At 33.1% G+C, this 434,650-nt stretch overlaps 19 protein-coding genes across 24 annotated transcripts; 10 read left to right on the plus strand and 9 right to left on the minus strand.

The window, feature by feature from the left end:
- Window positions 1-2,476: 2,476 nt before the first annotated feature.
- LOC135125233 (protein tolkin) lies at window positions 2,477-49,504 on the plus strand. Of its 2 annotated transcripts, XM_064050664.1 has the most exons (9): window positions 2,477-2,566; window positions 13,090-13,413; window positions 42,997-43,669; window positions 43,722-43,900; window positions 43,952-44,182; window positions 46,870-47,679; window positions 47,728-48,093; window positions 48,146-48,864; window positions 48,911-49,504. In XM_064050664.1, exons 2-9 carry the CDS (start codon window positions 13,245-13,247, stop codon window positions 49,043-49,045), a joined length of 3,282 nt encoding a protein of 1,093 aa, XP_063906734.1. In that variant the 5' UTR covers window positions 2,477-2,566; window positions 13,090-13,244; the 3' UTR covers window positions 49,046-49,504. The 2 variants fall into 2 exon arrangements, with proteins under 2 accessions (XP_063906734.1, XP_063906735.1); XM_064050665.1 differs by lacking the exon at window positions 2,477-2,566 and having other exon boundaries at window positions 13,035-13,413.
- A 15,142-nt stretch (window positions 49,505-64,646) lies between these two features.
- LOC135124820 (sterol O-acyltransferase 1-like) lies at window positions 64,647-65,483 on the plus strand. The gene has a single exon (XM_064050043.1). It carries the CDS (start codon window positions 64,647-64,649, stop codon window positions 65,481-65,483), a length of 837 nt encoding a protein of 278 aa, XP_063906113.1.
- Window positions 65,484-68,939: 3,456 nt separating this feature from the next.
- LOC135124822 (sterol O-acyltransferase 1-like) lies at window positions 68,940-70,438 on the plus strand. The gene is made up of 4 exons (XM_064050044.1): window positions 68,940-68,968; window positions 69,015-69,164; window positions 69,327-69,540; window positions 69,590-70,438. The coding sequence occupies exons 1-4, from the start codon at window positions 68,940-68,942 to the stop codon at window positions 70,436-70,438; spliced, it is 1,242 nt and encodes a 413-aa protein (XP_063906114.1).
- A 5,929-nt stretch (window positions 70,439-76,367) lies between these two features.
- On the plus strand, window positions 76,368-77,928 carry LOC135124795 (sterol O-acyltransferase 1-like). The gene is made up of 5 exons (XM_064050011.1): window positions 76,368-76,441; window positions 76,489-76,638; window positions 76,690-76,832; window positions 76,878-77,014; window positions 77,064-77,928. The coding sequence occupies exons 1-5, from the start codon at window positions 76,401-76,403 to the stop codon at window positions 77,910-77,912; spliced, it is 1,320 nt and encodes a 439-aa protein (XP_063906081.1). The 5' UTR covers window positions 76,368-76,400; the 3' UTR covers window positions 77,913-77,928.
- A 6,392-nt stretch (window positions 77,929-84,320) lies between these two features.
- LOC135124823 (sterol O-acyltransferase 1-like) lies at window positions 84,321-85,874 on the plus strand. The gene is made up of 6 exons (XM_064050045.1): window positions 84,321-84,401; window positions 84,450-84,599; window positions 84,649-84,791; window positions 84,837-84,973; window positions 85,023-85,637; window positions 85,698-85,874. The coding sequence occupies exons 1-6, from the start codon at window positions 84,361-84,363 to the stop codon at window positions 85,872-85,874; spliced, it is 1,263 nt and encodes a 420-aa protein (XP_063906115.1). The 5' UTR covers window positions 84,321-84,360.
- Window positions 85,875-102,774: 16,900 nt separating this feature from the next.
- On the plus strand, window positions 102,775-376,619 carry LOC135125237 (tachykinin-like peptides receptor 99D). Of its 2 annotated transcripts, XM_064050671.1 has the most exons (11): window positions 102,775-102,972; window positions 155,326-155,358; window positions 273,029-273,251; window positions 273,307-273,459; window positions 281,310-281,484; window positions 284,685-284,900; window positions 285,111-285,261; window positions 348,316-348,512; window positions 357,340-357,482; window positions 357,545-357,607; window positions 375,560-375,646. In XM_064050671.1, coding segments are annotated over exons 3-11 (1,209 nt in total). In that variant the 5' UTR covers window positions 102,775-102,972; window positions 155,326-155,358; window positions 273,029-273,142; the 3' UTR covers window positions 375,562-375,646. The 2 variants fall into 2 exon arrangements, with proteins under 2 accessions (XP_063906741.1, XP_063906740.1); XM_064050670.1 differs by lacking the exon at window positions 357,545-357,607 and having other exon boundaries at window positions 375,560-376,619.
- Window positions 292,379-308,787, minus strand: LOC135125242 (alpha-tocopherol transfer protein-like). 4 transcript variants are annotated; one of them, XM_064050680.1, is made up of 3 exons: window positions 308,576-308,787; window positions 308,359-308,518; window positions 292,379-293,069 (listed from the first exon to the last, which is right to left on the minus strand). In XM_064050680.1, the coding sequence occupies exons 1-3, from the start codon at window positions 308,715-308,717 to the stop codon at window positions 292,448-292,450; spliced, it is 924 nt and encodes a 307-aa protein (XP_063906750.1). In that variant the 5' UTR covers window positions 308,718-308,787; the 3' UTR covers window positions 292,379-292,447. The 4 variants fall into 4 exon arrangements, with proteins under 4 accessions (XP_063906750.1, XP_063906752.1, XP_063906751.1 ...); XM_064050682.1 differs by lacking the exon at window positions 308,359-308,518 and adding an exon at window positions 298,743-298,902 and having other exon boundaries at window positions 308,576-308,772; XM_064050681.1 differs by lacking the exons at window positions 308,359-308,518; window positions 308,576-308,787 and adding exons at window positions 298,743-298,902; window positions 298,963-299,140.
- Window positions 302,789-306,501, minus strand: LOC135125240 (alpha-tocopherol transfer protein-like). The gene is made up of 3 exons (XM_064050676.1): window positions 306,295-306,501; window positions 306,077-306,236; window positions 302,789-303,438 (listed from the first exon to the last, which is right to left on the minus strand). The coding sequence occupies exons 1-3, from the start codon at window positions 306,434-306,436 to the stop codon at window positions 302,817-302,819; spliced, it is 924 nt and encodes a 307-aa protein (XP_063906746.1). The 5' UTR covers window positions 306,437-306,501; the 3' UTR covers window positions 302,789-302,816.
- Window positions 308,836-309,590, minus strand: LOC135125255 (uncharacterized). Its single transcript, XM_064050696.1, has 2 exons — window positions 309,533-309,590; window positions 308,836-309,396 (listed from the first exon to the last, which is right to left on the minus strand). The coding sequence occupies exons 1-2, from the start codon at window positions 309,574-309,576 to the stop codon at window positions 309,102-309,104; spliced, it is 339 nt and encodes a 112-aa protein (XP_063906766.1). The 5' UTR covers window positions 309,577-309,590; the 3' UTR covers window positions 308,836-309,101.
- LOC135125239 (alpha-tocopherol transfer protein-like) lies at window positions 314,126-317,272 on the minus strand. The gene is made up of 3 exons (XM_064050675.1): window positions 316,996-317,272; window positions 316,778-316,937; window positions 314,126-314,866 (listed from the first exon to the last, which is right to left on the minus strand). The coding sequence occupies exons 1-3, from the start codon at window positions 317,255-317,257 to the stop codon at window positions 314,245-314,247; spliced, it is 1,044 nt and encodes a 347-aa protein (XP_063906745.1). The 5' UTR covers window positions 317,258-317,272; the 3' UTR covers window positions 314,126-314,244.
- LOC135125252 (alpha-tocopherol transfer protein-like) lies at window positions 317,454-318,142 on the minus strand. The gene has a single exon (XM_064050693.1). The coding sequence runs from the start codon at window positions 318,097-318,099 to the stop codon at window positions 317,491-317,493; it is 609 nt and encodes a 202-aa protein (XP_063906763.1). The 5' UTR covers window positions 318,100-318,142; the 3' UTR covers window positions 317,454-317,490.
- On the minus strand, window positions 322,966-327,747 carry LOC135125244 (alpha-tocopherol transfer protein-like). Its single transcript, XM_064050683.1, has 3 exons — window positions 327,556-327,747; window positions 327,339-327,498; window positions 322,966-323,615 (listed from the first exon to the last, which is right to left on the minus strand). Exons 1-3 carry the CDS (start codon window positions 327,695-327,697, stop codon window positions 322,994-322,996), a joined length of 924 nt encoding a protein of 307 aa, XP_063906753.1. The 5' UTR covers window positions 327,698-327,747; the 3' UTR covers window positions 322,966-322,993.
- LOC135125245 (alpha-tocopherol transfer protein-like) lies at window positions 327,850-329,162 on the plus strand. Its single transcript, XM_064050684.1, has 3 exons — window positions 327,850-328,498; window positions 328,552-328,912; window positions 328,965-329,162. The coding sequence occupies exons 1-3, from the start codon at window positions 328,227-328,229 to the stop codon at window positions 329,160-329,162; spliced, it is 831 nt and encodes a 276-aa protein (XP_063906754.1). The 5' UTR covers window positions 327,850-328,226.
- On the minus strand, window positions 376,612-377,688 carry LOC135125253 (frataxin homolog, mitochondrial-like). Its single transcript, XM_064050694.1, has 2 exons — window positions 377,088-377,688; window positions 376,612-376,894 (listed from the first exon to the last, which is right to left on the minus strand). Exons 1-2 carry the CDS (start codon window positions 377,394-377,396, stop codon window positions 376,646-376,648), a joined length of 558 nt encoding a protein of 185 aa, XP_063906764.1. The 5' UTR covers window positions 377,397-377,688; the 3' UTR covers window positions 376,612-376,645.
- A 3,701-nt stretch (window positions 377,689-381,389) lies between these two features.
- LOC135125256 (double-stranded RNA-specific editase 1) lies at window positions 381,390-398,259 on the minus strand. Its single transcript, XM_064050697.1, has 6 exons — window positions 398,033-398,259; window positions 391,886-392,392; window positions 391,696-391,840; window positions 382,428-383,105; window positions 382,051-382,381; window positions 381,390-381,996 (listed from the first exon to the last, which is right to left on the minus strand). Exons 1-6 carry the CDS (start codon window positions 398,094-398,096, stop codon window positions 381,889-381,891), a joined length of 1,833 nt encoding a protein of 610 aa, XP_063906767.1. The 5' UTR covers window positions 398,097-398,259; the 3' UTR covers window positions 381,390-381,888.
- A 250-nt stretch (window positions 398,260-398,509) lies between these two features.
- On the plus strand, window positions 398,510-399,428 carry LOC135125257 (transmembrane emp24 domain-containing protein 3). Its single transcript, XM_064050698.1, has 3 exons — window positions 398,510-398,824; window positions 398,874-399,119; window positions 399,166-399,428. Exons 1-3 carry the CDS (start codon window positions 398,681-398,683, stop codon window positions 399,391-399,393), a joined length of 618 nt encoding a protein of 205 aa, XP_063906768.1. The 5' UTR covers window positions 398,510-398,680; the 3' UTR covers window positions 399,394-399,428.
- A 7,663-nt stretch (window positions 399,429-407,091) lies between these two features.
- On the plus strand, window positions 407,092-409,112 carry LOC135125258 (nicotinate phosphoribosyltransferase-like). Its single transcript, XM_064050699.1, has one exon. The coding sequence runs from the start codon at window positions 407,348-407,350 to the stop codon at window positions 408,998-409,000; it is 1,653 nt and encodes a 550-aa protein (XP_063906769.1). The 5' UTR covers window positions 407,092-407,347; the 3' UTR covers window positions 409,001-409,112.
- An 8,113-nt stretch (window positions 409,113-417,225) lies between these two features.
- On the plus strand, window positions 417,226-419,094 carry LOC135125260 (protein ST7 homolog). Its single transcript, XM_064050700.1, has one exon. It carries the CDS (start codon window positions 417,419-417,421, stop codon window positions 418,940-418,942), a length of 1,524 nt encoding a protein of 507 aa, XP_063906770.1. The 5' UTR covers window positions 417,226-417,418; the 3' UTR covers window positions 418,943-419,094.
- Window positions 419,095-424,389: 5,295 nt separating this feature from the next.
- Window positions 424,390-426,544, minus strand: LOC135124796 (pre-mRNA-processing factor 17). The gene is made up of 7 exons (XM_064050012.1): window positions 426,313-426,544; window positions 425,720-426,266; window positions 425,460-425,674; window positions 425,294-425,402; window positions 425,089-425,243; window positions 424,678-425,033; window positions 424,390-424,626 (listed from the first exon to the last, which is right to left on the minus strand). Exons 1-7 carry the CDS (start codon window positions 426,439-426,441, stop codon window positions 424,449-424,451), a joined length of 1,689 nt encoding a protein of 562 aa, XP_063906082.1. The 5' UTR covers window positions 426,442-426,544; the 3' UTR covers window positions 424,390-424,448.
- Window positions 426,545-434,650: the final 8,106 nt, after the last annotated feature.

Below are 434,650 nucleotides of genomic sequence, written 5' to 3' on the forward strand. Positions count from 1 at the left end.
TCCCACCGGTTTTTTTTTGATAATGTGAAACCTTCTCTGGATCCCCAATTGTTTTTTTTAATAATGTGAAACCTTCTCAGCGTTCCCAAATTTGTCTTTTTTTTTTTAAGTTGAAACCTTCTCGGGGATCCCACCAGTTTTTTTTTTTAATAATGTGAAACCTTCTCGGGGGTTCCAACTGTTTTTTCTAATAATGTGAAACCTTCTCAGGGTTGTCAAATTTGTCTTTTTTTTAAGTTGAAACCTTCTCGGGGATCCCACCGGTTTTTTTTGATAATGTGAAACCTCGAGATCCCCAATTGGTTTTTTTTAATAATGTGAAACCTTCTCAGGGTTAACAAATTTGTCTTTTTTTTTTAAGTTGAAACCTTCTCGGGGATCCCACCGGTTTTTTTTTGATAATGTGAAACCTTCTCTGGATCCCCAATTGGTTTTTTTAATAACGTGAAACCTTCTCAGCGTTCCCAAATTTGTCTTTTTTTTTAAGTTGAAACCTTCTCGGGGATCCCACCGGTTTTTTTTGAGAATGTGAAACCTCGGGATCCCCAATTGGTTTTTTTTAATAATGTGAAATCTTCTCAGGGTTACCAAATTTGTCTTTTTTTTTAAGTTGAAACCTTCTCGGGGATCCCACCGGTTTTTTTTTTGATAATGTGAAACCTTCTCCGGGGGTTCCAATTGGTTTCTTTTTTAAACGTGAAACATTCTCAGGATTGCCAAATTTGTCTTTTTTTTAAGTTGAAACCTTCTCGGGGATCCCACAGGTTTTTTTTTTGATAATGTGAAACCTTCTCGGGATCGACAATTGGTTTTTTTTAATAATGAGAAACCTTCTCAGGGTTCCCAAATTTGTCTTTTTTTTTAAGTTGCAACCTTCTGGAGGATCCCACCGGTTTTTTTTTTGATAATGTGAAACCTTCTCGGGGGTTCCAACTGTTTTTTCTAATAATGTGAAACCTTCTCAGGGTTGCCAAGTTTGTCTTTTTTCTTTAAGTTGAAACCTTCTCGGGGATCTCACCGGTTTCTTTTTTATAATGTGAAACCTTCTCGGGATCCCCAATTGGTTTTTTTTAAAATGCGAAACCTTCTCAGGATTCCCAAATTTGTCATTTCTTTTTTAAATTGCAACCTTCTGGAGGATCCCACCGGTTTTTTTTTGAGAATGTGAAACCTTCTCGAGGGTTCCAACTGTTTTTTCTAATAATGTGCAACCTTCTCAGGGTTCCCAAATTTGTCTTTTTTTTTAAGTTGAAACCTTCTCGGGGATCTCACCGGTTTTTTTTTTTGATAATGTGAAACCTTCTCGGGCGCTCCAAGTGTATTTTTTTGAAAGAATGTGAAACCTTCTCGGGGGTCCCAACTGTTTTTTCTAATAATGTGAAACCTTCTCAGGGTTACCAAATTTGTTTATTTTTTTTTTAATAATGTGAAACCTTCTCAGGGTTCCCAAATTTGTCTTTTTTTTAAGTTGAAACCTGCTCGGGGATCTCAGCGGGTTTTTTTTTTGATAATGTAAAACCTTCTCGGGGGTTCCAACAGTTTTTTTAATAATTAATGTGAAACTTTCTCAGGGTTCCCAAGTCTGTCCTTTTTTTTTTTTAAAGGTGAAACATTCTCTGTGTCCATTTTTTAAAAACTTGTAACCTTCTCGGGCGCCCTAACTGTATTTTTTAAAAAAAGTTGAAACCCTCTCCGGGGCCCTAAGTGTATTTTTTGAAAAAAAAAGTGAAACCTTCTCGGGGATCCCAAGTGTCTTTTAAAGAATGTGAAACCTAACTCTCTTTTTTTAAGAAGACGAAACCTTTTTTTTCTTTTACACTGTGACTAGTACTTTCTGTATTATTTTTACTCCTTAGAGGTTATCACGCAAAAGTAAAATTTCTGAAAAACAAATTTCATAATTTAAAAAAAAAGTAGAATTTATTGGACCGCAGTTCAAGGGCGAGGGAAGTCGAAATAACGTTCGACCAATTATTATTATTATGTTGATTGAGTGGGAGTAAAACAGTGGTCAATGACCACGTTGCTCCGAAGATCAACGAATTGCGTTCGGCAATCACAATAATTTTTACAACGAAACTACACATTTAATTTCATTTTCATAATTAATTCCACAATACAATTCGTGGTGCATTTGACTTGACATTAAACTTCGAAAATAATTCAGCCTCTCTAAATTGGTTTAAAATTATGATTTTGTGCGCCGTAAAATATTCAAGCACCCGAATACCTAATTTTAAGTTCCAGCACGCACAAATACATTTCTGAATAGAATTTTAAAAGCGACCCCTTTCAGGCGTCCTCCTGCAGGTAGCCGTACCTAGCCAGTCCACACATTCATTTATCTACCTGAGCTTTATGTCCAGAAACACCCAACAATGGCTGAAACGTTCAGCACTCACCCCCTCTGACAGAGGCATCAGGAGCCCTCCATTCTGTATTGCTATTACAGCTACTATTAGTTCTGTGCTGACTCGCGTTGTCGACACAACGTGCTCATCTCTGGTTTGTGCGTAACAACACGCGGTTTTCGTTCATCTCAGTTTTTCGCTCAAGGGATTTTCAGGTGAGTGCTTGCCGAGACGTATTGTGTTGATTTTTTCTTTCGCCACGGGCGACAAAGAAAAACGGATTAGAGTTAATAATAACGAATATTTATTTTTGGAAGCTTTCTCGGAACTGATAATAATGTTTTCGTTAATCTTTTGATTCTGAGCGCTGTGGTTATCGCTGGCTTGTGTTGTTTTCGTGGAGAAATTTGTGCAGCTGGTTGATGCTGAATTTCCGGAAAAGAATTTTGGAAAGGTTCTAATTTTACAAAAATTTTGGTGAAAGTGATGGTCGGAATGCGAGTTATGCACAAAAGGGAGATAAAGTGGTGCAGTTATCAACAATATAATGCACCTCAAGTTCGTTCTAGAAACCGCTTTTAGACAAAGCTGTTTTAGATAACATTTGCTTACTACGTTCACGCGTTATGATCAGTTTGAGTGGGAAAACTCTGCTTTAAATGAAAATGTAGAGAATACGTTACCAACGAGATTTTTTTCTAAATATTTTAATTTTTGTAGACTAATTAAATTTACCGATTTCTTAGACAAATTATAGGACTTGCGCATTTTTTGAAGAATTTGTAAGAAAATTTTGGGTGCTCATCTCTTTTTTATGAAAGAAGCAAGCGGTGTTTTATTTTTTAATAATTTGAAAGAATTTAGAATTTCCAGGTGTTTCGCTTTTGGAAAAATTTAAAAGAATTTTCCAGTGTATTTTTGTATTCAGTTTCTGAGAAAAAAAATAAAAAAATCTTGAGACTCCTTGCTGTTTTTTTTTGCTAAAGTTTAAAACAATTTTGGTACCCCTGCTGTTTTGAAAGAATTTTGGAATCTCTGGTGTTCTATTATTTTAAAAAGTTAAATAATCTTGGGTTGTTCGTATACAGTATTTAAGAAAAGAAAAATATCTTGGGACTCTTAGTGTTTTGTTTCTGAAAGAATTTAAAAAAATCGCTGAGTCTCTGGTATTCTATTTTGGAAATAATTTGAAAGAATCTTGGTGCTTCTAGGTGTTTTGTTTTTGGAAAAATTTGGACGATTTTTAGGCTCCCTAGTGTTCATTTTTTCGAAGAAATTTGAAAAAAAGAGTTTAGAAGAATGATATTCCTGGAGTTTTTTGAAGAGTTAAAAAAAATGTTGGAGTTCTGGTGTTCCATTTTTGGAAGAATTTGAAAGAATGTTGAAGATTTCAAGGGTTTAGTATTTGAAGAACTGTTGGATGTCTCTGGTGGTTTTTATAGAATTTAAAAGGGTCTTGGGGATCCTGGTGTTTTATTTTTGAAAGAATCTTAGAGGCCTCTGGTGTTTAGTGTCTAAAAAAATTGAATCTTGGGGCTCTCGGGGTTTTATTATTGAAAGAATCTTGGAAGTCTTGTTTTAAGAGGTTAAAAGACTTGGGCTTCCGGTGTTCTATTTTAAAAAGAATTTGAAAGAATCTTGGAGGTTCCAGATGTTTCGTTTTTGGAAAAAATATAAAGATTCTTAGGGTCTCTCCTATGAGAAGGATCTTGAGACCCTTGGTGTTTTATTTTTGGAAGAATTTGAAAGTATCTTTTAGTGCCTTTTAGAAGAGTTGAAAAAGTATTGGAAGTCTGGCATTATCTTTATCAAAGAATTTTGGAGATCCTGTGTGTAACTTAAAAAAAAATGCAAAATCTTGGGTATCCCTGGTGTTTTTTTGAAAAGTTTGAAAGAATCTTGGGAGTTCTGAGTTCTATTTCGAAAGATCTTGAAAGCATTTTTTAGATTCTTTTACAAGAGTTTAAAAAGATATTAGAAAACACTAAAAAAAGTTAACACTATCAAATTTCAAAGAATTTTTGAAAAATAAATTGCAAAATCTTGGAGATTCTTGGTGTAGGGTGGCGAGTTCTATTTTTGAAAGATTTTGAAGAAATCTTCGAGCCCTTGGTATTTTATTAAAAAAAAAAATTGAATAAATCTTAGCGCCGCTTAATTTTTGAAAGAATCTTGAGAGATCCGGGTGAGTTGTTTTTGGAAAAATTTTAAAGATGCGTAGTATCTCTATTATATTTTTTTTTCCAAAATTTGACAAAGTATTGGGGACGCCTAATGTTTTTTTAATAGTTTAAAAAGATATTGAAAGCTTTGTTGTTTTATTTTTGAAAGAATTTGGAAGCATTTTTGAGTGCCTTTTCCAATAGTAAAAAAAAATCTTGGAAGTCCCTGGTGTTATCTTTTTAAAAGAATCTTGGACATCCTTCGTATTTAGTTTCTGAAAAAAAAAGAATAAAATCTTGGGTATCCTTACTGCTTTTTTTTGAAGACTTTCAAAAATCTCGGGATCTCGGTGTTCTATTTTTTAAAATTTTGAAGGAATTTCCGAGACTTTAGTGTTTTTTTTAAAGATTGCTAGCGTTATAGTGGCTGTTTGGTTTCTAGAAAAATTTGACAAAATCTTGTGTACCCCAGGTGTCTTTGTTAAGAGTTTAAAAGAATCTTGAAACCCGTGGTGTTTTATTTTTGAAAGAATTTGAAAGCGTCTTTGTGTATCTGTTTCCAAGTGTTGAAAAAATATTGAAAGTCCGTGCGTGGTATTATCTTTATGAAGGAATCTTAGGTATCTCTCTTGTTTTTTGAAAAGTTTAAAAGAATCTTCGCCGCCCTTGGTGTTTTATTTTTGAAAAAATTGGAAAGAATCTTGAGGCCCGTGATGGTTAATTTTTGAAAGAATTTAAAGGAATCTTGGAAGTTCAAATGTTTCGTTCTTGGATAGCTGTAAAGATTCTTAGGGTTCTTAGTATTTGGTTTTTCGTAAAAATTTGATAAAATCTTGGGTGCTCCTGGTGTTTTTTTGAAGAGTTTAAAAGAATATTTGGACCCCTATGTTGTATTGTAGAAAGGTTTTGAAAGATTGTCGGAGCCTTGGTGTTTTATTTTTCAAAGAATCTTAGAGGCCTCTGATGTTTAGTGTTTAAAAAAAATTGAAACTTGGGGCTCTCGGTGTTTTACTATTGAAAGAATCTTGGAAGTCTTGTTTTAAGAGTTTAAAAGACTTGGGCTTTCGGTGTTCTATTTTAAAAAGAATTTGAAAGAATTTCGGGCTCTCTGATACACTTATTTTTGGAAAAATTTTAAAGATTCTTATGGCTCCTAGCATTTGGTTCCTCGGAAAAATTTGGCAAAATCTTGGGTGCTCCTGGTGTTTTTTTGAAGAGTTTAAAATAATCTTTGGACCTCTATGTTGTATTGTAGAAAGGTTTGAAAGATTGTCGGAGCCTTGGTGCTTTATTTTTGAGAGAACTGGAAAGAATCTTGAGGCCCATGATAGTTAATTTTTGAAGGAATTTGAAAAAATCTTAGAGGTTCTAAATGTTTCGTTTTTGGAAAAATTATAAAGTATTAGGATCTCTCTATTTGTTTTTTCTGGAAAATTTAACAAATTCTTAAAACCTCTGAGTTCTATTTTTGAAAGATTTTAAAGGAATTTTCGAGCTCTTATTTTTGAGGGAATTTGTAAGAATCTTGGGGGCCCTGATGCTTATTTTTGGAAAAATTTGGAAGATTCTTATGGCCCTTAGTATTTGGCTTTTCGGAAAAATTTGACAAAATTTTGGAAACCCCTGCTGTTTTTTAAAAGCTTAAAAGGATCTTGAGACCCTTGGTGTTTTATTTTTGAAAGAATTTGAACAAGAGTTGAAAAAATATTTGAAGACCCTGGTATTATCTTTAACAAAAAAATAATTTAAAAAAATGCAAAATCTTGGGTACCCCTGGTGTTTTATTGAAAAATTTAAACGAATCTTGGAACCTGTGAGTTCTATTTTGGAAATAGAAATATTTTGAAGGAATCTTTGAGCCCTTGGTGTTTTATTTTTGAGAGAATTTGAAAGAATCTTGAGGCCCGTGATGGTTAATTTTTTAAAGAATTTGAAAGATTCTTGGAGGTTCCAAATGTTTCGTTTCTGGAAAAATTATAAAGATTATTAGGGTCTCTCTATTTGTTTTTTCTGGAAAATTTAACAAATTCTTGAAACCTCTGAGTTCTATTTTTGAAAGATTTTGAAGGAATTTTCGAGCTCTGATTTTTTAGGGAATTTGTAAGAATCTTAGGGGTCCTGATGCTTATTTTTGGAAAAATTTGGAAGATTCTTATGGCCCTTAGTATTTGGTTTTTTGGAAAAATTTGACAAAATTTTGGAAACCCCTGCTGTTTTTTAAAAGCTTAAAAGGATCTTGAGACCCTTGGTGTTTTATTTTTGAAAGAACTTGAACAAGAATTGAAAAAATATTCGAAGACCCTGGTATTATCTTTAACAAAAAATTAATTAAAAAAAAAAAATGCAAAATCTTGGGTACCCCTGGTGTTTTATTGAAAAATTTAAACGAATCTTGGAACCTGTGAGTTCTATTTTTGAAATATTTTGAAGGAATCTTTGAGCCCTTGATGTTTTATTTTTGAGAGAATTTGAAAGAATCTTGAGGCCCGTGATGGTTAATTTTTGAAAGAATTTGAAAGAATCTTGGAGGTTCCAAATGTTGCGTTTTTGGAAAAATTATAAAGATTATTAGGGTCTCTCTGTTTGTTTTTTCTGAAAAATTTAACAAATTCTTGAAACCTCTGAGTTCTATTTTTGAAAGATTTGGAAGGAATTTTCGAGCTCTTATTTTTGAGGGAATTTGTAAGAATCTTGGGGGCCCTGATACTTATTTTTGGAAAAATTTGGAAGATTCTTATGGCCCTTGGTATTTGGCTTTTCGGAAAAATTTGACAAAATTTTGGAAACCCCTGCTGCTTTTTAAAAGCTTAAAAGGATCTTGAGACCCTTGGTGTTTTATTTTTGAAAGAATTTGAACAAGAGTTGAAAAAATATTCGAAGACCCTGGTATTATCTTAGGGGTCCTGATGCTTATTTTTGGAAAAATTTGGAAGATTCTTATGGCCCTTAGTATTTGGTTTTTTGGAAAAATTTGACAAAATTTTGGAAACCCCTGCTGTTTTTTAAAAGCTTAAAAGGATCTTGAGACCCTTGGTGTTTTATTTTTGAAAGAATTTGAACAAGAGTTGAAAAAATATTTGAAGACCCTGGTATTATCTTTAACAAAAAAATAATTAAAAAAAAAGCAAAATCTTGGGTATCCCTGGTGTTTTATTGAAAAATTTAAACGAATCTTGGAACCTGTGAGTTCTATTTTTGAAGTATTTTGAAGGAATCTTTGAGCCCTTGTTGTTTTATTTTTGAGAGAATTTTAAAGAATCTTGAGGCACGTGATGGTTAATTTTTGAAAGAATTTGAAAGAATCTTGGAGGTTCCAAATGTTTCGTTTTTGGAAAAATTATAAAGATTATTAGGGTCTCTCTATTTGTTTTTTCTGAAAAATTTAACAAATTCTTGAAACTTTTGAGTTCTATTTTTGAAAGATTTTGAAGAAATTTTCGAGCTCTTATTTTTGAGGGAATTTCTAAGAATCTTAGGGGTCCTGATGCTTATTTTTGGAAAAATTTGGAAGATTCTTATGGCCCTTAGTATTTGGTTTTTCGAAAAAATTTGACAAAATTTTGGAAACCCCTGCTGTTTTTTAAAAGCTTAAAAGGTTCTTGAGACCCTTGGTGTTTTATTTTTGAAAGAATTTGAACAAGAGTTGAAAAAATATTTGAAGACCCTGGTATTATCTTTAACAAAAAATTAATTAAAAAAAATGCAAAATCTTGGGTATCCCCGGGTGTTTTATTGAAAAATTTAAACGAATCTTGGAACCTGTGAGTTCTATTTTTGAAATATTTTGAAGGAATCTTTGAGCCCTTGATGTTTTATTTTTCAGAGAATTTGAAAAAATCTTGAGGCCTGTGATGGTTAATTTTTGAAATAATTTGAAAGAATCTTGAATGTTCCAAATGTTTTGTTTTTGGAAAAATTATAAAGATTCTTAGGGTTCCTCGTATTTGCTTTTTCGGAAAAATTTGGTCCCTGACGTTTATTTTTGGAAGAATTTGAAAGATTCTTGGGAGTTCCAGATGTCTTTGAAAAAATTAAAAAATTCTTATGGCCCCTAGTATAATAAAATCTTGGTTGCCTCTGGTGTTTTTTCGAAGAGTTTAAAAAAATCTTGGCATCCTTGTGTTTTATTTTAGAAAGAAGTTGAAGAAATGTCGAAGCCTTTGGTGTTAAATTTTTCAGAGAATTTGAAAGAACTTGGCGGTACCAAAGAATCTGGGGGTTCCAGGTGTTTTTTGTTTGGAAAAATTATAAAGATTCTTAGGGTCTCTCCTATGTGGTTTTTCGGAAGAATCTGACAAAATCTTGGATGCCCTTGGTGTTATTTTTGAAAGAATTTGAAAGCATCTTTTCGTGTTTTTTACAAGAGTTTAAAAAATATTGGCTGACCCTAGTATTATATTTATCAAAGGGTTTTATAGATTTTGTGTTTAATTTTTGAAAAAAAAGCAAAATCTTGGAACCTGTGTTGTATTTTTGAAAAATTTTGAAGGAATCTTCGAGCCCTTGGTGTTTTATTTTTGAGAGAATTTGAATGAATCTTGGGGTTCCGGATGGGTTGTTTTTGGAAAAATGTTAAAAATGCTTACTATATGGTTTTTGCAAAAACTTGACAAAATTTTGGGTGCCCCTTGTATTTTTTTAAGAATTTGAAAAGATCTTGAAACCAAGAGTAGAAAAAATATTGGGAGTCTCTGGTGTTGTCTCTATGAAAGAATCTTGGATATCCTTCGTGTTTAGTCTTTAAAAAAAAATCTTGGGTATTCTCGTTTTTTTTAAGACTTTAAAAATCATGTGTGTTTTATTTTTGAAAGATTTTGAATAAATCTTGGGGTTCCGGGTAGGTTGTTTTTGGAAAAATTTAGGATTACTATTGTATGGTTTTTCCAAAAATTTGTCAAAATCTTGGGCGCCACTAGTGTTTTTTTTAAGAGTTTAAAACAGCGGTTCTCAACCTTTTAGTCTTCACGACCCATTTACCAATAACAGTTTTTATCGCGCCCCCCCTCAAAAATTTGCTCAAAAATTTTGGGAGCAGAAAGCATGAAACCTAATAAACTTAAACGCCATTTGGAAACGCCTCATAGTGAATTTGTTGTTAAACCTCGGCAAATTTTCGAATTAAAATTGAAATCATTTGAAAAGCAAAAAAAAATCTTTGGAAATGAAAAAGCTTTACTTGGATCGTACAAAGTTTCATATAGCGATATGTAAAAAGCTGTATACCATTGGCGAAGAACTTATTCTACCAGCTGCAATTGAAATTGTAGAAACTATGTTTGGAGATAATTTTACCAAACAATTAAAGTTTGTACCTCTATCAAATGAGACTGTTGCGCGTCGAATTGGTGATATAGCTAACGATGTACAGCATCAGCTTTTTGAGAAATTGGATGATAAATTCTTTTCAATTCAGCTTGATTAGGCAACAGATAGCATTAAAGATGCGTATGTTCGATTTTGTCTGGTGTTCAGCAGTAGAAGAACTGCTTTTCTGCAAACCAACAGAACTCAAAGCAACAGCAGTTACATTATTTGCTACTTTAAATGATTTTCTAAACGAAGGAAACATAGAATGGAACAATTACGTCGGAATATGCACCGATGGTGCTCGTGCAATGTCTGGAAAATTCCAAAGTACCTATGCAAACACTTGTGAAACAAAAATCTCCACAGTGGGTGTGGACGCATTGCAGATCCATAGAGAAGCTTTGGCTTCCAAGGAAATGAGTCCTGGTTTGAATATTGTACTAACGACGGTTCTGACAGCAATAAATTATATAAAAATGAGATCCTTAAAAATCAGAATATTTTCTGAACTTTACAAAGACATGGGTGCAGTACATTCATCGTTATTTTTTTATTGCGGGACAAGATGGTTATCACGTGGAAGATTTTCGCAACGTGTTTATGAGTTAAGAGATGAAATTATCATTGATTTAGTAGACGAACACAGACCGGAAGTCGAGAAGTTTCGAGATTATTAATTTGTTATGAAATTGAGCTACTTGGTCGACATTTTCGAGAAATTAAATATTTTGAATCTTCAACTCCAAAGAGCAAACACACATATGTTGGATACTAGTGATAAAGTAGAGAATTGGAATTGTGGAACAGAAATGTAAAGCAAAAAACCTAGAAATGTTTCCAAACGTGGATGAATGTGTTAAAACTTACAAGGTTGAGGAACAACTCATATGAAAGTTGTTCTTGTAACCATTGAAAATCATCTAGCCATGCTGGCAAAGAATTCTACAAAGTATTTTTTGCTGATGAGAATTTGCTAGCAGGTTACGAGTTGGTTAGGGATCCATTTCAAAACACTCCTGACGGCCTTTCAACTGCTGTAGAAGAAATGTTCATACACTTCCCGGCAAGCGGCGAAATCAAAAGACAATTTAGTAACAAACCACTCTTTGAATTTTGGGCAAGCTTACATAATAAGTTCTCTGCGCTGAAAACAAGAGCGCTACGTATACTATTACCATTTTCAACATCCTACCTTTGTGAAACCGGATTTTCTACGATGGCTGCATTGAAGACAAAATATAGGTCTCGGTTGAATGTAGAGAAAGAACTTAGAGTGTCAATTTCTCAAATTAAACCGCGTTTCGAAAAGCTTTGTGTGGTTAAACAGGCTCAAAGGAGTCACTAATGATTATCACTATTGCTGCATTTTTATTTAATTATTCAGAATGAATTTTATTTACTTTTTTAACAATATATTTAATTTTTTGTAGTAATATATTCATTATTATTTTAAATATACTTTATTTTTTCTAAAAAATATATTTCCTTATTTGCTCGCGCCCCCCCTCTAATGTTGTCGCGCCCCCCTAGGGGGGCGCGCCCCACAGGTTGAGAATCGCTGGTTTAAAAAGATCTTGAAACCAAGAGTAGAAAAAATATCTCTACGAAAGAATCTTGGATATCAATCGTATTTAGTTTTTCAAAAAAAATTGAAAAAATCTTGGGTGCCCCTGGGGTTTTTTCAAGACTTTAAAAATTTTGGGACACCGGTGTTTTGCCTTTGAAAAATTTTGAAAGAATTTTTAGGATTTCTAATAGATATGTGGTTCTTAGAAACAATTTGAAAGGATATTGAAACCCTTGGTGTTTTATTTTTTAAAGAATTGGAAAGCATTTTAGGGCATCTTTTTTTCCAAATGTTGAAAAGATATTTAAAGTCCATGGTGTTATCTTTATGAAAGATTCTTAGCGACCCTTCGTATTTAGTTCTTGAAAAAATCTTAGGTATCCCTGGTGTTTTTTTTTGGGGGGGTTTAAAAGAAGCTTGGGACCCCTGTATTTTATTTTTGAAAGATTTTCAAAGACTCTTGGGATCCTTGGTGTTCTATTTTTGAGAAAATTGAAAAAATCTTAGGGTTACCTTAGTCTGTGGTATTGGGAAAAACCTTGGTTGCCCCCGGTGTTTTTTTTTTAATTTGAAAGAATCTTTGGGTTGTTACTGTCTTTTTTGCAAGAGTTTAAAAGAATCTCGGAGATCTTTCATGATTCGTGTTCAAAAAAAAACAGAAGAAACTTTGAATGTCTCTGGTGTTTTTTAAAAGGATCTTAGGAACGCCAGTGTTGTATTTTTGAAAGATTTTGAAAGAATCTCGTAGACTCTGCTGATTTATTTTTGAAATTATTTGGAAGAATTGTCAGTGTTCCAGATATTCAGTTGTCAAAGTATTGAAAACATTATAGGTGCCCTCTGTGATTTTTAAAGAGTTTAAAAGGATCTTCAGACCTTTGGTGGTTTATTTTTGAAATAATTTGAAGGAATCTTGATGAATACATTGTTAGTTTTTGGATCTTTTTTAATCTGGTCTACGCCTGCTAGCTTTTGTTTAAGAGTATAACATACTCTTTGGATCTACAATATTTTGTTTATAAAACAACTTGGAAAAATCTAGAGGCCCATGTCGCCTCGTTTTTTAAAACATTTGAAAATATCTTCGTGTTTTTATGATAAAATATATTTTTCTTAAATCTGCTGTTGAAATAGACGCAAATTTCAAAGTAGCTCACGGACTGCCGAGGATCTTTGTTAGGGAGGTTGTTCAAGCATATAAAATATGTATATATCATTAGTATAAAATAAACTTTCTGTAGAAAATAATTTTCGTTTCGTCTAAACGACTATAAAGGATTTTTAGTTTAGTTTTTAGTTTTACTAATTATACTAGAGAAATTTGTGTACGCGTATGTTACGTATTTCCGTTCGATAGTGCAGAGTTTCCCCTCGAACTATTTCATTCGAAAACCCAACTGTAACTCGTTTTTCCCCTGTACGGGTTTTCCAGAAAAAGTAGCTTTGTAGAACTGAGATAAGTTATCTTTCGAAAAAATTTTCTCAACCTGCATCAAAGAAAACGCCACCAACCATATCAACCACAAACACATCTCCTATCGAACAACTCTTCCTTATCTCAACGGCCCCGATGTCGTAATCCTGCGCGTCCACATCACGAAACGAATTAACCAAAAATAAATTCATGCACACATGCTCTAACTCAACCACAGCGATCAGTTTCATAGCTTGCACATCATCTCAGCCATCGAAATTGTTCCAGTTGTAGGGAACCGCAAGGCAATGCAGCCACGAGCCAAACAAGTGATCTTTGCCCAAGCCAACAAACATCGCTGATAATCCCATAAGCACAACATTCTTGGTCGAAAAACGATGTGAAGTGCTCCCGTCTCAGTGCTGTGCTCCGAAGACGAGAACATGCAGTGTGTGGCGGCCCTTATTTCGCTGTTTTGTGTCTTAGGTGCCGCGAACGTGGTCGATGATAGTGACAACAGGACTAGAAACCACTTCACCATCGAGCAGCTGTTGAGCACCACTTTCCCGAAGAAGACCTCCGACGATTTGGATCTCGACCCTTGCAAGGCTGGTGAGTAGCGGTGTTATCTGAAGCGAACTGGATTCGGGCGGTTCGGGACGAGATAAAGGGGTGAAAGGAAGAAGGTTTTGCGGAGAGGAGGGGTTGATATTAAAGGTAGAGTTTGAGGGCGGTTCTTCGTCAACAAAGTGGAAGGAAAACAACACAATTGGATTGTAGTTGCACAATAATGCGGATAAACCATAACAGATTATTATTAATTGTTGAAAAAAAAAAAAACGTGATACTAAAGTAGAAACAATTTACTATACAGTGCCGGCGTAAAGTAGGACCCCATTGTGTTTAGAGAAAGTTCCGAATAACAAATTTAGTAGCTTTGTTTGCGACCTAAAAAAATTTACAATTAATATGTAGTGCGGTGGAGTTAAACTTTGTAGAAATACAAAGTGTTCACTCAGTATTTATAAAAAATTTCTCAGACAACACTAAGCCCAATTTTCTTAAGGCTGTTGCTACAATAAAAAAAATACTGCCTAGCTAAGTTTATTATTATTGCAACTATACAAACATTGTTTGGCTCCTCAGTCAAAAACATGAAAAATTATACAGACAAAATGTATAACAAAAAACAATTCGTGTTTTCCTTAAGGACTGCAAGCCGCTATTTTACCACCCATTTTTATGGAGAACCATTGGACGCCATTCTTTGCAAATTCAAAGTAAGAACAGCCTTAAGTTGTTCATTGACAGACACTTTTGACTTTTCTAATCTTAAGTTTCTTTAACTCGCTTCTAGTAGGAATTTGATTTCTACAATATTTTTCTAAAAAATAAATAAATTCCAATGAAATCAACTACAAATTTTGTTTGAGTTAAATTTACCATTTTAAACATGTTTTAAGATTTTGTTGTAAAAAGATGACTAGGTATATTAAGCAAAGAACAAGGCAAAATATAAGCCCCGCCCACCCACCCCGTCTCAGTTGTGATGACTTTTTTTATTCGTCGTGAGCCAAGAGGGTGGAGCTTATTTGCAAAACCCGTACTTTTCCATTTGAAATTACCACGTAAGATATACATATTTTTGAGTATCGTGTTGTTCAAAGAATACTACCTACTTATTAAGGAAAAATTAAAGCCAGAGTGAGATCGAGACGAATGACAAGGAGTTATGTTTTGGTTTTCTCTTGTACTTATTACATATAGTTTGCTTATAGAAAAATGAGGATTTTGCAATTAAGCTCCGCCTCTTGAGTCACGACGAATAAAAAAAATCATCACAATTGAGACAGGGCGGGTGAGAGGGGTTTATATTTTGCCTTTTTTTCTTAAGATACGTAGTCATCTTTTCACAAAAAAAAGTTAAAACATGTTTAAAATGATAAATTTTTGTAGGGAAATATGGGTTTTGCAATTAAAATGTAAGCCCCGCCCACCCACCCTATCTCAGTTGTGATGATTTTTTTTTATTCGTCGTGAGCCAAGAGGGTGGAGCTTAATTGCAAAACCCTTATTTTTCTACAAGAAATTACCACGTAAGATATATTTTTGAGTGGTCGTGTTGTTCAAAGATTACTAACTATATCACGTAGAAATTAAAGCCAGATTGATATCGAGACCAATGACCAGGATTTATGTTTTGGTTTTCTCTTGTACTTATTACATATAGTGTGCTTGTACAAAAATAAGGATTTTGCAATTAAGCTCCGCCTCACGGCTTACGATGAGTAGAAAAAATCATCACGATTAAGATAGGGTGGGTGGGCGGGGCTGCTATTTTGGCTGTTTTTATAATATACGTAGTCATCTTTTCACAACAAAAACTTAAAACATGTTTAAAATGGTAAATTTTTGTAGAGAAAAATGGGTTTTGCAATGACGCTCCGCCTCTCGGTTTGACAACGAATGAAAACTTCATCGCTATTGAAGTCGGAGCAGGTATGGGTGGGGCTTAATCTCGTGATGATTCGTTGCCAGACCTAGGGCGAAACGTGACTGTAAAATTCGTATTTCTCTACAAATATTTACTAGGTATATTAAGAAAAAACAAGGCAAAATATAAGCCCCGCCCACCCACCCTATCTCAGTTGTGATGATTATTTTTTATTCGTCGTTAGTCAAGAGGGTGGAGATTAATTGCAAAACTCTTACTTTTCCACAAGAAATTACCACGTAAGATATATTTTTGAGTATGTGTTGTTCAAAGAATACTAACTATATTACGTAAAAATTAAAGTCAGATTGACATCGAGACGAATGACCGGGATTTACGTTTTGGTTTTCTTTTGTACTTACTACTTATAATTTGCTTGTAGAAAAATGAGGATTTTGCAATTAAGCTCCGCCCTCTTGAGTCACGATGAATTAAAAGATCATTACAATTGTGACACGGCGGGTGGGCGGGGCTTATATTTTGCCTTTTTTTCTTAAGATACGTAGTCATCTTTTGACAAAAAAAAAGTTAAAACATGTTTAAAATGGTAATTTTTGTAGGGAAATATGGCTTTTGCAATTACGCTCCGCCTCTTGGTTTGACAACGAATGAAAACTTCATCGCTATTGAAGTCGGGGCAGGTATGGGTGGGGCTTAATCTCGTGATGATTCGTTGCCAGACCTAGGGCGAAACGTAAATATAAAATCTATATTTCCCTACAAATATTATTTACCATTTTAAACACGTTTTAAGATTTTGTTGTCAAAAGATGACTAGGTATATTAAGAAAAAACAAGGCAAAATATAAGCCCCGCCCACCCACCCCGTCTCAGTTGTGATGATTTTTTTTATTCGTCGTGAGCCAAGAGGGTGGAGTTTAATTGCAAAACCCGTACTTTTCCACAAGAAATTACCTCGTAAGATATATTTTTGAGTATCGTGTTGTTCAAAGAATACTAACTACTTATTAAGGAAAAATTAAAGGCAGATTGAGATCGAGACGAATGACTAGGATTTATGTTTTGGTTTTTTTTTGTACTTATTACATATAATTTTCTTGCAGAAAAATAAGGATTTTGCAGTTAAGCTCCGCCCCATAGCTTACGACGAATAAAAAAAAACATCACGGTTGAGATAGGGTGGGTGGGCGGGGCTAATATTTTGCCTTCTTTAATAATATACGTACTCATCTTTTCACGACAAAAACTTAAAACATGTTTAAAATGGTAAATTTTTGTAAGGAAATATGGGCTTTGCAGTTACGCTCCGCCTCCTCGGTTTGACAACGAATGAAAACTTCACCACTATTGGAGGTGGGAGCAGGTATGGGTGGGGCTTAACCTTGTGATGATTCGTTGCCTGACCGAGGGGCGAAACGTAACTGTAAAATCTGTATTTCCCTACAAATATTTACCATTTTAAACATGTTTTTAAGTGTTTGTTGTAAAAAGATGACTAGGTATATTAAGAAAAAACAAGACAAAATATAAGCCCCACCCACCCACCCTATCTCAGTTGTGATGATTTTTTTTATTCGTCGTCAGCCAAGAGGGTGGAGCTTATTTGCAAAACCCGTACTTTTCTACAAGAAACTACAACGTAAGATATATTTTTGAGTATCGTGTTGTTCAAAGAATACTAACCATTTTACGTAAAAATTAAAGCCAGGTTGACATCGAGACGAATGACCAGGATTTATGTTTTGGTTTTCTCTTGTACTTATTACATATAGTTTGCTTGTAGAAAAATACGGATTTTGCAAGTAAGCTCCGCCCCACGGCTTACGACGAGTAGAAAAAATCATCACGATTGAGTTAGGGTGGGTGGGCGGGGCTGATATTTTGGCTGTTTTTATAATATACGTAGTCATCTTTTCACAACAAAAACTTATAACATGTTTAAAATGGTAATTTTTTGTAAGGAAATATGGCTTTTGCAATTACGCTCCGCCTCTCGGTTTGAAAGCGAATGAAAACTTCATTGCTATTGAAGTGGGGGCAGGTATGGGTGGGGCTTAATCTCGTGATGATTCGTTGCCAGACCGAGGGGCAAAATGTAACTGTAAAATCTGTATTTCCCTACAAATATTTACCATTTTAAACATGTTTTAAGTTTTTGTTGTGAAAAGATGACTACGTATCTTAAGAAAAAAAGCAAAATATAAGCCCCGCCCACCCGCCCTGTCTCAGTTGTGGTGATTTTTTTTATTCGTCGTGAGCCAAGAGGGCGGAGCTTAATTGCAAAACTCATATTTTTCTACAAGAAATTACCAAGTAAGATATATTTTTGAGTATCGTGTTCGAGGAATACTAAATAAGTATATTAAGTAAAGATTAAAGCCAGATTTAGATGGAGACGGATGGGTGGAGCTTATCTTTTGCCTTTCCTTTTTTACTTAATACATATAGTTTGCCTTCAACAACACGATTACGCAAGAAAATGTTTCACACAGCAATTTCTTGTATAAAAATAAGAATTTTGCAATTAAGATCCGCCCCACGGCTTACGACGGGCAGAAAAAAAATCGTCACAATCGCGATAGGGTGGGTGGGCGGGGCAGATATTTTTTTCTTTTTTGTTAATATACGTAGTCATCTTTTTACTACAAGAAACCTAAAACATATTTAAAATGGTAAAGTTTTCTAGGGATACGTGGATTTTACAATTACATTCCGTCTCTCGGCTAATGAAAAGTTTATCACTGTCTTGGTGGGGGTAGGTATGGGTGGCGCTTAATATCGTGATGAATTTGTCATTCGTTGCCAGACCTAGGGCCAAACGTGACTGCAAAATCCGTATTTCCCTACAAAAATTTACCATCTTCAACATGTTTTAAGTTTTTTTGTGGAAGGATGACTACGTATCTTAAGAAAAAAAGTCAAAATATAAACCCCGCCCACCCGCCCTGTCTTAATTGTGATGATTTTTTTTATTCGTCGTGAGCCAAGAGGGCGGAACTTAATTGAAAAATCCTCATTTTTCAACAAGAAAATACCATGTAAGCAGGGCCGGCTCTAAGAGACCAGGCGCCCCGATGCAAACTTACTGTTCAACGCCCTTAAAAAAAAATTTTTAAACAAAAAACAAATAAAATTTTGTAATCACATATTTTTGTAGAAAGATACTTTTTATTAACAAACATGCATACAATTATGATGATTCAATCTTAATATATAAAAATGTTTGTCTTAACTGACAGACTGACTGATTCATCAACGCAAAGCCTAAACTACTGAAGCTACAAACATGAAATTTGGACAGTAGGTTACTTTTGTGTCATAAGCACCCATTAAGAAAAGATTTCTGGAAATTCCGCCCCTACGGGGACAAAATAGGGGATGAAGCTTTGTGCAGAAATGCAGTGAGTTTTTAAGTCAGACGGGTTCACTGGGGAGGGAGGAGTGAACGAGATGAAAAATGATAATTTCGGAGGCTCTCACGGTCGGAATCAATACATGATCGTTTTCCGGGTTGGAACCGTGTAATTTCTCAAAAGAGTATCGCCTCTGGTATGGTTGACATACTGAGTTATCGTGCTCTTTTGCCTTATTCTTAACCCTGCTCCTGAAGATGCCACTTACGAAAGTGTGCGAAACGTTGAGCCCAAAAACCCAATTTACACGGTTCCAACCCGGAAAACGATCATGTATGAAAAATGATGAGTCCTAATTGCGAATTCCACGCAAACGGAGCTGCGGGCAACAACTTTTCTATAGTTTAGGAAATATCGTTGTACCCTATAAAATTTTCTTGCCAATAACGAGACGGACAGTAGTACAATAGCAAGAGATATTTACAACTTAAAGTTGTCGCATGGCGGTAATCCGCAGACCTTAAATTTCTAAAGTCCGATCCTATGCGTACAATTACCTGCTAAATGTTCTCCTACAAATTCGGGGGGACTGGTGTGAGCCATAAATGTTTCTTACGACTGTACTACTGTCCGCCTCGATATTGTCAATAAAATTTTATAGGGTACACCGAAATTTCCTAAACTATATAGAGTATAAATATAAAAATATTTATATTGCAAACGTTTTTCAATTTTAAATATTGTAAAATTGATACGATTTCAAAGTTATTTTTAATTTAGACTTACCTCAATGTTAATCGAAATTTAAATTTAAAATTAATGATGACAAAAAGCCACGAAATGATACACACAACCAAATTCGGCTACAAACAGGAACAGTGAAAAATATAACAAAACTGTTGAACAACCACCACAACCAAAACCAACCGACTAGACTTGGAAAATAAAAATAAAATTTTTAAGTATGCCGACATGGACTTTTATGGTAAAAACAAACGTGACAAATGTTAGGAAAAACATCTGGGTGTGGTCATACCACTGTCTCGTCAAATTGTTACCCAGATAATGCATCATAAATCTGGTTATTTTTTGTCGGTATTGATCTAAAGGTCCCATCACCCAACCCAAAGGCGCACTTTTTTTCAATTATTACAGTTTGAAAGTGCCAGGAATTGACTTCTTGGGATCTGTTTTGGTGGTCATAGTGGAATGTTAAAATGTAGCTTTTTCTGAAAAGTTTTCGATGGGCGCCTTGGTCTGTTACTGCTAGGTATAATATTTTATTGGTAGTGATTCAATGCAAAACTAATATTAATTTTTTTTTATAGAGTTAATATAATAGCATAGGCGGCACCCGCCGCCCGGCGCCCTTTGTCACGGGCGCCCCGATGCGGTGCATCTTTCGCTTACCGTGTTAAGCCGGCCCTGCATGTAAGACATGTTTGTGAGTATCATTACTGATTGAGTAGTATTACTGATATTTTGCCTGTTTTTATAATATACGTAGGCATCTTTTTATAACAAAACATATTTTAAGTGTTTTTGTTATAAAAAGATTACTAGATATATTAAGAAAAAAACAAGGCAAAATATAAGCCCCCCCCACCCACCCTGTCTCGATTGTGATGATTTTTTTTATTCGTCGTGAGCCAAGAGGGTGAAGCTTATTTGCAAAACCCGTATTTTTCCACAAGAAATTACCACGTAAGATATATTTTTGAGTATCGTTTTGTTCAAAGAATACTAATTATATTAAGGAAAAATTACAGCCAGATTGAGATCGAGACGAATGACCAGGATTTATGTGTTGGTTTTCTCTTGTACTTATTACATATAGTTTGCTTGTAGAAAAATGAGGATTTTGCAATTAAGCTCCGCCCTCTTGAGTCACGACGAATAAAAAAAATCATCACAATTGAGACAGGGCGGGTGGGCGGGGCTTATATTTTTTCGTTTTTTGTTAATATACGTAGTCAGTTTAGAACCTCTTTCTAAGAGAACAATTTTATTATAAATAATTTTTTTATTAAAGCTTCCAAAAGACCACTTAAGGTGGATAAATCCCATTTTTCTTAAGGCTGTCGCTACGATAAAAAAATTGCCTGCTTATTCGTAAGAGTCAACCCATCCTTTACTTTCTTAGAGAATATGTTATTTGCCAAAATCAGTCTTATCTTACCAAGTGCTAGCCCCCCCCCCCACCCGCCCGCTATTTTCTCAGATGATATGTGATTTGCCAAAATCAGTCTTATCTTATCACTAGCCAGTACTTGCTAAGATAAATCTTATTTTGGCAGATGACATATACCCTGAGCAAATAGGGGTGGGTGGGCGGGGTTAGTACTTGCTCTGATAAGACTGATTTTGATAAACTTCTTAACCTCTGACAAAATAGAGGTTTTAGACAACTACTTAAGGTAGGAAAACCCCAATTTTCTTAAGGCTGTTGCTGCGATAAAAAAATTGCCCACCGTAAGCAATAAGCTCCGTAAGAGTGAATCATTAAATGATGCTTTGTAGTAACTGCATAAGAAACTGATTATTATCGTATTTTACAATATTTTCTAAGTGTGTTCCGGAATGTTGACTAAGAACTTGTCCAACAAAGGAGAAAAAAAAAATTAAATTTTAGGCAAAAGTTGTGACCAATGTGTACCTATTAATTGTCATTACAAAAAATTAAGCTAAACACACATTGTTTGATGTCTCGTGTTTTAAAACATGAAAAATTATACAGAAAAAATGTGTAACAAAAAACCAATTCGTGTTTTCCTCAAGGACTGCAAGCCGCTATTTTACCACACATTTTTATGGATCACCATTGGATGCCATTATTTGCAGATTCAAAGTAAGAACAGTCTTAAGTTGTTTTTGACTTTTCTAATCTAAAGTTTCCTTAACTCGCTTCTAGTGGGAATTAGATTTCTACAATATTTTTCTAAAAAATAAATAAATTCCAGTGGAATCAACTACAAATTTTGATGACCACACAAAACTTAAAATTTTGTTTGATTTAAATTTACCATTTTAAACATGTTTTAAGATTTTGTTGTAAAAAACCACTAGGTATTAAGAAAAAAACAATGCAAAATATAAGACCCGCCCACCCACCCTCTCTCAGTTGTGATGATTTTTTTTAATCGTCGAATGAAAAAAAAAACAAAAATTCCTTTTATTCTTAAGGGAAATGGAATATTCTTTGAACAACATGATGCTCAAAAATATATCTTACGTGATAATTTTTTTTTCGAGAAATAAGGGTTTTACAATTAAGCTCTACCCTCTTGGCTAAACACGAATAAAAAAAATCATCACAACTGAGATAGGGTGGGTGGGCGTTACTGATATTTTGCCTCTTTTACGTAGTCATCTTTTCACAACAAAACCTTAAAACATGTTTAAAATGAAAAATTTTTGTAGAGAACAACGAATGAAAAATTCAAAACGAGAAAATAAGGCCTACCCATACATGCCCCGATTTCAATAGTGATAAAATTTTCATTCGTTGTCAGACCGAGGGGCGGAGCGGAATTGCAAAATCCAATTTCCCTACAAAAATTTACCATTTTTAACCTGTTTTAAGTTTCTTATTGTGAAAACATCACTACGTAAATTAAGGAAAAATTTAAGTTTAATCCATTGAAATAATCGTAGTGGAAACTTCTCCTTAGTTTTCAGATTGCAGGCTATTTTTGTAAAATTAGATGCACCTGAAGAAATATACAGAAGCTAAACCAGAAATTCGTAAATAATAAGGAAAATAAATTGAATGTAAAAATAAGAATGCATGAAAACATGATCTAAAATGGCAAAAACATAGATGATATGAAAAAATTGAAAAATAAGGGTTAGGGATTGAGGAAAATCAAATTAGCATAAAAACTCATGTATTGTATTAATAATAATCTAATAAAGGGATTGGTGTTTTGAAATTGTTTACAGGAAATTGAAGAAAATTTATTGGGTTGGTTAGTTAAACATCCTATAACAAATTTGATATATAAAATCCGCAGAAATCTGTGGTTTCATCACTTCGAAGTGCTGAAATACATATATACAATTAACACCATGTTTGTTTAAAGTACTTCCGCCGGAATATTTAGTCTACGATATAAAAGAATTAGAGTTATCGTAATGGATAATGCAGAAAATACAGAAAACTAAATTAATTAATTAATTAAATGAATGTAGTACACGTAGTAGTTAACAAAGCTTTCGTTTGCACAGTCATTTCAATCACCCGCTTATGGAAAAATATCAAGCTTTCAGCGGATAATAATAATCAGCGATGACAAAACACCGAAACACATGTTTGATTTATCCGCTGGATTGTTGATGTAGGTATTAATTTGCACGCGAATGTAAAAGCTTTTCACTAAAATGTTTTGTGTGCCACTAATTATCGTGGAAATTGTTTCCATGGAAATAAACTGTTGTTACAGACGGGTTACTGCAACGGGGATATTTTACCAAATAACGAATTTTTTTTCACAAAAAAGCGACGTCCAGAGTATGACCTGAAACATTTGTTACCAGGCAGACTACCGTGGCTGCATATTAAACGTGATATTACGTGTAAGCTAAGATAACCAGAATTAATTGAGTCTCTTAATCAAAATGATTCGAGGAAAAAAGCGATCTTAAAAGTCGGTCATTACGAAGATGAACACGCAGAGTTTTATTCGTTTATTTGGATGTTGTGGTCTGGGGTTTCAGAACTTTGGTTTTAATTGTTTGGTTGTAGTTGAATAAATATTAACTTAGTGGTATTTGCTTACGTAATTTTAGGTCTAAACGATCCTGTGATTCTCATCAAACTCGTGCAGGTGCATTTTTAGCCAGGTAGAATTTTTCATAAGGGTCGTAGGGGTGAAGATTCAAAGGATAAAAATACCTTCTAGAATTTCAAGAATTTTTTAAGCTCTGTTTGAGCACCAGGTTTAGCACTCGACGAATTGTTGACTGAAGACCCGAGAGGCGCTGTCCTAATGTACGAAAACAATTTTTTTCTGTTTCTCTCAACCAACCAGTAATGACTAGGTTTCGGCTTTCAGCTGTTGCGTTAAGCCGAATCTCGCGAGCGCACAATTAGATCCCGAAGCAGCGAAGACAAAAAGTCCAATTTGCAGCATGCACAGTAGAGTTTTACGACTAATGAAGAGTTAATTGAAAGTGGCAACAATTTGTAGAGCTCGGCGTTAATGCCACAAGTTTAATGACATGGGTGCGAGCTTAATCCCCGACGTGCTGCTGTTTAAACCCCCGAACTGCTCCATAAGTCAAGGGCTGAAAGGATTACTGGCCCTCGTTAAAAAATAACGCGCAGAGTGTTGCCAGACAAGCGGTATGTAGAGGGTGCATTATTCACGCGACGCCGGACTGGACCCATTTGTACTTGCCGTGGCCGATCGTGGAATTTCGCACGCACTAAAAACTGGTAGATGCGAAAAGATCGCAAAAAACGGGATAGGAGTCTGGACGATTGATAATATTGCGACCGAAGGACGATTTTATCTTTTTTTTTTTTGGTGATTCATGGCCAGGATAATAGGTTTTTATTGCTAGAGTGGTGAGATTGGCTCCAGTGTTGCCACTGTGCTTTCAGAACTAACGTTTAATCAAGCTGGCGCGCCAAAATTCGAAAATGGTGACGTCACGGGCCTAGATTTTCCCATTGGCTATGAGCCACGCCCACTTTCATCGTTGGCGGGAGATTTAAAAATCGTAACGTCAGTGTGAGCACACTTTATGTGCTAATTCAGCAATATTATTATTATAAAAGCTCACTTGTCAGCAATAAATTTTTGACAAAGAACTTTGTAAACAGTGTGATTTATCACCCGTCAGTGTTAGTGGAAGTTGCGCCATTTCTTATTTAGTTTACACATTTATACAACCATAAATTGATTTTCGCTATTTGGGAAGTGTTCAAAAATGAATGTGTGTTTTTGTTGTTGTTTTACCCTTGACTCAGTTCTTCGCGATTATCTCTCTTATTTCCACCGTTCACAATTCCCGCAACTGTTTGTTTTATATCGTTTGTTTCAAAGCCCAGATTATGTCGAATTATTATCGTTAACATTAACTACCGCTATTATTTTGTAGACCACACTCGAAAACAATAATTATCACTCAGCGCTTCGTTTTATGAGTGCAGATACGTCCGCTGAAAAACCAAATTGCGCTTTATCTAATCTCTCTTTGTTTAATTCGCATATCCTTCAACGTTGACTCTCAACGAAACTTTGCTATTGACCTTTTTGCAATATCGCGAAATATATGATAATCACGATAACCAAAGCCCGAAATTCGCTCATTTCATCGGTCGCTGCTTCTGACAGCTTGCATCCACTCGAATCGAGTGCCCCCTTTCCATCAGGCCTCACTCGACAAATCTTAATGTTGTGAATGGCATAATAAATTGCAAAATCAATTTCAATCAAGTTCAATAACCCATATTAAAAATAATTCATCCGTTACACAACAGCGATAAATTCTGACCTGTGAATCAAAATTAACTAGGTGTCAAGCCCTGTCGGAGCGCATGCATGGACGATCAAAGGACCAATTATCGCAAACATTTCGTAAAACAGCGGCAATGCTAATGAGCAACTAATTGCCTCTGTTAACGGAGAAGCATGCACGTGTGCTGCATCAATAGGTGGCTGGGATTAAAGGGCTGACGTCACGCCAAAACACCTACAACCACCGTTATGGGTCGAGGAAATGAGGTCTCGCAATGGGGACATTTTTACACGTCTCCCAATTTCGTAACGTGTATCCCTAGGATTACTAGTAAACTGCCGCATATTGACTTCAATATCCACTAATTATATTACTAATTAAACTTATATTTTGTCGAATGATAACTTTAACACTATTGCGGCCGGGACAAAAAAAGATAACTACATATTTTAAGAAAAAAAGGCAAAATATAAGCCCCGCCCACCCACCCGATCTCAGTTGTGATGATTTTTTTATTCGTGTTTAGCCAAGAGGGCGGAGCTTAATTGCAAAACCCTCATTTCTCTACAAGAAATTAGTACGTAAGATATATTTTTCAGCAACATGTTATTCAAATATACTAAGTGTACTAAGTACAAATTAAAACCAGATCGAGATCGAGACGAATGGGTAGGGCTTAAGTTTTGGATTACTTTTGTACTTAATACACAGAGTTCCCTTACAGAAAAATAAGGATTCTGCAATTAAGCTCCGCCCCACGGCTAACGACGTGTAAAAAAAATTCATCACGATTGAGATAGGGCGGGTGGGCGGGGCTTATATTTTGCCTTTTTTGTCTTAATATACCTAGTCATCTGTTTACAACAAAAACTTAAAACATGTTTAAAATGTTAAATTTTTGTACGGATGTTGCAATTACGCTCCGCCCTTCGGTGTGACAACGAATGAAAACTTTATCACTATCGAGGTCGGGGCAGGTATGGGTGGGGCTTAATCTCCTGATGAATTTTTCATAAGGGAGCCGAGAGAGCCCAAGGAATTCTGAAGAAGTTAAAAAGAATCCGACAGAATGTGAGAGAATAGAGAATAATCATAAAAAGAATCTAAGAAAGTCTGGGAAAATCCGAGAGAATCCGCCGAAATTTCAAGGGATTTGGAAAGAATCCTGAAGAATCTGGCTAAATTCTGGAAGGATAAGAAAGAATCCGAAATAAACTGAAAGAATAAGAGAAATCGAGGGGATCATGAAGAATCCAAAAAGGATCGAGATCATTCGAAAGAATCCTATTGAATTTGAAAAAATCCGCGAAAATCCGAATGAATCGGAAAATTTAATCACCATATAATTTCAGGATCGTCGAAAAATCGAAAATATTTCGAAAAAATCCAACAGAATCTGAACGAATACGAGATAATCTCAAAGAAACTGAAGAATCCGACAGAACCCGAAGGAATCCATAAGAATTCAAAAGGATGCAATTTTAAAGAATCTGTTGAATGCGAAAAAATCCGGAAAAATCCGGTATAATTTGAAATAATTCGAAAGAATATGAGAGAATTTGGCCAAATTCCGAAAGAATAGGAGACAATTCTGAAGAATCTGAGAAAACCGAAAAGAATACGAGATAATCTGAAAAAACTCGGGATTCGAGAGTATCCGGAAGAATACGAAAGGAATCCGAAAAATACGAGCGGACAGGAGAGAATCCGAATAAATTCCGGTAGATTCGGAGAGAATCCGGAAGAATATATGAGAATTCAGGAGAATGCGAGAGAATCCTGAAAAAACTGAAAGAATCAGAGAAAATACAAGACAATCTGGCCAAATTCCCAGAGGATACTGAATGGAATATAAGAGAATCCGGGAAAATCCGACAGAACCCGAAGGAATACGAGTGAATATGAGAGAACCGAGAGAAATGGTGAGAATACTGAAGAATCCGATAGAATGTGAGAGAAACCAAGGAATCCAAAGAAGAAAAAAAACACAAAAATCCAAAGAAATGAAAGATTTTCGAAAGAATCTGAAAATTTAATTACCATATTTCAGCATCTTGGAAAATTCGAAAATGATTCGAGAGAATCCGAAAGAATACGAGATAACGGAAAAAATCAATATCCGAGAATACTGCCAAATTCCGACAGGATAGGAGAGAATCGGGAGGAATTCGAAAGAAACTGATAGAAACTGAGAGATCCCGGAGGAATCCATAATAATCCAAAAGAACCCTAGAGAATCCAGAAAAATATGAAGAATCCGAGGGCACACGAGAAAACCCAAGAGAATCCGAGAGAATCCGTTGATTTCGAAAAAATGCAAGAAAATCCGATGGAATCCGAATGCCCAGCTACCATATTTCCAATAGAATGCTTAAGAATAAGCACTGAATCGAGTTCCGAGAGTTTCCGAAAGAAATGATAGAATCCGGAAGAATATATAAGAATCCAGGAGAATGTGAGAAAATCTGGAAAAATCTGAAAGAATCAGAGGGAAAAGAGATTATCTGGCCAAATTCCGAGAGGATACGAAATAATCTTAAAGGATCTAAGAGAATACGAGAAAATCAGACAGAATCTGAAGGAATACGAGAGAATATGAGAAAATTCTACAAAATTCTAAGAGGATTGGAAAGAATCCGGAAGAATCGAAAATATTTCAAGAGGATACAAGGAAATCCGGCTAAATTCCGAGAGGATAAGGAAAAATCCGAAAGAACCCGAGAGAATCCTGAAAAGTCAATAAAAATCCATAAGATTCAATGAGAATCCAAGCCAATGTTAGACAATCCGAAAAAAATCCGACAGAATGTGAGAAAATCGAGAATAATCATAAAAAGAATCTAAGAAAGTCTGGGAAAATCCGACAGAATCCGACGAAATTCCAAGGGAATTGGAAAGAATCCTGAAGAATCCAAGAACGAAACGAGAGAATCTGGCTAAATTCTGGAAGGATAAGAAAAAATTCGGAAGAGTCCGAAATAAATCGAATCCATAAGAATTCAAAAGGATGTGCGGAAATCTATAAAAATTTTAAAGAACCTGTTGAATGCGAAAAAATCCATGAAAATCCGGTAGAATTTAAAATAATCCAAAAGAATATGAGAGAATTTGGCCAAATTCCGAGAGATATAGGAGAGAATTCTGAAGAATCTGAGCAAACCCAAAAGAATACGAGAGAATTCTGAGATAAATCGAGAGAATTCAACAAAATCCGAAAGAATAAGCAAAGAACCCGAAAGAATACGGTATAATCTCAAAAAATCGGGATTCGAGAGTATCCGAAAGAATACCAAAGGAATCCTAAAAATACGGGCGAACATGAGAGAATCCGATAGAATGTGAGGGAATAGAGAATAATCATAAAAAGAATCTAAGAAAGTCCGGGAAAATCCGAGAGAATCCGACGAAATTCCAAGGGAATTGGAAAGAATCCTGAAAAATCCAAGAACGAAACTAGAGAATCTGGCTAAATTCTGGAAGGATAAGAAAAAATCCGAAAGAATCCGAAATAAACCGAAAGAGTCCTATTGAATTTGAAAAAATCCGCGAAAATCCGAATAAATCCGAAAATGTAATCACCATATTTCAGGATCGTCGAAAAATCGAAAATATTTCGAAAAAATCCAACAGAATCCGAACGAATACGAGATAATTTGGAAATCTGGACAATTCCTGGCAGATTTGGAGAGATTCCGGAAGAATCTCAAAGAAACCGAAAGAATCCGACAGAACCCGAAGGAATCCATAAGAATCCAAAAGGATGTACGGAAATCTATAACAATTTTAAAGAATCTGTTGAATGCGAAAAAATCCGTGAAAATCCGGTAGAATTCGAAATAATACGGAAGAATATGAGAGAATTTGGCCAAATTCCGAGAGATTAGGAGAGAATTCTGAAGAATCTGAGCAAACCCAAAAGAGTACGAGAGAATTCTGAGATAAATCGAGAGAATTCAACAAAATCCGAAAGAATAAGGAAAGAACCCGAAAGAATACGAGACAATCTGAAAAAATCGGGATTCGAGAGTATCCGAAAGAATACGAAAGGAATCCGGAAAATACGAGTGAACAGGAGAGAATCCGAATAAATTCCGGTAGATTCGGAGAGAATCCGAAAGAATATATAAGAATCCAGGAGAATGCGAGAGAAAAATCTGAAACAATCGGAGGAAATACGAGAGAATCTGGCCAAATTCCCAGAGGATACGGAATGGAATATAAGAGAATCCGGGAAAATCCGACACAATCCGAAGGAATAAGAGAGAATATGAGAGAATTCAACGAAATTTCCAAGAGGATTGGAAAGAATCTGGAAGAATCCGAAATAATTCAAGAGGATACAAGAAAATCCATCTAAATTCCGAGAGGATAAGAAAAAATCTGGAAGAATCCGAAATAAACTGAAAGAATAAGAGAAATCGAGGGGATCATGACGAATCCAAAAAGGATCGAGATCATTCGAAAGAATCCTATTGAATTTGAAAAAATCCGCGAAAATCCGAATGAATCCGAAAATTTAATCACCATATTTCAGGATTGTCGAAAAATCGAAAATATTTCGAACAAATCCAACAGAATCCGAACCAATACGAGATAATTTGGAAATCTGGACAATTCCTGACAGGTTTTGAGAGATTCCGGAAGAATCCGAGAGAACCCGAAGGAATCCATAAGAATCCAAAAGGATGTGCGGAAATCTATAACAATTTTAAAGAATCTGTTGAATGCGAAAAAATGCGTGAAAATCCGGTAGAATTCGAAATAATCCGAAAGAATATGAGAGAATTTGGCCAAATTCCGAAAGAATAGGAGAGAATTCTGAAGAATCTGAGAAAATCGAAAAGAATACGATCGAATTCTAAGATAAATCGAGAGAATTCAACAAAATCCGAAAGAATAAGCAAAGAACCCCAAAGATTACGAGATAATCTGAAAAACATCGGGATTCGAGAGTATCCGGAAGAATACGAAAGGAATCAGAAAAATACGAGCGAACATGAGAGAATCCGAATAAATTCCGATAGATTCGGAGAGAATCCGGAAGAATATATAATAATCCAGGAGAATGCGAGAGAAAAATCTGAAACAATCAGAGGAAATACGAGAGAATCTGGCCAAATTCCCAGAGGATACGGAATGGAATATAAGAGAATCCGGGAAAATCCGACAAAACCCGAAGAAATGCGAGAGAATATGAGAGAATTCAACGAAATTTCCAAGAGGATTGGAAAGAATCTGGAAGAATCCGAAATAAATCAAGAGGATGTAAAAAATCCATCTAAATTCCGAGAGGATAAGAAAAAATCCGGAAGAATCCGAAATAAACCGAAAGAATAAGAGAAATCGAGGGGATCATGAAGAATCCAAAAAGGATCGAGATCATTCGAAAGAATCCTATTGAATTTGAAAAAATCCGCGAAAAGCCGAATAAATCCGAAAATTTAATCACCATATTTCTGGATCATCGAAAAATCGAAAATATTTCGAAAAAATCCAACAGAATCCGAACCAATACGAGATAATTTGGAAATCTGGACAATTCCTGACAGGTTTGGAGAGATTCCGGAAGAATCCGACAGAACCCGAAGGAATCCATAAGAATCCAAAAGGATGTGCGGAAATCTATAATAATTTTAAAGAATCTGTTGAATGCGAAAAAATCAGTGAAAATCCGGTAGAATTCGAAATAATCCGAAAGAATATGAGAGAATTTGGCCAAATTCCGAGAGATTAGGAGAGATTTATGAAGAATCTGAGAAAACCCAAAAGAATACGAGAGAATTCTAAGATAAATCGAGAGAATTCAACAAAATCCGAAAGAATAAGCAAAGAACGCGAAAGAATACGAAATAATCTGAAAAAATTGGGATTCGAGAATATCCGAAAGAATACGAAGGGAATCCGAAAAATACAAGCGAACATGGGAGAATCCGAATAAATTCCGGTAGATTCGGAGAGAATCCAGAAGAATATGTAAGAATCCAGGAAAATGCGAGAGAATCCTGAAAAATATGAAAGAATCAGAGGAAATACGAGAGAATCTGGCCAAATTCCCAGAGGATACGGAATAGAATATAAGAGAATCCGGGAAAATCCGAAGGAATACGAGAGAATATGAGAGAATTTAACGAAATTTCCAAGAGGATTGAAAAGAATTTGGAAGAATCCGAAATAATTCAAGAGGATATAAGAAAATCCATCTAAATTCCGAGAAGATAAGAAAAAATCCGGGAGAATCCTAAAGAAACGAGAAAATCCTGAAAAGTCTATAAAAAGCCATAAGATTCCATAAAAATCTATAAGAATTCGAAAAATTCGAGAGAATTGGGCCAAATTCCCAGAGGAAATGAGAGAATCCGAAGAATCCGAGAGAATACGACAGAACCGAGAGAGCATTTTGAAAGAATCTAAAAATTTAATTACCATATTTCAGCATCCTGGAGCAATCGAAAATGATTCTAGAGAACCCTTCAGAATCTGAAATAATACGAGATAACGGAAAAAATCAATATCCGAGAATCCCGCCAAATTCCGACAGGATAGGAGAGAATCGGGAGGAATTCGAAAGAAACCGATAAAAACTGAGAGATCCCGGAGGAATCGGAAGAGGATTGATAAGAATCTGGAAGAATCGGAAATAATTCAGGAGGATATAAGAAAATCCATCTAAATTCCGAGAGGATAAGAAAAAATCCGGGAGAATCCTAAAGAAACCTACAGAATCCTGAAAAGTCTATAAAAAGCCATAAGAATCCATAAGAATTCGAAAAAATACGAGAGAATCGGGCCAAATTCCTACAGGAACTCAGAGAATCCGAAAGAATACGAGAGAACCGAGAGAAATAGGGAGAATACTGAAAAATTCGATAGAATGTGGGAGAATATGGAATAAATTGAAACAATCCGAGAGATTGTAAGACAATTTGGGAGAAACCAAGGAACCCAAAGAAGAAAAAAAAAAACACAAAAATCCAAAGAAATGAAAGAATTTCGAAAGGATCCGAAAATTTAATTACCATGTTTCAGAATCCTGAAGAATTCGAAAATGATTCGAGAGAATCCATCAGAATCCGAAAGAATACGAGATAACGAAAAAAATCAATATCCGAGAATCCTGCCAAATTCCTACAAGATAGGAGAGAATCGGGAGGAATTCGAAAGAAACCGATAAAAACTGAGAGATCCCGGAGGAATCTATAATAATTCAAAAGAACCCTAGAGAACCCAGAAAAATATAACGAATCCGAGGGCACACGAGAAAACCCAAGAGAAACCGAGAGAATCCGTTGATTTCGAGAAAATCCGATGGAATCCGAATGCCCAGCTACCATATTTCCAAAAGAATCCGAAAGAATAAGCACTGAATCCGAAAATTTCCGAAAGAAAACGAAAAGAATCCGAAAAATATGAGCGAACGTGAGAGAATCCGAATAAAATCCGAGAGAGAGAATCGGGAAGAACATACGTATAAGAATCCAGGAGAATGTGAGAGAATCCGGAGAAATCTGAAAGAATCAGAGGGAAAAGAGATAATTTGACCAAATTCTGAGAGGATACGGAATAATCTTAAAGGATCTAAGAGAATCCGGGAAAATTAGACAGAATCTGAAGGAATGAGAGAATTCAACGAAATTCCAAGAGGATTGGCAATAATCCGGAAGAATCAGAAATATTTCAAGAGGATACAAGAAAATCCGGCTAAATTCCGAGAGGATAAGAAAAAATCCGAAAGAAGCCGAGAGAATCCTGAAAAATCTATAAAAATCCATAAGATTCTATAAGAATCCAAGCCAATGTTAGACAATCCGAAAAAAATTCGAGAGAATCCGAGAAAATCCGACAGAATGTGAGAGAATACGAGAGAATCGGGCTAAATTCCTATAGGAATGGAGAAAATCCGGAAAAAGCGAATGAAACCCAGAATATACGAGAGAAGTGAGAGAAATCGGGAGACTACTGAAGAATCCAGAAAGAATCCGATAGAATGTGAGAAAATCCCGAATAAATTGAAACAAAACAATTTAAAAGAAACCAAGGAGCCCAAAGAAGAGAAAAAAAATCCAAAGCAAGATAATCCGATGAAACCCTAATGCTCAACTACTTTATTTCCAACAGAAAGAGTTTACGAAAGAAAACGAAAAGAATCTGAAAGAGTACGGGAGAATAGGAGAGAATTTGGCCAAAGTCCGAGAAAATCCGGAAGAAGCGAATGAATCCGAGAGAATACGATAGAATTTTTAAGAAAGGACAGCAGAATCAGGTGACAAAATATAGAGGAATTTCGATTCTTTGCAACTTTGCTAAGGTTTTCGAATCAATTTTGTATTCTCACATTTGCGCATCAACGAAGCTGTTGATTTCATCTAGTCAGCGTGGTTTGGTGCAGAAAAAATTGACCATTACAAATTTAACCGTATTTTTCCAATATATATCTGAAGTTATCGATGGAAATTTTAACTCTAAACCATTTACTCTATCTTCTGGGGTCCCACAAGGATCGAACTTAGGCTCCTTGTTATTTTTGCTCTTTATTATAATTACTATCTGCAGATTAATGTTGAATATTATTAATACACATTTACATACAACTCGACTTGAAATTAACATTGGACGCCATTTGTTCTTTGTTTTTTCCCCTAAAACATTTATTTATTTACTAGTCAACTTGTTAAAGCAAGCTTTAACCGGAGTCAGTAAAAACCTATATTATGTATTTGAAATCTTTATTGTTTAAACGCCTCCTGTCGGCTTTGTTTAGTTCAAGTACGCCCACGCTATAATCCACCATTGTAGCTACTGTTTTCCTAACTAATACATTGTTGTTGCTATTATATTAAGTCCCTATTGATTAAATTTAACGGAACAGAGTTCTCACAACATCGCAGAAATTTATTGTTAGTGACTGGTCATCAAACCCTTGTTAAGGTGGTTCAGACGAGCCCTTGTAATCCCATCAGATGATAACGCAAGGCTTCATTAACTGCGGCTTTTTGCAATCAATAACCTTAAAACTACTTATTTGTAGAGCGGGGCCGGACCGACATGCGGCCGTTATAAATCACTGGAAAGTGTAGATATCTTATACACTAAAGCTTTTATCACGCGCAAAATTCTAGACAGAACTACACAGGCCACACGTTTAGGAGGACCTCGGCTCGATATAGGTATCAGAAAAAATCACACTAGTCGTCGCTGCGCCAACTTGATTGTCGGCCCGTCGCGTTGATCACATTTTCTCCACAGCAGAGACAATCAACGGCGATTCTCCTGTTTATTAATTCAGTAATTATCGTTCTCTTTCATTTCAAGTCTGTCCGCCTGTAATTTTTTAACCGACGCTCCGTCTGCTTCCCATCCCCAAGACACGATTCGTCTAAATACGTTACACGTTTCCACTACAATGGTAACCCGATCTCATACATGCTCACAATGTAAGATCCAGTTTTACAACACAAAGCCAAAATCTGAATAGGCCACTGAGAGGATGGTTAGTTATTCGCCGACAAGCGCTGCATACTTCTGGGAAGTGCGATAATGTCTCATCCTCGTATTACGCGAAAGGAGCGCTCCCGTGTGTGTCGATATAATGATTCACTTTGTTTTATGTCGACGGCGAAACGTCTTGATATGGCGTTCCGACGACAGTGCGTTTATTACTGGAATAAGGAAGTTTTTATGGCCGTTTTACTGCACTTTACACAATACTAATAGGTTTATGCAGAATTCCCTCGGCGAATCTGGCTTTATTACGGGGGTTGGACGTGGTGGTTGTTGGGGCTTAGGGGTGAGGGCGGGGGAAATGGACAAAATTGACTAACTTACAAGCCAATAGCTACACTTCTTTGGGAAACTAGCAATTGAAAAGTAGAATTTTTTAAATTTTGGCAAGATGTTGTAAAAGGGTATGGTTCGCTTTCTGTCTTCGTCCGACACACGTTATTTAGGCAGGTATAAGTTTTCGTCCATAAAAGTTAAGAAGAGAGGGGATGTTTTTACCTGCGTAGTACAGTGTCATAATTGGATCAGTTTTACAACACCTTGCCAAAAATTAAAAGAAATCTATTTTAAATTATTTCAATATTTTCATTTATTCTTCGTCCCACTTGTCATTTTTTTTCTTTAATTTCCATGAGTTCATGGTTTTCTTGATGAATATTTCTTTGAGTATCATGAATTTCAGAAAAACGCCCTGTGATTTGATTTTCCTCAATCCTCAGCCATTATGTCTAAGGTTTCTGTTGTTCTAGATCACGAATTTATTGTTTCTTGATGAATATTCCTGCCTACATAATAAATTTGAGAAAAACGGTCTGTAATTTGATATTTTTAGTATTTCAGATTTTCTACGTTTTTTGTTGTTTTAAGTCATATTTTCATTCATTCTTCGTTACACATTTTATTTATATTCTTTATTTTTTCAGGAATTTAGGGTTTATTTTCTGTATATTGCGTCATATATCTTTAATTTTACAACAATGGCCTGTAATCTGATTCTGCTTAGTCTTCACCCTAATTATTTCAATATTTTCACATCTTTCATGTTTTTTGTTGTTTTAGATCACGTTTTCGTTCATTCTTCGTTCCACATGTCATTTATTTTTTCTTTGATCTTCACGAATTCACGGTTTTCTTGATGAATATTTCTTCCTTTACATTTCAATATTTTCATATCTTCCACGTTTTTTGTCATTTTAGATTACGTTTTCATTTATTCGTCGTTCCACATGTTTTTTTTCTTGAGTTTTCATGAATTTATAGTTTTCTTGATGAATATTTATGGGAGTATCATTAATTTCAGAACAACGGCCTGTAATTTGATTTTCCTCAATCCCTAACCTTATTTTTCAATTATTTCATATCATCTATGATTTTTGCTATTTTAGATCATGTTTTCATTCACTCTTGTTTTTGAATTTCTGGTTTAGTTTCTGCATATTTCTTCATGTGCATTTAATTTTACAAAAACAGTCTGTAATCTCAAAACTAAGCAAAGTTTCCACCACGATTATTTCAATAGATTAAACTTAAATTTTTCCTTTTTTTCTTAATTTACGTAGTGATCTTTTCACAACAAGAAACTTAAAACATGTTAAAAATGGTAAATTTTTGTAGGGAAATTGGATTTTGCAATTCCGCTCCGCCCCTCGGTCTGACAACGAATGAAAACTTTATCACTATTGAGGTCGGGCAGGTGTGGGTGGGGCTTAATCTCGTGTTGAATTTTTTATTCGTTGCCAGACTAAGGCGCGGAACGTATTTCTGTAAAAATTTATTATTTTAAACATGTGTTAAGTTTTTGTTGTAAAAACATGACTATACATTTTAAGAAAACAAGGCAAAATATTAGCCCCGCCCACCCGCCCTATCTCAATTGTGACGAATTTTTTATTCGTCGTGAGCCAAGAGGGCGGAGCTTAATTGCAAAACCCTTATTTCTCGACAAAAAAATTAGCACGTAAGATACATATATTAAGCCAGATTGGGATCGAGACGAATGGGCAAGATTAATGTTTTGGTTTTCTTTTGTACTTAATACATATAGTTTGCTTGTAGAAAAATAAGGGTTTTGCAGCTAAGCTACGCCCCACGGCTTACGACGAGTAAAAAAAATCATCACGATTGAGATAGGGTGGGTGGGCGGGGCAGATATTTTATCTTTATTTATAATATACATGTTTTAAGTTTTTGTTATGAAAAGATGACTACGTATATTAAGAACAAAAAGGCAAAATATAAGCCCCGCCCACCCACCCTGTCTCAATTGTGACGAATTTTTGTATTCGTCTGGAGCCAAGAGGGCGGAGCTCAATTACAAAACCCTTATTTCTCGACAAAAAAATTATCACGTTAGATATATTTTTGAGCATCATGTTGTTCAAAGAATTCTGATTATATTAAGTAAAAATTAAAGCCAGATTGAGATCGAGACGAATGGGCAGGATTTGTTTTGGTTTTCTTTTGTACTTACTATACATATATAGTTTGCTGGTAGAAAAATAAGAATTTTGCAATTAAGCTCCGCCCCACGGCTTACGACGAGTAAAAAAAATCATCACGATTGAGATAGGGTGGGGGGGCGGGGCTGATATTTTGTCTTTTTTTATAATAGACATGTTTTAAGTTTTTGTTATGAAAAGACGACTACGTATACTAAGAAAAAAAGACAAAATATAAGCCCCGCCCACCCACCCTATCTCAGTTGTAACGAATTTTTTTATTCGTCGTGAGCCAAGAGGGTAGAGCTTAATAATAATAATAATAATAATAATTTATAATTGGAAAACCCTTATTTCTCGACAAAAAAATTATCACGTTAGATATATTTTTGAGCATCATGTTGTTCAAAGAATACTAACTATATTAAGTAAAAATTAAAGCCAGATTGAGATCGAGACGAATGGGCAGGATTTATGTATTTTTTTTCTTCTGTACTTACTATATATAGTCTGCTGGTAGAAAAATAAGGATTTTGCAATTAAGCTCCGCCCCACGGCTTACAGCGATTAAAAAAAATCATCACGATTGAGATAGGGTGGGTGGGCGGGGCAGATATTTTTTCTTTTTTTATAATATACATGTTTTAAGTTTTTCATGTGAAAAGGTGACTACATATATTAAGAACAAAAAAGTAAAATATAAGCCCCGCCCACCCGCCCTGTCTCAATTGTGACGAATTTTTTATTCGTCGTGAGCCAAGAGGGCGGAGCTTAATTGCAAAACACTTATTTCTCGACAAAAAAATTATCACGTAAGATATATTTTTGAGCATCATCTTGTTCAAAGAATAGTAACTATATTAATTAAAAATTAGCGCCAGATTGAGATTGAGACGAATGGTCAGGATTTATGTCTTGGTTTTCTTTTGCACTTACTATATATAATTTGCTGGTAGAAAAGTAAGGATTTTGCAATTAAGCTCCGCCACATGGCTTACGACGAGTAAAAAAAGATCATCACGATTGAGATAGGGTGGGTGGGCGGGGCTGATATTTTGTCTTTTTTTATAATATACATGTTTTAAGTTTTTGTTGTGAAAAAATGACAACGTATACTAAGAAAAACAGGCAAAATATAAGCCCCGCCCACCCACCCTGTCTCAATTGTGACGAATTTTTTTATTCGTCGTGAGCCAAGAGGGCGGAGCTTAATTGCAAAACCCTTATTTCTCGACAAAAAAAAATATCACGTAATATATATTTTTGAGCATCATGTTGTTCAAAGAATACTAACTATATTAAGTAAAAATTAAAGCCAGATTGAGATCGAGACGAATGGGCAGGATTTATGTATTTTTTTTCTCTGTACTTACTATATATAGTCTGCTGGTAGAAAAATAAGGATATTGCAATTAAGCTCCGCCCCACGGCTTACGACGACTAAAAAAAATCATCACGATTGAGATAGGGTGGGTGGGCGGGGCTGATATTTTTTCTTTTTTTTATAATATATATGTTTTAAGTTTTTGTTGTGAAAAGATGACTACGTATTATTAAGAAAAAAAGGCAAAATATAAACACCGCCCACCCACCCTATCGCAATCGTGACGAATTTTTTATTCGTCGTGAGCCAAGAGGGTGGAGCTTAATTGCAAAAACCCTTATTTCTCGACAAAAAAATGATTGCGTAAGATATATTTTTGAGCATCATGTTGTTCAAAGAATACTAACTATATTAAGTAAAAATTAAAGCCAGATTGAGATCGAAACGAATGGGCAGGATTTATGTTTTGGTTTTCTTTTGCACTTACTATATAATAATAATAATAATAATTTATTACAGCCCAACGAGCAAGCTCATATAGGGCAAAATAGTACATAATAACATTTGAATAATTTCACAATACACAAAAAAAAAAAACATACAAGTTATTAGTAAGTAGACGTTCATGCTAATTGTGGTGTATAATTGTAACATAGATTTTTACACGTACAACAAAAAAAAACGAAAGTTTTCAACAAATACGTCCAAGTGCGCAGCATTAACGTTATATAACCTAGTCATATTTAGTATAGGGGAATGCAAGTGTTGATTGGTACGTGATACCTGATTAGAAAATACAAGTGGTTGACGATTATTAAGTCTAGGTACACAAAAGTTAATCTGAGAAAGAAGGTTACTGTCCTGAATAATGCCATGTAATAATTTATATAAAAAGGTTAAAGAGAAGTACTTCCGTCGATCTACAAGGGGTATTAAATCGAATTCAGGACTAGCAGTAGTTTCTGTGGGTAATTACGGACTGGATATATCCCATGTTTCCTAAAGTATACGTACTTACAAAATCTTCTTTGGATATTTTCTAATGCGGAAATATGTATATTATAATATGGATCCCATACTAACGTACAGTACTCCAAAATAGAGCGAACATAAGCGAAGTACAATAAAAACATGCAATCCGTATTTTTGAAATCTTTTGTAGTGCGTATGACAAAACCTAACATCTTCAGAGCTTTACAGTTAATATTATTAATGTGAGGTACGAACGACAGTCTAGAGTCCATAATGATACCTAAATCTCTAAATTCAGTACATCTCTTAATCTCTACTCCTCCAATATTATAATTATATTCTATAACATTAGTTTTCCTGTTATATGACACAATACAGCACTTGTTAATATTTATGTCTAACTTGTGTATTTGACACCAACGAATTATTGCATCAAGAACTTTCTGCAACTTTTCACAATCCTGGAGATTATGAATTATTTTTGCTAATTTAATGTCATCTGCATACAAAAAAATACGACAATCAAAGTTTAGACATTTTACCACATCATTAATATAAATAATGAATAATAAAGGTCCTAAATTGGATCCTTGACAAACACCAGAATGGCATTCATACACTGGTGACCTATAACCTGAATATTCAACATATTGCTTTTGGCCACTTAATATCGATTTAAAAAGATTAGCTAAACTATCGCATAATCCGAAATTATGTAACTTTTTCAATAGAATTGGGTGGTTTACAACATCAAAAGCTTTGGATAGGTCCATGTATACTGTATCTACCTGTTGTGTGCAGTTTAAAGAATCTGAGACAAATTGTGTAAAATTGCATAAATTCGTACATGTTGATTTACCTCGTACAAAACCGTGTTGGTGATCGGTTAACTGCTGTAATATATGACTATAAACGTTATCAAACAATATGATTTGAAATAACTTTGCAAAGTTTGGAATAATTGCAACAGGTCTGTAGTTTGTTATCTCAAATTTAGAGCCGGATTTGAAGATAGGACATACCCTTGCAATCTTCCAACTTTCTGGGAAGACCTCCGTTTTTAAAATTAAGTTATAAAGATGTTGGAGGGGCGTGATAAGACAAGATATACAATCACGAATAAAAAAAGCCGGAATAGAATCAGCACCCATTGTAAAATTTGCTTTGATTTTCCGCACACATTTAGAAATATCCTTTTCATTTATAACAAAATTGTGTAAAACAGGTACATTTAAATTATTATCACAGATGTTATCACAGTCACATTTCGTATCACATTTCTTATTATCAAACTATATATAGTTTGATGGTAGAAAAATAAGGATTTTGCAATTAAGCTCCGCCCCACGGCTTACGACGAGTAAAAAAAATCATCACAATTGAGATAGGGTGGGTGGGCGGGGCTGATATTTTGTCTGTTTTTATAATATACATGTTTTAAGTTTTTGTTGTGAAAAGATGACTACGTATACTAAGAAAAAAAGACAAAATATAAGCCCCGCCCACCCACCCTATCTCAGTTGTAACGAATTTTTTTATTCGTCGTGAGCCAAGAGGGTAGAGCTCAATTACAAAACCCTTATTTTTCGACAAAAAAATTATCACGTTAGGTATATTTTTGAGCATCATGTTGTTCAAAGAATACTAACTATATTAAGTAAAAATTAAAGCCAAATTGAGATCGAAACGTTACTATGTATAGTTTGCTTGTAGAAAAATAAGGATGTTGCAATTAAGCTCCGCCCCACTGTTTACGACGAGCATAAAAAAATCATCACGATTGAGATAGGGTGGGTGGGCGGGGCAGATATTTTGTCTTTCTTTTGTAATATACATGTTTTAAGTTTTTGTTATGAAAATATGACTACATATATTAAGAACAAATAGGCAAAATATAAGCCCCGCCCACCCGCCCTGTCTCAGTTGTGACGAATTTTTTTATTCGTCTTGAGCCAAGAGGGCGGAGCTTAATTGCAAAACCCTTATTTCTCTACAAGAAATTACCAAGGAAGATATATTTTTGAGTAACGTGTTCGAGGAATACCAAGTATATTAAGTAAAGATTAAAGCCAGATTTTAATGGAGGCGAATGTGTAGAGCTTATCTTTTTTTTATTTAATATATATAGTTTGCTTTCAACAACACGATTACTCAAAAAAATGTTTCATACAGCAATTTTTTGTATAAAAATAAGAATTTTGCAATTAAGATCCACCCCACGGCTTACGACGAGCAGAAAAAAAGCCATCACAATTACGATAGGGTGGGTGGGCGGGGCGGATATTTTTTCTTTTTTTGTTAATATACGTAGTCATCTTTTTACTACAAGAAACTTAAAACATATATAAAATGGTAAAGTTTTCTAGCGAAACGTGGATTTTACAATTACACTCCGTCTCTCGGCTAATGAAAAGTTTATCACTATTAAGGTGGGGGCAGGTATGGGTGGAGCTTAATCTCGTGATGAATTTGTTATTCGTTGCCAAACCGAGGGGACAAACGTAACTGCAAAATCCGTATTTCCCCATAAAAATTTACCATCTTAAACATGTTTTAAGTTTTTTTGTGAAAAGATGAATACGTATCTTAAGAAAAAAAAGCAAACTATAAGCCCCGCCCACCCACCCTGTCTCAATTCTGATGATTTTTTTATTCGTCGTGAGCCAAGAAGGAGGAGCTAAATTGCAAAATTCGTATTTTTCAACAAGAAATTACCATTTAAGACATGTTTTTAATTATCATGTTGTTCCAAGAATGCTATGTGTGTATATGTATATTAACTAAAAATTATTTATTTTCCTTATTTTTCACGAATAAGGTTTACATTTTGTATATTTCTTTATGTGTCTTTAATGTTATATAAAATAGCCTGTAATCTGATTATGCTTAATTTTCACGACAATTATGTCTGAAATTTAAGTAATTTAGAGGTGGACCTACCTTGTGCTTTGAAAACAAGATAATATAATGCGTTTGTAGAAACAAGGGATGAGGCAATAAAGCGCGCCTATATTTCCTTTGTAAATAATAATAATAATAATTTTAAATAAAGAAGTACTTATTCTAAGACATTAAGCACCCAATGATTTATTGCCCAACTAAACCCCAGCCTTAACTCCTTCAACCGCGAGCTGATAACACCACATGCGTCGATCCTCGTTGACCGCTTTCCGCGTACAGACAACTTGTCTCAATTCAACAACAGATGTTATCTATTGACATGTCATCTTTCCAACCATTCGGAATGACGTTGACACAAACATCAGCTCTTACGGGTCACCAACCACGAGATAAACGCACAGATCAAGGGCGGCCACGCTGATTCTCACCTCGGCCGGCCAGACAAGAAATTGATTAAAACCGAAAAAAGCCCGACGCAAATTACCGCTTTCGACCCTAAGAGCCGAGCCGGCCCTCAACCCTCGTCACTCTTGATGCGTCCTATTAAAATAACGGCATAATTTCGTTAATTTCCGTTATTATAACGACATTATCAGCGAGGTATAATCGGATTGCATGCTTAGTCAACCCCATCAAAAGATCAGACCGTTTCGACCCCGAGCGTCACCCTTCAGGGCAGCGATTTGTTGTCGCCGAAATTGGGGTCATTCACTTGGAAGGTTCGCTTTATCGCGAAGTGTTAGACGCACGTGGCAAGATTAAACTAATTAAAAAATGGGTTGTTTCCAGGTGGTTTCATGGGCGACATCGCCATCCCCATCAAGGGTAAATCCAAAGACGCGTTTCTGCAAGAGGAAGTCGAAAAGTACAAACAAGAGGTGTTGGAAGGTCTCCAGATTGAAGAAGAGGGATTGACTGACTTAATCCGGAAAAAAACCAAGCAGCCAGCAGTGCTGCCAACCCCGCGTAGCTACAATGACCCTTTCGACGACATACCAGGAGTCGGGAGCTCGATCCACAAGAACGGCCAAATCCTGAAAACGAACAGCGATCTGCACGCGAACAAAACAACGAATGACACACAAACCGGGAACACGAAGGTGAGGCACAACAAACGCCACGTGACTGGGAAACGAAGAACCGTGAAGAAGAGGAACAGGAGACGAGAGAGTGAAGAACGCCCAGTTCACGACTTCGAGCCGAATTTTGACATGAAGAGGAAACGTCCTGTGTTGAATGAAGAATACCACAGGAGAGTGACAAGGGCTGCTACCGCAAGAAAAGAACGCGTTTGGGACTACGGGGTGATCCCTTACGAGATCGATGGTAATTTTAGCGGGGGCCACAAAGCCCTATTCAAACAGGCCATGCGCCACTGGGAGAACTTCACCTGTGTCAAGTTCGTGGAAAGGAACCGGGATGAACATCCCAACTATATAGTCTTCACGGAACGACCCTGCGGGTAGTGAAGTCCCGACCCGACTCCGCAATCTGTCTATTTTTACTCATTCCAGGTGCTGTTCCTTCGTCGGGAAGCGCGGAAACGGAGGTCAGGCCATCAGTATTGGGAAAAACTGCGACAAATTCGGGATCGTGGTCCACGAACTAGGTCACGTGGTCGGGTTCTGGCACGAGCACACCCGGCCCGATCGGGACAAACACGTCAACATCATCAGGGAGAACATCATGAGTGGTAAGCATCGCAACTGCTCTGCTCTGGGTTCGTATTGCTACCTGTTTCTAGGTCAGGAGTACAACTTCAACAAGCTGAACGACGAAGAAGTTAACTCGTTGGGACTTATCTACGATTACGACTCCATAATGCACTACGCCAGGAACACGTTCTCGAAGGGAACGTATTTGGATACTATTCAGCCAATTGACGTCCCAAATAGGAAGCGGCCTGAGATCGGACAAAGAGTTCGACTGAGCGAAGGCGATATAGCACAAACGAATCTTCTTTATAAGTGTATTAGTAAGTAGAACAGAGGGGACAATCAATTCAGTTTTATTAGATTATAAGCGTTACGTATGCATAAATGCAATGTCGTTTTGATTGTAGTATGGGCTAAATAAAAACTACAACGGGATCAGTGGAACAAATGCCAGGTGCTGTAGTAAGCGATAAATGCACTGATAAAACTATTGCGTCGCGCTTTTACGACGTAATTTCGCCATTTTGTGTATTATAGCGTGGGAAATTACTTCCATTTTGGTAATTTTATTTTTGTCATGTTTGTCACTAAAATGAACACCATATTTAATAAAAAGCATGTTTTGGACACTCACTTCGGGTTTTGTTGAAAAGCGGACTTCCGCCGCTAACTTGATTTATCGTACAGTTAGAATCTGATGACATTTTTTTTCATTCTCTGGTGTCCTGCTCTATTTTTTTTACTTCTATCATTTAAAAAATTGTTCTTTCTTTGTCCAAATAACCAAACTATAAAAAAATGAAAGAAATTTGTATTATGGGACTGCAGGTTGTAGAAAATATTTAAAACGTGCCAAAGAAACACAAAAAGAAACAACAATGAAGAAATAGAAAAGAGACGTAAGAAGAAATATAGAAGAATCACCGAAAACACTATCAAATGAGATTTTTGATAATATCTTGAAAAACATGGAGACGATTGCTAGAGATCTACTTGACAACAGAAGTGTGAATATATAATAAATATAAGTAAAAGGATACGAAGAAAAAGAAAGAAGAAGAAATTTAAATAAGCAGACTGAAGCTTGGTTTAAAAGAGTAGGAAATAGACAAAACTGGATTTAAAAATAATGAAAAACATGTTGAAGAATTTCTGTAAAAATTGTGTCCACATAGATGAAGATCGAAAGTGAAAAGAACGTGAAATAACAATTAGAAATATTGAAAGTATTCGTAGAACAAAGGAAAAAGCGAAACAATAACTGGAAAAATTAAAGGACTAAGAAATAAAAATAGGATGAAAGGGGAAGGTGAAATTGTAGAAAATATTTAAAATTTGGTAAAGAAACACAAAAATAAACAACAATGAAGAAATAGAAAAGAGACGTAAGAAGAAATATGAAGAAGGGCCCAAAATACTATCAAATGAGGTTTTTGATAAAATGTTAAAGAACTCGAAGACAATTGCCAGAGATCTGGTTGAAAGCAGAAGTGTGGATAATAAATGTACAAATCAAAATAAAAACAATAAGTAAAAGAAAACGATGAAAAAGAAAGCAAAAGAAATTGAGATGAGCAGACTGAACCTTGATTTAAAAGAGTAATAAAAACAGAAAACTGAAGTAAAAAAATAACGAAAAAGATGTTGAGGAACTGTGTCCACATCGATGAAGATCAAAAATGAAAAAAAGGTGAAATGACAAGGAGAAATTTCTAAGGTATCAGCAAAACAAAAAAAGAAGCAAAGCATTAAATGGAATAATTAAAGGATTTTTTTCTTCAGAGCAAAGAGAGGCAAAAATAAAATTGGGATGAGAAAAAGTTGTAAAACAGAAAGGAAAGTGAGAAAGAGAAAGGTGAAGTTGTAGAAAATATTTAAAAGAGGTCAAAGAATCGAGAGTAAAACAACAATGAAGAAATAGAAAAGAAACATAAGAAGAAATGTGAAGAGAACGTGAAATAACAAGGAAAAATATAGAGGTATCAGTAGAACAAAGCAAGAAGCAAAATAATAACTATAACAATGGAACGAATTTTTTTCTTCAGAGCGGGGAGAAAAGGGAAGAAACAGGATGATTGGGAAGAGAAAAACCTATAAAAGAAAAAGAATCAATAGAAAAGAGACTTAAGACGAAATGTAAGAATCACCGAAAATACTCTGAAAGGGCACAAGAAAGTTAAAAAAAACGTAAAGTGGGAAAAAAGTAAGAACGGAAGATAGGAATACTGTAGAGAGGGAAGAAAAACTTAACATAGAGGAAGAGTCGAAAAGAAGAAAGTATGAGGAAGCAAAAACAAGAGGTAGTAACGTACAAGAAAAAGTCAAGAACGTTTAAAAATAAAATGGTGAAAAAGTGAAGAAAATTTAGGCTGGTTAGATATGAATATGAATTTTAAACAAACCGATAAGCGAATAAAATAATTTTGCAGGGAAAAGAGGACTAGTAAGAGAAGCAAACGAAGTGAAAAATCAATAGAAGAACTTAGAAGAATTCCAAATAATTACAAAAGAAAACGGAAATAAATTTTGCCTGTAAACTAAGAACACAATACGCTGAAACAATGCGCCGTGTAAGACAGGAATACAGGAAGCTGAAAGATAATATTTAACTTAACTTCACTATTCTTGCCTTATTTCCCTCAATGTTATTGTTATTCCCGTACTTTATTTACGTTTACTACAAAAAATGCCCTGAATAACTTTCCCGCTGACGTAACCTCTATTTAGTAATTAAAAACGGAAAAATTAAAGAGGATATACCAGATAAATGGAACATGCTGTATCAATCAATACTAATGTATGATTACGAATCATGGGTGTTGCCAGCAAGCATAAAAGCAAAATTCAATCAACTGAAATGACATTGCGAATTAAAATAATGCGGATATTTAGGGCAACATAGATAAGATCTAAAAGTTGAATCGGTCAAGGTAAATGACAAAACACGAAAAATAAATTCACGCAATTTTTACTTTTTTACAATTTCAAACTTCGTTTCTTTTTCTAGAGTGCGGCCGCACGTACCAAGCCAACTCCGCCACCTTCTCCTCCCCCTCCTACCTCAACCACAACGCCCCCGAAGACGGCGAAAAGTGCGAATGGCGCATCACAGCAACCCACGGCGAAAAAATAGTCTTGAACATCACCGACCTCGACATCGAAAAGTCCCCAGATTGTAGTACCGACTACATCGAGATCCGCGACGGCTACTGGTACAAATCGCCCCTCCTCGGCAAGTTCTGCGGCACCGGCAAACTCGACTCCATCACCTCCACCGGAAGCCGGATGCTCATTTCTTACGTCGCCAAGAACCCCAACGGCCACCGAGGCTTCACCGCCAACTACGAAGCCATCTGTGGCGGCGAGCTCTTCATAGACAGCGAAGGACACCTAGAGTCCCCGAATTACCCCGAAGAGTACCAACCCAACAAAGAGTGCGTCTGGAAGATTACAGTACCCGACAACTACCAAGTAGCGCTGAGGTTTCAGTCGTTCGAAGTGGAGAACCACGATGGGTGCGTGTACGACTACGTGGAGATTCGGGATGGGTTCGCGTCGGATAGTACCATCCTAGGGGTACATTGTGGGTACAAAGTACCCACTGATGTCATCTCCAGTTCGAACCATCTTCTAGTGAAGTTCGTGTCAGATGGGTCCGTACAAAAAGGGGGTTTTTCAGCTACTATTATGAAAGAGTACGACGAGTGTGCCATGTCGGACCATGGGTGTGCACAAGATTGTATAAACACGCTGGGTAATTACGAATGTACTTGTAAGATTGGGTTTGAGTTGCACTCGGATGGGAAAAATTGTGAAGGTACCACGACTGGGGGGTGCGAATTTGGTGATTAAGTTTGTGTTGTAGATGCTTGTGGAGGGTTATTGGATGCTCCGAATGGTACCATCACGTCACCGTCCTTTCCAGATTTGTACCCTTTGAATAAGAATTGTGTCTGGGAGATAGTGTCGTTGCCGCAGTACCGGATCACGTTGAATTTCACCCACTTTGACTTGGAAGGGAACAATATGCATCTGTCGCAGCAACAACAGTGCGACTACGATAGGTTGGAAATTTATAGTAAGCTCAGCGACGACAAAATGAAAAAGCATGGGGTCTTTTGTGGCTCCAAGCCTCCCGCACCTATCATCTCCGAAGGCAACGTCATGAGGATCATTTTTAGCTCCGATATTAGTGTGCAGAAGACTGGGTTTGCTGCTGTCTTCTTTACAGGTGACTACAATACTAATATTAATAGTAATAATAGTTAACACTATTTTGTCAGATATGGACGAATGTGCTATTAACAACGGCGATTGCCAACACGAGTGTGTGAACACCGTGGGTTCGTACAAGTGCACGTGTCACAATGGGTTCACCCTCCACGAAAACGGGCGCGATTGCAAAGAGGGTGACTGCAAGTACGAAATCTCGTCACCTTTTGGTAGCATCGGCAGCCCCAACTACCCCGATTATTACCCCAGTCGCAAAGACTGTGTGTGGCAATTCACGACCACCCCCGGCCACCGCATCCGCATTTCGTTCCTCTTCTTCGAAGTGGAACCCCACCAGGAGTGTTACTACGACCACGTGGACTTTTACGATGGTCCGTCGCCTGAAGCTCACACCCTGGGTAAATTCTGCGGTTCGAAACTACCACACCCCATTGTGTCCTCAGGGAACGAACTTTACATGACTTTCAAGTCCGACGCGTCGGTCCAAAGGAAGGGCTTCTGGGCCACCTATGCCGCTGTGTGTGGAGGCATCCTACAAGCTACGCCAAAAAAGAAACACATTTATTCGCATGCTCGGTTCGGGACTGAAAAGTATGATAATAAAGCGGACTGCGACTGGACGATTAAAGCGATTTCTGGGTACAACGTGAGGTTGTCGTTTTTGACTTTTGATTTGGAGGACGAGAAGGATTGTGGCTACGATTACGTGGAAATTTTCAGCGGGATGGACTCTAGCGGACCGTCGTATGGGAGATTCTGTGGTTCGACTGTAAGTATGGAGAGTGTGTTGGTTTGTGGTGACCCTGTGGTTTCAGAAACCCTTTGATATCTTCTCTCCTTTCGACGCCCTTTTGGTTCGGTTTCGGTCGGACGACACGTTCGTCAGTCAAGGTTTCAGTATAGTGTATGAAGCTGTGGAGGATACCTACAGCGAGGAGGACGAAGTGTAAGGATTCTGATGCAAGAAATTAAAGGATGATCTTGTTTCCACTACTCTCGGCAAGAGGGCGGTGGTGTTTCTGTCACAGTCGAATTGTGATGCAGCGAAACTCAACTCATATGGTTTGCTCAATAATTTAATTTCTTGGTACTAGACCGTTTCTAGTATTTATTAAACTGTTCGTACTTATACTAGTGAAATGTCTTCGTATACCTGATAGCGAGAATTTGTTCGTACGATTTTGCTGTATAACACTTATAATAAACAGATAGACTGCCGATTTAGATTTATGTCTCGATTATAGATATCATCTTTTTATCGATAGAGTTAAGGATAGGGTTGTAAGTTGTTAAAGAAATTCGACGTGCCATTTTAAGTTAGGTGATTCGATTTTCGATTAATTGCTGGAATTTGTACAGTTTTGTGGAATGACTAAGTGTTATGGACAAATATTAAAACATAGAATATGCATTGTGTGTCTTATTTCGAAACTTAGAGGAGTGCTCGCTTAGCCCGCATAACAATAATTTTTCAATAAATAAATATACAACTAGAATAAAATCACCCATTGTTCAATTCATTCAGTTGAAACTAAAATTCGAGCGTGTTTAGTTTCACAAAGCCGGGATATTTGGAAAAAAGGATGAAACCTGGAAAGTTTAACAGCGTCCTGTTACAATATCGCAGTGGGGTTTCGCTTTGTTTCCTTTTTGTCCGACTTTTACGCTATTGTTGCAAAAACTGTTTAACGTATTGTTTGAGTTTTTAGTTGAATTATTCCATAAGCTGATTATTCAATTACAGAAATCTCGTCAATAAAAATTAGCAAGTAAAATGCAACTTAAAATTCGTCATACAAAAAATGTTTACAAACTGATAGTTGAATACTTATTTGACTCTTTCTGTGCGAACCAAGTTTAAACCCCTTTCTCCCAAGAATAATCCCAGAGATTCGGATTATGACGTGGGTCAAAGCGATAAAGACGAAAGGATTAATGACGGGCCCTTTTATTGAATTCCGCAAATAAGTATGAGAACCTCGCTCATTAATAACCCACCGGTTTTATCTTTTATTCTTAAAATTTACGAGCGCCCTGGCAAACACACCATTCCTTCTAAATTACTTAATTTCAATAGCAGATAACGCAGGAATTCGGTCTGAGGAGATATAGAAACGGAACGAGGGAAAGTCGATGCCTTTGACAATGCGAAAGAAGCATAGAATGATTTATAATTAAAATAAACTGGAAAGTAAAATTCAAGTGAGTTTGAGAAATGTACTTAATGAGTGCTCTTTAACAGTCGTTACGCCGTCGTTTTAATAATGCACCCCTTTGTGACAGTATCTGTTATTATACCTATTTCTAAAGCAAGTTTAAACGCAATAAAGCTTCTGTTTGAACATTATCTAATAACGAAATTTCATAACTTGTCATCAAAGAGAGGGTTGAATAGATAACACGTGGTTTCCTCAAGCTATTTTAACCTCTAAGTAGTTTTATACGTAAATGTATAGACGGATAAATTACTTGTGAATTCAAAAGGGGCGATTTTACGTTTGTTTTAAATTAGATTGATAATTTCGTACCGTGATGTTTTAATTATGTAACGCACATCGCATTGTTGGCGTAGACGTTTTGTGGAAACTCGCTGGAGCATGTAAAGTGTTGTTAATATTGTTTAATACAGGTTTCTTGAATTCGAGCAATTATGTAGCTTATCATGAAACGAATTAATTCTGCAGGTTGTGTCACATTTTACCAATGGGAACCAACCCTTATTACATAATTTGCACACTCTTTTTGTTCATTTTGTTTGCTTCTTTCTTCTTGTTATCTATGCTCAGGTTTCTTATTAGCTTTTTACAACTTTCTGTTCTCTCTTTTTTTTATCTTTCTCAAACAGTCTGATCATATTGAGGAGCTTCGCACTAGAAGGATCACATCAGAGTGTGACGAAAATGGAGAAAATGGAACAAGATTAAAGAATAAAAAATTGGTCGAAAGCTATTTTGACAGAATTTCCCTCGCACCTAACGTACAGTGAAACATGTACAGCATTTTTGTAATACTAAAAATATCAGTATTGTATTTCCAAAATTTTCTGGGAAAATGGAGTGGGCCGCTCCTGATTTAATCAATAAAATAAATTGACACGTTCATTACTTTTTTGAACCACCTGTATAAGCAAATCTAAAAAATATGAATGCAATGATAATTCACAAGTAAAAAGTCAACATATTTTGCACATTTCGGGGAGATTTACTCGTTACTATGAAAATTTGCAATTCAACACAGTTTTTACAAGATTAATCGGGGCAAAACCAGTTTTATATTAACAAGTATTAATATACAATACCAATTTTCTCATAGAATGTCATTTGCCGAAATAAGACTTATGTAAGCCAGTACTAGCCCCGCCCACCCACCCTTTATTTTCTCAAAGGGTAATACCTGCTAGTACTTGCTGAGATAAGTCTTATTTTGACAAATGCCATATATCCTGAGAAATAGGGGCGGGTGGGCGGGGTTAGCAAGATTTTGGCAAACTTCTTAACCTCTGAGAAAATAGAGGACGAGATTTTTAATCGTTACTAGGGAGATTTGCAATTTAGTACCTTTAAATTTTACAAGTTTTTACAAGAATAATAGTGGCAAAATTAGTTTTATCTTAATAAGTACTAGGCCTGCCCACCCGCCCCGTATTTTCTCAAAGGATCTCATTTGCCAAAATAAGACTTATGTGAGCAAGTACTAGCCCCGCCCACCCACCCTATGTTTTCTTAGAGGATATGTCATCTGCCAAAATCAGTCATGTCTTACCAAGTACTAGCCCCACCCACCCGCTCTTTATTTTCTCAGAGGCTAAGACTTGCCAATACTTGCTAAGATAAATCTTATTTTGGCAGATGACATGTACTCTGAGCAAATAGGGGTGGGTGGGCGGGGCTAGTACTTACTCTGATAAGGTTAATTTTGGCAAAATCCTTACCCTCTGAGAAAATAGAGGACGAGATTTTTAATCGTTACTAGGGAAATTTGCAATTTAATACCTTTAAATTTTACAAGTTTTTACAAAATTAACAGGGACAAAATTAGTTTAATCTTAACAAGTAGTAGGCCTGCCCACCCGCCCCGTATTTTCTCAAAGGATCTCATTTGCCGAAATAAGACTTAAGTGATCAAGTACTAGCCCCGCCCACCCACCCTATGTTTTCTCATCTGCCAAAATCAGTCATATCTTACCAAGTACTAACCCCACCCACCCGCCCTTTATTTTCTCAGAGGGTAAGACTTGCTAGTACTTGCTAAGATAAATCTTATTTTGGCAGAAGTCATGTGCCCCGAGAAAATAGGGGTGGGTGGGCGGGGCTAGTACTTACTCTGATAAGATTAATTTTGGCAAAATCCTTACCCTCTGAGAAAATAGAGGACGAGATTTTTAATCGTTACTATGGAAATTTGCAATTTAATACCTTTAAATTTTACAAGTTTTTACAAGATTAATAGGGGCAAAATTAGTTTTATCTTAACAAGTACTAGGGGTACCCGCACCATATTTTTTCAAAGGATATGTCATTTGCCGAAATAGGACTTATGTGAGCAAGTACTAGCCCCGCCCACCCACCGTATGTTTTCTCAGAGGATATGCCATCTGCCAAAATCAGTCATATCTTACCAAGTACTAGCCCCACCCATCTGCCCTTTATTTTCTCAGCGGGTAAGACTTGCCAGTACTTGCTAAGATAAATCTTATTTTACCAGATGACATATACCCTGAGCAAATAGGGGTGGGTGGGCGGGGCTAGTACTTGTTCTGATGACACTAATTTTGGCAAACTTCTTACCCTCTGAGAAAATAGAAGACGGGATTTTTAATCGTTACTAAGGAAATTTTCAATGTAATACCTTTAAATTTCACCACTTCTTACAAGATTAGTAGGGGCAAAATTAGTTTTAACTTAACAAGTACTAGGGGTACCCACCCTATGTTTTCTTAGAAGATATGACATCTGCCAAAATCAGTCATATTTTACCAAGCACTAGCGTCACCCACCCGCTCTTTATTTTCTCAGAGGGTAAGACTTGCTAGTACTTGCTAAGATAAATCTTATTTTGGCAAATGACATATCCTCTGAGAAAATAGGGGCGGGTGGGCGGTGCTAGTTCTTGCTCTGATAAGACTGATTTTTTCATACTTCTTACCCTCTGAGAAAATAGAGAACGGGATTTTTAATCTTTACTAGGGAAATTTGCAATTTAATACCTTTAAATTTCTCAACTTTTTACAAAATTAATAGGGACAAAATTAGTTTTATCTTAACAAGTACTAGGTCTGCTCACACGCCCCGTATTTTCTCAAAGGATCTCATTTGCCGAAATAAGACTTATGTGAGCAAGTACTAGCCCCGCCCACCCACCCTATGTTTTCTCAGAGGATATGTCATCTGCCAAAATCAGTCATATCTTACCAAGTACTAGCCCCACCCACCCACTTTTTATTTTCTCAGAGGGTAAGACTTGCTAGAACTTGCTAAAATAAATCTTATTTTGGCAGATGACATGTGCCCTGAGAAAATAGGGGTGGGTGGGCGGGGCTAGTACTTACTTTGATAAGATTAATTTTGGAAAAATCCTTACCCTCTGAGAAAATAGAGAACGAGATTTTTAATCGTTACTAGGAAAATTTGCAATTTAATACCTTTAAATTTTACAAGTTTTTACAAGGTTAATAGGGGCAAAATCAGTTTTATCTTAACAAGTACTAGGGGTACCCGCACCATATTTTTTTAGAGGATATGTCATTTGGCGAAATAAGACTTATGTGAGCAAATACTAGCCCCACCCACCCACCCTATGTTTTCTCAGAGGATATGTCATCTGCCAAAATCAGTCATATCTTACTAAGTACTAGCCCCACCCATCCGCCCTTTATTTTCTCAGAAGGTAAGACTTGCTAGTACTTGCTAAGATAAATCTTATGTTGGCAGATGACATATACCCTGAGCAAATAGGGGTGGGTGGGCGTAGCTAGTACGTGTTCTGATGAGACTAATTTTGGCGAACTTCTTAACCTCTGAGAAAATAGAAGACGGGATTTTTAATCGTTACTAGGGAAATTTTCAATTTAATATCTTTAAATTTCACAACTTTTTACAAGATTAATAGGGGCAAAATTAGTTTTAACTTAACAAGTACTAGGGGTACCCGCCCCTTATTTTCTCAAAAGATCTCATTTGCCAAAATAAGACTTACGTGAGCAAGTACTAGCCCCGCCCACCCACCCTATGTTTTCTTAGGAGATATGTCATCTGCCAAAATCAGTCATATCTTACCAAGTACTAGCCCCACCCACCCGCCCTTTATTTTCTCAGAGGATACGACTTGCTAGTAGTACTTGCTGAGATAAATCTTATTTTGGCAGGTGACATATAACCCGAGCAAAGAGGAGTGGGTGGGCGGGGCTAATACTTGCTCTGATAAGACTGATTTTGGCAAACTTCTCACCCTCTGAGAAAATAGAGGACGAGATTTTTAATCGTTAATATGGAGATTTGCAATTTAGTACCTTTAAATTTTACAAGTTTTTACAAGAATAATAGTGGCAAAATTAGTTTTATCTTAATAAGTACTAGGCCTGTCCACCTGCTCCGTATTTTCTTAAAGGATCTCATGTGCCGAAATAAGACTTATGTGAGCAAGTACTAGCCCCGCCCACCCACCCTATGTTTTCTTAGAGGATATGTCATCTGCCAAAATCAATCATGTCTTACCAAGTACTAGCCCCACCCACCCACCCTTTATTTTCTCAGAGGGTAAGACTTGCCAGTACTTGCTAAGATAAATCTTATTTTGGCAGATGACATATACCCTGAGCAAATAGGGGTGGGTGGGCGGGGCTAATACTTACTCTGATAAGATTAATTTTGGCAAAATCCTTACCCTCTGAGAAAATAGAGGACGAGATTTTTAATCATTACTAGGGAAATTTGCAATTTAATACCTTTAAATTTTACAAGTTTTTACAAGATTAACAGAGGCAAAATTAGTTTTATCTTAACAAGTATTAGGCCTGCCCACCCGCCCCGTATTTTCTCAAAGGATCTCATTTGCCGAAATAAGACTTAAGTGATCAAGTACTAGCCTCGTTTTCTCAGAGTATATGTCATCTGCCAAAATCAGTCATATCTTACCAAGTACTAGCCCCACCCACCCGCTCTTTATTTTCTCAGAGGGTAAGACTTGCTAGTACTTGCTAAGATAAATCTTATTTTGGCAAATGACATATCCTCTGAGAAAACAGAGGGAGGGTGGGTGGGGCTAGTACTTGCTAAGATAAGACTGATTTTGGCAAATATTATGCCCTCTGAGAAAATAGGGGCGGGTGGGCGGGGCTAGTATTTGCCAACATAAGTCTTACTTTGGCAAATCACATATCCTATGAGAAAGTAGGGGGCGGGTGGGCGGGGCTAGTGCTTGGTAAGGTAAAAGTTATTTCGGCAAATGACATGTCCTCTGAGAAAATAGTATTATTTTGTATTTTTAGAATTTATTCATCAAGATTTTAAGGTGACGTTATTAAATTTTAGGGGATGATGAGCAAATACATTTTGATCAAAAATTTACCACACTTATGATAAGTTTAAAACAAGTCCAAGATTTCAAAGCATTCGGTTTTGCTGATTCAAATTTAAATTGCAAAGTGTTGTTTCATAATTTTGTTTTTTTTTTTCAAAAATGTGGACGTCTCGGGTAAAAACTCAATACGGAATCATAAACAACATGTGTAGGATTATGCATTCCATACAATTTAAATCCCGTTTACAGTTTTGGAAATTTCATTCTACCCTATAAAATTTTATTGGCAGTAACGAGACGGACAGTAGTATAATAGCAAGAGATATTTACAACTTAAAGTTGTCGTGTGCCGGTAATCTCTTATAAATTGAGGTAAATTGATGTGAGCCATAAATATTTGTTAACATGGTTCTACTGTTGGTCTCGTTGTTGTCAATACAATTTTGTAGAGTAGAATGAAATTTCCAAAACTATACTATGTACAATTTTTAAGTGACGTTATTATTGGTGAAAATTTGACAATAATCGACCCAGTACTTTCGGAGATTATCTGCCTAATAAAAATCGGGACGGCAGACGGACTGACAGACGGACAGTTAGATGGAAACGGGAGATTTCTTCGTACTCTAGGGGTCATAAAAGGTTGAGAAAACGTAAAAGTATAGGGTCGCCCGACAGACTCGATTACAATATTTCCTTCGTTTACGCTCGGGAAGTAATAACAAATGCGTCGATTTAACCTAGATGAACTTCAACCTAATATCTCATGGAGATATATACATAATTCGGTTAGTCCGGTCAAAACCGACATTTCAATTTTTTTTTTTTATCACAATTTTTATGACTATTTTGAGCGGAGTATATGGCTCTAAAATATCTGTCGTTTGTGTTGTTGTTGTCAAATTTTGTTTTGTTTTTGTTTCTTTATTTTCTCTTCGTAAAAATTCTTCTATGACTGTATTATCAAAATTCAGAAAATGGTCCAAGATTAGAGAATAACAAAAAACAAATTATTGGTTCTAGACTGACGAGCGTTATTTCAATTTATCACCATCAGTCCAAGTCGGAAGTGCGTGGAATTAACCTAAATGAACTTCAGCCTAATATTTCATGGAGATATATGCATAATTCTGTATTGTGCTACGCAACATCTGTTTTCCAAATATGTTTGGTTCCACTCACAAACATTTACAGATTCTGTTGTATATTAAGTTTGGTGTACATTTGAATCACATTTTTGGGTTCATCGACGAATTAACATGAATAAACCAGATAGAAAATTACAAGCGTAAATTTGCATATAACATATTACCAATTTTCGTTGTATGGATTTTTAGGGCACTTGGTCGCAAATTCGTGGTTAGAAATTCGTACCTTACAGACGTCTTTGAGAAAAAAGAGGCACGTGTTGTCTACAACTTATTCGCAGTATTCGCCATTTCTGCATTTGTTAAAAAAGGGTACACTGAATATGTAACCGAAGGAAGGTAGTCAACAACGAATTAATTAACATTTCCAAAAATAAAACCCAATTTTAGGGTACGCTTTGGGTTTGATTTTCTGACATTCATGTTTGTTGACTTTGACAAGCCGCTTTTAGTTTGGTCAAGTTGTCTAGGGGCGTCCTGTGCGTGCTTCTTCAGTTTTAAAATCTGGGTTTCCTTCAGGAATTTCAACGAAAGTAAGTTAGCTCTTTGTTCGAAACAAATCGGTTCTAGTATTTTAGGTTTTAGTTTTTGCTACGATTTTTTTTTTTCAAAAATTTTCAGTTTTTCAATTTATTAACTTTACGATGGTTCAGTTTTGCTCGATTTCTCAATCTTTCGACATATTACTGTTGGGATTTTTCAATTTATCGATTCTTAGATTTCTAGAATTTATTCATTTTTCAATTTCTCAATTTTCCGATGTTTCAGTTTTACGATTTTGAAATTATTTTATTTTTCAATTTTTAATTTTTGACGTTTCTAAATTTTTCGATTTCTCAATTTTTCGATTAACTGATTTTTTGATTTTCCCATTTCTCTATTTCTCGATTTTCCAATTTTTTCTTCAATTGTGATTTTTCAATTTTTCGATTTCTGAATTTTTCAATGTTTCAGTTTTGGATTTTTCAGTTTTTCAGTATTTCAGTTCTGGGATTTTACAATGTTTCGGTTCTTCAATTTTTCCATTTTTGATATTTCGATTTCTCGGTTTTTCAATTTTTCGATAGGTATTTTATAGGGATGTACCGACTAGTGGCCGACTATTCGGCCGTTTTTCATCGTCGGCTGCAGTCGGCGACTAGTCGGCTAAACAGCCGATCGGTCGGCTTTTTTAATTAAAATTAAAATAGTATATAAAACAATTAAACCCGGTTTACAGAACCTCAATTAAATATTTAATTGCGATTTAATGTTTAACCCCGTGTTAAAGTATCATGTGACCGACTCTACGCCAATCAGACGTCGCTAATGGCCTTGTTAAATGCGCGATCAACTTAAACTCAGTTAAAATATTGTATAAACTGGCCCTAAATTGTGTTATTCTTTATTTTTGTACTGAGTTACTAAAAAAAATTAAATGTTAAAATTATTATCCAAACAAATTTAACACATTTTTTGGAAAACAAAGGAACTTTAGTTATTCCTTTTATTAAAATAGAACAAACCTTTAAGGTAGCCATAGAAATAGAAAAAAAAACACACTGTTTGTCGCATTTATTAACCGGTTTTAGCAAAGCCGACCAGTCGGCCGACTAGTCGGTTTTTACTGGCCGAACAATCGGCTAGTCGGTTAGTCGGCCAGACCTACAGTCGGTACATCTCTAGTATTTTAATTTTTCAATTTTTAAGTTCTAGATTTTCCGTTAATTTTTCTGTTTTCCTTGATGTTTTGATTTGTCGATTATTCGATTTTTCAAGTTCTCGGTTTAGATTTTTTGGTTTTCCAATTCTTCGATTTTTAATTTGTTTAATTTTTAAATTGTTCAATTTCTCGATTTTTAGAATTTTCAATTTTTCGGTTTACCGATTTTTTTTTCATTTAAAATGTTTCAATTTTTCAATTATTAACTTTTCGATTTTTCTATTTTGGTCTAATTTGTTTTCTTAATTTTTTGATTTTTTGTCTCCACTACTGTTGATGTTATTTTTTCTCGATGTTTCAGTTTTTGAACATTTCGATGTTTCGATTTTTCGACTTTTTGGCTTTTCGAGTGTTCAATTTTTCGATTTCTGAATTTTTCAATGTTTCAGTTTTGGATTTTTTAACTTATCCGATTCTTCAATTTTCCTTCCATTTTTCAGTTTTTCAGTATTTCAGTTCTGGGATTTTGCAATGTTTCGGTTCTTTAATTTTTCCATTTTTTGATATTTCGATTTCTCGGTTTTTCAATTTTTTGATAGGTATCTTAATTTTTCAATTTTTAAGTTCTAGATTTTCCGTTAATTTTTTTGTTTTCCTTGATGTTTTGATTTGTCGATTATTCGATTTTTCAAGTTCTCAGTTTAGATTTTTTGTTTTCCATTTCTTCGATTTTTCAATTGTTTAATTTCTAGATCGTTCAATTTTTCGATTTTTAAATTTTTCAATTTTTCGGTTTACCGATTTTTTTTCATTTAAAATGTTTCAATTTTTCAATTATTAACTCTTCGATTTTTCAATTTTGGTCTAATTTGATTTCTTAATTTTTTGATTTTTTGTCTCCACTAATGTTGATGTTTTGATTTCTCGATGTTTCAGTTTTTAAACATTCCGATGTTTCGATTTTTCGACTTTTCGGCTGTTCAATTTTTCGATTTCTGAATTTTTCAATACATATTTCAGTTTTGGATTTTTTCACTTTTCCGATTCTTCAATTTTCCTTCCATTTTTCAGTTTTTCAGTATTTCAGTTCTGGGATTTTGCAATGTTTCGGTTCTTCAATTTTTCTATTTTTTGATATTTCGATTTCTCGATTTCAATTTTTCGACAGGTATTTGAATTTTTCAATTTTTAAGTTCTAGATTTTCAGTTAATTTTTTTGTTTTCCTTGATGTTTTGATTTGTCGATTATTCGATTTTTCAAGTTCTCGGTTTAGATTTTTTGGTTTTACAATTCTTCGATTTTTAAATTGTTTAATTTTTAGATCGTTCAATTTCTCGATTTTTAGATTTTTCAATTTTTCAGTTTACCGATTTTTTTTCATTTAAAATGTTTCAATTTTTCAATTATTAACTTTTCGATTTTTCAATTTTCGTCTAATTTGATTTCTTAATTTTTTGATTTTTTGTCTCCACTACTGTTGATGTTATGATTTCTCGATGTTTCAGTTTTTGAACATTCCGATGTTTCAATTTTTGGACTTTTCGACTTTTCGAGTGTTCAATTTTTCGATTTCTGAATTTTTCAATGTTTCAGTTTTGGATTTTTTCACTTTTCCGATTCTTCAATTTTCCTTCCATTTTTCAGTTTTTCAGTATTTCGGTTCTGGGATTTTGCAATGTTTCGGTTCTTCAATTTTTCCATTTTTTGATATTTCGGTTTCTCGGTTTTTCAATTTTTCTATAGGTATTTTAATTTTTCAATTTTTAATTTCTAGATTTTCCGTTAATTTTTTTGTTTTCCTTGATGTTTTGAGATGTCGATTATTCGATTTTTCCAGTTCTCGGTTTAGATTTTTTGGTTTTCCAATTCTTCGATTTTTGAATTTTTTAATTTTTAGATCGTTCAATTTCTCGATTTTTAGATTTTTCAATTTTTCGGTTTACCGATTTTTTTTCATTTAAAATGTTTCAATTTTTCAATTATTAACTTTTCGATTTTTCAATTTTGGTCTAATTTGATTTTTTAATTTTTTGATTTTTTGTCTCCACTACTGTTGATGTTTTGATTTCTCGATGTTTCAGTTTTTGAACATTCCGATGTTTCGATTTTTCGAGTTTTTGGCTTTTCGAGTGTTCAATTTCTCGATTTCTGAATTTTTCAATGTTTCAGTTTTGGATTTTTTCACTTTTCCGATTCTTCAATTTTCCTTCCATTTTTCAGTGTTTCAGTATTTCAGTTCTGGGATTTTGCAATGTTTCGGTTTTTCAATTTTCCCATTTTTTGATGTTTCGATTTCTCGGTTTTTCAATTTTTCGATAGGTATTTTAATTTTTCAATTTTTAAGTTCTAGATTTTCCGTTTATTTTTGTGTTTTCCTTGATGTTTTGATTTGTCGATTATTAGATTTTTCGAGTTCTCGGTTTAGATTTTTTGGTTTTCCAATTCTTCGATTTTTAAATTGTTTAATTTTTAGATCGTTCAATTTCTCGATTTTTAGATTTTTCAATTTTTCGGTTTACCGATTTTTTTTCATTTAAAATGTTTCAATTTTTCAATTATTAACTTTTCGATTTTTCAATTTTGGTCTAATTTGATTTCTTAATTTTTTGATTTTTTGTCTCCACTACTGTTGATGTTATGATTTCTTGATGTTTCAGTTTTTGAACATTCCGATGTTTCGATTTTTCGACTTTTTGGCTTTTCGAGTGTTCAATTTTATGATTTCTGAATTTTTCAATGTTTCAGTTTTGGATTTTTTCACTTTTCCGATTCTTCAATTTTCCTTCCATTTTTCAGTTTTTCAGTATTTCAGTTCTGGGATTTTGCAATGTTTCGGTTCTTCAATTTTTCCATTTATTGATATTTCGATTTCTCGGTTTTTCAATTTTTCGATAGGTATTTTAATTTTTCAATTTTTAAGTTCTAGATCTTCCGTTAATTTTTTTGTTTTCCTTGATGTTTTGATTTGTCGATTATTCGATTTTTCAAGTTCTCGGTTTAGATTTTTTGGTTTTCCAATTCTTCGATTTTTAAATTGTTTAAATTTTAGATTGTTCAAATTCTCGATTTTTAGATTTTTCAATTTTTCGGTTTACCGATTTTTTTTTTCATTTAAAATGTTTCAATTTTTCAATTATTAACTTTTCGATTTTTCAATTTTGGTCTAATTTTATTTCTTAATTTTTTGATTTTTTGTCTCCACCACTATTGATGTTATGATTTCTCGATGTTTCAGTTTTTGAACATGCCGAAGTTTCGATTTTTCGACTTTTTGGCTTTTCGAGTGTTCAATTTTTCGATTTCTGAATTTTTCAATGTTTCAGTTTTGGATTTTTTCACTTTTCCGATTCTTCAAATTTCCTTCCATTTTTCAGTCTTTCAGTATTTCAGTTCTGGGATTTTGCAATGTTTCGGTTCTTCAATTTTTCTATTTTTTGATATTTCGATTTCTCGATTTCAATTTTTCGACAGGTATTTGAATTTTTCAATTTTTAAGTTCTAGATTTTCAGTTAATTTTTTTGTTTTCCTTGATGTTTTGATTTGTCGATTATTCGATTTTTCAAGTTCTCGGTTTAGATTTTTTGGTTTTCCAATTCTTCGATTTTTAAATTGTTTAAATTTTAGATTGTTCAAATTCTCGATTTTTAGATTTTTCAATTTTTCGGTTTACCGATTTTTTTTTTCATTTAAAATGTTTCAATTTTTCAATTATTAACTTTTCGATTTTTCAATTTTGGTCTAATTTTATTTCTTAATTTTTTGATTTTTTGTCTCCACCACTATTGATGTTATGATTTCTCGATGTTTCAGTTTTTGAACATGCCGAAGTTTCGATTTTTCGACTTTTTGGCTTTTCGAGTGTTCAATTTTTCGATTTCTGAATTTTTCAATGTTTCAGTTTTGGATTTTTTCACTTTTCCGATTCTTCAAATTTCCTTCCATTTTTCAGTCTTTCAGTATTTCAGTTCTGGGATTTTGCAATGTTTCGGTTCTTCAATTTTTCCATTTTTTGATATTTCGATTTCTCGGTTTCAATTTTTCGACAGGTATTTGAATTTTTTAATTTTTAAGTTCTAGGTTTTCCGTTAATTTTTTTGTTTTCCTTTTTCAATTATTCGATTTTTCGAGTTCTCGGTTTAGAATTTTTGGTTTTCCAATTCTTCGATTTTTAAATTGTTTAATTTTTAGATTGTTCAATTTCTCGATTTTTAGATTTTTCAATTTTTCGGTTTACCGATTTTTTTTCATTTAAAATGTTTCAATTTTTCAATTCTTAACTCTTCGATTTTTCAATTTTGGTCTAATTTGATTTCTTAATTTTTTGATTTTTTGTCTCCACCACTGTTGATGTTTTGATTTCTCGATGTTTCAGTTTTTACACATTCCGATGTTTCGATTTTTCGACTTTTCGGCTTTTCGAGTGTTCAATTTTTCGATTTATGAATTTTTCAATGTTTCAGTTTTGGATTTTTTCACTTTTCCGATTCTTCAATTGTCCTTCCATTTTTCAGTTTTTCAGTATTTCACTTCTGGGATTTTGCAATGTTTCGGTTCTTCAATTTTTCCATTTTTTGATATTTCGATTTCTCGGTTTTTCAATTTTTCGATAGGTATTTTAATTTTTCAATTTTTAAGTTCCAGATTTTCCGTTAATTTTTTTGTTTTCCTTGATGTTTTGATTTGTCGATTATTCGATTTTTCGAGTTCTCGGTTTAGATTTTTTGGTTTTCCAATTCTTCGATTTTTAAATTGTTTAATTTTTAGATTGTTCAATTTCTCGATTTTTAGATTTTTCAATTTTTCGGTTTACCGATTTTTTTCATTTAAAATGTTTCAATTTTTAATTATTAACTTTTCGATTTTTCAATCTTGGTGTAATTTGATTTCTTAATTTTTTGATTTTTTGTCTCCACTACTGTTGATGTTTTGATTTCTCGATGTTTCACTTTTTGAACATTCCGATGTTTCGATTTTTCGACTTTTTGGCTTTTCGAGTGTTCAGTTTTTTGATTTTTGAATTTTAGAATTTTGTTTATTGGATTTTTTTGGTGTTTCGATTTCCCAATTCTTCAATTTTTCGATATTTTAATTTTTCAATTTTTCGAATTTTTAAATTTTTTGATTTTTTAAATTTTTTGATTTTTTAATGTTTCGATTCTTATTAGTTGTTTACACTTTTCTGTACTCTTGGTTTTTATTTGTTATCCCTCCTTTTAGAGGAATCCATGGATATCCAACGGCCATGAAGAAAACAAAATTTTTCTCTGGTCAGTTTGTTGTAAGTTTCTCGAATAGTCTAATCATATTGAGCAGCTTAGCACCAGGAGTATCACATCAAAGTACCGTAGCGAAAATTGAAAAATGGAGCAAGATTAGAGAATAACAAAAGACAAATTGGTGGTTCTAGAACGACGACAGTTATTTCAATTCAGTTGACCTCCATGAACTTCAGACTATCAATTGTCCAAATATCTTTGGTTGTATTCACAAACATCAACATTAATAAATTCCACTGTATATTAAGTTTGGCACAAACATCATTTTTTGGTTCATAGACTAATTGACATGGATTCGAGGAACAATAAACCAGACACAAAATTACAAGCGTAAGTTTGAAATAAAATAGTAACAATTTTTGTTATATGGATTTTTAGGGCACTAGGTCGCAAATTCGTGGTTAGAAATTCGTACCTCACAGACGTCTTTGAGAAAAGCGAGGCACGAGTTGTCTACAACTTATTCGCAGTATTCGCCATTTCTGCTTTTGTTAGAAAAGGGTACACGGAATATGTGACCGAGGGAAGGTAGTGAACAACGAATTAATTAACAGTTCCAAAAATAAAACCCAATTTTAGGGTACGCTTTGGGTTTGATTTTCTAACACTCATGTTTGTTGACTTTGACAAGACGCTTTTAGTTTGGTCAAGTTGTCTAGGGGCGTCTTGTGCGTGCTTCTTGTGTTTTAGAATCTGGGCCTCCTTCAGGAATTTCAACGAAAGTAAGTTAGCTCATTGTTCGAAACCAATAGGTTCTAGTATTTTAGGTTTTACAAAATTTTGGGACTTGGGTTGGACTACGTTGCTGCTCTTTTATTATTTCTATAGTTTCAAACTAACTGGTGAAGCGCTCCTATTTTACAAACTTCCCCTCGTAGCTCGTTTGTTTTGTGCCCTGGAATCGGTAAGTGAATATTCAGGTGGTCAAAATTTTTCGTAATGTTTAGTTTTAGGTGCGACTGATAATGAAATCGCACTCTTTTGTAAGAAATACGCTTCCAGGGGTAATTCATTACAGTGACCGGCTACACCTTCCAAGCTTTTCCAGTTACGCACGATTTCTCTTCTTACCCACTCTTATTTACCAGAAAAACTACCCTCTAAGAAAAAAAATCAACTGGAAGTTTTTCTTCAAAACTCTAGTCGAATTTGTGGTTGGAATATTTATACTGAGTTTTCGTTTTGAGAAAGGTTCGAGCTTCATACAGGAAACAGGTCTGCGAAAATTCACAGTGACCGAAATTATGCAGGACTTTGTAGAGAACTCTACTGAAGTTGCGTTTTTGATTATGATTGTGCACTATGTTTGTTTGCATTGTATTCAAAACTTATTCGGAGAACTTTTTCGCTTTGGAGATAGGTTGTTCTACACAAACTGGTGGGATTTACTTGATTTGAATACTAGTTTAGTAAAGTGGAATTTAATTGTTGCGCAGTGGATATACTATTATGTTTATTTAGACTTTAAGAATTACGTCTGTGATAACATGTTTGCAATAAGATTGGTATCTTTTGTGCTTTCGTTTGCTGTTCATGAGTGGTTAGGGTACCACTTGTGGAAAACCACCTGTCCACTGTTGTTTATATTTTTTATTTTTATTGTATTTCCCACGTTTTACTTCGAGGTTCCTGACCGCAATGTTTTCGTTATTTTAAATACGTATTTAATTGCTTCGGGTCCAGCTCTTGCAGTACTTTATGGCGTCGAATATTACATTTCCATTAACGTACCATTCGACAATCGATCACGTCTGGAGCAGATGTTTTTGCCCAGGTTTATAAATTACATAACGTGGGAATGATTGGTTTTGTTTTTATGTACAGCATCGACGTACCATTTTGTAACATTTTGTCAAATGTGAGTACCATTTAGGGTAAGCGAAGAAAAATGTTGCTTCTCCGGTGGGAATCGAACTGCACGTTTACCGCTTGCCGGGCGGTGTCCTTACCACTAGACTACGGAGGAGCTTATCTTTATTCGCTTACCATTTCTTATTATTGTGTCGCCACAACCACTTTCTCGGTAAAATATTTGTTATATGTATCTTTAAGTTGTTTTTTTGTTGTACCAAGTGTCCCTAAAAAGTATGTCGTCTGTGTCAATTTTTATTAAATAAATAAATAGTTATTTTTATCTTGGTAGGTAGATATTCGTTTTTCCCATAATTGAACAGTGAACTTCAAAACACCACACAGAGGCAGGCTCGAATATTGTATATAATGTATCCATAACCACTAGATATGGAAAAAAAAACAAAATTTAGGCTAGCCTGAATTTCCGTGCTTGCAGCAGTGACAGATAATAATACTTCAGCACGATGTGACAATGTCTTAAAAGACACAAACTGAATGATAAACAACAGAAAATAAGGAAATTTTTTCCTGAAATTCTTAATTTATTGTTAATCAAAAATAAAATACTCGTAGATTTTCTGGCATAAAAAATTACATATCTTTGCCTTGCTTAATGTTCCCAAAAATCCATTTTTGTCAAAAAATTTCTATGTGAACCCTTAAAAACGCAAGCACGACAGTAATTTTTTTACATTTAGATATGGGGGCATTTTGTGCCTTGCCTCATCAAGTCGTCAGTTCATGTTTTATATATTTTTATTTTCCAACAATTGTTTTTCTCATTGATTATTATTATTTCTCTGGTCCAACATTCTGTACATTGCTCCTTTTGTTTGTTATTTTTGCAGTTCCACAGCTCTTTCTTGCTGCATCCAGCAAGCTATTTATTCGTTCCATTCTTCTTTTAATTCAAACGTTCTGATTCCTATAATTTTGCAATTATTTAGTATCTCTCTCTACCCACCCGCCCCGTATTTTCTCAAAGGAAGTCATTTACCGAAATAAGACTTATGTGAGCAAGTATTAGCCCCGCCCACCCACCCTATGTTTTCTCAGAGGATATGTCATCTGCTAAAATCACACATATCTTACCAAGTACTAGCCCCACCCACCCGCCCTTTATTTTCTTAGAGGTAAGACTTGCTAGTACTTGCTAAGATAAATCTTATTTTGGCAGACGACATATATCCTGAGCAAATAGGGGTGGGTGGGCGGGGCTAGTACTTGCTCTGACAAGACTGATTTTGGCAAACTTCTCACCCTCCGAGAAAATAGAGGACGGGATTTTTAATCGTTACTAGGGAAATTTGCAATTTAAAACTTTTAAATTTCACGGGTTTTTACAAGATTAATAGGGGCAAAATTAGTTTTATCTTAACATGTACTAGGCCTACCCACCCGCCCCGTATTTTCTCAAAGGATGTCATTTGCCGAAATAAGACTTATGTGAGCAAGTACTAGCCCCGCCCACCCACCCCATGTTTTCTTAGAGGATATGTCATCTGCCAAAATCAGTCATATATTACCAAATACTAGCCCCACCCACCCGCCCTTTATTTTCTCAGAGGGTACTGCTTGCTGGTACTTGCTAAGATAAATCTTATGTTGGCAGATGACATATACCCTGAGAAAATAGGGGGGGGGGGCGGGGCTAGTACTTGCTCTGATAAGACTGATTTTGGCAAACTTCTTACCCTCTGAGAAAACAGAGGGAGGGTGGGCGGGGCTAGTACTTGCTAAGATAAGACAGATTTTGGCAAATCCTATACCCTCTGAGAAAATAGGGGCGGGTGGGCGGGGCTAGTATTTGGTAAGATATGACTGATTTTGGCAGATGACATATCCTCTGAGAAAATAGGGGGCGGGTGGGCGGGGCTAGTACTTGGTAAGTTAAGACTTATTTCGGCAAATGACATATCCTCTGAAGAAATAGTCTTCTTTTGGCTTTTTAGATTTTATTCAGTAAGATTTTGTAGTTTCTGATTAAATCAATAAAATAAATTGGCACATTCATGATTTTTTTTGAGTGACCCTGTATAGGCAAATCCAAAAAATATGAATGGAATAATAAATTACAAGGACAGTTTCATCTCATTTTATATAAATTGGATAGGCAAAAGCTTTCGGTTTTGCTAATTCAAATTCAAATTGCAAAATGTTGTTTCATAATGTTGATCTTTCTTTTCAAAAATCTGTACGTTTCGAGTAAAGACTCAATACGGAATCATAAACTACATGTGTAGGATTATGTTGTTCCATTTAATTTAAAACCCATTTATAGTTTTGGAAATTTCATTCTACCCTATAAAATTTTATTGGCAATAACGAGATGGACATTAGTACAAAAGCAAGACATATTTATAACTTAAAGTTGTCGCGTGCCGGCAATCGCCAGATGTTAGAAAGCAGAATAATCCAGGTCCGGACAGGAACCATCGTTACTCACGAACGAAAATGACCATTATTTTATTAGTACAATTATCTGCTTAATGTTCTCTTACAAATTGAGGTAAACTAGTGTGGTCTGGTTGTTGTCAATAAAATTTTGTAGGGTAGAATGAAATTTCCAAAACTATACTATGCACAATTTTGAAGAGACGTCATTATTGGTGGGGATGATTAGGGACGGCAGACGAACTGACAGACGGACAGTTAGATGGAAACGGGAGATTTCTTCGTACTCTAGGGGTCATCAAAGGTGGAGCAAACGTAAAAGTAGAGGGTCGCTCGCTTACGCTCGGGAAGTAATAAAAAATGCATCGATTTAACCTAGATGAACTTCAACCTAATATCTCATCGAGATATATACATAATTCTGTTAGTCCGGTCAAAATAGACATTTCAAATTTTATTTGATCACAATTTTGATGTCTATTTTGACCGGACTATATGTCTTACTCCATATGCTCTTTCGTTAAATTAGTACTAACGACGATTTGTGACCTGACATGTCACGTTATTTGTTACTGTATTTTTTTAATAAACGTTGTGTAACACATATTTTTTATCAAGTTTCTCTAAAATATTTGTCGTTTGTGTTGTTGTTGTCAAATTTTGTTTTGTTTATGTTTCTTCTCTTCGTAAAAAATCTTCTATGACTGTATTATCAAAATTTCAGAAAATGGACCAAGATTAGAAAATAACAAAAGACAAATTATTGATTCTAGACTGACGAGCGTTATTTCAATTTATCACCACCAGTCCAAATCGGAAGTGCGTGGAATTAACCTAAATGAACTTCAGCCTAATATTTCATGGAGATATATGCATAATTCTGTATTGTGCTACGCAACATCTGTTTTCCAAATATGTTTGGTTCCACTCACAAACATTTATAAATTCTGTAGTATATTAAGTTTGGTACAACATTTGAATCACATTTTTGGGTTCGTAGACGAATTAACATGAATAAACCAGATAAAAAATTACAAGCGTAAGTTTGCAATAACATAGTAACAATTTTTGTTATGGATTTTTAGGGCACTTGGTCGCAAATTCGTGATTAGAAATTCGTACCTTACAGACGTTTTTGAGAAAAAAGAGGCACGTGTTGTCTACAACTTATTCGCAGTATTCGCCATTTCTGCTTTTGTTAGAAAAGGGTACACGGAATATGTGACCGAGGGAAGGTAGTGAACAACGAATTAATTAACAGTTCCAAAAATAAAACCCAATTTTAGGGTACGCTTTGGGTTTGATTTTCTGACATTCATGTTTATTGACTTTGACAAGACGTTGTTAATTTGGTCAAGTTGTCTAGGGGCGTCCTGTGCGTGCTTCTTGTGTTTTAGAATCTGGGCCTCTTTCAGGAAATTCAACGAAAGTAAGTTAGCTCATTGTTCGAAACCAATAGGTTCTAGTATTTTAGGATTTACAAAATTTTGGGACTTGGGTTGGACCACGTTGCTGCTCTTTTATTATTTCCACAGTTTCAAACTAACTGGTGAAGCGATCCGATTTTACAAACTTCCCTTCGTAGCTCGTTTGTTTTGTGCTCTGGAATCTGTAAGTGAATATTCAGGTGGTCAAAATTTTGGGTAATGTTTAGTTTTAGGTACGACTGATAATGAAATCGCACTCTTTCGTAAGAAATACGCTTCCAGGGGTAATTCGTTCGAGCGACCGGCCAAACCTTCCAAGCTTTTCTAGCTACGCACGATTTCTTTTCTTACCCACTCTTATTTACCAGGAAAACTATCCTCTAAGAAAAAAAATCAACTGGAAGTTTTTCTTCAAAACTTTAGTCGAATTTGTGGTTGGAATATTTATACTGAGTTTTCGTTTTGAGAAAGGTTGGAGCTTCATACAGGAAACAGTTCTGAGAAAATTCACAGTGAGCGAAATTATGCAGGACGTTGTAGAGAACTCTACTGAAGTTGCGTTTTTGATTATGATTTTACACTATGTTTGTTTGCATTGTATTCAAAATTTATTTGGAGAACTTTTTCGCTTTGGAGATAGGTTGTTCTACACAAACTGGTGGGATTTACTTGATTTGAATACTAGTTTAGTAAAGTGGAATTTAATTGTTGCGCAGTGGATATACTATTATGTTTATTTGGACTTTAAGAATTATGTCCGTGATAACGTGTTTGCAATAAGATTGGTATCTTTTGTGCTTTCGTTTGTTGTTCATGAGTGGTTAGGGTACCACTTGTGGAATACCACCTGTCCACTGTTGTTTATATTTTTTATTTTTATTGTATTTCCCACGTTTTACTTCGAGGTTCCTGACCGCAATGTTTTCGTTATTTTAAATACGTATTTAATTACTTCGATTCCAACTCTTGTAGTACTTTATGGCGCCGAATATTACATTTCCATTAATGTACCATTCGACAATCGATCACGTCTGGAGCAGCTGTTTTTGCCGAGGTTTATAAATTACATAACGTGGGAATGATTGGTTTTGTTTTTATGTACAGCATCGAAGTACCATTTTGTAACATTTTGTCAAATGTGAGTACCATGTAGGGTAAGCGAAGAAAAATGTTGCTTCTCCGGTGGGAATCGAACTGCACGTTTACCGCTTGCCGGGCGGTGTCCTTACCGCTAGACTACGGAGGAGCTTATCTTTATTCGCTTACCATTACTTATTATTGTGTCGCCACAACCACTTTCTCGGTAAAAAATTTGTTATATATATCTTTAAGTTGGTTTTTTGTTGTACCAAGTGTCCCTAAAAAGTATGTCGTCTGTGTCAATTTTTATTAAACAAATAAATAGTTGTTTTTATCTTGGTAGGTAGATATTCGTTTTTCCCATAATTGAACAGTGAACTTCAAAACACCACACAGAGGCACGCTCGAATCTCGTATATAATGTATCCATAACCACTAGATATGGAAAAAAAAACAAAATTTAGGCTAGCCTTAATTTCCGTGCTTGCAGCAGTGACAGATAATAATACTTCAGCACGATGTGACAATGTCTTAAAAGACACGAACTGAATGATAAACAACAGAAAATAAGGAAATTTTTTCCCGAAATTCTTAATTTATTGTTAATCAAAAATAAAATAGATTTTCTGGCATAAAAAAATTACATATCTTTGCCTTGCTTAATGTTTCCAAAAATCCATTTTTTGTCAAAAAATTTCTATGTGAACCCTTAAAAACGCAAGCACGACAGTAATTTTTTTTATATTTAGATATGGGGGCATTTTGTGCCTTGCCTCATCACTCGTCAGTTCATGTTTTATATATTTTTTCCAACAATTGTTTTTCTCATTGATTATTATTATTTCTCTGGTCCAATATTCTGTACATTGTTCCTTTTGTTTGTTATTTTTGCACTTCCACAGCTCTTTCTTGCTGCATCTAGCAAGCTGTTTATTCGTTCCATTCTTCTTTTAATTCAAACGTTCTGATTCCTATAATTTTGCAATTATTTAGTATCTCTCTCTATCCACCCGTCCCGTATTTTCTCAAAGGATGTCATTTGCCGAAATAAGACTTATGTGAGCAAGTATTAGCCCCGCCCACCCACCCTATGTTTTCTTAGAGGATATGTCATCTGCCAAAATCAGTCATATATTACCAAATACTAGCCCCACCCACCCGCCCTTTATTTTCTCAGAGGGTACTACTTGCTGGTACTTGCTAAAATAAATCTTATGTTGGCAGATGACATATACCCTGAGAAAATAGGGGGGAGGGCGGGGCTAGTACTTGCTCTGATAAGACTGATTTTGGCAAACTTCTTACTCTCTGAGAAAACAGAGGGAGGGTGGGCGGGGCTAGTACTTGCTAAGATAAGACTGATTTTGGCAAATCCCATACCCTCTGAGAAAATAGGGCCGGGTGGGCGGGGCTAGTATTTGGTAAGATATGACTGATTTTGGCAGATGACATATCCTCTGAGAAAATAGGGGGCGGGTGGGAGGGGCTAGTACTTGGTAAGGTAAAACTTATTTCGGCAAATGACAAATCCTCTGAAGAAATAGTCTTCTTTTGGCTTTTTAGATTTTATTCAGTAAGATTTTGTAGTTTCTGATTAAATCAATAAAATAAATTGGCACATTCATGATTTTCTTTGAGCGACCCTGTATAGGCAAATCCAAAAAATATGAATGGAATAATAAATTAGAAGGACAGTTTCATCACATTTTATATAATTTGGATAGACAAAAGCTTTCGGTTTTGCTAATTCAAATTCAAATTGCAAAATGTTGTTTCATAATGTTGATCTTTCTTTTCAAAAATCTGGACGTTTCGAGTAAAGACTCAATACGGAATCATAAACTACATGTGTAGGATTATGTTGTTCCATTTAATTTAAAACCCATTTATAGTTTTGGGAATTTTATTCTACCCTATAGAATTTTATTGGCAATAACGAGACGGACATTAGTACAATAGCAAGACATATTTATAACTTAAAGTTGTCGCGTGCCGGTAATCGCCAGATGTTAGAAAGCATAATAATCCAGGTCCGGACAGGAACCATTGTTACTCACGAACGAAAATGACCATTATTTTATGAGTACAATTAGCTGCTAAATGTTCTCTTACAAATTGAGGTAAACTGGTGTGAGCCATAAATATTTGTTATCATTGTTCTACTGTCCGTCTCGTTGTTGTCAATAAAATTTTGTAGGGTAGAATGAAATTTCCAAAACTATACTATGCACAATTTTGAAGAGACGTCATATTGGTGGGGATGATTAGGGACGGCAGACGGACCGACAGACGGACAGTTAGATGGAAACGGGAGATTTCTTCGTACTCTAGGGGTCATCATAGGTTGAGAAAACGTAAAAGTAGAGGATCGCTCGCTCGGGAAGTAATAAAAAATGCGTCGATTTAACCTAGATGAACTTCAACCTAATATCTCATGGAGATATATACATAATTTGATGATCACATTTTTTTTTGTCTTACTCCATCTGCTCTTTCGTTAAATGAGTACTAATGACGAATTTTGACCTGACATTGTCACGTTATTTGTATCTGTATTTTTTTAATAAACGTTGTGTAACACATATTTTTTATCGAGTGTCAATAAAATATCTGTCGTTTGTGTTGTTGTTGTTGTCAAATTTTGTTTTGTTTTTGTTTCCTCTCTTTCTCTTCGTAAAAATTCTTCTATGATTGTATTATCAAAATTCAGAAAATTATTTCAATTTATCACCAGCAGTCCAAGTGGGAAGTGCGTCGAATTAACCTAAATGAACTTCAGCCTAATGTTTCATGGAATAGTATATCTTTAAGAATTATGTCTGTGATAACGTGTTTACAATAAGATTGGTGTCTTTTGTGCTTTCGTTTGTTTTTCATGAGTGGTTAGGGTACCACTTGTGGAATTCCACCTGTCCGCTGTTGTTTATATATTTTTTTTTTATTGTATTTCCCACGTTTTACTTCGAGGTTCCTGACCGCAATGTTTTCGTTATTTTAAATACGTATTTAATTACTTCGATTCCAACTCTTGTAGTACTTTATGGCGCCGAATATTACATTTCCATTAATGTACCATTCGACAAACGATCACGTCTGGAGCAGCTGTTTTTGCCGAGGTTTATAAATTACATAACGTGGGAATGATAGGTTTTGATTTTATGTACAGCATCGAAGTACCATTTTGTAACATTTTGTCAAATGTGAGTACCAGGTAGGGTAAGCGAAGAAAAATGTTGCTTCTCCGGTGGGAATCGAACTGCACGTTTATCGCTTGCCGGGTGGTGTCCTTACCACTAGACTACGGAGGAGCTTACCTTTATTCGCTTACCATTACTTATTGTTGTGTCGCCACAACCACTTTCTCGGTAAAAAATTTGTTATATATATCTTTAAGTTGTTTTTTTGTTGTACCAAGTGTCCCTAAAAAGTATGTCGTCTGTGTCAATATTTATTAAATAAATAAATAGTTATTTTTATCTTGGTAGGTAGATATTCGTTTTTCCCATAATTGAACAGTGAACTTCAAAACACCACACAGAGGCAGGCTCGAATCTTGTATATAATGTATCCATAACCACTAGATATGGAAAAAAAAAATTTAGGCTAGCCTAAATTTCCATGCTTGCAGCACTGACAGATAATAATACTTCAGCACGATGTGACAATGTCTTAAAAGACACGAACTGAATGATAAACAACAGAAAATAAGGAATTTTTTTCCCGAAATTCTTAATTTATTGTTAATCAAAAATAAAATAGATTTTCTGGCATAAAAAATTACATATCTTTGCCTTGCTTAATGTTTCCAAAAATCCATTTTTGTCAAAAAATTTCTATGTGAACCCTTAAAAACGCAAGCACGACAGTAATTTTTTTTATATTTAGATATGGGGGCATTTTGTGCCTTGCCTCATCAAGTCGTCAGTTCATGTTTTATATATTTTTTCCAACAATTGTTTTTCTCATTGATTATTATTATTTCTCTGGTCCAACATTCTGTACATTGTTCCTTTTGTTTGTTACTTTTGCAGTTCCACAGCTCTTTCATGCTGCATCCAGCAAGCTATTTATTCGTTCCATTCTTCTCAGAGGATATATCATCTGCTAAAATCACTCATATCTTACCAAGTACTAGCCCCACCCACCCGCCCTTTATTTTCTTAGAGGGTAAGACTTGCTAGTACTTGCTAAGATAAATCTTATTTTGGCAGATGACATATACCCTGAGCAAATAGGGGTGGGTGGGCGGGGCTAGTACTTGCTCTGACAAGACTGATTTTGGCAAACTTCTCACCCTCTGAGAAAACAGAGGGAGGGTGGGCGGGTCTAGTACTTGCTAAGATAAGACTGATTTTGGCAAATCCCACACCCTCTGAGAAAATAGGGGCGGGTGGGCGGGGCTAGTATTTGGTAAGATATGACTGATTTTGGCAGATGACATATCCTCTGAGAAAATAGGGGGCGGGTGGGCGGGGTTAGTACTTGGTAAGGTAAGACTTATTTCGGCAAATGACATATCCTCTGAAGAAATAGTCTTCTTTTGGCTTTTTAGATTTTATTCAGTAAGATTTTGTAGTTTCTGATTAAATCAATAAAATAAATTGGCACATTCATGATTTTTTATGAGTGACCCTGTACAGGCAAATCCAAAAAATATCAATGGAATAATAAATTACAAGGGCAGTTTCATCACATTTGATATAATTTGGATAGGCAAAAGCTTTCGGTTTTGCTAATTCAAATTCAAATTACAAAATGTTTCATAATTTTGATCTTTTTTTTTCAAAATTCTGAACGTTTCGAGTAAAGACTCAATACGGAATCATAAACTAAATGTGTAGGATTATGTAATTCCATACAATTTAAAACCCATTTATAGTTTTGGAAATTTCATTCTACCCTATAAAATTTTATTGGTAATAACGAGACGGACACTAGTGCAATAGCAAGACATATCTACAACTTAATCATTTTGTACATAATCGCTGTGTGAATTTGAGTTTCTAAGAAACAAATTATTGAATTTTACCCACGCCGATTTTAAATACCCGTTCAACATAATCAAGGGAAATCTAACGTCCATGATGAAAACTTCTCCCGGTCATATTGTTGTGAGTTTCTCAAATAGCTAGATCATATTGAGCAGCCTAGCTCAAGGAGGACATTAGAGAAGGGTAATGAGTTCCAGTCATGGAGATATACATAATTCTGCAATGCATAGTGTCACCTCTATTGTCCAAATATGCGACGTCGTTTTAACATTCATAAGTTATGTATTCAGTTCACATATTCTCGGTTCATAGACGAATTAGCATGGATTCTAGAGACAGTAAACCAGATAAAAAATTACAAGCGTAAGTTTGCAATATAAGAGTAACATTTTTACTATATGCATTCTTAGGACACTAGGTTACGAATTCGTGATTAGAAATTCTTATTTCACCGTTGTTTTTGAAAAAAGAGTGGCACGTGTTGTCTACAACTTATTCGCAGTATTCTGAACTATATTCCAACATTTTTTGATGATTCTGAGCGACGAAACACACTTAGAGCATGCAGAATCGTCTCAGATTAGGAAAAGGAGACGTTTGGGTCAATTTTATGCATTCTGGCGTTCGTAGATACAAGAAGATTGTTAAAATTCTTCAGAAACGTCACTTTTGAAGTGTTTTCTTGTGGTTTTAACCCAATCAGAAACCCTACGAGCTCGGAAAGAGCAACGAAACCATCAAATTTTAGCTAGAAACACTATTTTTGTCGATTTTTATTAAATCCGAACTATACACTAGGAGGACATCAGAGAAGTGTAATGAGTTCCAGTCTAAAGTTTCATGGAGATATACATAATTCTGCAATGCATAGCGTCACCTCTATTGTCCAAATATGCGACGTCGCATTCACAAGTTTTAACATTCATAAGTTATGTATTCAGTTCACATATTCTCGGTTCATAGACGAATTAACATGGATTCTAGAGACAGTAAACCAGATAAAAAATTACAAGCGTAAGTTTGCAATAAAAGAATAACATTTTTTATTATATGCATTTTAGGACACTAGGTTACAAATTCGTGGTTAGAAATTCTTATTTCACCGACGTTTTTGAAAAAGGAGAGGCACGTGTTATCTACAACTTATTCGCACTATTCGCCATTTCTGCTTTTGTTAGAAAAGGTTACACCGAATATGTGACCGAAGGAAGGTAGTCAACAACGAATTAATTAACATTTCCAAAAATAAAACCCAATTTTAGGGTACGCTTTGGGTTTGATTTTCTGACATTCATGTTTGTCGACTTTGACAAGACGCTTTTAGTTTGGTCAAGTTGTCTAGGGGCCTCCTGTGCGTGCTTCTTCTGTTTTAGAATCTGGGCTTCCTTCAGGAATTTCAACGAAAGTAAGTTAGCTCTTTGTTCGAAACAAATACGTTTTAGTGTTTTAGGTTTTAAAAAATTTTGGGACTTGGGTTGGACTACGCTGCTGCTCTTTTATTATTTCTACAGTTTCAAACTAACTGGTGAAGCTATCCGATTTTACAAACTTCCCCTCGTAGCTCGCATGTTTTGTGCGCTGGAATCTGTAAGTGAATATTCAGGTGGTCAAAATTTTGGGTGACGTTGAGTTTTAGGTACGAGTGGTGATGAAATCGCACTCTTTTGTGAGAAATACGCTTCCAGGTGTAATTCATTCGGGCGACTGGCTACACCTTCCAAGCTTTTCCAGCTACGCACGTTTCCTCTTCTTACCCACTCTTATTTACCACGAAAATTACCCTCTAAGAAAAGAAATCAACTGGAAGTTTTTCTTCAAAACTTTAGTCGAACTTGTAGTCGCACTATTTATAATTAATTTTCGTCTTGAGAAAGGATGGAGATTCATACACGAAATAGGTTTGCGGAAATTCACAGTGACCGAAATTGTGTATGACGCCCTAGAAAACTCAATCGAAGACGTCTTTTCGGTTATATTCGTGCACTACATTTTGCTTCATTGTATTCAAAATTTGTTTGGGGAGCTGTTACGCTTTGGAGACAGGTTGTTCTACACAAACTGGTGGGATTTAGTTGATTTAACAACTAGTTTAGTAAAGTGGAATTTCCTTGTTGCGGTTTGGATATACTATTATGTTTATGTAGACTTTAAGAACTATGTCTGTGATAATGTGTTTTTAACAAGACTGGTATCTTTTGTGCTTTCGTTTGTTGTTCATGAGTGGTGCGCGTACCACTTGGGCAATACCATCTGTACATTGGTGTTCATATTTTTTATTTTTATCGTATTTCCTACATTTTACTTCGAGCTACCTGACCGCAATATTGTCGTTATTTTAAATGCGTGTTTATTTACTTTGTTTCTAAATGTTGTCAGACTTTATGCTGCCGAATATTACATTTCAATTAACGTACCTATCGACAATCGATCACGTCTGGAGCAGATGTTTTTGCCCAGGTTTATAAATTACATAGGGTGGGAATGATTGGTTTTGTTTTTATGTTCAGTGTGTTGCTCTATGTATCATTTTATAGCTTTGTATCAAATGTGAGTACCACTTTTTCGGTAAAATATAAAATTTGCAAAATAGAACTATTGGGTGTGCCCATAAATGAAGTTTTGGAAAAACCCGTTGACATTACTAGAAAACGTTGTTATTTCTTATTTCCCCATTTTCATTCTTTTCCATCTGTGACAATTTTTGGTACGTAATTTTGACTTGTCTTGATTTCCTCTTTTCCTGTGTAGCCACTTGTCGCATTATTTGTTGTAATTCTAATTCCTTCATTGTTAATTCGTTATTTTTATATACTTTTTCTTCCATTGTCTTTAGTTTATTTTATTTACTATAATCTCGCATGTATTCTGCATACACGTTTTACCCTCTGGGAGTTACACTTTTATTCAAATTTCTTATGTTTATTCAGAGTTCTTATTAAAATATGTACTTTTTCTTTTTATCTGTTATCCTTTTTAGATGAATCGATGGATATCCAATGGCACTCCCAACTGTCTTTTTTAAAAATGTGAAACCTTCTAGGAAGTCCCAATTGTCTTTTTTAAAAATTGTAAAACCTTCTCGGGGCTCCCACCTGTCTTTTTTAAAAAAGTAAAACCTTCTCGGGGACCCCGAATGTACTATGTATGTAAAAATGTAAAACCTTCTCGGAGGTCCCAGTTGTCTTTTTTAAAAATGTGAAACCTTCTCGGGACTCCCACCTGTCTTTTGTATAAATGTAAAACCTTCTAGAGGACCCCAAATGTACTATGTATTTAAAAATTTAAAACCTTTTCGGAGGCCCCAAATGTAGCTCCCACTTGTCTTTTTTATAAATGTAACACCTTCTCGGAGGTCCCAACTGTCTTTTTTAAAAATGTGAAACCTTTTTTGGGCGCCACAAATGTATTGTTTTAAACCTTCTCGAGGCTCCCAATTTACTTTTTTAAAAATGTAAAACCTTCTCGGGGGCCCCAAATGTATTATATTATTTACAAATGTAAAACCTTTTTGAGGGTCCTAATTGTCTTTTTTAAAAATTGTAAAACCTTCTCGGGGCTCCCACCTGTCTTTTTTATAAATGTAAAACCTTCTCGGGGGTCCCAAATGTATCCAAAATTCAATTTCAACCATAATTACAGCACAAGACGTCAAGATATTTTATTTAAAAATTTACGACTAACAAAATCTAGAGATGGCACTAATTATGTTTGCATTAAACTTTTAAATGCTTTACCAAAAACAATACATAGAAATAATTATACATCAAAAATTTTCTTGAAATATTTAAAAGCATATTTAATCGAGACGGCCTTTTATTCATTAGAGGAGTTTTGATGACTTATTAGTAGTGCAGTTTAACAATTCCTAGCTTAACGTAAGGTATATTGCATTATTAGATTATATTATATTGTATTAATTAGGAAATTGTATTTTAGAGTTGATGTTAATTACCATCAATCCATAATGTTTTCTTTTCTGTGACGTGTGTAAACTTAAGTTTTTAGCACAAATAAAATTCTATTCTATTCTATTCTATTCTATTCTATACACGTTTTCCCCTCTTTGACTTACACTTTTATTCCAATTTCCTATGTTTGTTCAGAGTTCTTATTAGATTATGTACTTTTTCTTTTTATCTGTTATCCATGCATAACCAACGGCACTCCCAACCGTCTTTTTTTTAATGTAAAACCGTCTCGGGGCTCACAAATTGTCTTTTTTAAAAATGTGAAACCATTTCGGCGTCCCAAATGTATCGTTTAAAAATGTGAAATCTTCTCGGGAGACCCAACTGTCTTTTTTAAAAATGTAAAACCTTCTCGGCGGCCTCAAATGTACTCTCTAAGAATGTGAAACTTTCTAAGGGATCCCAACTGTCTTTTTTAAAAATGTAAAAACTTCTCGGAGGTCCCAACTGTCTTTTTAAAAATGTGAAACCTTCTCGGGGGCCACAAATGTATTGTTTTAAACCTTCTCGGGGCTCCCAATTTACTTTTTTAAAAATGTAAAACCTTCTCGAGAGCCTCAAATGTGAAACTTTCTAGGGGAATTCAACTGTCTTTTAAAAATGTAAAACCTTCTCGTAGGCCCCAAATGTATTATTTAAAAATGTAAAACCTTCTCGGGGGTTTTAATTGTCTTTTTTAAATATTGTAAATCATTCTTGTGGCTCCCACCAGTCTTATTTAAAAATGTAAAACCTTCTCGGATGTCCCAAATGTTTTTTTTTTAAATGTGAAACCTTCTCGGGGGACCTAGTTGTCTTTTTTAAAAATGTAAAACCTTCTCGAGGGCCCCAAATGCCTTGTTTAAAACTGTGAAACCTTCTCGGGGATCCCAATTGTCTTTTTTAAAAATGTAAAATCTTCTCGGGGGTTCCATCTGTCTTTTTTAAAAATGTAAAACCTTCTCGGGGGTCCCAAATGTATTATGTATTTAAAAATGTAAAACCTTCTCGGGGACACCAAATGCATTACATATTTAAAAATGTGAAACCTTCTAGTGGGTCTCAGTTGTCTTTTTTAAAAATGTAAAACCTTCTCAAGAACCCCTAATTTATTGTTTAAAACTGTGAAACCTGCTCGGGTCCCAACTGTCTTTTTTAGAATTGTAAAACCTTCTCGGTGGCCCCAAATGCATTATGTATTTAGAAATTTGAAACCTACTCGGGGACACCAAATGTATTATGTATTTAAAAATGTCAACCTTCTCGGAGGTCCCAATTTCCTTTTTTGAAAATTGTAAAACCTTCTGGGGGCTCCCACCTGCCGTTTTAAAATTTTAAACCTTCTCGCGGGCCCCAAATGTATTATTTAAAAATGTAAAACCTTCTCGGGTGTCCCAATTGTGTTTTTTAAAAATTGTAAAACCTTCTCGGGGGCCCCAAATGTATTATGAATTTAAAAATTTAAAACCTTCTCGGGGACACCAAATGTATTATTTAAAAATGTAAAACCTTCTCGGGTGTTCCAATTGTGTTTATTAAAAATTGTAAAACCTTCTCGGGGCTCTCACCTGTAACAAATAAAACCTTCTCGGATGTCCCAACTGTCTTTTGTATAAGTGTGAAACCTTCTCGGGGGTCTCAGTTGTCTTTTTTAAAAATATAAAACCTTCTCGGGGACACCAAATGTATTATGTATTAAAAAATGTAAAACCTTCTTGGAGGTCTCAATTGTCTTTTTTAAAAATTGTAAAACCTTTTCGGGGTTTCCAACTATCTATTTTAATAATGTAAATCCTTCTCGGGAGCCCCAAATGTATTATGTATTTAAAAATGTAAAACCTTCTCCGAAGTCCCACCTGTCATTTTAAAAATATAAAACCTTCTCGGATGTCCCAACTGTCTTTCTCATAAATGTGAAACCTTCTCGGGGGTCCCAGTTGTCTTTTTTAAAAATGTAAAACTTTCTCGAGGGCCCTAAATGTATTGTTTAAAACTGTGAAACCTTCTCGGGGGTCCCAATTGTCTTTTTTAAAAATGTAAAATCTTCTCGGGAGACCCAACTGTCTTTTTTAAAAATGTAAAACCTTCTCGGCGGCCTCAAATGTACTTTCTAAGAATGTGAAACTTTCTAAGGGATCCCAACTGTCTTTTTTAAAAATGTAAAAACTTCTCGGAGGTCCCAACTGTCTTTTTTAAAAATGTGAAACCTTCTCGGGGGCCACAAATGTATTGTTTTAAACCTTCTCGGGGCTCCCAATTTACTTTTTTTAAAATGTAAAACCTTCTCGAGAGCCTCAAATGTGAAACTTTCTAGGGGAATTCAACTGTCTTTTAAAAATGTAAAACCTTCTCGTAGGCCCCAAATGTATTATTTAAAAATGTAAAACCTTCTCGGGGGTTTTGATTGTCTTTTTTAAATATTGTAAATCATTCTTGTGGCTCCCACCTGTCTTATTTAAAAATGTAAAACCTTCTCGGATGTCCCAACTGTTTTTTTTTAAATGTGAAACCTTCTCGGGGGTCCCAGTTGTCTTTTTTAAAAATGTAAAACCTTCTCGAGGGCCCCAAATGTCTTGCTTAAAACTGTGAAACCTTCTCGGGGGTCCCAGTTGTCTTTTTTAAAAATGTAAAACCTTCTCGAGGGCCCCAAATGTCTTGCTTAAAACTGTGAAACCTTCTCGGGGGCCCCAAATGTATTATGTATTTAAAAATGTAAAACCTTTTCGGGGACACCAAATGCATTATATATTTAAAAATGTGAAACCTTCTCGGGGGTCCTAGTTGTCTTTTTTAAAATTGTAAAACCTTCTCAAGGGCCCTAAATTTATTGTTTAAAACTGTGAAACCGGCTCGTGGTCCCAACTGTCTTTTTTAAAAATGTAAACCCTTTTCGGGGGCCCCAAATGTGTTATGTATTTAAAAGTTTAAAACCCTCTCGGGGGCACCAAATGTATTATTTAAAAATGTAAAACCTTCTCGGGTGTCCCAATTGTGTTTTTTAAAAATTGTAAAACCTTCTCGGGGGACTCACCTGTCATTTTAAAAATATAAAACCTTCTCGGATGTCCCAACTGTCTTTTTTATAAATGTGAAACCTTCTCAGGGGTCCCAGTTGTCTTTTTTAAAAATATAAAACCTTCTCGGGGACACCAAATGTATTATGTATTAAAAAATGTAAAACCTTCTTGGAGGTCTCAATTGTCTTTTTAAAAAATTCTAAAACCTTCTCGGGGTTTCCAACTGTCTATTTTAAAAATGTAAATCCTTTTCGGGGGCCCCAAATGTATTATGTATTTAAAAATGTAAAACCTGCTCGGAAGTCCCACCTGTCATTTTAAAAATATAAAACCTTCTCGGATGTCCCAACTGTCTTTTTTATAAATGTGAAACCTTCTCGGGGGTCCCAGTTATCTTTTTTAAAAATGTAAAACTTTCTCGAGGGCCCCAAATGTCTTGCTTAAAACTGTGAAACCTTCTCGGGGGTGCCAATTGTCTTTTTTAAAAATGTAAAATCTTCTCGGGGGATCCATCTGTCTTTTTTAAAAATGTAAAACCATCTCGGGGGCCCCAAATGAATTATGTATTTAAAAATACAAAACCTTCTCGGAGGTCCCAATTGTCTTTTTTAAAAATTGTAAAACCTTCTCGGGGCTTCCAACTGTCTTTTGTAAAAATGTAAAACCTTCTCGCGTACACCAAATGTATTATGTATTTAAAAATGTAAAACCTTCTCGGAGGTCCCACCTGTCATTTTAAAAATATATAACCTTCTCGGTTGTCCCAACTGTCTTTTAAAACTGTGAAACCTTCTCGGATGTCCCAACTGTCTTTTTTAAAACTGTGAAACCTTCTCGGGGCTTCCAATTGTCTTTATTAAAAATCTAAAACCTTCTCGGGGGCCCCAAATGTATTATGTATTTAAAAATGCAAAACCTTCTCGGGGACACCAAATGTATTATGTATTTATAAATGTAAAACCTTCTCGGAGGTCCCAATTGTCTCTTTTAAAAATGTAAAAACCTTCTCGGGGGTCCCAGTTGTCTTTTTTAAAAATGTGAAACCTTCTCGGGGGTCCCAGCTGTCTTTTTTAAAACTGTGAAACCTTCTCGGGGGTCCCAGTTGTCTTCTTTAAAAATGTGAAACCTTCTCGGGGGCCCCAAATATATTATGTATATAAAAATGCAAAACCTTCTCGGGGACACCAAATATATTATGTATTTAAAAATGTAAAACCTTCTCGGAGGTCCCAATTGTCTTTTTTAAAAATTGTAAAACCTTCTCGGGGCTCCCACCTGTCTTTTTTAAAAATGTAAAACCTTCTCGGATGTCCCAACTGTCTTTTTTAAAAATGTGAAACCTTCTCGGGGGACCCAACTGTCTTTTTTAAAAATGTGAAACCTTCTCGGGGGTCCAACTGTCTTTTTTAAAAATCGAAAACCTTCTCGCGGGCCCCAAATGTATTGTTTAAAAATGTGAAACCTTCTCGGGGGTCCCAACTGTCTTTTTTAAAAATGTTAAACCTTCTCGGGGGCCTTGAATGTATTTTTTAAGAATGTGAAACCTTCTCTTGGTCCCAACTGTAAGTAAAACTGTTCTGTAAAACTGCATTTTTTATGTGTAAAGGAGGGGCGCCTAACGCAAGGTTCGCCTATACCTAAATATTCTCTAGTTTCGGCACTGCCAACAGCCATGACATTAGAGCAAAATTAGAGAATAAGAAAAGGCAAATTAATGGTTCTAGAATGACGAATTTTTATTTCAATTTGTCGGCGTCAATCCAAGTCGGAACTGCGTCGAATTGACCTAAATGAACCTCAGCCTAATATTTCATGGAGATATATACAATATACATAATTCTGTATTGTGTAACGTCACATCTATTGTCCAAATATGTTTGGTTGCGCTCAACCTTAAGATTTATAAATTCGGTTGTATATTAAGTTTTGTACAAACATCTCACATTTTTTGGTTCATAGACAAATTGACATGGATTCGAAGAAGAATAAACCAGACAGAAAATTACAAGCGTAAGTTTGGCTATAAAGTAGTACAAATTTTGCAGCATGGATTTTTAGGGTGCTAAGTCGCAAATTCGTGGTTAGAAATTCGTACTTCACCGACTTGTTTGAAAAAAAAGAGACACGCGTTATCTACAACTTGTTCGCAGTATTTGCCATTTCTGCATTTGTTAAAAAAGGGTACACCGAATATGTAACCGAGGGAAGGTAGCGAACCGAATTAATTAATAGTTCCAAAAATAAAAGCCGATTTTAGGGTACGTTTTGGAATTGATTTTCTGGCACTCATGTTTGTTGACTTTGACAAGACGCTTTTAATTTGGTCAAGTTGTCTAGGGGCGTCCTGTGCGTGTTTCTTTTGTTTTAAAATCTGGGCCTCCTTCAGGAATTTCAGCAAAAGTAAGTTAGCTCTTTGTTCGAAACAAATAAGTTGTAGAATTTTAGTTTCTACAAAATTTTGGGACTTGAGTTGGACTTCGTTGCTGCTCTTTTATTATTGGTACAGTTTCAAACTAACTGGTGACGCTGTCCGATTTTACAACCTTCCGATCGTAGCTCGCTTGTTTTGTGCGATGGAATGTGTAAGTGGATATTCAGGTGGCCAAAATTTTGGGTAACGTTGAGTTTTAGGTACGACTGGTGATGAAATCGCACTCTTTTGTAAGAAATACGCTTCCAGGGGTAATTCGTTCGAGCCACCGGCTACACCTTCCAAGTTTTTCCAGCTACGTACGATTCCTCTTCTTACCCACTCTTATTTACCACGAAAATTACCCCCTAAGAAAGGAAATCAACTGGAATTTTTTCCTGAAAACATTAGTCGAACTTGTGGTCGCAATATTTTTGGTCAGCTTTGGGATAGAAAAAATTTACATTTTCATACACGAAATAGGTCTGCGAAAATTCACAGTGACCGAAATTTTGCAGGCCGCCCTAGAGAACCACATTGAATATGGAGTATTTTTGCTTATGTTCGTGCACTATACTTGGTTTCATTGTGTTCAAAATTTATTCGGGGAACTTTTTCGCTTTGGAGATAGGTTGTTCCATACAAACTGGTGGGATTTAAGTGATATGAGAATGAGTTTAGTAAATTGGAATTTACTTGTTGTGGACTGGATATATTATTATGTTTATTTAGACTTTAAGAACTACGTCTATGATAACATTTTTGTAACAAGACTGGTATCTTTTTTGCTTTCGGTTGCTGTTCATGAGTGGTTCGGGTACCAGTTTTCGAGTAACGTGAGTCCAGTGATGTTTATATTATTTTTTTTTGTCGGGTTTCCTGCATTTTACTTCCAGCTTCCTGACCGAAATCTTTTTGTTCTTTTAAATTTGTATTTTATTACTTTGTCTATAACTCTTGGCATTCTTTACGCTGCCGAATATACCATTTCCATTAACGTACCTTGCGATAATCGATCTCGTCTGGAGCAGCTATTTTTGCCAAGGTTTATAGATTACATAACGTGGGAATGATTCGTTTTGTTTTGAAGTTTTATGTACTAATTAATTTATAGAGACTAATAATAACATTTGAGTCTTTGTCGTGCGTCTCTGAGCATTTAGAAAAATACATACAAAATGATAGGCGGCACGCTTCCATCACGCAATCATCAGCACAGATTAGAAAATAACCTTGTAAGAAACATCGCAGCTATTAGTCAGACATAGTTAAAGTGATTATCCCGAAGACTTCAACATTCTTGCTTTATTCAGTTTCCACTGTTTCTCTGTACGTTTGACACAATTACACTGAAGACTTGTAAGTCGGTTAGAATCCCCCGGCACATACTTTAAATAATGCAGGATGCACTTCAATCGCTGGGCATTTCATTGCTGAATTCCTTCAATACGAACTTCATGAATATTACCTTCAATAATGCGTTCGTTTCGCAGTGACGTGCCTCGCTTTCAAACACTTCTCTCTCTCTCAGCCTTCGGATATAATAGTAGAACCTGGTCGAGTTTCCGACATTCATATACTTTTTCGCCATCGCCGTATCAAAGGGAATATTAACGGGCATTCTCTTGACTGACGTCCGTTTAAGCGAATAACGATGCAAATTTGTTTGTGTTAAGAAACGGGGAAAAAGCAAAAATAACAAAAAAATTTGTTACATTTACATTCGAAAATTGTCTTCGTCTGTGTATGAATTTATTAGCATCTCGTTAATCTGCATAACCGTTTAGGCGCCGATACAGGCCTAAAGCTTTGTAACGAAATTAACAAAAAAGAAGAGATGCTTCAATTAAATCTCCCCATCAACAAATTAAATGAAGCGGAACTGGCAGCAGGCGCGACAAAGAAATTTCGTGCTGGATTGATCGACACTAGCGACTAGGCGTTATTGTCGAATTTAAGTTTTGCAAACTTACAGCTGCCATTAACTCATCAAAAACAGCTCCCAACTAAATTAGTCTCACCGGCTCTAGGAAATGCTTTTGTGTAATTTCGCGGAAACGTCAATTTTACTGGTGTAATAAAAGGCTGAATTCAACTACTTTCTTTAAACTATCGCAGGCACTTTTAGTTTTACAGTCACATGCTATGTTCTGGTGTTTTAACTACTTTGGGGAGCGAGGTGTTTGGTTTAGAAAAACGAACTGAGTGGAGTAGATGTGAATATTCTATGGTAAGTATAGGATGCTATTTACCGCTTTATTGTAAGGAACCGAGACGAAGTTCGCCTGAGGTCCTTTAGAAATATAGGTTCGCATTAAAGCACATCTTGTCGTTAATTACGGCACAACACTCTTGGCGCATTTATCTAATTCCCTTTGAATGGAGTTACTTCACACGTACGCATTATATTATTGAATAGGGAGTTGGATACATTCTAATTCCCATTTTCTAAATCCAGGGTTTATAAAGTGATGCGTGCATTTAAAATTATCACAATTGCACAAAAAAGCACAAGAAAAGTCTGCTGCATTTAAATCCGTCTCTTGAATGTCAGGTTAAATCAGGTCAAGTCAGATCAGGTCAGACGTATTCTCTGCCGTCTCATATTTTGTTTTCCGTTCTTTGATCATTATGGTCTTGATCTGATCTGATCTGATCTAACTTAAACACTAAATATTTCAGGAATTTCGCTTCCTTTATTTCTGACTTGACTTGATCAACAAAATTCTGCTTAAGTATTTCAGGATTTTTGCCATCCACACCATCTGCCTTGATCTGACCAGACCTGACTTTACTTTTTTCAGGATTTTCGCTGTCATTAATTTCGTTGTCCCATTGACCTGACTTGATTAACTAAAGTATCGTTTTTCAGAATTTCCTCGGTCTGATCTGATTTGTCCAGACCTATACTGACATGATCAAATATGTTCAAGTATTTAAAAATTTTCGTTATTCCAACTGATCTGCCTTGATCTTGCCTGAATGGCCTGAGCTGACTTGATCAAGCAGGCTCCGAATTTTTCAGACTTTTTCGTGTTTTTAGTTTCGTTGTGTCCATTGACCTGTTTTTTGAACTAAATTCTTAGTTTTTCAGAATTTTGCTGTCTGACCTGTTATAATTTGACCTGATTTGACTTGATCAAATAAACCTTAAATATTTGAGGATTTGTGCCGTTTTTAGATTTGTCTACCGACCTAAATCTAAAGTATTTCAGGATTTTTGCTATCTCACCTGTTCTGTGGTGATCTGATCAGTCATGACTTGATCTGACCTGATTTGATCAACCAGATATTAAATACCTATTTCGGGATTTCGCTGCCTTTAATTCTGTTATGTTCACTACCTTGATCTGATCTGCCCTAAATTGACATGACCTGACTTGATCAACTAAAATATAAATGTTTCAGAGTTATCACTTTCTTTAGTTTTGTAATGTCTTCTAACTTGATCCGACTTGATCAATAAACACTAAGTAATTGAGGATTTTCAGTGTCTCACTTGATCTGTCCTGATCTTTCCTGATGTGATCTGATCTAAATTGACATGTCTTGATCAATAATCCCTAAGTGTTTTCGGATTTTGCTGTCTGACGAATCTGACTTGACCTGACCTGACATTACCTGATTTGATCAAGTAACCTCTAGTAATTCAGGAATTTTGCTATCACTAATTTCCTTATGCCCACTAAACTGACCGGAGTTGATCAACTAAATTCTTAGTATTTCAGAATTTTCACTGCCTGACTTGATCTGACCTGATTGACCTGATATAGCCTGATCAACTGTATTGCAAATATTTCGAGATTTTCGCTGTCTTCAGTTTCGTTACGCCCACTGACTTAACCTGACTTGAACAACTAAATTCTAAGTATATATATATAAGATTTTCACATTATCTGCCCCGGCCTGACTTGATCAAGCAGATCCTAAATTTTTCTGGATTTTTCGGTGGCTTTAATTTCGTTACGTCCATTGTCCTGAAGCTTGATCAATTAAACTCCACATATTTGAACATTTTCACTCTCTTTAGCTTCGTTATTTCCACTAACCTGCCCTCATCTGATCATCTAAATCATAAGTATTGTAGGATTTTCGGTGTCCGACTTGATCTGTCATGATCCCATCTGATCTGACCTGACCTAATTTGATCAAGTCAGATCAGATTGGACCCTAAATATATTAGGATTTTCGACAATCTTTAGTTTTGATTTATTCTCTGACCGGATTCGACTTGATCAAACAAATTCTAAGCCCGTATTTCAGGATTCTCGTCATCCCATCTGAATTGACTTGATCTGACTGACTTGACCTGATTTGATTCACCAGACCCTAAACTTTTGAGAATTTTCGGTGTCTTTAATGCATTTTGATGTGACCTGAGTTGATCAACTGAATTCTTAGTTTTTCAGAATTTTCGTTGTCTGACTTGATCTGACCAGACCTGATTTAATCAATCAGACTTTATTTTTTTAGGATTTTCGCTATCATTAATTTCGTTGTCCCATTGAGCTGACTTCTTTAACTAAATTATTCGTTTTTCAGAATATCTTCTGTCTGATCTGATTTGTCCAGACCCGACATGATAAAATATGTTCTAACTATTTCAAGGTTTTCGTTATTCCAACTGATCTGCCTTGATCTTGCCTGAATGGCCTGACCTGACTTGATCAAGCAGGCCTTGAATTTGTAAGGCTTCTTCGTGTCTTTAGTTTTGTTGTGTCCATTGACCTGATTTGATTTTTTGAACTAAATTCTTAGTCCTTCAGAATTTTGCTGTTTGACCTGTTCTAATTTGACCTGATTTGACTTGACCAAATAAACCCAAAATATTTGAGGATTTGTCCCGTTTTTAGATTTGTCTACCGACCTAAATCCAAAGTATTTCAGGATTTTCGCTATCTCACCTGTTCTGTGGTGATCTGATCAGTCATGACTTGATTTGACTTGATTTGATCAACCAAATATTAAATACCTATTTCGGGATTTTCGCTGCCTATAATTCCGTTATGTTCACTGGCTTGATCTGATCTGCCCTAAATTGACATGACCTGACTTGATCAATAAACACATAGTAATTCAGGATTTTCAGTTTGTCACTTGATCCATCTAATCTTTCCTGATGTGACCTGATCTAAATTGACATATCTTGATCAATAATCCCTAAGTGTTTTCGGATTTTGCTGTCTGACGAATCTGACTTGACCTGACCTGACATTACCTGATTTGATCAAGTAACCTCTAGTAATTCAGGAATTTTGCTATCACTCATTTCCTTATGCCCACTAAACTGACCGGAGTTGATCAACTAAATTCTTAGTATTTCAGAATTTTCACTGCCTGATTTGATCTGACCTGATTGACCTGATCTAACCTGATCAATTGTATTGCAATTCAGTTTCGTTAACCCCACTGACTTAACCTGACTTGAACAGCTAAATTCTAAGTACTTCAGGATTTTCACCTTATCTGCCCCGGCCTGACTTGATCAAGCAGATCCTAAATTTGTCTGGATTTTTCGGTGGCTTTAGTTTCGTTATGTCCATTGTCCTGACCTAAATTTATTAGGATTTTCGGAGTCTTTATTAGTTTTGATTTATTCTCTGACCGGATCTGACTTGATCAAACAAATTCTAAGGCCGTATTTCAGGATTTTTGCCATGTCATCTGGACTAACTTGATCTGACTGACTTGACCTGACTTGATTAACCAGACCCTAAACTTTTGTGAATTTTCGGTGTCTTTAATGGATTTTGTTGTGACCTGAGTTGATCAACTAAATTCTTGCTTTTTCAGAATTTTCGTAATCTGACCTACCCTGACTTGATCAACTAAATCCTAGGTATTTCAGGCTTTTCACTGTTTGACCTGATTTGCTTTTAGTTTCGTTATGTCCACTGCCATGATCTGACTTGATCAACTAAATTTTAAGTATTTCGGGATTTTAGTTAACTCATCTTATCTGCCGTGATCTAACCAGAACTGACCTGACCTGACTTAATCAACTAAATAGTTAATATTTCAGAATTTTTGTTATCCACCTTGATTTGTTCCAGGATTTTCGCAAATCCAACTAATCTGCTTTAATTTGATCTGAATCAACATGACCTGGCTTGATCAAACAGATCTTAAATTTTTCAGAATTTTCGATGTTTCTAGTTTCGTTGGGTCCATTGGTCTGATTTGGTTAGATCAACTAAATTCTTAGTATTTCCGAATTTTCGCTGTCTCACCTGCTCTGTGTTGATTTGATCAGTTATGACTTAATCTGACCTGACTTGATCAACTAAAATCTAAAGATTTCAAGGTTTTCACTCTCTTTAGTTTTGTAATCGCTTCTAATTCAACCTGACTTGATCAATAAACACCAAGTAATTCGGTACTTTCGGTGCCCCACTTGATGTGTCCTGAACTTTTCTCATGTGATCTGATCTGAATTGACATGTCGTGATCAATAAAACCTAAGTACTTCAGGATTTTTGCTGTCTGACGAATCTGCACTGATCAGGCCTGACATTATCTGATTTGATCAAGTAACCTCTAATAATTCAGGAATGTAGCTATAATTAATTTTGTTATGCTCACTAAACTCACCGGAGTTAATCAACTAACTTCTTAGTACACATTTCAAAATTTTCACTGCCTGACTTGATCTGACCTGATCTAACCTGATCAACTGTATCACAAATATTTAGAGGTTTTCGCTGTCTTGAGTTTCGTTAGGCCCACTGTTATAACCCGACTCGAACAACTGAATTCTAAGTACTTTAGGATTTTCGCTAACTCACCTGATCTGCCCTGATATGACCTGACCTGACTTGATCAAGCAGATCTTAAATTTTTCTGGATTTTTCGGTGTCTTTAATTTCTTTATTTCCTGACCTGACTTGATCAATTAAACATCTGATATTTCAACATTGAGACTCCTTTTAGTTTCGTTATTTCTACTAACCTGACCTGATTTGATCAACTAAATCATAAGTCTGATTTGCCACAATCCAATCTGACTTCACGTGATCTAATTTGATCAAATAAACTTTAAATATTTTATGATTTTTCCAGTTTAGTTTTTATTTGTCCTCTGATCGGACCTGACTTCATCAAACAAATTCTAAGTCGGTATTTGAGGATTTTTGCCATCCTGACCTGACTTGATTAATCAGATCCTAACCTTTTCAGGATTTTTGGTGTGTTTAATGTATTTTGATCTGACCTGACTTCATCAACTAAATTCTTAATTTTTCAGAATTTCTGCTGATTTGTTCTGATTTGTCCTGACTTGTCCTAATTTGATCTGACATAATCAACTAAATTATTAGTATATCAGCAGTTCTGTTGTCTGACTTGATTTGTTCCGACCTGTCCTGATCTGACCTGACCCGATTTGATCAATTAAACCAAAAGAATTTCAGGATTTTCGCCATTCCAACTGATCTGTCTTAATCTGACCGGAATCGACCTACCTGACTTGATCAATCAGAATTTAAATTTTTCAAAATTTTCGGTGGTTTTAGTTTCGTTGTCCATTGACCTGTCTTAGTATCTCTGTATTTTCGCTGTCTGACCTGATTTGTTATGAATTGATTTTATATGTTCTGAATTGATCTGAGTTGATCAAATAAACCCGAAATATTTCAGGATTTTCCCCGTCTTTAAATTTGTCTATCGACCTAAATCCAAAGTATTTCAGGACTGACATGACCTGACATAACTCGATCTGCTCTGACTTGATAAACTACGTAAACTCTAAATATTTCAGGATTTTCTCTGTCTCTATCCGCAATGTTCACTAGGCTGAGCTTGATCAAACAAATTCTGAGTCGGTATTTCAGGATTTTCGCCATCTCATCTAAACTGACCTGATCTGACCTGAAGTGGCTTGATCAACTAAATTCTTAGTTTTTCAGAATTTTCACTGTCTGACCTGATTTGTACTGATCGATCTAATATGTTGGATTTTCACCCTCTTTACTTCAGTTATGTTCATTGATCTGACTTGATTTGATCAAATAAGCCCTAAGTGTTTCATGGTTTTCACTGTCTGACCTGATCTGTTTTGAGTTGACACGACCTGACTTAATCAACTAAACTTTAAATATTCCAATGTCAGAGGTGATCTGTCCTGATCTAACTTGACCTGGTTTGATCAACTAAGCTCCAAGAATGTCAGGACTGTCGCTGTCTTTAGTTTCGTAATGTCTGCTAACCCGATCTGACTAGATATCAATAAACAAGTAATTCAGGATTTTCATTATCCCACTTGATCTGTCCTGATCTGTCCTCAACAAGAAAATATAAACTTTTTCTAATTCTCAGAATATTTCCATTTGTGTAATTTTACACAATTTGTTATTAATACATTAATTAAAAAATCCGAAATTGCTTTCTGCGCCACCGGAATCTCCATTATTATTATACGTGAAGGTCAAGGTTTTCCGAGCGACATATCCATCACCCAGCGTCAGCCTTTCTTTCCCGAGCATGAATAAAATAACTGCAGCGTAAAATTCTTAATAATCAAAGGAAAGTCATCGCTTAAATTGCCCCACCTTTTGTATGCTTAAAATAGGGCGCGAATATTTTCCAATAACATCGCTTTTAAGTTTGCTCACGATGTATGAATATGCTTTTGTACTATTTATCGTAACTAATTCGGCTGATGGAATCGCGATCCTACACAAAATAAACGCTTCCCGGAGAAACCTTTGCCCTTCTATCGCTAACTTACAATTCAAGCCGAAACAATATTGGCGAAAATGCGTTCCGGTTAACGAGAAAGGGGCCGAAATTTACTACTTTGTCTTTTCTGACAATAAAACTGTGATATTGCTGTAATTCTATCAGGAGATTAATTACAGAAAAAGTTTCTGCGTCGGAGACAATGGATGGTTGTGGATGTGGAGCGAGTCCGGGTGATACACATTTCGTGGGAATTACACTAGTGGGGGATTGTCTGTCATTAAAAAAAATGATATGTGGGGTAATGGAGTATTTATTACGGTCATACGGGTGCTAATATTGCAATAAATCTATAACTGGAAAAACATAAATTTTTTCAAACATGTAAAAAGCAACATGTAAAAAGCAAAATTTTGTGGTGATTAGCATCGACTCGTTCGGTATTTGTGGTGCCGAAAACTACTCATTTCTTTTTAATTTGTTGAAGCAATTGAAAAAATCAGTTCACAAAAATTATCTCGATTCTTTGAAATTTTCACGAATTCTCTCAAATTCTTTTGAAATTTTTTCAGTTCATTGGATTTTTCGCGCTTGTCGTGTTTTTCCGATTCTTTGCGTTTTTTCCGGATTCTCTAGGATTTTTTCCGATTCTCACGGATTCTTTCAGATTCTATCGTATTCTCGCACATTTTTTCGGATTCTCTTCAATTTTTCCAGATTCTCTCTTATTTTCTAGAATTCTTTAGGATTCTTCCAGACACTCGCCGATGTTCCCGGAATATAGTCGAATCCTCCATATTCTCCTGTATTCTTTCAGATTTTTACATATCTCTGATGTCTTGGATTCTCCCTCTTTGCGTTTTTTAAGTGCCTTATGTTTTTTCTGTTCGGAAAGTCCCTTGAGTTCACTAGGTTTCTTGATTTTTATCGAACCCTTTCGGATTCTTCCGGGTTTTCTCCGATCCTTTCTGAATTTGAGTGGATGCTCTCGTATTCTCTGCTATTCTTCCGGGTCCTCCCCGATTCTGGGGAAATTGGTCGTATTTTTTCATATTCTCTTGTATTATTCCGTATTTTTTCGAAATTCTATCTGTTTTGTCGATTTTCTATCAGGTTTTCTCTTATTCTTTCGTGTTCTTCCAGTTTCTCTCTGATTCTCTCGGAATTTAGTAGGATTCTCTCATGTTCTCTATTATTCTTCAGGGTTCTTTTCATATTCTTTTGCATTCTCCCACATTCGAATTCGTTGCGTATTATTTCGGATTCACTCAAATTCTTTCGGTTCATTGGCTTTTTGGCGTTTGTCGCGATTTTCCGATTCTTTTCGTTTTTTCCGGATTCTGTCGGATTTTCCCTGATTTTCACGGATTCTTTCAGATTTTTCCGGATTCTCTTACATTCTCTCGGATTCTCTTGAATTTTTCCGGATTCTCCACTATATCCTGGGATTATTTCGGATTCTTCCGGACACTCTCCGATGGTATATCCTCGGGCTTTTCGGATTTTCTTGATTTTCCCCGATTCCTTCGAAATTTGGCCGGATTTTCTTATATTTTTTTGCATTTATTCTTTCAGATTCTTTCAAATCTAGCAGGATTCTTTCGTATTTTTTTTTAATTCTTTCAGTTCTTTGGAATTCTTGTGTTTTCCTTCTGTGAATCTACTGTGTTTTGGATTTCTTGGTTAGTCTCTGATTATCCCGGATTCTCTCACATTCTCTCAGATTCTTTGGAATTTTGCCGGATTCTCTCGTTTCTTCCCGGATTCTCACCGAACCTTTCAGAATTTGGACAAATTCTCTCCTGTTTTCATGTATTCTTTCGGTTCCTTTTCGATTCTGTTTCCTATTTTTTCGGAATCTTTGGGATTTCAATAGGATTCTCTCAGATTGACTCGTATTCTTCCATATTCTTCAGGATTTTCTCCCGTCGTATCGAAATTTGATGGGATTCTCTCGTATTCTCTTGTATTATTCTTTTGGATTGTTTTCTGTTTTTTAGGTTTTTTACGTTTTTTCAATTTTTGTGTTTTTGTGTTCCTTCTGGTTTTGGGGTTCCCTGGTTTCTCTCGTATCTCGCAGATTCTTTCGTATTTTTTGGCTTCTATCCGTTCCACTCGGAATTTGGTCGGATTCTCTCATGTTCTCTTCTGGATTCCTTTCGTATTCTTTTGGATTCTCTCGTATTTCGAAATTCTCTCAAATTCTTTCGGAATTTTTTTGATCCTCGCTGCATTTGATAGATTTCTCTCCTATTTTCTGGGATTGTTTCGAATTTTTTCGAATTTTCTCCGGTTCTTATGGAACTTGGCCGGATTCTTTCGTATTTCCTGGGATTCTTTCGGATTCTCTCCGATTATTTCGGAATTTGGCGTGATTTTTTCAAATTCGCTTGTTTTCTTTCCGATTATTTTCGGATCTTTTTCCCATTCTTTCGGATTCTGTCGAATTTCAGCTTTTTTTGAAATTCCTTCAGTTCTTTGGATTTGTTGCGTTGTTTTGTGATTTTACTGTGCTTTGAGTTCCGTGGTTTCTCTCTGATTTTCTCGAATTTTCCAGAATTCTGTCGAGTTTTCTCTTATTATTTTGTATTCTGTCGGATTTTTTCGGATTCTCCCGGATTCTTTCAGATTCTTCTGGATTCTCGCAGATTCTTTTGGATTTCTTCGGATTCTCTTGTTTTCTTTCAGATTCTTTTCGTGTTCTTTTGGATTCTCTCGAATTATTTTTGGATTCTTTCTCTGAATTCTTTCGGATTCTCCCGGATTCTTCGAATCTATCGAATTAAATATTTTCTGGTATTCCTTTGGTTTCTTCCGTATTCATAATTTGGTCGGATTTTCTCATATTCTTTTGTATTCTTTTAAATTATTTCGGTTTCGTTTGCTATTCTTTCGGTTCTTTGAATTTTCTGAAATTTTCGCCTTTTTCAGATTCTTTGTATTTTTTGAGTTCTTTGTGCTCATTTTATTCTTTAGGGTCCTTGGATTCTCTAAGTTCTTTGGTTTCTCTGGAATTGTGTCGCATTCTTTCGGAGTCTGTCGAATTTTCTCGGATTCTTTTGGATTCTACCGGATTTTCTTGGATTCTTTCCGGATTCTTTCCGACCCCGACTGAATTTGGTCGGATAATCTCATGTTCTGTTCCGGATTCCTTTCGTATTCTTTTGGATTCTCTCGTATTTCGAAATTCTCTCAAATAGTTTCGGAATTTTTTTAATCCTCGCTGCATTTGATAGATTTCTCTCCTATTTTCTGAGATTGTTTCGAATTTTTTCGAATTTTCTCCGATTCTTACGGAACTTGGCCGGATTCTTTCATATTTCCTGGGATTCTGTCGGATTCTTTCGGATTCTCTCCCATTATTTCGGAATTTGGTGTGACTTTTTCAAATTCTCTTGTTTTCTTTCGGATTATTTTCGGGTCTTTTTCCCATTCTTTCGGATTCTCTCGAATTTCAGCTTTTTTCGAAATTCCTTCAGTTATTTCGATTTGTTGTGTTTTTTTGTGATTTTACTGTGCTTTGAGTTCCGTGGTTTCTCTCTGATTTTCTCGAATTTTCCAGAATTCTGTCGAGTTTTCTCTTATTATTTCGTATTCTGTGGGATTTTTTCGGATTCTCCCAGATTCTTTCAGATTCTTCTGGATTCTCTAATTCTTTTGGAATTCGGCGGATTCTCTTGTTTTCTTTCAGATTGTTTTCGTATTCTTTTGGATTCTCTCGAATTATTTTTGGATTCTTTCACTGAATTTTTTCGGATTCTCCCGGATTCTTCGAATCTATCGAATTAAATATTTTCTGGTATTCCTTTGGTTTCTTCCGTATTCATAATTTGGTCCGATTTTCTCATATTCTTTTGTATTCTTTTAAATTATTTCCGTTTCGTTTGCTATTCTTTCGGTTCTTTGAAATTCTGAGATTTTCGCCTTTTTCAGATTCTTTGTATTTTTTCAGTTCTTTGTGCTCATTTTATTCTTTAGGGTCCTTGGATTCTCTAAGTTCTTTGGTTTCTCTGGAATTGTGTCGGATTCTTTCGGAGTCTGTAGAATTTTCTCGGATTCTTTTGAATTCTGCCGGATTTTCTTGGATTCTTTCCGGATTCTTTCCGACCCCGACTGAATTTGGTCGGATTCTCTCGTGTTCTGTTCCGGATTCCTTTCGTATTCTTTTGGATTCTCTCGTATTTCGAAATTGTCTCAAATTCTTTCGGAATTTTTTTGATCCTCGCTGCATTTGATAGATTTCTCTCCTATTTTCTGGGGTTGTTTCTAATGTTTTCGAATTTTCTTCGATTCTTACGGAACTTGGCCGGATTCTTTCGTATTTCCTGGGATTCTTTCGGATTCTTTCGGATTCTTCCGGATTCTTTCCGATTCTCTTGGAATTTAGTGTAATTTTTTCAAATTCTCTTGTTTTCTTTCGGATTACTTTCGGATATTTTTCCCATTCTTTCGGATTCTCTCGAATTTCAGCTTTTTTCGAAATTTCTTCAGTTCTTTGGATTTGTTGTGTTTTTTTTGTGATTTTAGTGTGCTTTGAGTTCCGTGGTTTTTCTCTGATTTTCTCGAATTTTCCAGAATTCTGTCCAGTTTTCTCTTATTATTTCGTATTCTGTTGGATTTTTTCGGATTCTCCCAGATTCTTTCAGAATCTTCTGGATTCTCTCAGATTCTTTTGGATGTCTCCGAATTCTCTTGTTTTCTTTCAGATTCTTTTCGTATTCTTTTGGATTCTCTCGAATTATTTTTGGATTCTTTCTCTGAATTCTTTCGGATTCTCTCGGATTCTTCGAATCCATCGAATTAAATATTTTCTGGTATTCCTTTACCTTCCTCCGTACTCATAATTTCGTCGGATTTTTTCATATTCTTTGTATTCTTTTAAATTATTTCGGTTTCGTTTGGTATTCTTTCGGTTCTTCGAATTTTCTGTGATTTTCGCCTTTTTCAGATTCTTTGTATTTTTTGAGTTGTTTGTGTTCATTTTATTCTTTAGGGTCCTTGGGTTCTCTAAGTTCTTTGGTTTCTCTGGAATTATGTCGGATTCTTTCGTATTCTCTCGAATTTTCTCGGATTCTTTTGGATTCTGCCGGATTTTCTTGGATTCCTTCCAGATTCTCTCCGACCCCGACTGAATTTGGTCGGATTCTCTCAAGTTCTGTTCCGGATTTCTTTCGTATTCTTTTGGATTCTCTTGTATTTCGAAATTCTCTCAAATTCTTACGGAATTTTTTTGATCCTCGCTGCATTTGATAGATTTCTCTGCTATTTTCTGGGATTGTTTCGAATTTTTTCGAATTTTCTCCGATTTTTACGGAACTTGGCCGGATTCTCTCGTATTTCCTGAGATTCTTTCAGATTCTTCCGGATTCTTTCCGATTCACTTGGAATTTGGTGTGATTTTTTCAAATTCTCTTGTTTTCTTTCGGATTATTTTCGGATCTTTTTCCCATTCTTTCGGATTCTTTCGAATTTAAGCTTTTTTCGAAATTCTTTCAGTTCTTTGGATTTGTTGTGGTTTTTTGTAATTTTACTGTGCTTTGAGTTCCGTGGTTTCTCTCTGATTTTCTCGAATTTTCCAGAATTCTGTCGAGTTTTCTCTTACTATTTCGTATTCTGTCGGATTTTTTCGGTTTCTCCCGGATTCTTTCAGATTTTTCTGGATTCTCTCACATTCTTCAGGATTTTCTCCGGTCGTATCGTAATTTGATGGGATTCCCTCGTACAATTCTTTTGAATTGTTTTCTGGTTTTTAGGTTTCTTACGTTTTTTCAACTTTTGTGTTCTCTGGTTTCTCTCGCATCTCTCAGATTCTTTCGTGTTCTTTTGGCTTCTATCCGTTCCTCCCGGAATTTGGTCGGGTTCTCTCATGTTCTCTTGTATTCTGCCGGATTCTTTTGGTATTCTTTTGGATTCTCTGGTATTTGGAAATTCTCTCAAATTCTTTCGGAATTTCTTTGATCCTCGCTGCATTTGATAGATTTCTCTCCTATTTTCTGGGGTTGTTTCGAATTTTTTCGAATTTTCTCCGATTCTTACGGAACTTGGCCGGATTCTTTGGTATTTCCTGGGATTCTTTCGGATTCTTCCGGGTTCTCTCCGATTCTCTCGGAATTTGGTGTGATTTTTTTCAAATTCTCTAGTTTTCTTTCTGATTTTTCCCATTCTTTCGGATTCTCTCGAATTGCAGTTTGTTTCGGATTCTCTCAGACTTACTGGGATTATTTCGTATTTTTTCGAAATTCCTTCGGTTCTTTGGATTTGCTGTGTTTTTTTGTGATTTTACTGTACTTTGAGTTCCTTGGTTTCTCTCTGATTTTCTCGAATTTTCCAGAATTCTGTCGGATTTTCTCTTATTCTTTCGTTTTCTGACGGATTTTTTCGGATTCTCCTGGATTCTTTCAAATTCTTCTGGATTCTTTCACATTCTCTCAGATTCTTTTGGATTCTCTGCGGTCCTTTGACCGGTTTCACTCGTATGCTCTCGTATTCTTTCGTATTCTTCCAGTTTCTCTCCTATTCTCTCATGTTATCTTGTATTCTTCCGGATTCTTTTCGTATTCTTTTGGATTCTCTCGTATTCTTTCCAATTCGTTGCGTATTAGTTCGGATTCTCTCGAATTCTTTCGAAATTCTTTCAGGCTTCTCACTGTTCTCTCAAAATCTCTCGAATTCTTTAGGATCCTCTTTGATCCTCGCTGCAATTGACAGAATTCTTTCTTATTTTCTGCGGTCGTTTCAAATTCTTTCGAATTTTCTCCGATCCTCACGGAACTTGCCCGGATTCTCTCGTATTTCCTGGGATTCTTTCGGATTCTTCGAGATTCTCTCCGATTCTTTTCGGATCTTTTTCCTATTCTTTTGGATTCTCTCGGATTTCACTTTTTTTCGGATTCTCTCAGATTTACTGGGATTCTTTTGTATTTTTTCGAAATTTTTTCAGTTTTTTGGATTTGTTGTGTTTTTCTTTGTGATTATACTGTATTTTGAGTTCTGTCGGATTTTCTCTTACTCTTTCGTTTTTTGACGGATTCTCTTGCATTCTTTCAGATTCTTCTGGATTCTCCCACATTCTCTCGGTTTCTTTCGGATTCCCTGCGATCGTGTCTGAATTTGACCGGTTTCTCTGATATCCTTCCGGATTCTTTCGTATTCTTCCGGCTTCTCTCCGATTCTCTCGGAATTTGGTCGGATTTACTCATGTTTTCTTGTATTCTTCCGGGTTCTCTTCATATTCTTTAGGATTCTGTCAAATTCTTTCGGATTCTTCTGGATTCTCTACAATTCTCTTGGAATTTGGTGGGATTTCCTAAAATTTTTTCCGTTCTTTTTTCTATTCTTTTAGAGTCTACCGGATTTCAGTTTTTTCGGATTCTTATAGATTTACTTGGATTCTTTCATATTTTTTCGAAATTATTTCGTATTCTGTCGGATTTTTTTGAATTCGCCCGGATTCTTTCAGATTCTTCTCGATTCTCTCAGATTCTTTTGGATTTCTCTGAATTCTCTTCTATTCGAATCCCTCGAATTAAGTATTTTTGGATCCTCTACTATTCCTCCGGTTTATTCCCTATTCATAATTTCGTCGGATTTTCTCATATTCTCCTGTATTATTTTAAATTATTTCGGTTTCGTTTGGTATTCTTCGCTTGAGTTTTTTGTGGTCACTCTATTCTTTAGGATTCTCGGGTTTCCTAAGTTCCTTGGTTTCTCACGAATTGTGCCAGACTCTTTCGGATTCTGTCTAATTTTCTTGGATTCTTTCAGAATTCTCTCCCATTCTCTCAGATTTTGATGGGATTCTCTTGGATTCTTTGTTTTATACATTCTTCCGATTTATATGAGCTTTTTCAATTTCCTGTGTTTGTTCTGCTCTTTGGGTTTCTTGAGTTCGTTAGGTTTCTCGATTGTTGTTTCTTCTGGATTTTCGTCGATTCCTTCGGTATTTGGTCGGATTTTCTCATATTCTTTTGTATTTATTCTTTCGGATTCTGTTCGCTTTCTTTCAGATTCTCTCGGATCTCGCTTTGTTGTTTTTTGTGTTTCTTTTGATTTTCTGGGATTCTCCCGGATTCTCTCACATTCTCTTCTGTCTCTCGGTTTCTTCCGGATCCATAATTTCGTTGGATTTTCTCATATTCTCATGTATTCTTTTAGATTATTTTCGCCTTGTTCCGATTCTTTGCGTTTTTTGAGTTTCTTGTCCTCATTCTCTTTTTTAGGTTCTTTGGGTTCCTTAAGTTCCTTGGTTTCTCTCGGATTGTATTTTACTCTTCTTTCGAATTCTCTTAAATTTACTAGTTATTCTGGCATCTCTCTTTTTTCTCGGATTCTTCCAGATTCTCTCATGTTCTATTATATTTTCGGATTATTTGCTTATTATTTCGTATTTTGTCGAATTCTCTCGAATTATTTCGGTTTTCTGTTTTTTTTTCAGCTTCGTCCGGATTCCCCCGGATTTACTAAAATTATTTTAGATTCTTTAATATAATAATAAATAATTACATGTCAAAATATATAATTTTATAATACGATAGAAAAATCAAAAAACAAAGCAAAATTTACTCAGCACAATTCTGAGATGACGTCAGCCAGCTTTTGAACGGAAAGAACGCTTGAATTTAAATTTGCGCTTTTGCGAAACTTGACAATTTCTTACTTACTACACCAAACTATAAAACCGACTTTAAATAGAGCAATATTTGGCAAATTTGGCAAACGATTTGCAAATACCGCAAATTTGACAACCGGGGTGAATATCCACTAAATGTGGGAATGTAAATGCGGCGTAAAGAGCTCCCTAACAGCCCCTCGGCTGTTCTATTAATCCGGTTTAGTGGCACATTTCGTTAAACGTCCGTCCTACAAACATCTTTCTAAACCGAACCTTCAGAATTCCACATCCTGAAAAATTCGCTTATATTATTCAAACAATTCCGGTTTTTTCAATTTGCTTTCAGCGAAGAAGCGAAGCTCATTTGCAGTTAACCAAATCGCGAACTCCATCACCAATAACATTTACAGCAGTTTCAGCGTGAGCTTTTCAAACCGCAAAAAGGCGATCTCTGAAAAATCAGCGCCAATTTTTGAATTTTGTTAATAAAAGGGTGTAATGTTTGATATTATGGTTTTTATTGAGCTTGCCGCTGGCGCAGAAGTTTAACTATTATTTAGCAACTTTTCACATTTAATTCACATCTGGCACTATTTCTTTGCAAAATAAACTTAATCGACAAGCTTGCGTATTAGCCTCAGTCAGACTTTAAATGCTGATACTGAAATCAGTTAGATGCGCGCTGCCAGCAAAGCATAAGCTCAGGCTAGGACTTCTAGGTTCAATAATTTCCCGCGTTCGCGCGAACTTGAAATAAAAGCGAGAAAGAGTACATGTTTTAAGATTAATGAACTGATAATAATTGTACCCGGTTCCGTCAAAGTAAAATAAGTGTGTGTGAACGAACCCTCGTCTGGCGTATTTTTTAAGAATGTAGTTGGCGTGTAAGTATTTTTTTTAACACGAATAATGACTTAATAAACTTGCATGAAACGGATAAATAAAAAAGTAAAACACAAAAATCATCACTCAAAATTTTTTTTTTTTTTTTTGATTAACGAATGTTAATATTTTTTATATTCCAACACGTTTAATCTCGCTCCTTAGTGCTTACTTTATCCTTTAATGAAATTTCCTGCTAAACGCTTGAGCTTAGAAAATACGAATAAATTACCCAGAATATTTTACATTTAAATGAGAAAAAAAACACAAATTTCAACGCTTTGTGAAAATTCACACAAGCAAACACTGTCAAATTAACAACACAAACAATGAAAATTTAATTGTTTGGAGCATCTGGCTTCTGTTTTCATTAAAAATAACTTCATCATGTGTGCACTATATGCAAATATTAACAATGAAGGTATTTCGGGCCCTGTCAGTGAAAAGGCGGCATGAAAAATGAAAACTGGTTTTTCACTGCTCGAATTCGTAGACGCCCATCGATAAAGCACGAAGTGTAAAATTTCCTACAAATATGTATAAAGTCGTTGCGATTTGTCATTTTGTGTAAAATGGGAAATTTCACACTTGGGAAGGCTGTAATTATAGCCAAGGAAAAATTTAGCCCTTGGACAAAAATTTTCTGAAATGTTGTTAAACATTTTATTGTTACAAATAAATCATAGAGTTATAAACCGACGCATAAATAATTATAAAACAAAGCGAGATAAATTTATATCCATGAAGCCATGACCTGAACTTAGGGTTAGTAAATTTTGATAAAACTGCAAAAATAAAGAGCGAAGGCCAAGAGCACAATAAAAAAAAATGTATACATAAATATTACAAAACTTAAGCAGAAACGGTGCTTGAATATTCCCCTAGAAAACAAAAAAGAAACCAAACCCCAATCCGACCTTTTAGTTAACAAAGTCTTTGGAAAAAAATGTCACCAGTACGCTGTAAAATCTAGTCTTCAAAGCTTTCCTAATTTTAATAAAATTACATTTTTTCATAAAGATGATAGTTTGGTTTTATGAAAATAAAATTATGATTGTCGATTGCACAAAATGACGTCAAATTTATTTTGTTGTTTGCGCATATCGTTGGGAAAATTGTCCGCTGAACTGAAAAATATTATTATATTTTAGTATTCAAATTTTGATTGCAAAAATTGATAGCTTTACAAATCTGTTGTTTTCAATTTTTTTTGTTTTATCGAAACTTCATTGCATCTGTAATCTCCGAAACTACCAGACCGATTATTGACAGATTTTATGAATGCTAGGAATATGGCGTAGAAAAATTTGAGTAGACATCCCCTCTGATAATTTTATGACGTAACCTCAAAATTGTGCTTGGTACACGTCATTTAAATTTTATAAAATAACATACTCTTGTACTTGAGGTTGATATTAATATAGGAGAAACTATGAGGGGCCACGAAAAATCTGAAAAGAAAGGAATTCGCGAAATTGGAAATCCGAAAGAATTCGAAAAAATACGAAAGGAACATGAGGGAATATGAGAGAATCTGAATATATTGTGAGAAGAGCGGAGATCAGAAGAATCCGAAAAAATCCATAAGAATCCAAGAAAATATGAGACTAGCCTGGAAAACCTGAAAGAATCCGAGAAATCCGAGAAAATCCGATAGAATCCGGAAGACTACGAGAAAATAATCCGGCCAAATTATAATTATGTGATAGAATTCGACCAAATTCTGAGATAATCTCAGAGGAATCGGAAAAATTCGGAAAAAATACGAGAGAATACAAATTTCGTGAAGATCGGAGAAATTCCGGAAGAATCCGAAAGACAACCTGGGAATGCGAAAGAATCCGAGAGAATAAGAGAGAATCCAGAAGAATCTGAGGAATGAAAGGAATTCGAAGCACGCTAAAAATCGGAACAAAGCGAAAAACGCAAAAAATTCAAAGAAACGAAAAAAGTTCCAAAGAATCCGAAAGAATAATCTGGAGAATTCCATAGATTCTAAAACGATCAGCGAGAATCGTGAGAATATAACAGAATCCGAGAGAATCTTGAAGAATTCGAAAGAATCCGAGTGAATTCGAAAATAATTTGAGAAAATCTGGAAGAATACGCAAACGATCCAAAAGAATACAAGAAAGATCGCATAGAATACGAGAGAATATGAGGGAATCCGACAAAATTCCAACAAAATAAGAGAAAATTTGGAAGAATCCGAGGAAATATGAAAGAATCTAACCAAATTCCGAGAGAATACGACAGATTCCGAGAGAATCTTGACAATTTGAAAGAATCCGAGAGAATCCAAGAGATTTCGAAAAAAATTTAAGAGAATCTGGGAGAATCATAAACAGTACGTAAAGAGAATTCGAAAGAATATGAAAAGAAACCGAAAAAATCTGACAAACTTCTTATGAATCCGAAAGAATCCAGAGAATCCGAAAAACCCAAAGAATTTCAGTGAATCTGGAACAATACGCAAAAGATCAGAAAGCATAGCACAGAATCTGAAGAAGTTCGAAACTCGAGAAAATCTGAAAGAATATGAAAAGAGTCTGGAAGGATATGAGAGAATCCGACGAAATTGCGAAAAGAACTAGGAGAATTCTAGAGGATCCAAAAGAATCTGGAAGAATATGACAGAATCCGACAGATTTCAAAAGAATCCGGAAAAATCTGAAAGAATCGGAGGAATCCAACAGAATTCGAAAATAAGTCCATAGAATGCGATACAATCCTAGGAAACCCAAGGAACCCCAAAAACAAAAGGAACTCAAGGAATTCAAAAAACACTAAAAATCGAAAAAGCAGGGGAAAGAATTTATAAAGAATCTGAAAGAATTCAAGAGAATCCGATCAAATACGAGATAATCAGAGAGAATATGAAAGAATCTAGAAGAATCCGAGAAATCCGAGAAAATCCGATAGAATCCGGAAGACTACGAGAGAATAATCCGGCCAAATTATAATTATGTGATTGAATTCGACCAAATTCTGAGATCATCTGAGAGAAATCGGAAGAATTCGGAAAAAATACGAGAGAATACTGGAGAATTCAACCAAATTTCGTGAAGATCGGAGAAATTCCGGAAGAATCCGAAAGACAACCTGAGAATGCGAAAGAATCCGAGAGAATAAAAGAGAATTCAGAAGAATCTGAGGAATGAAAGGAATTCGGAGCACGCTAAAAATCGGAACAAAGCGAAAAACGCAAAGAATTCAAAGAAACGAAAAAAAAATCCAAAGAGTCCGAAAGAATAACCTGGAGAATTCCATAGAATCTATAACGATCCGCAAAAATCAAGAAATTTCGAAAATAGTTAGAGAGAATCTGACAAATTCTGAAACAATACGCAAATGATTCGAAAGAATACTAGAGACTCTGAGAGGATACTAAAAGAATCCCATAGAATATGAGAAAATGTTAAAGAATCCGATCAAATTCCAAGAAGATATGAGAATAGGAGGGAATATGAGAGGACCTAAACAAATTCCAAGAGAATCGTGAGAATACGACAGAATCCGAAAGAATACAAGAAAGAGCGCATAGAATATGAGAAAATTCGACAAAATTCCAACAAGATAAGAGAAAATTTTGAAGAATCCGGGGAATATGAAAGAATCTAACCAAATTCCGAGAGAATACGACAGAATCCGAGAGAATCTTGAGAATTTGAAAGAATCCGAAAGAATCCAAGAGATTTCGAAAATAATTTGAGAGAATCTGGGAGAATCAGAAACAGTACGTAAAGAGAATTCGAAAGAATATGAAATGAAACCGAAAGAGTACGAAGGAATATGAGAGAATGCGATCAAATTCTGAAAAGAATGGAGAGAATTTGGAAGAATCCGAATCAATCCGAGCGAATACGGGAAAATCCAACCAACTTCGAGGAACCACTAGAATCCGAGAGAAATCGGAAAAATTTGAAATCTGACAAACTCTTTGTGAATCCGAAAGAATCCCATAGAATCCGAAAAAACCCAAAGAATTTCAGTGAATCTGAATATGAAAAGAGTGCGGAAGGATATGAGAAAATCCGACGGAATGCGAGAAGGACTGGGAAAATTCTAGAAGATCCAAAAGAATCTCTCTGGAAGAATATGAGAGAATCCGACGGATCTCAGAAGGATCCGAGAAAATGTTAAAGAATCCGGAAGAATCTGAAAGAATCGGAAGAATCAAGCAGAATTCGAAAATGGGTCCATAGAATCCGATATAATCTATTAAACCCAAGGAACCCAAAAAACAAAAGAAACTCAAGGAATTCAAACAGCACTAAAAATCGAAAGAACAAGGGACAGAATTTATAAAGAATCTGAAAGAATTCGGGAGAATCCGATCAAATACGAGACAATCAGAGAGAATATGAAAGAATCTAGAAGAATTCGAGACAATCTGACTAAAACCGAAAAAATCCTAGACAACCCGAAAGACACCAAGGAAACTAGGAGACCCAAGAAACCCAAAGAACAGAAAAAACTCAAAAAAACGAGAAATTTCAAAAAGAGTTCGGGAGAATCTGATAGAATCTGAAACAATACGCCAAAGATCCGAAAGAATAAAAGACAATCCGAGAGAATACGAAAAGGACCCATAGAATACGACAGAATATGAGAGAATCCGACCAAATCCCTAGAAGAAAGGAGAAAATCGGAAGAATTCCTAAGAATACGACAGAATCCGAGAGAATCTTGAAGAATTTGATAATAATTTGAGAAAATCTAGGAGAATCGGAAACAATATGCAAAGGGCCCGAAAGAATACAAGAGAATTGAAAAGAATATTAAAAGAATCGGAAAGAATAGATGAGAATATCAGAGGATATGACCAAATTCCGAGAAGAACAGAGAAAATTAAGGAAATTTCGAAAATAGTTCGACATAATCTGAAACAATACGCAAACGATCCGAAAGAATACGAGAGAATCCGAGAGAATACAAGAAAGATCGCATAGAATATGAGAGAATATGAGAAAATCCGACAAAATTCCAACAAGATAAGAGAAAATTTGGAAGAATCCGAGGAAATATGAAAGAATCTAAGCAAATTCCGAGAGAATACGATAGAATCCGAAAGAATCTTGACAATTTGAAAGAATCCGAAAGAATGCGAGAGAATCCAAGAGATTTCGAAAAAAATTTAATAATAATAATAATAACCTGACATACTTCTTATGAATCCTAAAGAATCCCATAGAATCCGAAAAAACCCAAAGAATTTCAGTGAATCTGGAACAATACGCAAAACATCAGAAAGCATAGCACAGAATCTGAAAAAGTTCGAAACTCGAGAAAATCTGAAGGAATATGAAAAGAGCCTGGAAGGATATGAAAGAATCCGACGAAATTGCGAGAAGAACTGGGAAAATTCTAGAGGATCCAAAAGAATCTGGAAGAATATGAGGTAATCCGATAGATTTCAAAAGAATCCGACAGATTTCAAAAGAATTCAAGAAAATGTTAGAGAATCCGGAAGAATCCGGAAGAATCTGAAAGAATCTGAGAAATCCAACAGAATTCGACAATAAGTCCATAGAATTCCGATACAATCCTAGGAAACCCAAGGAACCCAAAAGACAAAAGGAACTCAAGGAACTCAAAAAACACTAAAAATCGAAAAAACAAGGGAAAGAATTTATAAAGAATCTGAAAGAATTCAAGAGAATCCGATCAAATACGAGATAATCAGAGAGAATATGAAAGAATCTAGAAGAATCCGAGAAATCCGAGAAAATCCGATAGAATCCGGAAAACTACGAGAGAATAATAATATAATTCCATAGAATCTATAACGATCCGCGAGAATCAAGAAATTTCGAAAATTGTTACAGAGAATCTGACAAATTCTGAAACAATACGCAAATGATTCGAAAGAATACTAGAGACTCTGAGAGAATACGAAAAGAATCCCATAGAATATGAGAAAATGTTAAAGAATCCGATCAGATTCCAAGAAGATAGGAGAATAGGAGGGAATATTCTAAGAGAATCGTGAGAATACGACAGAATCCGTGAGAATCTTGAAAAATTCGAAAATAATTTGAGAAAATCTGGGAGAATCAGAAACAATATGCAAAGGGCCCGAAAGATTACAAGATTCAAAAGAATATGAAAAGAATCGGAAAGAGTAGATGAGAATCTGAGAGAATCTGAAACAATACACAAACGATTTGAAAGAATATGAGAGAATTCGACGAAATTCCAAGAAGATAAGAGAAAATTCGGAAAAATCCGAGGAAATATGAAAGAAACTAAACAAATTCCGAGAGAATACGATACAATCCGAGAGAATCTTGAAGAATTTGAAAGGATCCGAGAGAATCCAAGAGATTTCGAAAATAATTTGAGAGAATCTGGGAGAATCATAAACAGTACGTAAAGGGAATTCGAAAGAATATGAAAAGAAACCGACAGAGTACGAAGGAATATGAGAGAATGCGATCAAATTCTGAAAACACGGGGAAATCCAACCAACTTCGAGGGAACCATGAGAATCCGAGAGAAAAAATATTTGAAATCACTCGAAAGAATCTGACAAACTCCTTATGAATCTGAAAGAATCCCATAGAGTCCGAAAAAACCCAAAGAATTTCAGTGAATCTGAAACAATACGCAAAACATCAGAAAGCACAGCAGAGAATCTGAAAAAGTCCGACGAAATTGCGAGAAGAACTAGGAAAATTCTAGAGGATCCAAAAGAATCTGGAAGAATATGAGAGAATCCGATAGATTTCAGAAGAAACCGACAGATTTCAAAAGAATCCGAGAAAATGTTAAAGAATCCGGAAGAATCTGAAAGATCGGAGGAATCCAACAGAAGAATCCTAGGAAACCCAAGGAACCAAAAAAACAAAAGCAAGTCAAGGAATTCAAAAAACACTAAAAGTCGAAAGAACAAGGGAGAGAATTTATAAAGAATCTGAAAAAATTCGAGAGAATCAGAGAGAATGTGAAAGAATCTAGAAGAATTCGAGACAATCTGACTGAAACCGAAAAAATCAGACAGAATTCAATAGATTCCGAAAAAATCCGAGACAATCCCAAAGAAACCAAGGCACCTAGGAGACCCAAGAAACCCAAAGAACAGAAAGAACTCAAAAAAACGAGAAATTTCAAAAAGAGTTCGGGAGAATTTGATAGAATCTGAAACAATACGCTAAAGATCCGAAAGAACAAAAGAAAATCCGACCAAATCCCAAGAAGAAAGGAGAAAATAGGAAGAATCCGTGTGAATACGACAGAATTCGAAATAGTCTTTGAAAATTTGAGAAAATTCGAACGAATCAGAAAATAACTCAAAAGAATCTGAAAGATTCCGAGTGAATCCGAGAGATTTCGAAAATAATTGCAGAGAATCTGATAGAATCAGGAACAGTATGCAAAGAATACGAAAGAATAAGAGAATATAAAAAAATATGAAAAATATCCGAAAGAGTACAAGGGAATATAAAAAAATATGAAAAATATCCGAAAGAGTATGCGACCAAATTCCAAGGGAATTATGAGTATATAGGAAAATCCGAGAGAATCCGGAAAAATGTGAAAATATTCGAAAGAATCCGAAAACAATTCGAGAGAATCCGACAAACTCGAGAAAATCCGAACGAATATCAAAAGAATCCGGAAGAATACGGGAGAATATGAAAGAATATGACCAAATTTCGAGATAAACGGAGAGAATTGACGAGAATCCAAAAGAATCTGGGGGAATACGAAAAAATTCTACAGAATTTGAAAGCATCCAAAAGACCCCTAGAAAATGTTATGCAATTTGAAAGAATCGGAGGAATCCAACAGAATTCGAAAAGAATTCCATAAAATTCGAGACAATGCGGAAGGAACCAAGGGACCGAGGAAACCCAAGGAACCCAAAGAACAAAAGGAACTCAAGGAATTCAAAAAACGCTTGGAAACCCAAAAAGTCCAAAGAACAGAAGGAATATAGGGAACTTTAAAACCTTAAAGAATTGGAAGAATGAGAAAAACACAGAAAATTCAAAGAATCGAAAGAAACTCAATAAAATCTGAGAGAATTCGGGAGAATCCGAAAAAATACGAGGAGAACTCAAGGGAATACGAGAAAATATGAGAGAATCTGACTATATTCCGAGAAGGTCGGAAAAAATTCGGAAGGATCCGAAAGAAATCATGAAAAGAAGAGTGAATCCGAAAGAAACCCCGAAAAATTCAAAAGAATTCGGGAGAATGTGAGGGGACCCGGAAGAATCTGAAAGAATCCAAAGATTTCGAGGAAATCCGACAGAATCTAAAAGAATGCGTAGCAATCCGAAAGAAACCAAGGAAACGTGGAAATCAAAGGAATCCAAAGAACAGAAATGACATAAGGAACACAAAACAGCAAAGAACCGGAGGAATAAATAAAGAAAATATTCCACCGTCAGTTATCGACCCAAAGATAAGATCACAATAAAAAATGGAGATATACTCACTGCAACGAAACCCAATCCAGTGGCGTCCCACACAGGAAATAAAACTGCCCATCCTGTGAGTAAATCAACTGAAGACGAAAAGAAGAAAGCCACGAATACGGAGAATACATCACCCACAATTAAATCATCAGCACCAGATGACACAACAAGCGTAAAGTGGGAAACCGTATCACGTAAAAAGATAACCAAAAAGAAAGTAGTGTCTGTAGTAATAGGGAATAAAGAAGATGTCACAAAATCTTCTATTAAGGCTGCCCCCAAAAAAGGATTTATTTTTGTATCACGCCTGGCGCCAAATACAAAACCGACTGAAGTTTGCGAACTACTGAAAGGTGAATTCCCGGAAGTCCAATGTGAACAAGTGGAAACCAAATATCCTATGTTCTACTCTGCTTTCAAAGTAACAATTGACCTACACCGTTTCCAAGATGCAATGAATCCACAAATATGGCCCAATGGCAGCTATGTTACGCGATATTTTCACCGAAGAAGCCGACAGAAAAAATCCACTTAACTGCCCATAACGCCTATGAGGACAACCCAGGTAAAAGGCTGATGAGCGAAACAGACAACAGCCATACAAGTAGGAAAACCGCACTAGGAGTCAACTGGCTAAACCTTTTTTATCTAAATATACAGTCACTGCGGCGTAAAGTTAATGACTTAGAACTACATTTATCAGACAACCCACCTCATATTGTTTGTTTCAGTGAACACTGGTTAACGGCAGCCGAGGTGGAGATCTTAACACTACTTGACTATAAGGTGGCCAGTAGCTTTTGTCGCAAAAAAGGGTATGGTGGTGCTGCTATATTAATAAGACCAAATGTAAGGTATTCGGAATTAAATTTAGCATCCATATCTAAGCAAACGGTTGCTGAGGTTGCCGGCATCTTTCTAACGGAGTACAGGGTAAATATCATCACCATTTATAGACCTCCAGATGGCGATTTCGAAGAATTTCTGTACTTACTAAACCTACTCTTACTAAAACTAGACGATACGTGCTCCTTTTTAATTGGGGACTTTAATATACTTTTTAATAATCCTGACCATAAAGTCAAATCCTTTTTGGATCTTATAAATAGCTTTCACATGAGAACCTTAATCACAGAAAATACCAGAAAAACGAACTGCCTGGATAATATTGTTACTAACAGTAAAGTACCATATAAAATAAATATAAGTCACACTAGACTTTCTGATCACGATGCAGTCAGCCTTCAGCTGAACTGTATTAGCGTGTACCAGCAGAACGGAAAAACAACTACATACAGGCCCGTTACGCAAAGGGGTCTAAATCTGTTCCATAGCCAAATATCAGAAATAAATTGGGACCATATCATAAACATTACAGAGGCAGCAGACCTAGAACATAAATGGGATGAGTTTGTGACTATACTTTCAAACGCGGCAATAAAATCATTTCCATTAAGAACCTTCAATAGCAGCAAGTATTCTACTACCGTGGTGCTAAATAAGAATCCTCAAATAATACGCTTAAAAAACATAGTTGAGTTATTTCACAATTTAAAGTCTCGTTTCCCAAACACTGCATTCTTCAAAACTGCTTTAAAAGACTATAAAAAACTTCTTAACAATAAAATAAATGAAATTAAAATGCACAACTGCGATCAGATCTTGACAAACTCTGTAAACGTACACAAAGCTGCTTGGAAAGTGATTAATGCTAACAGAAATCATGATCATTCCAATGTATATTCGGAAAATCTCAATGCAGAAGGTTTTAATAAATTCTTCATTGATAACATTAATCTACTCAAATCAAAGATACCAAAAAATCACGTGAATCTAAAGGACAAACCATTAAATCATGTTAATGTAAAATTTAATTTTAGTGAAATTACTCCCATTTATCTCAGAGAACTGATAGGCAAAATGAAAAATAAAACTAGTAAAGATTTGTACGAACTCAACATTATAATGATAAAATCTGTTATAAACTCAATCATAAGCCCTCTCACAAAAATGATAAATTACAGCATAAAATATGGTATATTCCCAAACTGTCTAAAAAAATCCAAAATTGTCCCAGTTCACAAAAAAGGTAATGTAGATGATTATAAGAATTATCGACCAATTGCGATAATCCCTGTACTATCAAAAATCTTTGAGCAGGTTTTGAACAAACAACTAACTGATTTTCTGGTCAATAACAATATATTATTTACATCACAGTTTGGCTTTACAGCAAAGAAGTCGACTTCTATGGCAATTAACGAACTTGTTTCTTTTATCAGCGACGGTTTCGAAAATAAGGAATATGTCGGTATTACATTTTGTGATCTCTCCAAGGCGTTTGATTGTGTTGATCATAGTTTACTTGTCTCAAAACTAAGAAATATAGGTATAGCAAATTCATCTGTAACGCTCTTATCAAACTATCTATCCAAACGCTGTCAAACCACATTATATAATTCTCATTTGTCACAGTGCCAAATAACGACGTATGGCGTTCCACAAGGGTCCATTTTGGGACCCCTACTGTTTATAGTTTATATCAACAATCTACCAGCAGCAGTTGATGATGTTAATCTAATATTATATGCTGATGATACCACCCTAAGCACAGCTAACCGTAGATTAGCGACTGTGACTGGAAAGCTGGCCGCTGCACAATCAAATGCTCAGAACTGGTTTCATCGCAATGGCCTATATTTGAACAAAGACAAAACATCTACAATGATATTTTCCACGCGATATATTGGCATAGACAATCCTAACCACACTAAATTTCTAGGCATAACGTTGGATACAACTCTCTGCTGGGAAGCTCATGTTGATGTCTTAAGCAAGAAACTTGCAAAAACAATTTACCTATTACGTAAACTCAGTAGTATAGTGTCACTTAACATTAAAAAATTAGTATATTTCAGCCTATTCCAGAGCCATTTTGCGTATGCTCTTGCGACTTGGGGACATACAACACATCTTCCCAGAATTTTCAAACTTCAGAGGAAAGCAATTCGTATAATATCTAATGTGAACTATAGAGAAGATGTGAGGCAATATTACGTAGAACATGGAATCTTGACAGTTCCATCGCTCTATGTATACCAATGTTTAGTAAATGTGAAAACGCGCATTGAAAGCTACACGAAAAATCGCGACCACCATTGTTATAACACCAGACAGGGTGATGATATTTGCCTTGACTTTCGGAGAATAAATAAAAGTAGAAACTCCATCAATTACTATGGCCCTCAGTTTTACAACTGCCTACCCGATAATATTGCGTCACTACCAATGCCCCAGTTTCTAATAAAAATTAAAACATTGCTGTTAAAATCTCCACTTTATGATACTGATATAAGGTCAATTAAATCAGTATTTAATAAATAATGTGAAGTGGGTGCTGCTTCTATCTTTTATATTTGCTAAATGTTATGCTGTCCATATACACATGTATGTTTAGTACCACGTGCATATTTATTGTCGATATGACATACTGTCTTGACATTGCTGAAATGTATCATTTCTTAAGGCACAATAAAACCTATTATTATTATTATTATTAAAAAAATAGGGAGAAGATCCGGAAGAATCTGAAAGAATGTGAGAGAATACGGAGTAAACTTCAATAATCTAAGAGAATCCGCGAAAATCCGACAAAATCCAAAGGAATACGAGAGAATGAGAATATGAGAAAATCCAACGAAATATAAGAAGATGTTAGAGAATCCGGAAAGAATTCGAGAGAATACAAAAGAATCCAGCTAAATTCCGATAAAGCGGAAGAAGATCCGGAAGAATTCGAAAGAAACAGAAAGAATTCGGAAGCCGAAAAAAATATGAAGGAGCAGAAAGAACCCGGGAGAATCCTGAAGAAAGCAGAAATAATTCGAAAGAATGAGAGAGAATACGGCGGAATAATCTTAAAGAATCTAAGAGAATCCGCAAAAATCCGATAGAATTCAAGCAATACGTGAGATTAGATTCCGACAGGATAAGGAAAAATCAGGAAGAATCCGAAAGAAACGAAGAAAATCCCTAAAAATCTATAAAAATCTATAAGATTCCATAAGAATCCAAGAAAATGTAAGCGAATCCGATAAAATCCCACAGAATTCCGAAGGACACTATAAAATATTAGAGCATCTGGCAAAATTCCTTAAGAAACGGAGAAAATCCGAAAGAAACTGAGAGAATGCGGAAGAATCCATAACAATCCAAGAGAAAGCGAGAGAAACTGGAATAATCTAAGAGAATCCGGAACAATCCGACAGAATCCGAGAGAATACATGGGAATCCAGCCAAATTCTGAGAGGATGGAAGAGAATCCGGAAGAACCAGAAAAAATCGGAAGAATATGAGAGAGAATTCAAAAATAATCCGCTAGAATGTGAAACAATACAGTATAATCGAGAAGTTCGGAAAAAATTCGGAAGGATCTGAAAGAAATCATGAGAAGAAGAGTGAATCCGAAAGAAACCCGGAAAATTGAAAAGAATTCGGGAGAATGTGAGGGGACCCGGAAGAATCTGAAAGATTTCAAGGAAATCCGACAGAATCCAAAAGAATCGGGGAATACGAGAGAATCCGAGAGAATGTAAAAGAATGCGTAGCAATCCGAAAGAAACCAAGGAAACTTGAAAATCCAAGGAATCCAAAGAACAGGAATGACATAAGGAACACAAAACAGCAAACAACCGGAGGAATAAATACCGAACAATTCCGATTTATAATTTCTGTTAAAATTCTGTCTAAATAACGCCGCACTTTATAATAAGCGTCGCAATTTTTATTTTTATTTTAGAAAGTTTACGCAGAAAATTTTGCGAAAGAGGTAGATTTATTGAACTGTACTCCAGGGCGAGGGATAAGTCAAAGAAGAGTCCAAACTTCCATCCCACCCTTTAGCCAGTTTTGGAAACAAAATTCGACAAACTCGTTACGAAAGTGTTTTATGCCTCCGGGCCTAGTCGTCAAAGTCTTCTCAACAACCCAGGATAAGTTAGAAATTGCGACCAACTAATTTAAATTAATTAAAAAAAAACATTAACAAAAACTATATCGGGCCATCGGGTTCAAAGAGTACAAAATCAACACAAATTTAAGTTACTTAAAGTTGGTTAAACCAATTAATAAGAGACATTTAAAAATGAAAGGATGAGTCGATTCCACACTATAAAGGAGTGGTGTGGGGAGCCGCAGGTAGAGTAAAAATTATTTTGAAAACGTGGGTTGTTGGAACGCTGGACTGTATTGAAATTTTCCTGTGCTTTGAATGATGAATGGATGTATTAGTCAAAAAAAAAAAAAACCAGAGTACGCCGGCAGCGTTTTTCCCATGGAAAAAGAGTTTCAAATACGGTTTAAAGCAACGAATAAATGAATGAAAATGTTTCCCCACAACGATTGTTGGTAATTTGTGTCCCATTTTATTTTCGGTATGATTCTCTAAAAATAACCACGAAACTCCGTCAGTTTAAATCGAACCTGCTATTCATCTCTTCCGCGCTCCGCACACAACCTTGTCCTTCTGGAGCAAATGTTTGTGAAGAGCTTACCTCTACAAAGGATCGATGATTCTGATAAAGCGATCCGAAGTCACTATTGTTTACAATAAATCCATCCCCTTTCATAAATTTTCTGCCAACTAGCTGCAATTGTTGCTTACCCTTTCATCACATTTAAAATCTCCTAATCCCACCTCTGCACATCTCGCCAGCCCTAGAACAAAATTTCCGAATACAATCGCTGGCTTCCCGTCATTACATCATTTATCGTGCGTCGGATGTCTGCAACTATTAACATTAACAAAGAAATTGAATTTATTTACGTGCCATTATCGTTCCAAGCGATGAAAGTTTAAAGGATGAGGAGCGCCGTTACTCATGTTTTCTTGTGTTTACTCGCTTTTTTATAAAACTGTTATTGTTATATTTCCACCAAGGTCGAACGCGCTGCCTCGAAATGCGAACTGCGATGATTTACACGATTTTTCATTCCGATAGAAAACATGCGAACCTATTTACGTGTCACTGTTGTAATAGAGTTTACGGGTCGGAGGTTTTTCTTTCCAATCTCAGGAATATGTAAATGTGGAGATAGAGGGATAGTGGTAGGCTTTGTCGTCGAGCAATTATCGTACGAGTGCGGAAACGGATTTGGCTGCATTGTCGAAGAGAAAAAGTACGTGTTTGGGTGAGGCGCTAATTAGGAGTTAGGTGATTTTCACGCAACTTCGTTGTAATAAGAACGAAGGTGATGGCGTAATGGGGGAAGATGATCCAGTGTAAAAAGGAGCGCGGACGCTTACCACATGTGTGTTAAAAGCTCGCAACAGGTACTTGGCAAAGTATGATTAGAACGTAATCTCTCGTGAAGTATGTCTCCACCTACTCCAGTGACACGAATACGACCAATGAACTGGTTAGTTTCGGTTTTTTTTTAGTGCAAGGATGCTGGAATTCGTAGGCGTAATTATGTGACGAGTTGACGAAAACTTCTAAATATTTGCATTTAACATAAAGTATGTAAACTCCCACAACACCCCTGGGGTTATTCTGAAAAGTTTCCTGAACAATTTTTATTTTTCCTTGTTTGTTGAGTCAAGTCAGTGTGTTTTTCGCAAGCGCATCTAAACAACGTTCGTAATTGGGAAGTTTTAATTTAAACAAGACGCAAAAATGACTAAAACTAAAAGAAGGTTGAGAATATATTTTTAGTCATGACGGTCACTGCAATTTACGCTCGTTATTTTAGAATAATTATATTTATAACTTCAACGACCTCCTCAAAGAAAACGACAGAATTCAGAAAAATCTATAAAAATCCGAAAAATCCATAAGAATTAAAGAGAATGTGAGAGAATTCGGATAGAATTCGAGAGAATACAAAAGAATCCGGCAAAAGACCAAGAAAATAGGGAGAAGATCCGGAAGAATCCGAAAGAAACTGAAATAATCCGGAAAAATCCATAAGAATCCGGAAAATCCGAAAAAACGAAGAGAATACGAGGGAGACGAGAGAGCACGAGAGAATCGTGAAGAATCAGAAAGAATGTGAGAGAATACGGAATAAACATCAATAATTTAAGAGAATCCGTATACGACAGAATCCAAAGAAATACGTCAGATTATGCGAAAATCCAACGAAATTCCAAAAGGACTGGAAAAAATCTGGAAGAATCCGAAATCCAGAAAAATCTATAAAAATTCATGGGATTCCATAAGAATATAAGAAGATGTTAGAGAATCCGGAAAGAATTCGAGAAAATACAAAAGAATCCAGCAAAATTCCGAGAAAATAGGCAAAAGATCCGGAAGAAACTGAAAGAATCCGGAAAAATCCATAAGACTCCAAGAGAATTTGAGAGAAACCGGAATAATTTAAGAGAATTCGAAAAAGTCTAGCCGAATCCGAAAGAATACTAAAGAAACCAGCAAAATTCCGATAAACAGAAGAAGATCCGGAAGAATTCAAAAGAAACCGAAAGAATTCGGAAGAAGCCGAAAAAACCTAGGAAATATGAGGGAGCAGAGAGAACCCGGGAGAATCCTGAAGAAGGCAAAAATAATTCGAAAGAATTAGAGAGAATACGGCAGAATAATCTTAAAGAATCTAAGAGAATCCGCAAAAATCGGATAGAATCCAAACAATACGTGAGAATATGAGAGAATCCAACGAAATTCCAAGACGACTGGAAGGAATCCGGAAGAATCCGAAATAAATTCTAGAGGATACGAGAGAATTCGGCTAAATTCCGAAAGGATAAGGAAAAATCATGAAGAATCCGAAAGAAACGAAGAAAATCCCTAAAAATCTATAAAAATCCATAAGAATACAAGAGAGGATCGGAGAGAACCAGGAAGGACCAGAAAAAATCGAAAGAATATGAGAGAGAATTCAAAAAGAATCCGCTAGAATGTGAGACAAAACGGGATAATTTTAAAGAATCTAAGAGAAGCCGAGAAAATGCGACAGAATCCAAAGGTAAACGAGAGAATATAAGATAATCCAAAGAAATTACAGGGCTGGGAAGAATCCGGAAGAATCCGAAATAAACTAAAAGAGTCCGGAAAAATCCATAAGAATCCATAAGAATAAAAGAGAATGTGAGAGAATCCGGAAAGAATTCGAGAGAATACAAAACAATCCGGCGAAGGACCAAGAAAATAGGAAGAAGATTCCGAAGAATCCGAAAGAAACCGAAATAATCCGGAAAAATCCATAAGAATCCGGAGAATAGGTGGGAATCCGGTCAAATTTCAAGAGGATTGGAAGCAACCCGGAAAATTCGAAAAAAGAAGAGAATATGAGGGGGACGAGAGAGCACGAGAGTATCCTGAAGAATCCGAAAGAATGTGAGAGAATACGGAATAAATTTCAATAATCTAAGAATATCCCCGAAAATCCGACAAAATCTAAAGGAATTCCGGAGAATATGAGAAAATCCAGAAAATTCTATAAAAATTTATGGGATTCTATAAGAATCTAGGAAGATGTTAGAGAATAAGGAAAGAATTCGTGAGGATACAAAAGAATCCAGCAAAATTCCGAGAAAATAGGCAGAAAATCCGGAAAAATCCGAAAGAAACTGAAAGAATCCGGAAAAATCCATAAGAATCCAACAGAATTTGAGAGAAACCGGAATAATTTTAGAGAATCCAAAAAAATCTAGCAGAGTCCGAGAGAACACTAAAGAATCCAGAAAAATTCCGATAAAACAGAAGAAGATCCGGAAGAATTCAAAAGAAACGGAAAGAGTTCGGAATAAGTCGAGAAAACCTAGAGAATATGAAGGAGCAGAAAGAACCCGGGAGAATCCTGAAGAATGCAAAAATAATTCGAAAGAATGAGATAGAATACGGCGGAATAATCTTAAAGAATCTAAGAGAATCCGCAAAAATCCGATAGAATCCAAAGAATACGTGAGAATATGAGAGAATTCAACGAACTTGCAAGACGAGTGGAAAAAATTCGGAAGAATCCGAAATAATGCTAGAGAATACGAAAGAATCTGGCTAAATTCCGAAAGGATAAGGAAAAATCAGGAAGAATCCGAAAGAAACGAAGAAAATCCCTAAAAATCTATAAAAATCCATAAGAATTCAAGAGAAGATCGGAGAGAATCAGGAAGAACCAGAAAAAATCGAAAGAATATCAGAGAGAATTAAAAAAGAATCCGCTAGAATGTGAGACAATACGGGATAATCTTAAAGAATCTAAGAGAAGCCGAGAAAATCCGACAGAATCCAAAGGTAAACGAGAGAATATAAGATAATCCAAAGAAATTACAGGGCGGGGAAGAATCCGGAAGAATCCGAAATAAACTAAAAGAGTCCGGAAAAATCCATAAGAATCCATAAGAATAAAAAAGAATGTGAGATAATCCGGAAAGAATTCGAGAGAATACAATAGAATCCGGCAAAAGACCAAGAAAATAGGGAGAAGATTCGGAAGAATCCGAAGGAAACTGAAATAATCCGGAAAAATCCATAAGAATCCGGGGAATACGTGGGAATCCGGTCAAAATCCAAGAGCATTGGAGGCAACCCGGAAAATCCGAAAAAAGAAGAGAAAATGAGGGAGACGAGAGAGCACGAGAGAATCCTGAATAATCCAAAAGAATGTGAGAGAATACGGAATAAACTTCAATAATGTAAGAGAATCCGCGAAAATCCGAGAAAATCCAAAGGAATACGTGAGAATATGAGAAAATCCAACGAAATTCCGAGAAGACTGGAAAAAATCTGGAAGAATCAGAATTCCAGAAAAATCTATAAAAATTCACGGGATTCCATAAGAATCTAAGAAGATAGTAGAGAATCCGGAAAGAATTCGAGAGAATACAAAAGAATCCAGCAAAATTCCGAGAAAATAGGCAGAAGATTCTAAAAAATCCGAAAGAAACTGAAAGAATCCAGAAAAATCCATAAGAATCCAAGAGAATTTGAGAGAAACCGGAATAATTTAAGAGAATCCGAAAAAATCTAGCAGAATCTGAGAGCATACTAAAGAATCCAGCAAAATTTCGATAAAACAGAAGAAGATGCGGAAGAATTCAAAAGAAACGGAAAGAATTCGGAAGAAGCCAAAAAAACCTAGGGAATATGAAGGAGCAGAAAGAATCCGGGAGAATTCTGAAGAATGCAAAAATAATTCGAAAGAATGAGAGAGAATACGGCGGAATAATCTTAAAGAATCTAAGAGAATCCGCAAAAATCCGATAGAATCCAAACAATACGTGAGAATATGAGAGAATCCAACGAAATTCCAAGACGACTGGAAAGAATCTGGAAGAATCCGAAATAATGCCAGAGGATACGAGAGAATTCGGCTATATTCCGAAGGATAAGGAAAAATCATGAAGAATCCGAAAGAAACGAAGAAAATCCCTAAAAATCTATAAAAAACTATACAATTCCAAAAGAATCTAAGAAAATGTTAACGAATCCGATAAAATCCCACAGAATTCCGAAGAACGGAAAGAAACTGAGAGAATGCGGAAGAATCTATAAGAATTCAAGAGAAAGCGAGAGAAACTGGAATAATCTAAAAGAATCCGGAAAAATCCGAGAGAATACATGGGAATCCAGCCAAATTCTAAGAGGATCGGAGAGAATCCGGAAGAACCAGAAAAAATCGAAAGAATATGAGAGACGATTCAAAAAGAATCCGCTAGAATGTGAGACAATACGGTATAATCTTAAAGAATCTAAGAGAATCCGCGAGAATCCGACAGAATCCGAAGGAATACGAGAGAATCCAATAAAATTCCCAGAGAACAGGAAAGAATCCGGAAGAATTCAAAAAAATCTATAAAAACCCATGAGATTCCGGAAAGAATTCGAGAGAATCCGACAGAATCCGAAAGAAATCCCACATCTGAGAGAATTCGAAAGAATACGAGAGAATATAAGAAAACAAATTAAATTCAGAGAGGATAGAAGAAAATCCGGAAGAATCCATAAGAATTCAACAAAATGTGACAGAAACCGGAAAAATCTGAAAGAACCCAAGAGAACCCGAGAAAATCCGGGAGAATATGAGAAAATCCAACTAAATACAAAGAGAAACGGCAAGAATCCCAAGGAATCCAAAAAAAACCGACAGAATCCGAAAGAATCTGTAAGAATCCAAGAGAATGTGAGAGAAACCGGAAAAATCCGACAGAATCCGAGAGAATACGTGGGAATCCTGAAGAATCCGAAAAAAACGAGAGAATATGAGGGAGCCGAGAAAACTCGAGAGAATCCTGCAAATTGCAAAAAGAATCCGATATTCTGACGAATCTGAAAGAACTCAAAAGAATACGAGAGAATCTGGCCAAGAACCGGAGGACTGGAGATAATACGAAAGAATCGCAAAAAAACGATATAATGATAGACAATCCGATAGAATCCGAAAGCTAAATTACCATGTTTTTAGCATCTTGGAAAATTCAAAGATAATTCGACAGAATCCAACAAAATCTGAAAGAATTTGCAAAAAATTCAAAAAAATACGAGATAAACTAAAAAAAAATCGAGATCCGGGAATATCCGAAAGAAAACAAAAAGAATACAAAAAAACCCGAGCGAAAACGATAGAATTCGAATTAAGTCCGGGAGATTCGAAGAGAATCCAGAAGAATCGGCAAGAAACGAGAGAATCGGGAAGAATGTATACGAATCCAACAGCATGTGAGAAAATCCGGAAACAATTCGAGAGAATACAAAAGAATCCGGCAAAAGACCAAGAAAATAGGGAGAAAATCCGGACGAATCCGAAAGAAACTGAAATAATCCGGAAAAATCCATAATAATCCGGAGAATAGGTGGGAATCCGGTCGGATTTCAAGAGGATCGGAGGCAACCCGGAAAATCCAAAAAACGAAGAGAATATGAGGGAAACGAGAGAGCACGAGAGAATCCTGAAAAATCCGAAAGAATGTGAGAGAATACGGAATAAATTTCAATAATCCAAGAGAATCCGCGAAAATCCCACAAAATCTAAAGGAATTCCGGAGAATATGAGAAAATCCAACGAAATTCCAAGAGGACTGGAAAAAATCTGGAAGAATCCGAAATCCAGAAAATTCTATAAAAATTTATGGGATTCCATAAGAATCTAGGAAGATGTTAGAGAATCCGGAAAGAATTCGAGAGAATACAAAAGAATCCAGCAAAAATCCGAGAAAATAGGCCAAAGATCCGGAAAAATCCGAAAGAAACTGAAAGAATCCTGAAAAATCGATATGAATCCAAGAGAATTTGAGAGAAACCGGAATAATTTAAGAGAATCCGAAAAAATGTAGCAGAATCCAAGAGAATACTAAAGAATCCAGAAAAATTCCGATAAAACAGAAGAAGATCCGGAAGAATTCTTAAAGAATCTAAGAGAATCCGCAAAAATCCGATAGAATCCAAAAAATACGTGAGAATATGAGAGAATCCAACGAAATTCCAAAACGACTGGAAAGAATTCGGAAGAATCCGAAATAATGCTAGAGAATACGAGAGAATCTGGCTAAATTTCGAAAGAATAAGAAAAAATCAGGAAGTATCCCAAAGAAACCAAGAAAATCACCAAAAATCTATAAAAATCTATAAGATTTTATAAGAATCCAAGAAAATGTTAGCAAATCTAATAAAATCCCACAGAATTCCGAAGAACACGATACAATACTAGAGAATCTGGCAAAATTCTTTAAAGAACGGAGAAAATCCGGAAAAATCCGAAAGAAACTGAGAGAATGCAGAAGAATCCATAAGAATCCAAGAGAAAGCGAGAGAAGCTGAAATAATCTAAGAGAATCCGGAAAAATTCGACAGAATCCGAGAGAATACATGGGAATCCAGCCAAATTCTGAGAGGAGCGGAGAGAATCCGGAAGAACCAGAAAAAATCAAAAGAATATGTGAGAGAATTCAAAACGAATCCGCTAGAATGTGAGACAATACGGTATAATCTTAAAAAATCTAAGACAAGCCGAGAAAATCCGACAGAATCCAAAGGTAAATGAGAGAATATAAGATAATCCAAAGAAATTACAAGACTGGAAAAAATTCAGAAGAATCCGACACAAACCGAGATAATGTTAGAGAATCCGGAAAGAATTCAATAGAATCCGGGAGAATACAAAAGAATCCGGCAAAATTCGGAGAAACTATGGAGAAGATCTGGAAGAATTCGAAAAAAACCGAAAGAATCCAGAAGAATCCATAAGAATCCCAGAGATTGAGAGAGAAGCCGAAATACTTAATCTAAAAAAATATTCGAAAAAAATTTGACGGAATTCGAGAGAATATGTAGGAATCCGGCCAAATTCCGAGAGCATCAGAGGGAATCGGGAAGAATCCGAAAAAACCGAGAGAATTTGAAGGAGCCGAGAGAATCCGAGAGAGTCTTGAAGAATTCAAAAAGAACCCTCTAGAATGTGATACAATACGGTTTAATCTAAGAAAATCCGCAAAAATCCGACAGAATCCGAAGGAATATGAGAGAATCCAACAAAATTCCAAGAGAACAGGAAAGAATTCGGAAGAATTCAGAAAAATCTATAAAAATCTATGAGATCCATCGGAATCCACGAACATGTTAGAGATTCCGGAAAGAATTCGAGAGAATCGGACAGAATCCGAAAGAATTCCAGAGAATCCGAAAAAAATTCTATAACTGAGATAATCCGAAAGAATACGACAGAATATAAGAAAACAAAATTAAATTCAGAGAGGATAGGAAAAAAACAGAATGTGACAGAAACCGAAAAAATCTGAAAGAACCCAAGAAAATCCGAGAAAATCCGAGAGAATATGAGAAAATTCAACTAAATACAAAGAGAAACGGCAAGAATCCCGAGGAATCCAAAAGAAACCGACAGAATCCGGAAGAATCCATAAGAATCTAAGAGAATGTGAGAGAAACCAGAAAAATCTAAAAGAATACGAAAAAATCCAACATAATGCGAAAGAATACGTGAGAATCCTGAAGAATCCCAAAAAAAAACGAGAGAATATGAGGGAGCCGAGAAAACTCGAGAGAATCCTGCAAAATGCAAAAAGAATCCGATAGAATCCAACGATATTTTGACGAATCTGAAAGAATTCAAAAGAATACGAGATAAACTAAAAAAAATCGGGATCCGGGAATATCCGAAAGAATACAAAAAAAACGAGCGAACACGATAAAATTCTAATTAAGTCCGGGAGATTCGAAGAGAATCCGGAAGAATCGGCAAGAAACGAGAGAATCCGGAAGAATGTATAAGAATCCAAGAGAATGTGAGAGAACCCCGAAAAATCTGAAAGATTCAGAGAGAATACGAGAGAATTTGGCCAAATTTCGAGAGAATACGGAATAATCTTGAAGAATCTAAGAGAATCCGAGAAAATTCGACAGAATACGAGAGAATATAAGAAAACAAATTAAATTCAGAGAGGATAGAAGAGAATCCGGAAGAATCCATAAGAATTCAACAGAATGTGACAGAAACCGGAAAAATCTGAAAGAACACAAGAGAATCCGAGAAAATCCGAGAGAATATGAGAAAATCCAACTAAATATAAAGAGCAACGGCAAGAATCACGAGAAATCCAAAGGAAACCGACAGAATCCGGAAGAATCCACAAAAATCCAAGAGAATGTGAGAGAAACCGGAAAAATTTAAGAGAATCCGAAAAAATCCGACAGAATTCGAGAGAATACGTGGGAATCTTGAAGAATCCGAAAAAAACGAAAGAATACGAGGAAGCCGAGAAAACTCGAGAGAATCCTACAAAATGCAAAAAGAATCTGATAGAATCCAACGATATTCTGACGGATCTGAAAGAACTCAAAAGAACACAAGAGAATCTGGCCAAAAACCAGAGGGACTGGAGATAATACGAATGAATCGGAAAGAAACTGTATAATGATAGACAATCCGATAGAATCCGAAAGTTAAATTACCATGTTTCAGCATCCTGCATAATTCAAAGATAATTCGAGAGAATCCAACAAAATCTGAAAGAATTTGCAAAAAATCCAAAAGAATACGAGATAAACTAAAAAAAATCGGGATCCGGGAATATTCGAAAGAATACAAAATGAATACAAAAAAAACCCAGCGAAGACGATAGAATTCGAATGAAGTCCGGGAGATTCGAAGAGAATCCGGAAGAATCGGCAAGAAACGAGAGAATCCGAAAGAATGTGAGAGAATCACGAAAAATCTGAAAGATTCAGAGAGAATACGAGAGAATTTGGCCAAATTTCGAGAGAATACAGAATAATCTTGAAGAATCTAAGAGAAACCGAGAAAATTCGACAGAATCCGAAGGAATATGAAAGAATATGAGAGAATCCGACGATATCCCAAAAGGATTGGAAAAAATCCGGAAGAATTCGAAGTAATTCAAGTGGGAACGAGAGAATCTAACCAAATTTAGCGAGAATCGGAAAGAATCTGGAAGAATCCGAAATAAACCGAAAGAATATGAAAGAATTTGACCAAATTCGGAGAGAGTCGGAGTGAATCCGGGAGAATGCGAAAGAATTCAAGAGAATCCGATAGAATCCGGCCAAATATCGAGAGGATTCGAGATAATATGGAAGAACTGTGTATAATGAGAGAAAATCCGATAGAATGCAAAAACTAAATCACCATGTTTCAGCATTCTGGAGAATTCAAACATAATTCGAGAGAATCCAACAAAACCCGAAAGAATAAGCAAAATATCCTAAAAAATACGAGATAACCAAAAAAAAAATGGAGATCCAAAGAAAGAATCCGAAAAAAGACGGGAGAACATGAGAGAATCCGAATAATTTTCGAGGGATCCGAGGAGAATCCAGAAGAATTCGAAAGAACTAGATTCTACAAGAGAATCTGGTCAAATTCCGACAGGATAGAAGAGATTACGGAAGAATCTGAGATAATGCGCCAGAAACCGCATAAATTTCGAAAGAATCTGGGAAAACTCGAGAATCCGAGGAGAATCTGTAAATCCGAAAAAATACGAAAGTATGAGAGAATTTTACTAAATCCCGAGAGGATCCCATAGAATCTAGACGAATACGAGAGAATTCGGTAAAATCGAACAGAATCCGAAAAATCAGAGAAAAACCCTCAGAGTCCGAAAAAATCTGAGAGAATTCGAGAAAATTTGAAAGAGAAATCTGAAAAATTCAGAGAAAATCCGACAGAATCCGAATGACTACGAGACAACCTGAGAGAACCCAAGGAACCCAAAAAACGCAAAGAAGATTTCTAAAAAAAAGTTTTTAATGTGTTTTTTCCACGGTATGCGAACACCCAGTATGGTAATCGATCACGACAGCTTTGTTTATTTTCATAGCCCCCAACTTGTACAAAAGTCTCGCATTATTGTTACGTATATACCTATTATTACACTGTGTACACGTGCCATATACAATGTCGTGAACAGAATTGTTTTTCTGACAGTTTAATTTCCACAGCCTTTGGAAGCGAAAATTTCTTATAACCTCCTTATATTGTTTTTCTGTTTACACATTATATAACAAATTTACATTCCTGAGCCCTGATATAATTTTAAAACTTGCGCCGTTTTTTACGTTTTAGAAACGAACAAGAACTTATGCTTGACTTCTTGAGGATCGCTTCCAGTTTCAATCTGAACATCCTCGTCAACAAGAAGTTGTATTTCTATGAAGGAACGGAAGAGAAGTAAAAGTTAATTACCACCATATTTAACTACAGTAAAGTTTCTATTTTCGTTAGTAACTACTTGGCTAAAAGCAGTGGCGGCTCGTGACGTCGCAACGTGATAGAGCAGAGAACATACATCAAACGTGTTAAAGTAATTACAAAGTAAGAACTCATTAAACAACTTTCCACTCTGTGTTAAATGAAAACATCCCCAGAAACGTTTTTTTTAGTCAAGTCATTTAGAGGCGCAATTTTTAACAATAGGAACGTCAGTCATGCTTTGAGGAATCATCAAATTCATCAAAAGCGCTGAAAATAGCTGGACGTCAGTATATTTTTACTCTTCAGTTCATAGTAACAGTTGTATGATTGTACTACCAACTGCTTTAAAAAATCATTAGAAAAACAAATCGATAACTGCGAACATAATCCGTTTTTGAATAACTCTACGATTTACTTTAAGACTGTGTATTTTCGCTGCGTAGCTTCGTATATTTGCGTTATCCCTCTTAACTGTCAAGTCTGATGTATCTTGCAACTGGTGTAGGAAACAGCATTTAGAGTTCCGGATTTGTGCTCAATTCTCCTGTTCACGTTTCACTTCCATCAACAACGCTCATTTATCAGTAAAATCCTTTCGTCTTATTGCGTCAGAGGAAGTTTTACAAGAAAAACAAAAATTTATGAGGACTTCGCTTTTAAACAGTGAGAAAACGGCGCAAAAATAAAAGACAAGGAGTACAGAACGATGCAGAAATTACGCTCCTGAAAAATGGTTTCAGGTGTTCTATTTCTATTATTTTTTTGTGTTGTCGTTGGGCTTCTTCGTGCTCTAATCATGTCTGTTAGAAAGAAATCGAGCTATAAAATTTCAGACGCCCCAGTCAATATTTAAGTAGAACGACACAGGATCGCTTTATGATGCAGCTGCAAGCTTCTTACGATGGAAGTAATAAAAATGACGGAAATTCATTTTTCTTGTCGCAAGGCTAGCCCCCATTTCGGGATAAATTAAATTTTGTGCTGAAGCCGGGAGATAAAATTTATTTAAAATTGAGTGATATACAGGTCGTCCCAATTTGGTGGTTTGTCATGGAGTTTGGAAAAAATTCTTTAGGGCTGTTTATTCAGAGCTAGGATTTACTTGGCAGATTTTTAGATAACGTCATCAAAGTTTTGGTGGGAATGGATAGATAATTTTTGTTAACCAATAAAAGAACCACAAGATATCCCTAGATTCCTTTATTTTTTTATTTTAATTTTTTTCAAAAAATGAAACCCTAGGGTCCCCCGAGATTTTTTAAAATTTTTCATAAAAAAATCAATTGGGGCTCACGAAATTGTTTTAAATTCTCTAAAAATAACTGTTCGGGCCCTCGGTGATTCTTCCAAAATCTAAAAAAAAACTAGAAGCCCCTGACATTCCTTTAAATAAAAAAAACTTAGGCTTTTCAGAAAATCTTTAAAATTTTTAAGAAAAACCACATGAGGCTCTCGAGGTTCTTTTAAATTTCAACCAAAACTACCCCTGAGTCCCCCGAGATTCCTTTAATTCAAAGAAAAACACTTGATACTTGCTTCATTATTTTAAATTCTCCAAAAAGAACCACCAGTGTCCCCTGAGAGTCTTTGAAATTCTTAAAAAAAAACACTAAGAACCCACGAGATTCTTTTAAAATATTAAAAAGACACTAGGGTCCTCCCTGATTCTTTCAAAATATTCAATAAATACATTATGGGTCCCTGATATATTAAATTTAAAAAAAACACCAGGAGTCCCCGAGATTCTTTTAAATTAAAAAAAAACTTTAGGGTTTTCTATGATTCTTTCAAATTCTTAAAATAACTCAATAGGGGTCTCCGAGATTCTTTTAAAATCTCCAAAAAAACACCAGGATTTCTCGAAATATTTTTAAATTCTCAAAAAAAACCCTAAGATCTCCAGAGATTCTTTTAAATTTTTCACAAAAAAAAACATTTGAGGCCCACGAATTCTTTTAAATTCTCCAGAAAAAAACTATTAGGGGCCTCGGTGATTCTTTCAGAATCTTAAAAAAAACCTAGAAGCCTCCGAAGGATCCCGAGATTTTTTTAAATTATTAAAAAAAAAACACTCGGTTGTTCAGAGATTTTTTAAAATTTTTATGGAAAACCACAAGGGGCCCTCAATGTTTTTTTAAATTTCACCCAAAACTACCGGCATTCTTTTAACTTATAAAGAAAACACTTGGGGCCCTCTTCATTCTTTTAAGTTCTCCAAAAAGAACCACCAGTGTCCCCAGAGATTCTTTGAAATTCTTAAAAAAAACACTAAGAATACAAGAGATTCTTTTAAAATATTAAAAAAACACTAGAGTCCTTCCTGATCCTTCCAAAATCTTCAAGAAACACATTAGGGGTCCCTGATATCTTAAATAAAAAAAAACACCAGGAGTCCCCGATATTCTTTTAAATTAAAAAAAAAAACAAAAGGGTCCTTTATGACTTTTTCAAATTCTTAAAATAACACAATAGGGGCCTCCGAGATTCTTTTAAAATCTCCAAAAAAACACCAGGATTCCTCGAAATATTTTTAAATTCTCAAAAAAAAAACCCTAAGATCTCCCAAGATTCTTTTAAATTTTTCGCAAAAAAAAACACTTGAGGCTCACGAATTCTTTTAAATTCTTCAGAAAAAAACTATTAGGGGCCTCGGTGATTCTTTCAGAATCTTAAAAAAAAACTAGAAGCCTCGGAAGGATCCCGAGATTTTTTTAAATTATTATTAAAAAAACACTCGGTTCTTCAGATATTCTTTAAAATTTTTAAGATAAACCACAAGGGGCCTTCGAGATTTTTTTAAATTTCACCCAAAACTACCCCAGAGTCTATCGGCATTCTTTTAACTTATAGATAAAACACTTGGGACCCTCTTCATTCTTTTAAATTCTCCAAAAAGAACCACCAATGTCCCCAGAGATTCTTTGAAATTCTTAAAAAAAAACCCTAAGAATCCACGAGATTCTTTTAAAATATTAAAAAGACACTAGGGTCCTCCGATATTCTTTAAAATTCTTAAAAACACATTAGGGATTTCTGATATTATCTAAATCTAAAAAAAAAACACCAGGAGCCTCCGAGATTCTTTTACATTAAAAAAAATCTAGAATCTTGAAATTCTTTCAAATTTAAATAAAATACTTGAGTCCTCTATGATTCTTTCAAATTCTTAAAAATAACTCATTAGGAGCACCCGAGATTCTGTTCAAATCTCAAAAAAAAAAACACTAGCATTCCTAGAGATTTTTAAAATTTTCAAAAAAAAATTCTAAAATCCCCCTAGATTCTTTTACATTTTTTAAACAAGGGCCCCTGAGATTCTTTTAGATTTCGTCCAGAGATACCGCAGTCTCCCGGGATTTTTTAACTTATAAGAAAACACTTGGGACCCCTTTCATTCTTTTAATTTCTCCAAAAAGAACCACCAGTGTCCTCAGAGATTCTTTGAAATTCTTAAAAAAAACACGAAGAATCCACAAGATTCTTTTAAAATATTAAAAAGACACTAGGGTCCCCCGATATTCTTTAAAATTCTTAAAAACACATTAGAGGTTTCTGATATTATCTAAATTTAAAAAAAACACCAGGAGCATCCGAGATTCTTTTACATAAAAAAACTCTAGAAACTTGAAATTCTTTTAAATTTAAATAAAATACTTGATTCCTCTATGATTCTTTCAAATTCTTAAAAATAAATCATTAGGAGCGCCCGAAATTCTGTTCAAATCTCAAAAAAAAAACACTAGGATTCCTAGAGATTTTTTAAAATTTTCAAAAAAAAACTTAAAATTCCCCTAGATTCTTTTACATTTTTTAAACAAGGGCTCTTGAGATTCTTTTATATTTCGTCCAGAAATACCCCAGAGTCTCCCGGGATTCTTTTGACTTATAACAAAAACACGTGGGACCCTTTTCACTCTTTTAAATTTTCCAAAAAGAACCACCAGAAATAAAACAGTTTAGGCATAAGAAATTCTTTTAAATTCTTCAAAAAGAACTATTAGGGTCCTCCGTGATCCTTTCAAAATCTTAAAAAAAACTAGAAACCTCGAGAACCCTTTAAATCAAAAACGCTATATCGTTCCGAAATTCTTTAAAATTTGTAAGAAAAACCACAAGAAATTCTTTTAAATTACCCCCAAAAAACCCCAGAGTCCCCCACGATTCTTTTAAGTTAAAAAAAACATTTGAGACCCTCTTCATTCTTTTAAATTCTCTAAAAAGAACCAACAGGAGTCTCCGAGATTCTCTTACATTAAAAAAAAAATTGAGAACCCTGAGATTCTTTTAAAATATTAAAAAAACACTAGGATTCCTTGAGATTTTTTTAAATTTTCAAGAAAAAATCCTAAGATCCCTCTAGATTCCTTTACATTTTTTACGAAATAAAACAGTTTAGGCCCACGAAATCCTCTTAAATTCTTCAAAAAGAAGTATTAGGGTCCTCCGTGATTCTTTCAAAATCTTAAAAAAAACTAGAAACCTCGAGAATCCTTTAAATCTAAAACGCTATATCGTTCCGAAATTCTTTAAAATTTGTAAGAAAAACCACAAGAGATTCTTTTAAATTACCCCCAAAAATACCCCAGGGTCCCCCAAGATTCTTTTAATTTAAAAAAAAACATTTGAGACCCTCTTCGTTCTTTTAAATTCTCTAAAAAGAACCACCAGGAGTCTCCAAGATTATTTTACATAAAAAAAAAAAATGAGAATCCTGAGATTCTTTTAAAACATAAAAAAAAACACTAGGATTCCTTGAGATTTTTTAAAATTTTCAAGAAAAAACCCTAAGATCCCTCTATATTCCCTTACATTTTTTACGAAATAAAACAGTTTAGGTCCACGAAATTCTTTTAAATTCTTCAAAAAGAACTATTAGGGTCCTCCGTGATTCTTTCAAAATCTTAAAAAAAAACTAGAAACCTCGAGAACCCTTTAAATCAAAAACGCTATATCCTTCCGAAATTCTTTAAATTTTGTAAGAAAAACCACAAGAGATTCTTTTAAATTACCCCCAAAAATACCCCAGGGTCCCCCAAGATTCTTTTAAGTTAAAAAAAAACATTTGAGACCCTCTTCATTCTTTTAAATTCTCTAAAAAGAACCACCAGGAGTCTCCGAGATTATTTTACATTAAAAAAAAAAATTGAGAACCCTGAGATTCTTTTAAAACATAAAAAAAACACTAGGATTCCTTGAGATTTTTTAAAATTTTCAAGAAAAAACCCTAAGATCCCTCTATATTCCCTTACATTTTTTACGAAATAAAACAGTTTAGGTCCACGAAATTCTTTTAAATTCTTCAAAAAGAACTATTAGGGTCCTCCGTGATTCTTTCAAAATCTTAAAAAAAAACTAGAAACCTCGAGAACCCTTTAAATCAAAAACGCTATATCCTTCCGAAATTCTTTAAATTTTGTAAGAAAAACCACAAGAGATTCTTTTAAATTACCCCCAAAAATACCCCAGGGTCCCCCAAGATTCTTTTAAGTTAAAAAAAAAACATTTGAGACCCTCTTCATTCTTTTAAATTCTCTAAAAAGAACCACCAGGAGTCTCCGAGATTATTTTACATTAAAAAAAAAATTGAGAACCCTGAGATTCTTTTAAAACATAAAAAAAACACTAGGATTCCTTGAGATTTTTTAAAATTTTCAAGAAAAAACCCTAAGATCCCTCTATATTCCCTTACATTTTTTACGAAATAAAACAGTTTAGGTCCACGAAATTCTTTTAAATTCTTCAAAAAGAACTATTAGGGGCCTCCGTGATTCTTTCAAAATCTTAAAAAAAAACTAGAAACCTCGAGAACCCTTTAAATCAAAAACGCTATATCCTTCCGAAATTCTTTAAATTTTGTAAGAAAAACCACAAGAGATTCTTTTAAATTACCCCCAAAAATACCCCAGGGTCCCCCAAGATTCTTTTAATTTAAAAAAAAAACATTTGAGACCCTCTTCGTTCTTTTAAATTCTCTAAAAAGAACCACCAGGAGTCTCCGAGATTATTTTACATTAAAAAAAAAATTGAGAACCCTGAGATTCTTTTAAAATATAAAAAAAAACACTAGGATTCCTTGAGATTTTTTAAAATTTTCAAGAAAAAACCCTAAGATCCCTCTAGATTCCTTTACATTTTTTACGAAATAAAACAGTTTAGGTCCACGAAATTCTTTTAAATTCCTCAAAAAGAACTATTAGGGTCCTCCGTGATTCTTTCAAAATCTTAAAAAAAACTAGAAACCTCGAGAACCCTTTAAATCAAAAACGCTATATCCTTCCGAAATTCTTTAAAATTTGTAAGAAAAACCACCAGAGATTCTTTTAAATTACCCCCAAAAATACCCCAGGGTCCCCCAAGATTCTTTTAAGTTAAAAAAAAACATTTGAGACCCTCTTCATTCTTTCAAATTCTCTGAAAAGAACCAGCAGGAGTCTCCGAGATTCTTTTACATTAAAAAAAAATTGAGAACCCTGAGATTTTTTTTAAATATAAAAAAAACCTTAGGGTCCCTTGAGATTTTTTGCAATTCTTCGAAAAAACACCCATAAATTTCGAGATTATTTTAAACTATTAAAAAAATACTAGGGTCCTCAGTGATTGTGTCAAATTCTTAAAAAAATATTTTTAGGGTCCCCCAACATTTTTTTAGAGTCTTAAAAAATACCAAGATTCCCCAAAATTATTTTAAGTTAAAAAACGCTGTGTTCTTCGGAGACTCGTCATAATACTTAACATAAACTTCGAGAGGCTCCCGAGATGTTTGTAATTCTCCAAAAAAAAACCCTAAGGTCCCTCAAGATCTTTTTAAAATCTCCAAAAAGGACCATTATTGTCATCAGGCTCTTGGTTCTTTAAAATTTTCAAGAAAAATTATAAGACCCCTCCGAGATTCTATTAAATTCTCCAACAAAAAAACCCCAGATTCTTTTAATTTTTTTTCAAAAAAGGATACCCTAGGGTCCCCTAAGATTCTTTTAAAATCTCCCAAAAAAAAACATTTGTGCCTATGGGATTTCACTAAATTAAAAAAACATTAGGGTTTAAAATAAACACTTGACGGACTCATAAAGCCTGAATGTGCTCGCTGCGCTCGCATTCTAGACGTTTCGTTCATACATAAATATATAATAATTTATCTGTTGTCACGGAAACGGAAAACCGACATTTTCGTATTGTAAAAATTAATAATAACACAAACGTTGCAAAATAAGAGTTAAATTAACGAAAATAGAATTTATTCGGCAATCTTTTGACTGAAAAATGTCGTTAATTTTTTTTTTACAAAAATCTGGATGTCTAGGGTAAAAAATCAATACGGCTTCATAAACCACAAGCATGCCTACTTTGTAAAATTTAAATGACATTTACTATGTAACACTTTGAGGTGAAGACATCACTTAATTTTTATTACGTAAAAGTGATAAAAGTGTTGCAGTTAAATTGAGTTACTCGAATAGCTTTAATAGTGGCCACATTTATTATTCTTGTACTCTATCGCTGTCGACTACATTATTCTTTTCAAGGAAACTTGTTCCCACTCAGTTGTTCTTCAATGACCTTTTCGCTTTGACGAGAAACCCATCAAGTACTTTAATTCATTAACAATTGAAACATTACCACTGCGTTAGCCACTCCAATCTAAATTATTTCTCACTAAAACGATTTAGGAATCCAATAATTAAAACGTTTTCTCCACAGTGGAAACAGTGAATGTTCTTCTAAATTATTCATCAGTCGAATAACATCAAAAACCAAAATTCTCCTCTACTAATATCCAAACGGCGTATAAACCTCGCAATTTAATTCGCGATCGAATTGCTAGGGTGAATTTTTAATACCAATATTGGCTCTCATTCAATTTCCATCATGAAAGGGGTCCACTGTGCATCGATAAAGTTAGAGTAAACTTTTTTCGGTGAAAGTTTGAAAGGAATCCCCGCATTCGAAGCATACATGTCAACATCGCCACGAAATAACTGAAAATTCACTAACCTTGTCTCCGGTGCTTTTAACCTCAAGAATTTCGGCGAGTGCAAACCGCATTGGCGAGCCAACCGCACAAGCACAAACTAAAAGTTGGCTATTTTAATTAAATTACGAGTAGAACGCACAGAAAAATAGGAGACCGGAGTAAATTCTCGAAGTTGATATATTTTCGAACCGGCGGTGTTAATTTCGGCAAGTGCAGTAATTTATCTGCTCGGCAAAATTCGAGCGAATTTATTCCGTTATCCGGTTTACGGGGGAGAAATTCGTCTGCACACACAATGGGATTGGTAATAATTGGCAGCGTGTATTACTCATGTATGCAGGGTATAATTGATGGTCAGTTTCCATTAAATGTGTAATTGTTACATGGTGGGATGGACGGAGTGCTGAGCCGAAGAGACTAATTGAATTAGACAGGGATCCTTAATTCGCTCGGAACCTTGAATACTCTAAATTAGCTCGCATTATTTTTCATCTAGTTAAAACTTCGACCGGGAAATGGGTAGGTACATGGTAATTTTTGCCGGCGCGGCGGCCTTGCGCCAATTAATGCTGAATTAATAAACGAGCGAAACGGGGGACCTACTTTTCCCTGCTATTAATAATGAGCGGATTCTAGGGCAAATGTGTCTTATTTTGGTTGTATAAAAATATGTATCTAAGAAAATTCAATTATTTGATCCCTACTTCTTTTTGAGTGCTTTTTTACATATTTTAAATTAAAATTTAATTTAAATTAAATTTCGAAAGAATAGGAGAGCATCCAGAAGAATCCATACGAATCCAACAGAATGTGAAAACATCCAAGAGAATCCAACTAAATTCTAAGCGAATAATTCAAAAGAATACAAAAGAATCCGGCAAAATTCCGAGAAGATAGGAGAAGATCCGGAAGAATCTGGAAGAAATTGAGAGAAACCGGAAAAATCATTAAGAATCCAAGACAATGTGAGAAAAACCGGAATAATCTAAGAGAATCTGAAAAAACCGAGAGAATATGAGAGAGCCAAGAGAATCCAAGAGAATTCTGGAGAACTCAAAAAGAATCCTAAGAGAGTCCGAGAAAATCCTAGAGAATGCAACGAAATTCCAAGAGGATTGGAAAGAAACCTGAAGAATCCAAAAAAAATCCGGATGAATCCGAAGGAATAAGAATCCATAAGGATCCAAGAATACGAGAGAGTCGAGAGGTTCATGAAGAATCCAAAAAGAATCCGACAGAATACGAGAGAATCTAGAAAAATATGATAAAATCCGAGAGAATCTAAGACAATTGGACCAAGGAACCCAAAGGAGAACAGGAACACTAGGACCTCAAAAAACGTAAGATTAAATTTCGAGAAGATAGGAGAGAATCTGAAAGGATCCATAAGAATCCAACAAAATGTGAAAGAATCCAAGAGAAAAACTTGAGAGAATATAAAGAATCCGGCAAAATTCTGAGAAGACAGGAGAAGATCCGGAAGAATCCGGAAAAAAATCGAGAGAAATCGAAAGAATCCATAAGAAATCCAAAGAATAAGAATCCAAAAGAATGTTGCAGATTTTGAGAAAATCCGACAGAATTCGAACGAATACCAGAGAATACGAGAGAGCCGAGAGAAATTGAGTGGATCATGAAGAATCTAAAAAGAATCCGACAGAATGCCAGAGAATCCAGAAAAATCTGAAAAAGTCCTCGAAAATCTTAATGAATCCGAAAATGTAATTACAACATCCTCGAGAATTCGAAAATATTATTTTAATTCCAACAGAATTCGAATGAATACGAGATAATCTGAAAAAATAAAGATCTGTGAGTATTCGAAAGGATACGAAAATAATCGGAAAAAACTCTGAAGAACATGAGAGAATCAAAGAATCGGAAAAAAACGAGAATCCGGCCAAATTCCGACAAGATTTGAGAGAATCCGTAAGAATCCCAAAGAAATCGAGAGAATCCAAGAGAACCCGGAGGAATCCACAAGAATCCAAAAAGATGTGCAAAATCTGGATTAATTTTAAAGGATTCGTTGAATTCGAAAAAAATCCGAGCAAATCCAGTAGAAATAATTCGAAATAATCTGAGAGAATCTGGCCAAATTCCGAGAGAATCAGAGAGAATTGTGAAGAATCTGAAAGGACCCAAAAGAATACGAGATAATCTAAAAAAATCGGAATTCGAGAGTGTCTGAAAGATTACGAAAAGAATTCGAGAAATACGAGCTAATAAATTACGGGAGATTCGGAGAGAATCTGGAAGAATCCGAAAATAACGAGAGAATCCGAAAGAATATATAAGAATCCAGAATGTGAGGGAATCCGAAAAAACCTGAAAGAATCAGAGGGAATACGAGAGAATCGGGCGAAAGGATACGGAATAATCTTAAAGAATTTAAGAGAATTCGAGAAAATCCGACAGAACCCGAAGGAAAACGAGAAAATGTAATCATGAATGGGAAAGTTCTCCAAAAATTGTGTGTAACAATAGTGAAGTTGAGACGGAAATTATGTATCTTAAGGAATTAGTGTCGGTGCTAAAAAGCAAGAACAATGTTTTAGAAGAAAATTGTGCTTTGCTGCGTGAGAAAAACTTGTATCTTCAGTCCGAAATTATGTCGTTGAAACAACAGCGCAAGTGTGTGTCCTCAGATAATATTATCGTGAATCCACTGTCAACATCGGCAAAAACTCTGAAGCATGATAATGAGAATGGTATCAGAAATGCCTGGTCGGCAAAGGTAAACAATGATACAATCAACATCAATGAGACCATTTCAACAGTTAGTAAGTCCAGTTTTGGTCACCAATTAGAAAACTATCAAAGTAGTCTGATGAATGATATAATTAATCTTGACCCTATGAGTACTAAGGATGATATGAATATCTCTTCCATGGAGGGCACCGATTTTAAGTTAACTGATAAGGATAAAACTAAGATGGTTGATGTTATTCAAGATGATGGTTTTAAAAAGGTTATTCATAACAAGAAAAAAGTCAATATTATTAAAGGTAAACTTGAAGGGGGCAATTTGACCTTTAAAGCTGCAATTAAAAAACGATATATATATATTGGCAATTTATCTCTAGATTGTAAGTCTAATGCAATTCAAGATTATCTCATGTCGAAATTTCCAGAAAGAAATTTTGAGGTTGAACAACTACCCAAAAGAGACTCAGCCAGGAGTATTGCGTTTAAAATAACTGTTGATCAGGACATGTTTAATAAATTACTTTGTGAAGATATTTGGCCTTCTGGAGTAGTTATAAAGAAGTTTCATTTTTTTCGCAGTATAAGAAAGGATCCAGTAATGTCATAGGTAACTCCTTACACAAAAGCAATTTTAGAGTATATTATCAAAATGTCAGGGGTTTGAACACTAAAATAAGTGATTTTTATTGTGAGTGTCTCTCTGAAGAATTTAGTGTAATTGTCTTGACTGAGACATGGCTTTATCCTGAAGTTAACAGTAGTGAGTTATTTGACAACAGATACGTTGTGTACAGGTGTGATCGTAACATGTTCAACAGTAGTAAAATGCGCGGAGGTGGGGTTCTCATAGCTGTTTTGAAGACATTTTTATCTAGTGAGATATTATTAAATGTAAATACTGTTGAGCAGTTATTTGTAAAAATAACTGTTGGTTCAGTTGACATTATTATAGGAACAGTTTACCTACCTCCTGATTCTGGAATTGGTAAATACGTAGTGCATACTGAAACAGTAAATGATATATGTGAAAAAAATGTCAGTTCTTATATTTTCCTGGTTGGTGACTATAATTTACCCAACATCGTGTGGCATCCTGATGATGAGTTTAATGGTTATGTTCCTTTTTCATCCGCAGGGCTATGTGAATGTCACATTTGCGATTCTTTCTCTGCATGTGGTTTACATCAGTTAAATTGTTTTAAAAATATAGCTGGCAATGTACTAGATTTATGTTTCACTAATTTAGATGATTGTAACCTGTCATTGTGTAATTCCCTTAGTATTATTGATGCTAGTCATCCACCTCTTTTGATTGAAGTTGTTCTTGACTGCTTCATTGATATGAATTGTAATAAAGTTGAATACTATTTTGACTTTAACTCTGCATCTTACGTTGATATTTGTAACTATTTTTCTGGTATTAATTGGTGTTCAATTTTTGATAATATCGTTGATGTTGATGATGCAGTAAATATTTTCTATGAATATGTATATGCTGCTTGTGAGCAATTTGTACCAGTCAAATGCAAAGTAACTTCTTCGTATCCCAAGTGGTTTAGTCGTGATATTATAAATCTTATAAAGGCAAAGAAAATTGCTCACAAGCAATTTAAAAGAACTAATACTAATACAGATTATATGAAATTTGTAAATTTGAGAAGTTTATGTAAAGTTATGATTAAGAATGCGTATAGTGAACATATCTCTAATATTCAGAATGATTTGTTGTTAAATCCCAGTAACTTTTGGAAATTTATCCGCACAAAATCTAACTGTCAAATGCCACTGCCAATGAGATCGGGCAATGAAATTTTTTATAATGATATTGATATTTGTCAATGTTTTAGTAATTACTTTGGCTCTGTATATTGTAACGTTATTAATCCTAATTTTAATGCTGTTTTTGATTCAGTGGTTAATATTGATAAAATTAACATTCACTTGTCCGATGTTAAAAGTGCGTTAGATATGATTGATTCTAACAAGGGAGCTGGTCCTGATTTCATTCCTCCAAAATTTTATAAGAACTGTGGTAAGTCTTTATCATTACCGCTGCAATTGTTGTTCAATTTATCATTACAATCTGGTAAGTTTCCGTCATTATGGAAGGTCACTCATGTTGTACCTATACATAAAGCAGGTAGTAAGTCTTCCATTGAAAATTATAGGCCTGTTTCCATCCTATCAACACCTTGTAAGATATTGGAATCGATAGTACACACTCATATTTCTTATGCTTTTAAAAATATTATCTCTTTGAATCAGCATGGTTTTTTTCGTAAAAGGTCAACTATAACTAATTTGTTAAGTTTTACTGATAATGTTATTAAGTCATTTTCTGAGAGTGCTGAAGTTCACACTGTGTATACTGACCTCAGCAAGGCCTTTGACAAAATTAGTCATAAAATATTAATAAATCAACTTAGCGCTTATGGTGTCTCTGGTCATCTACTTCTATGGTTTACTAGTTACCTTGATAATCGATCTCAGATTGTGAAATTCAAAAATTGCTTCTCGTCTTCGCAGATTATTACCTCTGGGGTCCCACAAGGGTCAATTCTCGGGCCTTTGCTCTTTTCCATTTATATAAATGATGTGTCTAATATACTCAAATGTAATTTTAGCCTGTTTGCTGATGATTTAAAAATATTTAAAACTATTAGGGATAGTAACGATATGTTTTTACTGCAAAGCGACTTAGATTCTCTCTCATTGTGGTGTAAGGATAACTTAATGAAATTAAATTATAGTAAATGTCAAGTAATATGTTTTAATCGTAAAATTCTGGCATCAATTCCGTGTTATGCTATTGACAACAATTCCTTAAAAGTTGTTTCTTCCGTAAAAGACCTTGGTATCATTTTAGACAGCAAATTATCCTTTGTCTTGCATTGCGAATATATTGTTTCAAAAGCTAATAAAGTATTAGGGTGTATAAAGAGATACTGTCATGATTTTAATGATATTCGTACTTCTCTAGTATTATATTCATCATTGGTCCGTTCAGTTTTGGAATATGGGTGCATACTGTGGGATCCTATATATCAGATACATAAGAATAGAATTGAACGCATTCAAAATAAGTTTGTCAAATCTATTATGTTCAAATTACCACTTAAGGTCTCTCATTCTACTAGTCTTAGTAAATCTTATTTGGGTTTGTCTTTATTAAGTGTACGTCGTGATTTTTACAAAATTTGTTTTATGTATAAACTTTTAAACAATATGTGCGATTCTGATATTCTTAATTCTATTAACTTCTATGTTCCTCAGTTCAATGTTAGACAAGCTCCCTTGTTCTACATTAAATTCAATTATACGAATTATTTGTTGTTTTCACCACTTAATAATATATTATTTACTTGTAATTCTATTTATAGCAGAATTGATTTTTATTCAGATACTTTTCCTAAATTTCAAACTAAGTTAAGGCAAATCTTATTTTAAAAATATTGTAACATACTCATGTGATTTTATTATTTTTTCTTTGTATTGTTTAAGGATGTTTTTCCGTCAATAAAGTAAGTAAGTAAGTAAGTAAGTAAAATATGAGAGAATCCAACGAAATTCCAAGAGAAATGGAAAAAATCCGGAAGAATCCGAAAGAAACCGAGAGGATCTTGAAAAATCCATATGATTCCATAAATATCCAGAAAAATACAAGAGAATGTTAGACAATCCGAAAAAAATTCCAGAGAATCCGAGAAAATCCGGTAGAAATCGAAAAAAGACGAGACAATACAAGAAGAGAATTCTTACAAGAACAGAGATAATAAGAATGATTTTTAAAGAATTCGTTGAATTCGAAAAAATGCGAGAAAATCCGGTAGAATCCGAAATAATCCGAAGGAATATGAAAAAATCTGGCCAAATTCCGAAAGAATAGGAGAGAATTCTGAAGAATCTGACAGATTGCAAAATAATACGAGAGACTAAATAACGAAAGAATTCAGCATTCTAGAGAATTCTAAGATAATTCGAAAGGATTCAACAAAATCCGAAAGAATAAGCAAAGAAACCGAAAGAATACGAAAAGAATCCGAAAAATACGAGGGCACATGAGAGCACCCGAATAAATTCCGGGAGATTCGGAGAGAATCCGAAAAAATCCGAAAGAAACGAGAGAATCCGGAAGAGTAATTAAGGATCCAGGAGAATGTAGGAGAATCCGGAAAAATCTGGAAGAATCAGAACGAAAACGAGAGAATCCGGAGAAATTGCAAGAGGATTGGAAAGAATCCAGAAGATTCCATAAGAATCCAAGAGAATGTTAGACCAACCGGAAAAAATTCGAGAGAATTCGAGAAAATTCGACACAATTCGAAACGAGAAAATTGGGCTAAAGTTCTACAAGAACTGAAAGAAATGAGAGAAATCGGGAGAATCCTGAAGAATCTAAAAAGAATCCGATAGAGTGTGAGAGAATTCGAAATGAATTGAAAGAATCCGAGAGAATCTAAGACAATTCGGAAGAAACCGAGAAACCCAAAGAAGAGAAAAACACAAAATTCCAAAGAACTGAAAACGTTTCGAAAGTATCCGAAAATTTAATTACCATATTTCAACATCCTGGAGAATTCGAAAATGATTCGACGGAATCCATCAGAATCCGGAAGAGTACGAGATAATCTGAAAAAGAATTAAGGCCAAATTCCGACAAATTTTAAATAATCGGAGGGCGAACGAGAAAAACCAAGAGAATCCGAGAGAATCCGTTCAATTCGAAAGAATCAGAGGAAATCCGATGGAATCCGAATACTCAGTTACCATATTTCCAACAGAGTCCTAAATAATAAGCATTGAATCGAGATCCGAGAGTTTCCGAAAAAAAAAAACGAAAAGAATCCGAAATAATCCGAAAGAATATAAGAGAATTTGGCCAAATTCCGAGAGAATCCGAAAGAATGCGAAAGAATCCGAGAGAATGCGATAGAATCGCAAAATAGCGACAGAATTCAAAGGTAATTCGAAAGAATCCAACAAAATCCAAAAAAAATAAACAAAGAATCCAGATCCCAGAGTATCCGAAAGAAACCGAAAAGATACGAGAGAACATGAAAGAATCCAAGTAAATTCCTGGAGATTCGGAGAGAATCCGGAAAAATGCGAAAGAACTCGAGAAAATACAAGAGAATCTGATCAAATTCCGACAGAATAGGAGAGAATTCGAAAAAATCTACAAGAAGCGGAGGGAATACAAAAGAATTTGGCCAAATTCCGAGAGGATAGAAGAGATAACGGAAGAATCTGAAAGAATCCCGGAGAACACGAAAGGATTCGGTCAAATTCTGAGCGGAGCTGAAAGAATCCGAGTGAATCCGATAATAACTATAGGGAATCCGACTGAATCCGTAAGAATACGAAATGTTCCGGATGAATTCCGAGAGGATCGCATAGGAAGAATCCGAAAGAACCCTAGAGTATACGAGAGAATAGGGTCAAAATCCGAGAGAAGTTGAGAGAATCCGAGGAAAATCCGCAAAAATCCGAATGAATACGAATGCGAGTGAATACGAGAGCATCCGAAAGAATATGATAAAATCTAAAAGAATCTTGGAGAATGTGGGAGAATCCTAGAGAATGTGCGAGAATCGGAAAGAATCAGAAAAAGTCCTGCAGAATCCAAAAGAATCCGAGTGAATCCGAAAGAATAAGTAAAGAATTCGAGAAAATACGAGAGAATTCGAAGAGAATCTTAAAGTATACGAGAGAAGATGAGATAATCCGACCAAAATCCGAGAAAAACGAGGCGAATCCGGAATAATTCAAAAAAGCCCGAGATAATTCGAAAGTAATTCGAGAGAATCTGAGAGTATCTGAGAATTCGGCCAAATTCCGACAGGATTGGAGGCAATCCGGAAGAATCCGAAAGAAACCGAGAGAATCCGACAGAACCCGAAGGAATCCATCAGAATTCAAAAGGGTGTGCGAAAATCTGGAAGAATATGAGAGAATCTGGCCAAATTCCGAGAGAATAGGAGAGAATTCTGATGAATCTGAAAGAACCGAAAAGAATACGAGGGAATCAGGCTAAACATAGAGAGGATTCAACAAAATCCGAAAGAATGCAAAAAGAGTCCGGAAGAATCTGAAAAAAAAAGAGAGAATCCGGAAGGATACATAAGAACCCAGCAGATTGTAAGAGAATCCGGAAAAATCTGAGAGAACCAGACGGAAAAAAGATAATCTGGCCAAATTCCGAAAAGATACGGGATAATCTTAAAGAAGCTAAAAGAATTCGAGAAAATCAAACAGAATTCCTTCGGGGGAGAGAGAATATGAGAAAATCCATCGAAATTCCGAAAGGATTGGAAAGAATCCGGATGAATCCGACATAATTCATAAGGATACAAGAAAATCTGGCAAAATTCCGAGAAGATAGGAGAAGATCGGGAAGAATCCAGAAGAAATCGAGAGAAACCGGAAGAATCATTAAGAATCCAGGAGAATGTGAGAAAACCCGCAATAATCTAAGAGAATCTGAAAAAACCGAGAGAATATGAGGGAACCAAGAGAATCCAAGAGAATTCTGAAGAACTCAAAAAGAATCCTAAGAGGGTCTGAGAAAATCCTAGAGAATCCAACGAAAGTCCAAGAGGATTGGAAAGAATCCTGAAGAATCCACAAAAAATCCGAAAGAATCCGAAGGAATAAGAATCCATAAGAATCCAAGAATACGAGAGAGCCGAAAGGTTCATGAAGAATCCAAAAAGAATCCGACAGAATACGAGAGAATCTAGCAAAATATGACAAAATCCGAGAGAATCTAAGACAATTGGAGAGAAACCAAGGAACCCAAAGGAGAAAAGGAACACCAGGACCCTAAAAAGTAAGATTAAATTTCGATAGGATAGGAGAGAATTCGAAAGGATCCATAAGAATCCAACAGAATGTGAAAGAATCCAAGAGAATCCGAGAGAATTTGGCGATATTCCGAGAGGATAGGAGAGACTCCGCAAGAATCCCAAAGAACCTGAGTGAATACAAAGAATCCGGCAAAATTCTTAGAAGATAGGAGAAGATCCGGGAGACAATAGGAGACAATTCTGAAGAATCTGACAAAACCCAAAGAATACGAGAGAATTCAACAAAATCCGAAAGAATAAGCAAAGAAACCGAAAGAATACGAAAAAAATCCGAAAAATACGAGCGCACATGAGAGCACCCAAATAAATTCCGGGAAATTCGGAGAAAATCCGGAAAAATCCGAAAGAAACGAGATAATCCGGAAGAGTAATTAAGAATCCAGGAGAATGTAGGAGAATCAGAGGGAATACGACAGAATCCGGAGAAATTGCAAGAGGATTGGAAAGAATCCAGAACAACCCGAAATAATTCAAGAGGATACGAGAGAATCCTGAAAATCTATAAAAGTCCCTAAGATTCCATAAGAATCCAAGAGAAGGTTAGACAAACCGGAAAAAATCCGAGAGAATTCGAGAAAATCCGGCAGAAATCGAAACAATACGAGTAAATCGGGCTAAATTTCTGGAAGAATATGAAAGAATCCGGCCAAATTCCGAGAGAATAGGAGAGAATTCTGAAGAATCTAAAAGAACCGAAAAGAATACGAGAGAATCAGGCTAAATATAGAGAGGATTCAACAAAATCCGAAAGAATACGAAAAGAATCCGAAAGAATCGGAAAGAATCCGGAAGAATCCGAAAAAAAACCGAGAGAATCCGGAAGAATACATAAGAACCCAGCAGAATGTACGAGAATCCGGAAAAATCTGAAAGAACCAGAGGGAAAAAATAATCTGGCCAAATTCCGAAAGGATACGGGATAATCTTAAAGTAGCTAAGAGAATCCGAGAAAATCAGACAGAACCCGAAGGAATACGAGAGAATATGAGAGAATCCAACGAAATTCCAAAAGGAATGGAAAGAATTCGGAAGAATCCGACATAATTCATGAGGATACAAGAAAATCCGGCTAAATTCCGAGAGGATAAGAAAAAATCCGGGAGAATCCGAGAGAATCCTGAAAAATCTATAAAAATCCATAAGATTCCATAAGAATCCATATGAATCCGACAGAATTCCGACAAGAGAATACGAAAGAATCGGGTTAAATTTCTACAGAAACAAAGAGAATCCGGAAAAATCCGAAAGAAAGCCAGACAGTACAAGAGAATCGAGAGAAATCGGGAGGATCTCGAAGAATCCAAAAAGAATCCGGAATAACTTGAGAAAATTCGAGAGAATCTAAGACAAATGGAGAAAAACCAAGGAGCCCAAAGAACAGAAACACAAGGACCTCAAAAAATACAAAGAACCAGAAGAAACTAAAGACACAAAAATAGAAAGAACTGAAAAAATTTCAAAAATTCTGAGAGAATTAGAGGTGATTCGAAAGAATCCCATTGAATTCGAAAAAATTCTCGAAAATTCGAGTGATTCAAAAAATTTAATCACCATATTTCAGCATCCTCGAGAATTCGAAAATATTTCTAAAGAATCCACGAGAATCCGAAAGAATACGAGATAATCTGAAAAAATAGGGATCTGAGGATATCGGAAAGAATACGAAGATGATAGATAGATTCTGAGAGAATCACAGAATCCGTGAAAACTAGAGAATCACAGAATCCGTGAAAACTAGAGAATCTAGCTAAACCATAATCCATAAGAATCCAGAAGGATGTGCAAGTTTCTGGAATGATTTTAAAGTATTCGTGGAATTCTAAAAAATCCGAGAAAATCGAAAGAAAAAGAATACGGGAGATTCCGGTTAAATACCGAGAGGATTCAGCTTCCTAGAGAATTCTAACATATTTCGAGAGAATTCAATAAAATCCGAAAGAATAATAAAGAACCCGAAAGAATGCGAGATAATCTAAAAAAATACGGATTCATGAATATCTAAAGAAATACGAAAGAAACGAGGGCAGCCGGAAGAATATATAAGAATCCGGGAGAATGTGGGAGAATCCGGAAAAATCTGATAGAATCAGAAGGAAAAGAGATAATCTGGCCAAATTCCGAGAGGATACGGAATAATCTTAAAGCAGATTAGAAAGAATTTCGAAGAATCCGAAATAATAATTCGAGAGGACACAAGAAAATCCGGTTAAATTCCGACAGTATAAAAAAAAATCCGGGAGAATCCGAAAGAAACTGAGATAATTCAGAAGAATTCAGGAAAATGTTAGACGATCAAAAAAAAAATCGAGAAAATCCGGCAGAATTCAAAAGAATACGATACAATCGGAATAAAATCCTACAGGAACGGGGAGGATCCGGAAAAATCAGAAAGACACCCAGGAAATTCGAGGTATCCAAGAGAAATCGGGAGAATCCTGAAGAATCCAAAAAGAATCCGGAATAAATTGAAAGAATCCTAGAGAATTTAAGACAATTTGAGAAAAACCAAGGAACCCAAAAAGTAAATTCGAAAATGAGTTATAAAAATGTCCTAACAGACAGAATAAAATTTTTCTGCCGCAAATTTAGAAAAATATCTAATTTGTTGTGCAAATTTTAACGAAAATTAGGATCGCCGATTATATAAAATAATAAAACAAATATAGATCTCAAAGAAAACCAGACATTTTTCTCGCCTATTTTGGCTTTTTTGCTTAAAATCCAACACTATCTCGAAAAATAAAAAAATTCAAAAGTGCGACTCGAATAAAAACATCTCATACGATATTTCTTCCATAATCCCGACCACATTCTCTCCCTTTATGCCTCATTTATTATTTCTTCGAGTCTTGCAGACTTCATCAGTTCCATAAAACCCCGTACTTCATTCGTCCCGCCGTTATCCTCGAACTTTGCGCCGCTCAACTTCCAGATTAGACCTTATTAAAAAACATAAAACACGTGTAGCTAGCTTCGGCATCAAGAAGTTGGCGTGTTCCAGAAACACATAATTTTAAATTCTTGCCGAACTCCTCGTTCCAGTTTACTTTACAACTATTTGTTAAGTATTCGGAAAATTGTTCTGGCGACAGACACTTTAAGTGAGTAATGTTTATGAGATAGGAATCTCAAAGCAGAAGCAATTTATCGGGGAAGTTATGTCGGACTGCAACATTAAAGCGAAGAGTAGCCGCACGATGCACGTAATAAAAATAAAGATAAAAGAGTGACGTTTTCGTGCAGTCGGGGCTTTTAGAAGATGGTGGACGCGGTCGATTTATGGGGGCATTGCTGGTCGAAGACTCGGGGCGTGTTTTAGTGTTGTGTAATTCTATTTAATGTATAATAGGTTTACGTTTTCGAAGAAGTTAAAATATAAATTGCAAAATAATGGCAGAAAGTTTTAGTTCGATACATCAAGAGAAGAATTATTAAGATGCTTTTACGCTCCCGAAGGTTGTTATTGGTTAGTTTCTTCTCGCATAACTGTGATGTAAACAACCAAAAACTCCCGCTAATGGGTAAAAATTTTTACAAACACAGAAATACCGGGTTTCGGAATGAAAATCACATAACAAATATTCATCAAAAGAATAAAAACATTTATTGCAGCTTTTTCAGATTCCATTCAAATAAAATTCATTCGTTCATAAACCCCTAGTACAAGAGTATGTTATTTTATAAAATTCAAATCGCAATTACCATGCAAACTTTTGAAATTATGTCATTAAATTGTTGGTGGGGATGATTAGACAAATTTTGACAAGGCTTTTACAATCTACACGACATTTCTAAATTACATACAAAATTGGACAACAACTGGTCCGGTAGTTTTGAAGATATGTCACATAAATATCAATAGACCACAGACAGATAGCCGGAAATTTTTAAAATTATATTTTAATTTTTTTATAAAGACTATGAATAAATGCAATTTATGATTTTGGCAATTAATATACTCTCTAATAAAATAGGGGGTGGGTGGGCGGAGCTAGCATTTGCGAAAATAAGACTGATTTTGGCAACTGATATACAAGAATTGCTAAGAAGAAAAAGCGAATCGAATCGAAAAATGGGAAAACCCAAAAATTATAACATGGAAAAATTTGTAAAGTTAAAAAACTGTAATTTTGAAAGATCGAAAATAAATGAAAAAGTGAAATTGAATAAGTGAAAAGTGGAACAAATTTAAAAATTATAATTATTATTCTATATTTAAAATAAAAATCATAAAATTTCAAACCGAAAAATTGAAAAATCCAAAAATTGAAAATTTTCACATTCAAAAAAAAGGAAAATTATAAAATCAGGACAATGAAAAAACGAAAATTTTTAAAAACAAAGAAAAACGTAACCAAGTGAAATCTCAGACTCAAGGAAATAAAAAAAAAATCAATAAATGAAAAATTGCAAATTGAAAAATTGAAGAAACAAAAAATTGAAGAAATGAAAAATTGAAAAAAACGAAAAATTATGGAATATAAACACTCAAGAATTAATGATAAAATAAAGAGAATAAAAAACTGAAAATTGGAAAAGTGAAAAATTATAAATTGAAAACTCTTGAAACTCAAATTGAACAATTGCAATAAATAAAAATTAAAAAATTTTAAAGTTGGAAAATTGAAAAACCAAAAAATTTGATGCAGTATTTCGAAAAAATTAATATACCCTCTAAGAAAATAGAGGGTGGGTGGGCGGGACTAGTGTTTGGGAAGATAAGACTGATTTTGGCAATTGATATACTCCTATTCTCTAAGAAAAAAAATTGAGAAAATTAAAAATCGAAAAAATTAATGATTCGAAAAATTGCTATTAAAAAGAGAATCGAATCGAAAAATGGGAAAACCCAGAAATTGTAACATCGAAAAATTGTAAAGTTAAAAAAATGTTTGTTTGAGAGATCGAAAAATTGAAAAATTAAATATATATCGAGACATTGAAAAATTAAAAATCGAGACATTAAAAGTTGAAAAAATAAAAAGTTGAATAAATAAATAAATAAAAAAGTTTTAACACCCAATAATTGAAAAGTAGAAAAATTGAAAAATCCAAAAACTGAAAATTTTCACATTCAGAAAAAAAAGGGAAATTATAAAATCAGGGCAATGAAAAACAGAAAATTTTAAAAAATAAAGAAAATAAGCGTAAGGAAAAAAATCTCAAACGCAAAGAAACAAAAAAAAACGAAAAATTCAAAACTTGCAACTAGAAAAATTGAAGAAACAAAAAATTGAAAAAATAAAAAATTGAAAAAGACAAAATCATAAATTCTAAACACTCAAGAATCGAATAATTGATAAAATAAAGACAATAAAAAATTGAAACGGAAAACTGAAAATCGATAAACTGAAAAATTATAAATTGAGAACTCCAGAAACCTAAATCGAACAATTGCAAAATCGAAAAATTGAATAATTTATAAGTTGGAAAATTGAAAAACTAAAAGATTTAAACTGGAAAACTCGAAGAATTGCAAATCGAAAAACTGAAAAAAAAAGAAGAATCGAAGAATTGAAAAATTAAAGTGACTTTTGTGACCCGAAATCTACCCGAAATGTATTCAGTTAAATTTCGAAAATCGTCAAAATTGGGTCAAAATTTGCATTGTACTTGCAAAGAGAAGACCAATTTTGGCGAATGACATATCCTCTAAGAAAATAAAGAAAGGGTGGGTGGGCGGGGCTTGTACTTGGTACGAAAGACTGATTTTGACAATTAATATAGCTTCTAAGAAAATAGAGGGTGGGTGGGCGGGGCTAGTATTTGAGAAGATAAGACTGATTTTGGCAATTTATATACCCTCTAAGAAAAAAAATCGGGAAACTCAAAAATCGAAAAAATTAATGATTCGAAAAATTGCTAATAAAAAGAGAATCGAATCGAAAAATTTGAATACCCAGAAATTGTAACATCGAAACATTGCTAAGTTAAAAAAATGTAATTTTGAGAAATCGAAAACTTGAAAAATTAAATATGTATCGAGAAATTGAAAAATTAAAAATCGAGACATTAAAAATTGAAAAAATGAAAAATTGAATACATAAATAAAAAAGTTTTAACACCCAATAATTGAAAAGTAGAAAAATTGAAAAATTGGAAAATCCAAAAACTGAAAATTTTCACATTAAAAAAAAAAGAAAAATTATAAAATCAGGACAATGAAAAACAGAAAATTAAAAAAAAAGAAAATAAATGTAACGACATAAAATCTCGAACTCAAAGAAACAAAAAAAAAAATGAAAAATTCAAAAATTGCAAATAGAAAAATTGAAGAAACAAAAAATTGAAGAAATAAAAAATTGAAATAAGACAAAATTATAAAATCTAAACACTCAGGAATCGAATAGTTGATAAAATAAAGACAATAAAATATTGAAACGAAAAAACTGAAAATAGATAAACTGAAAAATTATAAATTGAAAGCTCCAGAAACCCAAATCGAACAATTGCAAAATCTAAAAATAGTAAATTTATAAGTTGGAAAATTGAAAAACTAAAAAATTTAAACTGGAAAACTCCAAAAATTGCAAGTTGAAAAACTGAAAAAAAAATAAAAAATTGAAGAATTGAAAAATTCAAGTGACTTCTGCGGCCCGAAATCTATCAGAAAATGTATTCAGTTAAATTTCGAAAATCGTCAAAAATGGGTCAAAATTTTATATAGTACTTGCAAAGAGAGACCGATTTTGGCGAATGACATATCCTCTAAGAAAATAAAGAAAGGGTGGGTGGGCGGGGCTAGTACTTGCTACGAAAAGACTGATTTTGGCAATTAATATACCCTCTAAGAAAACGGAGGGCGGGTGGGCGGGGCTAGTTTTTGCTACGAAGAGACTGATTTTGGCAATTAATATACAATCTAAGAAAATTAAAAATCGAAAAAATTAATGATTCGAAAAATTGCTAATAAAAATAGAATCGAATCGAAAAATGGGAAAACCCAGAAATTGTAACATCGAAAAATTGTTAAGTTAAAAAAATGTGATTTTGCGAGATCGAGAAATTGAAAAATTAAAAATCGAGACATTAAAAAATGAAAAAATGAAAGTTGAATACATAAATAAAAAAGTTTTAAAACCCAATAATTGAAAAGTAGAAAAATTGAAAATTTTCACATTAAAAAAAATCGAAATTATTAAATCAGGGCAATGGAAAACAGAAAATTTTAAAAAATAAAAAAATAAACGGAACGAAATAAAATCTCAAACTCAAAGAAACAGAAAAAAAACGAAAATTCATAAATTGCAAGTAGAAAAATTGAAGAAACAAAAAATTGAAGGAATAAAAAATTGAAAAAAGACAAAATTACAAAATCTAAACACTCAAGAATCCAATAATTGATAAAATAAAGACAATAAAAAATTGAAACGAAAAACCGAAAATCGATAATTTGAAAAATTATAAATTGAAAACTCGAGAAACCCCAATCGAACAATTGCAAAATCAAAAAATTGAAAAATTTATAGGTTGTAAATTAAAAAACTAAAAAATTTAAAGTGGAAAACTCGAAAAGTTGAAAAAAATTAGAAATCCAAGACTTGAAAAATTCAAGTGACTTCTGCGGCTCGAAATCTACCAAAAAATGTATTTATTTAAATTTCAAAAATCGTAGAAAATGGGTTAAAATTTGTATAGTACTTGTAAAGAGAAGATCGATTTTGGCGAATGACATATTCTCTAAGAAAATAAAGAAAGGGTGGGTGGGCGGGGCTAAAAGTTTTAAAACCTAATAATCGAAAACTAGAAAAATTAAAAATTTTCACATTCAAAAAAAAAGGGAAAATATAAAATCAGGGCAATGAAAAACAGAAAATTTGAAAAAATATAGAAAATAAACGTAACGAAATAAGATCTCAAACTCAAAGAAACAAAAAAAAAACGAAGAATGCAAAAATTGCAAGTAGAAAAATTGAAGAAACAAAAAATTGAAGGAATAAAAAATTGAAGAAAGACAAAATTACAAAATCTAAACACTCAAGAATCCAATAATTGATAAAATAACGACAATAAAAAATTGAAACCAAAAACTGAAAGTCGATAAATTGAAAAATTATAAATTAAAAACTCGAGAAACCCAATTCGAACAATTGCAAAATCGAAAAATAGAAAAATTTATAGGTTGTAAATTAAAAAACTAAAAAATTTAAAGTGGAAAACTCGAAAAGTTGAAAAAAAATTAAAAATCGAACACTTGAAAAGTTCAAGTGACTTCTGCGGCCGGAAATTTACCAGAAAATGTATTTAGTTAAATTTTGCAAATCGTCGAAAATGGGTCGAAAGTACTTGCAAAGAGAAGACCGATTCTGGCGAATGACATATCCTCTAAGAAAATAAAGAAAGGGTGGGTGGGCGGGCCTAGTACTTGCTGAGGTAAGACTGAATTTGGCAAATCACATACGTTCCAAGAAAGTAGAGGGTGGGTGGGCGGGGCTAGTTTTTGCTACGAAAAGACTGATTTTGGCAATTGATATACCCTCTAAGAAAAAAAATCGAGAAACTTAAAAATCGAAAAAATTAATGATTCGAAAAATTGCTAATAAAAAGAAAATCGAATCGAAAAATTGTAAAGTTAAAAAAATGTAATTTTGAGAGATCGACAAATTGAAAAATTAAATATATATCAAGAAATCGAATATAAAAATCGAGGCATTAAAAATTGAATTTTTTTTTTACAACACAATAATAAATATGTTATAATTATTATTCCAAATTTTAAATGAAAATCATAAAATTTCAAACCGGGAAATTATAAAACCAGGACAATGAGAAACCGAAAATTTAAAAAATAAAGAAAAACGTAACGAAGTGAAATCTCAAACTCAAAGAAACAAACAAAAATGAAAAGTTGAAAAATTGCAAATCGAAAAATTGAAGAAACAAAAAATTGAAGAATAAAAAATTCAAAAAAAAACAAAAGATTAAAAAATTCAAACGAAAATCTGAAAATCGATAAACTGAAAAATTATAAATTGAAAACTCGAGAAACCCAAATCGAACAATTGCAAAATCTAAAAATTGAAAAATTTTAAAGTTGAAAAATTGAAAAATAAAATAATTTAATCTGGAAAGCCAGAACACGATTGAGATGAAAATTATAACTTCAGGTTTTCTTCTTTTTTTTCATACAGTTGTAATCAAAATAATTTTAATAAAATTTTCTAACGAACCAAATGGACTATCAAAAAATTATAAGTAAAACTGTTTAACGACTTCATCATTTTTGTGAAGGAAATTTCACTCTGTAATACGGAGTAAAGTCGTTCAAAAAATGGAAACAAGAAGACCTGACCTGACCTGACCTGACCTGACCTGACTTTAATGCATACTTGTGGTGTTCAAAAAACTTGTATTCAGCTTTAATTTTGATGTTGAATGAATGAATAAACCATTTCTAAGTTCAAAAAACTCATTTATTGTGCTTTGACTTAAGCTGCACTTAAAATGCAGAGTGTTCCACTAACCCTAAAGTCCGGGAATAGATTATAAATATTTATTAAAGCCAGAGTTTTTATTAATGGCAACACCTCAGTCGTATAAAAGAAATAGTTAGAATCATGCAACTTCGCCGTAATTGTAATAAGCGAATAATTTTAATTAGAACAAAAATGTTAAGGACCGTGGACACGCAACATACAAAGCGTTTCAGGAAAGCCTGAAATTAATAAATAGTAGTAGTAATGTATGCTTTTTTTGTTTCAGTTTTGCCACTCCAGTCTGCTACAAAACCGAACCGTAAGTCCGTCCTTATTCATGTCGTCTACAAACAACCTCATCACCTTTTAAAAACCCGCGAAATTTAAAATTAAAATCTGACCTAATTGCCATTTCTCGTTACCAGAGAAAGCTCTTTAAACTAACGCCCTTTTTAAATAAAAGCTCCGCACCCAACACATCAAAAAAAAAGTTAAAAACAAAATGTTTGTTTACAGTCGCCGCAAGATCAAAAGCCTTGATGAGTCCGAGTCAACAAATATGTGTTGACGTAGTCGCAGCGTCCGTACAATGCGATTAATTTTTGGCGGATGCGCCGGGATACAAAGCTATAATTAGCCATCGATTTTTCTATCCCTGCAACCCAACTCGTTTTGCATTTATTTGTCTTTGGTACATCTGTTTCGATTTTGCGTTCGCCCGTTATTATAAAAAATCAGCCGGTTATTTGAAATCCGTTCAACTATAAAATAACCAGCAAATACAAAACCTCATTTAGACGTCGTCAGCAAAAGTAATTAAGTGAAAAACGCGAACACTCTTCTTTAACTCGCAAACAAGTTGGGACAAATTTAATGAATCTAAGACGAGCTAATTATAAAACCAACTGTCTAAATTAAAGTTGCTAAGTCGAAAGTTAAACGACATTTCTGGAATTGTTTTAAGAATTTTAGTAAGTTAAATTGAGTCAGTTGCATCTGGTGATTAATTTTCGAAAACGTTCTTGAGGACATCAAAGTCCGTCAAAACTCGCTATTAGTTGCGAAATTGCACTAGGACTTGTCATTCCGTGTTCTTCTCACACAACACCCCGATGACGTGCACCGTAATTCAATTTTTTCTCTCGTATAAAGCTTGACGCTTCGCTTTCAACAGATGTCTACGACAGCAATAAAGCAAAATTATGACAAATTTACCGGATACTAAAACAAAACTCGCTTTATGTTGACCTTTATTAGCTTAGTGTTTTGTAACGTAGACAGGGGTCAATAAAAAGCTTCATCGCAAAAAATACTCAAATTCGGCTGAATTTATCACTGTTTCTTGTCTTAAGACGTCGGGTGAAAAAATTGTCCTTTTGATTATTTAAGGGTGCTTAAGGGGGATGAAAACGACCCCGGTAAGAGCATCAACAAATTAGGGGATTATGTAAGGTGCTTAACGGAAGTTTACAGTTTGGTTTAATTATTATTATGAATTTATGGAAGCGTGGTTTTTGTAAGATAGAGCCCGATATTCCGGCTACGACGCAATAATCTGAGGATCAAAGGGAATGCCAGATGTTTGCATGCAAAATTGGACGTGGATGCATCAGTAATCGCAGTGGATGCAAAAAAGGTTGGTGAACGGAGTTGATGAAAATTTGAGGCGAGGTGATGGAATAAATCCTAAGAAAATATTTATCCAATGTATGTTAATGGTGTTTACCTGATCAATAAATTACTAGAAAATAGTTTGGGTAAATATCGAGGGGTCGGTTCCTGTCTGATAAAAATGGAATATTTACCTTCTACTCGTTTTGAATTCACATTCCAAATAGGTCTGTAAATGTTTTGAAATTTAAACAGGATTCACTCAGCAAAATTTTGATATGACGTCATTGAATCTTTGGTGGGAACGAGCAAACAAATTTTTGTTAGCGTCTTACCATGTAAACGATCGTCTTAAAGTACACTCTAAATTTCCATTTTTTAGTTTTATTTTTTCAGTTTTGGCAATTTAATTTTTGAGTTTTTCAATTTTTCGATTTTTTGATGTTTCGATTGCTCAATCTTTCAGTTTTTAAAATTTATGATTTTCCGATTGTAAGTTTTTCGACTTTAAAATTTTTCGATTTTTCAATTTTTCGATTTCAGGGTTTTTAAAATTTGTTAATTTGTCAATTTCTAGTTTAATCTACAATCCGATGTTTCAATTTTTTGATTAATTGTTCGATTTATTGATTTTTTTATTTAAATTTTTTAATTTTAATCTTTTTGATTTTTAGATTTTAGGTTTTTTCGATTCTCCAATTGTTCTCCGATTTTTCACCTTTTTGGATTTTTTAGTTCGATAGTTTTACTTTTTAAAATTTTTGGATTTTTTAAATTTTATGGTTTTCGATTGTTCAATTTTTGAATTTTATGACGTTTTGATTCGATTTTTTGACATCTCGATTTGTAGATTTTAACAATTTTTCGCCTTTCCGATTTTTACATTTCTTTATTCTCTTTAATTTTTCAACATTTCAGTTAGGGAATTTTTCACTTTTCGATATTTTAATTTTTCGAATTTTTAGTTTTTTCAATTTCGCGATATTTCGATTTTTCAGAAACAATATTTTTCAATTCTAGGGGCAACTCTTACTTATTTACTTTTGCTTCTACAAAAATTAAAATTCAAAACATTAAAAAATCGCAAAAGAAAAATTTTAAAAATAGAAAAATGGAAAAATCGAAACATCACAAAAACGAAAGCTTTCAAAATACGTAGAATTTTATAAAATTTAAATAGGTTTTACTTAGCATTTTTTTCTGTTTTTGATTTTTTAGTTTTTCGATTTTAAAATGTTTCGATTTATCAGTTTTTCGATTTTTCAATTTTTGGATTTCTCGATTTTTAAAATTTGTTAATTCCTTAATTTCTAGATCACATAATCTATATTCCGATGTTTCAATTTTTCGATTGTTGGATTTATCTATTCTTTATTTCAAGTTTTTCAATTTTCTCAGTTTTTAAATTTCTGATTTTTCTATTTTGGGCTTTTACGATTCTTCAGTTTTTCCTCGATTTTTCAGTTTTTCCATTTTTCAGTTTTTAAATTTCTCGATTTGTCGAGATTTTGATGTTTCAATTTCTCGATTTCCTGATTTCTCAATTTTTCGAATTTCTAGACTTCTCGATCGTTTAATATTTCGTTTCTCGATGTTTCAGTTTTTCAATTTTTTGATGTTTCGATCTATCGATTACTCGGTTTTTCAATTTCTTGATTTTTCCGTTCGATATTTCAACCTTTTAAATTTTTCGAATTTTCAAATTTTGGGTTTTTCGATTGTTCAATTTCTCATTTTTACGATGTTTTTATTCCATTTTTTGACATCTCGGTTTTACGATTTTTACAATTTTTCTATTTATCAACATTCCGATATTTCGGTTGTTCGATTTCGCGATATTTCCATTTTTCAGAAACAATATTTTTCAATTCAAGGGGCAACTGTTACTTATTTACTTTTGCTTCTACAAAAATTAAAATTCAAAACATTAAAAAATCGCAAATGAAAAATTTTAAAAATAGAAAAATGGAAAAATCGAAACATCATTAAAACGAAAGCTTGAAAAATGCGTAGAATTTTATAAAATTTAAATAGGTTTTACTTGGCATTTTTTTCTATTTTTGATTATTTAGTTTTTCGATTTTAAAATGTTTCGATTTATCAGTTTTTCGATTTTTCAATTTTTAGATTATTTCTCGATTTTTAAAATTTGTTAATTTCTTAATTTCTAGATCACATAATCTATATTCCGTTGTTTCAATTTTTCGATTGTTGGATTTATCGATTCTTTATTTCAACTTTTTCAATTTTTTCAGTTTTTAAATTTCTGATTTTTCGATTTTGGGCATTTACGATTCTTCAGTTTTTCCTCGATTTTTCAGTTTTTCCGTATTTCAGTTTTGGGATTTTTCAATGTTTCAATTCATCGGTTTTTCGATTTCTAAGTTTTTCAGTTTTTCCATTTTTCAGTTTTTAAATTTCTCGATTTATCGAGATTTTGATGTTTCAATTTCTCGATTTCTTGATTTCTCAATTTTTCGAATTTCTCGACTTCTCGAGTTCTCGATTTCTCGATCGTTTAATATTTCGTTTCTCGATGTTTCAGTTTTTCAATTTTTTGGTGTTTCGTTCTATCGATTACTCGGTTTTTCAATTTCTCGATTTTTCAGTTCGATATTTCAACCTTTTAAATTTTTCGAATTTTCAAATTTTGCGTTTTTCGATTGTTCAGTTTCTCATTTTTACGATGTTTTTATTCGATTTTTTGACTTTTCGATTTTTAGATTTCTCGATTTTTCGAGTTTTGGATTTCTTCATTTTTCAACATTTCAGTTTTTGGAATTTTTCATTTTCTAGATTTTTTTCAATTTTTGGATAGATATTTTAATTTTTCGATTTTTGATGTTTTCAATTTTTTGATTTTTAATTTTTTTTATTTCTCAATTTCTCTATTTATCGAAATTCCGTTGTTTCATTTTAACGGATGTTTCTCGATTTTTCGAATTTTCAGAAAAAATATTTTTGATTTTTTGGTTTATAAAATTTTTCGATTTGTTAGTTTTTCGATTTCTCGATCTGTAAAATTTGTTGGTTTCTGGATTTTTTTCAATTTTTGGATAGATATTTTAATTTTTCGATTTTTGTTTTCAATTTTTTGATTTTTAATTTTTTTCATTTCTCAATTTCTTTATTTATCGAAATTCCGTTGTTTCATTTTATCGAATGTTTCTCGATTTTTCGAATTTTCAGAAAAAATATTTTTGATTTTTTGGTTCATAAAATTTTTCGATTTGTTAGTTTTTCGATTTCTTGATCTGTAAAATTTGTTGGTTTGTCAATTTTTAGATTAATCTATATAACTGTTTCTATATAATTGTTTTCGATTTCCCAATTTTTCGTCATTTCTCTTTTGGAATTTTTCGGTTTTTCTATTTATTCAGTTTTTCAATAATTATTAAACTGTAAAACTGAAAAATTGCATAAACATAAAATTTAAAACAGAATAATTTTAAAATCGAAAAATATAAAAATGAGTAACTGAAATGGGAAAATTATAAAAATGACAACAAAAAATTGGAAAACTGTGAGCTGGAAAAATCAAAAATTTGAAAAATTGAAAGCCAAAATTTTGAAAAGTTTAAATTCGAAAAATTGAAGAAACTAAAAACTCTAAAAATAAAGAATAATAAAATTGAGCATTGAAAAATTGATTCATTAAAAATTGGACAATTAAGAAATCGAAAAATAGTAAAAATGTAAAACTGAAAAATTGCAAGAAGAAAATTGAAAACAGAATAACTTTTAAATAGAAAACATTTAAAAACGAATAATTGAAAAATCGGAAAACTTTAAAATAGAAAAAAAAATTAAAAAATGGAAAAATTGCGAAATTAAGAAACTGAAAGGTCAAAAATTTCAAAAAAGAAATTTTGAAAAATTAAAAATCAAAAATTGGAAAATTGAAACAATGAAATTTGGATAATTGAAAATAGAAAAATAGAAAAATTGAAAAAAAGAAAAATTTTAAAACCAGAGAATTAAAAAAAGATTAATTAAAACTCAAATATGTAACTGAAACACACAAAAATTGTAAACATGTAAAACTGAAGAATCAAAAAGTGTAAAATCGGAAAACTGAAAAATCGGATACTTTTAAAAACGAAAAATTGTAATACCGAAAAGTTTAAATTGAAATTTTGCACAGTTAAAAATTAAAAAATTGTAACATAAAATTACAAAACTGAAAAGTTGGATGATTGTAAACTTGAAAATTTATTGAACTGTAAAAATGAAAAATTGTAAAATTGTTAAACTGAATAATCGAACAAATGAGAAAAAATCAAAAAATTGGAAAATCAAAGGATGAGAAGCTGTTTCAATAAAAAAAACTAGACCATCGAGAAATCCAAAAATTGTAAAAATACAACACTGAAAAATAAAAAAATTTGATAAATTACAAAATTTAAAAATGCTATAATTTTAAAATCGGGTACTTAAAAAATCAGACGTTGTCAAAATAGAAAAATCAGAAAATTCAAAATCGCAAAATTGCGAAATTGTGAAATTGAAAAGTCAAAAACTTCAAAAATTGAAAATAGAGATTTTGAAAAATTAAGAATCAAAAAACTGGAAAATCGAAATAATAAAATTTGTATGCCTAATTGAAAACTCAAAAATCGATTAATTAAAAGACAAATAATTATATATAGCAAAAAACGAAAAACAATAAAACTGAAAAATAAAAAATTTGAAAAATTGTAAAATCACAAAATAGAAAAATTGGAAAACCCTAAAGTTGAAAATTTATGAGAGTGTAAAAGTGAAAAATTCATAAATTATTAAATTGTAAAATCGAACAATTGCAAAATAAAAAATTTAAAAATGAAGAAACTGGAAAATCTGATAACTGAAAAGTCACAAATTTAACAACTAATTCATTAAACACTGGACAATTGAGAAATTGAAAAATTGTAAAAATATAAAACTGAAAAATTGTATAATTTTAAACCTGAATACTTGAAAATAGGGATCTGAAAAAGTCTAAAATCGAAACTTAATAAAATCAAATACCTACTTTTAAATTGAAAAATCCAAAAGATTCGAAAACCGAAAAATTGAAAAATCGAGAAATTGGAAACTCCGATATCTGAAAAATTGAAAATTTAAAAACTGGTTCATTAAAAATCAATTAAATAAATAAACTGGACAACTAAAAAATCAAAAAATTGTAAAAATATAAAACTGAAAAATCAAAAAATTGCAAAATTACGAAACTGAAAAATCGTATGGTTTTAAAATTTTTTTCAATTTTGTAATTTTTAATTTTTTTCATTTCTCAATTTCTCTATAGAAATTCCGTTGTCTCATTTTATCGGATGTTTTTCGATTTTTCGAATTTTTAAAAAAAATATTTCTAATTCTTCGGTTTATAAAATTTTTCGATTTGTTAAGTTTTTCGATTTCTCGATCTTTAAAATTCGTTGGTTTCTCAATTTCCAGATTAATCTATATTCCGTTGTTTCAATTTTTCAACTGTTCGGTTTTCAAATTATTCCATTTTTCCAGTTTATTGCGATTTTAAAATTTTTCGATTTCCCAATTTTTCGCCATTTCCCTTTTGGAATTTTTCGGTTTTTCTATTTATTCAGTTTTTCAATAATTATTAAACTGTAAAACTGAAAAAATGCAAAAACAAAATTGAAAACAGAATAACTTTCAAATAGAAAAAATTTAAAAACTAATAATTGAAAAATCGGATAACTTTAAAGTAGAAAAATTACAAAATTAAAAAATGGAAAAATTGCGAAATTAAGAAACTGAAAGATCAAAAATTTCAAAATAGAAATTTTGAAAAATTAAAAATCAAAAAATTAGAAAAAAATCAATGAAATTTGGATAATTGAAAATACAAAAACAGAATAATTGAAAAAAAGAAAAATTTTAAAACCAAAGAATTAAAAAAAGATGAATTAAAACCCAAATATGTAAAACTGAAAAATCAAAAAGTGTAAAATCGGAAACTGAAAAATCGGATCCTTTTTAAAACGAAAAAATGTAATACCGAAAAATTTAAATTGAAATTTTGCACAGTCAAAAATTAAAAAATTGAAACATAAAATTACAAAACTGAAAAGTTGGGCGTGAAAACTTGAAAATTTATTGAACTGCAAAAATGAAAAATGGTAAATTGTAAAAATACAACACTGAAAAATAAAAAAATTGCAAAATTACAAAATTGAAAAATGGTATAATTTTAAAATCGGGTATTTAGGTATTGTCAAAATAGAAACATTAGAAAATTTAAAAATCGCAAAATTGCGAAATTGTGAAATTGAAACAGTAAGAATTAAAACCCAAATGATTGAGAGATATGCAAAAATTGTAAAAATGTAAAACTGAAAAAGTCAAAATTCGAAACTTGAAAAAATCGGATACTTTAAAATTGAAAAGTCGGAGGATTCCAAAACCGAAAAATTGAAAAATCGAGAAATTGGAAAATCCGATAACTGAAAAATTGAAAATTTTAAAACTGATTAACTGGACAACTAAAAAATCGAAAAAACGTAAAAATATAAAACTGAAAAATCAAAAAATTGCAAAATTACGAAACTGAAAAATCGTATTTAAAATTGGCACATTGAAAAATCAAAAACTAAAAAATTTGTCAATTTAAAAAAAATTGAAGAATTGCAAAATCGTAAAATAGAAATATTATTATGATTACACTTCGCGCTCAGTTTTTTTCCCACAAATACTCGTATATTTGAAGAATGTTTATTTGGCAAATTTGTAAGAGGACGGACAAATTTTGATTAATCGACGACAGACAGACGGAAACGGGAGACTTACTTTTTCGTGTTCTAGGGGTCACGAGACGTCGAGAAAACTTAAAAGTGGCCACTCATCCAACGGACTTGATTAAAAAAATGATTATTTGTCTTTTACATACATAAAAATGACAACCTATACCAGAACCCTGACTACGCCCTCTCTTCCAAAATCAGCTATATCTCTCATCGCTCATCCGTTTCCGTCGTGTTTTAATATCCGCACCACCCACGTTGTCTTGAGCTCCGGATTAATTCATCTCCACTTCATGTTTACCTGAGCCATCCCGAACGCACCAATATCCTGATATTTATGCATCGATTCTCTAGCCGTTTTGTTTGGCGATGCGGTCGCTCCTACAATGCACAATTTGCATTATATGAACCGGATGTAAGCTCGTCTTGCTTGAATTTCCTGTGCGGCCTTTACAATTGAGGCAACCGGTAAACAGGCCTTACTAGATTTAATTAAAATGTCATTATGTCACCGATGAGATCGTGTATCGCCAGTGTTGGCTTTTCACCACCCCTGATACTGACGTGGCTATTTAAAGGGTGCAGTTGCGGTAGGTAAAGAAGCAAAAATAAATTAGGTATTGTTGGAGGCGTTCAATGTCAAATAAGTGGTGATTGTAATTTCTTCCACACGTGTTCAGTCACACTAAGTAAGTAAAATTATTAAATTGGACGCATAAATACACAGAATTCGAAATGTGTAGCATTCAGTCCTGTTGCTAGCAAACCAAAACTGGTGAAAGAGAAATCTACATATTGAAAGCTTTCACGAACTGAATTAAATTATTGAAAGTGGAAGCACTTTTTATTTATTTGCAAATTGGAAATCGACTTTATTATGAAGTTGTAAAAATAACGAAACAATCAAGGTCGAAGCGGACCGAAAATATCAAAATTTCACCATTTTTCACTTAAAAAAATCGCTTCAATTGTTAACGATGTTCCGATATCGGACGATTTTGCCACGTCGGAAATTCGCAGCCAATCAACGCCTGCCAGCGCGTCGATATCAGCTTATAAAAACCGCTTTTTAATTTTAACGAAGATACGTGTTCGAGTAAAGCGTTCATGCGTTAATTAAATTCGGTTGTTTCGCCGAATCCACTGTATAACTTGGAAATTAATCAACGCGTCTCGGTTATGAAACTGAGGTTTTAAGAAACTCGTTAGAAAGTTTGCAGGAGGGTGGATATTAACGTGAATAGAAAGAGCTTACTAACTGTTTAAGTAATTCAGTTTAATTATGAACATGTTATTGTGGTCGTCAATTAAACTGCAGCCAAAAATAAAATATTTTGTGGCGGAGGTTGGAGTCGCTGTGTACTCAGCAATTTTGAGCAACGTATTAATGACACCCTACTGGATTCATCTGAAGCAGAAAGTTTCTGAAATAGCAGTGGGTTTTATTTGCAAAATTGGGATTCGTTTACGCTTCCACGGGTTGATGAAATCTGCACTAAAGCAAATGGAAGTGGAAATTTCAATAAATGGAAAATTTATTATAAAAGATTATTACAATCTTGAGAAAATTGCGCTTCATTTAATTTCGTAAAGATATAGTTAACGCAAGTGTAAACTCGAACTAACCGAAAAGTTCATTATAATCTTTTTAATTAACTGCTCTAGGATAACGTGTTTCGGTTCTTTCGCTTTGTAAAATCTGCAACAATATTATTTTTAAAATAGAAATTCATCATGGGATATAATTAAACGCTCCAACAATAACGAACGAGATTCTGAGGAATTTAATAACAAACTGGGAGCTAGACATGCCAGCGTAAACAAAGCTTAGTATATTGTAATTATGGATTTTTAGGCTCTGCGTAAGTACAGCTTTTCTAGGAATTCCGGATATTACTTGCCACAAATTTCGAGAATCAAGATGTTGCGGTGGTTTCATTAATTTAAATTTCATCGGTTTTATAAATCGTGACTTTCAGCTTTCGTGCGAATAAATTATTTCGTGAAGTTTTATTTTCGATTTATTTATTGTTGCTTGTATTTATATTTTCCACACAAATGTTTTTTTTTTCTTTAAGGCAAAGATGGAAAAGCTGAGCATCTGCGGTGAACACTCTATTCCTATTGATAAAGATTTCGAGATGTGACGCACTGTGTTGACCTATTACAGGCAAACATAGCTTAAAGAGCGACTATTTGTACTCTAATTATAGCAAAAATCTTCTCCACAAAGAGGAAAATGAAAATTTGAACATAAGGTCATCATCTCAGTTAAACACTCCGTCCCTTTTACTTAAAATTTTTTTGTTTGTTCATTCCCATTTACGATTTGATGTTAAGTAAATCCTAATTAAATTCAATAGTGGTAACTTTTTGTCTTGTGAAGCACTTTTTTCAAAACTATTAAACATTATCACTGTTATCAGACTTTCCGCTTTCTTGATGTTTCAATTTGTCGATTAAAAAATCAATTGTTCGATTGTTTATAATAATTTTGCAACCTTTTTTTTGCAGTCTAATAAATTTTGAAGGTTAGGATTATCCAATTTTTCAAATTTGTGTTTTAGAATTTTTCAACCTTTTATTTTTAATTGTTCAAAATTTCATTTTAATTTTTCAAGTTTCATTTTTCAATTATCCGAATTTAATTGTTTGGAAGCTCCAATTCTTTTTTATTTTGATATTTCAAAATTTGGATTTCCAATTTTCCAAGTTTTTGATTTTCCAATTTCATAATTTTGTAATTTTCCTATTTTACTATTTTCTGATTTTCCTATTACTCAATTTTAAAATTATACGATTTTTCAGTTTTGTATTTTTGCAATTTTTTGGATTTTGAGTTCTATATTTTTTCAAATTTTCGATTTCTCAATCGCCCAGTTTTTAATTAATCAGTTATTAGATTTTCCAATTCCTTGATTTTTTAATTTTTCAGTTTTGGAATCGTTCGATTTTTCATTTAATAATAATTTAACGATTTTTCAATTTTACACTCTGATAAATTTTCAAGTTCAGGATTTTTGGTGATTTTACAATTTTGCAGTTTTTTATTTTTAATTGTTCAAAATTTCAATTGTAATTTCTCAAGTTTTTAATTTTTCAGTTTAATTGTTTTAATCTGCCATTTTTAAAAGTATCAGACTTTTTAATTTTTTATTTTAAATAGACTTTTTGGTTTTTCAATTTTACATGTTTACAATTTTTGAATATCTCAGTTAGTTGGGTTTTAATTAAGCAATTTTTGTTTTTTAATTTTTCAACATCTCTTTTTTCAATTTTTAAAATTTTTAATTTTTCAGTTTCACAATTTCGCAGTTTTTCGATTTTTAAATTTTCTAATTTTACTAGTTTAAATCTCTGATTATTCAAGTACATATTCAATTTTAAATTTATACGATTTTTCAGCATTTAATTTTGCAATTTTTTGATTTTTCAGTTTTACATGTTTGCAAATTTTCGATTTCTCGATTATCCAGTTTTTAATGAATCAGTTTTCAATTTTTGAATTTTGAGTTATCAGATTTTCAAATTGTTGATTTTTCAGTTTTTCGGTTTTGGAATCTTCCGAATTTTCAATTCTAATTATATATTCAATTTGGTGATTTTACGATTTTCAACTTTTTATTTTTAATTGTTCAAAATTTCAATTTTAATTCTCCGAATTTTTCATTTTTCACTTTAATTGTTTTACAATTTTTCGTTTTTAAAGATATCCGTTTTTCTGGTTTTTCCATTTTAGACATTTTTTGATTTTTTAATTTTACATGTTACAATTTTTGTGTCTCAATTATTTGGCTTTAAATTAATCAATTTCTGAGTTTTCAATTGTGTATACCATTTTTATTATTTCGATTTTCCAATTTTTTTATTCTTAATTATTCACGATCTCTATTTTCTACTCGTATTTTAGAAGTTTCTGATTTTTCAATTTCACAGCTTCGCAATTTTTCGATTTTTAAATTTTCTAATTTTGCAATTTTTTTATTTTTCTATTTTTCGGAACTGGAATCTTTTGATTTTCATTTTCATTTTGAAAATTTTGCAATTTTTCGTTTTTACAGTTCAATAAATTCTCAAGTTTACAATTATCTAGTTTTCAATTTTTGAATTTTGAGTTTTCAGATTTTCAAATTGTTGATTTTTCAGTTTTTCGGTTTTGGAATCTTCCGAATTTTCAATTTTTACAATCTAATAAATTTTCAGCTTCAGGATTGTCTAATTATATATTCAATTTGGTGATTTTACAATTTTCAGCTTTTTATTTTTAATTGTTCAAAATTTCAATTTTAATTTTCCAAATTTTTTATTTTTGACTTTAATTGTTTTACAATTTTTCGTCTTTAAAGATATCCGTTTTTCTGGTTTTTCCATTTTAGACCTTTTCTGATTTTTCAATTTCACAGCTTCGCAATTTTTCGATTTTTAAATTTTCTAATTTTGCAATTTTTTGAATTTTCTATTTTTCGGAACTGGAATCCTTTGATTTTCATTTTCATTTTGAAAAGTTTGCAATTTTTCGTTTTTACAGTTCAATAAATTCTCAAGTTAACAATAATCCAATTTTTCAGTTTTGTAATTTTGTTTCAATTTTTTAATTTTTAATTGTTCAAAATTTTAATTTTAATTTATCAAGTTTTCGATTTTTCAGTGTAATTATTTTATTACAATTTTTGGTTTTTAAAAGTATCTAATTTTTCAGTTTTTCGATTTTACACTTTTCGATTTTTCAATTTTACATTTTTACAGTTTTTGTATGTCTCAGTTACATATTTGGGTTTTAATTAATCAATTTCTTAATTTTATAATAATTAATTTGTTTAAAAAAAATTTTCATTGTTCCGATTTTCCAATTTTGTGATTTTTAATTTTTCAAAATTTCTATTCAATTTTGAAGTTTTTGATCTTTCCGTTTTTTAATTTAGCAATTTTTCGATTTTGAAATTTCGTAATTTTAAAATTTTTCAATCTATGTTTCTGCAAATTTTTCAGAATTACAGTTTAATAATTACAGGATTTTACAATTATTATCCAATTTTTCAGATTTGTAATTTCGCAATTTTATGATTTTTCAGTTTTACAGTTTACTATTTTTCGATTTCTGAATTGTTCAGTTTTTAATTAATCAATTTTTCAATTTTCAATTTTATTATTCTTCATTTTTAAAATTTCTCGTTTTTTCAATGATTCAATTTTTGATTTTTCAATTATCCAAATTTCATTGTTTCGATTTTCCAATTCTGTGATTTTTAATTTTTCAAAATTTCTATTCAATTTCGAAGTTTTTGATCTTTCCGTTTCTTAATTCAGGAATTTTTCGATTTTGAAATTTCGTAATTTTAAAATTTTTCAATTTAAAAACTATTCTGTCTTCAATTTATGTTCCTGCAAATTTTTCAGAATTACAGTTCAATAATTACAGGATTTTACAATTATCCAATTTTTCAGGTTTGTGATTTCGCAATTTTATGATTTTTCAGTTTTACAGTACACTATTTTTCGATTTCTGAATTGTTCAGTGTATAATTAATCAATTTTTCAATTTTCAATTTTATTATTCTTCATTTTTAAAATTTTTCGTTTTTTCAATGATTCAATTTTTGATTTTTAAATTATCCAAATTTCATTGTTTCGCTTTTCCAATTCTGCGATTTTTATTTTTCAAAATTTCTATTCAATTTCGAAGTTTTTGATTTTCCGTTTCTTAATTTAGCAATTTTCGATTTTGAAATTTCGTAATTTTAAAATTTTTCAATTTAAAAATTATTCTGTCTTCAATTTATGTTCCTGCAAATTTTTCAGAATTACAGTTCAATAATTACAGGATTTTACAATTATCCAATTTTTCAGGTTTGTAATTTCGCAATTTTATGATTTTTCAGTTTTACAGTTTACTATTTTTCGATTTCTGAATTGTTCAGTTTTTAATTAATCAATTTTTCAATTTTCAATTTTATTATTCTTCAATTTTTAAATTTTTCGTTCAATGATTCAATTTTTGATTTTTCAATTATCCAAATTTCATTGTTGCGATTTTCCAATTCTGCGATTTTTAATTTTTCAAAATTTCTATTCAATTTTGAAGTTTTTGATCTTTCCGTTTCTTAATTTAGCAATTATTTGATTTTGAAATTTCGTAATTTTAAAATTTTTCAATTTAAAAGTTATTCTGTCTTCAATTTATGTCCCTGCAAATTTTTCAGAATTACAGTTCAATAATTACAGGATTTTACAATTATCCAATTTTTCAGGTTTGTAATTTCGCAATTTTATCATTTTTCAGTTTTACAGTTTGCTATTTTTCGATTTCTGAATTGTTCAGTTTTTAATTAATCAATTTTTAATTTTCAATTTTATTATTCTTAATTTTTTAAATTTTTCGTTTTTTCAATGATTCAATTTTTGATTTTTCAATTATCCAAATTTCATTGTTTCGATTTTCCAATTCTGCGATTTTAATTTTACAAAATTTCTATTCAGTATTTGAAGTTTTTAATCTTTCCGTTTCTTAATTTAACAATTTTTCGATTTTGAAATTTCGTAATTTTAAAATTTTTCAATTCAAAAATTATTCTGTCTTCAATTTATGTTCCTGCAAATTTTTCGGAATTACAGTTCAATAATTACAGGATTTTACAATTATCCAATTTTTCAGGTTTGTAATTTCGCAATTTTATGGTTTTACAGTTTACTATTTTTCGATTTCTGAATTGTTCAGTTTTTAATTATTAATTAATCACTTTTTCAATTATCAATTTTATTATTATTCATTTTTTAAATTTTTCGTTTTTTCAATGATTCAATTTTTGATTTTTCAATTATCCAAATTTCATTGTTTCGATTTTCCAATTCTGTGATCTTTAATTTTTCAAAATTTCTATTCAATTTCGAAGTTTTTCATCTTTCCGTTTCTTAATTTAGCCATTTTTCGATTTTGAAATTTCGTAATTTTAAAATTTTTCAATCTAAAAATTATTCTGTTTTCAATTTTATGTTTCTGCAAATTTTTCAGAATTACAGTTTAATAATTACAGGATTTTACAATTATCCAATTTTTCAGGTTTGTAATTTCGCAATTTTATGATTTTTCAGTTTTACAGTTTGCTATTTTTCGATATCTGAATTGTTCAGTTTTTAATTAATCAATTTTTAATTTTCAATTTTATTATTCTTAATTTTTTAAATTTTTCGTTTTTTCAATGATTCAATTTTTGATTTTTCAATTATCCAAATTTCATTGTTTCGATTTTCCAATTCTGTGATCTTTCATTTTTCAAAATTTCTATTCAATTTCGAAGTTTTTCATCTTTCCGTTTCTTAATTTAGCAATTTTTCGATTTTGAAATTTCGTAATTTTAAAATTTTTCAATTTAAAAGTTATTCTGTCTTCAATTTATGTTCCTGCAAATTTTTCAGAATTACAGTTCAATAATTAATTACAGGATTTTACAATAATTATCCAATTTTTCCAATAATTTTTTTTTAATTCTGCCTTTAAATTTTGCAAGTTTTTGATTTTATCAGTTCATAGTTTTGCAATTTTTTAGTTTTCAATTTTAGTTATTTTTATATTTTTAGATTTTAAAATTATTTTGTTTTCAGTTTTAGAGTATAATAATTTTTCGATTATATAATTATCCAATTTTTCAATTTTCTATATTATAATTTTACATTTTTAAAATGTGCCGTTTTTTCTATCAATCCATTTTTGATTGCTCATTTATCCGACCAATTTCATTCTCTCATTTTTTTTTTCAAAACTAAGATTTTCAATTTTTCGATTTTAAAATTATTGTATTTTCAACTTATATTTATGCAATTTTCCGTTTAACAGTTTAGTAGTTTTCCGATTTTACAATTTTCTTCGATTTCAAAATTTTTTGATTATTATCCGAGTATCAAATTTCTCGATTTTTTAACTTCTCGGTTGTAGACTATCACAAAAAAATATAGCGAGGGAAGTACTGTGAAAATATAACCTTTGACCAATTTTTTCATAGTAAGTTGGCACTGTCCACCAGTTTTAGTACTTGTAATGACCGTATTTTACTTTTACTTGTCTCCATTCCATGTTTAAAAACGGTCTTTTTCAAGACTATGGCGATATTTTTTAATAAAAACAAAACTGCCACCCAATCGAGTACGTGTTTTGTTAATTAACTAAAGAAAAAGTGACAATCAATATTCTGACTTCACAAACATGAAAATATACAGTATATTACTCCCACCCACCCGAATCAGGTCTCGTACTAAATACGTCACGAGAAACTCTTTTTGTTTCAATCTTGTAGGTAAGGGAAGGAATCCGTGTCAAACCGAAGACTTGTGGTTTAAGCTTGGAACTACAATCAATACTCTGACGTAACATACCTGAAATATATACCCGATTTGACATTCTAAAATGATTTAGAAAGTGACATCCAGACTAGATTAATTGATATCGATCCAGTCGTGACTGTCTAAATTATGAATACGTATTTCGTACTAAAAATAAATTATGTATTGTTATGAAATCATACTATACACAAAATTACTTTTCAGTTCAACGGACAATTTTCTGATGTTGAGGAAAGCTCTCGAAGCAATTTAAGTTTTCCAATTCGTTTTATTCAAGACTAGTAGTTGTATTCACGTCTGATTGTTTTTAAAACTAGTTCGTCATCTCGAATGATAAAAAGTTTCCAGACTCAGCACTGATAAACCCGGAAAAATCCGGCTAAAAACCCTCATTAAAGCCGAAAATTGCAAGAAAATGACCCTGATAAATCTTATTTTTTATCACTTAAACACGCATCTATCACCGCGACTTGGCAAATGACGTTAACTTGAATTTGAATTTTCCTTTACTCGAGGGTCGCGCCGATCTCCATTTATCATTCCGGGGGATGATGTGGCAGCTATGTACTTCATCCAGCTGCATGTCCATTTGTCATTCTTCCATTTTTTACGGAAAATTATTGGATGACAAAACACAACGGGCAAAAATTGCTTTGAGACAAATTAACCCGTGTTAAAATGCGTCGAGGGGCTACGGTTTTAAAAAACGCCTTTATTAAATCAATAAACAAGACGCCGATACAACGCTCCGCCATATTTTCTCGTGGAGGTGCCATAAACTGGGAGTATAGATCGGTCCAATATTGAGATAAATTAGCTGATAAAATCCCCGCCAGGAAAATCCCTCCGATTCTATTCAGCACCTCCTCCGCTTGTTATTTACAGCAGGGAATGTAATTACAAACTTTTTGACATTTATTGCTTGTTTTCCACGAATTTAAAGCCACGCGAATCTGCCAATATTTGCAGTGATTTTCGTGACATTGTCAGCTCAGTCGGTTGAAGAAGGCGCATTTAAATATTCAACAGAAGGCGGTATACCAAATGAATCGGGAAAGAAAGTCAAGTTTGATCAGACGAGCTTTCTTGAAATAATAATGCAAAATACGGCGTGTCTGAAATTTTCCGCGACGGAATCTACATCTAGACAAGCGAATATTGAAAATGTAAAACGCAGCGAAAATCACGTGACGCACAACCGACTAGGTACTGCGCCATTTACGCGACCCGCTAACCAAAAACCGGTTTTCTTTACCAAACGCTTAATAATTTTAGACGTCTTCAAGTTCGTGTCTGAGTATGAAGTTCCGTTTTGGCTAGCACTCTTTACAATGACACTTTCAGCTTGTTTAACATAGTTTCAGAGCACAGCTTTATTTAATCAGTATTGAAGCGGAAGTTTGGCGAAGTTGCACGGAACTTCATAGTTATGTAAAGGTTTATAGATTGTCGGCCTCGTCTACAATTAACTTTATATTTGAATAACTCAGCGGAAAACTCAGAGCACGAACCCTTTCAAGAACGGGACAAAAAGTAGATCAACCTCTGGGATTCCTGCAAATAAAAAAATGCCGAAAGTTGGGGATGTGGATGCATTGAATTTGCGACGAGATCAATAGAAATTCAGGTTTTTTCGTCGCTGGGGGAAGAATTTCTGTTTTGGAATGATAATCGGATGTTTGGATTTGTTCTGTAATTGCGTGTGTGCAAGACAAGAAAAGAATTTAATTGCGTCACGGGTTTTTCCCCGCTCTCGAGGGGTGCGCGAATAATTAATTTCATTAAATCTTTTCTTCTTTGGTCATAATCTGGAATAATTAAACGGCTGACTTCAATTAAATAGGAGCCCGAAATTAAGATTTTTAGTTAATTTAACCTGCCGCCAACAATAAAACGCGCTGTCAGATACAAGGATACCGAAACGGCTTTATAAGTTGGCGCAGGCACGGCTTAATAGTGACGGTTTTTTGCTCTCGGCGGCCCATTATTCCCAATTAGTGCGAAATTTCTCGGAAAGAACGAAGTTTGCAAAATTATTATTGTTGTCGTTATATTTAGTCTTTTGTTGCTTTTGTAGTGCACAAAACGCCTTTATTTTTATCTTTTGGAAACGTTAGGATCTACTTTACCTGAATTTTTATTTATTTCTTTTATTAATCGATGTTTTAATTTTTCTATGTTTTAACTTTCGACTGTTCCGATTTTCCAGTTCTTCAATTTTTCTATTTTTAAAGATTTCGATTTGACTTTTCGATTTTGCTTTCTGAGTCTTCGATTTTTCAGTTTTTCAATTTTTTAATTTCTCCGTTTTTGGATATTTCATTTTTGGGATTTTTCAGTTTATTTATTATAACTTGTTCGATTTTACCATTTCTCAATTTTTCAATTTCACAATTTTCAATTTTCCGATGTTTCAATTTTACGTTTTAAGGTTTTTTGAGTATTTGGCGTTTCCAACTTTTCAAATTTGACTTTTATAAACTCTCAGTGTCTCGATTTTTCATTACTTTAATTCTTCAATTTTCCAATTTTTTAGGTTTTTGATTTCTCAATTTTTCAATTTTTTAAGGTTTTGATTTTTCGATTTCACATTTTGACTTTTTGATTTCTCAATTTTCCGATGTTTCAGTTTTACGTTTTTTCAATTTTTCTCCTCTTCAATTTTACGATTTTTAATTATTTGGTTTTTACAGTTTTTCAAACTTGACTTTTATAAACTCGCAGGTTTTCGATTTTTATTGTTTCTAGATTTTTCATTTTACAATTTTTCAATATTTTAAGGATTTTTGACTTTTTTATTTCTCAATTTTTTATTTTTTTTATTTTTCAGTTTCTGGATGAGTTTTTCTTTCATTTTTCAATTTTTCGAAATTTTAGGTTGGGGATTTTTCATATTACGTATTATTCAATGTTTCTCTTCAATTTTAGCATTTTTAAATATTTCGATTTTTCAGGTTTTTGATTTTTAAATTTTTGTAGTTTTTAAGGTTCCGATTCTTCAAGTACTTTTTTGAGTTTTAGATTTCTGAATTTTTCAATTTTTCAATTTTTCAGTTTCTGATATTTCAATTTTGAGATTTTTCATTTCTTCGACTCTTCAAATTTTCAATTTTTTTGGTTTTTGTTGTTTCAATTTTTCAATTTTTTAATGTCTCAGTTTTTGGATATTTCAATTTTGAGATTTCTCAGTTTATCTTTCGTTTTTCAGTTGTTTAGTTGTGGAATTTTTCAGTTTATTTTTTATTCAATTTCTGGATTTTCAATTTTTCGGTTTCTCAACTTTCCGATGTTTCAGATTTACGTTTTTTCAATTTTTCTCTTCAGTTTTACAATTTTTAAATATTTAGACTTTTCAATTTTTCAATTTTTTAAGATTTTGTTTTTTGGACTGCATTTTTTTGAGTTTTTGATTTCTAAATTTTTTAATTTATCAGTTTTTGGATATTTCTGTTTTGAGATTTTTCCGTTTTTTCTTCATTTTTCAATTTTTCAAAATTTCAGTTTTGGAATTTTTCAGTTTATTTTGTATTCAATTTTTCGATTTTACAATTTCTCAATTTTTCAATTTCCCGATTTTCATTTTTTCAGTTTCTCAATCTTCCGATGTTTCAGTTTTACCTTTTTTCAATTTTTCTCTACAATTTTACAATTTTTATATTTTTCGATTTTTCAATTTTTCGATGTTTGACTTTTCTAAATCTTAATTTTTCGATTTTTCAATTAATCGGTGTTTTGATTTTCCCATTTTTTGGCTTTCGACTGTTTCAATTGTCCTGTGCCTCAATTTTTCATTTTTTCGATTTTCAGGTTTTTGATTTTTCAATTTTTTAAGGTTATGATTTTCGTACTGCACTTTTTTGACTTTTTGGTTTTTCAATATTTCAATTTTTTAATTTCTCAGTTTTTGAATATTTCAGTTTTTCTTTCATTTTTCAATTTTTCAAAATTTCAGTTTTGGAATTTTTCAGTTTATTTTGTATTCAATTTTTCGATTTTACAATTTCTCAATTTTTCAATTTCTCGATTTTCAATTTTTCAGTTTCTCAATCTTCCGATGTTTCAGTTTTACCTTTTTTCAATTTTTCTCTACAATTTTAATTTTTATATTGTTTGACTTTTCTAAATTCTCAATTTTTCGATTTTTCAATTAATCGGTGTTATGATTTTCCCATTTTTCGACTTTCGACTGTTTCAATTTGCCTGTGCTTCAATTTTTCATTTTTTCGATTTTTCAGGTTTTTGATTTTTCAATTTTTTAAGGTTTTGATTTTTGTACTGCACTTTTTTGACTTTTTGGTTTCTCAATATTTCAATTTTTTAATTTCTCAGTTTTTGGATGTTTCAGTTTTTGTTTCATTTTTCAATTTATCAAAGTTCAGTTTTGAAATTTTTAAGTTTACGTTTTATTCAATTTTCGGTATTACAATTTCTCAATTTTCGAATTTCTCCATTTTCAATTTTTCGGTTTTTCAATTTTCCGATGTTTCAGTTTTACATTTTTTAAATTTTACAATTTTTAATTAATTCGATTTTTCAATTTTTCCATTTTTGACTTTTCTAAATTCTCATTTTTTTTTATTTTCCCACTTTTTGACGTTCGACTGTTTCGATTTTTCTGTTCTCCAGTTATTCATTTTTTTCGATTTTTTATGATTTTGATTTTTCAATGTTTCTATTTTTAAAAGTTTCGATTTGTTTACTTCACTTTTTTGATTTTTCGATTTCTCATTTTTTCAATTTTATAATTTCTCAGTTTTCGGATATTTCAGTGTTTTGGGAGTTTTCAGTGTATTTATTATTCAATTTTTCGATTTTACAGTTTTACGTTTCTTCAATTTTTCTCCTCTTCAATTTTACTATTTTTAAGTATTTGGTTTTTGCAATTTTCCAAACTTGACTTTTATATACTCTCAGTTTTTCGAATTTTCATTTCTTCAATTCTACAATTTTTAAATTTTCTAGGTTTTAAATTTTTCAATTTTTCAATTTTCTAAGGTTTTGATTTTTCGACTTCACTTTTTAAATTTTTTAATTCTCAATTTTTTAATTTTTCAGTTTTAGGATATTTCAGTTTTGTGATTTTTCAGTTTATTTATTAGTAACTTTTTCGATTTTACCATTTCTCAATTTTTCAATTTCATAATTTTCCAATGTTTCAATTTTACGTTTTATGATTTTTAAGTATTTTTTGTTTCCAACTTTTCAAATTTGACTTTTATAAACTCTCAGTGTTTCGATTTTTCATTACTTTAATTTTTCAATTTTCCAATTTTTTAGGTTTTTGATTTCTCAATTTTTTAAGGTTTTGATTTTTCGACTTCACATTTTGACTTTTTGATTTCTCAATTTTTCGATGTTTTAGTTTTATGGTTTTTCAATTTTTCTCTTCTTCAATTTTACGATTTTTAATATTTGGTTTTTGTAATTTTCCAAATTTGACTTTTACAAACTCTTAGGTTTTGGAATTTTCATTTCTTCAATTGTTCACTTTTTCAACTTTATAAGGTTTGGATTTTTCGACTTCACTTTTTAAATTTTTGAGTTCTCAATTTTTTAATTTTTCACTTTTAGGATATTTCAGTTTTGAGACTTTTCTGTTTTTCCATTCTTCAGTTTTTCTTTCAGTTTTCAATTTTTCAAAATTTCAGTTTTGAGATTTTTCAGATATGTATTATTCTTTCGATTTTACAATTTTTTCAATCTTTCAATTTCACGATTTTCAATTTTTCGATTTCTCAATTTTCCGACGTTTTAATTTTACGTTTTTCGCATTTTTCTCCTTTTAAATTTCATGACTTTTAAATATTTGGTTTTTGATTTTTCAATTTTCCAATTTTTTAAGGTTTCGATTTTCGAGTGCACTTTTTTGAATTTTTGATTTCTCAATTTTTAATTTCTCAGTTTTTGGATATTTCAGTTTTGAGATTTTTCAGTTTTTCTTTCATTTTCTAATTTTTCGATTCCTCAATTTTCCGATGTATCAGTTTTACGTTTTTTCAATTTTTCTCCTCTTCAATTTTACAATTTTTAAATATTTGGTTTTTGCAGTTTTTCAAACTTGGCTTTTATAAACTCTCAGGTTTCCGATTTTTCATTGATCTAGATTTTTCATTCTCCAGTTTTTTAAGTTTTTTTGACTTTTTTAATTCTAAATTTTTAATTTTTTTAATTGTTCAATTTTTGGGTTTTTCACTTCTTTCAGTTTTTCTTTTCATTTTTCAATTTTTGGGAAACTTCAGGTTTGGGATTTTTCATAGTATGGGTTATTCAAATTTTCTCTACAATTTTACAATTTTTATATTTTTCGAGTTTTCAATTTTTCAATTTTGGCTTTTCTAATTTCTCAACTTTTCGATTTTTCGATTAATCGGTGTTTTGATTTTCCCATTTTTTGACTTTCGACTGTTTTTTTTTTCCTGTGCTTCGATTCTTCAACTTCTCGATTTTACAATTTCTCAATTTTTCAATTTCCGGATTTTCAATTTTTTGGTTTCTCAACTTTCCGATGTTTCAGATTTACGTTTTTTCAATTTTTCGCTTCAGTTTTACAAATTTTAAATATTTAGACTTTTCAATTTTTCAATTTTTTAAGGTTTTGATTTTTGGACTGCACTTTTTTGACTTTTTGATTGCTCAATTTTTCAATTTTTTAATTTACCAGATTTTGGATATTTCAGTTTTGAAATTTTTCAGTTTTTTTTTTCATTTTTCAATTTCTCAAAATTTCAGTTTTGGAATTTTTCAGTTTATTTTTTATTCAACTTTTCGATTTTTACAGTTTCTCAATTTTTCAATTTCTCGATTTTCAATTTTTCAGTTTCTCAATCTTCCGATGTTTCAGTTTTAGATTTTTTCAATTTTTTTCTGCAATTTTACAATTTTTATATTTTTCGATTTTTCAATTTTTTAATTTTCGACTTTTCTAAATTCTCAATTTTTCGATTTTTCAATTTTTTAAGATTTTGATTTTTGTACTGCACTTTTTTAACTTTTTGATTTCTCAATATTTCATTTTTTTTAATTTCTTACTTTTTGGATATTTCAGTTTGAGATTTTTTAGTTTTTCTTTCATTTTTCAATTTTTCAAAATTTCATTTTTGAAATTTTTTAGTTTGTTTTGTTCAATTTTCAATATTACAATTTCTCAATTTTTCAATTTCTCCATTTTCAATTTTTCGGTTTTTCAATTTTCCGATGTTACAGTTTTACGTTTTTTTTTAATTTTACAATTTTTAAATAATTCGATTTTTCAATTTTTCTATTTTTGATTTTCCCACTTTTGACTTTCGACTGTTTCGATTTTTCTGTTCTCCAGTTATTCATTTTTTTCAATTTTTTATGATTTTGATTTTTCAATGTTTCTATTTTTTAAAGTTTCGATTTATTTACTTCACTTTTTTGATTTTTCGATTTCTCATTTTTTCAATTTTTTAATTTCTCAGTTTTCGGATATTTCGATTTTACAATTTTACGTTTTTCCAATTTTTCTCCTCTTCAATTTTATGATTTTTAAATAATTGGTTTCTTCAATTTTTTAATTTGACTTTTATAGTCTTCAATTTTTCAATTCTCTAGAAAAATCTAGAATTTTAAAAACTGAAAAACGAAAAACGAATCCAGAAAATAAAAAATCGAAAAATTCAGAAGTCGAAAAATCGAAGAGTGAAAGAATGGAAATATCGAAAAATTCCAAAGGAAATATCCAACAATTGAGAAATTAAAAAATTGTGAAATTGAGAAATCGAAAAACCAAAAATCGAAGAATTAAAGAACTGAAAAATCGAAACTTTGAGAAGTCGAGAAATGGCAAAATCAAAAATAGATTAAATGAGAAATGGGAAAACTGACAATTTAGCATCGTCAAAATTTGAAAAATTGAAAAACTGACTGATGAACTGAAAAAATTAAAAAATCGGGAAATCGATAAATCTAAAATTTAAAATATTGGAAAATTAAAATATCGCAAAACTGAAAAATCGAGGAATCGGAACACCAAAAAATCAAAAAATAAAAATTCGAAAATCCAAAATTTAAAAATCGATTAACTGAAAAATCGATAAATTGAGAAATCGAAATATTGAAAAATCAATAAATTTAAAAACAGAAAAATTGGAAAAATCGAAAATTTAAAAATTCGGAAATATAGAAGAACTGAAACCTCGAGAAATCGAAAAACCTAGAATTTTCAAAATTGAAAAACAAAAGCAGTCGAAAAATAGAAAAATCTAAGTTTAACGAAACATTGAAAATCCAAAAAGTTAAAGATCGAGAACTCAAAAAATCCAGGAGTCCAAAAATTGAAAAGTCGAAAAATCGAAATATTAAAAAATCCCAAAACTGGAAGAAATATCCAAAAAATTGAAAAATCGAAAAAATGAAGAATTGAAGAAGTGAAAAATGGAAATTTTGGGAAGCCGAGAATTGGGGAACTATTTTTTTATTTCCTCAATTCTTTTTCTTCTCAATCTTTCTTGATTACTTTAGAAATCGGAAAAATGAAAATTTAGAAACGTTAAAATTTGAAAAACTGAAAAATCTAAATATTTAAAAACCGTCAAAATGACAAGGACAAATACTGAGAAATCGTATCAATGAAACATCGAAATCGAAAAATAAAAAAATCTAAAAATCAAAAATTTGAATTCCGAAAAAACTGAAAAATCTCAATAGAGTATTTATATTAACATTTAAATACCATTTATTCGACAAAATTTTAAGATGAAATCATCAATTCCTGGGGGGTATGAACGGATAAATTTTGACTAACGATTTAACATGCTTCAAATAACTATAAATTTTAAAATGTTGTTGATTTTTTTCCAAAAAATTTTTCAATTTCACGATTTGCAATTTTTCGATTTCTCAATTTTCCCATGTGGCTTTTAAATATTTGGTTTTTCAAGTTTGCAAATTTGGCTTTTATAAAGTCTCAGTTTTACGATTTTTCATCATTTCTTCAATTTTTCAATTTTTTAGGTTTTTGATTTTTCAGTTTTTCAATTTTTTAAAGTTTCGATTTTTCAAGTGCACTTTTTTTAATTTTTGATTCATCAATCTTTTAATTGCTCAATTTTTGGATATTTCAGTTTCGAGATTTTTCAGGTTTTCTTTCATTTTCCAATTTTTCGATTCCTCAATTTTCCCATTCCTCAATTTTCCAATGTATCAGTTTTACGTTTTTTCAATTTTTTTCCTCTTCAATTCTACGATTTTTAATTATTTGGTTTTTGCAATTTTTCAAACTTGGCTTTTATACACTCTCAGGTTTCCGATTTTTCAATTTTCAATTTTTCAATTTTTTAAGGTTTTTTGACTTTTTTATTTCTCAATTTTTCATTTCTTTAAGTTTTCAAATTTTGGATATTTCAGTTTTTCCGTTCTTCAGTTTTTCTTTCATTTTTCACTTTTTCAAAATTTCAGGTTTGGGATTTTTCATAATATGTATTATTCAATTTTTCTCTTCAATTTTAGCATTTTTAAATATTTCGATTTTTCAAATTTTCAATTTCTGATTTTCTAAATTCTCAATTCTCAATTTCAGTTCTTCAAATCTTCAATTTTTCAGGTTTTTGATATTTTAAGATTTCGATTTTTCAACTTTACTTTTTTGACTTTTTGATTTCTGAATTTTTCAATTTTTTAATTTTTCAAAATTTCAGTTTTGGAATTTTTCAGATTATGTATTATTCTTTCGATTTTACAATTTTTCAATTTTTCAATTTCTGGATTTTCAATTTTTCGGTTTCTTAACTTTCCGATGTTTCAGATTGACGTTTTTTCAATTTTTCTCTTCATTTTTACAATTTTTAAATATTTCAACTTCAGAAAATAAAAAATTGAAAAATTCAGAAGTCGAAAAATCGAAGAGACGAAAAATGGAAATATTGAAAATACCAAAATTGAGAAATTAAAAAATTGTTAAATTGAGAAATCGAAAAACCAAAAATCGAAGAATTAAAGAACTGAAAAATCGAAACTTTGAGAAATCGGGAAATGGCAAAATCAAAAATAGATTAATTGAGAAATCGGAAAACTGACAATTTAGCAACGTCAACATTTGAAAAATTGAAAAACTGACTGAAGAACTGAAAAAATCAAAAAATCGAAAAATCGATAAATCTAAAATTTAAAATATTGAATAATTAAAATATCGCAAAACTGAAAAATGAAAAATCAATAAATTTTAAAACAGGAAAATCGAAAATTGAAAAATTGAAATATAGAAGAACTGAAAACTCGAGAAATCGAAAAACCTAGAATTTTCAAAATTGAAAAACAAAAACAGTCGAAAAATAGAAAAATCTAAGTTTAACGAAACATTGAAAATCCAAAAATTTAAAGATCGAGAAATCAAAAAATCCAGGAGTCCAAAAATTGAAAAGTCAAAAAATCGAAATATTAAAAAATCCCAAAACTGGAAGAAATCTCCAAAAAACTCAAAAATCGAAAACCAAAATCGTAAGCTAAATCGTAAGCTTAAAAAACCGAAAAATTGAAAAATCAAAACCTGAAAAATCTAAAAAATTGAAGAAGTGAAAAATGGAAACTTTTTGAAGTCGAGAATTGGGGAAATATTTTTTTAATTCCCCCTTCGTTGCATACAATCAAACATTTCTAGTGGACAGAACGCCTTTCTGCGATTTAAATGAAATTATTCAGCCTACGTACCATTAATTTGTAGCTAAAAGGAAACCTTGCACGAGAGAAGTCATCGAATTTAACAGGACAAGGTACAAAGTCTAATTGCCTTTAACATTAAATTAGACAAAGATGAGTTGCACCAGTGTCTAATTTTCATATTTTATAATCCGATTAACGTCGAAATTCCTATCTTTTTAGCGCGATACACAGCAATTTGAAGCGAAATTTTCTAAAGATCGTTCGCAATGAATCGCGCTTAAATAAATTTCACGCTCGACGTAAGTTCAAAGCAATTAAATTTCGTCCTGCGAAAATTATGTTTTACGAAAGTGATTTTGTTGTTCTTTAGAGTTATTGTTTAGTAGATTGATAGGGTGTGCGGATATTAAACTAGCATCGTTTCAAAGCGTTTATGTGGAAAAATTACTAATATGACACAAAGTACCACACATTACGGTATAAAAATGAGCGGGTTTAGACGCCGCCCCCGCGACCGACACATAAAATTTTAATGTGCTTATGAAATATTGCAGTAGCGCAGAGGGACGGATAATGTTCCTGGCTCATACGTTATTTCGTAATAAAATTATGCACGTCACTAAAATAAAATAGATTAAATCGTCGAAGCGAAAATTACTTCGTGGGGCAAAATAAACCGTTACGGCCCTTTTAAGAGGTTGTTTCTAGAGATTTCATTGCTAGTTGGGGACTTTACACCAGATGCGATCCGCGACTTTAGAACAAACGTTATACTAAAAAATCCAACATTTATAGAGACCTCGGCTCTAATTCAGCTACATGTGTGGCGGGACATTCAAAAACGTAATTTCGCCTGGATGTAAACATAAATAACAAATTACAAAACAAATAATGATAATTTTTATTTTTACGTGCATTTTCCTCCCAGATGGCAAAATTCCCAATTAACAGCCTTATCATTTGAACTCGTAAAGCGTAATCCCAGATGTTATTTGCCCCGATCTTGGCAAAAAATGTCATTTGCTTGTCGATATGGCCCTTAAAATGCAAATTTAAGCCAGACTAGCAAGTGAAGCAAGAAAAATGTAATTTTTTTCTCAATTCCCTACGGATGTTATGATTTTGATGGGCTTTTCACAGAAAGTATCGTCCCATTTTGCGCATAAAAGCCTCTAAAGAACGATATATTTCAAACCCTCAATTGATTTTCTCGTTTTGTCGCAACCTGGCAGACTTTCCGTTTTACCTCATAATCATTTTAATATCGGTGCATTAAGGCCCCGATCTATTCATCGCATCGATTGCTAGAACAAATTCCTTTCTATTATGGAAATGACGGCTCAATTTCATTGCCCGACAATGTGAAGAATAAGACTTTGATTAAAAGGAGCGTTTTCAGTTCCGGTTTTTTTATTTGAAGACTCACGGTTGAGTTGAATGTGAAAATTCACTACAAGCGGAAGGACTGTTTTATTTTTATTGTAGTGGCAGGACTGGAGCTCTTGATGGCTCTACGGGGTATTGAATGCGTTGTCTATTTAAAACAGCCATTTTTTGTTTACAGGGGATAAAGTATGTGGAAGCGCGATCCGGTTGTTTATAACGCGTTCACAATCTCCGAAGTGAGCCTAACACCGAAAACTCTGGTCGAAGTTTCAAACTCCTGAAATTACTGCGGTTTATTATAAAATGTTTCAAGTGTTAGGTTTTACTGACACGTTTCGCATAATTAAGCAGTCTGGTCGGGAGCGGACGGCAAAGACAACTTTTCATGTTAATTTTATGATATTTCTAAATTAAAATTTAAGGTTCAAACCAAAGAATGAGGTGACGTTTCTGAAAAATTTTGTCCGCACGATAAAAAATCTATTAACGCAAAATTCAAAGAGAAGGTATGAAATTCTACTTTCCACCAAACGTAGATCCCTGAAATCGAAGGTCAACAGGTTGTGTTCTCGGTTTTGAAGGTGGTTGTAAAAAGGTCAAAATTTTTACTGATTGAGCTTTTGAAAAAGTTGCCTGAAAATCCAAAATTTCTGGAATAATATATTTAGAGAAATGTAGCTTGTTTAGGGTCATAAAGCAATATTTTAAAAATATTCTGTTCTGTTCTGAGAGAATTTGAAAGAATCTGAAGGGATCAGACAGAATCTGAGGGAATCCGAAATAATCCAAAAGAATTCGAAAGAATCCCAAAGAATCTGAAAAGATGCGAAAGAATCCAAAAGAATCCGTAAGAATCCGAAAGAAGCCGGAAGAGTCCGAAATCATCCGAAAGAGTCCTAAAGAATCTGAAAGAATCTAAAAGAATTCGAAAGGATCTGAAAGAATCTAAAAGGATCAGAAAGAATCTAGTAGACGAATCTGATAAAACAAAAAAAAAATGGAAGAACCTGAAAGAATCGTAAAAAATCTTAAGGAATCTGAAAGCATCTGAAGGAATCTGACATAATCTCAAGAAATTCGAAGGAACTTGTGACAATCTGACTGCAAAAATCTGAAGGGATATTAAGGAAGCTGAGACAATATGAGGGATGCTAAGAGAATCTGAGAGAGTCTGGAAGTATCTGGGCGAATCTGGAAGAATCCGAAAAAATCCGAAAGAATCCGGGAGAATCCGAAAGAATCCGAAAGAATTTCAAAGAATCTGAAACAATCTGAAATAATCTATAAAAACTAAAAGAATGTGAAAGAATCAGAAAAATCTAAAGGGATCTTAAGAATTCTGATAAAACCTAGAAAAATTCAAAATAATGTGAAAGAATCCGATAGAATCAGAAAGGATCCTAAAGAATCCGAAAAAATCCTAAAGAATCTAAAAGAATGTGAAAGAATCTCAAGGAATCTGCCATAATCTCTAGAAATCCGAAAGAATCCAAAAGAATCTAAGAGAATCCGAAAATCTGAAAGAATCTGAAGGAATGTGACACAATCTTAAGAAATCCGAAAGAATCCGAAAGAGTCCTAAAGAATCCGAAAGAGTTCTAAATAATTCGAAATAATCTCAGAGAACCCGAAAAATCTTATAGAATTTGAAAGAATCTGAAGGAACCTGACATAGTTTCAACAAATCCGAAAAAAAACTGTGAGAATCTGAAAGAATCAGAAATAATCTAAAAGGATCCAAAAAAATCTTAAACAATCTGAAAGAATCTCAAAGAATCTGGTATAATCTCAAGAAAACCGAAAGAGTCCTGAAGAATCCGAAAGAGTCTAAAAGAATTCGAAAGAATCTGAAAGAGTCTGAAAGAATCTAAAAGGATCAGAAAGAATCTGGGAGACGAATCTGATAAAACCGAAGGAAAATGGAAGAACCTGAAAGAATCTTAAAAAATCTTAAAAAATCTGAAAACATCTGAAGGAATCTGACATAATCTCAAGAAATTCGAAGGAACTTGTGACAATCTGTCTGCAAAAATCTGAAGGGATCTTAAGGAAGCTGAGACAATGTGAGGGATTCTAAGAGAATCTGAGAGAGTCTGAAAGTATCTGGGCGAATCTACAAGAATCTGTAAGAATCCGGAAGAATCCGAAAGAATCCGTAATAATTTCAAAGAATCTGAAAAAATTTAAAATATCTGTAAGAAACTAAAAGAATCTGAAAGAATCAGAAAAAATCTAAAGGGATCTGTAGGAATCTGAAAGAATTTTAAAAAATCCGAAATAATGCGAAAGAATCCGATAGAATCAGAAAGAATCCTAAAGAATCCGAAAAAATCCGAAAGAGTCTGAAAAAATGTGAAAGAATCCGAAAGAGTCCTAAAGAATCAGAAAGAATCCGAGTGAATCCAAAAAAATCTTAAATAATCTGAAAGAATCTCAAGAAATCTGGCATAATCTCAAGAAATCCGAAAGAATCCAATAGAATTTAAGAAAATCCGAAAAAAATCTTAAAGAATCTGAGGAAATCTGACATGATCTCAAGAAATCCGAAAGAGTCCTAAAGAATCCGAAAGAGTTCTAAATAATTCGAAAGAATCTAAGAGAATCCGAAAAATCTTATAGAATCAGCAAGAATCTGAAGGCATCTGACATAGTTTTTTACAAATCCGAAAAAACTTGTGAGAATCTGAAAGAATCTGCAAAAATCTGGAAAAATATGAAGGGATCTTAAGGAATCCGAAATAATTTGAAAGAATCCGAAAGAATTCGGAAGAATCCGAAAGAATCCAAAAGAATCCGAAAGAATCCGGAAGAATTACAAAGAATCTGAAAGAAGCTGAAAGAATTTGAAGGGATCTGAAAGACTGTAGAGGATTTTGAAAGAATCTGAGAGATTCTGAAAGAATCTGAAGGGATCTGTCAGAATCTGAGGAAATCTGAAATATTTCAAAAGTATTCGAAAGAATCCGAAAGAGTCCTAAAGAATCAGAAAGAATCTAAAGGAATACGAAAAAATCTTAAAGCATCTGAAAGAATCTCAAGGAATCTGGCATAATCTCCGAAAGGATCCAAAAGAATCTAAGGGAATCCGAAAAAATATTAAAGAATCTGAGGGAATCTGACATGATCTCAAGAAATCCGAAAGGATCCGAAAGCGTCCTGAAGAATCCGATAGAGTCTAAGAGAATCCGAAAAAATCTTAAAGAATCTGAAACAATCTGAAGGAATGTCACATAATCTCAAGAAATCCGAAATAATCGGAAAGAGTCCTAAAGAATCTGAAAGAGTTCTAAATAGTTCGAAAGAATCTAAGAGAATCCGAAAAATCTTATAGAATCTGAAAGAATCTGAAGGAATCTGACACATAGTTTTAACAAATCCGAAAAAATTGTGAGAATCTGAAAGAACCTGAAAGGATCTGCAAAAATCATGAAAAAAATGTGAAGGGATCTTCAGGAATCTGAGACCATGTGGCAGATTTTAAGAAAATCTGAGAGAGTCTGTAAGTATCTGAGAGAATCCGAAAGAATTCGAAAGAATCCGAAAGAATCCAAAAGAATACGAGAGAATCCGAAAGAACCGGAAGAATTACAAATAATCTGATAGAATCTGAAAGAATTTGAAGGGATCTGAAAGACTCTGAGGGAATCTGAAATATTTCAAAAGGATTCGAAAGAATCAAAGAATTCGAAAGGATCCCAAAGAATCTGAAAGAATGCAAAAGAATCCGAAAGAATCTGAAAAAGTCCGAAAGAATTCGAAAGAATCAAAAAGAATCTGAAAGAAACTGACACAATCTGAAGGGATCTGAAGGGATCTAAAGGAATCTGAAAGAATCTAACAGACGAATCTGATAAAAACTGAAGGATAATGAAAGAACCTGAAACAATCTTAAAAAATTTTAAAGAATCTTAAGGAATCTGACATAATCTCAAGAAATCCGAAGAAACCTGTGAAACCTGAAAGACGCTGAAAGAATCTGCAAAATTCTGAAAAAAATCTGAAGTGATTTTAAGGAAGCTGAGACAATCTGAGAGGGATTCTAAGATAATCTTAGAGAACCTGAAAGTATCTGAAAGAATCTACACGAATCTGTAAGAATCTGAAAGAATCCGAAAAAATCCAAAAAAATCTGGGAGAATCCGAAAGAATCCGAAAGAATTTCAAAGAATCTAAAAGAATCTGAAAGAACCTGAAAAAAATCTGAATCTGAATCTGAGAGAATCTGAAATAATCTGAAGGAATCTGGGATAATCTGAAGAAATCTGAAATAATCCAAAAGAATTCGAAAAAATCCGAAAGAATTCGGAAGAATCTGACAGAATCCGAGAGAATCCGAAAAAATCCCAAAGAATCCTAAAGAATGTGAGAGGATCTCAAAAGACCCGACAGAATTTGAAAGAATCTGAGAGAATCTGACAAAGTCTGAAAAAATCTGAAAGGTTCTAAAAGAATCTGGACGATTCTGATGAAAACTGTAGCGAAATGAAAGAATTTAAAAAAATCTGAAAGAATCTCAAGAAATACGAAGGAACCTGTGAGAATCTAAAGAATCTGCAAAATTCTGAAAAAAATCTGAGAGAGTCTGAGATAGTCTGGAAGAATCTGAAAGAAGCTGTGGGAATCTGCAAGAACCTGAAAGAATGCGAAAGAATCCGGGAGAATTCAAAAAAAGTTCGAAAAAATCTGAAAGAATCTAAAGTAATCTGACAGAATCTCAAGAAATTCGAAGAAATCTGTGAAAATCTGAAAGAATTTGAAAAATTCAGAAAAAAAATCTGAAGGGATATGAAGGAGTTTGCAATAATCCGAAAGAATCCGAAAGAATTTCAAAGAATTTAAAAGAATCTGAAAGAACCAGAAAAAATCTGAAAGAATCTGAGAGAATCTGAAACAATCCGAGGGAATCTAAGATGATCTGAAGAAATCTGTAATAATCCAAAAGAATTCGGAAAAGTCCGAAAGAATCCGGAAGAATCTGAGAGAATTCGAACGAAGCCGAAAAAATCCTAAAGAATCCTAAAAAAACGAGAGAATCTGAAAAGACCCGACAGAATTTGAAAGAATCTGAGAGAATCTGAGAAAGTCTGAAAAAATCTGAAAGGATCTGAAAGAATCTGGACGATTCTGATGAAAACTGTAGGAAAATGAAAGAATCTTAAAAAATCTGAAAGAATCTCAAGAAATACGAAGCAACCTGTGAGAATCTGAAAGAATCTGAAGGAATCTGAGAGAATTTGAGAGAGTCTGGAAGAATCTAAAAGAGGCTGTAGGAATCTGCAAGAATCTGAAAGAATGCGAAAGAATCCGGGAGAATTCCAAAAAAATCCGAAAAAATCTGAAAGAATCTAAAGTAATCTGACAGAATCTCAAGAAATTAGAAGAAATCTGTGAAAATCTGAAGAATCTGAAAAATTCAGAAAAAAATCTGAAGGGATATGAAGGAGTCTGCAATAATCCGAAAGAATCCGAAAGAATTTCAAAGAATTTAAAAGAATCTGAAAGAACCTGAAAAAATCTGAAAGAATCAGAGAACCTGAAAGAATCCGAGAGAATATAAGATAATCTGAAGAAATCTGAAATAATCCAAAAGAATTCGAAAAAATTCGAAAGAATCGGGAAAAATCTGACAGAATCCGAAAGAATCCGAAAAAATCCTAAAGAATCCTAAAAAAAACGAGAGAATCTGAAAAGACCCGACAGAATTTGAAAGAATCTGAGAGAATCTGAAAAAGTCTGAAAAAATCTGAAAGGTTCTAAAAGAATCTGGACGGTTCTGATGAAAACTGTAGGAAAATTAAAGAATTTTAAAAAATCTGAAAGAATCTCAAGAAATACGAAGGAACCTGTGAGAATCTGAAAGAATCTGCAAAATTCTGAAAAAAATCTGAAAGGATCTGGAGGAACCTGAAAGAATCTGAGGAAATCTGTGAGAATCTGAGACAGTCTGGAAGAATCTAAAAGAAGCTGTAGGAATCTGCAAGAATCTGAAAGAATGCGAAAGAATCCGGGAGAATTAAAAAAAAAATCCGAAAAAATCTGAAAGAATCTAAAGTAATATGACAGAATTTCAAGAAATTCGAAGAAATTTGTGAAAATCTGAAAGAATCTGAAAAATTCAGAAAAAAAATCTGAAGGGATATGAAGGAATTATCCGACAGAATCCGAAAGAATTTCAAAGAATTTAAAAGAATCTGAAAGAACCTGAAAAAATGTGAAAGAATCTGAGAGAATCTGAAAGAATCCGAAGGAATCTGAGATAATCTGAAGAAATCTGAAATAACCCAAAAGAATTCGAAAAAATCCTAAAGAATCCGGAAGAATCTGACAGAATTCGAAAGAAACCGAAAAAATCCCAAAGAATCCTAAAAAAAACGAGAGAATCTGAAAAGACTCGACAGAATTTGAAAGAATCTCAGAGAATCTGAAAAAGTGAAAAAATCTGAAAGGTTCTAAAAGAATCTGGACGATTCTGATGAAAACTGTAGGAAAATGAAAGAATTTTAAAAAATCTGAAATAATCTCAAGAAATACGAAGGAACCTGTGAGAATCTGAAAGAATCTGCAAAATTCTGAAAAAAATCTGAAAGGATCTGGAGAAACCTGAAAGAATGTGAGGAAATCTGAGAGAATCTGAGAGAGTCTGGAAGAATCTAAAAGAAGCTGTAGGAATCTGCAAGAATCTGAAAGAATGCGAAAGAATCTGGGAGAATTCCAAAAAAATCCGAAAAAATCTTAAAGAATCTAAAGTAATCCGACAGAATCTCAAGAAATTCGAAGGAATCTGTGAGAATCTGAAAGAATCTGAAAAATTCAGAAAAAAATCTGAAAAGATATGAAAGAATCTGCAATAATCCGAAAGAATCCGAAAGAATTTCAAAGAATTTAAAAGAATCTGAAAGAACCTGAAAAAATCTGAAAGAATCTGACAGAATCTGAAAGAATCCGAAGGAATTTGAGATAATCCGAAGAAATCTGAAATAATCCAAAAAAATTCGAAAAAATCCGAAAGAATCCGGAAGAATGTGACAGAATCCGAAATAATCCAAAAGAATCCTAAAAAAACCGAGAGAATCTGAAAGGACCCGACAGAATTTGAAATAATCTGAGAGCCTCTGAAAAAGTCTGAAAAAATCTGAAACGTTCTGAAATAATCTGGACGATTCTGATGAAAACTGTAGGAAAATGAAAGAATCTTAAAAAAATCTCATGAAATACGAAGGAACCTGTAAGAATCTGAAAGAATCTGCGAAATTCTGAAAATAATCTGAGAGAATCTGGAGGAATCTAAAAGAATCTGAGGGAATCTGAGAGAATCTGAGAGAATCTGAGAGAGTCTGGAAGAATCTAAAAGAAGCTGTAGGAATTTGCAAGAATCTGAAGAATCCGAGAGAATTCGAAAAAATTCGAAAAAATCTGAAAGAATCTAAAGTAATCTGACAGAATCTCAAGAAATTCGAAGGAGTCTGTGAGAATCTGAAAGAATCTGAAAAATTCTGAAAAAAATCTGAAGGGATATGAAGGAATCTGCAATAATCCGAAAAAATCCGAAAGAATCCGGAAGAATCGGAAAGAATCTGAAAGAATCGGAAAGAACCTGAAAGAATAGATAGAATTTATTACACAATAGTACAAAAGGTTAGCTGCCACTGTGTACTCTCAATCTGACAGAATCTCATGAAATTCAAAGGAACCTGTGAGAATCTGAAAAAAATCTGCAAATTTCTGAAAAAAGGAATCTAAAATTTATTATTGCAATAAAACATGAAGAGCCTCATATACATTTGGTGGAACCAAATTATTTAAAAAAAAACAATCTGAATGAGAGTCTAGCGAGCACTTTTAGGAATTATTGAAAAATATGTCCCTGAGGAACTAAATTTCTAATAAAAGATTTTTTTAAGAAGATGAAGCTTAAAAATATAAAAGAATTTTTTATTAGCTAAAAATGTGAAGCTTAAAAATGTTTTGTAGTGACTAATTTCCGTTGAATTCAAATAATAACTGCTAAACCTGAAATTAATTTATTTTAATTATTAGAAAAATTGAGCTTTTAAAAAAGTTGCCTAAAAATGCTCCAATAATTCGGGGATATAGATCTCGACGTGCATTTAAGAGTAAATAAATCAAGCGTTAACAAAATGAATTTAAATAATACACAACAACGTTTTGAATTAATAAGGCACGTAATGAATAATTTCGTGTGATATATAATTCATCGTTATTAACGTAGATAATTATTTATTTAGTACAACTCTGGCGTTATTTATGTATCATCATGTACCTGCGACCAAAAACACAAAATCATATTTCCAAACCCAATTTTTAACCGATTTTAATTTAAGAACTCCTGAAATAACACATCTGTGATTCAGCTGTACCTGTGTGGTACGAATGTGATATTCGCAAAAAAGAAAAAACACCAACTACCCTGGACAGACTCGCACACGGAAAGCAATATACTCTTTGAAGTTTTAATTCAGAATTAATGTGTTCTCTTCCATATTTACGTCTCCTTGTGCCATCAAAACATCCACAATTCGTTTACTTTTATTTCTAGTGAAATCGAACAAGAAAGTCCATTCTAAATGTCAAAATTAATTAAGACATAGTTTGAATTATTTATTATTTTGTCCAGTCAGGCAGACAATAATCTGAGTACCTAACCTCCTCTGTGCTAATCCAATTAAAACTTTATTGATAAGCTGAGATGAGCTATGAGTTGCTTCAATCGTTTGATGACTGACCTTCTCATTTATCCAATAGACATTTGATTACAATCTGTACAATTAATTTAGCAAATTCCTGATTGAATTTATCCTTCGAGTTTCCAAACTCGAACCGGGTGTCTACAATTATAAAAAAATGTCGATTAGTGTGGCGTTGGAAAAATTGTGTAACAAATGCCGCTCCGAGCTTCCGAACATTAACACAAAGCCCGAAACGTTCACGCTTTAAGAATCAGTACAGAAACGCAGATAATTCACTGTCGCAGTGTGACGTAAGCTGCGTCATACTCTTGTTTCACATTTCCAGTGTCAATCACACAGTCCTGAACTGAAAGGCGGAAGCTGCTTTGATAAGTACTTGACTTTATTGTGTGTTTTTGCGCCCTAGGAGAACGCTCTTTCGATCCAGGAACACTTGAAGGGATAAATTGAGTAAGATATAGAAAAAAGCCTCTCCCCTTCGAGCTATTTATCATGTACAATGCTGCCGTAATGTGGTAAGATGGGATGTAGAAGTCGGTTTAAACATCTGAACAGGAAGGCTTAGCAAGCGCAAACACTAAAAAAAGACCCCGAAAACCATGACGGCTTTAAACAATAAAAGCTAATTGCGAGCGATTCTCGTACTGAAACAGTTTCGGCTGAAATGTGAGCATTTTTTGCCTAAACAGGGGTGGTTTATGTTTAACGTGGATAAAAATTGTGCGAAGACTTTGAAACTCTGTTCACGTTTTTCGTGGACAACAAAGCAAGTTTTATAATACATGAAAGTAAAAGATTTAATTCATTGATTGCATTTGTGAGGTAATTACGGGCTTAAATGCCCGATATTTTCTATAGAAGGGAAAGCTTTGATGTAGCCGTTGTATTTGAAGTTGATTTTTCTGGTCGGACACACGCCTTTTGCTTGTAACGTTGGCCAACATACCGGTGAGTACAACCATGAAAACAAACAACTCGTCGAATTACGCAAATATCTGTGGCGAATCTGGACAGGAACAATCGTCGAACTTGATTCAACTGTATTGTAGCAAATTGTCATTTGTAGTATTGTTGCAGCAATGTATGGTAAATTTGTCGTAGTTCGCCTTGGATTCATATGTATATATTGAGGAAATTAAGTTTGGTATTGTTTGCTATGTCTTTTAAAGTCGTAACGAAGTGAAGGGGGCTTTATCAAACTGCGTTTCACGGTTGTTCGATTGTTAAATTTAATTTTTTCTGTCTCAGTTGTTTCAATAAAAAACGTAAATTATTTTGAGAACCTTTGTTACCAACTTATGCCAAATCGGAATGTTTAAATCGGGCTGAAGAACTCAGATTGTATTGAAGTTGAGAAGCGTGATCTGATGGGTGTCAGGTCAGGTCAGGTTAATTCCTCATCAGTTTTCACTCATTTTTCTATGCAAGAATCTACAAGAATATGAAAGAATCTGAAAGAATTTGAAAGAGTCTAAAGGAATCTAAAAGAATCAGGACGAATCTGATGATAACTGAAGGAAAATGAAAGAACTTGAAAGAGTCTTAAAAAATCACAAATAATGTGAAAGAATCTGAAGGTCACTGATATAATCTTGAGAAAATTGAAGGAACCCGTGAGAATCTGAAAGAATCTTGAAAGAATATGTAAAAATCAGAAAACAATCTGAAAGAATCTTAAGAATGAGAGATTGTCAAGGTTTCTAAGAGAATCTGAGAGTCTGGAACTATCTGAGAGAATCTACAAGAATTTGTAAGAATCTGAAAGAATCTAGAAGAGTCTGAGAGGATATGGGCGATTCTCGAAGAATTTGTAAGAATCTGAAATAATCGGAAAGAATTCGAAAGAATCCGAAAGAATCTGAAACAATCTGAAAGGATCTGAAAGGATTTCAAAGAATCTCAGAAAATTTAAAAGAGTCTGAAAGAATTTGAAAGAATCGGAAAGAATCGGAAACAATCTGAAAGAACCTGAAAGAATCTGAAACGGCCTGAAAGGATATAAAAGAATCTGAAAACATCTGAAAGAATCTAAAAGATCTGCAAAAATCTGAAAATAATCTGATGGAATCTGAAGGAAACTGTAGGAAACTGAAAGAATTTGAGCGAACTTGAGAAAATTTGAGACAGTCTAGAAGAATCTGAAAGAATGCGAAATAATTTGAAAAAATCCGAAAGAATCGAAAAGAATTCGGAAGAATGCGAGAAAGTCCGACAGAATTCAAAATATTCTGATAGAATCTGAAAGAATCGAAAAGAATCTAAAAGAAACTGAAAGGATCTAAAGGAATCCGAAAGACTCTGAAGAAATCTGAAACAATTTGAAGGGATCTGAAGAGAAACTGGACGAATCTGAAGGAATCTGAAAAAATGTGAAAAAATCTGAAAGATTCTCAAAGAATCTAAAATAATTGAAAGAGTCTGAAAAGAATATGTAGGGATCTGAAAGAATTCTGACGATTCTTGACGAATATGATGAAAACTGAGGACTATGAAACAATCCAAAAGAATCCGAAAGAATTCGAAAGAATCTCAACGAATTTCAAACAATCTGAAAGAATCTGAAAGAAACTGGAAGAATCTGATGAAAACCCAAGGAAAATCAAAGAACTTGAAAGAATCTGAACGACTCTGACAGAATCTCAAGAAATCCGAAGGAACCTGTAAGAATCTAAAAGAATCTGCAAAAATCTGAGGGAATCTGAAAGAATCATGAGAAAATGTGACGGAAACTGAGAGAATTTAAGGGAATCTGAGAGAATTTGAGAGAGTTTAGAAGAATCTGAAAGATCTGCAGGAATCTCTAAGAATTTGAAAAAATCTGAAAGAATCCGAAATAATTTGAAAAAATCCGGAAGAATGCGAGAGTCCGACAGAATTCAAAATATTCTGATAGAATCTGAAAGAATCGGAAGGAATCTAAAAGAAACTGAAGATATCTGAAGAGAAACAGGACGAATCTGAAGGAATCTGAAAGAATGTGAAAAAATCTGAAAGATTCTCAAAGAATCTAAAATAATTGAAAGAGTCTGGAAAGAATATGTAGGGATCTGAAAGAATTCTGACGATTCTTGACGAATCTGATGAAAACTGAGGACTATGAAACAATCCAAAAGAATCCGAAAGAATTCGAAAGAATCTCAACGAATTTCAAACAATCTGAAAGAATCTGAAAGAAACTGGAAGAATCTGATGAAAACTGAAGAAAAATCAAAGAACTTGTAAGAATCTGAACGACTCTGACAGAATCTCAAGAAATCCGAAGGAACCCGTAAGAATCTAAAAGAATCTGCAAAAATCTGAGGAAATCTGAAGGAATCATGAAAGAATGTGAGAGAATCTGAGAGAATTTAAGAGAATCTGAGAGAATTTGGGAGAGTCTAGAAGAATCTGAAAGATCTGTAGAAATCTATGAGAATTGAAAGAATCTGAAAGAATGCGAAATAATTTGAAAAAATCCGAAAGAATCGAAAAGAATCCGGAAGAATGCGAGAGTCCGACAGAATTCAAAATATTCTGATAGAATCTGAAAGAATCGGAAGGAATCTAAAAGAAACTGAAGGGATCTGAATGAATAGAAACTGGACCAATCTGAAGGACTCTGAAAGAATGTGAAAAAATCTGAAAGATTCTCAAAGAATCTAAAGGAATTGAAAGAGTCTGAAAAGAATATGTAGGGATCTGAAAGAATTCTGACGATTCTTAACGAATCTGATGAAAACTGAGGACTATGAAACAATCCAAAAGAAACCGAAAGAATTCGAAAGAATCTGTAAGAATCTAAAAGAATATGTAGGGATCTGAAAGAATTCTGACGATTCTTTACGATTCTGATGAAAACTGAGGACTATGAAACAATCCAAAAAAATCTGAAAGAATTCGAAAGAATCTCAACGAATTTCAAACAACCTGAAAGAATCTGAAAGAAACTGGAAGAATCTGATGAAAACTGAAGGAAAATCAAAGAAGTTGAAAGAATCTGAAGAACTGTGACAGAATCTCAAGAAATCCGAAGGAATCTGTAAGAATCTAAAAAAGTCTGCAAAAATCTGAGGGAATCTGGAGGAATCTGAGAGAATGTGAGGGAATCTGAGAGAATTTAAGGGAATCTGAGACAGTCTAATAAAAATCTAAAATATCTGCTGGAATGTGTAAGAAGTTGAAAAAATCTGAAAGAATCCGAAATAATTTGAAAAAATCCGGAAGAATCCGAAAGTATTCAAAAGAAACCCAAAGGATCCGAAAGAATCGGAAGAATGCGAGAAAGTCGAAAAATTCTCAAAGAATCTGAAAGAATCTGAAAGAATGTGAAAGAATCTGAAAGACTGAAAGAATCTGAAGTCATCTGAAACAAACTCAATTGATCTAAAAAAATCTGGGGGGATATGATAGAATCTGGACAAATCTCAAAGAATCTGAAAGAATTTGATAGAGTCTGAAAAGAATCTATAGGAATCTGAAAGAATTGTGACTATTCTTAATGAATCTGATGAAAACTGAGGAATATGAAAGAATCCAAAAAAATCCGAAATAATTCGAAAGAATCTGAAAGAATCTCAAACAATGTGAAAGAATCTGATAGAGTCTGGAGGAATCGAAAAAAATCTAAAGGGATCTTAAAGAAACTGATGAAAACTGAAAGAAAATGAAACAACCTAAAATAAATAATCTTAAAAAATCTGAAAAAATCTGAAGAAATTTGAAGGACTATGACAGAATCTCACGAAATCCCAAGGAACCTGCAAAAATTTAAAGAATCTGCAAAAAAGTGAAGGAATCTGAGAAAATATTAGCAAATCTGAGAGAATTTAGGGGAATCTTATAGAATTTGAGAGAGTCTAAAAAAATCTGAAAGATCTGCTGGAATCTGTAAGAATTGGAAAGAATCTGAAAAAATCCGAAATTATTAGAAAAAATTTGAAAGAATTCGCAAGATTCTCAAAAAATATGAAAAAATTTGAAAACATCTGAAAACATCTAAAAAATTCTGAAGGGATCTGAAAGAATCTGAAAAATTTAGGAGCCTGAAAAGAATCTGTAGAGATCTAAAAACTGAAGGAAAATTGAAGAACCTGAAAGAACCCCATAAACCCTTTAAGAATCTGAAAGAACCTGTGAGAATCTGCAAAATTCTGAAGAAACTTTGAAAGGATCTAAATCTGAAATATCTGTAGGAATCTATAAAAATTTGCAAAATTCTGAAGAAACTTTGAAAGGATCTAAATCTGAAATATCTGTAGGAATCTATAAAAATTTGAAAGAATATGAAATAATTTGAAAAAATCCGAATGAATCCAAAAGAAACCAAAAAGATCCGAGAGAATCCGAAAAAATCACAAAAAATCTGATAGAATCCGAAATAATTTGAAAAATTCGGAAAGAATTCGAAAGATTCTCAAAAATAGGAAATAATCTGAAAGAGTCTGAAAGAATCTGAAGGGATCTGAAGAGAAATTGAAATGTATTTGATAGAAACTGGAAAAATCTGATCAAAACTGAAAGAAAATGAAAGGACTTGAAATAATCTTAAAAAATCTGAAAGAATCTCAAGGAATCCGAAGGAACATGAAAGAATAATCTGCAAAAACCTGAAGGAATCTGAAAGAATCTGAGAGAATTTCAGAGAATCTGAGAGAATTTGAGAGAGTCTAGAAGAATCTGAAAGATCTGCAGGAATCTGTAATAATTTGAAAAATTCTGAAAGAATCCGAAATAATTTGTAAAAATTCGGAAGAATCCGATAGAATACAAAAGAAACCGAAAGGATTCGAAAGAATCTGAAAGAATCCGAAAGAACGCGGGAGAGTCTGATAGAATTCGAAAGAGTTCGAAAGATTCTCAAAGAATCTGAAAGAATCTGAAAGAATCTGAAAGAATCTGAAAGAATTTGAAAGAATCTGAAAGAATTTGAAAGAATCTGAAAGAATCTGAAAGAATCTGAAAGAATCTGAAAGAATCTAAAAAAATCTGAAAGAATCTGAAAGAATCTAAAAAAATCTTAAAGAATGTGAAAGTATGTGAAAGTATGTGAAAGAATCTGAAAGAATCTGAAAGAATCTCAAACAATCTGAAAGAATCTGGAAGAATCTAAAAAAATCTAAAGGGATCTGAAAGAAACTGGAAAAATCTGATGAAGACTGAAGGAAAATTAAAGAACTTGAAAGAGTGTTAAAAAATTTGAAAGAATCTGGGGGATTCTGACAGAATCTCAAGAAATCCGAAGGAACTTGTAGGAATCTAAAAGAATCTGCAAAAATCTGAGGGAATTTAAGGGAATCTGAGAGAATTTGAGAGAGTCTAGAGGAATTTGAAAGTTCTACAGGAATCTGTAAGCATTTGAAAAAAGTCTGAATAATCCGAAATAATTTGAAAAAATCCGGAAGAATCTGTATGAAATCCGAAAGGATGCGAGATAGTCTGACAGAATTCGATAGAATTAGAGAGATTCTGAAAGAATGTGAAAAAATCTGAAAGAATCTGGAAGAATCGGAAAGAATCTGAAAGAATCTGAAAAAATCTGAAAGAATCTGAAAGAACCTGCAAGAACCTGAAAGAATCTGAAAGAATCTGAAAAAATCTGAAAGAATCTGAAAGAAACTGATAGGATCTGAAACAATCTGAAGGGATCTGAAAGGATCTGTACGAACCTAAAAGGATCTGGAAGAATGTGGTAAAATCTGAAATAATTTGAAAGACTCTGAAGAGAATCTGTAGGGATCTGAAAGAGATCTGACGATTCTTAACGAATCTGATGAAAACTGAGAAATATGAAAAAATCCAAAAGAACCCGAAAGAATTCGAAAGAATCTGAAAGAATCTCAAACGATCTGAAAGAATCTGATAGTCTGGAAGAATCGAAAAAAATCTGAAGAGATCTTAAAAAAACTGGAAAAGTCTGATGAAAACTGAAGAAAAATGAATGAACTTGAAAGAATCTTAAAAAATCTTAAAGAATCTTAAAGTATCTGAAGGATTCTGACAATCTCAAAAAACCAGAAGGAACCTAAAGAATCTAAAAAAATCTGCGAACATCTGAAAAAAATCTAAGGAAATTTGAAGGAATCTGAGAGAATGTGAGACAGTCTACAAAAATCTGAAAGATGTGCAGGAATCTGTAAGAATTTGAAAGGATCTGAAAGAATCCGATTTTATTTGAAAATATTCGGAAGAATCCGAATGAATCCAAAAGATACCGAAAGAATCCAAGAGAATCGGAAAAAATCTCAAAGGATGTGATAGACCCCGAAATTATGAAAGAATCTGAAAGAGTCTGAAAGAATCTGAATGAATATGAAAGAATGTATAAAAATCTGAAAATTTATATTATTGTATAGGTTTTACCTCTATCGTTATTTTTGTATTAATAATAATAATAATAATAATAATAATAATAATATGAAAGAATTGAAAAGAGTCTGACGAATCTCGACAAATATGATGAAATTGAGGGATATGAAAGAATCCGAAAGAAGCCGAAAAAATCTAAAGGGGTCTGAAATAATGTGAATAGATCTTAAAGGATCTTTAAGAATCTGATGAAAATTGAAGGAAAACGGAAGAACCTATAAGAACCTTAAAAAACCTTGAAGAATCGGAATTAATTTCAAAAAATCCGTAGGAACCTGTGAGAATTTGCAAAATTCTGAAAGATGATTGAAGGGATCTGAAGAAATCTAAGAGAATTCAAGAGAGTCTAGGAGAATCTGAAACAATATGTAGGAATTTGTGAGACTCTGAAAGTATCTGAAATAATCCGAATAATTTGAAAATCCGAAAGAATCCAAAAGAATCTGAACGAATCTGAAGGAATCTAAAAGAATCTGAAGAAGTCTGAAAGGATTTGAAAGAATCTGAAGGAACCTGAAAGGATTCTGACGAATCTGATGAAAGTTGAGGAATATAAACGAATCAGAAAGAATTTTAAAGTAAATGAAAGAATCTGATGGCACCTCAAAGAATCCAAAGTAATCCGAAGAAATCTAAAGAAATCCGGAGAAAACTGACAGAATGTCAAGGAATCCGAGAGAATCTGAAAAATCTGTAATAATCTGAAAGAATCCTAACGAATGTGATGAAAACTGAGGAATATGAAAGAATCTGAAGTAATCTCACAAAAACTCAAGGAAACCAAAGTAATCCGGAAGAATTTGAAAGAATCCAAAGGAACCTGTAAGAATCTGAAGGAATCTGAAAAAATATTCATAAATCTAAAATGATCTGAAAGAATCTGACGGAATGCCGAAAGTTCAAGACGTAAATCACAAACTGTTGTTCATGACGATTCAACAGTTACTTCTAGGGTAACTGATGCGTCTTCTTATAACACAGGTGCTGAACGTTCACACTCCACTTAAGTGGTTTAAAAATGTACACTTCTGAAAGAGTTTTAGATACATGGGGAAATATTGTTGGATCGATAAGGTAGCTTATAGTATTATTTTTCAATTAAACGCTTTTATCGACACTTTCAGAGAAATAAATTTGTATTAGTGAATATTTTTAGCCATAGAATCCACAAAAAAATAGACTTGACAATTTTTTAAATTAGTTATTATAGTTTTTATTTTATATAACCCTTTTTAAAACCAACTTAACAACGACAAATGTTAATTAGTTTGACTTTAACATGACGTATCAGCATTTCTAAGCTTTGATCAATTTTCGGTATTACTTTATCAGCAACAAATTGGAGCCGAACGTTTGGTGTACATTGGATAAACTAATAATTAGATTCGAATGAGAATTTATGAGTGTGAAATGTAAATCTGGCCAAATCGATACTCGGTGTAAAATGTTAATCGTCGTTTCACAAGCAAACTTTTTGGATGAGGTAGAACTTTCAAACTGATATCCCGCTCTTACAAAGCCACGAAATCTCGTCTCGAGCCGCTTTTGCAACTTTTCTATCACATAATGTACTTTGCAGAGACTAATATAATTTGAAATTTTTTCTGGTGCAGGAACACATCGGGGCGAATTTTCTAAGTTCGCTCAAAAATGACAAGGAGTTGATAATCTTTTAACACGTGTCAAGTCTGTCGAACACCAGATTGCGTTATTGTCGTGTTCCGTGTCTCTTTCCCAATATGTTTACCGCGCCAGAAGCCGATGGGACGATAAGCGAAGAGGAAAATTACAATTTCTTTTTAAATTATCTCGCATAATCGAGTGAACAAATAGACGAAGAAAAAATTCAGAAGGAAATTATCAGAAACTACTGGGAAAGACGATCAAAGCAAACGCAGAAAAAATTAATACGGTTGGCTTTTAATTTAGCGCTTTTTCGTAACGAATTAGCCATAAAATAAATCGCGGGGTTGTATTAGGCGTAAATCTGTGCCAGCTATTTCAATTTTGTAAATTAAACCTAAACGATTTTCGAATGGGAAAACTCATTAGTTTGCGAAGCTCTAGGAAATATTGAAAAACCACCATCAAACACCGCGCCGAGTGCGTTAATTAACGGCTTCCCATCAAAGCTCGAGAAAAGTTCAATCTGATATTTTTATCCGTCACTCTCTTTGGTCGCTCTTTGTCGTATCGATTCGCTATACCCAAATCAAACTGAATAATTAATGGTAGTGTGTAAGTGAGCATTATGAATAGGGCTAATTACAAATTGTTGATTAATGATTTTTTCGAACTAATTGCGGCTGAAAATACCCCGATACTGATTAATTGGCTGGCGAAAACTAGAGATTTTTCACTTTTTTGGTTTAGTTTTGTTATTATATTGGCGCACTGTTAATTTCATGTTTCATAGACGTTTCATTAGTCCTAGAGCATGTAAAAGTATACCTCCCATTTCGATTTATTTATTTATTTTATTTTTGTTCCATTGGTTTTCACCGGCATTTGCTTCTGTTACCGCAATTTTGAAAATGTTTGGTTCAATCATAAGTTTGCGTTTATCCAAGAACAATTAATTCATTGTATTCGAATGAAATTCAATTAAATGATTCATGGTGTTACAATTGATTAAATTTATTTCGTGTGGGTACTGATGGATATCTGTCTACCACAGTAATGTACAAATTAAAATCAAATAAACATTGTGTAATTAACTTTTCAATTACGATGAAAATAAAATTTTACACTGATTCCGACTTACTATTAAGTTCTTCCGGAAGTGACTATCAACTTTTACTTCCCGAGCGTGTCTGTCGCGTTTCCGTCTGTCTGTCGTCTGTCTGTGTCGATTTTTTTGGATAGATATATTCTATTTTGTTGCATTATTTTCTTGTTTTCATTGGTTTTTTCAGACCACTTAATTTCTGTTGTCTTGTAGGTCTCCCGTTTCCGTCGGTCTGTCCGTCTGTCCACTTTCCTTCGTGTTCACAGCACTAACGCAAAACATTTTCACCAATATTTATTAACAATAAATTAAAAATTCGCGAACACGTACTGCTTTTAAGCCGAAACGGAGCTACGAATGCTCCGATGTTGCTGCCACCAGACCGAAATCAAAACTGAACACAAAAACCGAAAAATGTGACCTTTTTATTACCTTTTTCTTTCTCGCATTTTATTGTCAGATTTTTATCCCTTTTTTCGTTTTTTAATCAATTTTTTGATGCTTTTTTTGCCTTTTTTTGTGGAATTTTGTTGTCTCTTTTTTACTTTGCTTGGTTTTTTCCCTTCTTTGCTGCATTTTTTTTGGCTTTTTTGTGTTGTTCTGTCGAGTTTTAAACCTTTTTTTTTATTTTTCCACATTTCTTTATGCCTGTTTTTGGCGCTTTTATTCGGCTTATATTCGTCGTTTTTGGACTTTCTTCACTGCTCTTTTATAGCGTATTTTAGTCTCCCTTTCTTAACCGCTTATTCGCCCTTTTGAAAGCACTTCTTTTTAACTTTTTTAGTTTACATTTCTCGCTCTATTAACCTTTTCTTTTTCATCGTTTCTTTTGTCGCATTTTTTGCATTTTCTCTTTCTTTTTTGTCATCTCCTTTTGGTTGCGTTTTTCGGCTTTATTTTGTTGTCGCCTTTTTTATCGCTTTATCTTTGTCGCGTTTTATTGTCACATTTCTTATTCTTTTTTCATTATTTAATCGATTTTTTGACGCTTTTTTGGCCATTTTTTTGGTTGCACCTACTTTGTCCCCTTTTCTATTTGGGTTTGTCACTTTTTTCGTCGCATTTTTTTTTGCATTTCTTGTTTGTTTCGTAGTATTTTAAACACTCCTTTTTATTTTTTTTGTGATCTTTTTATTTTTCCGCCTTTCTTTCTGCTTATTTTTGACGCTTTTTTATCGTCTTATTTTGGTCGTTTTGGAACTTTTTTTTAATGCTTTTTTATCGGGTTTTTAGTTTCCTTTTTGTCTCTTTTTGAATTCTTTTTTGTGGCTGTTTCCTTTCTCCCATTTTTCGCATTTCCTATCACTTTTTTGACGCCTTTTTTTCGTTACGTTTTTTCGGTTTCATTTTGTTGTCGCCTTATTTATCGCTTTATTTTGACTACTTTCTGCCGTTTTAAGCCTTTTTTGTTTTTTTTTTCTTTTGCTTCTTCGCCTTCTTTATAGTGTTTTTCGACTTTTTTAACTTTCTATGGTTTTTGCTCCCTTTTCGGTGGCATGTTGTCGTGTTTTTTATTAGCTTTTTCTTTCTCGCATTTTATTGTCAGATTTTTATCCCTTTTTTCGTTTTTTAATCTATTTTTTGATGCTTTTTTGCCCTTTTTTGGTGGAATCTTTTTGTCCCTTTTTTACTTTGCTTGGTTTTTTCCCTTCTTTGCTGCATTTTTTTCGGCTTTTTGTGTTGTTCTGTCGTGTTTTAAACTCTTTTTTTTATTTTTCCACATTTCTTTATGCCTGTTTTTGGCGTTTTTATTCGTCTTATGTTCGTCGTTTTTGGACTCTTGAAAACGCTTCTTTATAACTTTTTTAGTTTATTTTCTCGTTCTATTAACCTTTTTTTTTTCATCGTTTCTTTTGTCGCATTTTTTGCATTTTCTCTTTCTTTTTTGTCGTCTCTTTTTGGTTGCGTTTTTCGGCTTTATTTTGTTGTCGCCTTTTTTATCGCTTTATCTTTGTCGCGTTTTATTGTCACATTTCTTATTCTTTTTTCATAGTTTAATCAATTTTTTGACGCTTTTTTGCCCATTTTTTTGGTTGCACCTATTTTGTCCCTTTTTTATTTGGGTTTGTCACTTTTTTCGTCGCATTTTTTTTTTGCCTTTCTTGTTTGTTTCGTAGTATTTTAAACACTCCTTTTTATTTTTTTTGTGATCTTTTTATTTTTCCGCCTTTCTTTCTGCTTATTTTTGACGCTTCTTTTATCGTCTTATTTTGATGGTTTTGGAACTTTTTTTAATGCTTTTTTATCGGGTATTTTAGTTTCCTTTTTGTCCCTTTTTGAATTATTTTTTGTGGCAGTTTCCTTTCTCCCATTTTTCGCATTTCCTTTCACTTTTTTGACGTCTTTTTTTTTCGTTGCGTTTTTTCGGTTTCATTTTGTTGTCGTCTTTTTTATCGCTTTATTTTGACTACTTTCTGCCATTTTTAAGCCTTTTTTGTGTTTTTTTTTCTTTTGTTTCTCCGCCGTCTTTATTGTGTGTTTTTTCGACTTTTTTACCTTTCTGTAGTTTTTACTCCCCTTTCGGTGGCATTTTTTCGTGTTTTTCTTTTTTCTTTCTCGCATTTTATTGTTAGATTTTTATAACTTTTTTCCTTTTTTTAATCCATTTTTTGCCTTTTTTTGGTGAACCCTTTTTGTCCCTTTTTTAGTTTTCTTGGTTTTTTCCCTTTGCTGCATTTGTTTGGTTTTTTTGTGTTGTTCTGCCGTGTTTTAAACTCTTTTTTTATTTTTGCACATTTTTATGCCTGTTTTTGACGTGTGTTTCGTCTTATTTTCGTCGTTTTTGGACTTTTTTCATTGCCCTTTTATAGGGTATTTTCTCTATTAAACTTTCTGACTTTTTGTTACCATTTTTTGCATTTTTTCCGCCTTCTTTATTGTCCTTTACATTTTTTTCTGATTTTTCTGTGGTTTTTGCTACCCTTTTGATAGCATTTTTTGTGTTCTTATCGCCTTTACATTGGTCGCATTTTATAGTCACATTTTTTATCATTTTTTTCGTTTTTTTAATGGATTTTTGGAAGCCTTTTTTTGACATTTTCTTTTATTTCCTGGTTTTGTTCCTTTTCTGATTTAATTTTTGGCATTTTTTATGTTCTAAACTTTTTTTTTATTAATTTTTTGTGATATTTTCGTTTTTATTTGTCCCTTTTTCGTTTTTCTTTTCGCCAACTTTGTTGTCTTGTTTTTATCTTTTTTCACCTTTTTTGTCCTCTTTTTGTTGCATTGTTCTTTACCCTTTTACTTCCCGAGCGTAAGCAAAGAAAGTATTGTAATCGAGTCCGTCGGCCTATACTTTTACGTTTTCTCGACCTTTCATGACCCCTAGAGAACGAAGAAATAGGTCTCCCGTTTTCGTCTGTCTGTCCGTCTGTCCGTCTGTCTCTCCGCCGTCCCGGATTTTTTGTATTGTTTTGTCCTGTTTTAAACACTTTTTTTATCAATTTTTTATGAACTTTTCATTTTTCCGCCTTCTTTATGCCAATTTTTGGCGCTTTTTTCGTCATTTTGTTTTAGCTGATTTTGAGATTTTTTAATTAGTTTCTGTCGCGTTTTTTAGTCTATTTTTGATCCTTTTTAGCCCTTTTTAAAAACGCTCCTTTTATCGTCTTTTTAACTTTTTTAGTCGTCTTTTCTCGCTCTTTTAATCATTTTTAGTCGCCGTTTTCTTTGTGGCGTTTTTCGCATTCTCTTTTTTGTCACGCTTTTCGGTTTTACTCGTATTTTGTTATCGCCTTTTTTTAACGCTTTATTTTCACTATTTTCTGCAGTTTTTTGCTCTTTCTTGTCTCTTTTTTTTCATTTTTCTTTCCGCCTTCTTTGTTGCTTTTTTTCAACTTTTTTATTTGTTTTTCTGTGGTTTTTGCTGCCTTTTTGATAGCATTTTTATCCCTTTTATCCTCGTTTTTTAATCGATTCTTTGACGCCCTTTTTGCCATTTTTTGGTGGAGCCTTTTTTTGTCTCTTTTTTTGTTTGCTTGTTTTTGCCCCTTTTTTTGTGTTATTTTATAGTGTTTAAAACTCTTTTTCTTATCAATGTTTTATGATCTTTTCGCTTTTTCCCCCTTTTTTTTAATACCTTTTTTGGTGCTTTTTTCCTCGTCTTCTTGATCTTTTTTAATTGCTTTTTATTACTCTTTTTTCCTTGCTTTTTTCGCCTTTTTTACCCTTCTTTTATCGTCTTTTTTAAATTTGTATAGTCGCATTTTTCTTTTTCTTAGTCTGCGTTTTTATGTTGTATTTTGTTGGCGCTTCTTTTAGTTGGCTTTTTAAATTTCTCTTTTCATTTTTTTACATTTTTTGTTCTGTTTTTACCTCTTTTTGTTACTTTTGGCCAGTCTTGTCAAAGGTCACTTTCACGCCGCGGAAGTTGGCGCCTTCTACGGGGACGGTTGCTCAGGCGCCAGAAATGAATCTCTAATGGATACCGTAAGCGGTCAAGCAAGATAAAAATAATACTTCGAGTAACTTTAAACCATCCAACTTTTATTTCCTAGCACACGATTTTAAATAAGAGAACTATTAAAGTAAGAAAAAAAAACTTTCGACAAAAAGAGCCGAAAATCCGGTCAAGGCTGCTTCGGATCCTGAGGAGGCGGCGACAGTGAAACAAGAGTCGAAGACTCAGTCAATTTCGGTTATAAATATACAGAAAAACACAAAGACACACATTCCACGCAAAGGGTGAACATTTTTTGCGACTAATTTGAGTCTTTGCGTTATTATTTGCAATTAAGTGCACTATGCAGTCTAATAAAGCAAGCTGACGCTAATTATCTCTTTATTACTAGTGCAGTGTAATTACCGAAGCTAGCAATTTGTGTTTCATATTACTGCGACGACTAGAGGAAACCCTCTTGCAGTGAAAATAAAAACGAAGTAGCATCCAAGTGAAAAAATGGGCAAAAAGTACAAAATATATGAAGCGCAACCCTGGAGTCTGTTACCAATTAAGGCTCTAATAATATCAGATGGCTAATTTTTACATTTTTATAATTTTAAGGTAAAAAATGAATCAATCTTGAAAAAAAGGTACCACTACGAATTGAGTCTTTCATAAATGTTGGACGTCGACTGACGTCCACTCTCGAGCTGTCACCTATTAAAACTTTCATTTGTGACGTTAATTAAAAAAACGTCCAGATTAAACTTCTCAAAAAGGTTTACGTTGTCTAAAATCGTGAAAGTTGGCCGCGAAGCAAAGATAAACACTCCCTCACTATCAGTTTTGCCCGGATTTATAATTTTAACCAATAATTCCTCATCCGAATTTAATTAATACGTTTATGTCATAACCAAACTACGCCAACTGAATTAATTATTCCTGGAGAGAATGGAGGATAACAAGTCATCATACTCACACCCCCACCTTAAGAGAGCGTAATGGATTGGCTCAAATCATAATCGGTGTCTCGAGTTGTGATAGTTCGTCCTCACACACAAATCTGACGTTTCTGACACTTCGTGTCATCTTCAAGTCCATTCTTCGTCGGCGGGTTTAACTAAATTAATTAGCGGTCTTAATCCAGACCGAATTTAGCTTAAACTAGTCGGACTTTTTTCAAACTGGACGAAATGCTTCGATTTGATTTAAATTTCCCATCTCTTCGTGTTTAATGGTTTGTAAATGTGGTGCTTACAAAATAAATCAGCAACTTTTATCTTCCCAAGATTAAAGGAAATGGAAATTAACATTTTAATGTTTTTTGTGAGGGAGTTATTTTCTGGAATCGAATTTCAGACGCAAAATTACTCGCGAAAAAGTGCTTTGTGTTGTTAAGTAAGGGCAGATCTAAGTGATTTTAGCGAAAGTTCATATGGCTGCTGCATCCAAATTAAGGGATGTTTGGCGTCACAGTGGCATGACACTGTTCAGCATTGTTGTTAAGCGGTTTACTCACTAATTGAGTTTTAAATAATTTAAACAGTATTCTCGGGCGCGTTTGTGTATTAAACTTAAGTTCTGGCATCCTGGATTTTCTACGCAAGATCATACCGCGTTTACAAGATTTATTACAGTTTTGAAAATATAGCGATTATTATTAATTCGATAAAAGGTACGCCGATGATGCTAAACCAGGACGTGTTCTTCACCTGACAGACACAAAATAGGTCGTTGGCGAGTGTGGCTATGCACGAATTTAACTAAAACGAACTCAGTCCTTAAACAAAGCAAATTAAAATTCGTTTACTCGGTTTCAGCATTCGCTTCGTTTTAGCACAACTATAATTAAATTAATTATACAAAGTGTAGAAATTTCCATTACTCCAACATGCAAAGCGCCTTAAATAAAAATCACGATCTGTACGTGAATATAATATGAAGGCGAAACAGAACACATAAAATTTAAGTGAGTCAGCGAATTTATTCAATCCGGATAAATATAAAACCGGATTTTTATACTTCCCAGTAAATGTAGTTATGTCGTAGGCAAGTTGGCTGCGCCTACGAACTTGTCATCTGCGTTCCCTCTACCGTGTAATGTAACCAACATGGTACGAGTGGTGTATATACCGGGTGACTTTGAAATAAATTCGGGATATTTAAATAGATTTTCCTTATGTATATGTACATACGAGTTTTCTCAGGTTTTTCGAAATTTATTCGGTTCCTTGCGTATTATTTCAGATTCTGTATGGTTTCTCGAACTATTTGCGGTTTCTCCTAGATTCACCCGGATTCTTTCGAATTCTTCCGGATTATCTGGTATTCTCTCGGTGTCTTTCTGATTCTTCCGGATTCTTTCCTATCCTGCCGGAATTTGATTGGATTCTCTGGAGTTTTCTCGTGTTTTTCGGATTCTTTCGTATCCTCTCGGAATTTAGCCGGATTGTTTCTTCCCAATTCTCCCATATTCCCTCGTATTTTTCTTATTCTGCCGGATTTTCACGTTTTCTCTCGGATTTATTCAGGTTTTTCCGGATTCTCTCCCATTCGCTTGGATTCTTATGGATTCTTCCAAATTCTCTCGGGTTCTCTCCGAATCTGCCAGATTTTGACAATACCCTCTCGTATACTCTCGGATTGTTTCGAGTTTTCTCTCTTTGCTTATTCTTTGGATTTTGTTGGATTTTCCCAAATCATCATTGAATTGTCCAAGATGCTGAAATATAGTAATTTAATGTTCGGATTCTCTCGAATTGTCTCGAATTATTTCGGATTCTTCCAAATTCTCTCGTATTCCTTGCAACTTTTTATGTATTATTTCGTAATCTTTTGAACCCAATGCTTATTCTTTCAGATTCTGTTGGAAATATGGTAACTGAGCATTCGGATTATTTTGGGTTTTCTCGAATGCCCTCGTATTCTTTAAAATTATTACGGATTCTCTCGTATTCTTTCGGATTTTGATAGATTTTCTCGAATCATTTTCGATTTCTCCAGGATCCTGAAATTTGGTAATTAAATTTTCGCATTCTTTCGAAATTCTTTCAGTTCTTTAGATTTTTTTGTTATTCACTTCTTTGGGTTTCTTGGATTTTTTCGCATTGTTTCAATTTATTCCGGATTATCTCACATTCCATCGAATTGTTTTTGTATTCTCCAGGGTTTTCTCGATTTTTCATATTCTCTGGGAATTCTATCGAATTTTCTCGGATTCTCCCGAATTCTTTCCGTATTCTCTAACACTCACTTGGATTTTTATAGATTCTTATGGATTGTTATAAATTTTTCAAGATTCTTTCAGTTTCTTTCGGATTCTCTTCCGGATTGTTTCCAGTCCTTGGGATTCCGTTGAATTACCTCATGTTCACTCGTATTCCTCCGGATCTTTTCGGATTCTCCTAGGTTATTCAGATTTCTCTTGCATTATTATGGATTCTTCCGGATTCTCTTGGTTTCTTTCAGATTCTTCCGGATTTGTTGTTATTTGCTTGGAATTTAGCCGGGTTTTTTTGTATTTTGTCGGATTCTCTCGAATTCTATCCAGATTCTCTAACATTATTTTGGATTTTTATGGATTTTTATAGATTTTTCTGGATTCTTTCGGTTTCTTTCGGATTCTCTTCCGGATTCTTTCCAGTCCTATCGGAACATCGATGGATTCTCTCATGTTCTCTGGTATTCCTTCCGATTCTGTCGGATTCTCTTAGATTCTTTACGATTATACAGTATTGCCCACATTTTATAGGATTCTTTTGAATTCTCATAAGCTATGGCATTCTTCCGGATTCCCTCTGATCCTCTCGGAATTTGGCCGAATTCTCACGTATTCTCTGCAACGGGTGTCAGATTCTCATAGACTATTCCGGTTTCTCTTACATTCTCTTGGATTCTCATGGATTCTTCCGGATTCTCTCGGTTTCTTTCAGATTCTTACGGATCTTCTCCTATTTTCTCGGAATTTTATCCGATTCTTTTGTATTCTCTCGGATTCTCTGGAATTCTTTCTGGATTCTCTAACATTTTTTGTATTCTTATGGATACTTATAAATTCTTATGAAATCTTATGGATTTTTATAGTTTTTTCTGGATTCTTTCGGTTTCTTTCGGATTTTCTTCCGGGTTCTTTCCAGTCCTTGGAATTTCGTTGAATTCTCTCATGTTCCCTCATATTCCTCCGGATTTTTTCGGATTCTCCTAGATTATTCAGATTTCTCTTGCATTATTATGGATTCTTCCGGATTCTCTTGGTTTATTTCAGATTCTCCCGGATCTACTGTTATCTTCTTGGAATTTAGCCGGATTTTTTTGTATTTTGTCGGATTCTCTCGAATTCTATCCAGATTCTCTAACATTATTTTGGATTTTATGGATTTTTATAGATTTTCCTGGATTCTCTCGGTTTCTTTCGGATTCTTCCAAATTCTTTCCAGTCTTATTGGAACATCGATGGATTCTCTCATGTTCTCTTGTATTCCTTGCCATTCTGTCGATTCTTTTAGATTCTTTACGATTATACAGTATTGCCCACATTCTATAGGATTCTTTTTGAATTCTCATATGCTATGGCATTCTTCCGGATTCCCTCTGATCCTCTCGGAATTTGGCCGAATTCTCACGTATTCTCTGCAACGGATGTCGGATTCTCATAAAGTATTCCGGTTTCTCTTACATTCTCTTGGATTCTTATGGATTCTTCCGGATTCTCTCGGTTTCTTTCAGATTCTTACGGATCTTCTCCTATTCTATCTTCTGTCGTATTCTTTCGAATTCTGATAGATTTTCTCGAATCATTTTCGAATTCTTCAGGATGCTGAAATTTTTTCTCTTCTTTGCACTTCTTTGTCTCACATTCTATCGAATTGTTTTTGATTTTTTCAGGGTTCTCTCGTATTCTCTGGGAATTCTATCGGATGTTCTCGGATTCTCCCGAATTATTTCCAAGTACTCTAAAATTTACTTGAATTTTTATAGATTCTTATGGAATCTGATGGATTTTTCTGGTTTCCTTTAGTTTCTTTCGGATTCGTTTCCGGATTCTTTCCATTCCTTGGGATTCCGTTCAATTCTCTCATATTCTCTCGTATTCCTCGGGATTATGTTGAAATTTTCCGGATTCTTTTAGATTATTCCGATTTCTATCACATTCTCTTGGATTCTTATGGATTCTTCCGGATTCTCTCGGTTTCTTTCAGATTCTTTCTCGGAATTTTATCGGATTCTTTTGTATTCTCTCGGATACTTTGGAATTCTTTCTGGATTCTCTAACATTTTCTTGGATTCTTATGGATACTTATGAATTCTTATGAAATCATATCTTTTGGGTTTCTTTCAGATTCTAACAGGATTCTTTCTAATCCTCTTGGAATTTCGTTGGATTCTCTCATATTCTGTCGATTCCTTTGGACTCTGTCATATTTTCTCGGATTCTTTTCGATTTTACTGTATTGTCTCACATTTCATCGGATTTTTTTTAATTCTTCACGATTCTCTCGGGTTCTCTCCGATTTTCTCGGAATTTGGGTAGTTTCCCACGTATTCTCCCACATTCTATCGGATTTTTTCGAACTCTCTTAGATTATTCCAGTTCCTATCACATTCATTTTGATACTTATGGATTTTCCCGAATAGTCTCGGTTTCTTTCGAATTATTCCGCATCTGCTCTTATCTTCTTGGAATTTTGCCTGATTCTTTGTTTTCTGTAGGATTCTCTCGAATTCTTTTCGGATTCTCTAACATTCTTTTAGATTCTTGTGGATTTCATGGATGTTTATAGATTTTTTGGATTCTTTCGGATTCTTGCCAGTCCTCTTAGAATTCCATTGGATTCTCCCAAATTTAATTCTATTTCTTCGGATTTTGTTAGATTTTTTCGGATTCTCTTAGATTATTACGGTTTCTATGAACACCCTCTTGGATTCTTATGGATTTTTCCGGATTCTCTCGGTTTCTTTCGGATTCTCTAACATTCTTTCAGATTCTTGTGGGTCTTATGGATGTTTATGGATTTTCCTGGATTGTTTTGGTTTCTTTCGCATTCTTTCCAGTTCTCTTTGGAGTCTTTCGGTCCCCTCATATTCTTTCCGTTTTATCGCATTCTTCCGGATTCCCTCCGATCCTCTCGGAATTTGGTTGGGTTCCCAAATTTTTTTCCGGTTTCTATCACACCCTTTTGGATTCTTATGGATCTCGTATTCACTTCGATTCCTTCATATTCTTCCGGAGTATCTTCTATTCTCTCGGAATTTGACCAGATTCTCTCGTATTTTCTCGAATTATTTTGGATTCTTCCAGATTTTCTCGGAATTTGGTAGGATTCTCTCATTTTCTCTCGTATTCCTTGAAACTCTTTACATATTCTTTCAGAAACTTTCGCATCTCAAAGTTTTCGGATTTTGTCGAATTCAACGGATTCCCTTGGATTCTTTTGGGTTTTCTCTAATTCCCTCGAATTCTTTAAAATTTTTCCGGATTCTGTCGTATTCTTTCGAATTCTGATGAATTTTCTCGAATCCTTTTTGAATCCTTCGGGATGCTGAAATTTTTTTCTCTTCTTTGCGTTTCCTTGTCTCGCATCCTATCGAATTGTTTTTGATTTTTTCAGGGTACTGTCGTATTCTCTAGGAATTTTATCGGATTTTCTCGGATTCTCCCGAATTCTTTCCGGATACTCTAAAATTCACTTGAATTTTTATGAATTCTTATGGAATCTGACGGATTTTTCTGGGGATTCCGTTGAATACTCTCATTTTCTGTAGTATTCCTCAGGATTCTGTCGGATTTTCTCCGTTTCTCTTAGATTCTTTAAGATTACACGGTTTGCCCCACATTCTTGAGGATTCTTTTTGAATTCTCATATTCTCTCGGTTTTATCGCATTCTTCCGGAATCCCTCCGATCCTCTCGAAATTTGGCCGAATTCTCACGTATTCTGTCGAACGGTTGTCGGATTCTTATAGACTATTCCAGTTTCTCTTACATTCTCTCGGATTCTAATGGATTCTTCCGGATTCTCTCGGTTTTTTTTTAGATTCTTACGGATCTCCTCCTATTTGATCGGAATTTTATCGGATTCTTTTGTATTCTCTCGGATTCTTTGGAATTCTTACTTGATTCTCTAACATTTTATTGGATTCGTATGGATTATTATGAATTTTTATGAAATCCTATGGATTTTTATAGATTTTTCTGGATTCCTTCAGTTTCTTTCGGATTCTCTTCCGGATTCTTTCCAGTCCTTGGGATTCCGTTGAATTCGATCATATTCTGACGTATTCTCTTAGATTATTTTGATTTCTATCACATTCTCTTGCATTATTATGGATTCTTCCGGATTCTCTCAGTTTCTTTCGGATTCTTCCAAGAGGACTTGGAACTTCATTGGATTCTCTCGTATTCTCTTGCATTCCTTCCGATTCTGTCGGATTTTCTCGGTTTCTCTTAGATTCTTTAAGATTACACGGTTTGTCTCACATTATTGAGGATTCTTTATAAATTCTCATATTCTCTCGGTTTTATCGCATTTTTCCGGATTCCCTCCGATCCTCTCGAAATTTGGCCGAATTCTCACGTATTCTGTCGAACTGTTGTCGAATTCTTATAGACTATTCCAGTTTCTTTTACATTCTCTCGGATTCTAATGGATTCTTCCGGATTCTCTCGGTTTTTTTCAGATTCTTACGGATCTTTTTCTATTTTCTCGGAATTTTATTGGATTCTGTTGTATTCTCTCGGACTCTCTGGAATTCTTTCTGGATTCTCTAACATTTTCTTGGATTCTTATGGATACTTATGAATTCTTATGAAATCTTATCTTTTGGGTTTCTCTCGGATTCTTCGGGATTCTTTCTAATCCTCTTAGAATTTCATTGGATTCTCCCATATTTTCTTCTATTTCTTCCGATTTAGTTAGATTTTCTCGGTTTCTGAAACAGCCTCTTGGATTCTTATGGATTTTTCCGGATTCTCCCAGTTTGTTTCGGATTCTCTAACATTCTTTCAGATTTTTGTGGGTCTTATGGATGTTTATGGATTTTTCTGGATTCTTTTGGTTTCTTTCGGATTCTTTTCAGTCCTCTTGGAATTTCATTGGATTCTCTCATATTCTCTTGTATTCCTTCGGATTCTGTCGGATTCTCTCGGATTCTCTTACATTCTTTAAGATTATACCTTATTGTCTCACATTCTATAAGATTGTTTTTGAATTCTTCAGGATTCTCTTTGGAGTCTTTCGGTCCCCTCATATTCTTTCCGTTTTATCGCATTCTTCCGGATTCTGTCGGATTTTTTCGGATTTTCTTGGATTATTCCGATTTCTATCACATCCTTTTGGATTCTTATGGATTTTTCCGGACCTTCTCGGTTTCTTTTGGATTTTCCTGATCTGCTCTTATCTTCTTGGAATTTTGCCCGATTCCTTTGTATTCTATTGGATTCTCTCGAATTCTTTTGTATTCTATCGGATTCTCTCGAATTCTTTTCTGATTCTCTAACATTCTTTTGGATTCTTGTGGATTTCATGGATACTTATTGATTTTTTGTATTCTTTCGGTTTCTTTCGGATTCTTCCGCATTCTTGCCAGTCCTCTTAGAAATTCATTGAATTCTCCCATATTTTCTTGTATTTCTGCGGATTTTGTTAGATTGTCTCGGATTCTCTTAGATTCTAAAAGATTATGCGGTATTATCTCACATTCTATAGGATTCTTTTTGAATTCTTTAGGATTCTCTCGGATTCTCTCAGCCCCCTCATATTCTCTTCGTTTTATCGTATTCTGCCGGATTTCCTCCGTTCCTCTCGAAATTTGGTTGATTTCCCACGTATTTTCCAGGATTCTGTCAGATTTTCTCGGATTCTCTTAGAGTATTACGGTTTCTACAACAGCCTCTTGAATTCTTATGGATTTTCTGAACTCTCTCGGTTTCTTTCTGATTCTCTAACATTCTTTCAGATTCTTGTGGGACTTATGGATGTTTATGGATTTTCCTGGATTCTTTTGGTTTCTTTCGGATTCTTTCCAGTCCTCTTGGAATTTCATTGGATTCTCTCACATTCTCTTGTATTCCTTCGGATTCTGTTGGATTCTCTGGGATTCTCTTACATTCTTTAAGATTATACCTTATGGTCTCACATTCTATAAGATCATAAGATTGTTTTTGAATTTTTCAGGATTCTCATTTGGAGTCTTTCGGCCCCCTCATATGCTTTCCATTTTATCGCATTCTTCCAGATTCCCTCCAATTCTCTCGGAATTTGGTTGATTTCCCAAGTATTCTCCTGAATTCTGTCGGATTTTTTCGGATTCTCTTGGATTACTCCTGTTTCTATCACATCCTCTTGGATTCTTATGGATTTTTCCGGATCTTCTCGGTTTCTTTTGGATTCTTCCTGATCTGCTCTTATCTTCTTAGAATTTTGCCCGATTCTTTTGTATTCTGTCGAATTCTCACGAATTCTTTTCAGATTCTCTAACATTCTTTTGGATTCTTGTGGATTTCATGGACGATTATATATTTTTTGGATTCTTTCGGTTTTTTTCGGATTCTTCCGGATTCTTGCCAGTCCTCTTAAAATTCCATTGGATTCTCCCATATTTTCTTGTATTTCTTCGGATTTTGTTAGATTGTCTCGGATTCTCTTAGATTCTAAAAGATTATGCGGTATTGTCTCACATTCTATAGGATCCTTTTTGAATTCTTTAGGATTCTCTCGGATTCTCTCAGCCCCCTCATATTCCCTTCGTTTTATCGTATTCTGCCGGATTTCCTCCGTTCCTCTCGAAGTTTGGTTGATTTCCCACGTATTTTCCAGGATTCTGTCAGATTTTTTTGGATTCTCTTAGAATATTACGGTTTCTACAACAGCCTCTTGAATTCTTATGGATTTTTCCGAACTCTCTCGGTTTCTTTCGGATTCTCTAACATTCTTTCAGATTCTTGTGGGACTTATAGATGTTTATGGATTTTCCTGGATTTTTTTGGTTTCTTTCGGATTCTTTCCAGTCCTCTTGGAATTTCATTGGATTCTCTCACATTCTCTTGTATTCCTTCGGATTCTGTTGGATTCTCTGGGATTCTCTTACATTCTTTAAGATTATACCTTATGGTCTCACATTCTATAAGATCATAAGATAGTTTTTGAATTTTTCAGGATTCTCATTTGGAGCCTTTCGGTCCCCTCATATGCTTTCCATTTTATCGCATTCTTCCAGATTCCCTCCAATTCTCTCGGAATTTGGTTGATTTCCCAAGTATTATCCTGGATTCTGTCCGATTTCTATCACATCCTCTTGGATTCTTATGGATTTTTCCGGATCTTCTCGGTTTCTTTTGGATTCTTCCTGATTTGCTCTTATCTTTTTGGAATTTTGCCCGACTCTTTTGTATTCTGTCGAATTCTCACGAATTCTTTTCAGATTCTCTAACATTCTTTTGGATTCTTGTGGATTTCATGGACGATTATAGATTTTTTGGATTCTTTCGGTTTTTTTCGGATTCTTCCGGATTCTTGCCAGTCCTCTTAAAATTCCATTGGATTCTCCCATATTTTCTTGTATTTCTTCGGATTTTGTTAGATTGTCTCGGATTCTCTTAGATTCTAAAAGATTATGCGGTATTGTCTCACATTCTATAGGATTCTTTTTGAATTCTTTAGGATTCTTTCGGATTCTCTCAGCCCCTTTATATTCTCTTCGTTTTATCGCATTCTGCCGGATTTCCTCCTATCCTCTCGAAATTTGGTTGATTTCCCACGTATTTTCCAGGATTCTGTCAGATTTTTTTGGATTCTCTTAGAGTATTACGGTTTCTACAACAGCCTCTTGAATTCTTATGGATTTTTCCGAACTCTCTCGGTTTCTTTCGGATTCTCTAACATTCTTTCAGATTCTTGTGGGACTTATAGATGTTTATGGATTTTCCTGGATTCTTTTGGTTTCTTTCGGATTCTTTCCAGTCCTCTTGGAATTTCATTGGATTCTCTCACATTCTCTTGTATTCCTTCGGATTCTGTTGGATTCTCTGGGATTCTCTTACATTCTTTAAGATTATACCTTATGGTCTCACATTCTATAAAATCATAAGATAGTTTTTAAATTTTTCAGGATTCTCATTTGGAGCCTTTCGGTCCCCTCATATGCTTTCCATTTTATCGCATTCTTCCAGATTCCCTCCAATTCTCTCGGAATTTGGTTGATTTCCCAAGTATTATCCTGGATTCTGTCCGATTTCTATCACATCCTCTTGGATTCTTATGGATTTTTCCGGATCTTCTCGGTTTCTTTTGGATTCTTCCTGATTTGCTCTTATCTTTTTGGAATTTTGCCCGACTCTTTTGTATTGTGTCGAATTCTCACGAATTCTTTTCAGATTCTCTAACATTCTTTTGGATTCTTGTGGATTTCATGGACGATTATAGATTTTTTGGATTCTTTCGGTTTTTTTCGGATTCTTCCGGATTCTTGCCAGTCCTCTTAAAATTCCATTGGATTCTCCCATATTTTCTTGTATTTCTTCGGATTTTGTTAGATTGTCTCGGATTCTCTTAGATTCTAAAAGATTATGCGGTATTGTCTCACATTCTATAGGATTCTTTTTGAATTCTTTAGGATTCTTTCGGATTCTCTCAGCCCCTTTATATTCTCTTCGTTTTATCGCATTCTGCCGGATTTCCTCCTATCCTCTCGAAATTTGGTTGATTTCCCACGTATTTTCCAGGATTTTGTCAGATTTTTTCGGATTCTCTTAGAGTATTACGGTTTCTAAAACAGCCTCTTGGATTCTTATGGAGTTTTCCGGATTCTCTCGGTTTCTTTCGGATTCTCTAACATTCTTTCAGATTCTTGTGGGTCTTATGGATGTTTATGGATTTTCCTGGATTCTTTTGGTCTCTTTCGGATTCTTTCCAGTCCTCTTGGAATTTCATTGGATTCTCTCATATTCTTTTGTATTCTGTCGGATTCTCTCGGATTCTCTTACATTCTTTAAGATTATACCTTATTGTCTCACATTCTATTGGATTATAAGATTGTTTTTGAATTTTTCGGGATTCTCTTTTGGAGTCTTTCGGCCCCCTCATATGCTTTCCGTTTTATCGCATTCTTCTGGATTCACTCCGATTCTCTCGGAATTTGGTTAGTTTCCCAAGTATTCTCCTGGATTCTGTCGGATTTTTTCGGATTCTTTTGGATTATTCCTGTTTCTATCACACCCTCTTGGATTCTCATGGATTTTTCCGGATCTTCTGGGTTTCTTTTGGATTTTTCCTGATCTGCTCTTATCTTCTTAGAATTTTGCCCGATTCTTTTGTATTCTGTCGGATTCTCTCGAATTCGTTCCGAATTCTCTAACACTCTTTTCAATTCTTGTGGGTCTTATGGATGTTTATGGATTTTTTTGGATTCTATATTCTCTTGTATTCCTTCGGATTCTGTCGGATTTTCTCGGATTCTCTTGGATTCTAAAACATTGTTCTTAGAATTTTGTCCGAATCTTTTGTATTCTGTCGGATTCTCTCTAATTCTTTCCAAATTCTCTTTTGAATTCTTGTGGGTCTTATGAATGTTTATAGATTTTTCTGGATTCTTTCAGTTTCTTCCGGATTCTTTCCAGCCCTCTTGGAATTTCATTGGATACTCCCATATTCTCTTGTATTAATTCGGATTCTGTCGGATTTTTTCGGATTTTCTTGGATTCCAATTGATTATACGGTATTGTCTCACATTCTATACGATTCTTTTTGAATTCTTCAGGATTATCTCGGCTCCCTCACATTCTCTCCTTTTTATCGCATTCATCCGGATTCCCTCCGATTCTCTCGGAATTTGGTTGGTTTTCCACGTATTCTCTCAGATTCTGTCAGATTTTTACGAATTTTGTTAGATTATTCCGGTTTCTATCACATTCTGTTGGATTCTTATGGATTTTTCCGGATTCTCTCGGTTTTTTCGAATTCTTGTGGATCTGTTCTTGTCTCCTTGGAATTTTCTCCGATTCTTTTGTATTCTGTCAGAATTCATTCCAGATTATCCTAGATTCTTTAAAATTATACTATTTTGTCTCACATTATATTGGATTCTTTTTTAATTCTTCATGATCCTCTCGCATTCTCCCGAAATTTGGCCGGATTTTCATAGATTCTTCCAGATTCTCTCATATTCTCTCGTATTCTTTGGGTTTCTTATATAATAACATGTCTTATATGGTAATTTATTATTGAGAAATAAAGATTTTGCAATTAAGCTCCGCCCTTTTGGCTAACGACGAATAAAAAAAATAATCACAATTAAGGTAGGGAGGGTGGGTGGAACTTATATTTTGTCTTTTTTTCTTAATACACGTGGTCATCTTTCCACAACATGTCTTAAGTTTCTTTTTGGTAAAAGATGACTACAAACATTGATAACAAAGGACAGAATATAAGCCCCGCCCACCCACCCTGTCTCAATCGGGACGATTTTTTTTACTCGTCGTAAGCCATGGGGCGGAGCTTAATTGCAAAATCCTTCTTTTTCTGCTAGAAATTTCTTGTGTTCTTGAGAAATCGCGTTGTTCAAAGCAAACTATATTATGTATTAAGTACAAAAGCAAGCCAAAATATAAGGCTCACCCATTCGTGTCGATATCAACGATATCTTGTTGAGAAGAAATAAGGTTATTGCAGTTAAGCTCCGCCCTCTTGTCTCACGACGAATAAAAAAATCATCACAACTAAGATCGGGTGGGTGGGCGGGGTTTATATTTTGCCTTGTCTTTCTTAATATACGTAGTTTTCTTTTCACAACAGAAACTTGAAACATGCTTAAAAGCTTCGCCCTTTTTGCTCACGACGAATAAAAAAAATTATAACAACTGAGATAGGGCGGGTGGGCGGGGCTTATATTTTATCATTTTGTTCTTAATATACGTAGTCATTTTTTCACAACAAGATAGGGTTCATTGAAGCGGAAATATATTATTGTTATGCAAATTTTAACGAAAATTATGTAGATCACAAAAAAAAAACAGAAAAATTAATTTTTCCTAAAACTTGCCTAAAGCGCCTATTTTAGGACCTATTTTGGGATTTTTAGCCCAAAATCCGCTCTTTCCGCATTTTGCATCCCCCGTTTAATATTTGATCCGTCTAAATTTCGCCTGTTCTGCCCCAGTTTCTTTCCAATTTGCCAAGTGTGTTGATTAAATCGTTGACGATACACGCTATCAAATATTTAAAGTTCGCTTTGCCTCCAGCAGGCACACGCGCCCTGGTGCAAGTCCAAGCTCCGACTCCACGGCAGTAAACACAAGTGTTGATTTAACTCGCTCTTAAGGGCGCATAAAACCGTCTTGCTACAATGCAAGCCTGCAATTCACCGAGTAAAAAGTAGTGTCGTTTCAGTGCCAGACGAAATTGTTGCTTTTGTGCCGGATTCAAATCGAGTGCTTTAAAAGCTTTCCGTGCTTCTTTTTCACTTGCAGCCGATTGTGTCACTAATGCTTTATCTTGGCGGTTTGGTAATGCAGGTGACTTTTTGGGCGGATTTTTATCGGCCTTTCAACGTGATGAAATACGCGTTTGTGGCCTGAGAGGAATATACCGTCGTTATCCCACAAGGCTGTTTCCATTATGATCCTCCTGAGAGCATTGTTCTAAACTTTACCGTCTGCCGTATATTTTTTAGAGTGGAATTCACCGTACACACACTGTTCTACAAGCTCGCCAACGGATCAAATTAGAATATATACTTATTGCACTCTGAAAGCTTTGTTTAGGGTGCGAGGTTTGCATAGGTGAAGTTCGGCGGGCTAGCGATATTTATTATGGTAATAATCTGAAAAAACGGGTTATTATCCCCACGACCTGACCCACCATGACCTGACAAGCATCAGGTCACCGCTCTGAGTGTGACGAAAGTACTCTATAAATTTTTTATATCGATTTTTACTTCCCGAGCGTAAGCAAAGGAAGTATTGTAATCGAGTCCATCGGCCGACTCTCTACTTTTACGTTTTCTCGATCTTTCATGACCCCTAGAAGACGAAGAAATACGTCTCCCATTTCCGTCTGTCTGTCCGTCTGTCCGTCCGTCTGTCCGTCCGTCTGTCCGTCCGTCTGTCCGTCCGTCTGTCTGTCCGTCTGTCCGTCTGCCCCCGGATTTTTATTAGACAGATAATCTCCGAAAGTACTCGACCGATTGTTGCGAAATTTTGTACTTATATTAAGAATATCATGTAGATGGTAAAACGCTAAACAAAATTTGTCTAATCATCCCCACCACTAATGCGATGACGTCACTTCAAAATTGTACATAGTAAATGGGTTTTCAATTATATACAATAACATAGTCCTACACATGTAGTTTACAACTCTGAATCGACTTTTCACCCGAAACGTCCAGATTTTTGGAAAAAAATGAAAATTATAAAACAACATTTTGAAATTTAATTTTTAATCTGCTAACCAGAATGCTTTGAAATGTTGCAGATGTTTTAAGGCTATAAAGAGCATCATAAATATTTAGTCAAAAAATATTTGCTTATCCCCTCCAAAAACTTGATGACGTCAGCTCAAAAGTTTGTGGAATAAATCATATCTAAAATGTACAAAATATGATGAGTCTGTACTTGTCATTTATCACTCCATTCATATTTTTTGGATTTGCATATACAGAGTGACTCAAAAAAATTAATGAATGCGTAAATATATTTTACTGATTTAATCAGGAACTACAAAACGGAATGCTCTGACATCTTGCAGATGTTTTAAGGTTATAAAGAGCATAATAAATTTTTAGTCAAAATATATTTGCTTATCCCCTCCAAAAACTTGATGACGTCAGCTCGAAAATTTGCCGAATAAATCATATCTAAAATGTACAAAATATGATCAGTCTGTACTTGTGATCTATCACTCCATTCATATTTTTTGGATTTGCATATACAGGGTGATTCAAGAAAATAAATGAAAGCGTAAATTTATTTTACTGATTTACTCAGGAACTACAAAACCGAATGCTTCGAAATCTTGAAGATATTTTAAAATTATCATAAGCATGGTAAATTTTTGATCAAAACGTATTTGGTCGTCCCCCCTAAAAAATTTATGACGTCACCACAAAATTTTGCTGAATAAATCCTATCTAAAATGTACAAAATATGGTGAGTCTCTTCTTGTGATTTATCATTCCATTCAAATTTTTTCGATTTGCATATACAGGGTGACTCAAAAAAATTAATGAATGCGTAAATTTATTTTATTGATTTAATCAGGAACTACAAAACCGAATGCTTTGAAATCTTGCAGATGTTTTAAGGTTATAAAGAGCATAATAAATTTTTAGTCAAAATATATTTGGTTATCTTCTACAAAAAACTGATGACGTCAGCTCAAAAGTTTGCCGAATAAATCGTATCTAAAATGTACAAAATATGATGAGTCTGTACTTGTGATTTATCATTCCATTCATATTTTTGGATTTGCATATGCAGGGTGACTCAAAAAAATTAATGAAGGCGTGAATTTATTTTATCGATTTAATCAGGAATTACAAAACCGAATGCTTTGAAATCTTGGAAATATTTTAAAGTTATTATAAGCATGGTAAACTTTTGTTCAAAATGTATTTGTTCATCCCTCCTAAAAAAATTGATGAAGTCACCCTTAAATTTTGCTGAATAAATCCTATTTAAAATGCAAAAAATATGATGAGTTTGTACTTGTGATTTATCATTCCATTCATATTTTTTAGATTTTCTTAAGAGGTGGTTCAAAAAAATTAATGAAGTCAATTTATTTTATTGATTAAATTAAAGGCAACACTTATTATTAGTATTACACCCCAACCAACCCAATTTGGTAGACACAAAATTTGTTAAAGAAAAAACTCAGTTGAAACATAAGGGTAGCACGCTTATTTACATCGACTTTAACATTACAGACCTGCATTTGTTTTATGCGCTCACTTGGTTCCGCGAATGTGGAATAGACATGTTTATAATCAACCAATTGTGAATTTCACCGTCAAGAATTAAAATAAAACCCAATGTTTTATATAATAAGCGGAAGTCGAAGCAATAAAACCGATGGTCGTTTTGTTTACAGTTTCTCTGTTTGACTCTCACGTATGCTGTTACGCCTGTCATCTTAAATTAAGAATGTTTATACATAGACGATTTTCAGTTGCCTCTGATACGTATACGTGAGTAAATTGTTTCGTTATTTTATTGATTATTACAAATCAATATTCAAAACGACCCGATTCATTTTCCCGAAAATTTGAGAATATAATAATTTTATTCTTAGTATTACACTACATCTATCCCAACTGATATACGTGTCCTTACAAAAATGTTGATGACGTCATCGCAATTTTTTTTTAAATTCCCACTACAAAAATGTAATGAGAAAAAAAACACAATAGGTATGCAGTCGTCAAGTTTCCGACAGCGAGGGAAGTACTGTCTAAACTCTTTAGACCAATTTTTTTCTACTCAGCGCACAATATGAAGGGTTATATCGGTCACAACAGCGACTTCTTTATTTCGTTAATATATAATTTTTTTTTCAAAAAGTGACCACCCAGATTATCTCAAAACCTCAAAAATCTTTCCAAATTGGGTGTTCTCTCTCGTCTGGAACCATTTTCCTTCAAACTTCAACACAACAGTGCCGAATAAGTTTGACAAATTTGATAGATTCCAACCACACATTCCTATCCAAATTAGTTTCCGAGGGAAACAACACATGTTCTCACTTTAAAGCCTATTAAAACCCCGAAACAGACGATGTCAAAAAAACCCACTCTCTCGATGAGCGAACCTGGCGAAAATTACCGTCCCACGAAAAATTATGATTGCATTTCCAATAAAAACTTCGTGGGAACTCTCACAACTTTTTACATTTTCTATACATCCTACGCGTTCGACTTGTATCAGGTAATCTTTTAAGAATAGCGAGGGACACCCCCAAAATTAATACGCAGTATATTCCAGTTCCATGTTTTCTTTCGTGCGAAACCGCTTCAAGTGGGAGGGCGAAGTTTGAATTACTTACACATGAAATAATTTCATTTTCCAACTGTAATGTAATAATGGCGAATGATATAAACGAGTTGTTGGCTTTTGAGGAAGCAATTACGGCTGAGTATTATTTCGCGTTTATGTATTTAACGCGAAAAAAAGCCGCGTGTTTGCTGAAGGCACTGCAGTTCCAGGTCATCAAGAATTGCTACATATACGGGAAATAAAATAATGCAGTACGGGGAACGAGGTAGAGGTTCCGGGTGAGGGTGAGGGTGTGCCTTTACATTGTTCGCAGTGGAGATAAATGCTACGTGATATGGAAGTCGATTAAGATTATTAATATCAGGGTTTTGTGAAAATATTCTATTAGGCTGAGTAAATTTTGACAGTGTAATTGAAACAAACGATGGCGTTTATCCTTTGTCAAAAAACTGGTGACGTCATCTCAAAATTTTGCCTAATAAATCGTCTCTGAACTATGCAACATATTATGAGTGTAGTTTTCGTTTATTCAACTCTAACTTTTTCAATTTTTTAATTTCCGACTTCCAAATTTTTCAATTTTTCGATTCTTCAAAACCTGAAAACTGAAAAACGAAAAATTATAAAATCTAGAAACTGTAAATCGAAAAAAATTAATCAATCGAAAAACTGAATAGAAGAAAAAACAAATCGAATCGAAAAACTGGAAAACCCAAAAATTATAGAATGTTCAAAATTGGAAAGTCAAAAAATTATAACATCGAAAGATTGAAAAATTGAACAATTAAATAAAAAATTGAAAATCAAATAGATCAAAACGTTTTAAAATGCAATATTTGAAAAATGAAAAAATTCTAAAATTGAAACAGTGAACAATTTTTTAAATTATTATTATTACAGTATTTAAAAAGAAAAGCTGAAAAATGGAGAAACTGAAAAATGTAAAATTGAAAAGACGACGAAAATTAAAAATATCTAGAAGTTGAAAAATTGAAAAATTGAAACCCCAGAAAATCCAAATAGAAAAAATCGGAAAATTCAAAAATTGAATCGTCAGAATTGTAAAAAACACAAATTATAAAAACAGATCATTGAAAAAGCGAAAATTTGGAAAAATAATGAAAATAAGAAACCGAAACGAAAAATTAAAAATCGAAAAATTCCAAAACCCAAAAATTAATAAATTTCACATTGAGAAAAGAAAAAATTATAAAATCAGAACATTGAAAAATCGAAAAACTAAAAACAGTAAGAAAATGAAAAGCCGAAACAAAAATTGTAAATCGAAAAATTAAAGAAAACTATAGAAAAATTAAAAATTGTAAAACTAAAAAATTGAAAAAGACTGAAATTAAACGTCAAAAATTAAAAAATCTATTACTTGAAAATTGGAAAATTGAAAACCGAAAAATTGCAAATGGAAAAATTAAAAAATTCAAAAATTGAAAAATTTCACATGGAAAAAAAGACAAATTATAAAAACAGATCATTGAAAAAGCAAAAATTTGGAAAAAGAAGAAAATAAAAAACCGAAACGAAAAATTTCAAATCACAAAATGAAATCATCAAAAACCTGACAAACTCCAAAAATTGAAAATCCTAAAACTAAAAAATTTCAAAAAAAAAACCCAAAAACTGAAAAAATGTAAAATTTCAACATCGAAAAATTGTAAAGCCCCAGAAAATGCAAATGGGAAAAATTGGAAAACCCAAAAAGTGAACATTTTCACATAAAAAAATACGTATAATAGGAGCACTGAAAAACCCAAAAATTGAAAAAATAAAGAAAATGAAAAAAATTGAACACTGAAACAATAAAAATCGAAAAATTGGAAAGAAGAAAAGACGAATCGATTTGAAAAATCAGAAAACCCAAAGATTGTATCGTCAAAATTGTAGAATCGATAAATTGAAAAATTGAAAATCGAAAAATTGAAAAAACAAATAAATCAAAAATTTAATACTTTTCCAGTAATAGAAAAAAAAAATCGAAAATTAAAAAATAGAGGAATTTAAAACTTATAAATATTAAATGCTTAAAATAAAACCTAGAAGAACGATAATTTGAAAAATCGAGAAACCAAAAAATCGAAAACTGAAAAATCGAAAAGTTCAAAAGTTATAATTATTAAATAGTTAAAATAAAAACTACAAAAATTTGAAATCAAAAACTGAAGAAACGATAAATTGAAAAATTAAAAAATTGAAAACCGAAAAACTGCAAATCGAAAAATTTAAAAAATCAAAAATTAATAAATTTCACTGTGAGAAAAGGAAAAATTATAAAATCAGAACATTGAAAAACCGAAAAAGTAAAAACAGTAAGAAAATGAAAAGCCGAAACAAAAAATTGTAAATCCAAAAATTGAAGAAAAATTATAGAAAAATTAAAAATTGTAAAACTAAAAAATTGAAAAGGACGGAAAAACAAGAAAAATTGCAAAATGAAGTTTGAAATTGAAAAATTGAAAGATTTCAAAATTTATAACATATTTAAAATCAAAACTAGAAAAATTGCTGATCAAAAATTGAAGAAACGAAAAATTGAAAAATCTAAAGTTAAAAAAACGCCAAAAATCAAAAAATCTATAATTTGACAAGTGGGAAATTGAAAACGGAAAAATTGCAAATGGAAAAATTAAAAAATCCAAAAATTGAAAAATTTTACATGGAAAAAAAGACAAATTATGAAAACAAATCATTGAAAAAGCAAAAATTTGGAAAAAGAAGAAAATAAAAAACCGAAACGAAAAATTTCAAATCACAAAATGAAATCATCAAAAACCTGACAAACTCCAAAAATTGAAAATCCTAAAACTAAAAAATTTCAAAAAAAACCTAAAAACTGAAAAAATTTAAAATTTCAACATCGAAAAATTGTAAAATTGAAAAGTCGACGAAAAATTAAAAACATCTAGAAACTGAAAAACTGAAATATTGAAACCCCAGAAAATGCAAATGGGAAAAATTGGAAAACCCAAAAAGTGAACATTTTCACATAAAAAAATACGTATAATCGGAGCACTGAAAAACCCAAAAATTGAAAAAATAAAGAAAATGAAAAAAATTAAACACTGAAACAATAAAAATCGAAAAATTGGAAAGAAGAAAAGACGAATCGATTTGAAAAATCAGAAAACCCAAAGATTGTATCGTCAAAATTGTAGAATCGATAAATTGAAAAATTGAAAATCGAAAAATTGAAAAAACAAATAAATCAAAAATTTAATACTTTTCCAGTAATAGAAAAAAAAATCGAAAATTAAAAAATAGAGGAATTTAAAACTTATAAATATTAAATGCTTAAAATAAAACCTAGAAGAACGATAATTTGAAAAATCGAGAAACCAAAAAATCGAAAACTGAAAAATCGAAAAGTTCAAAAGTTATAATTATTAAATAGTTAAAATAAAAACTACAAAAATTTGAAATCAAAAACTGAAGAAACGATAAATTGAAAAATTAAAAAATTGAAAACCGAAAAACTGCAAATCGAAAAATTTCAAAAATCAAAAATTAATAAATTTCACTGTGAGAAAAGGAAAAATTATAAAATCAGAACATTGAAAAACCGAAAAAGTAAAAACAGTAAGAAAATGAAAAGCCGAAACAAAAAATTGTAAATCCAAAAATTGAAGAAAAATTATAGAAAAATTAAAAATTGTAAAACTAAAAAATTGAAAAAGACGGAAAAACAAGAAAAATTGCAAAATGAAGTTTGAAATTGAAAAATTGAAAGATTTCAAAATTTATAACATATTTAAAATCAAAACTAGAAAAATTGCTGATCAAAAATTGAAGAAACGAAAAATTGAAAAATCTAAAGTTAAAAAAACGCCAAAAATCAAAAAATCTATAATTTGACAAGTGGGAAATTGAAAACGGAAAAATTGCAAATGGAAAAATTAAAAAATCCAAAAATTGAAAAATTTTACATGGAAAAAAAGACAAATTATGAAAACAAATCATTGAAAAAGCAAAAATTTGGAAAAAGAAGAAAATAAAAAACCGAAACGAAAAATTTCAAATCACAAAATGAAATCATCAAAAACCTGACAAACTCTAAAAATTGAAAATCCTGAAACTAAAAAATCTTAAAAAAATTAAAAACCTGAACACTGAAAAAAGGTAAAATTACAACATCGAAAAAGTGTAAAATTGAAAAGTCGACGGAAAATTAAAAACATCTAGAAGCTGAAAAATTAAAAAATTGAAACCCCAGAAAATGCAAATGGGAAAAATTGGAAAACCCAAAAAGTGAACATTTTCACATAAAAAAATACATATAATCGGAGCACTGAAAAACCCAAAAATTGAAAAAATAAAGAAAATAAAAAAAAATGAAACCGTCAAAATTGTAAAGTCGATAAATTGAAAAATTAAATATCGAAAAATTGAAAAAACAAATAAATCAAAAATTTTAAACTTTTCCAGTATTAGAAAAAATCGAAAAATAGAGGAATTTAAAACTTGTAAATATTAAATGCTTAAAATAAAACCCAGAACATTTTGCAAATCAAATACTGAAGAACGATAATTTGAAAAATCGAGAAACCAAAAAATCTAAAATTGAAAAATCGAAAAGTTTAAAAGCTATAATTATTAAATAATTAAAATGAAAACTAGAAAAATTTGAAATCAAAAACTGAAGAAACTATAAATTGAAAGATCGAAACATTGAAAAAGCGAAAATAAAAAAATATAGAAGTTGAAAAATTAAAAAATTGAAAACCGGAAAACTGCAAATCGAAAAATTGCAAAAACCGAAAATTAATAAATTTCACATTGAGAAAAGGATGAAAAACCGAAAAACTAAAAATAGTAAGCAAATGAAAAGCCGAAACAAAAAATTGTAAATCGAAAAATTTAAGAAAAATTAAAAGTTGTAAAACTAAAAAATTGAAAAAGGCTGAAAAACAAGAAAAATTGCAAAATGAAAAAAATGAAGTTTGAAATTGAAAAATTGAAAGATTTTAAAAATTATAACAATTTAAAATAAAAACTAGAAAAATTGCTGATGAAAAATTGAAGAAAGGAAAAATTGAAAAATCTAAAGTTAAAAAAATGTCAAAAATTAAAAAATCTATAACTTGAAAAGTGGAAAATTGAAAACTGAAAAATTGCAAATGGAAAAATTGAAAAATCCAAAAATTGAAAAATTTCACTTGAAAAAAAAAATTTATAAAAACAGATCATTGAAAAACTGAAAATTTGGAAAAAGAAGAAAATAAAAAATCGAAATGAAAAATTTTAAATTGAAAAATGAAAACATGAAAAAACTGACAAACTCTAAAAATTGAAAATCCTAAAACTAAAAAATCTCAAAAAAAATGAAAACCTGAAAACTGAAAAAATGTAAAATTGCAACATCGAAAAAGTGTAAAATTGAAAAGTCGACGTAAAATTAGACACATCTAGAAGCTGAAAAATTAAAAAATTGAAACCCCAGAAAATGCAAATGGAAAAAATTGGAAAAGTGAACATTTTCACATAAAAAAATACATATAATAATAATCGGAGCACTGAAAAACCTAAAAATTTAAAAAATAAAGAAAATAAAAAAAAATTAAACACTGAAAAAATAAAAATCGAAAAATTGGAAAGAAGAAAAAACGAATCGATATTTGAAAAATCGGAAAACCCAAAGATTGAATCGTCAAAATTGTAAAGTCGATAAATTGAAAAATTAAATATCGAAAAATTGAAAAAACAAATAAATCAAAAATTTAAAACTTTTCCAGTAATAAAAATGGAAAATTAAATAAATAGAGAATGCTTAAAATAAAAGCTAGAAAATTTTGCAAATCAAATACTGAATAACGATAATTTGAAAAATCGAGAAACCAAAAAATCTAAAATTGAAAAATCGAAAAGTTTAAAAGTTATAATTATTAAATAATTGAAATGAAAACTAGAAAAATTTGAAATCAAAACCTGAAGAAACTATAAATTGAAAGATCGAAACTTGAAAAAGCGAAAATAAAAAAATATAGAAGTTGAAAAATTAAAAAATTGAAAACCGGAAAACTGCAAATCGAAAAATTGCAAAAACCGAAAATTAATAAATTTCACATTGAGAAAAGGATGAAAAACCGAAAAACTAAAAATAGTAAGCAAATGAAAAGCCGAAACAAAAAATTGTAAATCGAAAAATTTAAGAAAAATTAAAAGTTGTAAAACTAAAAAATTGAAAAAGGCTGAAAAACAAGAAAAATTGCAAAATGAAAAAAATGAAGTTTGAAATTGAAAAATTGAAAGATTTTAAAAATTATAACAATTTAAAATAAAAACTAGAAAAATTGCTGATGAAAAATCGAAAAAACGAAAAATCTAAAGTTAAAAAAATGTCAAAAATTAAAAAATCTATAACTTGAAAAGTGGAAAATTGAAAACTGAAAAATTGCAAATGAAAAAATTGAAAAATCCAAAAATTGAAAAATTTCACTTGAAAAAAAAGAAAAATTATAAAAACAGATCATTGAAAAACTGAAAATTTGGAAAAAGAAGAAAATAAAAAATCGAAATGAAAAATTTTAAATTGAAAAATGAAAACATGAAAAAACTGAGAAACTCTAAAAATTGAAAATCCTAAAACTAAAATATTTCAAAAAAAATGAAAACCTGAAAACTGAAAAAATTTAAAATTGCAAAATCGAAAAAGTGTAAAATTGAAAAGTCGACGAAAAATTAGACACATCTAGAAGCTGAAAAATTAAAAAATTGAAACCCCAGAAAATGCAAATGGAAAAAATTGGAAAAGTGAACATTTTCACATAAAAAAAATACATATAATAATCGGGGCACTGAAAAACCCCAAAAATTAAAAAAATAAAGAAAACAAAGAAAATAAAAAAAATTGAAACACTGAAAAAATAAAAATCTAAAAATTGGAATGAAGAAAAAACGAATCGACTTGAAAAATCGGAAAACCCAAAGATTGAATCGTCAAAATTGTAGTCGATAATTTGAAAAATTAAATATCGAAAAATTGAAAAAACAAATAAATCAAAAATTAAAAAAATAGAGGAATTTAAAACTTATAAACATTAAATGCTTAAAATAAAGCCTAGAAAATTTTGCAAATCAAATACTGAAGAACGATTATTTGAAAAATCGAGCAATCAAAATATCTAAAATTGAAAAATCGAAAAGTTTAAAAGTTATGATTATTAAATAGTTAAAATAAAAACTAGAAAAATTTGAAATCAAAAACTGAAGAAACGATAAATTGAAAAAGCGGTATATTAAAAAATATAGAAGTCGAAAAATTAAAAAATTGGAAACCGAAAAACTGCAAATCGAAAAATTGCAAAAACCAAAAATTAATATATGTCACATTGAGAAAAGGAAAAATCACAAAATCAGAACATTGAAAAACCGAAAAACTAAAAACAGTAAGAAAATGAAAAGCCGAAACAAAAAATTGTAAATCGACGAATTGAAGAAAAATTATAGAAAAATTAAAAATTGTAAAACTAAAAAATTTAAAAAGACTGAAAAAGAAGAAAAATTGCAAAATGAAGTTTGAAATTGAATAATTAAAAGATTTTAAAAATTATAACATATTTATTTAAAATCAAAACTAGAAAAATTGCTGATCAAAAATTGAAGAAACGAAAAATTTAAAAATCTGAAGTTAAAAAACGTCAAAAATTAAAAAATCTGTAACTTGAGAAGTGGAAAATTGAAAACCGAAAAATTGCAATTGTAAAAATTGAAAAATCCAAAAATTGAAAAATTTCACATGAAAAAAGACAAATTATAAAAACAGGTCATTGAAAAACCGAAAATTTGGAAAAAGAAAAAAATAAAAACCTAAACGAAAAATTTTAAATCGAAAAATGAAAACATGAAAAACCTGACGAACTCTAAAAATTGAAAATCCTAAAACTAAAAAATCGCAAAAATATTAAAAACCTGAAAACTCAAAAAATGTAAAATTGCAACATCAAAAAAGCGTTAAATTGAAAAGTTGCAAATCGAAGAACTGAAGAAACGAAAAGTTGAAACAGTGAAAAATTAAAAATCGAAAAATCGCAACAGCCAACAATTGAAAATTCGAAAGCTGAAAAATTGTATAACTGAAAAATTCGAATCGACCGATTTGTTTCATTATTCAGTGAATTTATGCATCCCCGGCCACCCAAAAACCGCATTCTACCCCTTCGGTCCACTAAAGTATCGTTTCCGGATTAGCAACACTACGCTCGAAGCTATAAATTGACCCTATGGCCCTTAAACAAAGCATCTGATCAGCTCAAATCGATTGCACATAAAAACAGTTAAAACACGTTTTGTAAATACTTTTAAAGAAATAATTAAACCCGTAAACAGTTATTTCTTAAATACTGAAACTTCATGCAAGGCTTCTCCCAGTAGGTTGCACCATTTTGCCTCTGAAATATAGGAGGGTCGTTCCTAATCAAGTTTTAATATTATTAATTGCGTTATGTTGAAGTGGACTTTCCGGGCTGAAACGGAGTTCTAATGCTTCAACCGGAAACTTGTCATGTATGGAAAAATGTGTCTGTTTTAAATAATGTGCAGTGACCAATTAAATAAATTCCTCGCTCCCACTAGTCGAAAATAAAGCTACAATTAGAAAAAAGAATAGAAGCAATAAAATATAAAAGCACGCCACCACCATCACTAATTAAGGTCTAATTGATCAGAAAATGGGGAATGTGGAATCGGAAATAATGAAAGGGTGGAGCTTCACAATGAAAAGTGGTAGTTTTGAACTAATTTGTAGACATTTCATGATTCCAATAATTTACTCCGGTTTGCAAAATTAACTCAATCCTGGTCACGGGATCAGGATAACCCGAGTGCAGTCGAGGCTCTGCGTAGACAAAGTTAATAATCTTTTTTAAGACGGGTGTTTTTCCCCATTATCTCTTGACCCTACTTCTAGAATTAAACGAAACTTTAGTCATTAGTACAATTTCCAGAGTTCTGAAAACAACGCTGTCTAAACGCTGAGAACTGTGACCATGTGCGGTTTAAAAAATTTATACAAAAAACGGAATGTGTCCTTTCGGGGTAGTTACGAACTTCAAACCTTTCTCTCGAGTAGTTGTTGGCTTCAGAACACTTACCAAGTAGTGAAAAAATATAAATACTTTAATCTCTTCGTTGAGCTTTTTTAGCTGCGTTATCTTGACGAGAGGGATTTATTGCACTTCGTTGTCATTCTTATCGTTTCAAATTACAGCCGCCTGACGTTTCAGGCGTTGCTGAAATGCATGAAAAACCTCCTGACGCGTGTTTAAATTCAAAATCTTGAAACGTCTGTCGTTTACATAAATTATTATTGGTGTTTGAAAATTATCTTTCGTAGTTTCAGCACAAAGAGAAATTTTAATAAATGTTACGTTTCGAAAACAAATACCAGAGTTTTCGTTTAGTTATTCCCTCAGCGTGCACTGCATTGTTTTGAAAGGCACTTAGCGCTTTAAACATCGGTAGTGTATAATAAAAAATCAACAAACAAGCTAGACTTTATAGTTGTTTGCTTTTAAGTTCGCATTGTTGATAAACCGACTTTATTTCTTTCTCAATTTCAATAAATCGGTCAAATCTGCTCCCCTCTTTGTGTTTTCCAGTTGTTTCGTTAGACATTCGAGCAATTCATTTTCTTGTTGTAAAACGCCCAAGGGTGTCGCATTTGGATCCACGTTTTAACTTGCGACGTCTAAATGTTCACTGCAAAATCGATAGCCTGGAGTAAATTTTTTAATCTAAATGTTTGTTATTTTCTATCTGCATGAAAATAAAAACGTTGGTTGAAAGTTATTCAGACGGAATTTTACTCGCGAGGTTTTAAATGGGATTTACTTGGCAATTTTTGCGGTGACGTCATTAAAATTGTGGTGGGAACGGATTGAGTTTTTAAGCGAAATTGTAAAGTTTTCTTACACAGTTTTGATTTTGTTCCCAACACATGAACTAAGAGAATGAGTAACTAAAATAAAACACTAGATTTTTTAACTTCTTTCGAAAATAAAACACCATTTTCCACATTAATTTTTTTTTTTCAAAATTGCTTAAATTTTTTTACGTTTCCTTGAAAGTTTTTCAACAATAAAACACCCCAGATTCTTTCAAATTCTTTCAAAGTGAAGATAGATCTAAGGTTCGTTCAAATTTGTTCTGAAACAAAATACTAGAAGGTCCCGAGGTTATTTTTTAAATTATTTCAAAAACTAAAGGCAAGCAAGCTAAAAGATTCTTTTAAATTGTTAAAAAAAGAGCCGGGACCCCAAAATTCCATTCGCTCTTTTAAATTTTTTCAAAAATAAAATTCCAGGTGGTCTCAAAATAATAAAAAACATACTCGGAACCTCAAGATTCTCTTAAATTTATTCAAAATAAAAATGGGGGCACCTCGATGTACATTTTAAATTATAAAAAAGTTCCAGGGACACAGGGTTGTTTCAATCTTTGTTAAATTCTTAAGAAAACACATTGGGGACCCTAAAATTCTTTTAAAATAATTCTGAACCAAAGTACCAGATGTGTTCGAGGTCATTTTTAAATTTTTTTTTCAAAAACAACACAAGGAACTTTCATATTCGTTCAAATACTTTCAAAAATAAAACGCCAACAATTCTTTCAAATTCGTTCAAAAATAAAGAACTAGGAGGCACCCAAAGTTCTTTCAAATAAATAAAAACATTAAGATACTTTTAGGTATTTTCAAGAAAAATGCAAAGAAAGTTCTTTCAAAAACAAAAACTTTGGAAGATTCACAAGATTCTTTCAAAATAGTTCTGAACCAAAGTACCAAGTCTCCGAGGTTATTTTTCAAATTTTTTTAGAAAACAGCACCAGGAACTCCAATATTCTTTCAAATACTTCCAAAAATAAAACTCCACAAATTCTTTTAAATAAATAAAGATACTAAGAGCCCCAAGAATTTTTCAGGTATTTTGAACAATAATCCAAAAAAGTTCTTTCAAAAACCAAGACTCTTTTAAATAAAAAAAGATTCTAGGAACACCAAGATTCTTTCAAAATAGTTCTGAACCAATTTACCAAAAGTCTCCGAGGTTATTTTTCAAAATTCTTTCAAAAACAGAAGGAGGAACTCCAATATTTTTTCAAATCTTTTGAAAAATGGAACTCCAAGATTTTTTCAAATACTTCCACAAACAAAACTCCAAAAATTCTTTTAAATAAATAAAGATACTAAGAGCCCCAAGACTTTTTCAGGTATTTTCAACAATAATCCAAAAAAATTCTTTCAAAAACCAAGACTCTATAAGATGTACAAGGTTCTTTTAAATAAAATAGATTCTAGAAATATCAAGATTCTTTCAAGAAAGTTCTGAACTAATTTACCAGGAGTCTCCGAGATTATTTTTCAAAATTCTTTCAAAAACAGCACCAGGAACTCCAATATTTTTTCAAATCTTTTAAAAAATGGGACTCCAAAATTCTTTCAAATACTTCCAAAAACAAAACTGCAAAAATTCTTTTAATAAATAAAGCTACTAGGAGCCTCAAGATTTTTTCAGGTGTTTTCAACAATAATCCAAAAAAAAATCTTTCAAAAACCAAGACTCTAGAAGTTTTACAAGAATCTTTTAAATAAAAAAAGATTCTAGAAGCAGTAAGGTTCTTTCAAAATAGTTCTGAACCAATTTACCAAAAGTCTCCGAGGTTATTTTTCAAAATTCTTTCAAAAACAGCACGAGGAGCTCGAATATTTATTCAAATCTTTTGAAAAATGAGACTCCAAGATTCTTTCAGATACTTCCAAAAACAAAACTACAACATTTTTTTAAATAAATGAAGATACTAAGACCCCCAAGAATTTTTCAGGTATTTTCAACAATAATCCAAAAAAAAATCTTTCAAAAACCAAGACTCTAGAAGATGTACAAGAATCTTTTAAATAAAAAAAGATTCTAGGAACATTAAGATTCTTTCAAAATAATTCTGAATCAATTTATCAAAAGTCTCCACGGTTATTTTTTAAAATTCTTTTAAAAACAGCACGAGGAACTCCAACATTTTCTCAAATCTTTTGAAAAATGGGACTCCAAGATTCTTTCAAATACTTCCACAAATAAAACTCCAAACATTCTTTTAACTAAGTAAAGATACTAAGAGCCTCAAAATTTTTTCAGCTATTTTCAACAATAATCCAAAAAAATTCTTTCAAAAATCAAGACTCTAGAAGATGTACAAGAATCTTTTAAATAAAAAAAGATTCTAGGAACACCAAGATTCTTTCAAAATAGTTCTGAACCAATTTTCCAGAAGTCTCCGACATTATTTTTCAAAATTCTTTCAAAAAGAGCACGAGGAACTCGAATATTTTTTCAAATCTTTTGAAAAATGGGACTCCAAGATTCTTTCAAATACTTCCAAAAACAAAACACCAATTTTTTTTTAAATAAATAAAAATACTAAGAGCCCCAATTTTTTTCAGGTATTTTCAACAATAACCCAAAAATTTTTTTTTTCAAAAACCAAGACTCTAGAAGATTTACAAGAATCTTTTAAATAAAAAAACATTCTAGGAACACAAAGATTCTTTCAAAATTGTTCTGAACCAATTTATCAAAAGTCTTCGAGGTTATTTTTCAAAATTCTTTCAAAAACAGCATGAGGAACTCCAATATTTTTTCAAATCTTTGGAAAAATGGGACTCCAAAATTCTTTCAAATACTTCCAAAAACAAAACTCCAAAAATTCTTTTAAATAAATAAAGTTACTAAGAGTTCCAAGATTTTTTTATGCATTTTCAACAAAAATCCAAAAAACTTCTTTCAAAAACCAAGACTCTAGAAGATGTACAAGAATCTTTTAAATAAAAAACCATTCTGGGAACACCAAGATTCTTTCAAAATAGTTCTAAACCAATTTGCCAGAAGTCTCCGAGGTTATTTTTCAAAATTCTTTCAAAAATAGCACGAGGAATTCCAATATTTTTTCAAATCTTTCGAAAAATAGGACTCCAAGATTCTTTCAAATACTTCCAAAAATAAAACTTCAAAAATTCTTTTAAATAAATAAAGATAATAAAAGCCCCAAGATTTTTTCTGTTGTTTTCAACAATAATCCAAAAAAATTCTTACAAAAACCAAAACTCTAGAAGATGTACAAGAATCTTTTAAATAAAAAAAGATTCTAGGAACATTAAGATTCTTTCAAAATAGTTCTGAACCAATTTACCAAAAGTCTCCGAGGTTATTTTCAAAATTCTTTCAAAAACAGCATTAGGAACTCCAATATTTTTTCAAACCTTTTGAAAAATGGGACTCCAAGATTCTTTCAAATACTTCCAAAAACGAAACTCCAAAAATTCTTTTAAATAATTAAAGCTACTAAGAACCTCAAGATTTTTTCAGTAGTTTTCAACAATAATCCAAAAAAAAATCTTTCAAAAACCAAGACTTTAGAAGATGTACAAGATTCTTTTAAATTAAAAAAGATTCTAGGAGCATTAAGATTCTTTCAAAATAGTTCTGAACCAATTTTCCAGAAGTTTTCGAGGTTATTTTTCAAAATTCTTTCAAAAACAGCACGAGGAGCTCGAATATTTTTTCAAATCTTTTGAAAAATGGGACTCCAAGATTCTTTCAAATACTTTCAAAAACAAAACTCCAAAAATACTTTTAAATAAATAAAGTTACTAAGAGCCCCAAGATTTTTTCAGGTATTTTCAACAAAAATCCAAAAAAATTCTTCCAAAAACCAAGACTCTAGGAGAAGTACAAGTTCTTTTAAATAAAAAAAGATTCTAGGAACATTAAGATTCTTTCAAAATAGTTCTGAACCAATTTACCAAAAGTCTCCGAGGTTATTTTTCAAAATTCTTTCAAAAATAGCACGAAGAATTCCAATATTTTTTCAAATCTTTCGAAAAATGGGACTCCAAGATTCTTTCAAATACTTCCACAAATAAAATTTCAAAAATTCTTTTAAATAAATAAAGATACTAAGAGCCCCAAAATTTTTTCAGGTTTTTTTCAACAATAATCCAAAAAAATTCTTTCAAAAACCACGACTCTAGAAGATGTACAAGAATCTTTTAAATAAAAGAAGATTATAGGAACATTAAGATTCTTTCAAAATAGTTCTGAACCAATTTACCAAAAGTCTCCGAGGTTATTTTTCAAAATTCTTCCGAAAACAGCACGAGAAACACCAATATTTTTTCAAATCTTTTGAAAAATGGAACTCCAAGATTCTTTCAAATACTTCCAAAAACAAAACTCCAAAAATTCTTTTAAATAAATAAAGATACTAAGAGCCCTAAGATATTTTCAGGTATTTTCAACAATAATCCAAAAAAAAATGTTCCAAAAACCAAGACTCTAGAAGATGTACAAGAATGTTTTAAATAAAAAAAGTTTCTAGGAATAATAAGATTCTTTCAAAATAGTTCTGAACCAATTTACCAAAAGTCTCCGAGGTTATTTTTCAAAATTCTTTCAAAAACAGCACAAGGAACTCCAATATTTTTTCAAATCTTTTGAAAACTGGGACTCCAAGATTCTTTCAAATACTTCCAAAAACAAAACACCAAAATTTTTTTTAATAAATAAAGATACCAAGAGCCCCAATATTTTTTCAGGTATTTTCAACAATGACCCAAAAAAATTTTTTTCAAAAACCAAGACTCTAGAAGATGTACAAGAATTTTTTAAATAAAAAAAGATTTTAGGAATATTAAGATTCTTTCAAAATAGTTCTGAACCAATTTACCAAAAGTCTCCCAGGTTATTTTTCAAAATTTTTTCAAAAACAGCACGAGGAACTCCAATATTTATTTATTCAAATTTTTTGAAAAATGGGACTCAAAGATTCTTTCAAATACTTCCACAAACAAAACTCCAAAAATTCTTTTAAATAAATAAAGATACTAAGAGCCCAAATATTTTGTCAGCTATTTTCAACAAAATTCAAAAAAAATTCTTTCAAAAATCAAGACTCTAGAAGATGTACAAGAATCTTTTAAATAAAAACACATTCTAGGAACACCAAGATTCTTCCAAAATAGTTCTGAACCAATTTAGCAAAAGTCTCCGAGGTTATTTTTCAAAATTCTTTCAAAAACAGCATGAGGAACTCCAATATTTATTCAAATCTTTTGAAACATGGGACTCTAAGATTCTTTCAAATACTTCCAAAAACAAAACTCCAAAAATTCTTTTAAATAAATAAAGATACTAAGAGCCCTAAGATTTTTTCAGGTATTTTCAACAATAATCCAAAAAAAAATGTTCCAAAAACCAAGACTCTAGAAGATGTACAAGAATGTTTTAAATAAAAAAAGTTTCTAGGAATAATAAGATTCTTTCAAAATAGTTCTGAACCAATTTACCAAAAGTCTCCGAGGTTATTTTTCAAAATTCTTTCAAAAACAGCATAAGGAACTCCAATATTTTTTCAAATCTTTTGAAAAATGGGACTCCAAGATTCTTTCAAATACTTCCACAAACAAAACTCCAAAAATTCTTTTAAATAAATAAAGATACTAAGAGCCCAAATATTTTGTCAGCTATTTTCAACAAAATTCAAAAAAAATTCTTTCAAAAATCAAGACTCTAGAAGATGTACAAGAATCTTTTAAATAAAAACACATTCTAGGAACACCAAGATTCTTCCAAAATAGTTCTGAACCAATTCAGCAAAAGTCTCCGAGGTTATTTTTCAAAATTCTTTCAAAAACAGCACGAGGAACTCCAATATTTATTCAAATATTTTGAAAAATGGAACTCCAAGATTCTTTCAAATACTTCCACAAACAAAACTCCAAAAATTCTTTTAAATTAATAAAGATACAAAGAGCCCCAAATTTTTTCAGGTATTTTCAACAATAATCCAAAAATAAATCTTTCAAAAACCAAGACTCTAGAAGAGGTACAAGTTCTTTTAAATAAAAAAAGATTCTAGGAACACCAAGATTCTTTCAAAATAGTTCTAAACCAATTTGCCAGAAGTCTCCGAGGTTATTTTTCAAAATTCTTTCAAAAATAGCACGAGGAATTCCAATATTTTTTCAAATCTTTCGAAAAATAGGACTCCAAGATTCTTTCAAATACTTCCAAAAATAAAACTTCAAAAATTCTTTTAAATAAATAAAGATAATAAGAGCCCCAAGATTTTTTCTGTTGTTTTCAACAATAATCCAAAAAAATTCTTACAAAAACCAAAACTCTAGAAGATGTACAAGAATCTTTTAAATAAAAAAAGATTCTAGGAACATTAAGATTCTTTCAAAATAGTTCTGAACCAATTTACCAAAAGTCTCCGAGGTTATTTTCAAAATTCTTTCAAAAACAGCATTAGGAACTCCAATATTTTTTCAAACCTTTTGAAAAATGGGACTCCAAGATTCTTTCAAATACTTCCAAAAACGAAACTCCAAAAATTCTTTTAAATAATTAAAGCTACTAAGAACCTCAAGATTTTTTCAGTAGTTTTCAACAATAATCCAAAAAAAAATCTTTCAAAAACCAAGACTTTAGAAGATGTACAAGATTCTTTTAAATTAAAAAAGATTCTAGGAGCATTAAGATTCTTTCAAAATAGTTCTGAACCAATTTTCCAGAAGTTTTCGAGGTTATTTTTCAAAATTCTTTCAAAAACAGCACGAGGAGCTCGAATATTTTTTCAAATCTTTTGAAAAATGGGACTCCAAGATTCTTTCAAATACTTTCAAAAACAAAACTCCAAAAATACTTTTAAATAAATAAAGTTACTAAGAGCCCCAAGATTTTTTCAGGTATTTTCAACAAAAATCCAAAAAAATTCTTCCAAAAACCAAGACTCTAGGAGAAGTACAAGTTCTTTTAAATAAAAAAAGATTCTAGGAACATTAAGATTCTTTCAAAATAGTTCTGAACCAATTTACCAAAAGTCTCCGAGGTTATTTTTCAAAATTCTTTCAAAAATAGCACGAAGAAGTCCAATATTTTTTCAAATCTTTCGAAAAATGGGACTCCAAGATTCTTTCAAATACTTCCACAAATAAAATTTCAAAAATTCTTTTAAATAAATAAAGATACTAAGAGCCCCAAAATTTTTTCAGGTTTTTTTCAACAATAATCCAAAAAAATTCTTTCAAAAACCACGACTCTAGAAGATGTACAAGAATCTTTTAAATAAAAACACATTCTAGGAACACCAAGATTCTTCCAAAATAGTTCTGAACCAATTTAGCAAAAGTCTCCGAGGTTATTTTTCAAAATTCTTTCAAAAACAGCATGAGGAACTCCAATATTTATTCAAATCTTTTGAAACATGGGACTCTAAGATTCTTTCAAATACTTCCAAAAACAAAACTCCAAAAATTCTTTTAAATAAATAAAGATACTAAGAGCCCTAAGATTTTTTCAGGTATTTTCAACAATAATCCAAACAAAAATGTTCCAAAAACCAAGACTCTAGAAGATGTACAAGAATGTTTTAAATAAAAAAATTTTCTAGGAATAATAAGATTCTTTCAAAATAGTTCTGAACCAATTTACCAAAAGTCTCCGAGGTTATTTTTCAAAATTCTTTCAAAAACAGCATAAGGAACTCCAATATTTTTTCAAATCTTTTGAAAAATGGGACTCCAAGATTCTTTCAAATACTTCCACAAACAAAACTCCAAAAATTCTTTTAAATAAATAAAGATACTAAGAGCCCAAATATTTTGTCAGCTATTTTCAACAAAATTCAAAAAAAATTCTTTCAAAAATCAAGACTCTAGAAGATGTACAAGAATCTTTTAAATAAAAACACATTCTAGGAACACCAAGATTCTTCCAAAATAGTTCTGAACCAATTTAGCAAAAGTCTCCGAGGTTATTTTTCAAAATTCTTTCAAAAACAGCACGAGGAACTCCAATATTTATTCAAATATTTTGAAAAATGGAACTCCAAGATTCTTTCAAATACTTCCACAAACAAAACTCCAAAAATTCTTTTAAATTAATAAAGATACAAAGAGCCCCAAATTTTTTCAGGTATTTTCAACAATAATCCAAAAATAAATCTTTCAAAAACCAAGACTCTAGAAGAGGTACAAGTTCTTTTAAATAAAAAAAGATTCTAGGAACACCAAGATTCTTTCAAAATAGTTCTGAACCGATTTACCAAAAGTCTCCGACGTTATTTATCAAAATTCTTTCGAAAACAGCACGAGGAACTCCAATATTTATTCAAATCATTTGAAAAATGTGACTTCAAGATTCTTTCAAATACTTCCACAAACAAAACTCCAAAAATTCTTTTAAATAAATAAAGATACTAAGAGCCCCAAATTTTTTCAGGTACTTTCAACAATAATCCAAAAAAAATTCTTTCAAAAACCAAGACTCTAGAAGATTTACAAGATTCTTTTAAATAAAAAACGAGTCTAGGAACACCAAGATTCTTTCAAAATAGTTCTGAACCGATTTGCCAAAAGTCTCCGAGGTTATTTTTCAAAATTCTTTCGAAAACAGCACGAGGAACTCCAAAATTTATTCAAATCTTTTGAGAAATGAGACTCCAAGATTTTTTCAAATACTTCCAAAAACAAAACTCCAAAAATTCTTTTAAATAAATAAAGTTACTAAGAGTCCCAAGATTTTTTCAGGTATTTTCAACAATAATCCAAAAAAAAATCCTTCAAAAACCAAGGCTCTAGCTAGAAGAGGTACAAGAATCTTTTAAATAAAAAACGATTCTAGGAACATTAAGATTCTTTCAAAATAGTTCTGAACCAATTTACCAGAAGTCTCCGAGGTTAATTTTTAAATTCTTTCAAAAACAGCACGCGAAACTCCAATATTTTTTCAAATCTTTTGAAACATGGAACTCTAAGAATCTTTCAAATACTTCCAAAAACAAAACTCCAAAAATTCTTTTAAATAAATAAAGATACTAAGAGCCCTAAGATTTTTTCAGGTATTTTCAACAATAATCCAAAAAAAATGTTCCAAAAACCAAGACTCTAGAAGATGTACAAGAAAGTTTTAAATAAAAAAAGTTTCTAGGAATATTAAGATTTTTTCAAAATAGTTCTGAACCAATTTACCAAAAGTCTCCGAGGTTATTTTTCAAAATTCTTTCAAAAACAGCACAAGGAACTCCAATATTTTTTCAAATCTTTTGAAAAATGGAACTCCAAGATTCTTTCAAATACTTCCAAAAACAAAACTCCAAAAATTCTTTTGAATAAATAAAGATACTAAGAGCCCTAAGATTTTTTCAGGTATTTTCAACAATAATCCAAAAATAAATCTTTCAAAAACCAAGACTCTAGAAGATGTACAAGAATCTTTTAAATAAAAACACATTCTAGGAACACCAAGATTCTTCCAAAATAGTTCTGAACCAATTTAGCAAAAGTCTCCGAGGTTATTTTTCAAAATTCTTTCAAAAACAGCACGAGGAACTCCAATATTTATTCAAATCTTTTGAAAAATGGAACTCTAAGAATCTTTCAAATACTTCCAAAAACAAAACTCCAAAAATTCTTTTAAATAAATAAAGTTACTAAGAGCCCAAAGATTTTTTCAGGTATTTTCAACAAAAATCCAAAAAAATCTTTCAAAAAGCAAGACTCTAGAAGATGTACAAGAATATTTTAAATAAAAAAAGATTCTAGGAATATTAAGATTTTTTCAAAATAGTTCTGAACCAATTTACCAAAAGTCTCCGAGGTTATTTTTAAAAATTCTTTCAAAAACAGCACAAGGAACTCCAATATTTTTTCAAATCTTTTGAAAAATGGAACTCCAAGATTCTTTCAAATACTTCCAAAAACAAAACTCCAAAAATTCTTTTGAATAAATAAAGATACTAAGAGCCCTAAGATTTTTTCAGGTATTTTCAACAATAATCCAAAAAAAAATGTTCCAAAAACCAAGACTCTAGAAGATGTACAAGAAAGTTTTATATAAAAAAAGTTTCTAGGAATAATAAGATTCTTTCAAAATAGTTCTGAACCAATTTACCAAAAGTCTCCGAAGTTATTTTTCAAAATACTTTCAAAAACAGCACGACGAACTCCAGTATTTATTCAAATCTTTTGAAAAATGGGACTCCAAGATTCTTTCAAATACTTCCACAAACAAAACTCCAAAAATACTTTTAAATAAATAAAGTTACTAAGAGCCCAAAGATTTTTTCAGGTATTTTCAACAAAAATCCAAAAAAATCTTTCAAAAAGCAAGACTCTAGAAGATGTACAAGAATATTTTAAATAAAAAAAGATTCTAGGAATATTAAGATTTTTTCAAAATAGTTCTGAACCAATTTACCAAAAGTCTCCGAGGTTATTTTTAAAAATTCTTTCAAAAACAGCACAAGGAACTCCAATATTTTTTCAAATCTTTTGAAAAATGGAACTCCAAGATTCTTTCAAATACTTCCAAAAACAAAACTCCAAAAATTCTTTTGAATAAATAAAGATACTAAGAGCCCTAAGATTTTTTCAGGTATTTTCAACAATAATCCAAAAATAAATCTTTCAAAAACCAAGACTCTAGAAGAGGTGCAAGTTCTTTTAAATAAAAAAAGATTCTAGGAACATCAAGATTCTTTCAAAATAGTTCTGAACCAATTTTCCAGAAGTCTCCGAAGTTATTTTCCAAAATTCTTTCAAAAACAGCACGAGGAACTTCAATATTTTTTCAAGTCTTTTGAAAAATGGGACTCCAAGATTCTTTCAAATACTTCCAAAAACAAAAATCCAAAAATTCTTTTAAATAAATAAAGATACTAAGAGTCCCAAGATTTTTTCAGGCATTTTCAACAATAATCTAAAAAAATTCTTTCAAAAACCAAGACTCTATAAGATGTACAAGGTTCTTTTAAATAAAAAAAGATTCTAGGATCATCAAGATTCTTTCAAAATAGTTCTGAACCAATTTACCAAAAGTCTCCGAGGTTATTTTCAAAATTCTTTCAAAAACAGCACGAGGAACTCCAATATTTTTTCAAATCTTTTGAAAAATGGGACTCCAAGATTTTTTCAAATACTTCCAAAAACAAAACTCAAAAAATTCTTTTAAACAAATAAAGCTACTAAGAGCCCCAAGATTTTTTCAGGTATTTTCAACAAAAATCCAAAAAAATTCTTTCAAAAACCAAGACTCTATAAGATGTACAAGGTTCTTTTAAATAAAAAAAGATTTTACAAACAACAAGATTCTTTCAAAATAGTTCTGAACCAATTTACCAAAAGTCTCCGAGGTTATTTTTCAAAATTCTTTCAAAAACAGCACGAGGAACTCCAATATTTTTTCAGCTCTTTTGAAAAATGGAACCCTAAGATTTTTTCAAATACTTTCAAAAATAGAACTTTCCAATTTTTTTAAGGAATAAGGTGACTCCCAAAATTCTTCCAAATAAATAAAATAATAAGAGCCCCAATATACTTTCAGGTATTTTCAAGAAAAATTTAAGGAATTCTTTCAAAAACAAAGACTATAGAAGATTTACAAGATTCTTTTACATAAAAAACATTCTAGAAACACCAAGATTCTTTCCAATTCCAAAAAAAGTTTAGTGACCAAGGTTTTTCAAATTCTTTCAATCTAATTTAAGTTCTTAAAAAAAACACCAAGAACCAGAAGATTTTTTCACATTTTTTCAAAAATAAAACACCCTATATTAATTCAACGAATTCTTTCAAAAACAATCCCCCAGGAAGTCAAATATTTTCAAAAACAAAAGCCAAAGAGGTCCTCATCATTCTTTCAAATAAAAAATGACATTAAGAACCTCAAGACTCTTTCAGTTTTTTTTATTGAAAAAAGCAATTTTTAAGAATATAATTCTTTCAAAAAGGAAACCCCAGGAAGTCCCGAAGATTTTTCAATAAAAAGAAACAGTAGGAACCGGGACCCCAAAGATCCTTTTAAATTAAAAAAAAAAGATTTTCCCAAATTTTTCAAAAATAAAACACCCAAGATTATTTCGGAGTCTTTCAAGTAAAGAAAAAACAGCAGGAGCCCCAAAAATATTTTCAATTTTAACAATTAATAATTTAATATCTTTTACGAAGGAAATTGGTTTTTTGACCAGAAAATCCACAAAATTGAAAATAATGAAACAGTTGGCAAAATTTGAACCGAAAAGGGCGATAAAGTGTTCAAAAGGGTATTAAAGGGTAACAACTGGTATTAATTTAATTAATAGCAAGGACAATATAAATATTAGCTAAATATAATATGATTGATGTGGGCATTTTATCAACTGTTACTCAACAATGTAAACAAAATTACTGACGCCATCAAGTGATTATATGAAAGGTTTACGCAAATTCTTGTGATGAAAGGGAAAAAATAACTTAATACACGTGGGTGTCCCCATACCTCAGTTTTTATTTTATAGTGTTGAAAAAATTGCCCGTTGGATTGAAAAGTATCCTGTAAAGTATCAACACAGTCAGAAAATCTTTAACATTGTGTCTTTAAGAACCAATCTCGTCGTTTTTAATTAGCTTGATTCTGTACTTTAATACTCGGATATAATCTCGAGGCAATTAAATTCTGCTTGCTCCGTATCAGCAAATAAACCCCCATATCTTATTGGTTTTCACATGAAACGAATTCGTTGCGCAACAGACAAGTACATCCACTTTATCCAATAATTCCCAGCCTATAAAAACACATTTCTCCGGGCCTCTGGTACCAAATTCCAAGAACATGCCGACGCCACCTCCATAATCCTGATTCGAGGGCCCGACGATCCTCGGACTTCCTTTGTACTCCGCAACTAGGAATGCCTTCTCTAATTATATTAAAAACGTAAACTTCAAAGCAAAGAAGATCCGATAAAAATCGAACGTTCCATCCACGTTCAACATTTATTTTTGCGGATTATACAATGATTAGGTGTGCGTTCCCGACAGATATAAAATAAATTAAGCGAGAAACATGAAGAGGGTCTGATTTATGGTGGCGAGATTGTGACGGTTATTAATATAGAAAAATGAAATTATTACTTCCAGACGGATCGATCCGGCGATTGGAGTGTGGTGATAAAAAAAATGGTCACGTGTTTAGTTGTCTGAAGAACGCGGACAGAAAGCTTCGTGGATGCTCTCAAATATTAAAAAAGGGATCTTGCAGCGAGATTTATAAGTTTGCACAAAGCCGTATTTCTTATCGGCAAATATTGTTTCGATTTGGAGTGCGAGCAAGAAATACGGACCTATAAAACACGTTTTTGCCGTACTTAATTGGAATTAATTATTTTTGGGCGGGTTTTGACTTATCGGTTCGCAAGGAGCTTAAATTTATTCTCTCAAACGGCGAATTTTTCCTTTAGCGTATTTTTATGACTTGTAATTTTGTATTTACATAAAAAGCAGATTTTGTGTCGTGTAGTTCCTTCAGTAAAGGAGGATATTTACATTTGAACCAGAAGCAAGACGTGACAGTAACGTAAATAGAAACGTTTGGGAATATTTGTCGAACATATTTGGCAGTTGTGGTGGAGATATATTGTTTGGACTTGTATTGCCCCTAGGAATTTCTTCCATGCATTTTTTTTTAAGTCAATATGGTTTAGCGAAATTCAGTCGTTAAATACAAACGAATACTGGAAATTCTTGAAAAGTCACTTATAATTCATTTTTAAAGAGAAATGTAATTTGAAAGTATAAATAAAGTTCCGTTGAATGGGAAAAAAGTTGTGAGATAGCGCAGACAAGACATACTTTCGTCCTAAAAATATTCTTTCGAGAGTTACTAAAGATAAACTTTTATATTTCTTTCTGTTTTACGTAAATGTTCGCGATTTTGTTTCGTTCGTTAATTATTTCCGTGCCAAATGTAATTTCAATTTATTTGGCGATAATAAAATTCTTACCAATAAGGTGCTCACAACATGAAGGCTTATATCGGTCACAGCAACCTCCTTATTTTATTTAACAAATGTATAATGTCTCAAATTGTCAAAAATCAGTTTCAATTTATTTCTTAACACAAAGGTTAATAGATTAGATTTGGAAATTCGTTATGATTGTCAATTTTTCGATTACTCAATCTTTCGATATTTCCATTTTGGCATTTTTCGATTTTTCAATTTTTCCATATTTCAACTTTCCGATTTTTGAATTTCAGATTTTTCAGTCTCAATTTCCCGCTTTTTCGGTTTTTAAAATTTTTGATACATATTTCAATTTGTCAATTTTTAATTTCTCTATTTTGGACTAAGATTTCGAGTTCTCGCTTTTCGATGTTACGATTTTCCAATTTTTTGATGTTTTGATTTTTCAATTTTTCAAATTCCAATTTTTTGACATTTCAATTTCGGGAGTTTTTTAATTTCTGGATTTCTTAAATTTTAAAAATTTTTTAATTTTCGATTTTTTTACTCAACATCTCGGTTTTTCGCTTTTTAAAATTTTTCAACTTTTCAAGTTCTGAAGTTTTCGATTTCCCAATTTTTCACCATTTCAATTTCTGGATTTCCCAATTTTTCAATATTTATCGATTAATCTTCAGTCTTTCGATATTTCCCTTTTGGGATTTTTCAATTTTACGAATTTTCAAATTTTAGAATTTTAGATTTTTCAGTTATTTCATGTCCCAGTTTCCCGCTTTTCTGATTTTTAAAATTGTTGATTTTTCGAATTTTGGATTGTTCAATTTTTGAATTTTAAATTTTTTGACTTTTTAAATTTAGAATTTTTCAATTTTTAATTTCTCGATTTTGGACTAATATTTCGAGTTCTCGATTTTTCGATGTTACGATTTTCCAATTTTTTGATGTTTTGATTTTTCAATTTTTCAAATTCCAATTTTTTTCACATTTCAATTTCTGGATATTTTAAATTTTAAAAATTTTTTAATTTTCGATTTTTTTCTCAACATCTCGGTTTTTCGCTTTCTAAAATTTTTCAACTTTTCAATTTCTTAAGTTTTCGATTTCCCAATTTTTTACCATTTCAATTTCTGGATTTCCCAATTTTGCAGTATTTATCGATTAATCTTCAATCTTTCGATATTTTCCTTTTGGGATTTTTCAATTTTTCCATACTTCAACTTTTCGATTTTTGAATTTTAGATTTTTCGGTTCTTTGATTTTTCAATTTTACGAATTTTCAAATTTTAGAATTTTAGATTTTTCAGTTATTTCATGTTTCAGTTTCTCGTTTTTTAATTTTTAAAACTTTTGATTTTTCAAATTTTCGATTGTTCAATTTTTGAATTTTAAAATTTTTGACTTTTTAAATTTAAAATTTTTCAATTTTTAATTTTTCGATTTTGGATTATTTCGATTTTTCGATGTTACTATTTTCTAAATTTTCGACGTTTTGATTTTTCAGTTTTTCAAATTTCAATTCTTTCGACATTTCAGTTTTGGGATTCTTCAATTTCTGGATTTTTAAAATTTTAGATTTTTCGATTATATAATTTTGGATGTTTCAGTTTCTCGATTTTTTTTTATTTCTTGACATTCCAATTTTTAGATTTGTCTAATTTTCGATTTCTTGACATCTCGGTTTTTCGATTTTTAAAATTTTTCCACTTTTCAATTTCTCAAGTTTTCGATTTTTCCATTTTTTAACATTTCAATTTTAGGACTTTTTCATTTTTTTTTTATTTCTACATTTCTCCACTTTTCAATTTTTCGAATTTTTAAATTTCAGATTTTTCGATCTGTCAATTTATAGATATTTCGATTGTCCAATATCCCAATTTTTCAATATTTTTTTAATTTTTCAATTTTGGGCTTTTCCGATTTCTCGATTTTTCTACTTCTGGATCTTTTGATGATTCGATTTTTCGATCTATTGATTTTTCGATTTTTCGGTTAAGATTTTTCGATTTTTAAATTTTTCGATGTTGCAATTGTACAATTTCCCAATTTTCACATTTTTCAAATTACATTTCGCTTTTTTTAAATTAAAATTTTATCAATTTTTCAGTTTTGGGATTTTTCAATTCATCCTTCAATCTTTGGAGTTTTTAAATTTTAGAGAATTTTAGATTTCTCGTTTTTTTTTTGATTTTTCAGTTTTTCTATAATTAAAAATTATGTTTTTCAATTTTTTGATGATTCGATTATCCAATTTTTCAACATTTCAATTCCTAGATTTTCCAATTTTTCAATATTTTTAATTTTTGGATTTTTAAATTTTAGACTACTTTGACTTCTCGATCTATTGATGTTTCGATTTTTCGACTTTCCGATTTTCAATTTTTTTAAATTCTAGACTTTTCGGTTCTTCTGAATTTTCCTTTCTTCAATTTTTTGACTTTTTGAATTTCAAATTTTGGATTTTGGACTATTTCGACTTCTCGATTTTTCGATGTTACGAATTACCAATTTATTGATGTTTTGATTTTTCAATTTTTCAAATTCCAATTTTTTCGACATTTCAGTCTTGGGATTTTTCGATTTCTTGACTTTTTAAATTTTACACATTTTTCGATTTCTCGACTTTTTTTCTAATTTTCGATTCCTTGACATCTCGGTTTTTCCATTTTTAAAATTTTTCAACTTTTCAATTTCTCAAGTTTTCAATCTCTTCATGTTTCGACATGTCAATTTTGGGATTTTTTTCAATTTCTGGATTTCTCAATTTTTCGACTTCTAGATTTCTCTACTTTTCAATTATCAATTTTTCGCATTGGTTTTTTTTCTCTCAATAACAAAATCGGTATTTCATTTTTTTCTATATATGTAAGGCGATTTTTCATTTTTTCGAATTTTTAAATTCCAGATTTTTGGATTTTTCAATTTTTTGATAACTCGATATCTCAATTTTTCGGTTTCCAAATTTTTTGATTCTTCTATTTTTTGAGATCTCAATTTATCGATGTTCCAATTGTCCAATTTTCCAAATTTTCAATATTTCTAAGTTTTTTGATTTTTTAATTTTGGGCTATTTCGATCTCTCGATTTTCGACTTCTCGATATTTTGATGTTTCAACATTTCTCGACTTTTCGGTTTTAGATTTTCCAATTTTTCGATATTTTGATTGCACGAATTCCCAATTTTTCCATTTTTCAATTTATTTTTTTGGATTGAAAATTATATCAATATTTAAGTTTTTATTTTTTTGATTTTAGTCTATTTCAATTTCTCCATTAGTCGACTTCTCCATAAATATCGAGATGTTTTAGTATTTTTGATGTTTTGACTTTCCGATTTTTCAGTTTTTCGATATTTTAGTTTTGGGATTTTTCAATTTCTCGATTTTTAATAGTTCCTTCATTTTTTGACTTTTTAAATTTTTCAATTTTTAATTTTTCGACTTTGGACTATTTCGAGTTATCAATTTTTCGATGTTAGGATCTTCCAATTTTTTGATGTTTTGATTTTTCAATTTTTCGAATTCCTACTTTTTCGATATTTCAGTTTTGGGATTTTTCAATTTCTCGATTTTTTAGACTTTCGAGACTGTTTAATTTTACAATTTTTTGATGTTTCGATTTCTCGATTTATTTTATTTTTTTCATTCCAATTTTTAGATTTTTCTAATTTTCGATTTTTGACATCTCGGTGTTTAGACTTTAAAAATTTTTCAAATTTTTGAAATCTAGGATTTTTTTCAATTTCCGGATTTCCCAATTTTTCGACTTTTAGATTTCACTATTTTTAAATTTTTCTATTTCTCAGTTTTTCGATGTTTCAATTTTAGAATTTTTCGATTTCGGTTCTTCAACTTTTCTTCGGTTTTTCAATTTTTCGATTTATCAGTTTTTCGTATCGGTTTTTTCCTCTGAATAAAAAAAATGTTTCGAGGTTTCAGTTTTTTCACATACATATGTATAAATATTACTCAATTTTTCTATTCTTCAATTTTTGAAATTATTAAATTTCAGGCTTTTCGATTTTTCAATTTTTTGACGTTTCAGTATCTCCATTTTATAATTTTGAAAGTTTTCCATTTTTCAATTTATCGACTTTTTTAATTTAAAACTTTATCAGTTTTTCAGTTTTTAATTTTTTGATTTTGAATTATTTCAATTTCTCCATTATTCGAATTCTCGATATTGTCTCGATTTCCGGATATTTTTGATGTTTTGATTTCCCGATTTTCCTGTTGTCCGATATTTTAGTTTTGGGATTTTTCAATTCCTAGATTTTTCAATTCACCCTTCAAATTTTCGATTTCTCATATTTTTGATTTTTCAATTTTTCGATTTTTTAAAAGTTACAATTTTCGATTTTTTGATGTTTCGATTTCCAGATTTTTTTCGACTTTTCGATTTCTCAAGTGTTCGATTTCAAAATGCTTCAACATTTCTGTTTCTGGATTTACCAATTTTTCTATATTTTTAATTTTTCGATTTTTAAATTTTGGACTACATATTTCGATTTCTCGATTTTTCGACTTCTCGATCCTTTGATGTTTCGATTTTCCGATTTTCCAGTTTTTTAAATTTTCGAATTTTCGGTTCTTTGAGTTTTCGATTTTTCACTTTTTTGACATTTCGATTTCTCGATCTTACGATTTGTTTTCGTCAAGAACACTCATAAATTTGAAGAACATTTATTCGGAAAATCTGTAAAATGAACAAATTTTGATTATTAGCGATTTACCATGCTTCTAATATCCTTAAAATATTTCCAAAATTTCATAGACTTCTGTTTTTCAATTTCAAAGTTAAATCGTAAAATGTTATACAATTTTAATATTTTTCTTAAAAATCTGGATAGCTAGAGTAATAATATTTTATACAATGTAATAAGGAGAAGAAAAAAATTGTGGGTAGAAATGTCGATAAAATATTATTGAGGCTTTATACAAATTTCACAATTTGACTTTTCGTTTCGCACGAAGTGACATGAAAATCGAAGGAAATGAACGTAAAAATGCATTCACAGTTGTGGCTTAATTACGAAAAATAATATTCATTTTTAATTTCCTCGTTCCGTTTTTAATTCCACTCGATTCAGGTTCAAAGCTAATTGTTATAAAAACAATTCACCTCACTGGAGCAAACAAACTAAGTAAGAAACGAAGCATTAATTAATTCCAGCTGACTTTTAATTAGAAATCACAAGTCTCATTGTCCTGTGATATTTATGCAATCGGCTTGAGAAGAAAAATCACAACTTTCCAAGAAAAATCCTTCCACAAACCCTTTCCGAGCACAATGAATCCAGTCAAGTATAATTTAGCTCGGACCGCTACCCTTCCTAGTAATACTTCCTGAAATATTGAAGAACTAATATCAGGACAAGCCCCAGATATAATTAGATACATGGTCAGTCGGCCCTCTTCCTGACGTCAGTGAAGGTGGTGGCTAAATCCCAAAGGTCCTCGGAACCGCACTAAGTTGTTTTAATAACGTCTCACAGACCTGGATATCCTTAACGTCGTTGTGATAATATAAATTGCTAACTCCGCACAGCCAGGAACTAAGTATTTATAAATTATTTAAAAGCTTCGTCTGGTTGAGGGAGTTTTCGTATATAAAATTTATGGAGACAAATACCTACAAGACAAAAGTTTTAATACTCCCAGAAAAACTTTCTTTCCTTATTAAATTAAGCCCGGCGTTGCTGGATCCATAATTGTTTTAAATTTTCGTTTAATTTTTTTAAACGCGGTGTTCGCTGTGTTAATGGCAACAGCTGGATGTGAATCTATAAAGGGCTGTCGCTTGCAGTCGGGCATTTCCGCGACGCCATTATGGGGCAAGCCACAGTTCGCCGACTGCGAACTCGTTTGACCCACGGACCGGAGCGCACTCAGGCCAATGTCGACCTTAATAAGCGTTCCGAATTTCCAGATTTCTCGAACTTTTGAATTTTTCGATGTTTAGATTTTCCCGTCTGTCGGTTTTTCGATTTTTTTTTTCGGCTTTTCGATTTTTCCGTGTTACGAATTTTGAATCCGAATTTTCAATTTTCATGACCCCTAGAACACGAAGAAATAAGTCTCCCATTCCGTCTGTCCGTCTCACTGAGTTTTACAATTTAATTTTGAATCGGCCAAACTAAATGCAGATTTTTTAAATTTATGGTAGCAATTTTTCTTATATTTTTCAATTTTTGGAATACAGTTTTGGGATTTTTTATTATTTCGACTTTTCGATTTTCTGAATCCTGATTTGCAATTTTTCAATTTTTAATGTTTTTGTTAGTACATGCTAAGATAAAACTAAATTTGGCAAATCACATACGTTCTAAGAAAATAGAGGGTGGGTGGGCGGGGCTAGTATGCCAAGACAAGATTGAATAATATTAAGGGTAGTTATTGGAACGAAGAAGGGGTTGGTGGGCGGAGCTAGTGTTTGCTTGTGAAACACTAGAAAAACCTAAACTCAGCTCCGCCCACTTCTTATCTCCATTTCACTGACTTTGATTTTTTCAAATTTTATATTTTCCAATTTTTCGGTATTTATTTTCGTTATTTTTTCACTTGTTTGATTTTTCAGTGTTTCGATTTTTTTTTTGTTTTTTTAATTTTAATTTCATCAATTTCTCGTTTCTCCCATTTTTCGATTTGCAATTTTTCAACTTTTCATTTCTTTTTGTTTTTTCATTTTCAAGAAATGCGACTCTACGAGTTTTCATTTTTTAATTTTTCAGTTTTTCGATTTTCAGATTTTTAGGTGTTTCAGTTTTCCGATTTTACAATTTTTCTATTTGCAATTTCTCGAGTTTTGACTTTTGGATTTTTCAATTTGTCGTATTTTCAGTTTTCCGATTTGCAATTTTCCAATTTTTAATTTTTTTATTAGTACTTGCTGAGATAAGACTGCTTTTTCGATTTGCAATTTTTCAATTTTTAATATTTTCTTTAGTACTTGCTAAGATAAGAGTGATTTTAGAAAATCACATACCCTCTAAGAAGATAGAGGGTAGGTGGGCGGGGCTAGTACTTGCCAAGACAAGATTGAATAATATTAAGGGTAGTTATCAGAACGAAGAAGGGGTTGGTGGGCGGAGCTAGTGTTTGCTCGTAAAACTATAGAAAAACCTAAACTCAGCTCCGCCCACTTCTTGTCTCCATTTCACTGACTTTGATTTTTCCAAATTTTATATTTTGCAATTTTTCGGTATTTATTTTCGTTATTTTTTCACTTATGTGATTTTTCAGTGTTTCAATTTTTTTTTGTTTTTTCAATTTTAATTTTATCAATTTCTCGTTTCTCCCATTTTTCGATTTGCAATTTTTCAACTTTCCATTTTTTTTTGTTTTTTCATTTTCAAGAAATGCGACTCTGCGAGTTTTCATTTTTTAATTTTTCAGTTTTTCGATTTTCAGATTTTTAGATGTTTCAGATTTCTGATTTTGCAATTTTTCTATTTGCAATTTCTCTAGTTTTCACTTTTGGATTTTTCAATTTGTCGTATCTTCAATTTTTCGATTTGCAATTTTTCAATTTTTAATTTTTTTATAAGTACTTGCAAAGATAAGACTGCTTTTTCGGTTTGCAATTTTTCAGTTTTTAATATTTTTTTTAGTACTTGCTAAGATAAGAGTGATTTTAGCAAATCACATACCCTCTAAGAAGACAGAGGGTGGGTGGGCGGGCCTAGTACATGCTAAGATAAAACTAAATTTGGCAAATCACATACCTTCTAAGAAAATAGAGGGTGGGTGGGCGGGGCTAGTACTTGCCAAGACAAGATTGAATAATATTGAGGGTAGTTATTGGAACGAAGAAGGGGTTGGTGGGCGGAGCTAGTGTTTGCTTGTAAAACTCTAGAAAAACCTAAACTCAGCCCCGCCCACTTCTTATCTCCATTTCACTGACTTTGATTTTTTCAAATTTTATATTTTGCAATTTTTCGGTATGTATTTTCGTTATTTTTTCACTTATTTGATTTTTCAGTGTTTCGATTTTTTTGTTTTTTCAATTTTAATTTTATCAATTTCTTGTTTCTCTCATTTTTCGATTTGCAATTCTTCAACTTTTCATTTTTTTTTGTATTTTCATTTTCAAGAAATGCGACTCTTCGAGTTTTCATTTTTTAATTTTTTAGTTTTTCGATTTTCAGATTTTTGGATGTTTCAGTTTTCCGATTTTGGAATTTTTCTATTTGCAATTTCTGGAGTTTTCACTTTTGGATTTTTCAGTATGTCGTATCTTCAATTTTTCGATTTGCAATTTTCCAATTTTTAATTTTTTTATTAGTACTTGTTAAGATAAGAGTGATTTTAGCAAATCACATAACTTCCAAGAAGATATATCCTAGTACATGCTAAGATAAAATTAAATTTGGCTAATCACATACCTTCTAAGAAAATAGAGGGTGGGTGGGCGGGGCTAGTACTTGCCAAGACAAGATTGAATAATATTAAGGGTAGCTATTGGAACGAAGAATGGGTTGGTGGGCGGAACTAATGTTTGCTTGTAAAACACTAGAAAAACCTAAACTCAGCTCCGCCCACTTCTTATCTCCATTTCACCGACTTTGATTTTTTCAAATTTTATATTTTGCAATTTTTCGGTATTTATTTTCGTTATTTTTTCACTTATTTGATTTTTTAGTGTTTCGATTTTTTTTTGTTTGTTCAATGTTAATTTTATCAATTTCTCGTTTCTCCCATTTTTCGATTTGCAATTTTTCAACTTTTCATTTTTATTTGTTTTTCATTTTCAAGAAATGCGACTCTTCGTGTTTTTATTTTTTAATTCTTCAGTTTTTCGATTTTCTGATTTTTAGATGTTGCAGTTTTCCGATTTTGCAATTTTTCTATTTGCAATTTCTCGAGTTTTCACTTTTGGATTTTTCAATTTGTCGTACGTTCAATTTTTCGATTTGCAATTTTTCAATTTTTAATTTTTTTATTAGTACTTGCTAAGATAAGAGTGATTTTTGTAAATCACATAACCTCTAAGAAGATATAGGGTGGGTGGGCGGGCCTAGAACATGCTAAGATAAAACTAAATTTGGCAAATCACATACCTTCTAAGAAAATAGAGGGTGGGTGGGCGGGGCTAATACTTGCCAAGACAAGATTGAATAATATTAAGGGTAGTGATTGGAAGGAAGAGGGGGTTGGTGGGCGGAGCTAGTGTTTGCTTGTAAAACTCTAGAAAAACCTAAACTCAGCTCCGCCCACTTCTTGTCTCCATTTCACTGACTTTGATTTTTTCAAATTTTATATTTTGCAATTTTTCGGTATTTATTTTCGTTATTTTTTCACTTATTTGATTTTTCAGTGTTTCGATTTTTTTTTTTTTGTTTTTTCAATTTTAATTGTATCATTTTCTCGTTTCTCCCATTTTTCGATTTGCAATTTTTCAACTTTTCATTTTTTTTGTTTTTTCATTTTCAAGAAATGCGACTCTGCGAGTTTTCATTTTTTAATTTTTCAGTTTTTCGATTTTCAGATTTTTAGGTGTTTCAGTTTTCCGATTTTACAATTTTTCTATTTGCAATTTCTCGAGTTTTCACTTTTAGATTTTTCAATTTGTCGTATCTTCAATTTTTCGATTTGCAATTTTTCAGTTTTTAATACTTTTTTTAGTACTTGTTAAGATAAGAGTGATTTTAGCACATCACATAACTTCTAAGAAGATATAGGGTGGGTGGGCGGGCTTAGTACATGCTAAGATAAAACTAAATTTGGCAAATCACATACCTTCTAAGAAAATCGAGGGTGGGTGGGCGGGGCTAGTACTTGCCAAGACAAGATTGAATAATATTAAGGGCAGTAATTGGAACGAAGAAGGGGTTGGTGGGCGGAGCTAGTGTTTACTTGTAAAACTCTAGAAAAACCTAAACTCAGCTTCGCCCACTTCTTATCTCCATTTCACTGACTTTGATTTTTTCAAATTTTATATTTTGCAATTTTTCGGTATGTATTTTCGATATTTTTTCACTTATTTGATTTTTCGGTGTTTCGATTTTTTTTTTGTTTTTTTCAATTTGAATGTTATCAATTTCTCGTTTCTCCCGTTTTTCGATTTGCAATTTTTCAACTTTTCATTTTTTTTTGTTTTTTCATTTTCAAGAAATGCGACTCTTCGAGTTTTCAGTTTTTAATTTTTTAGTTTTTCGATTTTCAGATTTTTAGATGTTTCAGTTTTCCGATTTTGCAATTTTTCTATTTGCAATTTCTCGAGTTTTCACTTTTGGATTTTTCAATTTGTCGTATCTTCAGTTTTTCGATTTGCAATTTTTCAATTTTTAATTTTTTTGTTAGTACTTGCTGAGATAAGACTGCTTTTTCGATTTGCAATTTTTCAATTTTTAATATTTTCTTTAGTACTTGCTCAGATAAGAGTGACTTTAGCAAATCACATACCCTCTAAGAAGATAGAGGGTGGGTGGGTGGGCCTAGTACATGCTAAGATAAAACTAAATTTGGCAAATCACATACCTTCGAAGAAAATAGTGGGTGGGTGGGCGGGGCTAGTATGCCAAGACAAGATTGAATAATATTGAGGGTAGTTATTGGAACGAAGAAGGGGTTGGTGGGCGGAGCTAGTGTTTGCTTGTAAAACTCTAGAAAAACCTAAACTCAGCTCCGCCCACTTCTTATCTCCATTTCACTCACTTTGATTTTTTCAAATTTTATATTTTGCAATTTTTCGGATTTTTATTTTCGATATTTTTTCACTTATTTGATTTTTCAGTGTTTCGTTTTTTTTGTTTTTTGAATTTTAATTTTTTCAGTTTTCCATTTTAGATTTGCAATTTTTCAACTTTTAATTTTTTCTTTGTTTTTGCATTTTCAATTTATGCGACTCTTCGAGTTTTCATTTTTTAATTCTTCAGTTTTTCGATTTTCCAATTTTTGGATGTTTCAGTTTTCAGATTTTGCAATTTCTCTGTTCGCAGTTTCTCGGGTTTTCAATTTTTAATTTCTCACATTTTGGTTTTTTCAATTTTTCGTTTTTTCAATTTTTCGATTTGAAATTTTTCATTTTTTTATTTTTTTATTAGTACTTGCTAAGATAAGACTGCTTTTTCGATTTGCAATTTTTCAATTTTATTTATTTTTTTTTGTACTTGCTAAGATAAGAGTGATTTTAGCAAATCACATAACCTCTAAGAAGATATAGGGTGGGTGGGCGGGCCTAGTGCATGCTAATATAAAGCTAAATTTGGCAAATCATATACCTTCTATGAAAACAGAGGGTGGGTGGGCGGGGCTAGTACAAGATTAAATTGAATAATATTAAGAACTCAGCTCCGCGCACTTCTTGTCTCCATTTCACTTTATGAAGTCAAGAAATGGGAAAATTAAAAATAGACTAATTGAGAAATCGGAAAACCGAAAATTTAACGTCAAAAATTGAAAAATTGAAAAATAGAAATACTGAAGAAATGAAAAAAATAGAGAAATCGAAAATTTTAAAACATTGAACAATTAAAATATAGCAAAATTGAAAAATCGAAAAATCCAAACATGAAAAAATAAAAAAACTTCGAAAATCTAAAATTTAAGTCGACAAACCGAAAAATCGAAACCCCCGAATTTAAAAAATTGAAAAATCGGATAACCGAAAAATCGAAACCTCGAAAAATTTAAAAACTGAGACATCGAGAAAACGAAAAATCAGAGGATCGAAAAATTGAGGAATCGAAAGAGGAGAAAAAAAGTTCAAAATTGAAAACTGGATGAATCGACAAATTAAATTTCACAAGTTTTTACAAGGTAAATAGGGGCAAAATCAGTTTAATCTTAACAACTACTAGGCCCGCCCACCCACCCCCTATTTTCTCAGATGATATGTATGATTGTCGAAACAAGTCTTATCTTAGCAAGTACTAGCCCCTCCCACCCACCCTATGTTTTCTCAGAGGATATGTCATCTGCCAAAATCAGTCTTATCTTAGCAAATACTAGCCCCGCCCACCCGCCCCTTATTTTCACAGAGGATATGTGATTTGCCAACGTAAGACTTACGTTAGCAAGTACTAGCCCCACCCACCCGCCCTTTATTTTCTCAGGGGGTAGTACTTGCTAGTATTTTCCAAGATAAGTCTAATTTTGGCAAATCACATTCCTTCTAAGAAAATAGAGGGTGGGTGGGCGGGGCTAGTATTTGCCAAGATAAGATTGAATAATATTAAGAGTAGTCATTGGAATGAAGAGGAGGTACGGTAGGCAGGGCTACTGTTTACTTATAAATGTCTTTAAAAAAAACCTAAACTCAGCTCCGCCCACTTTTTGTCTCCATTCCACTGACTTATTTTATGTAATGTAAAATAAAACGAAATAACAAAAAAGCAAAGTCGAAAAATCGAAGGATCGAAAAAAAAATCGAAACTTTGTGAAGTCAAAAAATGGGAAAATTAAAAACAGAATAATTGAGAAATCGGAAAACTGAAAATTTAGCAACTTCAAAAATTGAAAAATCGAAAAATAGAAATAATGAAGAACTGAAAAATAAAAAATCGAAAAATCGAAAAATCCAAACATGAAAAAAAAATTCGAAAATTTAAAATTTAAATCGACAAACCGAAAAATCGAAACCTCGAAAAATTCAAGAACTGAGACATCGAGAAAACAAAAAAAATCAGAGGATCGAGAAATTGAAGAGTCGAAAGAGGAGAAAAAAAGTTCAAAATTGAAAAATGAATCGACAAATTAAATTTCACAAGTTTTTACAAGGTAAATAGGGACAAAATCAGATTTATCTTAACAAGTATTAAGCCCGCCCACCCGCCCCCTACTTTTTCAGCTGATATGAATGATTGCCGAAATAAGTCTTATCTTAGCAAGTACAAGCCCCGCCCACCCACCCGTTAGTTTCTTAGAAGGTATGTCATCTGCCAAAATCAGTCTTATCTTAGCAAGTACTAGCCCCGCCAACCCGCCCCTTATTTTCACAGAGGATATGTGATTTGCCAACATAAGACTTACGTTAACAAGTACTAGCCCCACCCACCCGCCCTTTATTTTCTCAGGGGGTAGTACTTGCTAGTATTTTCTAAGATAAGTCTTATTTTGGCAAATGTCATATCCTCTGAAAAAATACGGGCGGGTGGGCGGGGCTAGTACTTGCTAAGATAAAACTAATTTTGACAAATCACATTCCTTCCAAGAAAATAAAGGGTGGGTAGGCGGGGCTAATATTTGCCAAGATAAGATTGAATAATATTAAGAGTAGTCACTGGAATGAAGAGGTGGTACGGTGGGCGGGGATACTGTTTACTTATAAATGTCTTTAAAAAAACCTAAACTCAGCTCCGCCCACTTCTTGTCTCCATTCCACTGACTTATTTTATGTACTGTAAAATAAAACGAAATACCAAAAAAGCAAAGTCGAAAAATCGAAGGATCGAAAAAAAAAGCAGATTAATTGATAAATCGAAAAACTGAAAATTTAGCAACTTCAAAAATTGAAAAATCGAAAAATCCAAACATCAAAAAATCAAAAAACAAAAATTCGAATATCTAAAATTTAAGTCGAAAAACCCCAGAATTTAAAAAATTGAAAAATCGGATAACCGAAAAATGGAAACATCGAAAAATTCAATAACTGTGACATCGAGAAAACGAAAAATCAGAGGATCGAGAAATTGAGGAGTCGAAAGAGAAGAAAAAAGTTCAAAATTGAAAAATTGAAGAATCGGCAAATTAAATTTCACAAGTTTTTACAAGGTTAATAGGGGCAAAATCAATTTTATCTTAACAAGTATTAGGCCCGCCCACCCGCCCCCTATTTTCACAGAGGATATGTGATTTGCCAAAATAAGACTTACGTTAGCAAGTACTAGACCCAGCCACACGCCCTTTATTTTCTCATGGGGTAGCACTTGCTAGTATTTTCTAAGATAAGTCTTATTTTGGCAAATGCCATGTCTTCTGAAAAAATAGGGGCGGGTGGGCGGGGCCAGTACTTGCGAAGAAGAAAGTTAAAAATTGAAAAATTAAAACATTGAATTGTTGAAAAATTCAGAAATCTAAAGTTTAACAAAAAATTGAAAATCCAAAAAGTAAAAAATCAAGAAATCAAAAATTCCAGAAGTCCAAAAATCGAAAAATCGAAAAATCGAAATACTGAAAAATCCAAAACCTGAAAAATCGAAAAATTGAAGAATTTAAATAAAATCGAAACTTTGGGAAGTCAGAAAATGGAAAAATAAAAAAAAATTACTTCAGAAATCGGAAAACTGACGCCAAAATTTGAAAAATTAAAAAATCGAAATATTTAAAAATCGTAAAATCGAAGAGGACAAAATTGAGAAATCGTATCATTGAACCATCACAAAATACAAAAATCCAGAAATCGAAAATTTGGAGAATGAAAAAATTGAAAAAGTCACAAATTGAAATATTGAAAAATTGAGACATTTAAACTTCAAAAATCGAGTAATCGAAAAGCCGAAAAATCTCAATGGCGTATTTATACACCACAAGTTTATATGCTATCAACAAAATTGTAAATAAAATTTGACTAACAGGCGACGAGTTTCACTTAAAGCTGAAAATCGCTTGCCGCTGCGCTGGTTTATCGAACTACTCGCAGTGTAATTTCTAAGAATTAGTGCCTATTTGCCGTGAAATCGCCCAGAAATTAACAAACATCAAAAACCCTTCCGAGTTTCACTTTCCAACTCGAAATACTCTCGACCGAAGTGTAAACAGAGCTTTTATACCAGGAAATGAAAGGTAAACATTGACCACAACGTACATACAAGTCTTACAATCGGAAACGGTCGCACCCTACACTTACAGTATTACTAATAGGTATAGAAAGCTTCTCAATAACCACTGGCAGCGAAAGACTGTAAACGCTTTGACCTCAATAAAGCACTTTATGCATATCCACTTCACGGAATATTAATCCCACCGTTTTCTAACCACTGCGAACGCTCGATCATTAAAACTTTCAATCAGCTCGAAATTGTCACCCCTGTCGTTGCAACAGCCACTCAATTATTTAAATGACGAATTCGGTGGGAAGAACGGGCCACTTGTTGTATTATGCACGAAAACAGGCTTCACGTAGCAGTAGTTAAGTTCGAAATTTGTTCGATACAGAAGCAATTACAAGAAAATTGCCCATAATATGAAAGGTTATGATCGTCGCGGTGGAGCTTATTCTTATTAAACACGAAGCTGTAATAAGTGTGTTAAAAAAAATGTTTTATTACGTTGTATCAAATGTTTTTTGGGGATTACTCCAAGAAAAACATAGTTCGGAGGGCGTGTTATTAGTTACGTGCGTTGCATTGGCTCCAATAACGATAATCCGTTTGAAGTAGGCTTTAACTTGGAAAAATTGTTGGTAGTGATATTTTTGAGATTTAGTGTTACAAATGTCCGCAGATTTGTCACAGCTAAATGATCGCTGCAGGCGTTTTATTTTATTTTTATCTGCGAGAGATTTATTCGCGTATTTATAAATCCTAGTGTGCACTAAAGTATGAAACCTATAAAATATAAGAAGTATAAACAAAAATGAAAATTTTAATGCATGACTTAATTTTAGAACTTCATATTATATATATTAATCATTTCGTCGGCTCTACACATCCTGGTAAAGCCTGAATGGTTAGTTACGCACGAGATAATAAAGTTATATATATACGTTTGAAATTTACTAACGTTGAGTAATGCAGACAACCATAGTTTCGTCTGAAGTCAAACTCACATATACGTTGTTAACACGGTTAGCAGATCGCTTAAAATTTTGCAACTTTGCCTGGAAAAGGAGAGCTTTTAGAGTGATTATGTGGAAGCTGCACTTGAACTTCACCTGATAACGTAGACAACCCATCTCAAATTTGTATCTCGCGATTATCACTAAATTTAAATCGGATTCAGTCACGTAGCAATTTGATTTAAAATATCCCCGACACTGGTTATCCATAAAATATAAGATCAATATTGGCCGAGCGCGAAGCTTAAATTTTTAATGGACATATATGCAAATTTTCTCGGTCTTTCCAACCCACTATTCTACATACTTCGCATCTAATTAAATTTAATGAAATAATTTCGGAGCTCATCATTATTCATGATCTTATCAATGAAAATTCGATCTTCGCGAATTTCCCTACGCACTGGAACCGGAAGCCCGAGTATTGGATTCCGACTAAATAATCAAGAAAAACATTAACTTTCTTTCGGTTTATTCTAATAATTTACAAAGCCATGTCTGAGTCTTGCTCGATGAGGTGGAACAATTTTATGGAGATAGGTACTTCTAATTTACTGCCGGAATTTACGGCTCTTTCTAATAAAATAAAAAATGCACTTCAGAAAAATATAAAGTTTTATCTACTTCATTTCAGACACTCCATTTTTCATAATAAAACTCATTGGAAACTTGATGAAATCGAATCGACCATAATTTGTAGTCGTAACCGAGAAACTCCATTATCTCCGACGTAATTAAGTGTTCATTCTTGTAAAAGGATTAATGAATTTGGTTAATTTCTTTTTTGCTATCCCAACGAATCCACTCTGGGACCACGAAGAACTTTTAAATCGGGAAAAACGCCCCGAATTTTGCACTAAAGTGAAGTTGAAGTAACGCGTCCTCGGGCACCAGTTTTCACCTGAATTGTGTTGATTTCATCATGTATACTAATTTTGGTAATTAGTGCGTGAGTGAATTTTAGCTCGATAAATAGCTTTTATGGACAAAATTTTATTGCATGTTGTGTACCACGTAATTTAATATAGCTCGAAACTTCGTCCGTGTACGCTGCGCTATATTTCACAATGAAGAAAAATAAACCAGTATTGCGTTTTGAAAACAGGCTTTTAAGTCGAACTCAACTCAGTTAAGGAGGACGAAAAATCAAACTTGAACTTTATGCAGCAAGTTATCGAGTTTTAACAAGCCAGTGAGCTTCTGCTATTTTTATTATTCTTCAATAATAAAGTCGATATTTGCAGCAACCTTAACCAGCTTTAAAACTGTCGACTGTCTCCCCTTCGAATCGCTACAAAGCCCTGATTGATTTTAGGTATATAGGCCTCAAATTTCCCATTTTCTTTTGATCGTATGAATCGATTAAATGAATAATGGAGACGAGCAAAGAACCCGCGCTCGATTCATTAACTTCACACAAAAATTTTGCGTGAAAAATGTGTAGGTATTTTCTCTTCAATAAGTCCATTGAAATCGATCTGTTTAATAAATTTAAGACTGGATGCGAAAGGAAGTCTCTAATGAACTCCCCAAACTTCCAAACCAACCGAGATCCGACTTGAATACATAAATAATATGTCGATACCCAGCCAATTTACCCAATCACACCTCCTAGTTAATATCCCTTTTGTACCGTGGGAAGTCATAATTTATTTCCCGGGGTAAAAGCAATAATTAATAATGACAGCGCCGCTGTGTGTACCGATTAATGGAGTCTAACTCTAATCGTACACTAGGACGGTAATAGGCGCATTAATTATTATCAGTACAAAGAAAACGTTTACTGTAGTATTGTACGAAAGTTGGTTTTACAGCATGCGATGTTGTAATATTTTTCCTCCTTTATTTCGAGTATTGATATTTTCGTTGTGAAAGCAAATGAATGCACATACATTTTGCGCCAGTGCACACTGAATTAATTAGACTTCGCTTAAAGAGAACTAATATTATTGTACGCTTGACTCCTCGCAACAAATAACACTCAAAATAGGGTTGATTCACTTCGTCGTTCACTACGTTTAAATTCCCCAAAAATTTTGTTACAGTGTAAAAATGTCCATTGAGAGCGCACAATCTGAAGGGTTATGATGGTCGACTCGGTCCAGACACATTAATGACGTTCTTATTTTATTTGAGATTGTAATTTTGTAATTGTTAAGTCGGAATGCTTGAATATATCGAAATTGAAGATTGCGAAAATACTGTAATATTTAGAAAGCCGAATTTTCTACATTTGTTTTCTTTTCTTAACGTTTCATGACCCCTACAGTACGAAAAAAGTAGTCTGTCTATATCCATTTTTATTAGACACGTAATGTCCGAAACTGCTGACCCTATTGACGTCAAATTTTATATTTGTTTTAGGAGTATCACGTAGATGATAAAACGCTAACCAAAATTTGTCTAAACATAGCCACCAATAATGTGATAACGTAAATTACGTAAAATAACATCTAGTCCTACACATGTGGTTTATGACTCCGTGTTGAGTTTTTACCCGAAACGTCCAGATTTTTGGAAAAAATCAAAATTATAAAACATTTTACAATTTAATTTTGGATCTGCACAACCGGATGCTTTGAAATCTTGCAGATGTTTTGTATTTATGGTTAGCATAATAAATTTTTAATCAAAATATATTCGCTTATCTCCTCCAAAAAATTGATGACGTCATCTCAAAAATATGATCAGTCAATACTTGTGATTTATCACAAATTAAATTTTACAAGTTTTACAAGATTAATAGGCACAAAATCAGTTTTACCTTAACAAGTACTAGGATCGACCACCCGCCCCTTATTTTCTCAGAGAATATGTCATTTGCCGAAATAAGTCTTATCTTAGCAAGTACTAGCCCCGCCCGCCCGTCCTTGTTTTCGCAAAGGATATGAGATTTGCCAAATTAAGACTTATCTTAGCTAGTACTAGCAAATACTACCCTGTGAGAAAAATAAAGGGCTGGTGGGTGAGGCTAGTACTTGCTAACATAAGTCTTATTTTGGCAGATGACATATCGTCAGAGAAAATAGGGGGCGGGTGGGCGGGGCTAATACTTGGTAAGATAAGACTTATTTGGGCAAATCACATATCCTCTGAGAAAATAGGGCGCGGGTGGGCGGACCTAGGAGCAAAATCAGTTTTATCTCAGCTAGTACTAGCCCCGCCCACCCACCCTCTTTTCTAGAAGATATGCCATCTGCCAAAATACATTTTACCTTAGCAAGAACAAGCCCCGCCCACCCGCCCCTGTTTCCTCAGAGGATATGACATCTGCCAAAATAAGATTTATCTTAGAAAGTACTAGTAAGTACTACCCTCTGAAAAAATAAAGGGCGGGTAAGTGGGACTAGTACTTGCTAAGATAAGACTTATTTGGGCAAATTACATCTTCTCGGAGAAAATAAGGCACGGGTGGGTGGTCCTAGTACTTGTGACTCAAAAAATTAATGACTGAGTTGTTAAAAATAAACATCCAATCAGATTTAGGAATTTAACTCGTTACAATGGAAATTAGCAAATTAAAAACTGTTTAAATTTAACAAGTTTGTACCAGTTTAATAGGGGCAAAATCAATCTTATCTTAGCAAGTGCTAGCCCCGCCCACCCACCCTCTACTTTCTCAGAAAATATGTCATCTACCAAAATAAGTTTTGCCTTATCAAGTACAAGCCCCGCCTACCCGCCCCTATTTTCTCAGAGGATATGTCATTAGCAAAATAAGACTTATCTTAGCAAGTACTAGCAAGTACTACCCTCTGAAAAAGTAAGGGCGGGTAAGCGGGGCTATTACTTCTTGCTAATATAAGTCTTATTTTGGCATATCACATATTCTCTGAGAAAAAATGGGGCGGGTGGGCGGGCCTAGTACTTGGTAAGATAAGACTGATTTTGGAAAATCACATATTCTCGGAGAAAATAGAGAGCGGGTGGGCGGGCCAAGTACTTGTGTGACTCAAAAAAATTAATGACTGAATTGTTAAAAATAAACTTCCAATCAGATTTAAGAATTTAACTAGTTACTATGGAAATTTTAAATTTAATAATTTTGTGAAAGTTTAATAGAGGCAAAATCAGTCTTAACTTAGCAAATGTTAGCCCGGCCCACCCACCCTCTATTTTCTCAGAAAATATGTCATCTGCCAAAGTAAGTTTTATTTTAGCAAGTACAAGCCCCGCCCACCCGCCCCTATTTTCTCAGAGGATATGTCATCTGCCAAATTAAGACTCATCTTAGCAAATACTAGCAAGTACTACCCTATGAAAAAATAAAAGAAGGGTATACAGAGCTAGTACTTGTTAATATAAGTCTTATTTTGGCAAATGACATACCCTCTAAGAAGGTAAAGGGCGGGTGGGCGGGGCTAGTACTTGCTAAGTTAAGACTTATTTGGGCAAATAATATATCCTCTGAGAAAATAGGGAGCGGGTGGGCGGACTTAGTACTTGTGTGACTCAAAAAAATTAATGAATGAGTTGTTAAAAAATAAACATCCAATCAGATTTAGGAATTTATCTCGTTACTATGGAAATTTTAAATTTAATAATTTTGTACAAGTATAATAGGGGCAAAATCAGTCTTATCTTAGCAAAAGCTAGCCCCGCCCACCCACCCTCTACTTTCTCAGAAGATATGTCATCTGCCAAATTAAGTTTTACCAAAGCAAGTACAAGCCCCGCCCACCCGCCCCTACTTTCTCAGAGGATATGTCATCTGCCAAATTAAGTTTTACCATAGCAAGTACAAGCCCCGCCCACCCGCCACTACTTTCTCAGAGGATATGTCATCTGCCAAAATAAGACTTATCTTAGCAAGTACTAGCAAGTACGACCCTCTGAAAAAATAAAGGGCGGGTAAGCGGGGCTAGTACTTGGTAATATAAGTCTTATTTTGGCAGATGATATATCTTCTGAAAAAATAGAGGGCGGGTGGGCGGATCTAGTACTGGGTAAGATAAGCCGAAATTTGAAGAAGATGGGACCATTGGAAAAAATTCACTTTTACAAAAGTTGTCTAAAATTATAAAAAAATTCAGGGACGTAGATATCGACATGATGATTCCAAAAATATAGCATGTTGATAGTCACAGAGCAACATTTTGGGAAGAATCGGTACGAAATGCGAATTTTTGAAAATTTCTACAAATTTCCATATTTCAACGGACGATTGTAGTTATCAAAGAAACGAGCCCGGAAATGAGTTCTAGAGCTCGAAATCTACAAGAAAATGTATTTAGTTAAGTTTCGAAAATGTCAAAAATTGGCCAAAATTTGAAGAAGTGGGGACCATTGGAAAAATTTCACTTTTACAAAAGTTGTCTAAAAATTATGAAAAAATTCAGGGACATGGATATCGACATGCTGACTGATTCTGGCAAATGACGTAGCCTCTAAGAAGGTAAAAGGCGGGTGGGCGGGCCTAGTACTTAAGTTAAGATAAAACTGATTTTGCCCCTATTAATCTTGTAAGAATATGTGAAATCTAAAGGTGTTAAATTTCAATAGTAACGAGATAAATTCCTAAATCTACCCGATTTGTGCAAAATATTTTGAGTTTTTAATTGTGAGTTATCATTGCATTAATATTTTTACTTCCCGAGCGTAAGCAAAGGCAGTATTGTAATCGAGTCCGTGGGCCGACTCTCTATTTCAACATTTTTTCGACCTTTCATGACTCCTAGAAGACGAAGAAATAGGTCTTCCGTTCCCGTCTGTCTGTCCGTTTGTCTATCTGTCTGTCTGTCCGTCTGTCTGTCCGTTTGTCCGTGTGTCTGCCGTCCCGGATTTTTATTAGACAGATAAATGTGATGACGTCACTTCAAAATTGTACATAGTAAATGGGTTGTACTTAATAGTTTTGATCCTATGTTTTGAGGGGACGAATTCGTTCAAATCAAACTAATTTCTACGTGACATTCTTCCGATGTATAAACATAAACACTTTCAAGTTGTTTTTCTTGTCGAGGACGTACAGTAATGGTGTCCATCGGGCAATTTGGTACTTTCATATTTTCTCGATATTTCATAACCCCTTGACAAGGCCGTAGCCAGGGGGAGACTAAGGGATGCTGAGTCTCCTTAGGTCTAGACAAGTTATAATTAACCAAATGTGAATTACAACATCGAAAATCAAAATAAAATGTACTGTTTTATTTAATAAGCGGAAGTCAGAACAATAAAAAGTTTGGACCGTCGGCATTGTGATCCGGTTATTAAACATCTTTTAGTTTAGGTTCTGTTGCACTCTCACGTCTACAGGTTACTAAGTGTTATCGCTATTTGTCTTAAATTGCAAGTACCATAAATGATTTTCAGTTCGGTCTTCAAATTTTTTCTTAATATTACAATATTAATGAAAACACAACATGATGGTCGAAATTTTCCAAACTTAGTATCTACGTGCTTTGTTGATTTAAGTCTGAATATGTAGTCTAGTAATTCATTTAAATGTTAATTACAACATTTGAAGATCAGACGTTAAAGTAACACTAGTTTTTGCAGCCACTGGCTTCAACTCTCTTAGAAGGCTTCTCAAGCAGAATAACAATCAATCATAAGAAAAACTTGTCGCGTCGTATCAAATGTTCACAATTAAACTCCACCTAGCAAGAATATTTATTCATTCCTTTCCACTTGCACAAAGCAAACAGCAAACTCTCGCCTGCTTTGCATTTCTACAGCCTTTCGTAAAATTAAAGCGAACAAGCACAGATATAATAAAGTGCTCACTTTCAATTTAACCGACATAAAACTAATAGGATTGTTCGGTGTCCGCGTGGATGGAATCTAGCCATGTAAATTTCTTCACATAATGCGGAATATTATGTTGGCTGGAACTTGGTATTGCCTCTGGAATTCCTCCGTAAAAGATCGAAAGAATTTAGAGACGTTAGCATCAATAAAACTCCATATCCATGTTTACGACTATTGCTTCTGCGTAGCTGCACTCGAAATCAATTGGACAAGAATTAGAAGCTACATATAACTATCACAACCATTATAAACTTCAAGTCTTGCTTTCTTTATTGAATTAGTCGCGTCAGCGGGTTGTCGAAGCTTCCAGGAAGTCACAAATTGTATCTAAACTGGTTTGTAAAAGTGCTCGTGCTAAAGTCAATCCACGGTTGCTTATTTTAAGACAAAATAGATAGTATTAAGGAAATATAAACGTAATTTAGTCCAATTATATGCCTGAATTTCTCTATCGACTGGTCTGCGAAGGCGGGTTCCCACAGGAAAATGCTTATCTCCAAGCCGGGACTTCTCTATCCCAGAAGTTGGGAAAAATTTATAAGTGAGGTCGCAGCTCCCGATGAAATACGATGACCAAGCAAAAGGGTGAAATAGAAGACTTACCAGTTCCGTTTAAGTGTGAATAAAATCATTGTTAGAAACTAGGAATAAATTGAAAGATCAGTGTCTGCAACACCTACTTGTTTACCAACCAAAGCGTTTAATACGAGTTGAGTGAATTCAATTAAATTCGTCCAGGTGGATTTATCTTTTATTCCGGTAAATCCGTGTACGTTGACAGCTTGTTATAGACTATGACGCTGTCGGTATCGTCTGAAATAGCACTGCAGAATTTAAAATAGGTAGTTCGAGTGAAGTTAATTTGTTTAATTGTTTCATGTTGTTGTTGGAATGACATTTCCGGAACCGCGATTGTTACAATAAACAAATTTGTTCCCCGGAATTTCCGGTCGCTGGCATACTTTTATCCGTGCTGTGTACGCACAATTACAAATTTAAGGGTCATAATCCACGTAGTAGCCCAGCGTGCTCTATATTTGTGAATTTTGAGGGATTTAATATGAAGGGTCACCTATGTTTGTTTTCAAGGCAAACAATTTAGGACAGTTCTTGAAATAGAATAGTTGTCCTGTTCCTACAATGTGATGCTCGTTCCACGGTCAATATTTGCGCGGAAATAGTGTTTGGCTAAGACCTTGGTAAAATAAAACTTATAATTGATAAGTTTTTCAGCGAAGAATGGTCTCGCAATCAAGAGACAAGACCCAATTTAATAAATTCTCTTTTTGTGTAACATTCGCTGCATTTTAAACGCTGTTGACAATCCGACGCGCACGCAGCGAACATTTCTTAACAATAAGACGTCATTTCTCGATACAGAATTTACGTGGCTGGAAAATTAGATGAACAAACTTGTCTGAGGCAGATATTTGAGTAATTGAGTTTGTAAAGAGGTTTGAGATCCTTGTCAGTGTCATCGTGTTTGAATGAAATTAGGCAGATTGCAGCGATCTATTTTTAGAATCTAATGAATCATGAATTAAATTCCAGGCTCACAATTATCCAAATGATAACAAAAGTTAGGTTTTACTTCCTACTTTATTGAAATGGTATTCTAGTCTATTTATGTTTGACGAGCGATTCTCTGGGGTAACGAAATTGATTAAGGACTTTTCGTGCATTTAATATTCCGGGGAATGACGTGATGCAGGACGACAACGGCCGGAATGGATCAAAGCAACAAACAATAATTTAGATGGGTCGTAAAATGTCGAATATCAAGGTGTGGGCGTTGGAAATGAGAATTTACTCCTTTGATGCAAAACATATTGCGCTCCTCCAAAGCACTTTTCTCTTTACAAAAATTGATAACATAATTTTGCTGTTATTATTATTATTATTATTTTCAGATGCTCGACCGTGAGAACGGCGCCAGTCCAGAGCACCGACGCCTCGCACGGACCCCAGCAAAATGAAAATCCTCTGGAACTGGCTCATACCTTAATTGCGAACCAAAACGAAGGATGAATCTCTCGCAGGAGCTTCTGTACCCCACGGTTTACTCCTACTTCGACAACTCTTCCTTAGAATATAGCACTACAAGCAATGCGAGCTACGACGAGTTCGAAGGAGGTAGTTTTTGGGGGGTAATTAAATCAAAAACACTCAACATATGCCTTCTTTGTAGACGGTAATCAGTTTATTCTCCCCATCTGGAGGCAAGTTCTGTGGAGCATCCTCTATGCCGGGATGGTGATTGTGGCGACGGGTGGGAACTTGATCGTTATTTGGATAGTGTTCTCGCATAAAAGAATGAGGACGGTTACTAACTATTTTTTGTGTGAGTAATATTGTTTACGAGCTTTACGACAACGAAGCTTTAGTAACTAGTTGCAATATAACTTTTTTTTTTGAGGAAAATGAGATTCGTTATTTAGTGGAATGTATTTGTTAGCTAACAAACAGCGCTTGATTGTTCGTTAAAACTAAAGTATGTTGTGTCATAACTATGTCACTATTATCACGATTTACGTTTTCCGAAAAAAAATAAAAAAATATTAAACTATCGCGGGCGTCACTGGTAACGTAGTTAAAAATGATTAAGCGTGCGTTAAATGAAGGAACGCAAACAAGAAAAAACAACGTAATTTATTCAGTTCTCATCAATTGGTCGACAACAAACACCTTTTCCAAAATTGGGTATTCGATTGTTTATCATTCGGTGAATAAAAACACAGTTTTTAAATTGGTTCATCCTCAGTGACAAACGGGCGTTGGGTGTGGGAGTGTAAGGGGTTAAGTTCAGTTTGCTTAATTTTTTATTATCAACTTGAATAGGTTTTTATCACACTTTTATACGACCAACTAGTTCTGAAGTCGAAGTCCCATGTTTTTTAATTCTTTCAAATAAAAAGACACCAGATAGCCAATACCATCTAAACTTATTTCAAGATTTTTATTTAAGGATTCCTTCAGCAAGAAAACAACAAAAGCCCCAAACGTTTTTTCCCCCTCCAAAGAATTGATTACGTCATTCCAAAATTTTGCCGGATAAATAATCTCTAAAATATACAACATATGACAGTCTATACTTGTGATTTAACACTGCATTCATATTTTTTAGATTGGCTTAAACATGGTGATTCAAAGAAATTAATGACCGAGTTGTTAAAAAATAAACATCCAATCAGATATAAAAATTTAACTCGTTACTATGGAAATTTGCGATTTAACACATTTTAAATTTTTTCAAGTTTTTACAAGGTTAATAACGGCAAAATCAGTTTTATCTTAACAAATACTAGACCCGCCCACCCGCCCCCTATTTTCTCAGAGAATAAGTCATCTGCAAAAATAAGGTTTACCTTACCAAGTACTAGCCCCGCCCACCCGCCCTCTATTTCTCTAGAGGCTTTGTGATTTGCCAAAATCAGTCTTATCTAAGCAAATACTAGCCCCGCCCGCCCGCCTGTATTTTCTCAAAGGATATATCATTTGCCAAAATAAGACTTATCTTAGCAAATACCAGCTACCCTCTAAGAAAATAAAGGGCGGGTGGGCGGGCCTAGTGCTTGCTAACACATGTCTCAGTTTGGCGAATGACATAATAATATCCTCTGAGAAAGTAAAGAGTGGGTGGGCGGGGCTAGTACTTGCTTAGATACGTCTTATTTTGGCAAATAACATATCCTCAGAGAAAATAGGAGACGGGTGGGCGGGCCTAGTATTTGCTCAGATGAAACTGATTTTGGCGAACGTGCACACCCTCTGAAAAAATAGAGGGCGGGAGGGCGGGTGGGCGGGGCTAGTACTTTGTAAGATAAGACTGATTTTGGCAAATGACATATCCTCTAAGCAGGGCCAGCTCTAAGGGACCAGGCGCCCCGATGCAACTTACTGTTTAACGCCCTTTAAAAATTGTTTGTAAAAAAAAAACAAAAAATATTTTGTAATCACATATTTTTGTAGAGAGATACTTTTAATTAATAAACATACATAAAATTATGATGAATCAATCTTAATATATGAAAGTGTTTGTCCTGACTGACAGACTAACTGATCTATCAACGCAAAGCCTGAACTATTGCAACTACAAACATGAAATTTGGATAGTAGATTCCTTTTGTGTCATAAGCACCCACTGAGAAAGGATTTTTGGAAATTCCGCCCCAATTGGACAAAATAGGGGAATGTAAAGTTTTATGTTAAAAATCTTTACATTACAAAAATTTTTAAATTCTTAATATTGTAAAATTGATACGATTTCAAAGTTATTTTTAATTTAGACTTACCTCAGTGTTATTCGAAATTAAAATTTAAAATATAACAAAAATGAACAACCACCACAACCAGCCGACTAGACTCGGAAAATACAATTTTTAAGTTTGTGCCGACAAGGAGTTTTTTGGTACCAACAAACGTCACAAATGTTAGAAAAACATCTGGTTTTGGTCATACCGCTGTCTCGTCAAATTGTTACCCAGATAATGGCAGTCATAAATCTGTTATTTTTTGTCGGTATTGATCTAAAGGTCCAATTACCCAACCCAAAGTTTCGATGGGCGCCTTGGTCTGTTCCTGCTATAATATTTTGTACGTAGTAATTCAATGCAAATCTAATACTCCTATTAATTTATTTCTATGGAGAAGCATAGGCGCCGCCCGCCGGCTGGCGGCCCTTGTCATGAGCGCCCCGATGCGGTGCATCTTTCGCTTACCGTGTTAAGCCGGCCCTGCCTCTAAGAAAGTAAAGGGTGGGTGGGCGAGCTTAGTACTTGTTAGGATAAAACTAATTTTGCCCCTATTAATCTTGTAAAAACCTGTGAAAGTTAAAGATATTAAATTGCAAATTTTCATAGTAAGGAGTTAAATTCCTAAATCTACCCGAAATGAGCAAAATATCATGAGTTTTTAATTGTCAGTTATCATTGCATTCATATTTTTTACATTTACACAGTGACTCAAAAAAAATTTACGACTGAGTTGTTAAAAAATAAACCTCCAAACAGATTTAGGAATTCAACTCGTTACTATTGCAATTTAACACCTTTAAACTTCACAAGTTTTACAAGATTATCTTAACAAGTACTACGATCACCCACCCGCCCCTCATTTTCTCAGAGGATATGTGATCTGCCAAATTAAGACTCATATTAGCTAGTACTAGCAAGTACTACCCTCTGAGAAAAATAACGGGCTGGTGGGTGGGGTTACTACTTGCTAACATAAGTTTGGCAGATGACATATCCTCAGAGAAAATAGGGGCGGGTGGGCGGGGCTAGTACTTGGTAAGATGAGACTGATTTTGGGAAATGACATACCCTCTAAGGAAGTAAAGGGTGGGTGGGTGGGGCTAGTACTTGCTAAGATCAGAACTATTTCGGCAGATGACATATCCTATGAGAAAATAGGGGGCGGGTGGCTGGGCTTAGTACTTGTTGAGACAAAACTGATTTCGTCCCTATTAATCTTGTAAAAACTCAAGAAATTTAAATGTGTTAAATTTCCATAGTCACCAGTTCCTTTTTTGAAAAAGTAGTCTAAAAATTCTGAAAAAATTCAGGGTTATAGATCTTAACGTACTGATTCCAAAAATGTAACGTCTTTAAGGTCACGGAGTAGTATTTTCGAAAAATTTCAATGGGTGGAAATTTTATATTTAACACCTTTTATATTTAACAAGTTTTTACAAGTTTAATAGGGATAAAATCAGTCTTATCTTAGCAAGTACTAGCCCCGCCCGCCCGCCCTTGCTTTCTCAGAGGATAAGTGATTTGCCAAATTAAGAATTATCTTAACTAGTACTAACAAGTACTATGCTCTGAGAAAAATAAAGGGCTGGTGGGTGGGGCTAGTAGTTGCTAACATAAGTCTTATTTTGGCAGATGACATATTCTCAGATAAAATAGGGGCGGGTGGGCGGGGCTAGTACTTGATAAGAAAAGACTGATTTTGGCAAATGATATACCCTCTAATAAAGTAAAGGGTGGGTGGGCGGGGCTAGTACTTGCTAAGATAAGACTTATTTCGGCAGATCACATCCTCTGAGAAAATAGGAGGCGCGCAGGTGGACTTAGTACTTATTGAGACAAAACTGATTTTGCCTCTATAAATCTTGTAAAATTTTGTGAAATTTAAAGGTGTTAAATTGCAAATTTCCCTAGTAACGAGTTAAATACCTAAATCTACCCGAAATGTGGAAAATATCATGAGTTTTTACTTGTCAGTTATCATTACATTCATATTTTATAGATTTGCGCTAACTCAAAAAAAATTAACGACTGAGGGGCCAATTCCAAGTTGGTGGCGCAAGTCACTGGTGCAGCGCAACTTTATAATGCTAATTTGGGTATCAAATGCTGGTTGCTAGGGGTGACGGAATCACCAAACGCAGTTGTGTCGAATTTTCCATTGAAATTTGCACCATGGAGTTGCGGCACCTCTAGTAGGCAGTGCAAGTTGGCGCAATTTATCTCGAAAAATTGCGTTTGTTTATTCCGTCACCCCTAGCAACCAGCATTTGATACCCAAATTAGCATTATAAAGTTGCGCTGCACCAGTGACTTTATAATGCTAATTTGGGTATCAGATGCTGGTTGCTAGGGGTGACGGAATAAACAAACGCAATTTTTCGAGATAAATTGCGCCAACTTGCACTGCCTACTAGAGGTGCCGCAACTCCATGGTGCAAATTTCAATGGAAAATTCGACAAAACTGCGTTTGTTGATTCCGTCACCCCTAGCAACCAGCATTTGATACCCAAATTAGCATTATAAAGTTGCGCTGCACCAGTGACTTGCGCCACCAACTTGGAATTGGCCCCTTAGTTCTTAAAAAATAAACTTCCAAACAGATTTAGGAACTTAACTTGTTACTATGGAAATTTGTAATTTAAGACCTTTTACATTTAACAAGTTTTTACAAGTTTAATAGGGCTAAAATCAGTCTTATCTTAACAAGTACTAGCCCCGCCCACCCGTCCTCTATTTTCTCAAAAGGTATGACCTTCACCAAAATCAGTCTCATTTGAGCAAGTACCTAGCCCCGCCCGCCCGCCCTTGTTTTCTCAGAGGATCTGTAATCTGCCAACTTAAGACTTATCTTAGCTAGTATTAGCAAGTACTACTCTCTGAGAAAAATAAAGGGCTGGTGGGTGGGGTTAGTACTTGCTAACATAAGTCTTAATTTGGCAGATGACATAGCCTCTAAGAAAATAAGGGTGGGTGGGCGGGGCTAATACTTGCTAACATAAGACTTATTTCGGCAGATGACATATCCTCTGAGCAAATAGGGGGCGGGTGGGTGGACCTAGTACTTGTTGAGACAAAACTGATTTTGCTCCTATTAATCTTGTAAAAACCCGTGAAAGGTGTTAAATTGCAAATTTTCATAGTAACGAGTTAAATTCCTAAATCTACCCGAAATGTGCAAAATGTGATGACTTTTTACCTGTAAGTTATGATTGCATTCATATTTTTTAGATTTGCTTAAACAGGGTGATTAAAATAATTAATGAATTGTTAAAAAATAAACATCCAAACAGATTTACGAATTTAACTCGTTACTATGGAAATTTGTAATTTAACACCGTTTATATTTAACAAGTTTTTACAAGTTTAATATGGCTAAAATCAGTCTTATCTTAGCAAGTACTAGCCCCGCCCACCCGTCCTCCATTTTCTCAAAAGGAATGACGTTCGCCAAAATCAGTCTTAACTGAGCAAGTACTAGCCCCGCCCACCCGCCCTTGTTTTCTAAGAGAATATGTAATTTGCCAAATTAAGACTTATCTTAGCTAGTACTAGCAAGTACTACCCTCTGAGAAAAATAAAAAGCTGGTGGGTGGGGCTAGTACTTGCTAACATAAGTCTTATTTTGGCAGATGACATATTCTCAGAGAAAATAGGGGAGGGTGGGTGCGGCTAGTACTTGGTAAGAAAAGACTGATTTTGGCAAATGATATACCCTCTAAGAAAGTAAAGGGTGGGTGGGCGGGGCTAGTACCTACTTGCTTAGATAAGTTTTATTTTGGCAAATGACATATCCTTAGAGAAAATAGAATGCGAGTGGGCGGGCCTAGTACTTGTTAAGATAAAACTAATTTTGCTTCTACCAATCTTGTAAAAACTTATGAAATTTAAAGATGTTAAATTGCAAATTTCCATAGTAACGAGTTAAATTCCTAAATCTACCCGAAATGTGCAAAATATCATGAGTTTTTACTTGTCAGTTATCATTGCATTCATATTTTTTAGATTTGCTTAAACACGGTGACTCAAAAAAAATTAACGACTGAGTTGTTAAAAAATAAACATCTAAACATATTTAGGAATTTAACTCGTTACTATGGAAATTTGTAATTTAACACCTTTTATATTTAACAAGTTTTTACAAGTTTAATATGGCTAAAATCAGTCTTGTCTTGGCAAGTACTAGCCCCGCCCACCCGTCCTCTATTTTCTCAAAAGGAATGACGTTCGCCAAAATCAGTCTTATCTGAGCAAGAACTAGCCCCGCCCGCCCGCTCTTGTTTTCTTAGAGTATATGTGATCTGCCAAATTAAGACTTATCTTACCTAGTACTAACAAGTACTACGCTCTGAGAAAAATAAAAGGCTGGTGGGTGGGGCTAGCACTTGCTAACATAAGTCTTATTTTGGCAGATGACATATTCTCAGAGAAAATAGGGGCGGGCGGATGGGCGGGGCTAGTACTTGGTAAGAAAAGACTGATTTTGGCAAATGATATACCCTCTAAGAAAGTAACGGGTGGGTAGGCGGGGCTAGTACTTGCTAAGATGAGACTTATTTCGGCAGATAAAGACATGGGGGATTCCGAAGATTCCTTCAGATTTTTTCAAAAACAACTTACCAAAAGTTCCCAAATTTCTTTTAATCTCTTTCAAACAGAAAACACCAGGAACCTCCAAAATTCTTCCAAAAAACACCAGAAGTTTCCAAAGATCTTGTGATCTCTTTCAAAAACGAAACAGTAAGAGGTTCCAATTTTTGTAATCATTCTTTCAAATTGACAAACATCATCCACCCAAGAGGTGAGATTCTTTCAAAAAGCACCTCTACAAAGAAAAAGCAAAAACAGTCCTAAAGTTCCATAAAATTTCATTCAAGGAAACACCAGAAAGATTCTTTCAAACATAAAACAACAAAAGCTCCCAAGCATCTTTCAACACTTTTTCAACAAAAGCTCTTCAAGCTCTATCCAAACTTTTTCATTGAGATGAAACCCCAGTACATCAAAATAAAAACCTTATCGAAGATTTATAGAATTATGACGTGATTTTCTTGCTATAATGGATATAAACAACCTAAACGGCGATATAACAATAATAAAACTTTCACGGAATTTGCTAACAAGGCAAATGTGGATGTCATCGTCTATTTTATGTCTTACTTTATAACTACAGAAGTGTTATAAGGGAACTAATGAATAAAATATGCATACAGTTGTAAACTTTAACGACACATTTGACATCAATTCCCCCGTTTCCGACGCAAACTTAAATACAGAAAAAACAATTAGATCGTGAATAAAATAAGAAATAAGCTCGATAAAACTCAAAAACGTTCACTATTAGTTTAATTGTTGATTGAGTAGGTCGATTAGTGGTGTCGCCCACAAGACCGCTATTCCATTTTAACTAAATGACAGACAAAATAAAACCAAACACGACTTTGTGCAGGGAAAAATTTCATTTTGTTCGCTTGTAAAAATGGTTGTTATAAGCATCTGCCGCCCGTGTAGGAAACCAGTAAAATCCGATTTACAGCCAAGAATATTGATACTTTTCGTAAAAAATTGCCACTGTCGTAATTTTAAACAACCTTTATTAGTGCTCCATCGCGTAAAAACCCTGCCGGTGTGGAACAATAAACATTACCACACATCTCCATTGATTTCACAAATAGCCCATAAGCCAATAGCTAAAAAATTAGGCATTCCTCAGCCAAAAACCACACAACCCACTAAGAATAACTGTACAAAAGTAAAAAACTCTGACCCTCGACCGCAACACAAAATTGCTCTTTCAGGCCATGCGAAACAAGAAAAACATTTTATTGGAAAGGTAGAGTGCGAATAGAAATATTGTATTCAATAAAAGCATCGCGCACATGTGTTGCATATTCTGTTTCAGTGAAAAATGTACTTTTATTTTATTATATTATGTTTCAGTGAATCTTTCCGTTGCTGATACCATGGTGTCGACCCTCAACGTCACGTTCAACTTCGTCTACATGTTGAACTCGCATTGGCCTTTCGGGGAGCTCTACTGCAAAATATCGCAATTTATTGCTGTATTGTCTGTGTGTGCATCGGTGTTTTCTTTGATGTCCATTTCGATTGACAGGTGAGCTTTATGTTAAATGTATTTGCTAAACTATGTTCAGAGAACCCTAGGAGTATTAAGTGGGACTGCAAGAGTGCACCTTTTTACTTCCCGAGCGTAAGCAAAGGAAGTATTGTAATCGAGTCCGTCGGCCGACTCTCTACTTTTACGTTTTCTCGATCTTTCATGACCCCTAGAAGACGAAGAAATAGGTCTCCCATTTCCGTCTGTCTGTCCGTCTGTCCGTCTGTCCGTCTGTCCGTCTGTCCGTCTGCCGTCCCGGATTTTTATTAGACAGATAATCTCCGAAAGTACTCGACCGATTGTTAAGAAATTTTGTACTTATATTAAGAATATCATGTAGATGGTAAAACGCTAACCAAAATTTGTCTAATCATCCCCACCACTAATGCGATGACGTCACTTCAAAATTGTACATAGTAAATGGGTTTTCAATTGTATAAAATAACATAGTCCTACACATGTAGTTTACAACTCTGAATCGGCTTTTCACCCGAAACGTCCAGATTTTTGGAAAAAAAATCAAAATTATAAAACAACATTTTGAAATTTAATTTTTAATCTGCTAACCAGCATGCTTTGAAATGTTGCAGATGTTTTAAGGCTATAAAGAGCATCATAAATCTTTAGTCAAAAAATATTTGCTTATCCCCTCCAAAAACTTGATGACGTCAGCTCAAAAGTTTGTGGAATAAATCATATCTAAAATGTACAAAATATGATGAGTCTGTACTTGTGATCTATCACTCCATTCATATTTTTTGGGTTTGCATATACAGGGTGACTCAAAAAAATTAATGAATGCGTAAATATATTTTATTGATTTAATCAGGAACTACAAAACCGAATGCTCTGAAATCTTGCAGATGTTTTAAGGTCATAAAGAGCATAATAAATGTTTAGTCAAAATATATTTGCTTATCCCCTCCAAAAACTTGATGATGTCAGCTCGAAAGTTTGCCGAATAAATCATATCTAAAATGTACAAAATATGATGAGCCTGTACTTGTCATTTATCACACCATTCATATTTTTTCGATTTGCATATACAGAGTGACTCAAAAAAATTAATGAATGCGTAAATATATTTTATTGATTTAATCAGGAACTACAAAACGGAATGCTCTGACATCTTGCAGATGTTTTAAGGTTATAAAGAGCATAATAAATGTTTAGTCAAAATATATTTGCTTATCCCCTCCAAAAACTTGATGATGTCAGCTCGAAAGTTTGCCGAATAAATCATATCTAAAATGTACAAAATATGATGAGCCTGTACTTGTCATTTATCACACCATTCATATTTTTTCGATTTGCATATACAGAGTGACTCAAAAAAATTAATGAATGCGTAAATATATTTTATTGATTTAATCAGGAACTACAAAACGGAATGCTCTGACATCTTGCAGATGTTTTAAGGTTATAAAGAGCATAATAAATGTTTAGTCAAAATATATTTGCTTATCCCCTCCAAAAACTTGATGACGTCAGCTCGAAAATTTGCCGAATAAATCATATCTAAAATGCACAAAATATGATCAGTCTGTACTTGTGATCTATCACTCCATTCATATTTTTTGGATTTGCATATACAGGGTGATTCAAGAAAATAAATGAAAGCGTAAATTTATTTTACTGATTTACTCAGGAACTGCAAAACCGAATGTTTCGAAATCTTGAAGATATTTTAAAATTATCATAAGCATGGTAAATTTTTGATCAAAATGTATTTGGTCGCCCCCCTAAAAAATTTATGACGTCACCACAAAATTTTGCTGAATAAATCCTATCTAAAATGTACAAAATATGGTGAGTCTCTTCTTGTGATTTATCATTCCATTCAATTTTTTTCGATTTGCATATACAGGGTGACTCAAAAAAATTAATGAATGCGTAAATTTATTTTATTGATTTAATCAGGAACTACAAAACCGAATGCTTTGAAATCTTGCAGATGTTTTAAGGTTGTAAAGAGCATAATAAATTTTTAGTCAAAATATATTTGGTTATCTTCTACAAAAAACTGATGACGTCAGCTCAAAAGTTTGCCGAATAAATCGTATCTAAAATGTACAAAATATGATGAGTCTGTACTTGTGATTTATCATTCCATTCATATTTTTGGATTTGCATATGCAGGGTGACTCAAAAAAATTAATGAAGGCGTGAATTTATTTTATCGATTTAATCAGGAATTACAAAACCGAATGCTTTGAAATCTTGGGAATATTTTAAATTTATTATAAGCATGGTAAACTTTTGTTCAAAATGTATTTGTTTATCCCTCCTAAAAAAATTGATGACGTCACCCTTAAATTTTGCTGAATAAATCCTATCTAAAATGCAAAAAATATGATGAGTTTGTACTTGTGATTTATCATTCCATTCTAATTTTTTAGATTTTCTTAAGAGGTGGTTCAAAAAAATTAATGAAGTCAATTTATTTTATTGATTAAATTAAAGGCAACACTTATTATTAGTATTACACCCCAACCAACCCAATTTGGTAGACACAAAATTTGTTAAAGGAAAAACTCGGTTGAAACATAAAGGTAGCACGCTTATTTACATCGACTTTAACATTACAGACCTGCATTTGTTTTATGCGTTCACTTGGTTCCGCGAATGTGAAATAGACATGTTTATAATCAACCAATTGTGAATTTCACCGTCAAGAATTAAAATAAAACCCAATGTTTTATATAATAAGCGGAAGTCGAAGCAATAAAACCGATGGTCGTTTTGTTTACAGTTTCTCTGTTTGACTCTCACGTATGCTGTTACGCCTGTCATCTTAAATTAAGAATGTTTATACATACACGATTTTCAGTTGCCTCTGATACGTATACGTGAGTAAATTGTTTCGTTATTTTATTGATTATTACAAATCAATATTCAAAACGACCCAATTCATTTTCCCGAAAATTTGAGAATATAATAATTTTATTCTTAGTATTACACTACATCTATCCCAACTGATATACGTGTCCTTGCAAAAATGTTGATGACGTCATCGCAATTTTTTTTAAATTCCCACTACAAAAATGTAATGAGAAAAAAAAACACAATAGGCACGCAGTCGTCAAGTTTCCGACAGCGAGGGAAGTACTGTCTAAACTCTTTAGACGAATTTTTTCTGAACGTATTTCAGCAATATCTAGAAATTCCCGACTTAAAGTTTGATATCTCGTTCGCAGATACATGGCTATAATGACCCCATTACGCCCTCGGATGGGTCGGAGTGTTACTGTATTATTAGCAGTGACTACGTGGCTGTTGGGGATAATAATCGGAAGTCCGTCCTTAATGTTCTTCAGAACGTACACAATGCCCTATAAAGACGGCGAGGAGCGAGTGATTTGTTACCCAGAATGGCCGGATGGAACCACCAACGAATCAATGATGGAATACGTGTAAGTGGGCGATATTTTCTCCATTTTACTCTATATATATTTATCTAAAAATTAATTTCCAAGTGGCGAAAGCTCCGGAAAGCTAAATTTAACTCCGACTTACGTATTTCGCGCTCCGTAATTAAATATCAATAAAACCTGAGCTCCTGTCGCAGACTGCGAAAAATCCACCTCCTACATTGTTGAGTGACGCATTAAATTATGTTTCAGATACAACGTCGGATTTCTCTTCGTAACCTATGTAGTGCCGATAGGATCGATGACTTACACGTACGCAAGAATTGGTATAGAACTCTGGGGATCTCAGAGCATAGGAGAATGCACACAGCGACAAATGGAAAATATAAGGAGCAAAAGAAGGGTAAGTAAGCTATTATTAAGGCAAGGAACCCTAGAGATCGAGCGACAGCTGCTTGCCGATAGTTTGTAACTAAGACAACTCTTATCTGCTCAACTGGATCAAGCGAAACTTCAAACAGGATAGAACTCGGCGGAAGTCAGGGAACTTATGATCCCTGGGGAAAGTGCAAAATTAAAAAGTCGGGGTTTGTTTGAGAAAAGCGCAGGTGCGGTTACAACTCGCAACTTCGGTTTATAGTGTCCAGAAAATGGGGTGATGACGGCATCGTTTCTGTGGAAGGGGAATAAAATGTTTCTTATTAATAATTAGTTTATTAATTAGTCAACTGCGAGTGACCTAAAACTTCCATGGAGTCCAAAAAAATTCTCAAAAAATTCCGGCATAGACAACTCAATGTACTGATTAAAAAAATATAGCATTTTTGTGGTCTCAGACCGAGATTACCGAAATATTAAATTTTTGAAAAATTTTAAAAAATGTAAAAATTTTGGAAAAGTTCCTTAAAAATTCTCAAAAAATTTGAAATATAAATCTCTAGTTGTTGACTAGAAGAATATACCCACGACCAAGATTTTCGAAATATTAAATCCCAAATTCGAACTTTCCAAAAATCATAAAATTTGTCATAATTTTAGTGTTTTGAGGGTTTAAAGATTTTAGTGTTGTGAAGATTTTCGGATTTCGTGTTGTAAGGATCCGAGGATTTTTGGTGTTCTCAGGGTTTGAGAATTTTTAAATTTTCGAGTTTTGACGATTTGAGTATTTTGGTGTTTTAATGCTTTGGACATTTTGCTCGTTTGATGATTTGAGAGTTTTGGAGTATCGAAGATTTAATTATTTTGGTGTTGTGAAGATTTGAGAATTTTGTGTTTTGAGTTTCAATTTGAAAAATTTGAGATTTCGGAAAAGTTGTCCAAAAATTTTCAAAAAATTCCGGCATATACAACTCAATGTACTGATTAAAAATATATAACATTTTTGTGGTCTCAGACCGAGATTACCGAAATATTAAATGTTTCAAAATTTTTAAAAATTGTATTTTTTTGGCCATTCTGAAAAAATATTTTCCAAGACCTGAAGCCGAAAATGACTTTTCGAAGTCGGAATCTACGAAGAAATCAATATCGGTGATTTTAGAAAATGGACTAAAATGGGTTGAAAATTTCATTAGTGGGGAGTATGGAAAAATTGAAATTTTGGAAAAGTTCCTTAAAAGTTCTCAAAACATTTGGGATATAAATCTCTATGTGCTAACTAGAAAAATATAACCACGACCAAGATTGTCGAAATATTAAATCCCAAATTCGAACTTTGCAAAAAATCATAAAATTTGTCATAATTTTGGCGTTTTGAGGGTTTAAAGATTTTGGTGTTGTGAAGATTTTCGGATTTGGTGTTGTGAGGATCTGAGGATTTTTGGTGTTCTGAGGGTTTGAGAATTTTTAAATTTTGGAGTTTTGACGATTTGAATATTTTGGTGTTTTAATGCTTTGGACATTTTGCTCTTTTGATGATTTGAGAGTTTTGGAGTATCAAAGATTTAATTATTTTGTTGTTGTAAAGATTTGAGAATTTTGTGTTTTGAGTTGCAATTTGAAAAATTTGAGATTTCGGAAAAGTTGCCCAATAATTCTCAAACAATTCCGGCATATACAACTCAATGCACTGATTAAAAAAATATAGCATTGTTGTGGTCTCAGGCCGATATCGCCGAAATATTAAATTTTTCAAAAATTTTAAAAATTGTATTTTTTGGCCATTCTGAAAAAATATTTTCAAAGATCTGAAGCCGAAAACGACTTTTCGAAGTTGGGATCTACGAAAAAATCACTATCGGTATTTTTAGAAAATGGCCAAAAAGGCGTTGAAAATTTCATTAATGGCGAGTATGGAAAAACTGAAATTTTCGAAAAGTTCCTTAAAAGTTCTCAAAAAATTTGAAATATAAATCTCTAGTTGTTGACTAGAAGAATATACCCACGACCAAGATTTTCGAAATATTAAATCCCAAATTCGAACTTTCCAAAAATCATAAAATTTGTCATAATTTTGGTGTTTTGAGGGTTTAAAGATTTTAGTGTTGTGAAGATTTTCGGATTTCGTGTTGTAAGGATCCGAGGATTTTTGGTGTTCTGAGGGTTTGAGAATTTTAAAATTTTGGAGTTTTGACGATTTGAGTATTTTGGTGTTTTAATGCTTTGGAGATTTTGCTCTTTTGATAATTTGAGAGTTTTGGAGTATCGAAGATTGAATTATTTTGGTGTTGTGGAGATTTGCGAATTTTGTGTTTTGAGTTTCAATTTAGAAAATTTGGGATTTCGGAAAAGTTGCCGAAAAATTCTCAAAAAAATCAGGCATATACAACTCAATGTACTGATTAAAAAAATATAGCATTTTTGTGGTCTCAGACCGAGATTACCGAAATATTAAATGTTTCAAAATTTTTAAAAATTGTATTTTTTTGGCCATTCTGAAAAAATATTTTCCAAGACCTGAAGCCGAAAATGACTTTTCGAAGTCGGAATCTACGAAGAAATCAATATCGGTGATTTTAGAAAATGGACAAAAATGGGTTGAAAATTTCATTAGTGGGGAGTATGGAAAAATTGAAATTTTGGAAAAGTTCCTTAAAAGTTCTCAAAACATTTGGGATATAAATCTCTATGTGCTAACTAGAAAAATATAACCACGACCAAGATTGTCGAAATATTAAATCCCAAATTCGAACTTTCCAAAAAATCATAAAATTTGTCATAATCTTGGTGTTTTGAGGGTTTAAAGATTTTGGTGTTGTGAAGATTTTCGGATTTGGTGTTGTGAGGATCTGAGAATTTTTGGTGTTCTGAGAATTTTTAAATTTTGGAGTTTTGACGATTTGAATATTTTGGTGTTTTAATGCTTTGGACATTTTGCTCTTTTGATGATTTGAGAGTTTTGGAGTATCAAAGATTTAATTATTTTGTTGTTGTGAAGATTTGAGAATTTTGTGTTTTGAGTTGCAATTTGAAAAATTTGAGATTTCGGAAAAGTTGCCCAATAATTCTCAAACAATTCCGGCATATACAACTCAATGCACTGATTAAAAAAATATAGCATTGTTGTAGTCTCAGGCCGATATCGCCGAAATATTAAATTTTTCAAAAATTTTAAAAATTGTATTTTTTGGCCATTCTGAAAAAATATTTTCAAAGATCTGAAGCCGAAAACGACTTTTCGAAGTTGGGATCTACGAAAAAATCACTATCGGTATTTTTAGAAAATGGCCAAAAAGGCGTTGAAAATTTCATTAATGGCGAGTATGGAAAAATTGAAATTTTCGAAAAGTTCCTTAAAAGTTCTCAAAAAATTTGAAATATAAATCTGTAGTTGTTGACTAGAAGAATATACCCACGACCAAGATTTTCGAAATATTAAATCCCAAATTCGAACTTTCCAAAAATAATAAAATTTGTCATAATTTTGGTGTTTTGAGGGTTTAAAAATTTTGGTGTTGTGAAAATTTTAGGATTTTGGTGTTGTAAGGATCCTAGGATTTTTGGTGTTCTGAGGGTTTGAGAATTTTAACATTTTGGAGTTTTGACGATTTGAATATTTGGGTGTTTTAATGCTTTAGACATTTTGCTCTTCTGACGATTTGAGAGTTCTGGAGTATCGAAGATTTAATGATTTTGGTGTTGTGAAGATTTGAGAATTTTGTATTTTGAGATTTAAGATTTCGGAAAAGTTGCCCAAAAATTCTCAAAAAAATTCTGACATATAAAACTCAATGCACTGATTAAAAAAATATAACATTTTTGTGGTCTCAGGCCGAGATTGCCGAAATATTAAATCCCAAATTCGAACTTTCCAAAAATCATAAAATTTGTCATAATTTTGGTGTTTTGAGGGTTTAAAGATTTTCGGATTTTGGTGTTGTAAGGATTTGAGGATTTTTGGTGTTCTGAGGGTTTGAGGATTTTGAAATTTTGAGAATTTTAAGATTTTGGAGTTTTGAGGATTTGAGTATTTTGGTGTTTTCATACTTTGGACATTTCGCTGTTTTAACGATTTGAGAATTTTGGAGTATCGAAGATTTAATGATTTTGGTGTTGTGAAGATTTGAGAATTTTGTATTTTGAGATTTAAGATTTCGGAAAAGTTGCCCAAAAATTCTCAAAAAAATTCTGACATATAAAAGTCAATGCACTGATTAAAAAAATATAACATTTTTGTGGTCTCAGGCCGAGATTGCCGAAATATTAAATTTTTCAAAAATTTTAAAAGTTGTATTTTTTTGGCCAATCTGAAAAAATATTTTCAAAGAACTTTCCAAAAACCCTAAAAATTGTCACACTTGAAAATGGATTTAAGGGTTTTGGTAGTTTGAGGATTTGAGGGATTTTAGTGTCTTGGAGATTTGAAGATTTTTGTCATTTGAGTATCTGAGAATTTTGGTGTTTTGAGGATTTGAGGATTTAGGTGTTTTGAGGATTTGAGGATTTTGGTGTTTCAAAGATATAAGAATTATTAGCGTTCTGAGTGCTTGAGGATTTTGGTATTTTGGGAATTTTAAGATTCTGGAGTTTTGAGCATTTGAGTATTTCGCAAAAGTTGCCTAAAAATTCTCAAAAAAATCTGGAAAATAGAACTCAATGTACTGATTAGAAAAATTCCTGAGGTCTGAGACCTAGATTATCGAAATATTCGGCCTCAAATTTAAACTTTTCAAAATTCCAAAATTGTATTTATTTTGGCGATTTTAAACTCTTTCAAGTCGAAATCTACAAAAAAACCTTGTCGGTAAAATTATCACCGCTAATGAAATTTTAGACCCTTTTTAGTTACCAAAAAAAATTATCAAAAATTTCCGGAATATTAAACACGATGTGCTGATCAGAAAAATAATTTGATAATATTCCAAAAATTTTCGAAAATCGATACTTTATTTGGTGATTCTGGAAAAATGGTAGGAAGCCAAAACTGACTTCTAGATGTCTGAGTCTACAAAAAAATCCACTTGGACAATTTTCGAAAGAAGACAAAAATAGCTACAAAATTTCATGAATGTTAAAATACTATTGAGATTTAGAAAAGTTGTTTAAAAACCCATAAAACATCTTGAGATATACTTAGATCTGTACATATTGATTCGAAAAATATAAAAATTTAAATACAAAAAATCGCCATAATTAGTTGAGCCATTTTGGAAAATGGTAAAAACTTTCGAAGAAATGAGAACGAAATTAATTTCTGGAGATCGAGATCTAAAAAAAATTCACACAAAATTCTAGGAAATATATCTCGACGCGCTGATTCTAAAAATGTAGCATGTTTGATCCCGGACCAAAATTTCCGAAATATCTGATCTCAAATTCGAATTTTTCAACAATTCTAAAAATTCTCATATTTCGTTTGAGGATTCCAGAAAAAGTGGTAAGAATTTTTAAAGAACTGAAACTAAAAATGACTTCTCGAAGTCTAAATGTTAAAGTTGTACAAAAATTCTCAAAAAATTCTGGAATATAGACGTCGATGTGGTGATTAGGAAAATATATGGTGCCGGACAAGATTTTCGATTTCAGATTTTGGAAAAGTTTTAAACTAACCGAATAAAATTAACACTTACACCGCATTGACAATTCTCTGTATTTCAGGCCTTGCAATATCACAGTCGGTAAAAAATTCAGGGACAACTGCCTTCACAGTGAAATATTTGTCCAGCCTCCTCTTGGTTTTTTCCAACGAGAAATTGCAACTTCGCAAAAAATTCATAAGCATCGTATCATCTAAAAACGATCAACGAAAATTCCTTGTAATTATTTTTGATAAAATAAATATTCGTACCCCATGTATCCGGTAAATGTGGCTCTTTTCTGAGCCACTCTTTAATAGCCTCCAAGTCTCTATCTCTAGTGTTTACATCTTCGTTCAGCGCTTGACGGATAAGAACTTGCTGGCCAGGAGAGGGCGGCTCAAGGTGGGACATGGCACAAAGATGAAAACACTTTTGCCTTCACTGACTGAGATCTCCACTGAAATACAAACCTGATGATTTTTTTTAATTAATATATAATTTAAAACCAGTTCTTTCTAGGCTTTCCGGTTTAATTAACGACTTTTTTTTTAATTTAAAGATTTTTCTCAAGTAATGTATTTCTTGTTTGAGTCTAGGGGATTTGTGTAATAGATTTTCTGTTCAAGTCATGCAAAGTAATATACGTGGAATTAATGCATCCGATCTTGATATGTAGTTTACATTTTGTGCATTTGCATTCCGACCCCGAGGACAGATTCTTATTTATAACAGTTCCACATTTCGGAGCTTAAACTTTGCTTATTAAAATCGTGCTTCCGACTTCCAACGAATTATTAACAACCGTAAAATTTTAGTCGGCTGGATAAGATTTCAGCCATTGCATTGCGGATACTTTCAAAAGCAACTTGTAAGAATTTTCTTAACCGAGTGTTTTTGAAGTATTGATTGATTTTTGCAATTAAATTCTAGGGCAAAATTAAATTCTTGTGCTGGAAAATTCCAATGGCCCGATTTTTTGTAATATCCCGATTCTTGGTAAGAAAACCACCCCAGAATAATCACATTTTTAAAACATTATTTAAGAACTATATAACGTCGAACTCTTAATACACATAAAACGACAATACTGGAAAAAACATAAACAAAAAAGCACTGGTTAACCTTTGGCTTCAATCATGCCTTAATCGTCGGTTTACGTTAAAAATTCACGTTAACCTAAATCAAACATAATGCAATAAGTGGAAATATCGGCTACATTTAGTGCATTTTGTCCCAATTTTTTTAATTGTTGGCAAAAACGCAAGTACCACAATGACTCTTTTTCTCTAACCTTGATTAAACCAGTTTCGGAAATTCTTGATCGTAAGACCGTCTGAATGATAAATCGTACTCGTGTGGACCGGAAAATTTAAACCAAAAACATTGATCGAGTACAAAAAGTGGTACGATAGTGAAAAACGACCCGACCTGAACCAACACCAACAAATGTTTTTGTCTTGGAGGTACTTCCAGTGTAAGAGTACCGCTCCTGAACTCTGCGCCAACTTGGATTTGGAGGGAACTCATGATCCCTAGGGAAAGTGCAAAATTAAAAAATCGGGGTTTTGTTTGAGGAAAGCACAGGTGCGGTGACATCTCGCAAATTTATTTTATATTACTCAGAAAATTTTGTCAGTCAACTGCGAGTGATCTGAAACTTCCATGTAGTCCGAAAAAATCTTCGTAAGTTGTAGCCTTTCCAGGTCTTTTCGACTCGTCTGCTTTAATCTTCTCCTGCTCCTTAAACCAAGGTTTAAAATCTTCACAAGCCGCTAAATACTTGTCCCAATGCAGTTTAAGTTTGCCCGCTGTACCTCCGTACTCTTCTGGCAAAAGACCTTTGGGGATGTACTCATGGAGGGTAGTTACATCCTTATGAAAATGTATTCGCTTTAAAATTTTTTCTTTCAAGAACGGCTTTATAAACGCGATTATACTATCGATGAAAAATGGGGGATTAACAATATGTACTTCTTTGACTTTGATAGGGAGCGCATCTGTGGCACACACTAAAAATTTTTTAGCGAAAATGGGCGACAATTTAACTAGGTATTTAAGCATGAAGTTCTCGCCCTCTAAAACGTAGACTTCGCCAGCTGAACCTAGGTTGTCTACTTTGAGGCGGATGTCGCCTAACATGAAAATTATTTTGGCGCAATCGTTGTAGTCGACGTTCTCGAAGTCGTTGCTAGCGATGCGTGCGATGTGGACTCGTCTGCTCTCTGGAGTCATTCCTGGCATGGTAGCGATTTCTCTAAAAAAAAAATGTATGGTACGAGGATTAAAAAAACTTATTATGGAGAAAAAGCAAAAAAAAAAGCAAGTTTTAAAGATAATCGGTCTAAAGGTTCTTTTTTCAAAAATCCAAAAGTTGCCATATTTCATTGAGTGGTGGGAATTTTCGAAGAAATTGGAACGAAATAACTTCTGGATCTACAAAAAAACCGATCTTTTTCTAAAATTTTAAAAATTGTCGTGTTTCATTTGGCCATTCTGTAAAAGTTTTAGGAATTTTTAAAAGCCTGAAACTGAAAATGGCTTCTAGAATTCAGAAACTACACAAATTTCATTTTGTAATTTTCGTAAATGGTCAAAAAAGAGTCGAAAATTTCATAAGGGAGGATATTGAAAAATCCAGATTTTGAAAGTTGCCTAGATATTCTCAAAAAATTTGGAATACAAATCTCGCGATTCGATTTTCGAAATATTAGGTCCCAAATTCGAATTTTTCAAAAATCCTAAAAATTGTATGATTCCTAGAAGTCTACAAAGAATCCATTTAAATAATTATTTAAAAAAATAGTCAAAAAAGAGTCAAACATTTCATAAAGGATTTGATGAGTTTGGTATTTTGAGGATTTTAGTGTCTTGAAGATTTGAGGATTTTGGTGTTGAGAATTTGATGGTTTTGATGTTTTCAGATTTTGAGAATTTAGGTGTTTTGAGGATTGAGGATTTAGGTGTTTTGAGGATCTAACGATTTTAGTGTTTTGAGGATTTGAGGAATTTGGTGTTCTGAAGGTTTCAGGATTTTGGTATTTTGAGAATATTAAGATTTTGGAGTTTTTAGGATTTCAGTATTTTGGTGTTTTGGAGATTTGAGGATTTTGCTTTGAGTTTCAATATGGAAAATTCGAGATTTTGAAAAAATTGCCTAACAATTTTCAAAAATTCTGGAAAAATATTTTCAGAGACCTAAGGCGGAAAATGACTTTTCAAAGTCGGAATCTACAAAAAATCTCTATCGATAATTTTAGAAAATGGTCAAAAAAGGGCTGGAAAATTTCATTATCGGTGAATATAGAAAAATTTAAATTTTTGCAAAAGATACCTAAAAGTTTCCAAAAAATTTGGAATAAAATATTTATGTGCTGATTAGAAAACTACAGCCACAACCAAGACTTTCGAAATTTTAAGTCCCAAATTTTTGTGTTATGAGCATTTGAGGATTTTTGAATTTTGGTATTTCGAGGATTTGAGGACTTTGGCGTTTTGAAGACTTGAGGCTTTTGGGGTTTCGAGTTTCAATATTGAAAAATCAAGATTTTGGAAAAGTTCCCTAAAAATCTCAAAAAATTCTGGAATAAAAAATCAAGCCCTAAATTCTAATTTTTCCAAAATCGTAAAAATTGTCATAATTCACTTCAAAATGACTCCTAGAAGACCGATTCTACAAAAAATGCATTTGAATAATTTTCGAAAATAATCAAGAAAGTGACCAAAGGATTTGAGGAGTTTGGTATTTTGAGGATTTGAGGATTTGAATATTTGAGGATTTTGAGGATTTAAAGATTTGAAGATTTTGGTGTTGAGGATTTGATGATTTTGGTGTTTTGAGAATTTGAGAATTTGAGGATTTTTGGTATTTTGAGGATTGAGGATTTAGGTGTTTTGAGGATCTAACGATTTTAGTGTTTTGAGGATTTGAGGAATTTGGTGTTCTGAGGGTTTGAGGATTTTGGTATTTTGAGAATTTTAAGATTTTGGAGTTTTTAGGATTTGAGTATTTTGATGTTTTGGAGATTTGAGGATTTTGTGTTTTGAGTTTCAATATAGAAAATTCGAGATTTTGAAAAAATTGCCTAAAAATTTTCAAAAAATTCTGTAAAAATATTTGCAGAGGCCTAAGGCCGAAAATGACTTTTCAAAGTCGGAATCTACAAAAAAATCTCTATCGGGAATTTTTGAAAATGGTCAAAAAAGGGTGAAAATATTCATTATCGGTGATTGTAGAAAAATTTAAATTTTTGCAAAAGCTAGGCTTTTGGGGTTTTGAGTTTCAATATTAAAAAATCAAGATTTTGGAAAAGTTGCCTAAAAATCTCAAAAAATTCTGGAATAAAAAATCAAGTACTAAATTCGAATTTTTCAAAAATCCTAAAAATTGTCATAATTTGCTTCAAAATGACTCCTACAAAAAATGCATTTGAATAATTTTCGAAAATAATCAAAAAAGTGTCCAAGATTTATAAAGGATTTGAGGCGTTTGGTATTTTGAGGATTTGAGGATTTTGAGGATTTGAAGATTTGAGGATTTTGAGAATTTGAAGATTTGAGGTTTTTGTGTTGAGGATTTGATGATTTTGGTGTTTTGAGAATTTGAGCATTTGAGGATTTTTGGTGTTCTGAGGATTTGAGGATTTTGTTATTTTTAAAATTTTAAAATTTTGGAGTTTTGAGGATTTGAGTATTTTGGTGTTTTAAGGATTCAAGCATTTTAATGTTTTTTGAGGATTTTGGAGTATTGAAGATTTGATTTTTCTGGTGTTTTGAAGATTTGAGGATATTGTGTTTTGGGGATTTGAGAATTTTGGATTATTGAAGAGTTGCGTATTTTGGTATTTTGAAGATTTGAGGATTTTGTGTTTTGAGTTTCAATTTGGAAAATTGAAGATTTTGAAAAAATTGCCCAAAAATTTTCAAAAATTCTGGAAAAATATTTTCAGAGACCCAAGGCCGAAAATGACTGTTCAAAGTCGGAATCTACAAAAAATCTCTATCGATAATTTTAGAAAATGGTCAAAAAAGGGCTGGAAAATTTCATTATCGGTGAATATAGAAAAATTTAAATTTTTGCAAAAGTTACCTAAAAGTTCCCAAAAAATTTGGAATAAAATATTTATGCGCTGATTGGAAAACTATAGCCACAACCAAGACTTTCGAAATTTTAAGTCCCAAATTTTTGTGTTATGAGTATTTGAGGATTTTTGAATTTTGGTATTTCGAGGATTTGAGAATTTTGGCGTTTTGAAGACTTGAGGCTTTTGGGGTTTTGAGTTTCAATATTGAAAAATCAAGATTTTGGAAAAGTTGCCTAAAAATCTCAAAAAATTCTGAAATAAAAAATCAAGTCTTAATTCTAATTTTTCAAAAATCCTAAAAATTGTCATAATTCACTTCAAAATGACTCCTAGAAGACCGATTCAACAAAAAATACATTTGAATAATTTTCGAAAATAATCAAAAAAGTGTCCAAGATTTATAAAGGATTTGAGGAGTTTGGTATTTTGAACACTTGAGGCTTTTGGGGTTTCGAGTTTCAATATTGAAAAATCAAGATTTTGGAGAAAAGTTCCCTAAAAATCTCAATAAATTCTGGAATAAAAAATCAAGCCCAAAATTCTAATTTTTCAAAAATCTTAAAAATTGTCATAATTCACTTCAAAATGACTCCTAGAAGACCGATTCTACAAAAAATACATTTGAATAATTTTGGAAAATAATCAAAAAAGTGTCCAAGATTTATAAAGAATTTGAGGAGTTTGGTTTTTGAGGATTTGAGGATTTTGAGGATTTGAAGATTTGAGGATTTTGAGGATTTGAAGATTTGAGGATTTTGGTGTTGAGGATTTGATGATTTTGGTATTTTGAGAATTTGAGAATTTGAGGATTTTTGGTGTTCTGAGCATTTGAGGATTTTGGTATTTTTAAAATTTTAAAATTTTGGAGTTTTGAGGATTTGAGTATTTTGGTGTTTTAAGGATTCAAGCATTTTAGTGTTTTGATGATTTGAGGATTTTGGAGTATTGAAGATTTGATTATTCTGGTGTTTTGAAGATTTGAGGATTTTGTGTTTTGAATTTCAATGCGGAAAATTCGAAGTTTTGGAAAAGTTGCCTAAAAATTCTCAAAAAATTCTGAAATATAGAACTCAATGTACTGATTAGAAAAATGTAACATTTTTGTGGTCTAAAACGCAAAAAAGAGCAAGTTTTAAAGATATTCGGTCTAAAAGCCATATTTTCGAGATCTACAAAAGAAATCGGTCCATGTAATTTTCGAAAATGGTCAAAAAAAGTCAAAAATTTCATCAACTATTTGAAGATTTTAATGTTTTGAGGATTTGACAATTTTTTTTCGGTATTTTGAGAATTTGAAAATTTTGGAGCTTTAAGGATTTTTGGACTTTTGGGAATTTGAATAATTTGGTGTGTTAAGGATTTTGGCATTTTGGTGTTTTGAGGATTTTGGAGTATTGAGGATTTGATTATTTTGGTATTTTGGAGGTTTGAGGGTTTTGTGTTTTGAGTTTCAATATAGAAAATTCGAGATTTTGAAAAAGTTACCTAAAAATTCTCAAAAAATTCTGGACTATAGAACGCAATGTACTGGTTAGAAAAATATAGCATTTTTGTGGTCTCAAACCAATATTACCGAAATTTTCGCTCTAAAATTCGAATTTTTCAAATTTTCTAAAATTTCTTTTGGCAATTCTGCAAAAATGTTTTCAAAGACCTGGAGCCGAAAATGTTTGTTCAAAGTCGGAATCTACAAAAAAATCCCTATGGTTAATTTTAGAAAAAAGTCAAAAAGGGGCAAAAATTTCATTGGGAATTGAGAATAGAAAAATTGAAATTTTGGAAATATTCCTTAAAAATTCTCAAACAATTTGAAATATAAATCTCTACTTGCTAACTAGAAGAATATAGTCACGAGCAAGATTTTTGGAATATTAAGTCCCAAATTCGAACTTTCCAAAAACAGTAAAAATTGTCATAATTCATCCGAAAATGACTTCTAGAAATAAGATTCTAGAAAAAAAATCCATTTAAATAATTTTCGAAAATGGTCAAAGAAGAGTCGAAAATTTCATAAAGGATATGAGAATTTGAGGATTTTAGTGGCTTGAAGATTTGAAGATTTTTGCCTTTTGAGTGCTTTGACGATTTAAATATTTTGGTGTTTGAAGCGTTTGAGTATTTTGCAAAAGTTGCTCAAATATTCTCAAAAAATTCTGGAATATAGAACTCAATATATTGATTAGAAAAATATAGCATTTTTGTAATCTCAGACCGAGATTACCAAAATATTCGGTCTCAAATACGAATTTTTCAAAAATCCTAAAAATTGTATTTCTTTTGGCGATGATCAAGCCGCAAATAACGAACAATTGTCTAATAAGTCTACACGAAATGGTGTATTAAGCTTTTGAAAAAGTTGTCTAAAAATCCACACAACAATTCAGGGATGTAGATCTCGACGTGCTGACTCGAAAAATATTGTGTTTATGGCCCCAGTGCAAGATTCTAGAAATATTCGGTTTGAAAATCAGTTTTTGTAAAAACCCTAGAAATTGCCATAAGTTGTTGGACAATTTTGGTAAAAGGAAGGAGTTTTAGTCCGAAATTAAATTTTTAGGGGGGAAATCTACAAAAAATCCCTATCTTCAATTTTTGAAGGTGTCGAAAAAGGTCCAAATTTCCTAAAAGAAATGAAATAATTTTGTTGCCTGGACGGTTTTTATTTATAGAAAGGTTCATAATTATAGTTAACTGATTCCCGCCACCTAAAAATTCTACCTGCCACAAAAATTATGACGTCGCTAGAAATAATTTTAAACTAAACCGGTCCTTTATGAGTGCATCACGCTCAACAGCAACATCACAAAATCGTCATCAACGAGCCTGCAAATAAAATTACCACTTACATCGCATTGACAATTCTCTGTAATTCAGGTCTTGTAATATCACAATCGGAAAAAAATTCAGGGACAACTGCCTTCACAGTGAAATATTTGTCTAATCTCTTCTTGGTTTTCTCCAAAGAAAAATTGCAACTGCGCAAAAAATTCATAAGCAGCGTATCATCTAAAAACGATCAACGAAAATTCCTTGTGATTATTTAAAAAAAAAAATAAATATTCGTACCCCATGTATCCGGTAAATGTGGCTCTTTCTTGAGCCACTCTTTAATAGCTTCCAAGTCTCTATCTCTAGTGTTGACATCTTCATTCAGCGCTTGACGGATAAGAAGCTGCTGGTCAGGAGAGGGCGGCTCAAGGTGGAACATGGCACAAAGATGAAAACACTTTTGCCTTCACTGACTTCGAGATCTCCACTGAAATGCAAACCAGATGCACTTTTCCAATATATATTTTAAAACCAGTTCTTTCCAGACATTCCGGTTCATTTAACGAATTGTTATTTTTTTTAATTTAAAGATTTTAGTGCATTTCTTGTTCCAGTGTTGAGGGTTTGTGTAAAAGATTTCCTGTTCAAGTCATACAAAGTAATAATATACGTGGAATTAATGCATCCGGTCTTGATACGTATTTTCCATTTTGTGCAGTTGCATTCCGACCTCGAGGACAGATTCTTATTTATAATAGTTGCATATTTCGAAGCTCAAACTTTGCTTATTAAAATCGTGCTTCCGACTTCCAACGAATTATTAACGACTGTAAAATTTTAGTCGACTGGATAAGATTCCTCCCATTGCAATGCGGATACTTTCGAAAGGCAACTTCTAAGAATTTTCTTAACTGAGTGTTTTTGAAGTATTGATTGATTTTTGCTTTTAAAGTCTAGGGCGAAATTAAATTGTTGTGCTTGTTTCCAACATAGTAATAACATTTTTTAAATATTATTTAAGAACTAATTTCATACACCTATTACAGATAAAACAATTCTGGAAAAAAACATAAATAAAAAATACTAGTTAACTTTTGGCTTCAATGATGCCTTAATTGTCACTTTAGCTTAAAACGTTACGTTGGTCTAAATACAGAAGTGGCAACAATTTTTAGAGAACTGAAGCTGAAAATGACTTCTAGAAGTCGGAATCTATAAAAAATGCATTTAAGTAATTTTCGAAAATTGTCAAAAAAGAGTCAAAAATTTCATAAGCGGGAGTAATGAAATTTAGAGATTTTGGAAAAATTACTCAAAATTCTCAAAAAATTCTGGAATATAGAACTCGACGTTTCCAAAATATTAGTTCTCAAATTCGAATTTTTCAAAAATTCTAAAACCTCTCATATTTCATTTAGCAATTCTAGAAATGTAGTAGGAATTTTCAAAGAACTGAAGCTGAAAATGATTTTTAGAAGTCGGAATCTACAAAAAAGATTTAAATAATTTTCGAAAATGGTCAAATAAAAATTCCAGAATTCGATAATATTGAAAAATCGACAAAATTTTCGAAACATTTGGTCCTGAGTAGTTGCATTTCCGGATAAGATTCCTGCCATTGCATTGTACATACTTTCAAAAGCCAACTTCTAAGAATTTTTTTGACTGAGTGTTGTTGAAGTGTTGATTAATTTTTGCTTTTAATTCTAGATCGAAATTCAATTCTTGTGCTAGAAATTTCCACTTGTCTGGAATTTTTATAATCTCTCGATTCCTCGTAAAAAAACACATTAAAGTAAACACATGTTTAAAACATTATTTAAAAACTTAATTCGGCCTCCTAATACATTTAAGTCGACAGTACTAGAAAAAAAACATAAATAAAAAGAGACTGGTTATCCTTTGATTTCAATGACAGATTAATCGTCGATTGTTAAAATGCCACGTTAATCTAAACCAAACATAAGAAAATTTGTGAAAACATCTACTACATTTAGCGCAATTAGTCGTACTTTTTTCCAATAGTTGGCAAAAACGCAAAGCACCACTGTGACTCTTTTCTTAACCTCGATTAAACCAGTTTTGGCGAATATTTCTTCCATTAATGAAACCAACTTCTTGAATCAAGTACGCATCAGGTCTTGATCGTAATATAGTCTGAATGATAATTCGTACTCGTGTGGACAGTGCCACCGAAGTACTCATTCACGAACCTGACTGAATCAAAACCGGAAAATTTGAACCAAAAACATTGATCGAATTCAAAAAGTGGTCCGATAGTGAACAACTACCCGGCCTGAACCAACACCAACAAATTTTGTTTTTTGTCTTGTACCATTGGTGATTCTGCAAAAGTGGCAGCAATTTTTAAAAAACTGAAGCTGAAAATGACTTCTAGAAGCCGGAATCTATAAAAAATCCGTCTAAGTAATTTTCGAAAATTTGTAAAATGAGTCGAAAATTTCATAAGGGAGAGTACTGAAATATAGAAATTTTGGAAAAGTTGCCTAAAATTCTCAAAAATTCTGGAATATAAACTTGATGTGCTGATTAGAAAAAGACATTTAATATGAGCATTTTTTTTTGGCACAAACTACACATTTATTACAAATTGATAGAATTCCAGAAACAAATCAGTATATAAATAAATAAAAAAGTAGTAGCTAAGAAAAGACAAAAAAAAAGCGGGGACACTTTTCTCACATCTATAGGACCTGTTATGGTGGCTAACAAAATCAACAAAGATCACGGTAAGGTTATTAATTATAAGCTGATAAAGTTCAGTTGAAGGTGTAAGTGAATAAGGAACACAAAAAAGAGAAAAAACCCACTGATTAAACTTTCGTAGCGTTGATAAGTGTAACCACAAAGAATGTTAATAAAAAAAGAACGCACTAGGAAAAACGATAAAACTTTGAAAAGGAGCTAAAACGTGCAGCCAATAAATCAAACATTAAAACAAAATATCAGAATTTAAAGAAAGACTTATTAACTCATTAATAATTTAATGCTTTTTAATACAAAGTAATTCTTATCAAAAATGAAATACATTAAAAAATACAAATACAAATATATAAACACTATAAGAAACTCAAAATATGTATCAAATTAGCGGAACTGTAAAACATCAGAATTTTTCTGCCACCGCTCTGACGCCATATACGACGATGTCTTCTTCTGTCAAGTATCTGGATAAACAATGCCACTCCTTCAGAAGAGACACTTTCCACATTTCGTGATCGATTTTCTCCAATGCACACTTGAACATATCTTGTAACAATTTCTTCTTCGATCAATTCTGTTACGCCTTCATCACCAAATAACATATTTAATTAGATCTTCTTGACACACGGTCTCTCCAACACTTTTCCATTCACGTAAAAGTTGTGGATGTATTTTTTCGTAATCTTCTCGATCCAGCTGCTGCTCGTTTTGTTTTTTCCCGCTGAAGGAGTAACTGTTTGAAATTGCTCTTTAAAACCTTTTCGATGTCATCGATGTCATCGGCGATCCGTTTGTCGTCTTCTGATGGTTTGTCACGGTTAACGTAACTTGAAAACGAAACTTCCTGGTCTGGCTCTTCTTCGATAGTCGTTAGTTCGTCTAAAGAATATGATGGCTGATCCAGTTTTCCTTCCTTTTCGTCATTGGTAAACATAGCGTCCCAACGCTTACGTCTTGAGGGACACAGGGCCTGGAGACGCTTAATGAATGCTTCTTTAGCAGTTCTGTCCATTTTTTTTTTTTTTTAAACGAAAGTTTAGTTGAACTACACAACCTCAAGATACAAACTCTAATATCACCCTAAAGACGACTTTAAAAAAATTTCACAGGATATATATTTTAAACAAAAACTTCGAAACTACGAAAGATACAAGTGTTCAAGGTGAAGGTTCCCTCAGACCGGGCCCGTATTTCTGTTTTCTAATATAGGCAACCCATAATGCAACTACAATGGATGTAGCATATTTGTAGGTGCTAGGACCACAAAAATTTTATATGTGAGTGTACAAAATAAATATTGTCTCACATGCACACATAATAAAAATTTAAAAAAAGACACACCAAGTTTATTTTATATGACTCAAAATTTCTGTGGAGGGGGGAATAAAATGGGTCAAGATATTACTCAATTAGTTTATTAAGACTTGTCAGTCAACTGCGAGTGTTCTGAAACTCCCATGTAGTCCGAAAAAATCTTCGTAACTTGTAGCCTTTCCAGGTCTTTTCGACTCGTCTGCTTTAATCTTCTCCTGTTCCTTAAACCATGGTTTAAAATCTTCACAAGCCGCTAAATACTTGTCCCAATGCAGTTTAAGTTTGCCCGCGGTACCTCCGTACTCTTCTGGCAAAAGATCTTTGGAAATATACTCATGGAGGGTAGTTAAATCCTTATGAAAATGTGCTCTTTTAAAAAATTTTTCTTTCAAGAACGGCTTTACAAGCGCTACTATACTGTCGACAAAAAATGGGGGATTTAAAATATGTACCTCTTTAATTTTGACAGGGAGCACATCTAGGGTACACATCAAAAATTTTTTCGCGAAAATGGGCGAGAATTTAAGTAAGTGTTTAAGCATGCAGTTCTCCCCATCTAAAACGTAGATTTCGCCAGCCGAAGCTTCTTTTTCTATTTTGAGGTAGATGTCGGCTAACATAAAAAGTACTTTGCCGCAGTAGTTGGTGTCGAAGTCTTCGCACTCGGGGGTGACGATGCGTGCGATATGGACTCGTCTGCCTTGTGGAGTTATTCCAGGCATGGTACCGATTTCTCTAAAAAGAAAAATTGTATTGTATGAGGATTATAAAACATTATGCAAAAAAAACAGTCTGGTTATAAAAATCTAGAAATCTGCAAGTTTCTTTTTAGGTAATTTTCGATGGTGGTCGAAGAGGTCGAAATTTTATGACAGTGAAAAGCTACAGAAAATTCTGGGATATAAATCTCAACGTTTTGATTCAAAAATATAGCTTACTTATAATCCCGGAGCAAGATTTAAAAATATTCGGTCCAAAAGTCAATTTTTTAAAAAATCCAAAACAGTGTCCAAAAAATATAGCGTGCCGAAGCGAGATTTTAGAAACATATCTAGAAGTTTTTTTTTTTCAAAAATACAAAAAATTACCACATTTCGTTGAGCAATTTTACAAAATAGCAGGAACTTTCGAAGAAACGACAACGAAATTAACCTGCGAAAGTCGAGATCTGCAACAAATCTCTTTTCGAAAGTGGCCGAAATATCGTCAAAAATTTCGTAACTGGGGGACATTTAAAAGTCGAAATTTTGGAAAAGTTGCCTAAAATTCACTAAAAGTTCTGGAATATGGAACTCGATGTGCTGATTAGAAAAATGCAGCGTGTTAAAAGGACCTAATCGCTAAGAAAATATAGGGTAGATGGGTGGGGCTAGTACTTGTGAAAATAAAACTGATTTTGGCAAAGGACGTAATCTCTAAGAAAATAAAGAGCGGGTGGGCGGGGCTAGTACTTGCTAAACTACAATCAGTTGAAGGACCAAATTAAACGAAAACTATAGACAAGAGAAGAAAGTCTTTTCATAAAATATGTTTGTGGTACGCCTACAATCCAAAAATCTTCTTTAAACTAATTTTACCAAAATACAATAAATGCAATTTAAATATTTACTATCAAAAAATCTTTCTACTTCTGGTGATAACTATAGTATAATTTCATATTCCCCTAATACCAAATTAATAATACTAATTAGTAGCCAAAATCAGTCTTATCTTGGCAAGTACTAGGCCCGCCCACGCGCCCCTTATTTTCTTAGAGGCTATATCATCTGCACAATCAGTCTTTGCTTAGAGAGTAGCTAGTTTGTTAAAATTAGTCTTATCTTAAGAAGTACTAGCCCCGCCCACCCGCCCTTTATTTTCTTATAGGGAATGTCTTTTGCCTAAATCAGTCGTATCTCAGCAAGTCCTTCACAAAATCTTTGAAATATTCGCTTTGAAAATAAAATTTTTTAATAATAATTATCATAAAAATGTTCATATTTAATTTGCCAATTCTGGAAGAAAAGTCGAAATGTTAGCAGAAACCAAGCCGAAAATAACTATCTGAAAATCCAGATCTACAGGAAAATGTTTTTGGCTAATGTTCGAAGGTTGTCGAAAAATGGTCAAACAGTAGGAATGCTAAAATATTGAGATTTTGGAAAAGTTGCCAAAAATCCTAAAAAAAAATCTCAGATATCGCTCTTGAACTATAAGAAAAATATTGCGTACTTATGGTGCCGGGCCAAGAATACAATTCTAAAAATCAAGATATGCGCCATTTAAATTTCGAAAATCGTCGAGAATGGGTTGAAATCGATAAGGGAAAAATTTTGAAACATTGTAAAAAATTTCCTTTTTTGAAAAAGTCGTTTAAAAATTCAGTGCTAAACATCTTGACGTGCTGAATCCAAAAATAGAACGTATTTAGCGTCATGAAGCAAAATTTTCAAAATATTCCTTGCGAAATTCGAATTTTTTTAAATTTTGTAATGGAGTTCGTCGACTCTACTTTAACGTTTTCTTGACCTGTCATGGCCCGTAGAGTACGAAAAAATAGGTCTTCGTTCCATCTGTCTGTCTGTCCGTCTGTCCGTTTGTCTGTCTGCCGTTCCGGATTTTTATTAGACAAATAATATGCGAAAGTACTAGGCCGATTGTTGTCAAATTTTGTATTTATATTAGAAATATCATGTAGATGATAAAACTCTAACCCAAATTTGTTTAATCATCCCCACTAGTAATGTGATGGGTCACTTCAAAATTGTACATAGTAAATAGGCTTTAAATTGTATTAAATAACATAGTCCTACACTCGTTTGAGTTTTTACCCGAAACGTCCATTTTTGGGAAAATTTAAATTACAAAACAAAATTTGGCAATTTAATTTTTAATCTGCAAACTGAATACTTTGAAATCTTGCAGATGTTTTAAATTTTTGAAAAAGTCGTTTAGAAATTCAGTGCTAAACATCTTGACGTGGTAATTCCAAAAATATAACATCTTTAGAATCACGGAGCAGTATTTCGGAATATTCGGTTTGAAATTCGAATTTTCTCAACATTTAAAAATCTCGATATTTCACTGGGTGATTGTGAAAAAATGCTTGAACTTATCGAAGAAATGAGGCCCGAAGTGACTTCTGCCACCCGAAATCTACAAGAAAACGTATCTAGTTAACTATCAGATTCATAATTATCGTTAATTGCCATCCGGCCTCCTGTGTATTATGACGTCCGTTAACAGTAATCTTGAACTAAACCAGTCTTCTATGACAACTCCGTGCCAAGCAACAATCGTTTAACTACTTAGAGGTCAAATAAAAAATGTAAGCATAATCTTCTTTTTTCCCAAATTCGTCGTCAACAAGATTGCGAATAAAATTAACACTTACATCGCATTGAGAATTTTTCGTATTTCAGAGCTTGCAATATCATAATCGGTAAAAAATTCAGGAACAACTGCCTTCACAGTGAAATATTTGTCTAATCTCCTCTTGGTTTTTTCCAACGAGAAATTGCAACTTCGAAGAAAATTCATAAGCATCGTATCATCTAAAATCAATCAACGAAAATTCCTTGTGATTATTTTTGATAAAATAAATATTCGTACCCCATGTATCCGGCAAATGTGGCTCTTTTCTGAGCCACTCTTTAATAGCATCCAAGTCTTTATCTCGAGTGTTTACATCTTCGTTCAGCGCTTGACGGATTAGAACTTGCTGGTCAGGAGAGGGCGGCTCAAGGTGGAACATGGCACAAAGATGAAAACACTTTTGCCTTGACTGACTTGAAGATCTCCACTGAAATGCAAACCTGATGCACTTTTCTAACATATAATTTAAAACCAGTTCTTTCCAGACATTCCGGTTCATTTAACGAATTGTTCTTTTTTTTTTAATTTAAAGATTTTAGTGCATTTTTTGTTCCAGTGTTGAGGGTTTGTGTAAAAGATTCCCTCTTCAAGTCGCACAGAGTAATAATATACGTGGAATTAAGTGTATTTTACATTACTCAGAAAATTTTGTGTAACGTCATCGTTTCTGTGAAGCGGGGAATAAAATGGGTCAAATACTACTTGATTAATTTATTGAGACTGGTCACAGACATTAATCAACTGCGAGTGATCTGAAACTTCCATGTAGTCCGAAACAATCTTCATAACATGTAGTCTTTCCAGGTCTTTTCGACTCATCTGCTTTAATGTTCTCCTGCTCTTTAAACCAAGGTTTAAAATCTTCAAAAGCCGCTAGATACTTGTCCCAATGCAGTTTAAGTTTGCCCGCTGTACCTCCGTACTCTTCTGGCAAAAAATCTCTGGAGATATACTCATGAAGGGCAGTTACATCCTTATGAAAATGTAATCTATTAAAAATTTTCTCTTTCATGAACGGCTTTATAAACGCTATTAAACTATCGATAACAAACGGGGGATTAACAATATGTATTTCTTTGATTTTGATAGGGAGCGCATCCATGGTACACATGAAAATTTTTTTCGCGAAAATTGGCGACAATTTAAGTAAGTGTTTAAGCCTGTAATTTTCCCCATCTAAAACGTAGACTTCTCCCGCAGAACCTAGTTTTTCTGATTTCAAGTAGACGTCGGCTACCATAAAAATTACTCTGGCGAAGTAGTTGTAGTCGAAGTCTTCGAAGTCGCTTATGGCGATGCGTGCGATGTGGACTCGTCTGCCTTCTGGAGTCATTTCCGGCATGGTAGCGATTTCTCTTAAAAAAAGTAGTAGTGGTAATATGGTTATCGAAATCTAGAAATTTACAAAAGCTTGAAGAAATGAGGATGAAATAAATTTCTCAAAAAATTGTGGAATATACAATTCGATGTGCTGATTAGAAAAATATTCAACGATTTCCGAAATATTCGTATCCAAATGTGGATTTTTCAAAAATTGTCATGTTTTATTTGGCGACTGTGGAAATGTGGTAGGATTTTTTTAAAGACCTGAAGCCGAAAATGGCTTCTAGAAGTCGGTTATCTACAAAAAAAATCAATTTACGTAAATTTCGAACGTTATGAAAGAAAGAGTCGAAAATTTCATAATGGGGAGTATTAAAAAATTGAGATTTTGGAAAAGTAGGTACCCTAAAAGTTCTCAAAAAATTCTGGATGTGCTGATTACAAAAAATGCTAATAGCCGAAAACAACTTACGGAAATCCAAATCTAAAAGAAAATGTAAAAAAGTCCAGGATCACGGACCAAGATTTTCGAAACATTTAGTTGGAAAATCAATTTTTTTTAAATCTTAAAATCGCCGTAATTCAATTACCCATTCTGAAAAAATAATAGGAATTTTTGACGAAATTAAGACGAAATAACTTCTGGTTTTCCACATCAATTGGAAAATGTGTTTGCCTAATTTTCAAAGGTCGACCACCTTTGAAAATTAGCAGTCAAAAATTTCGTAACAAATATTCAAATATTGAACTTTACAAAAAGTGGTTCCAAACTTCTCAAAAAATTCAGTTATATAAATAGATCTCGAACTGCTGATACCAAAAAATTAACGACTGTTATCAAGATTTTCCAAATATTAGCTTTGATAATTACATTTTTTAACAGCTGAACAAAAAAGATCAACTTAACAATCCAAAATCAAATCTCAATTTCTTCAAAAAACTGTCATCAACAAGAGTGCGAATAAAATTAACACTTACAACTCATTGACAATTTTCTGCATTTCAGGTCTAGCAATATCACACTCGGTAAAAAATTCCGGAACAATTGTTTTCACAGTGAAATATTTGTCTAATCTCCTCTTGGTTTTTTCCAACGAAAAGTTGCAGCTGCGCAGAAAAGTCATAAGCATTGCATCATCTAAAAACGATCAAAAAAATGTTTTGTTACTACTTTTAACAAAATATATATTCGTACCCCATGTATCCGGCAAATGTGGCTCTTTCCTGAGCCACTCTTTAATAGCTTCCAAGTCTTTATCTCGAGTGTTTACATCTTCGTTCAGTGCTTGACGGATAAGAACTTGCTGGTCAGGAGACGGCTGTTCAAGATAGAACATGATACAAAGACGACAACACTTTTGCCTTCACTGACTTGAAGACCTCCACTGAAATGCAAACCTGATGCACTTTTCTAATATATAATTAAAAACCAGTTCTTTCCAGACATTCCGGTTGATTTAATGATGTTCTTTTTTTTAATTTAAAGATTTTACTGCATTTCTTGTTCCAGTGTTGAGGCTTTGTGTAAAAGATTCCCTCTTCAAGTCATACAAAGTAATAATATACGTGGAATTAATGCATTCGGTCTTGATATCGTTGCTTTATCGTACTTTCCTCCAATTGTTGGCAAAAACGTAAAGAAACACCAGGATTCTTTTTCTAACCTTGATTAAACCAGTTTCGCCGAATCTTTCTTCCATTAATGAAACCAACTTTTTGAATCAGGTAGGCATAAAGAACGCAGATTCTTGATCGTAAGATAAGTACTCATTCACCCATCTGACTGAATCAAAACCGGAAAATTTAAACCAAAAACATTGATCGAATTCAAAAAGTGGTGCGATAGTGAAAAACGACCCGACCTGAACCAACACCAACAAATTTTGTTTTTGTCTTGTGCTAATGATCTCCAAGACGCCCAACAAATCGCCCGGAGGTACTTCCAGTGTAAGAGTACCGCTTCTGAACTCTTCGCCAACTTGGATTTGGGGGGAGCAGATTTTCAACAAGGACTCTCTGTTTTGTAAAAAAAAACTAAAGTAAAATTCGACCAAGGAACGTATGATTCCTGGGGAAAATGCAAAATTAAAAAGTCGGGTTTTTTTTGAGAAAAGCACATATGCGGTTACATCTCGCAAGTTAGTGTATTTACGTAAGAACTTGCTGGTCAGGAGAAGGCGGCTCAAGGTGGAACATGACACAAAGATGAAAACACTTTTGTCTTCACTGACTTCGAGGTCTTCACTTAAGTACAAACTTGATGCATTTTTTTCACTATAGAGATTAAAACCAGTTTTATATTGGTTTTCCGGTTGAGTTAACGAATTTTTTTAAATATACAAATTTTTCTCAAGGCATGCATTTCTTGCTCCAATCTAAGGGGGATTTGTGTAACAGATTTTCTCCTCAAGTCATACGTGGAATTAATGCATCTGGTCTTGAGTAGTTGCATTTCTGGATAAGATTCCTGCAATTGTACATACTTTCAAAAGCCAACTTCTAAGAATTTTTTTGACTGAGTGTTGTTGAAGTGTTGATTGATTTTTGCTTTTAATTCTAGATCGAAATTCAATTCTTGTGCTAGAAATTTCCACTTGACTGGAATTTTTATAATCTCTCGATTCCTTGTAAAAAAAACACATTAAAGTAAACACATGTTTAAAACATTATTTAAAGGCCGTGTGACACGATGCTAAATTTATGACAAATTTTAGCGAGATAAATTTTGTGCAAAAAATTGTACCGTGTCATACACAATTTACATGCTAAATTTGTGTGCAAATTTTGGTGAGAAATTATTTAGGACACGTTCTAAATACTGACTAAATTTGTTACGAAAACTGCGCAGTACGATAAGGCGCAACCGGTACGACGCCATGATGAAATCAACATAACCAAACAGTTCTTTTGCCCACAAATTGAGCACCCGTTAATCTCAAAAAATTTTGATATGCAATTGGATCTTCTGGCAACAACTCGGTATTTAACATGTTTAAAATATCTCGTCCTTCTTGTCGCCTTGTTAACCAAGGTCTGCTCCATAGTGAACGTCGTGTTCTTCTTTGAATTTTCCGATTTGTTTTATTGGCATAGCAGCTTAGAACAATACTCGAAGCAGCAATAGTTGTATAAACAAGTATTTCCTCACAATTCATTATAAATGATTAATAAGTAAATAATAAACAAACAAATTGTAGGTTATGTCACAGAGGTTATGTTGAAAAACGCACCTTACCAATCACCATTACCAACACTATTTCTTAAATTCCCGAAAATTTTCACTCACTACGCATGCGCGAATGGTAAATTTACAAGAGAATTTAGTAAGGTGGCATACAGGAGATATATTGTTTAGTTGTAAATTTAGTTACATTTTTTCGAACTAAATTTCGTACAAAAATTTGTCATAAATTTAGCATCGTGTCACACGGCCTTAAAAACTTAATTCGGCCTCCTAATACATTTAAGTCGACAGTACTAGAAAAAAACCATAAATAAAAAAAGACTGGTTATCCTTTGATTTCAATGACAGATTAATCGTCGATTGTTAAAATGCCACGTTAATCTAAACCAAACATAAGGCAATTTGTGAAAACATCTACTACATTTAGCGCAACTGGTCGTACTTTTTTCCAATAGTTGGCAAAAACGCAAAGTACCACTGTGACTCTTTTTCTAACCTCGATTAAACCAGTTTTGGCGAATATTTCTTCCATTAATGAAACCAGTAAGATAAATTGAATAATAAGTCGTACTCGTGTGGGCAATACAACGGAAGTACTCATTTTTGGAAAATTTGAACCAAAAACATTGATCGAATTCAAAAAGTGGTGCGATAGTGAACCAACACCACATGTACTCACATGGTGGCGTGAGTGAGTGTGTTCGCTGTAGTGTCTTTCTTGATTTAAAGTGCTCAATCTATGGTTTTTTCTTGGTTTAATTGTGTTGAATTAGAGGAACTGTCTTGGTTTGGTGTTTCACGTTCGACACAGTGAGTAAGCCTTAACCGTGATTTTTGATCGATTTATCGGGTTGAAATTCGCTACAATCTTATCAGTGGTTCTTCGTCGAGTTCTTATCGTTTTTCTTGTCCCTATCATCTGGTCACCGTTCACATATAATTGAAGCACTACAAACATCAGTTAATAATTTATTTAAAGAAAACTCAGAACTACGCGGTGAAATAACCAAATTAAATAAGTGTGTGAATCTAACCAAAGCTGAGGAGTTCACTAAACCCACAGATCCTGAGCAATTAGATGCTAAAATCTCATATTCTAATATAACGAAGAAAAACTCGCAAAAAACTTTAATAGTGAAACCAAAAGATGATAAGCAGCGTTCGTCTAAAACTAAATTTGAATAACATTAACCCCTTAACTGACATCAATATCGGTAAAATGAGAACGTTAAGAGATGGGGGCATTCTTTTAAAGTGCGGAAACTCAAAAGATAAATTGGCGGAAAAATATGAGGTTCGTGAGGTAAAATCAGCTTGCCCTAAAATTAGAATCTCTGGTATTCCTAATTACATAGATGACAAAGATTTTCTTCTTTATCTTATAAAACAAAATGAATTTTTATTTGACCAAAAATCAGTCTGCAATCTGTTAAAATTCTGCCTTACAAAAAAAAAATAATTCCATTTTCCAGGCCCTTCTTGAAGTTGATTTATTATTTTATTTTACCGATTTCAACTTACGGATTTAAATACTAAACGCAATTCTTATTCATTGAACTTTCTTAGAAATCTAATGTGCTCACATGTTGCCTGTTCCAATCTTCTCAGCAAGCTCTATATCTATTGTCCAAGGCTTTCTTCTCGTGACCATCGTTGTTTCTATCTGCCTACACCGCGTATAGATGTCGAAAAGTACTCGCCTGTTTATCAAATGACCAATAATTTTAATCTGAGTCAGAATGATTTTGATATTTTTGTTAATATTCCATATGGGACAAAGTAGTAATTTTAGCTACTGATTACCTATTATACATTTATTTTCATTTCTTTTGTAAGCCTGTAATTGGGTCTTGCACCCGTTGACTTACGTATATATAATAATAATAATAATAACATCAACAAGTTTTGTTTTTTGCCTTGTGCCATTGGTGATTCTGCAAAAGTGGCAGCAATTTTTAAAAAACTGAAGCTGAAAATGAGTTCTAGAAGCCGGAATCTATAAAAAATCCGTCTAAGTAATTTTCGAAAATTTGTAAAATGAGTCGAAAATTTCATAAGGGAGAGTACTGAAATATAGAAATTTTGGAAAAGTTGCCTAAAATTCTCAAAAATTCTGGAAAATAAACTTGATGTGCTGATTAGAAAAAGACATTTAATATGAGCATATTTTTTGGCACAAACTACACATTTATTACAAATTGATAGAACTCCAAAAACAAATAAGTATATAAATAAATAAATAAGTAGCTAAGAAAAGACAAAAAAAAGCGGGGACACTTTTCTCACATCTATAGGACCTGTTATGGTGGCTAACAAAATCAACAAAGGTCACGATAAGGTTATAAATTATAAGCTGATAAAGTTGAGGTGAAGGTGTAAGTGAATAAGAAACACAAAAACGAGAAAAAACTCGCTGATTAAACTTTCGCAGCATTGATAAGTTTAACCACAAAGAATGTTAATAAAAAAAGAACGCACTAGGAACAACGATAAAACTTTGAAAAACAAAATATGAGAATTTAAAGAAAGACATAAATGATTTAATGCTTTTTAATACAGAGTAAATCCTATCCAAAAACGAAACACATTAAAAAATACAAGTAAAAATATAAAAACACTATAACAAACACAAAATCTCAAATTATCGGAACTGTGAAACCTAAGAATTTTTTTGCCACCGCTCTGACGCCATATACGACGATTATCTGGATAAACAATGCCACTTCTTCAGAAGAGACACTTTCCACATTTCGTGATCAATTTTCTCCAATTCACACTTGAACATATCAATTTCTTGAAGTTGCTAGGTAACTCTTCTTCGATCAATTCTGTTACGCCTTCATCACCAAACAACATATTTAATAAGATCTTCTTGAGACAGGGTCTCTCTAACTCTTTTCCATTCGCTTAAGAGTTGTGGATGTATTTTTTCGTAATCTTCTGGATCGAGCAGCAGTTTTGTTTTTTCCCGCTGAAGGAGTAACTGTTTAAAATTGCTCTTTAAAAGCTTTTCGATGTCATCGGCGATCCGTTTGTCGTCTTCTGAGAGTTTGTCACGGTTAACGTAACTTGAAAACGAAACTTCCTGGTCTGGCTCTTCTTCGATTTGTTCGTCTAAAGAATATGATGGCTAATCCAGTTTTCCTTCCTTTTCATACTTGGTAAATACAGCGTCCCAACGCTTACGTCTTGAGGGACACAGGGCCTGGAGACGCTTAATAAATGCTTCTTTAGTCTTTAGCAGTTCTGTCCATTTGGTTTTAAAAACGAAGGTTTAGTTGAAGTACACAACCTCAAGATACAAACTCTAATATCACACTAAAGACAACTTTAAAAAAATTTCACTGGATATATATTTTAAACAAAAACTTCGAAATTACGAAAGATACAGGTGTTCAAGGTGACGGTTCTCTCAGACCGGGCCCGTATTTCTGTTTTCTAATATAGGCAACCCATAATGCAAGCACCTGGAGGTAGCATGTTTGTAGGTGCTAGGACTAGAAAAATTTTATATGTGAGTGTACAAAATAAATATTGTCTCACATGCACACATAATAAAAATTTAAAAAAAGACACACCAAGTTTATTTTATATGATTCAAAAAACTTTGTGTAACGTCATCGTTTCAGTGGAGGGGGAAAATGGGTCAAGATATTACTCAATTAGTTTATTAAGACTTGTCAGTCAACTGCGAGTGTTCTGAAACTCCCATGTAGTCCGAAAAAATCTTCGTAACTTGTAGCCTTTCCAGGTCTTTTCGACTCGTCTGCTTTAATCTTCTCCTGTTCCTTAAACCAAGGTTTAAAAGCTTCACAAGCCGCTAAATACTTGTCCCAATGCAGTTTAAGTTTGCCCGCGGTACCTCCGTACTCTTCTGGCAAAAGATCTTTGGAGATATACTCATGGAGGGTACTTAAATCCTTATGAAAATGTGCTCTTTTAAAAAATTTTTCTTTCAAGAACGGCTTTACAAGCGCTACGATACTGTCGACAAAAAATGGGGGATTTAGAATATGTACCTCTTTAATTTTGACAGGGAGCACATCTAGGGTACACACCAAAAATTTTTTCGCGAAAATGGGCGAGAATTTAAGGAAGTGTTTAAGCATGCAGTTCTCCCCATCTAAAACGTAGATTTCGCCAGCCGAAGCTTCTTTTTCTATTTTGAAGTAGATGTGGGCTAACATGAAAAGTACTTTGCCGCAGCAGTTGGTGTCGAAGTCTTCGTACTCGGGGGTGGCGATGCGTACGATATGAACTCGTCTGCCTTGTGGAGTTATTCCTGGCATGGTACCGATTTCTCTAAAAAGAAAAATTGTATTGGTGTGAGGATTATAAAACATTATGCAAAAAAAACAGTCTGGTTATGAAAATCTAGAAATCTGCAAGTTTCTTTTTAGGTAATTTTCGATGATGGTCGAAAAAAGGTCGAAATTTTCTGACAGTGAAAAGCGACAGAAAATTCTGAGATATAAATCTCAACCTTCTGATTCAAAAATATAGCTTACTTATGTTCCCGGAGCAAGATTTAGAAATATTCGGTCTAAAAGACAATTTTTTAAAAAATCCAAAACAGTGCCCAAAAAATATAGCGTGCCGAAGCGAGATTTTTGAAACATGCCTAAAATTTTTTTTTCAAAATTACAAAAAATTACCACATTTTTTTGAGCAATTTTACAAAATAGCAGGAACTTTCGAAGAAACGAGGACGAAATTAACTTCCGAAAGTCGGAATCTGCAACAAATCTCTTTTCGAAAGGGGTCGAAATATCGTCAAAAATTTCATAACTGGGGGTATAAAAAGTCGAAATTTTGGAAAAGTTGCCTAAAATTCACTAAAAGTTCTGGAATATGGAACTCGATGTGCTGATTAGAAAACTGTAGCGTGTTAAAAGGACCTAATCGCTAAGAAAATAAAAGGTGGATGGGTGGGACTAGTACTTGTGAAAATAAAACTGTTTTTGGAAAAGGACGTACTCTCTAAGAAAATAAAAGACGGGTGGACGGGGTTAGTCCTTGCTAAACTACAATCAGTTGAAGGACCAAATTAAACGAAAACTATAGGCCAGAGACGAAAGTCTTTTCATAAAATATGTTTGTGGTACGCCTACAATCCAAAAATCTTCTTTAAACTAATTTTACCCAAATACAATAAATGCAATTTAAATATTTACTATCAAAAAATCTTTCTACTTCTGGTGATAACTATAGTATAATTTCATATTCCCTTAATACCAAATTAATAATACTTATTAGCAGCCAAAATCAGTCTTATCTTGAGAAGTACTAGCCCCGCCCACCCGCCCTTTTATTTTCTTATAGGGAATGTCTTTTGCCCAAATCAGTCGTATCTTAGCAAGTCCTGCACAAAATTTTTGAAATATTCGCTTTGAAAATAAAATTTTTTTAATAATAATCATCATAAAAATGTTCATATTTAATTTGGCAATTCTGGAAGAAAAGTTGAAATGTTAGCAGAAATCAAGCCGAAAATTACTATCTGAAAATCCAAATCTACAGGAAAATGGTTTTGGCTAATGTTCGAAGGTTGTTGAAAAATGGTCAAATAGTAGGAATGCTAAAATATTGAGATTTTGGAAAAGTTGTCAAAATTCCTTAAAAAAAATCTGAGATATCGCTCTTGAACTACAAGAAAAATATTGCGTACTTATGGTCCCAGGCCAAGATTATAATCTTAAAAATAAAGATATGCGACATTTAAATTTCGAAAATCGTCGAGAATGAGTTGAAATCGATAAGGGAAAATTTTTGAAACATGGCAAAAAATTTCCTTTTTTTAAAAAGTCGTTTAAAAATTTGGTGCTAAACATCTTGACGTGCTAATTCCAAAAACGTCTTTAGGTTCACGGAGTAGTTTTTTCGGAATATTCGGTTTGAAATTCGAATTTTCTAAAACATTTAAAAATCGCGATATTTCACTGGGTGATTGTGAAAAAATGCTTATCGAAGAAATGAGGCCGAAAGTGACTTCTGTGACCCGAAATCTACAAGAAAACGTATCTAATTAACTATCAGATTCATAATTATGGTTAATTGCCATCCAGTAATCTTGAACGAAACCAGTCTTCTATGCCGAGTCCGTGCCAAACAACAAACGTTTAACTACTCAAAGGTCAAATAAAAAATGTAAGCATAATCTTCTTTTTTCCCAAATTCGTCGTCAACAAGATTGCGAATAAAATTAACACTTACACCATATTGAGAATTTTCCGTATTTCAGGGCTTGCAATATCATAATCGGTAAAAAATTCAGGAACAACTGCCTTCACAGTGAAATATTTGTCTAATCTCCTCTTGGTTTTTTCCAACGAGAAATTGCAACTTCGCAGAAAATTCATAAGCATCGTATCATCTAAAATCGATCAACGAAAATTCCTTGTGATTATTTTTGATAAAATAAATATTCGTACCCCATGTATCCGGCAAATGTGGCTCTTTCCTGAGCCAGTCTTTAATAGCTTCCAAGTCTTTATCTCGAGTGTTTACATCTTCGTTTAGCGCTTGACGGATAAGAACTTGCTGGTCAGGAGTGGGCGGCTCAAGGTGGAACATGGCACAAATATGGAAACACTTTTGCCTCGACTGACTTGAAGATCTCCACTGAAATGCAAACCTGATGCACTTTTCGAATATATCATTTAAAACCAGTTCTTCCCAGACATTCCGGTTCATTTAACGAATTGTTCTTTTTTTTTAATTTAAAGATTTTAGTGCATTTCTTGTTCCAGTGTTGAGGGTTTGTGTAAAAGATTCCCTCTTCAAGTCATACAGAGTAATAATATACGTGGAGTTAAGTGTATTTTACATTACTCAGAAAATGTTGTGTAACGTCGTCGTTTCTGTGGAGGGGGGAATAAAATGGGTCAAATATTACTTGATTAATTTATTGGGACTGGTCTCAGACATTAATCAACTGCGAGTGATCTGAAACTTCCGTGTAGTCCGAAACAATCTTCGTAACATGTAGTCTTTCCAGGTCTTTTCGACTCATCTGCTTTAATGTTCTCCTGCTCCTTCAACCAAGGTTTAAAATCTTCAAAAGCCGCTAGATACTTGTCCCAATGCAGTTTAAGTTTGCCCGCTGTACCTCCGTACTCTTCTGGCAAAAAATCTCTGGAGATATACTCATGAAGTGTAGTTACATCCTTATGAAAATGTAATCTATTAAAAATTTTTTCTTTCATGAACGGCTTTATAAACGCTATTAAACTATCGATAACAAACGGGGGATTAACAATATGTATTTCTTTGATTTTGATAGGGAGCGCATCCATGGTACACACGAAAATTTTTTTCGCGAAAATTGGCGACAATTTAAGTAAGTGTTTAAGCCTGTAATTTTCCCCATCTAAAACGTAGACTTCTCCCGCAGAACCTAGTTTTTCTGATTTCAAGTAGACGTCGGCTACCATAAAAATTACTCTGGCGAAGTAGTTGTAGTCGAAGTCTTCGAAGTCGCTGGTGGCGATGCGTGCGATGTGGACTCGTCTGCCTTCTGGAGTCATTCCTGGCATGGTAGCGATTTCTCTTAAAAAAAATAGTAGTAGTAATATGGTTATCGAAATCTAGAAATTTACAAAAGCTTGAAGAAATGAGGATGAAATAAATTTCTCAAAAAATTGTGGAATATACAGTTCGATGTGCTGATTAGAAAAATATTTAACGATTTCCGAAATATTCGTATTCAAATGTGGATTTTTCAAAAATCGTCATGTTTTGTTTGGCGACTCTGGAAAAGTGGTAGGATTTTTTTAAAGACCTGAAGCTGAAAATGGCTTCTAGAAGTCGGTTATCTACAAAAAAAATCAATTTACGTTAATTTCGAACGTTATGAAAGAAAGAGTGGAAAACTTCATAAAGGAGAGTATTAAAAAATTGAGATTTTTGAAAAGTAGTCTAAAAGTTCTCAAAAAATTCTGGATGTGCTGATTACAAAAAATGCTAATAGCCGAAAACAACCTACGGAAATCCAAATCTAAAAGAAAATGTAAAAAAGTCCAGGATATCAATCTCGTTGATAAGAAAAATATTGCGTATTTAAGATCACGGACCAAGATTTTCGAAACTTTTAGTTGGAAAATCAATTTTCAAGGACTCTCTGTTTTGTAAAAAAAACTGAAGTAAAATTCGACCAAGGAACGCATGATTATATGCAAAATTAAAAAGTCGGGGTTTTTTTGAGAAAAGCACATGTGCGGTTACATCTCGCAAGTTAGTGTATTTACGTAAGAACTTGCTGGTCAGGAGAGGGCGGCTCAAGGTGGAACATGACACAAAGATGAAAACACTTTTGTCTTCACTGACTTCGAGGTCTTCACTTAAGTACAAACCTGATGCATTTTTTTCACTATAGAAATTAAAACCAGTTTTATATTGGTTTTCCGGTTGAGTTAACGAATTTTTTTAAATATACAAATTTTTCTCAAGGCATGCATTTCTTGCTCCAATCTAAGGGGGATTTGTGTAACAGATTTTCTCCTCAAGTCATACGTGGAATTAATGAATCTGGTCTTGAGTAGTTGTATTTCTGGATAAGATTCCTGCAATTGTACATACTTTCAAAAACCAACTTCTAAGAATTTTTTTGACTGAGTGTTGTTGAAGTGTTGATTGATTTTTGCTTTTAATTCTAGATCGAAATTCAATTCTTGTGCTAGAAATTTCCACTTGTCTGGAATTTTTATAATCTCTTGATTCCTCGTAAAAAAACACATTAAAGTAAACACATGTTTAAAACATTATTTAAAAACTTAATTCGGCCTCCTAATACATTTAAGTCGATAGTACTAGAAAAAAACCATAAATAAAAAGAGACTGGTTATCCTTTGATTTCAATGACGGATTAATCGTCGATTGTTAAAATACCACGTTAATCTAAACCAAACATAAGGCAATTTGTGAAAACATCTACTACATTTAGCGCAATTGGTTGTACTTTTTTCCAATAGATAGTTGGCAAAAACGCAAAGTACCACTGTGACTTTTTCTAACCTCGATTAAACTAGTTTTGGCGAATATTTCTTCCATTAATGAAACCAGTAAGATAAATTGAATAATAAGTCGTACTCGTGTGGGCAATACCACGGAAGTACTCATTTTTGGAAAATTTGAACCAAAACCATTGATCGAATTCAAAAAGTGGTGCGATAGTGAACCAACACCACATGTACTCACATGGTGGCGTGAGTGAGTGTGTTCGCTGTAGTGTCTCTCTTGATTTAAAGTGCTCAATCTATGGTTTTTTCTTGGTTTAATTGTGTTAAATTAGAGGAACTGTCTTGGTTTGGTGTTTCACGTTCGACACAGTGAGTAAGCCTTAACCGTGATTTTTGATCGATTTATCGGGTTGAAATTCGCTACAATCTTATCAGTGGTTCTTCGTCGAGTTCTTATCGCTTTTCTTGTCCCTATCATCTGGTCACCGTTCACATATAATTGAAGCACTACAAACATCAGTTAATAATTTATCTAAAGAAAACTCAGAACTACGCGGTGAAATAACCGAATTAAATAAGTGTGTGAATCTAGCCAAAGCTGAGGAGTTCACTAAACCCACAGATCCTGAGGAATTAGATGCTAAAATCTCATATTCGAATATAACGAAGAAAAACTCGCAAAAAACTTTAATAGTGAAACCAAAAGATGATAAGCAGCGTTCGTCTAAAACTAAATTTGATGTTATGAATAACATTAACCCCTTAACTGACATCAATATCGGTAAAGTGAGAACGTTAAGAGACGGGGGCATTCTTTCAAAGTGCGAAAACTCTAGTAATTTTAACCAGATTGCAAAAGATAAATTGGCGGAAAAATATGAGGTTCGTGAGGTAAAATCAGCTTGCCCTAAAATTAGAATCTCTGGTATTCCTAATTACATAGATGACAAAGATTTTCTTCCTTATCTTAGAAAACAAAATGAATTTTAAAATTCTGCCCTACAAAAAAAAATCATTCCATTTTCCAGGCCCTTCTTGAAGTTGATTTATCGACTTACAAAAGAGCAATAAGCGTTGGTCATTGTTTAGTTGGTCTGAACGGATGCAACATGCATGCATGTTTGCGAATCTTATACTTCTCTTATGTGCGCTCTAGGTTGGAATATGCAAGTATAGTATGGTCCCCTTTCTGTCAAAACCACACTGACGCTCTAGAAACAATTCAGCGCGGCTTTCTTAAATATTTAGCATATAGAGTAGATGGTACATATCCAATAAGAGGTACACATCAAATCTCTCTTTTAAACCGATTTCAACTTACGGATCTAAACACTAGACGCATTTCTTATTCATTGAACTTTCTTAGAAATCTAATGTGCTCACAAGTTGACTGTTCCAATCTTCTCAGCAAGCTCTATATCTATTGTCCAGGACTTTCTTCTCATGACCATCGTTGTTTCTATCTGCCTGCACCACGTATAGATGTCGAAAAGTACTCGCCTGTTTATCAAATGACCAATAATTTTAATCTGAGTTAGAATGATTTTGATATTTTTGTTAATGTTTCCTCTGGGATAAAGTAGTAATTTTAGCTACTGATTACCTATTATACATTTATTCTCATTTCTTTTGTAAGTCTGTAATTGGGTCTTGCACCCGTTGACTTACGTATATATGATAATAATAATAATAACACCAACAAGTTTTGTTTTTTGCCTTGTGCCATTGGTGATTCTGCAAAAGTGGCAGCAATTTTCAAAAAACTGAAGCTGAAAATGAGTTCTAGAAGCCGGAATCTATAAAAAATTCGTCTAAGTAATTTTCGAAAATTTGTAAAATGAGTCGAAAATTTCATAAGGGAGAGTACTGAAATATAAAAATTTTGGAAAAGTTGCCTACAATTCTCAAAAATTCTGGAAAATAAACTTGATGTGCTGATTAGAAAAAGACATTTAATATGAGCATATTTTTTGGCACAAACTACACATTTATTACAAATTGATAGAACTCCAAAAACAAATAAGTATATAAATAAATAAATAAGTAGCTAAGGAAAGGCAAAAAAAGCGGAGACACTTTTCTCACATCTATAGGACCTGTTATGGTGGCTAACAAAATCAACAAAGGTCACGATAAGGTTATAAATTATAAGCTGATAAAGTTGAGGTGAAGGTGTAAGTGAATAAGAAACACAAAAACGAGAAAAAACTCGCTGATTAAACTTTCGCAGCATTGATAAGTTTAACCACAAAGAATGTTAATAAAAAAAGAACGCACTGGGAACAACGATAAAACTTTGAAAAACAAAATATGAGAATTTAAAGAAAGACATAAATGATTTAATGCTTTTTAATACAGAGTAAATCCTATCCAAAAACGAAACACATTAAAAAATACAAGTAAAAATATAAAAACACTATAACAAACACAAAATCTCAAATTATCGGAACTGTGAAACCTAAGAATTTTTTTGCCACCGCTCTGACGCCATATACCACGATTATCTGGATAAACAATGCCACTCCTTCAGAAGAGACACTTTCCACATTTCGTGATCAATTTTCTCCAATTCACACTTGAACATATCAATTTCTTGAAGTTGCTAGGTAACTCTTCTTCGATCAATTCTGTTACGCCTTCATCACCAAACAACATATTTAATAAGATCTTCTTGAGACAGGGTCTCTCTAACTCTTTTCCATTCACTTAAGAGTTGTGGATGTATTTTTTCGTAATCTTCTGGATCGAGCAGCAGTTTTGTTTTTTCCCGCTGAAGGAGTAACTGTTTAAAATTGCTCTTTAAAAGCTTTTCGATGTCATCGGCGATACGTTTGTCGTCTTCTGAGAGTTTGTCACGGTTAACGTAACTTGAAAACGAAACTTCCTGGTCTGGCTCTTCTTCGATTAGTTCGTCTAAAGAATATGATGGCTAATCCAGTTTTCCTTCTTTTTCATACTTGGTAAATACAGCGTCCCAACGCTTACGTCTTGAGGGACACAGGGCCTGGAGACGCTTAATAAATGCTTCTTTAGCAGTTCTGTCCATTTGGTTTTAAAAACGAAGGTTTAGTTGAAGTACACAACCTCAAGATACAAACTCTAATATCACACTAAAGACAACTTTAAAAAAATTTCACTGGATATATATTTTAAACAAAAACTTCGAAACTACGAAAGATACAGGTGTTCAAGGTGAAGGTTCTCTCAGACCGGGCCCGAATTTCTGTTTTCTAAATTAGGCAACCCATAATCCAAACATCTGGATGTAGCATATTTGTAGGTGCTAGGACCAGAAAAATTTGATATGTGAGTGTACGAAATAAATATTGTCTCACATGCACACGTAATAAATATTTTAAAAAAGACACACCAAGTTTATTTTATATGACTCAAAAAACTTTGTGTAATGTCATGGTTTCTGTGGAGGGGGAAAATGGATCAAGATATTATTCAATTAGTTTATTAAGACTTGTCAGTCAACTGCGAGTGTTCTGAAACTCCCATGTAGTCCGAAAAAGTCTTCGTAACTTGTAGCCTTTCCAGGTCTTTTCGACTCGTCTGCTTTAATCTTCTCCTGTTCCTTAAACCAAGGTTTAAAATCTTCACAAGCCGCTAAATACTTGTCCCAATGCAGTTTAAGTTTGCCCGCGGTACCTTCGTACTCTTCTGGCAAAAGATCTTTGGAGATATACTCATGGAGGGTACTTAAATCCTTATGAAAATGTAGTCTTTTTAAAATTTTTTCTTTCAAGAACGGCTTTACAAGCGCTAGTATACTGTCGACAAAAGATGGGGCATTTATAACATGTACTTCTTTGATTTTGACAGGGAGCACATCGATGGTAGACACCAAAATTTTTTTCACAAAAATGGGCGAGAATTTAAATAAGTGTTTAAGCATGCAGTTTTCCCCATCTAAAACGTAGACTTCGCCAGCAGAACCTGCTTTTTCTATTTTGAGGCGGACGTCGGCTAACATAAAAAGTACTTTGCCGCAGTAGTTGGTGTCGAAGTCTTCGTACTCGGGGGTGACGATGCGTGCGATATGGACTCGTCTGCCTTGTGGAGTTATTCCAGGCATGGTACCGACTTCCCTAAAAAGGAAAATTGTATTGGTATGACGATTAAGAAACATTATGCAAAAAAATTTACTGGTTATGGAAATCTACAAATCTACAAGTTTCTTTTTAGGTAATTTCCAATGGTGGTCGGAAAAAGGTCGAAATTTTCTGACAGTGAAAAGCGACAGAAAATTCTGGGATATAAATCTCAACGTTGTGATTCAAAAATATAGCTTACTTATAATCCCGGAGCAAGATTTAGAAATATTCGGTCCAAAAGTCAATTTTTTAAAAAATCCAAAACAGTGTCCAAAAAATATAGCGTGCCGAAGCGAGATTTTTGAAACATGTCTAAAAATTTTTTTTTTTTTCAAAAATACAAAAAATGACCACATTTCTTTGAGCAATTTTACAAAATAGCAGGAACTTTCGAAGAAACGAGGACGAAATTAACTTCCGAAAGTCGGAATCTGCAACAAATCTCTTTTCGAAAGTGGTCGAAATATCGTCAAAAATTTCATAACTGGGGGTATAAAAAGTCGAAATTTTGGAAAAGTTGCCTAAAATTCACTAAAAGTTCTGGAATATGGAACTCGATGTGCTGATTAGAAAACTGTAGCGTGTTAAAAGGACCTAATCGCTAAGAAAATAAAAGGTGGATGGGTGGGACTAGTACTTGTGAAAATAAAACTGTTTTTGGAAAAGAATGTACTCTCTAAGAAAATAAAAGGCGGCTGGACGGGGTTAGTCCTTGCTAAACTACAATCAGTTGAAGGACCAAATTAAACGAAAACTATAGGCCGGAGACGAAAGTCTTTTCATAAAATATGTTTGTGGTACGCCTACAATTCAAAAATCTTCTTTAAACTAATTTTACCCAAATACAATAAATGCAATTTAAATATTTACTATCAAAAAATCTTTCTACTTCTGGTGATAACTATAGTATAATTTCATATTCCCCTAATACCAAATTAATAATACTTATTAGTAGCCAAAATCAGTCTTATCTTGGCAATTACTAGGCCCGCCCACCCGCCCGTTATTTTCTTAGAGGGTATGTCATCTGCACAATCAGTCTTATCTTAGGGACTAGTTCGTTTGTTAAAATTAGTCGTATCTTGGGACGGTACTAGCCCCGCCCACCCGCCCTTTATTTTCTTATAGGGAATGTCTTTTGCCTTAATCAGTCGTATCTTAGCAAGTCCTGCACAAAATTTTTGAAATATTCGCTTTGAAAATAAAATTTTTTAATAAAAATTATCATAAAAATGTTGATATTTAATTTGGCGATTCTGGAAGAAAAGTTGAAATGTTAGCAGAAATCAAGCAGAAAATAACTATCTGAAAATCCAAATCTACAGGAAAATGTTTTTGGCTAATGTTCGAAGGTTGTCGAAAAATGGTCAAACAGTAAGAATGCTAAAATATTGAGATTTTGGAAAAGTTGTCAAAAAACCTAAAAAAAAAATCCGAGATATCGCTCTTGAACTACTAGAAAAATATTGCGTACTTATGGTCCCGGGCGAAGATTATAATCCTAAAAATCAAGATATGCGACATTTAAATTTCGAAAATCGTCGAGAATGGGTTAAAATTGATAAGGGAAAAATTTTGAAACATTGTAAAAAATTTCCTTTTTTGAAAAAGTCGTTTAAAAATTCGGTGCTAAACATCTTGACGTGCTGAATCCAAAAATATAACGTATTTAGCGTCATGAAGCAAATTTTTCAAAATATTCCTTGCGAAATTCGAATTGTTTTTAATTTTGTAATGGAGTTCGTCGGCCGACTCTCTACTTTAACGTTTTCTTGACCTTTCATGGCCCCTAGAGTACGAAGAAATAGGTCTTCGTTCCGTCTGTCTGTCTGTCCGTCTGTCCGTTTGTCTGTCTGCCGTTCCGGATTTTTATTAGACAAATAATATGCGAAAGTACTAGGCCGATTGTTGTAAAATTTTGTATTTATATTAGAAATGTCATGTAGATGATAAAACCCAAATTTGTTTAATCATCCCCACCAGTAATGTGATGACGTCACTTCAAAATTGTACATAGTAAATAGGCTTTAAATTGTATTAAATAACATAGTCCTACACTCGTTTGAGTTTTTACCCAAAACGTCCATTTTTGGAAAATATTTAAATTACAAAACAAAATTTGGCAATTTAATTTTTAATCTGCAAACTGAATACTTTGAAATCTTGCAGATGTTTTAAATTTATGGTAAGCATAACAATTTTTAATTAAAATATATTTTCTTATCCCCTCCAAAAAATTGAGGACGTCATCTCAAAATTTTGTCGTACAAATATTATATATATTACATATATATACTTTATCACTGCATTCATTATTTTTAGATTTTCTTAAACAGGGTGACTCAAAGAAATTAATCACTGAGTTGTTACAAAATAAACATCCAATCAGGTTTAGGAATTTAACTCGTTACTGTGGAAATGTGCAATTTGCACTTGTACTTGGCAAGATACGACTGATTTTGCCAAATTACATACCTTGTAAGAAAATGAAGGGCGGGTGGGCGGGGCTAATTTTTGCCCAGATAAGACTGATTTTGCGAAATGATCTACTTTCAAGGAAAATAAAGGCGAGTGGACGGGGCTAAGATAAAACTAATTTTGTTAAAAGATTTACTCTCTAAGAGAATAAAGAGCCGGTGGGCGGGACTAGTACTTGCCAAGATAAGACTAAATTTGCCAAATGACATCATGCAAGAAAATAAAGGGCGGGTGGGAGGGGCTAGTACTTGCTAAGATAAGAGTGATTTTATCAAATGACATACCTTCTAAGAAAATAAAGCCGCCCTCTATTTCCTTGGAAGGTCTGTCATTTGCCAAAATCAGTCTTATCTTATCAAGTTCTAGCCCCGCCCACCCGCCCTCTATTTCCTTGGAAGGTATGTCATTTGCCAAAATCAGTCTGATCTTAACAAGTGTTAGCCCCGCCCACCCACCCTCTGTTTTCTGAGAAGATATGTGATCTGCCAAAATAAGTTTTACCTTGGCAAGTACAAGCCCCGCCCACCCACCCCTATTTTCTCAGAGGATATGTCATCTGCCAAAATGAGACTTATCTTAGCAAGTACTAGCAAGTACTACTCTCTGAGAAAATAAAGGGTGGGTGGGCGGGGCTAGTTCTTGGTAATATAAGTCTTGTTTGGCCAATGACATATCCTCCGTGAAAATAGGGAGCGGGTGGGAGGAGCTAGTACTTGGTAAAATAAGACGGATTTTGGCAAATGACATACCTTCTAAGAAAGTAAAGGGTGGGTGGGCGGGGCTAGTACTTGCTAAGATTTGACTTAGTTCGGCAAATTAGGTTATAGATCTTGACGTACTGATTCCAAAAATGTAACGTCTTTAGGGTCACGGAGTAACATTTTCGAAATATTCGGTTTGAAATTCGAAATTTTCTGAAACATTTAAAAATCGCGATATTTCACTGAGTTATTGTGAAAAAATGCTTGAACTTATCGAAGAAATGAGGACGGAAGTGACTTTTCTGACCCGAAATCTGCAAGAAAACGTATCTAGTTAACTATCAGATAATTATTATAGTTAATTGCCATCCGGCCACCTGTGAATTATGACGTCGGTTAACAGTAATCTTGAACTAAACCAGTCTTCTATGACGACATCGTGCCAAACAACAAACTCAAAAGTCAACTAAAAAATGTATAATCTTCTTTTTTTCCCAAATTCGTCGTCAACAAGAGTGCGAAAAAAATTAACACTTACACCACATCGAGAATTTTCCGCATTTCAGGGCTTGCAACATCATAATCGGTAAAAAATTCAGGAACAACTGCCTTCACAGTGAAATATTTGTCTAATCTCCTCTTGGTTTTTTCCAACGAGAAATTGCAACTTCGCAGAAAATTCATAAGCATCGTATCATCTAAAAACGATCAACGAAATTCCGAGTGACTATTTTTGATAAAATAAATATTCGTACCCCATGTATCCGGCAAATGTGGTTCTTTCCTGAGCCACTCTTTAATAGCTTCCAAGTCTTTATCTCGAGTGTTTACATCTTCGTTCAGCGCTTGACGGATGAGAGCTTGCTGGTCCGGAGAAGGCTGGTCAAGATCGAACATGGCACAAAGACGAAAACACTTTTGCCTTCACCGACGTCGAGATCTCCACTGAAGTACAAACCTATGCATATTTTTAACCATATACTCTAAAACCAGTTTTGTCTAGGCTTTCCGGTTCAGTAAACGAATTATTTTTTTTTTATTTAAAGATTCTTCTCAAGCAGGATTGCGTACTAGATTTCAAGTGCAATGCAAATTAATATTCGCAATGAGTACCTGTTTTATATTTTATGCAGTTCCATTCCGACCTCGAGTTCTTATTAATAACAATTCCATTTTTGAGAGATAGAACTTTGCTTATTAAATCGTACGACCGCAAAATTTTTTCTTAACTGAGTGTGAGGCTACATTCACAATCGTTGGCAAAAACGGAAAGTACCACCGTGACTTTTTTCCCAGCCTCAATTAAACCAGTTCCACCGAATTTCTCTTCTATCAAAGAAACCGACTTCTTGAACCAGGTACGCATAGACAACGCAGATTGTTTATCGTAACACAGTCTGAAGGACAATTCGTACTCGTGCGTACAATGTCACCGAAGTACTCATTCAACGCACGCGACTTAATCAAAACCGGAAAATTTAAACCGGAAACATTGCTCGAATTCAAAAAGTGGTGCGATTGTGAAAAACTACCCGACCTGAACCAACAGCAACAAATTTTGTTTTTGTCGTGTGCCGATAATCTCCAAGAAGCCCAACAAGTCGCCAGGAGGTACTTCCAGTGTAGGAGTGCCGCTCCTGAACTCTTCGCCAACTTGGATTTAGAGGGAGCAGATTGTCAACAAGGGTTCTCCGTTTTGTAAAAAAAAACTTAGTAAGATTCGAAATTCTCGTTTTAATTTTTTTTTGTAGCGATATTAGTCTGGCACCTTGTAGAACGGCGGATAATGTTTTGGTAGCTTATGGAAAATTAAACGACACGTCCTACTCCAATTTTCATCTAGCGCAACTTTTAAAATTGACTTTGATGACTTTGGATTGCGCTTTGAACGACGGACCGGCAGATGGATCGATTGTATTAATCGACATGAAAGGGATTGGGTTTATGCATCTAACGAGAGCGAGGTTGGGTGTTATCCAGAAATTCTTCCAGTTTGTTCAAGAAGCGCTGCAAGTTAGAATCAAGTCGATTCACATTTTGAACGCTGTGAATATTCTCAATAACATACTTTTCATTATAAAGCCGTTTATTAATAGGGAACTATACGAAGCGGTACTATTTTTTTTATCGAAGTGTTTTTTTTTTTTTAATTTGTTGGTTATAGATACACTGCCACACTCCTGAAAAAACGCACGAAATTTTTGAGTTTGTATCTAAGGACTTTGTACCAAAGGACTATGGTGGAAATTTACCTTCGCAGCATTATTTAGCAGAAAAAACCCACGAAAAAATGTTAAAACTACAGCCGCTGTTTACCGATTTAGAAAAACAAACAAAAATGTACCATGTATTAAAAAAATAAAAACCACGTTAGGCTAGTTTCACTAGAAAAGTTTTATTATCGACTTTCCTTTCTTTTAGAAGTTTTCGAATTCTCCGAGATTCCCCAAGATACCAAAATATGTTAATTTTGTTTTCCAATTATTCGGGATTTTTTTATTTTTTCAGTTCTTTGAATTATTAGTATTTTCCGCATTCTTTCAATTTTTATGTTCTATTATTTCGGATTCTGTCAGATTCTCTCAAATTATTTTCAAAATTTTTGGAATTCATTCGGATTCTTCACGATGCTGAAATTTGTTAATTTAGTTTTCGGATTCTGTCAGATTTTCTCAGACTCTCTCGAATTCTCTTGTATTCCCACGGTTTCTTCCGAATTTGTCCAATTTTTTCGGTTCATTTGCATATTATTTCGGATTTTGTCAGATTCTCTTAAATTATTTTGGATTTTCTCAGCTTTTTCCACATTCTATCATATTTTTGAAAACTTTGACAACTCTAATAAAACTCGACTAAAGAGAATGAAAAAAATAAAACCAAAAAAGCAACAAGATTAGAAAGAACTTTAAATTATATGTAATGAGTAAAAATTATTACATTACTGCTTTTATTATTGTAACAACGAGATACCTTCGGGTGCAGGTTAAGCGCGCAAAGCCGTCTAGTCCACTTTAGGGTTAAAATCCGATAAAAGAGCTTTTGGTGAACGCTTTCATTTCTGCGACGTGTGTGGAATAAAATTTGTCGGCGGTTTGAGAACTACTGGCCAATCGATCATTAATTTCAGACGTAATTCAGGTGTTCGTCTGTATGGCATGTATTTTGAAATGTAATTAGTGTCGACATTTAGTTTTATTACGTGTTGTCGTTGACAGGCCACGTTTCTCATGCTGAGACGTTTTTCTGATATCGCAGTTCTTCAAACGTCTAATTTCGTCTCCGGCTGCGTGGGCCGGATTAGTCGGATTTCCATGGGGACAGGCTGATTTTAAATTGTTGGAGTTTCCACTGGGACAGTCTCGCCAAATTATTCTTGGAAAAACTGTGACAATTAATAGCGGATTCTAAGATAAATGCCTATTTTGTTCTAAAATCTGAATTTTCTACACCCCTAAGCACATTTAATATTTCGTTTTCTTTCGGAAATTGTCGGATCTCGATTCAATGTTTATTCTTTCGGTTTCTGATGGATTCTCCCGAACCATTTTTGAATTCTCCAGAAAGCTGAAATGTGGTAATTAAATTTTCGGATTCTTTCAAAATTCTTTCATTTCTTTGGATTTTTGTGTTTTTTCTCTTCTTTGGGTTACTTGGTTTCTCTCAAATTGTCTTAGATTTTCTCGGATTCTTTCGCTTTATTCCGGATTCTCTCACATTCTGTCAGATTCTTTTTGAATTCTTCAGGATTCTACTGATTTCTCTCGGTTGTCTGGGTTTTTTCGTATTCTTCTGGATTCTCTCAATTCCTTTAGGAATTTAGCCCGATTCTCTCACATTCTGTCCTCAATATTCTCTTGGATTCTTATGGATTCTTACGGAATCTTATAGATTTTTATAGATTTTTCAGGATTCTCTCGGTTTCTTTCAGATTCTCCGGGATTTTTTCTTATTCTCCCAGAATTTAGCCAAATTTTTTCGTATCCTTTTGCATTATTTAGGATTCTTCGGGATTCTTTCCAATTTTCTTGGAATTTCGTTGGATTCTCTCGGATTTTCTCGAACTCTTTTAGATCCTTTTAGATTATTCCCTATTCTCTCACATTCTATAGGATTCTTTTTGACTTTTTCAGAATTCTCTTGGTTTCTCTTGGCTCCCTCATATTCCTTGGGTTTTTCATATTCTCTTTGATTCTTACGGACTTCTTTCTTCCGGATTCTTCCAAATCTTCTCCTATCTTTTCGGAATTTTGCCGGATTCTTTTGTAATATCTCGGATTCTTTCGAATTCTTCCGGAGTCTCTTCTATCCTCTCGGAGTATGGCAGAATTCTCTCATATTTTCTTGAATTAATCGAGATGCTTTCCGTTCTCTTAGAATTTAGTTGAATTCTCTCGTATTTTCTCAATTTCTGTCGGATTTTCTCGAATTCTTTTGGGTTCTTTCACATTCTGTTGGATTCTTATGGATTTTCCGGATTCTCTCCGTTCCTGTAGGAATTTAGCCCGATTCTCTCGTATTCTCTGGCATTCTTTCAAATTTCGTCATATTTTCTCAGATTCTCCAACACTCTCTTGGATTCTTATTCTCTCGATTTCTTTCCGATTCTTCCGGATTTTTTCTTATCCTCCCAGAATTTAGCCAAATTCTCTCGTATCCTTTTGCATTATTTTGGATTCTTCAGGATTCTTTCCAATTCTCTTGGAATTTCGTTGGATTCTCTCGGATTTTCTCGGACTCTTTTAGATCCTTTTAGATTATTCCCTATTCTCTCACATTCTATAGGATTCATTTTGAGTTCTTCAGAATTCTCTTGGGTTCTCTTGGCTCCCTCATATTTCCTGGGTTTTTCATATTCTCTTTGATTCTTATGGACTTCTTTCTTCCGGATTCTTCCAAATCTTCTCCTATCTTTTCGGAATTTTTCCGGATTCTTTGGTAATATCTCGGATTCTTTCGAATTCTTCCGAAGTCTCTTCTATCCTCTCGGAATATGGCAGAATTCTCTCATATTTTCTTGAATTAATCGAGATGGTTTCCGTTCTCTTAGAATTTATTTGGATTCTCTCGTATTTTCTCAATTTCTGTCCGATTTTCTCGGATTCTTTTGGGTTCTTTCACATTCTGTTGGATTCTTATGAATTTTTCCGGATTCTCTCCGTTCCTGTAGGAATTTAGCCCGATCTTCTCGTATTCTCTGGCATTCTTTCGAATTTCGTCATATTTTCTCAAACTCTCCAACATTCTCTTGGATTCTTATTCTATCGGTTTCTTTTCGATTCTTCCGGATTTTTTCTTATCCTCCCAGAATTTAGCCAAATTATCTCCTATCTTTTTGCATTATTTTGGATTCTTCAGGATTCTTTCCAATTCTCTTGGAATTTCGTTGGATTCTCTCGGATTTTCTCGGACTCTTTAAGATTGTTCCCCATTCTCTCACATTCTATAGGATTCTTTTTGAGTTCTTCAGAATTCTCTTGGGTTCTCTCGGCTGCCTCATATTCTGTCGGTTTTTTCAGATTCTCTTAGATTTCTCCCACATTCTCTTTCGGTTTATTTCGGATTGTTCCGGATTTTTTCTTATCCTCCAGGAATTTAGCCAGATTCTCCAGTATTCTTTTGTATTATTTTGGATTCTTCAAGATTTTCTCCAATCCTCTTGGAATTTCGTTAGATTCTCTCGGATTCTCTCCATTATTAAGATTATTCCCTATTCTCTCACATTCTATTGGGTTCTTTTTGAGTTCTTCAGAATTCTTTTGGGTTCTCTCAGCTGCCTCATATTCTCTCCGTTTTTTCAGATTCTCTTAGAATATTCCAGTTTCTCCCACATTCCTTTGGATCTCTATGGATTCTTTCAGACTTTCAAGATTTCTTCTGGATTTTCCGGACTTTCGCCTATCTTCACGGAATTTTGCCAGATTCTTTTATATTCTTCCGGAATCTCTCCTGTCCTCTCGAATATGATCGAATTCTCCCGTATTTTCTTGAATTATTCGGAATTCTTTCCGTTCTTCTTAAAATTCTGTCGAATTTTCTCCGATTCTTTTGGATACTTTCATATCCTGTTGGATTCTTATAGATTTTTCCGGATTCTCTCCGTTCCTCTTGAAACTTAGCCCAATTCTCTCGTATTCTCTGGCATTCTTTTGAATTCTGTCAGATCTTTTCAGATTCTTCAACGTTCTCTTGGATTCTTATTCTTTCGTTTTCTTTCGGATTCTTACGGATTTTTTCTTATCCTCCCCGAAATTTGTCAGATTTTCTAGTATCTTTTTGCATGATTTTGGATTCTTCAGGACTATTGCCAATCCTCTTGGAATTTCGTTGAATTCTGTCAGATTTTCTTGGTCTCTTTAAGATTATTCCCCATTGTCTCAAATTCTATCGGATTCTTTTTGACTTCTTCAAAATTATCTAGGGTTCTCTCGGTTGCCTCATATTCTCTCGGTTTTTTCAGAATTTCGTTGGATTCTGTAGCATTTTCTCGGACTCTTTAAGATTGTTCCCCATTCTCTCACATTCTATAGGATTCTTTTTGATTTCTTCAGAATTCTCTTGGGTTCTCTCGGCTGCCTCATATTCTGTCGGTTTTTTCAGATTCTCTTAGATTATTCCGGTTTCTCCCACATTCTCTTTCGGTTTATTTCGGATTGTTCCGGATTTTTTCTTATCCTCCAGGAATTTAGCCAGATTCTCCAGTATTCTTTTGTATTATTTTAGATTCTTCAAGATTTTTTCCAATCTTCTTGGAATTTCGTTGGATTCTCTCGGATTTTCTCGGACTCTTCATGATTATTCCCTATTTTCTCACATTATATAGGATTCTTTTTGACTTCTTCAGAATTCTCTTCGGTTCTCCCAGCTGCCTCATATTCTCTCCGTTTTTTCAGATTCTCTTGGAATATTCCAGTTTCTCGCATATTCTCTTGGATTCTTATAGATTCTTCCGGATTCTCCCGATTTCTTCCGGATTCTTCGGATCTTCTCCTATTTTTCGGAATTTTGTCGGATTCTTTTGAATTGTCTCGGATACTTTCTGTTTCTTCTGGAGTCTCTCCTATCCTCTCGAAATATGACCAAATTCTCTCATTTTCGCTTGAATTATTCGGGATTCTTTCCTTTCCTCTTAGAATTTACTTCGATTATCACATATTCTCTCGTATTTTCTCAGATTCTGTCGTATTTTCTCGGATTCTTTTGTATTCTTTCAGATTCTGTTGGATTCTTATAGATTTTTCCGGATTCTCTCCATTATTGTAGAAATTTAGCCCGATTCTGTCGCATCCTCTGGCATTCTTTCGAATTCCGTCAGATTTTCTCAAATTCTCCTACATTCTCTTGGATTCTTATTCTTTCGGTTTTTTTCGGATTCTTCCGGATTTTTTCTTATCGTTCCAGAATTTAGCCAGATTCTCTCATATCCTTTTGCATTATTTTGGACTCTTCAGGATTCTTTCCAATCCTCTTGGAATTTCGTTGGATTCTCTCGGATTTTCTCGGACTCTCATGATTATTCCCTATTTTCTCACATTCTATCGGATTCTTTTTGAGTTCTTCATAATTCCCTTGGGCTCTCCCAGCTGCCTCATATTCTCTCGGTTTTTTCGGATTCTCTTAGACTATTCCAGTTTCTCCCACATTCTCTTGGATTCTTATGGAATCTTCCGGATTCTCCCGATTTCTTCCGGATTTTTCGGATCTTCTCTTATCTTTTCGGAATTTTGTCAGATTCTTTTGTATTGTCTCGGATACTTTCTGTTTCTTCTGGAGTCTCTCCTATCCTCTCGAAATATGACCAAATTCTCTCATTTTCGCTTGAATTGTTCGGGATTCTTTCCTTTCTTCTTAGAATTCACTTTGATTATCCCATATTCTCTCGTATTTTCTCAGATTCTGTCGTATTTTCTCGGATTCCTTTGCATCCTTTCAGATTCTGTTGGATTCTTATAGATTTTTCCGGATTCTCTCCATTATTGTAGGAATTTAGCCCGATTCACTCGTATTCTCTGGCATTCTTTCGAATTCCGTCAGATTTTCTCAGATTCTCCTACATTCTCTTGGATTCTTATTCTTTCGGTTTTTTTCGGATCCTTCCGGATTTTTTCTTATCGTTCCAGAATTTAGTCAAGTTCTCTCATATCCTTTTGCATTATTTTGGACTCTTCAGGATTCTTTCCAATCCTCTTGGAATTTCGTTGGATTCTCTCGGATTTTCTCGGACTCTTCATGATTATTCCCTATTTTCTCACATTATATCGGATTCTTTTTGACTTCTTCAGAATTCTCTTCGGTTCTCCCAGCTGCCTCATATTCTCTCCGTTTTTTCAGATTCTCTTGGAATATTCCAGTTTCTCGCACATTCTCTTGGATTCTTATAGATTCTTCCGGATTCTCCCGATTTCTTCCGGATTCTTCGGATCTTCTCCTATCTTTTCGGAATTTTGTCGGATTCTTTTGTATTGTCTCGGATACTTTCTGTTTCTTCTGGAGTCTCTCCTATCCTCTCGAAATATGGCCAAATTCTCTCATTTTCGCTTGAATTATTCGGGATTCTTTCCTTTCTTCTTAGAATTTACTTCGATGGTCTCATATTCTCTCGTATTTTCTCAGATTCTGTCGTATTTTCTCGGATTCTTTTATATTCTTTCAGATTCTGTTGGATTCTTATAGATTTTTCCGGATTCTCTCCGTTATTGTAGAAATTTAGCCCGATTCTTTCGTATTCTCTGGCATTCTTTCGAATTCCGTCAGATTTTCTCAGATTCTCCAACATTCTCTTGAATTCTTATTCTTTCGGTTTTTTTCGGATTCTTCCGGATTTTTTCTTATCGTTCCAGAATTTAGCAAGATTCTCTCGTATCCTTTTGCATTATTTTGGACTCTTCAGGATTCTTTCCAATCCTCTTGGAATTTCGTTGGATTCTCTAGGATTTTCTCAGACTCTTCATGATTATTCCCTATTTTCTCACATTATATCGGATTCTTTTTGACTTCTTCAGAATTCTCTTGGGTTCTCCCAGCTGCCTCATATTCTCTTCGTTTTTTCAGATTCTCTTAGAACATTCCAATTTCTCCCACATTCTCTAGGATTCTTATGGATTCTTCCCGATTCTTCCGATTTCTTCCGGATTTTTCGGATCTTCTCCTATCTTTTCGGAATTTTGTCGGATTGTTTTGTATTGTCTCGGATATTTTCTGTTTCTTCCGGAGTCTCTCCTATCCTCTCGGAATATGACCGAATTCTCTCATTTTCTCTTAAATTGTTTCGGATTCTTTCCGTTCCTCTTAGAATTAACTTCGATTATCTCATATTCTCCTGTATTTTCTCAGATTCTGTCGGATTTTCTCGAATTCTTTTGTATTCTTTGACATCCTCTTGAATTTTTATGGATTTTTCCGGATTCTCTCCATTCCTGTAGGAATTTAGCCCAATTCTCTCGTATTTTCTGGCATTCTTTCAATTCCGTCAGATTTTCTCAAATTCTCCAACATTCTCTTGGATTTCTATTCTTTCGAATTCTTCCGGATTTTTTCTTATCCTTCCAGAATTTAGCCAGATTTTCTCGTATTCTTTTGCATTATTTTGTATTCTCTAGGATTCTTTTCAATCCTCTTGGAATTTAGTTGGATTATCTCATATTCTCTCGTATTTTCTCAGATTCCGTCGGATTTTCTCGAATTCTTTTGTATTCTTTGACATCCTCTTGAATTTTTATGGATTTTTCCGGATTCTCTCCATTCGTGTAGGAATTTAGCCCAATTCTCTCGTATTCTCAGGCATTCTTTCGAATTCCGTCAGATTTTCTCAAATTCTCCAACATTCTCTTGGATTACTATTATTTCGGTTTCTTTCGAATTCTTTCGGATTTTTTCTTATCCTTCCAGAATTTAGCCAGATTTTCTCGTGTTCTTTTGCATTATTTTGTATTCTCTAGAATTCTTTTCAATCATCTTGGAATTTCGTTAGATTCTCTCGGATTTTCTCGGACTCTTTAAGATTCTTCCCCATTCTCTCACATTCTATAGGACTCTTTTTGAGTTCTTCAGAATTCTCTTGGGTTCTCTCGGCTGCCTCATATTCTCTCGGTTTTTTCAGATTCTCTTAGATTATCCCGGTCTCTCCCACACTCTCTTTCGGTTTATTTCCGATTGTTCCGGATTTTTTCTTATCGTCCAGGAATTTAGCCAGATTCTCCCGTATTCTTTTGTATTATTTTGGATTCTTCAAGATTCTTTCCAATCCTGCTGGAATTTCGTTGGATTCTCTCGGATTCTCTCCATTATTAAGATTATTCCCTATTCTCTCACATTCTATCGGATTCTTTTCAAGTTCTTTAGAATTCTTTTGGGTTCTCTCAGCTGCCTCATATTCTCTCGGTTTTTTCAGATTCTCTTAGAATATTCCAGTTTCTCCCACATTCCTTTGAATCTCTATAGATTCTTTCAGACTTTCTCGATTTTTTCTGGATTTTCCGGATCTTCGCCTGTCTTCACGGAATTTTGCCGGATTCTTTTATATTCTTCCGGAATCTCTCCTGTCCTCTCGAAATATGACCGAATTCTCTCGTATTCTCTTGAATTGTTCGGGATTCTTTCCGTTCCTGTTAGAATTTAGTTCGATTATCTCATATTCTCTCGTATTCTTTTGGATTCTTTCACATTCGTTGGATTTTTATGGATTTTTTCGGATTTTTTGCGTTTCTGTAGGAATTTATCCCGATTCTCTCGTATTCTCTGGCATTCTTTCGAATTCTGTCAGATTTTCTTAGATTCTCCAACATTCTCTTGGATTCATTTCGGTTTCTTTGGGATGTTTTGAATTCTTCACGATTCTTTCCAATCCTCTTGGAATTTAGTTGGATTATCTCATATTCTCTCGTATTTTCTCAGATTCTGTCGGATTTTCTCGAATTCTTTTGTATTCTTTGACATCCTCTTGAATTTTTATGGATTTTTCCGGATTCTCTACATTCCTGTAGAAATTTAGCCCAATTCTCTCGTATTTTCTGGCATTCTTTCGAATTCCGTCAGATTTTCTCAAATTTTCCAACATTCTCTTGGATTTCTATTCTTTCGGTTTCTTTCGAACTCTTCCGGATTTTTTCTTATCCTTCCAGAATTTAGCCAGATTTTCTCGTATTCTTTTGCATTATTTTGTATTCTATAGGATTCTTTTCAATCATCTTGGAATTTCGTTAGATTCTCTAGGATTTTCTCGGACTCTTTAAGATTGTTCCCCATTCTCTCACATTCTATAAGATTCTTTTTGAGTTTTTCAGAATTCTCTTGGGTTCTCTCGGCTGCCTCACATTCTCTCGGTTTTTTCGGATTCTCTTAATATTCCAGTTTCTCCCACATTCTCTTTCGGTTTATTTTGAATTGTTCCGGATTTTGTCTTATCCTCCAGGAATTTAGCTAGATTCTCCCGTTTTCTTTTGTATTATTTTGGATTCTTCAAGATTCTTTCCAATCCTCTTGGAATTTCGTTGGATTCTCTCGGGTTCTCTCCATTATTAAGATTATTCCCTATTCTCTCACATTCTATCGGATTCTTTTTGAGTTCTTCAGAATTCTTTTGGGTTTTCTCAGCTGCCTCATATTCTCTCGGTTTTTTCAGATTCTCTTAGAATATTCCAGTTTCTCCCACATTCCTTAGGATCTCTATGGATTCTTTCAGACTTTCTCGATTCCTTCTGGATTTTCTGGATCTTCGCCCATCTTCACGAAATTTTGCGGGATTCTTTTATATTCTATCGGAATCTCTCGTATCCTCTCGGAATATGACCGAATTCTCTCGTATTCTCTTGAATTATTCGGGATTCTTTCCGTTCCTGTTAGAATTTAGTTCGATTATCTCATATTCTCTCGTATTCTTTTGGATTCTTTCACATTCGTTGGATTTTTATGGATTTTTTTCGGATTTTTTGCGTTTCTGTAGGAATTTAGTCCGATTTTCTCGTATTCTCTGGCATTCTTTCAAATTTCGTCATATTTTCTCAGATTCTCCAACATTCTCTTGTTTTCATTTCGGTTTCTTTGGGATGTTTTGAATTCTTCACGATTCTTTCCAATCCTCTTGGAATTTGGTTGGATTATCTCATATTCTCTCGTATTTTCTCAGATTCTATCGGATTTTCTCGAATTCTTTTGTATTCTTTGACATCCTCTTGAATTTTTATGGATTTTTCCGGATTCTCTCCATTCCTGTAGGAATTTAGCCCAATTCTCTCGTATTCTCTGGCATTCTTTCGAATTCCGTCAGTTTTTCTCAAATTTTCCAACATTCTCTTGGATTTCTATTCTTTCGGTTTCTTTCGAATTCTTCCGGATTTTTTCTTATCCTTCCAGAATTTAGCCAGATTTTCTCGTATTCTTTTGCATTATTTTGTATTCTCTAGGATTCTTTTCAATCATCTTGGAATTTCGTTAGATTCTCTAGGATTTTCTCGGATTCTTTAAGATTGTTCCCCATTCTCTCACATTCTATACGATTCTTTTTGAGTTCTTCAGAATTCTCTTGGGTTCTCTCGGCTGCCTCATATTCTCTCGGTTTTTTCAGATTCTCTTAGATTATTCCGGTTTCTCCCACATTCTCTTTCGGTTTATTTCGGATTGTTCCGGATTTTTTCTTATCCTCCAGGAATTTAGCCAGATTCTCCCGTATTCTTTTGTATTATTTTGGATTCTTCAAGATTCTTTCCAATCCTCTTGGAATTTCGTTGAATTTTCTCGGATTCTCTCCATTATTAAGATTATTCCCTATTCTCTCACATTCTATCGGATTCTTTTTGAGTTCTTCAGAATTCTTTTGGGGTCTCTCAGCTACCTCATATTCTCTCGGTTTTTTCAGATTCTCTTAGAATATTCCAGTTTCTCCCACATTCCTTTGGATCTCTATCTCTATCAGACTTTCTCGATTTCTTCTGGATTTTCCGGATCTTCGCCTATCTTCACGGAATTTTGCCGGATTCTTTTATATTCTTCCGCAATCTCTCCTACCCTCTCGGAATATGACCGAATTCTCTCGTATTCTCTTGAATTATTCGGGATTCTTTCCGTTCCTGTTAGAATTTAGTTCGATTATCTCATATTCTCTCGTATTCTTTTGGATTCTTTCACATTCGTTGGATTTTGATGGATTTTTTTCGGATTTTTTGCGTTTTTGTAGGAATTTAGCCCGATTCTCTCGTATTCTCTGGCATTCTTTCGAATTCTGTCAGATTTTTTTAGATTCTCCAACATTCTCTTGGATTCATTTCGGTTTCTTCGGGATGTTTTGAATTCTTCACGATTCTTTCCAATCCTCTTGGAATTTAGTTGGATTATCTCATATTCTCTCGTATTTTCTCAGATTCTGTCGGATTTTCTCGAATTCTTTTGTATTCTTTGACATCCTCTTGAATTTTTATGGATTTTTCCGGACTCTCTCCATTCCTGTAGGAATCTAGCCCAATTCTCTCGTATTCTCTGGCATTCTTTCGAATTACGTCAGATTTTCTCAAATTCTCCAACATCCCCTTGGATTTCTATTCTTTCGGTTTCTTTCGAATTCTTCCGGATTTTTTCTTATCCTTTCAGAATTTAGCCAGATTTTCTTGTATTCTTTTGCATTATTTTGTATTCTCTAGGATTCTTTTCAATCATCTTGGAATTTCGTTGGATTCTCTAGGATTTTCTCGGACTCTTTAAGATTCTTCCCCATTCTCTCACATTCTATAGGACTCTTCTTGAGTTCTTCAGAATTCTCTTGGGTTCTCACGACTGCCTCATATTCTCTCGGTTTTTTCAGATTCTCTTAGAATATTCCAGTTTCTCCCACATTCCTTTGGATCCCTATGAATTCTTCCAGACTTTCTTGATTTCTTCACGGAATTTTGCCGGATTCTTTTATGTTCTTCCGGAATCTCTCCTATCCTCTCGGAATATAACCGAATTCTCTCGTATTCTCTTGAATTATTCGGGATTCTTTCTGTTCTTGTTAGAATTTAGTTCGATTATCTCATAGTCTCTCGTATTCTTTCTGGATTCTTCCACATTCGTTGGATTTTTATGGATTTTTTTCAGATTTTTTACGTTTCTGTAGGAATTTATCCCGATTCTCTCGTATTCTCTGGCATTCTTTCGAATTCTGTCAGATTTTCTTAGATTCTCCAACATTCTCTTGGATTCATTTCAGTTTCTTTGGGATGTTTTGAATTCTTAACGATTCTTTACAATCCTCTTGGAATTTAGTTGGATTATCTCATATTCTCTCGTATTTTCTCAGATTCTGTCGGATTTTCTCGAATTCTTTTGTATTCTTTGACATCCTCTTGAATTTTTATTGATTTTTCCGGACTCTCTCCATTCCTGTAGGAATTTAGCTCAATTCTCTCGTATTCTCTGGCATTCTTTCGAATTCCGTCAGATTTTCTCAAATTTTCCAACATTCTCTTGGATTTCTATTCTTTCGGTTTCTTTCGAATTCTTCCGGATTTTTTCTTATCCTTCCAGAATTTAGCCAAATTTTCTCGTATTCTTTTGCATTATTTTGTATTCTCTATCATTCTTTTCAATCATCTTGGAATTTCGTTAGATTCTCTAGGATTTTCTCGGACTCTTTAAGATTCTTCCCCATTCTCTCACATTCTATAGGACTCTTTTTGAGTTCTTCAGAATTCTGTTGGGTTCTCTTGGCTGCCTCACATTCTCTCGGTTTTTTCGGATTCTCTTAATATTCCAGTTTCTCCCACATTCTCTTTCGGTTTATTTTGGATTGTTCCGGATTTTGTCTTATCCTCCAGGAACTTAGCTAGATTCTCCCGTTTTCATTTGTATTATTTTGGATTCTTCAAGATTCTTTCCAATCCTCTTGGAATTTCGTTGGATTCTCTCGGATTCTCTCCATTATTAAGATTATTCCCTATTCTCTCACATTCTATCGGATTCTTTTTGACTTCTTCAGAATTCTCTTGGGTTCTCACGGCTGCCTCATATTCTCTCGGTTTTTTCAGATTCTCTTAGAATATTCCAGTTTCTCCCACATTCCTTTGAATCCCTATGAATTCTTCCAGACTTTCTCGATTTCTTCACGAAATTTTGCCGGATTCTTTTATATATTCTTCCAGAATCTTTCCAATCCTCTCAGAGTATGACCGAATTCTCTCGTATTCTCTTGAATTATTCGGGATTCTTTCTGTTCTTGTTAGAATTTAGTTCGATTATCTCATATTCTCTCGTATTCTTTTGGATTCTTTCACATTCGTTGGATTTTTATAGATTTTTTTCGGATTTTTTGCATTTCTGTAGGAATTTATACCGATTCTCTCGTATTCTCTGGCATTCTTTCGAATTCTGTCACATTTTCTTAGATTCTCCAACATTCTCTTGGATTAATTTCGGTTTCTTTGGGATGTTTTGAATTCTTCACGATTCTTTCCAATCCTCTTGGAATTTAGTTGGATTATCTCATATTCTCTCGTATTTTCTCAAATTCTGTCGGATATTCTCGAATTCTTTTGTATTCTTTGACATCCTCTTGAATTTTTATGGATTTTTCCGGATTCTCTCCATTCCTGTAGAAATTTAGCCCAATTCTCTCGTATTCTCTGGCATTCTTTCGAATTCCGTCAGATTTTCTCAAATTCTCAAACATTCTCTTGGATTTCTATTCTTTCGGTTTCTTTCGAATTCTTTCGGATTTTTTCTTAGCCTTCCAGAATTTAGCCAGATTTTCTCGTATTCTTTTGCATTATTTTGTATTCTCTAGGATTCTTTTCAATCATCTTGGAATTTCGTTAGATTCTCTAGGATTTTCTCGGACTCTTTAAGATTGTTCCCCATTCTCTCACATTCTATAAGATTCTTTTTGAGTTTTTCAGAATTCTCTTGGGTTCTCTCGGCTGCCTCACATTCTCTCGGTTTTTTCGGATTCTCTTAATATTCCAGTTTCTCCCACTTTCTCTTTCGGTTTATTTTGAATTGTTCCGGATTTTGTCTTATCCTCCAGGAATTTAGCTAGATTCTCCCGTTTTCTTTTGTATTATTTTGGATTCTTCAAGATTCTTTCCAATCCTCTTGGAATTTCGTTGGATTCTCTCGGATTCTCTCCATTATTAAGATTATTCCCTATTCTCTCACATTCTATCGGATTCTTTTTGACTTCTTCAGAATTCTCTTGGGTTCTCACGGCTGCCTCATATTCTCTCGGTTTTTTCAGATTCTCTTAGAATATTCCAGTTTCTCCCACATTCCTTTGGATCCCTATGAATTCTTCCAGACTTTCTCGATTTCTTCACGGAATTTTGCCGGATTCTTTTATATTATATTCTTCCAGAATCCTTCCTATCCTCTCAGAGTATGACCGAATTCTCTCGTATTCTCTTGAATTATTCGGGATTCTTTCTGTTCTTGTTAGAATTTAGTTCGATTATCTCATATTCTCTCGTATTCTTTTGGATTCTTTCACATTCGTTGAATTTTTATGGATTTTTTTGGGATTTTTTGCGTTTCTGTAGGAATTTATCCCGATTCTCTCGTATTCTCTGGCATTCTTTCGAATTCTGTCAGATTTTCTTAGATTCTCCAACATTCTCTTGGATTCATTTCGGTTTCTTTGGGATGTTTTAAATTCTTCACGATTCTTTCCAATCCTCTTGGAATTTAGTTGGATTATTATCTCTTATTCTCTCGTATTTTCTCAGATTCTGTCGGATTTTCTCAAATTCTTTTGTATTCTTTCACATCCTCTTGAATTTTTATGAACTTTTCCGGATTCTCTCCATTCCTGCAGGAATTTAGCCCAATTCTCTCGTATTCTCTGGCATTCTTTCGAATTCCGTCAGATTTTCTCAAATTTTCCAACATTCTCTTGGATTTCTATTCTTTCGGTTTCTTTCGAATTCTTCCGGATTTTTTCTTATCCTTCCAGAATTTAGCCAGATTTTCTCGTATTCTTTTGCATTATTTTATATTCTCTAGGATTATTTTCAATCATCTTGGAATTTCGTTAGATTCTCTAGGATTTTTTCGGACTCTTTAAGATTGTTCCCCATTCTCTCACATTCTATAGGACTCTTTTTGAGTTCTTCAGAATTCTGTTGGGTTCTCTCGGCTGCCTCATATTCTCTCGGTTTTTTCAGATTCTCTTAGATTATTCCGGTTTCTCCCACATTCTCTTTCGGTTTATTTCGCATTGTTCCGGATTTTTTCTTATCGTCCAGGAATTTAGCCAGATTCTCCCGTATTCTTTTGTATTATTTTGGATTCTTCAAGATTCTTTCCAATCCTCTTGGACTTTCGTTGGATTCTCTCGGATTCTCTCCATTGTTAAGGTTATTCTATTGGATTCTTTTTGAGTTCTTCAGAATTCTTTTGGGTTTTCTCAGCTGCCTCATATTCTCTCGGTTTTTTCAGATTCTCTTAGAATATTCCATTTTCTCCCACATTCCTTTGGATCTCTATGGATTCTTTCAGACTTTCTCGATTTCTTCTGGATTTTTCGGATCTTCGCCTATCTTCACGGAATTTTGCCGGATTCTTTTATATTCTTCCGGAATCTCTCCTATCCTCTCGGAATATGACCGAATTCTCTCGTATTCTCTGGCATTCTTTCGAATTCTGTCAGATTTTCTTAGATTCTCCGAAATTCTCTTAGATTCATTTCGGTTTCTTTGGGATGTTTTGAATTCTTCACGATTCTTTCCAATCCTCTTGGAATTTAATTGGATTCCCTCGGATTTTCTCGGACTCTTTAAGATTATTCTCCATTCTCTCACATTCTATCGGATTCTTTTTAACTTGTTCAGAATCTCTTAGATTAGTCCAGTTTCTCCCACATTCTCTTCGATTCTTATGGATTCTTCCGGATTCTCTCGATATCTTCTCGGAATTTTGCCGGATTCTGTTATATTCTCTCGGGTTCCTTCGGGTTCTTCCAGATCTTCTCGGATATGGTCGAATTCTCTCGTATTCTCTTCAATTATTCGTTATTCCTTACGTTATTCTTTGAATTTAGTTGGATTCTCTCGTATTCTGTCGAAATTGATGGTTTTAAAAGGTTATTCATAACAAGAAAAAAGTCAATATTATTAAAGGTAAACTTGAAGGGGGCAATTTGACCTTTAAAGCTGCAATTAAAAAACGATATATATATGTTGGCAATTTATCTCTAGATTGTTAAGTCTAATGCAATTCAAGATTATCTCATGTCGAAATTTCCAGAAAGAAATTTTGAGGTTGAACAACTACCCAAAAGAGACTCAGCCAGGAGTATTGCGTTTAAAATAACTGTTGATGAGGACATGTTTAATAAATTACTTTGTGAAGATATTTGGCCTTCTGGAGTAGTTATAAAGAAGTTTCATTTTTTTCGCAGTATAAGGTAAAGTAATGTCATAGGTAACTCCTTACACAAAAGCAATTTTAGAGTATATTATCAAAATGTCAGGGGTTTGAACACTAAAATAAGTGATTTTTATTGTGAGTGTCTCTCTGAAGAATTTAGTGTAATTGTCTTGACTGAGACATGGCTTTATCCTGAAGTTAACAGTAGTGAGTTATTTGACAACAGATACGTTGTGTACAGGTGTGATCGTAACATGTTCAACAGTAGTAAAATGCGCGGAGGTGGGGTTCTCATAGCTGTTTTGAAAACATTTTTATCTAGTGAGATATTATTAAATGTAAATACTGTTGAGCAGTTATTTGTAAAAATAACTGTTGGTTCAGTTGACATTATTATAGGAACAGTTTACCTACCTCCTGATTCTGGAATTGGTAAATACGTAGTGCATACTGAAACAGTAAATGATATATGTGAAAAAAATGTCAGTTCTTATATTTTCCTGGTTGGTGACTATAATTTACCCAACATCGTGTGGCATCCTGATGATGAGTTTAATGGTTATGTTCCTTTTTCATCCGCAGGGCTATGTGAATGTCACATTTGCGATTCTTTCTCTGCATGTGGTTTACACCAGTTGAATTGTTTTAAAAATATAGCTGGTAATGTACTAGATTTATGTTTCACTAATTTAGATGATTGTAACCTGTCATTGTGTAATTCCCTTAGTATTATTGATGCTAGTCATCCACCTCTTTTGATTGAAGTTGTTCTTGACTGCTTCATTGATATGAATTGTAATAAAGTTGAATACTATTTTGACTTTAACTCTGTATCTTACGTTGATATTTGTAGCTATTTTTCTGGTATTAATTGGTATTCAATTTTTGATAATATCGTTGATGTTGATGATGCAGTAAATATTTTCTATGAACATGTACATGCTGCTTGTGAGCAATTTGTACCAGTCAAACGCAAAGTAACTTCTTCGTATCCCAAGTGGTTTAGTCGTGATATTATAAATCTTATAAAGGCAAAGAAAATTGCTCACAAGCAATTTAAAAGAACTAGTACTAATACAGACTATGTGAAATTTGTAAATTTGAGAAGTTTATGTAAAGTTATGATTAAGAGTGCGTATAGTGAACATATCTCTAATATTCAAAATGATTTGTTGTTAAATCCCAGTAACTTTTGGAAATTTATCCGCACAAAATCTAATTGTCAAATGCCACTGCCAATGAGATTGGGCAATGAAATTTTTTATAATGATATTGATATTTGTCAATGTTTTAGTAATTACTTTGGCTCTGTATATTGTAACGTTATTAATCCTAATTTTAATGCTGTTTTTGATTCAGTGGTTAATATTGATAAAATTAACATTCACTTGACAGATGTTAAAAGTGCGTTAGATATGATTGATTCTAACAAGGGAGCTGGTCCTGATTTCGTTCCTCCAAAATTTTATAAGAACTGTGGTAAGTCTTTAGCATTACCGCTGCAATTGTTGTTCAATTTATCATTACAATCTGGTAAGTTTCCGTCATTATGGAAGGTGACTCATGTTGTACCTATACATAAAGCAGGTAGTAAGTCTTCCATTGAAAATTATAGGCCTGTTTCCATCCTATCAACACCTTGTAAGATATTGGAATCGATAGTATACACTCATATTTCTTATGCTTTTAAAAATATTATCTCTTTGAATCAGCATGGTTTTTTTCGTAAAAGGTCAACTATAACTAATTTGTTAAGTTTTACTGATAACGTTATTAAGTCATTTTCTGAGAGTGCTGAAGTTCACACTGTGTATACTGACCTCAGCAAGGCCTTTGACAAAATTAGTCATAAAATATTAATAAATAAACTTAGCGCTTATGGTGTCTCTGGTCATCTACTTCTATGGTTTACTAGTTACCTTGATAATCGATCCCAGATTGTGAAATTCAAAAATTGCTTCTCGTCTTCACAGATTATTACCTCTGGGGTCCCACAAGGGTCAATTCTCGGGCCTTTGCTCTTTTCCATTTATATAAATGATGTGTCTAATATACTCAAATGTAATTTTAGCCTGTTCGCTGATGACTTAAAAATATTTAAAACTATTAGGGATAGTAACGATATGTTTTTACTGCAAAGCGACTTAGATTCTCTCTCATTGTGGTGTAAGGATAACTTAATGAAATTAAATTATAGCAAATGTCAAGTAATATGTTTTAGTCGTAAAATTCTGGCATCAATTCCGTGTTATGCTATTGACAATAATTCCTTAAAAGTTGTTTCTTCCGTAAAAGACCTTGGTATCATTTTAGACAGCAAATTATCCTTTGTCCTGCATTGTGAATATATTGTTTCAAAAGCTAATAAAGTATTAGGGTGTATAAAGAGATACTGTCATGATTTTAATGATATTCGTACTTCTCTAGTATATTATATTCATCATTGGTCCGTTCAGTCTTGGAATATGGGTGCATACTGTGGGATCCTATATATCAGATACATAAGAATAGAATTGAACGCATTCAAAATAAGTTTGTCAAATCTATTTTGTTCAAATTACCACTTAAGGTCTCTCATTCTACTAGTCTTAGTAAATCTTATTTGGGTTTGTCTTTATTAAGTGTACGTCGTGATTTTCACAAAATTTGTTTTATGTATAAACTTCTAAACAATATGTGCGATTCTGACATTCTGAATTCTATTAACTTCTATGTTCCTCAGTTCAATGTTAGACAAGCTCCCTTGTTCTACATTAAATTTAATTTTACGAATTATTTGTTGTTTTCACCACTTAATAATATATTATTTACTTGCAATTCTATTTATAGCAGAATTGATTTTTATTCAGATACATTTCCTAAATTTCAAACTAAGTTAAGGCAAATCTTATTTTAAAAATATTGTAACATTCTCATGTGATTTTATTATTTTTTCTTTGTATTGTTTAAGGATGTTTTTCCGTCAATAAAGTAAGTAAGTAAGTAAGTAAATTTAATCTGATTCTCTTATATTCTTTCGGATTTTGTCGGATTCTCTCAGATTCACTCTAGACGTTCTTTTTTTATAAGTAACAATAATAAGTATTTTTATTTATGATTATGTGGGTAAAATAATAAAATAAAACAAAGGAAACCCGGCGTTGCGTAAAATTTATTTTTCCTTTTTTTGACCTAAAATTTGCTCTTTTCAGGTCGTGAAGATGATGATGGTGGTGGTGATCATCTTCGCCGTGTGTTGGCTTCCATATCACCTCTACTTCATCGTGACTTCCTACTTCCCTGAAATCACCAACTCTACTTACATCCAGGAAACCTACCTGGCTATTTACTGGCTGGCCATGAGCAACTCCATGTACAACCCCATCATCTACTGCTGGATGAACGCAAGGTAATCTAATAACCTTCAATTAACTGATTCAAATACTTGTAACACTACCACTTGTCTCAACCCCTAATCCTCTCGTGTTGCCGTTATTGATTGATTTAACCAATTCTCTCTCGACTCGCTATTGTTGCTGTGTACATACTGCGACCAGCAATTCCGTGTCGGCACTTTCAAGTAGTTTATTCGGCAACAAGTCATATTGAACGTCCTAGTCATCTGGACCACTTAAGGGCCCATTTGACCCCACTGGGATTAGCTCGCAGATCCAATCGAACTTATGTAATTTCTGTTAAGGCAAGTTTTAAGATTCTCGCCGTCCGCTTTGATATTATTTCGCGTCGGGAAACAGCAGGAGGTGAAATGAAACTCCTTTCGGATTAATTGAAAATGAAAATAAAAAGTGTGGCAGCTATAATACAAGCTCGGATATCATTTCTGCTTTCTTGCTCGTTTTTTCGCAGCGGGGGGTATATTAACGGGCGTGTTGATAGAAAAGTATAGTATGTAGATTGTGGAATTAAAGTGCACGACGGACATTTCCCACTGAGCGGAGCTGAGTAAATAAAAATGAAATTTAATAACGACTAGAGAGAAAAAAAGAGTGGATGTGGGATAGAATTTCGGGCTGGGTTGCTACAACTAGACGGTATAAGCGGTCCCGAGAGAACTATTTTCCAACTTTGAAGGAGTTTTATACTTGGGGTTTTAGAGAGACCGCGGACTTTGTGTGGTTCGTTTTGAATTCTAGAATTATTGTTTTGTTCCGTTTTGTAAAATCATTGTATTAATATACATACATATGTATATATACCCTGGATCGTGCAGAAAGCCTCCAGGAACACGTTTCGTCTTTACAAATTTAGTTTATTGGCTGAGACTTTTTTAATTAAGCTGTAAAGTTTTCGCGTAATACACGTGTTAGAAACTTCATTAAAAGAAAGTCGTAACTTATAATTGATTTGCTTCCGTTTCAAACCTGTCGGCTTTGAATCAAAGTTTAATTGAATCAGTTCTGAGTTGATTTACGAAGGTGAGATCCCAGTGTATATACAAAGTTTAAAACGGCACTACCTGTTCTACTTTTGTGATTGTTACTAGTTTGAAAAAATTACTCTTTAAATTTCTAGTGCGATTTTTTGCTTACTTATCTAAGAATTCGTAGTAACGTATTAATACGAGTTTACAATAATTATATTCTGATATATTTCTGTTTTAAGCCCTTCATTTTAGATCCAACTTCTTCTGTTTTGTCAATTTTTATTGCTTTTTTCCCGTTTTTCCCGCCATTTTTGTCGTTCTACTTCTGTTATCTTTTTTCTAGCTTGTTTTTTTTTTTTTGAGACATTTTTGGCTTTTTTCTAGTCCTTTCTTTCGCATTTTATCAGTCTTTTGTCGTTTTTGGTCACCTTTTTTAGTTCCCTTTTTGCACCTGTTTCTACCACCATTTTATTTTATTTTTTTATGTTCCTTCCTTTTTATTGCCTTTTTCTTGTTGTGGTTTTTTTTAATTGCATTTTGTTGTCACTTTTTTATTGCCTCTTTTTATCACTAATTTCTGCCGCTTTTTCTTCATTTTTACCTCTTTTATCCTTTCTTTGTCGCATTTTTGTCATTTGTACCCATTTTATAGCTTTTTTCGCTTTTTTTTTAATAGTGTTTGCTACCTTTTATCCCTTTTTTGCCTATTTTAGCCCTTGTTCTGTCGCCTTTTCTGGATTTTGTTTATTAGTCAGTTGTCGTTGTTTCTTTGTCGCATTTTCCGACTTTTTAGTATGTTTTTGTGGCCCTTTTATTATGGCTTTGTTTTCGCTGTTTTTTAAGCTTTTTCGTCGATTTTGCCCTTTTTTTAATTGTTTTTTCTTCTATCGCGTCTACTTTTCGTTTTTTTAATCATTTATTTGTTGTCTTTTTTGACTCTTTTTCTGTCGCTTTGGCTCCCCTTTTAATGGACTTTATTTCATTTCTTATCGCATTTTTTTTATAGCCTTTTTTCCTTTTATTTTTCGTTCTTATCGGTCTTTTGTCGAATTTTTTTGTCTTTTATTTGCACCTGTTTAGTTCCTTTTTGCGCTTCTTTCACCATTTTCTTTCATTTTTTCTTCCTTTATGTCGCCTTTTTCTTTGTTGTTTTTTTTCCGATTGTTTTGTTGTCTCTTTTAGACTCTCCTTGTCGCATTTTTGTCGTTTTTTACTTGTTTTGTCTGTTTCTTCGTTTTACTTACCTTTTTTGTCTTTTTTGCCTTTTTTGGCTATTATTGTTTTTTGTCCTTTTGTTTCATTTTTTTGACACCTTTTTTTATCGCTTTGTTTTTGCAATTTTTTTCGTCATTTTTTGTGGTCTTTCTTGTAGCTTTTTTGCGTATTTTTTAGTTATCCATTTTATTAGTCCCCTTTTTTCGCTTTTTTAATCGTTCTTTTCGTAGCCGTTTCTTTGTCCCATTTTTCGCCATTTTCGTCGCCTTTTTTCTCGCTTTTTTTGTTGTTTTTTCGCTTTTTGGCTCTTTTTCTGCCATCCTTGCTTCCTTTTGATTTTTTCTTATAATTCCGTTTTTTTTTCGTTTATTTTTTGTCTTTCTTTCCGTCACCTTTTCGTTTTTTTTAATTTTTTGTCGCCCATTTATTATCGCTTTGTTTCCGCTATTTTTTTGTAGGTTTTTTTTATTTTTTGTCCTTTTGACCCTTTTTGGTTGCTTTTTTTTCGCCTTTTCTGCGTAACTTTTTTAACCTTTTTGTATCATTTTTTGTACTTTTTTTAACTGTTTTTCTTAAACGGAGTTTTTTTAGTCACCTCTACTTTTCGTTTTTTTTTTCATTTTATTTATTTTTTCTTCCTTTCCGTTGCCTTTTTCTTTGTTGTGTTTTTTCATTGTATTTCGTTGTCCCTTTTTTTTATTGCCTCTTTTTTATCGATTTGTTTTCACTAATTTCTGTTGTTTTTACTTCATTTTTTTCATTTTATACGTGTTTATCTGCTTTTTTCCTTTTTGCCATCTTTTTTCGTTAACTTTTTTTAGCTTTTGCTCTGTCGTCTTTTTTATCCTTTTGTTTCTTTTTGTTTTTTATATCTTGAGATTTTCTGTGGTCTTTATAGCTTTTCCTTGCTTTTTTATTATTTTTTGGTCGCTCTTTTATGATCACTTTGTTTTCGTTTTTTTGTAGCTTTTTTCACAATTTTTTGTCTTTTTAACCCTTTTTGGCGCTTTTTTCTAGCGTCTTTTTTGTTGATTTTTCCCTTTTTTTAAATTATTGTTGTCTTCTTTTGGCTCTTTTTCTGTCGTCTTGGCCCCTATTTCATTTTTTTATCGTTTTTTTCCTTTTATTTTTCGCTTCTTGTCGCTGTTCTGTTACTTTTTTAGTCCCTTTTTTGCGCTTCCTCCCAACACCATTTTCTTTCATTTTTTTGAAATGTTTCTTTCTTTATTGTGTATTTTTATTGTATTTTGTTGTCACATTTCTTGTTGCCTCTTTTTCATCGCATTGTTTTCACTAATTTCTGGCATTTTTTCTTCATTCTTTTGTCTCTTTTAGCCTTTATTTGTCGCATTTTTTTGTCATTTTTACCTGTTTTATCTGCTTTTTCGCTTTTTCCCATCTTTTTTTGTTACCTTCTTTTGTCTTTTTTGCCTTTTTTTGACTTTTGTTGTCGTCTTTTTTAGCGTTTTGTTTCGTTTTCTTTTTTATATCTTGAGATTTTTTCGTCATTTTCTGTGGTCTTTATAGCTTTTCGTTACCTTTTCCTTGCTTTTTTATTATTTTTTGGTCGCTCTTTCATGATCACTTTGTTTTCGCTTTTTTTTGGCAATTTTTTGTCTTTTGAACCCTGTTTGGCGCTTTTTTCTGGAGTCTTTTTTGTTGATTTTTCCCATTTTTTTTTAATTGTTTTTTTTTTTCTTTTATCGCGTTTTTTACTCACCTCTACTTTTCGTTTTTTTAATCATTGTTATCTTCCTTTGGCTCTTTTTCTGTCGTCTTGGCCTTTATTTCATTTATTTATCGTTGTTTTCCTTTTATTTTTCTTATCGCTCTTTGTCACTTTTTTAGTCCCTTATTGCGCTTCCTCCTATGACCATTTTATTTCATTTTTTTGAAATGTTTCTTCCTTTATGTCGCCTATTTCTTTATTGTGTTTTTTTATTGTATTTTGTTGTCACATTTCTTGTTGCCTCTTTTTCATCGCTTTGTTTTCACTAATTTCTGGCATTTTTTCTTCATTCTTTTATATCTTTTAGCCTTTTTTCGTCGCATTTTTTTGTCGTTTTTACCTGTTTTATACAGTTTTATCTGCTCTTTTCGCTTTTTTTCATCTTTTTTTGCCACCTTCTTTGGTCTTTTTTGCCTTTTTTTAACTCTTGTTGTCGTCTTTTTTGGCCTTTTGTTTCGTTTTTTTTCATGTTCTTTGACACCTTTTTATATCGTTTTGTTTTGGCAATTTTTTCCTCATTTTTTGTGGTCTTTTTGTAGCCATTTTTGGCGGATTTTTAGTCCCCTTTTTTCGCTTTTTTAATATTTTTTTTTGCCGGTTTTGTAACATTTTTCGCCTTTTTTCCTGCCTTTTTTGTGGTCTTTATAGCTTTTCGTCACTTTTTGCTTGCTTTTTTATTAATCACCTCTACTTTTGATTTTTTAATCATTGTTGTCTTCTTTTGGCTCTTTTTCTGTCGTCTTGGCCTTTATTTCATTTTTTTATCGTTTTTTCCTTTTATTTTTCGCTTCTTATCGCTCTTTGTCACTTTTTAGTCCCTTTCTTGCGCTTCCTCCTATCACGATTTTATTTCATTTTTTTGAAATGTTTCTTCCTTTATGTCGTCTTTTTCTTTATTGTGTTTTTTTATTCTATTTTGTTGTCACATTTCTTGTTGCCTCTTTTTCATCGCTTTGTTTTCATTATTTCTGGCATTTTTTCTTCATTCTTTTGTCTCTTTTAGCCTTTATTTGTCGCTTTTTTTTTGTCATTTTTACCTGTTTTATCTGCTCTTTTCGATTTTTTTAATCTTTTTTTGCCACCTGCTTTGGTCTTTTTTGCCTTTTTTTAACTCTTGTTGTCGTCTTTTTTGGCCTTTTGTTTCGTTTTTTTTTTTATGTTCTTTGACACCTTTTTATATCGTTTTGTTTTGGCAATTTTTTCCTCATTTTTTGTGGTCTTTTTGTAGCCATTTTTGGGGGATTTTTAGTCCCCTTTTTTCGCTTTTTTAATAATTTTTTTTTGCCGGTTTTGTAACATTTTTCGCCTTTTTTTCTGGCTTTTTTTGTTGTCTTTGGTTCTTTCCAATAGATTTGTTTATTACGTTTTTCTTTGTCAAGCTTTATAGTCGCCTTTTTTGTTTTTTTTTCCTTTTTTTTTCAATTTTCGTTGTTTTACTGCCGATTATCTTCTCCTTTGTTGTTTTTTTATTCCTTCGTCGCCCTTTTATTATCGCTTTGTTTTCGCTGGTTTTCTTTTGTCGCTTTTTTACCATTTTTTTGACTTTTTGACCTTCTTTGGTTGCTCATTTATTGTCGCTTTTTTCGCCTTTTTGGGTACTTTTTTAACCTTTTTTATATCATTTTTTGTCCTTTTTAACCATTTTTTCTTTAACGGAGCTTTTTTAGTCACCTCTACTTTTCGTTTTTTTGTCATTTTTTGGTGTTTTTTGTCGCCTTTTTTGTCTTTTATGTCCGCCTTTTTTTAACCCCTTTTTGCCCATAATTCTGTCTCCATGTTCTTTCATTTTTTAAATTTTTCTTCCTTTAATTTGCCTTTTTCTTTGTTGTATCTTTTCATTGTATTTCGTTGTCACTTTTTATTGTCTCTTTTTTATCGCTTTGTTTTCACTAATTTCTGGTGTTTTTTCTTTATTTTTTGTCTCGTTTAGCATTTCTTTGTTGCATTTTTTTCATTTTATACGTGTTTTTTTTATCTGCTTTTTTGCCTTTTGTTTCTTTTTCTTTTTTATATCTTGAGATTTTTTCGTCATTTTCTGTGGTCGGTATAGCTTTTCGTCACCTTTTCCTTGCTTTTTTATTATTTTTTGGTCGCACTTTTATGATCACTTTGTTTTCGCTTTTTTTGTAGCTTTTTTCCACCATTTTTTGTGTTTGTAACCCTTTTTTGGAGCTTTTTTCTGGCGTCTTTTTTGTTGATTTTTCCCTTTTTTTATTGTTTTTTTCTTTAATCGCGTTTTTTACTCACCTCTATTTTTCGTTTTTTTAATCATTGTTGTCTTCTTTTGGCTCTTTTTCTGTCGTCTTGGCCTTTATTTCATTTTTTTATCGTTTTTTTTTCCTTTTATTTTTCGCTTCTTATCGCTCTTTGTCACTTTATTTAGTCCCTTTTTTGCGCTTCCTCCTGTCACAATTTTCTTTCATTTTTTTGAAATGTTTCTTCCTTTATGTCGCCTTTTTCTTTATTGTGTTTTTTTTTATTGTATTTTGGTGTCACATTTCTTGTTGCCTCTTTTTCATCGCTTTGTTTTCACTAATTTCTGGCATTTTTACTTATTTTATCTGCTTTTTTCGCTTTTTCTCATATTTTTTTGCCACCTTCTTTTGTCTTTTTTGCCTTTTTTGACTCTTGTTGTCTTTAACACCTTTTTATATCGTTTTGTTTTCGCAATTTTTTTTTTGTAGCCATTTTTGGCGGATTTTTAGTCCCCTTTTTCGTTTTTTAAATCGTTTTTTTTTTTGTCGGTCTTGCAACATTTTTCGCCTTTTTTTTTGTCGCTTTTTCATCGCCCTTTTTCCTCGCTTTTTTTATTGTTTTTTCTCCTTTTTTCCTCTTTTTCTGTTCTCTTTGGTTCTTTTCAATAGATTTGTTTATGAGGCTTTTCTTTGTCAAGCTTTATAGTCGCCTTTTTTGTGTTTTTTCCTTTTTTTTCGATTTTCGTCGTTTTTCTGACCATCATCTTTTCCTTTGTTGTTTTTTTATATTTTCGTCGCCCTTTTATTATCGCTTTGTCTTCGCTGTTTTTTGTCGCTTTTTTACCATTTTTTGACTTTTTGACCTTTGTTGGTTGCTCATTTATTGTCGCTTTTTTCGCTTTTTTGGGTAGTTTTTTTAACCTTGTATATAATGCCCTTTTTTGAATGTCTGTTCTTTATAGCGTTTTTTTAGACACCTCTACTTTTTGTTTCTTTATCGTTTATTTGTTACCTATTTTGGCTCCTTTGCTATCGTCTTTTCTGTCCTTTTGTTTCTTTTTTTTTTATATTCTTTGACACCTTTTTTATCACTTTGTTTTCGCTATTTATGCGTTTTTCCGCCTTTTTTCATTCGTACTTTTTTTGTCGATTTTCTCTTTTTTTTCTTTTTGGACCAGTTTTTTTAATCGTTTATTTGTTGTTTTTTCGGATCTTTTTCTGTCGTCTTTGCTCCCCTTTTAATGGATTTTATTTCGTTTTTTTATCGCCTTTTCCTTTCCTGCCTTTATTTCGTTTTTTGCTTTTATTAAAATTTTTTGCCGAATTTTTATCACTTTGTTTTTTAGTGGACATTTGGTCCATTTCTTATTTTTTACCTTTTTTTTTGCTTACTTTGTCCTGTTTTAACTCTTTTTTATCCTTTTCGTTTTTTTCTGCCCTTTTTTTTGTACATAATATATACCAAAAATGGACACTGCGATTTTGGAAACGCCACTTTTGGTAGTAACACATATTTTCACTTTCTGGTTTAATATTTTTTCGTCTCTTCACAACTTTAACACAATATCGACAACAAAGAAATAAACACCTTAACAAAAAAAAGTAGTAGAAAAACCGCGTTTTTAAGGTCATTACTACACGAGGTCGCCAAGTCGCAAGCGAGTTTCATACTTGACCTCGTGCAGAGGTAACTATTTTTTAGCAAACTGTTTTGTCCTAAAAAAATAACTAGTTCGTTGACATTAAACAAAGTCCATCCAAACTAACTTCAACCCCACAATCAATAATTAAAAGAAAGCCTCAAGCTCCTTTTCATCTCGGCGACAAAAATAGTCGCCAGATTTGGCCGATCATTATCCAAACCAATCACGTCGAAGAGCCGCCTCAAAAGGACTCCATAGATAGTTCCACACACCACGCGAGATACTCTTGTGTGCTCAATGGTAGCACGACATTGACGTATCGATGCGTCACGCAGAACTTGATGGATTACGTGATGCGTTTAACCTGATCGTAATTATAACCAGCATCCTTTAAAACAAAAACCAGGACCATGTATTTTTCAATTTCAGGAGCGCTAAAAGCGAACCGCTCTCATTTCCGGTCACATTCCGGGGCAATCAGGGAACAATTTATTGATATAATGACAATTTATGGGACAAGTAAGGCACATTGAGACCACACCGGAAATTGAAACAAACTGGATCAGTTTAAAAGGGTAAAAACGCACTAAATGGGACCGATGAGAGGAGTCTTTTTAACGAAATATCGATACGGAGCACAGCGAAGTGATATGTTTGTGAAGCTCTCAACAGAATTGAATTATTTATAGCAGATCGAATGTAAATTTCATTCCGGGTATTAAAGTCGGCTGGATTAACAAATAGTTATTTTATGGACAAATTCTAACACGTTTCCCAATTTCTAAAAAAAATATAGTAGTCGAATTTGCGTCACTGCTACTTAATTTCGACTTTAATGTTGATTTCGTCGCCGGAGCAATCCGAAAGAATAAATATTAAAACCGAGATGCTAAATTACGAATTCATGATCTTCACGGGTCGTTAAAACCCCCATAACTCGCGTCATAAACCTAAATTTTATTCGGGTTTTATTTTTATAAAGTCGATAATCGAAACGGCTTTATGCAAATCCGATTGTTGCAGTCCATTTATCCGTTGATTTTTTTGATTGTTATTTTATTTGATTCCAGATTCCGTAGGGGATTCAAACAGTTTTTCTCCTGCCTGCCGTTCATCCAAGTAAGTCCGGGGGCTCTTACTAGACGGGAGGTTTTAACCAGTAGAAGGCGCTCTTATTCCGGATCCCCGGACCACAACCGGATAATAAGAAACGGTTAGTATCTTCTCATAAAAGTCGCAAGAGCCGCTTGAATTGGAACGGTATCGAAATTTTAGGTGGAAAAAACCTTAATCGTACCGTTAGATGGACGACTCAGAGAACACGGGATGTAAACACTTGTATGTATTATTTAGAAAAATTTCCGGTTAAGTCAAAGATGGGCTGGGTTAAGTCATCTTTGATTTTATTGGAGGTAGAAGTTGGTGTTAAGTTTGACGAATTTCGTGCGATAATTTTGGGAAAAATTAAATCTTAATAATGTTTCGTCTATGCCCTCTAAAAATGATGACGTCATTTTATAAGTCGCATGTGCGATTTAAGAATCCGTGTTCAGCGATCTTGGAATGTAGATTCTTAGGAAAAAATCAATCTATAACAATATTTTACCATTTAACATTGAAACTCCGAAAACCGAATGCTGTGAAATCTTGCAAATATTTTGAGGTTATTTGGAATCGTTGATGAAAATTTGTTCGTCTTCTTACAAATTTTCCGAGTAAATGACTTTCAAATTTATATTATTCGATTTTTCAATTTTATAATTTTGCAATTTTTCTAATTTCGATTATTTAATTATCCGTATTTCATTGTTTCGACTTTTTAATTTTTTGATATTCGAAAATTTCGAATTTCAATTTTCCAAATTTTTGATTTTTCGATTTATCAACTTTTCGGTTTTTCATTTTTCAGCTGCTCGATTTTTCAATTTAATAATTTTGTAGTTTTTCACGTTTTTCTACCTCCGTGTAGTTTTTCTATTTTGTAATTTTACAGTTTTACAGTTTTTTTTTAATTGTCCAAAATTTCAATTTTAATTTTTTATCCGATTTTTCAATCTTCGATTTTTCAATTATCCCAATTTCAATTTTCCAATTTTATATTTTTCATAATTTTGCCATTTTTCGATTTTTCAATGTTGTTTGTTTTTTAGGTGTTGTCTGATTTTTTGAATTTTTAGTTTTTTTTCGATTTGTCAATTGTCCAGCTTTCAATGAATGAATTTTTCAATTTTTGATTTTTCAATTTATCGATTTTTCATTTTCCAACTGCTCGATTTTTCAGTTTAACAATTTTGTAGTTTTTTATTTTGTAACTTTACAGTTTTAATTTTTTTTTTATTTTTAATTGTTCAAAATTTCAATTCTAATTACAATTTTTCGTTTTAAAGGAATCCGATTTTTCAATCTTTGATTTTTCAATTATCCAAATTTCATTGTTTTAATTTTTTAATTTTTTGATATTTCAAAATTTCGAATTTCAGTTTTCCAAATTTTTGATTTTTCAGTTTTTCTACTTTAAAATCATATGATTTGCTGATTTTGTAATTTTGCTATTCCTTGATTTTTCAGTTTTACATTTTTACATTTTTTCGATTTCTCATTTGTCCAGCTTTTAATCAATTTTTCGGAATCCTTCGATTTATCAACTTTTCGGTTTTTCATTTTTCAACTGCTCGATTTTTCAAATTTTTTTATTTTTAATTGTCCAAAATTTCAATTTTAATTTTTTATCCGATTTTTCAATTATCCCAATTTCAATTTTCCAATTTTAGATTTTCATAATTTTGCCATTTTTCGATTTTTCAATTTTGTAAATTTTTTAGGTACTTTACTGTTGTCTGATTTTTCAATTTTAAAATCATGCCTTTTTTTGTTTTTTTAATTTTCCAAATTTTTGATTTTTCAGTTTTATATTTTTACATATTTTCGATTTGTCAGTTGTCCAGCTTTCAATGAATGAATTTTTCAATTTTTGGTTTTTCAATTATCAAATTTTCCAATTTCATGATTTTTCAATTTTTCGGTTATGGAATCCTTCGATTTTTGAATTTTTCGATTTTTCATTTTTCAACTACTCGATTTTTCAGTTTAATAATTTTATAGTTTTTCTATTTTGTAACTTTACAGTTTTCAATTTTAATTGTTCAAAATTTAAATTCTAATTTTTGATTTTCCAATTCCTTGATTTTTAAATTTTTTGGTTATAGAATCCTTCGATTTTTCATTTTTCAACTGCTCAATTTTTCAATTTAATAATTTTACAGTTTTACATGCCATTTTCAATTTTTCAGGTTTTTGATTTTTCAGTTTATTTTATAATTTTTCGTTTTAAAGGTACCTGATTTTTCAAGCTTTGATTTTTCAATTATCCAAATTTCATTGTTCCATTTTTTTTTAATTTTTTGTAGTTTTTCTATTTTGTAAATTTACAGTTTTCCAATTTTTTATTTTTCCTTGTACAAAATTTCAATTCTAATTTCTAGGTGTTTGATTTTTCAATTTAATTATTTTACAATTTTTTGTTTTAAGGGAATCCGATTTTTCAATTATCCAAATTTCATTGTCTTATTTTTTTAATTTTTTGATATTTCAAAATTTCGAATTTCAATTTTCCAAATTTTTCATAATTTTGCAATTTTGAAATTTTTTAGATACTTTACTGTCGTCTGATTTTTCAATTTTTCAACTTTAAAATCATGCGATTTTTCGGTTTTCTAACTTTGCCATTTCTTTATTTTTCAGTTTTCCAATTTTTAATTTTTCAATTATCAAATTTTCCAATTCCTTGATTTTTCAATTTTTTGGTTATGGAATCCTTCGATTTTTCAATTTTTCGGTTTTTCATTTTTCAACTGCTCGATTTTTCAATTTAATAATTTTACAGTTTTACGTTTTTTTTTTTTTTAATTGTCCAAAATCCCATTTTCAATTTTTCAGGTTTTTGATTTTTCAGTTTATTTTATAATTTTTCGTTTTAAAGGTACCTGATTTTTCAAGCTTTGATTTTTCAATAATCCGAATTTCATTGTTCCATTTTTTTTTATTTTTTGTAGTTTTTCTATTTTGTAAATTTACAGTTTTCCATTTTTTTATTTTTCATTGTTCAAAATTTCAATTCTAATTTCTAGGTGTTTGATTTTTCAATTTAGTTATTTTACAATTTTTCGTTTTAAAGGAATCCGATATTTCAATCTTTGATTTTTCAATTATCCAAATTTCATTGTCTTAATTTTTTAATTTTTTGATATTTCAAAATTTCGAATTTCAATTTTCCAATTTTTTTATTTTTCATAATTTTGCATTTTTGTAATTTTTTAGATTTTTACTGTTGTCTGATTTTTCAATTTTTCAACTTTAAAATTATGCGATTTTTCGGTTTCTTAATTTTGCAACTTCTTTATTTTTCAGTTTTTCAATTTTTGATTTTTCAATCATCAAATTTTCCAATTCCTTAATATTTAAAATTTTTGGTTATAGAATCCTCCGATTTTTCAATTTTTCGGTTTTTCATTTTTCAACTACTCGATTTTTCAATTTTATAGTTTTACAGTTTTACATTTTTTTTTTATTTTTAATTGTTCAAAAGTCCATTTTTAATTTTTCAGGTTTTTGATTTTTCAGTTTATTTTATAATTTTTCGTTTGAAAGGTATCCGATTTTTCAATCTTCGATTTTTCAATTATCCGAAATTCAGTTTCGATTTTTTAATTTTTGATATTTCAAAATTTCGATTTTCAATTTTACAAATTTTTTTTTTCTTAATTTTCCAATTTTTGGATTTTTGAATTTTGTGATTTTTCTAGGTACTTTCCTGTTTTCTGATTTTCCAATTTTTCAACTTTAAAATCATGCATTTTTTCGGTTTTGTAATTTTGCAATTTCTTGATTTTTCAGTTTTATATTTTTACATTTTTTCGATTTGTCAATAGTTCGGCTTTCAATGAACGAATTTTTCAATTTTTGATTTTTCTATTATCAAATTTTCCAATTTTTTGATTTTTCAATTTTTCGGTTCTGGATTCCTTCGATTTTTCATTTTCCAACTGCTCGATTTCTCAGTTTAATAATTTTGTAGTTTTTCTATTTTGTAACTTTACAGTTTTCAATTTTTTTTTATTTTTAGTTCAAAATTTCAATTCTAATTTCTAGGTGTTTGATTTTTCAATTTAGTTATTTTACAATTTTTCGTTTTAAAAGAATCCGATTTTTCAATCTTTGATTTTTCAATTATCCAAATTTCATTGTCTTAATTTTTTAATTTTTTGAAATTTCAAAATTGCGAATTTCAATTTTCCATTTTTTTTATTTTTCATAATTTTGCATTTTTGTAATTTTTTAGATTTTTACTGTTGTCTGATTTTTCAATTTTTCTACTTTAAAATTATGCGATTTTTCGGTTTCTTAATTTTGCAACTTCTTTATTTTTCAGTTTTTCAATTTTTGATTTTTCAATCATCAAATTTTCCAATTCCTTAATATTTAAAATTTTTGGTTGTAGAATCCTCCGATTTTTCAATTTTTCGGTTTTTCATTTTTCAACTACTCGATTTTTCAATTTTATAGTTTTACAGTTTTACATTTTTTTTTTTATTTTTAATTGTTCAAAAGTCCATTTTTAATTTTTCAGGTTTTTGATTTTTCAGTTTATTTTATAATTTTTCGTTTGAAAGGTATCCGATTTTTCAATTTTCTATTTTTCAATTATCCGAATTTCAGTTTCGATTTTTTCATTTTTGATATTTCAAAATTTCGATTTTCAATTTTCCAAATATTTTATTTTTCATAATTTTGCAAATGTTGGATTTTTGAATTTTGTGATTTTTCTAGGTATTTTCCTGTTATATGATTTTTCATTTTTTCAACTTTAAAATCATGCATTTTTTCGGTTTTGTAATTTTGCAATTTCTTGATTTTTCAGTTTTATATTTTTACATTTTTTCAATTTGTCAATTGTTCGGCTTTCAATGAACGAATTTTTCAATTTTTGATTTTTCTATTATCAAATTTTCCAATTTTTTGATTTTTCAATTTTTCGGTTATGGATTCCTTCGATTTTTCAATTTTTCAATTTTTCATTTTCCAACTGCTCGATTTCTCAGTTTAATAATTTTGTAGTTTTTCTATTTTGTAACTTTACAGTTTTCAATTTTTTTTATTTTTAGTTCCAAATTTCAATTCTAATTTCTAGGTGTTTGATTTTTCAATTTAGTTTTTATACAATTTTTCGTTTTAAAGGAATCCGATATTTCAATCTTTGATTTTTCAATTAACCAAATTTCATTGTCTTAATTTTTTAATTTTTTGATATTTCAAAATTTCGAATTTCAATTTTCCAAATTTTTTATTTTTCATAATTTTGCCATTTTGTAATTTTTTACATACTTCACTATCGTCTGATTTTTCAATTTTTGAACTTTAAAATCATGCGATTTTTCGGTTTCCTAATTTTGCCATTTCTTTACTTTTCAGTTTTCCAATTTTTGATTTTTCAATTATCAAATTTTCCAATTCCTTGATTTTTCAATTTTTTGGTTTTTCATTTTTCGACTGCTGCATTTTTAAATTTAATAATTTTACAGTTTTGCTTTTTTTTATTTTTAATTGTCCAAAATGCCATTTTCAATTTTTCAGGTTTTTGATTTTTCAGTTTATTTTATAATTTTTCGTTTTAAAGGTACCTGATTTTTCAATTATCCGAATTTCATTGTTCCATTTTTTTTTATTTTTTGTAGTTTTTCTATTTTGTAAATTTTCAGTTTTCCAATTTTTTATTTTTAATTGTTCTAAATTTCAATTTTAATTTTTAGGTTTTTGATTTTTCAGTTTAATTATTTTACAATTTTTCGTTTTAAAGGTATCAGATTTTTCAATGTTCAATTTTTCAATTATCCGAATTTCAGTTTCGATTTTTTAATTTTTGATATTTCAAAATTTTTCAATTATCAAATTTTCCAAACTCTTAATTTTTCATTTTTTAACTGTTCGGGTTTTTCAATTTAATAATTTTGTAGTTTTTCTATTTTGTAATTTTAGTTTTTCAATTTTTTTAATTTGAATTGTTCAAAATTTTAATTTAATTTTCCAGTTTAATCATTGTACAATTTTTCATATTAAATGTATCCGATTTTTTAATTATCCGAATTTCATTGTTTCGATTTTTTAATTTTTGATATTTCAAAATTTCGAATTTCAAATTTCAAAATTTTTGATTTTTCATAATTTTGTAATTTTTCAATTTTATCATTTTTCTAGGTACTTTCTAGATTTTTCAGTTTTTTTCATACGATTTTTCGGTTCTGTAATTTTGCAATTTCTTAATTTTTCAGTTTTATACTTTTACATTTTTTCGATTTCTCAATTGTGCAATTTTTAATGAATCAGTTTTTCAATATTTTGATTTTTCAATTATCACATTTTCCAATTTCTTGATGTTTCAACTTTTTTGTTTTGGAACCCTTCGATTTTTTAATTTTTCGATTTTTCATTTTTCAATAGTTCGATTTTTTAGTTTAATAATTTTGTATTTTCTACAGTTCAATAAATGTTCAGCTCTACAATAAGATTATCCAATTGTTCTATTTTGTAATTTTACAATTTTTCGATTTTAAAGACATCTGATTTTTCAATTTTTCTGTTATACATTTTTTTATTTTTGAATTTTTCAAAATTTCTAGTATTATATGTTTCATGATTTTTCAATTTCATAATTTTACAGCTTTTCGATTTTCAAATTTTGTAATTTTTCTATTTTAGATGTTCTCATTTTTCAATTTCTCGTTTTTAAAATTTTTCGATTATACAATTTTATGTTTTTTTTATAATCTAAAAGATTCATTGCTGCCAACTTAAATTTGCGTGCGGAGAAATATTACCAAGTTCTTCACTTGATTGGTATCACTGAATCGGCAACCATCTTAGTCGTGCTAAAGGTCTATTTGACAAACAAGTACACCAACAAAAAATTTTAAATATATTACCAACTTGACAAAAAACATCACAAATACTTAGTAAATCTACAGGTAAAAATTATTGACAAAGTGAATTGGCAACAATGGCCTACACTTAATTATCGAAACATAATGACTTTAGTATATGACAGGTCCAAAAAATAATTTCAAAGTTTAAATATTCATTTTCAATATATGGATTTTTCAAAATTCCAATTTTAAATTTTTCAAATTTTTGATTTGACAGTTTTATAGTTCTGCACATTTTTGATTATTCAATTTTATATATTTTTTTTTTTTATAATTTAAAACATTCATTGCTGCCAACTTAAATTTGAGTGTGGAGAAATATTATCGACCATTTTTTTTGTTTTAATTAACTGAAAAAAAACGAAAGAAACTAAACGCGGTCCGAATAGTGAGAAAACGCAATAAAGCTCTCCGTCTTATTGTATCTCTCCAAAAATCTGAAAAAATCTCGAATACCCAGGGACTCATCCAATGGCACGCGTTTCCGATCACGCACTTAGACCCTGATTCCCAGAGCAGTAAAGCCATTGATGGAAATTGATATACAGCAATGTCACGTCTTGGAATAATTTAACCAAAGCACTAACTTTTCCAAGCTCGTAAATGGTTTACTTCTTTTTTATATGTATTAGCTTTTCTCGTTTTATTGGGGTTCACGTTGATTTCCTTTAAGGAAGTCAGGTTAACGCTTTATCTACTGTTTAAGTAGCTGTTCTGGTTCTATTTGTTAGTCAGACGCAATTAAAAACAAACAAAAAAAAAATTATATTTATTATCAAGGCCATCACGGACTCGCATAAGTGGCCAGCTCTGACGTACATTTCTGAAATAATTCGTAGACAACCAACGTCATGCCATAGAAAATTCAAACACTAAATAAACAATCAGTAGTAAAAAATATTGGTTCTGCCTGCCTCAAGCAACAATTACTGGATTTTACGACAAAGCGCACAATGGGGTATCGTGTATACGAAGATGCTTTGTCTAGCACGAACTAAATATCTCATTAAGAGCAATTTTCTGTTAGTACAGGCACCCCCAAGTGTTTCGGGCGAAAGTTCGATATTCGTGTTCGATATTGCTCCGGATCTTGTTTTTGTTGTTGCTCTTTAGTCTGTGTAATTAAATGGGAACAATATTAAAAACAGTTTTCAACAATTTGTGTACTTGTGTTAACAACAGACTCGAAACTAAATCGAACTAAATAACAAGAAATCGACAATGGCCACTATTTTTGTATATATGATTAGGCAAAAAAATATTATAGAGCGTATATTTTGTAGAACGTAAAAAAAAACAGAAAAACGTAGCTGTTTCCAGTGTAACAGTTGTCCGTTATCCGCTTTTATTCTAAATAATTTCATTATTTCAAATTTTATACAAGAAAATTAAATTTTTGTTTATGCAACCAATTATACACGTTATGGAAAGTGATAAAACGAGATGAACGCAGATTTCTGTCGATGCTACCATTATATATATTTTTTTAAATTTCAGCTTCTGTATTGTCCGGTCTATTTACATTTTTACTTCGTGAGCTTAAGCTAATGACGTATAGTGATCGAGTCCATCGGACGAATTGCTACTTTCATATTTTCTCGACGTTTTATAACCCCTACACTACGAAAAAAGTAGTCTCCTATTTTCGCTTGTCTGTCTGTCTATCTGTCTGTTTGGCGTTTGTATCCATTTTTATTAGACACGTAATCTCCAAAACTGCTGGACCGATTGTTTTGTCGTGTTTTTTTTTTCTTTGTTTACCTTTTTTTCTCTCGCATTGTGTCTTATATATGTTTATGACGTCATAGCAATTTTTTTAATAACGAAATTACCCCTTTCTCAAAAAGGTGAGAATACGCCCCTTTTTACTTAAAAATGTAAAACCTTCTCGGAGACCCCAAATATATTTTTTTTAAGTGAAACCTTCTCGGGGGTCTCAACTGTGTTTTTTTAATGAAGGTGAAACCTCCTCGGTGGCCCCAACTGTCTCTTTTTTTGAAGAATGTGAAACCTTCTCGGGGGCCCCAAATGTTTTTTTAAGAATGTGAAACTTTCTCAATGGTTCCAAATGTTTTTTTTCTTTGTAAAACCTTCTCGGAGGTCCCAACTGACTTTTTTAAAAATTTAAAATCTTCTCGGGGTCGTCAAATGTATTTTTTTTAAATGTGAAATCTTCTCTGGGATTCCAATTGTCTTTTTAAAAAATACAAAACCTTCTCGGGAGCGTCAAATGGTTTTTTAGAATCTGAAACCTTCTCGGGGGTCCCAACTGTCTTTTTACTTCCCGAGCGTAAGCAAAGGAAGTATTGTAATCGAGTCCGTCGGCCGACTCTCTACTTTTACCTTTTCTCGATCTTTCATGACCCCTAGAAGACGAAGAAATAGGTCTCCCATTTCCGTCTGTCTGTCCGTCTGTCCGTCTGTCCGTCTGTCCGTCTGTCCGTCCGTCTGTCCGTCCGTCTGTCCGTCCGTCTGCCGTCCCGGATTTTTATTAGACAGATAATCTCCGAAAGTACTCGACCGATTGTTGTGAAATTTTGTACTTATATTAAGAATATCATGTAAATGGTAAAACGCTAACCACAATTTGTCTAATCATCCCCACCAGTAATGCGATGACGTCACTTCAAAATTGTACATAGTAAATGGGTTTTCAATTGTATAAAATAACATAGTCCTACACATGTAGTTTACAACTCTGAATGACTTTTCACCCGAAACGTCCAGATTTTTGGAAAAAAAATCAAAATTATAAAACAACATTTTGAAATTTAATCTTTAATCTGCTAACCAGAATGCTTTGAAATGTTGCAGATGTTTTAAGGCTATAAAGAGCATAATAAATTTTTAGTCAAAAAATATTTGCTTATCCCCTCCAAAAACTTGATGACGTCAGCTCAAAAGTTTGTGGAATAAATCATATCTAAAATGTACAAAATATGATGAGTCTGTACTTGTGATCTATCACTCCATTCATATTTTTTGGATTTGCATATACAGGGTGACTCAAAAAAATTAATGAATGCGTAAATTTATTTTACTGATTTACTCAGAAACTACAAAACCGAATGCTTTGAAATCTTGCAGATGTTTTAAGGTTATAAAGAGCATAATAAATGTTTAGTCAAAATATATTTGCTTATCCCCTCCAAAAAATTGATGACGTCAGCTCGAAAGTTTGCCGAATAAATCATATCTAAAATGTACAAAATATGATGAGTCTGTACTTGTCATTTATCATTCCATTCATATTTTTTGGATTTGCATATACAGAGTGACTCAAAAAAATTAATGAATGCGTAAATATATTTTACTGATTTACTCAGGAACTACAAAACCGAATGCTTCGAAATCTTGAAGATATTTTAAAATTATCATAAGCATGGTAAATTTTTGATCAAAATGTATTTGGTCGTCCCCCCTAAAAAATTTATGACGTCACCACAAAATTTTGCTGAATAAATCCTATCTAAAATGTACAAAATATGGTGAGTCTCTTCTTGTGATTTATCATTCCATTCAATTTTTTTCGATTTGCATATACAGGGTGACTCAAAAAAATTAATGAATGCGTAAATTTATTTTATTGATTTAATCAGGAACTACAAAACCGAATGCTTTGAAATCTTGCAGATGTTTTAAGGTTATAAAGAGCATAATAAATTTTTAGTCAAAATATATTTGGTTATCTTCTACAAAAAACTGATGACGTCAGCTCAAAAGTTTTCCGAATAAATCGTATCTAAAATGTACAAAATATGATGAGTCTGTACTTGTGATTTATCATTCCATTCATATTTTTGGATTTGCATATGCAGGGTGACTCAAAAAAATTAATGAAGGCGTGAATTTATTTTATCGATTTAATCAGGAATTACAAAACCGAGTGCTTTGAAATCTTGGGAATATTTTAAAGTTATTATAAGCATGGTAAACTTTTGTTCAAAATGTATTTGTTCATCCCTCCTAAAAAAATTTTGCTGAATAAATCCTATCTAAAATGCAAAAAATATGATGAGTTTGTACTTGTGATATATCATTCCATTCATATTTTTTAGATTTTCTTAAGAGGTGGTTCAAAAAAATTAATGAAGTCAATTTATTTTATTGATTAAATTAAAGGCAACACTTATTATTAGTATTACACCCCAACCAACCCAATTTGGTAGACACAAAATTTGTTAAAGGAAAAACTCGGTTGAAACATAAGGGTAGCACGCTTATTTACATCGACTTTAACATTACAGACCTGCATTTGTTTTATGCGCTCACTTGGTTCCGCGAATGTGGAATAGACATGTTTATAATCAACCAATTGTGAATTTCACCGTCAAGAATTAAAATAAAACCCAATGTTTTATATAATAAGCGAAAGTCGAAGCAATAAAACCGATGGTCGTTTTGTTTACAGTTTCTCTGTTTGACTCTCACGTATGCTGTTACGCTTGTCATCTTAAATTAAGAATGTTTAGACATAAACGATTTTCAGTTGCCTTTCATATTACCAGACAGCGGATTTTTGTCGGGCTACGTCACGTTTAATCGGTGCTAATTCCATAAATATAATTAACGATTTATTAATCAAACGGCTAAGTAAATGAGAACGGGAATTAACAGCAGAGTGCAACGAAACAGCTTTATTCTAATCTCAAATAAACGAAGTGCAGTCCGCAATCGCAATAAATTCGCATCCCGTACGAGCCGTACCGAGTTTGGCCTTGCCTAGCCCGATAGAAATCTGCTCTCTAGATATTACACACCGGCCCGTATACCTGAGTAAATTGTTTCGTTATTTTATTGATTATAAGAAATCAATATTCAAAACGACCCAATTCATTTTCCCAAAAATTTGGGAATACAATAATTTTATTCTTAGTATTACACTACATCTATCCCAACTGATATACGTGTCCTTGCAAAAATGTTGATGACGTCATCACAATTTTTTTTTAAATTCCCACTACAAAAATGTAATGAGAAAAAAAAACACAATAGGCATGCAGTCGTCAAGTTTCCGACAGCGAGGGAAGTACTGTCTAAACTCTTTAGACCAATTTTTTTAAAATGTAAAACCTTCTCGGAGGTCCCAACTGACTTTTTAAAAATATAAAATGTTCTCGGGGTCGTCAAATGTATTTTTTTAAATGTGAAATCTTCTCGGGAGTTCCAATTGTCTTTTTTAAGATTATGAAACCTTCTCAGGGGTCCCAACTATCTTTTTTCAGAAATGTGAAACCTTCTCGAGGGTCGCAAATGTTTTTTTTTAAGAATATGAAATCTTCTGGGGGTACCAAGTGTCTTTTTTAAAAATGTAAAATCTTCTCGGAGCCGTCAAATGTGTTTTTTTTTTAATGTAAAACCTTCTCAGCGGCCCCAAATGTCTTTTTTTTAATATGAAACCTTCTCGAAGGTCCCAACTGGCTTTTATGAAAATGTAAAACCTTCTCGAGGGCGCCAAATGTCTTTTTTAAAAATGTGAAACCTTCTCGGAGGTCCCAAATATCTTTTTTAAGATTATGAAACCTTCTCGGGGGTCCCAACTATCTTTTTTCAGGAATGTGAAACCTTCTCGAGGGTCACAAATGTCTTTTTTTAAGAATATGAAATCTTCTGGGGGTAACAACTGCCTTTTTTAAAGAAGGCGAAACTTTCTCGAGGCCCCAAGTGTCTTTTTAAGAATGTGAAACCTTCACGATGGTTCCAAATGTTTTTTTTTAATGTAAAACCATCTCGGGGGTCCCAACTGTCTTTTTTAAAAATGTAAAACCTTCTCAGCTGCCCCAAATGTCTTTTTTTTATATGAAACCTTCTCGAAGGTCCCAACTGGCTTTTCTGAAAATATAAAACCTTCTCGAGGGCGCCAAATGTCTTTTTTAAAAATGTGAAACCTTCTCGGAGGTCCCAAATATCTTTTTTAAGATTATGAAACCTTCTCAGGGGTCCCAACTATCTTTTTTCAGGAATGTGAAACCTTCTCGAGGGTCACAAATGTCTTTTTTTTAAGAATATGAAATCTTCTGGAGGTACCGTCTTTTTTAAAAATGTAAAACCTTCTCGGGGCCGTCAAATGTATTTTTTTTTTATGTAAAACTTTCTCGGGGGTCCCAACAGTCTTTTTTAAAAATGTAAAACTTTCTCAGCAGCCCCAAATATCTTTTTTTTAATATGAAACCTTCTCGAAGATCCCAACTGGCTTTTATGAAAATGTAAAACCTACTCGAGGGCGCCAAATGTCTTTTTTAAAAATGTGAAACCTTCTCGGGGGTCCCAACTGGCTTTTCTAAAAATGTAAAACGTTCTCGAGGGCGCCAAATGTCTTTTTTAAAAATGTGAAACCTTCTCGGGGGTCCCAAATACCTTTTTAAGATTATGAAACGTTCTCAGGGGTCCCAACTATCTTTTTTCAAGAATGTGAAACCTTTTCGCGGGCCACAAATGTCTTTTTTTAAGAATATGAAATCTTCTGGGGGTACCAACTGTCTTTTTTAAAGAAGGCGAAACTTTCTCGAGGCCCCAAGGCTCTTTTTTTAAGATTATTAAACTTTCTCGAGGACCCCAAATGTCTTTTTAAGAATGTGAAACCTTCTCGATGGTTCCAACTGTTTTTTTTTTTTTAATGTAAAACCTTCTCGGGGGTCCCAACTGGCTTTTTTAAAAATGTAAAACCTTCTCGGGAGACCCAAATGTCTTTTTAAGAATGTGAAACCTTCTCGATGGTTCCAACTGTTTTTTACTTCCCGAGCGTAAGCAAAGGAAGTATTGTAATCGAGTCCGTCGGCCGACTCTCTACTTTTACGTTTTCTCGATCTTTCATGACCCCTAGAAGACGAAGAAATAGGTCTCCCATTTCCGTCTGTCTGTCCGTCCGTCTGTCCGTCCGTCTGTCCGTCCGTCTGTCCGTCCGTCTGTCCGTCCGTCTGTCCGTCCGTCTGTCCGTCCGTCTGTCCGTCCGTCTGTCCGTCTGTTGTCCCGGATTTTTATTAGACAGATAATCTCCGAAAGTACTCGACCGATTGTTGTGAAATTTTGTACTTATATTAAGAATATCATGTAGATGGTAAAACGCTAACCAAAATTTGTCTAATCATCCCCACCACTAATGCGATGACGTCACTTCAAAATTGTACATAGTAAATGGGTTTTCAATTGTATAAAATAACATAGTCCTACACATATAGTTTACAACTCTGAATCGACTTTTCACCCGAAACGTCCAGATTTTTGGAAAAAAAATCAAAATTATAAAACAACATTTTGAAATTTAATTTTTAATCTGCTAACCAGAATGCTTTGAAATGTTGCAGATGTTTTAAGGCTATAAAGAGCATCATAAATCTTTAGTCAAAAAATATTTGCTTATCCCCTCCAAAAACTTGATGACGTCAGCTCAAAAGTTTGTGGAATAAATCATATCTAAAATGTACAAAATATGATGAGTCTGTACTTGTGATCTATCACTCCATTCATATTTTTTGGATTTGCATATACAGGGTGACTCAAAAAAATTAATGAATGCGTAAATATATTTTATTGATTTAATCAGGAACTACAAAACCGAATGCTCTGAAATCTTGCAGATATTTTAAGGTCATAAAGAGCATAATAAATGTTTAGTCAAAATATATTTGCTTATCCCCTCCAAAAACTTGATGACTTCAGCTCCAAAGTTTGCCGAATAAATCATATCTAAAATGTACAAAATATGGTCAGTCTCTTCTTGTGATTTATCATTCCATTCAAATTTTTTCGATTTGCATATACAGGGCGACTCAAAAAAATTAATGAATGCGTAAATTTATTTTATTGATTTACTCAGGAACTACAAAACCGAATGCTTTGAAATCTTGAAGATGTTTTAAAGTTATCATAAGCATGGTAAGTTTTTGATCAAAATGTATTTACTCATCCTTCCTAAAAAATTTATGACGTCACCACAAAATTTTGCTGAATAAATCCTATCTAAAATGTACAAAATATGATGAATCTCTTCTTGTGATTTATCATTCCATTCATATTTTTTGGATTTGCATATACAGGGTGACCCAAAAAAATTAATGAATGCGTAAATGTATTTTATTAATTTAATCAGGAACTACAGAACCGAATGTTTTGAAATGTTGCAGATGTTTTAAGGTTATAAAGAGCATAATAAATTTTTAGTCAAAATATATTTGGTTATCTTCTCCAAAAAACTGATGACGTCGGCTCAAAAGTTTGCCGAATAAATCCTATCTAGAATATACAAAATGCGATGAGTCTCTTCTTGTAATTTATCATTCCAGTCATATTTTTTGAATTTGCATATACTGGGTGACTCAAAAAAATAATGAATGCGTAAATTTATTTTACTGGTTTACTCAGGAACTACAAAATCGAATGCTTTGAAATCTACTGCGAAAAAAAAAACATAATAGGCATGCAGTCGTCACGTTTCCGACAGCGAGGGAAGTACTGTCTAAACTCTTTAGACCAATTTTTTTTTTATGTAAAACCTTCTCGGGGGTCCCAACTGACTTTTTTAAAAATGTGAAACCTTCTCGGGGGTTTCAATTGTCTTTTTAAATAATACAAAACCTTCTCGGAAACGCCAAATGGTTTTTTTAGAATCTGAAACCTTCTCGGGGGTCCTAACTGTCTTAAAACCTTCTCAGGGGCCAAAAATATCTTTTGTTAATGTGAAACCTTCTCGAAGGTCCCAACTGGCTTTTCTGAAAATGTAAAACCTTCTCCAGGGCGCCAAACATCTATCTTAAAAATGTGAAACCTTCCCGATGGTTCCAACTGTTTTTTTAATGTAAAACCTTCTCGGGGGTCCCAACTGACTTTTTTAAAAATGTGAAACCTTCTCGGGGTTTTCAATTGTCTTTTTAAATAATACAAAACCTTCTCGGGAGACCCAAATGTCTTTTTAAGAATGTGAAACCTTCTCGATGGTTCCAACTGTTTTTTTTTTTATGTAAAACCTTCTCGGGGGTCCCAACTGACTTTTTTAAAAATGTGAAACCTTCTCGGGGGTTTCAATTGTCTTTTTAAATAATACAAAACCTTCTCGGAAACGCCAAATGGTTTTTTTAGAATCTGAAACCTTCTCGGGGGTCCTAACTGTCTTAAAACCTTCTCAGGGGCCAAAAATATCTTTTGTTAATGTGAAACCTTCTCGAAGGTCCCAACTGGCTTTTCTGAAAATGTAAAACCTTCTCCAGGGCGCCAAACGTCTATCTTAAAAATGTGAAACCTTCCCGATGGTTCCAACTGTTTTTTTAATGTAAAACCTTCTCGGGGGTCCCAACTGACTTTTTTAAAAATGTGAAACCTTCTCGGGAGAACCAAATGTATTTTATTAAAAATGTGAAACCTTCTCGGGGGTTTCAATTGTCTTTTTAAAAAATACAAAACCTTCTCGGAAGCGCCAAATGGTTTATTTAGAATCTGAAACCTTCTCGGGGGTCCCAACTGTCTTAAAACCTTCTCAGGGGCCCCAAATAACTTTTTTTAATGTGAAACCTTCTCGAAGGTCCCAACTCGCTTTTCTGAAAATGTAATAAAACCTTCTCGAGGGCGACAAATGTCTTTTTTAAAAATGTGAAACCTTCTCGGGGGTCCCAAATATCTTTTTAACATTATGAAACCTTCTCAGGGGTCCCAATTATCTTTTTTCAGGAATGTGAAACCTTCTCGAGGGTCACAAATGTCTTTTTTTAAGAATATGAAGTCTTCTGGGGGTACCAACTGTCTTTTTTAAAGAAGGCGAAACTTTCTCGAGGCCCCAAGTGTCTTTTTTTAAGATTATTAAACCTTCTCGAGGACCCCAAATGTCTTTTTAAGAATGTGAAACCTTCTCGATGGTTCCAACTGTTTTTTTTTTTTAATGTAAAACCTTCTCGGGGGTCCCAACTGGCTTTTTTAAAAATGTAAAACCTTCTCGGGAGACCCAAATGTATTTTATTAAAAATGTGAAACCTTCTCGGGGGTTTCAATCGTCTTTTTAAAAAATACAAAACCTTGTCAGAAGCGCCAAATGCTTTTTTTAGAATCTGAAACCTTCTCGGGGGTCCCAACTGTCTTAAAACCTTCTCAGGGACCCCAAATATCTTTTTTTAATGTGAAACCTCGAAGGTTCCAACTGACTTTTCTGAAAATGTAAAACCTTCTCGAGGGCGCCAAATGTCTTTTTTAAAAATGTGAAACGTTCTCGGAAGTCTTAAATATCTTTTTTAAGATTATGAAACCTTCTCAGGGGTCCCAATTATATTTTTTCAGGAATGTGAAACCTTCTCGAGGGTCACAAATGTCTTTTTTTTAAGAATATGAAATCTTCTGGGGGTACCAACTGTCTTTTTTAAAGAAGGCGAAACTTTCTGGAAGCCCCAAGTGTCCTTTTTTAAGATTATTAAACCTTCTCGGGGGCCCCAAATGTCTTTTTAAGAATGTGAAACCTCCTCGATGGTTGCAACTGTTTTTTTTTTTTTAATGTAAAACCTTCTCGGAGGTCCCAACTCACTTTTTTAAAAATGTAAAACCTTCTCGGGAGTTCCAATTGTCTTTAAAAAATACAAAACCTTCTCGGGGCCGCCAAATGGTTTTTTTAGAATCTGAAACCTTCTCGGGGGTCCCAATTGTCTTTTTAAAAATGTAAAACCTTCTCAGGAGCCCCAAATGTCTTTTTTTAAAAATGTGAAACCTTCTCGGGGGTCCCAACTGTCTTTTTCTTAAATATGAAACCTTCTGGGGGTCCCAAATATCTTTTTTAAGATTGTGAAACCTTCTCAGGGGTCCCAGCTATCTTTTTCAAGAATGTGAAACCTTCTCGGGGGTCACAAATGTCCTTTTTTAAGAATGTGAAACCTTGAAGAGAGAGAGAGAGAAAATCCACGATAATTGCTTGGTTTAAAAAAAACATTTGTTAAGCAGTAGTGACTTTGACAATTATTTTATTCCACAACCAATAACATTCTTTTAACTTGCCTTCCATGTCCTGACCTAGCCTAATCTGACTTGATGTGACCTACCCTTATTTGACCTGACCTGATCTTCCATAATCTGACCTAACCTAGCCCAGTCTTACTGATCTAGTATTCTGGCCTAACTTGCCATGTCTTGGTCTGGCCTACCCTGACTTGGTCTGACCTACCCTGACTTGACCTGACCGAGATGGTCCAACCTAACTTGACTTGACCTGACGCAATATTAAAAGAACGATTAGGCGCGAATTTTAAATTCAACTCTGACCATAAATAAGAATTTGACACCCAAAAACACACTGTTTTCTGGGTGTCCCACTTCTTGGAATCACCACATCCTCTCCTCTTTCCAGGAACCATCCGCATGAACTACATGACTCGCCCCAGCCCCACGTCTTCGACCAACACCTGCTACTCCAACCTCCCGGACGAGATGGGTTACCACCGCGGCCTCGACTCGCGCCGCTGGAAAGGAGACGACCTGCGTTCGGTTTCCTGACAAAAGCAGCTCGGCGGCCAGTCGGAGGACAAGCCCGACAAGAACTCCGTGCGCCAGCGCCGCACCTGGATCTAGTGCCACACCTCGCGGTCCAGCCGGCGCCTGCCGTGGACGCGCGAGGAAACAGTACACGAGGTAGACAAAGATTTAGTCGAGACGAGGATGTAGAAGGCAACCTGGCTGTGAAGAGGAGGCAAGGATGGATATACTCACAGGGTACTTTTCTTTTTGTGTTTGACTTGTATGTACCTTAACTACAACATATCCGATGGCTCTAATAAACAAGTAATACTGGGTAAATGTAAGTGTCGTTTTCATGTGTACATTCTGTTAGTTTTACAAGTTTAGGAAAATGTTAGCGCTAAGGACAAAATTTTTAAAAGACGATTCCTTCTAGGTGGCTAATCTGTCGGGAAAACACAAACGCTTTGAAGTTTAAGCCATTTAACAATTGAAGCTTTAAATGTTACTTCTTGTTCCTTTTATTGCCACTACTGTTGCGGTTTCAGACGTTATAGTTTTATATGTACCTTCTACTACAGGAAAGAATTAATAAGCGGACGACACTATGTGACCAAATATGTGATAAATTAAATGACTTCAAAAGTATATAGGAGGCGGCGATGCTGCTAAGACATATATTTTCCTTCCTTGTATATATCAAGTATTTTCCTCATGCTGCAAGACGATGCTATCAAAATCCAAAAATAATAATAATAAACACATGTAGTCAAGTCTTCCTGATCTTAGTTCACAAAATCTTCAAGCGACTGCTTACGTCATAGCATTCTCGTGGAGGATGAGGCAAACCACATAATGTAAATTGTTCGTTTAGTGTTGTATACCATGTAGCTAAAAATACACAACTATGCGTAGAATGTACCAAAGTATCAAAATAAATGCACATTAATGTATCTATTTAACACTTTATTTACTCCTCCTACAACTTTCCATATAAACAGTCTGCGAAATTTACTCTAAAGTTGGCTATTTTTGAAATCTCCTGTTGTAACAATCCATGCAAACTCAGTCCATCGTGTTTGTACACCCAACAATTATCTTTCACGACAAAATCGTACCTCTTTGGTCCAGAAATAGGAGAACTCAACCATATTTGCCTATTCGGGGTTTGTCTATTGATCACGTAAGTCCCATGCCGTGGCCCCAAATTAACAGTCAAAACTCCATCCTAAAAGCAACAGTTTATAAGTTAATAAACAAAACATAACCCCACTTTTCATCAAATGACACTAATGACACTGACGTTTCACACGGGATTTACGTGACGTCACTTGACAAACAAGCATGCCAACTGCACAGCGAACCTCACGATCGTCGCAAATCAAAAACTTTATGTAGCATTGAACTGGGTTTCTACTTACACTGTATGAAACATCCCCCGACTTGAAACTATCATCTTCCTCTACAATTTGTTCAAAATATTCCGTCAAAGACTCCAACGTTTCGTCGCACGCTTTTTCGAACGTTAAAGCATCCACTAAATCACCAGAAGTTGAAAACCTTGTCACACATAGACATAACCTAGAAAGTTCAATCGGCCTGGACACACACAGATTTCTGGTCCTAAACAAAGTTTGCGCACCAACACTATTAAAATAGGTAAAATTTCGGCGGTTAATTCTAGCGCTTAGATTACGAACACAAACAAAACTTCGCAAAACCCTTGTCATTTTGGGGTTGGAAATTTTTAGGTTATGTCACTTGGTGTGCAGGCAACCAACAATACACGTACTAGGACTTGCTTTATTTTCGCAGCGTGACCTTTCACTAATTGAAATCATGTTATTTGTAGCTATGTTTGATACGAACTCTAATAAAGTGTTATTTTTAATTTTCGTTGTATTTGTGTGCACCAAGATTTTGGATTGTAGTTGGCCACATCTACTCACTGTGGTTGGTACAATCGCACGCCAATGTTTTGAGCCTATGGGCGGATCATTTTTGCCGGTCGTCACCGAAGGAGGCGGTCCAAATCGTCCAAGGGTAGAATTTGTAGGTAGGCTCAAACTACAACGAAATTTACGTGTTGACCAAATTCTTACTCTGAATTAGTTTTAATTTTATAAATACCCTATCTAAAATGTTCAGAATATGATGAGTCTATACTTGTGATTTACCATTCCATTAATATTTTTTGGATTTGTTTATACATACAGGATGACTCAAAAAAAATAATGACTGAGTCAATTTATTTTATTGAAGAAATCAAGAATTGCAAAACTGAATACTTTGAAATCTTGTCAATTAATCTAATCTAATATTAGGTCTAATTGTGCCGATCATAGTTATAAAATTCACATTAAAGTAAGTCACGGACATTTTTTGAAGAGTACTACATTTCAAAAAGCAAAAAAAATGTTCAGTTTATAAACTTCATAATTTTGGTTTAAAGTTTATCAATCATATTTGACGCTTTATTTTATCCATTCCATTTGTTATCCTTTACTGCGGTCTCTCTTAGTGAACTCGTTGTGACCACTGAAATATACAAAGAGTAAATTTTGAAATGGAACGAAAGTCGAAGAATACTTTCAAAGCCACGATCAAAATGTATTTGCTTATCTTCGCCAAAAAATGCATGACGTCATCGTAAAATTTGATATGATGAGTCTATACCTGTGATTTATCATTGCAGTAATATTTTTTAGATTTACTTATACAGCCTGTCTCAAAAAAAGGTCACTTCGATTTTCGATTTTTCGTTTTTTCGACCGACAGTTTCATCGAATTAGATTTTTTTGTTTCCATTTTTCTATCAACTTTTCGATTTTATTACTTTCTAATTTTCTGATTTTTCAAATTTGCGGTATTTTGATTTTTCGCGTTCAGTTTTTTCGTTTTTCGATTTTTTAATTTTTCGTTTTTTTGATTTTTCGATGTTTCGATTTTTTAATTTGCCATTCTTTCAATTTTCGATTTTTCGTCTTTCCATTTTTAGATTTTTTGCTTTTTCTGTTCGTCAGTTTTTAGACTTTGCAATTTTTTTGCATTTTTCGATTATATTTTACTTTCCGATTTTTTTGATTTTTGAATTCTCGATTTTACGTTTTTAATTCTTCGATTTCCGATTTTTCAATTTTCCGGTTTTTTAATTCTTCTATTCTCGATTTTTCGATTTTCCATTAATCATAAAATTTTTCGATTTTTCGGTTTTATTTTTCGACCTTCGATTTTTCAACTTTCGATTATTCGATTTTCCATTTTCTGATTCTACGATTTTTCGATTTTCGTTTTTCCGCTTTTGTGGTTTTTCGATTTTTCTGTTTGTTTCAGTTTTTATGGTTCTGCAATTTGCAGCTTTTAGATTTCAATTTTGTTACTTTCCGATTTTCCACTTTTCGATTTTTTGATTTTTTTTCGATCGTCGTTTTTTCGATTTTCATTTTTTCGATTTTTTGATTTTTCAATTATTAGGCCTTGCAATTTTTTTACTTTTCGCTTTTTCGAGTATTTGTTTCATCGAATTTTCAATTTTTCGAGTTTTCGATTTTCGATTTTTCGGTTTTTCCATTTTCCGATTTTTCGATTTTCCATGTTTAGATATTTTTCGATTTCTTTTTATTTTTCGATTGTTCTGTTCGTCAGTTTTGAGACTTTGCAATTTTTACTTTTCCACTTTTCTATTATTTTAGTTTCGGATTATTCGATTTTTGAATGTTCGTTTTTTTCTCATTTTTCGATTTCCGATTTTTTAATTTTTCGATTTTTCGGTTTTTTAATTTGTCGATTCTCGATATTCCGATTTTCGATTTTTCGATTTTCCAATCTTCGAATTTTCAATTTCCAGTTTTCGATTTTCCACTTTTTGATTTTACGATTTTTCGATTTTTCTGTTCGTCAGTTTTTAGGCTTTGCAATTTGTTTACTTTTCGATTTTTCGATTATTTTACTTTCCAGTTTTTTGATTTTTGAATTGTCGACTTTTAGAGTTTTCAATATTATGAATTTTCGAATTTTTGGTTTTTTGACTTTTCAATTCTCGGTTTTTCAATCTTGCAAATTTTCGATTTTTCAGATTTGTGAATTTCTAGTTTTTCGATCGACCTACGTATTAGATTCATTGAATTTTCGATTTTCGGTTTTTCCATTTTTAGATTTTTGATTTTCGAATTTTCGATTGTTCAGTTTTCCATTTTTCAGCTTTTAGACTTCAATTTTTTTACTTTTCGATTTTCCAAATTTTCGAGTTTCAATTTTCATATTTTTGATTTTTCGATTTTCTTTTTAAATCTTTGAATTTTTCGGTTTTGATTTTTCGAATTTTTGATTTTTAATTTTTCCATTCTTCGGTTTTTAGACTTCAATTTTCTTTCTTTTAAATTTTTCGATATTCTATTTTCCGCTTTTCAGAATTTTCGATTTTCAGTTTTCAGATTTTCGATGATTAGAATTTTGGATTTTTCAGTTTTATGATTTTTCGATTTTTAGAAAATTTGAGTAGTCGAATTTTCGATTTTTCAATTCATCGATTTTTTTATGTTCAATTTTTCAATTTAAATTTTGCGATTTTCAATTTGTCCATTGTCGATTTTTAGAATTTTCGGTTTTTCAATGTTTCCATTCTCAACTGTTAGACTTCAATTTTGTTACTTTCCGATTTTTTGGTTTTCGATTTTCCAATTTTGAGAATTTTCAAGTTTCTTTATTCAGATTTTCCATTTTCCACTTTTTCGATTTTAGAGTTTTCGAACTTTTGTTTTTCCAATTTTTTGCTTTTTCGATTTTTCTGTTCGTTTCAGTTTTTAGGCTTTGCAATTTTTTTTACTTTATATATTTCGATTATTTTAATTCCCGATTTTTTTATTTTTGTTTTTGATTTGTTTAATTTTCAGTATTACAAATTTTTGACTTTTCGATTTTTTGGTTTTCCCGTTTTTCAATTTTCGATTTTTCGATTTTTGAGGTTTGTGAATTTCCACTTTTCGATCGACCTAGGTGTTTGATTCATTGAATTTTCGATTTTTTGATTAGCCGTTTTTAGATTTTCGATTTTTACGATTTGTATTTTTCGATTTTCTGTTTTTTGCATTAGTGAATTTCAGTTTTTCCGATTTTTGATTTTGCGCATATTTGATTAATCAAATTTTCGAAAAAGTTACCATGCTTACAAAAACTTCAAAACATCTACAATATTTCAAAGTATTCAGTTTTGCTATTCTTGATTTCTTCAATAAAATAAATTGACTCAGTCATTAACTTTTTTGAGACACCTGTATAACCAAATCTAAAAAATATTAATGCAGTGATAAATCACAAGTATAAAACTCATATTTTATACATTTAACATAGGATTTATTCTCCAAAATTTTGAGGTGACGTCATAAATTTTTTAGAGGGGATAAGCAAATATATTTTAATAAAAAATGTATCATGTTTATCATGATTTTTGAAAACATCTGCAAAATTTCAAAGTATTCGATTTTGCAAATTCAAAATTAAATTGCAAAATATTGTTTTATAATTTTGATTTTTTTTCCAAAAATCTAGACGTTTTGGATAAAAACTCAACACGGAGTCATAAACTACATGTGTAGGACTATGTTACTGTATACAATTTATAAACCCATTTACTAAGCATAAATTTGAAGTGACGTCATCACATTATTGGTGGGGATGATTAGACAAATTGAATAATTTTGCGACATTTATGAAAAAAATATCAGTTAACAAAAATGGCACGTTTTTATTATTATGCCAGTTACATGTCACTCAACGACAATATCGTTTTTTTTTTAAGAGTAAAATGTGAATTTCGTTGTAGTTTGAGTCTACCTACAAATTCTGCCCTTGAAGGATTTGGACCGCCTTCTTCGGTGAGGGCAGGCAAAAACGATCCGCCCATAACCTCAAAACATTTGCGTGCGATTATACTATGGATTATGGTTTGGACGATAGGAACGTGTTACCACAAAATCAAAAATCGACCTTAGGACTTAGAAGCGTCAACATTTGTCACTTCTATGTACTTTAATGTCACTGTAACGTAACAATTTTTGACGGGCAGTGCAATAAACTTAGAAATAATAAAGTTTCGTCCTATCGTAAAACTACTTACAATATCAAAGACAGTGTAAACTTAAAATACTGTAGAAAATTTAAAAACTACATAAAATAACATTAAAAATGGAAATCGTACTGTACAACGTAGCAAAATTACGTAACTTAGTGAGGTTCTTCGCTCAATTCGAACATATCTTGTTCAAGCGGTTTGGAGATCCAGTGGCCGAGTCCGGCTTTAAGAAAAGCTTGATACAAGTTTCCCTTCGCCAACTTAAAAACAAAAAAAAACTTAGTTTCGCATCTCAATATAACCAATCAACTCACTTTATACGTCGCCACGGCTTCCTTAGCCTCAGCGTACACAACAGGTACATTCTTCTCCACCTCCGTAATACTCGAAACCCTCCCAATCAAACTCACGAACCTCTTCATCAACTCGTGTTTGCAGAACCTGGACACCCCATTTTCGGGCTTCCCTACATTCGTGTTAATAATTTCGGGCCTGGACGCTCCCGCAGTCCAAATAACCGAAAAATTCGGCGCCTTACTCGGCTGCCGGCTCTCGCTGGAAGTCAAAAGGAACATGGCGGGTCGGTTCAACCGAAACGGTGGTGGAAGCCCTTGAATCGTCTCTTGAATCCTCCCGAATAGCGCCCTAAAAACTCCAAATAAGCTTCTCCTTACACATTTTCACGACCTACCTCTGTAAGTGCGACTCTCGCATCAAACTCCCCAGAATAATCGACTTTATGTACACCGGCTCGATGAAGTGCGACAACAACGCTCCTTGCACCCCGGTGACGTTCCACCTGCAGATTTTATCCGAGCACGACATCGTCAACAATCTCTCCCCTTGCAAAATCCCGTCCCAGGTCTGTATCAAGCTCGCGTTGACTTTCACCGGGATCGTGCCTTCGCCGGATTCGATTTTGGTGCGCAGCTGCCCCCTGGAGCTCCGGTTGGGGTGCTTGTCCACGGCGCCGTCGTCGTCCTCGTGGGGGCTGAAAATCCGGGCGTCCCCACACGGTGCCGTGTTTATGTACAAGTGGAACTCTAGCCCATCTTTCAATCTGTAACCTTTCCTGTCTTCGCGGGGCGTGAAAATCGAGGGTTCGTGGTTTTTCGCGACCAGTTCGAGTTGGTCGTAAAAGTAGTTCATTAGACATCTCCGAGCGACGATTTCTGCGTGCATGTCGTTCAAAGAACATCCGTTCATGCTTATGTGCTCCCCCGAGACGCATTTTGTACCTGTGGTGATCGAAATTATTTCGCAGTCTGTTAGGTTGGTGCCGTGACTCATGACGATGCCGGCGAGGACTTTCCGTTTGGCGTGAATCGGGTCTTGGGACATTAGCGAGGCGAATTTTTCTTGGATGATCCTGGGGAAACACGCAAAGGTCATGGTTAACGCGAGATTTTTTTATTTAAATTGGGTGAAACGGTGAATAAAAAAACTACCACTTTATATTTAATATGATTTGAAATTGAAAATTAAATTTCTAAAATCTAAAAAAAACAAACTGATTACATCACAAATACACATCTTAACAAAAATATATTTTAAAATTAAATCAATCAATCCGAAATCATTCTTAAAAGAACATCTAATATGTCGTAGTAGACGTAAAAGAGTCCGGACGAGTCCACTTGCGATCTTATGGGGAGGATCGTACTCATCAGCGGCCTTCGTCACTCTCTTTTGTAATTCCTTCACTAAGATTCTCTAGATAATGCAAATTCAAGGTCATTTGAACTCCTTGATCTATGCGTTTATGACCTCTCGTTGTTTTTACTATGGACATTTTCATCAAGCTTCACGGGCCAAGTGTAAAAATATGGGTGGATTCATAAACCAATTTTTATTTCGCAGTAGTAGGTGAAATAAGCCAATGAAATTCAACATTGGAGGTGGGCGGGGTCAATTTTACCTTCTTATTTGGTCTCAACTCAGCTGTTTATCAATATAAAATCCACTTTTCGACCAATAAAATGAGTGCTCAAGAAGAAAACCGGGTGGGTGGGCGGGCCACTGTGATATTTGTTTAATTAAATTGACACCTTGCCAAAATAGAATTGAATTTTCAACTCACCATAAATAAAATAAGCCAATAATTGTTATCGAAATAAGTCTACACATATTAGGAAAAAAGGGCAAAAAGTAGAACCCCGCCCACCCACCCTATCTCGATTGTGATGATTTTTTTTATTGGTCGTGAGCCCAAAAGGCGGAGCTTAACTGCAAAATCCTTATTTCTTTACGTGAACTTAAAAACATGTTTTTGAGTATCGTGTTGTTCAAAGAATACCATGTATATCAAGAAAAAATTAAAACCATAAATTAAGCCCCACCCATACCTGCCTGCGAATGAAGTTCTCATTCGCTGGCAAACCTAGGGGGTGGAACTTAATTGCAAAATCCATATTTCCTTACAAAATTTAACCGTTTTAAGCGTATTTTAAGTTTCTAAAAAAAATCATTACAATTGAGATGGGGTCGGTGGGCGGGTGTATATTTTGCTCTTTTTTCTTAATATACATATTATTGTTTGAACAACACGATATTCAAAAACATGTTTTTAATTTCTTCTAAGGAAATAAATATTTGGAGTTAAGGTCCATAAGACACATTGTAGCCCCGCCCACCCGCCCTATCTCAATTGTGATGATTTTTTTTTATTCGTCGTGAGCCCAAAAGGCAGAATTTAACTGCAAAATCCTGATTTTCTACGTGAAATTAAAAACACGTGTTTGAGTATCGTTTTATTCAAAGAATACTATGTATATCAAGAAAAAATTAAAACCAAAAATTAAGCCCCACCCATACCTGCCTGCGAATGAAGTTTTCATTCGTTGGCAAACCTAGGGAGTGGAACTTAATTGCAAAATCCATATTTCCTTACAAAAATTAACCGGTTTAAACGTATTTTAAGTTTCTAACAAAAATATTACAATTGAGATGGGGTCGGTGGGCGGGTGTATATTTTGCTCTTTTTTCTTAATATACATATTATTGTTTGAACAACACGATATTCAAAAACATGTTTTTAATTTCTTCTAAGGAAATAAGTATTTGGAGTTAAGCTCCATAAGACACAATGTAGCCCCGCCCACCCGCCCTATCTCAATTGTGATGATTTTTTTTATTCGTCGTGAGCCCAAAAGGCGGAATTTAACTGCAAAATCCTGATTTTCTACGTGAAATTAAAAACACGTGTTTGAGTATCGTGTTATTCAAAGAATACTATGTATATCAAGAAAAAATTAAAACCAAAAATTAAGCCCCACCCATACCTGCCTGCGAATGAAGTTTTCATTCGTTGGTAAACCTAGGGGGTGGAACTTAATTGCAAAATCCATATTTCCTTACAAAAATTAACCGTTTCAAACGTATTTTAAATTTCTAAAAAAAATCATTACAATTGAGATGGGGTGGGTGGGCGGGGTTTATACTTTGTCCAATTTTTCTTAATGTACATATTATTGTTTGAACAACACGATATTCAAAAACATGTTTTTAATTTCTTCTACGGAAATAAGTATTTGGAGTTAAGCACCATAAGACACAATGTAGCCCCGCCCACCCGCCCTATCTCAAATGTGATGATTTTTTTTATTCGTCGTGAGCCCAAAAGGCGGAATTTAACTGCAAAATCCTGATTTTCTACGTGAAATTAAAAACACGTGTTTGAGTATCGTGTTATTCAAAGAATACTATGTATATCAAGAAAAAATTAAAACCAAAAATTAAGCCCCACCCATACCTGCCTGCGAATGAAGTTTTCATTCGTTGGCAAACCTAGGGGGTGGAACTTAATTGCAAAATCCATATTTCCTTACAAAAATTAACCGGTTTAAACGTATTTTAAGTTTCTAACAAAAATATTACAATTGAGATGGGGTCGATGGGCGGGTGTATATTTTGCTCTTTTTTCTTAATATACATATTATTGTTTGAACAACACGATATTCAAAAACATGTTTTTAATTTCTTCTAAGGAAATAAATATTTGGAGTTAAGGTCCATAAGACACATTGTAGCCCCGCCCACCCGCCCTATCTCAATTGTGATGATTTTTTTTTATTCGTCGTGAGCCCAAAAGGCAGAATTTAACTGCAAAATCCTGATTTTCTACGTGAAATTAAAAACATGCGTTTGAGTATCGTGTTATTCTAAGAATACTATGTATATCAAGAAAAAATTAAAACCAAAAATTAAGCCCAACCCATACCTGCCTGCGAATGAAGTTTTCATTCGTTGGCAAACCTAGGGGGTGGAACTTTATTGCAAAATCCATATTTCCTTACAAAAATTAACCGGTTTAAACGTATTTTAAGTTTCTAACAAAAATCATTACAATTGAGATGGGGTCGGTGGGCGGGTGTATATTTTGCTCTTTTTTCTTAATATACATACTATTGTTTGAACAACACGATATTCAAAAACATGTTTTTAATTTCTTCTAAGGAAATAAGTATTTGGAGTTAAGCACCATAAGACACAGTGTAGCCCCGCCCACCCGCCCTATCTCAATTGTGATGATTTTTTTTATTCGTCGTGAGCCCAAAAGGCGGAATTTAACTGCAAAATCCTGATTTTCTACGTGAAATTAAAAACATGTGTTTGAGTATCGTGTTATTCAACGAATACTATCTATATCAAGAAAAAATTAAAACCAAAAATTAAGCCCAACCCATACCTGCCTGCGAATGAAGTTTTCATTCGTTGGCAAACATAGGGGGTGGAATTTAATTGCAAAATCCATATTTCCTTACAAAAATTAAATGTTTTAAACGTATTTTATGTTTCTAAAAAAAAATCATTGCAAAGCAGATGGGGTGAGTGGGCGGGTTGTATATTTTGTTCTTTTTTCTTAATATACATATTATTATTTGAACAATACGATAGTCAAAAACATGTTTTTAATTTTTTCTAAGGAAATAAGTATTTGGAGTTAAGCTCCGCCCCCTTGGTTCTTGGCGAATAAAAAAATCGTCACAATTGAGATAGGGCGGGTGGGCGGGCTCACGTTTGGCTTTTTTGTTTTAATATATCTAGGCGTCTGTTCACAACAAGAAACTTAAAACATTTTTAAAATGGTAAATTTGTATAAGGAAACATTGATTTTGCAATTTGGCTCCGCCCCATAATTGCAAAATCCATATCTCCTTGCAAAAATATACCATTTTAATTAAGATGGCTGTGTATATTAGAAAAAGACACAATGTAGCCCCGCCCACCCGCCCTATCTCAATTGTGATGATTTTTTTTATTCGTCGTGAGCCCAAAAGGGGGAGCTTAACTGCAAAATCCTTATTTCTTTACGTGAAATTAAAAACATGTTTTTGAGTATCGGGTTGTTGAAAGAATACTATGTACATTAAGAAAAAATTAAAACCGAAAGTTAAACTCCACCCATACTTGCCCTGATTTACTAGTATTGAAGTTTTCATTCGTTGGCGGACCTAGGGGCGGAGCCTAATTGCAAAATCTATATCTCCTTACAAAATTAAATTTACCATTTTAAACGTGTTTCAAGTTTCTAAGCATAAAAAAAATCATCTCAATCGAGATGGGGTGGGTAGGCGGGGTTTATATTTTGCCTTTTTGTTTTAATATGTGTAGACTTCTTCTCACAACATGAAACTTAAAACATGTTTAAAATGGAAAATGTGTACATACATTTGGCAAACTTTTGAGGTGACGTCATCAAAATTTTGACAATATAGATATTTCTTACACTATTACTGCTATTACCTATATTTTTATTTCTCCACTCTAAGTTAAGAAAACATTGTTATAGGGTCCATAGAGCGACTGGCTACTTTCAGGTTTTATCGAGAGTATTTGTGTCAATTAATATAATATAATCTCCGAAACTACTGGGCTGATTATTGTGAAATTTTTTTAGTAAGCGTCAAATAAATTTTATAAAATATCGTACTCTATACTTGTGGTTTGACTTGCTCGAATCATAAGGCCGATATTGCCAAATAACATACCCTCTAAGAAAATAGAGGGCAGACGGGCCAAAATAAGACTGATTTTAGTAAATGACTTACTTTTTAGGAAAATAAAGGGTGGGTGGGCGGGGCCAATACTTGCCAATATAAGACTGATTTTGCCAAATGATATACGTTTTACCCTTTATTTTCTTAGAGGATATGCCATTTGACAATATCAGTTTTATCTTGGCAAGTACTAGCCCCGCCCACCCGCCCTCTATTTTCATAGAGAGAAGGTCATTTGCCAAAATCAGTCTTACTCTGGCAAGTACTAGCCCCGCCCACCCGCCCTTTATTTTTTTAGAAAGTAAATCATTTGCCAAAATCAGTCTTATCTTGGCAAGTACTAGCCCCGCCCACTATTTTCTTAAAGAGTATATCATTTGCCAAAATTAGTCTTATCTTAGTAAATAGTAGAACCACCCACCCGCCCTCTATTTTCTTAGGGAGTAGGTCATTTGCCAAAACATCCTTATCTTGGCAAGTACTAGCCCCACCCACCCGCCCTCTATTTTCTTAGGGAGTGGGTCATCTGCCAAAATCAGTCTTACCTTGGCAAGTACTAGACCCGCCCACCCGCCCTTTATTTTCTTAGAAAGTAGGTCATTTGCCAAAATCAGTCTTATCTTGACAATTTACTAGACCCGCCCACCCGCCTTTTATTTTCTTAGAAAGTAGGTCATTTGCCAAAATCACTCTTATCTTAGCAAATACTAGACCCGCCCACCCGCCCTCTATTTTCTTAGGGAGTAGGGCATTTGCCAAAATCAGTCTTATCTTGACAATTTACTAGACCCGCCCACCCGCCCTTTATTTTCTTAGAAAGTAGGTCATTTGCCAAAATCAGTCTTATCTTGGCAAAGTACTACTTGTGGTTTATGAATCCGTCTTGAACTTTTCCCATAGGCATCAACATTTTCGCAAAAATTCCAAACAGGACGACCTCGGACGTGTTCGAATCCCTCATGGCCCTTTTTTTCTTACACTGTCACTGCCATTATCGATATTTTTACTTTTCGATTCCAAGTTAAGAAAACATTGTAATAGTTGATAATAATTGAGCGACTGGCTACTTTCAGGTTTTATTGACGTTTCATGCTTCTAGAGTATCTGTGTCGATTATTATTGGACAGATAATCTCCGAAACTACTAGGCCGATTATTGACATTTTTTTTTAGTAAACATCAATTAAATTTTCCAAAATAACGTCCTTCTATACTTGTGGTTTATGAATCCGTCTTGAAGTTTTTCGCAAAAATTCCAAACAGGACCCGTTAAAGTGCCGACCTCGAACTTGTTCGAATCCCTCATAGCTAAGTCAAAAAGCATTATAATAGAGTCCATAGAACGACTGGCTACTTTCAGGTTTTATCGACGTTTCATGCCCCTAGACTATCTGTGTCGATTATTATTGGACAAATAATCTCCGAAACTACTGGGCCGATTGTTGTCAATTTTTTTAATAAACGTCAATTAAATTTTATAAAATAACGTACTTCTATTCTTATGGCTTATAAATCTGCCTTGAGTTTTCTGTTGGGCATCAAAATTTTCGCAAAAATTCCATACAGGACCAGTTAAAGTCGGACTTGTTCGAATCATAAGGCCGATATTGCCAAATAACATACCCTCTAAAAAAATAGAGGGCAGGCGGGCCAAAATAAGACTGATTTTGGTAAATGACTTACTTTTTAAGAAAAAAAGGGTGGGTGGGCGGGGCCAATACTTGCCAATATAAGACAGATTTTGCCAAATGATATACCCTTTACCCTTTATTTTCGTAGAAGGTATGCCATTTGACTATCAGTTTTATCTTAGCAAGTACTAGCCCCGCCCTCCCGCCCTTTATTTTTTTAGAAAGTAAATCATTTGCCAAAATCAGTCGTATCTTGGCAAGCACTAGCCCCGCCCACTATTTTCTTAAAGAGTATATCATTTGCCAAAATCAGTCTTATCTTAGTAAATAGTAGAACCACCCACCCGCCCTCTATTTTCTTAGGGAGTAGGTCATTTGCCAAAATCACTCTTATCTTGGCAAATACTAGTCAAGCCCACCCGCCCTCTATTTTCTTAGGAAGTGGGTCATCTGCCAAAATCAGTCTTACCTTGGCAAGTACTAGCTCCGCCCACCCGCCCTCTATTTTCTTAGGGAGTAGGTCATTTGCCACAATCAGTCTTATCTTGACAATTTACTAGAACCGCCCACCCGCCCTTTATTTTCTTAGAAAGTAGGTCATCTGCCAAAATCACTCTTATCTTGACAAAGTACTACTTGTGGTTTATGAATCCGTCTTGAACTTTTCCCATGGACATCAATATTTTCGCAAAAATTCCAAACAGGACCAGTTAAAGTGCCGACCTCGGACGTGTTCGAATCCCTCATGGCCCTTTTTTTCTCACACTGTCACTGCCATTATCGATATTTTTACTTTTCGATTCCAAGTTAAGAAAACATTGTAATAGTTGATAATAATTGAGCGACTGGCTACTTTCAGGTTTTATTGACGTTTCATGCTCCTAGAGTATCTGTGTCGATTATTATTGGACAGATAATCTCCGAAACTAATAATCCGATTGTTGACAATTTTTTTTAGTAAACGTCAATTAAATTTTCCAAAATAACGTACTTCTATACTTGTGGTTTATGAATCCGTCTTGAAGTTTTTCACAAATATTCCAAACAGGACCCGTTAAAGTGCCGACCTCGAACTTGTTCGAATCCCTCATAGCTAAGTCAAAAAGCATTATAATAGGGTCCATACAGCGACTGGCTACTTTCAGGTTTTATAGACGTTTCATGCTCCTAGAGTATCTGTGTCGATTATTATTGGACAGATAATCTCCGAAACTACTAGGCCGACTGTTAACAATATTTTTCAGTAAACGTCAATTAAATTTTCCAAAATAACGTACTTCTATAATTGTGGTTTATGAATCCGTCTTTACGTTTTTCGCAAAAATCCAAACAGGACCCGTTAAAGTGCCGACCTCGAACTTGTTCCAATCCCTCATAGCCCTTTGGTTTTTTCCTACATTGTAACTACTATTATCTATATTTTTACTTCTGGATTCTAAGTCAAAAAAAACATTATAATAGAGCGACTGGCTACTTTCAGGTTTTATCGACGTTTCATGCCCCTAGACTATCTGTGTCGATTATTATTGGACAAATAATCTCCGAAACTACTGGGCCGATTGTTGTCATTTTTTTAGTAAACGTCAATTAAATTTTATAAAATAACGTACTTCTATTCTTGTGGTTTATGAATCTGCCTTGAGTTTTCTGTTGGACAATTTTCGCAAAAAACCCTATTATCTAGAGGGTAAGACTAGGAAAATAAATTAGTAATCAGTAACTTACCTGTCTTGAATTTCTAAATAGGTATTTTAAAATTCAAAACTCACTCACTACCGACTTTGTATCAAATTTTGTTATCGACAATTCAACCGCTTAGAGTCCGTTTATCGAACAGATGGAGTGATTTTTACAGCTCCATCTGTTCGATAAACTTCGCAAGTTTAAAGAAAGTAAAGACATATTTTTATTACAATACTCACCTGTAACAGCACATTACCCCGTTGGTCAACGTAGTCCAACTGCATTTGACCACCACGATATATTTCTGAGCACACTTACTGCCGATATTTACAGACATACCGGCACCCTTTAGCGAGACCTAATTTGTGAATAGAGTGCAGCAACCCGACACAACAAAATCCAAACAACTAATTCAAAACGTGCTAAACTCTACCACGTCAAATAAAAAAAAAAACTCGAACTAAGGGGGCTCTAAGAAATATATTTTGGCTGTAACACAAAACGTCTCATTAATTCAAGAACAGTGTATCCAGCAGCCAGAAAGTCCGACTTTGGACTTTCCGACTTTCAAACCAAACCTCCACCTTTGCTGTTAGTACGTCGAGTGTTAGTACGTCCGAATCGGGACACCACACGACCTGACTCACCTTCCGAAATAATCCGCTCTTTCTTGGTCCTCGGGCAGCACGTGCGACTTCTTATACCCATCCAAGTACGCCTCCTTCAAGCCGAAGTTTAGCTTCGCCAACGCCGCCGTGGCGGCGGCGTTCTTCGCCACCTTCTTGCTGGAACCTACACGACTATAACAACACGCGCAACGCCGTTGGTTTTAGTTACCCGTTCCGAAGAACTTGTCCTCTCCGACGATGATCGTGATCTTGAACCTGGAGTAAGCGCAGCCTTCGTTCTCCGAGCATTCGTACACCACGTTGGGGTAGAGTTCGTTCAGGAGCATGACGGGGCCTTTCGTTACGACCTTTTTCGTGGACGCTTCCTTCTTCTGGGTGCCTTCGAACGCGTCGCTGGTGAAGTCCATGTTGGTGGCGTCGGTCCCGGTGGCGTACGCCATGTTCGTGCTATTCGGGAGCTGGATGAAGGATTTCAAAGCTTCTTCGGCGGCTTTGCATTTGGCACTTTTTTTCGAACCTCCGGTTCCGTAGTAGGTTTGGCCGTCGACGTCCACGGCGACTTTGAAGATGGGGGCGTGCGAAGGCCCGGTTTGTTCTATGAAGTTGTATTTTAAACCGATGCGGAGTTCGTTGAGGATGGAGACGGGGTTTTTGTTGTTGTTGGTGAGGGATGGGTCGAGTTTGAGTTTTTTCGATTCTGGAGGGGTCATGTCTCCTGGAAAAAAAAATAAAAATTGGTCGAAAATATTTTTACTTGTTGAGATACTCCGCCACTGTCTATGATTCGAACGCATTATGTTACGAAAACGCGCAAATTTACAAAGATGTTTTTTTAATTTTCTTCCGACACGTACCCAATGCGAACAAATTAGACTAACAAATTTGTCCCGTTTTTGTAATTTAAATTAAAATAATTTATTCCATATCGCGTGCTTAAAGTAAGAAAGTGCGGGTCAAAGTTGTAGCAACGACTTATAAATGCGCAAATTTAATCTCGTGTATTTTAATTTTACGATTTATTTTTACACTGAAAATAGAAAACTTTCTACAAAACATTGGATCGAAAGTCGTCTCTTTTTTAAACAGTGTTTAAATACTGTTTAGATCACGTGTTTTGGGTTTATTTGTAATTCTCGGCTTCGCAGGCTAATACAATTTGAAAAAGTAGGTCCCCCTATCTAAATTTCTTAAAATAATGTACGTCTCTACTTGTGAATTGATCATTTATTTATAAAGTAGAAAAATCTTCCAAAAAATCGAAAAATGGAAAAGTAAAAAAATTTAAAAATCAAGAAACTGAAGAATACAAAAACTGAAAAATCGACAATTCCAAAAATCGAATACAGAAAAATCCAATTCTCGATTTATGAAATGTCGGAAAATAAACAAATCGGATAGTGAAAAAATGAAAATTCGAATATCGAAAAAATCAAAATTTGTAAAATTCGAGAAATCGAAAAATCGAAAAGTTCAAAACTGAAGTCTAAAAACTGACGAATACAAAAACTGAAAAATCGACAATCGAAAAACCGAAAATTTATAAAATTTGGAAAATCCGGAAACTGGAAAAATCGAAGAATCGAAAATCAAAATTCGAAAATTTAACATTCGAAAAAATTGGAAATCGCAAATCGAAAAAGTGAAAAATTAAAAAATCTCGATTTTCGAAATATCGAAAATTCAAAAAACCGAAAAGTCAACTAATTGAAAATTCGAAAAACTGAAGAATAGAGAAACTGAAAGATCCAAAAATCGAAAAGTAAAAAATTGAAGACCAAAATCTGGCGAATGGAAAAATTGAAAAATCGGAAAATCGAAAAATTCAGAAATGAACAATCAGAAAGTAAAAAATTGAAAAATTGGAAACAGAAAAATCGAAAATTCTAAAAGTCAAAAATCTCAAAAGACCAAAAAGTCGGAAAGTCGAAAAGTTGAAGAATGGAGAAATCGAATAACCGAAAAGTAAAAAAATTGAAAATAAGAAAATTGAAAAACGAAAATTCGATGAATCAAATATTCGAAAAACCGAAAATCGAAAAAGCGAATACCGAAAAAATCAAAATTTGAAAAACTGAAGATTCGAGAAATCGAAAAATCGAACAGTAAAAACTGAAGGTTAAAAACTAATGAACAGAAATACTGAAAAATCGGAAAATCGAAAAATTGAAAATAGAAAAATTGAAAATCCAAAATTCGATGAACCAACTATGTGATCAAAAATCGAAAATCGAAAAATCGGAAGTCGAATGAAGCGACTAGTCAAAAAATCGAAAATCGAAAAATCGGAAATAGGAAAAATCCGTAATTGGAAAATTGGAAAAATCTAACAATCAAAAATAGAAATTCGAAAAATTGACATTCGAAAAATCGGAAATTGAAAATTGAAATATCGGAAAACTGTGACATCCAAAAATTGAAAAATTAAAAAATCGTGAAATTGAAAGGTCGAGAAATCGAAAATTCCAAAAATCAAAAACCTCAAAAATCGAAAAATTGAAAAACGAAAAGTCGATTAATCAAATATTCGAAAAATCAAAAATCGAAAGATAGAAAATTCGAAAAATCAAACGATCAAAACTCGAAAAATTGACATCCGAAAAATGAAAAATCGGAAAATCAAAAGTTCGGCAAGTCAAAAACCGAAAATCGAAAAATCAAAATATCTCGATTTTGAAAAAACCGAAAAGTCAACAAATTGATAACTCGAAAAATTGAAGAATGTTAAAACCGAAAATTCGAAAATTGAAAAACGGAAAAATCGAAGACTCAAAAATCGAAAAATTAAGATTCGAAAAATCGGAAATCGAAAAATGAAAAATCGGAAAATCGAAAGTTCGGCAAATTGAAAAATAAAAAATCAAAAACCGAAAATCAAAAAATTAAGAAATCCCGATTTTCGAATATGGTGAATTCAAAAACCCGAAAAGTCAACAAATTGAAATATTGAAGAGTGGAAAAATTGAAAAATCTAAAATTCGACAAGTAAACAAATTTAAGTCTAAAAACTGATGAATGGAAAAATTGGGAAATCGAAAAGTCAAAAATTGAAAATAAGAAAATCGAAAAATCGAAAAACCGAAAATTCGAAAAATCGAAAATTGGAAAAGTGGAAAAATCGAACAATCAAAATCGAAAAATTGACATTCGAAAAATCGAAAATAGAAAAACTGAAAAATCAAAAAGTTGAAAAATTAAAAAATCATGAAATCGGAAATTAGAGAAATGTAAAAATTGAGAAATCGAACAATCGAAAAGTAAAACGATTGAAAAATTCAAAATAGGAACATGAAAAATTGGAAGAGTGGAAAAATCAAAAATCGAAAAATGAAAAATTGGAAAATCGAAAAATCAAACACCGAAAATCGAAAAATCAAAAAAATCTCGATTTTCGAAATATCGAAGATTCAAAAAACTGGAAAGTCAACAAACTGAAGCCTAAAAAGTCAGTTTTTAGGACTGAAAATCGAAAAATTAAAAAATAGGAAAATCGAAAAATGGAGAAATTAAAAAAACTGAATAATTGAAAATGAAAAAATCCAAAAACCAAAAATTAAAATATTTCAAAAAACAAAAAATTGAATAATCGAAACATTGAGAAATCGAGAAATCGAAAAGTAAAAAAACGTACAAAAATCGAAAATTTTATTGAAAATTCGATGAATCAAATTTTCGAAAAATCTAAAATTCTAAGAATCAAAAAACGAAAAATCGGAAAGTCGAATAACCGAAAAATTGAGAAATCGAGAAATCGATAAATCGAACAATCGAAAAGTAAGAAAAAAACTGAAAAATTTTAAAAATATTGAAATCAAAATTCCAAAAATCGGAAACATCAAAAATCGAAAAATCAGAAAGTCGAGAAAAATAAGAATTGTTAAACTGAGAAATCGAACAATCAAAAAGTAAAACAATTGAAAATAGGAAAACCGAAAAACGAAAATTCGGTGAACCAGATATTCGAAAATTCGAGAATTGGGAAAGTGAAAAAACCGAAAAATCAAAAAACGAAAACTTAATTCGAAAATGAAAAATCGGAAATTCGAAAAAAGAAAAATCCAAAAATTAAAAAATCTCGCTTTTCAAAATATGGAAAAATCGAAAACTCGAAAAACTGAATAATGAAAGAATTGAAAGTTCAAAAAATCGAAAAGTAAAACAAATTGAAGTCTTAAAACTAACGAATGGAAAAATTGAAAAATCGAAAAGTCGAAAAATAGAAAAATTGAGAAACCGAACAATCGAAAAGTGCAAAAATTGAAAAAAGGAAAATCGAAAAACGAATATTGGATTAATCTAATATTCGAAACATCAAAAATCGAAAATTCTAAAATTCAAAAATCTCGAAAAACAAAAGATCGAATAACCGAAAAATTGAAAAATCCAGAAATCGAACAACCGAAAAGTAAAAAAAATTGAAAATGGGAAAATCGAAAAATCGAAAAACTGAATTCGAAAAATCGGAAATCGAAAATGAAAAATCGGAAAATCGAAAAAAGAAAAATTCAAAAATCAAAAACTGAAAATCGAAAAATCAAAAAAATCACGATTTTCAAAATATCGGAAATTCAAAAAACCGAAAAATCAGCAAATTGAAAACTCGAAAAACTGAAAAATGGAAAAATTGAAAGATCAAAAAATCGAAAAGTAAAACCAAATGAAGTCTTAAAATTGACGAATGGAAAAATTAAAAAATCGGAAAGTCGAAAAATAGAAAAATTGAGAAACCGAACACGAAAAGTGCAAAAATGGAAAAAAGGAAAATCGAAAAACGAATATTCGATTAATCTAATATTCGAAACATCAAAAATCGAAAATTCTAAAATTCAAAAATCTCGAAAAACAAAAAATCGAATAATCGAAAAATTGAAAAATCGAAAAATTCACATTCCAAAAATCGGAAATCGAAAATAGAAAAATCAAAAATCGAAAATTGGAAAAGTGGAAAAATAGAACAATCAAAAATTGAAAAATTGACATTCGAAAATAAAAAATCGGAAAATCGAAAAAAGAAAAATTTAAAAAACCGAAAAATCAACAAATTGAAAACCCGAAAAACTGAACAATGGAAGAGTGGGAAGATCAAAAAATCTAAAAGTAAAACAACTTGAAGTCTTAAAACTGACGAATGGAAAAGTTGAAAAATCGGAAGTCGAAAATAGAAAAATTGAGAAATCGAGCAATCGAAAAGTGCAAAAATTGAAAAATAGGAAAATCGAAAAACGAAAATTCGATGAATACAATATTCGAAAAATCAAAAATAGAAAAATCAAGAAATCGAAGAACGTAAAAGTAACAAAACCAAACTGAAAATGGGAAAATCGAAAAACCAAAAGGTAGAAAACTCGAAACATGGAAAAATCGAAAAATTGACATTCGAAAAATCGGAAATCGAAAATAAAAAAATCAAAAATCGAAAATTTAAAAAATCGTGGAATTGAAAATTCGAAATTCCGAAAAATCAAAGTCACATTATAGAATATTGTTATGCAATTGTTATTTTTTTTCCCACAAATTTGCATGTCCAAGATAAAAACTGAATACGAATTTATAAAATATAAAAAACATTTATACTGCAAAATTGTAAAATAACGTCATAATTTTTTAGAATTTAATTAACATTTATTATTCTAAATTTTGGATTTTAGTTTATTAAACAATGTAGAGATTTTCTTATTGTAATCTGATATTAGTGGCAGTGGCGTCTGCCGGACTATGAAACATCAACACCTCACACATTCACATTGATGGATCATCAAGAAACTATTTTCCAGCGTTATTTATTTATCAACGAAATTAAAAAAAAAGTTGTTCCATTGCTCTGTATTAATTTCAATCGAAATATGTTAATTATTACTTATAATACTTTAAATTTCCATCCAAGTCCTACTTTTCTCTCGAGTCGTAGTCTTGAAAAAGACTGTTTCTTCCATGAAAAACCATACAAGCTGGCTTTGCAAGAATTCCATATCACATTTTCTAGAACGTGAATCACCAACCAGTTAAATCAAAGTATAAATTACCTGTTGCTATAGACATTATCAAGAATTTTAAAACCATAATTCGTTACATATTTTAAAACCTAGCACTGTTACTAATTTTGTACTATCAAAGGCATCAAACCCACCGCAAGTTCAAAACTTCCCCCCTTCCCCCAAGCCCACACATCCGTGCCCTACATTTGCCGCTAAAACGCACAAAATAGGAAAATACGATACAAAACACGAGATTAGATTTGGAAATCGATATGGCCCGCTCTCCCCTACACGCCATAATTTTCCCATTTGTATATTAACACATGACGCACGACACCCAACAAAACCGCAAATACTTATTTCGTAATACGTCTACATCATACCTGTCTCCATGGTCCGCTTAGTAGCCCCCTTCGGGGAACACAGCTTTTCACAATCGTTAGCCATAACTACACCCAGGTATGTCTTTGTTCCAACGATTGTTGATACCGCAGTGAAACGCAAAACCGTCGGAGATAAAAACACACAAACAGAACTTCGCACAAGTCGATAACCGAATTGAAAATCACATAACCTCACATGCTCGGAAGCTATGAGCTTGAGCCCCAAATGTCAACGTGATTGAGTCATCAAAGTCGGCGGAGATAGATGGAGCGAAGGTCGAATGTCGACTACGTCGACTCGAAAATGACTTTAAACGCGTTTATTACGCACACTATAACTTCAGTCAATCGTAAATAGCAAAAGAAGTAACGAAATTGGGGTTTTTAGCACGAGTGTGAGCCGTATTTTTTAAATCGTGCGACTTTTTCAACCCGAAAGTCGACGTTCGTGGATTTCTACCTAGCGACGTTTCCCCACCTCGTGTCAAATGTCAATTTCGCAGTGGCAGCGCTGGAACTCAAACGTCAAAGTTTTCCTTGCCACGTTAGGTTATGTTGAAAAATACACTGATATGTTTGGTGCAGTGAATCTTACTGAAATTTAACGATAAATAAACTCAATAATCTCAACAACGGACTAGTTTCAGCATGGATTCCTACAGTTATTTATTTTTTTTTGTATTGATAACCTACACTAGTGCGACCGAATTGACGTTTGAATTACCAGACAGTGCCAAAGAATGTTTTCACCAAGAAATAAAAAAGAACACCTCCGTGACGTTAGAATTTCAAGTAAAATTAAATTTTTCGTACTCGGGGGGCTACTTTTTCCGTGTTCTAGGTAGTTACAGGCGGCCAGTATGACGTTGACGTCACTCTACAAGACCCCAAGGGACAGATCATCTACCAGCAAATTAAAATGCAATTCGATTCTCACGTTTTCACCACCGAGCAAACGGGGGTTTACGTAGTTTGCTTCAGTAATGAATTTTCGACGTTCTCGCACAAGTTGGTCTATATGGATTTCCAAGTGGGGGATGAGCAGCCGTTGCCAGGTTTAGGGGAGCACGTCACAGTCATGACTCAAGTATGTTCGGGAAACTGTAGTTCTTGTTTGACAGCGGGTGTTACAGATGGAGTCCTCAGCACACGACATACACAAAGCCTTATCTACGATACTAGATTTTCAGACGCATCATAGGTTGAGGGAGGCGCAAGGCAGGAAAAGGGCTGAGGACTTAAATGAACGTGTGTTGTGGTGGTCAATAATGGAAAGTGTGGCTATTATTACGATAGCTGTGGGACAGGTTTTTGTTCTGAAGAATTTCTTCACCGAGAGAAAACCTTTTAATGTTAAGTAGTTGTCACTGTATCTAAATAAATTTTGTTTGATTATTTTGTGAGTTTTGGATGTTGTAAGTAAATTCAGGGACGTGTTTGTATACCGTGTTTTTATTTGTGGGAGTTTGTTTGGGGGTTTTTTGTTTTTCGTTTGGCGACACTGCCATTTTTTATGTTGGTGTTGTGTTGTTCCCACAAACGAGTGACGTAGATCTGACACTTCATACTTCATATAAACAACTTTGTTTTTTCTTACAAAAATATGGTGTTGAAAAAAGTGACAATTAACGATTCTGTATATAAATGACGCACAAATAAGTTTTAAAATGGTTATAATCAAGAGTTTAGACAATTCAAGGTTCAGTCAGATCATATGAAAAATAATTTTGAGTATCCCATGATGACGTACTATGACGTTGCCGTCACGTGAGCTGAAATATCGGAAAATTGAGAAAACGAAAATTCGAAAAGATTTTTAAAATTGAAAAATCGAAACATGAAAAAATTGCAACTCAAAGGTCGAAGAATCGAAACACCGAAATTTCGATAAATCGAGAAATGGAAAAATTTAAAAATCAAAAAATGTAAAATTAAAAAATGAAAAATTGACGAATCAAAAAATTTAAAAATCGTAAACCGAAATATCGGGAAATAGAGAAAAACGGAAAATTCGGTGAGTCAAATGTTCGAAAATTGTAAAAATGGAAAAATCGTAAAATCGAAGTTCAGAAAGTCGAAAAGTGAAAAATCTAAAACGAAAAATTGAAACACTGAAAATAGAAAAATTGGAAAATCGAGAAATCGAACAAAAGTAAAAAAACTGAAAAATCAAAAATGGGAAAATTGAAAAATCAAAAATTGGAAAACTCTGAAAATGGAAAAACCGAAAAATTCATATTCGAAATTCGAAAAATTGACATCCGAAAAATCGAAGAGTTAAAAAATTGTGAAATCGAAAACGTCAGAAATTGAAAAATTGTAAAATTGGACAATCGAAAACTAAAACAATTGAAAAATTCAAAATTGGAAAATCGAAAAACGAAAATTCAATTTGATTCATTGAATTTTCGTTTTTCGATTTAAAAAATCAAAAAACTAGAAAACGAGAAATAGAAAAAGCTATAATTTTAGGAATTCAAAACTTAAGATATCAAAAAATGGAAGAATCCCAAAACACAAATATCGAAAAATTTATTAATTGATAAATCAAAAATCTTAAAAATCGAAAATTTAGAAACGCCAAAAATTAAATTACTGAAAAGTCGAAAAATTGAGGATTCAAAAAATAAAAAAAATCGAAAAATTGAAAAATCGGGAAATTGAACAATCGAAAAATCCCGAAAATGAAATAATGGAAAATTGAAAATCGGGAAACTGAAAAATTGGAAAGTCGAGAAACTGAAAATTCGAAAAACTGAAAAAAAAACTGAAATATCGAAAAATTGAGAAAACGAAAAATCGAAAGAATTTTAAAAACTGAAAAAAGAAATCGGAAAAGTAAAATTTAAAAAATCAAAAAATTTGAAAAACCCCTAAACTTAAATCTAGAAAAATTTAAAAACTGAAAAATTAAAAAATCGAAAACTGAAAAAGTGTAAAATTAAAAAACCAACAATTGAGAAATTGACAAATTTTAAAATCGTAAACTCAAATATTGGAAAACAGAGAAATCGAAAATTTGAAAAATCGAGAAATTGAAGAATCGGAAAATTGAAGAATCGAAAAATCCAAAAAAACCGAAAATGAAACATTGGAAAATTGAAAATCGCGAAATTGAAAAATTGGAAAGTCAAGAAACAGAAAATTCGAAAAATTGAAAAAGAAATCGAAAAAGTAAAATTTAAAATATCCAAAAATTTGAAAAACCCCAAAACTTAAATCTAGAAAAATTGGGATCGCAAAATTGAAAAATTCTAAAAATTGCGACTTAAAAGTCGAAAAATCGGAACACGAAACCTCGATAAATCGAGAAATCGAAAAAATTAAAAACCGAAAAATCAAAAAAACTAGAAATCGAGATATCGAAAAACCTAAAATTCAAGAAATCCAAAAATTTAGAAATAAAAGATTTGAAAAAAACTAGAAATCCCAAAACTGAAATATCGAAAAATTGAGAAAACGAAAAATCGAAAGAATTTTAAAAACTGAAAAATGGAAAATTCGAAAAATTGAAAAAGAAATAGAAAAAGTAAAATTTAACAAATCAAAAAATTTTAAAAACCCCAAAACTTAAATCTGGAAAAATTGGGATCGAAAAATTTAAAAATCAAAAAATGTAAAATTAAAAAATGAAAAATTGACGAATCAAAAAATTTAAAAATCGTAAACCGAAATATCGGGAAATAGAGAAAAACGGAAAATTCGGTGAGTCAAATGTTCGAAAATTGTAAAAATGGAAAAATCGTAAAATCGAAGTTCAGAAAGTCGAAAAGTGAAAAATCTAAAACGAAAAATTGAAACACTGAAAATAGAAAAATTGGAAAATCGAGAAATCGAACAAAAGTAAAAAAACTGAAAAATCAAAAATGGGAAAATTGAAAAATCAAAAATTGGAAAACTCTGAAAATGGAAAAACCGAAAAATTCATATTCGAAATTCGAAAAATTGACATCCGAAAAATCGAAGAGTTAAAAAATTGTGAAATCGAAAACGTCAGAAATTGAAAAATTGTAAAATTGGACAATCGAAAACTAAAACAATTGAAAAATTCAAAATTGGAAAATCGAAAAACGAAAATTCAATTTGATTCATTGAATTTTCGTTTTTCGATTTAAAAAATCAAAAAACTAGAAAACGAGAAATAGAAAAAGCTATAATTTTAGGAATTCAAAACTTAAGATATCAAAAAATGGAAGAATCCCAAAACACAAATATCGAAAAATTTATTAATTGATAAATCAAAAATCTTAAAAATCGAAAATTTAGAAACGCCAAAAATTAAATTACTGAAAAGTCGAAAAATTGAGGATTCAAAAAATAAAAAAAATCGAAAAATTGAAAAATCGGGAAATTGAACAATCGAAAAATCCCGAAAATGAAATAATGGAAAATTGAAAATCGGGAAACTGAAAAATTGGAAAGTCGAGAAACTGAAAATTCGAAAAACTGAAAAAAAAACTGAAATATCGAAAAATTGAGAAAACGAAAAATCGAAAGAATTTTAAAAACTGAAAAAAGAAATCGGAAAAGTAAAATTTAAAAAATCAAAAAATTTGAAAAACCCCTAAACTTAAATCTAGAAAAATTTAAAAACTGAAAAATTAAAAAATCGAAAACTGAAAAAGTGTAAAATTAAAAAACCAACAATTGAGAAATTGACAAATTTTAAAATCGTAAACTCAAATATTGGAAAACAGAGAAATCGAAAATTTGAAAAATCGAGAAATTGAAGAATCGGAAAATTGAAGAATCGAAAAATCCAAAAAAACCGAAAATGAAACATTGGAAAATTGAAAATCGCGAAATTGAAAAATTGGAAAGTCAAGAAACAGAAAATTCGAAAAATTGAAAAAGAAATCGAAAAAGTAAAATTTAAAATATCCAAAAATTTGAAAAACCCCAAAACTTAAATCTAGAAAAATTGGGATCGCAAAATTGAAAAATTCTAAAAATTGCGACTTAAAAGTCGAAAAATCGGAACACGAAACCTCGATAAATCGAGAAATCGAAAAAATTAAAAACCGAAAAATCAAAAAAACTAGAAATCGAGATATCGAAAAACCTAAAATTCAAGAAATCCAAAAATTTAGAAATAAAAGATTTGAAAAAAACTAGAAATCCCAAAACTGAAATATCGAAAAATTGAGAAAACGAAAAATCGAAAGAATTTTAAAAACTGAAAAATGGAAAATTCGAAAAATTGAAAAAGAAATAGAAAAAGTAAAATTTAACAAATCAAAAAATTTTAAAAACCCCAAAACTTAAATCTGGAAAAATTGGGATCGCAAGATTGAAAAATCGAAACTTCAAAAAATTTTGACTCAAAAATCGAAAAATTTAAAAACCGAAAAATTAAAAAATCGAAAACTGAAAAAGTGTAAAATTAAAAAACGAACAATTGAGAAATCGAAAATTTGAAAAATCGAGAAATTGAAGAATCGAAAATTTGAAAAATACCAGAAATGAAATATCGGAAAATTGAAAAATTGGAAAGTCGAGGAATTGAAAAAACAAAAAACTGAAAAAAATTTTAAAAACTGAAAAACCGAGAAGTTAAAAAATGGAAAATTCGAAAAATCTAAAAATTGAAAAATGGAAAAAGAAATCGAAAATGTAAAATTTGAAAAATCGAAAAACTGAAAAACCGCAAAAGTGAAATCTAGAAAAATTGGGAGATCGAAAAATTGAAAAATCCAAACTTCTAAAAATTGCGACTCAAAAGTCGAAACACCGAAATTTCAATAAATTGAGAAATCGAAAAAATTAAAAACCGAAAAATCAAAAAAACTGGAAATCAAGATATCGGAAAAGCTAAAATTTAAGAAATCCAAAAATTAGACGAATTGAAGGATGGAAAAATTGAAAAATCCCAAAACATAAATATCGAAAAATTTATCAACTGATAAATCGAAGAAAAATTGAAGAATCAAAAATCTGAAAAATCGAAAAATTGAATAATTTAAGAACTGAAAATCTGAAAATCGAGAAATGCGAAAATCGATCAATTGAAAAGTCGAAAATTTAGAAACGCCAAAAATTAAATTACTGAAAAGTCGAAAAATTTTAAATTCGAAAAATTGAGGAATCGAAAAATTGAAAAACCGGGAAATTGAAGAATCGAAAAATCCCGAAAATGAAATATTGGAAAATTGAAAATCGGGAAATTGAAAAATTGGAAAGTCGAGTAACTGAAAATTCGAAAAACTGGAAATTCCAAAACTGAAATATCGAAAAATTGAGAAAACGAAAAATCGAAAGAATTTTAAAAACTGAAAAACGGAAAATTCGGAAAATTGAAAAAGAAATAGAAACACTAAAATTTAACAAATCAAAAACTTTGAAAAACCCCAAAACTTAAATCTAGAAAAATTGAGATCGCAAGATTGAAAAATCGAAACTTCAAAAAATTTTGACTCAAAAATAGAAAAATTTAAAAACCGAAAAATTAAAAAATCGAAAACTGAAATAGTGTAAAATTAAAAAAGGAAAAATTGAGAAATTGGCAGATTTTAAAATCGTAAACTCAAATATCGGAAAATAGAGAAATCGAAAATTTGAAAAATCGAGAAATTGGAGAATCCAAACATCGAAAAAACCCGAAAACGAAACATTGGAAAATTGAAAAACGGGAAATTGAAAAATTGGAAAGTCAAGAAACTGAAAATTCGAAAAATTGAAAAACAAATCAAAAAAGTAAAATTTAACAAATCAAAAAATTTGAAAAACCCCAAAACTTAAATCTAGAAAAATTGGGAGCGCAAAATTGAAAAATTCTAAAAATTGCGACTTAAAAGTCGAAAAATCGAAACACGAAATCTTGATAAATCGAGAAATCCAAAAAATTAAAAACCGAAAAATCAAAAAAACTAGAAATCGAGATATCGAAAAAGCTAAAATTTAAGAAATCCAAAAATTTAGAAACAAACGAATTGAAAAAATTGAAAAATCCCAAAACACAAAAATCGAAAAATGTATTAATTGATGAATCAAAGAAAAATTGAAGAATCAAAAAAGTGAAAAATCGAAAATCTGAAAAATCGAAAAATAGAAAATTTAAGAATTGAAAATCTGAAAATCGAAATGGGAAAATCGAGCAATCGAAAAATAGAAAATTTCGAAATGCCAAAAATTAAATTATTGAAAAATCGAGAAATAGAAAAATTGAAATATCGAGAAATTGAAGAATCGAAAAACTGAAAAATTCCAAAAATGAAATGTCGGAAAACTGACAATCGTAGAATTGCAAAATCAAAACAATTTTAAAAGTTGAAAAACGGAGAATAAGTTGGAAAATGGAAAATTCGAGAAATCAAAAAATTGAAAAATCAAAAAAAGAAATCGAAAAATGTAATATTCAAAAAATCGAAAAATTGAAAAACGCCAAAACTGAACTGAAGAAAAATTGGGAAATCGAAACATCAAAAAATTGGGACTCAAAAGTCGAAAAATCGAAACACCGAAATCTCAATAAATAGAGAAATCGAAAAATGTAAAGTTTAAAAAAAGAAATAAAAAAAAACGACAAATGGAAAAAGCTAAAATTTAAGATCTCCAAAAAATTAGAATTCAACGAATTGAAGAATCCCAGAACACAAATATCGAAAAATTTATTAATTGATAAACCAAACAATTAAAAATTGGAGAAAAATTGAAAAATATAAAAATTGAAAATCTGAAAATCGAAGAATTGAGGAATCGCAAAATTGAAAAATCAAAGAAAGAAATCGAAAAATTTTAAATTTAAAAACTCGAAAAATGTGAAATTTAAAAACCCGAAAACTTCAAAAACTCAAAAACTGAAGTGTCAAAAAATTGGTAAATAGAAAAATTGAATATTCGAAACATCAAAAAATTGCGACTCAAAAGTCGAAAAATCCAAAAACCAAGACCGAGAATTGAAACACCGAAATCTCGATCAATCGAGGAATCGAAAAATTTTAGAAACCGAAAAACGTAAAATTTAGAAAGCGACAAATCAAAAAACTAGAAATCGAGAAATCGAAAAAGCTAAAATTTAAGGAATCCAAAAATTAAGATACCAAAGAATTGAAATTTCAAAAAATTGAAGAATCCCAGAATACAAATATCGAAAAATTTAAATATCGACCGAAGAATTGAAAAAAATCCAAAAACTGAAAAAATTTACATTGAAAAAAGAAAAACTATAAAGTCAAAACACTAAAAAACCGAGAAACTCAAAAATTCAAAAGTTATTATTACTTTAGCAATTATTAGCAATAAATAAATGATATTTTGGGTTAAACATCGCAACAGAATTGAAAATTCCGATTAAACGCTACCAATATTTAAAACAGTTATTCCCTAAAAAATTTCAAAGAACAACCGGGAAATGTGCTAATTTCATTCCCATTCATGAAATAATTAAATAATATTTAAGCATAATTAATCTCATTATTTGTAATTTTTAAATATGATAAATATTAATGTATTTATAATAATTAAACCGCGAAAATGTGGTGCTGTGAACACGAAGGAAAGTAGATATAAAGGCCCGAAACAGAGGTAACGTCCGTCATATTTGGTTACTTGAAAATCTCATTTCTCTACGCTCATTATTTTCTAATACGGTTCTGTACCATATTGACGTCACTTGCGCTGACAGCTGACAGTTCAAAAACCCGTACCAACCTAAACCACAAGCACGGTTGTAGAATAGATAGGTTTGTATACTAATGGCTTGGGATGGCGACGCTTCTTTTCGATCCCTATATCCATGGAAAGGACACATACAGCTAGCGCCTCTACCTTGTCGAGCGGAAATCATTCTAGTTATTTTGGGGATTTTCGTTTACATTGCTTTATGAACAATACAAAATTTGTAAATGACATTTGATCGGAGTCGATAAGTACGATTTCTTTTATTAATTACATCGGTTATAGACAGATGCCTATAGAGTTCTGTGTCCCTATCTATGGTGTCCCTAAAACGTCAAAAACCAGGCGACGCGATCGGCAATTGGCGTCGCTGACCAGGGATATGCAAATGTATGCTAGTGTATCAACCTATCTATTCTACAACCGTGACCACAAGTCATCCATTTATCAAAGAAGACTTTATTACGAACGATAAGATAGCACAATAATTGCACAATAAAATAAAAAATTCTCGTAGAAACAAGATTGCGTGTTTAGCAAGCACCATCAACACAACCCAGTCCACCAGTTCCACCAACACTACCAACCCACACACCCTACAGTCGTCCTCCAAAGTAACATTGAATTTCAAAAACCCACAAATTCAAAAATATGTAATTCGTCTTTTTCATGAGCTCCTAGTGCGACTAAACAAACAGTATGTACCTCTCCAGCAACGGCTCGGTGACCCCCGAAAAGAGGTTAGGTCAAAATTGCATAGTGCAGCCCCTGTTGACCGACCTATACCAAATAACGATGGCTTACGCCTACTGGAAGTCCGGCAAAACGCAAGAGCACGCCGTCTTCGACCTATTCTTCCGAAAAAACCCGTTCAACGGTGAATTCACCATATTCGCAGGCCTTGAGGAGTGTGTCAAGTTCGTGGATAAATTCTCGTATTCGAAGAGCGACATCGACTACATAAGGCAAGTTTTACCGTCTAATGTTGAAGAGGAGTTTTATGGGTATCTGGGTAACCTTACGGCGAAAGGGGTGTCGCTGTATGCGATGCAAGAAGGAAGTGTGGTTTTTCCTCGGATACCCATGCTGCGGGTTGAGGGCCCCCTCATTGTGGTGCAACTTCTCGAAACCACGCTTTTAAACCTGGTGAACTATGCGAGTTTGATTACTACGAATGCGTCGCGGTTTCGAATGGCTGCCAACAAACTCAATTTGTTTGAATTTGGGTTGAGGAGGGCGCAAGGACCGGATGGGGCCCTATCGGCTTCCAAGTACTCATACATTGGGGGTTTTGATGGTACTAGTAACGTTCTGGCTGGGAAGTTGTTCAATATTCCGGTTAAAGGGACCCATGCCCATTCATACGTCACGTCTTTTAACAGTTTGGATGAACTAACGACGAAGAATCTCGCTCCGAATAAAGGGGGGAAACCGGTGGATTTCGTGGATTTGGCTGTGAGCTGGCGCAAGAAAATTGTGTCCATTTTTAATGTAATGTTGTCAGAGGTTAACAATGGCGAGTTTGCCGCTTTTATATCGTTCGCTATAGCTTTCCCTAATAGCTATCTCGCTTTAGTGGACACTTACGACGTTAAAAAAAGCGGTTTGATTAATTTTAGCGCTGTGGCACTCGCTTTGGGTGATTTGGGGTATGAGCCGGTCGGCATACGCTTGGACAGTGGCGACCTGGCATATCTGTCACTAGTGGCACGCGAAGTCTTCACCCAAATCAGTAAAGACTTCAAGCGTCCATCCTTCGCTAAATTAATGATCATGGCGTCGAACGACATCAACGAAGAAACGATCCTCAGTCTGAACGAACAAGGGCACGAAATTGACTCCTTTGGAATAGGGACGCATCTAGTGACCTGCCAGAAACAACCAGCGCTAGGAGGGGTGTACAAAATGGTCGAAATCAACGGCCAAGCGCGAATTAAACTCAGCCACGATGTGGATAAAGTGACCATTCCGGGAAAAAAAGACGCTTATAGGTTATACGGGGACAGCAACCTGGCCCTAATTGACTTGCTTCAAATCTCGTCGGAAGATCCCCCTGAAGTGGGGAAAAAAGTCCTGTGCAGACATCCATTCCAAGAGTCAAAAAGGGCATTCGTGACTCCGTCAAAGGTGGAAAATTTGCTACAACTGTATTGGAAGGACGGGAAGATTTGCCAGCCGTTGCCGAACATGCAAGAGATTAAGGAGAGAGTGGTGAACAGTTTGAAGATACTGAGACCTGATATTCGGAGGGCGTTGAATCCTACGCCTTACAAGGTGGCAGTTAGTGATAATTTGTATCACTACCTGCATAATTTGTGGCTCGAAAATGCCCCCATAGGGGAGCTGTCGTAGTGTATGTGGTAGTCGCTGTGAAGTATTAGATTTTTCTCTATTTTATATAAATGGTTATTTTATTTTATGTAATTGTATACTTTTTATGAATAAATGTTATCGTCAAGTTTTATTAAGGGTTTTAAGTATCCTATTATTCAGTAAACCTGCTTAAAATGGTAATTTTCTGTGGGAAAGTATCGATTTTGCAATTAGGCTCCGCCTCTTGGTCTGACAACGAATGAAAAATGCATCACAATTAAGCTTGGGATGGATATGGGTACACGTATTAAAACAAAAGAAAAAAATATAAGCCCGCCCACCCGCCCTATCGCAATTGTGATGATTTTTTTATACGCCGTGAATCGAGAGGGCGGAGCTTAACTGCAAAATGCTTATTTCTTTACAAGAAATTAAAAACATATTTTTGAGTATCGTGTTCAAAGAATACTATGTATATTAAGAAAAAAAAATTGGTCTAAAGAGTTTAGACAGTACTTCCCTCGCTGTCGGAAACTTGACGACTGCATGCCTATTGTGTTTTTTTTCTCATTACATTTTTGTAGTCGGAATTTAAAAAAAAATTGCGATGACGTCATCAACATTTTTGCAAGGACACATATATCAGTTGGGATAGATGTAGTGTAATACTAAGAATAAAATTATTATATTCTCAAATTTTCGGGAAAATGAATTGGGTCGTTTTGAATATTGATTTGTAATAATCAATAAAATAACGAAACAATACGTATCAGAGGCAACTGAAAATCGTGTATGTATAAACATTCTTAATTTAAGATGACAGGCGTAACAGCATACGTGAGAGTCAAACAGAGAAACTGTAAACAAAACGACCATCGGTTTTATTGCTTCGACTTATTATATAAAACATTGGGTTTTATTTTAATTCTTGACGGTGAAATTCACAATTGGTTGATTATAAACATGTCTATTTCACATTCGCGGAACCAAGTGAGCGCATAAAACAAATGCAGGTCTGTAATGTTAAAGTCGATGTAAATAAGCGTGCTACCCTTATGTTTCAACCGAGTTTTCCCTTTAACAAATTTTGTGTCTACCAAATTGGGTTGGTTGGGGTGTAATACTAATAATAGTAATAATAAGTGTTGCCTTTAATTTAATCAATAAAATAAATTGACTTCATTAATTTTTTTGAACCACCTCTTAAGAAAATCTAAAAAATTAGAATGGAATGATAAATCACAAGTACAAACTCATCATATTTTTTGCATTTTAGATAGGATTTATTCAGCAAAATTTAAGGGTGACGTCATCAATTTTTTTAGGAGGGATGAACAAATACATTTTGAACAAAAGTTTACCATGCTTATAATAACTTTAAAATATTCCCAAGATTTCAAAGCATTCGGTTTTGTAATTCCTGATTAAATCGATAAAATAAATTCACGCCTTCATTAATTTTTTTGAGTCACCCTGCATATGCAAATCCAAAAATATGAATGGAATGATAAATCACAAGTACAGACTCATCATATTTTGTACATTTTAGATACGATTTATTCGGCAAACTTTTGAGCTGACGTCATCAGTTTTTTGTAGAAGATAACCAAATATATTTTGACTAAAAATTTATTATGCTCTTTATAACCTTAAAACATCTGCAAGATTTCAAAGCATTCGGTTTTGCAGTTCCTGATTAAATCAATAAAATAAATTTACGCATTCATTAATTTTTTTGAGTCACCCTGTATATGCAAATCGAAACAATTTGAATGGAATGATAAATCACAAGAAGAGACTCATCATATTTTGTACATTTTAGATAGGATTTATTCAGCAAAATTTTGTGGTGACGTCATAAATTTTTTAGGGGGGACGACCAAATACGTTTTGATCAAAAAATTACCATGCTTATGATAATTTTAAAATATCTTCAAGATTTCGAAGCATTCGGTTTTGTAGTTCCTAAGTAAACCAGTAAAATAAATTTACGCTTTCATTTATTTTCTTGAATCACCCTGTATATGCAAATCCAAAAAATATGAATGGAGTGATAGATCACAAGTACAGACTGATCATATTTTGTACATTTTAGATATGATTTATTCGGCAAATTTTCGAGCTGACGTCATCAAGTTTTTGGAGGGGATAAGCAAATATATTTTGACTAAACATTTATTATGCTCTTTATAACCTTAAAACATGTGCAAGATGTCAGAGCATTCCGTTGTGTAGTTCCTGATTAAATCAATAAAATATATTTACGCATTCATTAATTTTTTTGAGTCACTCTGTATATGCAAATCCAAAAAATATGAATGGAGTGATAAATGACAAGTACAGGCTCATCATATTTTGTACATTTTAGATATGATTTATTCGGCAAACTTTCGAGCTGACGTCATCAAGTTTTTGGAGGGGATAAGCAAATATATTTTGACTAAACATTTATTATGCTCTTTATGACTTTAAAACATCTGCAAGATTTCAGAGCATTCGGTTTTGTAGTTCCTGATTAAATTAATAAAATATATTTACGCATTCATTATTTTTTTTTGAGTCACCCTGTATATGCAAATCCAAAAAATATGAATGGAGTGATAGATCACAAGTACAGACTCATCATATTTTGTATATTTTAGATATGATTTATTCCACAAACTTTTGAGCTGACGTCATCAAGTTTTTGGAGGGGATAAGCAAATATTTTTTGACTAAAGATTTATGATGCTCTTTATAGCCTTAAAACATCTGCAACATTTCAAAGCATTCTGGTTAGCAGATTAAAAATTAAATTTCAAAATGTTGTTTTATAATTTTGATTTTTTTTCCGAAAATCTGGACGTTTCGGGTGAAAAGGCGATTCAGAGTTGTAAACTACATGTGTAGGACTATGCTATTTTATACAATTGAAAACCCATTTACTATGTACAATTTTGAAGTGACGTCATCGCATTAGTGGTGGGGATGATTAGACAAATTTTGGTTAGCGTTTTACCATCTACATGATATTCTTAATATAAGTACAAAATTTTACAACAATCGGTCGAGTACTTTCGGAGATTATCTGTCTAATAAAAATCCGGGACGGCAGACGGACAGACAGACGGACGGACAGACGGACAGACGGACAGACAGACGGACAGACGGAAATGGGAGACCTATTTCTTCGTCTTCTAGGGGTCATGAAAGATCGAGAAAACGTAAAAGTAGAGAGTCGGCCGACGGACTCGATTACAATACTTCCTTTGCTTACGCTCGAGAAGTAAAAAAGGCAGAATATAGACCCCGCCCGCCCACCCCATCCCAATTGGGATGATTTTTTTCTTAGAAACTTCAAACACAATTAAAATAGTAAATTTTTGTAGGGAAATAGGGATTTTGCAATTAGGCTCCGCCCCTAGCTCTAGTAACGAATGAAAACTTCATTACTGTTTAGATCAGATCAGATATGGGTGGGGCTTAATCTTTGGCTTTAATTTTTTCTTATATATAGTATTCTTTGAATAACACGATACTCAGAAACATGTTTTTAATTTCTCGTAGAGAAATAAGGATTTTGTAGTTAAGCTCCGCCTCCTTTCTCTTAGCAAGTATTAGCAAGTATTACCCTCTGAGAAAATAAAGGGCGGGTGGGCGGGGCTAGTACTTGTTAAGATAAAACTGATTTTGCCCCTATTAATCTTGTAAAAACTTGTGAAATTTAAAGGTGTTAAATTGCAAATTTCCATTGTTACGTGTTAAATTCCTAAATCTGCCTGAAATATGCAAAATATGAATCGTTTTTACTTGTGAGTTATCCTTGCATTAATATTTTTTTCCGACGATCGCTTATTAATGTGAAAATTACGAACAAATTTGGTGTTCAAAATGATCAATAATGAGTCTCATTATTCAACGATTAAACTAAAGTACATATACAGAAATATCAATGTATTGTTGGTTGCATGACAACTGTTTTCGAAAATTACGATCGTCGAAAAAATATTGTAATCAACACGTAGGGTAATGGCGATTAACGATCTCGCCTATTTTTAATTCATGTCATTACCCAACTAGTTGATTAAATAATTATTAGATTTGCTTATACAGGTGACTCAAAAAGTCAATGAATGTATCAATTTATTTTATTGATTAAATCAGGAACGGCTCAGTCCATTTTCTCAGAAAATTTTGGGAATACAATACTGTAATTTTTAGTATTACACTGCAACACTCCAAGTTGATATATGTGTCCTTGCAAAAATGTTGATGACGCCATCACAAAATTCTGTAAAGTAAAAACTCAACTCAAAAATGCTAGACATGTTTCACGGTACTTTAGATGCGAGGGAAGTTCTGTCGTAATAGTTTTCGACTAATTTTTTTTTCTTAATATACATAGCCATCGTTTCACAACAAGAAATTTAGAACATGGTTGAAATGATATATTTTTGCAATTAGGGGGCGGAGCCTAATTACAAAATCAATATTTCTTTATACAAATTTTCCACTTTAAACATGTTTTAAGTTTTATGTCGTGAAAAAAAGTCTACACGTATTCAAACAAAAAGGCAAAATGTAAGCCCGCCCGCCCACCCTATCTCAATTGTGATGATCTTTTTTATTCGCTGTGGACCAAAGGGGCGGAGCTTAACTGCAAAAGTTTTATTTTTTTACAAGAAATTAAAAACATGATTTTGTGTATTGTGTTGTTCAAAGAATATTATGTATATTAAGAAAAACAGGCAAAATATTTACCCCGCCCAGCCACCCCGTCTCAATTGTAATGATTTTTTTATTATCAGAAATTTAAAACTTGTTTAAATTGGTAAATTTTTGTAGCGAAATAGGGATTTAGTAATTAGGCTCCACTCCTAGTTCTAGCAACAAATAAAAACGATTTAGATCAGACCAGATATGGGTGGGGCTTAATCTTTAGCTTTAATTTATTTTTAATATACATAGTAGTCTTTGAACAACAAGATACCCAAATCATGTTTTTAATTTCTCGTAGAGAGATGAGGATTTTGTATTTAAGCTCCGCCTCCTTTCTCTTAGCAAGTACTACCCTCTGAGAAAATAAAGGGCGGGTCGGCGGGGCTAGTACTTGGTAAGATAAGACTTCTTTCGGCAAATGACATATTTTCTGGGAAAATAGCGGGCGGGTGGGCGGGCCTAGTATTTGTTAATATAAAACTGATTTTGCCCCTATTAATCTTGTAAAAATGTGTGAAATTTAAACGAGTTAAATTCCTAAATCTACCTGAAATATGCAAAATATGAATAGTTTTTACTTGTGAGTTATCATGACATTAATATTTTTTCCGACGATCGTTTATTAATGTGAAAATTACGAACAAATTTGGTTCAAAATTGATCAATAATGAGTCTCATTATTCAACGATTAAACTAAAGTCGACAGAAATGTTAATGTATTGTTGGTTGCATACCAATCTAATAAAGTTTGTTATTTCAATTTCAAAGTTTTTTAAAATTAACGCGATATTTAAATGTCGAATCAACAGAGTGTTTTTTTTTTATCAAAAATGTATTGTGAAACACATTTGAATAAAATAAACTCGACAGAAATGTCAAAGTATTGTTGGGTGTTAAAAATATGATTCAAATTGCTGTTTTCGAAAATTAGGATCGTCGAAAAAATGTTGTAATCAATACGTAGGATAATGGCCATTCACGATCGCTGTCATTACCCAACTAGTTGATTAAATAACTATTAGAGTTGCTTATACAGGCGACTCAAAAAATTAATCAATGTATCAAAGTTATTTTATTGATTAAATCAGGAACAGCTCCATTTTCCCAGAAAATTTTGGAAATGCAATATTGTTATTTTTAATATTACACTGCACGACTCCAAATTGATATACGTGTCCTTGAAAAAATGTTGATGACGTCATCACAAAATTCTGTAAAGTAAAAAGTCAACCCAAAAATGCTGGATATATTTCACTGTACTTTAAGTGCGAGGGAAGTTCTGTCGTATCAGCTTTCGACCAATTTTTTTTTCTTAATATACATAGCCATCGTTTGACAACAAGAAATTTAGTACATGGTTAAAATGCTATATTTTTGCAAGGAAATATAAATTTTGCAATTATGGGGCGGAGCCTAATTGCAACATCGATATTTCTTTATACATACAAATTTTCCATTTTAAACATGTTTTAAGTTTCATGTTGTGAAAAGAAGTCTACACTTATTAAAACAAAAAGGAAAAATGTAAGCCCGCCTGCCCACCCAATCGCTATTGTGATGATCTTTTTTATTCGCTGTCAACCAAAGGGGCGGAGCTTAACTACAAAATTTTTATTTCTTTAAGAGAAATTAAAAACATGTTTTTGTGTATCGTGTTAGTCAAAGAATACTATGCATATAAAGAAAAAAAGGCAAAATATTAACCCCGCCCACCCACCCCATCTCGATTGTAATGATTTTTTTATTATTAGAAACTTAAAACTTGTTTAAAATGGTAAATCTTTGTAGCGAAATAGGGATTTGGCAATTAAATAGTATTTTTCGAATAACACAATACTCAAAAACACGTCTTACATGATAATTTCTTGTAGAGAAAGAATAAGAATTTTGCAATTAACTTCGACGATTAAAAAAAAATCATCACAATTGAGATAGGGTGGGTGGGCGGGGCTTATATTTTGCCTTTTTTCTTAACATACGTAGGCGTCTTTTCAGAACAAGAAACTTAACACGTGTTTAAAATGGTAAATTCTTGTAGACAAATATGTATCTTGCAATTAAGCCCCGCCCCTCGACCTAACAACGAATGAAAAATTCATCACAACTGAGAATTGAGATCGGGACGAGTATGGGTGGGGCCTAATCTTTGGCTTTATTTTTTCTTAATATACAATATACATAGTATTTTTTGAACAACACATGATTTTGCAGTTAAGCTCCGCCCTCTTGGCTCACGACGAATTAAAAAAATCAGCACAATTGAGATTGGGTGGGTGGGCGGGGTTACATTTTGCCTTTTTTTTCTTAATTTGTGTAGACTTATTTCGACAACAAGAAACTCAAAACATCTCTACAATGGTAAATTTTTGTAGTAATCAACTTAAATAAAAGCAGCGTCAGCTGGATTCAACGTCAACAGCACTTTTGATTTGCAAAGATCGTGAGGTTCGCTGTGCGATTGGCTGCTTGTTTTTGAAGTGACGTCACGTAAATCTCGTTTGTGTGAAATGTCAATGCCATTAGTGTCATCTGATCAAAAAGTACTTTTGCGCCTAATTTCATTCCATTTCAGCTACAAATAAAAGTTCGATACCAACTGCAACGACTTTTAAACAAAAATTTGCATTGGTGGGGATTTAAAAATATCTTATTGGCTACGTGTAAATTATCGTAAATATTAGTCCACCGATAATTATCTGCAGACGCAAATCTTTTATTATTTTTTAATAAAAAGGAAACCTTGGAGGGTGGATCAGAAAAATGGCTAAAGTTTGTTTGACCACAAATTTTAAATATTCTGTCCCTGTTTACTCAATTATTTATTAAGATATTTGATTTCTGGGTCAAATTTTACAAAGAGCACTTCTCGATTTCGCACAAACTGTTTGCACAGAAGTCTTCTACAGGACCCCCTGATTACGTTCCTTACCTTCAAAAGTTGTGGAAATGCTTCCTAGTGTCAGAAAAAAAAAATTAGTGTTCGCCCTATGGTTTGCACACTATTAGTTGCGCCGCATGTAGGCAACCAACTACACACACAGTTGAACTCGCACGAATTCCAAAAACTAAATGATCCACGGAGCAAGAAGTGCCACGTTTAGGGGTATGTTTGTAATGGGGTGCAGGGCGCGAAGCGCCCTGCCTCCACTAAAAACCCGATATTACACCTACCCGTGTTGTTGACTATAAAAAGTTAGGTTATGTTCGAAACGACTTCCCATTGAAGAGTGTGCAAATGGGAAATTTAACAATTTTTTTGTGGCAAAGTAAGCATTTCCACAACATTTGAAGGTGAGGAACGTGATCAGCGGGTCCTGTAGAAGAGTTCTGTGCAAACAGTTTGTACGAAATCGAGAAGTGCTCTTTGTAAAATTTTACCGATTTCTGTAAAGCGCAATGGATTTTTTAATACAATTTCTACAAAAAAAAAGTAACTCGTTACAATTACTCATTACTTAAAAATGAATTGAATTCCAGTATTATTAGTGGGACCAAAAAATCTGTAGTCCGGTCATGCCGGAATTACCCAAACGTCAACACGTCAATTCCGTCCTTCGCAACCAACACAAAAGCGTCACCAGCAAAATCCCCTAGAAAGTGTAGGAAGTATTTGCCCCGTTAATTAAAATTTATCACAGAAAATGAGACAAGAACGCATCAACAAACAAAAAAACGCATTGTAAACACAACCCAAGTGATGTTTTGAATACTCCAGTCGTAACAATCAACCACATAACCTAACTTTTACTTGCAACGAAAATGTGGGACTCTACGATGTTTCTAAGCACCCTCACCCCGAAATTCTACGTGGCATTAACAGGCACCTCGTCCCTAATCTCCGGCTTGATTTTAATTTTCGAGTGGTGGTACTTCCGCAAGTACGGGACGAGTTTCATTGAACAAATCTCCCTGAATCACATCAGCCCCTGGATCAGCGGGGTTGAGAACACCGACAATGGGAACTCAAACAATAGCTCTTCGAGCAGCTCGCAAAACAATGTACCTGAATGTAAAGTGTGGCGGAACCCCTTGAATTTGTACCGGGGGGCGGAATACCAGAGGTTTTATTGGGCTACGAATAAGGAGCCTCTGACGTACTACGACATGAACTTGTCGGCGCAGGATCACCAGACTTTTTTCACGTGTGAGGCGGACGGCGGGAAGGCGGAGTACGAAATAATGCAGACGGCCTGGAGGGAAAGAAACCCGATGGTACGGATTAAAGCCGCCCATAGTGCGTTGGAGAAGAGCCCGGAGTGTGCCCCCGCCTACATTTTACTAGCGGAAGAAGAGGCCACGACAATCACCGAAGCCGAGAAAATTCTCAAACAAGCTCTAAAAGTCGCCGAGACGAACTACCGGAAATCGCAGACCATGCAACATCAAGGCAGTTTGATGGAAGCGCAGCACAGGAGGGACACTAACGTGTTAATTTATATAAAGAGACGATTAGCGATGTGTGCTCGTAGGTTAGGAAAGTTAAAAGAGGCAGTGAAGATGTTTCGGGACTTAACAAAGGAAGTACCCCCAATAATGAACGTTTTAAACATTCACGAAAACTTGATTGAGGCGCTACTGGAAATGCAAGCATACGCAGACGTGCAGGCCGTTTTGGCCAAATACGACGATATTTCACTCCCTAAATCGGCAACTATTTGTTACACTGCTGCCCTTCTCAAAGCCCGGATAGTCGCCGATAAATTCTCTCCAGATGTCGCTAGTAAAAGGGGGCTAAACACCGCTGAAATGGCAGCTGTCGAAGCCATACATCGAGCCGTCGAATTCAACCCACACGTTCCTAAATATTTACTAGAAATGAAACCTTTAATCTTGCCCCCAGAGCACGTGTTGAAACGAGGCGACTCTGAAGCCATCGCCTACACGTTTTTTCATTTAGCGCACTGGAAGGCGGTCGATGGGGCTTTGAACCTGCTGCACTGCACGTGGGAAGGTACGTTCCGAATGCTACCCTACCCCTTGGAACGTGGCCACTTATTCTACCCATACCCCACCTGTACAGAGTGCGCAGACCGAGAATTACTACCGTCGTTCCACGAAGTGTCAGTGTATCCCAAGAAGGAGTTGCCGTTTTTTATTATTTTTACGGCTGGGTTGTGTTCGTTCACGGCCCTTTTGACTCTCTTGACCCACCAGTACCCAGAACCCATGGGTGTGGTTGCCAAAGCCGTTCTCAGTTGGTTGTCTACGCCTGTGTATTTTATTTACGAGAAAGTCGAAAACATGTTGCCGGCGAACTTGTTACAACAGTTGTCGAGGATCTAAGGAGAGTTTCAAAGCCGAGGTTCATTTGTAGTCATTATTTTCAGAGTGGTTAAATCTGTATTGTTTGTTAAATTTTATTGATTTTATTGTTTGTGATTTTTGTTCAAGCGAAGCTGTACTTAATGTATGTAAAGATGTGAATATGCAAAGAAGGGGCTGTTTTATTGCTTGACCTGACTGAACGAAATTAGCAAGAAGTTGCGCTTTTGCAATTTTCAATTTCGCGGTTCCCGGCAACCTAACCTCAAAACTATAAACCAAAGATGTCTTATTTCTAGACGGGCGATTTATAAACTTGTTGACGTTGCTGTTCGCCGTTGACATTGGGTGCTGCCAACTTGAAGGAAAATTACTACTTCCACGAAAACTAAATTTTGATAGAGATAATGATCATCAATCCCCATATTTTATTTAAGTAGCTGCCATCATTTTCTACACTGTATCTTTGCGTCAGTATTTATGCATTGTTAAAGATAGCTCTCGACATTTAAATCAACAAAAAAGGCTTACATTTTGCCCTTTTTTCTTAATATGTGTAGGTACTTATCTTTTCGTAACAAGAAACTTAGAATATGTTTAAAATAGTAAATGTGTATAGGGAAATATCAATTTTGCAATTACGCTCCGCCCCTCGGTGTGACAACGAATGAAAAATTCACCACTATTGATATCAAGACGGATGGGTGGGGCTTCTCTTTTGGTTTCCTTTGTTAACAATACATTGAGTTTTCTTTCTATAACACGATTACTCAATAACATATTTCATACGGTAATTTCTCGTAGAAAAATAATTACAATTAAGTTCCGCCCCCAAAAAATCATCAGAATGAGACAGGGCGGGTAGGCGGGGCTTATATTTTCCCTTTTTCTTTTTTAATATACATAGCCATCTTTTCACTACAAGAAACTTAAAACATTATTAAAATGGTACATTTTTGCAAAGAAATATGGATTTTGCAATTATGAGACGAAGCCAAATTGCAAATTCGATGTTTCCTTATACAAATTTTCCATTTTAAATTTGTTTTAAGTTTCTTGTTATGACAAAAAGTCTACCTACACATATTAAAACAAAAAAGAAAATGTAAGCCCGCCCACCCGCCCTATCTCAATTGTGATGATTTTTTTTATTCGCCAAGAACCGAGGGGGCGGAGCTTAACTCCAAAATATTTATTTCGTTACAAAAAATTAAAAACATGTTTTTGAGTATCGTGTTGTTCAAAAAATACTACGTATATTAAGAAAAAAGGCAAAATATACACCCCGCCCACCCACCCCATCTGGATTGTAATGATTTTTTTAGAAACTTAAACACATTGTAAGGAAATATGGATTTTGCAATTACGCTCCGCTCCTCGGTCTGACAACGAATGAAAAATTCACCACTATTGATATCGAGACGGATGGGCGGGGCTTCTCTTTGGTTTCCTTTGTTAATTAATACATTTAATTTTCTTTGTATAACACGATTACTCAATAACATATTTCATACGGTAATTTCTCGTAGAAAAATAAGGATTTTACAATTAAATTCCGCCCCTCGGATCACGACGAATACATTTTCTTAATATACATAGCCATCTTTTCGTGTACAAGAAACTTAAAACATTATTAAAATGGTACATTTTTGCAAGGAAATATGGATTTTGCAACTATGGGGCGGAGCCAAATTGCCAAATCGATGTTTCCTTATACAAATTTTACATTTTAAATTTGTTTTAAGTTTCTCATTACGACAAAAAGTCTACCGACACATATGAAAACAAAATAAAATGTAACCCCGCCCACCCACCCGGTCTCAATTGTGATGATTTTTTTTATTCGCCAAGAACCGAGGGGGCGGAGCTTAACTGCAAAATACTTATTTCTTTACAAGAAATTAAAAACACGTTTTTGAGTATCGTGTTGTTTAAAAAATACTACATATGTATATTAAGAAAAAAGGCAAAATATACACACATCTGGATTGTAATAATTTTTATTTTAGAAACTTAAAGCACATTGTAAGGAAATATGGATTTTGCAAATAAGCTCCGCCCCTAGGTTTGCCAACCAATGAAAACTTCATTACTATCTAGATCAGGGCAGGTATGGTTTTTGCTTAATATATACAGTATTCTTTGAACAACACGATACTCAAAAAGATGTTTTTAATTTATCGTAGAGAAATAAGGATTTTACAGTTAAGCTCCGCCCCTTTGGCTCACGATGAATAAAAAAAATCATTACAATCGAGACAGGGTGGGTGGGCGGGGTTCTACATTTTGTCTTTTTTTTCTTAATATGTGCAGACTTATTTCGACAATAAGCAACACAAAACATGTCTAAAATGGTAAAGTTTTGTAGTAATCAACTTAAATCCTCCAATGTTCCACTTCACTATTAATTCACGCATACAAATAATTGAAGGTTAACTTTTTTCAATTTATTGGTCAACAACTTATATCGTGTAAAACCCTCTTAAAAGATGAGACTAACTTTTTCAGATGATATACCCTCTAAGAAAATAGAGGGCGGGTGGGCGGGGCTAGTACTTGATAAGGTAAGACTGATTTTGGCAAATCATATACCCCCTGAGGAAATAAAGGGCGGGTGGGCGGGGATAGTATTTGCTAAGATAAGACGGAATAATATTAAGAGTAGTCACTAGAATGAAGAGGGGGTGCGTGAGCTGCTTGCTTATAATACTGAGGTGTGAATTTTGCTCTTTTTGCCCCTGCATTTGGATTAATAGAAATGACTGAATTATAGTCCATAATATCGTCACAGTGGAGCAAACCTGGCGGAAATTTATCAAAAACAAGAATTATTAACACCATTTGACAGACCGCGAAATTTAAAACGGTTTTATGTTGGATTTAAAGCTTGTAATTTATATATAAAATATGGATTTTTAATTTGAATAAAATATAAAATTCAATCAATAAAATCTTATTTAATAATTATTAGTTATATTAATTGACTTTAAACAAAAAGACCACGCCAAGACCACGTGACAACAACGATTTGCGCGCTGTCAACTCTCTGCTGACACAATTTGGTTCCAAACCAGATGATTTTTTTGCGTTACCAACTGCTTTTGCTCCACTCGTACTTTGAGAGAAATATTAATGTTAAAATTAAACTCCGCCTTAATTTTTGTTTTTTTTTTTTAATATATAGAGTTTTCTTTCAACAACAGGATAGTTGAACATATTGTCAGTTTCTTGTTGGGAAAAGAAGACTTCGTATATTAAGAAAAAATGGATCAAATATAAGCCCCGCCCACCCACCCCTTCACAATTGTGATGAATGCTTTATTCATCGTGACCTGAAGGGCGAAGTTTAGTCTGCAAAATCCGCATTTTTCTACACGAAATTACCATATAAAATATGTTTTTAATTGGGGAAAAAAATTTTTGAGAGAAATATTGATGTTAAAATTAAACTCCGCCTTAATTTTTGTTTTTTTTTTTAATATATAGAGTTTTCTTTCAACAACAGGACAGTTGAACATATTGTCAGTTTCTTGTTGGGAAAAGAAGACTTCATATATTAGCAAAAAATTGACCAAATATAAGCCCCGCCCACCCACCCGTTCTCAATTGTGATGAATGCTTTATTCATCGTGAGATGAAGGGCGGAGTTTACTCTGCAAAATCCCCATTTCTCTACAAGAAATTACCTAACGAAATATGTTTTAAAAGGGTAAAATTTTTTAGAGAAATATTGATGTTACAATTAAATTCCGCCCTTTGGTCTGATTACGAATGAAAAACTCATCATCATTGAGATCGAGACAGGTGGGTGGGGCTTAATTTTTGTTTTTTTTTTTAATACATAGAGGTTTCTTTCAAACACAGGATAGTTAAATATTTTGTCAGTTTCTTATTGGAAAAAAGTATATTAAAGAAAAATGGACCAAATATAATGAATGTGATTTTATTTTCCGAACTTATTTCAGTCACTCGGTATATACACATAAAATTATACATTTTTTGTTATTTCAGGAACAGCTGTTCTTAATATACATAGTATTCTTTGAACAACACGATACTCAAAAACATGTTTTTAATTTCTCGTAGAGAAATAAGGATTTTGCAATTAAGCTCCGCCCTCTTGGCTCACGACGAATAAAAAAAATCATCACAATCGAGATAGGGTGGGTGGGCGGGGTCTACATTTTGCCCCCTAATAATGGGAACAAGAAAAATGTGGGACTTGTGTTCCGTTGAGAGTTCTCAACGGCCATATTGTATTTATTTTTATATTACCTAGGAATTTATATTTCTTTTAACGGTTTCTTCTGTTCATCGTATTAAAATATTTGATGACGTCATCTCAAAATTTTTAAATAAAGTATTATGTTTTTCTATTTATGGTTCAATATACATAAGATATTTTCATAAAAAATATAAATAAAATGTATACAATTTTTATTTCTCTAATTTAAGAATCTATAAAATTAATTTATGGAATCTGGGCAAGATGCCAATGTTAAATAAACGTTGATAATATTTAATATCAGCAAGAGAAAAAAGTTAAAGATTGGAGTTATACACTACAATTACATTATTTTCAACTATACAGATTGTTCTGTTTTTAAGGCGTAACACACAACTTAATTTTGTCAAATGAAATACTCCGTACAATTTTGCATGTTATGATTGACCTCTTCTTAGCTTTATAACCGCAGTTTAATTTTGAAATTCCCATACGATGTTGCCACGTTATTTCAATTTCCTTCTTTTTTAGTAATCGAACGTTTTAAAATCTGTGTTACAATATTTTGTGGATAGATAAGCAAAGGTACGCACTTTCTTGTGATTATACAAAGTGTTTATAAAAATTTTTTGATTTTTACTTCCCGAGCGTAAGCTATCTTATCTTTTTTTTAATATATAGAGTTTTCTTTCAACAGCAGGATAGTTAAACATGTTTTCAGTTTTTTGTTGGGAAAAAAAGACTTCATATATTAAGAAAAAAATGGACAAAATATAAGCCCCGCCCACCCACCCCTCCGCAATTGTAATGAATGCTTTATTCGTCGTAAGCTGAAGGGCGGAGTTTAGTTGCAAAATCCTCATTTCTCTACAAGAAATTATCATGTGAAATATGTTTTTAAAAGGGTAGATTTTTTTATAGAAATATTGAAGTTACAATTAAACTCCGGCCCGAAGGGTCTGATTAGGAATGAAAAACTCATCACAATTGAGATCGGGGCTGGTGGGGGGGCTTAATCTTTGTTTTTTTTTTCTTTATATGCCTACGTAGTTTTCTTTCAACAATTTTTTGACGCAAAGAACAAGAGATATTATAATAATAATAAAAAAAAAACAAAGTCAATCTATTTATTATTCAATATTATTGGTCTGTACTCCTGTATTTTAAGTCACCTAGAATAACTTGTACTTTCTCGTTTTTTCGAAAAACTAAATAAATGAAAAATCTAAAAAACAAGCCAATAAAACTTATAATGAAGTATTTATTCAAAGATTTGTACAATTTAAAAATATAAACAAACTCTTAATCCCAATACTTAATCAGGCCATCCCACCCAGCTGTCACCAACTTGCTTGGCTCATGTGGGTGCCATAACACACTAATGCAAACATTATCGTGCGCTTTCCACTTCTTGTACAACTTTGTCGTCTTCCAATCCCAAATGTAGCACTTTCCGTCGGCATCCCCAGACACCAAATAACTACAAAAAAAAATTACAATTTAAAAAAAAACAACTAAAAAAATCGCTTACCTCAAATCCGGCGAAAAATCGAGGGTACAAGCATAACCTGCCACCATATGTCCCGTGAACGTCTTCTTCCTATTAATTTTAAACCTGTTCAAAGCCGAAAATATAACAATCTTGTTATCCATGCTCTGACAAGCCAGCCATTTTCCATTCGGTGCTGACGTCACCGCAGGCATACTATGCATTGTAGGGTCGGCGATATACTTCATATCGACCGGAATATCCCACTCCCATACACGCAAACTTTTATCGTCGGACGTGGTCACGAAACGCCGGTTGTCATCCACGAACGTGATACTATTAACAGCACCCAAGTGTCTGTCATACTCTTGAACTATATCGCCAGATCTGGTGTCCCACTACAAAAATGCAAATTTTATGAAATGCATACAACATTTTTTCTACACCACTCACACAAATAATTTTTTTGTCGGAAGTTCCTGCTACAAAGAGGTGTTGTTTGTTCTTGTCGGGGTTAAATTTAACACAGTAGGGGATTTTGCGGCTGGAAAAGCGCCGAACAACTTGACCCGTTTCGGTATCCCATAATTTAATATAACGATCGTAGGCTGAAAATTATGGTAATTAGTACTAGAGTGGATGGGAAGGTTTCTGGTACCTGCTGAAAGGAAGAATTTTCCTGAATTATTGAAACAAATGTCTCTGACGGCTTGTTTATGTCCGTGGTAGGTCCGGACACACCTCCTCTCATTGTATACTTCCCACAACTATAATTTATTTATTTATTTATTTTTAATGGTAAATAATAAACCTATAATTAGTACCTTAATTCGACAATCCATACTAGCTGATAATAATAAATGTGCCGTCCTTGGGAACCACCGTATCGCCGCAATCCCTTTGGAATGCCCAGACCACGTATGAATATGTGCTTTGGGCAAAAAGCACCTCTCTGGAGGGCTATCCGACTTCAAATTAACCCCCACATCTTGCGGAGGATGCAAGAAACTCCGTCCTTGATAATCCACCGAATCTGAAACTGCACCCCCAATCAAAACCCGCTCAATCACCACCCACCACTTACTATGAAGAATGGATTTCTCTTCAATTGGTTTCTCTTCCGTCGGTTTCCCTTTCTTGTTCCTCTTCGCAGCCAATTCCTCCAACTCCGCCGCTTCTTCCTCCGACGGTTTCATCACCCTTTGTTCATCCACGAACCCACCCCACGGCCCCAAAAACCCCTCGATATCACTCGGATCGTTATTCTTCTTCCGTTTCCTCTTATCCAACGGCCTCAATTTCGTCGACTCGAACACCGTCTTCGCGTCCGCATTAACGTCCTCACTTTGTCCAGTCGTAGTGACAACTTTCGTGCCTTCAGCTAACCCCCCCACGGTGGGGTCCAACGCGTAGCCAAAACTGTTGAACGTCCGTCTTTGATTCTCGAATTGGAATTCACTGACGTAGGCCGGTTCGACGTAGCCGGAAAGCATATTTCTGGCGGCTTGTTGCTGTTGGGTTTTGAAGGGGTTTTCCGGGCCCACCATGGGTGAAAAGAGCTCTTCGAATTTTGGGTTGAAGGTCACTTCGCTAGCGCTGGGGTCGATGTGGTTAATGCATTCTTCGGAGCCCTAGATAGTGTGTTAGTGACTGGAAGAGTGAAAATGGGGGACTTACGGTTGGGAGGACGATGGGGGCTGCGCAGATCTGCATGTTGGTTTTGAGCGAAAATTCGCTGCTTGTTGGGGGCTCCGGAAGGGTAACTTGTTCATCGTCACTGTCACCGTAGGTCTGCAGTGCCTGCATTGTTGGTAATGTTTGTGAAGTGTGCGAAAACTAATACTTTATAAACTAGCAAACACACAACATAACCTCTATCATACTGGCGTTGACAGAATTGATGATCAAAAGTCACTAGTCTAGGGATTTTGTGTCACGAACTGTCGTTTTTGCAGGGGTGCTCTGATCAAAGTAAAGCCAGTAGAGAAACACACAGAGAATCCAAAATAAAAAAAAGAAAAGTATTATTTACCACCAGTAGTTCTGAAGCAATAATAATTACAGCAATTTTGTAATCAAACAACATGTTTTGACACTGACTTTTGTTTTGATATTTCAATAGTTCTTTAAATATTTTGACCATTTGACCTTTTGAATTGTTGCGTTTTTGGCCTTTTGGCTTCTACGACCTTTTGATTTTCCTCCATTTTGACCTTTCACCTTTTTATTTTTTTAGTTTCTGAAAATTTCAGATTTTCACCTTTTGATGTTGACTTTCATTCAGTTTGATATTTCAGTTTTCACCCTTTGAGTTGTTTTTTTTACCCATTGATCTTTTAATCTTCTGACTGTTTTTTTTTTTTTGACATATTCAACTTTTGTGGTTTTTTATTTTTTGACTTTTCGAATATTTGTTTTTTTGGTTTTTTGTCCTTTTGACATTTTGATTTTTTCAGATTTTGATTCTTGGATTTTTGAAATTTTGGACTTCGCCCTTTTGAGCTTTCGAGTTTTTTATTTTTTGAGCTTTTGAGTTTTTTATTTTTTGAGCTTTAGATTTTTTTTATCTTATGACTGTTCAATTTTTTTATTTTTTAACCTTTCTAATTTTTTGACATTTAATTTTTTTTCTGTTTTTGTGACTTGATTTTTTGACCTTGTGACTTTTTAATTTTTATTTGATTGATCATTTGATGTTTTGATTTTTCGAACATTTGTTCCTGTTTTTTTATTTTTTGAGTTCTTGACATTTTTTAAATTTTTTGACCTTTTAACAATTTCCTTTATTGATTTTTTGAGCTTTTTCTCCTTATGGCTTTTTATTTTTTGACCCTCTAACGTTTTGTTTTTGTGACTTTTTGACAGTTTAATTTTTTTATTTTTTGAAATTTTCACCTGACGGCTTTTTTAATTTTTTGACCGTTTGACCTCTTTTGTGACTTGATTTTTTGATCTTGTGATTTTTTAATTTTTGATTTTTCAAACTTTTGTCCCTGTTTTTCATTTTTTGAATTCTTGACATTTTTTTATCTTTTGACCATTTAACATTTTAACCTTTTGTCGTTATGGTTTTTTATTTTTTGGCTCTTTTGATTCTTTGATGTGTTGAATTTTGTCCTTAATTTTTTTCATTTTGTTATAAATGCTTTATTTCTTCACCTTTCCTTGTTTTGTTTTACGATTTTTTACCTATAGATGATTTTTCGTTTTGATTTTTGATCTTTTGACCTTCAATTTTTGGTTTTTATTTGTTTGAACTTTCGAACTTTGGTTTTTTATTTAACTTTATGACTTTTTTAATTTTTGTGACCTTTGATCTTTTGTTTTTTTTTGGGGATTTTAAGCTTTTATTTACTTCTGGACCTATTGATTTTTTGATTTTTTACTTTTTTATCTTCTGATTCTTTAATTTGTTGAATTTTGTCTTGTATTTTTTATTTTTTGACTTTTAGCTTTAGTCTCTTTGATTTGTTCAACTTTTGTCTGTCTGTTTTTTACTTTCCAAATTTTTGATCTTTTGTTTTGTGACTTTTTGACTTTTTGATTTTTATTTTTTGACTTTTTGATTTATTGAACTTTTGTCTATTTTTTTTGTTTTTTGTCTTTTTCTGTTTGTAAATATTTATATAAGTGGCCTGTCCGTTAATAAAGTTTATTATTATTATTATTATTAATGTTTTCTATTCTTTAATATTTTGATCTTTTGTTTCGTGACTTTTTGATCTTTTGATATTTTGACCTTCCGATTTTTTCATTATTTAACTCTTAGCTTTTGATTCTTTAATTTGTTGAATTTTGTCGTTATATTTTTTTGAACTTTTGTCTTTGTTTTTTATTTTTTAACCCTTAGATCATTTGTTTGGTAACCTTATGATCTTTTGGTTTCCGATTTTTTATTTTTTGACTCTTGACATTATTTACTTTTATGTTTTTTAATTTTTGATTTTTCAAATGTTTGTTTTTTTGGTTTTTTGACTTTCTGATTCCTGGATATTTTGAAACTCTGGACTTTTGGCTTTTCGACGTTTGAATTTCATTTAGATATTTCAGCATGTGGTTCTTAAACTGTTTGGCCTTTTGACTTTTTGATTTTTCACTTTTTGATCTTCTAGGGTTTTTGTTTTTTTGATCTTTCGACTTTTTGTTTTTTTTTTGACATTTTGAGCTTCTAGTTTTTCTTATTTGACCTTTTAACCTATTGTTTTTCCACACTTTTTAAACTTACTTTTTTACGTTTTGACCACTTTAGTTTTTGACCTCTTGACATTTTGTTTTTTTATTTTTTGAAATTTTCACCCGACGTCTTTTTTATTTTTTGACCTTTTGATGTTCTGTTTTTGACTTGATTTTTTGACCTTGTGACTTTTAAATTTTTTATTTGATTGATCATTTGATGTTTTGAGTTTTCGAACTTTTGTTCCTGTTTTTTTATTTTTTGAGTTCTTGACACTTTTAAAATTTTTTGGCCTTTTAACAATTTGCTTTATTGATTTTTTGACCTTTTTCTCCTCTTGGCTTTTGATTTTTTGACCCTCTAACGTTTTGTTTTTGTGACTTTTTGACCGTTTAATTTTTTTATTTTTGAAATTTTCACTTGACGGCTTTTTTAATTTTTTGACCGTTTGGCCTTCTCTTTTGTGATTTGATTTTTTGATCTTGTGATTTTTTAATTTTTGATTTTTCGAAATTTTGTCCCTGTTTTTAATTTTTTGAATTCTTGACATTTTTTTATCTTTTGACCTTTTAACATTTTAACCTTTTGTCGTTATGGTTTTTTATTTTTTGGCTCTTTTGATTCTTTGATGTGTTGAATTTTGTCCTTAATTTTTTTTATTTTGTTATTAATGCTTTATTTTTTCCCCTTTTCTTGTTTTGTTTTACGATTTTTTACCTATAGATGATTTTTCGTTTTGATTTTTGATCTTTTGGCCCTCGATTTTTGGTTTTTATTTGTTTGAACTTTCAAACTTTGGTTTTTTATTTAACTTTATGACTTTTTTAATTTTTGTGACCTTTGATCTTTTGTTTTTTTTTTGGGGGGGTGAAATTAAGCTTTTATTTACTTCTGGACCTACTGATTTTTTGATTTTTTACTTTTTTAACTTCTGATTCTTTAACTTGTTCAATTTTGTCTTGTATTTTTTATTTTTTGACTTTTAAATTTAGTCTCTTTGATTTGTTCAACTTTTGTCTGTCTGTTTTTTACTTTCCAACTTTTTGATCTTTTGTTTTGTGACTTGTTGACTTTTTGATTTTTATTTTTTGACTTTTTGGCTTTTGACTTTTTGATTTATTGAACATTTGTCTATTTTTTTTGTTTTTTGTCTTTTTCTGTTTGTAAATATTTATGTAAATGGACTGTCCGTTAATAAACTTTATTACTATTATTATTATTAATGTTTTTTATTTTTTAATATTTTGATCTTTTGTTTTGTGACTTTTTGATCTTTTGATATTTTGACCTTCCGATTTTTTCATTATTTGACTCTTTTAGCTTTTGATTCTTTAATTTGTTGAATTTTGTCGTTATATTTTTTTGAACTTTTGTCTTTGTTTTTTATTTTTTAACCCTTAGATCATTTGTTTGGTAATTTTATGATCTTTTGGTTTCCGATTTTTTTATTTTTTGACTTTTGACATTATGAACTTTTGTGTTTTTTTAATTTTTGATTTTTCGAATGTTTGTTTTTTTGGTTTTTTTGGTTTTTTGACTTTCTGATTCCTGGATCTTTTGAAACTTTGGACTTTTGGCCTTTCGACGTTTGAATTTCATTTTGATATTTCAGCATGTAGTTCTTAAACTGTTTGGCCTTTTGACTTTTTGATTTTTCACTTTTTGATCTTCTAACGTTTCTGTTTTTTTGATCTTTCGACTTTTTGTTTTTTTGACATTTTGAGCTTCTAGTTTTTCTTATTGCACCTTTTGACCTATTGTTTTTCCACACTTTTTAAACTTACTTTTTTACGTTTTGACCTCTTTAGTTTTTGACCTCTTGACATTTTGTTTTTTATTTTTTTAAATTATCACCCGACGTCATTTTTATTTTTTGATCTTTTGATCTTCTGTGTTTGTGACTTGATTTTTTGACCTTGTGACTTTTTAATTTTTTATTTGATTGATCATTTGATCTTTTGATTTTTCGAACTTTCGTTCCTATGTTTTAAAGAAAAATAAGGATTTTGCAACTAAGCTTCGCCTCCTTGCCAACAACGAATAAAGAAAAATTGTCACAACTGAGACAGGGCGGGTGGGCGGGGCTTATAATTAGACTTTTTTCTTCTTCTTCATATACATACTCTTCACAACAAAAGACTGAAAACATGTTTAAAATGGTAAATTTTGTCTTCCACACTTCTCTACAAATTTACCATTTTAAACAAGTTTTCAGTTTCTTGTTGTGAATAAAAGACTGCGCACATCTAAGAAAAAAAGAGACAAAATACATACCCCGCCCACCCACCCTCATCTCAATTGTGACGAATTTACTTATTCGTTGTGAATCGAGGGGCGGAGCTTAATTTTGGTTTGCTTTGTTTCTTACTTAAAACTTTTCTATGAACAACACGTTTACTTAAGAACATCTTTCACATGATAATTTCTCGTCGAAAAATAAGGATTTTGCAATTAAGCTCCGCCTCGTTGCCAACAACGAATAAAGAAAAATTGTCACGACTGAGACAGGGCGGGTGGGCGGGGCTTATAATTTGACTTGTTTTTTCTTCTTAATATAGACATTCTTCACAACAAACGACTGAAAACATGTTTAAAATGGTAAATTTTGCCTTCCACACTTGTCTACAAATTTACCATTTTAAACAAGTTTTCAGTTTCTTGTTGTGAATAAAAGACTGCGCACATATAAGAAAAAAAGAGACAAAATACATACCCCGCCCACCCACCCTCATCTCAGTTGTGACGAATTTTCTTATTCGTTGTGAACCGAGGGGCGGAGCTTAATTTTGGCTTGCTTTGTTTCTTACTTAAAACTTTTCTTTGAATAACACGTTTAAGTACTTAAGAATATCTTTCACATGATAATTTCTCGTTGAAAAATAAGGATTATGCAATTAAGCTCCGCCTCGTTGCAACAACGAATTAAGAAAAATTGTCACGACTGAGACAGGGCGGGTGGGCGGGGCTTATAATTTGACTTGTTTTTTCTTCTTAATATAGACATTCTTCACAACAAAAAACTGAACACATGTTTAAAATGGTAAATTTTGTCTTCCACACTTGTCTACAAATTTACCATTTTAAACAAGTTTTCAGTTTCTTGTTGTGAATAAAAGACTGCGCACATATAAGAAAAAAATAGACAAAACACATACCCCGCCCACCCACCCTCATCTCAATTGTGACGAATTTTCTTATTCGTTGTGAACCGAGAGGCGGAGCTTAATTTTGGCTTGCTTTGTTTCTTACTTAAAACTTTTCTTTGAATAACACGTTTACTTATGAACAATCTTTCACATGATAAGTTCTCGTCGAAAAATAAGGATTTTGCAATTAAGCTCCGCCTCGTTGCTAACAACGAATAAAGAAAAATTGTCACAACTGAGACAGGGCGGGTGGGCGGGGCTTATGATTTGACTTGTTTTTTCTTCTTAATATACATATTCTTCACAACAAAAAACCGAAAACATGTTTAAAATGGTAAATTTTGTCTTCCACACTTGTCTACAAATTTTTCATTTTTGTCCTTATGATTTTTTAATTTTTGACCCTTTGACTTTTTGTTTTTATGACTTTTTGGACGCTTAATTTTTTTATTTTTTGCTACTTTTAGCTTCTGGCTGTGACGTGTTGATTTTTGTCTTTAATTTTTTTTATTTTTTGAACTTCTGACCCTTTGTTATTAACGTTTTATTTTTCTCACTTTTTCTTATTTTGGTTTTTATACCTTTAGACCCTTTGAATTTTCGCTTTTATTTTTGGCTTTTGGTTTTTTATTTGTTTAACCTTTCGACCTTTTGTTTTTTATTTAGATGACATTCTGACGTTTTGCCCTTTTGATTCTTTGATTTGTTGAATTTTGTCGTCATAATTTTTAGTTATTGAACTTTTGGCCTTCTGATTTTGTGATCTTTTATTTTTTTGACTTTCCAACTACTTGTTTCTTTTTTGGTATTTTTATGTTTTATTTATAATTTTTTGACGTTTACAATTACTTTTTTTATTTTGTTTTGATATTTCAATAGTTCTTTAAATATTTTGACCATTTGACCTTTTGAATTATTGCGTTTTTGGCCTTTTGTCTTCTACGATCTTTTGATTTTCCTTTTTGACCTTTCACCTTTTTATTTTTTTATTTTCTGAAAATTTCAGATTTTCACCTTTTGATGTTGACTTTCAGTTTGATGTTTCAATTTTCACCCTTTGAGTTGTTTCTTTTGACCCTTTGATCTTTTAGCCTTTTTTTGATCTTTTAATCCTCTGACTGTTTTTTTTTTGACATATTCAACTTTTGTGGTTTTTTATTTTTTGATTTTTGATTTTTTCAACTTTTGATTCTTGGATTTTTGAAATTTTGGACTTCGCCCTATTGAGCTTTTGAGTTTTTTATTTTTTGAGCTTTTGATTTTTTTTATCTTATGACTGTTCGATTTTTTATTTTTTAACCTTTCTAATTTTTTGACATTTAATTGTTTTATTTTTTAAAATTTTCACCTGATGGCTTTTTTAATTTTTTTACCGTTTGACCTTCTTTTTTGTGACTTGTTTTTTTGATCTTGTGATTTTTTAATTTTTAATTTTTCGAACTTTTGTCCCTGTTTTTTCATTTTTTGAATTCTTGGCATTTTTTATCTTTTGACCTTTTAACATTTTGACCTGACCGTTTGCTCCTTGTAATTTTTTCATCTTTTTGTCTTTATGGTTTGTTATTTTTTGGCTCTTTTAGCTTTTGATTCTTTGATGAGTTGAATTTTGTCCTTAAATTTTTTTACTTTGTTATTAATGCTTTATTTTTCACCTTTTCTTGTTTTGTCATACGATTTTTTACCTTTAGATCCTTTGATTTTTCGTTTTTATTTTTGATTTTTTGGCCTTCGATTTTGGGTTTTTATTTGTTTGACCTTTCGAACTTTGGTTTTTTATTTAACTTTTTGATTTCTCTAAATTGTTTTGGCCTTTTGACGTTTGGCCTTTTTGTTTTTTGATTTTTTGAACTTTTGGCCTTATGCTTTATTATTTGACCTTATGACCTCTTTTTTATTTTTGTGACCTTTGATTTTTGTTTTTTTTTATTTTTTGGGCTTTTAAGCTTTTATTTATGTGACTTCTGGATCTATTGATTTTTTGTTTTTTTTTACTTTTTTAGCTTTTGATTCTTTAATTTGTTGAATTTTGTCTTGTATTTTTTATTTTTTCAACTTTTGACCGTTTGTTTTCTTATTGTTTTCGCCTTTCGATTTTTTATTTTTTGACTTTTAGCTTTAATCTCTTTGATTTGTTCAACTTTCGTCTGTCTGTTTTTTACTTTCTAACTTTTTTATCTTTTGTTTTGTGACTTTTTGACCTTTTGATTTTTATTTTTTGACTTTTTGGCTTTTACACTTTTTAATTTGTTGAACTTCTGTCTATTTTTGTTGTTTTTTGTCTGTTCGTTAGTTAATAAAGTGTATTGTTATTATTAATGTTTTTTATTTTTTAATATTTTGATCTTTTGTTTTGTGACTTTTTGATCTTTCGATATTTGGACCTTCCGATTTTTTCATTATTTGACTCTTCTAGCTTTTGATCCTTTAATTTGTTAAATTTTGTCGTTATATATTTCTGAATTTTTGTCTTTGTTTTTTATTTTTTAACCCTTTGAGCTTTTGTTTGGTGATTTTATGATCTTTTGGTTTCCGATTTTTTAATTTTTTGACTCTTTTAGCTTTTGATTCTTTGATTTGCTGAATTTTGTCGTCATATTTTTTATTTTTTGAACTTTTGTTTTTTCTTGGCCTCTCGATTTTAAATTTTTCAAATTTTTAAGCTTTTGACTCTTTGATTCGTTGAACTTTTGTCTTT

The sequence above is a fragment of the Zophobas morio genome, unplaced genomic scaffold, assembly GCF_036711695.1.
Source record: "Zophobas morio isolate AGI-343-1 ecotype UQ-CSIRO unplaced genomic scaffold, CSIRO_AGI_Zmor_V1 ptg000008l, whole genome shotgun sequence".
In the NCBI taxonomy this organism is placed as follows: Eukaryota; Metazoa; Arthropoda; class Insecta; order Coleoptera; family Tenebrionidae; genus Zophobas; species Zophobas morio.

Coding starts and splice junctions, on each gene's coding strand:
- LOC135125233 (XM_064050664.1), top strand. CDS start 13,245: ATGCAGTGTGTGGCGGCCCTTATTTCGCTGTTTTGTGTCTTAGGTGCC. Junction 48,094..48,145: donor TGCTGCTGTCTTCTTTACAG/GTGACTACAATA, acceptor CTATTTTGTCAG/ATATGGACGAATGTGCTATT. Junction 48,865..48,910: donor GGAGATTCTGTGGTTCGACT/GTAAGTATGGAG, acceptor CTGTGGTTTCAG/AAACCCTTTGATATCTTCTC.
- LOC135124820 (XM_064050043.1), top strand. CDS start 64,647: ATGAAATCGCACTCTTTTGTAAGAAATACGCTTCCAGGGGTAATTCAT.
- LOC135124822 (XM_064050044.1), top strand. CDS start 68,940: ATGAATAAACCAGATAAAAAATTACAAGC. Junction 69,165..69,326: donor GAATATGTGACCGAGGGAAG/GTAGTGAACAAC, acceptor CTTGTGTTTTAG/AATCTGGGCCTCTTTCAGGA. Junction 69,541..69,589: donor TGTTTTGTGCTCTGGAATCT/GTAAGTGAATAT, acceptor GTTTAGTTTTAG/GTACGACTGATAATGAAATC.
- LOC135124795 (XM_064050011.1), top strand. CDS start 76,401: ATGGATTCTAGAGACAGTAAACCAGATAAAAAATTACAAGC. Junction 76,833..76,877: donor CTTCAGGAATTTCAACGAAA/GTAAGTTAGCTC, acceptor TTAGTGTTTTAG/GTTTTAAAAAATTTTGGGAC. Junction 77,015..77,063: donor TGTTTTGTGCGCTGGAATCT/GTAAGTGAATAT, acceptor GTTGAGTTTTAG/GTACGAGTGGTGATGAAATC.
- LOC135124823 (XM_064050045.1), top strand. CDS start 84,361: ATGGATTCGAAGAAGAATAAACCAGACAGAAAATTACAAGC. Junction 84,600..84,648: donor GAATATGTAACCGAGGGAAG/GTAGCGAACCGA, acceptor AGCCGATTTTAG/GGTACGTTTTGGAATTGATT. Junction 84,792..84,836: donor CTTCAGGAATTTCAGCAAAA/GTAAGTTAGCTC, acceptor GTAGAATTTTAG/TTTCTACAAAATTTTGGGAC.
- LOC135125237 (XM_064050670.1), top strand. CDS start 273,143: ATGAATCTCTCGCAGGAGCTTCTGTACCCCACGGTTTACTCCTACTTC. Junction 273,252..273,306: donor CTACGACGAGTTCGAAGGAG/GTAGTTTTTGGG, acceptor CCTTCTTTGTAG/ACGGTAATCAGTTTATTCTC. Junction 284,901..285,110: donor GAATCAATGATGGAATACGT/GTAAGTGGGCGA, acceptor ATTATGTTTCAG/ATACAACGTCGGATTTCTCT.
- LOC135125240 (XM_064050676.1), bottom strand. CDS start 306,436: ATGTTCCACCTTGAGCCGCCCTCTCCTGACCAGCAAGTTCTAATCCGT. Junction 306,237..306,294: donor ACATTTGCCGGATACATGGG/GTACGAATATTT, acceptor GATTGATTTTAG/ATGATACGATGCTTATGAAT. Junction 303,439..306,076: donor CGAAAAATTCTCAATGCGAT/GTAAGTGTTAAT, acceptor TTTTCTTTTTAG/AGAAATCGGTACCATGCCTG.
- LOC135125242 (XM_064050680.1), bottom strand. CDS start 308,717: ATGTTCTATCTTGAACAGCCGTCTCCTGACCAGCAAGTTCTTATCCGT. Junction 308,519..308,575: donor ACATTTGCCGGATACATGGG/GTACGAATATAT, acceptor GATCGTTTTTAG/ATGATGCAATGCTTATGACT. Junction 293,070..308,358: donor CAGAAAATTGTCAATGAGTT/GTAAGTGTTAAT, acceptor TTTTTTTTTTAG/AGAAATCGCTACCATGCCAG.
- LOC135125255 (XM_064050696.1), bottom strand. CDS start 309,576: ATGTTCCACCTTGAGCCGCCTTCTCCTGACCAGCAAGTTCTTAC. Junction 309,397..309,532: donor CCTGACCAGCAAGTTCTTAC/GTAAATACACTA, acceptor TTTACAAAACAG/AGAGTCCTTGTTGAAAATCT.
- LOC135125239 (XM_064050675.1), bottom strand. CDS start 317,257: ATGAACCGGAATGTCTGGGAAGAACTGGTTTTAAATGATATATTCGAA. Junction 316,938..316,995: donor ACATTTGCCGGATACATGGG/GTACGAATATTT, acceptor GATCGATTTTAG/ATGATACGATGCTTATGAAT. Junction 314,867..316,777: donor CGGAAAATTCTCAATATGGT/GTAAGTGTTAAT, acceptor TTTTCTTTTTAG/AGAAATCGGTACCATGCCAG.
- LOC135125252 (XM_064050693.1), bottom strand. CDS start 318,099: ATGCCAGGAATGACTCCAGAAGGCAGACGAGTCCACATCGCACGCATC.
- LOC135125244 (XM_064050683.1), bottom strand. CDS start 327,697: ATGTTCGATCTTGACCAGCCTTCTCCGGACCAGCAAGCTCTCATCCGT. Junction 327,499..327,555: donor ACATTTGCCGGATACATGGG/GTACGAATATTT, acceptor GATCGTTTTTAG/ATGATACGATGCTTATGAAT. Junction 323,616..327,338: donor CGGAAAATTCTCGATGTGGT/GTAAGTGTTAAT, acceptor TTTCCTTTTTAG/GGAAGTCGGTACCATGCCTG.
- LOC135125245 (XM_064050684.1), top strand. CDS start 328,227: ATGTCACCGAAGTACTCATTCAACGCACGCGACTTAATCAAAACCGGA. Junction 328,499..328,551: donor CAACAAGGGTTCTCCGTTTT/GTAAAAAAAAAC, acceptor TTTTTTTTGTAG/CGATATTAGTCTGGCACCTT. Junction 328,913..328,964: donor ATAGGGAACTATACGAAGCG/GTACTATTTTTT, acceptor TGTTGGTTATAG/ATACACTGCCACACTCCTGA.
- LOC135125253 (XM_064050694.1), bottom strand. CDS start 377,396: ATGACAAGGGTTTTGCGAAGTTTTGTTTGTGTTCGTAATCTAAGCGCT. Junction 376,895..377,087: donor CGGGGGATGTTTCATACAGT/GTAAGTAGAAAC, acceptor TGTTGCTTTTAG/GATGGAGTTTTGACTGTTAA.
- LOC135125256 (XM_064050697.1), bottom strand. CDS start 398,096: ATGGCTAACGATTGTGAAAAGCTGTGTTCCCCGAAGGGGGCTACTAAG. Junction 391,841..391,885: donor GGACAAGTTCTTCGGAACGG/GTAACTAAAACC, acceptor ATAGTCGTGTAG/GTTCCAGCAAGAAGGTGGCG. Junction 381,997..382,050: donor AAGCCGTGGCGACGTATAAA/GTGAGTTGATTG, acceptor TTTGTTTTTAAG/TTGGCGAAGGGAAACTTGTA.
- LOC135125257 (XM_064050698.1), top strand. CDS start 398,681: ATGGATTCCTACAGTTATTTATTTTTTTTTGTATTGATAACCTACACT. Junction 398,825..398,873: donor CCGTGACGTTAGAATTTCAA/GTAAAATTAAAT, acceptor TCCGTGTTCTAG/GTAGTTACAGGCGGCCAGTA. Junction 399,120..399,165: donor ACGTCACAGTCATGACTCAA/GTATGTTCGGGA, acceptor CGGGTGTTACAG/ATGGAGTCCTCAGCACACGA.
- LOC135125258 (XM_064050699.1), top strand. CDS start 407,348: ATGTACCTCTCCAGCAACGGCTCGGTGACCCCCGAAAAGAGGTTAGGT.
- LOC135125260 (XM_064050700.1), top strand. CDS start 417,419: ATGTGGGACTCTACGATGTTTCTAAGCACCCTCACCCCGAAATTCTAC.
- LOC135124796 (XM_064050012.1), bottom strand. CDS start 426,441: ATGCAGGCACTGCAGACCTACGGTGACAGTGACGATGAACAAGTTACC. Junction 425,675..425,719: donor AGAGAAATCCATTCTTCATA/GTAAGTGGTGGG, acceptor TTGGGGGTGCAG/TTTCAGATTCGGTGGATTAT. Junction 425,244..425,293: donor AAAATTCTTCCTTTCAGCAG/GTACCAGAAACC, acceptor CATAATTTTCAG/CCTACGATCGTTATATTAAA.